Source organism: Heterocephalus glaber, unplaced genomic scaffold, assembly GCF_053883595.1.
Source record: "Heterocephalus glaber isolate CG9 unplaced genomic scaffold, H.glaber_assembly_v1.0 deba00001689, whole genome shotgun sequence".
Taxonomy (NCBI): Eukaryota; Metazoa; Chordata; class Mammalia; order Rodentia; family Bathyergidae; genus Heterocephalus; species Heterocephalus glaber.
Window position 1 is genome coordinate 7,138,720 of NW_028258414.1, and position 570,603 is coordinate 7,709,322.

A 570,603-nucleotide genomic window follows, 5' to 3' on the forward strand; every position below is an offset into this window, starting at 1 on the left:
TGCATTCTCCTGTGACAGCCCCTGAAGCCGAATGGTGAGAAAAAGGTTTGTCTTCAGTCATCTGTTGTAAGGATTGTGTGTTTGTGTATGGTCTGGAAATAACCTAGCTAAATGGAAGAGGCTAAAAAGATTCGATGTAAATTGACTAGGATTTAATCCTGAAAAAAGAAAGCAAAGAAAAAGACCAAAGAAAGCTCGTAATCAAACTTTGGAAGGAGAAAGACGTCAAATCCTTCACAAAGAATAAACCTTAGTACTTAAACTGAGGACAGATGTCAATAAGAAACGTCATTCATTCTGTCAGGATCATTTAGGGGTTGAAAATATCGGGAAAACTATTGGTTGGAGTAAACCCCAGCAAAATAATCTCCTTTAGTAAATGACGTATGTCATTAAAGTAATTGAAAATTCGGGCCGGGGATTTAGCTCAGTGGTTCCGGCGCCTGACTCTCAAGTGCGCAAGGTCCTGAGTTCGATCCCCGGTACCAAAAAAAAAAAAAGGTAATTAAAAATTCAGGGAAAGGGTGGGGATTTAGCTCAGTAGTTCTGACGCCTGCTTCAAAACCTCAAGATCCCGAGTTCGATCCCCGGTAGAAAAAAAAATTCAGAGAAAAATAAAAATCTTTACTTGGCTTTCCTAACTTAAATAAGTCTGCTTAAAAGCATTAAAGTTTAAATGTAGCTTCTGAATTTGTTTTCTCTACTCGGGAATATACTTGCAACTGCAGGTCCCAATTTTATTGATCATAACAATCTCTTAGTCGCCAATACTGGACAGTTGACCACCTCAGCTAGGACAGATAGGAAATGGGCTTCAGTAACTTAAAAGAAACACCAAGTCTACTGGTTTCCTGGATTTAATTGATTAACCCTAGGCAGTCAACTTAGCAAAACTTTAGGAAATCACTCAAATGTGTCAGGTTGTTAAGTAAATTTAAAACATTTCTATTCCTGCCATCAACATGTATACACGAGGGAGTAAGTACACACAATTCACATGAAATCTGCATGCATCTGGTAATCAATTTTTCTTAACCTTACTGAGAGCTGAGGATGTAGTTCAGTGGTAGAGTGCTTCATGCACAAGGCCCTTGGTTCTTTTTTGTTGTTGTACTGGGGATCAAACTCAGGACCTTGTGCTTATGAGGCAGGACCCGCACCACTGAGCTAAATCCCCAGCCTGGCCCTTGGTTCTTTCTCCCTTACCAAAATAAACAAAAAACTTGGCTGAAAGTGTCAAATGATAAACCTATTACCATGGTATTTCAACTGCTAACAGGTATAAGTAATTCTTAAAAACCTTTATATTAGAAAAGTAGAAAGGCTGGGGATTTAGCTCAGTGGTTCTGGCACCTGCCTCGCAAGCTAAGGACCCGAGTTCGATCCGGTACCAAAAAAAAAAAAGTAGATAAAAGTATGATCCCAATGAGCAACAACTTATCTAAAGCAATCATAGACTTAAATATATATTAAAATTAAAACATGATTATGGTAAATGTGTTCTTAAAGTAATATCTTAATGAGTAAAATTAAACAATTAAGCATGATAGTTTAAGCTAATATGAAAATGCAAATTCTTATACTTCACTAATTTTAGCCATGGCCTGAGGAAAATCTATAAGCAGAATGCTTTCATCCTCTGTACAGCTTTTTAAAATATTCAGTCACTCTGTGTGTGTGCATGTGTGCATATGTTACTGAGGATTGAACCCAAAGCCTCTCTGCACTGAGCTACATCCCCAAACTTTTTTATTTTTTGATTTTGAGACAGGATATTGCTAAGTCACTAAGTTGCCCAGGCTGGACACAAACTTGTAATGCTCAGCCCCACAGAATGCTAGAATTGCAGGCATGCACCACCATGCCTGGCTTCAGTCACTTTTGTATAGGTAAATGAATGGCTAGACTCTAGAATGGTCATGTGACCTCTGTAATTTCAGTCATTTTCTACATAATCATTGGAGAGTTCGACAGATGGCTAGCACAGCTTACACCTAAAACTAGGTATGTGAGTTTAACTACACTTTTAGGATTTTGTAATCGGTATTAGAAGAATTTGTTTTTTTGCTTGGTTGGTTGGGTTTTTTTTGCAGTACCAGGGAATCAAACTCAGGACCTTGTGCTTGCAATGCAGGCGCGGCGCGGTGCCACTGAGCCAAATCCCCAGCCCTTAAGAATTTGTATTCTTTTTTTTTTGGTACCGGGGACTAAACTCGGGACCTTGCACTTTCAAGGCAGGCGCTGGAACCGAGCTAAATCCCCAGCCCTAGAATTTGTATTCTTAATATGAACTGTATAACTATGCTGTCTCAGATCTAGACTGATCTCAAATACCCTTCATAAATCAGTACAGTACCTTCATCTTATGTTCCTTCCAGAACTCTTTAAGGGTTAAATCTGTATCTGAGACCATCTGGAAGCACAAGTGGCCAGCATTCGGGTCATAACTCAAGACTTTGTTTGTAACTTAAAACTAAAATTCCAGTCATAACCCAAGTTGTTCATATCAGACCAGTCTTAACTTGAGGTTCCACTGTAGGGTCACCTGTTCAGGATCCCTTCTAGAATTCCAGGAGCTATTTTTCTTCATATTATTTCCAATAAAAACTCTCCTAACCTTAAAAAATACATATAAAAAAGTGAAGGAGTGTAGGTCAGTGATAAAGCACTTGCTTAGCATGCATCAGCCCCTAGGTTCAATACTCACCACAGATAAAAAGGAAAAAGGAATTTAGCTAAATTTACCATTTATATGCCCAAACAATATTCTGTACAATGCAAAATACATACTCCCTTATACCAAGGGATTCAGAATAAGTCACTTAGGCGATAAGTGACATTAACAATAGAATGTTAAGCCTTAGAAAAGGCTAAAGATGTAACAATTATCCTTAAATAATTGAAGGACATTGTGTGGAAGGACTAACTTGTTCTGTTATTTCAAGGATAGAACTAAGAATAGAAGGGAGGACTGGGGATGTTGGTCTTGGTCAGTGGTAGAGCACTTTCCTAACATGCCCAAGGCCTTGGGTTCAATCCTCAGCACCACGAAAAGAAAAAGGAGAGTGAAAAAGAAGGGGAGTGAAAACAATCTGTTTGGAAGAAATAGAATATAACCATGTAATAGGACAGAGTCATAAGAACCACACAAATGGATAGAAAGTGTATTGTAAAAATAAGCATTTATTTCAAGCAAATTTCAGAAAAACATGCCTATCAAAACACAGTTATTTTGTTCTTTGTTTTTTTTCTTTTGGTACCGAGGATCTAACTCGGGTCCTTGCGCTTGCGCAGCAGGCGGTGAAACCACTGAGCTAAATCCCTGGCCTAAACACGGTTATTTTGAAAAGTGACACCCTGACACTAAGCAAAAAGTGTTATAAGGAAGCAAGACATCAGTTAACAAGTAATATTACACACACTTTTTCAATTTTACTGCTGGCTATCTTGAGAAATGTAGTGGGAACTCCAAGTATTTCAGATATAGCTCTGGCCTTATGGCATGATTTGCTTATCATGTTTTATTTATTTCCAACTTTAAAAGTATAAGCTCAAAAGGTAATGTTTTATGAAATGGAGTCAAATATATATCCAAGGAAAATTTCTCTTTTTATGTACTCCATCAAATCTTTCTTTCTGGTTCTATGCTAATATTTTTAACTTTTCGGTTTGTTTGCTCACCCCACTGAGGACTGGACCCAGAGCCTGACATGACACATGCAGGGCAAACGCTCTATGACAGAACAAGCCCAGCTCTTATTCTTCTTTTTTTTTTAAATTTTGACACCAGTTCTTGGTAAGTTGCCCAGGCTGGGCTGGAATTTATCGTCCTTCTGCTTCAGCCTCCACAATAGCTGTGATCACAGGTGTGTGCCATCACACCCAGCTTTGTTCTTAAGTTTTGATTATCACTTGTTTAAACCCTCAAGACCAAACTGTCCTTAACTTTATCTGAAAGGAAGAAGATACCTGTTCAAATTTTTTCAACATTACACCTTTGGCTTCCTTAATGAAGAATGATAAAGATTAAGTTTAATTAATACTGATGATTTTTAATGAGCAAAAGTCTAACTCTGCTTTTTAAAGCAAATGGAAGTCATAAAAATATGGCACTATTCCAAATCAGATGCCAATGCCAATAAAAATGGTATCAATACAAAGATCTAAGCAAATATCAAATACACAAGATTATTAATTAGAACATCACACAATGATTTGTTTTAATAAGAACAAAAAGCTTAGTAGCAGATAAAAGAAACATTATTTTGAATACAGTATTAAGCTAAATAACCATAATTTTTACAAATTCTCCAATCATATCTGCTTGCTTCGGAATAACTAAATTTTAGCCTCATGTTTTAAATTAAATACCTATTCAACAAAGCTAATGGAACAAACACGTCTGTACAAATTTAGATCCTAGAAAAGCAGAGTAAACAGGAGACATTATTCAAAGATGAGTAAGAAGGTTTATTCTTTTTCATCATCACTGTGATCAGGTTGCAAAGGACGTGCTCTGTAGAAAGAGTAGGAAAAAAAAAGAGTAGAGAACTTTAGTTGTCACTCAAATACCACATGCTTAAAAAATCTGAATAAGTTCCTGGAACTATTGAAAAAAAAAAAGACAGGGCTGGGGATTTAGCTCAGTGGTTCCAGCGCCTGCCTGGCAAGCACAAGGTCCTGAGTTAGATCCCCGGTACCAAAAAAAGAAAAAGGAAAAAAAAGAGTTTGGTCAGGTGACTAGGAATGAGAGAAAATTAAACTCCATTAATTGGCAAACATGTACAAATTTCAAGTATAAGTGAAACAAAGTTTGAAGCAGTATATTTTACCTGTTATTTTGAATAATCAGTGTTTCTTACTTAGGATATGTTGTTTATATTTCAAAAGGAACATCTCGTTCTTACAGCCTATTTTTTAAATGTGTTAAGTGAATTCCTAAACAGTATCAGTAAGAATTTTACAGCCAGGTGTGGTGGTGTACGCCTGTAATCCTAGCACTCAGGAGGCTGAGGCAAGAGGATTGCTACAAGTTTGAAGCCAGCCTGGGCTACATAGTGAGTTCAAGGCCGGCCTGACCTAAATAGCGAGATCTTGTCTCAGAAAAGAAAAGATGGCCAGGGATTTAGCTCAGTGGTTCCTCTGCTTGCCTCAGAAGCACAAGGTCCTGAGTTCAATCCCTGGTACCAAAAAAAAAAAGAAAGAAAGAAAAGAAACACCTCAAAATTGTTTTGTTAGCATATAATTATTTTGACTTTTAAAAAATAATTTACATTATCCCAAGGCCATTTTGTAGTTACTCTTTTTATAGAGAAAAAGCAATTAAGAACTTAATCACAAATTAGTGCTGAGATTACAGGTATGCCCCATCATTTCCAGCTTTAGAATTTTTATTTTAGAGCTGACAAAGATTTGTGAGTTCTACTCTAAATCTCTTAGTTTTCTAATTGGATCCAGTAAGTCTGACTTGTCTAAAAGGTGGGTGCTAAAAAGAAGGTATTCAGATTTGGTACTAGATGATCACTGCTTCACACACTAGTAGATTACAGAAATGTCTTCACTGTATTTTCCTGGAAATTAAATCAAGTTAATAAATTAACAAAAAATAAGTAAATGAACAATATAATGGCTCAAACTTCTTTTTGGCAAGGGCCTAATTTACTTTAGGCATCATATTTCTGTTCAAGATTTAAGCAGATAGACAGCCAGGTGTGATAGCACACAACTGTAACCCCAGCAGTGTGGGAGGCTGAGGCAGGAGGAGCAGGTTTGAGCCCAGCCTACGTGCAGTTTTAGTTCAGGGCAAGGTTCAATTCCTGCTATCCTATTTAAAAAAACAAAAAAAGATTTAAGCAGATAATCTTTCTTGATTCTGACTGTCTTCCATATAATAGGTAGGTGTTTACCCTGTCTTTGGGAGAAAAATAAGACCAGAAAAGTAACTGTATTTCAAAATATGAATTCAGAAGTTTGGATTTCTCATTTACTAGTTCAATTAAGGTATAATTACAACTTTCCTAAATAAAGACAAATGTAAGAAAAGAGGTTAGGCCAGGGATGTAGCTCAGTGGCATCACTCCTGCTTGGCAAGCATGAGATCCTGAGTTCGACCCCCAGTACCAAAAAAAAAGAAGAAGAAAGAAAAGGGCTTAAAGAAATAATGTAAATCTCTATTACTTGGGTTTTTTTGGTCAGATTTTATTATACTAGGGATTAAAGTTGTTTATAAGAATATATGTATAATCTCTTTTCATATAAAGGAAAGTCTGTCATGTGAGTTTTATACATTTAGATAAGTCACAATTCAAGAGGATTGAAATATATTCTCTAATCTTGACTATTAGCTTACTCATATTAGAATAAGAAAGAACAAGAATGGTACCAGATAATGAGACGGAACTAGAAAAAGCAGGATCATGAGAAAAGCCTATGAAAAGGTTTATCCAGCTCAGCATGGTGGCATACAGCTGTAATCCCACCACTTGGGAAGCTGAGATAGAAAGATCATAAATTCAAGCCCAGCCTGGGCAATTTAGTAAGACCTTGTCTCAAAAATGGCTGGGAGGGCTGGGGATTTAGCTCAGTGGTTCCACTGCCTGCCTCGAAAGCCCAATGTCCCAAGTTCAATCCCCAGTAAAAAAAAAAAAAAAAAAAAAAATGTGTGGGACTCATTGGGCATGGTTGTGCACAGCTGTAATCACAGCACTTGGGAGTCCGAGGCAGGTAGATCGCAAGTGTGAGGCCAGGGCTAGAGTGAGGACAAGGCCAACCTGTGCTACATAGCAAGACCTTACCTCAAAAACAAAACAAAAGGGCTGGGGATGTAGCTCAGTTCAAAGGCCTTGGGTTTAATCCCCAGTGTTGCATAACAACAAAAAAGTAAAATTAATATTTTAAAATTTAAGATTTATTGAATATGCCTTTCAAATAAATCAGTTTTCAAACTAAAATTATTTAATATACACAGAAATAAAGAGTATTTTAAAATGAATTGAAGTCAGTGCACTTCTAAACTTTCAAATCTGGTATGGTAGCTAAAAAAATGAGACAGTCTCCTCCCTTCTAGGTATCTTCCCAAAACAGTTGAAGACATCAAATTACAGTGACAAATATTTATAGCAGAACAACTCTTAATAGGTAAATCTTAGCAGTAGCTTCCTCTTTTTTTTTTTTTTTTTTTTTTTTTGCAGTACTGAGGATTAAACTCAGGACCTTGCCCTTGTGAGGCAGGCACGGTGCCACTCAGCTAAATTCCCGGCCCATAATAGGTAAATCTTAGAAGCAGCCTTCAAATGATGAGTGGAAAAAGAAAATGTGGTATTTATACACTATGGAGTATTACTCTGCCAAAGAAGGATAAATTTGAGTGACTTATATGAAAATGATGCACCTTGAGACCATAGTGTTAAGTTAAATAATCAGACACACAAGGGCTGGGGATTTAGCTCAGTGGTTCTGCTGTCTACCTCCCAAGCACAAGGCCCTGACTTTGATCCCTGGTACAAAAAAAAAAAATCAGACACACAAGCTTAAAAATCACATGGTTTCTCTTATGAGAAACCTGAAGTATAAATAATTTAAAGAGCAAAATAAAAGAGAGATAATAGGAAACAGGGAAATAAATCTTTTACAAATGGGAAGTAATCCAAAAAAAGAAGGGCTGGGGATTTAGCTCAGTGGTTTTGCCACCTGCTACGCAAGTGCAAAGACCTGAGTTCGATCCCTGGTACCAAAAAAATAAAAAGAAGAAGAAGAATCTGATACTGTCATTGTATGGTAATGTGCTGGGAAACATCATACACTTATTAGTGTATATGCAAGAATCACTCATGCTTGGACTCGAAGTAGATTCCAATCCGTCCTTGCCCTGGCACATGCCAATTACTACACAGAAACTTAAATACAAGGTCAAGGTTGGGCCAGGGATTTAGCTCAGTGGTTCCACCGCCTGCCTCAGAAACGCTCAAGGTGCAGCTCAGTGGTAGATACAGCATTTGCCTACATGTGTGAGGCCCTGGATTCAATCCCCAGCACCAAAAACAAAAACAAAACAAACAACAACAAAACCTAGGACAAAATTAGGACTGCTAAAACAATATAGAGCATTGACTGCAAACCTTTTAGAGCTTTCAGTGAAACAAACAGCTCGCTGAGGCATGCATGCCATAGGTTTGCCACCACTGATACAGAGGATTTTCACTAACACCTGGTGTTTTCTTTTAGTGTACATATAAAATCACAAAATCTTTTTTTGTACCAGAGATCGAACTCGGAACTTTGCACTTGCGAGGCAGGTGGTGGAACCACTGAGCTAAATCCCCAGCCCTCAAAATCTTTTTATAGTACCTAATTATTTTATGCCTATATAGATTTTATAACCAAAATAAAAGCTGAAACTCCATTCTACAGTGCATCATTTTTCTCTAGATCAAGGTGAAATCATTTCCAAGATAGTTTTAAGCTCTCCCCGCCCCGGTAATAAGGACCAAACCTGAGGTCCTCACACTGAGCTACATCCCCAGAGTTTTTTTGTTTGTTTGTTTTTTAATGAAGACAAGATGTTGCTCAATTGGCTATGCTGGGCTCAAACATGCTCCTGCCTCAGCCTCTCAGTGTTGGGATTACAGGTACGTTCTACCACACCTAGCTTAAAGGTACATATTTCTTTAGCTACATTTAATGAAATCAATAACTAATTTTTAATTTCTCAACATTGTAAATAAAACTGGAGCAGATTTAACATATTCATCAATTAGTTAAATCCTGCAGATGACTTCAAGCCAGCCCAGTCTGAGATTCTCAAGATTTTCTGTGTTAGCCCAGTGTGGTGGTGTGAATCTGTAATCCCAGCACTCAGGAGGCAGAGGCAGGAGGATCACCACAAGTTCAAGGCCAGCCTAAACTACACAGCAAGACCCTGTCTCAACAACAACAAAAGATTCTGTGTGTTAATGAATGGATTAGTAGATTTGATGAAAACCTGAGATTTTTTCCTAGTTGCACTGGAATTCCAAGTGCTGTCTGGACCACATTTTAGAATATGTTAGAGAAGTGTAAATTTTTCTAGATCTAATTTCTTTTCTTCTCCTCTCTCTTTCTCTCTGAGAGAGACTCACTCTATAATTCAAGCTTAGAGGCATGCACCACCTCACATCCAGCCTGTTTTGTTTTTGTTACTGTTTTCCAGTAACCTAGGACCTTCACAGTGAGCTTCATCCCCAGTCCTATATTTTATTTTTTGTTTTGTTTTGTTTGTTTGTTTCTTTCTTTCTTTCTTTCTTTCTTTGTTTTTTGAGAGACAGTTTCACTAAGTTGCTAAACTATCCGGGATAGGCTCTTTCTAGTGATCCTCCAGCCTCAGCCTCCCAGCCTGCTGGGATTACACACTCATGAAACAAAGCCCACCTGACCTGAGTGTCTTAAGAGTAGAGATGTAGAAGGGCAAGCAAGGCAGTAGCCTCTAGTGTGATGCTGGAGGGTTTTGTTGTGCTTTCACTATAGGGAGGACCCAGCATGCTCGGTAAGGAGACAATGAATAAATCCATGGGTAGGTGGGTAGGCACAGTGCCAGTAGCAGCCCAGGCCGAGCCTGACCACCATCTCTTCCCCTTGTTGGGTCATTGCACTTTGTCAGCTTACTACATGGTGGGCTGGGAGATCTCCAGGCTTCTTGCTAGTGTAAAAGTAGCAAGCGGGGCCTCATATTCAAAAGGCATCACAATGACAATGGCACCACACTCTCCCCTCCCACAGTGAGTGAAATACCTTGTTTTTGAAACTTTTAAAACTTTTAAAAATTGGGTACAGACCCTAGGCCCCATTATTTACACATTTTTTGAAAGAGTCATTTTTCTGATTTTTTTTTTTTTTGAGACAGAGTCTCCCTATGTAGTTCAGGCTGACCTTGAACTCAATATGTAGCCCAGGCTGGACTCAAACTCACAGCAATCCTCCTACCTCAGCCTTCCAAGTGCTGGGATTATAAGCATGTGCCACCATGCCCAGCCTGATTCTTAAAAGTAATGAATTCTGGGCCGGGGATTTAGCTCAGTGGTTCCACCACCTGCCTCACAAGTGCAAGGACTGGAGTTCGATCCCTGGTACCAAAAAAAAAAAAAAAAACCTTCATTTTGTTTTTTTTGTTTTGTTTTGTTTTGTTTTGTTTATTGCTTATTTGTTTGGCAGTACTGAGGATTGAACCCAGGTGCTCAAGACTACTGCACTATATCTCCAGCCCTTTTTATTTTTTATTTTAGTCAGGGTCCTGCTACATTGCCCAAACTGGCCTCAGTCTTGTGATCCTCCTCCCTCAGCCTTCGGAGCCGCTAGGATTACAGGTGTGTGCCACTGTGCCCAGCTAGTTTGTATGTACTTATTGGCTTAAAGAGCAACTTTAAAAAGTTATGCAGTACCTCATTTGCCTTTTATTTTCAAGAAGATATAAAAACTTACTTTCTCTTTGTTTTTCCTAAGCCACTACTTCCTGGCTGTTCAGGAATTCGATTCTCTTTTTCGGAATCTTTAGGGGAAAGCCTGAAGAATTCTCCAATTCCTTTTTGCCACTTGGGAGTTGGACGTACACAAACTGGATTCCCTCCTGAATACTTATTTTCAGCTGAAAAAAAAACAAACAACTAAATAAGAGCATAGAATACAATCACTATTCCTTAAAGAATTTAGCACCTTAACATCAAACTCTCAAAGATACTAAGTGGTATTATATCCATCTGAAAAGTAATTAGACAATATGACCAACGAAATCTTATTCAGTAAACCTTATTCAATAAAATTCAATTAAATAGTTATGCTTGAAAAAAAAGCTACAACAGAATTTTTACAACTGGAAAATTGTTCATATTTATGCTTTAAAAAAAGCTACAATAGAATTTTTACAACTGGAAAATTGTTCATATTTTGCCCATCAGCAGAACTATTAAAATACTTTTCATAATTTGGTATACTTTTTCCTAATATAAGGTAGTACTGCCAAGTGTGGGTGTGCACACTTGTAACCCCAATACTCAGGAGGCTGAGGCACAGAATTGCTATGAGTTCAATGCCAGCATGGGCTACACAGTGAGTTTTGGACCAACTAAACTACACAGTAAGACCCTGTCTCAAAAACAAAAAGGTAGCTGGGTGTGGTGGTCCATGCTTGTAATCCCAGGACTCAGGAGGCTGAGGCAGGAGGATCACTGTGAGTTTGAGGCCACCCTGGGCTACTTAGTAAATTCAAGGCCAGCCTGAACTACATAGCAAGACCCTGTCTCAAACATAAAACAAAACAAAACAAACAAACAAAAAACCCGGTAGCACCATGTAGAATAAACTGCCAGAATTTTATTAATAAGGTCATTTTGAAAAAAACCCAAAACAGTCGTTTAGTTAAAGCAAATATAAAAAGTAATGTGAAAGTAACCTCAAAAGTAAGTCCTGGGCCACACATGTATAAATATCGAATAGTTTCTCTGGTGTGAGAAACTGAAAGTGTAAATAAGGACTAAAATGTATAATAGGTAATGTGAAATAGGAAGAAAAGGGGCAAAGGGGAAGGAAGTGTTAGGGGTAGGGGAAAGGAAAGAAAGGAATGAAATTAATATGAGAAAACGGAAAAATAGGAACAAAATCTTTGTAAATAGGGAGGAATGGAGGGGTTGAAGGGAGGGCTGGGCAAGGGTGAAAAATAAGAACCAAGAGAGATTATGTAAAGGTGCAAATTTCCAATGATGAATGTCATTATATTGTATACCTAAAATGTACCAATGATTAGAATGAATAATCAATAATGCAAAATAGGAAGAAAAGGTCCAAAGGGGTAGGGGTAGTGGGAGGGGCAGGGGAAAGGAAAGAAGGAAAAGGAAAAATGATGAGAAATGGAAAAAACGGGAATAAAATCTTTGTAAATAGGGAAGGGTGGAGGGCGTGAAGGGAGGGCTAGGAATGGGGAAAAAATAAGAACCAAGATATATCATGTAATGGTACAAGTTCCCAATGAGAAATGTAAATGTGTTATATACCTAAAATGTACCAATAAAAGAATTTAAGAAAAAAAAAAAAAGTAAGTCCTGGGCTAAGGATTTAGTTCAGCGGTGCCGCTGCCTGCCTCAAAAGTGCAGGGTCCCAAGTTTGATCCCCAGTACGGAAAAAAAAAAAATTAAGTCCCACTTTTCAAAGCTATTCATTCCTTTTGAGTTCATAAAGGAAATCCAATTCCATTATTTTAAAATAGGAATATAAAAGAAAACTTGGGGAAAAATTCTCACCACTTTATAAAGTATCTGAAAACCAACAGGGACAAATTTCTGTCATCCCATATACATTTACTTTGAACTAACATGTTTGTCATAAACTCTAAATTTTAAAGCTTACAAAAGTTGTTTCTATACAGTATTTTTTGAGGGGGGCGGTTTGAGACAGGGTCTTACTTTGTACTTCAGGGTGGCCCTGAACTCACTATGTAGCCCAGGCTGGCCTGGAACTCCTGGCGATCCTCCCATCTCAGCCTCCTGAATGCTAGGATCATAGGCGTGCACCACCATGCCCAGCCCTGTTTGTATTTTCCTAAAAGTACAAATGACCTATATATATTAAAAAAAAAAATGATCCTTTGGTTCTTAATTTTACTAAGGAAAACTCATAGGAATCTCTTCACCATTAGAAAATATTCATCAGTAATAGATTTATTTTTATTATTTGAGATGAGAGTGTCTCTAAGTTTTCCAGGCTGGCCTCCAACTCCTGGGCTCGAGTGATCCTGACTCAGTATCCCAAGTAGCTGGAACTACAGGCACATCCCACCTTGGGCTAACAGCAATAGATTTAAACAGCCCTGCTGATTTAGTTGTATGACCTCTACCAAGTTATATAACCTGAGCTTAACTTTTCTTTTTTTTTTTGAGACAGGGTCTCGGTATGTAGTTCTGACTGGGGTTGAACTAAGTAGACCAGGCTGCCCTCAATTCTCCGGCAATTCTCCCTCCTCAGGCTCCCAAATTCTGGGATTACAACCATGCACCACCACACCAGCAATCATTTTATCTTGCAGAGGTTATTGAAATATCTCCTCACTACATTTAGGATGTGGTTACTAACCACATTGTCTTAGTATAGATTATTTTTTTCCTTTCTTTTTTGCAGAAAAAGGCTTGTGGGGATTGAACCTTCCCACTGATCTATATCCCATCTCTTTTGTTTTTACTTACAGTATTTTAAGACAGGGTTTTGGTAAGTGGCCCACATGAAACCTGCACTTGAGATCCTCCTGCTTCAGCCTCCCAAAGTAATGGGATTATAGCCAGCTTCTGCTTTTGTTTCTGCATTTCTTCCTTTCCTTCTCCCTTCTCTTTCCCTCTTCTAATCCTTCCTTTCATCCAGTCTTTTTTTTTCCTTTGGTACTGGGGATCAAACTCAGGACCTTGTGCTTTCAAGGCAGGCACAGTGCCCCTGAGCTAAATCCCCAGCCCTCATCCTCCCTTTTTTGAGGATGGTATCTGTGTTTTTTAATTTTGCAGCACCTGATACTACCTTTGGAAGAGTAGGAGGGGAAGCAGGCAAGGGAAATAGCTTCACACTACTCCTTCTGCCTGTGGAAAGGATGAGAAAATGTCCCACCATCTGGTGCCTCGTTCCTTTCAGTAGGAAGCTAAGTAGGCAGGAAGATGACCTCCACAAGCTTTAATTAAGAACATAAAGGGAAGCAACTGTTTAGGACTTCATGAGATTTTAAGTCAACTCAAATTTCTCCCTTTTGAAAACATTTTGTTAGAAAATAGTTACTGTTTCAATCTCTTTAGATAAAAGGGAATACAGTAGTAAAGACTTTCGAAGGTAAGCTGAACATGGCGGCACTCGGGAAGAGGAGGTAGGAGGATCACAAGTTTGAAGCCACTCTGGGCTATAACAGAGTTCAGAGCTAGCCTGAACTACATAACAAGACCCTGGCTTGCAAGTTCAAGGCTAGCCTAGCCTACATAGTGTGTTCAAGGCCAACCTGAACTATATAGTGAGATCCTGTCTCAAAAAAAAAAAAAAGATAAATGATTGTCATTATTAAGAAAAATAACGCTAAACCCCAAAAGAAAACATAGAGCTTGAGGATTCTCTTTGAACAGATCTCCACTTCTACCCCATTTGCCCAAAAGGCCAAAGCCCCTTCAGAGGACAAGTAAAAATTTCGGCCTGAGGATCTCAAGTAAAATAAATTGTACTGGGCGGGGCCAGGGATTTAGCTCAGTGGTTTCGCCGCCTGCTGCGCAAGCGCAAGGACCTGAGTTCCATCACCGGTACCAAAAAAAAAAAAAAAAAAAAAAAAAAAAATTGTACTGGGAGCTGAGATTACTGATCAGAACTGTGGTTTCAAGCCTGATGATTCCCAACCCTTTTCTGTGGTCCTGGGGATTGAACCCAGGGCCTTTGCCCTGAGCTACATCTCCAGCCCTTTTACTATTTATTTATTTTTGAGACAAGGACTATCAATTGTGGAGGCTGTGCTCTGAACGTTTGGTCCTCTTGCTTCAGCTTCTCAGAGTGCCAGGTCTACAGGTATGTGTCACCATGCCTGGCTCTGATCCAGCCCCTTGCAGGAGGATTCCTGTTGGCCCAGGAGCCTCCATGGGTGTTTCTTACCTTTCTTCAATGCCGATGAAAGCGACGAGGAATTAGTGGCAGAGTTGGAGGAACCCAGCACCTTCCTGGGAGCTCGAGAGGCCACCACTGCAAAGACAAAGTGAGGGATGGGGCCTTGGCATTCATTCCCAAGGGGGCTGGAAGGGACACTGAGTTACTTTCTCACCAGTCACAGCCCCAGGGGCATGGAGAGAACAGCTCCGGGGTCCCTAACGCCCGGATGGCCTTCTCTGCACTTCCTCCCCCAGGTTAGGGATCCAAGCGGCCTGAGCTGGGCGTGCAGGTCCCGGAGCGGAGCGAGGCATCCCTCCCTTCACCCAGCACCCCATGCGGTCCCTGATCGCTTCACCTTTCCTATAAGTGCCCGGGACACTGTCTGCTTTAGTCCGCACCATGTTAAAGCGCGAGGAGACGACGGAAATGCACTGACTTCCCTGCCAAAGGTGTCTCGCTGGACAAGGACCAGAAAAGGACTCTCCCGCCACCATTAATAAGGGGCGCTTTCCCGCGCTCACCGCCTCTCGCGAGCCCTGACCCCCATTGGTTCCGCGCCTTTCCCTGCAAACCAATCACAGGGTTCCGTGGTGACAGCGGCCAGGCTCACGGCCGAGCTGTCCAGTCCATCAACGCGAAGAGCCTTGCGATTGGCCCCCGCCCCAGGGGGTGGGTCAGGGCCCATTCTCAACCCAGGAAATGAGCCCGCTAGCGGAAAAAAAACCTCAGTAGCCTGAGAATTACGACGCTTCAAAAGCTATCATAGTATGAAATCCATGATTGGGTCCAGGAAGGGAAGCCAAAAATTAGGCGAACTTTTTGATCCACATAAAAATAAACAGAATTGAGTGTTTTAATACTCCTGGCACAAACCCTACCCATCTCCATCATTTATTCCAAAATAATTCTATGGAGTGGGGAAAAGAATACTAATACAATTTACCTACAGCCTTGGATGTCTTTAGAGTCGTGTGTGACTAAAGAAAAACTGAGTCAGTTATATCAATATACACAATAATAAAACATTTTTCTTAGAAAAACATGTCAAATGTACTGCAAACTCAACCCTAGCCCAGGCGAACATAACTAGAAGAGGGAGTCGTAATTATTTTCCATCCCTGTACTGCTAATTGTGATTTCCCTAGTAGTGAGTTTCACTCTCAATTCCCGTATAAAACTGGGTAGGATTAACTTGCTATACGATATATTCTGTAAGTGGCTCATTTTGAAAGTCAAAACTAGGAGTGAAGGGCCGGGGATTTAGCTCAGTGGTTTCGCAGCCTGCTGCGAAAGCTCAAGGACCGGAGTTCGATCCCCGGTACTAAAAAACAAACAAACAAAAAAAACCCCTAGGAGTGAAAGTATACCACTGGTTCTCTCCGAAGTATTCCGCTTGTGTTAAAAAAAAAAAAAAAAAAAAAAAAAAGTTACTCAGTACTTTAACAGAATCAACTACATTGTGTTATAAAATTAAAGGACTTAGACACCAGGTTAAATTAACATGACAGTGGGAAGTGTATTGGCAGTTACCTGCGCCTCATTCTTACCAGAAAAATCAACATGCCTCAGGGTATTTCTTTGTTATCCCCAGGCCGCATCTCAATGCAGGCTGTTTCTTAAAGCCACTATTTCCTTTTCAGTTAGTGTCTCTTCTACACTGTTGAATTAGAACTCACATCTCAGATTCCTGCTAAGACTGGAACTCCCTGGGGAATGTGTCAGTCTTTTCTCTTACTCTACATGGCAAGTAAATGGCTAGAAGGAATTTTGAGTATATTGTACTTTTTGATATAAGGGCACTCTGCGTTCCACAGTAGTTGTGTGTGTGTGTGTGTGTGTGTGTGTGTGTACCTGAGGATCAAACCCACATGCTAGGCAATTGCTCTGCCACTGAGCTACATCCCCAGCCCTGTATGTCTTTTTGATGTTGTTTGTTTATTTTAGTTTTTTCAAACAGGGTCTCTCGGTGTAGTACGGGTTGGCCTTGAGCTCACTGTGTAGCCCAGGCTGGCCTCAAACTCATGGCAATCCTCCTGCTTCAGCCTCCCAAGTGCTGGGATTACAGGCCTGGCCACCACACCCAGCTCAGTATGTCTTTTTAAACACTAATAATAATGAAGGATGCATGTCAGAGAAAAAGAAAAAACACTGTGATGGTTTCAGCTTCTTGGGTGTTGAATTACAGGTGTGAACCACCATGCCTACCTGTTACAAAGACTATCTTTAAGTCATATGAAATAAGTGTACTTATTCGCTCAGATAGAAATGTAATTTAATAAGTGATAATGATTGCAAATGTCATTAAATTATACATATTACAGGGCTGGGGATTTAGCTCAGTGGCGCAGCGCCTGCCCGGCAAGCTCGAGGCCCTGGGTTCGATTCCTGGTACCAAAAGAGAAAAGTGGAAAAAAACCCCAACAACAACAAAAAAGCCCCTAAAAAAAGAAATTATACATATTACAAACTAGAGAAAACATTAACATTCACTACAAAAAAAGAATACTGAGGAAAAAAAAATAGTGATGTTATTCTTGAGGACCTAGTCATTTTATGATTTTTTTTTTTTTTTTTTTTGGTTTCAGGGATCGAACAAACTTAGGACCTTGTGCTTGTGAGGCAGGTGTGGCAACCACTGAGATAAATCCCTGGCCCTTTTTTTATGATTTTTTTTTTTTTTAGGACCTAGTCATTTTATCATAGTATGTATGATATATTATGTTCTTTTGTGCAGAAAGAGTTAGGAAATAGTCTCTGTCTTTGAGAAGTTAGTATTTTAGTTATGGCACTGACTATTTCCATAGATAAATTATTTGGATGCATTAAATGATTTGGAAATTGGATATGATATAATTAGTAATAAAAATCTGATTTTTGTGAAGAAACCAAATTTGTACAATTAACAAATATTGAGTATATTCTGCTTTTAAAAGAAGCTAGAAATCACACACTTTCCAAATTAATGATAACACAGAGACTAAAAACAATATGAATCAATACATATATTTGATTTTTTTTTTGGACTGGGGACTCAAACTCAGGACCTCACGTTTGCCACGCAGGCTCTGTGCCACTAAGCTAAATCCCATATATTTGATTATTAATGCAAATGAAAACATGAGCATTAAAAGGTAAAACAACATCCAATTTAATATAATAACTTTAAATACCTTGATAGGAATAAAGAACTTTTTCCCTGCAAAGGTGAGCCAAGTGTCGTACAGCGTGCCTATAATCCCAGGCTGAGGGAGGAAGATGGCAGTTTCAAGGCCAGCCTGGACTATTTAGCCATAACCTAGCTTTAATAAGGGGGGTGGGGTTGGGATGTAACTCAGTGCAAAGGCCCTGGGATCATTCCCCGGACCAATAAATAAATAAATTAATAAATAGTAATTAAATGCCAGCCATGAATCAGAAGACATCTTCTCCAGAAAAACTTGGCTGAATATTCCCCGGCCCGCTGTCCTAGTGGAGTGGCAAATTGCATAAATCCTTGGGTTCGGAATTGCTGTGGAAGGGCTTCAGAGCCAAACCCCAGTACCTGTTTTATTCACACACACACACACACACACACACACACACACACACACTCTCGCACACTTTGTTTGCTGAGGCTGACCCTCCTGGAAAAAAACACTCAAAAAATTAAACATGGGTTGGGTGTGTAGCTCAGTGGCACAGATTCCCAAGCATGCTGAAGGACCTGCACTAGATCCCCAACACAGGGGGTATGAATACAGTATTTGACTACTTGGGATATCAACAATAACCACCACCACCAGAGTAGAAATTAACAGAACCCTTAGAAGGTTGCTTTAAAAGTTTTACATGAGGTCAGATCAGATCATAAGTTATATCGTCATTTTCCGGGATACTGCTTCTTATTTTCCTTCAACTGTACTTTTCATAGGTATTGGGGGTGTCTTCTCAGCAATAATGCCCATGGCGTTCGTAGAGTTTTAGATCTAATTAAGTGTAAGGATCACGCGTTGATTCTGCAGTGGCACAAACACCATCCACTAGAAAGCAGGAAGCAGTCGGAGGCGGCACAGGTGGACGGACCTGCATTGGAGGCGGAGCGAATGCGGGGACTGAGCAAGCCGGCGGAACCCAAGTGAGCGAGGTCGGTGTTGTGAAGGAAACTAGTCCGGCGTAGGACTTGGGTCCTTTGCCGCCCAGCTGGTTCCGGCCGGGGAAGATGGCTGCAGCCGAGGCGGCGTTCCGAGAGTCTCTTGTACACTGGTGCACCCAGCAGTTGCGGAAAACTTTCGGCCTAGATGTCAGCGAGGAAATCATGCAGTAAGATTGGTTCGGGTACGAAGCGGGAAGGAGTTCTAGGATGTGCATTGGGAAGGCGAACAGGGCGGCAGGGAGGATTCAAAAGTTGATGAGAGAGAATACATAAAAGGGCTGCTATCGGTCTGTAGGGACCGCATTTTGGCCTGCACTTTTGTAGTTTAGCTTCTGGAAAAGGTGGCAGCTTCCACAGTATGCCAGTGCGGCCTGCTTTTCTTAGGAAAACAACAAATCCATAGTACACCTGTAAAACTGTCCCGGGCGGGGTTTTTTTGCTTTTTAGCAGATTCTGAAGAGAAGGAACAAGTTAGATTTTTCCAGAAATTCCATATTTTGAACGTTTCAGTTTGCTCAGAGTTGTGTCCAGTAGGACGTGGGATTAAAACGGCACGTAGTACAGTGCAAATAGTTCCTGACTCTGAAGTCACAGGTTCTACTTTCTGTTGTCCCTTACCACTTTTGGAACCTTAGACAATTAAAATTCCCTCTGTACCTTGATTTCCCCACCTACAAAATGATGAGCTATGGGCCCGGGATTTAGCTCAGTGGTTCCACCGCCTGTCTCGAAAGCGCAAGGTCTCGAGTTCAATCCCCGGTACCAAAAAAATAAAAAAGATGAGCCAGGAGAGCTTATCGTTCTTTAGTACTTAAACATTCTTATGAACTATAGATTATGAGTATGCTTATACCTGCTTTCGACCAATTAACATTTGCTTCACTGGGACAACAAAGATAATCATGACAATTGGGTTATGGCGCATGGATGAGTGCTGACATAAGAGTAGAAAATGTGGGAGGATGGAATAAAGAACCCCCATTAAGATTTGAGACAGGGCCCGGGATTTAGCTCAGTGGCACCGCGCCTTCTTCGCAATCGCCAAGGTCCTGAGTTCAATCCCCATACCAAAAAAAAAAAAAAAAATTGAGACAATGGAAGATTTACTGAAAAGGATGTACCTCTAAAAAATATGTAGAGGTGGAGGTGCCAAGTGTTCAGGAGAAGAGGAAAACTTGTACACAAATAGGACGTGACCAGGGAACCTAAACGTGTTAATTTGATTCTTTGTTCACCAATGCTGAAACCCAAATTTCCATCCTAAGTTTGTCGGAAGTAAGGCGAGTCTGTGAGTTTGGGAAAAAATAGATTAATTGACAAGGAAAGAGTTAAGGGAGCCTATTCTAAAGAATTTTTCTGAACACTGCAGTGGCCTACCAAAAAAAAAAAAGGACAAGTCATATGATTTGACTTTACCCTTCTTTGAATGCAAAATCAAGTTAAGTAAATAGTTTTCATACTTAAAAAAATTTGAATGCTCTCAAGTGAAATGATGAAACTTGGCAATAGATAAACCATGAAAAGTGGCTTTTAATAATATGAATTCAAGTTTATCACATTCAATATAAAATCACTCAATATTTAAAAGATTCAGGTACTTTGTGTGTTTGTATTTGTGTGTATATATGTGTTAGTTACTGAGGATGGAACCCAAGGCTTTGTACTGAGCTACATTCCTAAACCCCCCTCTTTTTGGTTTTCTTGAGACAGGTCTCACCATAGTTCAGTCTGGCCTTGAACTTACTATGCTCACTGTGTAGCCCAGGTTGGCCTCAAACTCACAGTGATCCTCCTGCCTCAGCTTCTCCAGTTTATTTTTTATTTTGAGACAAGCTCTAAGTTGCCCAGGGTGGCCTCCAACTTGTGCTTCTTTTTTGTGCCTCAGCCTCATGAATAGCTGGGATTACATATGTGTGCCACTGCACTGGGCTATAAATTTGTGTTGCTAAGCCACTAAATTTGTGGTAATTTACTGCTGTTTTGTCAGGATTCTGGGGATTGAACTCAGGAGCTCCTGCATGCTGGGCAAACCCCATCCTGCATCCCTGGTCCTGAGGCTGTTTTTGATGAATCAAGAATTTTATTTTTGTTTTGTTTTGAGACAGGGTCTCACTATGAGGTCCAGACTGGCCTTGAATTCACAGTATAGCCAGGCTGGCCACAAATGCACAGCCATCCTCCTGACTCAGTCTCCTGAGTGCTGGGATCACAGGTGTGTGCCACCACACCTGGCTGAATCAACAGTTTTATTTTATTTTTATTTTGTATTTTTAGGTACTGGGGATCGAACTCGGGACCTTGCACTTGCGAGGCAGGCGCCGGAACCACTGAGCTAAATCCCCGGCCCAAATCAACAGTTTTAAATGGGGTAAGGGTGATAGATGCAGTCTTCTCAGTTTCAGAATCCAATTTTATTTTTTGATTATAAAACATGAGGAAAATTCTGATTCTTGCAAGATTAACAGTTTATTTTGCAAACTCAGTTGAACATTTGTTCACTCCATTGAAAGTGGAGTAGTACATTTCTGTTTTAAAGTTGAAACACTAAGTATGGCTAAACACCTGCTATAGTTTTTTAAATTATAAATTTAAGTTAGACAAGAAGTGTTGGAAGCCAGGCATGGTGGCGCAAGCCTATAATCCCAGCACTTGGGAGGCAGAGGCAGGAGGATTGCCATGAGTTTGAGGCCAGCGTGGGCTACATGGTGAGTTCAAAGCCAGCCTGAACTACATAGCAAGACCCCGTCTCAAAAAAAAAAAAAAAAAAAAAAAAAGTGTTGGAATCTTAAAATAAGCACTAAAGCTACCTATGATGTACAACTATTTGAACCTCTCATTAGATTTTCTCTAATGGTTCCACAATAGGCTGTGATGCCTAATGATGAAAGTATTTGCCGTGCCTTGTCTGGCATTTAATTGAGAATTACCCAGGAGTATTATAATAGTATACTAACTTGAATCAATTTTATACAAGTGCCCTGAATTTTAAAATAGCACAGAACTGTTAACCTCCTACTTATTGACATTTTTATAAGACATTAAGATATGTACACAGAGGGCCAGGGATTTAGCTCAGTGGTTTCGCCACCTGCTGTGCAAGCACAAGGACCCAAGTTTGATCCCCGGTACCAAAAAAAAAAAAGATATGTACACAGAGTTAGCAAAATAAACCTTGATGTTTTGGTTGATTCTATTTTTTTAAGATTTGGTATATGACACATTTGGATGAATGTTCTTTTTTTTTTTTTTTTTTGGTTCTGGGGATCAAACTCAGGACCTTGCGCTTGCAAGGCAGGCCACTGAGCTAAATCCCTGGCTTATTTTCTTAAATAGTTAAAATGATATTTATGTAAATGTTCCTAGAACTCTTTTTACTTGGTGGTTTGAAAACTCCAGGGTTAATGATCCTATGAGATCTCTTGCAGCTCTGTGAGTCTGAGTAATCTTTTGGTAGGGGCTGATAAGTTTGGAGATCAAGGTGATTAAAATGTGTAAGCCTTGAAAACCTATTTTCTTATTTTTTTAATCTCATGATTAGAAGATTATTTTAATGAGAACAAGGCATAGGTTTGTTCCTATTGACCGTAACTCTGCATTTCTTTCACCATATTAGGAAAAGATTCCAGTACATATGCTACCAATGATGGGAAATTTTGTGATTCTTTTTAATTTAAAAGATGTAGTATTATTGTAATAATTTTTGTTACATCTCATATTGATGTGCCTGAGTTACAGTTTCTTTCTTTCTCTCTCTCTTTTTCTTTCTTTTTCTTTTTAAGAAGAAAAGGTTTATTTAGCTTACAGTTTGTAGAGATCTCAGTCCATAATTGGCTGGCTCCATGGCGGGGTAGCATGGCAGGCAGACAGGCATTGCAGAGGAGAAACAGTTCATGGCGGATAGAAGGTAGCTAAGCAAGCAAGGGCTGAATTACAGTTTTTTAAGGCTTTATAATACTATGAAAGAAAAATTTTTTTTTGAGACTGGGTCTCACTATGTAGGTCAGGGAGGTCTTGAACTATGTAGCCCGGGGTAACCTTGAATTCACAGTGATCCTTCTGCCTCAGCCTCCCAAGTGCTGGGATTACAGACATGTGCCACCGCACCTAGCAAAGATCTTATATTTGAAATTGTTATTTTTATCACTTTTTTTTTTTTTTTTTTTGCGATATTGGGACTGAATCCAGAACCTTCTTACTGAGCTACATGCCCTAGCTCTTTTCTTATTTTGAGGCAGAGTCTTGCTAAGTTGCTGAATTGCCCAGGTTGGGCTTCAAATTGCAATCCTCCTGCCTCAGCCTCCCACAATGCTGGGGTCACAGGTGTGTACCACCATGCCCAGCTTACTCTTTTTGTAATAAGATATGTTCACTGTAAAGAAAAAAAGAAAGAAAAGGATAAAGCCAAAACTGTTTTTCCCCATGCATTATTATCATGCAATGTATTTTCAGAAATATTCATTGTAGGGAAGAAAAATTAAAACTGCTTTTAATTCTGTCATTTTGTAGTAATCATTTTAGTGTTTAACTTTCTAGCCTTTTTCTCTATACATAAATGTATGTGTTCATATACACATATTCCTTTTATGACAATTAGGATCTATATTATACCTTCTGTTTCATGTACCATTGTAATTTTATATACTATTTCTCAGGTCAATTGTAGTTATTCAGAACTTTCAGATTTGGTGGTGGTCTTATATTACATTTTATAAAATCTAAAACCTTGAACTCATTTACCCCTTTCTGTATCAACAGACATTGTAAATTCTTTTCTACTAATTAAATAATGGTACAATTAGCTTTTTGTGTAAAAATTTCTATGCCTTTGATATTTGTTGCTCTAGAAGAATTACTGGACCATTTTAAAGCACTTCATCATTGGCTAGTTGATTTCTAGAAAAGTTGTACTAATTTATAATCTAGCCCAATATCATTTTAAGGAACCCTTCGTAACATGTCCTTGAAATAGATCTGCTTTTTCTGATGTGATATTAATCTGGGGTTTTGTTTTGGGTTTTTTGGTACCAGGAATTGAACTCAGGATACTAATCTTGATTTACAGCTTTTTTAGGGGCAGTACTGGGGATCGAACTCACGACCTTGCGCTTGGGAGGCAAGCAATGGTGCCACTGAGCTAAATCCCTGGCCCCTTTAACTTATAGCTTTTAAGGATGTCAGATTACTGATTAGTTGTAGTATATGTATCTGGAGCAAAAATAAGAGAAATGTTAGATTTTGTAACATGGAGATTAAGTAATTTGTATTTTTAGGGAAATATGATGACTGGGGAAGTGTAGCTAGAGGAAGTACCGTATTAATTTGTTAAGAATAGTTTTGCAACCTTTCATAACACTGATTTGATTCTAAATAAAAATACAGAGAAACTGTAAATGGCTAAATATAGATGAAGGTTAGATTACGGAGAACTTGAAATCAGGGTCTTTGTCTTAATCAAATTTACATTGCTAACGTCTAGCAAAGTACTTGGCTCACTGTAAATACTCTAACACATGAATGATTTTTGTTTTACAATGGTTGGACTGAACCCAGGGCCTCACATGTGCTAGGTAAGTGGTCTACCACTAAGCAACGTCCTAGTTCCAATAGTTTTTACTACTTTCATTCTGTTATTATTATTGAAAAACTAGTGTCCTTCTTTCAACAATTTATGTCTTTGCCTCCTGAGGTACATTTTGTCAATTGACAGTGCAGAAGAAATACGAGAATATGTGACAGATCTCCTCCAGGGAAATGAGGACAAAAAAGGTCAATTCATAGAAGATTTTATAACTAAATGGCAAATGAATGATCAGGAGTTAGTTTCTGATCCTTTGCAGCAGTGCTTCAAAAAAGATGGTAAGTTAATACAAGTACGTAAATGTTTAAATGTTATTGTTAATGAGCAGGTTTACAGAAATTGGAGATTGAGGGCTGGGGATATAGCTCAGTGGTTCCACCACCTGCCTCACCAGTGCAAGGTTCCAAGTTCGATCTCTGGTACCAGAAAAAAAAGAAAGAAATTGGAGATTGAGTACAGGGCCTTGTGCATGGTAGGCAAATGATGTACCACTGAACTACACCTCCAGCTCTTATTTATTTCTTTATTGTGATGCTAGAGGTTGAATCCAGGGCTTTCTCACTGAGCTATGTATCCACCCAATTTTTTTTTTTTTTTTTTTTGTACCGGGGATCAAACTTGGGACCTTGCACTTTCGAGGCAGGCTGCGGAACCACTGAGCTAACTCCCCAGCCCTACCCACCCAATTTTAATTATTTGTTTTGAGACAAGGTCTTGTTAAGTTGCCTCAGCTGGACTTTAACTTGCAGTCCTTCTGACTCAGCCTGCCAGGGTGCTGGGCTTATAGATGTGCCTGTTTTAAGAGTAGGAAAAATTTGTTGAGAGAAAGAAAGCTTCTGTCTCAGAGAGACAGAAGGGGACCTGGAAAGTGGGTTACCCCCCAGCTTCTTTTTTAAAATTTTATTTTGGAAATAGAGTCTTGCTAAGTTTCCCAGGTTGGATTTGAATTTTCAGTTCTCTTGCCTAAACCTTCATGTAACTGGGATTACTGGTATGTGCCACCATATCCATCTAGTTCAGACATTTTGAACTTAACAAATATCACAAAAATAGCTTTTTTTTGGTACTGGGGCTAGTACTAAGGACCTTGCACTTGCAAGGCAGGCACAGTACCGCTGAGCTAAATCCCTGGCCCACAAAAATAGCTTTTTAGATTTAAATATGGCTTCAAAATAAGTTGAAAAACTTATATACATTAAAGAAATGTTTTTCAGGGGCTGTGAATGTAGTTCACTGATAGAGCTCTTGTGGAGCATATGTGAGGTCAATACCCAGCACCACAAAATATTAATTTTTTTGAGAAAGACATATTTTTAGTTATATGCATAACTGGATGGAAGTAAAATATTGACTGATTATAGTATGAATAACACCTTGAGATTTCTATGTAAACAACACAAAAGACACTAAACGATTGAAGTCATAATCATCATTATTATGAAATCTAAAATAATCAGATTTTAGTGCCAGTAACATTTGTTTAAATTCTTTGTCATTGACTGCAATCTTGAAAATAATGGTTTAAATTTAATTCTGGGTTGAGAGGAGTTCTGCTTCACTTGATATCTTGACTCTAAATATTAAACATTGTTTTCTGTTTATTAGCTATAGAAATTCATTAATAAATCTTACTATCATCAGTCTATATCTTTTTGTTATTTCTGACAGAAATTTTAGATGGGCAGAGATCAGGAGACCAGCTAAAGCGGGGTAGGCGGAAAGGAAGAAACAAACAGGAAGTTCCTGCCATTGCTGAACTTGACACAACTGTAGAGGTCAAAACACCTTTTGATGTGGCCAAGGTAAGTGCCTATGGAACACTGGTGGTGAACCTATGGCACACATGCTGCACTGGACTGTTTGTTATCATTGAAAGCTCTGAAAAGTTCACTGTTACTGGTATATAGAGTGAAACTTTATTTGGCTATATGGAAAAGAGGAAGTGACAGATATATTTCAGAGAGTGAAATGTACACATTGGTTTACAATGGTAATATTTCGCAAAAGGAACCAATTTAGGGAGAAAAAGTGATAATGAGGACAAACTGCTTTCTATGTGGTAGTTTTAAAAATGTCTCTCTATATGGTAATGACCGTTAATGAGTAATAAGGTACCTTGATGTTTGCTGTTAAGTAGGTTTCATAAAGTAAAACTTCTGCTTTACTCTTGAATTCCTAGATTGGGTAGGGAAGGATCTGCAAATTAAGAATGATTGGGCTCGGGTTGCAGCTCATTGGCAGTTTGTGTGCATAGCATGCACAAGGCCCTAATTTAACATTTACTTTTTGTTTTGTTTGTTTGTTTTAGAGACAGAGTCTCGCTTTACAGTCCAGGCTGGCCTTGAGCTTACTATGTATTCCAGGCTGGCTTTGAACTCAATGGTGATCCTCTTGAGTGCTGGGATTATGGGCATGCACCACCATGCCCAGCAGCATTTACTTTTACATCTGTTGATGCTTCAAGAGTAGTTTATATCTCAGCAACATGTTTCTGAGTCTGTTTGCGCTTACTAAAAGCAAAAACTTGAAAAGTAAGTTACTGAATTAGTGACTATTAAACCTTTTCTCCTAGGAGAAATACAGAGCTAGAGTCCTGTGAGCCTCTGATCACAACATTTCTATCAACAAATCAATACATAGTCTAATCTATGTGTTTCTGCTTAAAGATACCTTATTTAAAAAATATTGTTGATTTATTGACATTGAACTTACAGAGAACAGACTCCTCCCTGTGACTCCTGCCTGTCTGTAGCTTGTCTATATAGCATAGGCTTTCGCACTTAGGAATACTAGAAAAGTACTTTAGCGTGCTATGTGTGGGGATCAGTTAAATAGTGAAATCATCAACAAAAAGCACAAAATTGATAAAATGTGACACAAAATAGACCACCAAAAAGATATTTGTTTATGGTATGAGAGATGAAATGAAGGTCAATCATTGCCTTATTTCACCTTAACTGGGAATGTATGCATTTAGGAACTAAAATTTTTTTTTTTTTTTTGGTACCAGGGATCGAACTCAGGACCTTGCACTCGCGAGGCAGGCAAGGCACCACTGAGCTAAATCCCTGGCCCAGGAACTTAAATTTTTTGACCCATTAATGTCCATGAATGAGCGTAAAAGTCCCTTGAGTATTCTAACTTTCTATTACAAATTTTTGAAAGTAGTTAGATTCATAGATCTAGATCCACAAGTAGTAAGTATCAAGTAAGTTCCATTTTTGGACCTGGAGGCAAATCTTTGTTAAACAAGCTGTTCATGTAGTTATTTGGACATTTTATTTTATTTCTGCTATATGCAAAACACTGATTTAGACATTGGCAGTAAATAAGACATAATCTTGTTGAAAGCTACCATGAAAGAAATAAAAAGAGCAGTGTAATAGGAAGTAATTGGTGGAGAAAACTTACTTAGGTAGATGTTAAGGGAAAACCTGTCTGAGAGGGAGAAAGTCTAACCAAGACAAGCAGTTTTTGAAAAGAAGCCATTAGGTACAAAGATGAGCTAAGAGTAGTGCAGATGGGAGGAGTAACAGGTGTAAAGGGGAGATGGAGAAAAGTGTTTTAGATAGAATCAGAAGCCCAATGTGTCTAGAGCATAGTGAGCAAGGGAGGAGTGGTGTGAAATGAAACTGGGGGGCACCACATGTAGGTCATTTTAAGCAACTTGGATTGGATTTTAAACACAGTGAGGATCTAGTCAGAGGCTTTAAGCTGTGGAATGACATTAATACTCTTGCTTACCTTGGTCTCTGTGTTTCCTTCTTGCTGTCCCTTTCCTTCTAATTAAACGCTTACTGGCCATTATGTAAAAGAGACCCCATCAAAGCACAGCCCCCCAGTTCCTCAAATGCCTTGTTTTAATATAAATTGATGCTTTAGTGAGAGTCAAAATACACATTTCTAATTCTGCCTTCACCACCATCCCTGAGAGTCAAAGGTATTACATACTGACTAATTTTAAAAAATGGCAACCTACTAGATTAGATAAAATCTTCAGCATAAGTTTTTCTTATGTACAGAGATACTTCAGTTCACAAACACTTTTTTTGTTGTTTTTGTTTTTTGTTTTTTGTTCTGGTACCAGAGATCGAACTTGGGTCCTTGTGCTTGCACAGCAGGAGACAAAACCACTGAGCTAAATCCCCGGCCCGACACACACTTTTGTTTGCAAACAATTTGGTTTGCAAACAGAAGTGTTTGGCAAAATTTTGTTTTTGTATGTGAACTCTGCATTGGGTGAGAAACACGACCGTGGCCACCTTTCCTATACGAACATGAATGTGGTTATCTTTTCCAGAACTATGGAACAGAATAAGTTCATGAACTGAAGTACCACTGTATATTGACTTCTATTTAATATTATTATCTCTATATTTCAACTTTTATTTTGAACATTAGAGTATGTTACCATCCCTTTTACTTAACAGTAACCTGTTCTGTTCTTTTTTTTTGAGACAGGCTGGCCTTGAATCCACTATATTGCCCAGGCTGGCAATCCTCCTGCCCCAGCCTCCTGAGTGCTGGGATTACAGGTGTGTGCCACCATGCCCAGCCAGAACTGTTCTCTTCTTATAATCAGTTTCCCCATTCACTGTAACTCTTTTTTTTTTTTTGGTACCAGGGATCGAACTCGGGACCTTGTGCTTGCACAGCAGGCGCCAGAACCACTGAGCTAAATCCCTGGCCCCCATTCACTGTAGCTCTTAATTTTTCTTCTCTGAAATGATTGAGAAACTCTCAATTTAGAGGGAAAATAGGTTCTCAACATGGTTGTGAAGAAAGAAGGCATCCATACTTTTCAATCGTCAGAAACTGAGAGACATGAGGCTTTTTTTTCTTTTTTTTATAACAAATGTAGAAGCAGAACCAGGGATTTAGCTCAGTGGTACTGTGCCTGCCTTGCAAGCACAAGGTCCTAAGTTCGATCCCCAGTACTGCAAAAAAAAAAAAAAAATTAATCATATATATATATATATATATATATATATATATATATATATATTTGAAATTAGAGAGGAGATATGGTGATGGATGCTTATACTGTAATCCCAAGACTCTGGGAGGCTGACTCAAGAGGATCGCAACTTTGAGCTCAGCCTGGCAATTTAGCAACTTAGCAAGATCCTGCCTCAAAATTAAAAATAAACAACAAAGAGCTGGGACTCAGGTCTTGGGCTCAAACTCTAGTACTGGGAGAAAAAAAATCCTAGAAATTAAACATTAGCAATCCCTATATTATACACCTAGACACCTATGGACTCAAAAAACTTAGCCTTTCTAAGTGCACAAGATGTCCGAAGGAAAAACAGACACATGAGAAAGTACTCAAATTAGTTATACAATACAAAATAAAGTCACAACAAAGTACCACTGCATACCAACTAGAATGGCTAAATTGAAAGTTTTTTTTTTTAATTACTAACATACATTTTGCTTAGGTCCTTAGGCAATAAGGATAATATGTATTGTTCTTAAAAATGTAAGATATCCTGGTTTGCTTTGGTTTGCTTTGTAGTCCTGGGGATTGAATCCAGGGCTTTATGCATGCTAGGCATGTGCTCTACCACTGAGCTACATCCCTAGCTCAGTATTGGCCTATTTTTAAACTCTGTATAAATGGAGCTAAACAATAAGTGCTCTTTTATCTGGCTTCTTTCAAGTAACATTGTTTATGAGAGTCATTCATATCATTTGGGGTACCTATACTTTTTCATTCTTGGTACTACATAGGATTTTATGTAGTAAATGTTGAGCATTTGAGTAGTTTCTGATTGTAGTGTTACAGCAGATATTCTTGTACATGATTTTGCTGAATATGTTTATATCAGGGCCAGGGATTTAGCTCAGTGGTTCGGCTGCCTGCCTCGCAAGCGCAAGGTCCTGAGTTCGATCCACAGTACAAAAAAGAAAAAGATTTATATTTGTCTGTAGAGTTTATACCCAGGAGTTGAATTTCCATGTCACAAGATATGCATATGTGGAACCCAGTTTACACTCACACCAGTAGTGTATGAATTCTCATTGTTCTGTATTCTTGCAGACACTTCATATTTTCTTTCTCAATTTAGCCATTCTGATTGATTTGGCATGGTATTAGTTTTCTTTTTCTTATTTTATTTTATTTGTGGACCTGGGGATTGAACCAAGGGCCTCATGCATGCGAGGCAAGTGGTTTACCACTGAGTTATAGCCCCAGCCCTGTATTACATTATTTTAAGCTGCACACTTTTTTCATGTGTCTGCTGGTCATTTGGATCACCTTTCGTTATAAAGTTCTTGTTTAGGTCTTTTGCCCACTGTGTATATGTATGTGCAGTGCTGGGGATCGAACCCAGGCCTTGCACATAATAAGTAGGTGCTTTACCACTGAGCTATATCCCCAGTCTTCATCATTTTTTATTGTTATCTTTTTTTTATTAATTTCTGATTGAGTAAAATTTGGGGGGGGGGCGGTACTGGGGATCAAACTCCCATCCTTGGGCTTGCGCACCAGGTGGGAAAACCACTGAGCTAAATCCCTGGCCCATTGAGTAAAATTTTTATTGCTTTCCAAATTCATGAATGTCATCTGCTTTTCCCAACAGATTTTTTTGTTTTGTTTTTGAGACAAGGTCTCACTGTGTAATCCAGGCTGGCCTCGAATTCCCAGGATCCTCCTGCCTCAGCCTTCCAAATGCTGGGACTACAAGTGTGCACCACCAACCCCAGCCGAATGGCATCTGCTGGTTTTTTTTTTTTGGGTACCGGGCATTGAACTCGGGTCCTTGCGCTTGCACAACAGGTGGCGAAACCACTGAGCTAAATTCCCGGTCCCTGGCATCTGCTTTTAGAGGAATTTTTTTTTTAAGCAAACATTTATTGATACATTTTAGATATACATAATGGTAACATTTGTTATAGGGCATTTATACCTGTACATGATATATCATTCTTTGTTTTTGGGTACCAGGAATCGAACTCGGGAACTTGCATTTTCAAGGCAGGCAGTGGAACCACTGAGCTAAATCCCTGGCCCCATGATAGAGCATTCTTCTTTTTTTCTCATTTCCTTCCCCTGCCTTGGACCCCTTAGAGGAATTCTAGATCTCCAATTTAGTTGTGCTTTAAGGTGTCCAATAAACAGCTTTTGTGTGCGTGTGTGTCTGTGTGTGTGTGTGTGTGTGTTTGTGTTTGTGAGACAGTGTCTAGCTTTGTAGTTCAGAGTGGCCTTGAACTCACTGTGTAGCCCAGGCTGGCCTTGAACTCATGGTGATCCTCCTGCCTCAGCCTCCCAAGTATTGGGATCACAAGTGTGTGCCACCACTCCTGGCTAAACCGCTATGACTGACATTTAGCTTTTACCAGCTATCTGGTTAACTGAAAACTACTAACCAAAAAGACAAGGTAATTAATTATTAGCTAGTTTTTTAAGAGCATAGCCTTTTCTTATTCCTTGATTATAAGTTGTTTTGGGGGCGGTTACCGGGGATTACTCAGGACCTTGGGCTTTCAAGGTAGGCAGCGGCACCACTGAGCTAAATACCCGGCCCTTGATTATAAGTAATTTATATTTCTGCCTCCCCTTCCTTCTTTTATGGTTCTTGGAGAGTGTATAGTCATTACTGAACAGAATGAAGGACTTTTCCCCCCTTGATTTTTTTCAATGTCATTATTTAATGTTTCTGTGATGTCTTTGTACAATGAGGCACAAGAGAGCAGCAACTCTGTAAAGAAGAAAACGAAGTTTGTCAATTTATACACAAGAGAAGGACAAGACAAGCTTGCAGTCCTGCTTCCTGGTCGCCACCCTTGTGATTGCCTGGGCCAGAAGCACAAACTCATCAATAACTGTCTAATCTGTGGGCGGATTGTCTGTGAACAAGAAGGTTCTGGGCCCTGCTTATTTTGTGGCTCTCTGGTAAATTGGTTTTCTATTTTGTTTTACTGAGCTTTGTTTTAATACACAGGGCCATTGAAATGCATAGTAATTTCTGTTTTTCTTAGTAAATTTCTTCCTTAAGGTGTCCAGTAAATTCTATTAGCAGATGTTTGATTAGTCTAAAACCCAAGGTTATAGTCTAGGCCTGAGGCCTATTAATAAAGAAAGCTTTAAGAACGTATATTATCTAGGGAACCAAGTCTGTATCAGATTAACTTTAATTCAAAGAAACTTTGAAGCCTGAAATATTAGAATTTCTTGTCAAAGTCTTCAGATGTGGCTCATATCCCTAGGGTACCAAGCCACTGTGACATAACCCTCAAGTCATGATAGCTTCTGTTTCTAGGACACTGCCTTGTTAAACTCTGCTTTGTTTGAGAGAATGACCTCAAGAATGTAGCAACAATGACTCACTCAAAAAACCCTAATGAGCTCTGTAGAAAGCTTATTTGACCAGTTGGGCTGGCTGGCAGAAGCAATGGTATTTGATTTTGGTAAAGGTGTCCATTTTGTGTTGCTTTGTTGTCTCATCGCTGGTGGAGCATTCATTTTTCCATATACTCAGAATAAACAAATAGTGAATGAACTGAAAAATATAGTGCTTCCCTCTAAAAATGTTCATAAAGCAGCAGTAAATCTAGCAGGAACTCTGTTGCCATCAGGCAGTTGCTAGGAAGTTCAGTGTTCTCTCTTAGGTCCCTTAGACCCTTCAGTTCATTAAACAGAAGAGAAAAAAGCAGATTGGCTGAAGTCTTACAGTTTTATAAGCTCTGCAGAACCCCTTCTCACCTCCCTTCTTACAATTGCAGTAATTTCATAATAAACAGAGTTTATTTATGTATTTATTTTTGAGGCAGAATCTAAGTTGATCAGACTGAGCTTAAACTTGCAATCCTCCTCCTCAGCCTTGCAGTGTGTTAGGATTATAGGAATGTGTCACCATCCCAGCTGGCTTTCTTCTTTTTTTCTTAATATATTTATTATATATAGGTAGTGTTTGAAATAAAGAAACAAAATTTAGGGCTGAGGATTTAGCTCAGTGGTTCCACCGCCTGCGTTGCACGGGCAAGGTCTGGAGTTTGATCCCCAGTACCAAAAAAAAAAAAAGAAACAAAATGTATATAGTTGGGCTGAGGATATAGCTCAATAGTAGAGCTCTTCCCTAGCATACCTGAGGTCCTGAGTTCTTTTTTTTTGAGACAGGGTCTCCATATGTAGTCCCAGCTGGCCTTGGACTCACTGTGTAGTACAGGCTGGCCTTGAATTTGCAGCAATCCTCCTGCCTCAACCTCCAGAGTGCTGGGGTTACAGGTGTGCACCACCATGCTTGGCAAGGTCCTGAGCTCTATCCCAAGCATCACAAAACACAATGTATATATTTGCACATATATAGTGTGAAAGCAAGACTAATTCTCTTCGTTTGTTTTGTTTTCTCTTGTATGAAAACCTAGACTAATTCTCACTGGTGGTACTGTAATTTGAATCTTTTTTTGGCTCTTTCTAATAAAGTAGCTGTTTGTAATTTATCTTCTCAGATTTGGATTTCATTATTCGAACTAGGAGGCTTAAAGTTAAAAGTCTTGGGGGCCAGGGATTTAGCTCAGTGGTTCCACTGCCTGTCTTGCAAGCGGAACGTCCTGAGTTCGATCCCCAGTACCAAAAAAAAAAGCCTGGTTTGATTTTTTCCAATATTCTCACCAGAGGCAAGTATTTGTCCTTTGAAAGTAGCTTAGATTTTTTTTTTTTAAATCATTAGGTCACACAAGGATACTTGTAGTAAGGTAAATTTTTTGTGTGGCTCATAAAAGGGAGCAGTGCAAAGAGACCTTGGGCAAAACTAATGTGATATATACATTTTGGTATTTTGGATAAGAAAGCACCAATAATCTCATTGTTTTATTGTCATATCTATAGTTTTAAGTTACTGTACACTAATTTGAGAGACTTTCAAAGTATATTAAGCAAGTGATATAATTTATGTATTATATAATTTATGTATAATAATTTACTAATTTACAGGTATGTACTCATGAAGAGCGTGATATTTTACAGCGTGACTCAAATAAAAGCCAGAAACTGCTAAAGAAGCTCATGTCAGGTAGACTGCAATCTTCTTATTGAATCACTGTGGTGATTGGCTACATTTTGTTTAATTGGTGATTGTTTTTCTTTCCTATAACATGGTGTACAAGATGTTTATTCACTCATTTACTCAATAAGCATTTATTTATTTATTTTTGGTACTGGGGATCGAACTCCTGTCCTTGCGCTTGCGAGGCAGGCAGTGGAACCACTGAGCTAAATCCCTGGCCCAATAGGCATTTATTTTTTTAAAGTTATTAGTAAAACCACATAACATTTAGCCACAAAATGAATAGTAATAGTATTGGATTATAACCCAAAGAATAAAATTAATACACAATAATAAAATTAATACCATGTTCATATAAATAACTGGATAAGGTACAAAATGGAGAAGAGACAACTCTTTTAAATACAAAGATTGATTGGGATTATAAAGTAGTAATAGCACTATAAAGAATGTTTTTCCCTTTAATATTTCATAATTTCTTGCTCAGTAAAAATCTATTTGATTTATTATAACTTAGTTACCTATTTCCTAGTTAATGAATATCTTCACTTTCCAAATCATAAATAATACCACAAATGGTCACTTTGTTAACATATCTTTTATTTCCTTTGGGTGCTTGAACCCAGGGTCAGACTACTCTTGAGCTACATCTCTAGACCTTCTTATTTTTATTTTGAGACAAGATCTTTTTTTTTCTTTCATTCTTTTGTATTTTGTTATTCCTATTCCTTTCCTTCCCTTCCCTCTCCTCCTCCCTTGTTCCTCTTCCCATTTGAACATTTTCTTCCTACTTCCCAGTATCTATCATCCATTCTGTCCTTATTTACCCTTTGAGTTTCTCACATAAGAGAAACAATGCAATATTTAACATGTATTGTGATTTATTTCACTTAAAATTATGTTCTCAAGGTACATTCTTCCATTTACCTAAAAATATCTCTAGTTTGTCCTTTTTTAATCCAGAGTAATCCTCCATTGTATATAAAAACCATATCTTCTTTTTCCATTCATCCATTGATGAGCATTTGGGCTGGTTCCAAGATTTAGCTATTGTAAATTGTGCTGCTATAAACATGGGGGCATGATGCTTTTAACTCTTTTGGGAAGATGCCCAGAAGGGAAATAGCTGAGTCAAATGGAACCTCTAGTTTTAGGGGGGTTTTTTTGTTTTTTGGTTTTTTGGGGTTTTTTTGGTACTGGGGATCGAACTTGGGTCCTTGTGCTTACAAGGCAGGTGGAGGAATCATTGAGCTAAATCCCTGGCCCCAACTTGTTTATTTTTTTAGAAACTCGTGTATCTGCTTTGTTACTTCCACTGCTACCATTTCAGAAAGTTCGGCTTGGGAGGATTTTGATTTCTTCTACCTTAGTATACACTGGATTTACCTTTGGTGAGCTGGACGTCTGGGGTTGCATCTTGATTCTGTGTTTTCTCATTTTCTATTTTTAAAAAATTTAATTTATTTTCTGCATTATAAATTGTTTATGGTAGGTAGCTTTGTACTAGTAGTGAGACCTCTTGAAAAAATGACTACTTTTCAGGGATGTCTTGTAGGCATAGCTGGCTTTTGGATTTTGAGTCTATCTCAAGGTCCTGCCTCTTCAGTTTATTAAGGATGAGAGGTTCTTTCCTGTTTGGCCTAGCACCTAATTCTTTGATACTGGACTATTTTATTTGTTGTAGTCAGAGTTTGCAAGGGAATAGATTTAATACAGGATACATAATTTATAGGATTATTTTATAATATTCACTCAAAAAGTCAAATGCCAATGAGTACAAGAGATCTGTCCACATGCTAGAGATCCGAAGAATCTAGCCTAGGGACTGGATCCCATGGCAGTGTCCCCCATACAAGTCCAGCTAAAGGCCTACAGCCCAAGGCAATGTCCTCCACAAGTCCAGCCAGAGGCCTAGAGTCCACAGGAATGTCTCATGCAAGTCCGTATCAAGGATCTGCACTGGGAAGGCCCAAAGGCTAGTGCTGGAAGCTAGAAAGTCTGCACCAGCAGAGTGAAGGATCTGTGCCACCAGGCTGAGGGTGCTTCCTGGCTCCAGATGCACTGGAGCCAGGAAGCAACACTCAAGGCAAAGAGTAGAGCTCCGCTGAAAAGAACAGCAGCCATCCCGGCCAACAGCGAGGACCCAACCTCCTCTGGCGATGAGAACAGCCGAGTTTGTATCAGGAAAAGCAGTCACAGCAAGCTTCTCCAAGAAAATCAGCAGCATATAATCTTCCACTCCAGTTCTCTTTTTATGCTGTTAGCAACAATCCTCAGGTGCATCTTCCACACCTAGAACCACGCTGACTCAGTTCATCTGAGTGTTCCAAGTTGACCATTAGTTAATCCACCACAGCATTGTTTATGATCCCTAGATAATCTCGGTATTGGCATACAAAGAACAACTGATCACAAGAACTATGTCACCTTGGCAAAAATAGTACACTCAGCAGTAACAATAGCATCAAGCACAGTCTAGAAAATGACAAACTGTGATAACTTAATTTGACACCTTTAACCGTATGTACAAGATTTATAGTTATATAACAAAATCAAATCACAAAATTATGTACAATAAATATCCACTCAGTAGAGCAATTTTACCTTCAAGGGAGAAAATTTAAAAGGGACAAGAGGAAAAATTAGAGAAATAAAAGAGAAAGAGATGAGGGTCAAGGCTGAAGCAGAAAGCTTTGGGAAACTGCTAAAGAAGACAAGGAAAAGAAAGAAGGAAAAAACAAAAACGAGCAAAAACAAAAACTGAAAACAATATTTACCCTCAAAAAAACAAAAACAAGAAAAGCAGAAAAAAAAGCAAAGGAAAAAAAATTTCTCTGTGTTTTGAAGCCCGTGGTTATCTTCTGGGATCTATAATTTTGTGGTAGTGTCCAGCACAGGATGTGTTTCTGCTGTCACTTGAAGACAAAGAAGGCAGACTGAGCCTAGATCTGTGCTGGATTAAAGCCTGGTGCCAATTCTGGTGGTTTCTACTCCACAGAAGTTCAGGCTGATTCTTGCCTGTGGTTGTGGAGCTGTAGCCTGAGTTATTCAGCCGGTAACACTCTGGGTGTCTCTTGCCTGCTTGACCTCAGCTCCATACATCTCCCATGGTTGTCCCTCACCCAGTCACTTTGGGATTTCAACTCTGAGAACCCTAAAATGAAGCTAACCCACAGCTGCTTTGAGTCCCGGGTTCAGTAGGTCCCTCCCTAAAATATCTGGCCAGGCACCCTCTCCAGTAGATATAGCAATCACTTGGATTGGAGTCATTCACCAGCTCTTGTACTGCACAGCATCCATTGCTCTGTTCCACTGGTGTGTTTCTCCTTGCAGTCACCTGCCCTCACTGTGTCGCTGTAGATTCGATCTTTCTCTCATGCCTGGAGCTGGGGAGAAAGTGCAGTTTGCTCCCTCCTTTTTTTTGGGTTGTGCTCTTCACTTTCTCTGTGGGCTCCAATTTTCCCTTCAGATATTCCTGGGTCCCAGGTATCCACCTCTTTCCTTCTTTTCTTCCTCAGTGTGTTATTTTCCAGTGTCTAGGTTCCGAATCTTAGAGAGGTTGATTTGTTGCTGTTTACCACTCCAGCATCTTCCCAGAAGTTGAGGCGGGTCTTGCTGTGTTGCCCCAGCTACCCTTTTACTTGCCATCCTCTTGTGTCAGCTTCCCAATTGACTGGAATTAACATGTTCACTACTGAGGCCAGGTTTGATCTATTTTCTCAGAACAGATTCCTAAGAATAAAAATAATGAGTTAAAGAATTTTTTGTTTTGTTTTGCTTTTTGAGACAATGTCTTGCTATGTAATCCAAACAGGACTTAAACTCACTTATATAGCCCAGGGTACCTTCTAACTGTCTTCCTGCTTTAGCTTCCCGAGTGCTAGGATCAGAATGCCTGGCTTCAAATATTATCGCTTTGGGTACTTCAGATGTATTTATCAAATTACTGTACCAAATTATTGTACTAGTCTATAGCAATCTTAGCATTGTACCTGAAAACCTGTTCACTGTTCAATTTTGACATTACTTTTTTGTAGTTGTAAGAAGCTATACTTTTTTATTTTTATTTTTTTGGTACCAGGGATCAAACTGGGTTCCTTGTGCTTGTGCAGCAGGCGGTGAAACCACTGAGCTAAATCCCTGGCCCTTACTTTTTTATTTTTAATGAGTTTGAGGGATTTGGTTTGGTTTGGTTTGAGATGAAATCTCACTATGTTGCCTAGGCGGGCCTCAAACTCCTGGCCTCAAAGTGACCCTCCTGCTGTAATCTCCTGAGTGATTGAGAGTATAGGTCCATGTCACCATGCCATTGTTCCTGCTTCTGATTCTGAATGAACTCAATAAATTTAGTATTATCTGCTGGGGATTTAGCTCAGCGGTTCCACTGCCTGCCTTGTAAGTGCAAGGATCCAAATTTAATCCCCGGTACCAAAAAAAAAAAAATCAACCAAACTTAGTATTATCTCTGAACTTCATTTTCTTTATATGTAAAATAAAAATAATGCAAACTGTTTTATAGGATTATTGTGAGAATTAAATGCTTTGTATTAAGTGCTTTCACATTTAACTATTTATTTTTGTGCCTTTCCTGAAATTTCTGTCCCATTAGTTTTTAGTTTTCATAATTTTTTTTCTTGGTACCAAGGATCAAAGTCAGGACCTTGCACTTGGGAGGCAGGTGGCGGCACCACTGAGCTAAATCCCTGGCCCCATATATAATAGTACATTTAAAGGTGATAGTCCTATTGAGTAGTTTTTCACTTATAAGTGTTTACCACTGAGCTGCATCACCAGCTCTAGAAGGCATTGTTGTGTTGTATTATTAAATCATTTGGTATCCTTAGCAGTCCAGATTTCTGTAAGAAAAGAAAAAGGACCTAATATTTTCGGTGACTGATTACATGTCAAGCATCATTTGATGCGTTAAGGTCTGATGTCTGTCCTTGATTGTTTTCTGTTGAAATGAAGACTCCAGACCCTCAGACCAGACCAGATCTTCAGATATCTTGTTCTTTGCTGCACAGTAATACAACTCATTTGTATGATATGCTGATACTATTTAATTTCCTTACTGAATTTTAGGGGCGGAGAATTCTGGAAAGGTGGACATCCCTACTAAGGACCTTCTTCCTCACCAAGAATCTCGAATTAAGTCTGGACTGGAGAAGGCTATCAAGCATAAAGACAAACTGTTAGAGTTTGACAGAACTAGGTATGATAGAGTTTGAATAACAAGTGCTAAGAAATAGACTGGATTATGGCCATTAAAACATTATTTTGGAATTTGCTGTCTTCTCAAGGTAGAGTTAGAAGGACTTATAGCTAAAGGACAGCTGAGTGCTCTGCATAGCAGGCCTCCATCATATTTTTGTTTTGTTTGCAGTGCTGAGGGTCAAATCCAGGGCCTTGTGTCTGCTAGGCAAGTGCTTTACCGCTGAGCCACATTTGCAGCCCTGTGTTTTTTGTTTTTTTATTTCGAGGAGGGGCGGAGTGACAGGATCTCACTGTAAATTTTGGGCTGGCCTTGAATTCACTATGTAGCCCAGGCTGGCTTCAAACTCACAGCAGTCTTCCTGCTTACATCTTGTTTTTCAATCCATAAGATAAGCACTTTCACTAAGAGAATATTATCCTGTAGCAATTTTTTTGTTCTTAGCAAATACTGATGTACCCCCTGGACAGTTGATTTGAGTTGATGTATTCTCCCCTTGTTTCAGTTGCAGACATTTATTTCTTTAGTCAACATGTAGTCATTCATTGCTTAATGATGGGACTGCATTCTGATAAATGTGTCATTAGTTCCGCCCACCTCGCAAGCACAAGGTCCCGAGTTTGATCCCTGGTACCAAAAAAAAAAAAGTGTCAGAGAATTTCATTGTTCAAGAATTGCAGGATCTGCTTACACTATCTAAGTGATATGGTGTACATATTTATGGCACAGCCTATTGCTCTTAGGGCCATGATGAACAAAACATAAGATTCAATGCACAAGAGAAATGACGCAATCAAGAAATTCTGTAAACACGAGATGCAGGAGACTGCTGCTAGCATAGCATAGCATACTATTTACAGTAAACTTCTATTTAAATGGAGGTGGTATACTCTAAAATAATGATAAAGAAGGAGGGTATAGCTCAGTGGTAGAGTATGATTAACATATTTGAGGCCCTAGGTTTGATCCTAAGTATCAAAAACTAAAACTAAAATAATGATAAAAAGTATAACCTAAAAAAAAAGCATAACCTAGTAAATATATAAGGTTGTAACAGTCACTTATTATTATTATCAAGTATGGACTGTACATAATTGTACATGCTGTAATTTTCTACATCTGATAGTCTAGTAGGTTTCTTTACGTCAGCATCACCACAAACACGTGAGTAATGTGCTGTGCTATGATGTCAGGACAGTAATGATGTCCCTTTATCATTGTCAGCTCCATCACAATCTTAAGAGACTACCATTGTATGCATACTACATCATTGATTGAAATGTCAGTGCATACCTCATGACTGTATTAGAGTCTCTTTCGTGAGTAAACTTATGGGCTGGGCTTTGGAGAATCAGTAAGAAATTACCATGCTGCACATGCCTGTAATCCCAGCACTCAGGAGTCTGAGGCAGGAGGATTTCAAGTTTGAGGCCAGCCTTTGTTAAGCCATGAACTGAAGGCTCTACTGGACTATACAGGAAGACTGTATTTCACACACACACACACACACACACACACACACACACACACACACAAAGTAAAGAAAAAAGAAACTGACTCTGGGAGAGCATAAGTAATACCATATCGAAGGCATAGTCTTTTGGTGAGGAACATCTGCTTGTTCTAAACCATTTGCTATTCTATGAATATGTGAGATATAATTTATGAAGCTATTCCTTAGGAAAGCCCATACAAAGTCACCCTTTAAGCATCACATTTAAACCTACTCAGTAAAATTTATCATTAGAAATACAGTCCGTTTCTTGATAAATAGAAACTGGAAAAAGTTCTGTCCCTATTGATGTCACTGCTTTGTTGCATGTTTAAGGGGACCAGTTTCAGTATTTAGATTTGAAGCTGGTCTTATTGGTTTAAGACTATAATTTCCTTCTGGGTGTCTTTTTTTTTCTTTCTTTTTTTCTTTTAATGGTACTAGAGATTGAACCTAGGGCCTTGTGTATTTTTTTTTTTTTAATTTGATTTTTTTTTTTTTTGTAACAGGGATCAAACTCGGGTCCTTGCGCTTGCACAGCAGGCAGTGAAACCACTGAGCTAAATCCCCGGCCCTTAATTTAATTTTATTTAATTTTTCTTTCCCCATTAAGTTTATGGGTACATTTTAGGTATAAAATACAGTTACATTCATCATTGGGATCTTGTACCTTTACATAAATATCTTGGTTCTTATTTTTTTTCCCTTTCCCTTGCCCTCCCTTCACCCTCTCCACCCTTCCCTATTTGCAAAGACTTTGTTTCCATTTTTTTCCTTTTCTCATATTTTCTCTTTTCCCTTTTTTCCTTTCCCCTACCCCTCCCACTTCCCCTGCTCCTTTAGACCTTTACTTCCTGTTACATAATATCAATTATACATTTTTTAAATTACAATATCAAGATCTAGGAGACATTACCACAGATTTTACAGAATTTAAAAGGATATAGAAAGCATATTTCAAAAATCTGTTTTGAAATAAATTTGACAACTTCTAAGAAGTACCTTGGAAGACAAATTAATGAAACTAACTCTGGAGGAAATATAAAATTTGAATACCACCTATTAAAGAAAGTATATTCCTAGCTTGAAAACCTACCTATATGACAACAACAGGCTCGTATACATTTTAACTGATAAATTATACCAAACATTTAAAGCAGAAAAAAAAAAGGAACACTTCTCCCCTCATTTTAGGAACTCAACATTGTGCTAATCCTAAAACTGGATAAAGATAATAGAAGAAAAAAGTATGAACATAGATAGAAATTTGTTTAACAAAACAAATTATTAGAAGTCAGATCTGGCAGTATGTAGAAAGTGGTTTTATTATAGGGATGGTGGCGTTGGTTCATCACTGGAAGATCCACCCCCAAAAGTCATCATTTTAACAGAGGAAAGGAAAAGCCATATGATCCTGTCACTAGTTGGAGAAAAAGTATCGGACTAAATTCTACAGCTGTTCATGGTAAAAGCTATCAGGAGACCAGAAGTAGAACAGAACCTTCTCAACAGATTAAAGACATGTACTCCATACTTCCAGTGAGAATGCCTTATATGAATGGAGAAGATACAATGCTTTCTCCTTAAGGCGGGGAACAAGGGCAGATAGGCTTACTCTTTATCTGTCCATTAAACTTTGAAACCTAGGCCCCACCAAAATAGCCTGGCAATAAAATGACACAATTAGGATAGGATTGGCAAGGTAGGAGCAAAATCTTTATATGTAGATGAAATGATCATCTACAGAGAAAATACTAAGAAATTGCTAGGAGCCCCTAGAACTTGTATTTGAATTTAGCACGATTAGAAAACACAAGGGATATATAAAAATTCAGGTCTGTGTATACTTGCTATAAATGAAGAATTGGATATTGAAATTTAAAAGTTATGTAGGAGTACAAAGGACCTAGAAAAGTTAAAAAAAAACAAAAACAGTGTTGGAAGACGTTTAGTACCTAATTTTAAGACTTCTTCTAAAGCTACAGTAATCAAGGCAGTGTTGGTGTAAGGAAAGACATACAGATCATTTGAATAAAACAGAATCTAGAAATAGAACCACACATATATGGTCCACTGAGTTTTGAAAGATTATTTAACGTTAGCATTTTATAGAACATAAACTCAAGAGCCCAGGAAGAGATAATGTCTTCAGCAAATGGCACTAGGACACCTGGTATCTGTATACAAAAAGTTAACCTCAACCCTTTATTTCCATACATGAAAATAACTTGAAGGGATCTATGAACCTAAATATGAAAGCCTAAAAGTATAAAACTTTAAGAAGAAATTATAAGGGAAAATGTTTATGAATTCAGGGTAGGCAAGAACTACCTAGGATACAAAAGACATGATGTATAAAAGAAAAAAATGGATAAGTGAGATTCCATCAAAATTTAGAACTTTAAATGGCATCATTAAAATGAAAAGTAGTCCTTAAATAGACCATATTTATAATGCATATAACCTATGAGCAGAATATATAAAGAATTCTTAGAGCTCATTAATAGACAACCCAATTAAAAAGTAGACATAAGATGATAAATAGCCAGTACAGCACAAGGAAAGGTGTACAGCTCTAGAATCAGAAAAATACTAATCAGTACAATAACAAGATTGAATTATACACTCATTAGGGAGATGAAGTTAAAAGTTTTAAAAGCCTTGTCATGACTTTTTCTTTTTGTTGGATTCTCCCCCTTTGCATTTAATTTGTCACGCCCAGTGGATTCATTCTGCTGGGTTTCCTGGGGTTGTGATCCTCATTGTCTTTTCCTAGGGTATTGTCTGAAATTTTTTGGAGTGCTGGTTTGATATTCATGAAGTTCCTGAGGTGCTCTTTATCATGAAAGTATCTTATTTCTCCATCAGTTTTGAAAGATAGTTTTGCAGGGTACATCAATCTGGGTTGGAGGCTGTTTTCCTTTAGGGCTTGAAATCCATCACTCCAAGCTCTTCTTGCCTTGAGCGTTTGCATTGAGAAGTCTGCTGTGATTCTGATGGGCTTTCCTTTGTATGTGATTTGTTTCTTTTCTCTCACTGCTTGTAGAATTTTGTTCTTCTGTTGGATTTCTGGAATCCTAACTATTATATGCCTATGTGTAGATTTTTTTTGATCAAGGCTAGTTGGAGTCCTGTATGCCTCACTTATCTGTATGTCAAGTTCTTTTCCCCTGCTTGGGAAGTTTTCTGCCATCACTTCTGTGAACAGTTTTTTAATGTCATCTACACTCTCTCCTCTTTCTTCATTGACTCCAGTCAGTCTTATGTTATTCTTCTTTGCATCATCTAGCAGCTGCTGGATTGATTTCTTGTGTTCCTTTACAATTTTAAAGCAATTTTTCTTTTCCTGGTCACTAATTGCAATCTTTTCTTCTATATCTGAAATTCTATCCTCACATTGGCTCATTCTGCTGTGCAGACTTTCGATGAAGTTTTTAATGTCTTGGAAATCTGTTTGCATCTGTTTTATGGATTCCATTTATTTCCTGTGTTGGGATTCCATCATGTTCCTTAGCTCCTCTATTTTTTTTTATCTGTGTCCTCTCTAGATCTATTAATCATGTCTTGCACCATGAGCAAAATCTTTGCTGTTATCTGAGTAATTATTTCTGATTTCATTTATCCCAGATCCTCTTTTGTTGCCAGTTCAGAGAGTCCAAGTGGTTGAGTATCAGATTGTTCCATCTCGTTTCCCTTTGGGGTTGCTGTAGGTGATCCAGAATTCTGGTTTTGAGGCTTGTTTACATGTCTTCTCATTTCTACCGGGGGAGGGGGGGTTGCTTCTGGAGCCCACGTGGCTCAGCTTCTCTGCCCTAGGAGCTTGGGATGGCAGCAGGGGAGCTTCCTTCCAGTGCTGGGACCGGCTCAGCTTCTCTGCCCTAGGAGCGTGGGATGGCAGCGGGGGAGCTTCCTTCCAGTGCTGGGACTGGCTCAGCTTCTCTGCCCTAGGAGCTTGGGATGGCGGCGGGGGAGCTTCCTTCCAGTGCTGGGACCTGCTCACCTTCTCTGTCCTAGGAGCTTGGGATGGCGGCGGCAGAGCTTCCTTCCGGGTTCTGGGACCCGCTCACCTTCTCTGCCCTAGGAGCTTGGGATGCCGGTGGGGAAGCTTCCTTCCGGGTGCTGGGACTGGCTCACCTTCTCTGTCCTAGGAGCTTGGGATGGCGTCAGGGAAGCTTCCTTCCGGGTTCTGGGACTGGCTCACCTTCTCTGTCCTAGGAGCTTGGGATGGCAGCAGGGGAGCTTCCTTCCAGGTGCTGGGACTGGCTCAGCTTCTCTGCTCTAGGAGCTTGGGATGGCAGTGGGGGAGCTTCCTTCCAGGTGCTGGGACCGGCTCAGCTTGGCCTTGTGTATGTTAAGCAAGTGATCTAACACTGAGTTACATCCCCAGCTCCCTTTATTTTTTGATTTAAAAAAATTTTTGCAATACTGGGGATTGCACTCCGGTCTTCCCACAGAACTACATCCTAGTCCTTTTGTAAATTTTTTGTTTTGAGATAGGAGTTTGCTAAACTGCCCAGGTGAGGGTTGAACTTGTGATCCTCTTGCTTCAGTCTCCAATAGTACTAGGAATATAAGTGTGTTCCACATACCCATCAGACCCTTTTTAAAAATGTTTTATTTTGAAACAGTCTTGACAAGTTGCTCAGGCTAGCCTTGAACTTGTAGTCTTCCTTCCTCAGCCTTCTGAGTAGCTGGCACTACAGGTGTACTCCCCCAAGCCTGCTTCCTCTCGTAAATCTCCTTAAACATCTTACTCTATAACAGAATCTTGTAATTCTAGCTGAGTCCTGAAAAACTGAAATCAGTATATAAGTCTGATTTCAGAATTTTTTTTCTGCCTATTTAAGAGTAAACAGTTGAGCCAGCAAATTTCAGGATAGAATCCCAGTGAGCAAATAGGCCGAGCCAGATTGTAGGACTAGGATATTGAGTAAATTGCCAGAACATGAACTCAGTTATTAGAAGGTGAAAGCTGAACTAGTTAGATAGAATGACAATGGATTGTGGTTCTGTGTCTTTCTTGCCGTAGGTTGAGAATAAGTAATTCAAGGAGCTGAGCTGAGCCTGCAGTGGTGATACAGGCACAGTTGACCTGACTTTGAAATATTCTTGGGGTTCTATATTTTAGATAGTAACCCCCAGAGCAGGTAGAGCGTAAGCTACTTTGCAGCACTTCCCCATCCATATTTATCAACATGTGCCCAACTGCTACATGTTCCTTTTTCTTCTTATCTTAGCATTCGAAGGACCCAAGTCATTGATGATGAGTCAGATTACTTTGCCAGTGACTCTAACCAGTGGTTGTCCAAAATTGAGCGAGAAACCCTGCAGAAGCGAGCAGAAGAGCTAAGAGAACTTCGACATGCCTCTCGACTCTCTAAGAAAATCACCATTGACTTTGCAGGCAGGAAGATCCTAGAAGAAGAAAATCCATTAGCGGAGTATCACAGCAGGTGAGTGGGTAGCATCATGAAGGTTCTAAAAAGAAGAAGCAGGTTAATGTGAAAGGGTTTTTTCTCTCTAATGGACTTGGTGTTTTTGTTGAATGTAAAAGTAATCATAGCTGGGCTTGTGATACATACTCATAATCCCAGCACTCAGGAGGCTGAGGCAGGAAGATTACTGCAAGTTTGATGCCAGCCTGGGCTGCTACATAGTGAGTTCAAGGCCAGCCTGAACTATGTAGTGAGACCGTCTCAAAAAACAAAAAACTCAAAGCAAAAAATTAAAAATAATGAAAAAGGAGGAAAAAATGGAAACAAAGTTTTTGTAAATAGGGAAGGGTGGAGGGGTAAAAGGGGGGGGAAGGGGAATGGGGAAAAAACAAGAACCAAAATATATCATGCACAGGTACAAATTCCCAATAATGAATGTGATCATAATGTATACCTAAAATGTACAATAAACTTAATGAATAAAAAAATTCCAATAAAATAAATTTAAATTAAAAAAATAAAAATAATGATGATCCAAGCACTACAAAAAAAGTAAAGTTTTCAATGTTTAAGGCTAGGGATATAGTTCAGTGGTAGAGTACTTGTCTAGCATACATGAAGACTTGGATTTGATCACCAGCACCACAAAATAAAAATAAGAAAAACAATGTATATTTGGAATGGAAAATGTAATGGCAACTAAGAAAATTTTGCAAATGAACTTTGAAGGGAACTTGTCCCTACCTATACTAGATAATTACTATTTTTGAAAAAAAACCCAAAAAAACAAGATACAATTTGCATACAAAAATAGATCAATGAGCTGACTTTGGTGGTGCGTGCCTACATTCCGGGAGTCTGAGGGAGGAGGATTGGAAGTTCAAGCCCAGAGATGTATGGAGATATCCCATGTACTCCCAGCGCCCCACCACAGGTCCTCCCTCATTGTCAGCATTCCCCACCAGAATGGTACATGTCCTACAACTGATGGAGTTACAGTGGTTACAGTGATATCACCACAGAAGACCATAGCTTAAAATTAGCATTCACTTAGTGTACATTTTATGGGTTTGGAAAAAAATTTGGTGGTACTGTGAACTTTGGATAAATGTCTAATGACATATTCACTATTATAGTTTTGGTGTTTCTGTTTTTTGTTGTGAGGCAGGATCTCACTAGGTTGTCCTGGCTGGGCTCAGACTGGCCATCTTCCAGCCTCAGCCTCTCAAAGAGTACTGGGATTACAGGTGTGTACCACAATACTTGGCTTGTTCGCACTTTTTAACTTTACAGTTACATGTCACCTATCAAGATGACAGCTTCCTCTTTCCCTTTAGTTTTTTTTTTTTAATATTTGCTTTTCTGATCCATGAAAAATCACATTTCATCATAATTTTCATTCATATTTCTTTGCTTTGGGTATGTGCTAGTAAATTTAAGTGTTTTAAAATGTATTTATTAGCTGTTTGGATTGTTTCTTTTCTAGATTCTAGAGAAAATAGATGGACTTAACCACAATGCTATATCTCAGTTCCATTCCCCTTTCAGATCTCACTGCCCTCACTCTAGTTTCATTTCACATCTTGTGGTTTTTTTTAGCTTCTGCCTTTGGTTTCTATTCTTTCCTCCATTGGAAATCTCTCCCCCGATAATCACCTCTCAATATCTGTCTCTCCTTTGAACTTACATGGTACAACGCATGGGACGATAGGATAACAATCACCAGATGGATTGTGTGTGTCCGTAGTAACTATTATGCCCTTCAGATATGGTTGATCATCCGTGTAGCTATCTTAAACCTAGCACGTAGATTCAAAGCTTCTTAAAGTCAGGAACCATGTCCCCCACCACAAGTTGCATTGCACCGAAGAGGTTTCTAATAATTATAACTTGAATTGAAATCAAGGTCAGGTTCATCCTTCCTTGTTATTAGAAGCTTTTCGTTATGTAGTCCCTTAGAATTATCATCATTCACAAATGGTTGTCAAGCATCCAATAGAGGTATGGAATATAGCAGCAAGTACTATTGGAAATTAGAATGGAATAAGATAGAGTTTTTACAGGACCTATGCTCATTTTTTCCAATATATGTCTTTTTATTACTGCATAGTTTATAGAACACTGGGTTTCAGTGTGGCATTTTCACATATATATATGTGTATGTATATATATGTGTGTGTATATATATGTATATATATGTATATATATATATAAAACATACTTTAGTCCTATCCATCTGCTCTGTTATTCTCCCTTACACCTATGATTTCTTAAAGGCCAGTAGGATTTCATAATCTTCAAATGAAAATTATCACATTATTTTATAAGTTTAAAGTCAAATCCTAGTGCCAGTACTTTGGGGACCTTAGAATAATTTGAGATGTGTCCATTAATTGTTGGATAGTAGGTGCTTACAGAAAGGAGTAAGCACTTTTGTATTGGGGAAGTAGGTGGTCTCTTTAGAATTTGTTAGCATGAAGGAGTAGGAAAGGTCCCTGAGGAGACAGAGCAGCAGCTGTATAGGGCATGTTGGTTAGATAAGTTGCCACAGAGTATTCTTCTATGGGTCAGGCTATTTCTAGGCAACTTTTCTGGTCTTGTTTATTGATCTTGTTTAACAAGATGAGCAACCCATTTTCCTTAGGATTCTTGGTGCAAAGAGAAAGAACGGTGGAGTAAGGAGGGGTGGTTGTCTATGGACTCCCCTTTGAATTCCAAATTTTGTTACTACTGAAGAGTTTTGTGTTTGTGGTAAGTAAGCACATTCTAAGCATAAAACATTATTGACTATTGCATCTTTTTGATTTGTTATCACAGATTAGATGAGACCATACAGGCCATTGCCAGTGGAACTTGGAACCAACCACTGATGAGATTGGATAGATCTTCTGAAGACCCATTGGGAGTTCTGGTAAATCCCAACCTGTACCAGTCCCCTCCCCAGGTTAGTGGACTTTGCTTCTAATTCATAATGAAACTTGATTCCAAATATTTTTCCGTTCTGATGTGTCCTTTTCATAGGCTTTAGATACCAATCTGTTCTTAGCATATCCACAAACCCTTTTCTCTAGTCTAGTTTTTCCAGTTATTTTTGCAGCACTTTTAACAAACTACCTGTTTATCTTCTGAGTTATCTTCTAACAGGTTTTATTACGTACTGTAGTGATTTAGACACTAGGGGGATGTGGCTCAGTGGTGGATTACATGTGCAAGGACCTGGGCTCAATCCCTAGTATCACAATAGAGAGAGAGTAATTGCAAGCAGACACATTTGGGAAGGGAATTCCAAGTAGAAGATACAACATGTGCAAAGGCACACAGGTCTGGGAGAATCACAAGTAATTAAGTATTGTTATGGAGTGGTAGATGTATTAGTTTCCTAGGGCTGCCATTTATTCAAAATCCAGGTGTCAGGCTGGGGATATAGCTTAGTAGCACTGTGCCTGCCTGGCAAGCCCAAGGTCCTGGAAAGCACAAGTACTGGAAAAAAAACACAAAAAAACAAAATCAAGGTGTCACCTGGGCCACGTTCCCTTTGAAGGTTCTGCAGGAGACTGTTTCGTGCCTTTTCTGCTTCTGGTGACCCTACGCATCTCTCAGCTTGTAGCTACATCACACTGGTCCAGTGATGGCAAACCTTTTAGAGCTTTCAGTGGTACAGCCCGCTGCAAACGCATGCTGTGGGTTTGCCACCACTGCTCTAGTCCATACCTCTGGCTCCACATTGCCTTCTTCCCTGTATGTCTCTGTCTCTGTGTGTCCTCTCCACTTTATAAGGACAGTAGTCACTGGATTTAGGATGATCTCATCTTAAAATGATTGCATTCTTGGAGACTTTATTTCAAAATAAAGGTCAGAATGTAAGTAGAATGTAAGTAGACGTAAACTTTGGGCTGGGGATTTAACTCAGTAGCACTGCGCCTACCTCTCAAGCTCAAGGTCCTGAGTTCGATCCCAAGTACCAAAAATAATTAAATATTTAAATAAATAAACAATCACAGTAGACTTAAACATTGAGGGCATACTACTCAACCCAGTATCTCAGACAACCCCTGATCATGAACGCCCTTATGTTACATACTAAGGAGTTCAGGTTTTATCCTACAGTTGGCATAGAGAGGTCTTTGAAGGATTTTAGCAGTTTTGCATGACTTCCATGCTTATATAGAGAATGGATTGAAGGGAAAGGTAAGACTAGCAGCAGCAGAATTGCTGAGGAGATTATTGCAGCAGCACAGTAGGGAGATAATATGTGAGGACACATGTTAGTGTTGTAGCACCAGTAAGGAAAAAGACAGTTATTAATGACTAAAAATGTAAATGAAGAGACTGGTTAAGAAGTTCTGTAACTATATTAAAAGATTAAGGAGAGATTAATTTAGGTAAGTGGCTGTGTGATTAGACTCAAAAAGTGTAGTAGATGCCAGGGATTTAGCTCAGTGGTTTTGTCACCTGCTGCGCAAGCACAAGGACCAGAGTTCGATCCCCGGTACCAAAAAAAAAAACAACAAAAAAAGTGTAGTAGAGATAGAACAAAGGATTTGGGTATGAAGATTGTTCAAATCTCAGCATTTTTATAAAATTACTTACTTCCTCCATTATGAATCAATTCTTCCTCTACATTCCCATGTAAGAGGTTCTATCTTTATTTCGTATTTACCCAGTTTTACTTTATGTTTTGGACAATTACTTTTATATTTGTCTTCTACTAGTATCTAAGTTCCTTGAAAGCAAGAACAGTATCTTTTTGATATTTAATGTCTCCCTAGTTACGTACTTTTCACATACTTAAGTGCAGAATAAATATTTTTTTGTTTTGTTTTGTTTTGCTTCCGGTACTGGGGATCAAACTCAGGACCTTGTGCTTGCAAGGCAGGTGCGGTGCCACTGAGCCACATCCCTGGCCCATAAGTGTATTTTTTTAAGATATGACATAATTGAGAATCATAAAATTTTATTGCAGAAACATTCTAAGAGATTCCTTTACTCCAGCTTCCCCCTTTTGTGTAGAGAAAACTGAAAGCTTTCAGGGTTAAATGATTGTTAGGATCTCCAGGCTGCCAGTCTACCACTCTAGCGGGGCTTTTTCAATAAATTGTTAAATTAAAAAAATTAAGTCTCACCATCACAGTAGCCTGTTTTTTCTTCTTCATTCTGAAGCACTTGATCTTCTTATTTCATCTACCTCTGAGTGCACTGTTGCCAAGACTCTCATCTCATGTAATCACCTGACCCTGTAATTCCCTGTCCCCTGTGTGTGATAGGAGCCTTGCCTCCCAGGGGCTCTGTCTTTTCTTTTGGGGAAAAGTTGTTCATTTCAGGGAAGCAGCAAACTTTCTCCTTATACTTTAATATAGGAGTTTATAGCTGGACATGGTGGTACATGGCTATATTACCAGCACTTTGGAAGGGTGAAACAAGAGGATGACAAGTTCAAGGCCATCCTGGGCAATTTAATGAAACCCTGTCACCAAAAGGGCTGGGGACTTACCTCAGTGGGAAAGCCCTGGTTCAATATTTCATAGTACAAAAATAAATAAAGAGAAGACCTTGTTATCATATCCTGGACAACTCTTATTGAATTTATACCATCTCAGCGTTTTTGGCCTTGAACAAAGATGGGATAAAATTTTCTAAGAAAATGCTCTTAGTGTGATTTTTTTTTTGTTATTACTGAGGATTGAACTCAGTGCTTCATGCATGCTATCCAAGCACTCTACCAATGGGCTACACTCCAACTGTTTAAAATTTTTATTTTGAAACAGGCTCAAGCCATCCTTGATCTTGCAATCTTCCTGGCTTAGCCTCCTATACCACCACTTCTGGCCTCTTGATTCATCATTACTAGCATTATTCACATTTTGTCCACCTTTCCCAGTTTCTTCCTATGTAAGACAGAATTTTTTTCCTCCCTGTATAGTGGGTCGATCACACAGGTGCCACCTCACAGAAGAAGGCTTTCCATTCAGCAGGATCGGGACTAGAGTTCAGCCTATATCAGCACCAACTGAGAATACAGGATGAAGAATTCCAGGAAGGCTTTGATAGTGGCTGGTGCCTTTCTGTGCATCAGCCTTGGGCTTCTCTGCTTGTCAGAGGGATTAAAAGGTAAGGATAGAGGGCCGGAGATTTAGCTCAGTGGTTTAACTGCCTGCTGTGCAAGCTCAGGGACCTGAGTTTGATCCCTGGTACCAAAAAAAAAAAAAGGTAAGGATAGAAATGAATTTTTTTTTTTGTACTGGGGATCGAACTCAGGCCCTTGCGCTTTCGAGGCAGGCATTGGCACCACTGAGCTAAATCCCCGCCCTAGAAATGAATTTTAGCAGTGAAAGATCTTACAGTGACATAAACTTGTTCTAGAACTATGGATTGGAATTTGTTTTCTGGTGATGTTTTTGTTGTTGTTTTTGGTTTTTTTGAGACAGAGTCTAGCTTTGTAGCTCAGGCTGGCCTTGAACTCCAGTGATCCTCCTGCCTCAGCCTCCCAAGTACTGGGATTATAGGCTTGCACCACCATGCCTGGCTCTCCAGTGATGATTTATAATATTCCTCAGTACATGGAACTTTAAACAGTGTATTGGTGGCTTCATAGTATTTTAATTTTGACTGATCTGGCTTTTTTGAGACATTCTGTCTCACTGTGTTGCGAAGCTGATCTTGAGCTCCTATCCTCAAATGATCCTCCCACCTCAGCCTGTCAAGTAGCTAGGACCATGAGTTTGAGCTACTGTAACTGGCTAGGGATTTTTTTTAATTTTTTGGGGGGGATTTTAAATTGATAAAAATCATAGTGTTGGCCGGGGATTTAGCTCAGTGGTTCCCTGCCTGCCTCACAAGCTCAAGGACTCAAGTTCAATCCCTGGTACCAAAAAAAAAACCAATAGTGTTTTTTGTTTGTTTGTTTCTTTTCTGCCAAATAGCTTAAAAAGCAAACTGAGTTTAGATAGGCTAAGGATCCAAGTCATAACAAAGATAGAATACCAGTTTTTTTCATCTTAGGAAGAAAGTCTATTGTAAAAAACCTCTCTTGACTTCATTTCAGTTAATATATTAGTCAGCAACCTTAATGGTTTGATCCTATTTGAAACTTTAAAAGCTTTAATGCCTATATATTTATTTATTTATTTTATTAAGACAACAGCACCAGACACTTATTTTTCCCCCTTAACTGTCTATTAATCCTGTTAATCGTGTTGAAAAACTATTCTGCCAGAATTCCTTTTCTATAAAAAAAGTAGGGGAAGTCGTGAAGGGTATGTAGAAGACTTATAAAGCTGAGTCATACCTGTTAGTGATAATAGCTTACTATCCCATGGTTTGTTAGATTTGTTTCTTTCTTTTTTTTTTTTGGTACCTGTGATCAAACTCAGGACCTTGCGCTTATGAGGCAGGTGCAGTGCTACTGAGGTAAATCCCCGGCCTTGTTATGTTTCTTTGTTGTTGTTGTTGTTGTTGTTGTTGTGTTTCTTCTTAACATAAAAGTAGTTTGAATCAAAAAGGTCACCTATAAACCTACCACCTAGAAATAGCTATTAGCATTTTGGAGCATTTATTTCTATTATTTTTCCTGTGCATATTGTTCCATAGTGAGAATATGATATATATTTATATTAGTTTTTCTATTATTTATCATTACCACATACTCATTTTTCCTTTTTATATTTTTGTTTTTTAGTTTTTTTAAGACATTGTCTCTATATAATTTAGGCTGGGCTTGAATTCATGATCCTCCTGCCTCAGCCTCCTGAGTGCTGGAATTACAAGAGTATGCCACCAAACCCAGCTTCATTTTTTCTTATTTAATCTATGAGATTTTTTTAATTGTTGTCGTTTTTGAGATAAGGTCTTACTATATATTTCAGGCTGGCCTCGAACTCACAGCAGTGCTCCTGCTTCACCCTCCCAATTGCTGGTATTACAGGCATGCACCACCACACCTGGCCAATCTATTTTATATGCCTGGGAATTCTTAACTCATAACAGTAAAAATCTTTTATTTAAATAGAATCTTGGTTTTTGAAGCAAGACCTCTGTGAAGTATTACTACAGTATGATACAGTATGAGGCAGGCAATGGTGAGGTAGGTTGCTCTGTTACAAAGCTAGAAAGTAGCAGAGACAGAGCTAGAGTTCAGGTGTTTGTTTGTTTGGGGGGTTTTGTTTTTGTTTTTCAGTCAAGATCTCACTATGTATCCCAGGCTGGCCTTGAACTCATGATCCCCCTGCCTTAGTCTCCCTAGTGCTGAGTGTTGTAGTTTGGGTTTCAAAGTGTTCTTTCCACTTCACTTCACTTCACATTCATTTCCCTGCATTCTGGAAAGAAAAATTATTGGCACTTAGGGACAGTCACTTCTACTTCAATAATTTCTCTGTGAGGCATCATTTCCTTTTTTTTTTTTTATTATTTTTTGGTACTGGGGATCGAACTCGAGTCCTTGCGCTTGTAGGGCAGGTGGCAGAACCACTGAGCTAAATTCCCAGCTCTCGTTTCTTTCTTTAATAAGGTACACTACAGTTTTCTCCCGTACTGAAGGTCAGACTTTTTTGCTTCAGCTCCTAATTGCTTTGACTTCTTAGTGTAGGGCTCTCAGAACAAGCACAGGTGAATCTGCTTCTGCTCCAAGACAGCCAAGCTCCAGATGTCTGTTCTTCTTCTCATTCATTTCTCTGCAGTTTAGGTGTCTTCCTTTTCCAAAGTAGAAAATGAAACAGCTTGCCTCCTGGAAATCAGAATGTTTACATTTCTTTGATCCTATTTTAGGGCTCTGTTATTCAGATATTCTCACTGAAAAGAATAGGATGAGTGGGCCGGGGATTTAGCTCAGTGGTTTTGCTGCCCACTGCACAAGTGCGAGGACCCGAGTTCAATCCCCGGTACCAAAAAAGAAAAAAAAGACACAAGAACAGGATGAGCAACATCCATCCCACAATCACTAATCCAACAGAAATAAAATGTGTGGTTCTGCTGCATTTGGCAGGCCATTTTCTCAGTAACTCTTCAGCTTATTTGGTGTAGAGGGCAGACACACATTGGTTCATTCCTCACCATGAACACTTAATTGATCTGCATTGGAACATGAAGAATATGAAAAAGTCACAGCCCTACTTCCCATTGTAAGAATGAGGGGAGAGGCTTATATTATTCAGGTGCTTTATTTAATTTGGGAAAAAGCGAACAGAAACATCTTGGAAAGTAGCAAATTAATTAAATTCTCTTGAATGGATTCTGTTGTTCCACTTAAAGATTTTTTCAAATTAGTCAACACGCTGATTAGTTATCCACACAAAACATAACCTTGTATGTAAATGATTAGAAAATGATATGGATGTTGTTGCAATTTAAAGAGTATTTTTATTTACTTAAATTCTACTAAATAATTATAAAAGTATCATTCTTGGGTAGTTCTGTGTAGATGAGAATTTTTCTGTCAAGCTGGAGAATAAATCAGTAAATCTTCCAGGAAAAGGTTAGCCTTTGACTGGAAGAGCAGGGATTTCCCCATCTGTGGCATAACTTGGATGCCTTAAAAATAAAATGCGTAGAAGTTCAAAACTATTAACATCTCCAGGTCTGAGCTTCAGGAACCAGGTGACCCAAGTAGTCAGAAGTTGAAAGAGATGAATTTTGTTCTGTTAATAGGAGAAATTAGAGAACAGGGTTCACCCTCAAGGGAGAGGTATTATGGGAGAAAAGAGGCTTTTGTTTTTTTGGTATTGTTTTCCACAAAAGAGCCCTTCCTGATTGAGGTATCTTCTTTAGATCTTGTGGTTCAACTGGCAACTTTGCTGTAGGATTTGTTGTATGTGGGGGGGATCTTCTGAGAAACTAAAATTGAGATGCTTCTCACTAAATCTGTATCTGTTTAAGGGTGGAGGGCAGATCCTGGTACACTCCCCACAGAGGACGACTTTGGATAGCAGCGACAGGCAAAAAACCTTCCCCTCAAGAAGTCTCCGAACTCCAGGCTACATACCGTCTTCTGTGTGGGAAAGGTAACAGCCATATGTTCTTTCAGTCTCACTTTGTGGAGAGAAGTCATTGATGTTTATCTTTCATTTCCTTCTTCCTGTGGCTTTTTCTTGGCTGAAAGGGACTTTTTTTTCCCATTTAGTTTATTGGTACATTTTAGCTATACAATACAGTTACATTCTTCATTGGGATCATGTACTTTTACATGATGTATCTTGGTTCTTATTTTTTCCCCATTCCCCTGCCCTCCCTTCACCCCCTCCACCCTTCCCTATTTACAAAGACTTTGTTTCCATGTTTTTCCTTTTCCTTTTCTCATTTTTTTCTTTTCCCTTCTTTACTTTCCCCTTCCCCTCCCATTTCCCCTATTCCTTTAGACATTTTCTATTTCACAATATCAATTACACTTTTTGTTTTGGTAGTGGGGATCGAACTCAGGACCTTGCGCTTGTGAGGCAGGTGGTGGAACCACTGAGCTAAATCCCTGGCCCTCAATTATACGTTTTGATTTTTATTTACACTTTTAGTTTTTCACACCAGAGAAAGTATTCGGTATTTACACAAGTGTGTCCTATTTATTTCACTTAAGAGTATGGCCTCAATGTGCATCCACTTAGCTATAAATGTATCTAGTTTCTCATTCTTTATGGCTGAGTAGTACTGCATTGTATAAAAAAACCCACATCTTCTTTATCCAGTCTCCAGTTGATGGGCAATTGGACTGTTTCCAAGTTTTAGCTATTACAAACTGGGCTGCTATAAACATGGGTGCACATATATCTCTGTGGTATGATTCTTTTAATTCTTTGGGAAGATAACCAGTAAAGGAATAGCTGGGTCAAATGGGACTTCCAGTCCTAGTTGTTTGAAGTATCTCCATATTGATTTCCGTAGAGGTTGCACCAGTCTGCACTCTCACAACAATGAAAAAGGGTTCCTTTCTCCCCACAACCCCACGAGCATTTGTTATTGGTTGATTTCATGATAACAGCCATTCTTTCTGGGGTGAGGTGGAATCTCAGTGTTGTTTGCATCTGCATCTCTTTTTTTTTCATCTGCATCTCTTTCTCATTTTTTCATATATTTATTTGCTGCTTTTACTTCTTTGTCAGATGCCCATTTTTGAATTGGGTCTTTATATTTGGGGGTTCTGATTTTTTTGAGTTCTTTATATATTCTAGGTAGTAGACCTTTGTTTGAGGAACAGCTGGTAAAAGTTTTTTCCCACATTGAAGGTTGTTTTTTAGCTCTGTTGGTGGTTTCTCTTGCAGTGCAGAAGCTTTTTAATAAGATGAGATCCCAGTTGTTGATTCTTTCTTTGTGCTAGTTCCTGTGCTACTGAGGATTTGTTCATAAAGTCCTTTCCTATGCCAGTGTCTTCAAGAGTTCTGCCTAACTTGTCTTCCAGCAAGTTCAGTGTTTCTGTTTTAATATTTAGATCTTTAATCCACTTTGATTTTAGTTGAGTGCATGGTGAAAGATAGGGGTCTAGTTTTAATCTTTGGCAGGTTGAAATCCAGTTTTTCCAGCACCATTTATTAAAGAGGCTATCTTTCCTCCAGTGAGGATGGTTGGCTCCTTTGTCAAAGATGAGGTAGCTGAGTGTGTCTGGAGTTGTTTCTGCATCTTCTAATCTATTCCACTGATTCTCGGATCTGTTTCTTTGCCAGTATCATGCTGTTTTTATCACAGTGGCTTTGTAGTAGACTTTCAAGTTGGGAATTGTGACACCCCCTGCCATGACTATTGCCTAGAATTGCTTTTGGTATTCTAGGTCTCTTCTGGTTCCAGATGAACTTTTGGATTGTTTTTTCTAGTTCTGTGAAATATGCTGTTGGGATTTCAATCAGGATGGCATTGAATCTGTGTAGCAGTTTTGGAGGCTGAAAGGGACTTTTAAAACCTTGTATTTGTTTATTAATTTGTTTAATGATAAATCATAGACAGCAGTTCAAAGCATTAAGTATAAATAAAACATCAGTTTCCAACCCCAGAAATCAACCAACTAATTTAATTTTACACTTGATCTTACTCAAAACATCAAGAAGCAATAGTAACTTTAATTTATTTTTTAAAGACAGGATCTCGCTATGTAGTTCAGGCTGGCCTTGAACTCACTATATAGCCCAGGCTGGCCTCAAACTCACAGCAGTCCTCCTGCCTCAGCCTCTCTAGTGCTGAGATCACAGGCGTGCACCACCACCCCCAGCAGTAACTTTAATTTTTATCTGAGAAAATCTTCTTCCTTTTACTATTGCAGATAAAATAAATGACTCATAAACTCTGGGATCTTTAGGTTGGGAAAAACAACAGTAAACAAGATTTTTTAAATATCAGGAGTGACTAATAGATACCTGCTAGCAGATTTGGGTAAATTCAGGTTTATTGACTTTAGCAGATAATTTTAGGAATCCCCCCACGCATAGTAAATTTGGATCTTAGAAAAAACTCTAACCCTTGGGCATCCTATTTTCCTTTCTTTTGTCCAGCTCATACATTTGTTTTGAAGGTACAATGAATAATTACAGAACTATCTTTAATAGTTTTTAAGAAGCTGGGTATGGTGATGCATGCCTGTAATTCCAGCTATTCAGGAGACTGAGGCAAGAGAATCCCAAGTTTGAGGCCAGCCTCAGTTAGGCTCTTATTTCAAAAATGTAAAAAAGGGTTAGGGATATAGCTCAATGGTAGAGCACCTGCCTAGTGTGCATGAGGCTCTGGGTTCAATCCCTGGAACCAAAAAGGAAAAGTTTTTAAGGAACCAAACTTAGAAAAGCAAAAAGAATTAAGATGTATTATGTACGTGAACCAACTTCCCATGATGAGCGTAGTCATTATATACTGCAAACATGTAGTAATAAAAAAATTTTTAGTGTTTTAAAGAGAGAATTAAGCTAGCCTGGTGTGGTGGAACACATCTGTAATCCCAGCAGTTGGGAGGCGGAGAAACTGTGGCAGGAGAAACTGTGAGTTTGGGGACAGCCTGTACCACAAAGCGAGATCCTGTTTCAAAAAACCAAAAAGAGCAGCCAGGGATTTAGCTCAGTGGTTTCACTGCCTGCTGTGCAAGCGCAGGGACCCAAGTTCAATCCTCAGTACCAAAAAAAAAAAAAGGAAGTTGTTCCGGCTGGGGATTTAGCTCAGTGGTTCTGGCGCCTGCCTCGGTACCAAAAACAAAAAGGAAAAAAAAAGAAAAAGAAAGAAACTAAGCTTAAGAAATCACTAGGAGTGATCAAAAGTGCATACTTCCTTAAAAGCACATTTTTCTTTTGACTGATATCTCAGGCTTGTTTTATTTTTTGCCATCCCAGGAATCAAACTCAGGACATTGCACTTGCCAGGCAGGCATGCTGCCACTGAGCTATATCCCCAGCCCTGTCAGGCTTGTTTTAAATTTGGATTCTATCCAAGGATGGGAACACATGCCTATAATCTCAGCACTTGGATGGCCAGAGGATCACAAAGTTGAGTCCTAACTGGATAACTTAGTGAGACTCTGTCTCGAAAGTAGAAAAGAGGGCCGGGGATTTAGCTCAGTGGCACCACGCCTGCCGTGCAAGCACATGGTCCTGAGTTTGATCCCTGGTACCAAAAAAACCCCCAAAAGTAGAAAAGATAAACCAAGTATGGTGGTTCACCCCCTGTAATTCCAGCACTTGGGAAGCTGAGGCAGAAAGATCACCACAAGTTCAGGGCCAGCCTGGGCTACATAATGAGTTCAAGGCCAGCCTGAATGACATAGCAAGACCCTGTCTCAAAACAACAACAGGGCCAGGGATTTAGTTCAGTGATTCCGCCACTTGCCTCACAAGTGCAAGGACCCGAGTTCAATCCCTGGTACAAAAAAACCCCCCCAAATTAATAATAACAATAAATAAAAAGGGCTAGGGATGTAGTTCAGTGTGAAGGCCTTGGATTCAATCCTAAGTACTGCAAAAAAAAGGCGGGGGGGGGGCGGTCTGGGGCTGTAGCTTAATGGTAGAGTGCCCCTGGTTATATCCCCAGTAATGTAAAAATAAATAAATATATTTGTGTTCTGACACACATTTGTAAAAATTTTTATTTGCATTTATTTTACGCTTAATTTATTCTGTGCTGTAAGTTTTTGTTTCTTCAGCTTCTTCCAGCTATCTTTTTGTTCTGTGCAACTTCCTTCTCTGGTTTAGGAATAATTTGTTCCTTTTCAGTAAGGGTTATCTTGGTGTGTAGAGCAGTTCACAGATGGGTTTATCTGATCCTGAATTCTGTGATTACTGCAATGCCTCTTAGCTGCTTTGGTCACCTGGATACATTCACTGACCAGACAATCTAATCTAAACCCTTCAGTTGCTTTTATTCTGCATTTTTAAGCATGTGTAGTAAAAATTCAGCACTCTTTGCGCCACACCCTGTGTCCAGCCCCACTCTTTGCCCTGGGCACACCTACCAACTTCACCATTGTAATTCTGTAATAGCTCATGCTACTTCTTTAAAGTGACATCCTTTGGAGACTTGGTGGGCTTGCACATATGCATACCCTTGCTGGCCTGAGCAATTTCACAGGGTGTTCTTAAAGTGCGCACAAAGATTTGGCCCTCTTGATTTGCATGATTTTGTGAGGTTTTCTGGGTCAAGGAGTAGCAAACCATTTTCACAGATCATCTCAGGCAGCTTACAGGAAGAACTCATTCTTTTTTTTTTGCCACATTTTTATGGCTTTTCTCTTGTTCCTCATAGCTGTATTTCTTTGTTCCCCAAACTAATTACCACCAAACTTCAGTCTGATCCAACTGAGTATTGCAGAACTGATTTGTTTGGAATAAACTTGTGGAATTGTTGAGCTTTAATAGTATAAATAGGGAATAGTTTTCTAAAGAAAGAGTTTTGTAGCTTAGCATGCTGATAGTAAACCAAGCCAGCTACTCACTAGGTTTTTTGCTAAAATACAAACAATTGGGCCAAAGAATTGTTTTGTTTTCCTTATGTCTATAAATAGATAATGGGAAAGGTAATTTTTTCAGAATTTAAAATAGATTTCTGAGTTGCAGGGTGACAAAGAAGGAAATTTATCTGATTTTTTCTTTTGTCTTGATTTAGATGTGGAATTTCCCGGTGACTATCCTTCAGGTTGTCTTCTGGGCTGTGTGGACCTAGTTGATTGCTTGTCCCAGAAACAATTTAAGGAGCAGGCAAGTAAAGGATACTTTTCTTGGGCAGATCTTGGCTTTATCACAATGGACTCATAAATCTTAACCAGAATATCCTGAAGAAAATAAGCTGCTAGTAACTACGTTTAGACATATGAAGAAAAGGGGAGTTGTTTAATCTGTTTCTGTTCTAGATCCTCTAATCATGTCTTTCACTCTGCTCACCATCTATATAGGTATCTGGGAGATTATTTCTGCTTTGAATTTTTCTAGAGCCTCATTCATCTGTTTTGTTACTTCCTGTGCTATCAGTTCAGAGTATCCAGGTGGTTGGTTATGGGACTTTTCCATCTCATTTCCCCCAGGATTTACCCCTGGTGGGGTGGAAGTCTGAGTTTGTGCCTTGCTTAAATGTCTTCTCATTTTTGTTTTTGGTACTGTCCTTGGTTTAACTCCTGGGTCGATAGTTTGAAATTGCTTATTGTAGGTATCTTTGTTGCTTGTACTTAGAACCCGTATGGAATGATTGCTTCTCAGAGGTGTCTTCCAGATATAGCTGGTCTTTAAGTTTTGAGTCTCTAATGACTCTAAGGCTATCTCATTTTCCTTATACTAGGAAGGTTCATTGACTAGATCAATACCAACACCTTAGCCCAAGTGATACAATCAGCAACACCATTGCATCAAGTACATCTTCGAAAATGACATTTTGTGATAGTTATTAATCTATCACCTTTAGCTGTGTGAATTAAATCAAGATCGAGGACTAACCCAACATATAGTGAATAAACTCTTCAATATAACAACTTTACCCTTTGGGATGGGGAGTTAGACGGGGTTGGGGAGGGAGGGACAGATGGGAAGAAGGATAGGGGAAGGTTAGCAGTGTGGCCAGAGGACACAGGTGAGAAGGAAAAGGAGAATAATAGGAAAATAAAGAAGAACTCCGAATGGGGACCAAAACAGGGACAAAAAGGGAAGATGAACAATGTGGGAGAGCAAGAGAGTGAGTATAAGAGAGAGAGAAAGGAAAGAGAAAAGAAAGAAGAAAAGAAAAGAAAAAAAAGGAGAAAAAACCAAATATTTGCAAAGAGTAGGAAAAAAATTAAAGATAAGAGGAGTAAAGGAAAAGAAAAGAGAAAAAAACTAATACTAATTTTGGGAATAAAAAATAACAATGAAGATGAAGGGCCTCTTTCTGCTGTCACGATAGACAACGTGGGTAGCAGTGTGCAGATATAAGTCAATGAGTCTCAGCAAGCTAGTCGCAGACCCGTGAGATTCAGGCAGATTTCTGGCTGCAAGTCCCAAGTTGAGCTCCCTGTCCTCCTGCAGGGTTGAACTCTGCAGAGTTGTATTGCAGGTTCCAGCTGCCCTTCCCCTGAAGATAGTCCCGGTCCCGATGGGAGGTGAAGATGACTCCAACTTCCCCAGTACAGTGGTCTGCTGGTCCGGTGTCCTCTGCGTCTTTGTAGTTTGGAACCAGGTGGCTGTACAGAGAAGAAGCCAGAGGAGTGGGGTTGGGGGAGGTCCAGTGGATTGCTGCTGCCCCGGGCTGATTGGGCATATTCCACGTGACTGGCGACCTTGGTATGGTGTCTGCAGACCTTGGGGAGTTGTTTAATAAAGATGTATTGGAGGAAGAAACTGTAAGTTCAGAAACTGACAAGACTTAATGGTGCTTTGGTTTCTCATGTAGGAGAACTAACACATACATTGCTGCATAAAAAGCTGTTGCCACAGTCCAGCTAATAAGCTTAGAGTCTTTATCCCTTAATGTAACTTTGCTTCTTTTGGTGAAGAAACCCTCAGTTATCACTTGAATCATTTTGAGTGGGTGGTGGGTATGGAAGGATCTATTATTGCTTCTTTTGGAGCATTTGGTGCAGGGCATTGAACATATCATAAGCAAGTATATTTGAACTCTGATTGCTTGGGCTGTGCCATATTGTGAGTATGTATATATGTGTGTGTATAAATGTACAGATGAATGTGTGTGTATATATGTATATAAAACTAAAGACTGAACTGACATAACTAAAGTACATTTTTGAACAGTAGAGGGAGTCGAAGGGCTAGTTTCATTGGAAAATTCCTGAAATGTAGGGTCTCTATGTTTAGACTCAGACTGTCAGAAATTCAGAAAGTGAAAGTCCATCCCTGAAGCATAAAGAGTCCTACCTTACGGCATGATTTTCCTATTCTTCAAACAGTTACGCTACTTCTGGCAATAAGGTTTTGTTTTTTGGGTGGTTTTTGGTACCGGGGATCGAACTTGGGTCCTTGCGCTTGCGCAGCAGGCAGTGAAACCACTGAGCTAAATCCCCTGCCCTGCAATAGGGTTTTTACCATTGTGCTTAAGAAAATGTGCTTCAGTTTAACTTTTTCACTGTTTTTTTTTTTTCACAGTTCTGTTTTTCAGACTATTTTATCTTTGGGTTTTTGTTTTTGGATTTTTATATTTTGTGAGTTGTTGGAGATGAAATCCAGAGCTTTATGTATGTATGTTAGGCAAATGCTCTACCACTGAGCTACACACTCCCAGCCCTCTTCCTCTTTTTTTCAATCTATAACTAATAATTATAAAAATACCTTATATTGGTATAGGCCGTACAGTCTGTGTTTGAGGGTTTTTTTGTTTGTTTCAGTTTTGATTTTGGTTTTTTGAGACAGCTATGTAACCCAAGCTGAGCTTGTATTTGGAGTCCTATCTCAGCCTCTTGAGTGTACGTGTCACCATGGCCTGCCTGGCCTTACAGTTTTAGACTCACAGTCATTAATAGCTTAGAATAACTTAATACTTTGTGTTATATTTGCATTCTAAAAGAGAACCTAGCAGCATCTGGTGATGTCGATGGGCAAGGTGCTTGATTTATTGATCAAGCAAACCACTGTCTGATGCAAGGTCAACTGATAGCAATCTCTAGACAGCCAATTTTTTGGGCCAGAAATTAGTATAGAAAAAGGTAAAAAACTATAATCCTAATATATGGAGTATTATGAGGGTTATAGGATGTCTTAGTTACTTTTCTCATTGCTGAAACAAAATAACTGACCCCCAAAGTTAAAGGAGGAAAGGTTTATTATAGCTCTCAGTTCACAGAAGTTTCAGTTCATAGTTGGCTGCCTCCAAGGCATGGTGACATCATAGAGGAGAAACACTTCAGGCAGGTAGAGGACGGCAGAGCAAAGGCAGCAAGCTGCAGTCACATCCAGGGTGGGCCTTCCCATTGTCTCTTCCCAGAACTATGCCAAACCAATCAGTGGACTCATTTAGTAATCACACACCTTTAATCCCAGCATCACCCACTTAATCCCAGCATCACACACTCCAGATCCAGCCACCTCTGAAAAGCCCCAGCTATGACCACATGACCACATGAGGCTTTGTGGGGACATCTAGACACAAGCCATAACACAGGAGTTAGAAATTTAATTAACAAAACAGATCTTTTTGGCTTCACAAGGCTGTGCCTTTTTCAAGTCAGCACGGTGTTCCTTTTGGAGGTTATATTCAGTTTTTACGTCCTGGGGTTGCTGAGGGCAGCAGTCAAAGTACAGGAATCCTCCATATGTTCCCAGCTGGAGGTCCTGGCAGCTCTCCTTATGAATTTCCCTTATGTGTGACATTACACCAAAATGCTAGCAATCTGTAAGCTTCCTCAAACAGGAATCCCATACCATTTTGCCTGTGGTTGGCAGCTTTTTCCTACTATTTCCTGTGTTTCAGGATAGAATATGAATATGTTTAGAACTGATAATAGTCATAGTTTGATACTATGAATTGAGTAAGGATTGTACCACTTTTTTGGAAGTACTAGAGATTGAACCCAGAGGTGTTGTACCACTGTGCTGGATCACCAGTCCATTTTGAGACAGGATCTCACTGAGTTTCCTGGGCTGGCCTCAAACTTCTGATCCTCCTGCCTTAGCCTCCCTACATCAAGGATTACAGCCATATGCCACCGTAACCTGGTCAGATCTTACCACTTTTAAAGGTTATAGCCTTGGTTTTTTTGGTGGGGAGGTACTGGGGATCAAACTTGGGACCTTGTGCTTGTGAGGCAGGTGCCAGAACCACTGAGCTAAATCCCCGGCCCCTCTAGCCTTGGTATTTGCCTTGGAAAACATCTAGACCACCTTTGGTAGTCATCTACCTGTTACTGTTTGGACTGAAGTTCTGTGCTGTTAGAAATGTAGTTGTGGGCCGGGGATTTAGCTCAGTGGTTCTGCCACTTGCCTTGCAAGTGCAAAGTCCCGAGTTTGATCCCCGATACCAAAAAAAGGAAAGAAAAGAAAAGAAATGTAGTCGCCTTGTCTGTTATACCAGCTGCCTTTTGTTTTTTTTTTTGGTGAGGCTGAGGATTGAACCCAGAGCCCGGCACATGCTAAGCAAGCACTCTGCGACTTTCAGCCTCATTCTTGTTTCTGAATAAATGACTTGAGAGTTTGGGAACAATAGTCCTACATAGCATTTCCCAAACTAGTCCATTTCATAAATGTCTTTGGATTAAACAAATTTGTTCACCATAGGATTTCTCAGAGCCCTTAGTATGGTAGTATATATTATGACTCTCTGAGAGGTAGACCTAACATGCAGTTGTGTCTTGTTTTGTTTTGTTTTGTATTGGGAGTACTGGGATTGAACCTAGTGTCTCGCATGCTAGGCAAGCACTACAGTACTGAGCTGCATCCCTAGCCCTTCTAAGCCTTTTATTTTTTTTTGAGACAGGGTCTCACTTTGTAGTTCAGGCTGGCTCTGCACTCACTATGTAGCCTAGACTGGTCTTGAACTCATGGCGATCCTCTTGCCTCAGCCTCCCGAGTACTGGGATTATAGGCATGTGCCACCACATCCAGCACCCCTCTAAACCTTTTGAGCATGAATGTTCCCCTCCTATATTACCTGGTTATATTCTGTAGAACTGGCATCTCAGTATGTACAGTTTAAGAAGCATTAGCCCACTACATTTGGTTTTCCATTTTCCTCATAGGTCAGCTTGTTGAGAGAGAACCATCCAGGCGAGTTTCCCAACCTGTCTTCCTTCAGCATTGCACCTCTCATTTCTTATCATCCAGCTGCATCATGTTTTCTTTGAAAACCAGTGTGGATGTAATCATTTTTATTTTAACTGAAACTAACTTCCTATGTGACTTGGACCACATTTTACTTCTCCTTTCTGTTCCTTTTTTCTGCCCCAAAGAAACTTAGTAATTTACTACTCACCTCACATTCTTGGCCTTTCTTTGATAAATGAAAATATCCTAAGCCCTCTATTTTTGACCATAGTGTGATCATTAATTTTCTTAATAACAACAACAAAAAAGACTGTTAGTGATTATTTTAAAATCGAGTTAAACTATAAGTGGCTTTTTAAAAAATGTGTTTAACATGCTTTCCCCTGAGCTAAGAACTTGTCTTCCTTCTATCTTTTAAGCCTAGTTTGGCTAATTTGTGCCAGAAAAAATCCCATAGGCCCTCAGCCCTCCTGAGTAATGGCAGGAGATCATCCTAGACAGGGCCGGAGTGAAAGGGAAAAGGCTGTGGGCTCAGTGCAGGGGAGAAAGGTAGAGGAGAACTGACCTGTGTCCTTAAGCTTCCCCCATGCTTCCCTGGAAGGAGCCTATGCTATTCTATTCACCAGCATTTTATCTGCCAGCAGCAGATGTAAGCTCTCAAAAACAGCAGGGAGGATGTTGACTGCAAGGATGCATCAAGGCTGTGGTTTGTAACTCAATAGTGAGGCAGTTCAAACTTTTTATTTTTTTTAACAAAGACATTTTGATTGCCAAATCCATAACCATTAGCAGCTGTGGCTGTGAACAGTTCTGTAGACCTAACAAGTTTTCAAACAAAAATTGAATTTATGGCTTTTGTTTCTATGTGTTTTTGTTGTGTTTGTGCTATTTATATCCCCACCTTCAAAAAAAAAAATCTGATTCATCTGAAACCTCCAAGGTCATTGATTATTCTGTTTATTCTTAACTGAATTCATCCCTTTCCTGCCAGTTTTCTGACCCATTAGTCTATTTGCCCTTAGGGCTTATATGACAGCCAGGACCCTGTCTGCAAGGAATTATGCTGAGGCAATTCTTCTAGGTACCCATATCCAAATATTGACAGTAGAAGTAGAATTGCAATCTTCTAGTAGAAAAGAGGTTTACTTGTTCCTTCTTCTATAAGAGCATCTAAGCAACATAGGTCTTCAGAAAGATTATAGATATCACTTCATATGTGGAAATCATCAGCTTGTATCACTAAATGGGTCATCTGTGAGAGTTGAGAGATTACATATTAAGGAAGAAATGGTCAATATTCAAACCATGCATTGATGTTGAAAAGGCAAAGTCCTTAAATTCTCTTTTAAAACATGTAGGGGGCTGGGTGTGTAGCTCAGTGGAAGAGACCTTGCCTACCTAACATATGTGATAACCCTGGATTCTGTTCCTAGTACCATAAAAAAACAAAAATGTGAAAATGTCCTTTCTATTGTGCTGAGAAAATCTGCCTGTTCATAGTCCTCAGAATATCCTTAGAGGGAAATTGTATGTTGCTAACAGCTATCCTAACCCTAAGTAATTTTGTAAAATTAAAGCTCATTTGAAAGAGGGAATGTGTTTTGAGAATTCTCGTAAAAACTATAACATTTTTTAGAGTTTCTAGGTCAGAACAGACTATCTTTATTGTTGTTTACAGTCTTAGTATCAAACTGTTTATCCTGAAGAAAGATGTCAGTATTACTACTTTTCTATGTATTTATATAAATTCTTTAATGTTTACCTTTTCACCTGGCAATGAACATAGAATTTTTTTTTTTTTTGGTACCAGGGATCGAACTTGGGCCCTTGCGCTTACAAGGCAAGCAACGGAACCACTGAGCTAAATCCCTGGCCCTAACATAGAATTTTTAAGATTCCCTTCACTTTTTAAAAAAGTTTGTTCATCAGTAAATTATTTGAGTGCCTAGTATAAGTCAGACACCATTCTAGACACTAAGGGAAACAGATAAATTAGCCATAGGTTCTGTCCTCTGATACCTGGAAGGCCACTAGCTAGATAGGTATGCACAGTGTTAGAGAGCAAACCCAGAGCTTCATCATGCTATGCACACACTGTACTAGGAGCTCCACTCCTAGCCCAAGATAACTATCTTAAAAAAAGTGGATTGCCTTTGAGGACTTAATAGAAGGAAAGATTGTTTCTAGCTGGGAGGAATTCCAAAAGACTTTATTATTAAAACATGGCTTTTGGGCCAGGAATGTAGCTCAGTGGTAGAGTGTTTGCCTAACCCGTGAGGCCAGGATTGGATCCCTAGCACGGAGGGGGAGGGGGTAGAGTGGGGTGGTGGCTTTTAATTAGCCATGAAGAATAGTAATAACTACTATTACTTTTGACAGTTTGTTTTGTTTTGTTATTCTGATAGTGGAGATTGAACCCAGGTCCTTCATAGTGAGCTATATCCCCAGAGCTTTTTTAGTTTTTGAGACTGGGTATTGCTAAGTCACTGGTTGCCCTGGCTGTGCTTGAATTTGTGATCCTTCTGACCTCCAAGAGTGCTAGGATTACAAGGGTGTCCACCACACCTGTCAATTTCGATCAGTTTTTATGTGTTATTTCCTAAATTTTACAATAATTCCATGCAAGGTATCTTTGCCCTTTTAGAGCTGAAAGAATTTAAAGCTCAGAGAGTTAATTAATGTGTTGATCAACATATGGTGGAAGTAGGATTTTGCTGATGAAAATTTCCTCTTTAGATGGCAGAAAACATATTCCAAGGAGAGGCAGTATGTGAGCCAAGGTGTACAGGTGGGAAGTTAGGCACCGCTGTGGATAATGATGGCAAGGTAGTTTGTTGGATGGACTATGTGAGTGAAGAGAAATGAGCAACAGACGAGAGGAAAGGTGGTCAGGTGGTAGAGACCTTCGGATGATGGGCTTTTCTGTACTGAGCTGTGGGATGGGGTAGGGCTTGTTGGAGGTTTTTATGAGGCAGGAACGTGATCAGAACCTTGCCTGAGAAAACTCATTGACAGCAGCATGGCAGATGGATTGAAGTAGAGAGATTCTGAAGGTGGGAAGACTAGTGAGAAGACTTGTAGTCCAGGGTAGGGATTTAAAACATCTGTCTTAGAGTGATGCCAGTGGAATTAGATAAGAAAGAAACAGATGCTAGAGGTTTATTATAAGTAGAATCAGTCACTTGATATAATGTCTTAGTTTTTTACCTTTAAGTAAACCAAGGCTTAGAGAAAGTGATCAAGCAGAGATCTGCTGGCCTTGCTGTGTTCTTGCAATCTATTTGTGCCTTCTTGGTTTCTTATCCAGTCTACTATGGTATCCAAGTGACAGATTATCTCCTAATTTAAGATTTTCATACATTCAACAAGTATTTATTTATTTATTTATTTTTGTTTGTTTGTTTGTTGCAGTACTGGGGATCGAACTCAGGACCTTGCACTTGCGAGGCAGGCACAACATCAGTGAGCTAAATCCCCGGGCCTCAACAAGTATTTATTGACTGTTATGTACCTGGCACTATGATGAATCAATAGTGTTCCTACATGCTAATGCCAAACTCACTGAGAAAGAAATTAGGAAAACAACACCATTCACAATAGCATAAAGAAAAATTAAATACATAGGAATTAACCTAACCAAAGAAGTAAAAGACTTCTGAAACAAAAACTATAGTTCTCTAAAAAAGGAGATCAAAGAGCACATTAGAAAATAGAAAGAAATCCTCTGTTTCTGGATAGTCAGAACCAACATCGTGAATATGACCATACTCCAAAAACTGTTATATAGTATAGATTTAATGCAGTCCCAATCAAAATACCATTCCTCACAAAACTAGAGAAAATCCTAAAATTCGTATCGAACCAGGCAATACCCAGAATAGCGAAGCAATCCTGGGCAAGATTAGCAAAGCAAGAAGTATCACAAACCTGGATTTTAAGTTATACTACAAAGCTACCGTGATAAAAACAGAATGGTCCTGGCACAAAAACAGACATGTGGACTGATGGAATACTGTAGAAGTTACAGAAATAACCTCAGACACATTCAGCCACCTGATCTTTGACAAAATGGCCAAAAACAGATGCTGGAGGGAAGATAGCATCTTTAGCAAATGTTGCTGGGAAAACTGGCTATCCACATATAAAAGATTGAATTTAGACCCATATATCTCACAATGTCCTAAACTACAATCAAAATGGTTCAAAGATCTAAATATTAAAACAGAAACATGCAATCTGCTAGAAGATAGTAAAACTCTTGAAGTCCTAGGAATAGGCAAGGACTTTGTGAACAGAACCCCAATTGTACAAGAAATAACATCAGCAAGTGGGATTATATCAAATTTTAAAACTTATGCACAGCAAAGGAAATTGTCAACAGAAGAGACAATCTATAAAATGGAAAAAAAATTTTGTCAGCTACACTCAGAATAAAAGACTCAATCAAAAAATGGGCAGCTGAAATGAATAGATACTTCTCAGAAGTACAACTGGCCAGTAAATATATGAAAAAATATTCAGCATTACTCATTATTAGAGAAATGCAAATTAAAACAACACCAAGATTCCATCTTACTCTAGAAAGAATGGCCATTGTCAAGAAATCAAATAATAACAAGTGTTTGAAAACCTCACAATGTAGTATCTTTAAGAGGAGTTTTCCTTCAATTTTCATTAGTTTATGTGGAAATGGAAGCCTGCTATATAAAAATTAAGACCAAAAGTAATCATGAATGAGAGATTCCTAATTAGGTCTTAAAGAGATGGACTGGAAAAGCTGCGAGGTTAGTTTCAGAAAAAACGTACTTGCCAGGATTCTTTTATGTATGGAGCTTCCTACATAGGATTCTGAAGGACACGGAAAACCACAGTGGAAATATTCCTATGAGTGGAATGGGACCCAGAACCAGTGCTTTGTGGCTTCAACCAGATTATTTTCTACAAGTGGGTATAAGACCCATAAGTATGCACATTTCTTATCCCCTTTCATTTCTTCTATGGATTGTCACTTTAGCACTGAGCTAGAAGTCCCTGTCTTTGAAACTGGGCATACAACTTCAGTTGGCTATAGCTCATGGAAATTGAGCTGTCCTACTTTGGGCCAGCTGAAATCTTTATTCAATCCTAGTCAAATATTCAGATGCCATCTGGTCAGAGTGTCATGGTCAGTTTGTTACCCTGATGTGAGAAAACTTTGATCTTCCAATATAATGGGACCTGAGGTGCTGGTTACCCTGTGAACACCTCGAGTTGCTTTGTAGGAAGAGGTAAATGACAACTATTTATCAGAGAACACAGTTGCTTTCAGGATATGCTTCTTTGGATCTGTTGTGCTTGTGGCCTCTTTATCAATCTCATTTCCTTCTTTCTTTCTGAGTATTATCACCTCAATCTTCTTGGAGTTGGTTTTCAGCTAACTAGATTTCTGAGCTGATTTCATGTCCTATCTAGTTTCCCAAAGTTTGGACCAAGAAAAACTACCACAAAAATACGTTCTTTGTCAATGAGTTTTTTGTTTTTGTTTTTTGGTACCAGGGATCAAACTCAGGACCTTGTGCTTGTGAGGCAGGCGTGGTGCCACTGAGCTAAATCTCTGGCCCTTGTCAATGAGTTCTTTCTTAACTGTTTTAGCTGTTCATCCTCTGAAGACAGATACAAGATGTATAGATCATTGGGGATTTGTTGTGAAGAATGACAAGGTTTAGGACTTACTGATAATTTTAGTGTAAGAACTAAGTGGGGAATCCGAGTAGGGTGAAAATGTCCACTTGGCTCTAAATCAGTAGTCGTTGCCAAAAAGTAGTAATTTTTTTCTCTTATGCAAATGGCAAAAGAAATATTTTTTAGATGACTGGTGGACAGTTTTCCTCTGGAGAGGAGAAGAAAATGGCTGTTTAGTAAGTTAATTACCTGTAACGTTAGACAGCTGTGAAACTTATGAGGCATGAAAGAGGAGTAGGCCCACCTCCCCTGCTCCTTGGGCTGGAAACCAGGTGATGGAAGTCTTTGTAGGCCGGAGTATCAGCAAGTGTTTGAAGAGTCTTTTACCAAATTTGGATGGTCACTTGATTTTATTTTTATTATTACTCGTTTAACAGTGCCAAAAGTTTATTTGAAAAGTGAGGGTGAAGGTGTAAAGGAGAAACTGGCTCTGTAAAGCAAACTTGGGCTGAACAAAATAGGAAATAAACGAAGCAAAAATAAAAATACCCCCTGGATCTGGGAGACTCAGGGTAGACTACTGGGAAGAGGCACGATACCAGCCATTTGATTTTAGAACCCGAATTCCCTAACCTGCTATTATGCAGTGTCAGTGACTCTTTTGTTTTGCTTTGTTTTTGTGTGTTTTTTTTTATTCAGGGTCCCAGTATGTAGCCCAAGCTGACCTCCAACTAGTGACCCTCCATCCTCAGCCTCCCGAGTGCTATTTATTTATTTATTTTTTAATTTTTTTGGTACTGGGGATTGAACTCAGGACCTTGCACTTGTGAGCCAGGTGCAGCATCACTGAGCTAAATCCCCAGCCCTATTTATTTATTTTTTTTCCAGTGCTGAGGATGGAACCTAGGGCTTGGTTCATGCCAAACAAGAACTTTATCATTGAGATACATCTCTAGCACAGTGTATGATATTAAATAGGGTAGATAGGAGCTGATCATGATGGCACACACCTGTAATCCCAGCACTTTGAGAGCCTTAGGCAAGAGGATTAAAAGTTTGAGCCAAGCCTGGGCAACTCAGTGATTTAATGATACCCTTTCTCAAAATAAGAAATGAGCTAGAAGTATATCTATGTTCAAAGGGTTCATACCCGTGTACAAGTATTTAAGAAAAATTTACTGCAAAGTTAACATTTGAACAAAGTCCTGAATGAAGGGAGATAGGAGAAATTTAAGGCAGAAAGCATTCTAGGAAAGGAGAACAGGAAAGTGCAAAGAATCAGAAGCAGGAACCACAAGGAAGTTAGTGTGGCCAGAGTAAAGTAACAGCAGGGAGAAAAGAAGGTGCTAAAGAAGAACTAAGACCAGATTGTTTTGAGACATGAAGGTCATGTTAAGGACTCATTGGAGAGTTGTAAGCATAAAAGTGATTATAACATGATTTGATATTAAAAAAAATATATATGTGTTGCTGTGTTGAGAATAGATCCAGAAGGAAGTTCAGGGCAGAAACAGAGGGACCATTTAGGATTCAGGACACTATTGCATAAATCCAGGGAGACTGTGCAGTGACTTGAACCCTCTGATAACCATTGAGGTTTTTTGTTTTTTTGTTTTTAGTGGTACTAGGCATTGAACCTAGGGAGCTGCGCTTGCTAGACAAGTGCTGTACCACTGAGGTACATCTTAAGCCCCCACTACACCCTAAGGCCCCACTGGGGTCTAAAGAATTGGTAAGATCCTGGATATATTTTGGAGGTTGTGTTGATAGGACTTCCCAGTGGGTCGGTTATGGAGTTCTTTTGGTTGATAACTTCTGAAAAGATGGAAAAACCATGTATTGTGCTGGCAGAAGTGGTAGGGGGGAATAAGATGTATTATGTACATGTACCAGTTCCCCAAAATGAATATAATCATTATATACTAAAAACATGTACTAATAGAAATAAGGAAACAAAAACAAAAACCAGGTATTGAAAGGGATATGGATAAGAAGCAAGTTTGGAAAGAAAATTCAGGACCTTGAGTTTTAAATTTTATTTTGTTTTTATTATGGTAAAATATACATAACATAAAATGTATTATTTTAACCGTATTTAAGTGTTACAGTTTAATGGCACTAAGTACCTTCATGAAATTGTACAGTCATCTGCACATCATGAAATTGTACAGTCATCTGCACTTTGGCGTCCCTTCAGCCCTCCGCGCCGTCTGTTCTACTTTGTCTGTGTGAATGTGCCTGCTATAAGTACCTTATATAAATAAAATCATACAGTGTTTTGTCCTTGTGAGTGTGAGGTGGCATCTCATTGTAGTTTTGATTTATGTTTCCAGGACCTTGAAAAATCTATATAAATAGCCTTTTTCACTCTTGACGCTAAAGGAGAGCAACAAGGTTATAAAACTAGAGTGAAGAGGTCTGAGTCTTGACTCCTGCAATGCTTAACACTTAGAGACTGGAGAGAGGAACAACCAGCAAAGTAGCAAAACCAAGAAGAGTTTTAGTGATATCCAGAAGTTAAGTGAGGAATGAGCAGAAGAACAATTCTCTTGGACTGAAATCCAGCTCAGTATTAGAGCCCTAACCTGTGTGAGGGATTGAGTTTGATTCTGAGCATTGAAAAAAAAATTTTTTTTGTCAAGTTCTACAAATAGATCAATTAATGAGAACTGAGAATTGACCATTTGGTTTAGCAACACGAAAGCCAGCAGTAACCTTTGTTACTGCTTGTGTCTAGATGTCCCCTAAGCCCCATGCAGTCATAGGTGGGAGTTTCAAAGGTGGCTGGATTAGAGTGTGTGATGCTAGGATTAAGGGTATGTGATTACTAAATTAGTCCACTGATTGCTTTGGCATAGTTCTGGATGTGGATAATGGGAAGGCTCACCCTGGGTAGATCTCGTAATAGAATTTACTTCCTTCTAAAACCACTAATAACAACTAAGCTCTGCTTTTCTTTGAGTTCTAAGGATCTAGGGCATAAGGAAATAAGAGGGTTTGCTCTCCCATCTTTACTCCCTTCACCATGAATATTCATTTATTTATCTTATTTATAGCCAAGTTCTCTCTTAAGTTGCTCAGGCTGGCCTCAGACTTGGGATCCTCCTGCCTCAGCTTCCCATGTAGCTCAGATTTTAGGCATGCACCATCATGCCAAGCCTAAATTTATGTTTTATCAAGTACATGCCACACCTGTCCCATACTCAAAGCCATGGTATGTGGGCAGGATCAAAAGCTACTAAAAATCCCTTCAGTTTTTCCTAAAACATAACTTACAACCTTGGATACAGTCGTTCACAAAGATATTTAACTATTTATACCTCTACTAGTTAACAGAGAAATTTGAATTTTTTCATATTTTTTTCGGAGATCTCTATTTCTACTTTAGTTCTTTGATCTTTAGAAGATAGATTATTAACAGGTGAATAAGACTAGAAAATAATTTTATACTGTTGATGGTTAGTTACCAAGAGAACGCTTCTCTGGTAATTAAGTCTGACCCAGATGCCTCTTATTCATATTTGTCCAATATATTAAAAACAAGACGTCCCAAAATAAGAAATAATGAAACACCAGATTAGTTGGTCATGGCTACAGAACATTTTCTGCTAACCCAATTCTTCCTTAAATTGCAATGGTGTAGATAGCTTAGTCTTACTTAGGTTCTGTGTCTGTTTTTTGCAGAAGGAATAGAAGTCCTAAGTACTCAGGCAAGCTCATTTTGTAATAAGAGATCCAGAACAGAAAATTCTAAACAATTTTCAGAATTGCTCCACCAGTTACTTTTACCCTAAGTAGATCTGGACTGCATCCAGCAAAACAGCTTTTGCATGTTCATACCTTTCAGAATGAATCATCTTCCTTCCTTTTAGTGAGAGGACTGCGTGTACTGTTTCTGGCAGAATTTCCACAAATGTTTTACTTTTTATAAGTTTCCTAGTGCTTCACTTGAGTTGAACCTAGGGGATGCCTGATGTTCCTCAAGGAGACCTGTGATTCTCCCAACTCACATTTGCTCGTATTAAAAGCATGGTTAGTTCTGATCCTCTCGTAACTGTGTCAGGCACCCTTTGTTTATGAGGCTGTTCCTATTATAAGAGGGTGAAAAGTGGCAGTCAACAGACTATAATACTATGATATGGTATAAAGAAAGGTGAAATTTTGTTCTTGCTTGTTGAGCATAATCCTTTTTGCTTGTGAAATGGAAAGTACTATTGTCAGAATGTTGGAGATGAAATCTGGGACATCTTTTGATCTCTTTTAAAATTCAAAATTTGTCCCAGCTAGCCTGAATTTTTAAATTTCATATTTTACAGTTTCCAGACATCAGTCAAGAATCTGATTCTCCATTTGTTTTCATCTGCAAAAATCCCCAGGAAATGATTGTGAAGTTTCCTATTAAAGGAAATCCAAAAATCTGTAAGTCACAAACTTTGATGGTCTAATTTTATTTTCCTTTCTTTTTTTTTTTGTCTTGCATTTCATTTGTCTAACTTTTCATTGTTATTTGTTTGTTTTTGAGGAATGTTCTCTCTCTTTAGCGTAGGCTGGCCTCAAACTTTCAGTCCTCCTGCTTCAGCCTTCTGAGTGCTGGGATCACAGGCATATACCATCATACTTGGCTCATTTGTCTAACTTTTTAAAAAAAGGGCAAAGAGGGCCAGGGATTTAGCTCAGTGGTGCTGATGTCTGCTTCTCAAGCACAAGCTCCAGATTTCAATCCCCGGTATGCGCCCCCCAAAATAAATAAATAATTTTAAAAGGCCAAGGGCCTGGGCATGGAGGTACATGCCTGTAATCCTAGCACTTGGGAGGCTGAGGCAGGAAGACCGCTGTGAGTTCAAGGTCAGCCTGGGCTACATAGTAAGTTTAAGGCCAGCCTCACCTACATTGCAAGACTGTCTCAAAAAAGGATGGGAGGTGGGGCTGGGGATTTAGCTCAGTGGCTCCCCTGCCTGCCTCACAAGCGCAAGGACCCAAGTTTGATCCCCAGTACCAAAAAAAAAAAAAAAAAAATGGTGGGAGGGCAAGTAAAGGTACATTTTTTTACAACTCAGATCTTAGGTAGGAGGATCATGAGTTCAAGGCCAGCTTGGACTACATGGTGAGACCCTGTCTCGAGAGAGAGAGAGGAAAAAAAAAATTTCAGCTCTGTTCTGTGGCATCTGTAGTGTTGGAGGTTAATATAATCATATTAGCAATAGCTAAATCATATTAATTACAGTATAGCCTTTACAATATATACCTTGAAGCCAGTCATGGTGGTGCATGCCTGTGATCCCAGCACTTAAATGTTGAGACAGAAGGATCCCTGGGAGTTCGAGGCCAGCCTGAACTATATAGTGAGACCCTGTCGCAAACAACCAGAAAAAAAAAAGCGTACCTTGATCCACAATTGTTGGCATGATAGTGAATCTCTATCACTCTAAAGTTCTATTTAGGAATCCACTACATTAAATGCTATTTGTTAGCCAAAAGAGGATGCTTTGCCCAATTGTACTGCTCATCACAGTACTGAAGCAGCAGGCCAATGTCAGTGGCAATGCTGTCATTTATCCATTGTTCTTCAGTATTTCATCCAAGAATAGCACTTAACATCTTGTTTACTTTTTTATTTGTATTCTTTTTTTTTGGTACCAGGGATCCAACTCAGGACCTTGTGCCTGTGAGGCAGGTGCCACTGAGCTAAATCCCCAGCCCCTTTTTATTTGTATTCTTAAAAATCTCTTTTTTGTACTGGAGATTGAATCCAGGGCCTGCACATGCAAGCACATTGTCTACCACCGAGCCATCCCCTCACCTCTTAGGTATTTATTTATGAGCATCTATTTTGGAAGTACTACTTTCCCTATTTCCCTTGGTTATTGCTTCCTATAGTGTTGCCCTGGCCTTCTTGCTTTTCATTCTTGTTTTGTAACCTCTTCAAATGATCTCTTCTTGTGTGACTTTTGCTCTCAGGTATTTGTGGTTATAGTATTCTCCGCATATGCCCTTTCCCAGACTTGTTTTCTCCTTTTAATTCTTCAACTCCCAACTTCTCTTCTTCTGTCTAATCCTAGAGTAGTCTCTTCCATTTCAAATCAGTCTCAGAGACGCATAGTGATGTCTTACTTGCCTAACCGCCTTTGCAAAACAGCACCACCACCTACCATGTGCTGTCAGTTACTGCTTTGTGCCTCCTGTCACTTCTTTCTGGTGGTGTGAATTGGATGACTCAGGGGCACACATTGTCGTCTTTTGTGCACAACTCTGCCTTCCTCTCTCTATACCTCAGGGACCAACTAGCCATTTTTATGTCTTTTCTCTTCAGAAGTCCTTCTCTAACCCAGAAGAAAATAAAAGCCACCTGGTAAGCTGTTAAACACAGGTCCCCGGACCTTGCTCTCTGATGATAGTGATGCATTTGGCTAGTTGACTACACTTTAATACTGCTTTTCATCACAGAATGAAATGCTTGCAGTATGAAATTAGATTAATGTATATACGCAGCAAAATTCAGGCAACCCTTGTGATTGATAAGACATTTTCCCAAGATTCCTAAAAGTCAGAAAATCTAAACAAAGTTGCCTTTGATTTACACAGACTGGGACTTCAGACTTTGACTTAAGATGATGCTGCAGTTGGTGGTCTGACAACCCTAGAATTCCTTTTTCTTTTCCACTATTTAGGATTTAAATGTCCCTCTACTTGCCTTCAGTTTTAGTTGCAGCACTCCACCCCTTCCTTCAGTCCTTACCTTGCTCTAGGAACTGGTGGCCCCACAGGGGGAGGAGGACAAGACAGTAAGTGTTATCTCTCAGACCATTATTACTTGATCTTTAGTCCCAGTTCCCTTTTCTTAGCTTCTTCCCCATCTTGGTTTTCTTCTTTTCTTTTCTTGTAAGCTCCTGTGAGAAAATGTTCTGTGTAAACAGAGTTTAGGTCTTTCTCTACTACTTTCTTCACCCAGAGACCTAGATGGCCTTTGTTTTTTTCCTAAGAGCTAGAAGGGAGTGATGCTCTTAGAAAAAAGTTTTAATAGCTTCTTGTTTTTTCCCTTATCTTATTTCTGTTAATGATAGACCAGCAAGGTGAAACATTAGTTAAAAACAGTGGGAATTTTTTAAAATTTTGAGACAGGGTCTTGCTATGCAGCCTAGGCTGGCCTTGAACTCATGACCCTCCTTCCTCGGGCTCTCGAATAGTGGGATTACAGGCATTCACTATAATGCCCAGCTTCATAGTGAACACTTTTTAAAAAGTAAGGAGTAGGTTGGCTAATCTCTATGTATCTCAGAAAGTATTTCTATTGAGAGTGAGTCAGCATGATCTGAGAATTAATTGAGTGTGAAGTTTCTGTTCCCTGTATCTCCTCCTTCCCTCATCCTACATTCCTCTTTACCCTCTTTAAAAGTCTTCCACTTTTGACAAGTGTGGTGGTGCATGCCTGTAATCCCAGCACTGGGGAGGCTGAGGCAGGAGGTTCACTGCAAATTCGAGGCCAGCCTGTGTTGCATAGTGAGTTCAAAGCCATCCTGAATTACTCAGACCCTGTCTCAAAAAACAAAAACAAAAACAAAACAAAACAAAAATATCCTTCCCACTTTTCTGAATTCCCTTCCTTTACACCCATGGGGATAACTCCAGTATTTTAGAAATAGAAAAGTTTTCAATCTCAGTACCACATGAAATGATTAAGTTCTGTAATACTAATAGTATTACTCCTCATAATCTACTTATACCTCTATGGCTTAAATTTGTGTGTGTGTGTGGAATGGCTTAGGAGCCTGGTCACCCTTTATAAGTTAGTTCTATGAGAAATGTATTCTGAGTTCCAAACTTTTGACTTGCAAGCAGACTTTTAGAATATGCCTTGTAGGGCTAGGGATTTAGCTCAGTGGCTCTGCCGCCTGCCTCACAAGCACAAGGTCCCGAGTTCAATCCCTGGTACCAAAAAAACCCAAACAAAAAGAATATGCCTTGTTTATCCTGTTATATCACATGTGTGTACATGTACATATTCCTTAAGTTAAAGGTGTATATTTTGATTTGTTTGGGGGAACATGAACTTGATTGACCTCGGGAAAATGTCTCATGAAATTAAAATAATTCAGAAAACAACAGTATGCAATATATTATCATTTGGCTTCATGTTTGCTCAAATTAAGAAGAGCAAAAAAAGTGAAGTTTAGTAGTAGGATATATAAGTTGAATACTTAAAAGAGATAAAGGAAATTTTCTTTTGTATGGTGGTGAGGATTTAATCCAGGCCTTGCCCATGCTAGGCAAGTGGTTTGCTTCTGAGAAACACCCTAGCTCACAAATTTCTTTTTCTTTCAATTGCATGCTCTATAAAGTCACGCAAATACTGCCTTGTCTCTCCTGCAAAGCATGTGAAAATCCTTATGAGAGCTATATGGGTTGATGACAGATACTCTTTCCCCTTATAATTTTTTGCCGATCTGCTGTGCATGCACTGGATGTTCTTTTAGGTACTGTGATTGAGGATGTCGTTTAACACTGAAGTGCTCTAAGTGCTAAATGTGAAAATAATGGGGAAATACAGAAAATAAGCATTGTCACCTTCCTGCTGAGAGAGTATACTTGTATGCTCCTATAGTTCACCATCCAGATCCTAAGCTTGCAAGAGCAGGCTGAACTGAACTCAGAGCTCAGAGTTCCTGCAATACAAGGGCAGTGGTGATGGCTGCCTCTGGCCTTAAGAAGCCCCAGTCCCTTGCTTCATTGCCACAGTTAGCTAAAGAGTTGGTGCTGTTGGCAGTTACTCTGGTAGATGTTACAGATTTGACTGAGTCCTTGATTGTAAAGAGTTCATGGGTTACTTGTACACATCTGATCGTCCTAGGCAGCCTAAGGGATTAAATAATTTTTAATCAACTCCTTTGTTTTGATGGGTTGATTTTACCTGAGCTGATCCTGCTTGATGCCTGTCACAGTTAGATTGGGATTTTCTGAAACTTAGACTTGGAATGTTCTTACACAGTAGAACTTTGAGAATGTGAAGGTGATAATCTGTTTTTTAACGTGAGGAATCTGACACAGATATAATTTAAACACTTGCTTGGGGATGTATGGTAACTTAAAGGCAAAACTGAGACCATAACTAAGGAACACAGTTGTTAAAACTCAGCATAAATAACAAAAGCACCCTCACTTTTTTCAGGGAACTTTGAGTTTATGAAGCACTTTAAAATACACATTTGGTCCTCCATATATGTGAGTTTTGCATCCGTGAATTCAGCCAAGGAAGGGTCAAAAATATTCTGGGGGGGAAAATTACAGCTGTATTGAACATGTACAGACTTTTTCCTTTATCATTATTCCCTATATAATAGAACAACTATTTGCATGGCATTTTCATTGTGTTAAGTATCATAAGTAATCTAGAGATGATTGTACAGGTGGATGTATGTAGGGTATTTGCAAGTACTGAACTGTAAGAGGCCAACCTCTGTGGATGTAGGCATCCATGGGGATCCTAGATCCAGTCCTCCGCTGATACTGAGAGGTAGCTATTATGTCAGTTATTTGATTGAATGACTTAGAATATATAAAGTATTTAGCACAGTAACTCATATATAGAAAGAGCATAATGTTAGCTGTAATCATCTCAATAGCTCTGTTAGGGTTTTTTATTCCTGCTTTCATTGTATAGTTAAGTAAACAGGTTTACAAAAGTTACGTTTCATTCAAGATTTTCTGGCTCTATGTTTCCTGCTCTTTTCGCTTTATCATATTGCCTTAGGAACAAATTAAGCCAATTTACATCTCACTTTTAGGGGACAATATCATAAAGTTGGAAAGGGCTTTCAGTACTGTTATCTGGTTTCCTCTTAGAGTTGAAAAAATTTAGGACAAGAGTGACTAGATATCTATAAGCTGCAAGATTATACAGCTATGTAGTCTCAGGAATAAAATTAAAGCTGGATTTTCCAATTTATTCTGTTCAGAGAATTGAATGTTTGGACTCCTAGAAGGAATTCTAAATTCTGTCCTAATCAATTCTAAAAAGCTGAATGAGACCCAGTGCTTACTTGTGCCTCTGAGTGTCACCACCTTTTACAACGTGTACTCTTAAGTTCATTGTTATCTGCTGTTTGGGGCTACTTAGTAGTCCCTGTTGTAGTGTCTACCTTCTTTGTTTAATTCATTTGATGAAAGCATTTATTGAGCATCTACCATTTGACAGTCGCTATGGTAATGTTAGGGACACAAAGGCAAACTTGCCTTGTAATTGGGCTCTTTGCCAGATTGCTGGTGCATGTTTGAGTTTCCAGCCAGGCAGCCTGCAGGATGAAAGAACTCCTAAATCCCTGGGAATGCCCTAACACTCTAAAACTCAAATTAAAATCAACAGCATTGTGACTGTTGTGGGTGGTATTCAGGGTACCACTTAGTGATGATTTCTGAGGAATCCCAGAAAAAGATGAAATGTTATTCCAGAAGCAGGAGTAATGAGAGAAATTGGGATGTAGGGATTTAGGGAAAATTGTTATGCTGAGTTTTTCTCCCAGTCTCCTTGTGCAGTTTCTTAATTGAACAAATGAGACCACTGAAATCCAGAGAGGCTGAATTTCTTGCCCACACTCCCAGTTTTTACAGCTACCTTGTTAATGCCAGAGAAGGATAGACTAGCACCTGGGCTCTCTGACTTCTAGTTCTTCTGGCTTTTTCTGTTATACCTGATTGTCCCCTAAACAAAAACGACAATGTACAAATGGCAGAGGTTATGAGTGTGCACCCCAGGCTCTTTATTTTTTAGTGCTGAAGCTGAACTGAACTGTGTTTCTATTTTTAGCATCAGCATCCCTGTTGACTTAGATGAGGCTTCTTGTTGGAGAAAGAAAATTGCAAGCTCTATTCTCAGGCCAGACAGTAACTTTACTAAAGATTCTCATGAGATAGATGGTTCCAAAAGCTGCTGCCAGTGAACCAAACTCTATCCTGGTAGATCCAAGATGTCAGAGTTTAGAGACTGCATCAATAAAGTACTTCCCTTTTGGATTACCTGGGATGGGTGAAGGTGGCCTCTTTTCTAAATTTAACACTTGGAAAAGTCATATAGCCCATGACCTTTACCCGTCTTAGCTGGTGATAGGGCCCCTTTGTCAGCAAAGCATTCATGTGGATTCTGCTCCACTGTTGCAGGTCAGTCCCCCTATTAAGTCTTAAGTCTGAGACAGCAAAGGGGTGAATTGAATGGTTTTCTCACTGTGATGGAGGATTTTGCATTATGCTCAGCCAGTTAACAGGTCAGCAGAATGGGTTTCCCACTGTGTGAATGCCTTCCTTTATTAGGTGTGTATTCATTCTCTAAGTCTCATTCATATTCTCTCTCTCACCCAGGGCCTTTGCACTGAGCTACATCCTTGGCCTTTTTCTTTTCCCTTTTTTAATTTTGAGGTGCTAAATCACTAAATTGCCCATGGTGGGCTTGAACTTGTGATCCTTCTGTCTCAGCCTCCCACAGTGCTGTGATTACAGGCATGTGCCACCACACTTGACTACATGTGTGCATTCTTTAAAAATTTGACTTAGCGGGCTAGAGATTTAGCTCAGTGGTTCTGCCGCCTGCCTCGCAAGCGCAAGAACCCAAGTTTGATCCCCGTTACCAAAAATTAAAAAATTTGACTTAGCATTGGACATCCTGAAAAACATGATGTTTCCTTTTCTAGGAGGTAGAAAATTAGAGATACTAACTTCTTAGATTCTTTCCACAAATACAGAGTATGTGTGTGTGTGTGTGTGTATGTGTGTGTGTATGTGTATCCCTATATAGGGTTCCCACTTCTTCCTCATTCTTAAAAATGAAACTCCAAAGTTTGTGTCTGAGTCCTGAAGCACGGTAATTAAATGTGACAGGAACACAGTAACCAGAAGATGTGGGAGGCCATGAAAAATTTGCATTGCAAATATAGAAAATAAATAATGAGACTTCTTTTTCTCCCTTACAGGGAAACTGGATTCTAAGATCCATCAAGGAGCAAAGAAGGGGTTAATGAAGCAGAATAAAGCTGTCTAATCCAAGAGAAAAGGAACCATACAGCATAATGGAGTTTTGTGTACTAAAACTGCTATCCACTGGTCCTTTGGAATTGAAATAGTAGAAATCAAAAGGCTTGAATCTCAGAATTTAAACTCTTACCAAATTCTGTATATTTTTGTTAAAGAATGGGATTCTTTGTGTAGTGGGTCGAAATCTTTGAATTTATTATTTATAAAAAATTTATTTTAAAAATTCTAGGTCTTCGACATTTTTCTCAGAATGGTGTTGGAGAAAGGAACAAGTGTCTTTTCTGAGATTTTTATTCGTTGCTAGGAAAATTCTTAACTTAGGTTATGATTTTTTTTTACAGAACTCCTTAGATTTAAAGTTTCTTTTCAAAGTGATAGTCTAGTAAAATTTTAGGATGTTTGAGGAATCCTGTGTTTAATACAAACTTGTTTTGGAACAAAAGGTTTTTAACAAGTTTTCTGCTCTGGTCCTACATCTCTTCAAGTGAAAAGTGAAAAGCTGAGTGACCCTCATTGGCAGATTTGGGGATGGGGGGGCGGGTAACCTGAACAAGTGCTTTCACTTTGTTCTTTGAGAAGCCAGGACACGGAAGGATTGGATTGTGAAGAAATGGAGCCACCTGCTAATTCAGCATGAAGCTATCCTATTTATTTTGTTGGAATTGCAAAAACATCACTTGGTTTGGGCAATTAGAAACAAATTGAAAAATAAAGTCCCTTCAGTAAATGCGTCCAAATACCCCCAAATGCCAAAACCAGACCTTATTTTAACTATCCATATCCCAAGAACCTATGAACTTTAGAAAACGAGGTAGATGTGAAATGAGATTTTCACTATCTCATCGAGCCCTACTTAGTGAAGATCTTTGTTTCTAAGACTGTTCTGAAGAGCTATCAGAATTTCAGTTGCTGGCATCCTAAGGAAATTCATGGTCTTAAATGCGTATGTTCTGCTTTTTATAACACAACACCACCACACTGGGGAAGTTGGACTCCCTCCAGCAGTTGTGTGCATGACTTAGAAAAGAGTGAAGATGAGAAAAAGTGCCCTGTGTTATGAAAAGATTAATTTCCCCTTTCTTTAATCCTTCATATTCAGCGTGTATTTGCATTGAAATGCCTCTACTCATTATACATTGATGTTCACTCAGCTGTGAACCCTGCTTGTTGCATACCTTGAGGCACTCTACTGCAGGGTCACTCTGGATTCTCAGGGAAAACTCGCTAGATTCTTGTTCCGGTGATGCACACATGCAGTATTCGCTTTCTTTTTCTGTTTACCCTCTGTGGGAAAAGTGGAAAGGACAACTAATGACATGTTTTTAGAGGGAAAAAGTCTTTGGTCTTCTGCAGACCCTACGATTAATGACATACTGGGTTCATTATGCAGTTAATAGTTTACCAAGCAATAGCACCTTGAATTCTGTGCTTAAGTTGTCTTGACTCTCTTCATACTAAAATAAAACTGAGGACCGGGGATTTAGCTCAGTGGTTTCACCACCTGCTGCACAAGCGCAAGGACCCGAGTTTGATCCCCAGTAGCAAAAATAAACAAACAAACAAATAAATAAATAAAATAAAACTGAAAGGCAAGAGGCAAAGATCCTAGGGAGGAAAAAAAAAAAGTTACTCTGCCTTGTGTTTAAGACAGCCGGCACACAGGAATCTGGATTGACTTTTCCACCTGGATGGATAGTGGGTGTACGCCTAAAGAAAAACCTCAGGAGCTGCACCAGATGATGTTACGCGACCATTTTGTGTGCTGTGATAACAAAGTTTACAAGAACTTTACAAGTTTACAGGAACCCACCTCAGCATCCAAAATACTTAGCTGGAACCACATGAGTAAATGGCAGAATAACTTGGAAACTTCTTTTCATGGTTAGACTGTGAAAGCCTGTCTTTAGTTCACATGGTGGTGGTAGCATAAAGTCTCTCTTTTATTCACAGAGACACTGGGGAGGAAGTGTGGGAGAAGCTTGAGGGTAGGTGAACCTCAGTTGCTCAGTGATGAATAGCATAATTTAAAGCCTAGTGGAAATTCTTAGCAACCGAAGTGCAAACTTGCCCGGGAATAGCTTGTCGGTGTTTTACAACATTTCATTCTGACTCCTAACTCTGGGACAGTCTGGCCTAAAGGGAAGTCTCGTGTTTCTCAGTTGGTTTTCTGTTGCAGCCTCAATAACTGTGCCACCTTTTGGATGGCTGGGTCCAGTTGCTATCAATTTGTATAGTTAAAAGAATCAGCTTTGGGGGCCTGGGATTTAGCTCAGTGGTTCCACTGCCTGCCTCACAAGCACAAGGTCCAGAGTTCGATCCCTGGTACCACACAAACAAAAAAAAGGATCCACTTTTGTTTTGTTTTTCCATGCAGGACCCAGTCTCATTTATATAAGCTTCTAGTGGGATGTGTATGAAACCACAGACTTTCTCTCTTAGGGTTTTAGAGACCATGGCCTTGCAGTGAGGTGTTTGGAATAGAGTAAGGATTTTTTTGCTTTGAGTTGTTTCCTATAGCTAATCTAGAGAAAGAAAACTAGGTGCCCCTTCTCTTTTAATAAGCTAGAAATTGCAGAATACTGAATAAAAAAACTGAAATCATAAAAAAAAAAAAACCGAAAAAAAAAAAAAGCTAAAGGTTTACAGAAACCCATTTCCCTAAGGAGTAGGTATAAAAACATTTATACTTTAGATTACTTTAACAAATAATTATAAAGTTATGGGCTTTTATGAGTTATAACCCTCAATTTCTCCATTTTAACTACTGTCTCTACTAAAGTTCATTAATGTGGATTCCATTTAATTTAGTAATATTAAAAAAATGCTTTTGCTAGAGCTCTTAGCCAAGATGGAGACAGTACGGGGTGGTTCTCTGGGGCAGCTAAAAGACACCTATAAAAAGCAGACATCTATTAAACTAGAGAAATCCGTGAACTTCAGTCTGTTAGACCTGGAGGAGGATAGAAAGTGCAATGCTGGAGGCGTTTTGTTCCTTGCGATTCAAAGAGCAAGTACACATCTGCTGGTTTCAACTTCTGTGAATGTGTTAGGAGGGAGGTGAGCCACCTCCCAGGCTCAGCAGCAACAAGGGATTCATCCTGTGGAGGCTTTCCCACTCTCTCGCAAAGAAAATACATAGCTGCAGTGCCATCCTTTGACACAGACATTTGTGTAAATGTCCACTTAATATATGTGCACTTAATGTGGCCTAATTCATGGGATGAAATTGGTTAGGGTTAGGGCTGTGACTATGGGAGAACCCAGAAAGAAAACCTATAAAATGCACCTCCCTTAGAGTCAAAAATGGGGAGGAGGTGGTAACAGGATTAATAGGGAAATATGTTGCAGGAAAAGAGTAATCTTGGCATGGGAATCAAAAAGTAAACACATAAGATTTGAGAAAAGTCTAGAGCTCTACTGTTTAATATGGTAGCCACTAGCTGCATGGTTATTTAACTTAATTCAGGTGCCTGCCTAAGATGCACAAGGCCCTAGGATTGGTCCCTAGCACTGCAAAATAAATAAATTAATTTTAATTAAGGATTCAGTTCTTCTTTCACTGTTAACCATATCTCAAGCACTCAAACAGACCCATGTGGCTATTTAAACTGAACGGCACAGATACAGACCATTTTCACTTTACAAAAAGTTCTATCTGCCAGTGCTTGTCCGGAGCAAGGGTTGGCAGTTTTTCCATAAAGGGCCAGATCACAAGTATTTTAGGCTTTACAGGCCATACAGTCTATTACAACTATTCAACTCTGCTGTTAGAGTGCAAATGCATCCACAGATAATGTAAGTAAATATGCATGGCTACAATTATTTACATACACTGAAATATTTATGTCACAGAGTATTCTTTTGATTTTTTTTGAATGGGAATCAAACTCAGGACCTTCCATTTGCAAGGCAGGTGCAGTGCCACTGGGCTAAATCCACAGCTCTTTTGATTATTTTAACTATTTAAAAATATGAAAACCTGTTTTTATCTCATGAGACATATCAAAACAAGTGGTGAGTCTCTTTTCTTTTCTTTTTTTTTTTTTTTTTTGGTACCTGGGATCGAACTCGGGTCCTTGCATTTGCGAGGCAGGCAACGGAACCACTGGGCTAAATCCCTGGCCTGTGTCTCTTTTCTTTTATGGCCATAGTTTGCCAGTCCTTGGATCACAGGTACAGGAAGTCAAAACTATTGATCCCTTGAAAATTTTTTGCGGGGGGGAAAAACAAAACTTTAGTGATTTTTTCCCAGGCTTTCTTTGACTAAACTGTAGAAATCACTTTCCCTTTTCCTCTTACTTTTGTAGTTTAGTCCTATCCATTAGTTATGATCCTTCAGGAGGAAATGAGTACTGGAATATTTAGCTCTGAATATGTCACATGTAAATAAATTTATTTTTGTCACATGTAAATTTAAAACATGAAACCGTTTTTTCTCTATTTACTAAGTAGATCAGTCTTCACTTGTAACATCATACAGTGCAGACTGTAAGTTTGCAGTCATCTAGCATCAGTTCTGCCCCTATACTGTCCAAGAACAATGAATATTGGTGGACCAAAGGTTCCTAGACCAGACAGGCTTAGCATTGTCTTTACCTTTCATCTTTCCCACCTTCCTTTTTGTGGAGATGGAGATGAGGAATAAAGGGATTTTATGAGTCATTCTATCTGCCAGGCACATGCTATATCTTAAGTGGCACTGGTGAAGGATGCCTCAGGATAAGCAGAGAAAGTTAAGATAACTGCAAAGCTGAATAAAATGGTAAGGGACACGGGAAAATCATACTAGGGGTTAAGTAGTGGGGAGCCTTGAGAATTAAGGTAATTTGCTAAGGCAGGAGGTGAAAGTTTAGCAGGTTGTGAAGAATATGCTCTTTCACAAGTAATGGAGGTTCGTGTAAACAGGGATTGAATGCCTACTGTGTACTAGATAGTTGAGCAATCAGAGATAAGGCAAGATAAAAGTTACAATGGATAGCAATAGAATGGTGGGTTGGGAAGGAGAGAATAAGACTTAGATAGTAAGGGCCAAGGATGTGGCTCAATTGTAGAGCGCTTGCCTAACACGCTAGAGGCCCTGGGTTAGATCCCCAGCGAGAGGGGGGAGGGGGAAGGAGAAGAGGGAGGAGGAGCTTTTAAATAAGTAATAAAAAGCAGCAAGATTTAGTGACACAGAATGGTGGGTTCAAAGGGATCCAGGAGGATTAGAAATGCTTGCTTTGTACGGAAAAACAAGTGGTAATTGTAAGGGGAAAAATGAGAACAAAGGATAAAAAAATTGGAAGGTTTGCTCAACTATGGGATGAAAAGGATGAAACTATCATGAGCTCTGTTTGCTCGTCTGTTTTTTGTGCACGTTCACGCTCAGACCCCAGGTAGGCCTCTCTGCGCCCCACGGTTGAAGGTCATCGTCGGAAATGGTGTCTTCTGTATTTAAGGTACAGCGCTTGTCCAGAGACCTCGCAGCGAGAAATCCGGTCCAGCGAGACTTTCCCTCTGCACACAGAGAGCGTTAGGTTCGGCCTATCCAACCCAGGTTTCCTCGACCTGATCTCTCAACCAGCTCGCCGGGTTTTCCAGCATTCCCGAGCCACAACTCTAATCCGGGCCCGTCTCGACCGACCGCGCATTCCGAGACCCAGGATTTGGCTCCGCTATCCAGGTTCCGGGTTTCCCCTGCGCTCACCCGCTCCAGACTCCACGCCCGCAGGGAATCCGGATCCAAGGGCCTCGCGATCCAGCGTCCGGGTCTTCCTGGTGGCCCTGGTTGTCTCGGATCGCGGCGGCGGTGGCGGCGGCGGCGGCGGCAGCGGCGGCGGCTGAGGGACCCGCGGCCCGGACACCGCGGCACCGGCCGGGCGGGGTGCGCGGCGGGGAGGGGCGGAGGCCGGAGCCGGGCGGGGCGGGGGAGGGGCCGCGCGCGGATGGCGGCGGCGGCTGTGGCCTCGGGCCCGTAGTGGCGGCAGCGGCGGCGGCGGCAACGGCGGCGGCGGCGGCGCTCTGCCCGGGGCTCCGGGCGGGCGGCGGTGGCGGCTCCCGGGACCAGCCGCGCGGTGAGTCCGGAGCTTTGTGTGGAGCCGGGGCCGGGGGAGGAGAGCAGGGCGGCGCGGAGGAGCCCGGGGAGCCTGGGGGCTGGGCGGAGGAAGTGGGGGGCGGGCGGAACGGGGGGAGAGGTGCGGGCGCGGGGGTCGTTGCTGGGTGGGGGAGGGGCGCGGGGCGCGAGGTGAAGTTCAGAGCTTGGCCGGGGCAGGGGCGGGGGCGGGGGCAGGCGGGGGCTCGGGGTGCAGGCCAGCGAGTATCCAAGGCGAGTCCGGGTCGGCCCGGGGCCCGGGGCGAGTGGGAGCGAGCGGGGAGTTGGGGGCGCGGGGCCCGGCGAGTGCGCGGCCCAGGAGGGGGCAGCCAGGTGGCCGGAGCGCGGCGTAAGCTGGCTGTGGGTGTGTGTCCCTTCCCGGCTCCGGGTCACATTTACTCGGGTCCTTTTCTTCAAGATGGAGGGATCCCCGGGCCTGGACTTTTAACGGCTATCCTTGTTAACCCCCCCCCCCCCCCCGGGAAGGTTAGTGACCCTGTCCTGTTTGGAAAACCCATGCTGCCCTCCTTTCCCTTTATGTGTAATTACGGTTGGATCATCTCTGTGCTTTGCTCAGATTCTCCTTCCTCCCTCTGGGGTTGAGGAGGAGGAGACACATCTGACCAATTAATGTGTGTTTGTGAAACAGGCAGCAGCAAACAGTCATTTCAGCTTCTAGGAATTAGGCTCACACAGGGTGGAGAGATCAGAGCCCTTCAGGGGGAATATTTCTGAACAAATCACAGATGATTAAATTCTCTAAGAAACAGCTTCCCACCTAAATGAGAGTGGAAAAGACGAGGAGGAAGCCTGTCTGTTTTCAGCAGTGTGTCCAGAGCCCCAGGGGTTGAGGAGAGTCTCTGAGCCCCGGCAGGCCTCTCTTTTCTGTATTAGGCTTTGCTGTGCAGCCTTGAGTTAATTTCACCCCTGCTGCTTTGTCTTGGAGGGAGTGCTGGTTTAGGCTGTTGTGAGGAGATGACTACTCTGCTGCCACACACAATAGTCATGTCTTTTTATCGGGAGTGCTACCCCAGGGCTGAGAACTGCTGCAGCAGAGATAACCGGTCCCTCTCACCCGCCTATTGTGTACACAGTGAAGGTCATAGGTTCAAGTCTCGTCTGAGAGCTTTGGATATGCTCCATCTCCCAGGCTCCTCAGTGCCATTTTCTTCTTTTTCCAAACTGGGGCTTGCCATTGGAGGAGGCCAGACAGAAAGGCTCTTCTTTTTTGAGAGAGGAACAATGCAGAGCTCATTGGCACACATTTTTCAGAAGAATAGGGGTGCCAGCCATGTTGTGCCTGCCTCTTTGGTTAGCCTGTACTAAGTTGTGGAAGTAGCGTCTGGGACGCTGGACTCAGGTGTTTGTGTCAAACCTTTAAGGAAGAAGACTGCAAGGGGAGGTTTCTACTCTTACTTGAACCATCATGTTGAATTTTTTTAAAAAAGAGACACTTAGGCAGTGATTTTTGTTTTTGGTTTAGGGACACCACTAAAAACCTGTGCAGAGTTAAGACAGGGAGCCAAGAACCAACTGCCTTTTTAAATGGTGACTTCTTGCTCAATAACTGCAGAACAAAAAAAGCCACACAATTTACCTATCTAGACAAGCCGTGAAAACAAAACAATTTTTCTTTGTAATCATTTTAATTGTAGTGAAAGGAGATGTCTTGCTCATTGTGTAGGAAGTCCCTTATCTGCCTCAATATGAAGGAGGAATTTGCCAAAGAGACATTAAAAATATCATTTAGGTTTTAGGAATTATTAATGAGAGAAGAATGAGAACAACCGAGAAGGAATCCAAGCCTTGTGTATCTTATAGAAGTGTCCAAATAGTAGTAGGTTACAAAACTATTAGTTTTGTAAGAAATTTTTTGAGGTTAAAAAAGAGGTTTCCATTTAGGGCCTTAAAGAAACTTCTCTAAAAAGTGCTCAGAAATAAAACTCATCATGAGAGGAGAATCGTAAAGAACATACTACACTGTACCCAACCAACTGGGTATTATTGAATAGGAACTTTAGCCTTCGGTTTTGGTAAAGATCTTTCTGAGATAGTCTGTGGTGCCTCTCTTATCCCTTTATTTCATTGAAGTTCTTAAAATGATGGCCTGCCACTTAGATGGTATTGGGCTTTTGATAGAGAATAGACTGTTCTTACCATTATATATATATTATATATATATATATTTTTTTTTTTTTTGGTACCGGGGATCAAACTTGGGTCCTTGCGCTTGCACAGCAGGCAGCAAAACCACTGAGCTAAATCCCCGGCCCCCCATAATATTTTTTGATAACAGAACTGTTTAAGGCCATATTAGAGCTGTCTAGGTCTCTTGAGTGAAGCCTCAATTGATTCCAACCTTTTTATTTTGGATCTGTCAGCATTTACTTGCCAATGCTGTCAGGTGACAGAGGAGGCAGAAGCCTCAGATTGTTTGCCCTGATTAAGTTTAGTAGTTTCAGAGTTGGGCCCCTGATTGTGACTGTCTTTCAGAGAGCACTTTGACTTTTTCTCCCAACTTCTTGGTAGGAAATATTTCCTTATGAGAGGAGTAGATAGCCAAACAGATTAGCGTTTCTTTTGTATGAGGATATGGAAGCATAATTTTGGCTCCTGGTAATTATGTTGCAATTAACATATAGCAACTAAATGACTGGAACAGGATAATTTGTTGAGGGGTTTACTGATTGCTCTGTCAAGTGGAAATGCCACTCCTTATTTATTTGACCCCCAACACTACTGCCTGAGCTCAGGTATGGAGACCACATACAGGACTGATACTTGTTCTCCAGAACCTCCCACTCTGCCTTCCCTTTCTACTTCTCTGCTAGGTACCTTGGTACTTTCACTGCCACTTTGTCCTTCTCCAAAGGTAGCTGAACAATTGTTATTTCCATTGTGGAAAACTGGCATGGATGGGAACACTGCCAGGCAGATGGAGCTGATCTGAGCTAGGGCAGCCTCGTGTTGTTTGGCAAGTTTTCTTTATGGGAGCTTAATTCTTACTTCTACTTGATTTTTAAGAACCAGTTTTCTTTTAAAAACAAACTGCACAAAATACAAAAATCACATAGTGTATTAACTGTGCTTTATAATACCTCTCTGACAGAGTTGACTGTGACAAACAAAATGAAGATAGGTGATGTTGATTGGCAGGTTCTGGGTCCACCAAGTGTCAGTGAAGGACTCTCTCACTAGAGAACAGGTAATGCACCACAGCACCTGCCTAGCAAGGCATGTGGAGTTGGCAGCAGCTGTGCCGCTGAAGAGGGATTATTGAGCAGGTGGTTGAGGAATCACATGCCACAGTGACAAGAAAATACTTAGTCTTCTGTGCTTTAGGTTCAGTTCAGATGTGTGAAATTGCGCTTTGTTTCACATTTCTTAATGCCTATTGTTGATTTGTTAGTGAGATGATAATGGAACACAGAAAAGAGGTTCTTCTGTCTTTTTCTTTTAGAGTACTGAATAGCATGCCCTAGACATGGTCCTACATGGCCTTATTGTATTTCTGGGAGTTCTGGCTTTATGCCCGATGAATGGGAAGGAAATAGTGGTAATTCAGTGTTTCTAGTACTTGTTTATTAGAGGGAAATGGGAAACAGAAAATTCTTTGCTTTTAGTGTGGTGGAAAAGATTTGGCCCACTGGGAGTATACACTCAGAAGGTTTTATGCAAAGGATATAATTGACTTCTTGTGTTACTTCTACCTAACATGGCTTATCAAGAAATTTTCCTGTGTTTTTATTTTATGAAGGTAATTCTCTACGTGAAGTTTTCGTCTCTTCAACGATTTCTTTTATTCCCTTTTTAATTTTTCCCAGCACTTGTGTAACTGTTTTCTCTGACATTGAGACCAACATCACTTGCTAGAACCAAATTATCATTAGTAGGCAAAATGTTAAGGAATTATCTCTGCTAAGTATTTGTTTTAAAAATAATTATAGCATTTCCTATAACTTGGAAGATAACTTTCTATTTTGAGGTTTTCTGAAAAATCTCAGATTTTTCTTACAGAGGATCAATGTATTTTTTTGTTTGTTTGTTGTTTTGTTTTTTGTACCAGGCATTGAACTCGGGACCTGGTGCTTTTGAGGCAAGCGGCAGCACTACTGAGCTAAATCACCAGCCCCAATCATTGTTATATTATGTTAATGTGATTTTATTTTATTTTTCACTTGTTTATGCTACTGTAGAAGGCATTGGCATGGTACCTAAAATTTATAAGCAAATTACTTAATATTTATTTTTTTACCTTTTTAGTGCCCTCTAGGCCTTTTCTTTTCTTTTTAGTTTTTGTTTTGTTTTGTTTTTTGAGACAGGGCCTTGCTGTGTAGTTCAGGCTGGCTTCAAACTCACTATGTAGCCCAGGCTGGCCTTGAACTCGAAGTGATCCTCCTGCCTCAGCCTCCCAACTGCTAGGATTGCAAGCATGTGCCACCACACCCAGCTGTCATTTTCTGTATGTGCTCCTTCTGTTGAAACATGCCTCAACACACACACACACACACACACACACACACACACACACACAAACATAATTTAATGAAATTACAAGGTACTAATGAATGGTTGATTGAAGAGAAATAAATCATATTAACTGCGTTACAGTTCAGAAATCCCTTTTCCATCAGCCCACGTAAAGGCTCTGACCTTTTTGTCAGAGGGAGACACAGATTTGAGAGAAAATGAGGCAAACTGTGACTGAGGTCAGGGACCTTAGAACACTGCAGAGACAAGGACATTTGTAAGATCTTAAATCTGGCTTGTAACCTGGCTTTAAGTGGTAGCCTAGTGATAACAGTTAATTATTTAGTATTCACTTCTGGGGGAAAATACAAACTTTTTGATTTTTCCCATATAAAGCTATCACAGTTTTTTGTTCGTTTCATTTAAACTATTCACAAACCACCGTATCCTTTCCTGGCATTCTCAGTAGTTTGCTTCCTTATGCTTCTTCCCCTCCCCCATCTCTTCCCAATTCTCTGCTCTGAAGACTTCTCTAGCAGCTTGGAAACACTCTAATTACTGTAGCTATTATAGTCACAACCCAGATCCTCCACCTCCTTCCCTCTCACCGCTTTCTATCTTCTTTCCCCCCTCCCTGTGCTCTAGCAGCAGGAGTTGAACTGCAGTCTCATGAGCACAGTCAGATGTATGAATGAGCTTTATATCTTGTCAAGGCAGAACTCCAGATCCAACAGGGTTGATTTTTCATGGTTCTCTTGCTGTTTGTTCTTGGATCAGAGTCCCAGAAATAAGAGGTGGCAAATACCTATTAGGTCATATCTAGTAGGTCGCTCCGGGGCAAACATACGATTTTCCTCTGGTCTCTGCAAGAAATTTTCCTTGTTTCTTTTGCAGGTGAGAGCTGTGTGATGCCAGGCAGGCTCTGAAACTGCCTTCTTTTTATTGTGCTCTCTGGTGGTTAGTGTCTGACCAACTTCTTTCTTGGATTTTTATTCCTCATTTTTGGAATTACTTGCTCTCAGCAATGTCTCCACTCCTTCAACTTTCCTTTCTTCTTGATTTTTGACACCACATTTGGGTTCCTTTTGTACTATCAGTGTACTGGTGCCAGAAGTACCACTTTTAAGACTTGCCACAAGGGTCATTGTGGCCTCCTGAAGGATATTTGATGGAACCACAGGACACACATTCTTGCAGGTGGTAATGAAATACCTCAGAAAATATGTCCCAGGTTGCACCCTTAAACCCCTGTACCTATGAACAAATGTTGCTTCTTTCTGTTGGACTTGGGAGTACTTGCTTCCTGTTGTCACACTTTGTTCCCTGTATGGGGGATATTTTATTTATTTAGTGGTGCTGAGAATTGAACCCAGAGTCTCATACATGGTAGGCAAGTGCTCTTCCACTGAGTTAAAAAACCAGCCTGGGATAAATTTTATTTTGGGGTAGCTTAGTTACAGTTAAGATATTGTGTAAGCTAATAATGTGTTTTCTTTACTAGTATAACTTTTCAAAACAGGAAAAATCAGAATTGGGAGTCATAAAACCCAAGTTCTGATCATAACTGTGCCTCTAACTGTATGACCTTCTGGAAGTTACTCCTTTGTTTTTACTTATCTGTAAAATGATCTCTAAGATTACATTTGTAGAATTTCTAATGATGTGAAATGGGTGATGGGAAAACGGCAAAATGGTTGACATAAATGAGTAGTTTTTTATTGGTGTGTCAAAAATATAGTTAGTATTCAGAAGGGCTAGTGAGTACAGCTTTAGTTCCTTGTGACTTGACTCTTACTCCTTTCTGCTGTTTGGAAAGCTGTACTTTTTATTAAACTACCTTTTCTTTTTGGAGGCTGACATTCTGCAGGCTCTCCAACTTTTGCATGCCTTTCTCTAGTGTGCTTATAACAGAAGTAGAAAACAGAAAGCTGCCAAAAAAGAACCTTAGCTTGAAGAAAGGAAATTATATCTAGAAGGACTTGCCACATGTCACTAAGAAAGGACTTCAGTCAGGAATCTAATAATCAATATCTCTCTCTCTCTCACTCGCTAGGTCACTCACTCTTTCACTACTGGGGATTGATCCCAGAGCCTCACACATGCCAGGCAGGAACTCTACCACTGGGCTACATTCCCAGCCTTTTTTTTTTTTTTTGAGACGGGATCTCACCAAGTTGCCCAGGCTGGCCTCAAGCTTGGAGTCTTCCTGCCTCAGCCTCCCAGGTAGCTAGAATTACAGGCATATATCACCATGCCCACCTAATAATTTCTTATATCTGAAACCATTGAGCTCAGTGGAACTGATTGCAAAGACCAGTTGGGCATTTTTCCATTTTTGTCCTGTCAGTAGAAACCTTCCTTTGAGTTAACTTTGAGCTGAAAACGAGTTGCCCACTGTGTTTTTATTTGGCAAATTTTTTTGTGTGTGTGATGGTGGGGATAAAACTCAGGACCTTGCACTGAGGTACATCCCCCGCCTTCAAGCAGTTTTCTTTCTCTTCTTTTGCCTGCCTGCCTGCCTGCCTTCCTTCCTTTCTTTTTGGCAGTCCTGCAAATCTAACCCAGAGCCTTGGGCATGTAGACTACACCTGTCCCCCATTTTCCAAGCAGTTTTAAGGGAATAAAATTATATAACCAAGTGGTTATTCCCCTAAGTTTGGATTTGTATCAACATTTCCCAGTTAATTCTTAGATTTGAGACTTCCAAAGGTAGGTATTTATTTATTCATTTATTTATTATTTTTTTGGTACCGGGGATTGAAAGGGACCTTGTGCTTGTGAGGCAGGCGGCGGAACCACTGAGCTAAATCCCCAGCCCTAGCCTTTGCTCTTTAAATTTGCAGTTAAAATAGCTATCAGTCTAGAATAGGAAAATTTGATGGGCAGAGCTATTTGTTTTGGACTCGAGAAGTTCTAGGAATGGTTGCCTTACTCTCAGCCATCTGTAGCACATTACTAATTTCCAATTAATCTAAAAATTATTTTGGGAAGCGCTGTACATGAAGGTGAGATTTTAGAAAGATTTGTATTAGAAACGTAGGTAGTTTCTGTGGGTGGGTTAAAAAAAAATATCAAGTGAATCATGAGGGATTTGATTGGCAGTTGGCCAGAGTAGATGCCGCATAATCTTTGGATATGGAACCACAACATGAAATCCAGACTCTTGTCAGTTGGGCCACATTGTATGGTCTTACTACATTGCATGCTGATTCCTATAATTTCTTAGACTGTCATTCGGTATTTGTGGAGGAACGCATTGGTGCCTGCTTTATTCTATATAAAAGACAGCTAGTGGACTTTTGGTGTGTTGTCAGTAGCATTCCTAGCAACATTTCTAAGGTGGGGCACTTTGAGTCTGGTTGGAATGACCTTTCATGTGAGCTGAAGTGGACATTCAAGAGTATAATTTGTTGTTTTTTGTTTGTTTGTTTTTTGAGACAGGGTCTCACTTTGTAATTCAGGCTGGTGTGAACTCATTATGCAGTCTGATTTTTTTTTTTTTTTTTGGTACCGGGGATTGAACTCTGGTCCTTGCGCCTGGGCGGCGAAACCACTGAGCTAAATCCCTGGCCCTTGTGAATTCATTATGTAGCCCAGGGTGCCCTCAAACTCACAACAATCCTCCTGCTCAGCCTCTGGAGTGCTGGGATTACAGGAGTGTGCCACCACACCTGACTAAGAATATAACTTGTAAACTTCAGTTACAGAGTTTGAAGTTTGATGTAAAACTCAGCATTTATCTTTGTCCTAGAATTGACACTTCTAGATCAAAGACCTAAAGAATGGTATGAGAAATGGAACTAAAGGAAGATAAATGGAATTGTATATATAAATCTGAAAGGTGTACAGGAAAGGGTGAATTTTTTCCTACTTGGCGTCTGCTTTCATATATACTTCTAGAACATAATTTCTGAAATTTGCCTATCCTTTTTTCCTCTAAGCCAGTGATGGCGAACCTTTTAGAGTTTTCAGTAACATACAGCCAGCTGTACCATGCATGCCATAGATTCACCTCCACTGCTGAACATTACTATTCTTCCAGTTGTTGTGGCTCTAAACTCTTGATTCCTTTCTTTTCTTCCTCACCAGCACAAGTGATCACTCACTAAATTGAATATCTTGCCGTGTATCTCACTTTTTTCATGTTACATAGTTCAGGCCTTCACCTTCTCCATTACAGAAATAAATTCATGGTTAATACTCTTTCTGTATTCCATACTACATTCTGCTGCTGTGTTATAATTTTTACTTATTCATTGAATTAATTTTTATTGAGTACTTCATGTACTAGGCCAGACATGGACCCTATCCTTTTTGGACATGTAGTCAAGTGGGGGAGGCTATCGACTAATGAATGCAGTATATGAGTATGAGCCAAAATGGTATGAAAGAGGGCCAGGGATTTAGCTCAGTGGTGCCACTGTCTGCCTCTCGAGCACTAGGTCCTGAGTTCGATCCCCGGTACCAAAAAACAAACAAAACAAAAACAAAATGCTATGAAAGAAAAGAATATGGTTCTAGAAGAGTATATAACAAAAAACTCAGCATAGACTTTAAAAATTACAAATTTAGTTTTTTGTTTTTTGAGACAAGGTCTCACGCTAGGTAGTTCAGACTGTTGTTGAACTCATGTGCTGGCCTCAAACTTGTGGCAATCCTCATGCCTCAGCCTCCCAAATGCTGGGATTACAGAGATGCACTACCATGCCCAGCCTAAAAATTACAATTTTGTGGGCCAGATATTTAGCTCAGTGGTTCTACCGCCTGCCTTACAAGTACAAGGTCCTGAGTTCAATCCTCGGTACCAAAAAAAAAATTTGCAATTTTGAGCATTTCATTTCTTGCTGAAAAGCCATTACTGACTCTCATTGGCTACATTGGTCAGTGTTCAAGATCATGTATGTCTTAAACAAACCTGGCCTTCCTTAGCCCTGTTTCATGTAGTTCTCACTCTGTTTATATCTTTTTACTATTCCTCCAATATACCTTGTATTTTTCAGTCTTTGTACCTGAGGATTTTGGGGTTTTTTACTTTTTTTTAGAATGCCCTTCCTTGCTTCAGCTCAGTATCCAACTTTTCTTTCAACCTAGCAAAGAAATTTTATCTCCTTCCTGAAACCTTTTTTACCCCCACTTCTTCCCATTCTTCTGTCTCTAGAATTTATTTTATTGTCCTTTATACCTCTGTTTTTTTGGCTAGGATCTCTGTGATAGCACTTTATCACATAGTGTCTTAATAGTTTAAGAATATATTTTCTGCCTCCCTCATTCTAAGCTCCTAAGAGACTTGTCTTCTCTGTTCCTCTGTCTCCCATAGCTCGTAGCCCAGTGCTTTGAAAATATCTTACGCTTATTTAATGCTTGTTGAATTGAATTAGAATTTAACTTTTGAAAAGGAAACTTCTTGTGATTATTTTCATACTCCTTTTAAGATAACTTCACTCAACACATTTTATCCCAAATTGAATAAACTAGGATATTGCAGACTGTGAAAGCCTTGAGAAGTCCTTCAGATTCAAGGGTGAGTTTTGTTGCCTTTACTGCTTGTAGCAGTGCTGTGGTTCCATACATCCAGAGAACTTGAAGGCAGGGCTGGGGTGCATACAGGTGCAGGCAAAATGGGTTAATCACAAGAATCAGTCTGGTGCTGTTAGAGGAATAAAGGCATTATTGGGTCCTCTGAGTGTTGTTGATCTCTGAGAGGTCATTTTAGTTTTTCTTATTTACTCCTTTTCATTCCATAAATGTTTAATACCTATTATATGTGAGACCCTGCTCTAGCCACTGAAGATAATTAGTGAATAAAATAGATTTTAAAAACTCAACTTCATGGAGATAAAAATAATAATTATATAGCATTAAGAAGATGATAAATGATGTGGAGGAAACTATAGTAGAGTAAGGGGAATTGGGAATGTGGGAGAAACATTAGAAAAGGAATTGGGAGCATTGCAGCTTTTAAGATGGTTAGTGCTAGTCTGTCACTGGGCTGCTGGGCACTTGCCTGAGGTTAATGAGTGCTTTTTGCCCAGCTAATAGAAAGAGGCAGTGTCTGCAGTTGTTCCAGGGTCCAGCTGACAAAGAAGGGAAATCGCTACTTGTTATGTTCTTTTCTCCTGGCTGCTCCTCTGGCTGGCATTCCTGGAAGTTAATCAGGGTGAAAATTGTAGTCAGTCATGTCTGGAAGACACCAGGGGTGGAACTGGAGGCCTTATAACCAGTTCCCTGAGGGTTGGGGTTTAGCCTTCTGACTGGGCCTGGGTGCCTGGAGCAATAGGTGACTTAGGCCTCTGAATTTTCTCATTCCTCAGAAGAAAAAGCCCCAGATCGTGATGGTCCCTCTTTCTAGTGAAGCCTCGGCAACTTGGTTTGGGGTAGCTCTTTAAGCTTTCAGAGTGTGCACTGTGCTCCCAGCTTCAGGTTTGTGGTACTTTGATTTCCTCTCAACACATGACATTATGTTTTAGAAGTCTCTAATCCTAGTTCAGAAGCCTGAAGATGAAGATGTCATACATGATGTCTGGATATTCTGTTTGACTTGAGCATGTAATGTTCTTATAATTTCCTTACTTGCCCTTTCCAAATCTTTTTACTTCATTTTTCCTGTTGTCTCTTCCCTTTTTTTCATACATGAAGTTAATAGGAAACAGTTGCTTAGGCCAGATAGCTCTCTTATTAATTGTTTGGAAACTAAAATTTCTACCTAATATATAAGAGATAGAATGTCTTATTTCTTTCCTTGAGTTATGTGGGGTGCAGCTTGTGGATATCAAGCTCTCAGCCTGTTACCCTGTGTGTCCTTTGAGGTAGCTGAGGTACAGGATATATTGGGACCTGTCTTCTCTACTTCTAATTATTTATACCACTGGATTTTCCACTTGCAAGTGCACAAGAAGGCCCATTAACCATTTTGTAGAAATGTAGTCCTTTTGATACGTAACTTTAGAATTGAACACCCCCTCCCTCCCACCCCCATTGTCCTGGGCATCAAACCCAGAGCTTTGTGTGTGTTTAGGCAAACATTATACCACTGAGCTGTATCCCTACCCCTAAAAGTTCTACTGGGGATTGAACTCAGGACCTTGCGCTTTCAAGGCAGGTGCAGCACCATTGAGCTAAATCCCCGGACCCCTAAAAGTTCTTAATGAACTTACATCCATGCTAAGAAAAATCTTACTTTTAGGTAACATTCGAGTGCTAAGAAAAAGGTGGGTTTCTAGGCAAATTTTCCACTATATTTCTCAGTAAGAATTTGCTTCTTGTATATGAACTTGAAGTCATATAGTCTCTCTATATATGCTTAAGTGGTACAATAACTTATTACTGTTGCGATTGGAGAGGTTGGGAGGTGGGGTACTGGGGTTTGAACCCAGAGCCTTTGAGACAGGGTCTTGCTAAATTGCTAAATTGCCCAGGTTGGTCTTGAACTTGCAGTCCTCCTACTTCAGCCTCCCTGAGTGCTGGGATTACAGGTGTGCACTACTATGTCAATCTTGTTATTGTGATCTTTAAAGCCAGCAAGTATATGCTTTTGGTTTTTTTCTTCAGTGGTTAATTCACGTGTATGTTGTTTTTCTTATAGTGGTTGGAAGGGTATCAGTTTTATTACTTTCATTAGTTAAGAGTTTGAAATTGGCTTGGTTTGCTGTTATTTTCTTTGTAGTAATGTTTTGTAGTTTGTATTTATACCCCCTTCCAATCCTAACAGTTATAAATCCAAGCATTGTGGATTTCAGATGAGTTGCAGAATACTGCCTGACAGGTTGGGAAGTGAAGGGCAGTGTCTGGCAGTATTCTCTTTGTTATGAAGCCTTTCCATAAGAAAGAAATTCAGTTTTAACAAGGTCATATTTGGCTAAGTGACATAATAGTGAGGTGACATTTTCTTCTAAAACCAAATGTTAAACCTGATTGTGTGATTTTAAGCATTAGATTTACTTAAACAGTTAAACATAAACACTGTTAGTGTCATTTTTCATTCCTTATATAATTTTTCTTTCTAGACAGGCAAAATAATGTCATGATTTAATTCACATCTCAGATACTTGATGGAAGGAGACTGACCATTGAGATGTAGTCCTGCTAGGCTTTAAACTTCATAGGAATGATAAAGACAACAAAGGATTACATTTTTATACAGACAGTATTAATATTTTAAAATGTTTTCTGGGCACAGTGGTGTATACCTGTAGTTCCAATTACTCCAGAGATTGAGGCAGGAGGATCACTCAAGCCCAGGAATTGGGGGCTGTAGAGTCCTATGCTGGTCAGGTGTCCACACAAAGTAGTAGTAGTGGAATTACACCTGTGAATAGCCACTGCAGAGGCCAAACTTGTGGTTCCATGGCAGAATGCTTGCCTAGCTTGCTCAAGGCCTGGATTTGATTCCCAGAACTACAAAAATGAGTTTAAAAAGTAGCCAGTGTACTCCAGCCTGGCCAACATAGCCAAATCCTATCTCTTAAAAACAAAAACAATTAAAAAAAATTTTTTTCTTACAACAAAAGGCATGTGGAAGCTTAAAGGATTGAAATCCTTGCTTAAATAAAAGTGTCTCTGTTCTAATCAAAATGAGGAGACTGAGCTGGAAATGCTAATGGAACCTAGAAAAGTTGCAAAATTATACAAGTAATGAAGGGTTTATTTATTTATACATAAATGGGTTAAACAGTTCATTGATAGCAAATGTGAAGATGTGGTTTTGACTAACATAAACTTACTACTTACATTTGGCCATTTTAGAACCTACAAAGCACAGAAATAACCTGAATTTTACCCTGAGGAATAAACAAGAATTGATACAGGTTTCTGTAGATAATAGTAATTATATCATAATTAAGTTCAGCATTCTGCAGAGAGAGGAAGAACAGAATTTATCATCTAGGAATCCAGGTTAAGGAACTTGAGCTATGATCATGTATGTACAAGGAAAAGTAGAAAGAAATATTTTAAGTAAATTACCTACTGGAAGTTTAGACTTAAAACCACCATATATGAAGTTCATGTTAAGCTAACAAAGGATCAAAAGGACCATATGAAATAAGTGGTTATTTGGGATAGTCTTAGAGGCTGTGAAGAGGAAGAAAAGCATCTTTTAAAAAATTAGAAACATTTTCCATTGAGGCCAAAGAAAACCATAAAATGATTGGGCCTAATCTAGAAATTAAGTGAAAGAAGAAAGACAAATTCAGTGTCTCTTTGCACAACTTATGGTAAGAATTTCTGGTTTTGATTTTTCAGAACACAGGTCAGAAATGGAAAGGCAGCTAGTGACTTAGTAAGACTGCTTACTTGACTGTGTGAAAGATCCATTCAAGGATGAAAACAAGAGTCTCTACCTCCGGATCCCCCTCACCCATCCCCCAGTTAGAGTAAAGCTTGTAGATCAAGAGATGATCAATGGTTTAACAATTTCTTTTCTCTGACTAGAATGAGCAGATCATTTTTACTATGAACAGAAAGTATAGAAAAATACAAAGAAGGCTCAGAAATTATCCCAGAAATGTTGACATTTATTTAGTATTCCAAAACATTTTTTTCTCTAGCTACCTAAGCTCTTTTTTAAAAGTTAAATCAATAAAGTTGATGAGATAAAGTTTATCCAAGAATTGAGGAGGAATTCAGGAATAAACTGTGGAATGTATAGTGAAAGATTATCACATCATGTTGTAAGGGGCATGACCACTATACTAAAGGACTGGTGTAGATTTTAAATGTTATTCTGTCCATAAGAAAGGCTTGGGGTTGAGGGGCTAAAACCTGTACTATACAAAAAAATTGGTAAAACATAGATTAAAGATTGAAATGGGGCTGGGGATGTAGTTTAGTGGTAGAGTGTTTGTCTAACATTCATAAGGCCCTGGATTCAGTCCCCAGTACTGGTGGGGTGGGGTTAGGGGAGAGTGAAATGCCTTGGTACCAGTAATACTGTGTCAACTTATTGGGGTCAAGGCGTTAGGCTAGTTTAATATGAAGAAATGTCATGTGTGACAAATCATTAATAATTATATGTGGACAGAATTATTACCAGTAGACATTGTTTAGTTTGAAAGACTTTTAACAAGGTCTGGCCGAAGGCAATTAAAATCCTTTCATAGTCCCTTCTTTTCAATTCTAAAAACCTTAACGCTCTGAAAATGGTAAATTTATTTTCTAAAGATAGGCACAAATCTGACTACAATAGGATATTTATAATCTTTTTTGTTCTATTTCAAGTAAATATTTTGATGTAGAAATACAGTATAGTAAGTTTGATTTCAAGGTGCTGTTGTAGTTTTTTGGGGTTTTTTGCTGTTGTAGTTTTTACTGAGAGTATTGCACTATATATCATATTCTAATTATATCAGTCCTTGGTTTTTGGTATTTTGTTTTCCTTGGTTTTGTTTTTGAGTCAGGGTCTGCTCCTGGCCTCTGGCTGAGTCTGGGTTGGCCCTGAACTTGTGCTCTTCCTTTTCCAGACTCCTGAGTGATGGGATTAGAGGTTCAGGTAGATGCAGGTAAATTTGCCCAAGGTTGTTACACGTCTAAGGAGAATAGAACAAATTGAATTTTTCTGGATCCTGTTTTTTTGTTTTTGTGGTTTCGCTTCCTCATGGCATTACCCCAAAGACCATCTTGATAAGTTCTGTATGAAAGAGTTTAAGCAATAACACTCATCTTATTTGACATTTAATAAATGACCTACATAAATGAAATAGTCAAGTTTTCCCATGACATTAAACTCTTCCAGGAAATTAGGTCCCCGGATTGTTCAGATTATACTTCAGAAGTATCTTGACTGCATGAGATGAAAAGTAGATGAGCTTTACCATAGACAAGAATTGTATTTAAAAATAGGTGGGAAACCTAAACCACTTTCCTAAGGATGAGTAACTTCTAGCTAACAATTGTTGCCCCAAAGAAAACTAGGAATCTTAGTAAGCAATTCCTAGAAAAATTAGCTCAGTGTGCCTCCAGAGATATGCTGGCCACCGTTAGGAAGAGACTCAAAACTAAATAAAGAAAAAACCTTCTCTTGGGTTTGTCTAATATTTGTGTTACTGCCTATGCCGGTGGCCCCAAGAAATAGATGCTGGAGCTGGTGCCCAAAGGATGTGAAGGCTTTATTAAAGATGCGTTTAAAATAATCTATAGCTTTTCTCCCCACTTTGAGGTGCTAGGGCACCACAGGGCCTCAGGCATACTAGGCAAATACTCTACCACTGAGCTACCCCCAGTCCCTCAGCTCTTTTTGTATATGTGTGGAGAGGGTAGGCAGAGATTGAGGATTAAACCCAGGGCCTTCACACTAAGCTACATTCTCAGCCGTACTCGTCCCCCTGCTTGACATGACACCCCACCCCTGCTTGAAATTTTGAGACAGGGTCTCACTAAATTGCCCAATCTAGGCTCAAATTTGGGATCTTCCTGCCTCAGCCTCCCAAAATGCTGGAATCACAGGCATGCACCACCACCCCTGGCTCCAAGATTCTTTCTCTTCCTCATTTTTAAATTTTAAGACTCACAAGTAGCCCAGCCTGGCCTCAAACTTGTAACGTCCTGTCTCACCCTCCAGGATGCTGGGATTACAATAGTGTACCACCACTCTGGTTTTTTGTGCACACACACCCCCCCCCCCCGTTTTAATGTCATTGGTTACCCCAGTGTTTGGTTAGTTATATCCCTATCAATAATTAATTCTTTCAGATTCTGACAGATCTATAAATCTCACAATATAGTTAAATACTGAGTATAAATTGGTTAGGTTCTATTTACCTTTTCCTCCCTTTTCCTTCTCATGTCTTTCTTCTTTCTTCTCTCTCTCCTTCCCTTCTTGTCACCCTTCTAAATATCCTAACCTGTAAAGATTGATGGTACGAGCATCTTTACATAGAATGCTTCTCAAAGGGGCTGAGGATGTAGCTCAGTGGTAGTGTGTTTGCCAAGCATGCACAAGACCTTGTATTTAATCCCCCAAACCTGAAAATTAGTAAGTATAATGCTACCTTAGTGCCAGAACCATGACTTAGTAAGGCAGTTTTCATGCTCATAGATACTTTCTCATTTAGAAAAAAATAAAGTATACTATATATATAGAAAGAGCACTAAGTGGATGAATCTTGTGTGGAGCTCAGTTTTTTTGTTGTTGTTTTTTGTTTTATTTTGAGACAGGGTCTTGCCATGTAGCTCAGGGTGGCCTTGAACTCATTATGTAGTCTATCTAGGTTGTCCTCAAATTTGTGTCAGTCCTCCTGCCTCAGCCTCCCAAGTGGTGGGATTACAGGTATGCACCACCACCACGCACAACGTGCAGCTTAGTTTTTACATATGTATACTATATCATGCTGGGCAGCAGCGGCTCCCACTCAGCCACACAAGCTCAGGGATAAATGACAATTCTCTCTGTACTGTGTTTTGAAGTTATGGAGTTCATTTGGTAAGTTAGGCATATGAAATACGTTTTGGACTTTTTTGATATGAGTTTATTGGGACATAACTCCATTGTGAATCAAGGAGCATCTGTACATGGGGGGGGGGTCCTAGGAGTTGGTTGTGTTTATTGTTTGAATATCATTTCCTAGTTGGAAGTATCCATTACTTATATGAAGTGCAGTAGGTCATAATCTTTGTCAGAATGTCAGCCTGTAAGGACCATAAAACTACTCATGAGCTACAGCGTATAGAGACTTAGAGACAGAGATGCTACAGTTTTACTTTTCTGTCCTGAAGTGACACACAGTCACATGAGCTATGTTGAATTGGTTATCTTCTCAAGTTGGCACTACCTCTGTTCCTTGATCTCCACTGGAGATGTGGGCTGGGAGCTGTGGTACTTGAGAAAATGACACAGTTCCTTTGTTACAGTAATTAATGTAGTAAATTAAGGAAGAGGCCCAAAGGGAAGTTGATTGTTTCTTGTAAGAGCCCTAGGTGAAAATTCAGTTGATTAGCGAGACATGCCTGTTCTTCCAGCTGGGTAAGCTCAGAGTCATAGAAGATGGTTTACATGTTGTACTGCCTTCACCCGAGGCTAAGTGTGGAGTGATTTCAGGGTAGCAGCTGGAATTCAGAGATGATATAATATGTCTCACTTCTCAACAACTTGTTGTATTCCATTGGTCTGTTGACAGTTCCCTGGGGCATCAACCCCTGTTGAACATTCCACAATTTAGATTTGAAGGCCTTTCATGTCAGTGGGGTCAGCAGTCTAGTAGGTTGGAACAGTTGATAAGAGAGATAGTCCAGATGTTAAAACCATGAGCACTGGAGCCAGGGATTTAGTTCAGTGGTGCTGTGCCTGCCTTGCAAGTGCAAGTTCCTGAGTTCTATCCCAAGTACTGGAAGAAAAAAAAAAAAATCATGAGCTTTGACAGCAATAGAATGCTTACCTATTATGCATGAGGCTCTGGGTTTAATCCTTACTACTAAAAAAGAAAAACAAAAATGAGCCTGCGATTAGTCTGTTGGCCCTGAGACTTTTTTTTTTATGCTGCTGGGGATTGAATTTAGGGCCTCATGCACATTAGGCAAGTGCTCTACCACCGAGCTGTCTGTACGTGTACATACGTGTACACACACAGCCTGAGAGATTTTTTTTGAAGCAAGATGGAGACTATCACTACAGTGTAAAGTGTTGTGGACCACACCCAAATTTAGGAGTAGTCTTTAAAAGAAAACCCAAATAACAGTATTTTCTCAATATTGTAGATAGCCTATAAAGGGTATAACTGTGAATCAGTCTTCCTTAAGTTCAGATGCAAGAACTTTATAAGAATATATGGGTCATCGTTTATATTTGAGTTGTCTTGCATATTTCAATTTTGGATCCGTATACTATGCTTAGGATACAATGGATTCTCCCTCCATTTTATAATGACACATTAAATTAATATTTAATGAACCAGCTTGGCTGGTGTGAATGGAAATTTGAGTCCAGAAACCACATCTCCTTCTAAGTACATCATTCTGCCAGAGATGAGGCTCAGTGGTAGAGCAGTGGCCTAGCATTCATAAGGCCCTTGATTTGATTTCCAACAGTAACGAAAAAAAAAATTTAAGTTTGGTCTTCTTTTTACTCTACCATGTTAACCTTCCTAGAACTGAGTATAGTACTTTTTTCCTGTGGCATGCAGCTTTGGAGGGGTATACCTACCCAGACAGCACTGACATTCATATTTTAAGTGTATGACCTCAGTTTTTCCAGCAGATTATGCACACTTTGACATAACTGTCACTTGCTTAGGCCAAAGGTTATAAGAAGATTCATCCAAAACCTGTAAGAGGAGGAGAGGACAAATAATTTATAGTAGAATAGCATTGCACAGTATATGGATCGTTTGTAGGTAGTTACCAATGAAAGGAAACCACTCTTGTTGAAGCTGTCCAGGATGGATAAAGAGCTCCAACCAGGAGGAAAGACAAGTGCAGTTTTTCTTGTTATGTTTGGATATAAGTAGGGTTTGCTTGCTGTTTTGGAGGTAGAGACTTCACATGAAAGCTTTTTTTTTTTTTTTGTACCAGGGGTCAAACTCAGGACCTGGCGCTTGCCAGACAGGTGCTGTGCCACTGAGCTAAATCCCCGGCTCCATTCTTAGCCTTTTTGAGGAGAGGCCTTATTTATTCCTGAGGTAGACAAGTGATGTGGTCTATGACTAATGCCTCCAAAAGCAATTAATAGCTTGAAATTTGTGATTTAAATTGTACCACTCTGTGGGCTGGGAGTCTAAAAGCTGTTCCAAACAGGAAACTGGAATCTGGACTTTGGTTGTTAGGATGAGGTACAGAATAGAGAGTGAATGTCATGAGTTGTCTTAGTCCCTTAACCATATCCATTCAGAAAGGAGTTTTTTGGTGATAAGGTGCTTTTGGTGATAAGGTGCAGGAACAAAGCTCAGATAATACTGAAAAGTCACAGTGGACAGTGATTCCAGAGTCTGGTGAATGGTAGAGCTAAGTAGGGAAGTGAAATAACAGGCAACAGAAGAAAAGAGGAAACTAGTCATAGAAGCTCTTGCAAATGGTGAATGCCTTGTGGTCCCTGTAAGGTATTGGTTATCCAGATTCTGCCCTTTCTCAGCTATGGAAGCAAAAGGTCAGTGCTTTTCAATCCCAGCTAGCATATTAGTTATCCCACCTCCTGGGGTTAAACAGCTTTCCAGTGACCTGTCAGAGAGTTGATTATTAACTGTATAAAGCCAGAGCTGCTGTAGGGAGCAATGGGAAGTGGTCTGGCTGCTGTAGCCAGGCTGATTAAAGAATTGTTGGTGATTTTACTGTGTACCTTTTGAAATGAACCACCACAGTTACCATGAAGCTTGCTGAGCTTAAAAATCTGGATTGGTGAAAAATCACCTGGTTAAAAAATAATATTTATAATTCTTTTTTTTGAAGCAACAAGAGAGGTTTTATTTCCAACCTGGTGAGTCAAAGGCAACAAAGCAGTTGACTCTGGGGGCTTGGGGAAGAGGAAACTTTGTAGGAGAGTTTGAATAGGGGAGGGGTAATCCCAAGAGGAGTGGGCAATTTTTGTCTTGGAGCAGAGGAAGTCAGGTGGTCTCCAGGGGTATCTGGTCCCGAAGGTGTTGCTGCGTGGGACCAGCTGTTTATCTCGAATCCAGGGCCTGGGCTTCCTATTACCCTTTGTGCCTTGCCAGATGTGTAACTGCACTGCCTGGGAAGTTTTTTTTTTTTCCTGGTACCGGGGATTGAACTCAGGACCTTGTGCTTGCAAGGCAGGCGTGGTGCCACTGACCTAAATCCCTGGCCCTGGGGAAATTTTTTCTCTTCTGCCTGGGTGTGGGTCTGACCCTTGTGTATTGAAACTGTACCCTTTGACCTTCAGCTATTATTGTGAATGTCAATTTGATTTAAGGACCTCCTCTGTCTGTCCTCCCTCAATGTTCTAAGAGGACAACCTGCCCCGAGCTGGCAGAGAAAGGTTGGCTCTGCCCCCACCTACAACCCCCACTTCCCTCCACTTCCACGGAATGATAGAAAAGAAGGAAGGAAACAGCGAGGAACCAGGCGCCTCCACTGGAAGTGGAGAGAAGAGACCTCTAGGGGCAGTCAGTGTTTACATGGGACCTAGTGAAACAGGTTGGCCAGAGGCAGGCTGCCCCTGCTAGGATCTGAAGTACTATCTACCCACCCTTGCCTCTTCCTCATTTAATCTTAGAGCTTCCTATTCCATGTTGGGGTTGGAGAGCCCCTCCCGAGGAAGGCCTTTTATACACTCAACTGCTTTCCAGGAGCTTTTTCTAAAGGAGTGAAAGGGGTACAGAGAAAGGGGGGAATAAGAACTTACAGTCTCGACAGAAACCTGCTTCCCCTTTGTAAACAGTATTTTTGTACTTCGTCCTCACCATCTCGGGCTTTACTCGTGGGATTCCCCCAGTGGAGGGTGTGGGAGTCTTGCCTTCCTCTCCAGAGTGTAACCAAAAGACACCTACCTCTCTATAAAGAATTATTTATAATTCTTTATTCTTCAAAATAGGAGAATAAGAGCTCTCTAAAAGAACATCAGGACCCCAAAAAATAAGTCTTTAGGATATGTTTTCTTCATTTTCATTCTAGTCATTCAGAAATTCTAAGTAGTTTTCTGGTAGGGAAAGAATTTTTTTGATAGGTGCTTCAATGGAATTACAGATTTTAAGAAAGCCCTAAACATGTCCAGATGAACCCTCCCTCACAGAGAGGAATCAAATTTAATCATTTATCTATTTATTTGACAAGTGATTTTGCTTTTTTTGCGTATGTGCTTTCAGTGATAGACATGGCTTTCTTAAACATTTGTAGGTTATTGTTGGAAATCTCAGTTCATTAAATGTTTTTTTTGAGTTAAACTTCTTTCTGTAACTTCTTACTGATCCTTCTGCCCTCAGCATCACAGAATAACTTTCTTCCACATTGTAGCCATCGTATATTTGAAGCTAACCAGCCCCTCTCCCTTCAGTGTTGTCCTTTCTAGAGTAATGAAACCATTTTCTAAAACCTTTCCTCTTACTAAGTGGCCTCCCAGTCTTTTACCATACTGTACTTTCTAGTGTATCCTTACACTTAACAAGTATCTCAAGATAAAGAATCTGAAAATGAACATAGATCACCAGATAGTCTTTTTACCTCTAGCTCTCTTTTCAGAAGAAGCGCAATTTTTAAAAAATGTAATGGTAGTATTACTTGCTTACTAGAAAGAACAAACTAAAACCAGAACAAAACAGATTGCTGTGATATATGCAATTGGAACAACAGGAAATTGAGGGTTAACTTTTTTGTAAGATGACCATTCTCCTAAATCCCCCCCCCACCCCGCCCCAAATACTGAGAGCACTGAACCCAGGACCAGACATATGCTAGTCAAGTGCTTTACCCATGAGCTACATCTCCAGCCTGTTATTGTTGTTGTTATGATTATTTTGTAATACTAGGCATGGAACCCATGGCCTTTACACTGAGCTACATCCCCAGCCCTTTAAATTTTTTTTATTTTGAGACAGGATCTCTCTCACTAAGTCACTAAGTTGCCCAGACCAGGCTTGAGTGCTGGGATTACAGGCATGTGCCACCATGCCTGGCTCAGGTGTTTGTTTTTTGGGGTTTTTTTGGTACCAGGGATCGAACTCAGGTCCTTGCCACCTGCACAGCAGGTGGCGAAACCACTGAGCTAAATCCCTGGTCCAGGCTCAGGTGTTTTTATACCTTATTATTTCTTGGTATTAAGGATGAATTTCTGAGCATTTTTTTGTTTTTTTGGTACTGGGGATCAAACTCGGGACCTTGTGCTTGTGAGGCAGGCAGCAGAACCACTGAACTAAATACCCGGCCTAAATTTCTGAGCTTTAACATTATTATAAAGTATTGATTTTGCCTCCTATTCTTTTTAGGGATAATTTTTAGTGTATGTGTTGAGCTTTCCCTTCAGGTTACCAAATTTAATGGTGTTTGATTTGTAAGAATTACTTAAATTTATGGTACTTTTAACTGATTTTAGTGTTCCAGCTAATTTGTGTGTGTGTGTGTGGTACCAGGGATCAAACTCAGGACCACCTTGCACTTGGGAGGCAGGCGGCAGAACCACTGAGCTAAATCCCCGGCCCTGTCCTTTGTATTTAAAAAAATTTGCCAAAATGTGTGCAAGTTTGCTTTTTAAATTAATTTTGTGGAAAATGTACTGAACTTTTCCAGTCTGCATGCAAAATCTTTGTTCTGTTCAAAATGTTATTTATGGGGCTGGGAATTTGGCTCAGTGGTGCTGCCGCTTGCCTTGCAAACACAAGGTCCCTAGTTCGATCCCTGGTACCAAAAAAAAAACCAACCTGCTTGACAAAATGTTATTCATGTAGTATGTCTTCCATATGTTGCTCTTCTCCCATTTGTTCTAATCTCTTCTTTTGTTTTCCTTCAGTGGCATTAACTCTTGAGCTGTTTACTTCATTCTTTTCTCTTCATTATCCATTTGTGTTTAATTCTGGGGAAATATCTAAGTGTTTTAAGTGTCACTGATCCATTTCTCACTGTTTTAGGGCTGTGCTTTTTGATTTCTTATGAATTTTAATTGATATTGCTTGTGTCTTTGTGTGTGTGTGCATGTGTGCATGCATGTATGCCCTCACTTATGTCCGCACATGTTCCCGCTGGTGATCTAACCCAGGACCTTGTGCATTTACACAAGCCCTCTACCAGTGTGCCATACCCCTATCTCCCCTTTGTTAATTTTTGGTTCTTTTTGTTTTTTGAGACAGGGTCTCATTATGTAGTTTAGACTGGCCTTGAACTCACTACATACCTAAGCTGGCTTCAAACTCATGATTCTACTGCCTCAGCTTTCCCAGTGCTGATTACAGGCATGCACCACCATGCCTGTCTTGTTCTATATGTCCTTTTGTCCTTTCAGCTAAGTTATATCTTTTCATTTCAGCCTGTCACCTACTTATTGGCATACTTTGTTTATCCTGTCTCATACATCTGGTCAGCCAGAGTAATAGTGTGATAACCATCAAAAGCTCAGTGAGCACTAACATTTTTATATGTTTATGCTTTCCTTTATATAATCCTCAAGTCTTTCTTCATTGCCATCCTATTTTATAGAGGAAAGTCTTTAAGGAAAGTTTCATATTTGCAAGGATAAAACAACATGGAATTGTGTTAGTGGTTAAATTACATACTAATGGTAGTGCAGCTATGGAATATAGTGGGTAAACCTTGGATTAATGTGGATTATACACTAGTCCTAGCTACAATTGCAAAGATTACAGAGGTGATAAATTATGATTTTGGGAAGATGTGTGTCCTAATAATCCTCTGTAGTGGAGATTGAGTCTAACATTGCCTTTCCTAGAAATGCCCTCGCCTCCTCAGAGTAGAATAATTTTTACTACCATGTTCCACTTCCTTACTTACTGTTTTTTTCACTGCTGTATTCTCAGCAAGTACCTAGGTCAGTGCCTAGCACATAGCAGACAATAAAATTTTAAAATGTCAAATAAATTACTATTCTTTCATGGAGACCAAGTCTTTATGTGTACTACTGAGAATTCCAATATATATATATATATATATATATATATATATATATTTATTTATTTATTTATTGGTACTGGGTATCGAACTCAGGTCCTTGTGCTTGTATAGCAGACGGCGAAAGCACTGAGCTAAATCCCCGGCCCCTTCAATATTTATTAGTAAATTCCACTTAACTAAAAATTTCTCCAGAATTTTTTATCGTTTTCAAAGGTACCATCTCCCTGTTTTTTAAGGGATTATGTTTCCTTTATCTTGTGGGTGACTTTTTGTCATACTTCCCACATCTTGCCCCCCGCCCCTTTTTTGTTCAGCCTGTATGAAGTAAGAACTAGGTAAGCTTGACATTTGCTAATAAACAATAATTGAATGATGTTGGCAGTAAGCTTTCCACTTTGGTCATGGAGATATTTTTTATTCAAGTCTAAAGCTAAATGGCAGATTAATATCCATGCCTCTTTCTCTCTTAAATCATAGTTGCTAGCAGACATTCCCCTGGTACAGCTCTGCTGTTCTAGGATGACATCATTTCTTGCTCCTGCACTCTGGATCATTGATGCTGTTCTGAGGGAGAAGGTTAAAAACACAATTTGTCTTGTTTCTCTTCTATCTGTAGCACTTACCTTTAGATAGCCACTTGCAGGTTACAGTATGACACCACTGGTTTGCTCTGTGTGCTTATTTATCTTATACAAGTTATTTTCTCAATGCACATAGAAAGATGATGCACTGAGGAGTAAGCAAGAATGGAACTTTTTGGCTTTGTCATAAAATAAACTTGAATGGTATATGTTGACTGCATGTTTTCTAGATGGTACGCTCCCTAGGGCTTATGAGTCAGGAGACAGTGGAGAGGTATAAATTGCCATTTAATACTCCCTTGACCCCTTTTTTCCTCTCTTCCATGTGGTATGAAACCCTGGTGTTTCTGTCAATACAGTGCCATCATTCTTATGTCAGAAAATACAAAAAAGTGCAGAGTTATTCCATATCCTGGCAAGTTTGTTTTGTTTTGGCACTGGGGATGGAACCCAGGGCCTTCACATTGAGCTACATCCCCAGCCCATTTTTAATTTTTTTAATTTCAAGACAGGGTCTTGCTAAGTTGCCCAGTCTGGGTTCAGACTTGCAATCCTCCTTCCTCGGCCTCCCAGAGTATAGGACTACAGGTATGTGCCACCATGCTTGCTTTATAAGTATTTTAGTAGGGAGTGGGAAAGACCACATTGAACCCTGCTTTTTGTACCTGATTAGAAAACTGGAATTTGATAAGGCTGATGTAACTTCTCTGGCCTCAGGCCGGGGATTTAGCTCAGTGGTTCCGGTGCCTGCCTCAAAAGCGCAAGGTGCTGAGTTTGATCCCTGGTACCAAAACAAAACAAAAAAACCCTTTGCTCGATCATTTGCAGAAGCAAAGAGGAAATGGGGGTATAAGTAAAATAGTACTAGACCTTGAATCTGTGATATCCCAGGGCCTACCCTATACCGATTGAGGGAGGATAGCCAGATTCAGCCAGATAGCCAGGGTAGTAAAAGTAAGTCTCTGAAGAAAGGGAAACTAACTCTGGAGGACTCCTAGTTAAGACTCACCACAGACTCTCTGGGAAGTTGGAAATGTATACTCTCTCCTGGGGATGGAGTGGGAATTAACTCTTCCCTAGGTCCAGTGTGACTTGGTTAGACATGAACTTTAACTTGTTTGTCTTGTCCATTGTGGTGTGATAGCCATGCAGAAATGGTCTGTTTTGTGTGGGAGTTTATTTCAGGCTGTCTCCTTGCCTGTATTGTTTCCTTTAACAGCTTTTTAAATTTTCTTTTTCCAGCAATGATGTTGTCCACTGGGCATGTACTGACCAATGTGGCAGGTCTGAGAACATAGCTGAAGCTGAAAATAGGAAAGCTGGGGGCAAGGAAGAGCCTTGAATCTTGAGGTGGGACGTTGACTCTAAGATGTCCTTGAGCAGTGGAGCCTCCGGAGGGAAAGGAGTGGATGCAAACCCGGTTGAGACATACGACAGTGGGGATGAATGGGACATTGGAGTAGGGAATCTCATCATTGACCTGGACGCCGATCTGGAAAAGGACCAGCAGAAACTGGAAATGTCAGGCTCAAAGGAGGTGGGGATACCGGCTCCCAATGCTGTGGCCACACTACCAGACAACATCAAGTTTGTGACCCCAGTGCCAGGTCCTCAAGGGAAGGAAGGCAAATCAAAATCCAAAAGGAATAAGAGTGGCAAAGACACTAGCAAACCTACTCCAGGGACTTCCTTGTACACTCCAAGTGAGGGGGCAGCTAGCAAGAAAGAGGTGCAGGGGCGCTCAGGAGATGGTGCCAATGCAGGAGGCCTGGTTGCTGCTATTGCTCCCAAGGGCTCGGAGAAGGCGGCTAAGGCATCACGCAGTGTAGCCGGCTCCAAAAAGGAGAAGGAGAACAGTTCGTCTAAGAGCAAGAAGGAGAGAAGCGAAGGAGTGGGGACTTGTTCAGAAAAGGATCCTGGGGTCCTCCAGCCAGTTGCCTTGGGAGGACGGGGTGGTCAGTATGATGGAAGTGCAGGGGTGGATACAGGCGCTGTGGAGCCACTTGGGAGTATAGCGATTGAGCCTGGGGCAGCGCTCAATCCTTTGGGAGCTAAACCGGAGCCAGAGGAAGGGGAGAATGAGTGTCGCCCGCTAAAGAAAGTCAAGTCTGAAAAGGTAAGAGGTGGCCAGATCTGGCTGCCCACTGCCAGTCAAAACTGCCCTGGATTAACTGCCAAATGCTGTGTGCACTCTGTGGGAGGCTCATTAGTTTGTGGGTAATGACCAATTACAAGGTCAGAGCAGCTGGTAATGATAATGTGGTTTTATTCCAAATTAGAGAATTCCCTACAGACCCATTTACAGCAAGCCTGGAGATTTCGGAATAGTGTATCTATTGTTGGGGGTAGCTACTTGGTAGTGTGAATTTTCTGCTACCTTGTCATTGTCCCACCTCAGACATTTGTTGTTAGAGCCTGACATCAAACCTTTATGTGGTGTCCTGCTTGATTGACATTCATCATCAAAGTCATAATAGTTGACACACTTAATAGATCTTTGGTTACATGTACAGTTTGAGTGCTGTTAATGGAATAAATGGTATTGCTGGGTTTCTTGAACAAAGGTTAATTAAATTTCATGAGGTTATCTACCAAGTGTTCTGTGGTGGCTACCAAAAAGGAGTGAGATGCAGCATCTGAACTGGTAAACAGGGGACAGGAGGTACTAACTGTACTGTGAAGAACTTGCTCAGGCCTTACGAGTTACTGTTGTGGCTGTGACAGTTGGGCCTAGAAAGATTCTTTGGCCGCTGAAAGTGTAGCTCTTTGCCAGGTGTCTCCTGCAGCTATTGGGAATCAGAGTCTCCTGGTGGTTTTATCACTGCCAAATAGTGTAATGATACCTTGCCTTCTGCTTGACTTGGAAGGATAGTGCCTGTAGCCACAGGAGGGGTCAGAACTGTGTCCCTCCTTTGGGAAGATGATGATCTTAATTGGTGTCTCAGGAAATGGAGTTTGTAGGGCTAGTAAGTTTGAGTCCAGGGTCAGCTCAGGCTGCCTTCATCTTGAGCAGCTTCCAGTTTCCTACAAAGCAGCTGGCCTGGTGATGAACTGCTCATTGGCTCTTGATTTTCTGCTCTGTGCTCAGAGTATTCTGTGCTTTCAGCTGATCCCTGCAAATGCAGTATAAATTGATTTCTCTGTAATTACATCAGCTGCAGCAGGGAACACCTATTTCCATGTGTAAGTGTTAATAAACAAAGACTGGATGTGTATGTTTGGGTGATGGTGCCCTTAGTGCATGGATTTTAGTGGTAGCTTGTGCTTTCTTTGCTGTAGGTATTTTGGTCTTTGCCTCTGGCACATCTGTAGCTTTTAGCAACATCTGGGCTTCTCTGGTAAAAAAGCTGTGAATTTCTTACACTAATAACACAGTGGCTTATTCCCTTTTATCAGTGGCAGCTGCCAGAGAGGCTGCCTGTGTTTAGGTGGCAGATTACCTCACTGGAGTAAAGTTCCAGCTGGTTACTGGCATGGCTTATCCTGTGCTGGCTGTGATTTGCCATTTTCTCTGGGGTGCAGATGGATAATACTGTTTTCAAGAGGCCTAGGAGTACAAGGAGTTCCTGCTTCTGTTCCAGGCCTTTTAGACTGTTCCCTACATATGGCTTAAGGAAACTCTTGCCATATATCCATGTTGGTAAGAGTTCTTCCTGTGCCGAAAGCACATGTGAGGGTGGCTTTTTCTTTTTCTATTACAATACTTATGTTGCAATCTTCTAAGCCCAGTTGTAGCCTGCCTCACAAGCGCAAGGTCCCGAGTTCAATCCCTGGTACAAAAAAATAAAAGTTTATGGGTGAAAGGCTTAATGTTGCCTAGCTTCATACTGGATTTAAGTCTAAATGTCCATGATTGTCTACAACAGAGAAGCAAATGGAACCCATTTCTCTTATATAGGTGCAGGGATTGGTTGGGTAGCTGCCCTTCAGAGCATAATTGGGCTGAAAGAAGCAATACATTCAGCTAATAATACACCATGGTGCCATGGAGTTTTGCCCCTTAATGTGGCTATATCTCACCTGGTAGACTGAGCATGAGACAGTGGAGTGAAAGAGAAAAGGGAGATGGGACTTCAGTTTTTGAGGAAAAAATAAAATTGCTGGAAAGTACTTTTTTTTTTTTTTTTTTTTGCAGCACTGGGGATTGAACTTACGACCTAGCGCTTGAGAGGCAAGCAAGGTGCCCCTGAGCTAAATCCCCGGCGCAGGAAAGTACTTTTGAAAGCAGAAAATATGCAGTGCAGTTTGACATTACCATGAGCAAGAACCTGCTTTCACAGCCCTTCCTTTGTTCCTTCAACCCTTTTGAATACACCAGTTCTGGCGCTGCTTTACCATATTGCCTTTGCCAGTGAAATAATTACTTAAATAAATGTTTGGAAGTCACTAGGAGATGAAAACACTGTGCTAGGGAGAGAGCATTTCTAGAATGGAAAGAGAGAGGCTGGGATTGTAGCTCAATGGTAAAGCGCTTTCCTTGCAAGCACCAAGCCTTGGGTTGATCCCCAGAACCACAGATAGAGAAAGAGCTGGACATGGTGCCACCATGACTGTCCAGCCTTTAGGAGACTGAGGCAGGAGGATCGCTGCAAGTTCGAGGCCAGTCTGGGCTACACAGTGAGTTCAAGGGCAGCCTGAACTACAAAGGAGAACCTTGTCTCAAAAAACAAAAGCAAAAACTCCCCAAAAAGCAAAATAAAAGGAAAGAAGGAAGAAAGAATAGGAAAGGTAGGATCCTTGGAGGGAACAGCTCTTGAGTAACAAAAACCTCAGAGTTTGGGGCATAAGAGATGTTCAGTCATTGTTTGGTGATGAAGGTTTTCTTTTCTGTGAAATACAGGCTTTCCTGTGGCCTAACTGGTTTGGAATATTCCTTCTTTGTAGGGACAGCCAACAGAAGCAGAACATCAAAACAGATGTTTGGATGTAATCTAGAACTGCATACTCTGAGCTGGGAGTTAAGAGGTGAAACTCATAAAATTTGGAAAGCATCTAGAGTAGAATTCTCCCTCACCCCAGTGACCCCTGCTTTGAAATAGGAGAGAAGACAGTGGGGTCTGCAGTGCAGGGTAGAATTGTCCCCTGTCGACTACTAGTAGTGAGGGAGATTTTAATATTCAAATTACCTATCTCAAGGCCTTCTCTCTCCTCAAGGTAGATATTTCAGGCTGTGGCCAAGGAAATTTTCCGTCAGCCAAGGATATGGATTTCCCTTCATGGAATCTGCTTTTGCTCCACCACACCTCTCTGGCAGGGCTCCCTGTACTGTTTCCTAAGCATTCTAGGAGAGATCACAGATGGCTCTTAGCATTGCTGCTACCCTGAATTGTTGTTGAACACTCCTGCCTCATACTTCCTGCCAGCTAAAAGACTAGGGAGGGAATGTTGTGGAATAAACAAGACAGAGCCTTCAGGCTCCTGCCTCCTCCTCTGCCTTCCATTTGATTGATAGGTTGTTAACTTAGGGATGGAAGGGAAGTGGAGAGGAGGAAGGGCGCCTGACTGAGTACCCTGAGCTTAGTGCTTGTGTCGCCCCTGTGACAGGCAAGAAAGAGAGAATTCACACAGTACAGATAACAGTGATCTGTCTGTTCAGACACTGTCAGGGCTTAGGTCCAGGAGTCTAGGGTGAGACTCTTCTTCCCCTCCGAATCATTATACAGTATCCAGTAGTCTCTAGTGTCTAAAGGGTCTAGAATTTTGCAACCAAACGTTCCTCCTGGCCTCTCCTTAGCTGCTTTTGATCTTACAAGGTAGGAGTAGTACATTCTTTCCCCATGTTTGTGTGTCAGTTCCTGCTGCTTTCAGAATGCTACAAGTACTTAGCTTTTCCCTATTAATTTAGTGTGCAAAAAAACACAAATGTACTAAAAGCATCTTTCTTTGCCCTTGGTTTTGTGTTCCTGCTCTAGTCTGTGCCTTCCAGCTCATTTCTCTTATGTGGCAATCCCTCATTGCCCAACCAAGGTCAGGTCTTTCTTACTCCTTATCCAATGCTATCTTAATGCTTTCCTCTTCCACTAGCTGTTCTTTTATCAGCTGTTGATGGCATATCTTTCAGCCTTGCTTCCTGAAGGCAAATGCCCTCAAACATTTTCCTTCATGGAAAAAATAAAAAAGAAGTTGATGTTTATGTGGGACAGAGTTGTATTCTGTAACTGTAAGCTTAATTTATTTTTTCATTCAGCAGCTCTGTTTTCCTTCTGGGTGTTGGAATTCAAGGAGGGTGCAGAGAAAAATTATCTTGTCCATTTTCATTTTACAGAAGAGGAAACTTAGACCCAGAAATTTAAGTCATGTGACTTGTCCAGGCTCTCACAGTCAGTCAGTGGCAAAGCCAAACATGGAGGTCAGGTTTCTGAACACTGTAATTTAAAAATCATTATTACTATTATTATTAATTAGTGATACATGATAAATGCATTCATTGTGGCAAATAGGTACATATACATGTCACATCTTGATCCTTTTTAATTTCCCTTCTCTCCTTCCTCTCATTCTCCTCTCCCTGTGGATGCCAGTTCTTAGGCATGTCTGTTACTTTGTATTTCTTAACAAATCTGTAGCTATAATGAAGGGTTCTCCATTTTCCCATTTAAAAACTACCTTAGAAATGTTGGATATGAATGCCCAGGTAGCCAAAACTGATTTCAGTTGATTTTCATAGTGACTTATAACATTCAGTGATCAGAAGATCTTTAAATTTGGGATTCTCAGGTAAGGTGATGATTTTTGTAAAGAATAACCATTTACAGCTAAAGCAGAACCTATCCTGTTTATATAGAGAGGAAAAGTTAGATTGATGATATAACAGTATTGGGGACTGAACCAGGACCTACTGAGCTACATCCCCAGCCCTTTTAAATTCTGAGACGGGATCTGTCATTCAGTTGCCCAGACTAGACTTAAACTTGTGATCTCCTTGCCTCAGCCTCTCAGAGGAATTACAAGTGTGTGACTATGCCAAGTGAAAAATTACTTTTAAGATGCTTCTTTGAGTTTGACTGTTCTTAAGGGTGTGTGTGTGCGCGTGTGTGTGTGTGTGTGTGTGTGTGTGTATTTCAGCGCATGCGCTGAAATATGTCTTGAGCTATATTTTCATTGTAATGATTGAGGCATTGCTAGTTCCTTTTTAATTTTTAGATTAAGTTTATTGGTATATTTTATACATTATAATGTATACATTATCACATTCATCATTGGGAATTTGTACCTGTACATGGTATGTCTTAGTTCTTGTTGTTTTTCCTTTTTTAAATTGAGATAAAATAATTTACCATTTTTATGGAGAACAGATTGAATATTTGGCACATGAATGAATACTGTGTATAATGATCTAATCAGAATAATCACCATTTGCATCTCCTTAAATATTTATTATTTCTTTGTGATGGGAACCTTTGAACTCTTCTAGTTCCTTATAAAATATATAATAAATTCTGAACTATAGTCATCCTACTGTGCTGTAGGACTTTAGAACTTATTCCTCCTACCTGTATTTTGGTATCAGTTATCTAATGATAGTTCTCTCCTTATTTGGCAATTGCAGGTAAAGGGAAAAATCTGTTCTAGTACTTCTTACCTGAACACATTATTAGCAGACAGACTTTCAAATGTATTGTGGGTATTATTATTTTATAAAGAGAAGACACATTGCTGGATACTGTTGTCACTTTTCATCCAGTATGTTAAATGATTGCTTTTAAGGTACTGTAATTGGTGCTGGGTTTTACACTCCAGGCAATAAATGGTCTCTGTGTTTTTCGTTTCAGTATTGGCTGGGCTTCTACCCATATGCTGTACCCCTGAGCTACACTCCACCTCCACCTTGTACCCCGTGTTTTTGTTGTTTTTTGTTTGTTGGGCTTTTTTTGAGATGTTCTCACAAAGTTGCCCAGGCTGGCTTCAAACTTGTGATCCTCCCGCCTCACTTCCCCAAGTAGCTGGGAATACAAGCATGTGCACTTTGCCTGGCAGTCCTTGCTTTTTGAGCATTTACAGCTCACCACCTACAGCAGAGTTCCTGCAGATGTGTTCTATAAAACCATGTATATCACCTCCTCTGAGTTTCAAAAATGCAGGTAATCTTGGCTCTTTCCCAGATGTGCTGTGCTTCCATGTCTCTCCAGAAAATCGCTATATATCATTGACATTGTCTTTATGAAGTAGTTATTAGGATCTTAAATACCAGCCTCCCAAATTTTAATTTCACAGAAATTCTTATGTATGATTTAATGGTTAAGAGTATACTCTGTAGCCAGACTATTTGGGTTTATATCCCTGCTCTGCCACTTACTGAGTAATCTTGACCATTTTACTAAACTGCTGTATTTTCTCATCTGCAAAATGAGGAAAATACTAGTCTGTACCTAATGCTCTTGGGAGATATCAGTTCAGATAAAACACTTAGAACAATATCTGGTACACTGGAAACATTTGATAAATATTTTTAAAATGTCTATCTGTGCGAAGTAATAATAGGGTGAAGTATAACAACATTCCATATACAGGAAGCCCAATATGAACAGATAAACATGTTGGCTAAGATGTCAGAACTATGCTCAGAAGAAGTTCCAAACCTGGGCTGGGAAATCTGTATGCTAGTGATATGTTCCAAAGCCTGTGGTATTTATAATTGGAGGTGGGGTAGAGACCAGAAATAGGCTTCAGGGGATTTTGAAGTGGCCTCATTGAATTTCAGATTTCATATGAATTGGGAGTCCGTTTTGGCCACATTCCTGGTGTGAGGTTGGGTATGCTGGAAGGATGTAGCTGTGGGTCTGCCAGTGTATGCAGTCTCATGGACCCTGGAAGAGCGTTCAGTGTTTTTCTTTCTGCACAAGAGTGCCTGGAAAAATCTTAAGTCCCAGTTCTTAATTTTCCTACCGCAGTGTGAACTTGTATTTTTGCCATTGGGCATAAGAGCTTTTCCCAGTAGAGCTGATCCGGGGAGGCAGCAGGGCTTGGGCTTTCAGGCTAGAGGTGGCAGTAACATACACAGCTGAGTTCCTGCCTCTGCTGGCTGGCTGTGCCCTCCTCTCTGTGGTTTTCACTCTTCAAGCCATGCTTGAGTAACCTGCCTCCAGACCTGCTGACAGGGCCGTGTTCAGAGGCCTTGGAAATTACACTGTTCATTTCCTTATCATCCCCTGACCCGCAGTGCAGAGCCTTCTGGTGCAGGAACAAGGCAGAAAAAATGCAGACAGCTCCCAGCCAGCGTGTGTCAAGAGCTACAAAGAAGGAAATTGGACTTGCTCACTTAAAAACCATAGGGTTAGGCTTTGATTTTTGGTTCCTGCAGAGAGTTATTTGTGTGTGAGAGCCTGTTTTATCCCTGTGTATTGAAAAGCTGTGGATGGCAAAGCTGTGGAGGATGAGCATCTGAAAGCAGGAACAGAGGGAAGATTGCTTTTCTCTTCAGTTAATTTCCCAGTTGTACTATTGGGATGGGCTGGGAAGCATTAGCATCAGGAAGGTGCCAGACCTTATTAATATTTTAAAATATATTTCTCTCGGTACAGTTTAGTCATGGTTGAGAGGACCCTCACAAGACTCTTCCTTGGCTGGCTGAGGAGACATTTATAACAGAGCCTTTTCCCTGAAGTCGTTCATCCTTGATGACATTGGCATAATCAATATTTAAGCTACCTAAGAAAGTATAGACTGACTCAGTCTTGGGTAAAAGAAATAGCTCTTTTGAGATGAAGATAGTGTGACAAAAGAGAAACAGGGATTTAGAGCATTCTTAGATGTTCTGCTTATACGGCAAAATTCTATTTTAAGAGCCTATCTTAAGCCGGGCATGGTGGCACATACCTGTAATGGCAACACTGGAGAGGTTGAGGCAGGAGGATCCCGTGAGTTCCAGGCCGACCTGGGCTACATAGTGAGTTCAGGGCCAGCCTGAACTACAAAGGGAGACCCTGCCTCAAAAAACCAAAAAAGAGCCTATCTTCATTTGGAGGGTTGGTATTACAAAAACAGTCTACTTCTTTTTCTTTTGGTATCTCTCTTGCCTTAGAAACCCCACAGGAAAGATTTTTCAGACCAACCAGATGAAATATGGATGGTAGAAAGTTTTTTGTGTTTTTAAAACAGGGTGATCCAGGCTGATCTTGAGCTTGCTATGTAGCCCAATCTGGCCTCTGACTTGGAACCCTATCTCAGCCTTCCAAGTGCTGAAATTACCACTTTGGCTGCCATTCCCGACCCAGCAAAAAGTACTTGAACAGTCTACATGCATTGTGTCCTAAATTATTCTTTTCCTGAATTTCCACTGCCTTAATGTCATCAGTGCCATTGGAGCCTTTGTGAGGTAGGAGGGAAGAGGAGAAAGAGAGGGAAGGAGAGAAAAAAGAGAGGAAAGGAAAGGAGGATCCTGTAGCTTTTAGACCCTGGAGGTGTTTTTGTTGTTGTTGTTTGTTGTTGTTTTTGTTTTTTGTTTTTGTATTTTTGGTACCAGGGATCAAACTCAGGACCTTGGCGCTTGGGAGGCAGGCTTGGGCCACTGAGTTAAATCCCTGGCCCACCTGGAGGTGTTTTTAAGCCTCTTTCTTATTGAAAATACTCTATTGAGAAGTATTTTCACATGAAGTGATAGCTAAAGTGAGAGATTTCTTTTCTCTTATAAAACAGCAACCCCTGTACCATTAACATCAGCAGCTTTTGAGAATTTGTTAAAATTTCAAATCTCAAATCTCATTCCAGACCTCCAAATCAGAAACTTTAGGCTTGAGATTTAGCAATTTGTGTTTTAACATTAGCTGCCTTGCTGATTGTTTCAGAACCACTATGATACACCACCTTTCTATTTTAATCAGAATGAAAGGCTGGGCGTGGTGGCACACACCTATAATCCCAACACTCAGGAGGCTGAGGCAGGAGGATTGCCTCCTTCGAGGCCAGCCAGCTGAGGCTATGTAATGGGTCCAAGGATAGCCTAAACTACACAGTGAGACCCTGTCTCCACACAAAAAAATAAATGAAGCCAGATATTGTGATGCACGTCTGTAATCCCAGCACCCTGGGAGGCTGAGTTAGGAGTATCTCAAGTTCGAGCCCAGCCTGGGCAGTTTAGTGACTTAGCAAGACTCTACCATAAAATAAAAAGAGGTGGAGATGTGGCTCAGTACAAAGGCCCTGGCTTCAGTCCCCACAAACTGAAAATGAAAATTTACAAAAACTTTAAAGGATTAAAAGCCTTGGGGGCTGAGGATGTAGCTCAGAGGCACAGCATCTGCCTGGCAAGCGAAAGGTCTTGAGTTCAATCCCCGATACCAAAAAAACCCTTGGACAGTAGGGTGATTTTTTTTTTCTTTGCTGTCCAGATAAAACTTTTATTTTTTGTGAACAAATTGATAGATACCTAAAGTTGGAAGGAATATCTAAGATTTGGGACTTTGAGGGGAGAAGATAAATTCAAATTACCTTTCTAAGCTTCACCTTTCTCATCAGTAATGTGGAAATAATAGTATTAACTTTGTATGGTTATTGTGAGAATTAAATGAGATGAAAGTTAATTATTCAGCACAGTGCCTTAATACTGTAAGTACTCAAAAATTGTTAGCTGGGGGTGGTGGTGCACACCTGTAATCCCAGAACCTGGGGAGGCTGAGACACGAGAATTGCAAGTTTGAGCTAAGCATGGGTTAAACAAGACCCTGTCTCAAAATTTAAAAATAATAATAATAAAAAGCCTGGAGATGTAGCTTAGTGCAAAGGCCCTGTGTTCATTCCCCAGTACTATTTTTTAAAATTATGGTTATAGGGCCTGGGATTTAGCTCAGTGGTTCTGCCACCTGCTTTGAAAGCACAGGGTCCTGAGTTCTATCCCCAGTACCAAAAAAAAAAAAAATAGTTATAGTCCCAGCTGCTTGGAGGCAGGAAGATCATTTGATCCTAGGAGTTTGAGGCCAGTTTGAGCAATAGAACAAGCCCCTGTATCCCAAAAACCTTTTGTTATTTTTTTTAAATTTTTTTCCAAAATTTTAAAAAAGAAAGATAGTTGTTATCAATGTTATTACTCTCGTGTGTTTTTTTGGTTTTTTTGTGGTACTGAGGATCGAACTCAGGACCTTATGCTTACGAGGCAGGTGCCATACCACTGAGCTAAATCCCTGGCCCATTCGATGTTATTAGTCTTAAACTATTCGGTGCAAGGTCATTGTCAAATTAGGGAGAAAACCTGTTCTTAAGAGACTTTGAAGTTCATTCCCTGAAGTCTTTGGCAAATGTGAATTTATGAAAGATAATATTTTATTTCCTACTGATTTCCATGAAGGGTAGGGGGAGAGATTGATTCAGAGCAGATAGAGCCATTGAGGTTTGGGGCTTACTGTTTGGTTGCTTTAGGACTGTTTGTTGGACTTCTTTGGGTAGAGGCCTGGTCTCAGGTTAAAAAAACCACAGCTCTTACTTAACCATTGTCCATTAAAATCAGTTTCTTTTTTGTATAATTAATATGTTAATAATTTTAAAACTTTTTAAACATTTGTTTCTTTGGTATTTCACCAACTCCTACATTATTTTCCTAAGATTTGAAATAGAGGAAACACAATTATTTTAGTTTAGAAAGGTTTAAAAAATCCTCCTAAAGTGTGGACTTTTGAAAGGAGTAACACGAGTAGATTGAATAGCTGGGAGAATGAGGTTGGAGAAACTTCTGTTTTTTGGGGTTTTTGGTACACAGGAATCGAACTTGGGTCCTTGTGCTTTTGAGGCAGGCAGCGGAACCACTGAGCTAAATCCCTGGCCCTGAGAAAGTTCTGTTTTACAAACCTATCACTAGCTGCAAGAAAAGAGAAGAAAAAAAGCAGTTTCAAAATTTTTAGAGGAATTTTTTTTCTTTTTTTTTTTTTTTTGAGACAGGATCTTTCTATGTAGTTCAGGCTGGCCTCAAACTGTGTACCCCAGGCTGGCCTCATTCACAGTTGATCCTCCTGCCTCAGCCTCCCCAGTGCTGGGATTACAGGTGTGTGCCACCACGCCCAGCTTTAGAAGAAATTTTTAACCTGAAATATTTGTTGTCCATCAAGAGAATATAATTTGACTGTGGCTGAAAAATAAATTCTAATTCCTTTTAAAATGTAAGACCACTTGGTTACATCCCTGGTGACAAATACTAGATTATATTTTGATGACAGATCTGGGTATTAGGTTTTTTTGGGGGGGCCCTCTTTTTGTTTGGGAATGAGTTCTTTTCATTTTAAAATGCTTTTCCTTAATGGGTACCCAGCTCACCAAGCTCGAGTTGGTATTTACTGGGCGATAGTTTCTTCAGAAATCAGGTACTTAAGAGAAACCACCAGCAGTGTGAAGAGACAACCCACAATGTGGGAAAAAATCTTCACCTGCTTTTCCTCAGACAAAGGTCTACTATCTCAAATCTATAAAGAACTTAAAAAGATCAGACCTCCCAAATTTAAAGACCCAATCCAAAAATGGGCATCTGAAATGAACGGACATTTCTCAGACAAGGAAGTAGAAATAGCAAATAAATACATGAAAAAATGTTCAACATCACTGGTCATTAGAGAGATGCAAATGAAAACAACGCTGAGATTCCACCTCACTCCAGAAAGAATGGCTGCTGTCATGAAATCAACCAATAATAAATGCTGGCGGGGCTGTGGGGAAAGAGGAACCCTGTTCCACTGCTGGTGGGAGTGTAGACTGGTGCAAGCACTGTGGAAATCGGTATGGAGATACCTCCAAGAACTAGGACTGGAAGTCCCATTTAAGCCTGCTATTCCACTGCTGGGGATCTTCCCCAAAGAATTAAAAGAATCATACCACAGTGATATATGTGTGCCCATGTTCATAGCAGCACAGTTTGTGATAGCTAAAACTTGGAAACAGCCCAAATGCCCATCAACTGGGAGACTGGATAAAGAAAATGTGGGTTTTTTTATAAAATGGAGTACTACTCAGCCATAAAAAATGAGAAATTAGAGACATTTATAGCTAAATGGATGCACATTGAGGCAATACTCTTAAGTGAAATAAATAGGACACACATGTATAAATACCGAATAGTTTCTCTAGTGTGAGAAACTGAAAGTGTAAATGGGGACTAAAATGTATGATAGGTAATGTGAAATAGGAAGAAAAGGGGCAAAGGGGAAGGAGATGGGAGGGGTAGGGGGAAGGAGGTGGGAGGGGTAGGGGAAAGGAAAGAAGGGAATGGAATTAATATGAGAAAATGGAAAAATAGAAACAAAATCTTTGTAAATAGGGAGGAATGGAGGGGCTGAAGGGAGGGCTGGGCAATGGTGAAAGATGGGAACCAAGAGAGATTATGTAAAGGTGCAAATTTCCAATGATGAATGTCATTATATTGTACACCTAAAATGTACCAATGATTAGAATGAATAATCGATAATGCAAAATAGGAAGAAAAGCTCCAAAGGGGTAGGGGTAGTAGGGTCAGGGGAAAGGAAAGAAGGAAAAGGAAAAATGCTGAGAAATGGAAAAAATGGAAATAAAGTCTTTGTAAATAGGGAAGGGTGGAGGGGGTGAAGGGAGGGCTAGGAATGGGGAAAAAATAAGAACCAAGATACATCATGTAAAGGTACAAGTTCCCAATGAGAAATGTAATTGTGTCTTATACCTAAAATGTACCAATAAAAGAATTTAAGAAAAAAAAAAAAAAGAAAAGAAATCAGGTACTTAGCACTGCAGTGGATCAAGCCCTGGTGAAAGGTACAGAAAGTGTTGGAGGAAAGAGTTACACAAACCCACCATGCACCATCCAGAGTAGCCTAAAGTTAGAGAAATTAACAATCAGGCTAGAGGCTCTTGGTACTGAGACTTCTCAGCATAGGGCATGTATCAAAATCACTTCCTGAGCTTTATGAAGTACAGGTCCCCTGCTGAAGTAAAATCTATGGGGCCAAGCATGGTACTGTTTAAGTTGCTAGAGGCTTTGAATGTTCTTCTTGATGGAAAACCACTAGACTTTGGCTTCACTATATAGCGCTCCTTTGGGAATCTCACCACTCCCTACCCAGCAAACTCTGGAAGTTGTTTTTACTTTTTGCCATTTGCAAATGGAGCTATGCCCTGCCCTGTCCATGTCAGGTGGTTCTCAGGTGTCTTACATAGTGTGGCATGCTCAGTTTTCTCCACCTCTGCATGCTTATGTTGGGGTGTGTCATGTAGGAATAATACTGTTGTGAACCTAACTTCTCAATTTCCCCTTAACTGGAGAATAACTATTGAATTTCTCTCTTTCTTCTTCTTCCCTCCCTCCCTCTCTCCCTCCCTCTTCCTTCCTTCCTTCCTTCCTTCCTTCCTTCCTTCCTTCCTTCCTTCCTTCCTTCCTTTCTTTCTTTCTTTCTTTCTTTCTTTCTTTCTTTCTTTCTCTTTCTGGTACCAGGGATCAAACAACTATTGAATTTCTGACAGTTACAAATCTTTAAAGTATACCATCCATATCAGCATTCATTGTTCAGTTTTAAAATTCTAATTCAAAAAATTTTAGGCAAGTTTTGACTAAATATATTTGTCTTCTGTAGGTAAGTTGTGGGTATTTTTGTGTAGATTAGTAGGGATTTGGATAATGAGTTTTATTAATCCAAAAGCAGGGTTTTTTTTTTTCTCATTGGTGTGTGAATGCATTTCTGTGCTTAAATTGGATGACGTATTCCTCATTTTTCTGGAAAATTGTGACATTCCAAAATAAAATAGTGCTGTTGTGTATAAAAGACCTTATTCCTGAGTCCACTGCTGGACACATTGAAAGTAAACATGCTGTTTTAGGAAGAGAAAACAGTACCTCACAGAAACAGAAAAAAAAACCCTATCTTTTAGTTCTTTGTTGTCATCTTTGTTTTTTGTGGTATTGGGGATTTAATCCAGGACTTTCAGAGTAAGCTACATTCCCAGACCTTTTTCTCTTTTTTATTTTGAGACAGGATCTCACTAAGTCAGATACTCAAGCTGGGGATCCTCCTGCCTCAGCCTCCCAAAGTGCTAGGATTACAGGCATGTACCACCGTGCTCAGCTAATTTTTTTGTTTTGAATAAACACAGTTTCTTTGAAGTCAAGAAGCAAGTTAAAAGATTTAGGGGATAAAGTATTCCCTGTTAGGATTTTAAATCTCAAACTTAAGTAAGTAATTATGCTAATTGTTATCAGAGATGGAGACATACTTACATACACAGTGAATTCACTTAAAAACATTGTGGAACAAGGCATGGTGGCACACTTCTATAATCCCAGCACTCAGAAAGGAGGATTACAAGTTCAAGAACAGCCTGGACAATTTAGCAACTTAGTGAGACCTGTCTCAAAATTAAAAAATTTAAAAATCAAGAGTGGAGATGTAGCTCAGTGCAGAGGGTCTGGGTTCAGTCCCCATTACTGCAAAAGAAAAACAAAAGCATATATTGTGGAATGGCATGTTTTGGTCAGAAATTATTATTCTCATTATTTTATTTTATTTTATTTTATTTTATTTTATTTTATTTTTTGGTATCAGGGATCAAATTTGGGACCTTGCACTTTTGAGGCAGGTAGTGGAACCACTGAGCTAAATCCCTGGCCCCTATTCTTAAAATTTTAAAATATGAGTTTTAGTACTAGTACATGTATTACTTACACTTTCAGAATTTATAGTAACCTATACTTATTTATTATTTATTTAGGGATTTTTTGTTTTTCTTTTTTTGTTTTTTTTTGAGACAAAGTCTTGCTGTGTAGTTCAGGCTGACCCCAAACTCATTATGTAGCCCAGACTGGCCTCAAACTTGCAGTGACCTTCCTGCCTCAGCCTCCTGAGTGCTGGGATTAAGGTGTGTGCCACCATCCCCAGCTTTGTCTATACTTTAGATGGGTCTTTCTTTGGATTTTGGAGTATTTCAAATGCATATACCATTAGTTACTAGGACAAAAAAATTGACATATGTAGGGAGAAGTCACCAACCATACAAAATGACTACACATCAGGCCCTGGGATTTAACTCAATGGCACTGTGCCTGTCTTGCAAGGGCAAGGTCCTGAGTTCGATCCTTGCTACTGGAAAAAAAAAAGGAAAGAAAGCTACTGTGTTCAAAATGACTACACATCAAGCCAGGTGTGGTGTCGCATCCCTGTAATCCCCGCACTCAGGAGGCTGAGGCAGGAGGATTGCTGTGAGTTCAAGGCCAGTCTGAACTTTTATAGCAAGACCTTGTTTCAAATAACCCCAAAAAAAAGACTACATATCTATTTACACCATATTAGGCTAGAGTAGATTTTTTTTTTTTTACACAGTACTGAACTTTGCACTGAGCCACATCTGTGGCTCTTTTTTTGTTTTTCTTGTTTTGAACAAGGTTTTGCTAAATCACAGAATTACCCAGGATGGGCTCAAACTTAGGATCATTCTACCTCAGCCTTTGGAGTGCTAGGACTACAGGCCTGGGCCACCATGCCCTATTTAGCCTAGATCTTAATTCAGTCAGTGTGCAGATTCCTGAACATCTGGTAGAGTGTCTGTTTTAAATAAAATATGCCATAAGGCATTTCTCATTTTGCTTATACATGTGTGCTGGACTGGGGATGCAAGATTTGAAATCAGACAGGCTGACTGCTTATTACATTCTCACAAAGAGCCTGAGAAACTCATTCTCTTTTGTTTTCCTTAGGTATCTGTCCTGCCCTTTCCCATCTCTTACAGGGATCAGATTCTGAAGTCAGAGTGAGGCACTTGGGAACTACCCTTCAGAATTACTTAGGATGGCATTATGGTGGAGATTGATGTATCAGCTCCCTAAATTCAGCAGGACCAATTTTTTGTCCAGGATTGAAAATAAACCATAATTCCTTCACTTGAGATCTGATGTAAAAGTTGGCTTGTGTTTGTGAATGCATTGCTGAAAAATATGTATTTGTAAATACTAGAATTTATTCAAAGCCTATCATAATATGTTTGAGAGGTACATGGGGCTGGACACCAGATTAACTCAACAGACTGTTTAAGTCTCCCATCTCTGGCTTCCTCCAGGGCATATAGTCAATGACTGGAATTGCTGTAAGGCCCAGACCATCCAATTTGTTATTGTCATTGTTGTTTTGCCATCTACATATAGTTGATTTTATTATGATAGATGTGTATATCCAGTTATGTTAAGTGTACAAAGTTGTTTTATGATAGAAGAAATCTCAGAATCCAGATTATCTCCTTATCTACAGTTCCATGAGTAGAGTCTGGCAAATTATAATGATTATTATTTTATATATTTAGTTTTTAATTCCAACCATCATGTTCTCCATAATATCTGTGAATTCATTCTTTTTGTGTTCCTGTAGTCCAGTGATGGCAAACCTTTTAGAGACCAAGTACCCAAACTACAACCCAAAACCCACTTATTTATTGCAAAGTGCAACATTGCAATTAAACCTGAATACTGAGGTTTTAATTTAGAAAAAGCAGCTGTTATCCCATACTTGGCTGGTATGCCATCAGAGAGGACTGTGGATGCCTGCTGCAGCATGCGTGCCATAACTTTACCACCACTGCGTTAGTCAGTGACGAAATAAGACCATTTCTATGTGATAAGGTCAGGCAGGCAAAAGGAACAACAGAGCTCTTCTACCAACATAAATATTTCTAAACCTAGCTTCCCTTTTCTTAGGCCCAGTGTTTTTGGTAGCTCCTATGGAGTACCACTTTCTAAGCTTTTCTGACTTTCACTAGAATCTAAACAGCACTTTTTTTTTATCCTTTTGTGATTTTATTTTGTATTTCTGAAATTCATTTTTATAATTGTTTGCCCTGCCTTATATTTGGTTATACATAGACTTAGGAAGGGCTCCACCCTCCTCCTCAATTGTTAAGTAGTTAACCAGGAAAAAGCAGTTATTTTTTTATGTTCTACCTTTAGCATTCATTAATATTCTGGACACAACATTGTCAAGAAAATCAGTATACTACTTTTTTTTTTTTTTTTTTTTAGTATACTACTTTTGCAAATGAGGTTTTATCCACAGTTCAGAATTGCTGTTAGCTACTGCTTAGAAATGACACTGCTGTGAATGGTGTGCCTTATTTGAAGGCTTGGTGCCACTGTTATACTTTACCTGTGTGTTAGTGAAAGCTTTTGGACAGATATTGCATTTGCCCTGTAGAACTAGAGAGACAGTAGTTTTCATGTCGAAAAGCTAAAAAAAAATGAGTTGGGGTATAGGCCACTGCAGCATCACTAAAGGAAAAGAACAGTTTGCCATTCCTAGGGAAGCAGTTTGGCCAGGGCAAAGACCCAGAAATGGAAATTATAACCTTATTGATTTGAGGAGCTCTTGGTGTTCCCTGGATCAAACTCAGGATCTTGCGGTTGCAAGGCAGGCACAGTACCACTGAGTTAAATCCCTGGCCTGGAGCTTTTTTCAAACAGGGAGAGGAGTAGAAGAGAGGAGAGTTACAGCTTAAAATAATGTCACCTCCAAACCCTTTAATCACCCCCTTAGGCCTAAGCAAGTGGATGTCTTCATATCACGGCAGACAAGCTGTTCACAAGGTAAGTGAGGACTGCCTCTAGTTTGTATTCAGTTAGTGACATTAGGTGGCATTCAGGACAGAACAGAGTAGGGAAGGATAGTGGGAAAAAAATACTCAGTAACATTTTCTTTGTTTTTTGTTTTTGTTTTTGAGACAGGGTCTCTCTATGTAGTTCAGGCTGGCCTTGAACTCACTATGTAGCCCAGGCTGGCCTTAAACTCATGTCAGTTCTCCTGCTTCAGTGACCTCAGTCCTGGGAATAGGCATGCACCACCACGCCCAGCCCCCAGTGACATTTTCATATCTGACTAAAATTGTCAAATTTCTCCTTTGTTTTTATTCCCTAACCACATTTCACCCTCCTTCCTGTTCCGTATCTAATAACCCAAAAGCAGGGAAAAAAGAGCCAGGCAAATCCCACTTTAATTCTTTGCATAGAATTTTGGTCCTTACTAAAGCTTGTGGAACTGCAACTGGAGCAGCAGCCTGAAAGGTATTTGGAAGGAAGTAGAAGAGGTCTTAAGATTGGGCTTTGTGATGGTGAAGAATGAGCGCTTGAATATAAATTTTGGTAGTTTGTTTTTATTTTTAACAGCTAACAAGTCTTCATACTTATCTTACCACCTGCCTATTTGCTGTTGGTCAGAAATGTAGCAGATGACTGGCTTATCGTCTAACCAGGATGATTTTGATAGAATTTGACAGTAGGATAGTTTAGATGTTGATTGCTGTAGTCAAAGAAATGTCTTTGACTGAACATGTCTCTCAAGAAACCATACTTTTAAGGGAAACTTAGATTTTATTGTGGTACTAGTCACTGGGTACCACAGTAAAAATAATCTTTTAAAAAATATTCTTGGGCCGGGGATTTAACTCAGTGGTTTCACCGCCTGCTGCCCAAGCGCAAGGACCCGAATTCAATCCCTGGTACCCCCCCCCCCAAAAATTCTCATATTGATGTTTTTCTTAGATATGGTTCCCTATAATTGCATTTATCCTGCTTATATGTTTATCATTCAGAAGCATTTCCAAAGTTCATCATACAGGTTGCTAAATAATAAGTCTCTAACTTTTCTGGAACATACTGTTCAAAAATTACACCAGGTTGGGGCCAGAGATTTAGCTCAGTGGTTCTGGCCCCTGCCTTGCAAGTGCAAAGTCCCAAAACAAAACAAAAAAAAGTTTTCCAGAGAAGAGAGGTAAACAGGGACTGTGGGGACCTGGTGTATTTTTTTTTTGGTACTGGGGATCAAACTCGGGACCCTGCGCTTTCGAGGTAGGTGGCACCACTGAGCTAAATCCCCAGCCAGAAAACTTTTTTTTTTATAACATTTATTCTGGCTCTATTTGAGATTCAGCCTTATTTAGTTGGGAGTTTTAAGCTTCTTGTTTGATTGACTGATTGATTGATTTTTTGGTATTGGGAATCGAACTGAGGGCCTCACACTTGTCAGGCAGCCACTGTGCCACTGAGCTACACTCCCTAGCTTAAGCCTCTTGTTTTAACAATAGCATTAGCTGAGTTTAAAATTCCCTCTGATCCAACAAATCCTACTTGGGATGCTTTATAACTAAATTATTGCTTTTTCTTGTTTTATAGGTTGGAGGCCTATCCTAACAAAGCTGTTCACATTTATGGACTTTTTTTAGTTCATCCAGTAAATACTCAAGTAATTACCATGTGTCACGCACTGTGTTGGCACTTAGGATAAACCATTGAGGAAGACAGTCATGATCTCTGCTCTGTGGATTTTATATTCTAATGGGGGAGACAAATAAATGGCCTATTACAACAAATTCTCATAAGTTAAAATAGTGTAAGATATTGTGGGTGTACAAAATGTGATGAGTTATAATAGCATAAGGGTGCCTGGTTATAGAGTAGAGTAGGATTGGAACAAATCTATTCAAACATGTGAGAAAGATCTCTAACCTCTGTGATGGTCAATCACTAACTCAGGGATAACCAAGAGCAAATTGCGATTGGACAGAAGATTTGTTTCAGCTAGGTGTGGTGTCTATGCCTGTAATGCCAGCATTTGGGAGGCTGAGGCAGGAGGATCCCTGTGAGTTCAAGGCCAGCCTGAGCTCCATAGTGAGACCATGTCTCAAAAAAAAAAAAAAAAGATTTGGGGGCTAGGGATTTAGCTCAGTGGTTCCGGCAGCTGCTTCACCAAGTGCAAGGTCCAGGGTTCAATCCCAGGTACCAAAAAAAAAAAAAAAAAGATTTGTTTCAGGCAGCAAGATTAGCATATTGAAGGCTTGGTGGTAAGACTAATCTTGGGACAGGAGAGAACTAAAAGGAGGATTGCAAGTTCAAGTCCAGCAAGTTTAAGTGCAGCCTGGGCAGTGTAGTGGCTTGGTAAAACCATATCTCAAAATAAAAATAAAAATTTTAAAAAGGTTGGACATATAGTTCAGTGCAGTGGCCCTGCATCCAATACCCAGTAGCACGCATATATGCGTGCACGCACACACACACACACACACACACACACACTTTTGTTAGACTTTTTAATGGATTAAAGTGATTGATTTTGAGTTTTAATTTTTTAAATATTTTATTTATTTATTTATTTATTTATTGGTACTGGGGTTCAAACTTGGGACCTTGCGCTTGCTAAATCCCCGGCCCCAATTTTGAGTTTTTAAAGAATAACTTGATGAGAGGAGATTGGAGAGCAAGTTTAGAGATAATTAGGAAGTTGTTAGCATAGGCCCATTAAGACTGATAGATATGCAAGGTGTGGTGGTGCACGCCTGTAATCCCAGCACTCTAGGGGCTGAGACAGAAGGATCACCGCTAGTTGGAGGCCAGCCTAGGCTATATTGTGAGTTCAAGAACTACAGAGCAAGACCTTGTCTCCAAAAAAAAAAAAAAGATTGATGGACCCCTAGACTAGAATTGTAGTGACAGGAAAGGAGCAAAGTGGGTGTATCTGAGAGAGTTTGAATTCAATTGATAATATCTTGTAATTGATAACCATGTTGGGATGAGAATCAAGAAGAAAGATCGAGAGTCATGTGCAGGTTTGGGGAATGAGCTAGGGTTTTGTTGGAACACTTTACTGATAGAACCCTGGGAAGTGGGGCAAGTTTGCAGACAAGGACCATGAGTTAACTGGATGTTTGAGCTGTCTGTGGTACACACAGTGAGGATACAGTGATAGGTAGAACAGATTTGGTTCTGTCTTCTTGGAGCATACAGCTTAGCAGGGGGAGACAGGATGGAATCAAATAAATCACATGCGTATATGTAATTGTACACTATTAAAATTATAGATGGAGGGCTGGGGATTTAGCTCAGTGGTTTCACCGCCTGCCCCGAAAGCGCAAAGGACCCAAGTTCGATCCCCGGCACCAAAAAAATAAATAAATTATAGATGCAGCAGTTAGTGGGTGTTCGGGGGCCTATAATGGAAACTGATCCATTGGGAGGAAAGGGGAGGGCCCAGTGAAAATACAAAGAAGTTTAAGTATCTGAAGGATGAATATAGTACAGTAGTTAATTTGGAGGAGATAATGGAAGGACAATCAAGTAGAAGTATCCCTTGAGGTGTGTATGTTGTGAAAGCACACTGGGACTCTAAAGATTTAAGAGTTACAGTGTGGACATGTAAGTGGTAATTGATGCCATGACATGAGTGAGCTGCCCCAGGAAGACTGTGCTTGTGTCAGTGCAGATGGCCAGGATCACTGAGGAATACCAAGGAGGAAGCCCACTGAGATGGCTAATCAGGTTGTACTTGCCTATGTAATGGAGGCCATACAAAACCAACAGCTGGGTTCATATGTCTACTCAAAGCCACTGAAAGAGCTTACAGAACTTGTTTAGTTCTGTAGATTTTGTTTTACTTTATTGAGACATGTTTTAAGGAGAAAAATTTTCCCATGTGACTTGTGAACAATGAGTGATCCTTGCTTTTGACTTTAACTGCTTCCCATATTTTTCTCTGCCTGGCCTCCAAATCACTCAATTTCTATAATATTAAAATGAAAGCATAGACCTTTGATTAAGACCTGTGTTTGAATCTCAGCACTGCCACTTAATAGATGTAGTATTATTTTGCAAATCACCTATCTCATTTTCTATAGATGTATGGATTAAAAGAACTAAAAGTTTACTGTAAACGTATGGTGTATGATGATGTAGTTGGAGGCCAGCAACAAATGTTTGTTCTATCTTCCTTTCTCCTTGCAGCCTCTTGTTTTTCCAAGCAGATGAGTTTCATCTGTGATCACTGATGCTGTGTTCTACCTCTTCATGTAACAGCAGCTTTTATAGCAGAACAAAGGAGCCTTGCATTTTAGTGGTGAAAGCCCTTTCTGGAGAGGAAGTACAGAGGGTTTCTGAGTTGTTGTAATCCAGAGTGCTTCAGTAATCTAGAATCTTTGGGGCTGGGTAACGCTTTGTTGTGGGAGCAGTTTTGTGTATTGTGGGATGTTACCAGCACCTACCTCCTTACCCACTAAATGCCAACAGCATCACCTTTCTCCTAGTTGAAGCAACCACAAAGGCTCCCAACATTGCCAGATGTCTCCTGGTGAGCAAAATTCCTGAGAAACACTTGCTAAAATATTCTGGTATTTTTTTTTGGTACCAGGGATCAAACTGAGGACCTTGCCCTTGCCAGGCAGGCGGGATGCCACTGAGCTAAGTCCCCGGCCTGATACTCTGCATCTTGATGTAGATGCTATTTACATGGCTATGTTCAGTTTATGAAAATACAGAGTTCTGTGTATGCAATATGTGCAATTTTCTGTTGTAAATATTATGTTTTTGTAGGAAGGAGAACTTTAAAGGGAGTGGGAAACTATTCTCTCTAACCTGTATCTATGGCTAAATATGAAATCCCTATAAAGTAAGGTGGAATTAAGGGGAGAGAGGAGTCCATAGTAGTATGGAAAGGCAGCAAAAAAATCTGAGAATCTGACTTTCAGATTTTTTTCCAACTCTTAGTCAATAGGGTATTCAACATAATATGAAAAAAAAAAACAAATTCAACCTAGGAAAATGTCTCTTATAAGAGTTCAAAATAAGCTCTGCATGTAAGACAGAGCTGAATTATCAACAAAACACTTTTCCTTCTCAGCTTCTATGCTGTGCAACAGCAAAGGAGAGAATCACCTGTTTCAGTCCTGTCAGCTCCTGTGACTCCTTTACTGATGACTGCTGAAGCTACTTCTGAAAGGACTTGCTTTTAACTTTTAAAATCTCATTTTATCATTCCTTTGGGCTGCAGAAAGTCCTTCAGCATTAGATGATGTTGGCTGCTCTGATAGTGTAGTCCCCAGAGAAGTTCTTGGGTAGGGCCCAGGCTGAAAGCTGTAAGTGAAGTAACCCGCCTCGGTGCCTCAAGAGGAATCCAAGAAAAGATGTTGTTGGGAAGTTTGAAAGATCTTGTAAAGAAAGGCAGGCCTTTGGCCAGCCAGCCTTTGAGGAGGTAACCACCTCGTAAACAAGAGCTGGCATGTGCCAACGAAGTCTCTCATCCTGGCTCCAGAGTTGGCTGAAGAGAGGAGTGTGTGAAAGGCTCTGTAAGTGGAAGGATTGTGCTTGGCTTGGGCTGTTGCATGGCTGCAAATGAGTAGGGAGAGTTTGGACCTGGTCTCTGGAGTGTGGGGATTTCTCCGAGAGAAAGGTTTGGGATTTTTATTTTTCTTCCTTTTCTTGTTTTATTTTTTCCTTCTCCTCCTTCCCTTCTTCCTTCCCCTTGAAATGTCTTAACATTTCCAGGTACAAGAACTGGTTGGATATTGAGTGTTTTACAGCTCTTCTAGAATAGATTATTAGTATTCTGGTCAACCAAGACTAAAGCCAGAAGGGGTTTAATTAAATAGAATCAAGGCTTATAACCTTTATGAAAATACGCTAAGCAAGGAATCCTCAGTTTATTTGGCAGTGTTTTAAGGTTTACTAAATTCCATGATTGCCAGGTTGGTTTTGTAAAGAGTTTAGACAGCCATGGTGACTGTGCCAAGGACCCCAGCAAGACCCAGGGCTGGCAGCACTGTCAGCTTTGAGGAAAAAGGGAAGTGGGAACATGGATGTGGGAAAGAGAATAATTGTACCTGGGACCCCTGTTCGTGCATTCTTCCCTGGCCCTGGCAGCTGCCGAAGTTTGCTCAATAGAGTTGTGGACTGAAGAGGGTTTCTTAATCCCTGCACAGGAGTACCAAGCTCCAGCTGTGGCATCTGGGCTCTGGGCCTCTGGGCTTGGCTAACTAATGCTGAGACATCTGGTTACTGTAGACAAAAGCCTATTTTGTCAGGGAGAAGAGTGAGGCAAAGTAGAAACATTGTTATCTCTGATGCCCTCTGGGCAAACTCAACTTGGCAGATGCCTTGACCTGGAGAGTTTACAACAGCATGTCCACTTGGTCTTATATTTATTTGAATTTATTCTTCTTCTTTTTTTTGGTATGAAGGATCGAACTCGGGTCGGGTCGAGGCAGGCGGCGGAACCACTGAGCTAAATCCCCAGCCCTTGAATTCATTCTTTACTAAAGAAGTTTTAGTATTTGGGCATTGAAACCTACTGTTAACATTTTTTTTGTTGTTTAACTTTTAAGCTGAGCATGGTACACATGCTTATACAGTATTTCCAACTGCTTGGGAAGCTGAGGCAGGAGAGTCACAAGTTTGAGGCCACTGTGGGCAACTTAGCAAGATGTTGCCTCAAAATAAAATTTTAAAAATGATAGGGATAGAGCTCAAAAGTTTTCAACATTATAAGTACTAAGTGCTTTGTTGTAAATAATTTTTTAAATGCAGAAAGATGAAAGGGAAAAAAGTAATATTTAATTCTGCCCCCACCCCTCCCTGGGCCTTTTGTATGCTAGGCAAGTGCTCTGCCACCCAGCTTCTCTCAGACAGCCACACTTTTTTATCTTAAGAATTTCTTTAATGTTGTGGAACTGGCTGAGATGGTTGGTTCAGGACTAGCTCAGGCATGATCTATACCTCATGAATCTCAATCTTTTTCCTTTAAACGTCTTTGTTTCTTTAGAGAACTGACCTGGTTTGGCCCTGCTTAGCTAGATTTTATTACATTTGAGGAGATTTCACCCTGGAGTATGAAACTCATCTTTTGTATTTATCTCAAATCAAGTTTCTGCTTAGTCAGTGATTTCCTTTAGAAGCCCACGTGTTTGATTTTTAAACTGGTGGTGGTGAGTTTTGTTATTGGCAGTGGTTTTGTTATTAACCTTTTTTTCTCCCTTTAGAAAGAGGTATATCTAATATCATTTAGCATAATAATTTGCTTTTATTGATGAGTTTGCTCAAGAAATAGTGTCTTACAGGTTCTCTTGTATGCAAGGACAAGGGCAGTCTTTCATGAAATCTTAAGACACATTGATCCACAGAGACTTTCTTTTCTCTTACAGTTGCACTGTATTTATAAAAAGCTGCACAGAGCCAGGCATAGTGGTGCACACTGGTAATCCCAGCATTTGGGAGGCTGAGGCAGGGTTCAAGGCCAGCCTGGGCTACATAGTAAATTCAAGCCAGTCTGAACTGCATAGCAAGACCCTGCCTCAAAAAGGGCGGGGGGCAGGGGGAGCTGCACAGAAACATGTCCTTTTTTTTTTTCTTTTTTCTTTTTGGTACTGGGGATCAAACTTGGGACCTTCTGCTTGCAAGGCAGGCAGCGGAACCACTGAGCTAAATCCCTGGCCTTTCCATTCTTTCGATATATACATCCTATATGGGATGATTTATTAGTACAGATTTTATCTTCATTGAACATAGACTCTTCTCTGTATAACAGAGGAGAAGGACCTTACAATTAAAGTAGTTACACTAGCAGCTCATGGACTACTCTTTGGAACTATAGTCAGTACTTTGGAGAAATTACATCATGATTGAGTCTGACATAAGAAAGGATATCTAGGAAAATCTTTTATGGTATGAAATTTAATATGGATGGAAAATTGAGAAATGATACCTGTTATAAGCTATGGGTAGAATTTCAGTTTATGCATGTATATCAAATGGCTTTAATGATCCTACCTTTCCTTGATTATTATTGAAAAGTAGAAAATAGTCTCCAGAATCTATTAGTGACTGATAGTTGGAAAATTTTTTGGAGGAGGTGACTTAAACAGGTCACATGGAGCTTTTTCACTTAAAGCATTTAAATATTTGTTTGTTTGTTTACTTATGGGTGGCTTTGCACTGAACTACATCCCCAGGACTTTTTTTTTTTTTTTTTGAGACAGTGTCTTGCTGAGTAGTTCAGGCTGGCCTTGAATTCACCATGTAGCCCAGGCTGGCCTTGAACGTCTGGCAATCCATCCCCGTCAGCTTCCCAAGTACTGGGATTACAGCCTTGTGCTACCATGCCCAGCCTAGCCCCAGTCCTCTTTTAAAATTTTTTCTAAATTTTGACACAGGGTCTTGCTAAGTTGCTAAAAATTGCTTAGGCTGGGCTTGAATTTGCGATCCTCTGACCTCACCCACCACACCAGGCTCCTCATACAACTTTTTTAAAAACTGAGATATTATTTCCTTTTTTGTTTTGAGGCAGAGTTTCACTTTGTGACTCAGGCCGGGCTGAGACTTCTGGCCACACCTCAGCCTTCCAAGTAGCTGGGTGTTGGACATGTGCCACCAAGCACAGTTACATATTTCCTTTTTAGTTCTTTTTAAAAAACGTGCTTTGCTGGGGATTTAGCTCAGTGGTTCTGGCACCTGCCTCACAAGTGCAAAAAAAAAAAGAAAAAGTGTACTATTCAGTATTATAATCTAGTCACAAAGTTGTATATTCATCACCGTTATTTAACTCTAGAATACTTTGATTACCCATGGAAAGAAACTCTGAGTCCATTAGTGGTCACCCTGCTACCAGCACAATTTTCCCTTTGCCCCAGCCCTGGGAAATCTACTTTCTGACTCTAAATTTCATATGATATGTAGCCTTTTCACTTAGCATAATTTTTTCTTTTTGGGATTGGGTTGGGTTGGTTTGGTTTGATTTTTTGAGACAGGCTGGTCTTGAACTCACTAGGTAGCCCATGCTGGCCTCAACTCACAGTGATACTCCTGCCTTGGCCTCCAGAGTGCTGGAATTATATGCATGCACCACCACACCCAACAGCAAAGTATTTTCAGTATTCATCCGTGCAGCATGTATTAATGACTTCGTTAATTTTTTATTTTTATTTTTTTTGGGTACTGGTCCTCGGATTGAATTTAGGACCTTGTGCTAGCATGGCAGGTGTGGTGCCACTGAGCTAAATCCCTGGCCTGACTTCATTATTTTTTATGGCTTAGTAATATTCCATTATATGGATATACCATGTTTGTTTATCTCTATTAGTTGATGAGCACTTGGGTAGTTTCCAAATTTGGCTATAAGAATAGTCATGTATAAGTTTTTGTGTGGAGATACATATATACACACACATATATTTATCTTCAGTTGTTTTGGATATATACCTAGGAGTGGAATTGCTAGGTTATACCATAAATCTGTTTAACTTTTAGAGGAACTAATGTTGGGAGGGTAGCTTAGTAGTAGCTTAGCATGCGTGAGGCCCTGGGTTCAATCCCTCAGTCAAAAACAAAAACAACTTTGAATAGCTGCCAAACTGTTTTACATTCCCATCTGCAGTATACAAAGACTCTACTTTCTCCACATTCTCAGCCACACTTGTTACTGTTTTTCCTGTAGTAGTCACCCTATTGAGTGTGAATCTCATTGTAGTTTGGATTTTCATTTCCCTAATGACTAATGATTCTAAGCATCTTTTCCTGTGCTTATTGACCATCTGTATATCATTGGAAATATTATCATTCCATTGCCCTTCTTTTTTTTTTTTTGGTACCAAGGATTGAACTCGGGTCCTTGCGCTTGCACAGCAGGCAACAAAACCACTGAGCTAAATCCCCGGACCTGCCCTTCTTTTTTTGAGGACAAGGTCTCTATGCAGTTCAGGCTGGCCTTGAACTTATTATGTAGTCCAGATTGGCCTCAAACTCACAGTGATCCTCCTGCCTCAGCCTCCTAAGTGCTGAGATTACAGTCATGTGCCATCACACCCAGCTATTTGTCTATATTTTAACTAGGTTGTGTTTTTCAGTTTTTAAAAGTATGTATTCTTGATACTAGTCTCATCAGCTATGTGATTGGAAGATATTTTCTCCCATTTGTTTTTCTTTTCTTTTTTTTTTTTTTTGGTACCAGGATCGTACTTGGGACCTTGCTCTTGTGAGGCAGGCGGTGGAACCACTGAGCTAAATCCCTGGCCCTATTTTCTCCCATTTCTATGGATCGGCTTTTCATCTTTTTGGTGTCACTGGAGGTTGAACCCAGTGCCTTCACTCTTGAATGACATCACCAGCTGTTCTTTTATTTTTTAAGAAAAGTTTTCACTAAGTGGCAAGTTGCACAGGCTGGGCTTAACCTTGTGATTCCCCTGCCTCATTTTGCCAGAGTGCTGGGATTACAGGTGTGCACCACCATCCCTAGTTTTTTTCACTTTGTTGTTGGTGTTCTTTGAAGCACAAGGTTTTAATTTTGATGAAATCCACTTCTCAAATCTTTCTAAAGTCATAAAGATTTATGCCTGTGCTTTCTTCTGAGTTTTAGGTTTTAGCACTCTCAAATTTAGATCTTTGATTATTTTGAGTTAATTTTTATAGTATATGGTATGAAGTAAGGAGTCCAGTTGTCATTCATTACACATGGATATCCTGTTTTCCAAGTACCATTTGTCAAAAGGACTGTTCTTTCCCCATTTGATGGTCTTTTTATCCTTGTTGAAAAGCATTTGACAATAAATGTATGGGTGGGTGGGGATTTGTATTCATGCATGCATGTGGATGTAGGTTTATATGTGTGGTGCTGGGGATTAAACCCAGGGAGCCTTGAACTACATCCCCAGCCCTTTTTATTTTATTTTGAGACAGAGTCTCTAAATTACTTCACAGTAGAAGTGAAGATTAAATGCAGTTGTGAAGGCAATAATTTTAGTAATAATGGCTGCAGTATATCGAACGTATATTATTTGCTAAGCGCTGGAGTAAATATCATACTCAATACATTTTTTTTTGGAACTAGGGATCGAACTCGGGACCTTGTGGTTGCAAGGCAGGTGGCAGAACCACTGAGCTAAATCCCCAGCCCAATACTCGATACATTTTGCTGATGAAAAGCAGTTAGCTCAGGACAGGCACAGGAGCATGTCCCTGTAGTCCCAGGTACTCCAGAGGTTGAGGCAGGAACATTGCTTACACCCAGGAGATCAAGCCCAACATGGGCAACATAATGAAACCCTGTCTCAAAGGAAGAGAAGAGGGAGGAGAAAAGGAAAGAAAATGGAAAAGCGGTTAGCTCACTGACTAGTATATAGCAGGCATTCAGTAAACAAAAATAAGTATTTTCTGTGTGATCTTCTTATACTAGGATTAGCATCTTAAGGGCAAGAACCATATCTTTGTATTTGAGGGTATGGTAGGTCATCAATAAACAGCTTTTCAATTTGAATTTATTTAGCATGATTTGAGGAAATGCTAGGAGGTCTCTTTCAGAATAATATTCTCTGCTAACTTGACTGTAATTCCTTTGGGATTTGAAGATTTTGCGTTTCCTATTAAAGTACACACACCCCTGGAGAGACATTATCAACAGCCATCCCATGAGAATTCGTTGTTTATCACTCGTTTCTAATCTGAGAAAGACCTTGGGTGGAAAAGACAGAGGAGGGGAAGAGACCTGTTCACATAGTATCTTGGGGGTCAAAATCACAGTATTCCATTTGCCTCAGAATTCTTGATTCTTTTCCTTGGTTTGTTAATGTTTATCACTCCACTTGACATATGTGGGCCGAATTTAGTAGTCTTGGCTTTGCTGTGAAATCATAGAATTAGATCATGCAGAAATGAGTCATTTCCATGACTCAAAGGTCTGAATTAGTTAGATTATTTAATATGTTGTGATATTGTGGCTATGATGTCACCCTCACTCCCTGTATAGTTTGTAGCTTTATATAGTGTACTGAGAGAGAATATTCTAGACCCAACCCCTAATTTTGGCCATCTGTTTGGTAAACAAATGGCAGCTCTCTGTGACCCTGTGAACTGCCAAGAGGATTGTTGAGTATAAGATGAAATGATAAACTTGAATGCACTGAAAAGACCCCACAAATGCAAAGTGGATTTTATTTCCAAGGTCTCATTCCCTCTCTTTCTACGCTGGATCCCTTGCTCTGACACAGTCTCCTCTACTCAGCTCTCTGGCTGATTCTTTTTTTTTTTTTTGGTGCTGGGGATCGAACTCGGGACCTTGCACTTGCAAGGCAGGCACCGGAACCACTGAGCTAAATCCTCGGCCCTCTGGCTGATTCTTTTAAATCCGCCCTGTGTTTCTCTCTGTTCAGAACCCTCCTCTGTCTCTTCAGTTCATTCAGAGAAAAAGCCAGCAGCCTGGAAAGCTCTGAGTAATCTGTTCCACTTCCTGCTTGCCCTTCTCACTCCTCTCCAGCCCTGCTGGACTTCCCTGTTTCATGAACCAGATACTCTTGCCTTAGGGTTCGTATACTGAGGGTTCTGGCTACTAAAATTCTCTTTTCTCAAATTGGTAGCATCTGTCAACTCCCTCATCTCTCTAAATCTTTCTCAAATACCACCCTTTGTAAAATTGCAGTTGCCTCTGCACTCTTACTCCTTTATCGTGCCCCATTTTTTCTCAAAGCACTAACCTCTTTCTAATTTACTATATATGTGCTTTAATATGTTTATTGTTTATTGTCTGAGTCCACCTGGCAGAGATTTATTTTGTTTTCGGATCTTTATTTCTGAAGCACCTGTTATATTACCTGGCTCAATAAATATTAATTAAACATATGAATGAACTATGCACTGTCGTGAATAACAATCTCATTTTTAGCAGGTATGAGCCTTAGTTGATTCATTTATGAAATGCTGGTGTGATCTCTTTCATGTTAAAGGCTTTCCTCAGATGTCTGGAGTCTGCACATGTTTTAAATTTTTAAGATAGAGCACTGAAAGATACATCAGGCAGCTCTGAGTACATTTGCAGCACGTGTTTATGGGAGCTTCGCAAAGAGATGGCTGTTAAATAGGGGAAGCCCAGATGTCAGTATCTTCAGATTTCTTCCTGAGCTGTCCAGATTCTTAGAAAAGCTTTTTCCAGTGCTCCTGGAGACTGAAGACTGCAGTTTCCTTTGAGCCAAATGAGAAAAAGAGGTCCACAGGCTCAGCCTTCAAGTCAGCAGCCAGTCTGCTTCCTTCCACTTTTTTTTTTTTTTTTTTTGGGTACCGGGGATCAAACTCGGGTCCTTGTTTCCACATTTAATCCCCTTGTTTTAGGAATAGTACTCGTGTCCTCCACTCTGCCTGAAGCACCATAGCCCATATCCTCCCTGGTGCCTCTCCAGAGCACAAAGCCCCTAACCTCCTGAGTGGAGGAGTATGTCTGAGTAAGAAAAGGAATGAAGGAAGTAACAAGCCTTCAGTCTGTATTATTCAAACTAAATCGTAAGTTCCTGAGCTTGAATTAACTGGTGCTGCCAGTTCTTGAGCTTTTGGGAGAAGGGTGTGTGGTATGGGTTGCTATGGTTTGAGGTTTTCTCTGTTGCAGGTTTACAGCCTTGTATGTGGACATAGTCAGTTACCATTCCTTCGTTTGCTTGCCAGGTTCTAAAGTATTAGTTGTCTCCACTCTACTGTCCTTACTTGTTTTATGGATTTGTCTTTTAAAATCCTTTTTAATAGTTTATGTGTGATTTTGTCTACTCTATTACAGCTGATTTCTTATCTGTGATTTTTCTTTTTTTTTGTTTTTTGTTTTTTTTGGTACCGGGGATCGAACTCAGGTCCTTGCGCTTGCGCAGCAGGCGGCGAAACCACTGAGCTAAATCCCCGGCCCTCTTATTTGTTTTTAATAGACAATTGTATTGAGATAACTGTAGGGCCAATTGAAGTTGTCTTTTTAAAAACAAAATATTATTTTGTTTTTTAATTTTATAAAATATTATTTTAATGTTATTTTTAAAAAAAATAGCCAGGTGTGATGTTGCATGCTGGTAGTTCGAGCACTGGGAGGCTGAAGCAAGAAGATCTGAGATTTGAGTCCACCCTTAGCAATTTAGTGATTTGACAAGACCTTGGGGGTGGGGGCAGGCATGGTGGCATAGCTAAGCATGGTGATACACATCTGTAATACCTGCACTTGAGAGGCTTAGACAGGAAGAATGCCACAAGTTTGAGGCCAGCCTGGGCTGTAGCCAGTTCAAGTTCAGCCTGAACTACACAGCAAGACTGTCTCAAAAAACAAAAATATAAAAAGGGGTGGACAGAGATGTAGCTCAGTGTGATCCTGGTTTCAATTGCCAGGAGAGAGAGAGAAACACAGAGACCGGCAGAGAGACAGAGAGGGACAGAGAAGGAGACAAATGGGGTGGGGGAGATGGAAGAAGAGAGGAAAAGAGATTCCTTTTATACTTAACCCAGTTTCCCTAAATAGTAACAATTTGCAAAACTAGTAAATATAAAAACCAGGATATTGACATTGATAAAAATCATCCAATCTTATATATATGAATTGCCTTTTTAAGAGAGCACGTGTGTGTGTGTGTGTGTGTGTGTGTGTGTACACACGTGTGTGTCCTGTGTAGGGGTTGTTTTTGGTACCAGGAATTGAACTCAGACCTTGCACTTGCCAGGCAAGCCCAGTGCCTCTGAGCTACATCCTGGCCCTGACATTTGTAGGTTTGTCTGTTTATCACCCTTGTCCTGATTCTGAACAGCTCCATTACCGCAGTGATCCTGGGTATGACCTTTTATACCTTACCCACCCTGCTGTGTACCCCTACACACACACAGCCCTACCCCATTTCTAATCCCTGGCTACTGCTAATTTGCTCTCTGTTTCTAAACTTTTGTCATATTCAAAATGTTATATAAGAGCCAGACACATATCCCAGTGATTTGGGAGACTGAAGCAGGAGGATTACAAGTAAGAGCCAGCCTGGGCAATTTAGTCAGGCACTGATTCATAATTTTTTATTTTGTTATTTATTTTTTGGTACTGGGGATCAAATCCGGGACCTTGCGGTTGCGAGGCAGGCGGCAGAACCACTAAGCTAAATCACCAGTGCTCAAAATTTTTTAAATAAGAAATTTTTATAGACCTGGGGTGCAACTCAGTGGCAGAGTGCTTGTCAGAACATGACAGGCCCCAGATTCAATCCCCAGTATAAAAAACTTATATAAGTAGAATTATACAGTATATAACCTTTCGGTCTTTTAAATCAGTATATACATAATTACATGCCAAGCTGTTGTGTACACCAGTAGTACATTCTGAGCAGTATTCTATTTGTCCATCCATTCACCTGAATGACATCTGTGCTACTTCCAGGTTTGGCTGTTATGAAAAAAATGTCTGTGTACATTCATATACAGGTTCTTTTGTGAAAATAAGTTTTCATTTGTCTGGAGAAAATGCCCAGGAGTACAGTTGCTAGATCATATAGTAATTGTATGTTTAGTTTTTTTTAAGAAACTGCCAGAATGAGCTAAGTGCAGTGACCCACACCTTACTCCAAGCACACCGTGAGGTTGAGGCAGGAGAATCATGATTGAGCCCTGCCTGGGCAACTTAGCGACTTTATGAGACTTTGTTCAGAAAGGGGGGATGGCAAGTGTGAATGTACCCCTAGGCCAAGGCCCTTAGTTCAGTATCTAGTACTGCAATCAAAACAAAAAAACCAGAAATTACTGCTAAATTATTTTCCAGAGAAGCTCTACCATCTTATATTCATTCCCGCCATCTGTGCATGCATGCAAGATCCAGTTTTTTTGCATCCTTGCCAGTATTTAGTATTACTTTTTATTTTTGTCATTCTAATAGGGGTGTGATGCTACTTCATTGTGGGTTGTTGTGGTTTTTTTGGTGGTACCGGGGATCGAACCTGGATCCTTGTGCTTGCAAGGCAGGCGGCGGAACCACTAAGCTGAATCCGTGGCCCTTCATTGTAGTTTTAACTCACCCTTTTCTTATGATTAACAACAGCATCTAAGGTGTTGCATGTGCTTGTTACCTGTATATGCCTCTGAATGTTGTTTGCTCATTTTCTGTTTGTTATTTTTTACTGTTGACTTGAATCTTGCTGAGTCGCTCATTTGCTCAGCTTTGGTGCAAACTTATGATCCCCCTGCCCCAGCCTCCAAGAGTGTGGAATTATAGGTGTGCACTACCATACCCAAGAAAAATTCTTTTTTTTTTTTTTTTTTTTTCGGTACCGGGGATGGAACTCAAAACCTTGCACTTGCAAGGCAGGCAGAGCGCCACTGAGCCACATGCCTGGCCCAGGAATCGCTCTCTTTTTTTTTTTTGGTACTGGAGATCAAACTCAGGTCCTTGCATTTGCACAGCAGGCAGCAAAACCACTGAGCTAAATCCCCAGGCCTGGAATCTCATTTTTTGTTTTTTGGTTTTTTGGGTACCGGGAATTGAACTCGGGACCTTGTGCTTGCAAGGCCGGCGCCAGAACCACTGAGCTAAATCCCCAGCCCTGGAATCTCATTTTTTAACCTCAGCTGGAGAGTCAGTTGTACCCCTCATTATTTACTGAATCTTTTTCATACATTTTTCTTGATTTGAGAGTCCATCTTTATCAAATTTTAAACTTTATGTTTGAGTTTCTGGCCATTTTGGTCAGTCTGCTCACATCATCATATCATACTTTTTTATCATATCAGGCTTTTTAATGATCTGTTGTAGCCTTATGAAATGTTGTAATGGCTCAGAGGAGACATAGTACTATAGTTAAGGGCTTAACTTAGGGATTAGGCTGCCTGGTTGAGTGCTAGTAAATGCCAGCATTTACCATCTAGATGACCTGGGGCAAGTTGTTTAAATTCTCTACACCTCAGTCTCACCTGTAAAATGAAGATTATAATATTACATGCATTTAAGGGTTATTGTGAAGATAAAAATACATTAACAGGGCCAGGGATTTAGCTCAGTGGTTCCAGCATCTGCCTCGCAAGCACAAGGTCCTAAGTTCAATCCCCAGTACCAAAAAAAAAAAAAAAAAAGGTTTAACATATGTAAAGCTCTTTTAATTCTGTGTAATACAGGAGTTAGGCTGTACAGCAGGGCAGTTTTCTTCTTATTCCTTTGTAGACTAGCTTTCAAAGTCTTACGTTATATTCTTCCCATAATCTAATTGAACTAGTGTTTCAAATTATATGGATTGTATAGATTTAATTTGAAAGATAGGTGGTCTTTCTAATGCTGTAGTAAAATATTACATTATCATTACGTACTATTGCCTTACACCTAAGAACCTGGTGTATCTCTTCATTTACTCAAAGGTAAGGTCTTGTGTTGGTACTTTTTTTTTTTTTTTGGTACCAGGGATTGAACTCAGGTCCTTGTGCTTGCGCACCAGGTGGCAAAACCACTGAGGTAAATCCCCAGCCCCTGTGTTGGTACTTTTAATAGAGAAATTGTTTTCTATTCCTGTTCATCCTCAAAACACAAAGAGAGGCTGGGCATGGTGGTGCAGGACTGTAGTCCCAGCACTGGGGAGGCCGAGGCAGGAGGATCACCACGAGTTTGAGGCCACTCTGAACTACGTAGCAAGAACTTGTCTCAAAAAAAAAAAAAAAAAAACAACCAAAAGTAAAATCGAAACACAGAGAGAGGGACTGAGGGAGAGATTGGGGCCTATGTAAGCCTCACAAGTTTGTCATTATTGGCTTGCTTTTTTCGCTAGGAAAGCAGTAGCATTAAAAAAAACATGCCATTGGCTCCATCGTAGATGGCAACATCTGAGTTTTCTACTATATTGGTATTTTAAACAGTTCTTTTCAGTGCTGTCTCACATTTTTCATCCTAAAATGTTGTAGTGTTTGAGAGAATAAAGAGGAAAAACTCAATAAATGATAACCTTTGGAATGGTGATAATAAAGTTCCAAATATTGCCTGGGGATGTGCATGTGAAATGTGCAAATGAAGTTGGTTCTTTTGAATTTGGCCCCTGGGATTTTCCCAAGAGAGTACCCAGCCAGGAGACCCCTGTTGTAGGAGAGCATGCTAATTTTTCTAGCAGAGTATGCTGCTTTTCTGATCACTGTTCTCTTTTGTTTCCTCAGTCTTTCTGGCCATCTGCCTCTGAATTCTAGCTAGATTATTTTGCATTTTGGATTGCTCCTTTTTTTTTTTTTTTTTTTTTTTTTTTTTTTTGGTATGGGGGATCAAACACAAGACCTTGTTCTTGTGAGGCAGGGGGCAGAACCACTGAGCTAAATCCCCAGCCCAAGAAAGTAGTTTTGATTGGGTATTAATGAGTTGTCTGAAACCAAATCCCCACCCCACATCTATCAGGTATCTGCTTCAGGGAGATAAGTTAGAGGTAAGTAGTAAGTAGGGGAAGGAGTCTGATTCCAGTGAAAGCTAGGATGTCATATGCACCTGCTCTTAAACTATTCGGGTTCCTGTTTTTCAGGTTTTTTGTTTCCTAAATAGTTTTGATTTGATAAGTGGCTGTGTTTGCCCTAGGAACTGGGGTGGGTTAGCAGTTTAAAAAAATCACAACAGTACACACATATAGCTGTGCATTAGACTAAGAATTTTTTTTTTTACTGGGGATCAAACTTGGGACCTTGCGCTTGTGAGGCAGGCGGTGGAACCACTGAGCTAAATCCCTGGCCCCTAGACTAAGAATTTTTGAGCTGAAAGATCAGTAGAGATGTTAATCAAAATACAGTGATATATATAATTCCCTTTTTAATATGTCATAAAGTTTATAGCTCAATGAATATGCACAGTTTTATTTTAATGTTTTTGAGACAAGGTTTCACTGTGTAGTTCAGACTAGAGTTGAACTCACTATGTAGCTCAGGCTAGCTTCAAACTCATGGCAATCCTCCTACCTCAGCCTCCCAAGTCCTGGGATTGCAGGTGTGTGCCACCAGGCCCAGGGAAGTTTCATTATTTAAATACTCTTGTAACAAGCACTCAACTCAAGAAACGCTTCTATGCTATCTGGTTTTCCTCCATAGCCCAGCCTGCATCCTACAGGGTATTTTTTTTGTTGTTAGGTTTGTTTGTTTGTTTGTTTGTTTCTTTTTGGTTTTGGTTTTGTTTTGTACCAGGGATCGAACTCAACAAGGCCTTGTGCTTGAGAGGCAGGCACGGTGCCACTGAGCTAAATCCCCTGCCTGGTACCCTTGGTTTTTTTTCAAGGTGTACTTTCATCTTGCTTTTCCTGTTTTACTTAGCCTGGTCTTGCTCTGCAGAGCCAGTTTCTCCCTCACTTTCCACTTTTACTTTTTCAAATACACTTTGTCACCACTTTAAAGAAGGAAAAAAAAACAACAAAGAAACATATCTAGTCCTTGGCAACTTCCTTGTGCCTTCTTCAAATCCCATACTTCCCAAGATTACTATGCTGCAGAAGAAAGGGGCTCCCATATAACATCTCAAATGGACTCAAACTTAGCCCAGGTTTGGGCCTGTTACAAACTCTCATAAGTGCTATTGGCAGCAATTAGGGCCAGTACTCAGACATCTCTTGGCAAAGTTTTTGCCAGAACTCATTTTAGGGTCTGATTGGCATGCTCTACTTTTGCAGAAGGTTGAGGCTGCCAAGTGGAATAGAGGTGGTACTTTATACCTAAAGCCTTTGCCACTCTGTGACTCATTTGGGTGGTAAAAGAAGGTCCATTGTTACTTTGGAGTGAGTCTTTTCTGAACGAATAGGAAAGGCTTCAGTCCTGCCTGTAAAGATGTCAATTAGAAAAAAGAAAAACATGTCAATTAGGACCAACATCTGTTTAAAACCCCCACATGGTGGCGTATGGGTAAAATCTAATTGCCAGTCCTCGCCAGGGTATAGGCCTCTCCTCTATACAGATTCTAATAAAGGAGGTGGTTTGAGGTTACCCAGGTTGATGTAGGCACAGAGTGTCTACACTCCACAAGCTTTGCAGACTTGTTGGACGGTTGCCTCTAGTCCTAGTCCTGTGAAAACTTGAGTGCCCATTTCCAATGTAGCATCTCTTCTCATATGGAAGGAATCATGAAATATTTTATAGCCTTGTACTATGTCCCTCAAGGAAGGACTAGTTTGTTTCCTCAGGAACTGGGAATAAGGTTAGCATCTGTCCCTTTTGCTTCCCTATCAGCCTTTTGATTTCCCAAAGAAACTTCAGGCATGTTTCTTTGGTGCCCTTTACAGGGCATGACTGCAACCTGCTTGGGAAGATAGACTGCTTCTAGAAGTTGTAGAATTTCCTGCCTGTGCTTTATAGATGATTGTTTATTAGTCAGTAAGTCTCTTTCCAGATGGCTGCATGATGTGAAGCACCAGAAAGGCATATTTGGAGTTTCTGCCTTTTTCCTATCAGTGCCCAAGAAAGCTATTAGCTCTGCTTTTTTTTTTTTTTTTTTTTTTTTTCCCGTATTGGAGATCGAACTCTGGTCCTTGTGCTTATGAGGCAGGCGGCAGCACCACTGAACTAAATCCCTGGCCCACCTCTGCTTTTTGAGCAGAGGTTCCTGGAGGAAGAGGTTTAGCTTCAGTAACCTGTTGTGAACTGACAACTGAATAACCTTAGACAAAGCTACTTCCATCATGAACCACACTTCCTCAGGGTCTTGGAAGGGCAGGTCACCAATGTGTTGTTTATAAGGGTGGCTAATGTCTGGGCAGAGGAGGAGTAAAGACTCTTTGATTAGGGGTCCCCTTGACCCCAACTATGACTATAGATCCAGAGGAGGTTTTTCAGAAGTCAAACAGAATGAAGTAGATGAATTATGAATTATCTAATTATGAAACATGCTGTCTAGATTAGTTAAACAAACCAGAATGAAATAATTGAATTGACTTACCCATGACATCCAGGGTTACCCAGGGTTCCTTAGATGAGATGACAATGTCTGTGGACAGGGCATTGCAGGTTCTCCTGGGCCTCTGCAGTCATCAGAGCAGGAAATGAGGGTTTTGGCTGCCCTAATCTCTCTTTAGGAGGGAGGACAGTCAAATCTGTAGTGCCACGAGTCAGACACATTAGCTGCCTCATATATGGAGCAGAGTCCAGACAGAGGCTTGTTGCAATCTTGTGCCAGACTTTTTTTACACTTGAAATAGAAACCTTGGTTCTCCGTGGGTTTTTCCTTAGACAATTTGGATGAGTTAAAGCATTACCAATTGGAACAGCTATAATCTTAGCCTTTCTCTTTTGTCTCTCCTCTGGATCCCAGTTGTTGAACACAGAAAATGCCATGTGCAGCAATTGGGCCATAGGTATCTGTGGCTTCATTTGAAGTTTTTGTAGCTTGTCCCCAGTATCTGGGGTTGCAAACTAGAATATCATCTCATTTCAAGGTACAACAAATTGAGAGTCTGGATGTAGGTGGATGGGAAAAAGATCCATCTTTTAAATCTAAGATTGAGAACCAGTTAGTGTCCTCTGGAATTTGGGAGAGAATTGTATATGGATCTGTGTCTAGAGGATGGATTGGAATGATAGCCTCATTAATGAGGCAGAGGTACCATATCATCTGCTACTCTCTTGATTAGTATATTTACAAAAGACTCAACACACCTCTTTATCTTCCTAGTAAGAGCAGGTAGCATATTACTCTTAGTCCCCCCAACTAGTACTGGACTTCCATTTTAGTTCTTTTGAAAGGGAAGTAACCTTCCTATGGTGTTCGTTTTTCTCTCTTTGTTTTTAAAGCACATTGTCCCTCTGCATAGTTCCTAGCCTTTTGTACAAGTCCTTGTTTTTCTGACAGTTGGCCTACTAATTCTTTGCACTGCTGGACAAGTAACTGTAACTGAAAAGAGGGCCTGATATATTGGCCTGGCCATTATAAGGAGGAGATAGAAGAGACCTCCTAGTATCATCAAACAGATCAGAGAGACCCATATCCCTCTGAGAGACAAGAGAGGGTTCCGAGACAGGATACTGTCTTAGGTTTTGAGCATTTCCTGTGATAAGGAGTCACAAAAGCCTGTGCATGACAGATTTCATTCCATTTTTTAATATTTTAAGCAGAAAAACTGTAACTAGAGAATAGTATTATAGTTTAAATACCGTCTTGTACCCATCTCTTGCCATTTTTTAGTTTGTATTGAACCCAAAATGTATAGCAATAGTAGATAAGTTCTTCCAGTTTTAAATTGTCAGGATCAACCTTTCCCACTCATCAAGGATATGGCCCAATGACAAAGTTGGTGAAATTTGTGTGCTGCCTAGCTCCAAGAGGTTTCCCATTGGCTCTTCTTGGAGCCTGTAGAGAGGAGGAGATGACTAGGTCTTGACTCCTTAAGATGGTGTGCCATGTAGAAGGGAGAGACCCAAAGGTTTCCCACAACGTCTCTTGTGAGACCCTAACACAGAGTAGGCAGACATCTCTGTCCAAGTGATCCTGGCATCATCAGCTACAGAAGAAAAGCCCCCTGAGGGCTTTTGTCTCCATGTTGGGGCCCATTGACTCATAAGGGAGAAGGGAGCCAAGTCACCTGTTGGCCTTGCTTAGTCCTTTAACTTCCATGAAGAAAGGGTGAAATTTTCCCCAAGCAAAGTTTCCTTAGCCATCCAGTTGAACCCCTTGATGGTTCTTTTCTTGCATTTTGAACCCTTGATGGTCCTTTACTTAAGGAGAGTTAAGACCATATGGGAAAAAACATCTCTTGCATATACTCTAATAGTGAAAAGACTAAGAATGGGAATGGCTCTGCTTTTGTATACCCATAGTCACTTTAGTTAGGTTTTAAATGCTGTTAAACATTGCTGTTCTGGTCAGGCTGTGAGGTATAGGTTTAACAAGAAAGAAATTCAGAGCCTCAGGTGGTCCCTTGGACTCAGAGAAAACTAAGCCAGCTACAGCCAGCTTGACTTGCTGCTTGTACTCTGGCCACTGCCCTCCAAGAACAAGGGTCACCGTGGGCCATGGGCCCATGCGTCAGTTTTGCCCTGAGCAGACCACCCATGCTGGTGAGGCCTGTCCTCTCAGACGTCTGCAGCTGCATGCCACTGTGCTTCTGGTCTGGCCACTCCGTGTGCCCATTGTTCAGGCCCAGTCACCCAGGCCAAGACAGTGGGGAGGGGAATGAGAAGGTTCCTCAGGCCGGCCCCACAAGCCCCACAACCAGGGCTTGGCCTCTGGGACCATCAGGCACCACTCATCTCCTCCTCTAGTCACACCCTCACCTGATCCAAAGCTGCACAAGTTCTTAAAAGTGGCCACACACAATTTTTTGTGCAGGAAGACACTATGCCAGTTAAAATAAGTTTTAAAAAAACAAACACAGGTTCCTATGTTATTGCTGAGATTTGGTGGTGTGGTGTAGGACTCAGGAACAAACAGCTTGGGTGCAGACTGGTACCAGGGGACTGATTTTCAGGGTCTGCCATGGAGCCAGAGCAGATGCTGGAGGGATAGATGCAGGGTACAGAGAATCCTCACTGTGAGTACAGTCTAACAGACAATGTTGAGAGGATAGTAGAGAATAAGAAGATTAATACAGAAAAGTCATCAAAACAGAAGATAGATGTACCGTCTTTATCAGCTCTTGCTTTCCTGGATCAGACAGTTGTGTCTATCTTGTTATGGGGACTTCTTGTGCCCGCAAAGGAAAAACCACCAAGTCCCATTGAATTTCTAGGGTCTTATCTTTTTTTTTTTTTCGTACTGGGGATCGAACTCAGGACCTTGTGCTTGCAAGGTAGGTGCGGTGCCACTGAGCTAAATCCCCGGCCCTTCTAGAGTCTTGTCTTAAAAAAAAAAAAAAAGGCACAGTTTGAAGATTGAAACTGACTTATTGGGAAGAACTGAAAAGTTTGGTTGCTATTGTAGATTTATATGAGTAAGAAACAGTTTTAATTGCCACATTTTCACTCCTTTTTGGAAATATAAGAATCTTCAGAACAAAAGAAATTATTTCTGGAATTGCTGAAGAGAACATACTTCCTCTATTTTGATTTAATTGCCATACTGTTTAATGAGGGTATTCTGTGCAGTTTTTTTCTCAGATTGTCTTTAATTTTGTTTTTAAAACGACCTTCAAAATAAGCTACCAAAATGCCAATTTAAAAAAAAATCTAAAAAAAATTTTTTTAAGAAAACATGTTCTTCCCTGTTCTTCAAAATTAGAGGCTTAGCTTTGAAGCCCAGTTGATTTAAAAAAAAACGAAAAAAGCAAAAGGAAAGATAGCAGCTGACAATGCAAGTCCACATAATAGTCACGTAACAAGACAAGATAGCAGCCAGCCATGTGGCAAGACAATATGGCAGTGCTCTGAACCAAAATAAAAACCTGAGAGAGAAAGGCCATTTATAAACTGGGATAAGCGGAGACCAGGCTAATTTCCAAAAAGGGTAGCAAAATGCAACAAACAAATGTGCTGAAGTAGAGTAAGTGCAAGCAAGAAAGAAAGTATTCCAACTGGAAGAAAAGCAAAAGCTGTGAATTCTTTTTTCCATCCCCCATGTGGTGAGGCCAGGAAGCCCTTCCTTAGTGCCTTGAGAACAGACCCCTGATTCTTAGCCTAGGGGAAAGTGAGGGAAAGGAGGGGGAAAAAAACCTCAAAGAGAGGAACAAAGAAATTGTGATAGTGTGTCCCAGAGTTGAGCCTCTACAAAAGACTTGAAATAAGGGTTTATAATGAGAAGAAACTAGGAGACAATATCGAGTGTGAGATTTTTCAAGTTCTTTATGAAGAGGTCATGTTATACAAGGAAGATATTGTGCATCAGCTGCCCAGCAATACACCTGAAGAGCGAGAGGACAACATAAACCAGGTCTTGAGGTGGATTGAGCAGTGGGTCAAAGGTCACAACCTGTGACTGGTCACTTGATGGTGCCTCTCTGCCACCTTGAAGACACCGGCCCAAGTATCTGTAAAAACCAAATTCATGTTGAAGCCCCAGCAGGTATTTTTATGCTTAGTTTTCTTTTTCTCCATGAGAAAGTTAACAATCACAAATATAATGAATACAATTATTATTAAGCATTGAAAATACTCATCAATTGCTAAACAATAGATCTGATCAAATGAGTTAAAAAAAAAATTGTACCCTGGGCTGGGGATTTAGCTCAGTGGTTCTGCTACCTGCCTCACAAGCGCAAGGTCCCGAGTTCGATCCCCAGTACCAAAAACAACGTGCCCTGAGGGCCTTACCTTGGTCTTCTGGTAACTAGAGCTTTTTCCCTGGCTGGGTATCCTAAATGTTATTAGGCAGCTCCTTTTAGAAATGCCTCACCCAAGTAAATGTTACCAGGTTTTTGGGGTGCTTCCTCTTAGTTTCCAGGTCCTTCTTGTCTTGAACAAAACAAACAAGAACAGTGGTAAAGTTTATTTGAAAAAGTGAGGGTGGAAGGTAAAAGAGAAACTGGCTCTGCTGAGTGAACTTGGGCCAAACAAAAGAGAGGAAAAATTAAAAGCAAAAATAAAGGTACACCCTGGAGAACCCAGGGCAGGCTATCGTGAAGAGGCATGGGAACAAGCCCTCCATGGCATTTGTGTCTTTTTATGCCATCTACATCTTGTGGGAGCCTTTGTGAAGTCCATATATGGGGCCTTGGGAGTTATTTGGTATGTGTCCTGGGATCTTATAATTAATAGGTCCCACTTATTCCCCCAGCCAACTTTGCCATGCCCTACCTTCCTGCCTCACACTGGCTTAAAACAAGCACTGTTTATTTAGCTTCTAATTCTGAGGATTAGTAATTTAGGCTGTTTTAACTCCTTGGTTCAGGTTATCTGGGCCAAGCATGGCTTACCCTGGTTGACACCCAAGCCACTTTGTCTATGCAACAGATTATATATACAGTGGACCCTTGACTTACAAACTCAGTCCACTCCCAAGGGCTGATTGTAACTCAAGTTGATCAGTTGAAGGCTCAGGCTCATCTACACAGCCCTCAAAGTCTCTACTGTATACAGGGAGATCTCATTGTCCTTAGAGAGATTCTGGCCCAGGATTGCTCAATTAACCCTGCACCGGAAAGGATGTTGTAATGTTCCTTCCAGAACTCTTTAAGGGTTAAATCTGTATCTGAGACCATCTGGAAGCACAAGCAGCCAGCATTTGTGTCGTAACTCAAGACTTTGTTCGTAAGTTAAAACTAAAATTCCCATTGTAATCCAAGTTGTTTGTATGTCAGGCCAGTCATAAGTCAAGGATCTACTGTATATCAGGGCTATCCATATTCAGTGATACCTCAGTTGCTTTTCTTTTTTGCGGCGGTACCAGGAATCGAACTCAGCTCCTTGCACTTGCAAGGCAGGTGACGAAACCACTGAGCTAAATCCCTGGCTCATACCTCAGTTGTTGAACTCAGTTCATTCCAAATTTGCCATTTGAACATCCAAAAATTCTAGAAGTGAACATATTTTTCCCATAATAAATAATAGCAAAGCAAGTGATTACACTTATAAATTCATTTTTTCCAAGGACTTTAACAAATTTCACAATGATTTTTTTCTTTAATTCTGTCATGGATCTCAATTTTCCTCTTAGCTTTACTGCTGGTATCACTAACTTTCTTTGGAGCCATGATTGTGATATTTCACACAAAGCGGGGAAAAAAACCCACAGTGATGAATATTTTAACACTCTAATCCAAGGACTCTGTGTTATCTGGGTGAGAGTGGTGCTTATACTGAAGTATCACCCCTTTGTGTCTGCATCAAGATGCAATGTGTGACTCACTCACCCCATACAGGTTTTTCCAAGTCAGATTGTTTTTTCGACTATGGAGAGCCAAGCAAATTTTTTCTAGTATTTACAGTTCAAGTAATGGAAAATTTGAACTTGGAGACATTCAGCAACTGCGGTATCACTATGGTGGTCTTTCCCCAACAGGAATTATGAAGTGTGTTCAAGGCCTTTAGAAGATCAGCGAGAGAACTCACACAACTTTGTCACAACCAAGTCACATAGCCAGCACATATTCAAGAAGTCAGGAATGCTGGGCATGAAGCTACAGCCTGTAATCCCACGAGTAGGGAAGCTTAGGTCAGAGGAACAAACTCAAGGCCACCCTGGGCTACATAATGAGACCCTGGCAAGAAGGGAGCTGCGTATGTAACGCAGTGGTAGAGAACTTGTCTAACATGAAGAGACCCTCTGGGTTCAATCCCCAGCACTACAAAGACCAAAACAACTAAAGTAAAGAAGTAAAAATTCCATCTCTTGGTGGGAGAATTCTAGGTGGGGGCATTCAGGAAGAGGAAGAACTGGCAATTTGGGGGGGCAGTCTACCACACCCATATTTTACATTTGCTTTTAGCAAAGTTAATTCCCATTGATCAATCTTCCTGTTATCTCATTCTCTCTCTCTCTCTCTCTCTCTCTCTCTCTCTCTTTTTGGGGGGTACTGGGTATTGAACTCAGGACCTTGCGCTTGTGACGCAGGCAGAGGCACCACTGAGCTAAATCCCTGGCCCTCCTCTTATCTCGTTTGTATTTGATGTGCACTTTATAAACTTTTATCTTAACCCCTATTTTAAAACAGGGTTTAGAGTGATAAGTGGAACTAGGGCTTTCTTGTATGGAGGTAGTATTTTAATTGTATTTGTTCTTTGCCATCCTCCTCCTACCTTTTTTTTGTTAGCTATTTCTTGTGATTCCAGAATTTAAGAATACCTCTTTAAAAAAAGCCTTTTTTGACTTTGTTATCCTTCCCCCTGGCACCCTACCCCATCCATACCCTGTAACCTTTTCTTTGATCCTCAAGTATTAAGTATGCATAATGTTTTATTACATTCAGTTGTTTTCTGTTATGAGACTGTAAGCATCTGAATGTATTCCTATCATCTGACATCGTTTTACATGATGGAAGAAATTATGAGATGGCTGCTAGAGTTTTTTTTTTTCCTCCTCCTCCTCCTCCTCCTCCTCCTCCTCCTCCTCCTCCTCCTCCTCCTCCTCCTCCTCCTCCTCCTCCTCCTCCTCCTCCTCCTCCTCCTCCTCCTCCTCCTCCTCCTCCTCCTCCTCCTCCTCCTCCTCCTCCTCCTCCTCCTCCTCCTCCTCCTCCTCCTCCTCCTCCTCGTCTTCTCCATTCTAGTACGGAATTGTTCAGCCCTATTCTTCTGTTTGACTGATTTTTTTTTTGTCTTTTTTTAGGCAGGGTCTTGCTATGTATATGTAGTTCAGGCTGGCCTTGAACTCACTGTGTAGCCTAGGTCAGCCTCGAACTTGCAGCTATCCTCCTGCCTCAGCCTCCCGAGTGCTGGGATTATAGCCATGCACTACTGAGGCCAGCCTATGCTTCCATTTGAATATAACAGCTTTTAGATGGTTGTTGGTATTTGGTATTTAGATTTGTTACTGTGAAAAGGTCATTAGGTTTTTAGTCTGTTATTGCACATTGGAGTTTTATTCTTGCTGTCAGACAATCATGTTGCAATGTTGTGTTGCATGTTTCAGGGTGGCCCACAGATACTGGACAGTTGGTGAAAGCTGCGTTTTTCCCTTTTATGAGAAAGCTGTGTACTTGTGGGTTCAGCCATTCTGAATAGCAGGTGAAAGAGATTAAAGCTGACTATTTAGCTAGACTAATCTTGACGTCTTTAGCTATACTTTCACCTCTTTTGTTTGTAATCAGATCTGCTTAAAAGGTAGGAGAAGGATTGGTATGAGAAGAGGACCCACATGTAGAAGATTTTTTTTCCCTTATATTGTTACAGTGTTGGAGCCAAGATTTTAAAAAATCCTCTTACTGTGGTATGATATCTATAAATAAAATAATAGATTGTTTTAGCCAGTATGGTGGTACATGCCTGTAATCTCAGCACTCAGGAGACTGAGGCAGTAGGATCATTAGTTCAAAGCTGGCCTGGACTATATACCAAGACCCTGTCCCAAAAAGTCATGGGGGTTTTTTTGTTTTGTTTTGCTTTTTTGGTACCGGGGATCGAACTCATTTCCTTGTGCTTTCGAGGCAAGCGGCGGAACCACTGAGCTAAATCCCTGGCCCAAAGTCATGTATTTTAAGTATACAGACTGGTGACTTTGGGCCGCTGGATATACTTATTTAATCACCACTCGAAGATGTTGTAGAACTCTTGTCTGTTGTAGTGCTGGAGATTGAGCCTAGGGCCTTGTGCATAGGAAAATGCTCTACCAACTGAGCTGCATCCCCAGCCCAAGATGGAGAACATTTTTATTCTCTCAGAATGTTCCAGAATATTCCTTGGTGTCCCTTTGCAATCAACCCTTCTATTGCAATGAACCACTAACCTGATTCATAACAGTGTGGATTCGTTTTGTTTATTATACATTGTGTATAAAAGTAATTATACTGTATACTTTTTCACTCAGTATAATGTCTCTGGAAATTGTCCATCTTGTTGTACATAATTGCAGTTTGTTTCTGGTGGTGGTGGTGTTGTGATGATGGTGCTGGTGGTGATGGTGCTGCTGCTACTGCTGCTACTGGGCCTTGAACCCCTAAGCATATACCACGCCACTGAGGTATACCTCCAGCCTCACATAGTTTGCATACTGTTTCACTGTATGAATGTACTACATTTGTTATCTGTTTACAAGCTGAAGGAAAATCGGATTATTTTCATTTTGGAATTTTATAAATAAAGCTGTGAATATCCATGTATACTAGGTTTTTTATGGATATGGGGATTTTTTTATATAAATACTTAAGAGTGGAATTACTGGGTCCTAGTACATACATATTTAACTTTGAAGATTGTGAAAAACTTACAGGTGATATTTTTTAAAACTTCATTTTCCTTTATTTGCTGTTAGTATACAGAAATGCAATATATGCCCTTACACAGTATTGATTAGTGTTTTTTTTTTTTTTTGGTACCAGGGATCAAACTCGGGACCTTGCACTTGGGAAGCAGGTGGCAGAACCATTGAGCTAAATCCCCGGCCCGATTAGTTCTTGCATCTAGCAGTTGGTTTGTTTTGTTTTAGATTTCCTAGGATTTTCTGTAGTCAATTATGGTATTGATATTGCACACACTTTACTCATATTTAGGCAATAAGGATAGGATTCACATGTTCTGGAGTTTTAGCTTGTTTGGTTTTCTGGATATTCAAAGGCCTTATCTTTGTAAGTCTCTGCATTTGTGCTAAGATCCCATAATAGAAATGTGAACCATGACTATGAAGTGGATGAATACAATTGCATAATAATCATGTATAGAATTGGCATGGCAGATGTAAATTAGATGGCTTTGCCCTCTGGGTTTTTGAAAATTTAGAAAGCAGACCTTATGCTCTAGAGAATAAAAAATTTGTCTGTGGCTCAAAAGAAGCGCTTTCCTGGCTAAGCGTGGTAGCATGTTACCACCTGTAATCCCAGCCCTCTAGAAGGAGAACTACTGTCAGTTCAAGGCCAGCCTGAACTACATAGTCAGAGCCTGTCTCAAAAAGAAGCACTTCAGGGCTGGGGATTTAGCTCAGTGGTTCCGCCGCCTGCCTCACAAGCGCGAGGGCCCAAGTTCAATCCCTGGTACCAAAAAAAAGAAAAAAGGGAAGCACTTCCAAAAATGGTTGCTCAGGATGACCTCTAGTAGTTCGTGAGGCCATGTATCAGTTCATCATTGGGCAAATATTTATTGAGAGACCAGGCATTGTTTTAGTGTTTGGGATATGCCACTAAACAAATTGAACAGTTAGAGGAAATACGTAATAAATATTAGGCACGAAAATACTCTTTGTTGTGTGAGAAGGGATCTGGAGGAAAATGAGGCAAAGAAGGAAGATGAAAGTGTAGAGGAGGTAAAGTTTTTTAACTCCTTTATAAAGTTTTTTAACTCCTTTATTTACTAAAGGTAGTAACTCATCAGATTTACCCTACAAACAAAGCAGCAGGAAAACAAAATTAATTCACAGTCATTCAATCAATGGTGACCCTCTGATGAGTATTATCTGAAGTTTAGATCTGTATTCTCTAATGATTATCTTTCCCAACCTGTTTATCTTATTTACAAGGAAGGGTTTTCAGAAGAAATGATTCCAAGCAGAACTACACTGACTGCTCACTACAGAGCATCTCATTTTCACAGAAAAATACTTGAATTTTTTCACACAAAATAGGAAACAAAGGTCTTAGCCTTATATAATTTCACATTTGCTCATGTTACCATCCTGATCAGAAACAGTCAATATTATGTTTGGGACCAGTGTCACAAATGAAATCAGAAAGGTGCCGCTTTTGAGTAATTCCATTTACAAATCAAGCAAAACATCAGATGCCATAGAAATAATACTACAGCAGATGGTTTTTAAATCAGATGCTTTTCATTACACACTAATGAATCCACAGACATTAGTAAATGTACTGTAATAGTACTGTTAGAATTCTTGAAAAGAAATTCTTAGAAATGTATTTGTTCCTCATATATATCAAAACAGTCTACTTGATATAAAATATTCAGGGTTATAAATGAAATTTTGAAAAAGTGAGACAATAGGGAAATTTCTCCCCAGTTTTTGTACTGGTAGTGCTATAGCAGAGTGACAGGTGTAGAAATATTAACGCTTTATGGCAAATGTTCACTCCAAACCTTGAGATTCAAGCACATAAATTGTTCATTTAGTTTTGCGCTGGAGAAAATCACTTTTGTCTGTAGGTATAAATGTCATATTGAATTATGTTTTTAAAAATGAAATCCAGTAACAACAAACACTTAAAAACAGTACTGATGTGGGCGGGGGATTTAGTTCAGTGGTGCCGCACCTGCCTTGCAAGAGCAAGGTCCTGAGTTCGATCCCTGGTGTGGGGGGGGCAAAGCAAAACAGTACTGATGTGTGCCAGGACTTTTGTAGGAATTTTACATGTATTTAGTAATTTTATCTCCACAAGTTAATGATATATAGTTATTATTAAAATTAGCCCATTTATGTAGCTCCGGAAACTGAATCTCAGAGCAGTTATGTAATTTGCCCAATGTTACATCCTTGAAAATGGCAGAGCCAGAGCCGGGGATTTAGCTCAGTGGTTCTGGCGCCTGCCTCAAAAACACAAGGTCCCGAGTTCGATCCCTGGTACCAAAAAAAAGGGAAAAAAAGAAAATGGCAGAGCCAAAATTCAAAGCCAGGTAGCCTGGCTTTAGAGTCTGTGAATTTATTTTAATTTTGTTAAAATGCACATAACATAAATTTTAAACGGAGTGCCCAAACTGCAACCTAAAACCCGTTTATTTATCGCAAAGTTCCAACACGCTGATTAAACCTGAATGCTGAGGTTTTCTTGTAGAAAAAAAAGCTGTTATCCCATGCTCAGCTGCTGGGGTCACTTCGCTCACATGCCAGTAGAGAGCTCAGAGAACCTGCGATGTCACACCTGCCATAGGTTTGCCACCACTGTTTGTTTGTTTGTCTTGAGGCAAGGTCTTGCTATGTAATATTGGGTAGTCTTGAGCTCACTGGGTAACTTAGGGTGAATTTGCTGTGATCCTCCTGCCCCAGCCTCTAGAGTACTGGATTACAGGTGTGCACCACCACACCCAGCTAACCTTTTAGTTCCTTGAGGTTAGGACCCTGCCGAGGTTGTAGGTATAGTCTAGGTTGGCCTCAGACTTGCAGTCCTCCTACCTCAGCCTTCAAAGTGCTGGGATTGGGCCGGGAATTTAGCTCATTGGTTCCGGCGCCTGCCTTGCAAGCAAAAGGTCCCGAGTTTGATCCCCGATACCAAAAAAAAAACCAAAGTGCTGGGATTATGCACCACTATGCTGTTTCCCATTAGCCATTTTTAAGTGTGCAGATTAGTAGTATTGGATAGATTCACATTGTTGTACAACCAGTTGTCAGAAATATTTTCATCTTAGAAAACAGATTCTGTACCCATTAAATAACAACTCCCCATTCTTCCCCTCCTCGGTCCTAGTAGCTACCATTCTACTTTCTGGTTCTGTGAATTTGACTATTCTAGCTACTTCATATAAGTGGGAATGTTGTTCAGAATTTTGTTAGGCAAGATCACAGTTAGGAGGGATTACTGGCATTACTTTGTAGCCCAAGAGAAAAAGAATAAAAGCAAAAAATTAAATCATAGAGATTGGATTAAGGTTATATTAGGAATAATTGGATTGCAAGGAAGAGAAATCCACTCTAACATAAGTCAGTGGGGGAGTTCTTGTGAAGACTCCAGGAGACAATTAAAAGAGCAACCAAGCACTAATTTTAGCACATATACTAAAATTAGACCAGGAGTGGTGGCGCATGCCTGTAACCCAATATTCTGGAGGCTGAAGCAGAATCACTGGGAAGTTTGAGGCCAGCCTGGGCTGCATAGTGAGTTCAAGGCCAGCCTGTGCTACATAGCCAGACCTTGTCTCAAAAAAATAAAAAATGGATGAAGTGAGGATGATACAAAGAAGATTAGCATGCCCTCTCCACAAAGGATGACATGCAAATTTGTGAAGCGTTGCATATTTTTATCTAGCCATCTAGGTATCTTCCTGAAAAAGTAAAGATATTTTACTACAGAGATAGATTAATACCTATGTTTATGTCACACAGCTCATAATAACTAAATCTCAGAAGTGGCTTATATGTCCATCAGTAGATGAATAAAGAAAAGAATGATAAATTTGAGTCATTTGTAGGAAAATGGATACACCTTGAGACCATAATTAATGTTAAGTGAAGTCAAGACAGACAAGCATAAATATCACATTGCTTTTCTTTTCTTTTTTTTTTAAGTTTTTTTATTGGTACATTTTAGGTATACAATTCGTTTACCTTTATCATTGGGTGTTTGTACCTGTACATGATATATCTTGGTTCTTATTTTTTTTCCCCCATTACCTGTGCACCCTTCACCCCCTCCACCCTTCCCTATTTACATAGATTTCATTTCCATTTTTTTTCTTTTCTCACAGTTTTTCCTTTCCCTCTTTTCCTTTCCCCTTCCCCTCCTTCACTCCATTGCTTTTCTTTTTGAGAAACTCAGAGTATAAATAATTTAAAGAACAAAATAAAATGTAATACAAAAGAGGGAGATAGATGTTTTGCAAATGGGAAGGGGATCTAGAGATGAAGGGGTAGTAAGAATTAAGATATATACATGTAGGGGCTGGGAATTTAGCTCAGTGGTTCCACCGCCTGGCTCAAAGGTGCAGGACCCGTGTTCAATTTCTGGTACCAAAAAAAAAAAAAAAGATAGATACATGTACCAACTCCCCACAATGAATGTAATCATTACGTACAGCCAACATGTACTAATAAAAGATTAGAAAGGCAACCAAAGAGATTAAGTGAAGCTAGACTTTTTTGTGTGTTTTGTTTTTTGAGGTGCTGAGGATTGATGGGGGGGTCTTGTGCATGCTAGGCAAGTACTCTACCACTGAGCTACAAACCCAGTCCTATTTATTTATTTATTCATTCATTCATTCATTCATTCTTTCATTTAATCTTGAGACAGGATCTCACTAAATTGCTTAGGCAGGCCTTGAACTTGCAATGCTCCTGCTGGAATTATAGGAGTGTGCCACCATACCTGGCTCTTATGATGTTTTCTTAAAGACATTATTGTGGTATCTGGTTTTAATTTATCTGTTAGTGGTTTTAATTTAATTTCCCTTTTTATTAATGATAACTTTTTTCATGAATTTATTTGCCATTTGCATAGTATCTTCTTTGATGAAGTGTTTTGTTTGTTTGTTTGTTTGTTTGTTTTGGTACTGGGGATGGAACTCACTAAGCTAAATCCCCGGCCCTATGTTATTTTTAGTATTTTTAAATTGGGCTGTTTTCTTATTACTGAGCTTTGAAAGTTCTTAATAATGTTCCAGATTTAAGTGCTTTTCTTTTGTTTTTTGAGACTGTGTCACTCTGTAGCCTGGGCTGGCCTTGAACTTGGGGCAACCCTCCTGCCTCAGCCTCCCAAGTACTGGGATTACAGGCATGCGCCACTGTGATTTACAAATTTTTCACTAGTCTTTTCATTTCCTTGTCCCTTTTCTTTTCGTTTTCGTTTTTGTTTTTGGTACCAGGGATTGAACTCGGGACCTTGCGCTTGCGAGGCAGGTAGCGGAACCAGTGAGCTAAATCCCCAGCCCTGTCCCTTGTCTTTTCATTCTCTTATCAGAAATAAAAGAGCAGGGCTGGGGATTTAGCTCAGCGGTTTCACTGCCTGCTGCACAAGCGCAAGGACCCGAGTTCAATCCCCATACCAAAAAAAAAAAAAAAAGCAGTTCTTAATTTTGACAAAATTCAGTTCATCAGTGCTTTCTTTAATGAATTTTGCTTTTGGTGTTATATCTAAAATCTTTGTCAGTTGCAAGTTTTATATTTCGGTCTGTGATCTATCTTGAGTTAAATTTGGTATATAATACAAAGTATGTCTTAAAATTTTTCATTTTTGCTTTTGTTTATGGGTGTCCGGTGCTCCAGGACTATTTGTTACAAAAGACTTCTTCTTCTTTTTCTATACAATAGTGCCTTTTCACTGCATTTTCCCTAAAATCAATTCATTGTCACCCATAAATGTGTGCTTCTATAAATTTGGGCTCTGTTTAGATTCAGCTGGTCTTTTTTCTTTCTTTTAGCTACTGGGAGTCGAACCCAAGGAGTATTGAGCTACATCTCCCAGCCCCTCTTTTTTAAAAAAATTATTCTGAGACAAGGTCTTTATAAATTCCCCAGACTGAGCTGAAACTTGGCATTCTTCTGTCTCAGTCTCCCAAGTTGCTGAGATTAAGGAGTTAAATTTTCAGTCAGATGATATAAATCTTCTAACTTTAGTTTTCTCTTTCAAAGTTGTTTCAGTGTTCTAGATCCTTTGATTTTCGTATACATTTTACTTTCAGCTTGTCTATGTCTTTAAAAAAATGTGTGTTGGAATATAATTGGGATTACATTGAATCTATCAAAAAATTTAAAAATTGTCATCATAACAAGATTATTTTCCAGTCTGGATATAGACTAGCTCTCTTTAGGGCTTTAATTTCTCTTAGTAGTCTTTTGTTTTCACAGTACACATTTTGCATATTTTTTTGCCAGTTTTATTCCTAAGTATTTCATATTTTGGTGCTGTTGGGTTGTTATTGTTGCTATTATTGTTATTTTGTTTGCTAGGCTGGGACTGGAACCCAGGGCCTTGCATGTGCTACATAGGCATGTGCACTACCATTGAAATATGGCCCAGGGCCAGGGATTTAGCTGAGTGGCGCTGTGCCTGCCTTGCAAGTACAAAGTCCTGAGTTTGATTCCTGACACTGGAAAAATAAATAAATTAAAAATACCTAACTAAAAAAAAAGAAATAGGGGGCCTAGCCTGAAAGTGAATGTTTTAAAATATTCACTGAACATTTTTAAAATTATTTTTCTGACTCTATTGATAGGCAAATTTTATTTTTATAAATTGATTTTGTATTCTGTAGGCTTCTAATCTATGTATCAGTTCTTATTGGCTGTTTTTAAAGACCTATAGAATTCCATGTAATCATGCCATGTTCACATTAAGAATACTTACATCTGCTGGGGATTTAGCTCAGTGGTTCTGCCGCCTGCCTTGCAAGCGCAAGGTTCCCGAGTTTGATCCCCAGTACCAAAAAAAAAAAAAAAGAATATTTACTTCTTCCTTTCCATTTTGTATTTCATTTATTTTGGCCTTTATTGAAATAAGCAAGATCTTTAGTACAGTGCTCACTCAATCGAAGGGATGTGAGACATCCTTTTATTGTTCCTAATCTTAGGGGACATTCAGTTTTCACCATTGTATGATGTTGGATGTAGGATTTTCATTAGCTTCCTTTTATTAGATTGAGGAAAGTCCTCTTCTGCTCCTGCTTTGCTGATTGTTTTATCAGGAATGGATGTTAGATTTTACCAAATAATCTTCTCACATCACTTGAGGTAATTATACACTTTTAAAAATTTAGTCTTATTGATTGAATTTCAGATACTCAAACAATCTTACATTCTTGAACATGATGTATTAACCTTTATATATGTTCTTAGAGTATTTTTGTCCCGTCCCGTCCCCCCCCCCCAGTATTGGTGATCAAATCCAGGGCGTTTGCACTGAGCTATATTCTCAGCCTCTCACCCTTTTTACAATTTTGAGACAGTTGCCTAGGCAGGGCTGAAACTTGGGATCCTCCTGCTTTAGCCTCCCACAGAACTGTGATTACAGGCGTGCATCAGCAAGCCCAGCTCCTCTTGCTTTATTGTCTTTTTCTTTGTTGCATTTAAAATTCTTTATAAACATCTTGAGTTATTGCTAAGTAGAGTCAGAATCTATCATAAATTACTCAACCATTTCCTTACTTGTCTAATGTTAAGCTTTTAGAATTGTGTTCAGGTTTTTATTCATAAGTAAAAATTCCAGGTTTTAAAAAATACATAATTTAATCTGCATTTCTGTTTGGTTTTTTTTCCCCTGAGTTTTTGAGGCAGGTTCTCCCTATGTAGTTTGGGCTGGTCACTATGTCCTTCAGACTGGCCTCATACTTACAGCCATCCTCCTGCCTTAGCCTCCCAGGTGCTGAGATTACAGGCGTGCATCATCATGCCCGGCTTTTTTCTTTTTTTAATTTGTATTCCGTTTATACCTAAGATAGATTCTTTCCTTGTTTGTTGTTTCTATTTGTTTGCATTGCTAAAGATTGAATCCAGGGCTTCGTGCTAGCTCAGCAGAGATACATACTCAGCCCTCAAGAGATTCTTAGATTTTTTTTTTAAAAAGTGTTGTGGCTTACATCTTTATGTGTATATCTTGGTTTGCATTTATTTTAAGTAAATCTGTAAAAACGGAAAAATTATGTAAAATAATTTTTCAAAAATTTGTACCACTTTACCCCTAATATGTCTGTCTCTATCTCTCCATCTCTCTCTCTCTCTCTCTCTCTCTCTCTCTCTCTCTCTCTCTCTCTCTCTCTCTCTCTCTCGGTGCTGGGGATTGAACCCAGGTCTTCACACATGTTAAGCAGGTGCTCTATGACCAGCTTATCTCCACCTCTCAGTTTATATTTCTTTTGTAAATTTTAAATTTGTAAATTAAAATTTTTTTCATTTTCTGTTTGGAACTTTGTGGGTTTCTGTTTTAATTATTTTCATGTATCTTTTATTAAGATTATTAATATGCAAAAAATATTAATATGCTGTCAATAATAGCACTAAGCAAATCCTGGGAATTATTCCAAATGCTTCATATAAATTTAACCTCATGACAGTCAGATATTATTTCCATTTTACAAACGAAGAAATCAAACAAATGATTAGGTAGTCACCTTCCCAAACCTAACTAAAAATTTCACAGAAATCTTTGCCCTTTTCTTCTAGCCACTAATCCTTATTACCTCTTTTATTTTTCTTTGTCACAGTGCCAATTTATTTAGTCTGTTCCTAACCTCATGACACCATGTTGTCCAGTTCTCAGATGTTAATATTGTTTTCACTTGCAGTTTTAGCCTCCCTACTACAGTTGTAATATTACCTAGGTTTGTTGAGATTTTTTTTCTACAGAGACTAGATTTAGCATGTATTTAAAACTATCTATAACTATTGAGAGGTTCTGTGTGTGTGTGTGTGGTACTGAGGATTGAATCCATGGAGTACTGAGCCCTCGTTCACTCCATTATTTATTTATTTTTTAAATTTTTTCCCAGTACAGGAGATCAAACTCAGGACCTTGGGCTTGCCAGGCAGGCATAGCACCACTGAGCTACATCCTTGGCCCCTTCTATTATTTATTTTTGAGACAGCGTCTTTCTGTGTAGCCTAAGCTGGCCTTGAACTTGCAACCCTACAGTATCAGGCTTCCAAGAGACTGGGATTACAGGCATGTACCACTGTGCCCAGCTACTTGAGAGAATTTTCAAAAGTATTGTTTATAACCAACTTTTAAAAGAACTTACTGCAAAAATAAATAAAAGAACTTACTGCAGTGTATAACAAATGAAATATACAATAAGGTTAAGAAATATACAATAGAGTTAAACATTAAAGATCAAAAACCTTGAGGTGGAAACAATAATTACTCTCCAGATCTAGGTGCATTGAGTAGTAACAATTTTGTATTGAATTTAATTCTTCTTCCTGATATTTTTGGTATGAATGAGATTCTAGGTCTTGGAAATAGCCCAGATTCATTAATATTCCAGTTACCGGATTTGGTACGTCAGATATTTTGAAGGCTATAAAATATCTGCCACTAAACAAATCTGAATTGCAGTTCTTTACATACCTTCCTGTAGTAGAGGGTGAGAAATTTTTATACAGTCAATGATTTTAAGGAACATTGAGAAGCACATATTAAGAAATTTGTTTTGTTTGTACAAATTCACTCTTCTCTACATAGCCACTCAAAATTGTGGAAGTGTGATCTATTGTTTTTAAGCTGAAATATGATACATAATGTGAAATTAAAATATTTCTTCCCAGTTTTTATTCCACATTTATTGTTTGTTCTAAAGACAAAATATCTAGGGCAGAAATTTGTGATGGGAAAGGTTGACGAGAGATGGAGCCCATTTTGTGAAGGCTTATAAATTTGGCATGAATTACACTCAGCAGACAGCTACTAAAGACTTTTTGATCATGATAGTGATAGGAAAATGATCTTTTAGGAAGTCAAATTCTGTTAGTATTATACAGAAAGATTATCTCAAAGGCAGAGACACCATGAAATCATTTCATAGACCATGGCAGTAATCCATATACTATTGATTTTTGAGTTGGAGATTGATTGCTCTAATCCATTGTATAAAGAGCCATGGCTTTATCTGGCTTCTCTGAAATTTTCTTCATTCTTACCCTTTCTTAAGAGCCCACCATTCCGAATTTCCTTCAGTTGGATCTAAGAGCCTCTGGAGCACCTGGGTTCCAGTCTCAGTTCTGCCCCTTCTTTGTTGTATATTGTCAGCAGTTTGGTTAATTTGCCAGTTCTTTCATTTTCTTATTATTCAATGGGGAAATAATGGCAATTCCAGCATCATAAGGTGGTTAGAGACTTAATGGGTAAATGTGTGGAGTCCTTTTTTTTATTAGTACATGTTGGTGGTACATAATGTTTACATTCCTTTGTGGAATGCTGGTTTTTGTGTGTGTGGTTTTTTTGGATTTTTTTTGTTTGTTTTTTTTGGTACCAGGGATCAAACTCTGGTCCTTGTGCTTGCACAGGAGGTGGCGAAACCACTGAGCTAAATCCCCGGCCCTTAGTGGAATACTTTTAAAACACTGCTTGGCACCTAGTAAGCACCATGTGAATATTGCTATGATTTTCAGTTTATTTCTTCCCTCTGGGATGTCTGGGCTCTGCACTTCTTCTCTGTGTTCCCGTGGATTCCTGTGCTTCTCTCACTGTGTTGTGTTGTCATTGCTGAGTTGGCTGTTTGACTGGCACCTAGTAACTGCTCAAATGTTTGTTGTCTAGCACACACAATTCAAACAGAAGGCTGAAACTGACTACAGTGTGGGGAAATGACATCTGCAGTTGAATACAGCCTTTTACCTTTGTCTGGAAAGTGAAGAAGTGCCCAAAGAGCATAGATGATTTTCAGGCTGTTCCATAACCTTGTGCTCCATTTTAATGTGGAACCTCAAAGATGTAAATTTTTCTTTAAGAAGTGCTTGTTGTTTGCCTTAATTGAAACTTCAGTTTAGAAAAAAGATCCCTTGATTTAAAGATTTCAAAGCCTGGTGTGGTACTGTACATCTGTAATCCCAGCTGCTCCAGAGCCCGAGGCAGAAGGATACAACTTGGAGGCCAGCCTGAGCAACTTAGTAAAGCTCTGTCTCAAAATAAAGAGGGCGGGGGATGTGGCTCAGCGCTAAGGCTTGCTACTGTGCATAACCCCTGGGTTCAATCCCTAGTGCTACAAGGAAACAATACATATATAAGTAAATAAAAGAATTGAATCAAAAGGTTATGATCATGAAGCTCTTGACCTGGGGATAAAAAGTAGAGGACCAAAGATGCCTTCTTGGTTGCTTAGCTAAAGATAAGGGTTGAGGAGTACAGTACGTCAGAGATTAAAAGTGGCTAGTATACTGTGACCACGAAAGCAGGTCATTTACAGGAAAATGGAGTGAACTGGAGACCATTATGTTCAGTGAAATAAGCCAGACTCAGAAAGTAAGTAGCACACGCTTTCTCTTGTATGAGAAATCTTAAAAAATGAATAAAATAACAACAAAAATATTAGGGCCCCAGGGATTTAGCTCAGTGGTTCCACCACTTGCCTCAAAAGTGCAAAGTCCTGAATTCAATCCGCGGCACCAAAAAAAAAAATGAATAAAATAAAGGGGAGATGGTAGGAAACTAGAAGGTAGACTTTTAGAGATGGGGAATGGGATCAGAGAAGGGAGGAAGAGGAGAGGGGTAATGGTTGAAAATAATCAAAATATATTATATACATGTACTAATATACCAAAATGAGCCTCACTATTCTGTATTACTAATATGCACTAACAAAAAAAAAGTACAAAAATACTCTTTATCTTCTGGCATAGTAAAAAAATTTTTAAAAAGTAACTGATGGGGGCCGGGGATTTAGCTCAGTGGTTCCGCCGCCTGCTGCGCAAGCACAAGGACTGGAGTTCCATCTCCGGTACCAAAAAAGTAACTGATGGCCACACCAATTGGAAAGGAGGCTCTAGAGTTTGTACCAAAAAGTGAAATTAGTGGTGGCCAAGTCAGGACCTGTCAAGGACCCTGCAGCTGAGCATTAGCAAAACCTTGGTATAAGCTGGGCCTTGTGCGGTGTCCAGTCCCAGGTAGTTGGGAGGCTCAGGCAGGAGGATGGCTTGAGTCCAGGAGTTCAAGGCCTGCCTGGGCAACAAAGTGAGACATACACACCCCCACACACCTTTAAAAGAAAAAAGGAGTCTTTGTGTTTAAGGATTCCCAATGCTAGCAGTTATTTATCGTCTTCTGTATACCAGATACAGTGGTTATTGTTAAGGGGAATAAAAAAAGTGACATGGCCTTCGAGAGAATATCAGTATCTGGTAAAAGAAACACATAAGAATAATTAGATTAATTATATCTAAGATTCCTTAAGTTTATATCCATATAAACTCCATGAGAACACTGACCCTGTTTTTTGTCTGGCAGATAGTAGTTGTTCAACAAAGTTTTTTTTTTTTGGTACTGGGGATCAAACTTGGGTCCTTGCACTTGCGCAGCAGGCGGTGAAACCACTGAGCTAAATCCCCAGTCCCTGTTCAACAAATATTTATTGAGTAAATAAATGTGTTTGACCTTTTCCAGTGTACTATGTGGCTTCATGAATATCTCCTTTAATATTCCACCTTCCCTCCTGTTTACCTCTTTTATGATGTAAGGAAAATGAATAGTATGTCCACAGTAATTATAGTATAACATAAGTCAGAATAAATTGAGTTAAATAGAAGTTCAGAAGACAAAACAGTAGAGAGAAATAGGAGCTTCTGACCCACATGTTCTACCAGATGACTTGTTATAACTCCATCCTGGATCTGGAGCAATCACATTCTCATTCTTCCTCTTGTCTCCCTGATTTCTTTTGTTTTGAACAGAAGATCTTTTGGCTTTCTGCAGCATATCAGTTACTGCTGTACCTAGGTAGCGTTTGTTCATTTCTTGTTCATATTTGTCTCTTACTCAGAATTATTTTCTCTTCCTGAAAATATAACTTTTTGGTACTCATTGTTTTATTTGTGGTACTGGGGGATTGAACCCAGGACCTTCACATTGAACTATATTCCCAGAGTTTTTTTTTTTTTTTTGGAGACAGTCTCACCAAGTTGCTGAGTTGCCCAGGCTGATCAACAGCTTGTAGTCCTCTTTGACTCAGCCTCCCAGAGTCCTGGAATTACAGGCATGTACCACTAGCCCCAGCTGTACTCATTTTAGATTCTAACATAGAAAACCTAAGCTTTTCTTTCCAACAGGGGTGTCTTATATTTTTTTACCCCCCGTCCATTTACATTGTACATAAGCACGTGTTTGAAAGAGTTGAGGAAAAGAACAGAAATGGCAAAGATTTTGAAGTGGCATACTTGGGAAAGGGAATAAATAGATGATGATTGTGAAGGAAAAAATGGCAGGACTGTTTTTGTTTTACATATAAATAGTGGGGATTGAACCTAGGATGCTGTACCACTGAGCTACATCCCCAGCCCTTATTTTTTGAGACAAGATCTCGCTATTTTGTCCAAGCTGGGCTCAAACTTCTACCCTCCTGTCAGCCTCCGGACCAGGTGGGAGTATAGGCATGTGTACCACACCCAGCTGGCAGGAGTTCTTAACTGATGAGATCAGGAGGACAAGGAATACAGAAACAGATCAAAGAAGGGTAAAAATCCATAGAATATGGGTTTTAAGGGCTAAACCTCCTCCATAATTTTTTCAGTAAATTTTGGTGTTTTGTTTTGGTACCGGCGATCGAACTCCAGTCCTTGCGGCTGCACAGCAGGCAGCAAAACCACTGAGCTAAATCCCCGGCCCAAATTTTGGTGGTTTTGTTGGCTTTATATGAATCTGTGAACTTTTAACAGAAGAAACAACATATTTAGATTTTGAACATAAGTTTAACGTCATTAATTCTTTTTCTTAAAAATACTCTATTGCTCACCAAATTAGGATGCAATCCAAATTATTTTACCAAGACCCAAAAGTCCAGTGTATCTAACTGTAACTGCCCATTCGACTGGTCTTACCACTGTTGCCATTCGTATATCATCCACACAGACCTTTTTTTTTTAGGAGTAGGAAGAATTTATTAAGAGAAAGATAGCTTCTGTCTAAGAGAGGTAGAAGGGGGACGGGAAAGTGGGTTGCCCCCAGACCTTTTATCTTGTCTCACCTCAGTCTTTGTACTTGCTGGTCCTTTGGCCTACTTGCTCCCTGGTATATTCATCTGTCACTTTTCTAGATTCCTTTATCAAAAGTGGTACTTCCAATGACTTGTACTCAAACCCATTACTCTTTTTTTTTTTTTTTTTTTTACAATAACACCGTTTCTTGACATTGTTACATTTGTTTTCTTGAGTCTTTTTCTTTTTTTTCTCCAGTTCTGAGGATGGAACCTAGGGCCTTTGCACTGAGCTACATCCCAAGCCCTTTTTAAATATTGTTTACAATTTTCAGACAGTCTCAATAAGTTGCCCAGTCTTGGCTCACAGTTGAAATTCTCCTGCCTCAACCTCCCAGAGTGTTAGGAGTACAGGCATATGCTACCACAGCTGTCAGTCTTTCTCATCTAGAGAGGTCTTTGTGAGGTGGATCCTTGTCTCTCCACTAATTGCTGGAGGCCCAGTGCCTAACTTTCTTATTGTTTCAGTTTAATATTGCAAACTAAAATAGCATCTTCACTTCAAAAAATACGTTACCTTTTAGATTCTGATTAAAACTTAAGGTTTCTGTATCCTCTCTTTGTATTAATTTAAAATGAATTTACATGAACAGTTTTCAAGGGCTGGGGATTTAGCTCAGTGGTTCCACTGCCTGCCTTGCAAGCACAATGTCCGGAGTTTGATCCCAGGTACAAAAAAAAAGAAAAAAGAACAAACCAGATTTCATTCTTAACTTTTTTTCTTAATCTCTAGAGAAAAATTTGTGATTACCAAAGGATCATGGCCAAAAACCTATCCTGAGCAACAGATCAACTGTTAATTTTGTTTCCTTTCCTCAGAGGAGCAGAAACTGAACATTGTTAGGTTTGGTTATTAATGGGGATGGAAGTCATCTAATTGTTTTTCAGAGCATATTGAATGCATGCTATTTTGTTAAGCTATCTCAAGAACTGGAGTTCACATTTCAGTAAGACAAGGGTAGACCTCTTGCTGCCTGTGAAATTTTTTTTTTTTTTTTTTTTTAGTTTGCAGTTTGATTTTCTTTTATTTGGTCCTATGCTTTAAAAATGCATTTACTTTTTTTTTTTTGGTACCAGGGATCGAACTCGGGTCCTTGCACTTGTGCAGCAAGTGGCGAAACCACTGAGCTAAATCCCCAGCCCAATGCATTTACTTTTAAGATCAATTCTTTTGTTATTACATTAACTGTAATAAATATGCTAGCAGCTCATACAGGTTTCTGAAAAATTTAGCAACCCCGAACCCCAATTTTTCTTGTGTTTACATAATGCAGATATTGCATAATACTGATAAACACAGAAAAAAACCATTTTCATCTTAAAAATGGCCCATGCCAATATCTGCAACTATGAGGTATCTGTCTTAGGATGTTGTAAAAAGTGACTAACAGGTATAAAAGTTTTCACCATAATCATTATATAGACAAGGTTTTTCCTTGGAAATTAGTATCTGATGAGGACTAAATTAATAATAGCTTCCTTATATTCATTAAATAAATCAATCTCAAGTACGTATTCTCTGATAAGCTTTCGCTTAAGGCTTTCACAGATACAAATCTGCTTTCAGGGAGTCCTCTTCAGTATGAATTTTATAATGATTAGTAAGGGATGACCTCTGGCCGAAAAGTTTCCCATGTGCATTACATTCATAGGGCTTCTCTCCAGTATGAATTCTTTGATGTACCATAAGTGAGGAGCTTTGTCTAACAGTTTTTCCACATGTATTACATTTGAAGGGTTTCTCTACTGTATGAATCCTCTGATGTTAAATAAGAGCAGCACTTTGGCCAAATGACATCCCACATTCTAGACATAGATAAGGTTTCTCTCCAGTATGAATTCTTTGATGATTACTAAGGGATGAGTTACACCTGAATGTTTTCCCACACTCGCTACATTTATAGGGTCTTTCACCAGTATACATTCTTTGATGTTGAATGAGAGCTGAACTTTGTCTGAAGGCTTTCCCATACACCTTACATTTACATGGTTTCTCTCCAGTATGAATTCTGTCATGAATAGTAAGAGTGGAATGGGAACTTTAGGCTTTGCAGCATTCATTGCATTTATACAATTTTTTCTCCAGTATGAATTATTCAGTGTCTATTGAGTCATGAGATAGAAGTGAAGCCTTTTCCACACTGATTACATCTGTAGGGCTTTTCTCCAGTGTGAATTCGTTCATGTTGAATGAGTGATACACTCTAACTGAAGGCTCTCCCACATTCACTACATTTGAAAGCTTCTCTCCAGTCTGAATTCTCTGATGATAAAGAAGGGATGAGCTGGGCTTAAAGCTGTTACCACACTCATTACCTAAGTAGGACTTCTTTCTGAAATGAAGCCTCTGAGCTCCTGAAAGGGAAGTGATACAACTGGATGGCTTCCTGCCTGGATAATATTTATGAGGATTTTCTCGAGCATGGATTTTTTGATGTATAAAAAGGCCAGATCTTCTGCCAAAGGATTTACCACATTCTTTACATCTGTAGGATTTCTCCACAGTGTGGGTTCTAAGGTGCTTACAAAGGGATGCACTATGGCTAAAGGCTTTCCCACATTCTTTGCGCATGTACAGCTTCTCTCCAGTAGGAGTTCTTTGATGTTGAATAAGAGCTGAACTTTGGCTAAAGGCTTTTGAACATTCTCTACACTTAAATAATTTTTCTCCACTATGGTTTTTCTCATGTTTACAAAGGGAAGAATTGTGAATGAAAGCTTTTTCACATGTATTACATTTATAGCGTTTCTCTGCTGTCTTGATTTTTGGCCGGTTAAACGAATTTGAATTCTGCTTGAAGCTACTTCTTTGTACTTCATATTTTAAGGGTATTTTTTCTCTAGCAATCCTTTGTGTCTTAACAACAACTGATTTCAGGGTGATGTTTTGGCCAAATTCAAAATTGTCATGGCATTCAGCTAAAGAATTTTCATATGGGTCATTGAAATTATTTGCAAACTTTCATTTTTGTCCCACCGTTTATTAAATTTGTCCTCAGATATGCAGGGTCTTTCTGGTATGAAGTCCCAGGGTTCATCCTTTTTTAGTCTCTTCCTCATTAGTCCCTGCAGAGATGAGTTTTTAGTTTGAGTTGTCTTTGTGGTTTGAAGACTGCTTTTACATCCGAGAGAGGGGCCTCCAGGGTTTTCTTTCTCAACATTCCAGGGATCCTCTCTTTGCTGCAATAAGGAGATCACCCTTGGTTTGGTAAAGGGGAATCCCAGGGAAGCCAGGTTCCTGTGGTTCTCAGCATCACGTCCCGGTACAAGCTTCTCTGCAGAGCATCTAGCCTCCTCCACTCCTCCCGAGTAAAGAGCACAGCCACATCCTCGAAGGTCACTGCCTCCTGAGCCCTTGCTTCCTTCTGCTTATTAGCCTTGTCCTCTTTCTAGGCTCTTCCGCCTGTATGGCTGTGGTCTCCAGAAGGTAGATCTCCTGGCTGAGCCCGGGTGGAGACTCACTCAGAGGCGCTCCTCAGGGGGAGGAGCCGGCCTTCCCACCCGAAGCCTCCCATGTCTGGACCCCGCCTGCCCGATGACCTCTGCCTGGGAGCCGCACTTGAAAATTTTTGATACTGTGTTTCATAATATACCATCTGACATTAAAATCACCTTTTTGAGTAAAACTTCTCATTTAACTAATGGGGCTGGAAAAATAGGAGTGGTATTTTACAGTCTTTGTCTAATTTCCAGTAATTTCATGAATGTCATAAACTATAACCTAAATTCAAAATTTAGAAGCAGAAGCCAGCAAATATTTTAATATGAGGAGCAACTTTGTATGTGTTTGTGTGTCTAGAAGGAGAGCACTTAATCTGCAAAGTAAGAGGTGAGGTCACTTCTGAAGTCTGATCATGTAAAGTGAGAGGGGTGACATATACCTATAAAAAAGATTAAGAGGATAACTTCACAGAACAGTATAGGAGCCAAATGAGTAGTCTCACAATAATGCCCTTGTGGCTAAGAGAATAGAGAATGGTAGGTCACAGAAACTGCTCATTGTGTAATGCACATTAGTGCAAGATAATCATAGCAAGTGTTTTGTGTTTACTGGGGGTTGTGTCCCTGCTTCTTCGGTCTTAAGTTGGAGGGATATTATAAGGCAGGTGTTAATATTCAGGAGTTGAGAACAGATTTTGAATTTATTAACTCGCTTTAAGTAAAAAGTTTTATTTTAAATCATACTGATGTCCATCTTTAGAATTGATTATCCTTGGTTTTTGTCATATTCACAAGGACAGCTGTATGTTTCTCTTGAAGAAGTCAAGGAAAGTACAACATAGTGTGGATTTTAGTCTGTAGGATCTAGGTTGAATTAAGTGGCTATATGAAGAGCATGTCACACTCAGCCATCTCCCTTCATCCACTTAGATGATGGTGAATGACTTTAAAGCCTTGGAGATGCTGGTGTGCATATTGCTCTCTAACATACCTTTTTATACACTAATGTTTTGGGAGTTTTTCATTTTTTATTTTTTGGTGCTAGGAGTTGAACCCAAGGTCTTGTGCATGCTAAGTAAATTTTCTACCACAGAGTTACATCCTCACTAATAATTCCTGATTTTGTTTTGGTTGTCTTTGAGTGCTTATTCCTTTACTAAGATAAAGTAAGTACTTAACCAGTAATTTACATTGCTTTTTTTTTTTTGGTACCGGGGATCAAACTCGGGTCCTTGGCTTGTGAGGCAGGTGGCGGAACCACTGAGCTAAATCCCCGGCAACCAGTAATTTACAGAACTGCTCTATATTTACCCTCAACATTTGCTTATGCAAGAATCCCCAGCAAGTTACATCAGCATTTTAGTAAATAAAGTTATTGCCTCTTAAGTTTAGAAAAATTGAGAGCAGAATGAACCATCACCAAGATCAGAGTTGGTGAAGGCCTTTGAAGACATTGCTTATGGTGATTTTCTTGAAGAGAATCAAGGTAGGAATATTATTAGAATTAAGTGTCTTTAGTATTGAGCTACGTTTCAGGGTTTTGAGACAGAATCTTGAGTGTAGTGGAGGCTGGCCTGGAATTCCCTGTGTAGGTCAGCCTGACCTCAAACTCAATTCTTCTGCCTCAGGCACCTAAAAACCTGAGATTATGGGCATGTGCCACCATACCCAGCCTAGTTTCATTTTTATATCCCTTAAATAAGGCTGGGCATAGTAGCATATAACTGTAATCCTAGCTACTTAGGAGGCTGAGGATTGCAAATTCTAGGCCAGCCTGGTAATATAGTGAGACCCTGTCAGTGAGTGAATGAGTGAATGGATGGACTAGGGATAGCGTGGCATTCTCTGGGTTCACTCCCAAGTACTGGGGGGAAAAATTCACCATGAGTTTCATTAAGGCAGTGAGTACTTAACCTTGATTTGTATGTTTATTCAAAAGGACTTTTTGTTTGAGGTTTTTTTATTTGTACCTCCTGGAGTGGCCTGGCCCTAGAAAAAGAAGTAAATATGACCAGTCAGTGGCCACCATTTGAACTGTGAGAACAATGGACTTGATTTTATAGGTACTTCAAGGAAGACTGTTTGGGTAGTTCAGAGTATATATGATTATAATTCATATAGGATAGGAGGCTGTGATATGAAGAGACTGCTAAAAGAAGTTCTAGCTGTTCATTGAAAATCCAGTTAGCAGTCAGCTAAACACGTTTAATTAGGATTATTTAATTTATTCATGGTTTGTGAGTGAAGCAGACATAGAAGAGATGGGAAAGGTTTAGAAAGAGTTGGCCAGGGGCCGGGGATTTAGCTCATTGGTGCCACTGCCTGCCTTGCAAGTGCAAGGACCCAAAATCGATCCCCAGTACCAAAAAAAAAGAAAGAGTTGGCTGGTCTTCAGGTACTAAAGACAGTATTCCTACTTCCAGTTTTGCCTTGATTGAGCCTGGTTACAACCTACTGTTTCTGAGTTGCTTTTGAAAGCTGGTGGAGAAAGACTATTACCTCCAAGGAGTATGTAACTCAGGTCTTCTGGAGGTGGCACCATCATCCAGGACATGGATGGTATCTCTTGGCAGGCAGCCTTAAGCCACTAACAGCATGGAAGCTTCTGGTGATAAGCTTTGAGAATCTGTCTTCCAGAAAGAATGAAACATCAAAAACTGAAGCATGCAGGTTTCACATGTTAAGCAGTTATAAGAGAATAAAGAGCTGAAAAGGAACTGGCTAAGTAGAATTATGAAAAAATAAACAGGCTTAACATACTTTAAAATATTTTAAGGCAGGCAGGCTTTTATTATTACTGTATTTTCTTTCAGTGGGGGTAGTATAGAGTGGCACTGACTGTAAAGAGCCTGACATTCATCTAAAACAATTACCAAGAAGACAGCTTTCTAAATTTGATGGCCTAATTACATTGTGGCAAGGTATTTTTCTTCTCTCAAGCTTTTATTACGAACAATTTAAAAATTTTAAATTTAAAAATTAGCAGAAGTAAACTGATCATCTACCACCTAGATTCAATAATGCCATGTTTGTTTTAATTGTACATGTGTATTTATTGGTTTATTTTGCTGAACAGTTTGGAAGTTTGTAACATTATGATGTTTCTCTCCTGGGAATCGAATCCAGGGGCACTCTATCACAGAGCTACCTCCCCAGCCCTTTTATTATTTTTTTTAAGATTTTTTAAAATTATTTTTTAAGTTGCCCAAGTGGGACTTGAACTTGAGATCCTCTTATTTCAGCCACCCTCTGTTTTGGGATTATAGGTATGCACTACCATGCCCAGCTCTCTCCTAAATACTTTCAGTGTGAATCTGTAAAAGATGAGAGATTTGCTTACTATTATTATACTATATAATAATATCATCTGTTATCTATATGTAGCAAGATATTTAATTTACCACTTAACTTAAATTTTCACTCTTTACTCCAACAACCCTAATCACTCAAGGCCTAATTCTTCCTTGTCATTTTGCCATGGACCTCATGGCCAGCAGCAGTTGATGAAGTTGTTTGACTGTTCATATTGTTTTAAATTGGGGGAGCTAGAGAGCAATGGTTCTGAACTTGGGCTGCACATTAGAATAACTTGGGGAACACTAAAAAAATCCCAGTTTGGGCCTGGGATTTAGCTCAGTGGTTTCGCCGCCTGCTGCACAAACGCAAGGACCCGAGTTGGATCCCCGGTACCAAAAAAAAAAAAAAAAAATCCCAGTTCCCCTGTAACCCAGACCACATCAATCAGAATTTCTCAGCATGGGGAATCAGACATCATTGCAATTTGAAGTTTTCCAGGTTATTCCACTGTGTAGCCAAGATTGAGAATTACTACTCTAGATTCTAGTAGTCTTCATTGAGAGCATTCAGGGTGTAGATAGCCCATTAGAACAGAAATGAAGAATGGTTTGCCAAGGTGTTTAGGTTTTTCCTTTTTCTTTCAATAAATATGTACTGAACTGGGGATTTAGCTCAGTGGTGCCACCACCTGCCTCGCAAGCACAAGGTCCTAACTTCAATCCTTGGTGCCAAAAAGAAACCCCACAATCAATAAAAATCCACGGAACAAAACAAATTTACTGAACATCTGCAATGTCTTAATCATTGAGTCAGGTTCCATTCATAATACTGAATGTGTTAACCGTGGTGATCTGCAAAAGCCGTGGACTTACAGGTCAGACTTCTCGAGTCAAATTCTGGCTTTGCTGAAACAAGTTGTGTGATTTTTGACTTTCTTTTTTTTTTTCTTTGGTGCGGGGGATCAAACTTGGGTCCTTGTGCTTGCAAGGCAGGTGGCAGAACCACTGAGCTAAATCCCCGGCCGGCCCTGTACAATTTTTAACTAAGTCCTAAACCCCTCTGAGATTTTAACTTGACCTGACTTAATCTTTCAGATGTTATCTTAACCACTCTTACTCTCGTTATGCTCCAGCTATACTAGCCGCCTTTCTGTTCTTCAGATATATGTGAAGCTTGCTTGTACTCTGGGATTCTTTTTACTAGCTTATTCTCACACCTCTATCCTACTCCCTGGATCACAGGCTGACCCTTGCTAGTTCAGGTTTCAGTTTAAATTTCATCTCTTCTGTGAGGCTTCCCTCGGTCACCTAAAGTAATGTCCCAGATGGTCCCTGTCATATCATAGTTTGATACTCATGCTTTCTTGATATTTTCTCGTGGTCTCCCTTCCTCTATGATGTAAGAATATCATAAGAGCTGGGATGCCATCTGGTTTGTTTCCCCTTATTCCCAGTAACAATAGAAAATGCAGAACTCATGGTAAATGCCTAATAAATATATGTTGAATTAATGAGTGAGTAAGATGGTAACAGTAGTCCTACTTGATGTTAGAGATAGCTTAAGAAAAATTCCTGGGGGAAACCTCCTTTCAGTTTCGCACATGCTCTTTCCCTAAGGAGCATCTTTACTTATAAATGAATGCTAAAAGCCAAAGCCATTACTTCTGCTTAGAGATTCCAAGCAGGTGGAGGGTACTTCTGCTGAATATGTAAAAAGGGTGTTGTCTCTTGTCAGTTCAGTAACCCCCTCCCCAGACTAGGGTTGTAGGGTTATTGTTTGCTGTCAGTCATTCTCCTTGAGAAAAGCCATCAGTAGTTATTGTGTTACCTTACCACTTCTCCCTCTGAACAGGAACTTGTGTTTGACCTTTGGGGAATGCTGGAAGAGTAGATTGTATGGATAAGCCTTTATGTGTTCACAAAGGCTGACCTGCCTGTGCGCCATGCAGGAAGCAGCATTAGCTAGCTAGTTACATTTCTTTCTGTGCTTTTTCTAGCCACAGAGCAATGCAGTGGATGCACACAGAATGTGCTTTTCTTTCTCCTCCTAGTGCTTTTTTTTTTTTTTTTTTTTGGTTTGGTTTGTTTCTTTTTTTGGTTTTTTGAGTCAGGGTCTCTTTGCACTTTGTAATGCAGGCTGGCTTTGAACTCACTATGTAGCCCAGGCTGGCCTCAAACTTGCAACAATCCTCCTGCTTTAGCTTCCCAAGTGCTGGGATTATAGGTGTGCCCCACCACACCCAGCTCCTGGTATATTTTTAAAGTTTTAATTTGTTGATCTTGCACTCTGTGCCAGGCATTGAATGCTTAAGTCATTCCTCCCAACTTCTCTTTGAGGAAGAAACTATTTAATCTCTCTTTATACATGAACATAGTGAGTTTTAGACATTAAGAAACTTGCCCTAGTTGGAGATTTGTGGAACCAGAGTTAAAGTCCAGGTTATCTGACTTTATATTCTAGTTTTAACAATAACCACACCAGTTGTATCTTTTCTTGCCTCATCTTTTTTTTTTATTTATATATTAATTGGTACACTTTAGGCATACAATACATTTACATTCATCATTGGGTGTTTGTACCTGAACATGATGTATCTTAGTTCTTATTTTTTCCCCATTACCTGTGCGTCCTTCACCCCCTCCACCCTTCCCTATTTTCATAGACTTTGTTTCCATTTTTTTTTCTTTCTCATAATTTTTCCTTTCCCTTCTTCCCTTTCCCCTTCCCCTCCCGCCACCCCTACACCTTTGGACCTTTTCCTATTTCAAATTATCAGTTAATTCATTTTAATCATTTTCATCCTTATTTACACTTTCAGTTTCTCACACTAGAGAAACTATTCGGTATTTACACATGTGTGTCCTATTTATTTCACTGAAGAGTATGGCCTCAATTTCTTGCCTCATCTTTAACATTTCAGTATATCTATAGAAGGCACTTGAGACATGACTTTTCTATATAAATATATAAGTATATAAATGTAAAAGGAAAATGTAAATTTATGCCTGAAAGCAATAGCTATCAGGAACTTTCTGGCTGCCTTGCTCATAAGCCACATTCTGATCAGTCAAGACTGTTAAAGAATAGTAGCAGCATCGTTATTTGATCATGTGTGCTGCTGGATGAGCCTGGGAAGTGGAATCAAGTTTCTGGACTTCCACTGTTCTTTAAGCCATCTGATTTTTTTTTTTTTGGTACTGGGGATTGAACTCGGGACTGCGCTTTTGAGGCAGTTATCCAATTTTAAGTAAACAATACAGTATTTTGTTTTTTGAAAATCTAATTATATTCAGATTTATAGTTTTGAATAGGATAACTTAATTAAAAGTTTCCAACTTATTGCAGAATGTGAAATTTAAGAAGAAATCATCCATGTGATGATATCTGTTTATCATATCAAATTAAGTTTTCTAATCCTGTAAGTGAGGATCATTGATCATTTCTTCAAACATTTATTAATGACTATGACTGTCTCATGTACTATGTAGCTCACTGTATTTTAGGAGCTTAATTTAATCAGAGCCCTATGTCAGAGTTTCCTGTGTTTTGTGTTGGGTGTTCTTACTGTCCTTGTTTGTCACTTAGTTTTTCACAGCATGCCTAGGTCAAAGAATGTATCTACTGGCGCGAATTATTAAGTACTAGGTCCAAACAACTTATATTCTACATAAAAGTCATTGGTCAAAATAATTCCCATAAGTGGAAAGAAAAATGTTATGTAGTTCTTAAATAACCACTGTAACTTAACAGTGAGTGAGGTATGTGTACCTGCTGGGAACTGCACAGTTTTTCCATCTTTAGAATCAAGTCAGGTACCTCATTTCTCATGCCACATTAATTTTCATGTCGTACTTACTCAGTCACAGCTGTTGTAAACCCAGTTTGTGAAGATATGACATCATCAGAAGCAATATAGAATGATCTAATATTTAAACTGTGACCCACCTTGAGCCAGGAATTTATGTGCTATTTGACAAGTGATGAGCAGTGATATTTGACTCAAGAATTTAAATTATTCACTGGTGCCCTTTTGAAGTTGTTGGCTGTTCTGGAGTACCTAGGCACATAATTGTTAACTACAATCCCTTGCAGAAAAAAATAGCCCCTATGTATCTAATTTTATCTTGACCTTACCCTACCCCCAAGTAAAATTTCCTACTCTAGTTTCCTAAATAAAAAATTTTTGTGTAGAACTCACCCTTTTCTAAACATGGTATCAATCTATTTCATATTCACTTTTCCTTCTCAATTACCTTTCTCTTTTTCTTCCATGTTTCTTCTCTGTTTCTTTTTTCTAAATTCTTCTTTAAGAACTCAACTGGAATTTAAGAGCTCATTCTTTAGACTTAAGTTACCACTCTCTTTCCATTTTCTTATCTACTGTAGTAGGCTGAAAAAAATGACCCCACAAGCCAGGTGTGATAGCACACACCTGTAATTCTAGCGTTTAGGAGGCTGAAGTAGGAGGATTGCCACAAGTTTGAGGCCAACCTGGGCTACATAGCTAGTTCAAAACCAGCCTGAACTACATAGTGAGACCCTGTCTCAAAAAAGAACTAGGCAGGGCTGGGGATTTAGCTCAGTGGTTTTCCTGCCTGCTGCGCAAACACAAAGACCGGAGTTCGATCCCCAGTACCAAAAAAAAAAAAAAGAACCAGGCATAGTCACACATGCCTGTTATCCCACCACATAAGAGGCTGAGGCAGGAGGATTGCCAGGAGTTCGAGGCCAGCCTGGGCTACATAGTGAATTCAAGATCAGCCTAGACTACATAGAAAGATCCTGTCTCAAAAACAAAAAGAGCCCCCCTGCAAGATAGCTGCATTCTAATCCCTGAAATCCATAAAAGCTACCTTGTAAGGGAAAAAGTATCTTTGCAGATGTGATTAAGGATTTTGAAACACAGATTTTCCAGGTGTGTTCTCAATGAAAGAGGGAGGCAGAAGATTTGAAGTCAAATGGAAGAAATGATCTGAAGATGGAGTAAAGAGAGGTTTGAAGATGATGGTCCTGAAGAATGGAGCCACAAGCCAAAGAATGCTGGCAGCCACCAGAAGCTAGAAGAATCAAGAAATGGCTTCTCGGTGGTGGAAGAAGAGGCGGCAGCGGCAGGGCTAAGGAGCCTGGAAACTCGAGCGAGGACGGTAGGTAGTTTGGACCCACCGGGCCGCCATCGTTTCCAGAAAGGGTTTGACTGGAGGAACCTCTGGAGCAGCTGTTGGCTGGCTGCTCTGGCTGATGGCCTGTTGAGGTACATGGGCCAGTGGCAGAGAGGGCTTCTGACCCAGAGGGGGCCACTCTAGAAGCCAGGCCACCACCACCATGGGCCAGTGCGTCACTAAGTTCAGGAATCCCTCATCGACCCTGGGCAGCAAGAATGGAGACCGGGACCCTAGTAGCAAGTCACACAGTAGGCGAGGGGCAGGCCACCGTGAAGAACAGTTGCCACCCTGTGCCAAGCCACGTGGAGATATTCTTGTCAATGGGACCAAGAAAGCAGAGGCTGCCACTGAGGCCTGCCAGCTGCTGACATCCTCGGGAGACACTGGGAGGGAGTCCAAGTCCAATGCTGAGGAGTCCTCCTTGCAGAGGCTGGAGGAACTGTTCAGGTGCTATAAGGACGTGCAGGAGGATGCAATTTTGGAGGAAGGCGTGGAGCGCTTTTGCAATGACCTATGTGTCGACCCCACGGAATTTTGAGTGCTGCTCTCGGCTTGGAAGTTCCAGGCTGCTACCATGTGCAACTTCACTAGGAAGGAATTCTTCGATGGCTGCAAAGCAATAAGTGCAGACAGCATTGACGGGATCTGTGCACGGTTCCCTAGCCTCTTGACTGAAGCCAAACAAGAGGATAAATTCAAGGATCTCTACCGGTTTACATTTCAATTTGGCCTGGACTCTGAAGAAGGGCAGCGGTCACTGCATCGAGAAATAGCCATTGCCCTGTGGAAACTAGTCTTCACCCAGAACAATCCTCCCGTGTTGGACCAGTAGCTAAACTTCTTAACAGAGAACCCCTCGGAGATCAAGGGCATCTCCCGGGACACTTGGAACATGTTCCTTAACTTCACTCAGGTGATTGGCCCTGACCTCAGCAACTACAGTGAAGATGAGGCCTGGCCCAGTCTCTGTGATACCTTTGTGGAGTGGGAAATGGAACGAAGGAAAAGAGAAGGGGAAGGGAGAGGTGCACTCAGCTCAGGGCCCGAGGGCTTGTGTCCCGAGGAGCAAACTTAATGGCTCTGTCCCAGGAGCAGCAGCCAGGACCTGCCCGCTGCCCTGCAGCCAAGCGAGGAGTTGGACCTTTGTGGAAATTACTGAAGATCCGGATATTTTCTACTTCACACCTTTCTCTGCCTTGTATCTGAAAGGGCTCTAAAATGCTGTATCATGTTTTAGGCACTTTCTTCATTTATTTGGTTATTTTGGTTATTTCTTTGGGGGGTATCCCTCAAAATATTGGAACCTGGCTACATGTTGTGGTTTTTTTTTTAAGCCTTCAACTCAAATAAGCCTGCCATTTCTTGCACAAAATTAGATTTTTTTTTGGTTTGGTTTGGTTTTTGTTTTTGGTGGGGGAGGACGTAGAGCCGGGTGGGGAGAATGGAACTGTTAGGTTGACTTAATATTACAAAATGATACAGTGCCAGATCTCAGTTTTGCATATTGTTTTTCAGGGCAGGTCTGTACTGTGTGTAGTGCTGTTTACATGGTTGAATTTAGGTTGTAATAATTATTTTTAAAGATTTACATAGATTTGAGTAGCAGTGTTAATTGTTAACCACATTGCATTAATTCCCAGATGATTTGGAGCTCTTGGAGAGCCAAGGCCAGTCAAGAGCATTTATGGTCTGGGGACAACCCCCTTTTAAGCTAATTTATCCAAAACCCTTATTTCCCTCACTTCTTGCTCATTCCTTCTTTGATCTGTTGCATTTCATGTTGAGTTTATCCATCAACATGCTGCACCTGTCAGTCAAGTGAGCAATTTTGTTTTTTAGAACACATTGTACTGAGAACCACTTAATCATTGAATGCAGAGAAAGCAGTGTTACCTCAGTTTTGCTGGAAGTAAACTTCTTTGATATTTTTCTTTCTTTGATGAAGTTTCTGTATTTTCATGTTTTAAGTGGAAATATCTTTTTTCTTTCATTTGCCTTGGAGCCAAAGTTTCTGTTCCTAGTGGTCGGAAAACCTGCCTGCCGGCCAGCTGACTTAAAAGAAAACTGTGGTATGGAGCTCTGCTTGAATTTTTTTTTAAATTTTTTTTCTTTGAGTATCATCAGCTTACTTGTCTGGCAAGTGCAGAAGCCTGGGTAATAGTTAAATGTGTGCCCTTCCCCTTCTTGGTGCACCCATGTTGTCACTTAACCCCTGGGAGTTATTTATTACCTTTCTGTTAACATCAGGCTCGTTTCGGGTAATGTGATGACTGTTTAGGTTTACGTGACCCTCCTTGTCCTGTCCCTACCCCCAGATATGTATAGATACATATATAAAATAGGTATATATATTACCTATATAAAATATGTATTTATATTCACATATATGTATCTATATTCCTTTTCTTTGACTGCTAAAACTGGCCATAAAAGAGGGAGTGCCCTTCAATATCAAAAGTGTAAGAAGAGTGCCAGGGAACATCATAACAGGGGTCTTCAGGTCTGAATCTGGACCGTTCTTACCATAAGAGAATATGAATTTGCTCAGCCCTTTCCTCACAGGAGAGGGGGCCAGTTCCTCAGATTCCTCCATGAGCTCACTCTGCAAGGCCAGCTTTGGTCAAACTGCCACCGAGGTCTGAGGAGCTGATTCTGGTCATATATATATATATATATATATATATATATATATATATATATTCAAAGAACTATACTGGAAGGGTTGGTGGCAAGAGCTTGTACAGTTCAGCTTCCAACACTTTGGAACAGATTAAAAAGGGAATCTTTTAAATAAAAACTTATAACTGTTAAAAAAAAAAAAAGAAAAGAAATGGGTTCTCTCGAAGTTCTCCAAAGGGTATGGCCCTGCTAACATTGGATTTCAGTAGAGTATAAACTGAATTTGAACTACTGACTTCCATTGCTCTGAAAATAAATTTCTGTTGTTTTAAGCTTCCAAGTTTGTGATAATTTGTTATAGTAGCCATGAGAAACTCACTGAAATTTCTGTTGCTTTAACAAAATGCCTGAGACTGGGTAATTCATAAAAAGGGTGAGCCGGGGATTTAGCTCAGTGGTTCTGCTGCCTGCCTTGCAAGGACAAGATCCTGAGTTCGATCCCCGTACCAAAAAAAAAAAAAGTGATCATAAAAAGGAAAAGAGGGTTATTTAGTTCACATTTGTAGATGCTGGAAGTCCAAGATAAGGCTGGTACATCTGGCAAGAGCAAGATAGCTATCCAGTTTCTCACTAACTAATCTAGTTTCTCCTCACTGCTGTAAAACAGCATTAATCTACTCGTAACGGCTCTGCCTCCTGACCCAGATACCCCTACTGTATCCCATCTCCTAACATTGCCACATTGAAGAATTAACTTCAACCTGAGTTAGGGTAGGGACATGCTATGTTCATGCCACACTATTTATCTTCTAGATTAGTGAGTATTGTACATTATCTATGGCATTTCTGACCTATTTATTCTTGATAGAGCTAAAATTCCAGAAGGTTCACTTATGTGCCTGACAAAAGTTCTGTTTTGTGAGATTGACCTGCTTGAAAGAAATAAGCATCTAATTGGTTAGTCCATTCACTTACATACTCATTCAACCAAAAACAAAACACTTTTTCCAGTATGGGAGATTGAGCCAGGGCTTTCACACAGAGCTACATCCACACCCTCCTTTTTTTTCCCCCTTGAGAAAGGATCTTGCTAAATAATTCAGGCTGTTCTTGAACTCTAACTACTGATCCTCATAGCTCAGCCTCCCAAGTGCTGGGATTATAGGCATGTGCCACCACACTCGGCTTCTTTTTTAATTTTTTGCTTTGAGAAAGGGTCTCGCTAAGTTGCCCAGGCTGGGCTTGAACTTGCCATCCTCCTGCCTCAGTCTCCAGGAGTGCTGGGATGACAAGCACGTGCCACTGTACTCACATTCAACAAATACTAGATAGAACTTGCTATGTGCCAAGCATTGCAGAAAGTAATTTTTCAGGATTAAGCAGTTCCCATACCTCCCATACCTACTAATAAGTTAATTATTGAACTTATATGTTGTAAATTATTAACAGTGAACTTTAATAATTGACAATACAAACTGTTCCTTCTCTTTTCCCTTTTCAAATGTCTATCAAATTGTCTTGGTCTGTTTTCTGTTGCTATAACTGAATACCATAAGGCTGGGTAATTTATAAAGAATTCTGATATTTTTTCAGCTCGCATTTCTGAAGGTCCCCCCTCTTTTTAAATAACAAAGCTACTGCCATGATAATTAGTTCATTAGTTCATGGGTGGATTAATCCATTCATGAGGAGGGCGCCCTCTTGATCGAATCACTGACCATAGGTCCCCCCTCTGCTGCAGTGAGGATCAGGTTGCCTTCACAAGAAGGGGGGGGGGGCGGCACGTTCAGACCTTGGCATTGCTTTTGCTAGAGCTTGTTTAGAATGAAAGCCACGTTGCTAATCTTAAAATGACGTTCTGTTCTGCAGTTGGCTTGAAATCCTAGATTGTTAATAACAGAAAGACCTTAGACACAATTAGGCTAACACTCCTATTTTCCATATATAGGAGCTGAGTCCTAGAGAGGAGAAGTGATTTGCCTGAGTCATAAAAATAACGGCAGATCTAAGTTCCAATCATACTTTATCCTTTTTCACCCACTATGGGCAGAATTAAGTTTACTATAATACACTCTTAAAATTTATATTTAACTCAGAGAATTTTGCACTGATAGAGAGTTACCCCCATAATAATGGGGAGATTATTTCTATATAGCATATGATGCCTGTACAAGTACTTAATTCCTCTAGATTCAACTTTGTTGTTTTTCAACAAAGCCAAGAGTTTGTTTTGGACTGTCTCTCTCCTGGTACATGCCAATATAAGTAAATAGCATTGGAATCAACTATAGAAAGCCCTCTGTGATGAACAGTTTCAGTTCCCTGATTTTGCAAATGACCGTTTGGAATTGGTATTTTGTGGAGTAATGAGTAAAGAACTGGAGATCAGATTCTATTATCAATAGTAAGCAAGTCAGCTCCTAATATTTTTTTCTCCAAGTCTCATTTTTTAATGTGTAAAAGAGGTATTAACCTGATAAACTCTAATGTCTTGGCTGTCTGAATCCAGGGATTTTTACTTCGAGTTCCATGCTACTGAGTTACACTTCATTGACTTTAAAAACGTGATCTGTAAAGGCAGACACATCTTTTTTCATTTTTAAAATCCATGCTGATGCAAGGGATAAGAGATTACTTTACAGAATGCAAAGGTAGTAGGCAGGAGTGTTAATCCTGGAGGGAAAAATAAGGAACTTTTAGCCATAGATCCCATGGTGGAGCAGAAAGGCAGAGGGCTAAGATACCTCAGAATAGCTCGCAAACTTGCCTCGGCTGATAATGATAATGAGAATGACACCAAACATTGATTTTCTATGTGCTAAGCATTTTAAATATATTAAAGTAGATTAAATGGAGTAATAAATGTAAAACACATAGAATAATGCCTGCTACCTAACGAGAGCTATATAAGTAATAGTTCCTATTATTATTTTTTTGTTATATTATTAGGGTAGTGGTTGTAATAAATCTTCACAGCAACCCTGTAAGTTAGGTACTATTGTCCATTTTATAGATGGGGAAGAGAAATGCCAGAAGTTAGGCCAGGAAATAGACTAAGATTAGAGTCTCTGATTATATGCAGTTGAGTATTTTGTTAGGATTGCCCCCAGGATATTGGTTACTATTTTACTTAGAGTTCCTGGGAGCGTTCCTTCGAGAAAGTAACATTGAAGCTGACCCTAAAAAATAAAAAGCTGACTGTGTAAAAACTGGGGCAAGTGTTAGGGAAGAGTTGGTAAGGAGAACAGTAGATACAAAAGCCTAAAAGGGAAGTTGGTTTGATATAGTTATAAACACAGAAATGTGAATCCTTCCCTGAGTATTCAAAGTTACACACCTACACAAACTGTTTTGTCTTCCCTATTTTATTTTCTCTGTAATATTTATCATTATCTAATGTGTTCTATAATTTATTCTATACCATGTTTGTTTTTTTGTCTGTCCCACAGTGGGATGAAAACTATCTGAGGACACAGAGGACTTTGTCTGATTTATTTCATTGCTTTAGCCTTTCTTAGGACCACTGGGATTCTTTCAGCAAATTAAAAACAAGATTCCTGCCCAAAAGGTTGGGGCTCCATTGGACACGCAGTTTACCTAGGAAAGCAGAACATGAATTTCAGCCTCCTCTTGCCTGCTGGCCAATTGTTCAAGACATAATTGAGCAACCATTACATGGCAGGTTTGAGCGCAGCCATAGTTCCTAGAACAATGCCAGCATATAGGAGGCACTAAATATTTGTAGAATGACAGAATGGAGTGAGAGGGAAGAGTGGATATGAGACAGGAAGATAGCCAGAAACCAGATCTGCTAAGGACTTCAAAATAGTTTGATTTGCTGTTGTTATTTTCCTAAATAGCAGGTATTGAGCTGGAAATCCCGTGGAATACTTTTCACTGACTCATTATCTGTATTTTTAGTACACAAGTAATTCTGCAGTAGTCTCCCAGGCACTTAGTTGTCCAACTCCATACTTTTGGAGTTTGGCTTCAGGAGTCTATCTCCTACCTATCTAAACCTTGTGTATTTGGTATTTCATTTTGCCTTCATATTATGTCAGTTTACCACGTTCTGTCAAGCACTGTACTAGGGTCTTTGACATGACCTCTACATCAAATGAACATTTTGAAATGAAGGTTATTACCAAAAACCCAGGACCTCTGTTTCTTGTGATTGTATGGTGAGTGAGGGAGGAAATGAGAGCACCTGAATATTATTCTGCTTAGGAGCTTCTTGTATTAGTGAAGATTGTCACATTTTTTGTTAACTTCTGCCTTTCCTCCACCTCCCCAAAACACCAGCCTCCACTGATATGATTCAGGATTCCCTGTTCATTGAGGAGATGACAGCTGGAATCTTGGCATTAATTACCATCTGAGCTTTTGTTTCTCTTTCATGCTAATGTTTCTTTGGCACCCAAGACTACATTTGAGAATTCACTCTCTCCGAGAGGTTTTTGTTGGCAGTTTTTATTGTACTGCCTTTCTCTTCCATGACAGGATAAGGATACAGCCTGAGAAAGAAGGACCCTGCAGATGTTTATTGATGAAGTTCCTGGCCCACCATGCCCCAGACCTTGTATGTGCATGCTTCTGATGAATCCCTGCTCTTAGTGTTTAGTATTTGCTGACCTTCATATCCCGGTCTTGTGCAAAGCACAGAATCTGCCTGAGGGACTTGCAGCTAACTCACCCACTTGATCTGTTGGCCTTCTCCCTCCCTCACTTTTGTTGGTGGCTAAGAGAAGAGAATGGGAGATATAAAACTGTAAGCAAGAGAAGATTTCGACTATGTAGCTTTATTGCGGCCTTGGCCTGGGAGTTCTGATGCAAAGACTTGATGCTTTGTGCAGTAGCCGTAAATAACCTGCTTTCATTGGGGTGAGGATGAAATATTTCCACATGGTTACACAAGTTCTTTTCTCTTTGCCCTGATGCTCCCTCTCTCTTTCTCCCTTTCATTAATTGCTTAGCAGTTGCTGATGCAATTAAAATGAGATGTGTTTCCAGCCTCTGTGGTTAGCTGTCAGGGCCCTCTCTCTAAGGTCTTCATCTTTACTGCTAGGGATGGGTGAACATCTGATTTTGAGCAAGGAGAGGGAGGGACCTGTGGCTCCAGTTAAATGAATTTTTCTAAAAGCAGCAGCTTGCAGAGTTGAATTTCTCCTGACACTCTAATCATTTTACCAAGCCAAGCCCTAGTCCCTTGTGCTGTTCATTAACAGGGCTTGTATTTGGCAGCACGGTATATAGAAATTAATCCTGCTGAATTGCTTTTGTTGGAGGTAGAAAGTGCTTTTCATTTTTAACTAGAAGAGAACATAAAGGAAATGCAGAGGAATCAAAACCAAATCCAGGGGTTTCTGCAGAAAACAAGAATCTGGACATGTTAAGAGGGCAGAGTTGCAGCATTTAAGCACCCAAGGGACCACACTGAGTAATGCCGGACTAGGAATAATTCCTCACACATTGCTAAGACTCAGTTATTTGTTGATTATATATTTCTGGTAGGTAGTTCTCTTTTGGGGTATGATAGGCTTTAAAGATTTTTATTACCTTTTAGTTTCAAACAAAGCTCTTATCTCTTGAAATTATAATTAAATTTTTTACCAGAAGCTACTCTTTCCCACAGTTACCTTGTCAGATTATTCATGTTTTTAAAAGAATTAAGATGTGTAATGTACATGTACAAACTGTCCATGATAAATGTGATCATCATGTGCTCCAAACATGTACTAATAGAAAAATTTTAAGATTATTTTCATGTTTTTGCTAGCCTGTGTATCTGTGAAAGTGCTTGATTCTGATATGCAAAGATGCTGTTATTCTGAAACTTTAGCAACTTTATATTTATTGTTAGACAGCTGATCTGATATTAGTTATATGTTCAGATGATAGGTCCTGAATTTTTTTCCTAAGGTAGGGAAGAAACTGCAATATATGTTTCTTTGTGAATTCTAATTTATTAAATTCCTTTACCTACTTTGATTTAGTCAAATCTCATTCTGACCTGGGAGTGGAGATCATTGCTGTTTTTTCTTTTATTTTCTAGTTTATTTAGATAGGATCTTGTTATGTTCTAGGCTGACCTGAAACTTGCTATGTAGCCCAAGCTGGCTTTGAACTTCTAATCATTTTGCCTCAGCTTCTCACAGTAGAGGAATCACAGGTGTACACCATTATGTCCAGATTGTTTTTTTCATTTTGTTGTTGTTGTTTTTTAGACTTACAAGAAAAGTTGAGGCAATAATATACAGAGTTCTCATATATGCCACATCCAGTTTTTCATATTATTAACATTCCTTATTATTGGTGTATACAGTGGTACTCCACAGTTTTGTTGTTTCTTTTTTTTCTCTTTCTTTTTATTTATTTATTTTTGTTGTTGTTGTTGTTGTTGTTGTTGCTGTTTGAGACAGGCTCTCGCTATGCAGTTCAGGCTGACCTTGAACTCACTCACTGTGCAGCCCAGGCTGGCCTCCCACTTGCAGCAGTCCTTCTATCTCAGCCTCCCGTGTGCTGAGATCACAGGCATGCACCACCATGCCAGGCAGCAGTGGTACTTTAGTTCATGAACTTAATTCTTTCCACAATTCTGGTCCCAAACCAAATTGGTCATGAACTGAATCAAATTTGGTGCTTAGGTTCAGTTGTTGACCTTGTGGAGAAATTTGATTTGGTTCACAAATAATTTGATTTGTGACCAGAATCGTGGAAAGAATTAAGTTCATGAACTGAGGCACCACTGTAATATATTTGTTACAATCTGTGAGCTGATATTGGTATATTATGATTAACTAAAGTCTGTAGCTTATTTAAACTTAATTTCTTTTGTACATGCTCCTTTAATGTGTTCTCATGTGTGAGTGTGTGTGTGTGTGTTGTGTGCATTTGAGCATTTCCTTATTTTCTCATGCTGTAGGATACTTAAACTCATGTAGTATATACCCTACTTTAGTCCTAGAATCAGCCATTTCTCCAGGGAGTTCTACCTTCTTTTATTGGAAAATGGTATTGGAGAATAAGATCTGGGCACGGGCATGCTCCTTGCTTTTGGGATGGAGTCACTAATTTTAAATACATTATTTTTCTATCGTTTTATAGTTCAAATAGTATTAGTAACCAGATTTGATGTTGCTGTTAAATTTAAATAAATATGGTTCTCATAGAAATTGAGACTACATTATATATACTCTATATTGATATTTCAAATGCTTAACATTTTAGATACCTTTAAATAGTTGTATTACATTAATAGGAATGTTTTCCAGCCCTTAGTTTAAATCTCTCCCTTAGTCCTTTTTTCTAGATTGAGCTGTGACTATTCTGTTTGAGAATATGGATTTATTGCAGATGTAATGAACAGAAAGACCTCAAGAAATCAAAGGGAAGGCTAGGATGTCCTCTGCTTGCACATTTCTCATTAAAAGAGAGAAGAGATTTTTCTTTGAACACTGGTGATTTGAACATTCATGCCTAGAAGTTGGATATGGGGAGTAGAAAAAAAGGGGAAAGCAGAAGTTAACTATAAGCATTAATATTCTCCAATTTAAAAATTTCTAGCAGTGTGAATCTTTGTACATATAATGAGACCAAAAGCCATCAAAGGGCTTGTGGAAGAACATCTTCACTTTCTCTGGATTCTGGATCTCTATTTCTTACTCAGGTGTCTTGTATGCTGTTAATTGTGTAAATTCATAGGCTCCTAAGCTGGAGAGCTCTGTGTAGGACTGTGTGATTACAGAAAGGTTATGAAATTTTAGTAAGGTAAACTTAGACATAGTCACTTGAACTTTGCCAGGATTTGGAGCTCAGTCTACATTCCAGCCAAGCAATCTGTTTTTAACTCAACTGAGAAAGCATAAACATAAAGAATTACTTGATAGGGGCCGGGGATTTAGCTCAGTGGTTCCACTGCCTGCCCTGCAAGCACAAGGACCCGAGTTCGATTCCCGGTACCAAAAAAAAAGAATTACTTGATATATTTGCAAAATTAATAAAAATCAGGACTAATCAGGAATAGGCACTTTGAGAAACCAAAACCCTTGACATTTTTTGAAGCAAAACATTTTAGATATACATAATGATAACCCCTGACTTTTTTGTTTTTGTTTTTGTGGTACTAGTTATTGAGCCCAGAGCCTTTGCGCTGAAGTACATCCTCAGTCCTTTTAAAATCTTTTTATTTTGAAATGGTCTTGGTAAGTTGCTCGAGCTGTGCTTAAACTCACATCCTGCCTCAGCCTCCCAGAGTGCTGGGATTACAAGAATGTGCTACTGTTCCCAGCTGGTGTGTCTTCTTTTCTTTTTTCTTTTTTTTTTTTGGTACTGGGGATCGAACTCAGGACCTTGTGCTTGAGAGGCAGGCACGGGCACCACCGAGCTAAATCCCTGGCTTGGTTTGTCTTCTTTTAGGTCAAATTCATTTCATTTATATTGGAACTTGCTGGTGTAAGTGTGTATTTTGTCATTAAATAATAACTACCATTTATTCAGTGCCTACTTTATGCCAATTTCATGAGGCACTGACTTCACATTAAATATTTTATAAATTATGATACCAACTTCTCTAGTCAGGAGATTCTCAGTTACCATGTCAATTCAGAAACACCCATCAGATTTTTGTTCTAGAAATTAAAAAAGAAAGTTGATACCCATCGCTGTTTCAAATTACACCCAAAAACAGAGGCTAGAATAAATTTGCAGTGTCCTCTGTGTCTTATCAGGAAGCTACTACAGAAGATATTCTCCACAAAAAAGAAGACATGATAGGGGAAACAAGAAATTCAGTGAACATGAAAGGTTAAGGAAATCTTCAAAGCAGTTGATGAGATTTCAGGAAAACAGATGAGAGGGCAGCCAATCTAGATTAGCAAATGCCAAAGTCTCCAGGACAGCCTAGTTTTGTTTTGTTTTGTTTTTTGAGACGAGGTCTTGTTATGCAGTTCAGACTGGCCCTGAACTCACTATGTAGCCCAGGCTGGCCTCAAACTCACTTCAGTCCTCCTCCCTCAGCCTCCTCAGTGCTGGGATTATAGGTGTCCACCACCACAACAGCCTTCTTTAGGAAGATGGAGTGAAATAATTGATGAGTTTGAATGCCTCGTGAAGCAATCAGACAGTTGATTGATTTTCCACAAATTATTCATAAATACATAGAAACCTAAGCAAATGAGTAAAAAAGCAAAAAGCTATATAAGAAAAGGAATCATAGTTTACTGAATGGCTCAAATATGAATAGGCTTATATAATCATTACACTGTACATTTGAATATTAAACTATTCAGAATTACAGTATCTTATAGAGTGTGAATGGGAAGAGAGAAAAGATGCATGTATATGATTGTACAAAAGAAGGGAGGTCTAAATCATTATCTTCCAAAGCAAAAAATCAGCAGTTCTCCGGACTGAAAAATCAAGAGGTAGTAACATTTGTATGTCATTAAGAACCATGGCTGTCAATTCCAAAATATAATCAGTCAAAAAAGATGGGCAAGTGGTATGCCACTGGGGAATAAAAGTAGGCCAACAGAGCAGAGAGCTACTGTTTTCAAGTTTGTAAAACTCTTTTTCCCTTTAAGCAGTTTTGGTTTGGTTTTGTTCCTCTCTCTCTCTCTCTCTCTCTCTCTCTGTCTCTCTACTGGGGATCAAACTCAGGACCTTGTGCTTGTGAGACAGGTGGCAGAACCACTGAGCTAAATCCCTGGCCCTTGTTTTTGTGTGTGTGTGTGTGGTGCTGGGGATTGAACCCAGGATCTCATACATGCTAAGCAGACACACTCCTACTAAGCCATATCCCCAGCTCTAAACTATGTATATTACTTTAACTTTAACCTTTTAAAAATGCAATAAGCTTAAGAACAAAATTTTAAAGAAAAAAATCAGTTTAAAACACAATTAGTTACTCTCTTAAACAGGACGTGATATTGTGTTGAGAGTCCTTGTTCAGTTCCTAGATCTTTGCACACATTTTTGGTTTATCAGTTAATATGCTTTTGCCTACAAGCAACCAAAACCCTGTTTCAAAGTGGCTCAATAAGGACATTTCTTACCTCTCATATAACAAACAGGAAATTTAGAGGTAGGTTAGGTTTTTGGGATTGTATTTTATTATTTGTTTTGGATAATGCCATGACTACAGTTTTGTAAGCCTTTCATGCAGCCACCACCACATGAAGTTATGAGGGGAAATCTGCTTCTCTGTCTTAGGAGCATGAAAACCCTTCCCAGAGTTTCCCAGTAAACTGTTATCTTCATTGACTTTTATATCTCATTGACAGCTGTGTCAGCCACTACCTGTCACATATTCATTAAGAACTCAACTCCTGCTTGCAGGAAGCTTTGATATTAAGTTAGAGGAGAACAGAAAAGGTGTGAATGAAATAATCCTCAATGTGGGTGGGCAGTGCCATGAATTGTGTAGATACTCATCAAATATTTACTGAATGGATTAGGTGAATATAAGTAAAACTTGTTGACACAGATATACATGCTTTTAGAGAAAATATGTGAAGTTTAAACTAGGATAGCTTCTTGAAGAAATAAAGGAGACGTGAACTATTTGCTTATCACCTCGTGCTGTGCAGTGCTGGCCTATTTGAATAGATAACACCTTTTCCCCCTAATACTGGGGACCACACTCAGGCTGCTCTACCACAGGGCTATGCTTTTCCTTTTTTATTTTGTTTGTTTGTTTGTTTGTTTTGGTACCGGGGATTGAACTCAGGTGCTTGCACTTGCGCAGCAGGCAGCGAAACGACTGAGCTAAATCCCTGGCCCTCCTATTTTATTTTGAGAGAGGGTCTCCCTAAGTTGCCAAGGCTGGCCTATTAGGGTTTGGATGGAGAATGTCCCTCACATGCCTCATGTGGTCAGGTGAGGGGTTTTGGAGGGGCTTTGGGAAGGTGTTGAATCGCTGTTAGGAGGTGGGCTCTGGCCAGTCACGGAGGAGTGCCTTGGAAGGGCATATCTCCCTTTTCTCTGGTTCCTTATTGCCTTGACTTGAACAGCTTTCCTCTGCCCAGGCCCTCCCACCTTGTGCTTCTGCCTGGAGCTGGCCAACCATGCAAGGACTGAGGCTTCTAAAACTAAGCCCAAATAAACATCTCCTCAAGTTGTGGGTGTCAGGTATCATATCTCAGCAACAAGAAAGTAGCTAAGACATGCCTCAGACTCGGGACCCTCCTCTCTCAATTTCCCAAGCAGCTGGGATTCTAGGCATGTACCACTCTGCCCAGCTTGGAACAAATAACACTTTTGTCCCGCAGTGTGCTAGTAAATATGTACTAGCTTGGAAGAAAGGATAGGACTTTTTTGTAGTGTTTACCAATTTCCATGGTATAAATAATTTTACTCGGGCCAATTTCAGTCTATCTCCATGGAGTCACCTACCTTGTATACAACTGCTTCTCTTAAGCAGCATTATTTTTATTTCTAATTAACCTACAGAAGCCAAGTGTTGATAAAAAGCAACTCTTAGCTCTTTTAGTTTTATAAATGATCAACAATAAAATCCACATTACCAGTTGTGCTAGTCAGTTTTCTGTCCTTGTGACAAAATACTTGATAAAGTCACCGTAAAAGGAGGAAAGGTTAGTTTCAGGCTGTAGTTAGCTGGTGCCATCGCTGTGGGCCTAGGGGAAGTGAACATTGCAGTGGGAGGGTGTGCTGGAGCAGGGCTGCTTGTCTTAAAAGCAGTAGCCAGGAAGCAGAGAGTGGGAAAGAGCCAGAGAGGAAGGGACTGGAGGCCAGACAAATGCTCTCCACGCACTTCTTTCAGCGAGGCACTGCCTCCTGACAGCCCCTTGAGCCCACAACTCATCAGCCGGGTGACCTGCTAATGAAGTTAGCACCCTTGAGATCTCATCATTTCCCAAGCCCATCAGCTGTCCTTTGGGGGACATTTTAAATCCAAGTCATAACACCAATGTAAGATTGTTTGGTTGGTTTTAGTTTTCTAGATAATAATGAGTTGAAAGAAGTATAATTTTAAGGCAGTATTTATACTGGTCTTTCTAGGCTTTAAGACAAAAAGGAGCCCTGCTATTATCGCACTAAGTTTCCCAGGCTGGGCTCAAACTTGCAGTCTCCTACCTCAGCCTCCCAAGTAGCTGAAATTAGAGGTATGTGCTACAGTGCCTGACTTTCGCCATGTTTTTAACACAGTCTTTAGTGAACTGTGCTCACATTCTGCTTGTGTAGCTCTTCAGGATCAGCTGGAAGTGAGCGTTGAGGGCCTTCGAGGGACTGTCCTAAGCAGTGCTCACCCATGGGCATGTACACAGCCTTATGTGGAGCTGTGGCCTCTGGATTTCCAGGAATATGTCATCATGGGTTTTCAGAGCCTCTGTGACACCTCCTTTCCCACCTTTACTTTTTCAGGTTTGCTGGTTAGTCTGTTATTTATCCTGTTACACTCTGCCTCAGGCACAAAGCTAGGTACCAGCCTGTTACTGTACTCAACAAAAGCTCCCACCCCAGGGAAAAGGCTTTTCCACTAGGCCACCTCTGAGTCTGCTCACATGTAACAGTTGTGTAAGAGTCTCTTTCAGGGAACACCAGGCAAGTCAGATGACCATTCCCTGGGAACAAAGCTTTGAAGGCCCCACCTTGTTCCTCTCCTTCAGTGACTGTCAGGCTGCTGCGTTTCACTGGTCACAAGCTGTTGATTGTTTGGAGCAGGGGAAAGGATGCCCCAAAGATCATGGTTACTACTGAAACTCAGCTGTCCTTGAATAAATGCTCCTGAGATTGCTTACATCTGGTCAATCTCCAGAACTCTGAAACTTTTGCTTTTATGAAGGAGAAAAACTCAAAAATCCTTTACTCAACTCGGCCAGTTCTCCCAGTCAGTGGTCTTGTCCTTCATCCTGCCTTAGCTACTACCTTGCAGTCAAACCTGATGAAGGCTCCAGGACCAAACTGTCTCTTCTGCAAATAAATCTTAGTAAATTATACCCTCTTTCCTTTACCTATTGTCTACAACTTTTTGCCAGAGGGGAGGGGGTACCCGGGATCGAACTGAGGACCTTGGGCTTGCGAGGCAGGCAGCGGTACCACTGAGCTAAACCCGCAGCCTGTCTACAACATATTTTTAACAGTACTCTAGATTGAACCCAGGGAATGCTGAGCTACTTCCCTAACCCCTGTGTTTTTACACAGGAACTCACCAAATTGCCCAGGCTAGCCTCCAATTTGTAGTCCTCCTGCCTCAATCTCCCAAATAGCTGGGACTATAGGCATAAGTCACCATGCCCTGCGCCATGATTTTTGAAAAAATAATTTTATTGAAATACAGTTCTCATGCCATAAAATACACTTTGAAAATATAAAATTCAGGGGATTTTAGTATATTCACAGAATTATGCAGCCTTCACCACTGCCCAATTCTGGAGCATTTTCATCACCTCATGAAGAACCTGATCGTTAAAAGTCACTCTTCATCCCTCCTTTCCCGGAGCCCTTGGAAACCATAGTGATGCTTTCTAACTCTGTGTATTTGCCTGTCCTGGACATTGCATGTAAATGGGATCATACAATATGTGGTCTTGGTGCCTGGCTTCTTTCTTTCCTTTGGTGGTGGTGGTGGTGGTAGTATTTTGAGGCAGTTTCACTATGTAGTTCAGGCTGGCCTTGAACTCAGCATGTGGCCCATTCTGCCCTTAAACTCATGGTGATCCTCCTGCCTCAGCCTCTCCCAAGTGCTGGGATTACAAGGGTAAACCACCACACCTGGCTTTCAGCTTCTTTCATTTAGCATAATAGTTTAAGGTTCAATCACATCATCACCAGCACTCTGTATCCAGGTTCCATGTCTATGGATCAGCCCACCAAGGATCAAAAATATTTAAAAGAAAGCCAGAAAAAAAAAACCTTGAATTTGCAGCATGCCAAATCCTGTGCTGGATTCATGCAAATTAAGTGATGTGTAGGCTTTGCATTAAGTAGTCTGAGTGAGATAAAGAGGTAAAGTATATAGGAGGCTGCTGGTGGTACACACCTGTGATCCCAGCACTTGGGAGGCTGACACAGGATGATCTCCAAGTTCAAGGCCAACCTGGGCTACACAGTGAATTCAGGCCAGCCTGAGAGAGAGAGAGAGAGAGAGAGAGAGAGGGAGGAGAGACAGAGAGAGCATGTGGCTATATTACAGAAGGAATTTGGACATCCTTGTCTGAAGAGGTGGGGGGAACAGCACCCCATCCACCACAGATACAGAGGGATGACTGTACTTTCTTCCCTTTTAGGAGAAGGGAAGGAGAACTGGGAATTGAACTCAGGGCCTCACAATGAGCTATATCCCCATCCCTTTTTACTTGGAGACAGTGTCTTGCTAAGCTGCCTAGGCTGGAATGGAACTTGAAGCAGTCCTCCTGCCTTGACCTCCAGTGTAGCTGGTGCCATCTTACCCAGCTGCTTTCTTCCTTTTTATGGCTGAGTATGCTGTGTGACTCTATTACATTTTGTTTTTCTGTTTATCACTTGATGGACATTTGACATGTTTCTATGCTGCAATGAAAATTCATGTACAAGTTTTTGTGTGGATATGTGTCTTTAATTCTCTTGGGTATCTACATAGAGATGGAATCACTAGTTCATAGAGTAACTTACTGCCAGAGCAGCTGTGCCATTTTATACTCCCATCAGAAATGTACAATCATTCTAGTTTCTCCACATCTTTAACAATACTTGTTATTGTCCATCTTTTAAACATTTTATTATTTAAAAAAATTTTTATTTATATGTATGTGTCCGTATATGTATGTGTGTGTGTGTGTGTGTGTGTATATATATATATATATATATATATTTTTTTTTTTTTTTTTTTTTTTTTTTTTTTTTTGTTACCGGGGATCGAACTTGGGTCCTTGCGCTTGCACAGCAGGCGGCGAAACCACTGAGCTAAATCCCTGGCCCTTTTTTTTTTTTTTTTTTTTTTTTTGAGACAAGGTCTTGCTATTTAGTCCAGGCTGGCTTCAAACATGTCAGTAGAGCCCAGGCTGGCCTGGAACTCACAGTGACCCTCCTGCCTCAGGCTCCCAAATGCTGGATTACAGATGTTTGCCCTCATGTTTAGCTTTATTTTTATTATTGTTATTTAATCTTCTAAGGAGTAATGGAGGAAAAGGAGTAAAAACAAACCAGTTCTTAGATGAGTCAAAGTTATATTATCTTGAGTTACAACTAGCTGTTAATACAACTATATTGCCTTCTCTAAGAACCATCTCATAATTTAAAGAATGAAATGGCTAAGGGATATTTGGGAAGACATTTTGGCAGAGCTACATTTAAATGCTATGAAATCCTCCTGCCTCAGCCTCTTAGTGCTGGAATTGCAGGCAGGTGTCTCTGTGCCCACTAGTCCCATATTCTGTTTTCCTGTAAGTTAAGTTCAGAGTTCTCTAGTATAATTTTCATCTTCAGAATTCAATTCAACATCAACTTCACCTCCTTCAGTTCAGGAGGCAGCAACCTGCACCACATCTCTTCCTCAGTCAGGAAAAGATCATCTGGTATCCACCATAAGACCCCTTAACATTGCGCCTCTGTCTTTTTCATAGCTGTGCTCCTGGGTTCCAAGTAGCAGCCCATTGTGGTTTTGATTTTCATTTCTCTGATGACTCTGAGCATCTTTTCAAGTGCTTAGTGGCCATTTGTATTTCTTTTTTGGGAAAATACCAATTCAGATCCTTTGCCCATTTTTACATAGGACTGGGGGGGGGTGTTTGTTTGTTTTGTTTTGTTTGAGACAAGATCTCACTATGTAGATTAGGCTGGCCTCAAATTTGTGGTAATCCTCCCCCCACCGCCAGCCTCCAGAGTGCTGGGATTACAGGCGTGTGCCACCACATCCAGTTTAGGATGTGTTCTTATTGTTGAGTTATAATAGTTCATCATATGTTCTGGACACAAGTCCTTTATCTGATTTGTGATTTGCAAATATTTTTTCCCATTCTCTAATGTGTTTTTACTTTTTTTGCTGTATGTGTGTGTTGCTAGGAACTCAACCCAGGTCCTCGAACATTGTGTTGTTGTCTTTATGCTCTGGTTCTTTATCTTTGTGCAGATTTGATTATGTCTCCTTCATATATTTTCCTCACTCAGCTTCCAGAATATCACATTCTCCTGATGTTTTTTTTCTTTTCACTTTAATGTATGCTTCAACTCCATCTCCTTTGCTGCTTATTTTTAATCTCCCCACCTCTAAACATTAAAGTGCTCCATGGCTCAGTTCTCAGACTTAGTCTGTGTCACACCCACTCTTTGTTATCACCTCTGCTCTCATTTATATGCTGACAGCTTCAAATTTACTATAAGTCTCATCTATTCAGCTGCCTACTTGACATTTTCACCTAGATATCTGATAGGCATTTCAAACTTAGTATGTCCAAAACCAGATTCCTGATTTTTTTCTCTAAAACCTAATCCTCCCTCATCCTTTTTTTCTAATTGCCTCAAGGAGTCATCTTTGAATCTTCCTTCTCTACTTCCTCCCTGTGTGGGATCCACCAGCAAATCCTACTGGCCTATGTTTAATATATTTTGAATCTAGCCTCCTACCATTTTAGCTATGTATTATTTTACTGGCCCCTAAATAATCTCCCTGTCAGTGTCTTATGGCTTTTGTTTTGTTTTGGAGACAGGGTCTCACTATATATTTTAGGCTGGTCTTGAATTCACTCTGTGATCTAGGCTGGCCTTTGAACTATGGTGATCCTCCTGCCTCAGCCTCCAGAGTGCTGGGGTTACAAACCTGTACTACTGTGTCTGGTTAACCACAGTCTGTCTGTCTGTCTGTCTGTCTGTGACAGGTCTCACTATGTAGCCCAGGCTGCCTTCATCCTCATGGCACTCCTTTAGCCTCAGACCCCTAAGAGCTAGGATTATAGGTGTGCCCACCATGCCCAACACATAGTCTTTCTAAAGCATGTCAGGTTATTTCATTCCTCTAAAAATCCTGTATTAGATTACTGTATCATCCCAAAAAAGCCAAAGTTCTTCCAGTCACTTTCATCACCTGGCCGGTTTACATTGTAACCGCATTTCCTCTCTGTTCTGCCTATTACTCTCTTCCTGTCACACCAGCTTCTTTAATATTCCTTAAACACAGAGGTACAAATACCCTATGATAAATGTTTTTTGTTGTGGGTTTTTTTTTTATTTTTGAGACAAGGTCTCACTTTGTAGTTCAGGCTGGTTTTAAACTAGCTCTGTAGCCCAGGCTGTCCTCAAACTTGTGACAATCCTGCCTCAGCCTCCGGAGTGCTGGGACTACAGGCATGCGCCACCATGCCCAGCAGTGATAAATGTTATTATTATGTATATCTAAAATGTACCAATAAATCTTTTGCTTTAAAAAATTCATATGTTCCTTAAACACTGCAGACATCCCTCCTTTCCAGCTTTTGTGGTTGCTGCTTTCCTTCTACCTGCAGTCTCTCTTTCTGTTAGTTATCCTCAATCACAGTGCCATGCAGAGTCATAGTAGAGCCCAAAGGTAATAAGAAAAAAAAAACAATAGTATTGACCTGGTTTTTAAACTTTTGATATTTTGTTTGTTGTGGGTTTTTATATTTATTTTAAATATATTACATAAAGATACTATTTATGTTGATGATTGACTTTTTTGTGCCCCATCACCTAAATTTATGCCAAAGTGAGCATCTTGCTTGCTTTATTTGCCTCAGCCTGTTAAGAGAAGAGAAACTTCTTGACAAAGATTTACCTACTGTAAACCCACAGTGAAAGTTGTCCCTAACAGGAAAAAAACTGAAAGGTTTTCCTTTAAGATAAGGACCAAGATAAGGATGTCCTGTCTCAGCACATCTATTCATTATTAGGTTCTAACTATTCTGATAAGGCAAGAAAAAGAAATAAAAGGCATCTCATTTTAAAGGGATGAAACAGTGCTGTCTTTATTCATAGAGAATATGATCGTCTTGTAGAAAATGCTATGGAAGCTATAAAAAAGCATTAGAACTAATATGTGAGTTTAGTGACATTGCCAGGTAGAAGTTCAGTGAGTGCAATTAATTATATATTTGTATACTGGCAACCAAATTAAAATTCTAGGCCTGGGGATTTAGCTCAGTGGTTCTGCCACCTGCCTTGCAAGCACAAGGTCCTGAGTTCGATCCCCCTGTACCAAAAAAAAAACCCACACACAAATTAAAATTCTAAAAATACCACTTAAAATAGCATTAAAAATATGAAATAGTCACAGATAAACCTGACAGAAGATGTATAAGACCTGTATACTGGAAACATAAACATTGCTGAAAGAAATTTAAGAAGACCTAAATAGAGAGATGAACCATGTCCATGGATATGTCTCAATGGCCAGGCCTGGTCGAACACACCTGTAATCCCAGCACTGGAAGCTAAGGCAGGAGGATTGCAACTTTAAGGCCAGTCTGGGCAATTTAGCAGATTTAGCCCCACCCTGTCTCAAAATTTTTTTTAAAGGGCTGGGGCTGTAGCTCGATGTCAAGGCCCTGGGTTGAATCCCCTGTACCAGGGTAAAAAAGAAAGTTAGTTCTCCTCAGATTTATCAGTAGTTTCATAGAATCTCAATTTACAGTGTATCTTTCAATAGAAAATGACAGGTTGGTCTTAAAATCCATGTGGAAATACACTTACACTACCTGACTTTAGTTCTTATAAAGGTACAGTAGTGTAATATTGACATTGAGATAGCCAAAAATAGATCAGTGTAAGAGTCCAGAAATTGATCTGTGTGCAGGGCTGGGGAATTTAGCTCAGTGGCAACATGCCTGCCTTGCAAGCGCAAGGTCCTGAGTTCAATCCCTGGTCCTGGAAAAAAAAAATTGATCTACATGTAAATAGTCAATTGATTTTCTTTAAACAGATGTATAAAGGCTATTCAATGGAAAAGGATAGTTTTAACAAGTGGTGCTGGAACTATTGTGTATCCATATACAAATAAGTGAAGTTTTACCTATAAAATGATGTATTACACACAATTGAATCCAGAATAAATCTATACGTAAGTATAAGATCTAACAGTATAAAACTTCTAGAGAAAATAATAGGAGACAACTTTTGGATTAGGCAGATTTCTTAGTTACCACACCAAAGTACAATCTATATAAGGAAAAAATGGTAATTCAGATTTCATTAAGATGAGGAAGTTCTGGTCTTTGAAAGAAGTTTTAGAGAATGAAATGGCAAGCCGCAGGTTGGGAGAAAATAGGTGGAAATCATATCTGACAAAAGACTTGTATCCAGAATATACACATAATTCTCAGAATTCAGTAACAAGAGCAACAACTCAATAAAAAATGTGCAACAAATCTCAACAGATACTTTGCAAACATAAGTGCATGAAAAGATAATCAGCATCATTAGTCAATAGGGAAATATACATTAAATTTACCAGGAGAAAATGCTAAACACTCATATAAGAATATCTAAAATTTTGGCCAGGTATGATAGCACACACCTGTAATCCCAGCACTCAGGAGGCTGAGGCCAGGAGGATCACCACAAATTCAAGCCCAGCCTGGGCTGCGTAATGAGTTCAAGGCCAGCCTAAACTACATAATGAGACCCTGTCTCAAAATAATAATATTTTAAAATGTTTAAGAACCAGCTATACTTAGTGTTGTAGGAGCAGCTGGAACTGTGTTGCATTGCTAATAGGAATGTAAAATTGTAGAATCACTTAGGAAAACAGTTCAGCAGTTTTCAAAGAAATTAAGCACTTTCAGAACATATGGTCTGGCCCCTCGACATTCCATTCCAAGGTATTAAGAAATAAAAGACCACATAAAGTCTTGTACACAGATATTCCTAAAAGCTTTATTTGTAACAACCAAAAACCAAAAAGAACTCCAGTGTGCATTACTTGCTTACCAGGTAAGCAAATGCTGGTTTATCTGTCTAATAAATTACTGCTCATTGACAAAGAGGGTGCTCTGTTGACAGATGCAGCAGCGAACATAGATGAGTCTCAAAGTAATAATCCTGAATGAAAGAAGCCACACAATGTAAAGAGTTCTTATTGTTTTAATTCTAATTATATACAATTCTGGAAAAGCACAACAGTTGTTACAGTGACAAGAAGCAGATGAGTGGTTGCTTGGAGGTGGGGTGGGGAGAGTGCTAGGGAAGGTCTGGAAGGATTGGGAAAGCAGGATGGAGGAAGGAGACATGAAAAAACTAGCGTGTGATGGCTTCATAGTGTTACACAGGTAAAATTTATTAAACAGAGTACTTGAAATTTGATTTATTGTGCGTCAGTTATATCTCCATAAGACATTTTAAAAATGAAATTATACTATTGTAATCAGGATATGATCTCCACCCCCATGGGGATTAACCCAGGGCCTTCTCACTGAGCTACATCACTACCCAGGCCTTTTAAAATTTGAGATGGGGCAGATTTAGCTCAGTGGTTCCACTGCCTGCCTCACAAGCACAAGGTCCTGAGTTTGATCCTTGGTACCAAAAAAAAAAAATTTGAGATGGAGGCCGGGCATGTACAGGTGGACATGTATGGGTAGGTGCATGCCTGTAATCCCAGCACTAGGGAGGCTGAGGCAGGAGGATTGCTGCAAGTTCAAGGACAGCCAGGGCTACATGAGTTCCAGGTCAATCTAAACTACACAGCAAGACCTTGTCTCAGAAAAAAGAATTGAGACAGGATGTTACTAGTTGCCCAGGCTAGGATCGAATTTGTGATCTTCCTGCTTCAGACTCCCAGAATGCTGGGATTATAGGTGTACACCACAATGCTCAGCCTCTTGTCTTTTTTAGTACCATCCTAGCTAGGCATGGTGGCACTAGACTGTAACCCCAGCTGTTCAGAAGGATTGCAGGATTGAGGCTAGTTGAGTCAATTTAGGAAGACCTTGTCTCAAAAAATTTTAAAAGAAGGGCCGGGGATTTAACTCAGTGGCACCGCGCCTGCCTGGCAAGTGCAACATCTGATTCCAGTACCCGCACCCCCCAAGAAAAATTTTTTTAAAGAGGCCAGGTATAGTGGTGGTGCACAGTTTAATCCCACCACTGTGGGAGGCTGAGGCAGGAGATCACAAGTTTGAGCCCAGCCTGGGCAATTTAGTGACTTAGCAAAACTGTCTCAAAATAAAAAAATTTTTAAAGGGCCAAGATGTAGCTCAGTGGTAGAGCACTTATCTAACATACAGGGTTCAATCCTCAGTACCACACACACACACACAAAATAATAATAATAATACATATATACATACAATGGTCATCCTAACAGGGCTGCGGTGATGTATCATTGTGCTTTTTTTTTTCCTTTCTTGGAAGAACTTTTTTTTTAGCAAGGTATTTATTGGTACATTTTAGGCATACGTAATGATAACACTCATCATAGGGAATTCGCACCTGTACATGATACATCCTGGCTCTTTTTGCCCATCCCCCCCCAAATCCCCTCCCCTCCCTATGTACAAAAGTTTTGTTTCCATTTTTTTCCTTCTGTTTTCACTTTTTCTCTTGTCCCTTCCTTCCTTTCTCCCTCCTTCCTCCCTTGTTCCCCTTCCCATTTGAACATTTTCTTCCCATTTCCCAATATCTATTATACATTTCAGTCCTTCTTTCCACTTTTGGTTTCTTACACCAGAGAAACAATGTGGTTTTTAAACATGTGTCTGATTTATTTCACTTAAGAGTATGCTCTTGAGATTCATCCATTTAACTATAAATGTCTTAAGCTCATCCTTCTTTATGGCAGAGTAGTACTCCATTGTATAAAAAAACCCACATCTAGAATTATGGGAGATAGGCCAGGGGCCAGTTTGGTGGGATAGGTTGCATTAGGTGGTGGAGATGATCTAAGATTTCTGATTGTATCTTTTTGAGAGCTTTGAGGAATTATTGTGTTTTTTGTTGGGGTGTGTGTGTGTGTGTGTTTGGTGTGGGATTATTTTGTTTTGGGTTGGGTTTTTGGTTTTGATTTTGGTTTTGGTTTTGGTGTAGTTTCCTGAGGTGAGGTAACATGGTTTCACTGTGTAGTCCACGCTGGCCTCATGCTAGCTGAGATCCTCCTGTCTCAGCCCTCCTGAGTTTTTGGAATTACAGGTGTGTGCCACTCTACTCAGGGAATCACTTTGTTTTGAGCCCTACCCTCTTTTCATTACCTAATGCCACAAACTGCTGAGATTTTCCTGAATTTTTAATGTTTGCTGTTTCTTCACTTCTACCTTTATCAGTCTCTTACAGGTTTAGGTTTCAGCTTCTTTTGTTCTGACAGGTTAACATTTATCTGCTTTCTAGTTCTCAAAATGTTTCTTTTTTTAAATCATGTTTTTATCTGATGTTCTAAGGGAAGTAGCAGCCTATTGTGCCCAGTTGTTGCAGTGCCAGCCTTGTCTCTGTACTTCTCAGGTCTAGAAGGTCAGGGGAAAATCCTGACCTTCCGCTCTACACAGAGTGGTTATTATATAGATAAGTGTGAGTTCTTTGTCAGATTCATTCATAAGTCTACAGTGAGTCTCACATAGTATACCTGTGAAAGTTCACACTTGAATGTTCACAAGTTGGGGACTTGTCAGATCTTCATAAATTTTTTTGCATAAATGCTGAAAAAAACTACCAAGTTCTGGGACAGTCGGTTGTTGAAGGGACCTAATAACATGGATGAAACATCAAGTTCTGGGAAAATTGCAGTGTATTTTCTGACTTTAGGTGAGAGATTAGTAAATGTTCTTCCAACTTAGATTTCAGAGACATCCATTCATTCATTCATAAATATTTGTTGACTTCTTCCCATGATCGAGCCCTGTGCTAGAGTGTGAAAAGAGACATTTAGGAGAGAGAAGATACCCTCCTTCATGGAGCTTCCAGTTCATTGTCGGAGGGAAGCATTACAAAAATAGTCATTTTATGTGAGGTAAGGACACAGAGCAAAATAATATCGCTTGTTATTCCCTCCTCTATGGGGGGAAGTCCCATAGACTAGCTAAGGCTCTCTAGCTTAGTTTTTCTGAAAACTAATTTGGATCATAAAATCTCCAACAAGGTTATTAGGAAATCTTGCTTGTTTGTTCATTTTAACCACATGTAAGCACTAGATAATAAGGAATATTTTGGGCCGGGGATTTAGCTCAGTGGTTCCACCACCCGCCTCAAAAGTGCAAAGTCCCGAGTTCGATCCCCAGTACCAAAAAAAAAAAAAGGGAATATTTTGCATCTTGGTATAATTTGTTTCTCTTAGTTTTATTTGTTTTTGTTTTGTGATACTGGGGATTGGACCCAGGAGGACCTTTGCCCTGAGCTGCATCCCTGGCCCTTTTTTTATTTTGAGGCAGAGTCTTGCTACATTGCTAAATTGCCCAGGCTGAATTTGAACTTGTGATCCTCCCGCCTCTGCCTGGAGAGTTCTGGGATTACAGGTATGCGCCACCGCTCCTGGCTTCTCTTGGTTTTGAACTGTGAAATATATCCTGTACAGCTTAAGGAGAACAGTAAGATCACCTGTGCCTGTCAGCCACCTGAAAAAATAAAACATTAGGTTTATAACTTTCTTTGTGACTCTTCCTTAGTTGTTCTCTCTCCTTCTAGCCCCCACTAACTGGCATTTTATATTAATCATTTACCCATCTATATTTTTCTGTTTGTAATTCTTTTTTTTGTTTTTGGTACCGGGGACTGAACTCGGGTCCTTGCCACCTGCACAGCAGGCAGCGAAACCACTGAGCTAAATCCCCAGCCCTGTTTGTCTGTAATTCTTAAGCAGTGTTTCTTTGTTGTCCTGTTTTTATTTTTTTATTTAAATGGAGTCACAATGTCATGTCTTTTTTTTTTCCTGTGACTTGTTCTTTCCATGTTGATACATGCAGTGTAATTAACTTTCTCTGCCTCTAGTGCTCTATTGTATGAAGATAGGGAAATGTGTTTAAGGAACCTAGCTCAGTCTATCAACAGACATTTGGATTGCAACATTTTTGCTATTACAGACTTTGCTACTGTGAGCATTGCTTAAGTCTCTGTACACATCTAAGGCTTTCTCTAGAGTACAAACCAAGGAATGGAGTGGGTGGGCAGAAGGTGTGCACATGTTTTCCTTGGCGAGTTAGGGCCAAGTTATGAAAGTATTTGTACCAGTCCATGATTCCAGCAGCTTTGCGTTACCAGTACCTAGTACATACTGTCAACTTAAAACTTTTTCCAGTATTGTAAGTACATCATACTCCCTTAAATGTCCAGTGTTATGATTAAGGACAGTGTACACTGCATGTATACTGAATTCTATCTTGTCTTTCTCTTATCCTTTTTTTCTTGGGGGGTGTGTGTGTGTGTGTGTGTGTGTGTGTGTGTGATTTTGAGACAGGGTTTCACTATGTAGCTCAGGCTGCCCTCAAACTCACTACCCTCCCCTGCCTCAGCCTCCAGAGTGCGGGGATTACGGACGTGCACCACCATGCCCAGCTTCTTACCCTCACTCTTTAAAAGAAATGCCCAGGTGCAGGGCATGGTGGTGCACCCTATAATCCCAGCACTCCGGAGGCTGCAGCAGGAAGATTTCCATGAGTTCTAGGCCAGCCTGAGCTACAGGGTGAGTTCAAGGCCCACCCTGTCTCAAAAACAAACATACAAAAAAGAAATAAGCAAAGAAAGGAATATAGCTAATTGGAGTATAAATCAAGGACATGGTACCATGAGAACATACTCCTGAATATATGCAAATACAGGCTTTCCCTCTGAATGGAAAGTCTAGACACACTAAGATGATAATGTAATAATTTGGTACTTTGCCACGTGGCTTGCAATACTATATATAATGAAATGGGAACTTCTTGAAATGTGACTTCATTGTTTTTTCTCTCTGTAGGAGATTAGACAAAAATTCTTTGATTTACATTTATTCAGCAGCGAGGGAGAAGAGCTGTGTTTCTGTCACATGTCTGTGGTAGACATGCAAAAGTAATGTTTCTCTTGGGTGTGAGTCTCTCTCCATTCTTGGAGTTGTGTCTTGGTTTAGTTTCTTGCTGCTTCTTGCATGTATCTATGTATATCCTTGCATTCTCCTCCTAATCTGTACTGAATCACATCAGTCCAGTATTGGCACAAAAAATGTATCGAATCTCTAGCATCCTGAACAAAACCTGGGGAAAGGGGTGGTGAAAAAAGCATCTTTGGGACTAGACCTGACTGTGAGACTCAGAAAATGTGAAAATTCTTCCAAAATAGGCATTTTATTATTTCATAGATTGAAAGATGTCTTCTCTTCTAAGGGAAAGTGCATCTGAACTACTCCAGTGTTTATTGTGTTTGAAATATACGTAACCCTCTGGGGCACAAAAGTGTGTTCTTTCAGCATTGGCCATGCTTGCAGTCCCAGACCTGATGTCAGTCTAAAAGCCCTTGTCTTTATCTCATTCCTATCATTTTGAAGAGGTTTGTGGTTCTCAGTGCCTTATTTTTATTAAAATGCTTGTCTGAATGTAGACATTTTCATTTTGATGGAAACATCTGTACTAAAGCCCATAGTAAGCTGGGCATAGTAGTTTATGCCAGTAATCCTAGCACTCAGAAGGCAGAAGGATCAGAGGTTCAAGCCCAGCCTGGGTAACTTAGTGACCTAGTAAGACCCTGTCTCAAAATTTAAAAACTTAAAAGGCACTGAGAAGCTGGGTGTGGTGGTGCACACACAGCTCAGGAGGAGCTTGAGCCCAGACTGGGCTACATAGTGAGTTTGAGGCCAGCCTGAACTACACAGCAAGACCCTGACTCCAAAGGGGAGGGGGGCTCAGTGCAAAGGCCCTGGGTTCAGTTCCCAGAAGGGAGGGTAGGGAAATGGGATAAAAAATAATCAAGATATATCATGTTTAGGTACAAATTCCCTATGATGCATGTGATCATTACATATATCTAAAATGTACCAATAAACAATGAATTTTTAAAAATAAAAGGAAGGAAGCAGTTGGTAGAGGAAAAAAAAATAGAGAAAAAGAGCCCAAGTTAATAGTACAACTAAGGATAGATGACCCTTGACAGTGCTTAACAGTTTGGATTTAGATAAGATTAGAATTTAGAAGAGATGAAACAATCCTAACAGTTTTTGATCTCATAAGAATCCCAAGACCAGTGTCTAAAAATCTTGATGATGGTAGAAAAATGTGTAACAGAAACCAGGAAACTTTCCTTTGCAGATTTAAAGTCTGCTTATTGTAGAGAGAGCAGGAGGAGCAGATTGAAAGACTTCTCAGGACTTTTTAAAGATACCTAAGAAGTATGTTTGCAGTCAAGTGATTAGCCAAATGCCTCATTAAAGTGAAGATTAAGTACCTTCTCTCCAACTCCTTAGAGAATTACAGGATTAATGCTAATTTGTCGCCTGCTGACTGGTTTTGTCTGCTTGGGGAGAGTGTGTTTTTGGAGTATGCGTTATTTGCTACAAAGGGGAAGGGGAAGGAGAAGTTCGTAGAGACTACTGAAGATTATGACAACCTCTTTCCCAGTCTTCATAGTGCAACAGAGACAGTGTTTTAGCTACACAAATAGAGCAGGAGGTTTATACAGCAGATTTTTTTGGGACTTTCTCTCCTGGAATTGTTCCTGGTTTGCTCAGATGAACACTAGCAAGTTCCATTTTAGTTCTTAGGATGGAATCCATAGTATTGTAGTATGAGAATTGGAGAAGGTCCTTCTGTTGTGTGTTCTTATATACAGCCTGAAAAAGGGACAGAAAAAAAGAGAAAAACTTAATCTTTTTTTCTTTTAAATTAATGACTTAGTTCCCAACTCCTGATGTATTCTTAACCTGAAAAGAGCTCTGGTATCTAGCTAATGTGCCAGGCAAGAGTGCTCAATGCTTTTTGTATGATACTCCATTTAATTCTTGTACTAGCTCAATGAAATATGTACTAGTATGATTTTCATTTTAATGGAAAAACTGTGGCTTAAAGAAGTTAAATGACTAGCCTGATGTTGCACAGCTAATAGTGGAGGATCTGTCTGAACTTGAGGTAGCTTATCTTCTAAGTTTCTTCCGCTTCATCATAGTCTCCTCCTGCTTCACTGTTTATTTCTATTTGAAAAAATCTTTCTTCCCTTATCTCATGCATTCTTATACCAAAGCCCTCCTGGAGTTATTTCTAAAATAGTCCACCTCTGAGGAGTGCTTCAGGGACATTCTTTTATGTGAGATTTCCCTTCCTACAAGGTTAAAATTATAAATAAAATGGTTTGAATTCTCTTTCATATTAGAGACAGGCTCAAACACTTAAGATATTTGGCAGGGAAAACTATCCTTTTAGAAAGCTCTTGGTAGCATTCACAGATAAGTGACAGTGAAAACAGACTAATAAATGCTGGTAAAATACAGTATTAGATATGGTATGATTGATCATATTGATAAAAACTGAACATTATTCCACCTTGCTAGAAAGTTAAAGATCTGAATTTGGGATCATCTGTTGGGATAAATTAGAGAGGGAAAGAAAAGCATACCGCACATCGACCCCACTTAAATCTTGTGTGGCTGCTAACTGCCTGCTGATTGGAAATCTCACCTTCTAACCCGTGCCCTAAGAAATCTAGCCTTATGTGTCCTGGCTTTAGAGGAGCTCAGACTGCTCAGTATCCACATTTTGGGACCTTAACTATTTGGATGTCACCTATGGATAAATAAAGATCATGTGTGTGTGTGTCCAGCATGCGCTTATGTGTATTTGTACCTGTGTTTTCTGTAGTCATTACAGCCCAGGAAAAGAATCCAGAAATCAGTGTTGACCTCCTTAAATAAAGACAAAAACAGTGACTGTAAATATCAGTTTACAGGGTTATAGTTAGGAAGACATTAAAAACGAACAGAAGAGCCCGGGATTTTTTAGCTCAGTGGTTCTGCCGCCTGCCTCGCAAGTGCAAGGATCCGAGTTTGATCCCCAGTACCAAAATAATAATAATAATAATAAAAACAAACAGAAGATGTTATCAGCCTTTGGAGATAAATACAAATACAAAAGTAGAATATTTTAGAGCTAGGAATGTATCTCAGTGGTAGAGCACTTGCCTGGCATGTGGAAGGTCCTGGGTTCAATTATCAGTACTACCAAAAATTTTTTGTCTAAATGTTTTAAATTATAACATCTTATTTAAATTGTTTTAATTGATGTGCAAATGTTTGGGATGCAGTGAAATTATGATAATCAGGGCTTTTATAATCTGAAAGTTATAATTGGGCCTCCATCTTCAAAAGCAATTCAGAGTGTTTTGAGAATCCAACCATACTCATTGCTGTAGTAGAACTGAGTGGATAAGGATTTGTATTTGCTATCAGGTATTAACAATTTTGTGGTGGAATCATTGACTATTGTTCAGCTATTATATTTCAGGAAGATGCAAAAGTTCAGTACTTTGAAGAGAGGAGACATTAAATTTGATTATGCTATTAAGGATGAAGGATGGCTTTGCTTTCTAAAAAAAAGTAAAGAAAGATTTCTCCAGCAACTGATTTTAGAAGAAGTAAGGGAATAGGTGAATGCACTCCCAGAAGCCTGAGGAACACATGGATTGGGAGAGGGGCAGCTTTCCACGAGAAGGAAGGATGCTGGACAGACAAAATGACATGTGCACTATGGTTTGTAAAATTCAAACCTGAAAAGGCAAAGACTTGAGAGGATATTTACAGAATATAAAGATTTTAAGATTGGCTTTTAAACTCCAAAATCTGGTTCAATTAGAATGAATCTGAAGGATTTTAGTGAGTGCAGTTAGAAAAGCACCTGTCTCTTCCCAGAGGGTTCAAAGTTAACAACTTGAAAGCTTGAACTGCTGCAGCCACCAAGGAAGGCAGCCTGGGTGGGAATGGGACTGGGCCGGAGAAAGGTGCAGAAGGAATGGAGGGATGGAAAGAGCCCCTGTGTCAGGCCAGGGCTGGTTGGGCTTCTTCTCCGACGTGAGTGGTGCTAAAGTCTCCTTTATACCAGTTTGGCTGTGCTTTTCTGTCACTTGAAACCGGAACAGCTCTAATGCAGTCTCCTTGAGATTGTGAGGTGCAGCTGCTTCATTTCTTAAGTTGAAGTTCAGAGAAGTGAAGTGATTTGCCTGCAGTTATACAGCTTAATGGTGAAAACCCGAGTCTAAAACAAGGCCATGCCAAGCATGGTGGTACACATGTAATCCCAGCCCTCAGGAGGCTGCAGCAAGAAGATCACTGAGAGTTTGAGGCCAGCTTGGGCTACACAGTGAGCTCAAGGCCAGCCTGAACTACAAGTGAGACCTTGTCCGAAAAAAAAAACCAAAAAAAACTACCACCAAAAACAAAGAAAAATGGGGCCTCCTTTAGAACCTCCTTTAGAAGCTCTACCTCCTTTAGAAGCTCTTTAACATAAATCAGTACTTTCTGGTTAAAGTCTCTAATGGGTTTGAGGATACCATTTAGGATGAACTGATGGAAGTTAGTCCTCTTACAGGGAGTTTTTGGGGCGTTGTTTTGTTTTTGAGACACGGCCTCATCATGCACCCCCAGCTGGCCTTCAATTCACTGTAGCCTAGGCTAGCCTCACACTTGCAGCAGTCCTCCTGCCTCAACCTCTTGAGTGCTAGGATTACAGGCATTCATCTCCACACCTGGCTACAAAGTGTGTTTTGGAATGTCAGCAGAAAAGTGACTTCGGTATTGTCGCTTTTTCCTAAGACGTGGGTAAGTGAGTTGTCCATAGGCCATACCATTTTCGTGATTGATTTGTTAATAGCTCAGTCATTTGAACTCAGGGGCTAACATTTGGCCGGCTATTTCAATATTCCTCTTTCCCTGGGCCTCCTCAGTTTCTAAAATCAAACTTATTTTCCCAATTTTCCCAGGGTGTGTCTCTAGTAGTATGAAATATGAACTTCAAATGTATGCCAAGCTCTTTCTTGCCTTAGAGGTTTGCATACACTGTTCCCTCTCCCAGTACTGCTTATTCCTTGGTTCTTTATGTGACAGACTCTTCCTCACCTTCTAGGTCTGTTTAAATCCAACCTCTTCAGAGTTACCATCCCTGACTGTACTAGGTAGCACCCACTATAGGTTCTGTTAGCACGTGCCCTGGTTTTTTTCCTTAATAACAGTTTCTAATTTCTATGCATTCACCCATCTCTTTCATTTACAGCTCTACATTCATTGTATAATTCAAGAGCTTCATATAGGGGATACTTTAATTGTATGTACCTAGGGCTTGAAAAACAGTAGAAAGCACTAAGATTTGGGGCCCTTCCCAGCCCTGGTCCTGAGTACCTTAATTGCCCTCACACCTCTCTGAGGCAGCACAGGCAGCAGGTCTGGAGAGAGGAATCTAGGAGAGGGACTTAGCGCTCTGCTAATAGCTGTCTCAGGCAGCTTTGAGTTAATATTTTATTATCTCTGTTCTTCAGCTTGTCGTGCCTTGTTTTTCCTCCTCTGGGTGACTTCTCACCTACTCACTTGACTCTGACTCAGATTCCTCACACTAAAAGGATATATCAGAGAAATGAGGTGGCCCTGAGAGCAGGGGAGGAAGGATGGAATGACAGGGGCCACCAGAAATCTCTTTCAGCACTCTAATCGCTCTAAGGTCACAGTTTCAAGTCTAGAATGAGAGGACTTTGAGTGCCTCCTTTTCTTGCTCAGTGCCCTCAGCTTGAGTGCTTAGCTGGCAGGCGGGCACCTTTCCCTCCTCGGTTCCTGTCAACGCAACATGAAGGTCAGGCAGAGAGAGACAAATGAGAACAGCTCAGGGAAAAGAGGTTACCACGGTAACAAGCAGCCGCGACTGCTATTTGGAAACAGGCCTAATCTTTCTCTTCCTCCTCCTCCTTCTCAGCACAGGAAGATGGGTATTGTTTAGCTGACCTGCATCCTTGGGGTGGGAACCATAATCCCTTTCTGACAGGTCCCAGTGACACTAGAGTGAGCTGCTTTGCATTTTAATTTGATAAGCAGCAGCCGCTGTTTTCTCAGAAGTGCTGGAAACATGGTTTATTCTGGCTCTGTTCCAGGCAGGGTTCTGGTTGCCTCAGAGGGATTTTGGATTGCTGTTTCTCAACAAAGATTTTGTGTATGTGTGGAATATGCTCGTTTATTCTAGGCAGCTGGAATCAGATGAATACAGGCTGTCCTTAAGATATGAATATATATAATCAGTAATCTTTGTAAGGCATATATATGTGTGTATATATACATATATATGTATATATGTGTATATATGTATATATGTGTTTATATGTGTGTATATATGTATATGTATGTATATATTTATGTGTGTATATATGTATATGTGTATATGTATATATGTGTGTATATATGTATATGTATATATATGTAAGGGATATATGCCTTACAAAGGTTACTGAGATATTGCCCCCCCCCCCAGCTCTTAGGAACACTCACCTGTATTGGGCCACATGTCCAGTGGCCAGTGCTGTGGATGTTCTGACTTCTGTCCTATCCTTCTGTCCCTCTTTCTACTTAATGGGCTGTGCTGTCCTCACTCCCCCCTACCTGCCCATTCCTGTTAGCTCAGATCCCTTTTCTTAAACCATCACATATTTATTTTTCCTCTTTCCCTCAAAATAAAAAGTATTTGATTTTTAAACAGAATAATAAATTCTTAATGTAATGAAAAACTGAAAAATATGATAAACTAAAAATCATCTAGACTCTCACTACCCAGAGAACACCGCTAGAAGAATCTCACCCTGTTAATTGCATTCACTGATGTGCACATTGTGTAAGAGTCATATACACTCATGTAGAAATCAAGTTAACATTAATGAGTGAACAGAGTACAGGCTGTACTGTAACTTTTTTCTTTTTATTTACTAAAATATATATTGTAGATACCTTTCCTGGAGAGTAGATAGAGATATTTCTGTGATGGACATTTAAATTGTTCCTGGTGTTTGTTTTGTTTTTTTCTGTTTCTATTTGCCTATTAAAAACAACATTGAAGGGCCAGGGATTTAGCTCAGTGGTTCTGCCGCCTGCCTTGCTAGTACAAGGTCCCGAGTTCGTTCCCTGGTTCCAAAAAACCCCCCAAAAAACAAAAAAACATTGAATCTGGGGATGTAGCTCAGTGGCGCCGCACCTGCCTGGCAAGTGCAAGATCCTGCATTTGATTCCTGGTACCAGAAAAAAAAATTGAAGCAAACTGTACATCATATATCTTTGTCCATCTGTCCTGTTATCTTCTTGATATAAATTCTAGAAATGGAATTTTAATGCCAGAGGGCATGCTTTGGTACTAAAATTTTCATATTTATACATATTACCAGCTAACTGCTAGAAAAGGTACCAACTGCATAAAAATATTTGTTTTGTGATGTTCTTTGACATTCTCTTGCCAACTTGAGTATGTTCAGTTCTTTCATCTGCCAAGTAGGTGGAAATTATATTTTTATTTATATTCATATATTATTTTCATATCATTAAAAATTCTCTGAAGACCCCTTCAAATTATGCACTGGAAAAATCTTATGTATTTCTTTTCCTTATATACTTCCAGTCTCTTTTTACAGTGCTGGCAAAGTTTTAAAAAAAATTTTTTAAACACCAAATCACATATATTTTTCTCTGAAGTCTCCTTTTGAACCAAAATTTTCTTTTCTTTTTTCTTTTTCCCTTTTTCTTCCAGTAATGGAATAGCCATTCATTGGAATTTCAGCTCCAGAGGCCATGTGTTTGGTCTGCCTTCTTCATTGCTGTGTGCTCAGTGCTTAGTGCCTTTGACCATGTGAACCAGAGATTCTAATCATACCTGACTCCTTTACTGATTGCCTGCATGTCTGTGTCACTCACTGTCTGTGTGTGTGTCTGAGTGTGTGTGTGTGTGTGTGTCTCACTCTCAGTTTTGGGAATTGAAGTATGCTGAGCTACTTCACCTGGATTTTGTTTTGTTTTTTGTTTTTTGAGGGTTTTTTTTGTACCAGGGTTCAAACTCAGGACCTTGTGCCTGAGAGACAGGCATAGAGCCACTGAGCTAAATCCCTGGTCTTTGGATTTTTTTTTTTTTTTTTAAAACAGGGTCTCACTAAATGGATAAATTATGCAAACTGGGATTGAACTTGGAATCCTCCTGCCTTACCCTCCCAGAGTGTTGAGATTACAGGTGTGTGCCAAACTCTCTGCTTAATTTTGCTTTTTTTTTTTTTGAAACAGAGTCTCACCATCTAGTTCAGGCTGGCGTAGAACTCTGTGTAGCCCAGGCTGGCCTTGAACTCATGGTGATCCTCCTGCCTCCAAGTGCTGGGATTACAGGCATGCATCATCACGCCTGGCCTTTGTTTTCCTTTGCAAATCTGATAACATCACCCTTTCGCTTTAGATCTTCAGTGACCTTTTATTTACTTGCAAGGTTAAATCCAAATTTCTCCCTATACTCTTTACTCGAGCCTAAGCAACTTGCTGTATTTTTATGAGGGAGAGACAGACAGAATCCATCAGTTGATCTTTCCTCAAAATAAAAGTATTTGATTTTTAAAGAGAACAATAAATTCTTAATGTAATGAGAGAGAGAGAGAGAGAGAGAGAGAGGGAGGGAGATTGTTTTTGGTTTTACTGAATGGATTCTGGAGTCAGATTGCCTGAGTGGAATACTAGCTCATCATTTGGTAGCCATATAATCTTAGCCAACTAACTGTCTTAGTCAGTTTTCTGTTGCTATAATAAATACTTGAGGTAATCAAATTATGAAGAAAAAAAAATTTTTTTTGTACTGAGGATCGAACCTAGGCCCCTTGCACTGAGCTACTTTCCCACCCCTTTCCTTTTTTTTTTTTTATTTTGGTATTAAATTCTTTTATTGGTACATTGTAGGTATACAACACAATTACATTTCTCATTGGGAACTGTACCTTTATACAATGCATCTTGGTTCTTATTTTTTCCCCATTCCTAGCCCTCCCTTCACGCCCTCCACCCTTCCCTATTTACAAAGACTTTATTTCCATTTTTTCCATTTCTCATCATTTTTTCCTTTCCCTTCTTTCCTTTCCCCTGTGCCTCCCACTAACCCTACCCCTTTGGACCTTTTATTCCTATTTTACATTATTGATTATTCATTCTAATAATTGGCACATTTTAGGTATACAATATAATGACATTCATCATTGGAAATTTGCACCTTTACATAGTCTCTCTTGGTTCTTGTTTTTCACCCTTGCCCAGCCCTCCCTTCAACCCCTCCAGCCCTCCCTATTTACAAAAATTTTGTTCCTATTTTTCCATTTTCTCATATTAATCCCATTCCCTTCTATCCTTTCCCTTAGCCCTCCCACTTCCTTCCCCTTTGCCCCTTTTCTTCCTATTTCACATGACCTATTATGCATTTAGTCCTTATTTACACTTTGTTTCTCACACCAGAAAAACTATTTGGTATTTACACATCTGTGTCCTATTTATTTCACTTAAGAGTATCGCCTCAATGTGCATCCACTTAGCTATAAATGTCTCTAATTTCTCATTTTTTATGGCTGAGTAGTACTCCATTTTATTAAAAAACCACATTTTCTTTATCCAGTCTCCAGTTGATGGGCATTTGGGCTGTTTCCAAGTTTTAGCTATTACAAACTGTGCTGCTATGAACATGGGTGCACATATATCACTGTGGTATGATTCTTTTAATTCTTTGGGGAAGATTCCCAGCAGTGGAATAGCAGGGTCAAATGGGATTTCCAGTCCTAGTTCTTTGAGGTATCTCCATACTGATTTCCACAGTGGTTGCACCAGTCTACACTCCCACCAGCAGTGGAGCAGGGTTCCTCTTTCCCCACAGCCCCGCCAGCATTTGTTATTGGTTGATTTCGTGATAGCAGCCATTCTTTCTAGAGTGAAGTGGAATCTCAGCGTTGTTTTCATTTGCATCTCTCGAATGACCAGTGATGTTGAACATTTTTTCATGTATTTATTTGCTATTTCTACTTCTTTGTGTGAGAAATGTCTGTTCATTTCAGATGCCCATTTTTGGATTGGGTCTTTAAATTTGGGAGGTCTGATCTTTTTAAGTTCTTTATAGATTCGAGATAGTAGACCTTTGTCTGAGGAAGAGCCCATGAAGATTTTTTCCCACATTGTGGGTTGTCTCTTCACACTGCTGGTGGTTTCTCTTGCTGTGCAGAAGCTTTTTAATAAGAAGAGATCCCATTTGTTGATTGTTTGTGCTAGTTCACGGGCAACTGAGGTTTTGTTCATAAAATCTTTTCCTACACCGATGTCTTCAAGGGTTCTACCTAACCTCTGTTCCAACTGGTTCAGAGTTTCTATTTTAATATTTAGATCTTTAATCCATTTTGATTTTAGTTTAGTGCATGGTGAGAGATACAGGTCTAGTTTTAATCTTTGGCAAGTTGAAGTCCAGTTTTTCCAGCACCATTTATTAAAGAGGCTGTCTTTCCTCCAGTGAGGGTGTTTGGCTCCTTTGTCGAAGATGAGATGGCTGAGTGTGTCTGGCATTGTTTCTGCATCTTCTAATCTGTTCCACTGGTCCTCAAGCCTGTTTCTTTGCCAGTACCATGCTGTTTTTATCACAGTAGCTTTGTAATAGAGTTGCAGGTTGGGGATTGTGATACCTCCTGCCATGTCTCTGTTAGCTAGAATTGCTTTTGCTATTCTGGGTCTCTTCTTGCTCCAAATGAATTTTTGGATTGTTTTCTCGAGGTCTATGAAGTATGCTGCTGGGATCTCAATTGGAATTGCATTAAATCTATATAGCAGTTTTGGAAGTATGGCCATTTTCACTCTATTAATCCTTCCTACCCAGGAGCAGGGGATGTCTGTCCATTTTCTGATATCATCTTCAATCTCTCTTTTCAGACTGCCATAGTTTTCAGAGAAGAGGTCTTTGATTTCTTTCATTAGGATGATTCCTAGGTATTTCAGATTTTTGGATGCTATTGTGAAAGGAATTATTTGCCCTATTTCTCTGTCAGTGAGTCTGTCATTGGTGTAGAGGAAAGCTATTGATTTTTGTGTGTTGACCTTGTAACCAGCTACTTGACTGAATTTGGTTATTAAGTCTAGAAGACTTTTGGTGGAGTTCTTGGGGTCTTCTATATAGAGTATCATGTCATCTGCAAATACTGACAATTTGACTTCTTCATTTCCTATCTTTATTCCTTTTCTTTCTTTCTCTTGTCCGATTGTCGTGGCTAATGTTTCCAGAACTATATTGAACAAGAGTGGTGATAGTGGACATCCTTGTCTTGTTCCTGATTTTAGTGGGAAGGATTTCAGTTTTTGACCATTTAGTATGATATTGGCTGTTGGTTTTTCATAGATGGCTTCTATCAGTTTGAGGTAGAGACCATCTATTCCAATTTTTTGTAGGGTTTTGATCATAAATGCATGTTGGATTTTGTCAAATGCTTTTTCTGCGTCTATGGAGATAATCATATGGTTTTTGTCCTTGGCTCTATTGATACAGTGTATTACATTGATTGATTTTCATATATTGAACCATCCCTGCATCCCTGGGATGAATCCCACTTGATCAGGGTGTATGATCTTCTTGATGATCTTCTGCATTCTGTTTGCCATTATCTTATTAAGGATTTTTGCATCTATGTTCATTAGTGAGATTGGCCTATAGTTCTCTTTTTTGGTTGGGTCTTTCTCTGCTTTGGGGATCAAGGTGATGCTTGCTTCCAAGAATGAATTTGGGAGTATTGCTTCCCTTTCAATTTCATTGAAGAGTTTAAACAGTAGTGGCAGCAGTTCCTCTCTAAATGTCTTGTAGAATTCAGCAGTGAAGCCATCAGGGCCCGGGCTTTTCTTAGGTGATAAGTTTTTAATTACATTTTCAATTTCATTGGTTGATATTGGGTTGTTCAGAGTTTTTAGGTCTTCTTTGTTCAACTTTGGTAATTCATATGTATCTAGGAATCTGTCCATTTCTTCTGTGTTGTCCATCTTATTGGCGTATAGGTTCTGGAAGTAGGTATTGATGATCATCTGGATTTCTGCTGGGTCTGTTGTAGTTTCACCCTTTTCATTCCTAATTGCATGGATTTGGGCCTTTTCTTTCCTTTTTCTGACAAGGTTGACTATAAGGTTTGTCAATTTTGTTGATTCCTTCAAAGAACCAACTCTTGGCTTCATTGATTTTTTTTTGTATCATTCTCTTAGTCTCCATTGCATTGATTTCTCCTCTGATCTTTATAATTTCTTCCCTTGTATGAGCTTTGGGGTTGTCCTGCTCTTCTTTTTCTAGAAGCTTGAGGTTCAGCATCAGGTTGTTTAATTGGGCTTGTTCTGTTTTCCTAATATGCGTATTCACTGCTTTGAATTTCCCTCGTAAGACTGCTTTCATTGTGTCCCATAGATTCCGATATGTTGTATTGTCATTGTCATTTAATTGAAGGAACTGTCTGATTTCTTCTTTAATTTCCTCTGTGACCCATTGGTTATTCAGAAGTGTGTTGTTCAGTTTCCATGTGTTTATGAAATTTTTTGAGTTTCTTTTGCTATGGATCTCCAATTTCATCACACTATGGTCTGATAATATACAGGGGATAACTTCAGTTCCTTTGCACTTACTTAAACATGTTCTATGTGTGAGTATGTGGTCTATTTTGGAAAATGACCCATGTGCAGCTGAGAAGAATGTGTATTCTGATTTTGTGAGGTGAAAGACTCTGTAAACATCTGTTATGTTCATTTGTTCAAGAGTTTGATTGCGTTCTAGTATTTCATTACTTATTTTTAGTCTAGTTGATCTATCTATTTGTGACAGTGGGGTGTTGAGGTCCCCCCTACAATTGTATTAGTTCATATATGACTTTTCATGTCTGTTAGTATTTGTTTTATATAGTTGGGTGCACTAGCGTTTGGTGCATAGATATTTATGATTGTCATCTCTTCCTCTTGGATTGTTTCCTTTACAAGGATGTAGTGTCCTTCTTCATCTCTCTTAATTAGTGTTGGTTTGAAATCTACTTGATCTGCCAAGAGGATAGCTACTCCTGCTTTTTTTTGGGTCCCTGTTGCATGGAGTATTGTTTTCCACCCTTTAACTTTCAGTCTATGAGTTTCCTTTTGAATGAAGTGTGTTTCTTGTATGCAGCATATTGTTGGATTTTGCTTCTTGACCCATTCTGCCAGTCTGTTTCTTTTGATTGGTGAATTGAGACTATTAACGTTGATGGTTATAACTGAAACGTATTGACTTGTCATTGCCATGACTTTTTCTTTTTGTTGGGTTCTCCCCCTTTACATTTAATTTCTTGTCATGCCAGATGGGTTCATTCTGCTTTGCTTCCTGGGGTTGTGATCCTCAATGTCTGTTTCTAGGATATTGTGTAAAATTCTTTGGAGTGCTGGTTTGGTATTCACAAAGTTCCTAAGGTGCTCTTTGTCATGAAAGTATCTTATTTCTCCATCCATTTTGAAAGATAGTTTTGCAGGGTACATCAATCTGGGTTGGAGGCTGTTTTCTTTTAGGGCTTGGAATATGTCACTCCAAGCTCTTCTTGCCTTGATGTTTTGTGTTGAGAAGTCTGCTGTGATTCTGATGGGCTTTCCTTTGTATGTAATTTGTTTCTTTTCTCTGACTGTTTGTAGAACTTTGTTCTTCTGTTGTGTTTCTGGCATCTTAACAATTATATGACTATGTGTAGATTTTTTTTGACCAAGGCTATTTGGAGTCCTATATGCCTCACTTATCTGTATGTCAAGCTCTTTTCCCCTGCTTGGGAAGTTTTCTGCCATTATTTCTGTGAAGAGATGTTTTATGTCATCTGCACTCTCTCCTGTTTCTTCATTGAGCCCAATCAGTCTTATGTTATTCTTTTTTGCATCATCTAGCAGCTGCTGGATTGATTTCTCATGTTCCCTTATAATTTTGAAGCAATTTTTCTTTTCCTGGTCACTAATTGCAATCTCATCTTCTATATCTGAAATTCTGTCCTCACGCTGGCTCATTCTGCTGTGTAGACTTTCAATGGAGTTTTTCATGTCCTGGAAAACTATTTGCATCTGTTTTATGGATTCCATTTGTTTCTTATGTTGGGATTCCATCATGTTCCTCAGCTCCTCTCTAGATTTATTAATCATGTCTTGCACTAAGGGCACAATTTCTCCTGTTATCTGAGAAATTATTTCTGATTTCATTTTTTCCAGATCCCCTTTTGTTGGCAGTTCAGTGGGTCCAGGTGGTTGAGTATCAGAGTGTTCCATCTCATTTCCCTTTGGGGTTGCTGTAGGTGATCTGGAAGTCTGGTTTTGAGACTTATTTATGTGTTTTCTCATTTCGACTGGGGCGGGGGGCTGTTAGCGCCTGCACGGATTACCTCCTCTGAGCTGGGTGAGATGGGACAGGGGCTGTGAGCAGCAGTAGGGATGGTGACCCAAAAGCCCTTTCCTGTGGGCTGGGAGCAGCGGGAGGGATGGTGGCCGGGAAACCCCTTCCTCTGGACCAGGAGCAGTGAGATGGTGGCTCAGAAGCCCCTCCCTCTGGGCCGGGAGCGGTGGGAGGGATGGTGGCCCGGAAGCCCCTTCCTCTGGGCCAGGAGCAGCAGGACAGAAGGTGGCCCAAAAGCCCTTTCCTCTGGGCTGGGAGCAGCGGGAGGGATGGTGACCGGGAAGCCCCTTCCTCTGGACCAGGAGCAGTGGGCCAACGGCTCAGAAGCCCCTACCTCTGGGCCGGGAACAGTGGGACTCAGTACCTTGGTCAGGTGGTCTGGTGTCCTCTGCGCCTTGGTAATGTGGAATCAGGTGGCTGCCTGTCTGCAGTGGGGTGATTCGGCGTGTTCCGCGGGACTGGGGACCTCGGTAGAGTGTGGGCAGACCTGCCTGTCTGCAGTGGGGTCATTCGGCATCTTCCGTGTTACTCAGGACCTCGGTCTTTTTTTTTTTTTAACCAGGGATCAAACTCGAGACATTGTGTTTGTGAGGCAGGTGGCGGAACAACTGAGTTAAAGCCCCAGCCCCCAGCCCTTTCTTATTTTGAGACAGGGTCTCATTAAACTGAGGTTGAGTTTGCATTCCTCCTGCCTCAGCCTCCCACAGTCCTGGGATTACAGGTATGGGCCACCATTCCTGGCTAAAAGGTTTATCTTGGCTCATAGTTTTGGAAGTTTCAGTCCACCATCAGTTGGTTGACTGTGTTGCTTATGGCCTGTGGCAGAATAGCGTTATCATGGTGGGAAGCCCATGGCAGAGTGATCGGGAAGCAAAAGAGAGAGAAGCAGAAGAGACTAGAGTCCCACAGTCTGGCCCCTTGGAACGACGCTACTAGTGACCTGAGGACCTCTCTGGGCCCCACCACTTAACAGTCTCACCACCCCAAGAGCTCCAAGTTGGAGACCACACTTTGGACAGTTAACCCTCTGCCCTTAGTACATTCATCTGTAAGAACAGATACTAATAGTAATTACCCCAGAAAGTCACTTTAAAGAATAAATGAAACGTGTAAAATACTCTGAGAAGTGCTTGGCATACACACAGTAAGCAATAAGTTAAAGTTTCCTTTCATCATCATGAGTATTATGAGTTTCAGCCTTCCTTGTAGTCCTTTCTTCCTCAGGGTGTCCGCAGCTTGCTTGCTTTCTCTCTGTCCACTGTCCTTCGGCTCACCCAAGGAACCTCATGGCTTCGGTTATCTACTCTGACTTTTCTCCTGGCTTCCAATAGAGACCTTCTTAAAACTTGTGTTCTGATGCTGAGGATTTAGCTCAGTGGTTCCGCCGCCTGCCTCGAAAGTGTAAGGTCCCGAGTTCGATCCCCGGTACCAAAAAACAAAACAACAAAAACTTGTGTTCTGATTCCAGCAAATTCATGAGATAATGGTCCCAGAAACCCTGAAGTCCCCTCAGATTTTTCTGACCTGCTGGATACCCAGTCCCTGAGTCTCACTGATTCCACCTCTAACCTGGACCTTTCCTTCCCTTCAGCTGCTGTTGACTTGGCCCCAGTAAGCACCATGCTTCACTTGGACTGTTCCAGTGAGTTTCCCACTGGAGTCCTGGCCTTCCAATTAATCTCCTTTCAAAGCAGACATTGAGAAAACATGCTGGATCGTGTCACTTTCCTACTCATACACTCACGGTGACTTTCTTTACTGCAACATACGACCTCCTCCCATTCTGTGGCAAACTGGTATGGCACCATATGCATGGTGTTGCTCAGACTAAGATCACCAGTTTTCCTTATGTTTCTGATGGATTAACCGCTCAAGATTCAGCTGAAATATCACCTGCCTCTCTCCTGGGTTGACACAAGTGATTCTGCCTGCTTTGTGCTTATCTCTTTTGCATCTTTTATGACATTGCTTTTATTACCTGCTCACCTTTGTTTCCCATGCCTGACCTAAAGACACTGACCATAACGTGTTCATCACTTACTGTTGTGTAGTGCCCAGACCATAGTAGATATTTAATATTGCTGGATAAAAAGGGGCATCCAAAAAAGAATGCTTATTAGGAACTGCATTTAGCTCTAATGCAATGCATGCTAAACCACCTCCCACCTTTCTCCCCCCAATAGAGTTGTTAGTTGGGGAGATAAGAGTACTTTGGTTTTGTCAAGGTATTTGAAAAAGCCTTTTATGATATTCAGGATGACAGGCCAGTGAAATGTGGACTGCATGGTGCTACAGCTGGGTGATTTTATAGCTGGCTGAAGAGCCGTATTTAAAGAGTATGGATTATTAGATGTTTGGCAGCCAGGATGGCGCTAGTGTACCACAAGACTGCCCTTTCTGCATTCTTGTTCAACAAGGTAGAAACCTGGCTCTGACTAGTTTAAGCCATCAAGGAATTTGTAGGTTCCCAGAGTTAGAGTTTATTAGACTCAAACAAAGGCTCAAATAATGTCGTTGGGATTGTCATTGTTCACCTTCATATTCTTCTTTACCCTGAATTGGCTTTATTTTTAGGCAAGCTCCTTTCATGTATCAAAGTGGCCTGTGGCAGCTACAGACTTAATTAGTTGTCTAGCTTAAGGTGCCAAAGGAAGAAAGACCATAGCCTGTGGAGACCCTATTCCGAGTAGTTAGGGGATATTGGGCCCATTCTGTAGTTGAGTTGAGAGAAGAGCAGGCATGATGAAAAGTCAGAACTGTACTTCTATTGACCCTGCAGGCAGGTAGCTCAAGCTGTGAATAGAGATTCCCAACCACAAGACACTGGAAAGAAGGAATTAAATTAACAAGATATCATTATTGTTATTACTGTTATTGTTAGTGTTATTGGCTAACATTTATTGGATTGGTTGGTTGGTGTTGTTTTGTGGTACTTGGAATTAAACTCAGAGCCTCACTTTTGTGAGGCAAGTGTTCTATCACTGAGCTACATTCCCAGGATCTCCCTGATTTGTTTTGTTTTTTCTGTTTTGTTTTGGTTTTTGTATTTCGTTTTGAAACAGGGTCTCACTAAGTTTCCCAGGCTACTTTGAACTTGTGTTCATTCTGCCTCAGCCCCTGTAATAGCTGAAATTATGGGCCCGCAGCACCACGCCCAGCTTTATTGAATTTTTACTATGTGTAGCTGGGCACTATATACTAAGCATTTTATGTTCAGTTAACCATTACAATGGCCTTACAAAATATCGGTACCTTTAATTTTTTTTATTTTTCAGAAGAGGAAACTGAGGCTTAGAAGGATTGCTTAGCTGGACACAATAGGGCAGAGCTATAGACCCAGCTGCTCAAGAGGCTGAGGCAGGAGAATCACCTGAGCCTAGGAATTCAGAACCAGCCTAGACAACAGAACAAGATGCTGTCTCTTTTTTTTTTTTCGGTGCCGAGGATCGAACTCCGGACCTTGTGCTTGTGAGGCCAGCGCCAGAACCACTGAGCTAAATCCCCAGCCCAATGCTGTCTCTAAGAAATGTATAATGTGCCTGTGATAATCCAGCTTCTAGAATAGAGCTGAGATTTCAACCAGTCATTCATTGAAGTTTGAAACAGTTACCTGCATTTTTGTTATGTGAAAAATAAGACACAGAACAATGTATACAGTATGCTGTCATTTGTAGAAAAGGAATAAAGGCACGATACATACAAACAAGCAAATAAATATCTGTTACAGTTGCTTCTAGGAAAGGAAACTGGACATCAGAGATGGGGGAGACATCTTTGCATTGCCTTTGCTGCTGTGTGTATTTTTTTAAGTAATCAACTATAAAAGTGCAGAAAATTGGAAAACCTGGCTGATTAAAAGTTTGAAAAGAAAAAGATCCAGGGAATTTTAATGGATATGAACTTCACTGTGAGCTTTCAAGAATGAGAATGTCCTCACTCTTAGAAGAGGCAATGGTGGGCCGGAGATTTAGCTCAGTGGTTTTGCCGCCTGCTGAGCAAGCGCAAGGACCCAAGTTCGATCCCCAGTACCAAAAAAAAAAAAAACAACAGAAGAGGCAATGGTGTGTGTCCTGTGAGAGGCATTGGACATATGCTAAAAATTTCACTCTTTGCAGTCACACCAATAAAGTAGGGTTATTTTCTCCACTCACCATGGAAGTTAGGGTGGAGTTTAAGTAGGAGTTGACTACTATTAGATAAACATTTCCACCTTGGACAGGTTAGTTGGATGGTCTTTAAGGCTCTTCATGCTCTGATGCTGTGATTTTGTTTGTGCATATTCTCTTAGGTACATATGTATGATATAAAATGTACAAATGGGTTAAATACTCTGGGCTTCCTGTGCTTTCTTTAGTTAGAATGACCTGTCTTCAGAATCACCTGTTATTTCCTGTGAAATCCATGAGTCTTACTGAAAGTTAGACAAATCAATAGATAGTCTAGAACCTTCCAGAATACAGAATCACTTAGGTGACACTTGAGCGTCAACTCTCATCTAAATGGATGACCACTTCCTGCTTGATCCCACAGTGCTAAGGTGTCCATAATCAGGAGTGAACCCTTACTGTACAACATGCATCAACCACTTTGGAGTTTTATCCCTACACTTTGACATGGCAAGGAAGCCTTCTATAGGAAGTGTTGGCTCATAATTAAGGATTTTTTTTTTGGTACCAGGGATAGAACTTGGTACCTTGCACTTGTGAGCCAGGCAGCAGAACCACTGAGCTAACCCTCCCGGCCCTGTTTTTGCTTTTTTTGAAATAAGATCTTGCTATGTAAGTAGTGCAGGCTGGCCTTGAACTCTTGGCAATCTTCCTGCTTCGGCCTCCCTTTTTGAGTGTTGGGATTACAAGTGTGTGCCACCACTCCCAGCTCTCAGTTTTTTTCAAATATATCTATACTACTCAGTTGCTGAAATGTGTTAATCCCTAACTTGTAAACATCCCCAAGTGCTGTTTTCTACTCCAGTTTTTTTTTTCTTTTGTGGTGATGGTGATGGTGGTACTGGGCATTGAGCCTAGGGCCTTTATACTAAGCTATATCCATGCTCTTCCTTTTTTTAAATGGAGATATCCTGCCTCAGCCTCCCAGGGTTCTGAGATTACAGTGTGCATTTCTGTGCTTGGCTCCTATTTCACTCTTGTTAATAATTATCCATGCTTGTTGGATGTGATAGCCTCTACCTGTAATACCAGCACTTGGGAAGCTGAGGCAGGAGAATCCTGTGAGTTCAAGGCCAGCCTGAACCATATAGTGAGACCTTGTCTCAAAAAAATTACAGAAAGAAAAGAAAAAATAATTTTTTGTGCTTTCTTGTCGGTTTTTCCTTACCTTTCCTTCCAGACTGCCCTATTGTGGTATACAGGCAATGTCCCTCTACGTACTTCCTATCAGAATCCCAGTTCTCTTTAGGAATCTGATGAGAATATGCTTCCCTAAACCCAGATTATGAAATTAGATTGATTCTCAAAATATGATCCTAAGACCTTCTGTATTCCTGAAACTTTTTTAGTGGTTCTGAGGTTTTAAAACCATTGTTCTAATAAAACTAAGATGTTCTGCCTTTTTTACTCACATTGACATTTGCTTTGCTCTGCTCTGCTACTGCAGCAGCAGTTTTAAGGCCCAGCATAGTGGTCCTACATGCCTGTAATCCCAGCTACTTGGAAGACTGAAGCTAGAAGATTACAATTTCAAGTGGGCAACTTGCCTTTTACTGTAATAAAATTTTAATATTTAAACATTCACTGTATTTTTTATCATCTTGTGTATATTCTATATTCATATATATGCATGTGTATGTATCTTACATTATTGTGTATGTATGTGTAATAAATATACATTACTGAAGTAAGACAATTATCTTTATATACTTCAACTGAAGTATTTTACCAACAGATTGAATGCAGAAGCAGATTTGAAAATCCTGTTACCTTCTATTAAACCAGACCCTCAAGATTAGCAAAAATGTAAAAAAAAAATTCCCTTGTTTTTTGAAAAACTATATCTATTTTTATTTTAAATGTTTGATATATGTGTGTAAAAAAAGTTTTAAATGTTTTTAATTAATACATACTAAATGTTTTGTTTTAATTCCAGTGTAGTAAATATCAATAGATATATCATACATAAATAAAAATTCCTTGGGGTTTTCAATTTTTCTTGAATCTTATTTTAGATAACTGTAGTAACAAATCATACAGTGAACTCTTTTTTTTTTTTTTTTTTAATACAGTGAACTCTTGTGAACCATTTACCTAGTGTTCCCCAGAGCTAGCATCTTACAGAGTTGTAATACATTGTGGCAACTGGAATGTTGACATTGATGTAGTCACACTTCTCCCATTTCACTTGTGCTCAGTTATGTGTGTTTACTCCCCTGCAGTTTGTCACATGTGTAAGTTTGTGTATCCACCACCCAGTTAGTGTGTAAAACAGTTCCATCACCATAAGAATCTGTTGCGTTGCCATTTCATGATCACTCCCTTCCCTTCTAGCACCACCACCACCAACCCACCCTGGCCACTACTAATCTCTGTGTCTCTGATCTTTTTGGTTTTTTCTGCATCTATGATCCTTTCTTTTTTTTCTTTTTTTTTTGGTTTTTTTGAATAGGGGTCTCAACTATGTAGTTCTAGCTAGCCTTAAACTTGCTGTGTAACCCCAGGATGGCTTCAAATTTGAGATCCTTCTGGCTCAGCCTCCCAAATGCTGAGATTACAGGCATGTACCACCACCCCTGGCTGGCTGGCTGGCTTTCTTTTTATTTATTTGCAGTGCTGGGGTTCCAACCTAGGGCCTCTCACATGCTACTGCACCACTGTAGCTCTTAGTTTTGTTATATCAAAATTAAGGTATTTTAAGTAAATTGTGAAGACATATCAGTATCTTTTAGTTTTACTTTCTAATGTAGAAGATACCAGTAGATAAAATGTATATAATAAAAAGCTCTTTGAAGTTCTCAAAATTTTAAGTGTAAAGGATTTACAATACCCAGATGTTTTTGTTTGTTTGTTTAAATAATTTATTCACAACACTGGGAATATAGCTCAGCAGTACTACACTTGCCTGGCAAGCACAAGGCCTTGAGTCCCATCCCTGGTAACAAAAAAATAATAATAATAATTTATTCATGGTGAGTGTACACAGGATGTGAAAGAAATAGGGGAAAGAACAAAAACAGGACCACAATCACTGTGCTATTTTCTTTTTCTTTTTTATCTTTTTTGGTACAGGCAATCAAACTCACGGCCTCACACTTGCCAGGCAGGCACTGTGCCACTGAGCCACATCCCCGGCCCCACTGTGCTGTTTTCCACCTTCCAGGCTGTTAGACAAATCAGAAAACCATAGTTACCTGTCACTTAAGGGAGGAATATGTTCAGAGAAATGTCATTAGATGATTCCATTGTGTGAGTTGAGTATACAGTGTGGACTCACATATACAGAGTTAGCATATGACCCAACAGATCCGTTCCTGTTTCTATGCCCAAGAGATAGGATTGCATGTCCACACAATAACTTGTACAGAATGTTCATAGAAGCATTATTCATCAAGGCCAAAATGGATAAATATGTAGTATCCATACAGTGATTTCTGAGCAATACAAGGGACAAAAGTACTGATACACATACAACATGGATGAATCTCAAAAAAATTGTGGTTAGGAATGTAGCTTTGTGGCAGAGCACTTGCCCAGCATGTCCAAGGCTCTGGGTTCAAACACCAGCACCACAAAAACATTACAGAGTGCGTGAAGTGGATCACAAAAGACCACCTATTGAATGATTCCATTCATATGGAATATCCAGAATAGGCAATTTCACAGACACAGAAAATACATTAGTAGTTGCCAGTGGAACTTGGAAAAAATGCGAAGTGACCCCAAATGAGGTGTTGAAAATATCACAAAATTGACTGTTACAATAGCTATACAACTCTGTGCATTCACTAAAACCCACTAAATTGTACTTTTCACATAAATGGAATGCTATACAAAGTGTAACTCAATAAAAGTAATATACATTAAACAAGAGAATTACAGACTCTAGTAACAACTTTAGAGCAATTTAATGGGGATGAGTGTGAAAAAAGACACATTCACATGCTGTGAAGCATAAAAGTCTGAAATCTCAGCTCCCTACTGCCATGTTCCAGTCATCTGCTCACACTACCAGAAGCAATAAATATTGTGTCCCTAGAGGTATTTTACACACACACACACACAGTTTTACCCACCTACAGAGGAGTTCTTCTGTTAGCCTGTTTTACACAAACACATTACAGTATATTGCTCACACTGCTACATTCTGTTTTTTTCATTAGAGTATATTGGGGAAAGTATCACATGTTAATTCATAAAAGACTTCTCAGCCAGGGGTAGTGGCACACATTGGCAGTCCCAGCATTCCGGAAGTTGATGCGGGAGGATCGCAAGATGGAGGTTAGCCTGGGCTTCACAGGGAATTCAAGACCTGCCTCAACTACATGGCAAGACCCTGCCCGTAATCCCAGGACTCTGGAAGGCCGAGGCTGGAGAATCATGAGTCAAGCCCACCTTAGGTAATTTAGTGAGATCCTGTCTCAAAATATAGGGCTGAGGATATAGCTGATGATGTGCAGGCCCTGGCTTCAATCGCCAGTAAGTTTGGGAGGTCCAGAGTCCTCGTGCTATGTCCTTCCTCCTGTCAGAGGTTCTGGTTGTCACACAGCAAGAGCCCAGTGAACACCTCTGACTCCAAGACTGAGAAGTTTGAAAGCAGGAGGAATCACGTCATTTTCTCCTTTCTCAGCTGTAGCAGACCAAGACGTAGTTTGTGGGGGTTTGATTTAGATTTCATGAATGTGAGTGATGCTCTGGTTCTTTAGAACAGTTTGCTTCAGCCTGGTATGGTTAAATTGGCTTTGCCGGCTGGCGTGGGAATCATTGGGATTTTTTTCTTCTGACACTTGTGATTCTGAATTGTTTTATTCACCTTATTTATTTAAAATGTTTGTGGATTACTTTTTATTTTTATTATTTTTTGCTTCTTATATTTCTATCCTGAGGGATGAAAGAATGGAGATAATACACTCCAACACTGACACTGTAGAAAATGAGTTACATGAAAGGGAGGTGAAAGGGATGTGTTTAGGAGAGGAAGTGGTTACAGCCAAAGAACAAATTTTTCTCAAGGTCTTTGTTTTTGGGAAGCAAATCCTAGTGCTTCCCTTGCAACAATACAGGAATGAGAGTGATCACCAGCTTCTGTGGGGTGAAATACCAGTGAGCTTTAAAGGTGGTGCTTAGGTCCCTGACATCACTTAGGAGCTGCAAAGATAAAAGCTTTGCTGAAAGCAAATGTTGTGAATTTCAGGCAGTCAAATGATCTTAGAGTGAGAAGAGCAAAGGAGGTGCTTCATTCAGCAAATGCCTTCACCACAGCAATGGACACTGCCATGTGCTTTGTTATGCATTGATTTTTGCCTGTGAGATTCTTTTTCTTTGTTAGATTTGAAGCGTAACTTATCCATTCCCACACATTGGGAATTTTGATAGGCTTGAATATTGGGATTGTTTGATCTGCTGTCTTCTTCTCTTTTACCAGAGAGGTCTGTAGGGGTCTGAGCCTGAGACTGTGTAGGGATCACTGCAGGAGAACTGCCTGTGGTGAGTCTTCACATTATACATTCACTGCACTTGCATTTTCTATTCAGACTAAAACAGCCTTCAGTGCTGACCTTGACCAGCTACTGATTGGTTAAAATTAAGTGCTAAAGTAATTCTGCTGTGAATAATAGGATACGAAGCTTCTAAGAACTATTTGAAGTCTGGCTATGGTGGCAGCCACTGTGACATCTTTTTTTTTTTTTTCCTTCCTTTCTTGCCTTGTCCTACAAGATGTTTTGGAAATTAACCAGAATTGCAGTTCAATTCTTTTTCAATGCAGCCTCGGTGAAATCTGGCAATGCAGCAGACCAGAAGCCTCTTTTTCTTTTTTAAAGGAAGAGAGGCAAGGTCTAAGTGTATGTAGCATTTGAAACAAACTGGTTTTATTTATATGTTTGTGAATCCAAAAGCATTTATTTTAATCCTGTCCTATTGTACACTTAATATTATTAATATTGCGTGACTATAAAATCTTGAAGGACCTTTGGGACTGTCGAAGAATGATATTATCTTATTAATATAACTATTTAATGTGTATGTTGACATTCTGCTTCCTATACAGTCTTATCTGATGATTCTTAATAAATCCAAACATTCATCTAACCATTACCCCAATTATCTTTTCATTCTTGGCAAAAGGGAGCTTCTTAGAGCTGCTGCATTATCAGTGCAGCTCATTTCTGTCTGCTTTTTTTTACTACAAATGTGAAGATATTAATTCACTTTGTAAAAAGAAGAGAAAAGTCTGTCCCAAACATTTTTCTAGTACATTTTCTACCCCTAACATCTTTTGTAACTTTGAAGATCTCTCTCCATTAGGGCCTCTCATGTGTGGGAGTCAGTTGAAGTCAGAGTATAATTACTTCTTGTAGGGAGATTAATGACTCTGGCCTTTCTTTATTCTCTCAGTTCCTATATCTGTGTCACCTGCCTGTTAGCACTCAGATCCTTAATAGGTGCTGTTAAATTCATATCTAAAGGTAAATTGGAAAGAAGTATCATTGAAAGATAAAGAACATGAACTGTTGGGGAACTTCAGAGATTTCCTCTTTCAGTTCTCTGTAAATCTCTGTCAAGGCTCCTGTTTGTTTTATTGCATACCTCCTCATTCCCCTGAGTTCCCTGGATGCACTGTGGCACTTTGGCCAAAGGTGTGTTCTTCTTGTAGTTACTAAGGCATTTAATGGCCCTAACATTTTATGTTCCTATTCCTTATTTTCCTTGTTATTACCAATCTCCTGACAATCTCTACTTTTTTGTCTTTGGTATATAAGAAAAATATTTTTAGTCTTTTCCTGATTTTTATTCTCTCCTGGAGAATGATAAATTAAACTATGTTCCAGTGAGTAGAAAAATACGAAATCCCGTAAAGCCACCTAGGTTATTAGATGAATATCACAGAGCTACTTATAATGCATTATGGCTTAATAAAGATTATAGATGTGGCCAAATGGTAATTAGCGGAGCTGAAGCTGTAATTAAACCCTATTGTGCTTCTCTATGATCCCTCTTCAGATTCTGTTGCAAAATACTGTACAGTGGTATCTTGTTACTGGTTGCTAATTGGTTCTGGGAGGTGTAAAGAGTACCAAAAATGACAAGTACCTAACAAATTGTTTTGGCTGGAAAAGGATCATAAGGCACGAGACAGTCAACACCAACAAATTCTGTCTTGTGGTCAAGTACCAAAAAAACAAGTATCAGACAAAATTTTCACATCACAATGTGTTGAGTACAATTCAGTGAATTTCAAAGCAGTTGAGTACCAAGATATGATTTTGTAAAAAGAAACTGAATAGATTGAAATTTATTGGTGGACTTTTTCCATTTTTCCCACTCCTAAACCTCTCTTTTAATTAACTAAACAATGAAATAAGGTCATCCTCATACAGACAGATCCTGAACTCTACTTTTTTGATATATATGGTAGTCAGTTTCCTGTGTGTATCAGGTTATTCTTAGTGATCAGTTAATGTTGTTCTCTTCACATTTTTTTTTTTGTACCGGGCATTGAACTCAGGACCTTGCACTTTTCACATATTTTGTATCAAGGTTTACTATGAAATACTGCTTGAAAGCAACAGTGCTGTTTCTAACTTATGGCTTAGCTACTGTTTTCTGGATTTCTTAGTGCTGCAGAACTGGGGACTTGACCTTATTTAGAACATACTAGCTTATCTTCTTCTGGTCTCCCAGAAACCTGAGCATCCTAGCAGGAAAGGAAACCATTTCCCACAAGAGCTGCCCTTGAAGACTGAGAAAGAGAGGGGCAGAGAAGGAGAGGAGAACAGAGGGGCAGGGAGGAACTGGAACCAGTTGGCAATGAGACATGCCCAAAAAATGCTACCACCAGGTTCACAGGAGCAGCCTAGAAGGTTTAGGCCAATCTCTGTGTCCAAGAAAGAGGACCTTGCAGGGATTTATCTTGCTGATAGAAGAAAGGCATACAAAAGAGAACAAACCCTAAGCACAGGAAATGCACAGTAAATTGCATCTATCCCAGTTCTTTCCCAAGAGAAAGAAGAGAGAAACATCCAGGAGTAAAGATGATCTAATTTCCCCTTTCCAGGGATTTCAAGAAGTTCTTAGAGCATTCCTGAGAGTTCATCAGTGTTACAGCCAGATTCCAGCTTTGGAAAGGAGTAGTAATGATATAGGGGGAAAGCGTAACTCCCAACCTGCTAGGTGTCAGATACGCCAAGTTTGTGTCCCCTGCAATGGAAGAATGAATTCCAAAGGACAAAGGAAGTTAAGAGTAGAAAAGGTCTATTGGGGAATAGGAATAGCTCCTGAGAGACCAGAGGGGTCCTGAAAATGGGTTGCCCCTGGGACTCTTTGTCAGGCGTAATTTATACATCAAAATCACAATCTGGGTACAACGTGGGTCAAACTCCCATCAACCTATAGGATTATAAGTATAGCTGCTTAGCTCATATTGCTCCAATAGGTAATCAGGTAACATAACGAGGGTACATGGGAAAAACAAAGGCATTTTTGGGATGAAATGGGTCTGGATGCTCTGATCACCCACCTGGGTGACTGGTGTCTATCTGGACTTTACTGCACCAGGTAATGCTAATTATGGTACAATTCTAAGTTACTACTTATCCCTTAGGGAGGCATGTAGGCCTGGCCATTGGATCTTTTTTTTTTTTTTTAAACTTTATGATCTTTTTATTATAATAAAGTATAACAACTTGAAACTGTTCTTCAAAACATTTTCATTCTTGAACATAACAATCTTTGACTCAGCTATATTATCTTGTTTTATTATAGCTAAATTATTTGTTTATACACCCTATCCAAATCTCCCCTTTGTTTTTCTTTTTTATTATTTTTGTTTTTGTTTTTATTTTTTCCCTTTGTTTTTCTTCCCATTCCCCAAAGTAAACTTGTGTTTTCACATATAATGTATTTAACCTTTGGGAAATATAATGTTCTAAAAAATTATTCTAGATTATTACTATAAATTACACTAATTTGATTCTTTAAGTTTTCCAACAGGTAATCCTGGGCAAAATAATACCCAGTGAACTGGCATTCTTTTCTCTGCTGCAAAATGTCTAAATAGAAAATCTGAATGGGCTGGGGATGTAGCTCAGTGGTCTGGCCATTGCATCTTTATCTTGAGGCCTGGCCTTTTTCATATGCACCTCCAGTGACAATTCTGATGTCTTTTTTTTTTTTTTTTTGGTACCAGGGATTGAACTCGGGATTGAACCTGCTTTCGAGGAAGGCATTGGAACCACTGAGCTAAATCCCCGGCCCAATTCTGATGTCTTTTTCTGCTGACTTCCTTGACATCCCAGTCACTGGCTGTTTATTAATTTTTATCTAACTTAGTTACCTATAATAGGGAGATTTGAGTTTAGTTTTTCTGTATTTTTACCCTAAAATCTATACATGGCGATTTTAAAAGGTCTTTTAAGTATGTACCACCTGTTGTCCCTGCACTTGGGAGGCTGAGGCAGGAAGATTGCCATGAATTTGAGGCCAGCCTGGGCTACATAGTGAGTTCAAGGCCAGCCTGAACTACAGAATGAAACCCTATCTCAAAAAAAAAAAAAAAAAAATACCAGATGAGTCAAGTACATGGCATGTGCCTAAAGATTGCCAAATTAATTCCTGAATTTCAGAAATCCAACATGCCTTCTGACTTTTATCATAAGTGCAGAAGATTCATTATACACCTTCCACTTACACTTCGTTTTGTGAAAAAGGTGGTGTTAGGGAAGCAAGTTTGCATACATGCACGTGAGCAGATAAGGATAAAGTTTTGGCAGCTCTTCAAAAGACAATAATTAGCAGTGTAGGAACATTCTGTGGAGTGAGTTTGAGCTGCAACAGTGTTGGCTTTCTATGTGAGAAGTCATAGCCAACTGAAAAGAATGAAGGCATAGCCAGAGCTCGCCCTGTGGGAAGGTGTGAATGCTGTGGGGAGGGAGACTAATTTCAGGCTAAGTGGTGGCCATGTAGTAACTTACCCTAGAACCAGAGCTCCATGGCAGAGCTGTCGAGCAGCTTGGATTGTGGATGCATGTGTGGCCATCTCTGAATGTTTCTGTTCAAGACCACGTTTAATCTGTAAAAAGCCAAGTGGTGGCCATGTAGTAACTTACCCTAGAACCAGAGCTCCATGGCAGAGCTGTCGAGCAGCTTGGATTTTGGATGCATGTGTGGCCATCTCTGAATGTTTCTGTTCAAGACCACGTTTAATCTGTGAAAAGCCTTTCCTAAGGGGAAAGAATCCCAGTGCTTGACTCTCATTTTATGTTGATTGGTTTCATAGTTAATCTTCAGAGAAGATCAGTCAGTATGCATAGTAGAGCTACACCTAGCACAGGGTGCTCTCATCTAAACACTAGATTTGTAATAATGTCATCAGCTAGAACTTGAAGGACCAAAGTCTTCTATTTGGAGCTGCTGCATTATAGCAACAAAGGATATATGATTAGATTAAATACAAAAAGGCATTTCCTTTTTTTTGGTACTGAGGATCGAACCCAGGACCTTGCACTTGCAAGGCAGGTGTCGGTACCACTGAGCTAAATCCCCGGTCCCAAAAAGTTATTTCTTTAGTTGGATGTCCCAGCACTCTAGGAGGCTGAGGCAGAAGAATCACAGGTTCAAGCCCAGCCTGGGCAACTAAGTGACTTAGCAAGGCCCTGTCTAAAAAGTTTTTTTTTAAGTTTTTTTGAGAAAGGGTTGGGGATGTAGCTCACTGGAGAGGGTCTGGGTTCAATATCCAGTACCAAAAAATAGTTTGGGGTGGGGGAGTATTTCCTCTATATGATCTCCCTGCAGCTCAGCCACTACTCTCTCTTGCCCCACAGATGGAGTCCCCTGTCTCCACACCGGCGGTGCTGCCACTGCACCTTTTGGTACCAGTGGTCAATAATGACATCTCATCTCCCTGTGAGCAGATCATGGTTCGTACCCGATCCGTTGGGGTCAACACGTGTGATGTGGCTCTAGCCACAGAGCCTGAGTGCTTGGGCCCCTGTGAACCTGGAACCAGCGTCAACCTTGAAGGAATTGTGTGGCAGGAAACAGAAGACGGTAAGTGCTATACATGGCTTCCCACCCCTCTCCACCTGCTTCTACCGAGGAGACAATAAGGGCTTGCTGTTGTGAATACTGCCTGCATTTACAAGGGGTCTTAGACTTAACGCACACAGAGGATAGCAACAGCATCCTAGCAGAATCTCCCGCTCCTAGAGAATGCCAGTGCCAGTTTTTTATTCATTTTATTACTTTTCTGTGTTTCTGCAGTGCTTGGGATCACAAGTAGGCAAACAATCTACTACTAAACTACACATTCCCACCCCAGTGTCAGTTTTTTAGATTAATTATCTCTCCTTCATAACTGTTCCATAGTGTTGGTCCTGGTACTTAGGTAATCACTTAATTGCTACTTGCTAGGTAATTTAAACTGTGTGTACTCTCTGTACCCTTTCTATAATTTTATATAGGAGATTTAGATTATAAATTAAATTGAGGTCAGTAAATAAAAGAACAGCTGAGGAAGTAAAGGGAATAGAGAACAGTCACTCTTCTGGGCCACAGAGTGAGTTCAAGGTCAGCCTGAACCACGCCTCAAAAAATCAAAATAAATAAAACGTTATTATTATATAACATTGTTATATACCTTCTACATTATATAACATTATTATTATATAAAATAGAAAAACATTTACTAGGCTGGGTGTAGTGACACACACCTTAAATCCCAGCACTCCGGAGGCTAAGGCAGGAGGACCATCATGAGTTTGAGACCAGCCTGAACTATATCACAAGACCCTGTCTCAAACAAAACAAAACAGAACAAAACAAAACAAAAACCCAAGTAAATAAATTGGCTGAATGCTGGCTCACTGAGTATGCAGCTCTTGCCATCTTTTAACACCTGGAGGGGTACCCAGCTCCTTCCTCCTTCTGGTTGGCTCATTGCCCAGACCCCTAAACTGCTTCATGCATCTATCACTTAGTACAGATTTTATAGACCCAGCCAACAGGGAAATGTTCTCATGGTCTGGTTTTCAAGGCTTCCACCACACCGTTGGTTTGTTGTAGGTTGCTGCTGTCCAAGGCTGCCATCCAGACTTCCTATATGTTCCATTTGCCCCCTGGGAATACATGTTCTGTTTTGGAAGTTCATAAAGCTAAAAAAAAAAAAAAAAAAAAAGAACAGCAAAAAAATAAAACAGGAGAGCAAAGGTACTTAACCAAGTATTTCAGATCTCTTGGTAACATCTGGTGGCAAGTGTTCCAGTTCATCCTTCCAATAAAGAATCCAGGTCCTCGTCAGACTATATGTGCTTGGAGAGTCTGGGCCTCAGCGCTGTCGTGTCTCTGCATCAGTAAGCAGACTTTGAAAGCATACTGACTCAGGTTGAGAGGCCCAGAGGAGCACAGCTAATTACCTCTGATTATCACAGAGCAAACTTGTCAGCCTGCCCATAGAAATTCAGGCCTTTCATTCTGGCCATTCTGACAAAAGTCCATTCTCTTGGATCTTTTCTTGTCATTCAAGTTCTCAATTCAATAGGTGCTGATGTGTTTCCTGGGGAAGAACTCCTGGCTCTCTGATCATTAGGGATATAGTAAAACTTCCGTTTTCAGAATAACATTGCAGATGAGGATTTATCATATGCTTGAGATCATGCTAAAAACAAAAACAAAATTATAGATTGTGGTAGAAATTGATTTAGAGAAGGTAGAGAAAAGGTGACTAGAGCAGTGGTGGTAAACCTATGGGACAAGTGCCACAACAGGCTGTTAACATTGAAAGCTCTAAAAGGTTCGCCGTCGCTGCTCTAGAGGTTGATCCTGAATGTGTTACACAGTCCACAGTCTTGTACCAGGCATGATGGCACACGCTTGTAATCCCAGCACTCAGGAGGCTGAGGCAGGAGGATCGCCATGAGTTCAAGGCTAGCCTGCGATCCTGCCTCAAAGAATCAAAATCAAACAAACAATATGCAATCTAGAAATCACAAAGTAGATGTGCAGTTTTTAAAATATAATCTGTTCAGCCGGGGATTTAGCTCAGTGTTTCTGCCACCTGCCTCATAAGCACAGGGTCCCAAGTTCGATCCCTGCTACCCAAATAAATAAATAAATAAAAATTTAAAAATTAAATATAATCTGTGTGGCCCCATGTCTGCCTCACAAGCGCAAGGACCTGAGTTTGACCCCGCTACGAAAAAAAAAGAAAAAAATGTAATCTGCCTGTGGCCGAATGTATTAATACCCAGACCCTGTTGGAATGACAGAAATATCCAGACTGTATCTCTGTGCCACCCAGAAACCTTCAGGGCCCGTTGCCTCCATATATGGAAAATAGAATACATCAGTGCCCTGTCTTTATGTTCTACTCATATTCATGGTGATGAGTTTTTGCCAAGGGCAAAATATAAACCTGACAAAAACATTTGAAGAACAAGCCTCACCCTTTTCACTCCCTGAGGATCGTGAGTGCCCTTTCTCTTGGAGGATCCCTGTTTTCCTTCCATCCAGCTCTGAATGGCTCTCCTGTCAGGTTGCCAATGAACAGCTATCACCAGATTCCCATGTTAGGTACTCTTAATGTGCCCTGGACTTTATTTCACAGTTTCACAGCTCTCATCACAGTTTGTAAAATTGTTTATATAGTAATTACATGGGTTTTCTCCTTTCTTCTACTTTCTGTGGTGCGGGGGATTGAACCTTAGGAACTGTGAGCACCTCCTAGGCAAGTGTGAATAGTCATTTTAAATAGCCCCTTTTTTAATTTAAAATGTCTCTCTTCCACTGTTTTAGACATTCTGTAAGATTAGGGACTCTGTTTAGCTCATGATTGTGTCCCCAACACTGAACATCTGCCACCTATAATAGGCACTCAAATATATTTTCTCAGGCCACGCATGATGATACACACCTATAATCCCAGCACTCGAGAGGCTGAGGCAGGAGGATCGCCATGAGTTTAGGGTCAGCCTGGGGTACATAGTGAGTTCAAGGCCAGCCTGAACTAAATAGTGAGACCCTGTCTCAAAAAAAAAAAAAGAGGGGGAAGGTGAGGATGTGGTTCAGTGGTAGAGAATTTACCTAGAGTAGATTCAATCCCCAGTACTGGAAAGAAAAAATATTTGAATGAATGTTTACATCCATGTTGTCATCATTTCTTAACCTATGTTAATATATATCTGACAGATAGTGTAATGCTTGAATTTGGGAGTCAAAATACTCCAAAATTCTCTAAAATTCAGAATAAATTCTGCTTTCAGCATATTTAAGATAACTCTCGTTTGTCAAAATCTGTAAGATTTGAAGTTCTGTGTTTTTTTATTTTTGTTTTTGCATTTTTCCCCACTGTGGCACTGGGGGTTGAATTCATGGTCTTCACATTGAAGTTCTTCCCAGCCCCTCCTCACTTTATCTTATTTTGTTTTCTTTAATTTTGAGACAGAGTCATGTGAAGTTGCCCAGGCTGGGCTAGAACTCACCATCTTCCTGCCTCAGCCTTCCAGAATGCTGGAATGATAGTCATGAACCACCACAGCCAGCTTGTGGTTCTTTTAAAACCAGATTTTCTCGCCAGGGATTTAGCTTAGTGGTGCCCCCGCCTGCCTCGAAAGTGCAAGGTCCTGAATTCGATCCTGGTACCAAAAAAACCAAACATTTTCTCCCACTTACTGTATTGTGTTTCGAGGCTTATTACTCCTTACATTGTCTTTCCCCCTTTCATTTTCAGGGAAAGAGAAATGTTCAGCCATGGTATATTATGGCAAAGAAAACCCCCCAGAGGGTCTTCACCTGAATTGTCATTAGGCAAAGGTCTGACATCAGAATTGCTTCATGTTCTTTTCATCTTCAAGTAACAGAAGATTTCCTGCAAAAATCATTCTCTGAAGATCTAAAAGAGCAGGGTGTAGTGATGCACACCTTTGATCTCAGCACTCAGGAGGCCGAGTCAGAAGGATTTCAAGTTTGAACCCAATTCAAATTCAGATTGCCTGGCCAATTTAGTGACTTTCACCACTACTCTTTTGAAATTATAAAAGTCAGAGATAGAATCTTCAGATAAAAGAAATTATACTCTGGGAAACTTTTTTTTTTTTTGGTAGTACTAGAGCTTGAACCCCAGAGCATTTGCACTGAGCTACATCTCCAGCCTTTTTTTAAATTTTTTTTTTTTTTATTTTGAGACAAGGTCCCTCTTTAAATCGTTAAATTGCCCCAGCTGGGCTTAAACTTGCTATCCTCCAGCCTCAGCCTCTCAGAGGCTGGGATTCCACTCCTCTGAGAAACTGGTACATAGAGAAATCTCATGGTAACCATAGCAGCCAGGGTGCCAAATGGGCAGGCCCTGGCTCCTGCTGCAGCCACTCTGCCAGCCACAGCGCATAGTGGTTGCTTTTAGAAGATTTCATGTCAGGCTTCTTAAAAAACCTCATTTAAAAATGATTCTTCTGTTTAAAAAAATTTTAATAGTCATTTATCTAGATTAATCCTCCCACACCATTTAGAAATTATGCTTGGAACATTTCTGAAATGAGTCTGGATCTCCTTTAGAGATCCCGTCATAAGGCCTTACGGTGTTTCTGAGGCTGAAGTGAGTGTGGCTCCTTTGTATCTCAGCAGGTGTGAAAATCTATGCAGTAATCTTGACCTGTCTTCCAAAACTGAATTCTCTTTATTAATTATATATTTGGTTTTATTTGAGACAGCATCTCACTATGTAGTTCAGGCTGGCCTTGAAGTCACTGTGTAGCCTACGGTGTTCTTAAACTCATGGCAGTCCTCTTCAGCCTCCCAAGTGCTGGGATTACAGGCGTGTGGCACAACACCTGGCTAAAACACTTTTTTGAGACAGTTCTTGACCTAAATTGCCATAAATGGCCTCTTAACTTTCTACCCTCCTGTCTGTCTCCCTATTAACTGGAATTACAAGCATGAGCCACTGTACCCAGCTTCAAATTCTCATTTCATGAATTGATGGGAAGAAGGAAGTTTTCAGTTTTTTCACAAAGGCTTTGTCATTTACATGTACAAGTAAACATAGGTGCGCCCCACCTCTATCTCATACAGTTCTAGTCCAACAAATAAAGGTGTCTGGAACTATTTAAGAAGAAATCATAGTACTGCAGAGGCATAGTACAGTACTGCTGTCTCTGAACTAGAGGTGGGGCAGCTGGGTCCTAGAACATGGACCTTAAACTGTGATCTTGGCTAAGTTAACTGCTTCTGTATTTAGGTTTCTGACTTATAAAAGCTTGGACTAAACGTGCACTGACCATTGAACTGTCTGTGATGGAGCTGTTCTGTCCAGAATGGTAGCCTCTGAGCACCTGAAATGTGGCGGGCCGGTCTGAGGAAATGAATTGTTCAAATTCACTTGAAGCAGCCCTATGTAACTAGTGGCTCATGCTGTGGCCAGTGTGTGCCTACTCTGAGATGGCAAGAACTTTGCATATGTGGGAGGGTAAAGAGGATGAAAAAGTAGATGACATCTTGTTACCCAGGAAAACATTTGGTCCTGCTTCAGACTCTGGTCGAGCCCTGCTCTTTGGTCTGTGGGTTGCAGTTTTCTCATTATCAGAGTAATAGGCAGTGGTTTTGCTCAACGGGAAGTTAGTTTGCCGGTGGTGGCTCTGGTGAGAACCTGCCCCAGTGATTGTTCACCCTCAGCTGACTGCAGATCCTCTTGCCGCTGTGGGTCTTTATCCTGCTAGCTCCAGGGGAGGGTTCTCCATTAATCTTCTTTCATGAAAACAGTCACCGTGGTAGTTACCCTTGGTTTATTCTGTTGGCTTCTGAGGCAGGAGAGTATGTGTGTGAACTGTGAAATAGCTAATTTTAGATATCTGTACTGGAAAAGTAAGGTGGCTGAGCACTGACTTTTCTTTCTCAGGCTATAATTAATGCCCTTTCACCTTCAGTCTTTCCTCAGGCAGCACTCAGGTAGAGAGATGGCCCATGGTGACCAAGCTCCCTCTGCTGCTTAGCCAGTTGCTTACTGGCCTGACTCCTGCAGAAATAGCTCTACCAACAGCACAGTCAGAAAGAGCCTACCAGCCATTGTCTGGCACCATAAATCTTCATAGCAACAGACCACCACATGGCAACAGCAGCCACACAAAGGAAACATTAGGGAAATCAATACCTACTTTCTCCCACCCTTCCTCCACCAAAAGCAGCAGCCCACACATTCTGCCCACCTACCACTTGCTCCTAGGGCTGCTTCAGGGAAGGATGTGTTCATACACCCTGTGGATTACCTTATCTGTCCACTGTCCTATATTGAAATCCTGAAGCCCTAAGGAGAAATTTCAGTCACAAGATTTTTGAGTTTCATTTTGCAAATTACAAGACAAACTAATCTCCCAAGGAGAGAGATGCCCTGCTCTTGCACACTTTCACCTACCTCTCCTCACCAGGTTCTCCCCCCAGCAAAGCCAGGGCAGGCAGCACAGGTGGCCAGGTGGTGGGCTTGCCAAGTAAGCTCGTTTCAAATAAGACTTTTGCTATTTCAGTAACAAAAACCTCTTAGTCTCCAACTAATGCTGTCCTTTAACAAATACTGAGTTCCTGAAGCGAGAGACACTTAGGCCATAAATATAGTTCTGGTGTGACCTAGGTAGCTTAGCTTGGAAATGGTTCTGAGGGGAAAGGCCCTGTTAGAGAGCCTTGGTGTTCCTTGCCCTGCTGAGGTCGTTTTCCTAGTCTCCGCCTTAGTCTCTTGTTTTGTAAAATGAGGAGGTTGCACTGCACGATCTCGGTGGTCCCTCTGGCACTGATGTTTACACTTCTGTAATCATTCCTGAGGGACACAGTGGGGATTGTCTTTGTTAGTCATTGGATGTGACCAGATCTGGGAAATGTTGAACCCTCTGGTCTCAGTGCTTACACTTTTAAAAACAGGTCCTGGCCCTGCCCTGGTTGATAAAGCTGCTGTAACAATGATAGGCAGAAGCTATTAAGGAACTTGGCAAGTAGCCTTTTGTCCCATGGCAATCATTTCAGACCAGTTTAGGCAGAGCCTCACTCCCAGGCTGCTCCCACTGAGGCTGCACCAGAGAGCTCAGTCGCCTCCCTGCCTGGACCCCCACAAGGGGCTGTTCTCCACCTCTTCTGATACCTCATTATCCCATCTCCCTCAGGCTCTACAGAACAAAGAAATCACAGGGCATCGACTGTGTAATTTAGGCAGCTGGAGATAATTTCCCCAGGATAATGTGGGTAGGTAGCTGATGCCTCCTGGCATGAGGCAGCCTCACTAAATGGCCTTGTATTTTGTCTGCCAGGATTTGGCTTTGTTAGGCCCATTCAGGCTTCTCTATTTCTGAGTTAAATTATAGTGGCAAACCAGGCCCATGTACTTTCTGAGGGGTAGGGGTTAGGAAAAACATGTGAAGTGTGTCATTTATAGGTCTTGTTACTTGCTAATTGCTTAAGGAATTTTTGTTTAATCCACTATCCCTGTGCTTGCTCCTGCCAGATCCTTTAGTTCCCTTAGTTGCTACCTTCGTGGCCTTTTCCATAGCAACAAGCTATATGACAAAAAGGCTATGGTGAGAAATTAAGTAGACCTTCTCCTCCAAGCTGTACTGTATTTTCTCTTTAGAATATCTTTTTTAAAATGCCTTGGGCCGGGGATTTAGCTCAGTGGTTCCAGCGCCTGCCTCTCAAGCACAAGGTCCTGAGTTCAGTCCCCGGTGCCAAAAAAAAAAAAAAAAAAAAAAACCAACAACAACAAAAAAGAAAAAAAAATGCCTAAAAGACTTTTAAATAATTTTCTACCTCCATTGAATTCACAATCAAATGAAACTTTTAACCCTAAACTAATTCATTGAACAGCCTGAATTCTCCTTATTTTATTCTCTACCTTTCAAAAAATTTCCTAGCTTATTTAATACACTTGAAATATTATGCATTTTCCCATTTATCAAGATTTCTTGTGCTTTTCAGCTTTTAGCTTTCTTTACCTATTTATTTATTTTAGCTTTTAACTTTCTCCTTAGAATTACGTTAAAGATCTCCTGGAATAAAGTACCAGTATGGAGAAAGAACAGATGAACCAAGTGGAGTCTTCCGCTCCCCCCCAACCCCTGTGATGTTGCTTTAGACACTAGGTGGGCCACTGCCCTGTGCTTGGGGTCTGCCCAAGGTCAGAGCTGGCCCGCATCGTAGCGCATCCTGCACTGCTTGCTTTGTTATCCCTGTCATGATCAGCAGAAGTCACAAACCCAAAGGTTTTTTGTTCTTGTTTTATATCAGTAGGTCTTACTGAACAGTAATATAAATATAGACATGAATCATAAGTATGCAGGTCATGGCTTTTGTTGTTGTGTTGTCTTGTTTTGTTTTTTGTTTTTCCTCAGTGATGCCTTAATTACCTGCAAGGTTAAATCCAAACCACACTCTGTTCTCTTTACTCCAACACAGCCATTTTGCTCTTCCTGCCTTTGTACTGGCAATTGAACCCAGGGCCGCGTGCATGCTAGTCAAGCACTCTACCACTGACGTACATCCTTAGCCCTTATTTTTTTCCCCTTTATTTTATTTTGAGACAGGGTCTTGCTGTGTTGCCCAAACTGGCCTGGAACTTGCAATCCTCCTGCCTCGGCCTCCCCAGTAACTGTGATTACAGACATGCACCACTCAGCCTACATTAGGTCAGGGAATTTTCAAAATGAACACACCACATGTTAAGCAGCACCTAGACACAGAAGCACTGTTATCGTCAGAACCCTAGAAGCACTTTCATGCCTCCCTTCCAATAGCCTAACACCCACCCCTAATCATTTCCGACCTCTAACATCATAAATTAGTGTCACTCATTTTGGTTTTTGTTTTGGTTTTTATTGGTTTGGTTTGGTTTGGCTTGGCTTGGTTTGGCTTGGCTTGCGCTTGCAAGGCAGGCAGCAGAACCACTGAGCTAAATCCCCGGCCCAAAAAAGTTTATGCTTTTTTTTGGTACCAGGGGCCGAACTTGGGACCTTGGGCTTGCAAGGCAGGCAGCGGAACCACTGAGCTAAATCCCCGGCCCTTTGTTTTGTTTTTGAGACCGAGTCTTACTGTGTAGTTCAGCCTTGCCTTGAACTCATTTTAGAGCCCAGGCTGCTGGCCTAAAACAGCAATCCTCCTGCCTCAGCCTCCTAAGTGTGAGATTACAGATATGCTCCACCTTGGCCAGCTTTGTTTATTTTTTGACGGGATCTCACTATATAGTCCAGGCTGACCTTGAACTCACTGTGTAGCCTAGGCTGGCCTCAAACTCCCTGCAATCCTCCTTCCGCTCCCTAGTGCTGGGATTACAGGTGTGCACCACCACACCCTACATTTTGTCATGCATTTTGAACATTATATATACAGAATCATTACAGTACTGTTGGTTTGGTTTGGTTTGGGGGGTTTGGTTTTTATTTTGTTTTTGTTTGGTTTTGATATGGAGATTGAGCCCAGTGCCTTCACACTGACCTACATCCCTAGTCCTTTTTTATTTTTTACTTTTGAGACAGGGTGCCCAGCCTGTACTTGAACTTATGATCAGAGTGCTGAGGTTATAGGAGTGCACCACCATGCCCAATTTATAGTATATACCTTTCTGTGTTGAGCTGCTCAGCATTATACCACCTAGATTCATCTGTATTGTTGCATGTGGTTAGGTTCGTTTATTCTCATTATTTTACAGTTCTCCGTTATGTGAATAATCTGTTACTTATTCAGTTGTTGATGGACGTATGGGGTTGTTTTAAAAAATGCAGCCAGGAGTGGTGGTGTGTACCTGCAGTCCTAGCACTCAGGATGCTGAAGCAGGAGGGTCATAAGGTTGAGGCCAGCCTGGACTGCATAGTGAGACCCTGATGTAAAAAAAAAAAATTGTAGTTTGGGGCTGTTATAAAATATACTGCTGTAAAAATTCTTGTACATGTCTTGGACTATGTGTACACATTTCTATGCACATATACTTAGGAATGGAGGTCCTATGTCACAAGTTATACTTATAATCAACTCTTAGCAGATACTACCATTTTTCCAGATGACAGAACCAGTTTGCACTCCTACTTCCAATGTACTGTATTAGAGTCCTGGTGGTTTTGTATCCTTTCCAACACTTGATATGATCATCTTTTTTTTTTTTGCCATTCTAGTTAATGTATATTAGTATATTACTGTGGCATTAATTGACTCACATTTTCCACATGTATAATGAAATCAAGCATCTGTTCACTTGTTTATTGACCATTTGGAAATTTATTTCAGTCTTTCAAGATAGGGTTTCACCATTTAGTTCTAACCAGCCGTGAACTCACTATGTAGCCCAGCCTGGCCTCGAACTTGCTGTAATCCTCCTGCCTCAGCCTCCCAAGTGCTGGCATTACAGACATGGGTCACCACACCCAGCAATATTTATATTTAGATCTGCAGTCTTTCTGGAATTGACTTTTGTGTAGGGTGTGAGTGAGTTGGGAGTTAGGATTTTTTCCATGTGGATGTCTAATTGGCTCAGCTCTTTGCTTCCACTGCTTAGTAGAATCACAGTTATCATAAATCAGGAGACATGTGAGGGTTTCTTTCAGATCTGTCTTCTGTTCCCGGCATTCATTTGCCTATTCTTCTGTCAGTGTCTTGACTCTAGCTTTGTAAATTTTGATATCTAGGAGTGTTGCCAGCTAGCTCCTTCTAGTAATTGGCTCACCAGATAAACATTGCCAGGTTTTGTGGTACTTGGATTGCCTTCTGAAGTTGGTTTCCAGGTGCTTCTCATATGGAACAAAGAATTGCACAAAACAAGTGGAAAAAGGAGTAGCAAAATTTATTTGAAAAAAAAAAATTTATTTGAAAAAATAAAAGTGAAGAGTGAGGGAGAAACTGGCTCTGCAGAGGGAGCTTGGGTAAAAAAGGAAAAAGCAAGATAGACGAACACCCTGGAGTACGTAGGCCGGACTATCATGAGGAAAGCCACAACAGCAAGTGCTTCTTGGCGACTGCATCCTTTTATGCTGTCCAAATCTGGAGGAAATCTGCAAGAACTCCTATGTGTGGGTCCCGAGAGGCGGTGCTGGGATCCCACACCTCAGGCTGAGGCCAGGTCCAGGCCATCCTGTTGAAAAACCTGCTCCAGTTCTCAGGAGAAGTCCAGGTGCAGGGCTTTGGGAACTGTTCTGGGCATGTGTCTTGGATCTTGTAATTAACAGGTCATGCCTGCTTCCCCAGCTAGTTCTGCCACCCCCTAATCTCCTGTCTCAGTAGTGTTAAATCTTCAAGCTTTGTTTGACTTCTTCAGGATCTCTTCAGCTGTTCTTGGCCTTTTGTATTTCCATATAATTTTAGGATTGGCACGGTATGTGGTGGTGGGAGCATGCCTGTAATCATAGCACTCATGAGGCTGAGGCAGGAAGATCACCCTGAGTTTGAGGCCAGCCTGGGCTACTTAGCAAGTTCAAGGCCAAAGAAGAGATTGTGCCTCAAAAAAAAAAAGTAATTTTAGAATCAACTTGTGAATTTTTTAAAGAAAAAAGCCTGCTGAAGTTTGATTGAGATGACATTGAATCTACAGATTAGTCTGAAGAAGACCCACGGTTTTATCCATTTTATCTGTTAAGGTTTCCAAGGTAGCTTTGAAGGAAGGAGGATTTGAGGAAGCTGCTGATCTCCTTGGGAGCTGGTGTACAGCACAGCTGTCCTGCCACATTCCTCCAGTTCTGTGCAGCAGCATAAGGTGGACCAAGGATGTTTGCACTGTGGGAAAGATGTTAGGTGTCTGCCATTGTAGTCGTTCTCTGCCTGCCCGAGAGGCATAGACCTCAAGTGCAGCCTGTTAGGTATAATTCAGTGAGCTTAGTTAAACTTTGATTTAATCAACACTAGGTCTGCCTTTGGGGGATATTCATTTCCTAGGATTGTTATAAGAAAGCATCAAACACTGACTGGCTTAAAACAACAGTTTCTGGAAACTAGAAATCTGAAATCAAGGTACTACAGGGCCACTTCTCAGGGCTTTAGAATGGACACCTTCTTTACCTCTAGTTTTTGCTGGCAGTCCATGGTATTCCTGGCTTGTTGAGGTGCAGCGTGGTCATGTGGCTATCTTCCCTCTGCAAATTTCTCCTTTTTTTTTAGGGATAGCAGTCATAATTGGATGAGGGTGGATCCTAGTGACCTTGTTTTAAGTTGATTGTCTCTGCAAAAACTCAATTTCCAAATACGATCACATTCTGAGGTACTGGAGGTTAGGACTTCTACATGTATTGAGAGAGCACAACTTAACCCATAACAGGAGCCAATGAAACGTTCAGGATAATTATTGTCACAATTTGGAGAAAGAGTGCCTAGAACTGTGCATAGTAATAAGAGCCATTGCATCCCAAAGCCACCCTGGCTCAGAACCCAACTGTTACACAGTTTCTCTCTGTGCCGTCCCACTTTCCCTGCCTTGGCAGTGACAGCCAAAAGTACTTCAGTTTTGCTCTGTTAACAAACCCTGAAACAACCAAGTAGAGGTTAACGGAAAGAAAAATAGGCTTCCGCACTTGGCTGTGCCTTTCTGGCTCTAGCTAAGGAAGGATGGAAGGAAAAGTGCCTCATATAAGGCAGCCCCAGCCATGTTATTCTCTGAGGTCTTCCTGCTCGGTCATAAGGCAGTAGAGCTGTGCATGATATGATTCCATCTCAACCCCAGGCAAGTATTTCCTCACAGCAGTTCCTCTGAGGTATGAACCTTCTTGTTCAGACAAGGGCTCCTCCCACGGGACTTGATGACCCCTGCTAGCCACCGCCTCCAGCTATGATATAGTGTGTGGTTACCTCAGAAAAGGGAGGAGTGCGCATTTATGCAAAGTTTCCACCCTGCAGGAACTCAGATGCAGGAGCAAGATTTCTCTCATATTCTTGGCATCTCTCAGCAGCCTCCCTCCCCAGTCTGGGCCAGATAGTTTGCATCTGGTAGATGCTGCCCTTCCGCCTTACTCAGGTCATGCTCATCTACCCTGTAGCAGTTCTTCTCTACCTAACCACTCCCTGGTCTACTTGGCTTGATAATGGTTTCTGCTGGCTATTTTCTCCCCGTGAAATTCAGTGGAACAAGATACCATGCTCAATAAAAATGGTTCCAGGATGATGGGTGTTGGTTATGTTTGTGCTTTCTTTGGCTCATTCAGCCCCAGAAGATCCCAGAAATAAGGGCTGAGAGTTTTTGTTTTCTGTCATTCCCAGACTTGAAGGTAATTCGAAGACACCATTTTCCATAGTAGTGTTCCCAAATTTTGCTGCACATTAGAATGTAGAGGCAGGAATTTTAAAATCCTGATGCTTTGAGGTGAACTAGTGGCACATACCTGTAATCCCATCCCTATGGGTGACTGAGGCAGGAAGATTGCGGGTTCTAGCCCAGCCAAAACAACTTAGTGACTTGCAAGACCCTGCCTCAAAAAAAAAGATTTTTTTTTGGTACCGGGGATCAAACTTGGGACCTTGCACTTGCGAGGCAGACAGCAGAACCACTGAGCTAAATCCCCAGCCCCCTGCCTCAAAATTTAAAAACCTAGGGGCTGGGGATTTAGCTCAGTGGCACCATGCCTGCCTTGCCAAGTGCAAGGTCCTGAGTTCAATCCCCGGTACCAGAAAAAAAAAATTTTTTTTAACCTAAGAAATGGGCTGGGGAACTGAGGATGTCACTCAGTGATAGAGCACTACTTGCCTAACAAGTATGAACCCCTAGGTTCAATTCTCAGTACCAAAAATGAAAAAGGCGGGGAAAGGGGGCCTCAGGATGTAGCTAAGTGTAAAGGCCTTGTCTTCAATCCCCAGTACTGAAAAAAAAAATTTTTTTTTAATTCTGATATCCAAGTTTCATCCAGTTAAATTCAACCAAAAATTTTGGTGGGTAGAGGCCAGGTATCATTTTTTTAAGGTTCTCCACTTGCTTCCAGTGTGCATCAAAACACATAGCTCTTCCATAGGCATCACACACTTTTGTAGGAAGCTGGGGTGGCCATGCACACTTGTAATCCCTGTAGTTGGGGAGCTTAGGCAGGAGGATTGCTATGAGTTCAAGGCCAGCCTGAACTGCAAAGGAAGACCCTGTCTTTAAAAAAAAAACACTGGGGATTTAGCCCAGTAGGTCCTGAGTTCGATCCCTGGTAGCAAAAAAAAAAAAAAAAAAAAAAAAAACCAACAACAAAAGTTTCTGTAGATGATCCCAAATTGCTTCACTGGATCACCTCAGATTTATATATAGAATGTTAATAAAGGACTCTTGGACAGGGGAGGTACTTTTGGGAATTATCCTCTCTAAAGGAGTAATAAATACATTTCTGCCTCTGGGTTTCTGGTTTTAGAAGACCTATAGGTAATTTGATTCTTCTCTACAATAAGATCCAAGATACAGATGAATGGCTTGTCAGGATAAGTAGGATAACGACTGGGAGATGTTACCGTGCAGCTGATTTGATGTTCTGCTTTGTGAGATTTGGTAGAACATAAGAATTTATAGCACAGTGGAAGCATTCCAATAATTTTCATTGCAGTAGACAAATTTGGGACTAGAGGTTTTCCTTAAGTGTGGCAATTTTTACCAAAGATCTTGCTATCACCATTTGGCAAACCTGTAGAAAATGAATACTTTTCCACTAACAACTGTGCTGTATTTAAGAAACTCTTAGCTAGTTCGTGAACCACTTCATTTCTGAAGGCTACTTGCTTTTGTGAATTTCTTATTCTTTTCACCCTTTCCCTACATCTCTGGTTTGAAATTTTGTCCTAGGAGAAACAGTCCTCAGAAATATGTGCAATCTCTAATCACATGTCAGGGTTAAATATTAGTAACATACCAGAGGCCAGCCATGGGAAGAAAAAGCACTTTCTGGTTCCTGGGTGGGACTTGTGCTTTTAAACCAGCCTTCCTCACAGACGTCCTCTTCATAGCTCACCCTCCTCTCTGAGTCCTAACCAGTCTTCTGCAGCATTCCTTGCTCTGGCCAGATGAAGTATGACTGACTGACTTTCTTATGGTTTCTTCCTTACCCTTGTCTCTAAAGAGGACTGGAAAACCTGAGACCATGGTAGTACTGACTGGGAGTGGAGAAATTTGATTCAGCTGCATGTGCCTCCTCCTTGCCCCAGCTCCTGTCATCAGTAGAAAAACATGTCTGTCTTTTAGAAGAAAAGGTGCTGGGCTCAGTGGTGCACACCTATTATCCCAGCACTCTGGGAGGCTGAGGCAGGAGGATCATAAATTCAAGCCTGCCCTGGACAGCTCAACAGGACCACGTCTCAAAGTAAAAAGAGCTGAGGATATAGCTTAGTGCAAAGCCACTGGGATCATTCCCCCGTATCTCAGAAAGAAAAGAAAAAGGAATGGAGGGAGGGAAGGAACAAATGAACTAGTGAACTGGAACCACACAGACAGAATTGAAAGATTTTTGATCATTCAGAGATGGCTAGGACTTTTTGCCATATTAGGGTGTGAGGGGGAATAAAGAAGACCTGACTTAGGAAAGCAAAGAGAAAAGCACAGATTGTCATCAGGTAGCTTGCTTCTAAGAAGTGGCTCCCCAGCTGAATGTTACCAGGTTCAGGGTTGCTCACCTCTCTTTCCAGGGTTGGAGTCCAGGTTCTTCTGGTCTGGAACAAAGAATTGAACAAAAGGAGCAAAAAGCACTGGCAGAGTTTATTCAAGAAAGCAAAAGTGAGGAGTGGAGGAGAAACTGGCTCTTTAGAGCAAGCTTAGGCCAAGTAGATAGAAAAAGAGGGTAAGAGCAAAGATAAGAGTCTGGGAAACACAGCATGGGCTATTGTGGAAAGCTGCAATACCCCTCCTCCTCATGACTGACTGCCTTTCTTTTATGCTGTCCAAATCTGGAGGAAACCTTCAAGAACTTCTACGTGGAGGTCCTCAGAGGCGGTGCTGGGATCCCACACCTCAGGCTGAGGCCAGGTCCAGGCCGTCCTGTTGAAAACCAGCTCCAGTTCTCGGGAGAAGTCCACGTGCAGGGCTTTGGGAACTGTTTTGCGAGTGTGTCTGGAATCTTGTAATTAACAGGTCATGCCTGCTCCTGAGCCAGCTTGCCATGCTGTAATCTCCTGTCTCAAGATGACAGCATCTTCCACTTCAGAGAACAGGGCTGAATTAAACGGTTTGACACCAGTGTAAAGCTATCTGGGAAACAACCATTATGTCTATGGTAGACCCCTCCCCTCAGCATTGGACATTAGCTTAGCGTTTTTTTTCCCCCAAGCTAAGGGAAATGTACCTTTCAAGGAAACCTTTTTAAAGGTGAAAGGCTTTTTTTTTTGGTACCGGGGATAGAACTCAGGACCTTGCACTTTCGAGGCAGGCGCCGGAACCACTGAGCTAAATCCCCCAGCCCCAAAAAGCTTTTTTAAAAACAGAAGAAAAGAAAAACATCTCTTTTTTTGAGACAGTATCCTACTTTGTAGTGCAGGCTGGCTTTGCACTCAGTATGTATCCCAGGCTGGCCTCAAACTCACAATGATCCCCCTGCCTTAGCCTCCCAAGTGATGAGATTAAAGGTATATGCCACCATGCCAGCTTTTTTGGTTTTGGTTTTGGTTTTTGCAGCACTGAGCTTTAAACCCAGGGCCTTGCACATGCTGGGCAAGTAAACCCTCAAGCACTCTACCACTGAGCTAGAGCCACAGACCTGTTTTTCTTTTTGTAATTTAAATTTCTATTATTAGTCCTGGTTTCTTAGCTTACACCAAAGCATAACAACAGAAAAGTCAGATGCACTGAATTTCATCAAAATTAATAACTTTTAGGGCCTGGGATTTAGCTCAATGGTTCTGCCTCCTGTCTTGAAGAGTCAAGGTCCCGAGATCTATCCCCTGTACCAAAAACAAAAAAATTAATAACATTTATTCATCAAAGGACACTATCAATACAAAGGACAATTCACAGAATAGAAGAAAACATTTGCAGTTTGTATTTCTGATCAGGGATTAATATCCTTATGTAAAGAACCTCCTGGAAATCAACAACAAAACAAACAGCAAACAACCCAGTTTAAAAACAGGCAAAGGGGCTGGGTATTTACCTCACAAGCACAAGGTCCTGAGTACCAAAAAAAAAACAGCCAAAGGATTTGACTAGATATTTTGCCAAAGAAGACATAGAGATGGCCAATAATCATCTAAAATGATGCTCAGCATCATTAATCATAAAGGAAATGAAAATCAAAACCACAATGAGAGGCCTGGGGGTTTAGCTCAGTAGTTCTGTCACCTGTCTGCCAAGCTCAAGGTCCTGAATTTGATCCCTGGTACCAAAAAAAAAAAACCACAATGAGAGACCACTTCACCCCTACTTGGATGACTTTTTTTTTTTTTTTTTTGGTACTGCGGATCAAACTTGGGACCTTGCGCTTATAAAGCAGGCAGTGGAACCACTGAGCTAAATGCCCGGCCCATGCCTTTTTTTTTTTTTTTTTTTTTACTGAAAAGTAAGTATTAGACTGTGGAGAAATTAGAATTGTCGTGAATTGCTGATTCAAACATAAAATTGTACAGCTATTGTGGAAGACAACTTGACGATTTTTCAAAAAGCTAAAAATAAAATTAACCTATAACCCATCAATTCCACTTCTAAATATAAAGAATTGAAAACAGGTGTGCAAACAATAACTTGAATGTGATTATTCCTAGCATTACAACAGCTAAAAGGCAGAAACAGTCCAAGTGCACAAATCAACATGAATGGTTGAATAAAATGTAGTATAGCCAGACAGTGGAACATTATTCAGTAATAAGAAATGAGGTTCAGATAACATACCTCAGTGGGGTTGAACCTTTAAAATAAATACTAGTCACAGAAAGCCGAATGTGTGATTCCATTTATAGGAGGTAATCTAGAATGAGTAAATTTATATAGACAGAATATTAGAGGTTAGCAAGTGAAGAGAAGGGGGAGTTAATTGCTCAGTGGCTACAGAATTTGTTTCAGGTGGTAAAAAAGTTTTTGAACTAGAAGTGATAGTTATTTCTAAAAGTAACAATTTTTTATTGTTCAAACTTTGGAAAATAAAAAGAAATCATAGGCCGGGGATTTAGCTCAGTGGTTTCGACACCTGCTGCACAAGCCCAAGGACCTGAGTTTGATCCCCGGTACCAAAAACAACAACAAATACACACAATGAAGTACTACTCTGCCATAAAGCATAAATTTGAGTCATTTGTAGGAAAATGATTGCACCTTGAGACTAACGTAAAGTAAAATAAATCAGACAAGCTGAAATATCACACAACTTCTCATCTATGAAAAATGCCAAGTATAGAGAGCAAAATAAAAGGTAAACAATAGGAAACTGGGAGATAAATCTTTCACAAATGGGAAGGATAAAAGAACAGGGAAGATGAGGGAGGGAAAAGGGAATATGTGCATGTACCTACTCCCCACTATGTTTTGGGGGGTTTGTTTGTTTGTTTGTTTGTTTGGGAGGGGTGTTTGTTTTTGCAGGGTCTCCCTATGTAGTTCAGACTGGTCTCAAACTCACAGTGATCCTCCTGCCTCAGGCTCCCAAGTGCTGGAATTACTGGCATGTGCCACCACACCTGCCTACAGTATTTTTAAAGTATTTTTTAAACCCCGAACTTTTTTATATCATCAATAAAGTGCCCCACACACAAAGGAAACACCTTCTGTGTTTATAATAATGCAGTTTTGAACTTCTGAGGTTCTTTTGGCTAGTCCATTTCCTCTTTCTGCCTTCTTGCTGCCTTTTACTAACCGACATTTCCTTTTTATCCCCATGTCCTCTGCTGTGAACCTCTGCCTTAGCCACCAATGTGCAGCATTATTGATCTTTCTTTCTTTTGTGGTAGAGAGTAGTCAAACACACCGTCAGTAACCTGCTTCTCAGCCAAGAATAAAACTTTCGGTGTTGATGTCTTTCACTGTAGTCCACAATTTTTCTCAAGTGCAGCACAGAGAAGGTTTAGTGTTTTCCACCTGGAAATATGAGCTCCTGAGAATGAAAGATGTATATTCTTGTCTTCTGAGGCAGCAGAGTTAAATAAAAGACAGGCACTGGAGCCAGTGGCTGGAATTCCAGTCTTGGCTTTGCAGCCTACGCAGCTACAGAACACGGGAACAGACTGCACGCTACAGAACACAGGAACAGACTGCACTGAGCTTCCGTTTCCTCCTAAGGTGGTGATGATAATACTTTGGAGGTTCTGGAGAGGACTACACAGGAGATGTTATACAGAAGATGCCAAAGCACAGTGAATGGTGGCTATTAGAAATAATATGTCTACCATGAGAGAGGGAGAGACAGAAAGACATTGTATCTGGGATGAAGCAGCCTTACCTTTGGTGTCACTAGGCCTTGTGAACACTCTTCCACACTTTAGTAGGATTATATTGGAATATAAATCTTAACAGCCATATCCCATGTGTGATAACAATTAAGGTCTAGAATGGTTCTAATGGTTCATCTCAGATAAAGGAGAAAGATGGATGCGTATTCCAGAATCTGAATGTACAGCAAATTCTGTTTGACAACAAAACATAAATATAAGACTTGGATCTGGGGCAACTCACTTTCAGGTCCTTCTGTCTCTCTTAGGCAGAAGCTTTCTTTCTCTCAATAAACTCTTCCTACTCTTAAAAAAAAAAAAAGACTGGGAACTGACTCTAGCTATGGATGGATAAATCTAAACAATGACTTCTAAATGTGAGCCCAGGGGAGTAAAATATCTGTGGAGTCTTCAAGTTTTACTGTCACTGTTACCTCCTGATGAATTTTGAAAACATAGAATTCTTACTTAAATGAACGGCTGGGGATTTAGCTCAGTGGTCCCACCGTCTGCCTCGCAAGCATAAGGACCCAAGTTCAATCCCTGGTACAAAAAGAAAAAAAAGAATTCTTACTTAAATGAACTAACAGATATGACTGAGTTTGGTAGTATTTATGGTTTTGTTAAGATTCTAAATCCTTACACTACATTTTGATACTGTACACTGTCACCACAGAGGATGCTGTCCCTCGGGCTGACCCCCTTCCATCCCCAGGTGCGTGCGTGAACATGCATGTGCATAAGCACACCCCGCTCTGTGCTGCTGGGATCTGGTGAGCAGCACTTGAGGCTGAGGAGATAGCTGAGAGGGCCGTCTCTGAAGGACAGGAAACAGGTGCAGGAGGCACATGCTGCTGTCAGCGCTTCAGCTGGAGATGAGGCGTGGTCCCTGTCCAGACTTCCCCTGGTGGGTTAGACCAGTGGTTACTGAGTGCCGGCCCGACATTTATAGTGAGGAGAGAAACTGTAGATGCCTCTTCTGATTACAGCTGCATTGGATTTTACTGGGGGGACACTTTTCATTTTTTACGTGAATATTATTAAAATCAGAATATTTAGAAGTAATACAGCAGGAATGGGAACATTTTGGCACGTCAGATAAATTAAGTAAAGTAAATTGTAAATCAGGTTAATTCAGGCATGACCAACAGTATAAAATCTTGAGGTGGCAATGCAGGGGCTAAGAGAAGACTGCAGATGGAAGAAGGCTGGAGGAGACAGAAGATCCCTACACTCAGGTAGGGCAGCCAGAAGGATAGGGATGTAGCCCAGGACCAGAGCTATTCAAGATTTATTAATGAGATACATATTCTTACAGCCATTCAATTTCTAAATACTAACTTCTAGATGAGAAAACGCTAGTGAAGTATGAAAGTAATGGAGAAGAAAAAGATTGATGGAGTTCATTGTCACAACATCCACATGCCTAAAGCTGGCCCTGTTAACTTTCAGATGGGCCAGGATGGAAGAAATTTTACCCTGTCACATGTTTGCCATGTAACAGCAGCTTTGCTTCCTAGGGTTTGTGGGGAGGTTTCTTCACATTCGCTTTGTATGTACAGGCTCATTTGCAGGAAATGTTAGAACCAAGGTATCTTCAACTAAAAGTATGTAAATACCACCCACTAGTATGACATTAGAAGCCATGTTAATCATCCATACAGGGCTAGGGCATTAGCTCAGTGGCGCTGCACCTGCCTCAAAAGTCCAAGGTCCTGAGTTCTGTCCCCGGTACTGAAAAAAAGAATAATCCAGAAATAATAATAATATAATTACCAGATGGCATAAAATTGAAAACCAAAGGAGTTTACATTTGGGTAAATTACAGGGCTCATTGCTTTCAGCTTTTACTGAAAAGGTGACTTTGGGTAAAGGCAGAGTGAATGACGTACACCAGCTCTTCTACAGCCTGATGATTTGTAACTAGGAAGTAGCTGCAAGAGGTGCCCGCTGCTGAGAGAGGAGCCTGGGCAGTGAGTCGTCAGCTCCTGATCACTGCCACTGCCTCCCTGGCACTGGAGGGCACAGACTGTTATAGGAGCTCTCAGGCAGACTACACACTATTTAAGGGGCTAAGGCAGGAGGATTGCAAGTACAAGCACACCTTGGGCAACTTAGCAAGACTGTCTCAAAATAAAAAATCGAAAGGGCTGAGGTTAGCGCTCAGAGCAAGGCCATGGGTTCAAACCCCAGCACGGGGCGGTGGCAGTCAGTGCGGGGGTACACAGGAGAAAACATCCTTGACACAGCAGAAACACAACATGGGCCACAGTCCTGAAGCTGCTGGAGAAGGGCGTGCTAAAGGTTTCTCAAAGATGCTCCCTGGGAAGCCACACTGTGGTTTGGGGAAGAAAGTAGATGTCAAGTTGCTTCTCCACATGTTCCATGTGAGTTCTCTTGCCTTGCTGGCTCATTGACTGCTGTCATGCTATCCCCAGCTGTCTCTGTGTTAGAAATTCAGTTATTGAGAGCATTTTTTTAAAACCATACATGCATGAGTCAGTCCCACTGCCCTGTTTTAAGATACTACGGGGTTGGGGCTGGGGATTTAGCTCAGTGGTTCTGGCGCCTGCCTCGAAAGTGCAAAGTCCCGAGTTTGATCCCCGGTACCAAAAAAAGATGCTTGGGGTTTTTTTTTTAATAGCATAACATTTATTGGTACATTTTAGGCATACATAGGAACACTCATCTTAGGGAATTTGCACCTGACACTACAGGTTTGTACGCAATGCGTGTTGCAGTTCAACCTAGACAGGCTGTCCAGCTCTGCGTCCTGCTTGGAAACCAGGGCTTCCATCTGGCTCCAGATGCTGATCTAACAGCTTCTATAAAACACTGCCAGCAGTAATTTTAGCTTAGACCTGTCTTTAAAAGCTCACTACTAAGGTTGGGGATGTAGCTCAGCGGGTGCCGCACCTTCTTGGCAAGTGCAAGGTCCTGAGTTTGATTCCCAGTTCTGGGGTTGAGGGAGCTCACTACTAGTCTTTAAAGAACCTTTATTTCCTCAGGCAGGTTAGACCACTCATTACCACCCTGTGCCCCCTTGAGATGCTCTGGATTAGAATAGGGAACATTGCCCGTGATAACATCTTTTTTTTTTTGGTACCAAGGATTGAACTCAGGACCTTGTGCTTTCGAGGCAGGCACTGGAACCACTGAGCTAAATCCCCAGCCCGACATCTTTTGTTTTGTTTTGGTTTGGTTTTTTTCTTTTTTTTCTTTTTTTTTTTTTTTGTGCCGGGGATCGAACTCGGGTCCTCGCGCTTGCGCAGCAGGCGGCGAAACCACTGGGCTAAATCCCCGGCAATCTTTTTTTTTAATCTTAGAGTTTTTTTCCCCTTTATTCCAGATTATATACTTTCTAGATATAGAGACAAATTTATTCAGCCCCACTCGCCCACCCTTAAACAGACACAAATAGAATATCCGTTTGACTTAGTAGCTCTTTGTAGATTAAGAAATTGCTAAGGAGCTGGCCATGGTGGCATACACCTGTAATCCAAGTACTCAAGAGGCTGAGACAGGAGGATTGCTTTGAGTTCAAGGCCACCCTGAGCTACATGGTGAGATAGTTCAAGGCCAGCCTGAACTACATAGTGAGACCCTGTCTTAAAAAAAAAAAAAGTTGCTACAGTTGACATTGTCTGTAACTTTTAATTCCTGAATAATGTACAGAATTTCACACTTTCCTAGACCAGGAGTCAAAAGGCTATAAAATTGGTAGCAGTGCTGTCAAGGTGGTAATGTGTTGTAAATGACCTCTTATTTTTAAATGTTGAGGGAAGCTTTGGGTTACAGATGACAGTATGAGTAAATACTCCAGCACCATCTAGAGGGAAGACTAGAAATATTTACAATGCTGTTTTACAAATTCACATTAGTTTACTTAAATCTAGACATCATATCTTTTTTACTCAATTTGTCATGATATGGCAAGGTACAGCTCATTTAGCTACTCAACCAAACATGTCTTTACCTGCTGTGTGGTAGCGTGTTATCATTTTATATAAATCTATCCCAACTGGATTGTAAAATGTGTAAAATAGATTGGGACCATAGCCCCTAATTACCCGTTCCTCTCAGTGAGATTGTTTCTTTGCTTGTGGTGCTGGGAATTGAACCCAGGGGTGTTCTGACTTATATCCAGCCCCACTTTCTTGAGACAGGGTCTTGCTAAGTTCCCGAGACTGACCTTAGATGTGGGATTCTCCTGCCTCAGTGTCCCAAGTAGCTGGGATTACAGACCTGCACCCACTCCCAGCTTATTAAATATTGATTATTAAAGGACAGATATACACTACCAAAACCCCCATAAGCTAGATATAACAATATGGGTCATTCTTTAAAACATACTGCAAAGTTTTTTAAAAATGAGAGACAGGCACAGTGCTACACACCTGTAATCCCATCACTCTGAGAGGCTGAGGCAGGAGGACCACAGGTTTGAGCCCAGCCTGGGTAATTGAGCAATTTAGCAAGACCCTGTCATGAAATAAAAATAATACAAAGGGCTACAGATGCAGCTCAGTGCAAAGGCCCTGGGTTTATTCCCTGGCACCAAAATAAAAGAGGCTAAGAGCTGGGCGTGGCTGCACATGCCTGTAATCCCAGCACTCAGGAGGCTGAGGGAGGAGGATTGCTCCAAGTTCCAGGCCACTCAAAGTCAGCCTGAGCTGCATGGTGAGACCCTGTCTCAAAAAAAAAAAGATGGGCTAGGGATATATCTCAGTGTAGAGTAGTTGCCTAGCATGCACAAAGCCCTGAGTTCAATGCCCATGACCTCAAAAAAGAAAAAAGAATATCTCTAACATAATATTAAGTAATTTTAAATACAATAAAAATAATAGACATAGTACTGTCTATATTTTATAAGAATATATACAAACAAAAATGTGTACATTAGTGGCTAGGGATGAGTTCAGTGGTGTCATTCCTGCCTGGCAGGCACAAGGGTCCTGAGTTCAATCCCCAGCACCGGGGGGGAAAAATGTGTACATTAAACATAAAGAATGGCTATAGGGTCAGGGGCACGGGAATTGTATAACGGCACAAGTAAACAACAAGAGGAAGCTGAAAACAACCTTCATTATTTTAGGTTTAGAAATCGGCATAGATGAGCAGCAGCTGTCAGGAGGGTGGATTGAGTAACCCAGAGCAATCAGAATTTTTCTCCCTACACCCGCAACCCACTTGAATGCATCAGCTGGCAGTCAGTCGCAAGTATTTACTTAGTGCCAGCTGCCAGAGTCACTTCTTCAAGGTCTCCTTCCTGTCCTCTGCCTCACAGTCTCAGCTTGTCATCTCATGGTCTCTTGCTTACTGTGTGTCCTCTCATTCACATTCCTCCTGGTTTATAAACCCTCTTCTTTCAGTTGTCACAGTATGGTTTTTGATTTTGGTGCTGGGTATTGAACCTACGGCTTTGTGCTTGGTAAGCCTCTTTCATAGTTTTGTTGTGGTTGCTGTGTTGGGATTTCTGTTTGTTTGTTTGTTTGTTTTTTGAGATGGGGGGTCTCTGTGTTGCCCAGGCTGGCCTCAAGTTCCTGGGCTCAAGTGATTCTCCTGACTCAGCTTCTCCAATAGCTGGGACTACAGGCTCACACACCACCATGCCCAGCTAGCTGGTTTTGTTTTTTGTGGTGCTGGAGAGCAAATCTAGGGCCTCTGCCATGCTAGAGCAAGTGCTCTACCACTGAGGTAACTTTTCAGCCTTGTTGGTTGGTTGTTGCAGAACAGGGGATTAAACCCAGGGCCTTCTCACTGAATGACATCCCCACTCGTTTAACATTTATTTTTGAGGCAAGTCTCACTAAGTTGTTCAGGCTGGGCTCAAACTTAAGATCCTTCTGCCTCAGCCTCCCAGAGTGCCTTTTTATTTTGAGACAGGTCCTTGCTTACTAATTTGCCTAGGTGTGACTCAACTTGTAGTCCTCCTGCCTGAGCCTCTCAAGTGCTGGAATTACAGGCTTGTGCCACCATGTACAGCTTCACATGATGTTTATGTGTAAACATTCCCCACCTCCATGTGAAATAAAACTTTCAGTCCAGAAACCAGATCTCTGTTCTATTTTGAATCTCCAGGCTACTTGGCACAGTGATGGAGTGTAAGTAATTATTTGCTGGCTGGTGGCATGAAAGCAGTGTTTTGGGGTAGATTCATCTCACAGTCTTACTGGCTGGATTGACAGAACTAGGACTAGAGGTAGGAATAGGCGAGCCAGTGAGGGCTTGGGTGCCCCTAGTTGAGGTGAGGATGGAAAGGGAGACATTATTCAGAGGTCTCAAAGGCAGAGTGCCTGGCTTTACCAGATGCACAGCCAGCCAGCCACTTCTGGGTCCTCCTCTTCAGCCCGTATTCCCCACTTCCCTTACAGGTAGGCCATCACTCGGCTTTCTTTAGGACCCAGAAGCTTGATAATAAGAGAATCCTGCTAGGCAAACAGATCCCTAGGAGGCAGAACCAACAGCAGTGCTAGAACTGGCTGGTGCCCAACTCTTGTCTCCAGCATGGAGACAGCGCTAGTTTGGTTAACTTCTCTGTACAGGCAGGTGGGCACCAGTGCTTGGGTGTGATGCACTAAAGTTAGCAGTTCTTGGGGCCAGGGATTTAGCTCAGTGGTTCTGTTGCCTGCCTCACAAGCACAAGGATACAACTTCGATCCCCAGTACAAAAAAAAAAAGTTAGCAGTTCTCAAACTTTGGCCTCAGGACCCCTTTCACATCATAAAAATGACTGAGGACCTAAAAGAGGTTTTGTTAATATCTATTGATATGAAGACTATATCTGTTAATATTTATACTATTACAGTAAAACTGAAAAACTTGCTAGGTGTCGTGGTGCACACTTGTCTCCCAGCACTCAGGAGGCTGAGCCAAGAGGATCGCTGCAAGTTTCAGGCCAGGCTGGGCTACGTAGTTGAAGGCCAGCCTGAATACACAGCAAGACCCTGTCTCAAAACAACAACAACAAAAAAGTAGCATCCTCTTCCCTCACACCCTCTGTTCCCCTTTTTTTTTTGGTACCAGGGATCGAACTCAGGACCTTGCGCTTGTGAGGCAGGCGCGGTGCCACTAAGCTAAATCCCCGGCCCTCTGTTCTTCTTTTATTTTTTTCTCCATAGGCCTTGTCACTATCTGACATATGTTAACTTGTTCGTTTATTTATTATCTGTCCTTTTGCACTTGAATATAAGAGCAGAGATTTTGTCAGTTTCGTGCATTGCTAGATCTCAGCACTTTAAAACAGAGGCCCAGAAAGGTGACTATTTGTGGAAAAACAAAAGGAATAAAAACCTTATTGAAATATCCCTACTAAAACTAGTAACTAACCAGGAGCAATGGTGCACATATTTCTGCTTGGTTTTTTTTTTTTTTTTTGGTACCAGGGATCAAACTCGGGTCCTTGTGCTTGCGCAGCAGGCAGTGAAACCACTGAGCTAAATCCCCAGCCCTAATGGTACACATATTTAATCCCAGCACTCTGGGAGGCTGAGGTGGGAGGATAGCAAGTTTGAACCCAGCCTCGGCAACTTAGTGACTTAGCAAGACCCTGTCTCCAAATAAAAATAAAAGCCAGGAGTGGTGGTCCACATCTGTAATCCCAGCACTCAAGAGGCTGAGACAGAAGGATTGAGTGAGACTCACAAATTTGAGGCCAGCCTGAGCTAATAGGGAGTTCAAGGCTAGCCTAGAATACATAGCAAGACCCTGTCCCAGAAAACCAAAAGTCAATAAGGGATGGGGATATAGCTCAGTGTAAAGGCCCTGGGTTTAAATCCCCAAACTGAGGGTGGAAAAAAACTTTCTGTGTTTATTTTTAGAAATAGATAATGCATGCACATGGTGCAAAATGCAAAAGTGTGAAAGTTTCCATGCAGAGAAACAATAGGATATGCTTAGGTTTTAGCAGGATCTCTCGGGCTCGTATGTTGAGAACAGTTGAGAAAGGAATAAGGATGGAAGCAAGGCAGGGAGCATTTGTAGAAGCAGGAGTGGGGTGTCACAAGCTAGAAATACTTTGAAGGTTGAGCCAGCAAGATTTGCTTTAAGTGTCAGATTTGGGGCACAATACCAGAGAGGAGTCAAGCCCCGGGGATGAAGGCCCCATTTCAGTGCTCAGGAACTTAGTGACAGCCAGTGAGACTTCGTCTGTAGGACTCTTGGTGAAGATGGTGTAAACCACGACCTACTTCTGTTACCGTGTTCATCCCAGGCATGCCAAGGCTTTCCTTCTTCCGTGGATACAGTGAAAAATTAGGAAGCTTTCTGAAATGAAGACCTATTTTCCTCTCTCTTCAGCCTGTTAACTGCTCTAAAATCAGTCCCTAATAGAAAACCAGGTCTGTTAAGTGTTATTTTCTGCGTTTCCTTCCTGTCCTCTTATTCTCCCAGCTGTCTCAACTCGGAACCTTGTAGGAAGAGTGTCACACTTCAGCAGAATGTGTTTCCTTTGACATTTAAACAAGCCTCCATCTTGTCTTTCCACATTAGAATTTTCCCTCTTCCCCTCTCCCATTTCCAGCACTCTGTCTGACCTGTCTCCTCTTCAGCTCATTCATTATTGGAAACGTTTGCAGATTACTGCAGAGGAGGAAGCCACATTTATAAACATGTGTTCCCGCCCAGGCGTTCCCGAGGAGGAGGGGCACTGATCCGACTGTGCCTGTGCTCCCTACAGGCATGCCCATCCACCTTATAAGCCGGGTGCCTGGCTGTAGGTTTTACCTTGTCTAGAAGTAAACAGTCTAAATTTCCTGTGCAGTGAGCAGAGCTGCCCTTCACTCAGGGGAGACATCACTGGAATTTACTTTGCCAGAGAAAATGAAGCTTAGTTACTTTCCTAGGAGAAATTGCTATTTCCTTGAGATGCCAGGTGGGAAAAGGGTTAGGAATCTCTCTGGACCCCCTCCTTGCTGTGTCTTTCTTCCAAGGTGAAGTAAAGGAGCATTCGAAGAAAATTATGTGAAGAGACTCAGAATAATTCACTAGAGATAGCTGTGTCATGCCTTAGAGTCAGATCTGACCACATTAATAGTGAGACCTTCAGTAAATTACCTTTTCTAGACTTTCATTTTCTCAGCCAAGTAGTTTTTTGGTACCAGGGCTCAAACTCAGGACCTTGGGCTTTCGAGGCAGGTGACGGAACCACTGAGCTAAATCCCCGGCCCCTCAGCCAAGTAGCTTTAACAAAGGACTCTGGATGTAGTTGAGTGGTAGAGGACTTACCTACCATGCATAATGCCCTGGGCAGGATCTCTAGCTCTGCAAAAAAAAAAAAAACCCAAAACAAAGTAGCTTTAACAACCTTTATGCAAAGGTCTCACTGTCTCAAAAAAAAAAAAAAACAAAAATTAAGGGCCGGGGATTTAGGTCAGTGGTTCCGGTGCCTGCCTCACAAGCGCAAGGTCTGGAGTTCAATCCCCGGTACCAAAAAAACAAAAAAAATTTAAAAACACTTATGTGGCCATGGTAATCAAGACTGTGGAAATGACAGGGGTAGACATGTAGATTAATGGAACAGAACAGAGAACTCAGGAAAGGACTCACACAAATGTGCCCAACTCATTTTTGGCAAAGTGAAAAAGCAATTCTTTGGATGAAAGATAGCCTTTGGACCCCAGTATGGTGGCACACACCTGTAACCTTAGCACTCAGGGTGCTGAGGCAGGGGGATCACTGCCAGTCTAGCCTAGGCTACATAGAGAGTTCAAGGCCAGCCTGGACTACACACCCAGCCCCTGTTTCAAATTCCCCCCAAAAAAGCCAGGTGTGGGGGTGGAGCGCACCAGTAATCTCAGCACTCAGGAGGCTGAGGTAGGAGGATCGCCATGTGTTTGAGGCCAGCCTGAGCTACAGTAGTGAGTTCAAGGCCAGCCTGAAACACATAGTGAAACCCTGTCTCAAAAAGAACCTGATCCATCAAAAGGGAAAGTGCTAAATAGAATATAGAATTGCATCAAAATTAAAAGTCTTCTGGGAAAGACCCTGTTAAAATGATGAAACCACAAACCACAGAGTGGGAGAAAGTATTACAAAAAGAGCATGGTGTCTGGAATATAATGGACTCTCAAAACTCAACAGTCAAAAACAACCCACTGAGAAAATGGGCATGTTGTGGATGAGTGAGTTCGGACAATAGAGATGTGCCACACTCTATGCCAGATTCAAGCCCATTTATTATAGCCGGCAGCCAAGGGGAGCTAGCACCCAGAAAGGCTCCTCGGCAGTGGGAAGCAGTTTGATTTCTCCTTTTAAATCATGCTTTCAGTTGGGGAGGGCTCAGGGGAGAGCAAGCGGAATCTTACCGAAGCAGAATCATGCCAGGTTAGTGGGGGTTACAAGGAAGTTTCACACACACTAGGTGAGCTACAAAACAACCTGAAACTGTAGCAAGTTTACTGCCAAGCAGGATGTGGGGTTTGTTCATGTGCAAGCACTTTGTTCAGGCACAGGTACAAAGTGACATTGAGGCACAAGATTGAGTTGGGTTGGTTATCACAGGCAAAAGACATGAACATTTCACCAGAGGTGGTGCAGATGGCAAACAAGTACGTGGAAAGCTGCTCCGTATTGTTAGCCACTGGGGAAGTGCGGATTAATGCTGCAGTGAGGCAGTGCTCACACCGAGCACCCCACACCGCCAGGATGCGGAGCCTCCATCTCCACACCGGTGGTGGGAAGGTGTAGGGTACTGCCGCCCTGGCAGGCAGCTTCCCGTGTGTGTTACTGGAGAGTGAGCCCAGGGAGCACTGAGCTACATCTCTAGCCCTTTTTAAATTTTGTGTGTCTTGGAACGGGGTCTTGTTAAGTTGTCTAGGCTAGCCTTAGATGTAACATTCTACCTTAGCCTCCTGAGTAGCCACTGAGACTGCACTGGGAAACAGTTTTCTTCCTCCTCATTCTCATCTTTTTCCTTCTTTTTTTTTTTCTTCAGTACTGGGGAACCCAGGGCCTTCACACTGAGCTACATTCTTAAGCCCCCCACCCCTTTTTGAGACAGGGTCTCACTGAGTTGCCCAGGCTGGCCTCAAACTTGAAATTCTCCTGCCTCAGCCTCCAAGACTGCTGGGATTGAGAACACCATACCTGGCTCAATTTCTAATAAACTAAACTTGCAGCTACAATATGACCCAGGAGTTCCACTCCTAGGCACGTATCCCAGAGGAATGAAAATTTATACTCGCACAAAAACCTGTACACACATGTTCATAGAAGTTGTATCCATAACAGCCCCAAGCTGCAAACAACCCAGATGTCCTTCAGCGGGTGAATGATAGCCATACCATGGAATACTGCTCAGCAACAAGAAAAGCAATGAGGTTTTTTTTTAGGCAGCATCTCAGAAATAGTTCAGGCTGGCCTCCAACTCCCAGCGATCCTCCTGCCTCAGCCTCTTCCTGAGTGCTGGGATTACAAACCGTGCACCACCAAGCCCAGCTCTTTTGTTTTGGTGCGGGGGAGGTTCTGGGGTTTGAACCCAGGGCCTCCACACTTTTTTTTTTTGAGACAGTCTCACTAAATTGCCAGACTGGGTTTGAATTTTCAGTCCTCCTGCCTCAGCCTCCCGGAGTGCTGGAATTAAAGGCGTGTGCCACTGTACTTGGCTGGCAGTGAACTATTGATACATACATCAGTGTGGATGAAGCTTCAGAGAATGATGCTGATTACAGAAAACCAGTCCCCAAATACTATATATTGTGTGATCCCATTTGTGTAACATTCCTGGAACCCGGGGGCAATGAGGTAGAACAGTAGGAAAGCTATTTATGTAACATTCTTGAAATGACATAGCTATAGAGATAGCAGACAGATTAGTGTTTACCACAACATTAAGGAGGGTGTGGGGCCGGGTGTGGAAGTGCATGCCAGCAATCCCAGGACTCTGGGAGGCTGAGGCAGGAGGATCACAAGTTTGAGCCCAGTTTGAGCAACTTGGCAATTTAGGCCCCATCTCCAAATAGTTATTTGAAAAGGGCTGGGTATATAGCTCAGTGTGAAGGCCCTGGGTTCAGTCCCCAGGACTTCCCACTGGAGAAGGGTGTGACAGTGGCCCTACAAAGGACAGTACTGAGGTTCCCTTGTGGCAGAAGTGTTTTGTGTCTCCACTTTATCAACAGCAGTTTCCTGGTTGGGATATTATGCCATCTATTATACCATTGTTTTGCAAGATGTCACCATTGGGTAACTGACTAAAGAACACATGCCACCTCTTTCGTTTCTTAAAACTATAAGTAAATTTATAATTATCTCAAACTTTAAAAATTAATTTTACAAAATCAGCCATCAGTACTTGAATGCACATCTAATAAAATTAATTTAGGGCTGGGGATTTAGCTCAGTGGTTCCACCGCCTGCCTTGCAAGGGCTGGAGTTCAATCCCCAGTACCAAAAAAAAAGAGATGCAACTTTGAATCAAACAGCCAGAAACTAACTAAGGTCAAGTAAATGTGAAAAACTAACCAGTTTAAAATCTTAGAAGAGCTGGGGAGGTAACACACATCTGTAATCCTCAGGAGGCTGAGGCAGCAGGATCACCTTGAGTTCAAGGCCAGCCTGGGCTACATAGTGAGACTCTGTCTCAATCAGTCAATCAATCAGTCAATATCTATCATTTTAGAAGTGAGAAATAATCACTGAAGCCTGGTGCACACGCCTGTAATCCCAGCACTCTGAGAGCTGAAGCAGAAATATTGCAAGTTTGAGTCCTGCCTGGGCAATTTAGCCACCTAATGAGACCCTTTCTCAAAATGAAAAAAATATAAAAGGATGGGGTTGGGGTGTGGGTGGGGTGGGTAGCTCAGTGTGAAGGCCCTGAGTTCAGTCCCCAGTGCTGCAGTCAATCAATAAAATGTAAAAGCCCCAGGAAGGGCCAGGGATTTAGCTCAGTGGCACTGCGCCTGCCAGCCTCAAAACCACAAGGTCCTGAGTTCAATCCCTGATACCACAAAAAAATTTTTTAAATAAAATAAATAAAAGGCCCAGGGTTGTAGTGCATTGCAAAAGCCCTGGGCTCAAGCCCTAGTACAAGAAGGAGAAGGAAAACCATGAAAAAAACTTAATATAGTGCCAGGGATTTAGCTCAGTGGTTCTGCCACCTGCTTTGCAAGTGCAAGGTCCCGAGTTCAATCCCTGGTACCAAAAAAAAAAAAAAGAATGGCAAAAAAACTTAATATAGAGACAGAAAGGGAAAAGCCTTTTGAAATATGACAAAAAAACTCAAAAGCCATAAAAGATTAATAAACCAGCACTGCATCTGTCTGGCAAGCACATGATCCTGAGTTCAATTCCCAGTACCAGGAAAAAAAAAAAAAAGATCAATAAACCTAACAATATAAAAATAAATAATTTCTACATGTTATTAACCACCATTGACAAGTGACAAGCTGAAGGAACATACCTGATTCATATTGCAGACAAAAACCTTACTCCAGTGTATTCAGAATTACAGATAAGAAGTGAGGCAAGGTGGAGCATGTCTGTAAGCCCAGCAGTGGAGCAGTCTGGGAGGCTAAAGCAGAAGGATTGCAGTGGAATCTCGCCTGGGCAGTTTAGTGACTTAGCAAGACCTTGTGTCAATTTTTTTTTTCCAGTACTGAGGATCGAACTCAGAACCTTGAGCTTGGGATGAGGCGCAGTGCCACTGAGCTAAATCCCCAGACCCTAAACATAAGTTGGGGATGTAGCTCAGTGGGAATGCATTAGATTCAATCCCCAGCACCAAAATATTTTTTTAAGTTTCAAATTTTGAAAAAGACTAATAATTCAGCAAAAAAAAAAACAAACCAGGTTCAAAGAATACAAATAGACAATAAACTGGAAGTGTGTGTGTGTGTGTGTGTGTGTGTTACTGAGGACCTAACTCAGGGCCTTCACACTGAGCTACATTATCAGTCATTTTATTTTGAGACAGGGTCCTACTAGTTGCTAATTCCCTAGGCTGGACTTGAATTTGGTAATCCTCCTGCCTCAGCCTCCTAGAGTGCTGGGATTACAGGTGTGGACTGCCATGCCCGGCTCCCTTAGATGCTTCTGAGTAGAATTGGAAGGCTGAAAAACAGTGACACTTCATTTTATTTTAGGGTTTGTTTGGCTTATGGGGGCGGTGCTGACTTTTGGAGTATGACTATATTACCTTTCAAAAGCATTTTTTTTTTCTGGTACCAGGGATCAAACTCAGGACCTTGTACTTGCAAGGCAAGCATTTTTAAAATGAACAACATGTCAGAAATATTCATTATGATATCATTTAAGAGTGAAAATATACCAAAAAAGAAACAAAAAACCCTAAGATGTTCACCAACAGGAGAACACAAAAATTGTGATCAAATTATATTAAAGTCAGTACTTGAGCTCAGTTAAAATGAATGGATGAAGCTTTTCATGTCAGTGTGGATGAATCTCCGATTTGTACCATGAAGTGAGGAATGTAAGTTGTGCTGTATCCCATGGTCTCATCCCATGGTCTCACCCGTGTAATGTGTGAAAGCAGAGTAAATAATGCTTATCCCTGTGGCGTCTTACTCTTTAGAAAAGAAACGGACAGCAGTGCAGCACAGTCCTGAGTGCTCTGAGCTGGGTTCAGGTCCTTGGAGCTGGCGAGGTCTCCTTCTGCGGAGTTAGAGTGCTGGCAACAGCGCTGTCCTGAGCTCCTGGAGAGTCTGGGCTGCTGCCTGCTCTGCAGTCTCAGCATTCTGCAGCTGTTAGGGGGAACCAGCTGTCCCAGGGCCCGGGCGCCTCGAGCTCAGCCTGCAGAAGGCACAGTGCTGCCCAGGGGAAGACCGCTTTAGCAGGGGTTATGCTGTTCACATCTCCTTTTTCCTGTTTCCCAGGGATGCTGGTGGTGAACGTGACGTGGAGGAACAAGACCTACGTGGGTACCCTGCTCGACTGCACGCGGCATGACTGGGCTCCTCCGAGGTGAGTCTGAACCACTCTGCTAGTGAGCCCTTGTACCTTTATCCAGATGGACATGCACAGCATCTTTTAAAGGACATTATGACATAGAGACAAGAGAAGGTACTGTATTAATCTGGCATTTTAGAAAGGATAAATAAGGTGGGTGTGGCGGCACGCATCTGTAACTCTAGGACTCAAGAGGCTGAAATGGGAGGATTGCAAGTTCACCTCTCATCTAGGCAATTTAGCAAGACTGTGTTACAAACTTTCAAAAGGGTGGGGAATGTAGTTCGGTGTGAAGGCTCTGGGTTCAGTCCCCAGTACCAAAAAACAATAAATAAGTAAAATAAAGAATAAATGGTTTATGTACTCAAGTGTTGGGCAGGGGAGAAAGTAGCAGAATGAGAAGAAATCTTTTTGTTGTTGTTGTAAGCTAAAGTCTTTTATTAACTCACATAAAATTACCTGTCTTCTGGTTTGTTGAAGCAATAAGTCACAGCACTGGCCACAGCAATGTCATCAAATTGGCTGGCCACAAAATGTCCAGCGCCACACTCATCTGAAGGGCACTCCCGATGAAAATGACTGATTGTGCCATTTTCATCCACCTTACAGTATTTCAGGACAACCAACTTTGCCTTCTTTCTCTCGTGCTTATTCTTCGTGGGTGTGCATGGTGTACGACTTTCTTTTCTTTGCACCACCATAGAGACCTGCACAGGTGAAGGGTGGACGCCCTTTGAATGTTGGCATCAGACCGAGCACATCCATCTTCCAGTCACTTACCAGCAAAGATCAGCCTCTGCTGATCAGGAGGAGTTCCTTCCTTGTCCTTGATCTTGACCTTTACATTTTCTGTAATGTCTGAGGGTTCAGCCTCGAGTGTGATGGTCTTCCCCGTAAGAGTTTTTATGAAAATCTGCATCTTGGCAGAGGTTCCTCAAGTCACTGAAAAGAAAGTGGTGGGTTAGACTGTGGATAGGGAGAGCTACGGGACACAGAGAAGGCCAGAAATCCCTTTAAAGCCCATATATGGAATTATTACATTCTAGCTTCTCTTTTTTTTTTTTTTTTTTTTTTTTTTATTAAAAGGCTGCCTTTTATTTATTTTCTGGTACTGGGGATCGCACTCAGGACCTTGCACTTGTGAGGCAGGCGCAGTGCCACTGAGCTAATTCTAGCTTCTCTTGTAGTCACCTGGAAACCAAGGCCATAAAGTCCAAGCTAACAAATATTTATTGATAATGCTTTGTAATGATAGCTGTTTTTAAGAAACTTAAACTGAAGAACATTTTCAGTTTTATAAATGCTATGAGCACTTATTGGCTTCACAGAATATTTTCAAATTGTAATTTGACTGTGAGAGTAACATTTCAGGGCTGGGGTGTAGCTCAGTGGTGAATCACTGGCTGACATCCATGATGCCTTGGGTTCAATGCCCAGTACCACAAAAACAATTTTTTTTTAATTAAAAGGAAAGATTAACCTTTCAGTGAGTGGTATCTTACAGTTTGTTCCTAAAATTAGGACCTAGTTTGCCAGAGATGTGAGGAACCCAAATGTCAAGGAGTCCTTTACAGTCAGCATGCAGACTGCACCTTCAGTGTTCCAGAGTTCCCATTATAATGCAATTCCCACACACTGACATGTCCCCTAACAGTCACACACATTGCAAGTGGTGGTCACTTCCCAGCACCCTACAGGCTTAGGCAAGGGGATCCCGAAGCCAGCGTGGACTACAGAGACCCTGTTGCCAAGGCAAGCACAGTGATGCTCTTTTAATCCCAGCTACTCTAGAGGCTGAGTTCAAGGCCAGCCTGGGTGACACAGTAAGATCCTCACCTCGAAGAAGAAAAGAAAAGGAAGGAGGGAGGGACGGAAGGAAGGAAGGAAGGAGTGATGTTGCATACCTGCAATCACAGCACTGTGGGAGGCTGAGGCAGGAGGATTGCAAGTCTGAGTCCAGCCTGGGCAATTTAGTGATTGCTTTTTTTCTCCTATCCCTGTGGCTCCCAGAGTCTTACAAACAACCTGTTGCATATTCCGCCTGGGGCAAAAGTCAAAGCCAGATCTAAACAGGAACTAACCTTAGCTAAGGATTTAATTTAAGACAGTGTTTTGGCCTCCATAAAAAGCAACTTTACGGTCAGAAATATCTCCTAGGTGCAAATCTCCAGACACTGAAATAATGCATGTCCTATGATGGCCAAATCTGATGTCTGTGGTGGATTTCAGGGCCTCCTAAATGGGTATGTACTTTTCTTACTTGTGTGTACCTTTGTGGTAAGGTGCTTAGAAAAAAGCATTGGGGGGCTGGGGATTTAGCTCAGCGGTTCTGCTGCCTGCCCTGAAAGCGCAAGGACCTGAGTTCGATCCCCAGTACCAAAAAAAAAAGAAAAAGAAAAAAAGCACTGGGCTGAAACCAGAGGTGGATTCTGGTTATGGTGACTGTCGGCAGATCAGAGCCTGGCCTCAGTGTCCATGTGAGGTTTAAAGTCCTATCTGAAACCATGATTCTGGCCACATCACTGCCTTTGCCTGATGGAACAAACTGCAGGGCTCTAGAGAGGAAAGTTGGGAAGAATTTACCACAGGCATACAGGTAGCCACTTAGGAGCTCTTCAGTAATACAGTCTCACACAATTGAAAGTTCTTACATCAAACTGTGTTTATTGAAAATGATAGTCATCATCCAAAAGGTTCTTCAGAGGCTTCAGCTAAACTGGTTTAAAGATATTTTTTCAAAACAGGCCATGGTAGCACACACCTGTAATCCCAGCACTGGGGAGTCAGAGACAGGAAGATTAGGAATTTAACGCCAGCCTGGGCTACATAGTGAGTTCAAAGCCAGCCTGAACTATATAGCAAGATCCTGTCTCAAAAAAGAAAGAAAGAATTGGGGAGATGAGGGTGGGGTAAGAAGGATCAAGATATCAAGATGCCCTATGTATATGTACAGTTTCCCCATGATGAATATATTTACTATGTATCACAGACATATTAATAAAAAAATTCAGAGCGGGGGAGAAGAAAGAAGCCAGGCTGGGTGACTCATGCCTATTAAAAAAGGAAAGAAGGGAGGTAGGGGAGAAAGGAGGGCTGGCTGGGGATATTGCTCAGTGTGAAGGCCTCAAACTTGTGATGCTCCTGCCTCAGCCTCCCCAGTAGCTGGAATTACAGGTGTGAGCCACCAGGCCCAGGTGTTTCTCGTCTTATTAATATCCCATTCTGTTTGTCCTTTGCCAAGGTTCTGTGACTCCCCCACCAGTGATTTGGAAATGCGCAATGGTCGCGGCAGAGGCAAACGCATGCGTCCCAACAGTAACACACCTGTCAACGAGACGGCCACAGCCTCTGACAGCAAAGGGACCAGCAGCAGCAGCAAAACTCGAGCAGGAACCAATAGCAAAGGCCGTCGGGGCAGCCAGAACTCTTCAGAGCATCGCCCACCTGCCAGCGGCTCCTCCGAGGACGTCAAGGCCAGCCCTTCCTCCACCAGTAAACGGAAAAACAAGCCCCTGTCAGACATGGAGCTGAATTCCAGCTCGGAGGACTCCAAGGGGAGCAAGCGAGTCCGGACAAACTCCATGGGCTCAGCCACAGGCCCCCTCCCTGGGACGAAGGTAGAACTCACCGTCCTGGACAGAAACTGCCCTTCCCCAGTCCTGATTGACTGTCCCCACCCAAACTGCAACAAGAAGTACAAGCACATCAACGGACTCAAGTACCACCAAGCCCACGCCCACACGGACGATGACAGCAAGCCAGAAGCAGATGGGGACAGTGAGTACGGAGAGGAGCCCGCCCTCCATGCAGACCTTGCGAGCTGCAATGGTGCGTCCATCTCCCAGAAGGGCTCCTTGTCCCCTGCCCGCTCAGCGACCCCCAAAGTTCGGCTCATAGAGCCCCACAGCCCTTCTCCTTCAAGCAAATTCAGCGCAAAAGGCCTCTGTAAGAAAAAGCTGAGTGGGGAAGGGGACACAGACCTTGGGGCCTTATCCAATGACGGCTCTGACGATGGACCCTCAGTAATGGACGAAACGAGTAATGATGCCTTTGACTCTTTGGAAAGAAAGTGTATGGAAAAAGAAAAATGTAAAAAACCGTCTAGTTTGAAACCTGAAAAGATTCCTTCCAAGAGCTTGAAGTCAGCCCGGCCCATTGCGCCTGCCATCCCCCCGCAGCAGATCTACACCTTCCAGACGGCCACGTTCACGGCAGGGAGCCCGGGCTCTTCCTCGGGCCTGACCACCACGGTGGTGCAGGCCATGCCCAACAGCCCCCAGCTCAAGCCCATCCAGCCCAAGCCCACCGTGATGGGGGAGCCCTTCACCGTCAACCCTGCCTTGACACCCGCCAAGGACAAGAAGAAGAAGGACAAAAAAAAGAAGGAGTCCTGCAAGGAGCTGGAAAGTCCTCTGACTCCTGGGAAGGTCTGTCGAGCAGAAGAAGGAAAAAGCCCCTTCAGGGAGTCATCAGGAGATGGGGTGAAGATGGAGGGGCTCCTGAATGGCTCCTCTGACCCCCACCAGAGCCGCCTGGCAAGCATCAAGGCAGAGGCGGACAAGATCTACAGCTTCACAGACAATGCCCCCAGCCCTTCCATCGGAAGCGGCAGCCGCCTGGACAGCACACCCCCAACGCAGCCCCTGACGCCCTTACACGTGGTGACGCAGAACGGAGCGGAAGCAAGCTCGGTGAAGACCAACAGCCCTGCCTACTCGGACATCTCCGACGCGGGGGAGGACGGGGAGGGCAAGGTGGACAGCCTCAAGTCCAAGGACCCGGAGCAACTGGGGAAGGAAGGGGCTAAGAAGACGCTCTTTGCCCCTCAGCCGCAAAGCAAAGACTCACCATACTACCAAGGCTTTGAGAGCTACTACTCTCCAAGTTATGCCCAGTCCAGCCCCGGGACCCTGAACCCTGGCAGCCAGGTGGGCGTGGAGAGCCAGGCCTTGAAGCCAAAAAAGGAGGAGGAGCCTGAGAGCCTGGAGGGCAAAGGAAAGAGCGACCTCTGTGAGGAAAAGAAGCCGGAACTGAGCAGCTCCAGCCAGCAGCCTTCCGTCATCCAGCAGCGCCCCAACATGTACATGCAGTCGCTGTACTACAACCAGTACGCCTACGTGCCGCCCTATGGCTACGGCGACCAGGGCTACCATGCGCACTTGCTGAGCACCAATGCGGCCTACCGACAGCAGTACGAGGAACAGCAGAAGCGCCAGGGCCTGGAGCCACCTCGGGGCCCCGACAAGAAGGCCGAGCTGGGCCTCAAGGACCGAGAGGCCGCGCTCAAGGAGGAATGGAAGCAGAAGCCTTCTATCCCGCCGACCCTCACCAAGGCCCCCAGCCTCACGGACCTGGTGAAGTCGGGGCCGGGCAAGGCCAAGGAGCTGGGGGCTGACCCTGCCAAGTCAGTCATTATTCCCAAGCTGGACGATGCCTCCAAACTTCCCAGCCACACCCCTGAGGGCCTGAAGGTGAAGCTGAGCGAGGCCAGCCACCTGGGCAAGGAGGCCTCCGAGGGCAAGATGGGAACTGAGTGTGGCCGCCAGGCAGAGGTGGATCCGATTCTCTGGTACCGGCAGGTAACTGTTGGCCGGGGGGAGGAAGTGCAAATGCTGTGTGGGAAACTCTCCCTCACACATCAGGAGACTTATATACTGTCAGAGCTGCTTTACCTTTGTAAACCGTTTTCGTATTTGGGGGTTTTCTGTTTAACTTGGTTTAGTTTCTATGGTTCTTTGAGAGAGTGTCTCACTGTGCAATCCAGGCTGGCCTCAAACTTACACACTCCCTGCTTCTGCCTCCTGAGTGCTAGGCAGCACCACCACCCTCACCATCATTTTAATGTTTTTAAAAAATTACTTTCAGGGCCGGAGATTTAGCTCAGTGGTTTCACCACCTGCTGAGCAAGTGCAAGGACCCAAGTTCGATCCCCAGTACCAAAAAAAAAAAAAAAATCACTTTCAGCTCCATAAAAAGGTATTTTTCCATTTGACAAGAAAGACCCAGGTAAGTTAGCTTACTTTGTCTAGGGTTACTTGAACCTTCACTACCAGAGCCAGGACTAGAACCCAGGAATCTTGATTCCTAATCCAGTGTCCCGTCTACTTCTTTGTTTTCTACAAAATGAGTTAACAGTGGTCACTCCGTTTCTTTAGAGTAGGTCAGAAATATACTACTCAGTTACTAAATTACTTTAAAAGGGATTTTATAAACTGAGCATGGTGGCACTTGCCTACAATCTCAGTACTCTGGGAGGCTGAGGCAGGAGGATCTCAAATTCAGTCTCAGCCTGAGCAATTTGGTGACTTGGTGAGACCTTGTTTCAAAATGAAAAATAAAGCTGGGCATAGCACTCCTATGATCCCAGCATTCTGGAGGCTGCGGCAGGAGGACCTCAAGTTCAAACCCAGCCTGAGCAGTTTAGCAAAACTCAGTCTCAAAATAAAATTGAAGGGCCAGGGATGTAGCTCAGTGACACAGTGGTTGCCTGGCAAGTGCAGGGTCTTGAGTTCGATCCCCAGTACTGAAAAAAATAAAGTAAAATAAAATAGAAAAAGGGTTAGGGATGAAGCTCAGTGCAAAGGTCTTGGTTCAATCTTCTGTACTAATAAATAAGCAAATAAATTAAGGACTGGGAATGTAACTCAGTCAAAGGCCCTGGATTCAACTCCCAGTAACACCAAAAAAAAAAAAAAAAAAATTGTGGAGTCTTAGAATGTTTTCCCTTCCCTCTTGGTGTTAGTTGCTCCCCACCCCTCTGATCCATGTGGCAACAATTGCTCCCTATCCCAAGCTTGTTCTGAAGAAGTGAAACCACCTACCCCTCTTGGACAGAGGCAGCCCCTTTTATTCCAGCAGTCCTGCCTCAGAGTGCTCATTCTTGCCTGGAGAACACCTGCTGATGCATTTGCTTTTTCTTTGTTTCCTTCGGAAGGAAAACTTTAAGCAAGAGACTAGAGTTGGGTTGTAAGGTGTTTCTACCAGGACCTCAGGCTTGAGACTTCTGTCTGTCTTAGGTGTGCATACTCATCCTCATTCTGTGGCTGTTGTAGGAGGCAGAGCCCCGGATGTGGACATACGTGTATCCTGCCAAGTACTCAGACATCAAGTCAGAGGATGAACGGTGGAAAGAGGAGCGAGACCGAAAATTGAAGGAGGAAAGGAGTCGGAGTAAGGACTCTGTCTCCAAGGAGGATGGGAAGGAAAGCACAAGTAGTGACTGCAAGCTGCCCACATCTGAGGAGTCCCGCCTTGGGAGCAAGGAGCCCCGACCAAGTGTCCATGTGCCTGTGTCCTCCCCCCTCACCCAGCACCAGTCCTACATCCCCTACATGCATGGCTACTCCTACAGCCAGTCCTACGACCCCAACCACCCCAGCTACCGGGGCATGCCTGCTGTGATGATGCAGAACTACCCAGGTACAGCACCAAGACGGGGACGAGCAGACTTCCACTCTGGGTTTTGTTGCACAGCCCCAGGGCTCAATGCAGGATGACAGCACTTTTTTGATTCCTTCATTTCATAAAGCGGCCAGTCAGTCTAACCTGTAGCTTCTTACGTGACCCCTGGTTATGTGAGGGACCAGCTCTCCCTCCCTTGCTCCAGCTGCAGGGTTGCCTCTACTGAGCATGCTCAGCTGTGAGGCCCAGGGCGGGTGGGCAGCAAGATGGAAATAGCAGCTTGAAGTCAGGTACGGTTAGCTCTTCATACCACTGTCAGTGAGTTCTTCTGGAGGGAATACAAAGTTGGGGTTTAAATGCTTTTTAACTTGTTAGAGGAGTATACTCGCTCTTTACTCACTGAATTCTGTTGCCTAACGAGCCATATGGGATTTTTCTGGGATGGGAGGGCACCTCTATTTTATCATTTATTATTTTGATTAACCTACTAATTGTAATATCAATGAGGTTGAATGTGGTATTTCAGTACATGCATACAGAGTACACTGATCCTGTTGGGGTGATTAGCATTTCCCTTTTGTGAGCACCTCTCTTCCAGATCTTTATAAAATATATAACAGCCTGTTGTGAACTCTACGCACCCCTCCGTCTACAGAATGCCATCCACCTGTTGGGGTGCCTATTACTCAGCTTCGCTTTGTCCATCCCCCACCCCCACCCCACCAGCCTTCCCAGCTGATTCTACATTCAGATCAACCTGGGCACTTCTTGCATCTTAAAACTTTCCAACTTCACACAGCTTAAATAGCTTGACATTCTGGTGACACTGTTGGAAGAAAAACTCTAAATAGGACAAGAAATCTTTTCACAATCATCTCACCCTTGAGGTGTTCCTTATTCCCTATCACTACATCCGTCTCTATTCAAACAATATTTCCATTTGCTGAGGGCTTGCTGTGGTCCAGGCACTGTCCTGGCTGATTTTTGTACATTATCTTTTTTAATACTCATTACTCTATGAAATAGAGTATCGGGATCTTTGTTTTGATAATGAAGAACCTGAAACACAGAAGGGTGGTTAGTTTGCTCAAGGTTACTAGCTAGCAAGTCGCAGAAGTATGGTTGAGCCCATGTCCCTCTGACTGTAAATTCTGTGATCTTCCTATTATATCATAACACTGCTCCAAGACAAATCGGAGACTGCAGTATTGAGAACACCACAGTGGAGCTGGGGAAGACAGCTGCAAGAAACTTTCTTAGTCCCTTTGCTCATCTCCCCTGTAGAGTTGCGTAAAGAAAGGAGATGCCAGTAGTCTCACCCCAACGACACTGGCAGAAAATAACTCAGCCTGTGCCTAGGCGAGCCTATGCCCCCTGACCACCCTAAAGTGCAGATTCCCCTACCTCTTGTCTCTCTGACTGCTTTATTTCTCTCTCCCTAGGTTCCTACTTGCCTTCCAGCTACTCTTTCTCCCCATATGGCAGCAAGGTCTCAGGTGGTGAAGATGCCGAGAAGGCACGAGCCAGCCCCAGTGTCAGTTGTAAATCCAGCTCAGAGTCCAAAGCCCTGGACATCTTGCAGCAGCACGCTAGCCACTACAAGAGCAAGTCACCCACGGTAAGGGAAACAGAGAGGACCCTCTTTGTTCCCCAGAGACGAGACAAGGTTACATCTGGGGTCTTGGAGAAAGTGGGCCAGTTCAGGTCCTGACCACAGTGCAGCTCAGCTGATTTCACATCAGCCCCCAGGCCTCCCTCATGTGTGTCACCACAGTGCTTCTGTGTGTCTCCTTTCCAGATAAGCGATAAAACTTCTCAGGAGCGAGATCGGGGAGGCTGTGGGGTGGTGGGAGGTGGCAGCAGTTGCAGCAGTGTCGGGGGAGCAGGAGGAGCTGAACGGAGTGTTGACCGACCTCGAACCTCCCCTTCCCAGCGCCTGATGTCCACACACCACCACCACCATCACTTGGGGTACTCGCTGCTCCCCACACAGTACAACCTACCCTATGCAGCAGGTAAGCCTCTCGTCCCTGCCATCCATTTTTCTTGGTCTCCTATCTTTTTTTCCTAAGCTTCTGATCTATCCAAAGTCCTAGCCTCCTGCAGATAGTCATTCAAGCATATGACATTTATTTCCTCCCTTGGAGTTTTAGGACTCTCAAACTCCTCCAGAATCTTGGCTTTGATACTCAAAGAATAAGAATCAGGTGTTTCCAAAGCGAAAGAGAAACAAGCAGCTGAGTAGCAGAGCCACACTATCTGTCCCCGGCCACCAAGTAGTAGATCTACTTGTCTGGCCAAGAAGTAGATCTGTTTCTTTTGTCAGCACCTCAGAACTCCATAGAGCTAGGAATTTAAGTGGAAACTGCTCCCCACACCCAGCCAGCTGGAGAAAGGGGAATATGAAGGGGAGGTTTCTAGCAGGCATGGTGGTACAGACCTATTAAATCTCAGCCGCTTGGGAGGGTGAAGCAGGATTGCAGATTCACAGCCAGCCTGGGCAACTTAGGGAGGAGGCCCTGTCCAAAAATTTAAAAATAAAAAGGGCTGGGAATGTAGCTCAGTAGTATAGCACTTAACTAGCATGCATGAGACCCCAGTTTCAGGCCACCACTGGTTTAAAAAAAAAAAGCGGGGGAAGTTTCTGGTTTGCTTGGGTTTGATTGTGGTCTGTTTTGTAAGCACCGCACTAACCTGTCCTCCTGCCTGCTCAGGGCTTTCTTCTACAGCCATTGTTGCCAGCCAGCAAGGCTCAACTCCCTCACTCTACCCACCCCCCAGGAGGTGAGAATGGTGAGTGACTTTTGCTTATTTGGGGCCATAGAGTAGGGCCAGCTGCAGCCTGGTCACAGGATCCCCTTGGGGCCTAGGTGAGGGACAGTGTTGGGTCAGCTGTCTAGGAAGGTGGAACCCTGGCCTGCCTCTCCTATGAAGCTGTGCACATCTGAGAGGACCTGTGGCACAGATATGTCCCCTAGGGACAGTTCTGGTCTTCCCTGAGGTTCGTTTTCTTGGAGCGCCATCTTGTGGTTATCATGCCAGCGGGCTGAGCGCCTGGTTACCTGTCCATGTTTCCCTTGCAGAACAAGTGCCCGGATAAAGTCAGCTTCACGGGCTCGGACTGCCTCACCCAGGGAGGTGCTGGAGGTGCCATTTAGACCTCAGTTAAATGGTGTTGGTCATCCTGTTTGCCGTTCCAACCATGACTGAAGGCAGACCCGTGGCTGTCACCTCCTCCAGACCCCGGACTCCCTGACCCTCCCTCAGGAGCTGGAGAGCTGGTACTTAGCAAAACTATTTATTCTCCGCCACAACCATGACTGCTGTGGCCTCTCTGGAGATAAAGGCACTGGGAGCAACCAGGGGAACATGGCCTCAGCCCAGAGAAGTCACTGCCCTGTTCCCCAGGCCCCTGTTCTGCTGCCTGCAGAGTACCAACCAACCCCCTGCAGGGAGGGACTCCCAGGCACTGGGTAAGGTCTGAAGACAGCACAGCAGCCATCCCCTCACCGCCATTCCGTCACCAGACCCCACACCTCCCCAGCGGTTTGGGCCCTGGGAACTGGCAGCATGTGGAGGAATTAGAATCTCAGGAAAGAAATTGGGGGCTGTTTTCTCTGTAGTTGGGAAAACAAGGTCTTCAAACATGGAGACTTCCCCCCTACACACATGAGCACAGATAAATGCTCAGCACCCAGCCTGGAGAGGGAGATCAAGGCACTCGCCCCACAGGGCTTTGAGCTACTGGGCAGGCAGAGGCAGGGGTTCCAACACCAGCACAGGGCTCCCCAGTGTCTGGGGAGGGAGCTGGAGCACGAACGGAATCTGCGAAATTGAACCTGCATCCCCACAAAGTCCTGCTGCTGCTTATCTCCCCACTCTTTGTCCTTTTCTCTTCCATCCTAACCCCTTGGTGCCTTTCCCAGGGGATCCCCACACTGAATTCACCTTCTTTTCCACTGCTTGGCTCTTAAGATTCAGGCAGATAAAACAGTATTCCCCCAGAATGGGGACCCAAGGAAGTCTCCCAGGTCACCCGGAGGGCAAAGCCCAGCAGGCAGGCCTGGAGCACCCAGCAGTTCTTGGAGATGTCCCATGTTCAGCCATCCAAGTATCTTCCTTAGCTAGGGCCACAAAAGGACACAACCCAGTTCTTCTGTCTACAAGTACATGGTTTTATATAGCTCAGTCTATACTTTCAGTGTGTGCCAACATAAGCTGTGTGACTTTGTAACACACATTGTTTTTTTAGCAGCCACTGGCTCTGGGAAGTCATTTGTTCCTCGGACCCTAAGATGACACACCTAAGCATTACTAATGGAGCCAGAGTGACTTGGGCTGTGCTTGGAGGCGCCAGACAGTTCTCTGCTCTCCTTAGAAAACAGTCTCTCTGGGTCAGAGCTTTATGCTCTTGCACTGAGAAAGTGATGATGATTTGGTAGCTTTATTTGGTAGCTCCCCAAGATGTGGGGAGCTTTCGCTTTTTGCTTTTGTGAGCTATCATCCCTTTGTTCTCCCCTCCTGTCTTTCCTTGGCCCTCCAGATAGAAAGACCAACAGACACCAGCCTAGGCTAAAGAAGGGTGCTTTGCAGCCAGAGTGCAAGAAGAGAGCTGAAGAGCAGGAAAGTGGCTCTAACTTAATCTGAGAATGGAGAGGTGGGGCCAGTAAGCACAATTCCCAGAGAGGGTAGTTTCCAAGAACTGGAGCTCCTCTGTAACCCACAGACCTTCCTCTAGGTTTCCATGTCTTTGTTTTATTTAAAGTTGGGTCCCGAGGGCCCCCCCCCCAACCATTTTATGCCTGTTTTCAGGGCCCCAGACAGCCTCCCTGAGCCCTCATTCCCTCTGCTGCCCCGGCAGGCAGTGCCCTGAGCAGTCACCTCCCTTCCATTCATGGAAGTTGCTGGCGTGGACACCTTCACCCACCTGACCTGGGCCACCTTCCCAAGAGGGTGACCAAATTTCAGCCTGATTTTGCACTCCAGGCTCCTGTGGGGTGGACCCATGCGCCCATCTCTATTCCTGTTTATTTTTTACTGTGTTTTGTATCTGTGCCACTGGCCTGTAGCGTGCTCTGTACATAGTGTAAAGAAACCGCTGGAGCAATTTCCTTACTCATCCACGTTCCTGCCCTTTCCACTTTATTTTGTAACATAGAGGAGGAACTTCTGTATTCACAGGGCAGCTTTAGGTTCTGCAGAAGGAAACAGCTGATTTTTTTTATTTTTCCCTTTAAAAAACATAGCGGTCTCCCTTAAAGAGTAGGAGCTGCCCACACACACACCAGTAACAGGCAGTAGCTGTGACGATCCTTGCCCTGTGCCAAGCAAGGACAGAGTTCTCTGTCCACCTCCAGCCTCTCTCCCTGAAAGGAACATCATCTGTGACATACTCAGAGGGAGAAGACACAGCGAGGAGCCCCATGCCACACACAAAAGCTGGGCAGGGTTGCTGCCAGGGACCTAGGCACCAGACCAAGCCTCTCTCAGCCACCCCTGCCAGGCCCTCCCAGGAAGGACAACAGGCTGAGAGCTGCTCTAGGGTCCATACCTGCTTCTTCCTATTTAAGGCGTGCCAGTTCCCATTACCCCTTGCCCTACCTTATACATGTATGTGTACATGTATGATGTTTCCTGCTCTTACCCACTCTCCATACATCTCAAGGTCAAAGGACTACACACACAAGGCCAAGAGGGCACCCTGCGAAATGAAGTGGTCCTTTTCTTGAATCTCCTCTCCAGGCTCCAGGGCCGGGGTGGGACTTAGCTTCAGGAGTTGGGAGTGAAGACTGCAGAAGGGCTAGAGGACTGGATATAGGCTTTGAGGCCCCCTCACCTCTCTTGCTACCCACACATACCCTGTCACTATCCCAATGTCTACTCTGATGCCCCCAAGATTCAACTGGGCAGCTAGCTGGCCCCATAATTCTGGGCCTCTGTCATTTGTTTTATTGCTAGGGCATCCCAGGAAGCTTTCCAGTGATCCCAATGTGGGCCCCTCCTGGGACCAAGCCCCTCCCAGCCCTGTCCCCTCCCCTCCTGCCCCAGCCCGCCCGCTTGCCTTGGTGCTCAGCCCTCCCCTTGGGAGCAGGTTGGGGCAAGCTAGAAGCCCGGGCTGGAGGGGCACGTTGCTGTTCAGATTTTGTTCCATTGGCGTTGCTCTGTTGGGTTTAATTTCAGTCTTCCTGATTCTTCCCTTCTGTAAAGTGTACATTACCAAGTTCTTTGTTTTTTTTTTTTATATATATATATAAATATATATATATATATATATACAAACTGTACTCTTTTTGCCTTTGTACATTCTGGCAAGAAGAGAAAATAAATCTTTTTAAGAGACAATCACAAATCTGTGAGGGCTGCTGGTTATTTCTCCTGAAGTTTGCTGCTGAGCTGCCTCCTGCCTTCCCCCAACTTTTCTCTCTTCCCTCAACTTTCCTCTCTTCCTGATCCTGCTCCATATGCATCCTCAGCTTCATTCTCCTTGGCTGATGGCAAACTGTTGAATCCAGTGTCTAGACTGCCTGCCCTGTCCCCCTTTCCCGCCCAGCACTGTTTTCTGACCTGGCCAATGGGTTAGCCTGGGAGCTTTATCCTGTGCCCTGGCCCTCCCTTCACCCCTAGATCCCACTCACCAAAGTGGCTTTGGACACTCAACCTGTAAAACTATGCAGCTTGGAGCTCTCTGCCTGAGAGTTTGCACTATTTAAACCTGCATGGGACTCAGGATGGATGGTTGTCAGGAATGTGGGTAAACCACCCCCAACACCCTCCCCTCCCCAACCATTCCAGCTTCCGAGTGCTCTGAACCAGCGACCAGAGGATCATTCCTGTCAGGTGGACTCCTGTGGTCTACCCATCTGAACAAGGGCTAACGGTTTATGGGTTAAGAGCATTTTATCAGACTTTCAAAGGATGGTACCTTCTGAAGCAGCCCAACCAAACCATTGTTCAGCCCCTTTCTCCTTTCCACTACTTTCCTCCTACCCCTTTTTTCCCTTTGTCTCTACTCCCTTTTCTTAATTGGCTTTGGAATTGAAGTATATTTTTAAATTATTTGTTGTATTTATTGAATAAAGTTTTTAATGTCCCTGTTCTTAAATTTAGACTTAGTTTGCCTTGCACATATCTCCCTCCTCCTGTCCACCACTCCCTCCTAAGTTGCTTGTTAAACTAAAGCACAGCCTTTGGATATGATATTTCCTGCCAGTCATCTTCACTAACTAGTTTTTTCTTGAAAGGCAAATCTCGACTGGACAACTGGGTTTCTGATCCAGTGCTTCTAACTCTGGTCATATTAGGAAAAATAGATGACAGCTGCCTCTCAAGCATGTTCCCATCCATTCTGCCCGCTTTGGGGTAAAAGCTAAAGGGTTGAGTTGTGGTTCTCCCCCCCCCCCCCCCGCTGCACTGGGGATCAAACCCAGGGGTGTCTACCACTGAACTACATCCATCGCCCTTTTTTATTTTTTGAGACTGGGTCTTGCTAAGTTGAACTTGCAGTCCTCTTGCCTCACCTTCCCAGTGCTGGGATTTCTCTTATTTTTAATTCCTGTCTATATGTAGGTTCATTAGGCTTAACATATGAATTTGAAACTGCCTTCTCCCTTTATGCTCCCTCTAGGAGTCATTTGTTCACTGGGGAAAATCTTCAAGTCATACTCATTTCAGCTGAATGTGTCTAGTCCCAGACTTACTCTAATAATACTTGTGGGGAGTAGAAGTGTTGAGTTCACTTCTTTTAAGGAACAGCAGGTGGAGCCCAAGGTTAATGAGTAGGTCCACAGTAAAACACAGGAGCAAGCCATGAAAAATAGTATGAAAATGGCCCAAAGACCCATAGGGAAACTAAGGGTCACAGTTGCAAAGCTGTAGGAGGTGGAAAACCATGCCCTTCTTGGGGGGGAAAAAAAAGACCAAAAGAAAAAAAGGCTAGTTCCTGAGAATTTAAAAAGGGAACAGAGGTAAAGGAGCTTCTATCCTCCTACAGTGCCACCTTCAGGCTGGTGGCACAAGTTTAGACATTCTAAAAAGGTTCCCAAAGGAGAAAACTAAAATATAAAGGTATGTGCTGTCTCCTTCAAAGACCTCAACCTATGATGAATGTTATCTTTACGTATATCTAAGGGTGGGGATGTAGCTCAGTGGCGCCGCACCTGCCTGGCAAGCACAGGGTCCTGAGTTCAATCCCCGGTACCACCAAAAGAAAATGTATATCTAAAATGTATATCTAAAATGTACCAATAAATGTTTTGCTAAAAAAAATACATCAGGAATGAAAATGTCAGCCAGCTCCATACAAACCCAAAACCCAGTTATAGGAACCAGCCTTCCTACTGGGCCTCTGTTGTGGATGCAGCTGATGTGTACACACCTGTCTCTCCAGGGGACTCCTCCAGCACATCCCAGACTCCTAGCAACTCCACACTTCACAGTGTAATGTGGCCCCAGAGACTTTGCCAGCTTATTTGCCCTATGACATTGCAGCTTTTTCCAAGAAGCATGTAAGTTTGGCTCTGGACTCAAAAGATAGTGGTAAGAAGTTGGTCCTGGTACAGGAAAAAAGAACAGACCAAGCACAACTTTAAATCAGTTTATTGACACAGTAACACAACACACTTGCCTCCCTGACACCCCCACTCCCCTCACCCAGTTGTGATCTCTTCCCCCTTCCTCTCCCCTTAGAACAAGCTATTCAGTGGAAACAGAGGGGCAAGCCACCACCACATCCAGGCCTATCCCTTGGCCCTGCAGAGCAGTGTCTCAGGCACTGCTCAGAACCTGCTGGGGAAGGCAGGCAGCACTGTGCTCAGCCAGTCAGAGCCATCCCATCCCTAAGAACAGATTTCCCCACAGTTCCCAGGCCCTGAGTTGCTATTTTTCCTCTCTTCATGACCCTAGGAAGGAGACCTTGGGACCTGGGCCACAGGAGAAAACTCCTGGCGGTAACTTGAGACTTGGAGTTTGGCTAGTGTTTAAGGTCCAGGTACCCCCGAAAAAGCCCTAGTGGTGGGAGTGAACTTCAATGCCTCTATTTAAAATGCACTGATAACATTAAACAGATTAAGCCAGCTTAACCAAATGCCAGAATAACACTAAGCTGTAAAGAAGAAAGGGTCGGTCACGACCTGCTTACACCAGGCCAGACAACAAACGCACACGCACACGGAAAAGCCAAAGTGAAGTGTCAGAAACAACCCAAGGACACTGCCCAGGAGCCAAAAGCTTATACTCAAAGATTGAGTCCCTGGGGAGAAGCAAAGAAATAAAATACGTAAGTCTTAAAAACTGAAACAGAAAGCCCAACGGCAAGGGAACTAGAGCCTAACAGTGCTGCCCACCAGCCCTCCAGGCCTCACCCCTGGACCCAGATACTCCCTCCCCTTCTAGGCAATGCCCTCCCCTAGGCTAGATAGAGCACATCACACAGCGCAGTTTAAAAAGCTTCTAATGCCAGCTCATAAACATCTTCATTTACTACTGGTGATTACATGTGAATAATATGTTTATACTGTTCTTTATGGAAAACAATTTCAACAAGTCAACTCCAAGAACACAGTAGGCAACCCTCACCCTGAGCCCTTCAGCATCCTTCCCTAGACAGGGAGGAGCCCTCTCCTGTGTCCCAGGGCTGCCTAAATTCCCCTCTTCCCCTACAGTGACTCTTGGGCAAAGCATCCTCTATGACCATTAGTCCTCATCGGACAAGTTCTGGTCCAGGGGGTAAACCATGAACATCACATCTGGCCGAGAGGGGACACAGGGATGACCTGGACGTACAATCTCAAAGCCCAAGAAGCTGAAGGTCCTCAGGAGTGGAGCTGTAAGAGATAGAGCATAAAAAGGATTCTGATGAAAGTACAAGTTAAGCCTTAATGTAAGGGAACACCCCAAAGAGATGAACAAACAAGCACTAGCCAGTGGTGGGACCTATGGCACGCATGTTGTTTTTCTTTGAATACAAAACATGTTAATGTATGAGTTCTTTCTAAACTAAAACCTCAGTATTCAGCTTTAATTGCAGTGCTGGCATTTTGCAATAAATAAGTGGGTTTTGGGTTGCAGTTTGGGCACTCGTCTTTGTAAGGTTCACCATCACTGCACCAGGCCTTTGCCAACCCTTGGAGGCACCTCCCACAAGCCCTGACTTCCAGGGTTCATAAGGCAGAATCAAGGGTCCCCGACTGTATGAAAGGCCTCAGCTTCTGTCCCAGACCACACTGTCTGGGCTGAAAGTCTCAGAATGCTGTAGTTCCTCACCTCTGTCTTCCCGGCCCTTCCTGAAGCAGATGAAGACGTAGTTCACTTTCATCTTCTCTTCAGCAAACTCTAGCAGCGCTAACAATCTGCAGGAAGCAAGGAACTAGTCAGGCCCACCACAACCTCCCCAGACCTCCCTTGTAATGACCTCACTCCCCAAAATATGAGGCTTTCCGGAGCCTAACAGGCGTATAATATAGAAGCTCCAGGGAGAAAGTTCTCATTTCAGTGATCTATGATCCCTGAGTTCAGAGATAAGCCATGGTCCCTGAGAAAAATGTGACTGAATTCTCTATTTCTTCATCTCAAAGTAACACTAAAAGCTTAGAACTAACGAGACAAGGTTTGGGATCTAGAGAGAAGCCAGTTCTTCAGGGATCACTGCCACTGAGAGGGACACTTGGAGCCCTGACACTGCCTAAATAGTTTCCTTTCCTTAAGAGGTGGGGGCAGGCAGAGAACTCGGGCTGCATAGAGGGTCCTGCCCAATCCAGTTATATCCCACTGTGTCTGAGCTTCCTGGCCACTGTAGGATGGGTCAAGGGGAACCTGCTGTCTGCCAGGAAGTGTGAACTATGGGGCTATTAATTGGTAGGCATTTGATGAATGTGATAATGATCTACTTTAATAATTATAACCTAGAGCAGGCCTGTTTTACTGCCTAAAAATAACCTGTTACAAAATGATGTGATGCCAGGGGTTTGGCTCAGTGGTTCTGCCGCCTGCCTTGAAGGCCCAGTGGTTCCAGCGCCTGCCTTGCAAGCACAGGGTCCTGAGTTCGATCCCTGGTACCCCCCAAAAAATGGTATGTGCTTAGGAAAACCAGAGCTAGGGGAGAATACAAAGACTTCTACAAATCTTTTATCCCCCCAAAACATACACCCTTCTCTTCAAGGGGGCCTCCTTACCCTTCTTTGCTCCCATCAGCTAATAATCCATCTGGGATTTCTACAAACAGGCTCTGGCTGGACAGGACTGCATCCCAGGAAGACACCTTCACCTCGGTGACTTCATACTGAAAGTGGACAACGTGAGGTTTTCCATCGTTCACAGGGAGGTCCTGGGTCACCGTGAGCTTCTCGTCCTGGGCAGGAAAGCAGGGTAGAAGCCCAGATCACTACTGTTTCTGGCTACATCATCTACTCCCTAAGCCAGGTGGCCCTAGGAGTCCCTTCGGCCAATCTCACAGTAACATGGGACAAAGAGCACGCTGGAAATGTCACCCTGTATGCTGACTAACTGGTCACTGCTAAGACCAAATGATACTGGTAAAATGAGAAGGAAATATTTAACAAGTATTCCCTAGGTGCCAAGTAGTATGCAAGGTACTGTTCTATATACTACTACAATCGTTGTGACAAGCACTTGAGACAGACACTCATATCTCAATTTCAAATCTGAGATAACAAGGCCAAGAGCAATTAAGCAATCCACCCAGGCTCCTATGGTAATAAATGGCAAGGCTGAGGTTCAAACCCAGGTCTCCCTGACCTGAATACCTTTGCTCTTCCCCAACACCATATTCTTTCCCTCCCTTCTCCAAAAGGGAAACATCAAAAACAAATGAGGCTAGGGCTGGGGATTTAGCTCAGTGGTTCCACCTCCTGCCTTGCAACTGCAAGAACCCAAGTTTGATCCCAGGTACCAAAAAAAAAAAAGAAAGAAAGAAAGAAAACAAATGCTGGCTGGGGATTTAGGCCAGTGGCACCAAGCCTGCCTTGCAGGTACAAGGTCCTGAGTTTGATCCCTGGTACATAACAACAACAAAAAAACAAATGTGGCTATTTGTGAGGGTTTGGCTCTAGCCCCAACCAATCAAACAAAGCCTGCCTTCAGGTGTCAAGGGGCCCACATTATCTCCCTGGGTATGATTTCAAGTGACCAGAACTCCTACGCCCTACTACTCTTCCATCCCAGTCTCAGGCCTCAATCTCAGCAGATTAAAAGGCCAAAGCAGTGCTAATACCCACCCCTCATCTACAATTCAGGAAGAGCCATGTGGAAGCCTTAGTTGAAAAAGTCCTTCCCAGTCCCCTACTGGCCTGGTCCACGGATCAGCAGACTGACCAGAGCTCACTGTCCCTGGCAGAGCAATGGTGCCCATGCTTCCCCGCCCAGGCTCTCTTACCTTATATATTAGAGCTGAGAGAGAAGGATCCCTGCCGCCCCCTCGCCCACCGGGGATCTTCGACAGTGGGTGAGGGGCATCAGGAGCACCACAGAGGCCCTGGAACAATGTGCCTGCAGCACTGGAGCTGGGGACAGTTATTCAAAGGCAGAATACTACTGCAAGAGAAAGAGGGCCAAGCAGTGAATACCAGGACTTCAATAGCCCAAACTCCCCGATGCCTGCCCTGGCTCTCCCTGTGAAATGTCCTAAGGGTTCTCCGCTGCCCTGTCCTTCCTGCTTCTGTTTCCAGAACTGCTGTTAACAGTTCTCTTCACGGAACCCTCATGCTGATGAGGCACAAAACATCCCAGAAGAGCCAAGGGAGCCAGCCCAGCTGGACATGTCTAACCAGAGGAGAATCTATCAAAGATCTCCTGGGCCAGGGATTTAGCTCAGTAGTGCTGGGCCTTCCTCAAAATCGCAAGGTCCTGAGTTCGATCCCTGGTACGAAAAAAAGACCTCCAAACTAAATTTTGCAGGGCTGAGCATGCCTTGGAAGGAACAACATTCTGGCTTGCATGCTAGGCCTCCAACCCGGTGCTCCTGACAGTCTTTCCTTAGGCCAGCAGGGCTTCAACCAGCTTTGTGGCAAAATCCCAAAGCCCACACAGTTATTTCAGGCCCAAGAGGGGCCAGCCTTGGGAAGTCATGTGGACTGGGTCATGTGTCCCTGAGGAACTCCCAAGGCCACTTTCCTAGTGATCCCACATCTGAGCAAAGGAACCCAAATCCCTCTAAGAGTTAAGAACAAAGCATAATCCAGGATTCTGGCTCCCAGAGCAGAGGTGTGCTATAGTACATAGATTATGGTATCTTGAGTTTGCATCTAGCCTGGCACCAAGTGCTAGGCCTCTTTGCCCTTCTTTGCTAGTCCCTTCAGAGCCTGTGCATAGGAACGTGGTCAGAATAGACACTCGGTGCAAGGTAGAGGGGACCTTGAGTAAGGGGGTGAAAGGCTCCTACAGAAGCTTCCTGTCACTGCCACATGTGTGCCCACACTGGCTACCATGATTTTCAGGTTGACCCAGAAGCTCTAGTCTGTTTCACTGCCACCTTGGAATCTGATTTAGTGGCTCCTTAGGCTGACCCCAGGCCAAGGACAAGTGAAGAAGGACAAGAAATAAATTGTCTCTGCATGTACACCATGACTCAGCAACAGACCTGTCCCATGGCCACAACATAACCAGCCTCGGGGCACCTGGAAGGCAGTGGACAGGAGTGCTGCCGAAGTCTGCTGGGGCTAGTTCACACGAGTGTGTGTCCCTCCCCAAGGACATGGTTAATGACGTCATACTGGCACCTTGAACCAGCCAAGTGGGAAGTACTTACATTAATGCCAAGTCTGTGTTCTTCTATGTGGAAAGCAACAAAACTGAAAGCACACCCTAACGTGGCAATGATACAGAAACCAAAGGGACATCCAAGCAGGACTATCAGCTCTAGCAGACCATATTAGCATTCCAGCTGAGGCAGAAATAGACTCTTCCAAAATTGTCACTACTCAGCTCCTAGGGTCTGCTCTCTCAAAGGATTCCACCTGGTGCCTAAAAGCACACTTGGAAGTTGTGAAGCACACACAGAGTTCCCAAGGCAATATCCATGGATCTGGAGCCGGCATCACTATCTGCAGATAATAACCCTATGCCCCACCCTCCCCCTTCGTCCAGAAAACCTCAGGGCATCCTTACACCTCTCTTGTTGCCTTTACCAGCAGTGACTAATAGGGTGTTGACAGAGAACTATGCCACTGATAAATTTCAAGGACATACATTATGATTTCCTCTTCTAAAGTGTTAAGAGGCAGAATGATAGTGTCCAGGTCAGGAAAAATAGGACGAGGGTGAGGAGTTTCCCCATGGAAAGGTGCACCCTCCACACACAATACGACTCCTTTCTCATTCTTCAGTGACCATTTTTGGCCTATGTTGAGGTACCTGTGGGGGCACCAGGAAGCCTGGGCCATTGAAATAATGGCTTACTTGTACTGGTCACTGGAGCTCATCCAAGGACTGGGCGATAGATGAGATAGTTGCCTTGCATGTTAGAACTGCTTGAGTTCACAAAACAAGTAGATCACCAAGGTCCTTACAACCCTAAAATTCTGGTGCCAGACTCCTGCTTAAGGAATTACAGTGGTACCTCAGTTCGTGAATGCTTTTTTTTTTTTTTTGGTACTGGGGATGGAACTCAGGTCCTTGCGCTTGCGCAGCAGGCAGCTAAACCACTGAGCTAAATCCTGGGCCCTTGTGAATGCTTTTGTTTGAGAACAATTTAGTTTGCAAACAGAAGCATCTGGCAAAATTTTGTTTTTGTTTGCAAACTCTGCATCAGGTGACAAACACGACCTCGGCCATCTTTCCCACACAAACACAAAGGTGGCCATCTTTTCCAAAATTGTGGGATTAAGTTTGTGAGCCAAGGTACCACTGTATTCCTCAAATAGTCTTTACACCCATGAGCTACACTGAATCCCTGCCCTGCATTCCAACTAACATCTTGATCCTTTGCTAATTTACCCTTGCAAATAGGAGGAACAAAGGCAAGCCTCTGAAATATTCAGAATACAGTAAGTTGGTTTGTTTTTCTTTTCTTTTTTTAAAAAGAACAATCCCTGGAGTTTGCCTTATATCTGCCACTAATCTATGAGCTTGTAACATTTCTGGTTTCCTGACCTCACTCCTCTTCAAATAAATGCAAGAAGTCCATGCCATGATAACAAATCATTTACTTTCCTATTCACACCTGAGGGTGCTGGAAACCCTTTGCTGCTCCTCATTAAGCCTGCAGAAGAAAGCATGTGTATGAGGGGAAAAGAGGTGTTTCAGGATCTCACAGTGGGATCCAGTTCCCTAAGAGAAACAGCTGGGCTTTGGAATAGTAGGTAGTAGACCCTAGATCACAATAATTATCTTCATTGTACATTATAAAGCACTTGTTAGTAGTTACCTGCAATGAATGGCAAACTGTTTCTTTCAAAAACCCTGATTGTCATTTCTAAGTGAGAAGCGAAGAGATGTACATGTATTGGTTAGAGAAATTAAGGAGCATTAAACTGCCCAGCAACAGTCTTCTCTAATACTGACTTTAGTGTTCAAATGGTACTGTAGCAACGTATGCCACCAATTTCATTTTGAACAGTGAACTCTAGAATTTAAGCACAAGAGAATGTGGCTTCAAAACACAGCTCTCTTGTCACCAGGTTCAACTTAGGTGAGATTTCATATTCCTGTTAGTCTTATTTGTAACTGGCTTAACTTTTTCCAACCCTTCCTCATATCCTGGTCAGTGCACTGGGAAGCAGCCATAATTTCATCACCACCAACCAAAGAAACTCAGTTCTCAGGCTGAAAAGATCAGGCTAAGGAAATCAACTGTATCACACTGAATCCAGTTGTCCCACTGGGCTGGTCCTGCTTTTGGAGAACAACAAACAGATCATGCTGGAAATAAGGGTGTTAGTATCCAGCATCCAGGGCGGTTTGGAAGAGAGAGGGGAGATGAGAGCTAATCTGTTAGTGTCTTTATTTTCTCAGTTGTGATGGGACATGCCCTTGCACACACTCCTCAGGATACACAAGTGTTACAAGTCTCTCATATCACATACTACTGCCTCTAATTTAAAGCATCTGTGAAACCATTTCTGAAAGGTCCTTAGCAGGTCCTAATTTCATACACTGGCTACCAACAGGCAGTGTATGGAGCAGATGTATTCCTGGGAAATGTTGATGCTAAATCACATTTTTATCATTTAAATCCTATTTTTAAATTTCCAGGGTACATACTATCTAAGAATTAACCCTAACTCTTGATAAACAGATCTTTGGTTAAAGAATCACTGCCAGAGGCCGGGGATTTAGCTCAGTGGTTTCGTTGCCTGCTGTGCAACTGCAAGGACCTGAGTTCAATCCCCAGTACCAAAAAAAAAAAAAAAAAAGAATCACTGCCAGGGCCAGGGATGTAGCTTAGCCACACAGTGTGCCTGCCTGGCAAGTGTGAGGCCCTGAGTTCAATTCCCAGTACCAAAAACAAAAAACAACAGAAAAGAATCACTTCCAGTTGACTTTATATTGGTTTTGATTTTTATATTTAGTTTGCACAAAGCAGAGTACAGACTGCTACAAAGACTTGAAACTAAACATAAAATTCTGTAGCTACATAATCTAATAAATACTTGAATTCAAATTTGATCCAATAAGCTTTTTTTCTTTTCTTTTCTTTTCTTTTTTTTTAAGGCAAGGTCTATGTAGTTCAGGCTGGCCTTAAACTCACTATGTAGCCCAGGCTGGCCTCAAACTCACCACAATCCTCCTGCCTCAGCCTCCTAAGTGCTGGGATCACAGGAGTGCGCCACCATGCCTGGCATTTCGATAAGCTTTTAATCATGTTTTACTTCAGTCAATAACCTCAACCTATACAAGTCTGCACCTTTTTCCCTCATTTCCATTACTTGTTAGAGAGAATCAGATGGCCTTGGAATTACCTACCTTCACAAAACCAAATTCCCAGTAGTCTACATTCATTTCCCTCTTTTACCTCCTCTGATCAATTCATGGCTCAGACCCTGCTTCATGGATACCCAGGCTGTCCTAGCTTCCTTAGTACAGGCTGCTTTTACTTGGAGACTAGGAATATCTCTGATGACTAACCCTTACGTAAAAGAAGAACAATCCAGGGTTCCCAAAACACACAGCCTAAGAGAAACAGGAAGAAAGGTGGGAGGTGGTGGCCACCTCCAGTCTAGTGTGACCGTACAGGCCTATTTCCAACTGCCAGTTCCCCTTTCCAACTGAGAAAGGGGCCCTGGGCAGATGCCAGGCATAAGTCATTTCACTAGAGTTGTTATTCGTTCCAGAGGGAGTCTACTTGCTAAGCATGATTATAAGACAATGACATCACCACTCTGAATCACAGGCTGAAAGCAAAATTGGGTTTTGGTTGATTCTCCACAAGAAACACATGTACAATGGCAGCTGGAACGTCTGTGCCCCCGAGGTTTTTGTATCACACAGCTGACAGTGGCACATCTGAAAAGCAGGCACACCACATATCAAGGGTGGCTAGACAGCTAGGTAATCATGCTTTAAAATAAGACTTTAACTTTACATTTTAGGTACTTCAATCTGATTAGTATAGAAAGCTTATCACACAGTCTCCAGCCTTCCCTCCCAGGATAGAATTACATCATTGTTTATATGTATCCAAGGCCTAGGAAATTTTCTTAAGGCTATGAAGCATTTATGCTGCTGCTACTGCTAACCAGAAACTACCTATCTTGTTCACTTCAGGTAACAAAATTTTTGCTCACCTAATCAGCCATTTCTGGTCTGTAGCTTTCAATTAGCTTTCCAAATCATGGCACTAACTTGAATCAACATTACATACTGTTTCAAAAACGGATGAATTACTTTTTACTAGAAACACACATTTCTAACATCCCTCTACCCCACTCCACACTCCCCTTTTTTATATTTCTGAGCAGCTCTGAGGCTAAATCTGGATTTCTTGGCAGAATGAGGAATTACTATTATTAGTCTATGTTGCTTTCTGAAACATATCTCCAATTTGGGGGGATCCCTGACTATAGTGGAAGTTTCTCTTCCTCTGTAGGGTGACCTTGAAGGCACAGCTTAGAAAACTGCCTCCATGGGCTGAGGATTTAGCTCAGTGGTTCTGCCGCCTGCCTCGAAAGCACAAGGACCCGAGTTCGATCCCCGGTACAAAAAAGAAAACTGGCTCCACCACCCTCCATGCTCAATAAGCCATAGTTCCAATAAATAATAAGTCACCAAAACTGAATTCGCTAGGAAGAGAAAGATATTCCATTACCCAGGAAACCCCTCAGTGAAAATGTTCAGGGTAGCTCAGATAGCTTTTGTGCCCTGCCCAAGAGCTTCTCCACACCCATGGCCACACACAAAACCCACTTGTAGAACCAACTACATCTCCCCAAAGTCCATTAGCATGCAGACTGACTACAATATGGTTATCAAGCCAGGGCTAGCTTCTCCACATACTGTACTGTCACAAGACACCAAGCAAGCCCCAGAGAGATAGATACTGTCTCCCTGGTCCACAAATCCAGGCAGAGAAGGGCCATGAAGTGTGGCTTCCTCTTGGATTTAAACCTTATGTTCAAAAAACATAATAAAGGGGCTTGTATTGGTCTTCTTCCATCCACCATCAAGAATTTTGACATTTTGGAGGTACGAATCAGAACACTGGAAAGGAAGCGCCTTGTTTTCAAAACATACTGCCAGCTCTTCGCCAACTACTTCTTCCAGGAAACTATGCCTCCACCTCCTGGGTTTCTTCTCACCAGAGCTAGAAATCCCATCCCCCATCTAATGGGCGCTAAACTCCCAGCCAACTCCCCCCTCTTCGGATACAAAACACCAAGAACACAGACTGGAAAAGCATCCGGCTCTTATCTCTTAACGGAATTCCTAGTTAGGACTCTACCAGGATTCCTTTTAGAAAGTTTGAAGCAGGCCAGAGGAGGCTGGGAAACATGCTATGGAAACAAGATTGCCATAACTCAAAGAAACCAGACACCCTGCACACAACACAACACCACCCCACCCCCAGGCCAAAGTGGAGGAGGCCGATCTAAGCCCCACTCCTGCCCAGGGCCTGGCAGGCCAGCTGGCTCCTCCCTCCACCTGCCTCTCACAGGGCCAAGCCCCTCGAATTACCAACACACTAAGCAAGGGCCCTGGAGACAGGCAAGCCTGTTTTGCCACTTCGAAAGCCGGAAAGCTGGAAAGAATCATAGCGCTCACCCAACCCCCTCTTTACATGTAAGCACACTGGCTAAGTGAGGAAAAATTAGGTCTCTCAAACTCAGTCAGTGAAGACCATTACATGTTGTCCCAAGTGCTCAACTCTTTGGGGTCAGCCTGCAAAGAACTGCCCAACTGCCTGGCGTGGTGGCACATGTCTGTAATCCCAGCACTTGGGAGGCTGAGGCAGGAGGACTGCCATGAGTTTGAAGGCCAACCTGGCCTACATAGTGAGTTCAAGGCCAGCGTGAACTATGTAGCAAGACCCTGTCTCAAAAAACAAAACAAAACAAAAAAACTGCCTATCTACACCAGATCAGTTCCAATTCAGAGGACTCCAGAAAGTACCTGCTGAGAGTACCACCTTTCAAGGCCCTGTGGCAGACACAACAGGAGACAAAAATCCACCTAGAATACCCCTTCAGCAGGTTCTGCTCTAGGTTCCTCTGCTTTCTCTACCCCTACACTTGTCCTATACCTCTCTCATACCTACCATCCACCCTCAGCACACACAACCTTCCTTACAATTAATAGCCTTTGCCTCCAGCACCATCTAATATAATCCATTTCCACTTTCCCAGCTCCAGAGAGCCTGGGTTAGAGAAGATGGAATCAAAGAGTAGGGGGGATGGAGGTGGAAAGTCTCAGAAAAGGAAAACATAAAAGCATATGGGATTGTAGGTAAGGAGGGTTCAAGAACCAGGGATAATGAGTCAAACAGGACAATTTTCCTTCCCTGTGTAGAGAACAAATGGAGTGGGGAGAACAGATGAGAATTTGAGAATTGATAGGGAAAAACTGGCTAATGGCTAAGTACTAAGCAACTGGAGGTAGGAGGAAAGAGCCTGTGGCAGGTACTGTATCTAGGGTACTTCTGGATAATCACTAACAGATAAAGACAAAAACATTCCTGAAGCAGACTTGGTCCTTGACAGTAGGGAAGAGCTGACACCTACTAATGGAATATTATGGGAAAAGCTAAATCCTGGGGGTTGGGGGAAGTGTTTTTCAATTCTAGCTCTACATTAGAATTACCTGGGGAATTTTTTTTTAATTATGCTAATAACCAGGCACCACTCTAGGACAATTTGGCCAATCCAAGAAGGTGGGGCCTTGCTAACTGACTTTTCAAATGTATAACCTGGGTTAAGAAAACACTGAGATGCAAGAAAAACTGAAAACCTGGCCTGAATATTTAAGGCTAGTGCTGCTAAACAATGAGAAACAGGAAGTTAGAGATCATTGAGTGTGAAGGAGCCCAAGCTTGGGAAGAACCACAGGTGGCAGTTAGAGCCCTACATGAAGAAAAAGCAGTGAGGCAGGCTGTGTTTCTAAGAGGAAGTAAAAGCTAGCTTTGGAGAAACCATGGCACACTTTAAGAAGACTCACAGGGAATGGGTCTGCTTGCAAAACAAAGAGGCCTTACTGAGGGGCAGAGGCTGGAAGGTCAAATCTGTGGACAAAAGGGCTGGTGTGGGGAACTAATGAGCAGCAAAGATTGGAAGTAACAAGTCTACCCCAAAAAAACGAGGATGGGAATTAGGTCTGAATTCCAAATGGAACCCACCTGTTAGACAGGAGCAACTAGGTTTAAAACTGAGAGTGAGGAAATTATAGAAGTGTTTCAGTGAAAAGCATCTAGGGCAGGAATATGGAATATATTTGTGGAAGATGGACGAGAAAGGCTGCCTTGGAAAGAGGAGAGAAAAGAAAATTGAACAATCAATTTTGCCTAGTTTGGGCAGGAGGAAGGATACATGATCCAAGGCTGGAAATCCTCTCGTTTCAGAAAAGCGCTCATTTCAGAAAGATGTGCACCCTTTCTACAATTCGTGGGGGCAACTGGGATTGGAGAGGGGGGGAAACTTGCTTAGGCCCAGTGACTGATCTGAAGGCACTGAGGTCCAAGGCAAGGGGTAAACCTTAAAGGCCTTCTCTGAAAGTGGGTTCTGTGATCTAATGATCTTAAAACGGGGTTCAAATAAGATGAGAAGGGTAAGAGGACGGGATGGATAATGTTTAAAGGGTAAGGTGTTTAGGAAAGTGTTGGGAGGACACTATTAGGGAAATAGGGTAAAGGACAGAAATCAGGTCCAAAGTGTTTGAAAATAAAAGATATGACGTTGGGAGACAGGAAAAATGGGGCCTCACTGGGAGAGGGGTGCAGAGCGAGGGAGGGAAGAGATGAACCTGGAGAGCTAGGGCACCCTGTGAAGGCTGTAAGGCCTGGCCAGGGGGCAGAGCCGAGCACTGGGTCAGGCTGAGAACTACAGGATGAAGCTGAGGGGGCCGGAGCAGTGAGGGGAGGAATCTGGTTGGGGTTGCAGTTTTCACTAAGCGAATTCAAAGCGGTTCAGTGATTTACAGGGGAAGTGAGAAAGATCTGGGGACGATGGGAATCAATTCAGGGAAATGTTTGCGGGAGAAAGCCCGGTGTGGGGAAGCGGGCAAGTGGGCATCGTTCGGAGGGACTGAAGGAAAAGGGGGACCCAAATGGAAGGCTGGGTCCGGGTTTGGGGGGCTTTAGGGTACGTGGAGGCCCAGATGAGGGGGATGGGCTGGACTGGAGGGAGGGGGCTAAAGGACGGAAGGAGGCCCAGTTTCAGGGCTGGCGTGGGGCTGGGCGGGCTGAAGTGGGGACAGGACCCAGTCGGGGGATACGGAGCCTGGGGGCGGGGGTTGCTGTTTGGGGGGAGGCCCTTCTGGAGCCGACGCGGGGAGGATGGGGGCGGGGAGTCTGGGCCGGGCCGTTACCTGTCCTGGGTGTTTATCATCCTCGGCGGCTCTGCTCAGGGTGGGAGGAGGCGGCGCAGGGAGTGGGTAGGTGGATGAGTGGGTGGGTGTGGGGTGGCGCGCACGCGGGCCGGTCTCTGCGAGCTAAGTCCCTGTCAGGCCGCGGGCCGAGAGGACTCCTCCTGCCTCAGCGAGCGCCCGCCTCCAACTGACCCTCCCCGGCTGCCGCCGACGCCGCAACCGCCCCGCCCCCAAGTGCTTATCTGCATAGCCCCACCCCAGAGCCGCGCGGTGTCCTGGGAAACTGGGGCCCACAACAAAGGGCCAAGCAGCGCCCCGCCTTCAGGCAGGCGCGCTGGGGGCCGTTGGGGGGGGCAGGGGGGGCAGGGGGGGCAGGGGGGCCAGGCGGAAGGGCAGTCTTTGGGGGAGGCTATGACCAGGGCTGCGGCAGCACAACCCAAATGAGGCGGTGAATTTTCAGGTCGTTTTCTACGGATCGGCTCTAGTCCGCCTTCCTGGCCCTTGTTTGGTGGGACCGAATGGGACAGGGTCATTTGGAGACCTCGACCTCGAGAGGATATTTTATGAAACAAAACCTAAGATTACTGTACACATATTGACACTATTCTCAGAGTAAGTGTAGGCCTACCGATGTCAGTTCCCAGCCATAATGCATACCAGTAACCTTAGCTTCAAAACAATCATCAAAGTTCTTGACTTTACAGGCAACCCAGATTGCAATCTAAAGAGATCAGGGCTGGGGGTGTGACTCCCAGAGACCTTGCCTCCCTATCCCTAGTACTACAAAAGACAGACGGACACAGAGAGGGCATGTACTCTCAATGACAGTGGATGACGCACCTCACTTTACATCCACTCATGTACTCAGCTCTGATTACTGAGCAGCTACTTACTATGTGCTTCAGGCATGGGTTAGAGTTCAGGAATACACGGACCTTCCTTTGAGACAGGGTTCCTGCTTTGGATGTCACTATCTGAGCAGAGAGAGGCACAGAGAGGCCATCACAATACAAGGTAAGTACACAATCTGAAGGAGGCCACAGGCAAAGTAACGAGGGAAGGAGGGACAACTTGGCAGAAAAGATGGTAAACAGAGGTCACTGTGACCTTCAGTTTCTAACAGCCCCAAACCACAAAGTTTCCCACATCAGAGCCACCTCAGGACACAATTATTCTACTTCACAAACATGATTTTGATTTTCAGATGATGGGGATACAGGGACAGAAGAAAGGTTGGAGCTGCCAGACTAAGGCCTTTCCAGCAAAAGTTAAAAGAGTAAGTAGTCCATAACTGCCTGATTATCATTAGATACTTCAGCAGGGCTGATCCTGTACTCTTGTTCACTTTAAGATCCTCCACCTTGGGGGCCGGGGATTTAGCTCAGTGGTTTTGCCGCCTGCTGCGCAAGCACCAGGACCGGAGTTAGATCCCCTGTACCAAAAAAAAAAAAAGATCCTCCACCTTGTCCCCTCAGCTATCCCTACCTACTCCCCCCCCACCCCAAATGGGGATTGAACTCAGGACCTTGGCTTTCGAGGCAGGAGCAGTGCCACTGAGCTGCATCCCCAGCCCTCTTTTTAATTTTTTTTTTTAAACAAGTTTTCACTAAGTCACTAAATTGCCCAGGTTGGACTCAAACTGGCGATCCTCCTGCCTCAGCCTCAAGAGTGCTGGGATTACAGGCGCTATCATTCTTACATAACACATTGGTCAACTAAACCTAGCCTTGATCCTTCTGGCCTTCACAGGGCACAGGATTGGTCACCTCTGCCAACCTATATCTCTGGACAATTAAGGGCAATTTCTTTGGCCTGAAGGGCAGTTTCTTGCCAATCAATCACCAAATACTGAGTGCCTATGTCAGTAATAGCAAACATTTATTCAGTATCATACTAAAGCACTAATTTTTCTAAGAGCTCCTTGTCTTCATTTACAAATAAAGAGAATGAGACATCAGGGAGATTTATTCTGCCAGCTAATATTGGGTGTTTGTGTGTATGTGTGTGCTGGAATTTCAAAAATTTTTCTGTTTTGGTATCAGGAATCGAACCCAGGGCCTCTTTCTTGCCGGTCAGGCTCTGCACCGCTGAGCTACATTCCCTGCTGGGGTTTTGTTTGATGTTTGTTTTTGTTTTTGAGACAGGATCTCACTTTGTAGTTCAGGCTGGTCTTGAACTCATTATGGAGCCCGGCCTCCAACTCACAACAAATCTCCTGCCTCAGCCTCCTGAGTGCTGGGATCTCAGGTGTGCACCACCATGGCCAGCTCTTGCCAGCTAATATTTATTAAGAGCTTGTCCATTACCAGGCGAGTTAATGTATTCGCTCTACCTCAGTGCTACTAGGCGATGGAGTTAGAATTTGGACCCAGAGTTACCTGATCCAGTGTTCTGTCTAGATTCACATGGGGGACGAATCAGAAGCTCTCAACCACAACATACTGTTTAAAAGTAGTCCACCCTCTTGGGAGGCTGAAGCAGGAGGAGTGCTGCAAGTTCGAGGGTAGCCTAAGGTACATAGCAAGACCCTGTCTCAAAAAAATAAATAAGGACCAGGGATTTGGCTCAGTTGTGCTGCCGCCTGCCTTGCAAGCGTAAGGTCCTGAGTTTGATCCCCAGTACCAAAAAAAAAAAACTTAACTAAAGCCACCTCGATGGGTGCCAGATCCGAAAGTGAAAAATTCACAAAGATTCCCCCTCCTTTCCTCACAGCTGTGCTATCCTAAATCCTAGTCCCTATTAAAGTATAAATGAATTATAATGAAATAGGGCTGAAAAATACTACCACTTAGTGGTAGTATTGTAGACAGCTAAGTTAGTTAAAAATATTATGGGCAATCGGGCTGGGCCCAGAGAGAGTCAATGGAAAAACAACAGTGGCTGGAGGTCCATTCTTTGAAGGCCAGGCTTCCAGACAAAGAGAATTGACTACACTCACATACTTCCCCTGGGGATGAACAGCAGTGACTGATATTCTAAATAGGCATCAAGCACCTTGGGTGGGGGACCAAAACCTCCCTAGCCCATTCCTTCCTGGAAAATCCTTGTTTGGTCCATGTGTGCTTGCTACGGAACTTGCTTCTCCATGTGATCCCCATTTAATCAATATTACCTAAGTGACTATACTCGTAATCTTATTGGTTGACCATAGTTTTGTCCCACCTCATACCCACATTGTTGTGATTTTCCATTGGATCAGTACCACCTAAGCAACTATACTTGTAATGGTATTAGTTGACTATAGTTTTGTCCCGCCTCACCTTATAGAGGCCTCACCTCATGGCTTTGTTCTATAAAACTCCCTTGAGGGCCTGGGATTTAGCCCAATGGTGCCTCACAGCATGAGGTCCTGAGTTTGATCCCCAGTACTGATGGGGAAAAAAAAAAAGACCTCCCTGGAGAAGCAAGGTCCACAGGTGACCCATTTTGCAGGCCCCCTTCTGTCTCTCTTAGACAGAAGCTATCTTTCTCTCAATAAATTCTTCCTACTCAACCTGCATTGTTCCTGGAATTCATTCTTTGATTTTAGAGAACGAGAACACAAACTCAGCATGTCGGACATCTAGCAGGTTGGGAGTTATATTGAGTATAGCCTGGGCAATTTAGTGACTTACGAAGACCCTGCCTCAATTTGAAAAATAAAAGGGACTGGGGATATAGCTCAGTGGTGTAGCACCCCTGGGTTCATTCCCCAGTGTGTTAGTGATACTTATTGAATTATTTATGGATGAAATGATATGCCTGAGATTGACTTCAAAAGGAGAGAAGAGAGGACATGGATGAGACTGGTAGCTTCACAGTAATGACTGTGAATCATGCTTTTAACTCTTATGCACCTCTGCTATTTTCCATAGTAAAAAAAAATTAAAAACAAATTTCAAGCCACTCTGGTGTGACATTGTCCCCACCACTCCACAGAGATTGTGCCCACCCTGTCAAGGTCAAATGTCAGGTCTGAGCAGCCACATCCAGGCCGCTTCTGTCCTGTGACTTGGCTTTGAGAACAGACACAGAGGTGACTGCCCCGAGTGGTCCTGGCCACTCCTCTCCACATCCTGTTCCAGGTCACCAACTCTGCTTGACCTCTCAGCACTGGATGGCCTGTCCCTTCCACAGTCTTCGAAGTCTGACAGCTCCTCCACACTGTGCTACACCACCCCTTTTTATTTTATTTATTTTTAATCTTCACCACTATTTATTTCCCCCAAGGGGGGCACTGTTTCTAGAAGCACTACAATACCAGCCCGATGTCTGGAAATCCATCTGATATATTGTCCTTGGCCAGAGCACATATCAGACAGTGACCTGATACTACAGTACAAGACACTATACTTGTTTGTAGCCAAAAGGCCGACAAGCGATTATCGTTTTTTGTTTTGAAACAGGATCTCATGTTAAGTTGCCCAGGCTGGGCTCAGAAGTTGTGATCTTCCTGTCTCAGCTTCCCAGAGGGTTGGGATTACAAGTGTCCACCACCAGGCCCAGCTGAATGACTATTTTTGAAGCTCCCAAGCTTCCATTAGAGTTGGAGAAATTTCAGTTGCATGTACGAAACCACCAGGAAGCAAATAAAAAGCATAATTAGTCCAAAAGTGGGTAGGGCAGACTGCGAGTGCAGCAGTTGAGAAGAATTAGCACCAGCTGTGGCTAAGAACATAGAAAATTCAAATGTCAGTTTCAAAGGGGAAAACAGATCTGGAGATTAAAACTAAAGGTTCTTGGCTGGAGATTTAGCTTCATGGTTCTGCTGCCTGCCTCACAAGCGAAAGGTCCCGAGTTCGATCCCCAGTACCACACTTGATCTTGGCCAAAAGGCCGAGAAGCAATCGATCCCCAGTACCAAAAGAAAAAAACAAACAAAAAAAACCCCTAAAAGTTCTGAAAGGCTTAAGAAGCAGCTCAGGGTGCCAGAGACGGGCATTTTTCTCCTGTTCACTCAGGATTCTGCCAAAGCAGCCTTCGACCATTCACAAAGGTAACAGAAATAATTTCCCTAAGAGAAAACCTGAGTCTTGTTCTCCCCGTTTCTCTGTCTGTTGACCTCAGGGCAAGCACCTGTGGTCTTAGTGCCTCAGTTTCTCATCTAAAATGTAAGCTTGGTAGTAGATTTATGGAGTCTTTCTCACTCTAAAGATCTTTCAGAACTCAGCAAATTGGCACACACTTGTAATCCCAGCTACTCAAGAGGCTGAGGCAGGAGAACAAGTTTGAGGCCAGTCTGGGCAACTTGGTGAGTCTCCTCTCAAAATGATTCACATCTGTGATCCCAGCACTCGAGGAGGCTGAGCCAGGAGGATTGCAAGTTTAAGTGCAGCTGGATAATTTAGCAATTCAGAATGACCCTGTGTCAAAATAGAAAATAGGAGGCCAGGGATTTAGCTCAGTGGTCCCACCGCCTGTTTCTCAAGGGCAAGGTTTTGAGTTTGATCCCCGGTACCAAAAAAAGAAATACATAAAAATAAAAAATAAGACTAAGCATGTAGCTCAGTGGCAGAGCATTTGCCTAACATGTAGAAAACCCTCAGTTGATACCCCAGGATCAAAAAAAAAAAAAAAAGACTGGGGGTGGAGCTCAGTGTGAAGACCCTGGGTTTGATTCCCAGTATTGAAAATAATGTCTTTTTAAAGGGCTGGAGATGTAGCTCAGCGCTTCCTTACAGGGTCCAGCCTGGGTCCCATATCCACCCTGCATGGGCCAGGACCCACCCACGCGTGGGGCAGGCTGCGTCTACAGGCCTCGAAGCTCATCCTGTGCTCAGGGCCGGAAGTGCCTGCCTCGGGCTGAGGTGGGGGGTGTACTGGCGTGGGGTTCCGGTCCCAGGCACAGCCTTATTTTAGACCAACAGGAAAAACACAAATTGTGGTTCCCACAACATCCCAGCCCCAGAAAGCTGGATATGACTGGCGGGTAAGACCCTGCAGGCCTGTGTACCCTTCCCCTCCTGGCCTACCCTGGTGAGGAGGCTGAGGTAGGAGGACCACAGCACCTTCTAATCCTTAGGACACACCCTGACCTCTGGCTCTAAACCCCTGGCCAAAAATGACCGCTTTTTAAAAAAATAAAGTTTATTTTTTTATTTTTTTTGGTACCGGGGATCAAACTTGGGCCCTTGTTCTTGCGCAGCAGGCAGCGAAACCACTGAGCTAAATCCCCGGCCCCAATAAAGTTTATTTTATCCCATCCCCCCTCCCCTTACACCCCCTCCCTTCCCTATAAATATGACCACCCCCACCACCCCCCTGCCAAAATCCCCACCAAATTTTGGCCTTGGGTCCTCCGACTGGGAACCCCACACTGCATATAGGGGCGTGGGGAAGCGGGGAAGCGGCGCAGGGACAGAGGCCCGGGCAGCCAGGGGTCAGCGCTGGCCCTGCTCTGCCGCATTGTTCAGGTATTTCCTCCACTGGAAGTAGGGGTGGAAACGACCGGTGCAGGGCGGGCCTTGAAGTTCCCAGGGGCACCTGCCCGTCTTGCTCTTCCTGCACGGCTGCATGGGAAAGGCCTTGGGAGCCTGTGTGTGCGCGCCTGACTGCCTGGCCTGGACGACACAGAGGTCCTCTTAAGGACAGTCACTCCCCCCTCTCGGGGCTGTGTCCCTGCAGGGGCCGCGCCCCTGGGCCTCAGCTCTCCCCGATCCCTGGAGAAGTCCCGCTCCCAGGGAACCCAGAGAGAGAGCCGACTTGCCTGGAACCAGGGCCAGACTTCTACAGCCTGTGTAAAGCCCCAGCTTCCGTTGACACAGCTGTTCCCAGCTGGAAGCAGGACCCGTGGGAACCGGACATGGGCGTGGAGTTAGTTTCCCACAAGCATCTATTTAAACAGCATACGTAGTCACCACCGCTTGGATCTCAGAACAGAGCACCAGCCCAGAGCCGAGCCGGCCCAGTGCCCTGCCTTTGGCGGAGGCCTGATCCGGAGCAGGAGCTGGCAGCAGAGAGCCTAGTGTGGCCACCTTAGGGTTCAAGATGCTTTTCTTTTTCCTCTTTCCTCTCCTTTTCTTTTGTGTTCCTAAAGACTGAACTCAGCCAGCATGCTCCGCTGCTGAGCTACCCAGAGCCCTCATTTTCTTCCAGACAAAGTCTGCTAAGTTTCCCATGCTGGCCCAGAACTCATCATTCTCCTGCCTCAACCTCCAGAGCAGCTGGTATTGATACAGATGAAATATGAAATATTCTGTCTCCCAACCTGTTAGATGTTTGATGCATCGAGTTAGTGTTCTCTAAAACTCAAAGAATGAATTCTAGGAACAATGGAGGTTAAGGGTAGGAAGATATTTGTTGATAGGAGAGCTCCTGGGAGGCTGGAGGTTACCCGAGTGGGGACCCCACTTTACAGGGAAGTTTATACAGCAAAACCTATTTGCATACACCGTGGTTACAGCTATGATTCACCAATAAGGTTACAAGTATAGTTGCTTAAGAAATAGTGGTCCAATGGGGGAAACAAGTCATGTAACAAGTGTGCATGGAAAGAACAAAGATTTGGGCCGGGGATGCAGCTCAGTGGTTTCGCCGCCTGCTGCAAAAGTGCAAGGACCTGAGTTCAATCCCTGGTACCAAAAAAAGAAAGAAAAGAAAGAACAAAGATTCTCCTAGGAAGTGGTCGGTCCAGAGGTCTTGGACACCCACCGGGGGTGTCTAGACTTCATTAGGCTCAGTGTTTGTCTTTTGAGGAGGTATGTGGGCCTGGTCATTTTGTCTTTATCTTGAGGCCTAGTCTCCAACAGATAGGTCTCTAGCCACAGTTGGGATGTTTTACCTTTGTCCTGACTCTCTCAAGGACCTAGCCTTATCCAATTGCCTGTAATATTTCTATCTGACTTAGCTGTCTGTAATAGTATTACAGGTGTACAGCACCCCACCCAGATAGAAAGTTTTGAGTCAGTATTTCGAGAGTTTCCACAAAAATCCCAATATCTATATTCTCTAGGGCCCAGGATTTAGCTCAGTGGTTCCGATGCCTGCCTCACAAGCACAAGGTCCCGAGTTCCATCCTTGGTACCAAGAAAGAAAAAAAAAAAAAGTTTTCTAAGGCTATGTGGGGTGCTTCTGAGTAGTGTGGACAGAGCGGCCTGTTTCCAAGCTAAGATGAATAGACACTCAGGGCTGTTGACACCACAGAACTCCAGAGACCTGCAGCCAATGAGGACTCAGCAGTCAACCTACTAAGTCCATCCCACGCTGGCATCAGGGGTGCAGCCTGCAGCACCAGGGACCAGCAGCTAGCTAGGTCAGCTGTTGGCTTCCAGCATTACCTGGTGGCATCTGGGGACATCAGGGCTGCTAGCAGAGCTGCACTTTGCTCATTTTCGATTTCCATCTGAATTGAGCAAAAAGAACCCCAGGCTGATTGGCAGCACATGTGCTGGGGAATGTCCTGGTCCTCCCAGGACAGCAGGTGCCTGGACTGAAGGAGGGATGCTCCTTTTAGAAAGAGCTTGGGCTAGCCAAGCATTAGGGTGCACGCCTGTACTGTAATCCCAGCACTAAGGAGGCTGAGGCAAGAGGATCATTGCTAGTTCAAGTCCAGCCTGAACTATATAGCGAGACCCTGTCTGAAAAACAAAGGGAGAGGCGGGGATTTAGCTCAGTGGTTCTGCCACCTGCCTAGCAAGTGCAAGGTCCCCAGTTTGATCCCCAATACCAAAAAAAACAAAAACAAAAACAAAGCGAGAAGCATTTTCAACCATTAAATGGTACTTGGGTGGGGGATGGGGTGTTGGGGTTTGAACCCAGGGCCATTATTCTGAGCCACATCCCCAGCCCTTTTTAATTTTTTTGGGGGGGGGTTGTCTTTTGTCTTTTTTGGTACTGGGAATCCTTTTTAAATTTTTGATACAGGGTCTCACTAAGTTGTTGAATTGCCCAGACTGGTTTCAAACTTGGGATCCTTCTGCCTCAGACTGGAAGAGCACTGGGATTACACATGTGCACTTATTCATGATGACTTAATTGATTCCCTCAAATACAACCCTACCCACTGACGCTCAGAAAGGCCTTCTGTGCCCCATCTTGGACCCCGACGCCCTCCCTGGGGCCTTGCCTGGGCAGCCTCTGCCTTCCCACTGTGTGACTGCCCATCCCATGCACCTGGAGGCCACTGGGAAGTGGTGACTGTTTTGTATCTCCATGTTGTGTTCGCCTAACAAATCGTAGTCTGAGGACGGGAACCATACCTTTAAATATTGGTCTTCTTTTTGCCCCTCCTGGGGATTGCACCAGGACCCAGCCCAGGCTAAGGAAGCACTCTGCCCTAGGGTAGGGTACCCTTTTTCACTGAGTCAGAATCTTGCTAAGTTGCCTGGGCTGGCCCGGCCCGAACTTGCAGCCCTCCTGCCTCAGCCTCCTGAGGGTATAACCTCTCTATATGCCTCAAACCATGGAGCAGGGAGTTTCAGAAAATACCTGTGTTCTGTTTGCTGGGTGAATTGATAACTTTCTCCGTGTGCTTTGTCTTCTGTCTGTGAACTGGGAAAGAAAGGCTTGCGCTGCCAATCACAACCATGATGGAGACACATGGGCTTCTGGCGTCCTCCCCTCTGCATAACAGGGAGCCACATCTTGACATAGCACTGCTAGGAACTGGGTCCAGCTGTGTGTAATGAGGTTCTTGAGAGGTAGCAGGTGGGTTAGGCTGATCAATCTGATCCTGTAACTGCTGGGTGGCCAGGGCCAGGAGGGGATAGGGTAGAATTGGCCCAAAGGGCAGAAAGTTGCTCATAAAGAGGTATGATGGTGCACACTTGTAATCCCAGGACTCAGGAGGCTGAGCCAGGAGGATCACCTTGAGTTTGACGCCAGCCTGCACTACATAGTCTGAACTACTGCAAAGTGAGACTCTGTCTCAAACAAGCAAAAAAGAAAAGAAAGTTACTCCTAAGACCTAGGGCCAGAGTTGAGGCAATGGGACACACTGGCATTGTGGCAGGGAATGGAGACCCACACTGTACTCCCAGGGAGGGACCCCAGCTGCCTACCTGCACCGTAACTCCCCCCCCCTTCGGGATGCAAGACTGAAATCACACAGGGCCAGCGATTTAGCTCAGTGGCACAGCACCTGCCTCGCAAGCACAAGGTCCCGAGTTCGATCCTAGGTACCAGTTTTAAAAAAAAAAAAAAAAATCACAACCCTTCCTCCACTGGCCTAAACGATCCTTTCGCCTTGCAGCCCTGCCCCCTGGTGGCCACCGGCGGCATTGCAGACACGGTTGTCAAGAAGCTGATTCTGATCATTCCTCAGAGACCAGGATTGCTGGGGGCTTGGCTCACACCGCCTTCGTGCCTGGCTCTGTGGGCTGTAAGAAAAAAAAAAAGCCGCAATGGAGGGAGAGAAGGGAGCTATAAGATAGGGTAGGAATAACTGAGCACCAGGGGACAGATTTTTCTCCCCAGACTCAAGGCACAAAGTAAAAACTAGAAGGCACCTTTGATGGAGTCAGAGTCACAAACACAGAGGCCACGGTTTAGCCCAGGCAATGGCTTTCAATGTCCAAGTTAGCTTTCTACATCCAAAATTAGGACTTAAAAAGATCAAAACAGGGGCCAGGGATTTAGCTTAGTGGTGCCGCCACCTGCCTCACAAGTGCAAGGTCCTGAGTTCGATCCCCGGCACCACAAAAAAACAAAAACAAAAACAAAAGATCAAAACATTAAGCCACACTCTGTGGGCCCTCACCCCACAGAGCAGCAGTTGGTGCAGCCAGGAGAGCAGCCCACACCCTGCTGCCATCACCAGGCCACCTCCCATAGCCTCCTGCAACTCCTCACCAAGTCCAGCATCACAGGGAGACAATGGGGTCAAGAAACAGCAGGCCAGGCTGCCACAGGTCACCCGGTGCTTGAAGGGCCTCCAGGCTGTCCCTGCCAGTGTCCTCTAGCACCTGCTGTAAGACCTTCAGAGACAAGGAGTCCTGGCCACAAGGCAGCTCACTGCACCTCCTCATAGCTCCTGGTGTCCCCACCTTTGCCAGAGGAGCCTCCACCCAGGGAGGTTCCCACAAGGACAAGGACGTGTCCTGGACGGTGGTGGTGACCAGGAGACAGGGGTGTGACCTGTGCTCTACAGGACCTTCCAGGTGGTGACCAGGAGACAGGGGTGTGACCTGTGCTCTACAGGACCTTCCAGTCTGGATGGGGACCAGCACAGTTCCAGAGCTGAGATCAGTGCCCAGCAGTGCTGGCTGAGGACCCCACCCCATGAGAAACATAAGCTCTGATGATACCAAGGATGGTCACAACACTCAGGGCTACTCCTGGCTGGTCACTGCAGAGGCCCAGGCATCCGAAGTCCATCAATCCTTCAACTGCCTAGAAAGGGGGACGATGAGGGCTAAAGAAAAAAGGCAACAGAGACTTTCATAATTTCAAAATATATGTGGGTCCAGGAGGTCAATGTCTCAGAGCGGGCAAAGACAAAAACTCTCCGAGCTCACCACTATTTATTGGATTCATAGGGAGTATGAGATGTCTCAGGCAGTGGCGGTGATCCCATGACGATGAGGATCTTATGCTGATAAGCATCTTAGATGATGAGGAGTTTGTGTTGATGAGGATGGTGAGATGAGGAAAGGTTCTCACAACAGTAGGTGGGGTGAGTTAAGCCGACAAGGAATTTGCCCCTTCCCTTGAGTGTCAAAGCATCATGGGACTATTGAGGCCTCATCCAGCCCTAATAATTTAACTGTGAGGGCCGGGGATTTAGCTCAGTGGTTCCGCTGCCTGCCTTGCAAGAGCAAGGACCCAAGTTCAATCCCTGGTACCAAAAAATATATATATAATTGTGAAATGACTTTTTTCCCAAAATTATGTTAGAATGACTCCTGACACCAGGGTTTTCGTCAGTGGCCTGGAAGGGCCTAGAGGTGACCAATGTGATCTTGCATGTCACTGCGTTGGGGCATCGAGCTTTGAGTCACTTGCAGAAGCCCAAATGAACCTGGGCACATCTCTGCCATCTCTGCGTCATAGGTCAACCTGGGAGCTGAGTGACATCTCTGAGCCTAACACCACTTTTGGGTCCCCAGGGCTAGCAGACAGCTTGTTACCATCTGGAATGCGATCTATGCACACACCCATAGGTGCTCCACAAACATGTGTCACAGCCCACAGCCGGCCTGACTCTGCCCCAGAGCGATATTAGCGGGAGGGAGCCAGGCAGACAGCGCAGGACACGGGACCCTGAGGAGCCCCAGGCGGACCTTTGCCCTGGAGGATCAAAGGGACGGCCAGAGGCTGTGAGCAGCTTCAGACAACAGAGGGAGCCCCAGCACCATGGCCAGCGGCTTCCAGGCCCCGGGAGGCCACCTCCACAGGGCTGTCACCTCCTTGGTCACTTGAGGGCCAAACACAGGGGGCACCAACCAGGGAGGGGGAAAGGGGGACATTCTGGGACCACAGCACACTCCTAGAGACACATCAGGAAAGGAGACCCCAAGTGGGCTCACCCGAGGGCTCCTAGGACCTCGAGGATGTGACAGTGCAGTTTTAACAGGACACCTTCGAAGGTCTTGACTTGAAGGAGAAAGGGGCCAAGAGCCAGAGCAGTGGGTCCTGAATTGGCCCTAAGCTCTAGAGAAGCATGGAACAAAGTTCTCTGAAGCCGGGAAAGTAACACTGTGGCCCAATCCACCAGGCAGGTATAGTCAGGAGAGATTTAAATAGATATGGCAAGCAAAGTAAGTGCAAATAAATACCCAGGAGGTACTTGGGTCTAGTGGTAACTATTGTTTTGTTGGCTATTTTTAGACAGAGTTCAGCCTGGCCTTCAACTCCCTATGTACCCCCAGGCTGGCCTGGAACTTGCCATCCTCCTGCCTCAGCCTCCCAAGGGCTGGGAAAACAGATGTGTCACCATGCCCAGCTTCAGGGAGTTTCTGCTCTGTCCCCATTTGCCTTTTCCTGCCTCTCCCTCCGTGCCCTTCCCTGTGACGTGAACTGGTTTCTGGGAAGCTCACTGCTGGTTCCAGGACTGAGGACCAGCTGAGAAGCCTGGATCTGAGAGACTGTTTGGCCAGAAGACAAGCTGTGGAGTCAGTCGCCTTGGGGTGGGAGTCTTCTCTTTTGCCCACCTTCTAAGCCACTGTGTGGCTGTTCCAGGAAGCCAAGCCCAGAAGCGCAGTCCCAGGCGGCCCAGAGGCAGGTTCTGGGCTCTCGGAGAAGGCAGGTGGAATTACAAGGAGAGAGGGAAATGGAGGCATCTGGACGGCCAAACCTTCCCCTCCTGGTGACTTCCTACAGCAACAGCTCCTTCGCCCAGAGCCCGGGAGCCCAGGCTGTGCACGGGGACAGAACCTCACCTTGTTCTCTGCCGAAGGCCCTGGGTGTGCAGGGGCTGGGACCAAGGATGCAGAAAAAGCAGGTGCAGCCCGGGCCTTCCCTGAGGCTGCACGGAACCTGAGCTTCCGGTCCCTGAGCCTTCGGCTCTTAAGCGACTTAGAGGACCAGTGACAGGGCTGCTTGAGGAGATAGCCTGTGGATTTAGCTCTTTCCTTCTCTCATCGGATCCCTAATTTCAAATTATTGAAAACCACAAACCCGTGACTCACTTGGATTGACAAAGGCCTCCAATCCGGGCAGCACTGCGCATGTGCAGCTGCACACACTCGGGAGGCAGGCAGCTCACACAAGGCAGCTGTCTGCTCTCTCCCTCCAGGTTCAGTTTTTCTCCTTGTCTCCTCATGGTCACAGCCTGTTGGGATTTTTCGGGGGGGAGGCTGGAGATCGAATTCGGGACCTTACACTTGCAGCCTGTTGGTTTTTATACTTTTTATTTTCTGTGCTGGGGATTGAACCCAGGTCCTCTTACATGCTAGACACGTGCTCTCCCACTGTGCTATACCCCAGTCTTTTTACTTTACTATCAGACCTCAATTCTCACCTACTTTGAAAGCTAATTTGGTATAAGAAACATTCTGACATGAAAACACTGTCCTGGTCCACGAAAGCTAGAACTTGCAGTGTCTGTGGCCTGACTCACTTCTCTTTCCAGCCAAAACAGTTTGTTTGGTACTTGTCATATCTCTCAGAAGCAATTAATGACAAGTACCGTGGTACCACACTATATGTTGGATCTAAGTTCCCCAGGCTGGCCTCAAACTTGCAACCCTCCTGCCTCAGCCTCCCAAACAGCTGCCAAGATGACAGATTATACCCGGCAATGTAGCCTATTTCTTTCTTTCTTTCTTTTTTGGTACCGGAGATCGAACTCGGGACCTTGTGCTTGCAAGGCAGGTGGCGGAACCACTGAGCTAAATCCCTGGCCCTGTAGCCTATTTCTTAACCAAGTTACTAAAGACATTTGCTGGCTCCTTACTCCTGCCCATCCTAGGATTCTGTCCCAATGGGATCTCCCAGGAGGTGAGGGAGCCCCAGACTTTGGGGGTTCAGAGTGACAGAGAATCATTCACTCCATAAGGAAGCAACTTGGGAACTGAGCCTTTGCTTTCTGTTATGGCTTGTGTCTAGATGTCCTCCTAAAGCCTGTGAATGACGTGGGGCTATTTTGGAGGCAGCTGAATATAGTGTGTGATTGATTCATGGTGGGGCTAGGCCCATGGGCGCTAGGATTAAGGGTGAGAGTGCTACCCGAAGTCTGAATGGGATAAAAGCAGGAGAAAGACACTGTTAAGGTCCCTTGTTGCTTTTGCTCCTTCTGCTGCCATGAACTGTTGCCCCTCTGCCCCCTGCCTTGGGGCCAGTCAATTATAGACGGAAACCTCTACAAACTCTAAGCCAAACAAACCCCTTCACCTCTAACTTTGGGTGTCAGGCATTTTGTCTCAGCAACTTTCTGTGGGGCCTATCTGACCCCAGCTTTGATTGCTGCAGGAAATGGACAGAAAGGACCTTCTGGCTTATCTCCTGGGGCTCTTTGGAAACTCTTAAATCTAATCTATCCATGAATGGTTTACACCATTACTATTACTACAGCAGAACCCAGAGATCCCGAGTGGTCTGACAAAGAGGCTGCAGTAAGATCTGTGGCAAAGTTCCTGGGAGCTTAATAAGCTAAGTTTCCTGGGCCCTGCTGTCTCTCCTCTGCTCTCTTCTAGGTAGAAGGTGGGATTAAAACCTTTCAATGACCACTGGTCCACTGAAGAAACAGCCAAGCAGGGCATCAGCTGGAATCAACTCTATCTCCTCATAAAGATGAGGGAAATAGGCCTGGGGATTTAGCTCACTGGTTCTGCTGCCTGCCTCGAAAGCACAAGGTCCCAAGTTCGATTCCCATGAACCTTAAAAAACAAAACAAAACAAGGGAAAGACAAAGAAGTGTAAGATAATCATGGAAAACTCAGTGAGAGCCAGCCATGGTGGCACACAGTGCATCCTAGCACTCTGGGAGGCTGAGGCAGGAGGATTGCAAGTTGGGAATCAGCCTGGGAAACTTAGTAACTTATTGTGACCTGTGTCAAAATAATTAATTTTTAAAAGGGGCCAGGGATGTAGCTCAGCGTGAAGGCCCTATGTTCATTCCCCAGTACCAAGAAAGACAAAACTCAAACTCAGTGAGCACCTGCATTAAGCACTATCTCGTGCTATCATTAACCCTCATCATAACCTTGTGAGGAGGCAGTCACAGAAAAATACACTCACCTGCAGAGGGAAATGGTAGCTTCCATGGAATGCGACAGCCATTCCTTATCCATGCCTCTTCCTACTAAACAGTGTTGCAAAGACATGGAGGTGAACATGCAGATACACCCAGGTTTGCACACCCGAGGGCTGCACGGGTCTTGTTGGCCCAGCAACGCTGACTCCTGGGTGAAAGGCTGACTCCAGCAACCTGACTCCAGGTGCCACACCAGGCTGCGCTAAGGCTGTGTGGTCACTGAGGTCTTTGTCCCCTGATCAGGCACAGGACCTGTACCCCAACGAAAGCCCAGGTCATTTTTAGGCCGCCAAGAAACCGGAAGCAGAAAGCAGAGCGTGGCTCCTCGGGGAGGGGCGCCAGTGGCAGACCTGAGCTTCCGCCCTGGCTTCTGGAACCGCACTTGCTGTCCCCAAAGAGTTGGGCTTAAAAGTGGCCTGGGGACCAGGAGACGTGAGTGCAGCACATGACAGACAGGAGAAGAGTGCCTGTCCTTCTGACGTTAAAGCAGTCACCGTCCACTCTGCATCAAAGTCCTCATTGGTATAGCAGGGCAGGGGAAGGGACTTCATGCTGTCCCTGTTGACATTGTGATTCTAGCTTTCAACATCACGTGAAGGGTGGGGGGCCCCTCCTTGACCCCTCAGAACCCAAAAAGTGAGGGTCAGTGGGCTTGGGTCAGCATTGGCCAGAGGGTGTGGTCGGGCTGGGTGACATCAGGACTCCTTTCTGCTTAGCCCTGTGATCAATCGATCGATCAGCAGCATCAGAGCAGTGATCTGCCTGCTTCTCTCCCCTCACCAGGGTGGGCTCGGTGCTCCTGCAGCCTCGGCCCTTCCTCAGGTGACCTGCCGAAGGGGTCCCCAGGAAGGCTACCCTGGAAGGGGCATCTGTGTCCTGCTCCTGGCGGCTCTGCAGGACTCTGCAAGACAGGAGTCGTGGTCCCTCCAGATCTCCAGGTCCTGAGCCTCAGAGCTCATCCTGACCCGTTCCTAGGGATGCACCCTATCCCCACCTGAGACCCGGGAACCTGCTGGCCTGTCACAGCCTCGAGGTAACAGTCACATTCCTGAAAATCGCTGCCCAGGCAGCAGCACCCCAGAAAGGCACTGTTGGGGCAAGGGGCACCACCACCATGGCAGGGAAGATAGGGCACCAGGCAGCAAGTTCATGGTGCCTCTGGGCCTCTGGCACAGCCTGTGTCGGTGTGTGTGAGCATGCGTGTGACAGTGTGTGTGTGTGTGGCGGGGACACAGACTCATCTGCAGATGGCCTCTTCTGCCTCAGAACTTTCAGTGCTCCTGGGAGGGGACCCTGACCCAAAGAACCCTGGTGGCCCCCAGTGCTCAAGGTCCCTGCCATCAGGGATCAGGGTGACAGCCCTCCGGAAGGAGTGCTTCCTGGAGACAGCAGGTGACAGGAGCCAAGAAGCCCTCCCACTGTGGGAAGCTGGTCAGGTTCAGCCCCGTCCTGGCCATGCTGGACCTTCCTGCAGGGCCCAGCCTCCTTCCTCCCTCTCCTTCCCTCATCCATCTGTTCGGGACGCATGATGCGGGCATCAGAGATTCCCAGGCGCCCAGGCCTTTGAATTATGGAGCAGCTTTCCTGCCCCTCTCAGAAAGGCCCTGACTGACTACTTCACTGCCCTGGGAAGCCCCAGTGGTTTCCTCCTGGCAGAAGTAGGTCAGGCATGGATGGCCGTGGGGGTCAGCAGGCAGGAGGCCCGGCTGGCTTGGCCAGTGCCCTGCTGGACCAGATAGCACAGCAAGGCGAGGGTGCAGGGGAGGGAGGGTGTCATCCCTCCTCCTGGAGGCCCCCACCTAGCACCCAGGCTTCTCCTCCTTTCCTTCCCCTCCTCACCGTCAACCTGGGCCAGCAGCCGCCAACAGTCGCCAGCGGCGAGCAGCGTAGGCCTGAGCCACCAGGGTGCTAGTGGACCAGTGACGGGGGCCAGACGCAGCCTCCCCAGCCTGTCTCAGGAGCCCAGCAAGGGGCAGGCTCTGTCCCAGGCACAAGCCAGGTGCAGGTGGCTCCCCGGGTAGATGCAGAAGGAAAAAGCAAATGGTGAAACCATCAGGTCAGTGTTACGGCCCCGCTCCGGTGAGGAAACCCAGACTGCAGATCACACAAAGGGCATCCTGACCTCTGCCTGGGCAGCCTGGGTCTCAGCACCGCCCAGCTCTGGGGACCTGCACACCCTGGGAGGGGTCCCTGGTGGGCCTTGGGTGCAGCCCATGGTCACAGGGTGGAAAAAGGACCACTTCTTCGCCAGCTCAGCCCCAGCGCTCAGGGCCCAGAGAGACCACAGGCTGCAAACAGAAGCTCAGGTCCCTCCGGTCGTCCTGTGGGAGTCCAGGTCTGACCTTCACAACTGCAGCATGAGGGGATCAGACCCGAATGGGCCTTACCAAGCCACTTCCTCCAGGACAGGGCGCGAGCCCTGCAGACAGGAGGGGCCCCTGAGCCCAAGGTCCTCCCCACCCCATTCCCTCCCCTCCATGCAGCCTGTACCCCTGCATCCCAAGGGAGGTGTAAGCAGAGGTCGCAGAGCAGTCGCTTTCGAGTTTTTTATTTCATATATTATCCAGTTTCACATTCTCACAGGATCAGCAAGTACAACAGCCACCTTGTCCCCCACGTCTGAAATGGCAAGACAGTCGCGGCCACAACTAAAGGTAAAGCACGGTACGCTCACAACACAAAATGAAATTGCACGACTTTTCCTTCACTTCATTTTCCTTAAACCACGCCTGACACAGGGCAACCTGCTGAAGAACGGAAACCGCCTCTTCTTCATGCCTCCAACTAAACATTAAACTTATCTGACAGGGCGAACAAGGTCTCTTTAATAATTAATGGTACACACATGAAAAATCCTTTATGATGCATAAATATTTTGTTACACAGGCTACAAAAATACTTTCCATGTTTTGGCTGGTTTTGAGGTCTGGAAAGAGTGAGGAGCGGTGGGGTAGGGCGCACTGTGGGGAGGTGACCGGAGTGGGCAGAGGGGGCCGCTGGGCCTCAGTCAGAAGTGAAAGGCGGCGCTGGCCAGCTGTGGGGGGTGGGGGCAGGGTGTGGCAGGAGGGACCAGGCACCTGGAGGACCAAGAGGCCAGGACCTATTGCTACGGCGACGGCGTGAACTGTACACTCACATATACAAAGGCTGAAGTGTCTTCATTTGTGCCACAAAACATGCAAAATTAAACACCTTGCTTCCCTGTAGGGCAGCTACAGAAGCAAATTAGGGTGAGAGGTCAGGCCTTGCCGGGCCCCAAATCTTCCCAGGAGGCCCTGGGTGAGGGTTTGGAGTGGCACAGGGCTGGGGAAGAGGAGGGAAGGGACACAGGACACCGTCCACTGGGCCACAGCCATTAAGATTCAGTCTCTGGAGGGAGCAAGAGCTCTGCACAGACTGTGGGGGTGGCAAAAACTTGGGGCCCTGTGCTGGCCCCACCACATGGTCCAGCATCAGCTCCCCGGTGACCAGACCTGGAGGGGGCAGAGAGGTGGCCATGAGCAGAGCCAGGGACAAGAGCCCCCCAGGCCATCCTTCCTTTGTGGGGAGACTGCAGGGAGCTGGCATCGTCTCACGGGTGAAGAGAAGGGACAGTCACACCAGGTGGCCCTTGGGCCCAGCAGAGGAAGGCCTATGGGCCTGCAGGAAGCCAGCATCTGGAACACCTGCAGTCCTGGCCCTGGGGCCAGCACTTACTGCAGCGCTAGCAGAACTGGCGGTATTTCCATCCCTGCTGGGAGGCTTCAGAGGATGGGAACCAGCGCATCTGCAAGAGAAGCCAGTGTCAGGAGCCAGGTGACTGGGCTGGCACAGCTGGGCCCTCACTCGCCTTGCGGACCAGTTTCACCATCCCGAAAACAGGAAGGTTCACCTGCCCCAGCGCCTCCAGACAAGAGGCTGCCCAGATGCTTCAGAGTGCATGAGGCCCAAGGCACCAGCTAGGGGGACTCAGCAGCCAGACGCACTGGGGCCAACAATCTGCCCTTCCCGCTTTGCTCAGAGAGCGACAAAGGAGAACGAACTTAATAAAACCGTGTTCTTCTTCTTGGGTCTCAGTGTCCTCAGCCAGCTACAGAAAGAGCCAGTATAATTCTTTAGAAGCTGGGCAGGAGACCCAGCCGATGCTTCCCGTTTCCTCCTTTCCCTCTCACCCACCACAGCCACCAGCGTGCCCTCAGATGGGCATGGCAGCCCGGTCCTTAGCAGTGCCCGGCAGTACTTGCCAGAGAAGAATCAAGGAAATGATGCATTCTTCCATTCCTGTGGGCCATCAGGCCAAGGGTACAGGCCCCCTCAAACTGCAGTGGGGACTTAGGAAGGCAGGGATGGCGCACTGCACAGAGGGCAACTGGGCCACCAGACACTCCCCAGTCACCTGCTTGGCTGCCTGTGACCCCACCTCTCAGGGAAGCATTACCAGGCCTCTGGGGCGACGGGAGCTTCCCAAGAGCTCCTGCAGCACAGCATTGGGCCAGCACACGCCCCCAGGAGTGTGGCAGGAAGGCAGAGGCCCCTGCTCCACAGCTGGACAGGCCGGGGCCACCTAACCCATGCCAGGACCTCCCTGGGGCTCTGAGTACGGGGCACTGCTGTCACCAGAATACAGCTGACCCAAGGCTACCGGGACCACCTTTGCTGAGCCCCACACCACACAGGAGCCTCTCGCCCTGGGAACATCTCGGGGGACAACTGTGCAGGGGAAACTTCTCTTGGCTCTAAAACTTCTCTTGGCTCTAACTTTGTCGGCCAGTTACCTGGTGGGACACTAGAACCCACCCCAAATGAAGGGGACACATGAGGAGCCAGTAGCACTTCCACTGACAAGCCTGCGGCTCGGTCTGCCTCAGGGAGTCCTTGGCGAGCCCTGCACCCAGCAGAAGCAGTGCCGCAAGGGTGCCAACCCTGCAGGGAGACTTGTGGGGGACAGGGCTATGCAGAGACAGGAGAGGGTCAGGCAGCTCCCCCAGAGCAGCAATGTGCCCGAAGCCTGGAGTGAAGAAGGTGACCACTGGGGGAAAAACGGACAGGTCCCATTTACAGGTTGGGCACAGCAGTACCACTCACAGGAGGGGATGTACTCAGAGGCAGCCAGGGCCAAAGGCCTTGGGAAGCAGCCTGGTCCCTTCCCAGATCTCTTCCGGTCTCAGCAGATCTGGAGACCCAGCCCAGGAGTGGGACCTGCATGTTAGGGAGCCTGCAGCTGGGGTCCTCCCACAGGCTGCTTCAGAACGAGAGAGGATGCGGCCTCAGGCTCCTCTCAGATCTCAGGACTGTCCAAGAAGACACCAACAAGTGTGCAAAGGAAGGAATCTACACAAGAAATCCTAGGAGCCATTCAACACCAGGGCCTCACTTGTCAGTAAGTCAGAAATAATGCTTAACAGAGGCTGGCAAGCCTGCACCTGGACCTTGTCCTGGGAATGATCAGAAGGACCCAGACGGGTGTGGGGAAAGTGTTGCTTTGCGTTACTGACTGTCCTGAGATGGAGTTCAAAAAAAAGATTAACTATACATAGGTTTTTTGTGGTTTTTTTGCAGTCCTGGGGACTGAACCCAGGCCTGGGGCATGCTCAGCAAGCTCTCTACCACTGAGCTACCCCTTGCTCAGTAATTGTAATGAAATTGTACAGAAACTGTAATGAAAGACCTGCATCTAAGGACTGAAAGTAGTGGAAAGGCACAGGGTAGGCCAAGGTGACAGGGGCTGCCTGCCTAAATGCAGACCTGTAAGAACTTCACTGAACCCTTACAAACCCCTGTGCGCTTGATGCCAGTGCCAACCCATCTCACAGAGACAAGGGAGATTATGGAACCTCAGGCCCTTGGTAAGCTGTGGAATCTATGACAGGGGAGAGCCACGGTGACCGACCCCCACTTTCTCAGACAGAAATGAAAAAACCAAATCCCACCTGCAAGAAGGAGGCGAAGAGTCCCTTTCCAGGCCACCAGCTTTGCCCATCCTTGGCACCCACACCTCCCATGTGCCTCACCGCGTGAAGGGGTGGCTTCTCGTATGAGGGCTGGAGGTGAGCCAGCTGACCAAGGCCGAGCAGGGGAACCAGCTCCAGGACCACTGCAGGTCCCGGCTCTGCACCCCCAGGGCTAGGGAGGGCCTGCTCAGGGTGGGCTGTGGCCGGGGTGGATGAGGGGTGTGGGTTCCTATCCCGCCTGCCTCTCAGAGAGCAGCTCCTCCCCTCAGAGCCCCCTCCTTGCCCTCAGTTTTTCTACTGGCCCTGTGGGTTTGGGACCATCTGCTTAGATCAACAGCTGAGATGGCTCAGCCTCCATCTCCGGGCAGCACTGCCGAGGGCTGGGGGTACTCAGAGTAAGGAAAATGCTACCACTTGGAAAATGCTTTCTGACATTAGCCTCACAGCCAATTTTACTATTGTGGAAATGGTGTCCAACCAGTTTAAAGAGCAACGACAGAACTAATGACAACCTGGTCATTAGTCTGCCGCCCAAAAAATGCCACTGTCCTTTGGGGTGGCCTCCACTTCTCTCCCAGAGGCCAGGGGACAGAAATCCTGGCACCACAAGGCCTGCAGTCCCAGAGAGACAATAACGACATTAAGCATCACAGCAGAAGCAGCTCCCCAGCGCCTCCTCTGTGGTCACAATCACCCCAACCGTCCCATTCCCATCACTTAACGAGGACATGAGCAGAGGCTAAACAACCCACCTAAGGGCGAGAGAAGGGCCAGGAGCTCAAGGCCGAGAGCATGGGAGGAAACAGGGCAGGGACAACAGGAGGGCACACAGCCCTGTGGCATGGAGCCCAGGGAGGACAGCGGTGTGCTACTCCCAGCCAGACCTGACAAACCCACTGTCCCTGGCTCACGCCTCCTCCACAGGCCAGTATCTCAGGGAACAGGGCACAACCCCCCCAGCCTGCCCAACACTCATTTCAGTCGTGGATGGGGGCCCAGGGTGACCACCCCGCAGCTCACTGGTGCAGAGGTGCCCCACACAGCCCCGTGGACCTGTCCAGCTCAGACCTGCGGCACTGGCTTCTCTGCTCCCCATGCAGTGCCACTGGAACTGATGTGTGCAAGAGGCCAAAAGCTCCCCTCCAGGGGACATCTCTGCCCGCTTCCCACCGTCAGATGGATCCCCAGCTGTCTGCAGGGTGCAGCTGGGAGCAGCACCAAGGTCAGCATCAGAGGTGCTGTAGTGGGAGGATCCCTGTAGACTGAGACTTCACACCCTGCAGCTGCTTCCGAAGTCACGGAAGCCCCTCCCAGGGCCCAGGGCCCAACCCGCACTGTGCTCCTCCTTCATGCAGCCTGCCTTGCTGGGCCAGCTCAGCTCAGGACAGTCACTTGGCCACCCTCAAGCCTCCTCCTGTGTGGCCTGGTGGCCTCGTCACTGCCACTGTGAAGGGCCAGCACTTGTGGCAGAATCACAGGGTCTCGCACAGCATGCGGCACAGAGCCCTCCACCCCAAGCTGCCCGAGTGGCGGCCACCTCCTTCCTCCTATGACCGTGGACTTCGTCTAGGCTTCTCAGGAACAGGGGTGAACATCTGGGAAGTTCTTAGGACCCCGAGGGTCCCCAATGCTAACACACAACTCTCCCAACACCTGAGGGAGGGGCCAGATGAGCAAAACTCGATGCACAGACATCGTAAAAGTTTGCAAAGTTCACAAAGAAAGGAAGAGGCAAGGGCTGGGGATTTAGCTCCGAGGTTCCGCCACCTGCCCTGCAAGCGCAAGGTCCCAAGTTCAATCCCCAGTACCAAAAATAAATAAATAAATAAAATAAAAGGAAGGAAGAGGCAGTCAGGTGTCTGGCCCCAGAGACAGGCCTGGCTAGGGGTAGTCCTGGTCCTCTCCCCACAGGCAGACAAGGGGGTCCAGGCCTGTGGGAGCTGGAGGCAGAAAAGAAAATCGGGCCTCTCAGCGCCCACAGCGCTCTGCCGGCATCCTCCATGTGAGCTCTCTGCTCACCTTCCATCAGATCCCCAGACCCGAGAGCAGGAATGCACAGCTCCCCAGGGTCCAGCAGCCACTTGGGGCTTACCTGAGCATGCAGGGTGGCAGCCGCGGTGGCAGCTGGGTAGGTGAACGCAGCATGAGAGATGGCTGGGGTCAGCTCTGTGCTGTACAGAGGGTAAGGGGTCCAGGTCTCCGGGGACGCAGGGATCAGAGCAGCCCCCATCAGGTCATCTGTCATGGGACACAGCAGTCTCTGTCGTCAGCACACCGGCCCCCCACCAGCCCCTTCCAAACAGAGAAGAGGACCCAGCACCGCAGCCCAATCAGACTCCACTCCCCACCCTGTGGAGGACCCCAGACCAGGGAAGGAAGCCATGTGGATGCGGCTGGTGCACTGAGCACCCTGTCTCAGCCTCTCTTAAGTAAGAGAAATCAGAGCAGGCGGTGAGGAAGCTAGGCAGCCGTGCAGTACAGGAAGGAAGCCGAGGTCCTGGAGATGGTCGGCTACGGGTACAAGGAGCTCCTGAAAGGGGACCCAGAGGACCAAGCCTCCCAACAAGGATCGGGAGGCCTGCTCTGCACTCAACCGCGTGGGTGTCCGAGGCTCGGAGCACTACTCACAGGGGTCCCGCGTGATGAAATGCGCTCCCAGGGCCGGGTGAATGCTGCTAGGATTTGGGGTCGCCATCAGCTTGCTCTTGGCCATCTTGGTGTTGGCTTTAGCGAATTCCAGCCTCAGGGTCTGCGGATTCTCAGGATCAAAGCGAATACCCTATGAAAGCCCCACAGCACCTGTCAACTGTGGCAGACAGGCCCCGGAAACCAGCTCGCCGCAGACCTGAGCACACCACGGAGAGTGTCAGCGGGGACCCTGCTCAAACAGACACGGTGACATGGGTCACCACTGGGCCAGCCAAGGACTCTGCCCTGCGATGGCTGGGAATTAAAGCCCATCCGTGGCCCCTTTTCTTGGGCGTGGAGTGGGAGAGGGAGAAGAGGCCACAGAGGACAGTTGGGGACGCTCATTGTTGAGAGGCCTGTTCTCCACCTACTCACGTTCAGTGCGTTCTTGGCCGCTTCTGCGCCTGCCCGGCTGTCAAAGATCACAAAACCAACAGGCTAGTAGGAGAAAGAGAGAACACCCTGGCATCTCTGCCAGCATCTGTCCCCCTCAAACAAAAAAGACCAAGGCCAAGGCTGTAGCTTGGGGCAGAGCGCTTGTCTCGTATGCATGGAGCCTTGGGTTCCTTCCTCAGGACCGCAAAGAAAAAAAAAAAAGGCTGTCACCTAACTGGCAACAGTATCTGTCCCACTGATGAGAAGGGTACACATACAGGGTACACACCTGCCACGGCCCAACCTCTGTCCTAGGTTAGCAGACTCTGGGGAACAATGCCAACAGAGCTGTTTCACACTCTTAAATGCTGTGCTTTCACAGCATTTGATTTTTTATTTTTTGGTTTTTTGAGACAGTCTTTCACTACATTTCTAGACAGGTCTTGAGCTCACTAATGTAGCCTAGGCTGGCCTCAAACTCACTCACAGTGATGCTCCTACCTCACCTCCCGAGTGCTGGGATCACAGACATGTGCCACCACGCCCAGCTTGAGAAGCACTTTAAAACGTGTGCAGAAAACTTTTCCAACTTCATTTGGCCAATGATCAGTGCAGGCCCTGGCTGACCTTGGAAGGCTCAGGACCCAGCCTCCTACATCAGGGGCCAGGGAGTGGTTCCCCAGGTCCCCAGAGCCAGACTGAGGACCTGGATGGAGCTGGCTGGGCCAGCTGGCTGGTGAAGAGGCAGGGCACATGGAGGGTGCCCTTTGGTCATCCCAGGACAACAGAGACAGCAGACTGGGACCCCACTGCCACAGGCCTCAGTCCAAGCTCAGCAGTTGGTCTGGGCAGGGAGGGAGACAAACCCCAGGGAGCAGTTACCTGTCTCGAGGTGAGCTTGATGAGGGACCCTTCGTATCCCTGTGGAGAGAGGTGGCTGGTCACAGGGGACAGTCAGGAGCCCTCCTCAGTGCTGCTCACACCCATCTCCCCCCAAGGTGACCCATGCTGACCTCCACTGTGCGTGTCCTGAGTCACACGGTCCAGCACACGGTGGCGGTCACCGCTTCATGCATAAACTTGAGTGAGCTCCACTAACCTGTACCCCAGGAGCACAGACCCTATCTCCTATGTTTTTTCGTCTGCAAGTGGAAAAGGCTACACTGACCCTCGAGGGTTCCTTATTTACAGATGAGGAAACGGCTCCAAAGAGCTAAGTGAATACTTCACAGGCAGACCCACACTGGGCCAGCCTGGGACCCCAGCTTCCTGTCTCCTTCACACCTGCTGCCTCTCCCCTGCCCAGCTCTGCCTTCGAACTCACCTTGAAAGGCCGGAAGAGCAGGTAGAGCTCTCTGGGCTTGATGTCCACTGGGAGGCCACTGACAAACAGCGTCCGCACCTGAGGACAGAGACAGCAGTGGTTAGGCCAAGGCGGACAGCTAGGGTGGGGATGGCAGCTCTTCCTTCAGGAGGGAAGCTACTCTTTCTAAAGACTGCTGGTCAACAGAGGCAAAGAGAAAGAGCCCTGCTAGGGCTGGGGATTTAGCTCAGTGGTTCCAGCACCTGCCTTGAAAGCACAAGGTCCTGAGTTCGATCCCCGGTACCAATAAAAAACAAACAAAACGAAAGAGCCCTGCTCGTCACCCCTCCAAAAAAGCACACAAAAATGTCATGTTTTTCCAGAAGATGCCCTCTAGGTGAGAGGTTTGGCCTGGGAAGAGGCAAAGATGTACTTAGGTACAAGCAACCTAAGTCCCAAGCCACCTGAACAACAAATGAGGCCCCAGCACTTCCGTCTTTCTCTTACTGTTCCCTGTGACTTAGGCTCCTAATTGCTGGGAAACGTGTCAGAATCTTGCCTCTATGCCCAGCTCTTGGCAGTGCTGAAACTGTAAAGTTTACTAAGTATGAGAATGGATAAGGTGTCAGAAATGGAACAATTACGGTGGGTTCTGAAGGATGAGTAAGATCCTGCCACCTCAAAAGAGGCATATAATGCTGCCTAAGCCTTACCCTCCCCCTGAAGTTATAAGTCGGTGGCAAAGCCAGGTCTAAAGACGAGGGATCCAGCAAAACCTGACCTCCTGAGTGGCAGGTAGGTCCCTGAGTGGGTTGGTAGAACTATTTAACTTCCCACTGTTATTTAAATGTGGCTGGCACCTGGTACTAAACTAGCAAGCCCAGATCATCCTGCCACAGTGACTCGGTGACCAGGGAGGGTGCTTCCAGTCAGTTTAGATCTGGTAAAAACACATCTCAAACCTGGCTTCCTGAATAACGAAGTCGGAATGACAAGCAGGCCTCCTCTACACGCTTGACCTGTTTCGAGCTACACCTCACAGTGCTAAAATAAGCGCAGGTCTTCTCAACACCCCACTGTTGATTTAGAAAAAGCTCAGGCGGTCACCCTACCCACCTCAGGGCCTTCCTGGAAAGCACTCAGCTGCGCTGCCGTGGACCCATTCCCTTTTTCCCAGGGACCAAAGCTCTTGCCCTGAGTTCCAGGGATGGCCCCACACAGCAGAGTGACTCCCTGCCAGGCGAAAACAAACGTCTTGCCTCACGTGGGTTTTTGGCAAACACAGTTGGCAAGGTCACCAGCCACTTAGGACGCATCCCCCTCCCGTCTGGCTAGGCCCTTTCCCTGCCAGCTGTGCCATTTACCAGCCCCCACTCCCAGGGAGGGCTCCCGGCGCCTGGAGCTCCATGCTGGTTTCTGACTCCAGAACGCACCCAACCTCCACCCCCAGCCCCTCCTGGCCCCTCAGCCCTCCGATGTCAGGGCTGGAAAGTGACCGGCCAAGGTCACTTGTTCCCTACAGGCAGATGACGCCCGCCTCTGAGTACCAGGAAGGGACGGGGTTCGGGGGACCCTGAGCGCCCTGCACCGTGAGTGCACGGCACCTGCTGGGTGGATGTGACCAGTGGTCGCTGTCCTCCTCCCCGGGATGGCGGGATGCTATGGGCGGGGACTCAGAGCACCTCCTCTCTGCCTCAGTTCCCTCAGGGGCCACCCAGCTCACCCAGGCTAATTTTAAACCCTCCCTCCATGGCTCCTCCCTGGCCAGACCTCCCCAGAGGCCCCTTAAATAGCAAGTTCTCAGCACAGAGCTTCCCAAGCTCTGATCCGTCCTCATCTCCAGCTGAGATGCCTGTTCCCAACCCTCCCTCTGGGCCATGTGGTCCTGCTCCTGTGGTTTCCATCTTTCAGGTTCTAACACCGTGCCCCCCCTCACACACACAAAAGCCACCTTATAGCACCTGTCCTGTCTCTGGCTCCTCTGGGGAAACAAGGAGCCAAGCCTTGGGGAGGCTGAGTCATGCCAGTCTGGCCTGAATGCTCTCCTTGATTCTTTTTTTTTGTACTGGCATTCGAACTCAGGACTTTGCACTTGCCAGGCAGACACGGTACTACTGCGCTAAATCCCTGGCCCCTGTCCTTGGTTCTTACTTGATTCTGGCCACCCCAGCCCATGACACATAACCCATCCCCTTCTAGACAGGGAAAATGAGACCCAGAAAAGCTTGGTAAGTTGTTAGGGACACACGGCTTAGTTCACCAAGGAGTGGATCTGAGTGGACTCTGCTGTCGGGTCACCAGCAATCCGCCGAGCAGCCTCACTGGCCCCGAGGCTGGGTGAAAGACAGTCCCACAGATTCAGTAGCCAGTCCCCTCCCGCAGCACTTGTTTCAGATGACAGCAAAGCTGGACAGAAGGAGAAATTGCAAACCAGTTGAGGTAACCTCGAGCTCACAGCTGGTCAGCACCAGGCCAGCAGGATGAGGTGCCAAAGCCCTCTCTCCTACGCCAGCTCCACCAGGCCCCAGCAGGGACCATGCTGCTGCTGGCCCCACCCGCCCTTCCTCCCTCCATGGGGAAGGGCACCCCCAGTCCCTCTACCTCCTGACTCCCCTTTTCTGCCCCTGAAGCGGGCCCTGAGTGCCGTCTATGTGGGTCCCCCAGTCTGCGCTCACCCCCACCCTGGCCACACAAACACAAAGCCCAGGGCAGGAGCCAGGCCCCAAGGCTTCCCATCTTCCTGCATGCCATAAACACCTTGAGCGTGGCCTCGCTCTTCACCTGCAAATCCACACACCCGGGCCACATTTCACTCCGCACAGGGGTTCTGAGGGTCACAGGACCCCTGCTCCCTGTAGGGCTCCCAAGACCATAGACCTTCAAGGCCTTCACTTTATGAGGCTGTCAGAGCAGCTGCATGGCGTCCAGCACTGTCTGCAGCGGGGACAGTGGGTGAGACAGCCTTAGCTGGCCACTGGATCCTTCGGTTTCCTTCTTCCCAACGGAGGGAGCTCCAGCTTAAAGGCACCTTGGAGATCACCTAGTTCAACACCCTCCTTCCACAGATGAGGGGAAACTGAGGGTCAGAACAAGGTGACAACACGACCAACGGCAGTTAAGACCCTTCTGGACACTCAGTTGCTTCTCCAAGGCCCGAACAACTATTGTTATGCCTCAGGCCAGCACAGGGCTCCAGGGTACTTCCCCATGCTAGGCTCAGGGTGACCTGGCCTGCCACTCAGAGGGAGGCTGGATGCCAAACTAGGCGACTCAGGTGCCAATAGCTGGTGAAAGCCACCATGGGAAACTGATCAAAGAACTTGTGTCCTATCTATTCCACAAGCTTATTCAGAGAAATCAACACCAAAAACTGTTCTACAACCACACCTGTAATCCCAGCACTCTGGGAGGCTGAGGAAAGAGGATTGCAAATTCAAACCCAGCCAGCCCGGACAACTACTGACTTAATTAACGAGATCCTGTTTCAACCTAAAAACTTTAAAAAGGGGGCCAGGGATTTAGCTCAGTAGTGCTGCACCTGCCTCCCAAATGCAAGGTCCTGAGTTTGACCCCCCAGTACCAAAAAATAAACAAATAAAAATAATAAAAGAGCTGGGGATGTAGCTCAGCGTGAAGGCCCTGGGTTTAATCCCCAGTGCTGCCAAAAGAAGAGAAAGTTTCAAGTGTTTGAGCAAAGTACAAGTGGCGGTCAGCAGCCCCTGGAAGCCACAGAGCTCCATACACACCCCCTTCTGCAGAAACATCCATACCCCAAGGGACTGTGTCTCCCTGCTCCCCTCAAAGTGAGGCCCCTTTTGGAGGGTCACCATTAGGCCAGGCAGGAACCGGCAGCCATGGAGGGAGACAGAACTCTCTGACACGCACCCCGAGGTGAGGGCTCTGGCTGGGATGCGTCCCCCCCCACAAAGGACATCAAAGAGGTGGCTGCGCAGCCCCCGCCACCTGGCTCTGCCCTCGGGCTCTGTCCGCCGGAGGCCCTGGGAGCAAGCAGTGGACAGGTCCACACCACAGGCTGCTACTTGCTGGGCCCCTGCCTGGGGTGGTCCCCAGTCTGACTCCCAGGGCAAGGGTGTAGGGGAGGACAGCCTCTGAGTGCCACAGGAAGGAGCAGCCCCTACCCCAGCCATTCTCAAAAGCCTGGGGTAGGAAATTGTCCCTCCTGGTAAGAATGAGTTTGGTTTTTGTTGGTGCTGGAATCCATCTCAAGACCTCATGCACACATGCAGTCTACTGCTAAGCTACTCCAGCCCCAAGCACAGTTTTAAAAGGAGCTTCTCCCTCTGGGAGGCTGCGGCAGGAGAATCTCAACTTTGAGTCCAGCCTGGGCAACTTAGTCCAGCCTGGGCAACTCAAAATAATACTAAAATGGGCTGAGAATATAGCTCAGTGCAAAGGCCCTGAGTTCAATTCTCAGTATAGCAATTAGTTAATTAAAAGGAGACAAGGAACTTGGGTTTCCCCTGGCCACCCATCCCTTCTCTTTATTAAGGGCTCTGCTCGAAGAATGAGGGGGCCACATCCAGGTTCTCTTGTTCCACTGAAGTCTATGGAGGCCAGAGTGTTGGAAGAGGACCTCTGAAAGCCTGCCCACACCTGTGCTGAAGTTCTTCCTTTGGTCCAATTTCAATCTTAGAGGGTTAGAAAAGATCAAGCACACTTTCAGGAGCAAAGTGTGTTTTAGTTACTTTTCCTGTTGCTGAGACAAAATACCTGACACCCAAAGTTCGAGGAGGAAAGGTTTATTTGGCTCACAGTTTGTAGAGGTTTCAGTCCAGAGTCAGTTGGCTCTAAGGCTGGGTGGCATGGCAGGGGGGCATCGCAGAGAAACAGTTCATGGCGGGCAGAAGACAACAAAAGCAATCGACAAGTGAGCAACACCTTCCTTCTGTCCCTTCTATCTTGTCCAGGCCACCCACACTTAGGGCCGGTAGCAATCACACCCCTTGTGGGGCAGCCCAAATCCTAGCAGAATTATGCCAAACCAATCAGCGGACTGAAAATCACACACCCCTGATCGCAGCATCACCCACTCCAGATCCAGCCACCTCCAAAAGGGCCCCCCGTATGAGCAAGCGCATGAGGCTTTGAGGGACATCCAGACACAAGACATAAGAAGGTGTCAGGGACCCTGAGGAACGAGTCTAACAGCACAAATCCAGACTTAAATGGAACAGGCTTCCAGGCAGGACAGTGGTCCATGTCCAGGGAACAGACTTGTCATTCAGGTGCCCCCAAGCAAGGCCAGGACCTGGCCCTGAGGGAGGGGGAGAGTGGGAGTCAACAGAGAGCAGCCCAGCGCTCTCTGAGATGGGCACGGGACCTGGGGTCAGCTGTGGGGCTCAGGCCTGACCTCCCTCCCACACCCGGGCAGAACTGAGAGGGAGCCCAGCGGCTCACCAGGCCTGCGTCCTCCACAGGGGAGGGACAGACTCATGCCGAGGGTGCCAACTCTCACGTCCATAAGATGACTCCACACTCATGTTACACACTTGCCTCTCAGTCCCAGCGGCTCAGGCTCAGAGGTCATCTACAACCGCCGGTTCTTACTAGCCATGGAAAGGGCCGGGGATTTTGCTCAGTGGTTCCACCACCTGCCTCGAAGGTGCAAGGTTCCCGAGTTCGATCCCCAGTACCAAAACAAAACAAAATCAGCCATCTGCCTGTAATCCCAGCATTCTGGGAGGCTGAGGCAGGAGGATTGTTTAGTTCAAACACAGCCTGGGTGATTTACTGATTTAGCAAGACCCTGCTTCAAAATTTAAAAAATTTTAAAAGGAGCTGGGGATGTAGCTCAGCGTGAAGGCTTGGGTTCAATCCCCAGCACCACAACAAACAGCTGTACATCCATGGCCATGGGACCCTTTTACTCTAGCTCTGAAGGACAACTACAGTTGGCTTCAAACTCCTGGCCTTAGGATGGCCAAGACAGGACCTTGGGATCAAGGACACCACAAAACAGACTCTTCTCCACTATGGAGGCTGAGGCAGGAGAACACTGGGGCTAGGGCTCCTTTGCACCCACAGAAACTCACTACCCCCCAGGCAACAACAGTCTCTCCATGAGGCTGACTCCAGCCTGCCATAAATACCTGCAGAGGTCGGGTGGGTAGGGGGTAAGACAGCCAGGAAAGTTTGATTCTGAGCAACAGGTTTCCCACAGGAGATAAAAATCTTTTTTTTCGGGGGGGGGGGCGGAACTTGGTGGTAGTGACCCAGGGGCTTGCACAAGCTATGCAAGTGCTTTAGCACCACAAGCTATAACCCCAGATGCCCGCCACCCCACTTCTGGCAGTACTGGGTATCCAACCCAGGGCCTCACGCAGGCTAGGCAAGTGCTCTACCCCAGCCAGGCCCAGTCCTTTTTTAAAAATTTTTATTTTCAGGCAACATCTCTCTCAGTGGCCCAAGGTGGCCTCAAACTTGTGACCCTACCGCCTTGGCCTCCCAAGCAGCTGGAAATACAGGCAAGCACCATTAGATCTAGCTTTAAAATGAGTTTTGAAAATGGATTCTCGGCAACCATCCTTCAACATTTCTCAAGGTTAGGATCCAATCAGAAGAGGGAAAATGGCTTTACCTGCCCACATTCGTCTACACCATCAAATGAACCCCTGCCTGCTGGCTGCCCTGGCTGGCTGCCAGGAGTGAGCTGGCCTAGTCATCCGGATGGAAAGCACTGCTGAGGAGGGGTGGGTGGTGGAGGAGAATCCAAACAGGGACAAACGGCCTCTCACAAGCCCTTCCCACATCCTTCCCTTCCCCAGCCCTCAGCAGTAGCACACTTGGGCTGGGAGAAGCCTTAGTTCAGAGGAACCCAGGGCACAGTGAGCTGCCCAGGGCCCCCAGTGACCTGCTCCCGAGGTGATGCCCTTTCTCAGGCCTGGATCTCACCCCTATGGCACAGCCCCTGGGAACCCAGTAACAGGTACCCTCCCAGGACCTGGCAAACATGGGCCAAGGGCTTGGCCCCTCAGATGCTGCTGTCCTGAAGAGAGCTTCGTGTAAGGAGGGCAGATTCCCATCCAGGCTGGCAACCCGCACCGAGGGTCCACAGCCTCATGCCCCACTGACCTCCGCCCCCCACATACACACAGGGTGGTGAGCTGCAGCCTGGAGTTACATGGGAGTTCACAGCTCTCTTGACAGAAAGATGCCACACAGGGATCAGAGCTGCCCCTGGGAGTGAAAGAGACCCTGTGCAGTCAAGACATAGGACTCAGAAGTCCCAGCCCTGGCACCAGCCATTACAGGTGGCTGTGTGCCCTTCTTTCCTTGGCCTCAGTGTAAGAGCAGGCTCAGCCAGGCATGGTGGCCCATTCCTGTAATCCCAGCACTCCAGGAGGCTGAGGCAGGAGGGTTGCAAGTTTGAGCCCTACATGGGCAACTCAGGGAGAAAGAGACTCCTGACACCCTGCTCAATCAATCACTCAAAGGATGGGGGCTGGGGATGTAACTCCCAGCAAAGGCCCTGCATTCAATCCCCAGTACCACAAAAACAAAGAGCAAGGTCGACTGGCCTCAGGGTGCTTCACACACTGATGTTTTGAAGATACCAGAGATTTTTAGGAGAGGCAGATCCCACCTCAGGGTGAGATGCAGACCCCAACCTCCTGTGGTGAGAGCTGCACTGCTTCCATCTCCTCAGGAGCAGGCAAAGTGGTGAAGAGGGGACAGAGGAGGAGCAACAGGAGAGAAGGCCGTGGGTGGGGGTCGCCAGGCAGAAACCTCAGGGCACTCACATTCGGGGTTGGGGTTGCTTCTGTCTGGGTCCCAGGCCCAGGCTTGGCACATCGGGTCCCCCTCACCCTCCCGAGGGAGAGATGGCCTCCAAGTGGGGCCACTTGACGCCAGGGGGATGGAATGTGGCGATAGGGCCTCAGACCCGGGACTTATAAGGCGCTGAGTGAGGACTCGGAGATGGAGAGCCGGGGATGTGAGCCCCAGTGCTCCGGGACACGCTTCTCTGGGGAGCTGGAGGCCGGCACAGAGCTCACCAGGGCCACCACAACCGGACCCAGTGCGAGCCCCAGAACACCAGCTGGGGGTCACCCATCACCACAGCCTGGCTGTGAGGCCCCGCTCTGGGCCGCTTTGTAGTTTCCATCTGTCAGAACAGCCATCTCGTGTGGGTCCCAGAGTCCTTTTGATCTAACAGGTAGAACAGGTATGGGCCTCATTTACAGGCGAGGAAAGGTACTCCGGGATCAGAGGCAGAGCTGAGGTCAAGGCCAAGCTGCTGAGAGAGCGTGGGGCCCTCTGCCCTCGGCCTGCCACCCCAGAGCACCACTGTGTGTGGGACGGGGTGGGGACCAAGTTCTCTAAGGGAAGGGCCAGGGCAGAGCACGTGTCAAGCACTAAGCAGGAAGGCTCTGTACTTCACTCTCCACCCAGCCCCCCTCGCCCGGAACATATGGCTTCATGTCCTGGGAACACACAAGGTTTCAAAACCTATCCTGCGAGTGGACCTGCACCTCATCTGGAGACCTGGGCGCTGACAGCGGGGCTGTGCTGTGTAGACGCCTGCCGGGTGGGCTGGAGCCTGCTCTCAGGTGGCTTCAGACACAGCCCCCACTCCAGAGGCCTCTAACACAGGTCTATCTCTTGCCCCTGTGCCCGATGAGGGCTGCTGCTGCCACCCCTGCCATGCGCCAACCAGGGACAAGACTAAACCCACAGCATTGGGCCACCACGCTGCCCATCACTGGCAGAGGCTGATGAAATGTGACAAGAGCAAGAAGGCGTTTCTGTTCGGGGATGGAAGCTGCTTCTGAGACCTGCATTCTGGTCAGTCATATTAGGATCCCTGCATCCCAAGCTCCCCCTGGATGGAGCAGGGAACGAGGATCCAGGGTGCGGCTCAGGGGTAGACAGATTCCCAGAACCAGCAAGGGCTTGGTTTGATCAGAAGGTAGAGGGTGCACAGCAAAATCGTTCTCAGAAATGACCTCAGAGCCAAGTGTGGTGGAGGTGCACACCTATGATCCCAGCACTCTGGGAGGCTGGCAGGAGGGTCCCAAGTTTGAGCCCAGCCTGGCTGACTTAGCAAGACCCTGCCTCAGAAATAAAGAATAAAAGCTGAGGATGTAGCTCTGTATGAAGGCCCTGGGTTCAATCCTCAGTACCAAAAGAAAAAAAGCCTCAGGTCCTTTTCTGTATCCTTTTTTCCTAACTCTCCCCTCCCTCCACCCCCAATGAAGCCTCGGTGGCTTGTGACATCAGGAGCTGGTGCTCAGCAGGGGGTGTGTGGCCCATGGCCTGGGCAAAACCTCGCCTCCCAGCCCCACTGTACTCCAGAGGCCCCGGGGATCGACGGATCCCCTAGGGGACTCTCCTGCCACCAGCCTTGCCTCAGCACCTCTGCAAGGTGACCTTGACCCTAGAATCGGAGGGTGGACGAAGGAAGACGCACAGCAGGGAGGTCTGTGTCCAGTTCCTGAAGCATAGGGGGCAGCTCTGCCCCACAGTCTCATGGCTGTGCCCAGGCATGAGGAGGAGCTGGCATGGCCCCTGAAGTGGAGGTCAGTGGCAACCAGGTGGTGCCAGCACCCTGCACTGTTTTCCAGGAGGCCTTGGGAAAGAAGCTGGGCCCTAGAGGCAGCAGGAGGGACTTGGCCTCTACTCTCAGCCCAAAGCCCAGGTCCTGATCCTGTTTACAGGGCTCACCAGTCTCACCTTGGAGAGGAAGCAGTGCATTCAAACACTGACTGGCTTTTTTTGTTTGTTTTTTGCAGTATTAGAGATTGAACCCTAGGCCTTCGCACCGAGCTACATTCCTAACCCTTTTTTTTTTGGTACCGGGGATCGAACTCAGGTCCTTGCACTTGTGAGGCAGGCGGTGGAACCACTGAGCTCAATCCCCAGTCACTCCCTAACCCTTAATTTTCAGACAGAGGCTTGCTAACTTGCCCCAGTGAGACTCAAACTTAAACCCTCCTGCCTCAGCATCCCAAAGCATTGATATTATAGGCATGTGCCACCATGCCCAGCTGAATGGTATTTGGGAGCTGGCTCTCTGGGGCAAACTAGTCAGGCTGCCACAAGGAGGGAAGGAGATTAAGACCCAAGAGAAGAGTCTCCAGGATGACAGGTGACATGCAGTCAGCCCTTCAAAAGCAAGCACCTTCCTTCCCTTCTCTTCCTTCCATCCTTCCTTTTGCAGTACTGGGGAATGAACCTAGGGCCTTTGCAGTCAACTATACCCCCAGCCCTTTTAAAAATTTTCTATTTTGAGACAGGGTCTCACTAAGTTGCCTGAGTTTTGGCTGAACTTGGTACCCTCCTGCCTCAGCCTCCCAGAATGCTGAGATTACAGGCTTGTACCACCATGCATGGCTCCATCTTTTAGTTCTGTATTTTGTGACAGGGTTTCATTAAATTGAGAAGCACCACTTCTTTAGTTAAGATACCCAAAGTAGCTTAAGAGGGGGTTGGGATAAAATAAAATGTATTAAAAACAAAAAAGATGCCCAAAGTAGCCGGGCACAGTGGTACCCACCAGCAATCCCACCTATTCAGAAAGCTGAGCAGGGAGGATCACACACTCAAGGTCAGCTTGGGCAACTCTGCGAGACTCTGTCTCAAAATAAAAAGGGCCGGCAGCTCAGTGGTAGAGGGCTTGCTTGAAATTTGTGAGGCCCTGGGTTCATCTCCCATGAGGAACAGTGGGGAGAAAGTGTGTGGCAGCAGGCTGTGGAACAGCCCCAGGCACAGGCACAAAGGACACATGCCGTGTGTAGAGAACTTACACCTCCTGGCTTCCAACTCACAGTCCCCGGCTGCCACCGGCCTCCAGGAAGAGTCCATAGTCAGACTCTGGTATCCAGAGATCAGCCCTCAAAAACTCGGTTGCAGACACCTTTTCTGCCGCCCCACCCCATCTCATGGAACCCTAACACAGGGGAGAACAGCAGGTGTGCGACGGGGCTCAGAGCCAACTTGGGGTACGCCCCCCTCACAGCTCCATCAAACCTATTTAAGCTCTCTGGCCTGTTTTCTCATCTATAAAATGGTGATGGTAACATAAGCTCTCCATGGTGCCACTGTGCAAGGTAACAGCGTTCAGGACGATGCCTGGTGCCAACAGCACCCAGGCAGTTACTGCTGCCAGCACAGCCTCTCAGATGCAAGCCCAGAGATGGGAGGGAGCCAGCATCCTGCTCCATCCACCTGCCTGGCCTTCCTTCCCTTGTATGCAAAAAGAGCGCACTAGGCAAAGGTGGCGCAGGTTCTTCCACTGATGTCAGAGAAAAGGGAGGTGCCCCAGTCACACCCAAGCCCCGGATTCCCTTAGATGAGGCTGACCCCAACCTATCTTCTCGGTGGTGCCTGTGGCCTCCCAGCACCCCTCTGGGGACAGGCGATGGCCCTGCTGCCTGGTCCAGCTACAATGGGGCTGGAAGACACAGACCTTCGGGCAAACCACAGACCCTTAGCTGCCATGAGCTCCTGCTGTCTCTAACTCACCATTAGGTGGGCATAAAACTTCTGAACCTCTTAAAAACTGGGCACGATGGTGCACACCTGTAATCTGGCATTAGGTAGACCCAGGCAGGAAGATGCTAAATCCAAGGCCAGCCTGGACTTTGCAATGAGACCCTGTCTTAACAAAACAAAAAAACAAACCAAATTTACACTGCCTCAATCTAAGAATTCAAATATCAGCCCCCACGGGTGCTCCCTAATTAAAAATTACTGTAAGGGGTGATAGTTTAGAAGTAGAGCACCTGCCTGGCATTCTTAAGGTTTAGTCCCCAGACAAAAATGGAGGGGAAGGTAGAGGGGAAGGTAGAAAGTGGGCTGGGAGTGTGTGCCTGTAATCCCAGCACTGGGGGTGCTGAGGCAGGAGGATCACTAAGAGTTCAAGGCCAGCCTGAACTACATAATGAGATTGTCAAAAAAATTAAAGAGAGAGAGAAAGAGAGAGGGAGGAGGGAAAAAAAGAACCAAATCTCCAAACTCATCATACCTCAATAAAGTTTTTTGTGTTGGGGTGCGCTGTTTGAATCCTGAGTCTTGTGCTTGCTAGGTAAGTGCTCTACTGCTAACCCATACCTCAAGCCTCATTAAAGTAGTGTTCAAAGTGCTTTTTGTTATTATTATTATTATTGCTTTAGTTTTTGTTTGTATTAGGGGTGGGGGTTTGGTTGGGTTTTGTTTTTTTGGGGGTTTTTTTGGTGCTGAGGATTGATCCCAGGGCCTTCACACTGTTACATTCCCAGGCCTTTTAAAATTCTTTAATTTTGAGACAGAGTCTCACAAAGTCATTAAGTTACCCAAGCTGGACTCAAAGTTGTGATTCTCCTGCCTCAGCCTCCCATAAAGCTGAGATACTTAGGGGAGGAATGGATTCCAAATTCAAGGCTGGCCTGGGCAATTTGAGACCTCCTCTCAAAAGAAAAACAAATGAAGGGAGAGGACTGCAGACAGAGCTTAGCACTAGAGCACTTGCCTAGCAAGCACAGGCCCTGGTGTGTTACTTTGTATTCTGAAAGTAAGGTCTCCACTGTAAAATAAAAACATTTGTCCCCTCTCCTGGGGCAATCTAACCGCCTAGGGGGTGAAACCCTCCAGGGAAACCCTTAGGACACAATAGCCTGGGCCAGTCTGAGGCATAGCAGGGTAAGATCCACCTAGGAGGTGACACAGACTCCTAGGAAAGGGACATTCGGCTCCTCTCTTAGTTCTTCCCTGCTGCCCTCAACTTTCAATGGGCATCAAAGCTTTTAACACCTCTCTCCAAGGGCAGGAAAATCCCCTCTTTCCCCTAACATGGCAACTCTGCCTCTTCATAGGGTGGTCTTCCCTTCCTTACTGGGCCCCACTGCCCCATGGTTACCCAAATAGCCAGGAGGCTTCCGATCCACCTGTCCTCACTTCACACAGGCCACGCCTGCTTCTTGCAAGGCCCCTGCCACCCCCATAGGTCTAACACCTCCTCACACACATGTCAGGGGCACCAAGGTACCATGTGCCGACCCCCCCAGCACACCACCACCTCCAGCAAGTCCTCCCAGCTCACAACCTTTTCACTTGTGTCCCTAACCCCTGGTCCAGAAAGGGGACCTAATCCTTAGGGTACAGATGAGCCAAAAGCTGAGGATACACAAGTTTTGGCGAGCAGTTTTAGACAAACTTCCCCATTGATTGATAGCTCCCAGAATCCCAAAAACGCTGCCTTCCCAAGCAACCCAGCACCTTCAGGACTGGGGCCCGAGGGTTCCCAGTAGTGGCAGTAGGGTCCTTGGCTCTCTAGCCTTGCTCTAACACATCTTCAATAGTCTCAGAAGGGCCAGCCTGGTCACAGCACCGGGGCTGGCATATTCTTTCTCTTAGGGATTCCAGGACTGAGGGCGGCACCCAAACCAAAGAGGAGGCCAGTTCCAGCCCAACCCCCTGAAACAAAGTGGAGCCCCCCCCCCCCCCCCCCCGCAAAGAGCTCAGAGGCTGAGGGGAAGGGACCTGCCCTTGCTCTTGCCAGGCCAGAGCAGACACTGGGCCCCAGATCTGAGGCCCCCAGTTCTAAAAGTCTGCTAAATACCAGTGCATGCCCCCTGCGCCCACCCTCTCAACCACCACAGTGCTGCAGCTGCCTCAGTCCCCAGGAAGAACAGCAGGGACTCTTCTTTCCAGGGTCCTGTTGTCTCTCCCAGAAAACCAATAAGAAAAAGTAGCAGACCCAGGCATGGTGGTGCACGCCTGCATACATTTTTTTTTTAAAAGGATAGGGATGTAGCTCAATGATGGGGTGCCCCTGGGTTCCAGCCTCAGTACCAAAAAAGGGGCCAAAACCTCAAGACTTTAGCCGGACCACACGGTTTTCTCCCCACCCAGAGCTGTGGGTCCCAGGGTCAGTCCCCGGCTATCCTGCACTGGAAGTCGCTGCTAAAGCCAACCCTTTATAGATGGACAATTAGGGTCCTCTCTACACTTCTCGGGAGACACTCTCTCCCCCCAACCTCAGCCCTCCCTCAGAGGAGGAAGGGCAAGCAGACACCCAAACACACCAGTCACTCTCCCGGTGTTCTCAGGGCAGTCGGGATGGAGGGTCAGTTCCCAGAAGACTAAAGGCCTGGAGGCAGCGAGAGAGCTCACCAGGGCCAAAACCCCCCACAGCACACCAGAGTTCAGGCCCTCCCTCTGAGCCAAGAGCTGTATACTCTTCCCTTCCCTCGCCTAAAATCAAGGCTCCGGATCCAGACTCTGAAGACACCAGCATCGTGGGCTGGGGTGGCCGCTCGGAGCCCAGCAGTGGATGCCCCGCCATTCTGCACCAACCCCACAGCACAAGGAAGGGGCGACACCAGCCCCCCACCTAGGGTTCTGCGGTTTCTTCCCCAAACCAAGGGAAGGGCGCTCGAGACGGATAACTGGGCCTTGGTTTCCTGGACAAGGGCTTGGGGGGGGCGGTGTCTCTCGGCCCTGCAGTGACACAGCAGAGTCCCTCGGTGGAAGCGGACAGGGCTGTCCCCTACCCACCGCCGCCCTTCCCGTGCTGATAGCTTCGAGGCTTTTCTCCTCCACCCCACCCCACTCCACCCCACATCCTCCTCTCCATCCCAGTAGCCGGCCAGCTGCTAGCGGCTCCTAGCAGCCCTGTCGCGCCCCCTCCTGCACATGGCCGGTGGGCAGGACGAGGTTCCCTCTCCTCGCAGGGTCCCAACCCAAACCAGCTTCGGGGTCCTGACCTGGCAACCACGAGGAGACCCGGCAGCTGAGTGGCTTCAGCCGTCTCCTCCCCGACTCTCATTAAGCCGGCGGCACCCGGCCAACCCACCCCGGGGTCTTGGGCCCGCGCTTGCCTACGACCTCGCCCGAGGGAGGCCAGGTGCGGGGCGTCGGGGAGCCGGCCGGGCTCCAAGGTCACGGAGAGGGGTCGGGGGTAGGGCAGGAGAGGGGGGCCGTCGGCCGCCGCGCGGCCCCGTGCAGCGCCTTCCTCCGCGGCGGGGTCTCGGGGTCCCGGCCACGCTGGGTCCTGGCTGCCCCCTCCCGAGCCCGGGCGGAGCCCGCGCCGCACCCGCGCGCTCCCCACTCGCCAGACCCACCTCGTCCTCGGGGCTGCCGCCGGGGCCCGTGTCGGTGCCCGCGCCAGGCTCGCCGTCCGGCTTCAGGCCGCTCATGGTGCGAGGTGCGGGGCGCGGGGCGCGGGGCGCGGGATGTGGGGCGTGGGCGCGAGCGGCTCACATGGAGCGCGGCGCGTGCGGAGGGCGCGGGACCCGGGCCGCCTTTTCACCGCGCCCGGCCGGGGCGCCCGCGGCGGCGGAGGGCGGGGCGGGGCGGGCGCCGGAACCGGGCGCAGCTGGGCCCCTCCCTCCAGCCCGCCCGCGCCCCGGGAGCCGCGCAGCCAATCCCCGCCGCCCCCCCCGCGCGCCCGGCCCGGGCCGCGACGCCCTGTTTCCCCCGGCCGCCGCGCTGCGACGAGTTTTTAAACTTTGATGAAGTCGCCAGTCTCCGGGCCAACTTTCTTAAAGGGGCCGCGCGCCGCGAGGGTAGAGCGGGGGAGGGGGCGACACCTGGGCCGCAGCCTGGTTCGGCCTCGTGCTGAGTGACCTTGAGGCAACCATTTCCCCTCCCCCGGCCCCGAGGGTGGCCTGAGGAGGTGACTTCCCGCCTCCTGCAGAGACCCCAGGACTGTGCGCCCCTGGCGGGGGGCGACGGCCAGGTTCTGGAAGGTTCCCGGGGCGCGCGGGTCTCCTCGCTGCGCCCCGCCCCGCGGCCTCCCTCGCGCACCCCCCTGCTCGGACCCCGCGGAGAGGGAGAGGCGGGGACGGGGTGTGGCTCTCGCAGCGGGGCGCGGAGCCGCGGCTCCTCAGTGCGTTTGAAACCCGCGCCCCTTCTGCCCGCGTGGACACTGCTCCGCCCGCGCCCGCGCCCGACTCCTGCAGGGACCGCAGCGACCGCAGGGGGTCGCGCGGTCCGGCGCCCTGGAAGCTGGATTTGCAGTCCTGAGCCGGCGAGGCTCCAGAGACTCAGCCTCCGAGGAGGCTGTCGAGGGAGCGCCAAGGGTGGGAGGCCCGGCTGCGGCCCAGTAATCTGACACCGCACCCCACCCGCCGTCTCACAGGTAGGTACACTGAGGCTTAAAGACTGCCCGAGGCTTTGCAGTAACATTCGTTTGGTCAGTAATTACCGAGTTCCTGCTGCGGGCCCGGGAACACTGTGTTGGCGGCAAGGCTGGAAAAACCTTTCGTTTTCCATCATCCCCCTCGCCAACGCTTGGTTCAGGCCCTGCCTCTCGTAGGAACCAGGCACTGCCAATCCATGATGTGCATCTTAGTTTACACAGTTTTCAGGATACTTCCAGCCTCTGCTTATTCCAGCTGGAACCAGGCTTCCTTTCTCCCTCCCCTTGTGTTTGGAGATAGTCCCACTCTGTAGCTGGGGTGGCCTTGAACTCACTATGTCGTCCAAGCTGGCCTTGAATTTTCGGGTGATCCTCCTGCCTCAGCCTCCCAAGTGCTGGGATTACAGGTGAGCGCCACTACACCTAGCTAAAATGGAACCAGTTTTGTGAACTCTCAGGTACCCCATAATCTTTGGAATCTCAAACAGATCTTCCTGTCAGGCATCAGGGGAGTCCCAGACTTTGGCCCAGGGGTCTTCTCTTTCCCTCCTTACTAGGCTAAATTGGTTTAAAGGAAACTCACCCTTCTTCCTCCCAGATCTTATCCACCCAGACCCTCCCTTCCCTCAGGGTCCTGCTGTGGCTCTGCTTTTCCCAGGAGCCTGCCTAGTTTTCCAAATGTAGGGAGCCCCTACCTGGTTAATTCAAACTTCTCAAGGATGAGGGGCTCTCATCTTGTAGTTCTGGTCTCCATTTTATGTATAGGAAAGCTGAGGCTCATAGAGGTGACAGGTGGGAACTTCAAGTGGTGGTGCACACCTGTAATCCCAGCATTGGGGAGGCTGAGGCAGGAGGATTGCTGTGTTAGAGGTCAGTCTGGGCTACTTAGCAAGACCTTGCTTCAAAAAAAAAAGAAAAAAACCCAAAAAAGCCCTAATGGGCCTTTCCTATGGCCTCAGGACCATCATTGCCTGTGGCTCTTTGTCTTTGTCACTCTCTACATCCCTCATCCTTTGGTTTTGCATTCTTAGGCTGGGAAAGGGTGGGTTAGCCTTCCTCCTGAGAAACACTGCCTAGGATTCAGAGCAGACCTCCATTCTGATCCCCGCTTCCTGACCACAAGGAAGACCTGAGCAATAAGAAAGCAGGTAGAAACCAGATGTGGTAGCACATGCCTATATTCACAGTGCTCTGGGAGGCTGAGGCAGGAGGATCTCAAGTTCTAGCCTAGTGGACCAACTTTTCAATTTACTGTGCCCCTGTCATAACGTAAAAAATAAAAGAAGGCTGGGGAAGTAGCTCAGTGTGAAAGCCCTGGATTCAGTCCCCAGTACAGCAAAATAAGGAAGGAGGCCCTATGATGAATGTGATTGTTATGTACACCTAAAATGTACCAATAAATTTAATTAATTTTAGAAATTAGGGAGAGAGGGGCAAGTAGGTTACTTGATGCTCAAAGGCTGAGTGTTTGTTTTGGAGGTTTACTTTCTTTGGTGCTTATAGGTTTAAGCTTCCTCCTTTTAGGTGCAAGAGGTCTCCAGAGGAGGGGACAGGGTGCTGTGCTGGCAGGTAATGTCTCACAGAGTCCCTTTTGGAGCCCCTGGTTAGAGGTTAGAGCTGTGGCTCAACAGGAGTTCTGATAATCCGAGTTGAGTGGACCAGGAGTATTCCAACCCATCTGTAAAGTGGGGACCCTGGGGCACAGTTGCAGGAATAGGTTCTGTCTGATAAGAGCTTGAGGTGAGCTCCTGGTGGTTTTGTTTTGTTTTGTTTTGTTTTGTTTTTGAGACAAGGTCTTGATGGGCTTTTTTTGTTTTTGGTACCAGGATCGAACTCCGGACCTTGTGCTTGTAAGGCAGGCATCGGAACCACTGAGCTAAATCCCCAGCCACAAGGTCTTGAGATGTAGCCCAAGCTGGCCTCAAACTCACAGTGATCCTCCTGCCTCAGCCTCCGTAGTGCTGGGATTATAGGCGAACTAGGTGGTTGTGATTATTGCCCTTGGTCCTACTGCTCCTTTGTAGGTCAGGATCAGAGACTGCATCATTTCCGCTCCCACCCCATAAGATCTCCTCTTCTCCAGCCCTTCTCATCCTGAGCTACACTGTGAATCCAGACCTCAGGTTCAAACACAAGACAAACGCTATTTTCCAAAGTAGATCTAGGCCTGCATCCGGGTGACCATGGCAACCTATGCACCTAAGTAAGGCTTTGATTTCTCAAGTGTCACCCAAGTTTTCCTTATCGCCCAGCCTTCCCCAAGTGTTCAGTGAGGCTCTGACCCTGAAAGTTCAATGTTATTTTTCCTGTCCCCACAACATGGCTCAAACGTAGTGGGGTACCTGCCTGAGGACAGGGGTGGTGTCTTCTCATCTTTGAATCCCACTGCCTAGCTCAGGTCCTAACAGAAGTAGCTCAGGAGTGGATGTTGAGTGATGGAAAAGCTAAGGTTCCCATGGGGAAGAAAATCATGTGAGAAGTTCAATGTTATTACACTTTTATACTAACATGTCAGTGACTGCCTTCTCCTCTCCCAGTGAGAAAGAGTGGAATACCAGGAACCTGAATGGGAAAAGTACACAAGATTAAGAAAGAAGAGAGAAGCCCAGGCAGGCATCTGAGCAGGCTGAAGGTTTCTGCCTGGACTCTGAGCTCCCTACTTCACCTCCCACTCACCCAGCAGCCAGCTCCCCTGCCTGCCCCACTGGGGGGGCCAACAGCCTTTGCTGATGTAGAAATAGGTTTGGTGGCCAAAATCTATCCAGGCTGGGCTGAAATTTGAAATCCACCTGCCTCAGCCTCTCTCCCAGAGTACCAGGATTGCACACTTGCTCCACCAAGCCACTTCTGTTTAATTTCAGAAGCAGGTGGCTTGGTTAGAATGTGAGTCCCAAAGCTCCTGTACTGGGTTTACAGGTGTCTGCCAGCATCCCCAGCCTCGAACTGAGATTATATAGGCCTATGCCGCCACACCTGGCTTGGAGATTTTCTTCCTAAGGAAAACAAAACTCATTAAATATCTTTTCATATCGAACCTTCAGCAATCTTTTGTTAATCCTCAAAAGTCTGTTTTGTTGTTGTTGCTTTGTTTCGTAATGGATTTTAACTTCTGGCATTGATTACACAGCACTTGCTAAACTCTGACTGGTGTTGGGCCTTGCAGGAAGCAAAAGTCGTGAGAGCCGCTCTTCAGCTGCTCCCCTGCCCGAGCCCTGCCGCCCACCCGGGCAGGAACCTGCAGAAGCGTTGCTGGCTCAGGCAGCGGCCCTGCTGGGCGGTTTCCAGGGAAGACCAAGGAGCTGAGTGTAGGGCTGCTTTTGCTGGACTGGCAACCAGCAGAGTCAACAGTCTTCTGGGGGAAGTGACATGGACCGAGGAGCAGTGAGCCAGCTCTACCTGTGCCACAGAAAGTGGCAGTGTGGCCCCGGTGCCCCCATCTTGACTGCCTTGGGCCCACAGCCCCAGCTCATCTCTAAGGCCTGGGGATTTATCCAGGCAGTAGGAGGAAGGGCCACTGCTAACCCTAAGGGTTCCCCTGGGGATAAATCCTAGGGCACCAAAGATTGAGGGGGGGGTGGGTTGTTGTTGTTTGAGACAGGGTCTCGCTGTGTAGTTCAGGCCGGTCTTGAATTTACCATATAGCCCAGACCAGCCTTGAACTCTGTCGAATCTTCCTGCCTCAGGCTCCCAGAGTGCCAGGGTAACAGGCATGTGTCATCACGCCCAGCTCCTAGTTAGCCTCCCCTCTGGACTCTTTGGCACTAGAGGGGGCGTGAAATATTTCGGGAAGGGGACTCTAGCCAGCAGTGCCAGGCTTCTGAGAGTTCCTTGAGCAGCAGGGAGTGTGGAGCTGTGTGGAATAGGTCCTGGAGGACAGCTGTGCCAGGAGGGAAGAGGGTAGCTCCTGCACCCTGCCCGAGTAGGGCCACCAGCGCAGGGAATGGGGCTCACAGTGCTTCCTGAGATTTTCCCATTTCGCATTGGAGGCACAAAGGTTTTGTAATCCACACAGTACTGCACAGGTATAACTTCTGGGAAAGCGCTTAGGACCCAGGACTCCTTGTACCCCCCTCCTAGAATGACCATGGCAGAAGGGAGTTTCATCTAAATTGAGGTCTAGAGCTCAAATACACAATTTCCTTCCAAAAAATAATGGACAAAATTTATTTTTTAAAAATGAATAAATATATGCTGATTTTGACACACACCTGCAATTCCAGCATTCTGGGAGACTGAGGCAGGAGGAACGCAAATTTGAGCCCAACCTGGGGAACTTAGTGAGACCCTGTCTCAAAATAAGTAATGGGGGGGGGGGGGTAGAGATGTAGCTCAGTGTGAAGGTCCTGGGTTCAATCCCCAGTACCACATATACTCACAAACATGCCCCAAAACTATAATAAGTGTCAACAAGATGAACCTCAAAAAGGTGGTAAGTGAGAATAAGTGAAAAAAGTTCCAGAAGGTCATGTATGATATTCCATTTATGTAAAATACTCAGACTGCACAAAACCTCAGGACAGAAAGCAGATTTGTGGCTATGGGGGGAGATGGGAATGGCTGCTGTCAGGTGCAGGGTTTCTTTTGGGGAAATAAAAATGTTCTGCAGCTACTTAGAGGTGACGATTAAAGACCACTGAGAATACACTGAATTGTATACTTTTTTTTTGAGACTGTGTGTGTGTGTGTGTGTGTGTGTGTGTGTGTGTGTCCCCGTGTCCCCATACCAGGGATCAGACTCGGGACCTTGCACTTGCAAGGCAGGTGTGGTGCCACTGAGCTAAATCTCTGGCCCAGGGTCTTGCTATGTTGTCCAAGCTGGCCTTGAACTTGATACCCTCCTTCTGCCTCACCCTCCTGGTGCTGGGATTACAGGTATGTGCCCCCAAACCCAGCAGAACTGTGTACTTAAAAATGATTCATGTTGTAGTTTTTCTTTCAATATGGAAAAAAAGAATAATGGATATTAAGTCTTCCCCACCCTGGGCCCTGTCCCCGAGCAACTGGTACAGGCTCCAGAGCTTTTCTTGGTATTTATAGACATTTGTGTGCACAGTTTTTATATGGATGGTAGTGTCTACGTTGAGTTCCAGGCCAGTCTGAACTACATAAGGAGACCCTGTCTCCAGAAAGAAAAGAAAAAAGCATGCATGGTTGTGCTCCAATAAAACTTTATTTACAGGGCCGGGGATTTAGCTCCAGACAGCCCCGGAAACAGCCACTTGGGCCTCAGCGGCTTCTGCCCCAAGGGAGTGGCAGAAATGCCTTGCCTGGGAGGAGACTGTGGAGACCCAGCTCCAGCCCTGTCTCCTGGCTACGGCTTGGTCCAGCCTGTCTCAGACGACAAAGGTATATAAAACCAGCCCTCTAGGAGGCTGAGCGGGAGAGTGGAAAATTCAGTCCCGGCCTGACCAGCTTGGTGATTTAGCCCTGTCTCCAAAAAGCGGGGAGAGTGGGGATGTAGCTCTGTGCAGTGGCCCTGGGTTCAATCCCCAGTACCAAAACACGGAGGGTGGGACTGAGGGAGTTGGATTAGACTTACTCTTTCCAACTCCAGGTATTTATGTGACACCTGCTGCCTACCAAAGACTCGGACCTGGTGAGTGATAAGCTGCTCAGAGAAGCACAGCACTGTGTCCAAGGGGAAGGAGAGGCCCTTGGAGGCCACTGCCCTGGGGCTGGACCCTGAAAGTGGGTAACTTGGTACACTGCAGACAGAAAAGGAAGTGGGGAACCGGGTATCCAGGGCCTGGTTTGGCTGGAGTGTTGGGGAGCAGAGAGGAGCCCTCAGGAGCAAGGCAAGCAGGGAGAGAGTAGGCGGGAGGACAGGCTGTGATCCTGCCAGGTGTGAGGAATCTGTCAGCGGGGTGGGAAAGGAGGCTGGAGCCTAGGGGAGATTGAGGTAGAAAAGAGAGGGGGCTCTGCTGGTGGGCACCTCGGGAAGCAACTTTGGGGGTTGGGGGCTGCCATCTCCCCGCCTTTGAGCTCCTCCTGGCTTGCCTGGCATCAGCATGTGAAAGGCTGGGGCAGCCTGGGGGCGGGGCCTTCTTAACTCCTTTCCACCTGCTGCGCTCAGGTTATTTAGGCTTAAAGCTGCCAGAGAGAGTGTGGCCAGCCTCGCTAAATTCCTGGGGCCTCGGGCTCAGTCCTGCTGGAAGGTTGGGGTTATTATCTCTGCCAGAAGCCAGAAGAGGAAACTGCAGTTTAAAGAGGTTTGGAAAGCATCCTCAGATCACTGAGTAAAAAGGTAGGGAGACGAAGTCTAAAACCAAGGTGCCTCTGACCTCAACTCCTTGCTCTTAACCTTCGCTGTGTATGAAGAAATCAGGATTAGGCCGTGTGGCACATTACTGTAATCACAGTTGTTTGAAGGTTGAGGCAGGAGAATCTCAAAGGCTTACCTGGGCAATACCCTGTCTCAAAATTTTTTTAAGTGTGAGGGGTAAGACTAGAGATGTAGCTCAGTACTCCTAGGTTCAATCCTCAGTACTGCAAGAAAAAGAGAAATCAGGATTAAAATTTAGGATTTTAGCAACATTAAATCCACCTCTGCTAGGTGAAGGATTTAGCTCAATGGTTCTCTTGCCTGCCCTGCAAGCGCAAGGACCTGAGTTCCATCCCCAGTACCAAAAAAAAAAAAATCCACCTCTGCACTGCCCAGGCATCCAGCTGTCTTGGGGTTGCTGTCATCTTCTGATGCTGTGCCAGGGCCTGGCGGGGGTCTCAGGCTGTGGGCCTGGTGACTTAGAGGTGCAGCTCATGGATACTGGCAGGCTGAGAGAATAAAATAAATTTGTGGTTATGGTTCATCACCAGACACACTCGAATGCACTGCTTAACAGCCGTATGACCTTGAGCAGTAAACTCTCAGCCTTGGTTTCCCCAGATCATAATACGAGGGTGATAGTATCCATCCCCATTTCGGTTGGTTTTTGTGCAGTAATGGAGATTGAACTCAGGGCCTTCCTTCTGAGCTGTGTGCACAGCACTTTTTATTCTTTATTTTGAGACAGGCTTTCTCACTAAGTCCCTACATTGTTCAGGCTTGACTTAAACTTGCCATCCTCCTGCCTTAGCCTCCCAGAGTGCTGAGATTGCAGGTGAGTACTAGCACCTTTAATGGAGCCTTCTTATGTAGCCCTGAGTGATTCAATCATTAGTCAAGAGCATCTCCTAACCTGATCCCTTGCTGGCCTCCTGGAAGGTTAAATTAAATAAATGAGAAAGTCCCAACCCTCAAGGCCTGGATCTTGCAGGTGGCCAAACTCCATCCTGCCGCTGCCCTGGGGGCTGCCAGTCACCAGCCCGCTCATTAGCATACAAAAGACCTTTATCGCTGGAGATTCCAGGGATTTTAGGAGTTGTCAGTCCTTTATATGAAATAGCATAGTATCTGCACTTTGCCTGCACTTACCTTCGCCTGTGTACTTTTATTTTATTTGAAACAAGGTCTCATTTTGTAGCCTGTGTTGGCTTCGAACTACAGATCCCTCTGCTTCAGCCTACCTCGCTGCTGAAATGACCAGTGTGTATCTCCAAGCACAGATCCTGTATGCTTAGGTCTCCTAGATTTCTTACAATGCCTAATACAAGGTAAACGCTACATAACTAGTTGTGCTATTGTATTGCTTGGGGATGATGACAAGGAAAAAAGTCTACATGTTCAGTACAGTTTTTGTTGTTTTGAGACAGGGTCTCACTATATAGTTCAGGCTGTCCTTGAAGTTAACTTTGTAGCCCAGGCTGGCCTCAAACCCAAGGCAATCCTCCTGCCTCAGCCTCCCTTGTGCTGGGATCACAGGCATGCAGCCCCACACCTGTCTTCAGTACCATTTTTAAAAAATTTTTTTTAGTACAAAGTTTTTTGTTTTTTTTTTTAGTACAAAGTTTTAAAAAATATCTTCAGGGCCAGAGATTTAGCTCAGTGTTTTCACCACCTGCTGCACAAGCGCAAGGACCTGAGTTGGAACTCTGGTACCAAAAATTTAAGAAAAATATCTTCAGTCTGCAGTTGAATTCACCAATGCAGAACGTGCATTCAGAAGACCAACTCCATACTTCACAACAGCAAAATTGCACTTACGTCAAATGTGCACTCTGCGGTCTCTTTGTGTTTTGAGGTTTTTTTGTGGGTTTTTTTGGTACCAGGAATCAAACTCGGGTCCTTACGCTTGCACAGCAGGCGGCAAAACCACTGAGCTAAATCCCCGGCCCCCTTTTGTGTGTGTGTGTGTGTTTTGTTTTGTTTTTTGCCATACCAGTGATCGAACTCAGGACCTTGTGCTTGCAAGGCAGGCACAGTGCCACTGAGCTAAATCCCTGGCCCTTTTGTGTGTGTTTTTGAGATAGTTTCCCTATATACTTTAGGCCAGCCTTGAACTCATGGCGATCCTCCTGCCTCAGCCTCCCCTGTGCTGGTATTACAAGTGTGTATCAGGAGATATGAGATTAGGACATGGAGAGCTGGCTGGGAAAGTGGGCGGGCATGACATGTCAATTATAAAGTTCCAGGGCACATGCACAGAACAGTTCCCAAAGCCCTCCACGAGGACTTCTTGTGATAACTTGAGCAGGTTTTTGGACAGGATAACTAGACCTGACATCAGACTGAGGAGCTGGTGATATAAGGACAGTCTACATTGAGTTTTTTCCCGTGTTCTCTCTTGCCTGGAGTTCCCCCCTCATGCTTCAGGTGTACTTATTTCCCTACTTTTACTTGGCCCAAACTCGCCCTACAGAGCCTGTTTCTTTTCTTACCTTTAATAAAACTTTGCTACTCTTTGCGCTTGTCTTGACCAATTCTTTGCTCAGGACAGAAAGAACCTAGAAACCACCTCCAAAAGGAGACTGCCGCACCCCAAAACCCAGTAATAATGGAGATCAGACTCAGGGCTTCAGTTGTGCCAAGCAAGCGCCATACCACTAGGCTGTACCCCAACCCTCTTATTGTACATGTAGAATATAGTTAGTTATAATAACGCTTTTACTTCTGTGTCTCCCAGTTTTATCACCTGTGTCATTTCTGAGTAGTTTATCTTTTGTTGCTGTGCTGAGGATTGAATGCAGGGCTTTGTACATACCAGGCAGGTGCTCTGCTCCCGAGCTACACACCCAGTCCCAGGTTGTATTTTTGTATCCTGGTATACTTTGGTAGTTTTTGGGCCGGGGATTTAGCTCAGTGGTTCTGGCGCCTGCCTCACAATCCCAAGGTCCCGAGTTTGATCCCCAGTACCGACAAAACAAACAAACAACTTGGTAGTTTTTGTTTGTTGGAGACAGGATCTCACTAAGTAGCCTAGGCTGGCCTTGAACTTGCAGTCCTGCTGCCTCAGTCTTCCAAGTACTGGTGGCCTGCACCACTACATCCAGTGTACATACTGGAAGCTAGACACTGTAAATTTTACTTTGTCAGGTCCTAGATAGGAATTTTTTTTTTTTTTTTGGTACCGGGGATTGAACTCAGGACCTTATGTTTGCAAAGCAGACGGTGGAACCACTGAGCTAAATCCCTGGCCCAGGTCCTAGATGTTTTTGTGTTCTCCATGGAAATCTTTAGTAAAAGGCTGTCTTTGTGTTCTTACAAATACTTTGTGGTTTGTTTTGGTACTGGGGATCGAACTCTGGTCCTCTTGGGTCCTTGCACATGTGCACCAGGTGGCAAAACCACTGAGCTAAATCCCCAGCCCCTTACAAGTACTTTTGTTTAGGGCAGTGATAGTGAGCCTTTTAGAGTGCTCAAACGCAGCTCAAAACCCACTTATTTATTGCAAAATGCCAACACTGAAATTAAACCTGAATGCTGAGGGATTTCCCACCCCCTTTTTTTTTTTTTTTTTTGGTACTGGGGATCGAACTTTGGTCCTTGAGCTTGCAAGGCAGGTGGCAAAACCACTGAGCTAAATCCCTGGCGCCTCCCCCACCCCTTTTAAAATTTATTTATTTATTTTATAACAAAACATTTACTGGTACATCTTAAGCATACATAATGATAACACTCATCCTAGGGAATTTCCACCTGTGCATGATACATCCTGCCTCTTTTTTCCCATTTCCCCCCTTCCCTCCCTATGTACAAAAGCTTTGTTTCCATTTTTTCCTTGTATTTTTTCTTGTCCTTTCCTTTCTCTCTCCCTCTTCCCTTGTTCCCCTTCCCATTTGAACATTTTCTTCCCATTTCCCAATATCTATTATACATTTAGTCCTTTCTACTTTCTCTTCTCACACCAGAGAGACAATGTGGTATTTAAACATGTGTGTCTGATTTATTTCACTTAAGAGTATGATATCAAGGTCCATCCATTTAGCTATAAATGTCTGAAGCTCATCCTTTTTTATGGCAGAGTAGTACTCCATTGTAGAAAAAAACCCCACATCTTCTTTATTCATTCATTGGTTGATGGGCATTTGGGCTGTTTCCAAGATTTAGCTGTTACAAACTGTGCCACTATAGGGCCAGGGATCTAGCTCAGTGGTTCTGCTGCCTGCCTCGAAAGTGCAAGGACCTGAGTTCAATCCCTGGTACCAAAAAAAAAAAACTGTGCCACTATAAACACGGGTGTATCACTTCTCGGCCTTTTGGCTAAAATCAAGTGTAAGCATGGGTGTGGATATATCACTGTGGTAGGATATTTTTGCTTTGTTTTTTAGGATCTTTTTAATTCTTTCAGGAACATATCAAGAAGGAGAACAGCTGGGTTGAATGGAACCTCTACTTTTAATTTTTTGAGGAATCTCCACACTGATTTCCACAGTGGTTGCACCAGTCTACACTCCCACCAATAGTGGAGAAGGGTTCCTTCTTCCCCACAACCCTGCCAGCATTTGTTATTGGTTTATTTCTTGATAACAGCCATTCTTTCTGGGGTGAGGTGGCATCTCAATGCTGAGGTTTTAGTTTAGAAAAACAACTCTTGGGCTGGGGATTTAGCTCAGTGGCTCTGCTGCCTGCCTTGCAAGCGCAAGGACCCGAGTTCGATCCCTGGTACCAAAAAAAAAAGAAAAGAAAAACAACTCTTACATTAACTTTTTTTTTCTCTCTGAAACCAGAAATTGAACTCAGGACTTTGCACTTAGTAGCCAGGTGCTGTGCCACTGAGTTACATCCCTGGCCCTCATTAACATCTTTTGTCTTAAAAGAAAAACAACACACATGCCATAGTGAGATAGGAGATTAGGATGTGGCCTGTTAACTACAAGATCCCAGATACATTGGCAGAACAGGTCCCAAAGCCCTGCACGTGGACTTCTCTTGAGAACTGGAGCAGGATTTCAGTAGGACGGCCTGGACCTGGCCTCAGCCTGAGATCAGCACCACTTCTCAGGACCCGCATGTAGAAGTTCTCCAAGGTTTCCTCCAGATTTGGACAGCATAAAAGGACACAGACGCCAAGTAGAGCTTGCTATTGTGGCTTTCCTCATGATAGCCCACCTTTTGTACTCGGACATGTACTTCTCTCTTGCTTTCTCCTCTTTCACTCAGCCCAAGCTTGCTGTGCAGAGCCAGTTTCTCTCTCATTCTTCACTTTTACTTTTTCAAATAAACTCTGCCACTGCTTTTTGTTCATTTCATTTCTTTGTTCAACATAAGTGAGAAGAATCCAGAATCTAACTCTAAAAGGAAAAGCAGGCAGCCCAGAACCCAGTAATATTTATTTGGCGAGCCACTTTTAGAAGGAGTTAACCGAATAATAATAGGTTCACCACCACCAGTTTGGAGTGTGAGAGCTACTTAGGAAGCATTTAGTCCCTATAGATCTTGCTTTTGTTAAATGGAGTCAAAATAGTCACTTTGCCTCCTTCTGAGCCTAAACCTCTTTTCATTGCTCTCCACAATGCCCATGAATGAAATTTCCACTGTGGTGGTGGGAACCAGCACTTTTCCCAGCCCTGGGTGAGCTCCACAATTGTTTGGTGTAATCCTTTCGAGTGGTTCTTGCCCTGCCTTCCAGTAGTTTCAGTGCTTGTGTGCACTGAGCAGAAGTATTAAACTCCAGGGCCTCTCAGTGTGCAGCTCTTTCCATTTTGGTTTTCTGTCCTGAAAACTCTACCCCACCTTGTGTTCTCCAGGCCCCCAGCTTCCTCCTTTCAATGTATGAAGACTACAGACTGCTTCTGGGCTCTACTGTGGGAGCTCTGGGCAGTCAAGAGGGGCATTCATAAAGTTCAGTTCATTCTCTTCCTGACCCAGGCGTCCTTACTTATCACCGTCTGGCTTTCAGTGTCTTCTGAATTATTGTTTCCTAATTTTTTGAGGAGTAGGGAGTCATTTTAGTTCTTTACCTGGAAACATTAAGTCATCTTGTTCAGCTGGCATTTATTTGTTTGTGTTTTGAGACTGAGTCTCCATTATTCTAGGCTGGCCTTAACTCACTATGCAGCCCAAGCTGGCCTAACTCCCAGTCTTTCTGCCTCAGCCTCCCAGATGCTGGAATTCCAGCCTTGCACAACTGCGCCTGGCTTCAGAACATTTGTTGCCAGCCCTCTCTCTGCCCTCTCTGGAAGGCTCTTTTTGACCCCACTTCTCTCTGTCTACTCCCAGGGGCCTCTCACAAAATTGTGTTTTCCCTCACAGTTCTGCTTTCCTTTATGGCTGCTTCTACTAGAACAGGGGCAGGAATTTCTGTCCGATCCCTGGAGCCAGCCCAGACCCAGGCCCAGTGCACATAATGCACAAATATTTATTAAATACATAAGCAGACGAGGTCTTCGCATACTTCCAGTACCTGTCATGTACAGGGTGGACGCGTAGTCTCTGGAGGGAGACCACGTGGGTCTGGCCCTCAGCCGAGCTTGGTGATAGTGGGGGCCTGCATGTGGCCTGAGAGGGCTGACGGGCTGATGAGTTCCAGGCCCCGCTGGGGCCCCTGCACAGTCCAACAGGACCGGATGCTGGGCTGAAGCCAGAGGCGAGCTTCCGTGAGGTCACTGCTGTCGAGGGCCCTGTCCCTCCTTGACCCTTCAGGCTTCCTTCTCCACCCAGGCCAGCTCTAGTGTGTGACCCATGACCACTGGGAGAGCATGCAGGCCCTGGGTTTGATCCCCAATACTGCAAAACAAAGTAAGACAACCATGTGAAAAATCACAAAACTAGAAGTCAGTTTTATGAAGTGGAAAGTACTCTGTGAACTTAAACATTCTGCTCTGTGAACCTCTACTTTTTTTTTTAGTGGTACTGGGGAATGAACCCAGGGGCTTTGCACTGAGCTCCATCCCCAGCCCTTTTTTATTTGTTATTTTAAAACAGGGACTTGTTAAGTTGCTAAGACTGGACACCAGCCTTTGATCCTCCTGCCTCTGCCTCCCAGATGCTGGGATTACAGGCATATGCCACTGTTCTTGACCAAGGTCTTCCCTTTTTGACACAGGATTTTGCTGAGTTGCCTGAATTTGGAATCCTCCTGACTCAGTCTCCCAAGTGTTGGGATTACAGGTGTGTGCTACGGCACCCAAGCTTCTGCTTTTGATGGATGAAGGAACAGATTTAAATGAAATATGTGTAGGCTGCTTAGCACTGTGCTCAGCCCTTTTTTTTTTTATACTGAGAATTGAACTTAGGACCTTGCTTGCACTTGCCAGGCAGTTGCCGCAATGCTGAGCCAAATCCCCTGCCCACAGCCCTTGGCATCTGCCTCCTCTGGCTCTGCTGTGGTGCCTCCGGCTTGCCAGCGCTTCCCCAGCGCCTCAGCTGGGCATCTGAGAGCTGTAGCTCAGGGCTGGGGTGTGGCCATGCAAGGCCCTGGTTGGGGGAAAAACCCACTTTTGGGTTTTTGTTTTGTTCTTTGAAACAGGATCTCACTGTGGAGCCCAGGCTGGCCACTTGAACTCACAGCAGTTCTCCTGCCTCAGCCAACTCAGTTCTGGGATTACAGGCATGCATCACCACGCTCAACACATCACCATGTTTTTGGGGTTTTTTTTTTGGTACCAGGGATCCAACTTGGGTCCTTGCGCTTGCGCAGCAGACGGCGAAACCACTGAGCTAAATCCCTGGCCCATCACCATGTTTTTGAGTGTGCATTTACAAGGTGCCAGGCTTTGCCCTAAGCCCCTCCCATATATCATTTAATCATCACACCATACCGTGAAATAGGCATCATTATGTCCAGGTCACTGATGCAGAAACTGAGGAAGGTGACCTCTCCAAGGTCCTGTGAGTAGTGAGTGGCTGGAGCAGGACCCAGCCCTCAAAGTGGAAGTCTCAACTTTCAGATTCTGACTTCTCTTCCCTTAGCAGTTACTAGAATAACTTCTATTTCCTCCTAGCTGCTGTTCTGGGGGCCCATGAGGAAGCTGTCAGAGTTATTTGGTCAGTCACTGAAACAGGGCTCAGCAGCATTAAAAACTTTAGCTGGAAGTCTCCCCAGGCCTAACTCTAAACTTAAGAGTTGACAGTGAGAGGCTGGGGATTTAGTTCAGTGGTTCCACCACCTGCCTCGAAAGCTAAGGACCCGAGTTCGATCCCCGGTACCAAAAAAAAAAGAGTTGGCAGTGAGAGCCGGGTGTGATGGTGCACACCTGTAATCCCAGCACTCAGGCTGAGGAGGAGGATTCTTGCAAGTTCGAGGCCAGCCTGGGCTGCATAGTGAGTTCAAAGCCAGGCTGAACTACACAGTGAGACCTTGTCTCAAAAAAAAAAGTTGGCAGTGAGAGCTGGGCATGGTGGTCCACTCCCACCCCCTGGGAGGCTGAGGCAGGAGACTCCCTGCATGTTTGAGGCCAGCCTGGGCTAAGTAGCAAGGCCCTATCCCCCAAAAAAGAACTAGCAGTGAGGATGTTTCTGGAGGTTGAAGATAAACCCACGTGAAAGCCCAGCCCTAGCCATTCCCACAGCAAGTGTTTCCCTCATGGTTGTCTAGAAGCCCAGGCTGGTTTTGTGTTCCCGTGATGGCGGGGTCTGCAGCTGGGATCCAGCCCTGAGGGTCACTCTTAGGGAGTGGAAGGCTTCAGCCAAGCCTTGAAACCGAACCCTTTCCAAGGGGTGGGGTTTGGGCAGTGTTGCTCCGCTCCCCAGCATTTCCCAAGCTGCTCAGTGCACCCCACGTGTCCACACCACAGCCTCCGTGTCTGAATGTGGCTGTGAAGGGGTGGCTCTTTCTGAGGGAGCTATGGAAGGTCCCACACTTCAGGAGGTTGCCTGGGCCATGTGTGCGGCAGCACTGGGGACTGAACCCAGACCTTCCCACTGAGCTACATTTTTTGCTTATTTCTTTTTTGTTTTGAGACAGGGTTTTCCTAAGTCACTGAGTTTCAAGGTTAGGCTTGAACTGGAGATCCTCCTGCCTCAGCATCCTGGGGTGCTGGGATTACAGGCATGTGCCATCATACCAGGCTATGGGGGCCAGTTTATGAGAGGGGAAGAGTAGCAGCAAGAGATATTGGTGGGATCTTGGGGGCTCTGAAGTAGGCCTGGGCCAGTCAGGACAGGAGCCTAGGTACAAGTCTGTGGGACCAGCTGAGCTCCACAGCACTGTCATCTAGGTGAGCAGAGAGGGTGGGGCCGGGGCCTCATCCTCCCGGTCCCTGTTCCAGCCCCAGGCAGCGGGGCACAGGAAAGGGCCCGCCGGGGGCTCAGGGGCCTGGGGGTTCGAACCTGCCTGGCCTAGGTGGCAACCTGATCTGTAAAGGATCCTTTGTCTCCTTTTGAACCCTGCAGCGACTTCTGGCCTGTGCTGCCCAGGAGGAAAGACTCGGAAGGGGAGGCTGGTAGAGCAGGGCTCTGGATGCTGCCTGGCCTGATCAGCGTCCCTGCTGCTCCTACACACTGTCCCAGGCACAGGAGACCTGGCAGAGGGGAGAAAGCACTAAACTCAGAGCCTGCCCTCCTGGATTTCAGACCCTTCCATTCTTCGAGGTGTTGCCCTGGATAGGTCTCCAGGCCTCTGTGAGTCCTAGCACCTCCTCTTTCATCTCCAGCCCCACCCCAGAGCCTCCACTTCCCTGGCTGGTCCCTCAGTGGTCCCTTCATCCTAGCATGTGTCCCTCCAGGACCCCTGCTAGGGCTGTACTGTGGCAGAAGGCTGGGGGTCACAGCTTACTTAGGGGAGGCTGTTCTCGCCTGCTCCCCATCCTCTTAGAGCTGTTGGGGCCCCCTTTTCCCAGAGCTCAGGCTGGCTGGCTGCTTCCCCACAGCCCGGAGCCCAGCTAGGCTGAGGAGCACAGCTTTGCCTTAAATAGGCATGGAGCGTGGCACCCGGCTGGGTGAGGGAGGGAGGCTGCATGGAGAGCCTGGAGGGAAGATGTCCCCACTGAGCACACAGCCCGGTGTGTGGGCAGGACAGGTCTTCAGGACACAGCCAGGTGCTCACGTGTGTGCAGCCCTGACATCCAGCCACCGTGGTCCCCAGACCTTCTGGTTCCTGCCCTCTGGGTGCCCCCACCATTCCCCAGGCCTGGGTGTAACTGGACACCCCACTCACTCTGCACCTTTCCCAGATACTGGGCTCTGCTTACTGAACCCAAGCCAGCAGGGAGAGGATGAGGGTGGGGTGGGCAGCTGCAGGAGGGAAGGAGTGGAGAGGAGGAGCAGGCTTCGTGCACACACACCCGGGCTTCCTCCCCGATCACAGATCGCAGTGCCCTTCCTGGCCTGGCCCTGTCCATCCCCAAGACTGGGGTGCTATTTAGGTCTCAGCAGTTGATATCCTTTGCTATCATCACCAAGCGTTGTGATCCCAGCACTTGGGAGGCTGAGGCAGGAGGATGGCCTCAAGTTCGAGGCTGGCCTGGGCTACACAGTGAGACCCTGTCTCAGAAAGAGAAAAGGAGTCGTGCCCACGGGTGGGTCTCAGGAACAAAGCTGGAGGGGGCAGGAAGTTAGATCCCTCTTTGAAGGCCCTGAGCCCCAAGGCCAGGCGCCCCACCCACTGCCTATCCGGAGCTGCCATTTGCAGCTCTGGGTCCCCTCTGTGATGGGGTGGAAGAGGGGGTGGGCGGAGGAAGGAAGAAGGGTGGGGATGGCAAATGTGCTGACCAGGACCTCTTATTTCTTGGGGGGACAGAGATTCGAGATGCAGGCTTCAGCTTGGTGCCTGGCCGAGCTGGGTGGGTGGGTGTGGCCCTGCCCTCCCCTGGGAGGCCCAACGGGGCGGAGGCTTGGGGGAGGGGACCGGCACGCTGTCACACACTGCTGCTCCCCAGAGGCCACGGAGGTGAAGGGGACTGTGGCCAAGGCCTGTAGGAGCCCGCCTTGATGGTGACTTCACTGGGCAGCTGTTGCCCCCACTTTGCTGATGATGAAACCGGGCAGAACCCCGAGGTCACAGTCAGGAAGTGGTGGAGCCAGTATTTCTTTGTTTTTGTTTTTTGAAACAAAAACACTGTATACTTCAGGCTGGCCTCGAACTCACTGTGGAGCCCAGGCTGGTCTCTGGCTCATGACAATCCTCCTGCTTCAGCCTCCAGAATGCTGAGATTACATGCATATGCCACCGTGCTGCTTAGGAGCCAGCATTTAGACCCAGGAGTCTGGCTGGCTGCAGGGCTTTTGGCCAGCTTTGCAAACCCTCGGAACCCTGTATTGGGACTGCAGTTCCAAGCCACTGCACCTCTGAGAGGGGAGGATTCTCTCCATCAAATGGGACACTGGCTCCTGCCCCGCCAATGAGATACCAGCAGACACTACATTCAGGAGGAGCTTGGGAACCAGGAACCTGGGGCTTCCAGGCTTGGCCTAGCGACCCCTGGGCGCCACCTAGTGACCACCGCTGGGTGGTGCTTGGGAAGCCAGAAGGAAAATAACCGAGACTCCAGCAAGGATGTGGTCTATGGCTAGCTGAACCCTGCTGTGGATGGGGAAGGAGTGCGCCTTCCGAGCAGGGGAAAATTTTCCCACCCTCACAGTACCTGACACTGTGTCTTCTTTTAATTTATCATTTTATGAAGGCTTTACTTTTGTTTTTTGGTACTAGGGATCGGACCCAGGGTCTCGTGCATGCTAGGCAAGCACTCTACCACTGAACTACATCTCCAGCTCTTTTTTTTTTTTTTTTTTAATTTTTAGAGCCAGGCATGGTGGCCCACGCCTCTGATCCTAGGACTGAAGAGGCCGAGGCAGGACGATTCCAGGAATTAGAGGCCAGCCAGGGCTACGTAGAGACAGGGTTTCCCTTTGTAGTTCAGGCTGGCCTTGAACTCAGGGCAAGCCTCTTGCCCGAGCCTCCCCAGTACCAAGATTACAGGTGTGTACCACTAACTAATATGTTATTTTGAGACAGGGTCTAAGTTGCCCAGGCTGGGCTTGGACTATTGCCTCAGCCTCTGAGTGCTGAAATTACAGTTGGCTTCAGGATTGTCTAAGGCTGTGCCCCAGCCCCTTGTCATCAAGCCCCAACCCAAAGGGTCTTCTTTGAGTGTAGACCAGCGGTGCACCGTGTCCGTCTCCAGCTCCTCGCCCCACAAGCTCCCGTCCAGCCCCCGTGGTGGGGAGTGAAGAGGAAACAGTAAATCCGAGGCAAAAGTGTTCTCTTCTGGGTGCGGGTTCCCTAGCCGAACCTTTCTGTGCCTCTCCACACCTTTACTTTCGTTCCCTGCTGTTCGGCTGCGTGGTTCCATGTGCTGTGCTGAGTGGGGGCTCAGGGCACATGCCTTTAATCTTTGCACCTCTGGAAACTGAAGGAGAAGGATCTCAATTTTGAGACCAGTCCAGGCAATTTAGGGAGACCCAGTCTAAAAATAAAAAAAGGGGGCAGGGTGTGATGGTGCCCGCCTGTAATCCAAACACTCGCAGGAGCATCACCATGAACTGGAGACCAGCCTGGACTACACAGCAAGACCCTGTCTTGTAAATAAATTAAATTTAAAAGGTCTGAGGATGTGGTAAAGTGATAAAGTAGTTCTGGATTTGATCCGAAGTACTGGGACAAAAAAAAGAAAAAGTAAACCAAGGGCTATCTTCCTGCCTCAGTCTCCTGCGTGTTGGGATTACAAGCCAATGCCACCCAGCCCAGCAGTTCTGTTACAGTTTATGTCTACATGGTGCCCCCAAAGTCTCATGTTCGGGGTGGGGGTCCATTGGGAAGGTGACTGGATCCAAGGGCACTCACTGGCCAGTGGATCCACGCACTGATGAACTCATGGCTGTGTGCTGTTAGGAGGTGAGGGCTGGTTGGAAGGGGGGCCTTTGTGGGTGCCTTTGCGGGTGTATCTCCCTCCCCAGCTCCTCCCTCCACTCTGATTCCTGCCTGCCTCTGCCCGGCCATCCACCTTGCCTCAGGGCCAGCCAACCATTAACTGAATCCCCAAAGCCACCAGCCTTGTTGGCCTTGCTCTGTGAAGCCCTGGATGTTGGTGCCCTGTGCTGGTGGTAGGAAAGCTGACTAACATGCAGTGTTTCCTGGGTTCGCCCCCTAGGTCCATGCTGGGTGAGGGAGAGGCAGAAGGGACATCAAAGAGACTGGCAGAGACACCTGGCCAGCAGGTCCCTTGGGAGAACCCCAGGGAGGTGGCAGGGCCGAGAAGGGCCCCTCCCCTCCCTGCCTGGGAATGCTGCTCAGCAGCCACCAGAGGGGCTGGAGAGGGTCACCAGGAGCCTCCAACCTAGGCTGACCTGGGGTCCCTCCAACCTGGGGATACAAGTTCAGGGTTAGATGAGATGTGAAGTTCCTTGCATGCCTGCCTCAGGGGCCGGCACGTCTGCACTTCCCTTGGAGAACACATCTGGCGTCGGAACCACTGAGCTAAATCCCTGCCCCTCAAAATACATTCGGGACAGGGTCTTGCCATGTACCCCAGGCTGGCCTCAAACTCACAGGGATCCTCCTGCCTCAGCTTCCTGATAGGATTATACGCATGCTCCACCAAGCCATTTCCTTTTTTTTTTTTTTGGTACAGGGGATGAACTTGGGTCCTTGAGCTTGCAGGCCAGGCGGCGGAACCACTGAGCTAAATCCCCAGCCTTCCTGGCCCTTTTTCAAACTCTTTAAAGACAGGGTCACACTAAGTTGGTCAGGCTGGGGCCAACCTTGGAATCCTCCTGCCTCAGCCTGCCAGGGTGCTGTGATCATGGCCATCCTACTTTTTGTGGAACTTTTTTTTTTTTTTTTGCCATCCTACTTTTTGACGAACTGGAGGTGGTTTGTTGATGGCTTCCTCCCCATTAGAATGTCCAGGCTGGAGTCCCCGCAAGGCCCACATGGAGAAGAGCTGTGGTGCATCCATGTCTGCCGGATGATGGTGAATCCCCTTGTCATTTCATTGCTCGTCACCAGCATCAGCCACCTCAGCTTCCCAACTGCCAGTGCCAGTGGCGCCAAGAGCACTGCTGGATGGGGGAGGGGCCGGAGGCACGGTTCTCAGAGTGCACAGGTTTACTTGTCCCAAATAAACACAACCCGAGAACATCCATTCCAGGGCCCCAAACACTACCCCTGCCCCCTGCTCTGCAGTTTGCAGCTTGAGTGCAGTTGGGCTTGGGGATCTGCCCAGGGCTGTGCTGTGCTGTGCTGAGCCTCTCCTGGGTGGAACCCAAGTTCCTGTCTCTTCTGGTCCCTTCCAGGTCTCTGCTATGGTTTGGAGTTTGTCCCCTATGGGTTCAGATGCTGGTGCTTGGTCCCAGTGTAGCGGTTTGAGGTGGCAAGACGGAGATGGGTGGAGGAGAAGTTCCAGGGTCACCACCTTCAGGGCTATCACTGCCCCATGGTGAGTCAGGTCTGCTAGGACTGGCTGTTAGAAAGATAGTGAGCCAGACCCCTCTTGTCTCTTGCTTCTTAATTTTTGTAGTACTGAGGACTGAACCTAGGACATTTGCACTGAGCTACATCCCCAGCCCTTTTAAAATTTTTTTTTTTGGTACCAGGGATTGAACTCAGGTCCTTGCACTTGCGCAGCAGGTGGCAAAACCACTAAGCTAAATCCCCAACCCAGTTTTTAAAATTTGGAGACAGGGTTTCACTAAGTCTTTAAGTTGTCCAGGCTAGGATTGGACTCCAGATCCTCCTGCCTCAGCCTCCCAAGCTCTGGGATTACAGGTGTGCATCACCATGCCCAGCTTGTCTCTGCTACTTGTCTCTCATGCCCTGTGTCCCTGCTCAAATGTCCCCTTGCCCTATGTACCATATCCCCTGAGGTCCCACTGGAGCTAAGCAGGTGCAGACAGCATGGTCTTGACCCTCAAGAACTGTGTACTAAGTAAAGACCTTTCTTTATAACGTTCCATGCCCTCTGGTATTTTGTTATAGCAACAGGAAGCTCATGAACACAGCCCCCTGCAGGAGAGGCTGCACTCCCGAAGCCACTCTCTGCACTGTCTATGCCCTTTGCAGCCCAGAGAGGGGTGCGTGGCACCCCACAGCTCTGTGTCCAGGCCTTGCACAGGGCTTGTCCTCTGGCACCAGGTGCCAGCCCAGGCCTATTTCTAACAGGCACAGAAATGGTGGCTTCTGAGCCTGGAAACAGCTCCCCAGGACAGGGGCAGAAACTGAGGCCTAGTTGGAAAGTGGGCGGAGGTGCTATCCTTTAATTCTGCCTGGATCCCCCTGAGGAATGGAGAAAGGACACTGGGTCGCCCCAGTTATTCCCTAGGGAGCAGGTGACTGGGGAGCCCCATCTCCCCTTTGCAGCGGGGACTCAGCGGTTTGGGTCCATATTCTCCTGGTCCGAGGCTGGCTCCTCGTCATACGGGGACTCCTGGATCAGAGCAGAAAGCCTGGTCACACTTGTGCTGTCCCCAGGGTCACAGTTTGGGTCATCTTTCCTGTTGCCTCCACCAGCAAGAACCACCAGAGGGCGCTGCACCGGGGGCCTCCCATTTTCCTGCCCTGCACAGCCCTGGGTGACTCCCTCTTACCAGACGGAGGCCCCTGCTCCGCTGCAGGGTAGCATAGAAACGAAGCACACGGGCATCACAGCGGACCACCAAGGGGTCAAAGTCCAACACTCGCAGGCCCTGCAGGCTGCAGGCCCGGGAGAGGGCCACATAGGCCTGTCCACTGGCAAACACCCGGCCCAGAGAGATCTCCACACAGTCGAGAGACATGCCCTGGGGGCAGGGACAAGGCAAAACCAGCTCAGCCTGAAGCCCCCCCCCCCCCCCCCCGCCATCTAATTCTCCTTCACCAGCCCGGCCCCTGACCCTGGCAGAGTTTTTGTTCTGTTTTGGTTTTTTGGTACTGGGGATCGAACTCGGGACCCTGTGCTTGCGAGGCCTGCAGTGGAACCACTGAGCTAAATCCCCAGCCCTCACCCAGAGTTTTGAAGAGAGAGACACTCTCAGCAGATGGGTCTAAATACGAACGTGTGGGGCAAGAACTGAGGGATGGGGCAGGCAGGCTGCAAGTTCCAGGCCAGCCAAGGCCCACCTGACTACAGAGTGAGACCCTGTCTCAAAAAACACAACAGTGCAGGGCGTGGTGGTACACGCCTGTGATCCCAGCACTCAGGAGGCTGAAGCAGTAGGACTGCCTCAAGTTTGAGGCCAGCCTAGGCTACATAGTGAGTTCAAGGCCAGCCTGAACCACACAGTGAGAGACCCTGTATCAAAAAAGAAGAAGAGGGCCAGGGATTTAGCTCAGTGGTTTTGCCACCTGCTGCAGAAGTGCAAGGACCCAAGTTCAATCCCCGGTACCAAAAGAAAAAAAGAAAAAGGAAAAAAAAGAGAGAGGGAAAGACAGAAAAAGAGGTGCCAGGCATGGCCTGTAATTCCAGCACTAGGGAGGTGAGACTCCTCTCTCAGAGAGGGGAGAGAAAGGAAGGCTGGCTTATCTGAGGGCAGGGGTTGGTAGTTATTCCATTCCTGATCCGCAACTTCCCCCCACAAAGCCTTCAAACCCCTGCCCAGGCCTGTGCTGTGCCGCTGCCTGCTGGCTACCTGGCTCTTGTGGATGGACAGGGCCCACGCCAGCTGGAGGGGCAGCTGCTGCCGGGTGAGGACCTGGCCCCCGGTGGCCTGCACTGTCCAGCGGTCCACACGGATGACCTCAGTGACGCCGCACAGGAAGCGCACCCGGGGCAGCCCTGGGGAAGGAAGGGCACCGCCACCTCTCAGCCTGGCCACAAGGCATGGTGGGGAGGGCGGGACCTTCAGGGGGATCCTGGTGCAACCCAGGCATGCGCCCATCCTGCCCGCCACTCACCTCTGCCCTCGGCTTCAAACCCCACCACCACCCCTCGGGCTCCATTCACCAGGCCTCGGGATACTGCCAGGTTCTTCACCAGCATCACCTGCAGGGGGAGCAGAAGGGGCATGGGGGCCCTTCCTACCCCTGCTCATCTCCAGACCCACAGGCAGAGCTGGCAAGGCGGAGGGCTGGGGACTGTCATATAGGGAAACCGAGTCACAACCCACAGCTCTCCCATACTCTCCCTTCCTGTCACAGGAAATGCCATTAGCCTGGTGTGCCTCAGAAGCGGGTTTCAAAGCCAGGAAGGTGACCTATGTCACACGGCTCTGAAAAGGTCAGATCTAAGCTAGTCATGGTGGCACATGCCTGTAGTCCGAGTACTTGGGAGGCTGAGGCAGGAGGATCACTGTGAGTTTGAGACGAGTCTGAACTACAAAGTGAGACCCTACCTGAGAAAACCAGATCTGTTATGGGGTCACAAACCTCAAGAGGGGGCTCTTCATGCCTGCTACCCCTGCTCAGCCATGGAGCCTCCACTTGGGTACCCTCTGGTACCTGAGCAAAGGCTCCCATTCGAACTGCCCCGGTCGTGGGAGGAACACAACTCACCCATCCCTAAGGCTTCCTACTGAAGACAGTGGAGGGGAGAGGGACTTCACTCCTATTTATTTCTGTGGTACTGGGGATTAAACCAGGGCCACTCCTCTGAGCTACATCCTCAGCACTTTTTTTATTAATTTTTTTTTTTGGTACCGGGAATCGAACTCGGGTCCTTGCGTTTGTGCAGCAGGCAGCAAAACCACTGAGCTAAATCCCCAGCCCCTCAGCACCTTTTACAATTTATTTTGAGACGGGTGGGGGTGGGTGTGTGTGTCTCCCTACACTGCCCCAGGCTGAGTTTGAATTTGTAATCCTCCTGCCTCAGCCTCCCAGAGTGCTGGGCTTACAGGACTGTGGTCACCTTGCCCCAGCCCACTCCCTATTTTAGAGACAAGGAGCTGAGCTGGAGGGAGAGAAAGGACTGCTCCCAGGTCCAGCCCCGCCTGCCACTCACCTGTGCACCCAGCTTCAGCTGCAGAAGCCGGCTCACAGGACACTGGGCGTCCAGGGTCCGAGCTAGCTCAGGGTGGCTGTCCAGAGCCTTGAAGCTGTGGACCTCGCCTGGAAATCGCATGGGAAAACAGATTAGGAGTCACGACTGTGGCTGGGCATCCAAAAACACAGATCAGCTCGGGGCATGGAGGGATGGGGTTTGGGCTCAGCATTGCACCTCTTAGGGTCTCAGTTATGTCTGCAAACCTGACAGCCGTGGTGGACACAGACTGAGACCCTAGCTACCCTCGTGATGCCCTTGTCAGGCTGCTGGGGCCATGCTCCTGGCGGCCCTCCCTGGCCCCAACTCCCTGCTCACCCGGCAGCTCCTGCAGCCGTCTCTCGTTAGTGAGTGCCACGTCGTCCTGGTGGGTGCAGAGTCTCGTGGCCACAATGCCATCTCGCCCCACCTTGTGGGCAGCTGTGGCCCTGAGCTGGCGGGTCACTTCATCAGAGCACCTGTGGGGCTAGGCCGTCAGGGCAGAGTTCACTGAACCCTGGGGACAGTAGGGGACATGGGCAGGGTGGCCTGAGCAGCTGGCCTGGGGTCTGGGAAAGAGCAGCAGACACAGGTGCATTGCTCCAGATTGGCCTTGTACTTGCTGCAATCCTCCTGCCTCAACCTCGAGTGCTGGGATTACAGATAGACACCACCAGGCCCAGCTAAGACTTTAACTCAGACCCGGTTTCAAAGCTCAGTTTCGCCAAGACTTGTGAGTCACTTTGCCTCCTTGACCCCCACTTACTACATCTTTGAAATGGGGGTGTTAACAGTTCTGAACTCCTCCTGTGTATCACTCTGTCCATCCTTCCTTCTTCCCTGTAACCTACTCTGTGCTGCCCTTGTGCTATGTGACAAAGACTGGAACCTGAGGGAGGCTGGGTCCCAGGGTCCTTTGCAGCCACGAACCTCTTCAGTACCGTGTGTCTTCAGGTGCCCAGGGCCCGCCAAGGCTCCCCTTCCCCAAGCCCTGTGCTCTCCGCATGCCCACGCCGGGACCTTCCCTGTGGCCCTGACCGAGCCCCAGGCCCACCTGCCCAGCCGCACAGCCTGCAGCAGGGAGATGAAGGCAGTGTCTGCCTGCCTCCACACTTCGGTCAGCTCCAGGGTCACGGGCACACACTTCCTCCAGCTCTTGGCCTGGTGGGGAACGGGGGTGTGGATGGGGGAACAGCGCAGAGTGCTGGGGACAGGGGGAGCAGGGCCAAGGGTGTGCTGTACCTGGAAGCAGAACCGAGGGGGCTGGGAGCCTTTGGTGACTGGTGGCAGCTGCAGGAAGTCCCCACAGATGATGAGCTGGATCCCGCCAAATGGCTTATCCTGCTGCCGGACAGCTCTGTGGGGAGCAGGGGCTGCTGCAGGGCCTCAGTGGCCCTTCCTCCTGGGGGACCCAAGATGCCAGCCTCTGTCGCTACCCTCCCTGTGCACACTGACCTGGCCACGGCCTCCAGCTTATCAAACAGGTCCGCCTCCACCATGGAGATCTCGTCAATAACCAGCCGCCGGCAGCTCAGCCAGCCCTGCCGCACACCTGGCCGCTGGGCCAGAGCCACACACTGGGCCAGGGGGGCCTGGCCCGAGCCAATGCCTGTGAGTGACACCATTCAGCCCAGCCTGCTGCTGCCAACCCTGACCTCCTCCCCTCCCTCCCACAGGCCTGGCTTGATTTTACCTTTTTTTGAGACAGGGCCTGGCCATGTAGTTCAGGCCAGGCTTGAATTCACTATATACCTCAGGCTGGCCTCAAACTCATACTGATCTTCCTGCCTCAGCCTCCGGGGTGCTGGGATTGCAGGCATGCACCACCATGCCCTGCTATTCACCTGCCCTCCTCTACTTGCCCTTAGTTCCAGACTGGGGGCTCCCGCTCACCTGCAAAGGCATGGAGGGTGGTGCCCCCAATGTGGCAGGCTGCCACCCCTGTGCTGGCAGTGGCCACAGTGCCTGTGGGGGGCAGTGAGCCCAGGATCCGCTTCAGCAGGTAGGACTTCCCAGTCCCTGGGCAGGGCACAAAGTCAGGGTTGCCTGTGCTTCTGCTGCAATCCCCACTGTCCCCCCAGGCCCCCTCTGCCCTGACCTGCACTGACCTGCACTCCCGGTGAAGAAGACACTCTGGCCTTTCAGGACGACCCTCAGCACAGCAGCCTGCTCCTCTGACAGCTGTGGCTTGCTGGGAGGCAGGCTGAGCCTCTTAGCCGGCAGTGGCCACCTGGGGGGTTCCTGGGGGGGGGGGCTGTCTCAGAGCCTCCTGGGCCTGTGTGCAGCACAGGCCTGGCAGCTCTGTCTGTCCTCTGTTGGCCCTGCTCCCTGGGCTGCAGCATGGTTCACTTGGAGACACTGCCAGCCCCTGCTGGGGTCCAGGTGTCTGCTTGGTCCCTCAAAACCTGCAGTGTATAGGTCTGGATCTTTCTTCTGCTCCCCCCCCCCCCCCCCGGGTTCCTTGACCTGTCTGGCCCTGTCAACCCCACTTTCCTTCTCACTTCCCTTCCTATCACAAACTTGTCATTTGACACCATGGTGGCACCCACCCCTAATCCCAACATAAGCGGCTGAGGCAGGAAGAGTGCAAGTTTGAGCCCAACCTAGGCTTTATAAAATCCTCCAGACCTTCATTTCCTGTTCTCCCTTGGCAGACTCAGGGATTACAAAAGGAGAAGGAAGTAGTGGCGACTCCCACATTCCTGTCACACTCAGATGTCCCAGGGCACCTCTGCAGCTGGCTTCTTCCACCTTCGAGGATGGAAAGCAGGGTGCACCACTTCAAAGGCACCCCTTTCTGTACTCACCGTGCTGGCTTCGGCCGGGGCCGGCTGTTCTGTCAGCGGCTTCTTGGAAGCACGCGTGGCGGCCGCGCGCCGCAGCTCCTCGGGCTGCACCGGGCTGACGGAGACGAAGTCGCTGGGCCGTGGGCCGAGCAGCTGCGCACGCGCGGAGGCTGGAGCGGGTCCCGGGGCGGCAGCCAGCTTAAGGCGCAGCGTGCGCAGGAAGCGGCGCAGGCGCTCTGGGGGGCAGTCGGAGAGCAGCAGCTGCGTGGCGCCGGCTCGTGGGGCGCCGGGGTTGGAGAGCCGCAGCGCGCTGCGCCCAGTCGTCGCGAAGCGCGTGAAGAGGCGCGCGGCTCGAAGGGGGAAGCAACGCGATCGCCCGGCGGGGCCCGCTGCGCGCAGCCGGAGAACCAGCTCTCGGCGCTCGTTTCGGCCCAGGCTCAGCTCCGCGCTGCGGAGGGCCTCGCGCCTCCGCGGCTGCCCGCCCGGGCTTAGCTCCTCCACGGCCACGCGGCACCGCAGCTCCGCGTCCTCGGGTTTCGCCGCTGCCTCCTCGGTGCCCGCGAGCATCGCCACCGCCTCCGCCGCCGGCGAAGAGACCTGAGCGCAGGGGCGGGGAGATGCGGGAGTGGTGAGGGTGCAGGCGCCGTGGGGAGCCAGGTCCTGCGGGCAGTCTCCGTGACCCAGGAAACCGCAGAGACGCTAAAGGGGCTCCGGGGCTAATCCCAAACCCACTCTAACCCAAGGTAGTGGTGCATGCCTGGAACTTCACCTCTCTCGGAGGCGGAAGCAGTATGATCGCAAGCTCAAGCCCAGCCTGGGCAATTTAGCGGTTTAGAGACCTTTTCTCAAAATAAATAAGCGCCTCTGTTTCCAGGTACGTTCAGTGGTTTCTGCGTGGCCAGGCAGGTTTGCAGAAGTGCAAACATGGACTAGGCGAGCTCAGTCGCCTTCTGTCAGCCCCATGGCCAGAGTGTATGAGGCTCAGTGTGGTTCCAACGCCCTGGCGCTTCTCTCCTCCAAGTGGCTCGGGAATGAATCCTTGTCTCCCCGGCTGGCTCACCAGTCTGTACTCTCCTGGCGGGGGCCCTTCTGTCCTCTTCCCACCCGGGATTCTGACAGACACTCGTGCTGGCACCCTGATGTATAAGGCGACCAGAGCTAGTGGCCGGGCGAAGCTGCAAACCTAACTAGGAATTTTCAAATGCTAGGGAGAGAAAGTCACCCTATCACCGGCCGGATCTTTAAATTCCGAAGCCAATCAGAGGCGGGGGCGTGTCCGGGAGTATTTTTCATTGGCTCAAAGCGCAGGAGTTTGGGTTGTACCAATCAGGCACTGAAGGAGGGAGGTTTATGGCGGAGCGGAAGGTACCCCATCTGGCAGGTAGGTGGGCGTGGTGAGGAGAGGCAGGGCAGACCCAGTGTAGGGTCTTTGGCCTATCTCATCCAGCTGAGGCCCAGGAAGGAGGAAGGAATCCTGAGGCCAGAAAGGGTGTCTTCAGCACCCTCCGCCCCACATACACTGGGGATTGAACCCAGGGAGCCACTTACAACCATGTGATTGTACTAAAAGCCATCGAATTGCATGCTTTGAATGGTTACATTATACAGTTAGTGAATTAAATCTCAACCTTTCTTACTTTTCGGTATTGGGGGTTGAACCCAAGGCTTCACCACTGAGCTACATTCCCGAAGTTTTTGTGGGTTTTTTTGAGACAGATCTTGCTAAATTACTACGTTGACCAAGCTGGGCTCAAACTTGTGACCCTCCTGCCTTAGTTTAGCCTCCCAGAGTGCTGGGATTACAGGTGTGCACCACCATGCCCGGCTTCATTTTTATTTTTTATTTTTCAGGTGGAGTCTTACTGTGTTGTCCAGGCTGATATCCAATTCCTGGGCTAAAGCCTTCGTCTTGCCTCAGCCTTTCCAGCAGCTGGGACTACAGGCATAGGACACTGCACTTGTACTGTGTGACCACCCATACCACCGTCGTTCTACAACTAATATTCTGCTGTATTTTTACACACCTATCCATCCTTTTACCCATCCACCCATCTTTTTATCATGCATTTCAAAGTTGAAGGTATCCGTACATCCCTTTCTTTTTCTTTTTTTGCAGTGCTGGGATTGAACTTAGAGCTTTGTACTTTTTCACCCGAATCTTTGTCAGACTCTCAGCACCTTCGTTGTCTAACCTGCTTTCAGAGCTCTCATCAAATTCGGAATTCTCCATGTCATTTTCTTCTCTCTCTCTCTCTCTCCCTCTCTCTCCAAGGTCTCTCTATGAAGTTCAGCTGGCTTCAAACTACCAGCGATCCTCCTGCCTCAGACTCCTGAGTGCTAGGATTACAGGCATGTGCCACCACCCCTGGCTTTTAACTCTTTTTAGGATGATCCTCTTCAGACTATTTCTGGGCAACCCTCTGATCTCCTTTTCAGCCTCACCTCCCTTAGTATCGTTTCTAGCACCATTTTCTTCAAAGTCTGCCCAGTCTGTCTTCTCGAGCTCCTCATCAACAGCTCTCCAAACAAGGCTCCAGTGGCAGCTTCCTGGTCAGTCACATTCCATATGCTTGGATTCTCTGCACAGCGCCTTGCCCTTCCTGAAGCACCAGAGGACGCTGAGCGCTGATGGCCTCCTTGGTGGCCTGGGGACAGTGAGGAATGCCTCCTCTCCTCCCTTTCTCTCCAGGTCTTTTCCACCTGATAATCCGTGGTCGCATCCCAGGTTTGGGCGGTGATCCGTCAACCACCAAACTGCTTGCATAAGGGCGTGAATACAATAACCAACTTCCTCCAGGTCCTTAAAGGACACAGGGGCCACACCATCTGGCTATCTGTGGAACAGGAGGAGATTCTTAACTTGTCCAAACTTCAAACACTGCTCGAAGTTCTTCTCTGACTTCACTCAGCACCAACAGGTCACCCTTGAAATCCATCCAGTGAAACACATTTTTAAAAAATGACAGGCTCTGCTGCGCAAGCGCAAGGACCCGAGTTCGATCCCCAGTACCAAAAAAAAAAAAAAAAAAAAAAAAAAAAAAGACAGCCACCCAGCTTCTGTTTACACCTCTCTTTCTGGGATTGTGGGTCCTGGGGCTTTTCCTTGTGGGGTTCCTCCACAGTCCTCAGATTGGGATCTGGGCACCTGCAGGGGATCTAGAGGCACTGGGCACTCCCCTAGGTGTCCGTACAATTCTCCCATATCCCAACTGTCATCAAACTCATTTCGTCCCAGCTGTTGCCATTCATGTTTCTGCCTAGCAGGGTTCAGATGAACGAAGAGGTTTTATTTTAAATGTAAACAAAATTAAGTGAAATTCAGGGCTCAGTAGTCAGTGACTGCAACTGCGGAAAGCTTTCCTAAGAGTATCAACAGTGAGTCCTCCAGGGGAGAAGACTGGGCCACTCAGTGGGACACGGCCTTCGCCTCTGGCGGATCATCGGCCTCCGGCTCCGCCTCTGGCCCTGGCTCCACCACAGCCGCCGGCGGCCCACCATCTGGATCTTGATTGGCTGCTGGAGGAGGGGGAGGAGCCAGAGGATACAGCCCCTTCCCCCGTTCTGGGGCCGACTTCCTAGCGCAGGCCTCCCGCTTCGCCCCCTGCGCTGCACGCTGCTGCCCCCGCGTGGTCAGAACCCAAGGAGGATCCGCTTTGCTCCCGGTCTCCTAGACTGGCTTGAAACCAGCTTGGGAGGCCAGGTCTCAGGACAAAAAGTTTTCTTTTTTCCTCCCTCCCTACCTCTTTTCTTTTTTCGGTACCGGGGATCGAACTTGGGTCCTTGCGCTTGCGAGCCAGGCAGCAGAACCACTGAGCTAAATCCCTGGCACTCTTCCTTTCTTTTTTGTTGTCGTTGTTGTTGAGATAGGGTCTCGCCATGTAGTTCAGACTGGCCTCGAACTCATGGTGATCCTCCTGCCTCAGCCTCCGGAGACCGTACGGTTATCTGATGTGCTGTCCTTCCCTAGGGGGGCTGTGTGCAGCCCCTGGCTCGGGATGTACAACAGCAATGACATCGACATCAGCCCAGGGCCGAATCGCGCGCGATGCTCTAAAGAGTCTCCCCTCCGCCTGAGGATTCTTTTCGGGTTTTGCCCTCAGAGCTAGCAGCATCTCCTCCCCCTCTCCCTGGATTACGGGTCAGAGCCTCTAAGTCTTCAGTGGAGTTTGGGCTCCACTCTGCCCCCTACCGTCCATTCAACAAACAGCAGCAGGTGGGCTGTTCCTCTTAGAACAGAGCCCACAGACCTTCCTTCCACTGGGAGCTCAAGCCCACCGCTCTCCCTTGGTCACGTGGCTTCTCTCACTCGGGCTTCCTTGGTGTTCTTGAACATCCTAAAACCCTGTCCGAGCAGGGGTGTGGTGGTCCATGCCTGGAGCCTCAGCTACTCAAGAGGCTGAGGCAGGACAATCCACTGACCTCAGAGGTTTGAGGCCAGCCTGGGCAACAGGAACAGAGTCTCCCTACCTTCATTTCAAAAACAAAGCAACAGCCTTTTCCTGATCCGGGCCCTTCTCACTTGCTCTTCCCTCTACATAAAATGTTGTCCCTTTTCCACCCGCATTTTTGTGTAGCTCTTGTCCATTTTCCAGATTTTAGCTGAAACACTCTTCAGAAAGGCTTCCCCCAGCACATTCACCAGATCCAAAATGGGTCCCTAGCCAGGCATGACTGGATATACCTGTAATCACAGCGTTCTGGGAGGCTGAGGCAGGAAGATGGCAAGTTGGAGTCCAGCCTGGCCAATTTAGTGACTTACTGAGACTATGTCTCAACATAAACAATAAAAAAGATCCAGGGATGTAGTTTAGTGTGAAGGTCCTGGGTTCAATCCCCAATACTGCAAAAATAAAATAAAACAGGCTCTTGTTACTACTGTGTGTGCGTGTGTGTGTGTGTGTGCGTGTGTGTGTGTGTGTGTGGTACAGGGAATGGAACGCAAAGCCTGATGCTCCTGAGGGAAGTGCTCTACCACAGAGCTACACCATAGCCTCTGCGGTTACTTTTTTTTGGGGGGGGGTACCACTGAGCTAAATCCCCAGCCCTACTTTTGTTTTTTGAACTTACTTCCATCCTCCTGCCTCAGCCTCCTGAGCTCTGGGATTACAGGTGTGTGCCACCATGCCCAGCTTTCATTTTATTTTATTTAGTACTGGGATTAAACCTAAGTCCTCCTGCATGCTATGTAAGTGCTGGTCTTTCTTTTCTTTTTCTTTTTCTTTTTTTTGGTACTGGGGATCGAACTTGGGTCCTTGCGCTTGTGGGGCAGGCGGCAGAACCACTGAGCTAAATCCCGGGCCTCTCTCATGCTGGTCTAAATCCCCAGCCTACCTGCTTTCTATCTTTTCTTCTTTCTTTTCAGAAATGACAGGGTCTCACTAAATTGTCCAGGTTCATCTCAAACTTTTGATCCTCCTGCCTCAGCCTCTCAAGTCCCTGGGCTTACAGGTGTGTGCCACAATGTCTGGGGTCTCTACTGTCTCTTGAATCTGTCCCTGTGATCCTCATAACCCCTGCCCTGGTTCCTGAATTTCTGGAACAGTCTTCTACTTAGAGGACTTCCCAGTCTCTCTTAGCTTGGACACTCCGTTCTGCACACACCAGGTATGAAAATAAGCCTGTAAAATGCAAATGAGATTGTGTTACACCCTGCTTCAAGCTTCAGTGGCTCCCTGCCACTTGCAGGAGGTATTTAAAATCCCTTAGATCAGCACTCAAGGCTGTTCGAGCTCTCACTCCTGCTGTCTCCGGGCATCATCTTAAAACTCACTGTTCCTGCCCACGATGCTTATGATTATACAAAAACTGCCTGAAGTCCTCCTAACCAGTCAAGGTGCCCTAGAAATTCTCACTTTTGCTTTTTTTTGGTTTTTTGGGGCTCCGGGGATTGAACTCGGGTCCTTGTGCTTTCGAGGCAGGTGGCAGAAGCACTGACCTAAATGCCCAGCTCACTTTGCTTTTGTTTTGAGACAAGATCTTGCTATGTAGTTCAGTTTGGCCTTGAACTCACTATGTAGCCCAGGCTGGCCTCAAACTAGTGTTGATCCTCCCGCCTCAGCCCACTGAGTGCTGTGATTACAGGTGTGCACCATCATGCCCAGCTAAAATTATATTTTGTGATAGAGTCTTGATAAGTTGCCTAGGCTATCCTTGAACTTTCCATCCTCCTGCCTCAGCCTCTTGAATAGCTATGGAGCCAGGCTGAAATAAAATATTTATGTTGAATATACACGTGATGTGGAGGCCAACAGCCAAAGGGCCAGCATGTGGCAGGTGAGGAAACCGAGGCCAGAGTGGTTATCATGGGTTCATTCCCAAAAGTTGCAGAGCTGGCTGGATATTGAAATCCATTTGAACTCACTACCCCACCCCAAATAGACTGCTTCAGTGTAACAACACAGACTCTCTAGTTTCCTGTGAGTAGAACCTGAATTTCCACATGCATGATCTTTGGAGTCTTCAGGCCACAGGTGTGACACTGCTCTACCCTGAAAACCGAGGGCTCTAAGAAATCACCGATATGCTGGCTTCCTCAGAGCTTTCCCTCTTTGCTTTTCTTGTTGTCGTTACTGTTGTTAGTTTGTAGGGTTGTTTTGTGGTTTTTTTTGTACCGGGGATTGAACTCAGGACCTTGTACTTGCAAGGCAGGCGAAGTGCCAAGAGCTAAATCCCTGGCCCCCTGTTAGTTTGTGTTTTGAGACAGGGTCTCACTATGCAGTTGAGGCTGGGCTTGAACTCACTATGTAGCCCAGGCTGACTGGAACTCAAGACGATCCTCCCGCCTCAGCCCCCCAAGGGCTGGGATTACAGGAGAGCACCATCATGCCAGGCTCCTTTAGGTGAAGGAACCCAGGACCAGACATGAAGGAAAAGGCCTTCCTCCTTCCCTCTTGGCCCTGGTGCCCCAGGCTGCCCTCTTCTCCACAGGGCTGGAAAGGGCCTGGGAGCCAGAGGGCGGACAGCAGGGAGTGAAAAGAACCCTCTGTCCACTGGCACAGCTGCTGCCATGGCAGCCAGAGGCAAAGGAGGTCACCATTGATCCTATGGGCGCTTCATTTGCTGCGCTGTGGCCTGCGGCAGGGCCACAGCGGGGCTGTGCTGGAGGGGCCCATGCAGCCCCTCGTTCTGTGCCTCTTGTTTCTCCAATGCAGCTGAAACCCCTCCCTGCCAGGCCCTACACTCCTACACTTGATCTTAGCCAAAAGGCCGAGAAGCGATAGGCCTTACACTCCTTCCACAGCGCTGCAAGATGGAGAGGCTGTGGAGTCGCCCGGGGATGTGGGATGTACAGAGAGGTGTGCAACACCCGGGGAAGGCAGGAGAGCACCGCGTTTGGGGACTCGGGAAAGCCAGGGATCCCCAACAAGGACCCCAGGTCCACATCTTCCTGTTACACGACCCTCTGGACCGTGACCAGAGGTCCTGCCCCGCCCGGCCCCGACCAGCCGGCCTAGCGCCCGCCCAGAGGACCAGGCCGTCGCCACGCGGAGGCGCTGCTCTGTGCACACATCTGGGGGCTCTCGGCACAGCTGGGTCGGTACCGACGACCGGGCCCAATGAGTCAGGAGGCCGACGCAGCATCAGCGGCCAACTCCTCTGGGAGCACCGAGTCGGCCCTGGCCCGGGCCCCGCCCTCGGGCTCCGCCCGCGCCTCCCCCGCCTCCCCCGCCTCCCGCCTCAGCCTCTGAGCCGGAAGCCCCCGCCGCCGCAGACCCCCGGAGCCCCTTCCTAGTTCCCCTCCCTCCGCTGGTCCGGGAAACCACTCTCACCCTCCCCCCGCCCCGCCCTCTTCCTCCCGCTCCAGCCCCGCCCTGCTGGGGGGGGGCACCCGCCAGTCCCCGCCCATTTCCCCACCCAATCCCCCGCCTCCGCCTTTGCTTCTTCCACCCGAGGCCCTGCCTCCAGGCCCCGCCCTAAGCCCCAGCCGCCAGGGCTCCGCCCTTGGCCCCCTCCCCTCCTCCCTTCACGCCCACTTCCCTCTTGGGTCCTGCCCGGGCCCCGCCCCCGACCCCCGGAAACCTCTCCCCGCCCGAGGCCCCGCCTCCTCGAAGTTTCTTGGGCGCCCGGCGGCCGGCGGGACAGAGCGTAGCGAGCCGCCGCCCGGCCCGCGCTGATGGATCCCGTTGAGCCCGCGCGGACCGGGCAGTGAGTGGCGCGGCGGCCGGACCTCAGCGCGCTGAGTGCCATGGAGGAGGAGGTGAGGGCCGGGCCGGGCGCCTCAGAACCTCTCTTGGGGTTGGGGTCCCGGGCTCAGGCCCTGGCTGCTGCCCGCCCCCTTCCCCTCGGCCTCCGACCCCCGGGCCAGTGTGGGCGGATGGGGCAGGGGCAGGGGCAGGGGCGGGTGGAGGTCGGACCGCGCCCTCCCTCTGTGCGCCTTCGCCTCTTCTCACCTGCTGTGGGGAAGTCGCGGTGGTTGTTGTCCCCATTGGGGTGATGAGGAGACTGAGGCCCCGGCGAGTTCGGTGACTGCCGAAAGCGGCCTGGTGGCTGCGCCGCAGCCCCGTTTCCGTTGAGCCGGGCGTTTCAAACCCAGGGCGTGTGCTAGCGGGAGGTGGCTCCGGGGTCCCTAGCCCAAGGAACCCGAGGTCGTGACCCTGCCCGTGGCAGGAGGACTGAAGAGACTGCTTTCTTCTCCCGATGTAAGTCCCTGTGAGTCCCCTCTCCCTTCCCTACCCCACATCTGAGTCAGGGCCCCTGCCTTCCCCACATCCCTGGAAGGGCTGGATCTTCGCTGCCCCCGAGCCTCCCTCTACCCTCCGAGGACACCCTGAGGTGGGGTCAGGTACTCTGTGACCTCTACCCTTTGCATGCATAGGGCAAGCACTTCACCTATATCTGTGGAATAAACAAGAGAGTAACTTTTCTTATCCCTTAGATGGTTCCCAGCTTCTGCTTTTCCAAGCCCCAAGGAAGGGGATGTATGTGCCTGGATGGGTGGGGACGAGAGATGAAGCCTTCCCTAGTAGGGCAGCCCTGGCCAGCTGGGGAGCTCTGAGTGGACTAGGCTGCCTGTGTCCCTGTCCGTGTCCACCTCCCTACTTCCTGGGGCCACAACCTGGGAGAGTAGGCTGCCTCTTCCCTCCAGGCCAGGCCTGCATTTCTGTGGGATGGTAGATAAGTCACTTCCCCTCTCAGCCCACGTTTCCTCTTCTATTAAAACAGGACCCAGGGCCGGGGATTTAGGTCAGTGGTTCCACCGCCTGCCTCGCAAGCACAAGGACCAGAGTTCAATCCCTGGTACCAAAAAAAACCAAAACCAAAACAAAAAAATGGGACCCAGGCTCCTCCCCAGCCTACCTCCGGCTGTCCTCTCAGGGTAGCGGGCAAAAGCAGACCACTTTGATTTGTTGTGGTTTCTTTCTTGCTATCACAGGTTGGGGCTGCCCGGGAGGCCCCTCCCCTGTTCCTGGGGGATATGGGTCGGGATCACCCCGTCTCCTGATCTGCTCTGGGCCCCCAGTTAGAGGAAGTTCTCCTGGGTCCTTCTGGGCTCAGCTGGGCTCTAACCCTTCATCTTGCTACTTCAGACTCCCAGATACCTGAAGCTCAAGGAATACCCTGTCTTCCCCAGTTCTTCCTCCCAGCCACCAGCCCTCACCCACACAGCCAGGGGCTCCCTCATCCTCTCCCTCCCTTTGGCATCCTCCACTTCTTCCAGTAGCTTCCCCTTGTTTTTCTAGGCCTCATCCTCTCTTAGACCACCTCTCTCAGCTGCTCTTTCCTGTGACCCCCAGCCACCCCATCATCTCCCTTCCACAGGGCTGCTTTCAGCCCTCCTGCTCGCTTAGGGCTACCCTGCACCCAGACCCCTTCAGCCCCAGTGACCTCCCGTGCAGTGCGCTGTCATCCCTGTCAGCCTGAAGCTTGTGAAGAAGTGCTGGGCTGGGCCCTGAGCATCTGCCCACCTGTGCCCTCAGTTTCCCCATCTGTACACTGAGAGGGGCTGGGGATCTGGGAATGTGAGGAAAACTCAGGGGAAGTGTTGCAGCTGCCGCTGGAGAACAGCTGGAAACCTCAGGTCTTCACTTCCTGTGTCTCCCCCCTGCCCTTCCCCTAGCTGGTCATTTGCCCTGGTTCCAAGCTGCCCACTTGCTGTCACCCAGCTTGAGATAGGGTGGGCAGTGTCCTGTCCCAGCACTGGTGTTGGGCTAATCTCTTTCTCTTTCTGCACTTGATCTTAGCCAAAAGGCTGGAAAGTGCTTTCCTTTTCTGGGGTATACTTTCTCTTTCTGTAGTGAAGGAGGAGGGACTTTGATTCCTGGTTTCCCTTTCCTTCTCTGGGCCAGGTAGGCTTCCCTTCCCTTCTCAGCCTCACCTTCTGCAAGGGCTTCCCCCACTAAAACCAGCAGAGTGGTGGGACAAGGGATCTTCTCCCAACAGGGGAGACCCATGCAGCCCCCAGACTGGAGCTGTCTGTGTGTGTGGCCCCCATCAGACTGGAAGTTCCCGAGGCAGAGTCTGTGCCTCCTGGAGGGTTCTCAGGAGAGCAGGGTCAGAGCATCCCTGGGCTTAGTCTAAAGGCAAGTGTCATCATGAGCTGCCTGTGATGTGGGGTGCCAACAAGATTGCTGCTTCTATTCTGTTGTTGGTTTCTTTGAGACAGAGTCTTGGTATATATTCCAGGTTGCCCTTGAACTCAAGGCTATCCTCCCGCCTCAGCCTCCAAGTAATGGGATTACAGGTGTGCACTACCATTCCCAGTTTGAACAACAAGGCTGCTTCTGCTGGTCTCTGTCATAACCTTGTGGTTTTCCATCTGTTGTCTTCGATGTCCAGGGTCAGGGTGACCTGGGTTTTTTTTTTATTTTTGATTTTTTTTTTTAATGGATGACCCAGAGACCTTCCTGTGTCAGACTTAGGGGAGCCAGGGTGGTGCCTAGGGTGTCAGGAGCTGCTCAAGGTGGGTGGGAGAAAGCCTGCCAAGGATGGATGGGAGGCGAGGGGGTACAAGAAGAGCAGTGGTCAGCTGGTCAGTGAGAGGCGAGGAGGCCGAGAAACTGGGCTGAGCAGGACAAAACCTCTCCTGTGAACCCTGCCAAGGGGCGGGGCTCCTTGTTAAAACTCCCTGGGGCTTAGCCGGACCCCCTGGAGGGAGGCGGTCTGAGGGCCAGGGATGGAGCTGGACGAAGAGTGGAGGCCTCCAGCCAGGCGCCCTTAGGATGGCTGGACTTTGCTGCAACCATCCGCAGCCCCTCGGTTGTCTTGCCCTTCACTCCCATGGGTCCCACCCATCCTCCCAGGCCTTGGACTGACCTCTCTAGCTAATCCAGACATGGTGTTCCCGGCCACTGTGCTACAACAGCCTGGAGGTGACATGATCAAGGCCCAGGGCTCCAGCATTGGCCCCAGAGCTTCCAGTTTGGGGGATGTTTTCAAGTTTCAGCAGCTGGTGGGGCTGGGAAGCTCACAAGTGGAGTGAGTTGGGAAAGGGGTGTGAGGTCTCCTGAGTGGGTGGGACCCCAGAAAAGCAGGATACAAGCTTGGAGCTGAGAGGCGGGAGATGCAGCAGTAGCTTCCACCACTTAGTTTAAGAGAGGCATTGAGGGCCTCAGCAGAACCAGGATGCCGGAGCTGCTGAGAGGAGGGGTGTGCATGTGGCGGGTGTAGGGATGGGGGTTCCCATTGTGCGGAAGTTGGTGCTTGGTTGGATGGGTGAGCCTCCCCTTGTTGAAGGGCCCTGGGGTCCCCCATTCCCCTGGACAGGGCAGCTCATAATTGGCCAGGCCCTCACTTCCTCCTTCCTGCGCCCAGGAAGACTGCTTGGACCATCTTGCTTCCCCATTTCTCTGCCATTGACAAGTCAGGGAGAGACTCTGAGGGGGCTCCCCACATCCCTGGAGCGCCTGGAAGTCAGGCCAGCATCTGAGGTCCAGAAATGCCTTGTCCAGATGAGCAGCTGGACTCAGCAAGAGGGTCCCTGAGAGCTAGAGGGTGTGGCAGTGACAAGAATGACGGCAAGGACAACTGCTATCTCCTAGGTTTAGGTATTTAGGTTTCCAACAAACTGCTTTTCCCGGCTTAGCTTCATTCAGCCAAAAATGTTCATCAAGCACTTAGGCGCTATCAAGGCATTGGGGACAAAACCAAAATCTCTGCCCCTAGACTCATTTCTTACAACAACCACTGCTAATATCTCCATGTCGTGGGTACACCGAAACCTAGATGAGGTAGTTTGTCTCCCATGTTCATGACTTGGGGTCTAAAGCCCAGACTCCCAATCGCCAGAGTGTATAACTCCGGGAGGTGGCGGTACCTTGGGGACAGCCAGGCTGGGGCTCCCCTGCCCAGGTAGAGCTGGGAAGCCAAGTCTGCCCTGCCCCTGACAACTCACCACTTATCTCTGCCTGGGCTCGTCTTCTGTAGACAGCTGTGGCCGCAGGCCATCCCTGGGGAGGGGCGTGGCTCTTTTAACCCAGCCCCTTTTCTGCATTTTATGTAAATTATAATGTAATCAAGATGAGTCAGGGCCAATTTCCTTCTAACATCCTCTAGATTCGGACATGTTCTTGACACCCTCTCCCCCATACCCCCTTTTGCACTCCACTCCCTACCCTGGGTACCAGTGAGGGAGGCAAAGTGCTTAGCAAATGGGGTGTATTTTTATTTTCATGCATCTAAGCCCATCTGGTGGGCATGGACTTGGACCAGCTGCCTGGGCAGGTAACGCATGGAGCACAAGATACTGTAGCCACCCCAAGGCTGCAGGGTGGCCACCCCATCCAGGATGTGGCTTCAGTTGAGTGCCTCCGGTGCCAGCCTGTGGTTGAAGAAGAAAGGGATCTTGGAGCCCTCACCAGATGGGCGTCGGCATGAGAGTCCTGACTGGAGTGGGACGAGGACTGTGCAGCCTCTGCTTTGGGTCAGGAAGCGTGAGGGCTGCATCTGGGTCCTTGCAGGGTGGGGTGCAGAGGCAGAGTGCTCTTCAGCCTTCCCGATCCCTCCCATCCTTCCTATCCCTGCTGAAATGTCCTTTCTTCCAGCAGGCCTTTCAGGGGCCCCCCGCCCCCCCCAGCTAGTCCCCACTGTCTTCTCACTGGCCCCTGTTTCCATCCTTGGGGGCATCTTGCACTGGTTAATGTGTTTGTGTCAGGTGTTTTTTTGTTTTGTTTTTTTTTTTGTACCGGATCGAACTCAGGACCTTGTGCTTGGGAGGCAGGTGGCAGCACTACTGAGCTAAATCCCCAGCCCTGTCAGGTGTTTTTTTATTCAGCTCCCTCTTTTCCCCAACTGTGAGCTATACAAGGGCAGAGGCAGCATTCATTTGATTCTCGGGCAGCTTGAGCACCCTGGATGTTTATTGACTGGCTGAATGAACACAAGGAGGCGGAAGGGTGGAGTGGGAGAAACAAGGGGTCAGAAAGACCTGCTTTGAATTCTGGCTCTGTCTCTCCAGTTGGGTGACTGTGGCAAGTCCTGTCTCCTCTGAGCTTCATTTTGCTGTGACATGTGGATAACGGTGCTGGCACTTGGGAGAGGAATTGTCAGGGTTAAACAAGACTGTGGATGTGAGATGCAGTATGGTGGCCTAATGGAAAGTGGCTATTAGCCACTTTAGCTGCTATTAGTCAGTCATCATGTCTCCTCTTTTCTTTTTTTGGTACCAGGGATCCATCTTGAGTCCTTCCACTTTCGAGGCAGGAGACAGAACCACTAAGATAAATCCCCAGCCCAGCTAAATCCCCGGCCCTCCTCTTTTCTTTTTTCTTTCTTTCTTTCTTTCTCTTCCTTCCTTCCTTCTTTTTTTTTTTTTGGTGGTACCGGGGATCGAACTCAGGACCTTGTGCTTTTGAGGCAGGCACGGTGCCACTGAGCTAAATCCCCGGCCCCTTTCTTCCTTTCTTTCTGACGGGGTCTGATTATGTTGCTCAGGATGGCCTTGAACTCACAATCCTCCTGCCTCTGCCTATGTAGTAGCTAGGATTACAGGCCTGGGCCACGGTACCCAGCTTGCTGTTATTTTGGATAGTGCATTAGGATTGCAGGGAACCTCACACAGGAAGGCATTGTTAGGTACCCGGGACAGCCACACATCCCTTGTGCAGCCTGTGGAGCATGTGGCCCTGTGGCAGTGGCCTTCACACCATGTCCTGGTGCTGTCTGTCTTGCAGGGCATGAAGGAGGGTTGCGAGAAGCCTCATGGAGCACGGACAGCAGACAAGTCTGGTTGGATCAAGAAGAGCAGTGGGGGCCTCCTGGGCCACTGGAAAGATCGCTATCTGCTCCTCCGTCAGGCCCAGTTGCTGGTCTATGAGAACGAGGTGAGGATAGGCTTGGCCCTGATGCAGGGCAACCCTGGGTGAGTGCTGATCTCTGCCAGGTCTCTGTGTGTGACATGGGACAAATCTAGTATTGCTGGATAGAGCTCACTGACCCATAAGTACTTATAAGCATGAGTCTCCTCAACTGTCTACCGGTGTGCAGAGCTTCTGGCCCCTGGGCAGGGTTCTGTATAAGTAAGTCCTCCAAAAAACTGAAGCCTGCTCCTTTCAGCAGTGGCAGCAGAAATACTGACACTTCATACTTATTTGGAGCTCTTACCTATCTCTCTCTCTCTCTCTTTTGGTTTTTTGAAATAGGGTCTCACCATGAACTGGCTTTGAACTCATTATGTAACCCAGGCTGGCCTCAAATTTATGGCAATCCTCCTGCCTCAGCCTCCCATGTGCTGGGTTTACAGGTATGCACCACCACGCCCAGCCATACTTCTCTGAAGATGTGAGAGTGCTCATCCTGTTACATTTTTTTTTTTTGGTACCGGGGATCAAACTCAGGTCCTTGCACTTGTGCAGCAGGTGGCGAAACCACTGAGCGAAATCCCCAGCTCATCCTGTTACATTTTATAGAAGACGATCTGAGGCTCAGGGTGGCAAAATGACAGTGAGTTCATCATCTCAAATGATTAGAGGACTCAGGTCTAAAACCACCAACAAGTAAACTCCGAAACCTATTTTTGGTGGAGTTTCTTTGAAATATGTTAAATATTCTCTGCCTTCTTTAACAGAAGATGCTGGCCTAAACTTACTCTTTCCCTGGTGGCCCGGAGTCACTTGTCAGTCTAACCTGTACCACCAGACCGTGCTTCTAGCTTTTCTTTCTCCTTCATTGTGAAGCTCCCAAGTCCCACTTCTTTTTTTGGGGGGCGGGGGTACCGGAGATCGAACTCGGGTCCTTGGCCTTGTGCACCAGGCGGTGAAACCACTGAGCTAAATCCCCACCCCTCAGGTGCCACTTCTGCAACGGTCCTCATGTCTTCCTGCTTCAGACTCTGACTCTCCTGGTTCCAGCAGATTTGGGATGAGCATAACTAAGGACGCTAAAATTGTGCGCAGCATCAGTTAGAGCTGGCGCAAGACTGAGGAGGAACTTTTCCCTGTAGATGTGGGGTGGGTCCTGGGCTTGAGGCTATCAGAGAAGGCTGTCAGGGCTGTCACTGTGTGCCTCTGACAGCTGGGACACAGAAGGGCAGCGGGCAGGCAGAGCCTGCCTCTTCCTTATCAGTCTGTCCCAGCTTCCCTGAGTGTATCCTGGGAAATTCCTCAGTGTCCCAGGCAGAGACTGACTGGGCAGCCTTGCTTGAGTGTTCACGGAGTTGCCTTGAGAAGCTCCTGACTGTCCCGCCTGAGTCCCTGGGTTCCTGGAGTTGGGGTGTCGGGAAAGCAGCAGGCAGAGGGAAAGGGGATGAGGGTGCCCAGGCAGCCCCCCAGATGTTCTGTACATGTGCCGCAGCTGGGAATGTGGCTGTGAGGGATATTTTTATAAATAAAGGGGGTTGTCAAAGATTCCTCCAGTGTCAGCTGCCGCGAAAGTGGAGTGACAGGCGCCCAGCTGTCAGCCTGTTAGGTGCCACCAGATTTATCCTAAACTGCTTTCCACATCTGGCCGCAGCTGGGAAGCAGGAAGGACTTCATGTCTCCAAAAAGAAAAATCCAAATCACACTTTTTGAAAAAAATGATCACTATTTAAAAAAACTTCAGCGTCACCTCAAGAACTTAGCACTCAGGGATAGGGAAGCCCGGCCCAGGAGTGGGAATTGAGAAATGCTTATTAGCTCAATTCCTCTTTCTGATGTAAGGATTCAGGCGATTGCAGTGCGGACAGCTCTTGGCTGTTTCTCTGCTGTCAGAGAGGCTGATGTTCCAAAGATGCTGCCCCCGCCCAGTGCCTGCTGCTTTATCCAATTTTCTGAGCTGCAGGAGGGCCCGGGTGATTCAGCATTTTGGGGGGAGAGGAGACCTGGGCAGGGACTTGGATGGTGGAGGACTGACTCTGGGTTTGGGGAGGTCTTGTGCATGAGGGGCAAGCTGCTCTCGTGGGAGCCTCCCTCCCCAGTGCCCAGGGAGCAGGGGACTTCCTAGGGTCTCACTCTGGTCTTTTGTGTGTTCCTCTCAAGGGCTGCCTTCTGTTGGGCCCCGTATGGGGCACAGAAAGGGGACAGATACACACAGAATGGGGTGGAGAGAGCTGGCCAAGCAGGGGTGGGTCAGCCTGTGCTTGTCCATAGCTGGCTCTGAGGCCCTAGCACCTAGTAGGTCTCTGTCCATGGCAGGTGCTTTGTGGGTGTTTGTGCCCCAGCAGGAAGTGATGGGAGACCCTAGGGAATGGGAGACCCTAGGGAATGAGAAGTCTAAGAACTGCAATTGTGGGGGGTTTCAGGAGGCTTCTCCAAACAGGAGGCATTTCTGGCCATTGTGTTTTGTGGAGGAACCTAGGAGGGATTGGAGACTCGAGGTTAGAAACGGACACAGGGAAGCAAAAGTGAGAAGTGATAGCTGAGTGAACCTGCATGGAGAGATCAGGCCCCCCCGCCCCGCCCATCTGTTCCCCTTCCTGTGAGGGCCAAAGAGAGAGTAGATCAGTGGTTATCTGCCTTAGCTGTATAATCATCTGCTTTAAAAAATACTGAGGTCTGGGGCTGGGGATTTAGCTCAATGGTTCCACTGCCTGCCTCAAAGCAAGCGAGCAAGGACCTGAGTTCATCCCCGGTACCAAAAAACAAACAAGCAAATAAAAAATACTGAGGTCTGGGTTGTTGCCTAGGCATCAGAGATCCTCATTATCTTTGGTCTGGGATGTTGCCTAGGCATTAGGCTCTTTAAAAGCTTTAGGCCACTACTGGGTGTGCTGCAGCACACTTGTAATCCTAACACCCAGGAGGCTGAAGCAGGAGGATTGCCACAAATTTGAGGCCAGTCTGGGCTGTTTAGTGAGATCCTATCTCCAAAAAAAGCTTTATGTGGGCTGGGGATTTAGCTCAGTGGCACCATACCTCCTCGCTAGTGCAAGGTCCTGAGTTCAATCCCTGGTACCAAAAAAAAAAAAAAAAAAAAGCTTTATGCTACCAAGATTGAGAATTTATGGTGAACTGTAAACTTTCTCGTACATCATGTCTCGTAGGAATCACCCGGAAGATTAGGTAATATTCAGATTTAGCAGGATGTGGTGGTGCATGCCTGTAATCACAGCACTTTGGGACACTGAGGCAGGAAGGTTGGAAGTTCAAGCCCAGCCTGGGCAACTTAGCTACTTACCAAGATCCTATCTCAAAATAAAAAGTAACAAAAGTCCCAGGGGTTGTAGCTTTTGCAGTTCTGACTGCAAAAGGCCTATGTCCCTGCGTTTCTGATTCGATAAGGATGGGGCCAAGGAATTTTCATTCCTAGCAAGTTCTCAGGTGGTGATGCTGCTGGCCAAGGTGCCTCACAGGGAAGACCTGGGTGGGATTGAGAAGGTGTTCATCATGCCACGACTCAACTTGGGAGGAGACTGGTGTGCTGGCAGGGATGTAGGTGGGGGGCCTGCCCCGAGTTGGGACAAATCTCTTCCCTTCCAGCCTCTTGCCTGTGAGTCTCTGGTGAGACTGTAGACATTTAGGGTCTTGTGAAGCTCCAGGAATCAGGAAGCTGCTTGGCGGACAGGCACCGTTGGTAGAAGGAAAACCCTGAAGTCCCAGGACTGGTGGGTAGTGGCTCACCTGGCGCCAAGGCCTCAGAGTGGCAGCTGGGGCTTGGTGGGATGCCTGGAAGTGAGCCTCCACCCTTGGTGGCATGTGGTTCAGGCACCAGCCATCCTCCCCAGCCGGGGCTAACAGAGGAAGATGTTGGGTGAGGGAGCCACCTCAGGATTGCTGCTGCAGGCAGGATGTGTGGCCCCAACCGTGCCTTGTCTACGCTGCCCTCTGCTTCTGTGTTCTTGGGACCCCTCCCTGCCCCATTCTGTGACAGACCCTTGTCCTCTCCCAGGTGACCTCTTCCACAGATCCCTGCCTGGCTTCTGGGCCTGCACAACCCCAGGGACCCTTTCTAAGCCTCTCCTCTGGCCTTAGGCACCTTAGACTCAGCCCTCAGCCACCCCCTCTTTCTTATCTGGATGGGGAACTCGAAGGCATCCCTCTAGCCAGCGCAGACTGGGCCCTGGCCACTTGCCAGGGTCTTGGCAATATGGCAATGTGGTATCCCCTGAGTGGAACCAGTGCCTGAGCCGTGGCCTGGTGTCTGAGGGTCCTGGTGGGTCTGGGTCTCATCACCAGGTGTCCCTTTGTCTCTCACTAGGATGAGCAGAAGTGTGTGGAGACAGTGGAGTTGGGCAGCTATGAGAAGTGCCAGGACCTCCGTGCCCTCCTCAAGCGGAAACACCGCTTTATCCTGCTGCGATCCCCAGGGAACAAGGTAAGGAGAGGCCTGCTGCCGCACCCTCCCTCCAGCCAGGCTCTGCTTGGGAAGAGCATGCCTAGGGTGGAGCCAGGCTGGACCCCTCAGCACAGCCAGTGGCTTCCCCGTTGGTGTTGGTTTGAGGCTGCAGCCTGGTAGCTGCCAAAAGTTGGACCTTCTGCCTCTTTTGTCTTGAAGGCTCCCAGGGCCTGTTTGATGAGAGATGTGCTTGAGAGGTTCCTTCTGGGACATGGTCTCTGGTCGGCAATACTGCCCTGGTGGGAGGTGGCCCGGCCCTGACCTGAGCTCTGCACACAGGAGGTCCAGGCTGAGGCCGGGGAGCTGTGGACAAGGCCTGTGGAGCCTTGCTGGGTGGGCTCTCTCCTCACCTTCCTGGGTGCACAGCCGGGACCCCCAACCCCCGGTTTCCTCTCTTGGCTGTAGCCAGGGAAGGTCGCTTGCCTGGGAGACTGCTCCGGTGCCCATGCTGCCCGCTGTTCTTCCCATTCTTCCCAGGTGGGCGGGGAGTCTGGCGGTGGACAAGGCGCACTTCACAGACATCAGAGGGAGTTTAGGGTGGAGGCTGGTGGTACCACGTCTGCCGCCAGCTCCTGCCACACCTCGCTCCAACCTCTGCCTGTCACGCGGAGCCTCAGCATGGCTGAGTCACACAGAGGCTGGGGTTTGAGGAGCAGGTCTGGTCTGGCCTGCTGGGGCCACTCTTCTCTCTTAGATACAGGGCCAGCGGCCCAGAACTCTGTGGTCCCTGGGCCTCTGGAGAAGACCATGAGTTAGCACAGGGCCAGGGATTTAGCTCAGTGGTTCCTGCAGCTGCCTCGAAAGCACAAGGTCCCCAGTTTGATCCCTGGTACTAAAAAAAAAAAAATCAATTACTGATTAGCCCAATGCCCTGCTCTGCAGGGGGCGAGGGAGGACAAAGAAGCCACCAGGACAGCAATGGGGGCCTTGGAGCCATGGCACTGAGGAACTGGAGGATGTACCCCAGGGTAGGGACCACATTAGTGTGTCCTTGGGATCACGGGGCTGGGCCTGGGGACTCTGCCTCTGGTGCCATGTGTGTCTTTGTTTGAGAGAAGCAGAGGCCATATGTGTCTGGCCATGTGTGTGCACCCCAACATAATGCAGGCCGTCTGCCCCGCTGTGTGTGTACTCCTTTATGTGCAGGGTGTCTGCCCCACCTCGCGTGCAGTGCATATCCTCCTTGCCATGGTTCTCTCAGCATCTTTGTGTGTGTGTTCATGTGGAAGTGGGGCTTTCTGTCCCCTGCCCGCGCTGGTCTGTGGGGCGCCTCCTCTCCCAGCTCTGAACACCACTGGTGGTGGCCTAGGTGGGTCAGCCCAGCTCACGGCGGAACGTCACCTTCAGAGTCTGTTTGTGCAGCTGCATTCTCAGCATCTTTGGCCAACACCCTCCTCCCAGCCTCAGCCCTGCCCAGAGTTCAGGTCCACTCTGAGTGACTCGGTACAGGACAATCAGGAGATGGGGCTGTGGAGACAGTGGTGGTGGCCAATGGGGGGAGAGAAAGGCACACTGGCTCCAGTTCAAGGCGCTCCTGACCCTCGGCCCCCTGGCTCCTACAGAGTGGCGCCTGCCCGAGGCCCAGTGTGGACCTGGCCCGGAGTACTGCAGGGCTGGGATCCTCTCACCCGCCTTTCCCAGCGCCGTGGGTGTTCTCCGTCCCCAGTGCGGCCTCCAGCCGGCCTGGAGGTCATGTGACCCTGGCTGTCTGGTCCTGAGGCCGCCTTTTTTCCCTTCTAATCAAATAAACAAAGACTCCAGTGTCTTGCAGCCCTACTCCCCCGCCTCCCCATCCCCACGCCCCTGCCCGTGAGGTCACAGGCAGCCGCTGCCAGGAAGCAGGGTGGCCACTGCTGGGCCCTGCTGCCCCACTGATCTTGGCCAGCCGGGCCCTTTCCTCTGCCCTGCTGCCTCTTCCCCTCCCGCCTTTTCCTCTCAGCCATTCTGCCCTTCCCCCTTTCCCAGGCTGGAGGGCCCATTCTGTGGCTGGTCTCATTAGCATCCAAGCTCCTAGCTGACCTCTGTGCCCGGGCTTCTTGGAAGGGCTTGTGCTGGACCTGTGTAGCCATTGGTAGCCGATCAAGCTGAGACTTCTTGGGATTTCTTCTGATTGTCCCTCTTTGATCCTGGCTCACCAAGATTACAGGTGCCTCAGGTGGAGGAGTTGGGACTGCAACTTTATAGTCCCCCTCTGGGAGCCCTGGGCTGGCACAGTGGGGCTTTCTGAGGCCATTTTCCTCTCAGGGAGCTGACACCACATGGCCGCTGGCCGCAGGGGAACAGGCACAGTGTGAGCCGCTCCAACAGTTCTGCTGTCATCCCTTTGAGGCCCAGAGGAGTGGAGAGTAAAACTTGGCCTCCTGACTCTCCGGCCCAACCCCTGTACCCGCAGCCACTGACTTCAGACAAGTGCTTCCCTGCTCCTGGGTGCCACTGCCTGTACTAGCATGGGCCGTGCCATCTCGGAGCCCCTGAACAGGAGCAGCACTGGGGTCAGAGGGGTGGCCCCAGACCCCTTCCCCACCATGGGGCTGGGTGGCCTTTGCAGTCCCCGGGTGCACTGCAGTCCCTCCCCCAGCCATAGCAGCCCCAATGGCCAGGATGAGAGGCTGTTGCCAAGGTGTCCTGGGGTTTCTGACTTAACTGCAGATTGGCTGCCAGGATCGAATTTACCCTGGTCATGCAAATGAGCATTTGGCAGTGCCTGGCCCGGGGGTGGGGGGGGGTGGGCAGGGCTCCGTGTGAGGAGGAGGCTGTGTAGCCAAGAGGAAGTTATATAATGAGGATGCTGAGGGGCCTGGCCAAGTGCACCCTGGAGTTATGTAACTGGGAGAGCAGAGAGAGAGAGAGAAGGCGGCAGGGCTGGGCAAGCTGGAATACCAGCAGAGGGATGGAGGTCTCGTGGTCAGAGGGTGGGCATGGGCCCCAGATGGGGCGAGGGAAAGAGCCTCGGGCTGTCATTCATTTATGGCCATTCAGTAATGGTCATTCAGTAATGGTTTACCAAATACCTACTGTGCGCAAGCCCTGGCTTTCATCCTGTTTAATTCCCTCAGCATTGTTTTGTAGCTGGCAGTGTTATCCCATCTCACAGATGAAGAAGCTGGGACAGTTTGTCCAGAAGGAAGAAAGCTGCTTTAGTTGCTATCACTAACCATTCACTCCGACCCAAGTCAGCACTGTATTTATTTATTTACCTTGCAGTACTGGGAATTGAGCCCAGGGCCTTCGCACTGAGCTACATACTCAGCACTTTTTTTATTTTTTATTTTGAGACGGGGTCGGGGTCTTGCAAAGTCGCTAAATTGACCAGTTTAAGGTCAAACTTGGGATCCTCCTGCCTCAGCCTCCCAGAGTGCTGGGATTACAGACATGCACCACCACACCCAGCTTCTAGATTCATCACTTTAGATACATTTTTTTAAAAAATTTAAAAATTGTGGTTGGACACATGTAACAAAATTTACCATCTTGCTAGGCATGGTGGTGCCCTTCAGAGGCTGAGGTGGGAAGATCATGAGATTAAGGCCAGCCTGGGGAACATAGTAAGACCCTGTATCAAAATTTTAAACATTGGGCCAGGGATTTAGCTCAGTGGTGCTGCCGCCTGCCTCACAAGCGAAAAGTCCTGAGTTCGATCCCTGGTACCAAAAAGAAAAAAAATTTTTTTTAATTGTCCTACCTGAACATGGGTGGCATGTAGTTCTGTGGGTGTTAAATACATTAATAATGTGATGCAGCCACCACCACATCCATCTCCAGAACTCTTTTCATCTTATAAACCGGAAACTGTTGCCTATTAAATGCTAACTCCCCATTCCCTCTTCCTCCAGCCCTGGGCAACCACTATTCTGCTTTGTGTCTCTGTGATTTTGACTGCACTAAGTACCTCATGGGTGGAATCATACAGTCTTTTTTCCTTTTTTATTTTGAGTTCAGGCTGGCCTCAAACTTGCAAGGATCCTTTTGCCTCAGCCTCCTGAGTGCTGGGATTACAGGCGTGCCCACCACACCCAGCAGTGTCCTTTGTGCCTGCTTATTTCACTTAGTATGACTTTTTCAAGCTTTGTCCTGTCCATGTTGTAGCATGCGTCAGAATTTCCTTCCTGTTTGAGTCTGAATAATATTCCATTGCAGGTCTATACTACATTTTGTTTATCTACTCATCTGTGGACGCTTAGATGGCTTCCACCTTTTAGCTATTGTGAATAATGCTGCTGTGAACCTGGGTATATAAATTAGACACATCTTTTATTTTTATTTACTTATTTTTTTTTTGGTACCCGAGATTGAACTCGGGTCCTTGTGCTTGTGAGGCAGGTGGCAGAACTGCTGAGCTAAATCCCTGGCCCCACATCTGTTATTTATTTATTGTTTTGCAATGCCAGAGATCCAGTGCAGGACCTGTGCATGGTAAATGTACTCTGCCCCAGAGCTGTACCCTCTGTCTCAGCTACATCAGTTTTTATTAATGATCTTCTCGTGCCGGAGGCAGATTGCAGTGGTATTCTCTTTTACAAATGAGGAAACTGAGACCCAAGGTCAGATGGCAACGAGTGGTAGATGGCCCGGCTCAGCAGCCCGACTGCCCTGTCTAGTGCATGAGGGGCCCTTTGTGTCCGTGCTCCCTTCTCTGGGCCTGGGCAGGGAGGCGGCTCTGGGCTGCCCTGTGATTCTGATATGGGCACTCCGAGCTCTTGTCTGTGGGAAGGGACCCCTGCGTGGTGGCCGAGGATCAGAAGAGATTGCTTTAGTCCACCTTGGACAAGCATCATCTCATCTGGTGAACCCCACTTTCTTCATCTTTGTGATGAGGGGGTTGGTGTCCTCTTTACAGTCCAAGATTCAAGGGCAGAAGCGAGACCCTGGGTCCGCAGGAGTCGGGCATGTTTTTCAGCCAAGGCCAGGGCTGGGTGTGGGGCCCACCGGGGACCCTAAGTGGCCTCGATCCTGTCTCCTCTCTCCTGCTCACCCTGGCCTGGGTGTAGACCAAGACTGTTCCTTCTTTACAGAGCAGGAAGTGCAGAGACCAGGCAGCCAGCCTGGGGGGCCTTCTCTGCCAGAACTTTCTCACCCCTGCGCCCAGCCCCTGGTGTCAGACCTGCTGTGGGGTCATTTTGGTTTGACTATGGGATCTGGGGTGGGAAGCTTCATGAAGACCACAAAAGTGCTGGGCATAGTGACACCTGCCTATAATCCCAGCACCCGGGAGGCCAAGGCAGGATTGCCATGAATTCGAGGCCAGCCTGGGCCACATAGACTGTCTCAAAAAAAATCCACAAACAAACAAACAAAAAGCCCAGCAAAACAAAACAAAGCTACCCCAAAGTCAAGCCCTGTGAAATATCTGTGATCCACCCCACCCATCTCCCTTGCAGGTCAGTGACATCAAATTCCAGGCACCCAGCGGGGAGGAGAAAGAGTCCTGGATCAAAGCCCTCAATGAAGGGATCAACCGAGGCAAGAACAAGGCCTTTGACGAGGTGTGTCGCAGCCCTGTGGCTATGTTCCTTGGGCCCAGGTGGCAGGCAGTGACCGTGCCCCAGACTCCCCCATGATTTTGTCACTGCTAGAAATTCTGAGGTATCTGGGGGTATCTCCTGTAATCCTCCTGAAACAGTCTCTCAGAGTGGGGGTTGGTGCCCTTTAGAGATAAAACTGAGCCACGAGGGAATTAAAAGGTTTAAAAGCAGTGACACCATGCTCAGCATGGTGATACACATGCCTGCAAACCCTAGCACTCTGGGATGCTGAGGCAGGAGGATCAAAGGCTAGTGTCCAGTCTTAGCAAGACCCTGTCCTAAAATAAAAAAATGAAAAAGGGCTGGGGATGTAGCTCAGTGTAAAGGCCCTGGGCTCAATCCCCAGTACCACAAAACCCACAAAAAATTTGTCAGTGGTGGGGTAGAATTGAACTGGTTGTAGCCTCAGGGGGCAACAGCAGGTGGCCCAGGCCCCAGAGCCCGGGGCGAGCAGGAGCTCCCTTCCCAGTTTGGCCATGAAATCCAAGCCACCTGGCTGTGAGCCTCTAGCCCACAGACATCAGCCCCACCCTGTAGAGGTGCCTTGGGGAGCAACGGCTATGATCAAGCGGGGTTGGGGGGGTGTCCCCTGATGAGTTTCTTTCCTTGTTGTGGTGCTGGGGATTGAACCTAGGGCCTCGTTCTTTTTCCAGGGCCTTTTTCTTTTGTGGCCTTCATACTCACTGGCCTTAGCCAGAAGCAGGTGCCCTGCCACCGAGCTATATCACAGCCCATTTATCTTGGGCATCATAGATCCTTAGCTACTTGGGTTAAAATGGACATGGGGCCACCTTGAATGAGACCTTGATTTGCAAAAGATAAGATTTGAGGGTGACAACCTTCGTAAGCAAGGCCTGTGGCTCTTGTGTTCTCTCCTGTCACTGTCCTGCTCTCCCTTCACTGCCCAGGGCATGGCTCCTATTTTGGCAGAGAGGATGATGGGTGGCCACATTGTGGGAACTGGGGTGACCACAGGAGCCATGGCCTGGGCCTCAGCGGAGTCTCAGCAGTGCAGAGGAACAGAGACAGCTGGAGCCCGTCAGGCCACAGCACTCCCACTTCCTGGGAGGGATATGCCACCTCAGGCTCCCACCTGTTTTCATCCCTTTCCTGGCCCTCAGAGAGGAGCTGCTGTTCTCCAGACTCCTGGGCCCAAGGGCAGAGGCCCAGCTCTTTCCTGGGTGTCCCCAGGGCCCAGGAGAATGGGCGAGGCCAGGGCAGGCAGTACTGTGTGGGTTACGGCACCAGGGGAGCGGGGTCTGGCTCCTGTCCAGTCCCCAGCAAAGCCCCAAGGTGGCCTCCAGACTGCTTAGATAACTGCAGTCATACAAGGAGTCAGGGCTGGGGGCCCCTTGGGCAGAGAGGCTGAGGCAAGGGGGCAGCTGCTGTGAGGATGCGGGGCGCCTCGGGTACCTCCCACTCCACCTAAGGCCTGGCGGGTGCACTGACCTGCTTCCCTCTCCTCCTCAGGTGAAAGTGGACAAGACCTGCGCCCTGGAGCATGTGACGCGGGACCGGGTACGCGGGGGCCAGCGGCGGCGGCCGCCCACCAGGATCCACCTGAAGGAGGTACGGTCTTGCCCTCAGCATGGACAAGGGATGACAGTGAGCCTGAGGCCTCAGCTCCTCAGTGGCAGCCAGGCTCGGGATGACCCCTTTCCTGAGGACGCCAGGAGCTGGTGCTCACTGAGTGGTGAGCCTGCAGTGGCAGAAAGGGCAGTGGCAGCACCTGTGTTGTATGTGCTCAGGGTGTTGTTGTCCCCAAGGCCATGGTCTTGTTCATTTGGGGTCCACACACTGGGCAGAGTTGGCCACAGGAAAACTAAGGCCCATGAGGTGAGTCTGCCCCTCAGAGGTCTGCTTCCAGCCGGAACAAACCTGTCCACGGACAGGACGGGGTGAGCTGGCAACCAGGCTGGACAGCTCAGGGTGGATGAGTGGCTCTGTCTGTGTGGGAGGCTGGCTGGGAAGGTGGGATTGGGGGAGGAAGCTTCGATGCAGAGTTGGGGATGTGATGGAAGATTCCTTCCAGAGGTCAGTCTGAGGCCTGGGCAGGGTGGGTCAGAGTGAGAGAGGGAAAGGCAGGCGGCCAGGAAGGAGTGGGAGACTGGCCCTCCAGGCCCAGGAGTGGGAAGAGGTTGGCTGATGGGAGACATGAGGAGCAAGAGCCACCCAGTTTGTGCCTTGGTACTGGTGGACAGAGCAGGAAGGTGCCCTGGAGCCTGGGTGGAGGGAGGCCTGGGTGCAGAGAATTTGGGAGACAGTGGGTAGGGGAGGGTGAAGGAGGGGAGGAGCCTCTTTCAGACCAGTAGAGCTGACAGATGGGGCGGGGGGATGGCTGAATAAGAGCTCAGCCAGTGCAACGTTTGGGCTGGAGAGGGGAGCAGCTAGCAGCAGCCAAGGAAGAGACCGCCAGAGAGGCAAGGGCCTCCCGAGGGACGGGCACAAGACCCAGGGCCATCAGCCAAGTGACAAGGGCGGGCCTGAGGAAGAGGCAGCACGTATTCTGAGAGAACTCAGCTTAGGGCTCTTATGAGATACAGAACCGGGGGTGCCCTGGAGAGAAGGGGCCTTGGGCAGGAGGCACCCCAGGCCATTGGAGGGTTTGTTTTGAGACACACCGGCCTGTTCTTGTCTGTACCTAGGGAAGAGGAGCCTGCAGAGGGAGGGGTGAGGAGCCTGAGAGCAGGAGACCTGGACAAGGAGGGGGCCCAGCCTGGGAGGAGCCTCAGAGAACCCAAGAGGGAGGAGGGGGTGGCTCTCCTGGTCTCCGGTGATTCAGGGTGGGTATTGGCCTGATCTCTTGGTGCATGTGAGAGGAATGAGGGTTCCAGCCAGACCCCTCCATCTGAGGGATTGTGGGAGAGGTCTCCTGCCTGCCCGGCCCCACTCCATGGCCTCCTGGGCTCCCTGAGAAGGTCCCTGTGGGCCCCTGAAGTCGGTGTCGCTGTTTCCCTTTCACCTGTGCCCTGGACCACAGAATGAGCTGCTGAGGGGCTCTCGGGTGAGAGAGCTGGAGATGACTTGGGGTACCTGCATCAGATCCAGTGGCAGTAGCCAAAGTGACACCTGGATCTTGTCTCCCCACAGGTCGCCAGTGCAGCTTCCGATGGGCTTTTACGCCTGGACCTTGATGTGCCAGACAGTGGCCCACCAGAGTTTGTGCCCAGCAGTGATGTCAGTGCGGCCCAGCCCCAGCCCCGGGCGGCACTCATGCCTCCTACCAAGCCTTCCCCAGAGTCTGAGACCACCAGCCTCTGTGACAGCGTGGAGCCCCCTGCCGCGGAGAGGCCCCCAACCCCCATCTCAGCAAGTGCCGAGGCCCAGCCTGAGAGCCCCTCGGACTCCAAGAACCCCACAGAGGAGGACAGTGGGTCTGAAGAGCCGCCCATCAACACCTTGGCTGACAAACTGAAGGTGAGCTGGGAGAACCCCAGCCCCGAAGAGCCTGCTGCTCCTAAGGAGCCCCCTGCTCCCCCGAGTGTGGAACTGTCCCCTGGGCCCTGTTCGAAGACTTCAGACGCCCCCCGCCGGGAGAGTCGGAGGCCCCCCACACCTCCACCCAAGATCTTATCGGAGAAAATGAAGGCCTGCTTGAGCCGGGTGGAAGCTTCTGGGCCCACCCAGAGTCTAGGGACCCCTGAGCCCTCAGCCCCCACCGCTGCCCACATTTCTGTGAATGGTGTGGATGATGGGCCCGAGTCCCCCAAGCCCTCCCCAGATTCGGGCACCCCAGGAACTGCTCCAGAAGAGGCAGCAGTGTCCCTAGCACAGCCTCACCAGGACCTATTACCTCAGTTCCATCCCCGCTGCTCCTCCCTGGGGGACCTGCTTGGAGACGGCTCCCAGCATCCTCGGCGACCCAAGAATCGGCTGTTCCGAGCCCAGCTGGAGGTGCAGGTGGCCTCAGAGCAGACAGAGAGACTGCTGAGCGAGGTGCTGGGCAGCCAGTCACCCCCGGCAAACACCGAGACCCTGCTGAGCCAAGCTGTGGAACAGCTGAGGCAGGCCACCCAGGTCCTGCAGGAAATGAGGGATTCAGGAGAGCCTGGCCAGGAGGCCCCCTGCCTCAGGGAGAAGCGGAAGGAGCTGGTGATGCTGTACCGGAAGAGTGCTCCCTAGGCTGTTCAGGCCCGGCCCTGCTGAGCAACAAGCAACGTGCTCTGCAGCCCGGGCACTAAGAGGGCATTGTGTGAGTAGGATTTGGCCAGGACTGGACCTTGTATCCTGCCAGTCTGCCCAGCTTGGTGCCAGGGACACCCGAGTCACTGTGTGGCTCTCTGGTCTGGCCGTGCCCCGGGGCTCTGGGCTGCGGCCGGGAGCACATGCTCAGCCTGAGTGCCTCAGAGTTGTTCCACACCATCCCAGGGCTCTGGCACTGTGCTGGGGGCTCTGGGGGTGGCATGGCCTCTGCTCCCCACCCCTAGTAGTTTACATTCCTGACTTCCGAATAGACCACAGCTGAGCCCCGGTCTCCAGACACCCTGGGCTGACCACCTCCTCCCGCAGCTGCAGTTTCCTGGGCCCAGCTTCAGGGCCGGCTGGGTCTAAGCCGGTGGGAAGCCTCTGAGTGAGGAAGCATTGGCTACCTTGAGGCCCTCCGTGTGCCTGCTTCCTTTCCTAGGGCCCTGTCCCTTTGGGGCTGTGACTGGAGGCTCAGGTCTGGGGGATTCGGGGAGAAGAGGAACCCACGGGTCTCCTGGTTTAGTCCACTCCTGGACCAGCCTGTGTTCAGCCTTGCATACTCTGGAGGACTGGTGTCACCAAGCAGACAGCTGTGTGTAACTCATCAATTCAGGCTTCAGGATGCCCTCCCCGTCCTGTGCTTCCCTGGTGAGATCCAGTGGGATCTCTTGGTTCCTCCTTGGCCCAGACTGCTGTAGTGTCCCAGTCATTTCCTCACATGCTGCCCCGAGGCCACCCCCAGGCCCAGGCCCCTGGTGGGCTGCCTGTCCTTATTTCCCATTAGGAGGAGCCTTTTCTCCCCATGTTGCTCCCTTCCCAGTGCCCTCTCTGTCCCGTCCCTGGCTCTGGGAGCACCTGTGGGCCTGGGGTGGAGCCTGGCTGGGGGGCAAGTGTGTGTTGGGGGGCAGACCCGGAGGTCTCTGCATGTGCACTTTTGTTTACTAGAGGAGAAGGAGATCACTGCAGCCTGTCCCGGCCTTTCTGTCACCAGTCGTGCCCACTGAGCCCTGCCAGTGCAGGCCACCGCCATCCTTGCTGTACTGTCACCTTGTTCTGGGAAGTTGTGGACAGGGGAGGAGGGGCAGACGTGAGCCACACTGCCATGGTTCACACCCCCCTAGCAGCCTCCCCAGGCCGAAGTCTTCCTGTCCCCTGTCTGTCCTGTATGAGAGCAGGAGCGTCACCAGGTGCTCACTGTCACATGAACCTTGCCACCTTCTCTTAGGAAGAACCTTGCTCCACCAGCAAACAAGTCACCTGGATCTAAGAATTGGAGCCTTGGTGTCCCCTGTCAGATGGTGGCCGGGTGGGGCTGCCTTCCACCTCCTTGGGGAGGAGGCAGTGTCTTTTGCTTATGAAAAGCCTTTCTTGAAGTTTGGCAATAAATCCGTTTTTATGGAACTCTTCTGCCCCAAGCCTTTTTATTGATGTGGGAGTAGAGTAGGTGGGAGTTGGTCAGTGGTGTCCCTCGTCCCCATAGTTGGGCCGGAAGCCCATAGAAGGGTTGTGGTGCCTTCTATTCTCAGCCAGTCCTGGTAGAATTCACACTCTACCTGTTTCCAGGAGCTGGGATTGAGTGTCATAAGGAACAACAGTTTCCCTTTTTTTTTTTTTTGGTACCGGGGATCGAACTCGGGATCTTGCACTTGCAAGGCAGGCGGTGGAACCACTGAGCTAAATCCCAGCCCAGTTTCCCTTTTTAAAAAAAATTTTTTTGAGACAGGGTCTTGCTGTATCCAGGCTGGCCTCGAACTCACTGTGGAACCCAGGCCGGCCTTGAGCTCACAGCAGTCCTCCTACCTCCACCTCCCAAGTGCTGGGATTACAGGTGTGTACCACCAGGGTTAAACATTTTTTATTTGGGACTAATCTAAACAGAAAAAGTTGCAAGAATAAGACTAGTACAAAGAACACCCACATACTCTGCGCATCTTTATTGTCTTATCGCTTGCTTTTACAAGGACACATTTTGTTTTTTATTTTTTGCTTTTTCTGAATCATTGGAAAGTTATAATCCTTTACCCCTAAATACTTCTGTGTTTCCTAAAAGTAGGTATCTTTTCTCGTGTAACCACAGTACGTGTATCAGTGTTGGTAAATTTAACATTAGTAGTTTATGTTCCAATTTTGTCATTTGACCCAATAATATCCTTTATTATAGTTTTCTTCCATGTATTATCAAATATTACATATAACTGTTCTCTCTCCCACCCCTTGCTTTTTGTGGCCCTGGAGACTGAATCCAGGACTTTTATACTGAGCTACACCCCAGCTCCTTCTCATATTTTGAGATGGTTTCACTAAATTGTCCAGGCTGGGTTTAAACTTGTGATCCTCTTGCTTCCGCCTCCCACAGTACTGGAATTACAGATGTGCACAACCATGCCCGGCAATTGTCATTGCTCTTTGGTCTCCTTTAACCTGAGATGTTTCCATTCTGTCTTTACCTTTCATGACATTGACATTTTGAAGAAAGAATCCAGGACTAGCCATTCCCAGCTCTCTAAAAGACCGTTCCACATTGGGGGTTTGTTTGAAGTTCCCTATGATTAGATTGGGGTTTGGACACTCAGCAGGGAAACTACCTGGTAGGTTTGGGCCTCAGAGTGTCACATCTGGAGTTACAACACCCGTCTGCCCCTTACATACCTGTTTTTTTTTTTCTGGTACTGGGCATCAAACTCAGGACCCTGTGATTGCCGGCAGGTGAGGTTTTTGGGTTTTTTTTTTAAACTATATGTTTAATTTTTTTGGCAATAATAAGCAATTTAGGGGAGGCACCTGAAAACCAAGTGCAAACCTGTTGCACCTTGCCCTGATTTTCCCCAATTAGTATCCATTGAGGGGCCTTGCTGAACAGGTGTTTCCTATAACAACTAAAATCCAAATGGAGATCCCAGCAGCCTCTCACCCCAAGAACCTGCTCTGGCTAGGGGTGAGTCTGGGCTGTTTCTTGCCTGGGGTCCCCGATACATCCCAGCACCCTGTGAGAGCTCTGGGAAGCCCTGGAGCTGGAGACCGAGCTCCAAGCCAGCATGCCAAATTCAGACCCTACAGGGGGACTTCCCATGAGCCTCAGTCTTGGGGGCCTCAGTTTCCTCACCCACAAAAGGGGATTGCTTCCCAAAGCTGGCCCTTCCTCTCTGAGGGCCACTGGACAGAGCGGCCCTTGGCCAGTATAACAGGAAGCGCCTGATCTGGGCCCTATCAACTGTGGTTGTGACCTTGAGTCCTGCGTGAATTCTCCTGCCACAGGCCTGGCCTGTGACGGCGATATGGAGTGAGCATCCAGCAGAGGCTGGGGAACCTCAGATGAATCACTTCCCCTTGACCGGCTCCTTTATGATGGGAGTGCCAACCCTGACCCAGGAACTGGGTCCCCTCTCTCGGGGGCCACCTTGCAGAGAGCAGCGGGGGGCGGGGGGCGGGAACGGTGTGGGTGACCTACCACAGGCTCCGGAAGGATGTAGTGAGGACTCACTTTTCCTCTGTGCTTGGGGCCTGGAGGCCTGGGAGAGCAGCGGTGTCTTCCTTTTGAACACAGGCTGTGAGTCCAGTGGCCTCAAGTCCTGTGGGCAGTTACAGGGTTGGGTTTTGCCCACCACAAGGTGGCTGTCTTTAGATCTGACCCAGGACGAGGGTGGGGAGGGCCCTGGTGGGAAAGTGGTGTCTTGACTGCCTCTCTCTGCCTCTACCCAAGCCCGGGCCCTGGAATCGTTTTGTGTCTCTGGAGCCACCAAATTTCCGGTTCGGTGCCTCCCCTACTCCCAACAAATAGGGCCCTCAGGAAAAACCACATGAACTTGCCCTTGTGGAGATTCCTGTGACAGGAGGCTCTGTGAGGGAACACAGGGGAGGGAGATGATGGCAGAAATTCCTGTCTGTTGTCATAATCTTATCAAAAAGCAAAGTTCCCTGTAGGAAACACATAACTTTAGATTAGGAGGCAAACACACTGAGGTTCAAACCCTGGGCCCTGGTTCCGCCTTAGCCCTGCAAGAGCCAGCAGGCAAACGGCCCAGGGGTGACTTTTGGCCAAGCCTGCCCCAGTTTCTCCATCTGTACAGTGGGCAGATCCTCCCTTGTCTGCCAGGTTGCCCATGGCCAGCCTGGTAGAAAATGCTGGATCAAGCCCAGCACCCAGGGTCACAGAGCGCCTATCTGCCCGCCTGTTGGTCCCTGTTGTCACAGTGGCCTCATGAGGACAACAGAGGAAACTGAGGCTTAAGCAACTTTTCTAGAAGACCAAAGTGAGTGTCAGGACTTGGGAACTGATCCCCTGGGGCCACTTCGAGTGCCTTCTGCCTGTGTGTGACTTCAGGGGCTGGGCCCGGGGCTCCCCGCGTTCCTGCAGCTGGAGGATGCCCCAGGGCGGTGCCTAGCTCCCCAGCCAGCTGTGGCCTTGCCTTATAAGGACAAGGACTGAGCGGTGATGAAACCACGGGCTCCTAGCAGGGAAGAGGGGGAAGGGAAATGACTGGGGCTCCAGGGCTGCAGCCCAGAGCCTGGGCTTCACAGGAACTCGCCCCCGGCTCGGCTCGTCTCCCCTCCTGCGTCAGCAGCTCAATGGGGCTTTCCAGAAGGGCTCGTGGCAGGAGTGGGGACAGGGTCCAGGCAGGGCCTGAGAGGTCATAGCAGGGGAGGTGACCCACGCTGAGGTCTAGAGAGGGGCTAGGAGCCATTTTTTTCTCTTTTTTTTTTGACTGGGGATTGAACCCAGGGTCTTTGCACTGAGCTACATCCCCAGACCCGACCCCCACCCCCTTTTTATCTTCTGTTTCGAGACAGGGTCTCACTAAGTCGATAAATTGCTCAGGCTGGGCTCAAACTTGGGATTCTTCTGCCTCAGGTTACCAGAGTGCTGGAATTACAGGAAGGCACCACCACAAGAGTTCTGACTCAGAACTCCTCCTGAAGCAGGAAGCACACAGGTCTGGACCCCAATTTCTAGGCCTATCAAGCTCCAGCCTGGTCAGGGCCATCAGAGGCCCTGGAGAGGAGGTGCAGGGAGCCCCTGAGACAGGTCTCCCCTTTGTGCAGACCCACTTTGCCCCTCCCTTTCTTCTCTAGCCTATGTCCCTAGGGTCCTCTGTCCCCTAAGAATTCAGCCCACTCTCTCCCTGAAAAACTCATCATGGAATCACAGGGTGGGGGAGGAGGTGGATAAGGATCTCTGAGTCCATCTAACTCATCTACTGTTTTTCGTTTTTTGAATTTTTGAGACAGAGTCTCCCTACATAGTCCAGGCTGGCCTCAGATTCAAGGCAATCCTCCTGCCTCAGCCTCCCAAATGCTAGAATTACAAGCAATGCACCACTACCCTGGGTTGACCTGCTGGTTTCAGTTGAAAGGAAGTAACAGCTTGGTGGGAGGAGTTTTATTAAAAGTGTGTGTGTATGTTTGGCTCTTCCTTGGTTTCCTATTAAAAGTTCCTTTTTAAGAGATCCCAGCTGGGCCGGGAATGTCGCTCAGTGGTAGAGCACTTGCCTGGCATGCAGGAGCCCCTGGGCTTGATCCCCAGGACTGAAAAAACAAACAAAATAAAACCCACAACAACAATAATCCCCAACTTCTTAGCTGAATACAAGAACAAATGACTTTTCTCCCTTCCGGGTCTGATTAGTTCTGGTCATGAGTCTTCCCTGGAGCCCAGGGCTGGGGCTGGCAGAGGGGAAAGGCCAGATCCTAAGGTGGACGGATGCAGTGGAGAGGGTTGGCCTGTGACACTGCCCTGCATAAGCTGTGTGACAGGAGGCGGCTGCCTAGCCTCCCTGAATCGTAGTCACTGCTCTCAGGGAAGATGGTCATGCCTGGCAGGGAGATGTTGAGGATGAGACGAGTATTTATTTTATTTTGTTACAATTTTCTGGCGCTGGGCTAGCCCAGCACTCTGCTACTCAGCTACACCCCAGCCCTACCATGAGATCATTTAGTTACAGCCTCCAGCTTGGGGCCTGCCGCATGGTAGGGGTTGGTAATCGAGTACTGAAGATGTTTGCTGGATGCCAGCATCACATTAAGTGCTCTGGACTCTGAGTACAGTGAAACAGCAGCCTCCCTGCGTTGCTCCCTGGGGGAGACAGTCACCCCGACTCAGTAAATGAGGGCGACAAGCTCGGTGGGAGACAGATGAGCAGGTTCTACAGAACTGCTTTTGCTAGGGCAATCAGGTGTGGCTTCACAGTGGAGGTCACTTTTGTCTGGGCTTTGACAGAGGAGGAAGAGTTTAGCAAACAGAGGAAACAGAGAAACAGCGTTCTTCAGGGTGGTCTAGTGTTCTGGAGGGAGAGGTGCCAAGGGACAAACTGGAGATGACATGGGGGTCATGATGTTCACCCAGAAAGCTGGACTTTCCCCTAGAGATGGAGAAAAGGTATGGGAGGTGTTAGGAGGCAGGCACAGGCCATAGGGTGGACCAGTGAGGGGCCGCAGGGCTCTGAGCTGGGACAGTGGCCTAGGGGCAGGAGGGGAGGGGTAGATTCTATTGAGGCAGAATGGGGGGTGGTGTTGGGGCTCTGTGAATGTGGGAGGAAGGGAAGTCAGAGATGACTCACAGGGTTTTTTTTTTTTTAATTTTGATTTTTTCAAACAGGGTCTTGCTATGCAGTCCAAGCTGGCCTTGAACTCACATGGAGCCCAGGCTGACCTCGAGCTCACTGTACTCCTCCTGCCTCAGCCTCCCGAGGGCTGGGATTACAGATGTGCACCACCACAGCTGGCTCTGCATTTGTATTCTCAACAATAGGAGGAAGAGGAGGACAGGCACTCACCTTCCCTTCCAGGATGCTTCTTGGGGGTGGATTTCTGCTAGAAATCCTGAGCCGGTTTTAGGCACAGGGCCACACCCCGCTGTCCATGGGTCTTTTTCCTCATACTCTGTGCTTGTTGAAAAGCAAACAACGTCTTATCTCCAAGAACGGGTCTAGAATGGGTAGAATGGGTAGTAGAATGGGTCTAGTGCGTGGTTCTCAGCCAGGGGTGCTGTTGCCCTTCAGAACTTCACAAATGTCTGCAGATGTATTTGTCACAACTGGGGGACATTGGCACTGACACCTAGCAGGTGGCCCGAGATGCCGTAAAACATCCTCTGCGGCACATGGTGGGCCCACAACATCTGATGCCAAATATGGTTGAGAAATCCTGACTTCGATGGATGATTTATCTTCCCTTGACCGTAACAGGCTGTAGAGAGTTGAGTGGTTACTGTGGACATGCTAGACACCTGTGTCCCCAGGCTACGGTGTCAGGAGAGTTCAGCAGAGCACAGAGATACAGGATCAGGCGTGTTCGTTTAGTTTTGCTTTGTTTGGAACCCAGGGGCCTGCACATGTTAGGCAATAATCTATCCCTGAGCTGCTGAGCTACATTCCCAACCCTTTTTATTTTTTATTTTGAGAAAGAGTCTTGCTAAATTACTCAGGGCAGCCTTGAATTTGCAATCCTCCTGCTTCAGTCTCCCGAGTAGCCAGGATCACAGGCATATTTTTTTTTCCTGTTTCATTTGTTTATGTTTAGTTTACATCTCTTTGTTTTCTTTCTTGTCTTGCTTCATTCCCGGGCTGGAACCACAAGGGAGAGTATTATTTAAGAAAGGAGCATTTCTTACCTACAGCTACTTTCATGGCAGCTGGGGAGGAGAAAGTCCTATAGTGTGCAGTGTGAACTGATCAAGACCCTTCTCCAGCCTCCTGCAAGGTCAAGGTGAGGTCTGTGCTCACCTTGTCTGATCTGCAAAAACAGACTTGGAAGGCCAGTCCCTTCTGCTCCCTCCAGGCAGGCTGGATCCAGCCTAGTCAGCACCCCCCGGCCCCATTTCCTTCCCCATCTGCTCTGGCCTTGGGTCGGAAGGGAAGCAGCCAGGCTGTGCTGAAGCTGAGGCTGGTGGCTCCAGAGTCATGGGGTGTGTACAAGCTGGTGCCTCTAGGGGTTGTGACTCCGTGGCTGGCTCTGTCTCAAGGAGGCCTGACCCTCTCTGAACTGACTGGCACCCCTGGAAGAACACAAGGCACCCCAGGCTGAACAGCACCTGAGCTCTTCTTGGGGTCTGAGGGGCTGCAGGGGAGGAACACATCCCAAAGAGTTTCTGGGAGCTCAGGAAGGGTTGAGCTCCTGCCTTCCAACTTCTTTCTCTGAGACAAGGTCTCACTATGCTGTAGTGATCTTCCTGCCTCAGCCTCCTGAGTTCTGGGATTATAGGTGGCTCAGACAAACTGGGACTCAGGCTGAAGGGAGGGAGCAAGTGGCAGAGTGAAGGAAGAGGGCTGCAGGTACTGAGTAACTTGCTGGGGCACCTGTAATCCTCACAGGCCAGAGGTTCTGTTCCAAAAGACATTCTTTCTTGTGGATCCAGACCTCGTCGTGAAGGCTGTGGAATTCTTGTGTATCTGCAGGCCCCGGGAAGAGACAGTATTCTCAGAAGTGGCCTCTCGTCCCTGGGAAGGAACCCAGGTGATGGTAACCCATGTCTCGGAGGTGTCACCTACAGTAAAGCAGGCAGGAAGCTCGTGATGTATCACCCAGCGGCGAAGCCTCTGCAATTAGCAATTTGAGCTTGTTGATGTTTTTCATGGTAACGATTTCGCATTTCATGCATACTGCTTCTGTGAGTTGGGGTCTCATGATGTTGAGAGGAGCCAAGCCATGCCAGGCAGGCAGAGTTAACTTTGTCATCCCAGCTTTTGTTCCACTGCTGTGCCCTGGGGCTGCTAACTGTCTCTGGAGGAAGCCCAGGATCTTGTATTTTACAGGTGCAGGCCAGGGAAGTTACTCACACCTGAGGTCATACCAGAGCCTGAGCCCCCTGGCCACACTCTTCCCTGCCTGCTTCTCCTTCAGGTTGTGGGAAGAACCCAGACACCAAAGGCCCAATTTCTTCTGTCCAGCTGGGGCCTGGGATCAGGAAACGGCTGCTGGGAAGTGATGGCTTCCTGCTGGGATGGCAGCTTCCCAGGACTGGGCTTCCGGAACTGCACTATGCAGCAGCTTCAGGATTCTCCCAATGTTTCTCTCTCTGTCTCTCTCTCTCTGTGTCTCTCTCTGTCTCTCTCTCTCTCTGTCTCTCTCTGTCTCTCTCTTTCTCTGTTTCTTTGTTGTTGTTCTTTCTTTCTTTGCAGTGCCAAGCATGCAACCGAGGGCCTTGGACACGCTGGGCAACCACCGAGCTACATCTCCAGTCTTCAGCTCTTATTTGGTTTTGGTTTTTAAATTTTGAGACAGGATCTCTACATCTCTAAGTTGCTCAGGCTGGGTTCAAACTTGCAATCCTTCTGCTCAGCCTCCCAGAGTGCTGGGATTACCGGTGTGTACAAACACTCCCAGCTTAGCATTAATTTTTAAAAAGATCTAATACCAAGAACCAGGTGACAAAGGAGAGGAGTATGGGCAGATCCGAGGAAAGTAACTTGTCCAGCAGAGAATAACTAGAATTGTTCTAGAAATGTCAGATAAAATGGTAATCAGTGAAGTTGAGGAATGAGCATATTATTTGTCATTCAGGCCCCAAGATTGGCTCCAGAAAATTAAAGAAAAAAAAAAGCTCCATTCTGCTCTATAAATGCAGCTAGACAATTTGGTTATCTATCATTCTATTTTTATAGTAGTGAGGATTGAACCTAGGGCTTCATACAATGCTATGTAAGGTCTCTACCACTGAGCTATATCCCTGGCCCCAAATTCAATTAATCCATCAATTAATTATAAGTAGTGGTACTGGATGTTGAACTGAAAGGTTCTCTACCGGCCATTTTTGAAGAATTTTTTATTTTGAGAGAGGATCCTATTAAGTTGCCTCAGCTGGGCAGGAATTTACAATTTCCTGCCTCAGCCTCCTGAGTAGCCAGGATATAGGTGTGCATCACTGACCCCAGCTTGATTATATATGGAAAAGAAAAAAATCCTTACCGCAGACCATACACCAAAAATTAACTCCAAATAGATCAATAGCTTAAGAGTTAGAATATTAGATCAATGTTTTTCTGATACTCCTTTTTAAAAATTAAGACCTGCTGCCGGGGATTTAGCTCAGTGGTTCTGGCACCTGCCTTGCAAGGGCAAGGTCCCGAGTTTGATCACTGATACCAAATAAATAAATAAATAAATAAATAAATAAATAAATAAATAAAAATTAAGACCTGCTGATCAAAAGAGCTTGCATAAAATAAAAAGGCAAGACTCAAAATTAGGGGAAGCTAATTATGTAACCAATACAGGATTGGTACTAAGAGGTCATAAGAAAATACATTTATAGAAAAAAGTCTTGTAAGTCAATTAACAAAGAGATAATACCATAGGAAAATGAATAAAAGACAGGAATAGGCATTTTACCAAAGGAAAAGCATGTAGAGCTAATGAATATGAAGACATGCTCAACTCATTAGCATTCAGAGAAATACAAATAAGCAACATAATGAATAACACTTAATACCCATTTGGTTGGCAAAAATCAAAGAGTGCCAGGCATGGTGGTACATGCCTGTAATCCCAGCACTAAGGAGGCTGAGGCAGGAGGATTGCTGCAAGTTCCAGGCTGGCCTGAACTCCACGGCAAACCCCTGCCTTAAAAAGTCAAAAGTGTCTGGGATTTAGCTCAGAGGTTCTGCTGCCTGCCTCACAAGTGCAAGGTCCCGAGTTCGATCACCAGTACCAAAAAAAAGAGAAATTATATATGTACCAATTCCCCCAAATGAATGTGACTATTATATATCATATGTGGTAGTAAAAAAGTGAAAGGGGGGGTGAGAGTGTAGCTCAGGGGAAAAGCCCAGTCTAGCATGCACAAGGCCCTGGGTTCTATACCTAGCACTGCAGAAACAAAAACAAACATAAAGGTGAAAGGATATGAATCGTGCGATCTCTTAAACACAGTTGTTGGGAGTAAAAATTAACAGAACCAGTTTATTTTTCCCCCTCCCTGGTTTTGACATCTTGCACAGCCACTTTAGATACAATTTGCATTTTCTTATGAAGCCGAACAGACACCTACACAGCTGTAGGCTGAATATTCTTGTTTTACAGACTAGGAAGTTGAGACACAGGGTGGTTAAGGGACTCTCTGCAGGTCATAGCTGGTAAATTATAGCTAGTAAGAGCTGGGATTCGAAGCAGGAGGATTGGCTTGGGTTTGAGACCAGCCTGGAATACAGAGTGAGATCCTGTCCCCAAAATACAAAAAACAAAACAAATAAAACACACTACTGGGCTGGGATGACTGTAGCCTACGACAGACAGGAAACAAAAGTCCAGGATCCCTGTGAGTTGCAAATGCCCCAAAGTGGGTTCTGCCTCTCTTACTTCCTTCTGGGGGATGGACAGGAGATCCATCCCACACCTCTGTGGGTCCCAGGGATAGCCAAGACAAACACGGTGAATCACATCGAAACCGGAAGCATACCCTTCTAAAACAGAAGTATCCCCTTCTCTTCCCTCTCCTTCCATCTCTTGGTCCATTCCCTTTTGCAAAAGATCTCTTTAAAAACAATACATTTCGTTTTATTCTTTTATTTTTTTCAATGCTGGGAATAGGCCGAGGGCCTTGCACGTGCTAGGCAGGCTCTCTCCCACTGAGCTGTACCCACAGCCCTAAAAATGTTTTTTTTTTTAAAAGTCCTCATTAATCCATAACAATTGTAGAGGGAGGGAGGGGAAGGGAAAGGGACCTGAAAAGAATCAAGATGTATTCTGCACATATAGCAGCTCCCCATGTTGAATGTAATCATTAAGCACTGCTGACATGTGCTAATAAAAAGAAAAATTTGTGCTGGGCATGGTGGCGCACACCTGTTGTCCCAGCACTCGGGTGGCTGGGGCAGGTGGGTCATCATGAGTTCGAGGTCAGCCTGGGCTACAGAGTAAGACTTTGCCTAAAAAACAAAACAAAAAAATTGAGAGAAAATAATGATTGTGCAGATTGGGGGTACAGTGTGATAATCTGACATGTATATATATTACAACAATCAGGGCAACTAGCATTTTTATCTCTTCAAACATTTATCATTTCTTTGTGTTGGAAATATTAAAAGTCCTCTCTTGTAGTTATTTTGAAATACACAATAAATGATGGTTCATTTTAGTTCCCCTGCTTCCCTATTGGCCATCACAATTCAATCCTCCAACCTAACTGTATCTCTGACTCCTGAGCCAACTTTTCTCCATCTCCTCCTCTGTCCTATGAGAGCAATTTTGTTAGCTTCCTCATTTGGCTGAGAACACACAGGATTTGTCTCTCTGCGCCTGACTTATTTCCCTGAGCATGATGTCCTCCATTCCATCCATGTAGCAGGAAGTGACAGGATTTCCTGCATTTTTATGGCTGAATGTGTTCCATCATGTGTATGTGCATTTCTTTATCCCTCCATCTGTTGGTGGATGGTGGGGTCGATTCCCTCTTAGCCACTGTAACCAGAGCTGCCGTGAACATGTGACCCCGGTTCCTTTCCTCATACACCCAAAAGTGGGATTGCTGGGTCATGTGACAGTCCTGTTTTTAGTGACTTGAGGAACCTCCGTACTGTTTTCCATAGAGACTGTACTCATTTCCATTCCCACCAACAGCATATGACAGTTCCCCTTTCTCTGAGTCCCTGCCAGCATTTGTTAATTTGTGTGTGTGTGTGAGATATGGTCTTGCTATGTAGCTTAGACTGGTCCTGAACTCAGTAGATAGCACAGATTAGCTTTGAGCTTGTGGTGACCCTCCTGCCTCAGCCTCCCCAATGCTGGGGTTACAACTGTGGCCCATCACACTACTGGCTATATATATATATATATATATATATATATATATATATATATATATATATTTATTTATTTATTTTATGATAGCCATTTGAACTGGGGTAAGATGATGTCTCATTGTGGTTCAGAATATTTTCAGTTCTCTTAAACAGGTATGAAATTCAGCCACATCAGCGCATTATGTCCTCAGCGCGTTGTTTCAGTGGAATAGATGGGGTCCCTGGGAGAAGCCAGAAAGATCAAGGCTTCCCAAGCTGATGAGAGACATGTGCCAACGCAGGCCCTGTTACTCTGGTCTCAGCACTGCCATAGCTGAGGATTGCCTGGGAGAGTGGAGGGTGACAGGCCAGAGAGGAGGGTCTGGGGCAGGGCCTGGCTGCCAGGAACTGGGGTCCCAGGGCCTGGAGTCACCTAGTGTGGAGGGAGGACCAGGACACCAGCTGCAGGGCTCAGGGCTGTGGGAGCAATGTGGTCATGGTCATGTGGCTCCTGCACCTCATGTGACCTTGGTGAGGGCAGAGGGGAAGCTGCCACCGCATTTTGCTTCCGCTTCTGGGGGAATCCCGGACCCAGGCTGGGGCAGGAGGAGGGGGGTCTGGGGGAGGCCGATGGCTGGGCCTCTCAGAATGTCCTCATCCCTAGTGCCACTTCCCACCAGCTGAGAGGGTCAGGGTGACACAGAGGCCATGGGTGGTGGGAAGCAGTGTGACCCTGTGCCAGACCATGACTCTGCCACCAAGCAGCATCCCAGGCCCCGGGCACAGGGGACCTGTGTCCTGAGACCTGATACATGCTAGCCACTTTACTTCTGAATTTAACCCATATTTAATACAATTACATATATGTGCTATAAAATAAAAGAGAAGTCCGGTGTTGTGGCACATGCTTGTAACCCCACCACATGGGAAGCTGAGACAGGAGAATCTCAAGTTTAAGGCCAGCCTGGATTACAGAGCGAGTCCCTGTCTCATAATTACATTAATAAATAATAAATAAATTAGGCCAAGAGTTGTTATCCTATGGAACTCCCAAAGATCCAAGGATAGAATTCAAGGAGTCTTTAAAATTTGGAAGAAAAAAACCTCATTATTTTTACTAAATTAGATCTGAATTTTATCTCTTTGATGATGAACATAGGCAGCAAACCATAACAGTATTAGCTGGGGCTGAGATGGTGTCACTAAGAATTATAAATATTTTGAAATCACATTGTAGCTTTTGTAGATATTTCAAAATATGGTCTACGTTCATAGCTATGTCAAAGCTACAGTAGTTATTAGACCTTTTGCTGGATCTTGACATTTCATGCATTAGTTAGAAGGAATGCCTATTACTACATCTAATGTTTCCTTTTGTATTTTTTTTGGTACCAGGGATTGAACTCAGGACTGTGCACGTGGCCAGGCAGGTGCCATGCCACTGAGCTACATCCCTGGCCCAAACGTTTGTTTTTTAAAAAAATAATTTTCCAGGTGTGGTGGTACATTCCTATAATTCCAGCTACTTGGGAGGCTGAGGCAGGAGGATTGCCAAGTTCAAGGGCAGCCTGGGCAACTTAGTGAGACCTTGTCTCAAATTTTAAAATTTTTTAAAAAGGGCTGGTGATGCAGCTCAGTGGTAGAGCAGTTGCCTAGCATGTATGAGACCTTGGACTCAATCTCTAGTACTGCAGAAACAAGCAAACAAACAAATGATGATTATACTCTGATGTAACTGTTTTCTTTGTGAGCCCTATAGCGGTTTGGGGGTCCCCTCAAAACTGATGTTGAAATGTGATTGTCGCCATGACTCTGTTAAGAGGTGGATTTTCATAGGTGTTCAGGTCCTCAGCAGACTGACCTCATGCGTGGGTCCAGGCCAGCGATGGCAAAACTTTTAGAGGAGAATGCCCACACTGCAACCCCAAACCCACTTATTTATCACAAAGTGCCAACACTGCAATTAAGCCTGAATACCAAGGTTTCAGTTTAGAAAAAACAACTCCTACATTAACATCTTTTGTTTTAAAAGAAAAACAAATAACACACCTGCCATGGGTTCGCCACCACCGGTCCAGGCCCTTGTTGAAGGAGTGGTTAGTTAGGAAAGAGAGGGACTTGGCTCTTTTTCCCCCTCTCTCTCCTGCGGTGTTGCCGTGGGACACCTCCTGCCATGTATGACACCCTGTGAGAGCTGCCCCTCAATCTTGCCCTTCCCAGACTCCAAAGCCGTGAGCTTTCAGACAGGGTCTCGCTAAGTAGTTCAGGCTGGACTTGAACTCACTATATAGTGCAGGCTGCCCTTGAACTTGAGATGATCCTCCTGCCTCAGCCTCCTGAGTCCTGGGATTACAGGCGTGTGCCACAACCCCTGGCTTGGATGTTCATTTTTAAAGATCATCTTCTAGTCACACCAGAAAGTTGAATGTCAATCCGGTTATGTCACTGAATGGAGTGAAATTCAACTCTGTCACCAGGGATCCACAGCTATCAGGGGGAGGAGTGGATGCTCACAGCTTATTACAAATCCTCCCCACCTGCAGGCGGTTACCTTGTTTAACTTCCCCGAAAAACAACCCGATGCAGCTCTTTGTATGTTTTGTGTCAGACACTCGCATGCTGGCTGTGTCCTGTGGCAGGAGTTAAAGGAGACTGAGCCCGTGTCCTATGAGCAATGGTTAAAGGAGCCTGAGGACACAGGACAGTCGCAGAAGGGCCGCCCTTCTTGGTCATTTTTTTTTTTCTTTGGTACCAGAATCAAACTCAGGACCTTGTGCTTGTGAGGCAGGTGGTGGCACCACTGAACTAAATCCCCGGCTGGCCACCCTTCATTCTGGGACCCCCACAAGGAAGGAGCCTGGAAATGGGGACCCTGGAGCCATGTGGAGTCTCTTCTCTCCTGCAGCCTCGTGTCCCTCTTGAGAGGGTCCTCACCCTCTCTCCCTCACCCTGTGCTTTGGGGCCAGGCCTGGTGGTACACGCCTGTGATTCCCCCAGCTACCGGGGAGGCTGAGGCAGGAGGATCACAGATTCAAGGACACCCTGGGGAATTTAGAGACCCTATCTTCAGATAGAATAAAGAGAGCTGGTGAAGTAGGTCGGTTGGTACAGTGCTTGCTTAGCATACTGGTGAAATCTCCAGTACTGCCAAGAGCAAACAAACCAAAGTGTTCTGGGAGAAAGGCTGGGGAGAAGGGTGGTGGGGGGAACAGAGAGCAGAGTGGGGGAACAGAGAGCAGAGTGGGGGGGCTGTAGTGCTGGCGGGGCACCGCCCACTGGTGGGCATGAGGTCCCTTCCTGAACTTTGAGCCTCAGTTTCCTGAGCTGTACAAGGGGATAATGATGGCTTGTTGGCTTGGGCTAAATGACGCAGTGGATGTGGAAGCATGGCTTGAGATCACAGTGATCATTAACTGACTTCACTCAGGTATAGGAGGGCAAGAGGGCTGCAAGGTAGCTCTGCCCTGTGCTGTGTGTTTAAATTGGGAGGCAATGTGATAGCGCATGCCTGTAATCCCAGCACTCTGGGAGGCTGAGGCAGGAGGATCCCACATTTGAGCCCAGCCTGGGCAACTTGGTAATTTAGTGAGAACTTGACTCAAAAAAATAAAAGGAGCTGGAGATGTAGCTCAGTGCACAGGTTCTGGGTTCAATCCCCAGTACTTCAAAGAAAGAAAAATTGGGGAATCCAGTCTAGATTGAAAGACTGACTCTCTTTTCCAGTGGTAAACTCTGGCCTTGTGGGCCTGGGAGAAATGTGAAGAGCAGATTGTGTCATGTAGCTGGCCTCTGGCAAGACGGTTCACTTTTTGGGTTGTGTTTTGTTTTTTGAGACAGGATCTTGCTATGTTGCCCAGGCTGGCCTTGAACTCCAAGTGATCCTCCTGCCTCAGCCTCCCGAAGGCTGGAATTACAGGCGTGCACCATCATGCCCGACATGATGGTTCACTCTGAGACTCAGTTGGTTCTCTGTTGAACAAGGAAAACAGCATCTGGCCCTTGCGGTGGTGTGAAGATTAAATAAAATCCTGCATGAAAAGCATCTGGCCCAGAACTGATCAGAATGTGATCATGGCCTCCTGGAGTCACATCTGCAGCTGGGAGCAGTGAAGGCTACTGGGCAGCCCCCAGGGCACGTGGACAGGCCGCAGGGCGGTGAAGCCTCCTCCAGTGGCCAAGAAGCTGCTCCAGAGGCTGCCCTTGTATTACCCTGTGAGAGGGGTGTGTGACCTCTGCACCGGCCGCCCTGCTCATCCTAGACTGCAGGGTCACCGGCCAGGCCCTGGCCGGACTCTGCATCCTCCCTGGGTCCCCTGGGCTGGAGGTGGCCGGCTGCCAGCTCACTGTCAGCTGCGTGGTACTGGCTGTCTCAGCTGGGCCTGGAGGCTGGGAGGGTGGACGGGCGGTGCCCCTCCTGTCCCTGGCTCCTGCCGATGAGCAAGGCTGACAGAGGCTCTGCAGGGGAACAGGAACTGGGGCCAAAACGAGGAGCTGAAACCAAGAGTGAGGGGCACTATGTGAGGCACCTCGGAGGCCGGAGCGTCTACCCCAGAGCCTTGCACCCTAACACCCGCCCGTCCTGCCCACTCTCCCTCTGCCCAGGACTGCGCCTGCATCCTCCTCCCATATCCCCGGCCAGCAGCTGCCACTACACAGCTGGAAGCACTGGAGAGGGGACACGGGGGCCGCATGTACGTGTTTGTCAGCCTTGGTGGCCAGGACCGAATGGTTCCATGTGCCCTTTCTGAAATCTCATTCATACATCAGATTTTTGCTCCTGAACTGTTATCCATTTAATACTTTCCTCTACATCAATTTTTTTTTTTTTTGGTAGAACTGAGGAGCAAACCAAGGGCCTTCACACTGAGCTATACTTCTAGTCCTGTTTTATTTTTTATTTTGAGACAAGGTCTTGCTAAATTGCCCAGGCTGGTCTTGAAGTTACAGTCCTCCTGCCTCAGCCTCCCAGAGTGCTAGGATTACAGGCGTGCACCACCAGGCTCAGGCTCAGCTACATCAACTCCTTTTAAAACCCAGCCTAGGGGGTGGGGATTTAGCTCAGTGGTTCTGGCACCTGCCTTGCAAGCGCAAAGTCCTGAGTTCGGTGCCCGGTACCAAAAAAAAAATCACCAAGTATTGTTCATCCACAGACACCCTCTGTGGTCCATGTTCTGAGAAACTAGTTGAGAGGAGAAGATTTGGGGTCGGGCCACACAGGCTTCTTTTTTCCAACTGTGTGACCTCAGGCTTCGGTTTCCTTCTGTGGAGAGGGATTGGCTTTCCCACTGCTGTGGCCATGCTCATGGCCTGGCCATGGTGGCTGCCCTCGGCTCCTGGGTCCTGTCCCCATCCCTGCAGAGTGGCCTGGGCTAGGCCAGGGTCTCCAGGGCTCTTAGCCACAGGGAGCCCCGCAAGGCCTGCCCGGGAGGAGCCTGTGCCTCCTGGCCTTCATGCCATGCCCACTCATGTGTCCCGTCCTCAGTGAGAGCCTGTGGGGTGGGCTCACTGGCCACTGGGTTCAACCTTGGCTCCATCACTTCCTCCCTGGGTGCCCCAGAGCAGGTCCCTGACCCTCTCTGGCTGTGGGTTTTTTTGTAGCAAAATATTTATCGATACATTTTAGATATACATAACAATAACACTCATCATAGGGAATTTGCACCTGTACTTGATACGTTCTGCCTCTTCTTGAGGATAAAGGAAGGGCCCGGTGGTGGGGACCTAGCCTCGCCCCACTTCCTCTGCCCCCCAGCACATGAGGGGTGTGGAAGGGGTAGGCCTTCAGCCTTTCCTATTGAGCAACTGATCTTTCTCTTTCTCTTCCGGTTTCAGATGTGGGAAGCAGGAGGGAGGGATGGGAAGGAGAGGAAGCCACAGACCAAGGGTGGGAGGCCGGCTGCCACCTAGTGTCACCCGGAACCTCTGGGCTCTCCTTCCGCCGGCCCCTCCCCCTCAGACAGCCCGAGGTGTCCCTGGGGATGGTGGTGTGGGTCACAAGCCTGTCCAGCACTCCACATGCTAATCTGACAGGTTTTTTTGGTACTGGGGATCGAACTTGGGACCTTTCGCTTGCAAGGCAGGCGGCAGAACCACTGAGCTAAATACCCGGCCCTTCCAGGTGCTAATCTGGATGTCTGAGGGAGATGACAGAGACTGTCTGGTTTTATCTCCCCTCCTGTTTTCACAGAAAGGGAAACTGAGGCATAGAGCAGTAAGGTGACTTGTTTAGGTCGTGCAGTGACTTGTCAGAACAGTGGGACAAGAACTTGGGGTTCCTGACTGTCCCAGCCCTGCTTGGGGGCATCATTTGCCCTGGCCTCCCCTTGGTGGGGGGAGATGGGGCATCTATAAAAATGCTCTCTTGATTCTTAACCAGAAGCATGGGCTTTTTCACTCTGAGCTGACAGCCACAGCCCCCCCCCCAATGGGTTGTGCACAGCTGTGTGCACACACAGGGTGCTCAGGCACACCTGTGCACAACCCTGGGGCCAGGGGCCGTCTGTCCTGGCTCCTCCTGTGCCATCAGACAGGTCTGAAGGTTCATAGTGAAAGGGGTTCAAGGGGAGGAGCCGGGAGCAGGAGGCCAGGCAGGTGTCTCCCTGATGGCAGCAAAGGTCCCCATGACCAGTGCCCATCAGTCCCAGGCCTGGGGGCTGTTCATGCCCAACAGGACAGATTGACACATGGAAACCACCATTTATCACCAGGATGGGGCAAGGGCCACACAGGTGGTACAGAAGGAAGCCTGACACTTGTTTGTTTCTGTTTGGGGTTTTGAGATAGGATCTCGCTATGTAGCCCGGGCTGGTTTTGAACTTTCTATCCTCCCGCCTCAGTTCCCCCTCTCCCCAGCCCTTCAGTGCTGGGATCACAGGTGTGCGCCACCACTCCCAGCTCTGAGATTTCACTGGAGAGAAAAGAGGAGAAAGGACAGGGAAGGATGGTCCTGGTTCTTGCTGTGCGAACAGCACAGGCAAAGGCGGCTCAGGGAGGTGCTGAGGGGAGGGTGAGGTGGGGTGCAGGGCTCAGGGGATCCTGGCCCGTGTTGAAGGCGCGTGGTTCCATCAGCTGCTGGCTCCAGAGGTGCTGGGTCCAGGGTAACAGGGGTAGTGAGTGGCATCAAGGGGTGACGGTGTCTGCTCCAGGTGGGGTGTGGGGCAGGGTGCAGGGTGGGAAGGAGGGCAGGGGTATGGGGTGGGGGCTCTCGAGGACACAGGTTTGGCGTGATCAGGCCCCGAGGAAGGCTTACCCTCCCAGATGCCTGCAGGTAGGCAGGACTCTGTCCCTTGTCCCCTGGCTAAGAAGCAGTGACCAGGGTCTCTTTGCAGAGCTGGAAGGACAACAACAGCTGCCACTGGGAACAAACATGGGCTGCCCCAGCCTCAGACCGGGGCCTGGTGCCCGCGGGGGTGTCAGGTAATCCAGGGTGGCTGGGACTGGGTGGGCCGGCTCCTTCCTCCTGAGTAAAGGGATCCTGAGGATGAACCCCGCTGTAATCACTGCCCTCACATATGCAGAAGTCATCTTGTCTGTTAATGTCTGTTACAGATCGGGAAACTGAGGCCTGACAGGAAGGGCTTGCAGATGGCCTACAGATGGCGCTAGAGGTGACCACTGTCAGGTTGCTTGGGGCCTGAATGTCTCAGTGGAGTTGTAGCCTTGTGTGTGGGGTGAGGTGGCTTGTGGGACAGGGACTAGCTGGGACGTCTGGGCGGGAAAGGCACTCACACCTTTATCCTGCTTGGCTCGCATGATTCTAGTTAGCAGAAGCTGCTCCATTGCAGGACATTTTACTTCACCTGCCTGAAAAGTGTGCTAATAACTAAGCAGATTTTGGTGATGTTGAGGGGCCTGGTGCCCTCTGGAGTTATGCAGTGCACAACTTGTGCAACTGTGAGTGGCTGCCTAGCTCTGAAACAGAATGAGAGCTATAACAACTCTCCCCACTTCTCTATCCCTTTTTTCCTTCCCTTCTCTGTCTCCCTCCCCCAGAGCCGGGGTGGGGGGTGGGGGGAGCAGGGGAAAAGAAGGGCAGCAGATCAGCCCAGAGACACTTGGACCCCAACCTTTCTGTCACCTAGGCCAGGCTTTGGTGCTGGCAAGAAATGCACAAGCCAAGAGTCTGTTTTCTCCCATGATTCTTGAGGCCCCTCTGGCCTGGCAGTGCCCAGCTTGGGGAAGGGGGAGAAAGAACTGAAGTTATTTCGGTGCCACAACATCCAATTCTTCAGGGGCACCTGATTCTCTCTTAAACAATGAGGCAGGAACAGAATGTCTGCAGCTTGGGCTGTCTTTAAGAATTCAGGTTGTAGGGCCAGGGATTTAGCTCACTGGATCCACTGCCTGCCTCACAAGTGCAAGGACCTGAGTTCGAGCCCAGGTACCAAAAAATAAAAAAATATAAAACAAGAATTCAGGTTGTAGCTGGGTGCAGTGGCACATATCCATAATCCCAGCACTCTGGGAGGCTGAGACATGAGGGTGGCATGTGGGAACCCAGCCTGGGCAACTTGGCAATTCAGTGAGACTCTGGATCAAAATTTAAAAAAAAAAAGCCAGGGATTTAGCTCAGTGATGCTGCCACCTGCCTCGAAAGCACAAGGTCCTGAGTTTGATCCCCGGTACCAAAAAAAACCCCAACAAAACCCAAAAAACAAAATTACAGTGTGTGGGGATGTGGCTCAGTGTAAATTCCTGGATTCCATTCCCAGTCCTGGAAAAAAATTCAGATCGTGCTGGGGCTGGGGGCACACATCTGTAATCTCAGCTACTCAGGAGGCTGAGGGAAGAGAGCCACTTATGGGTCACAAATTTGAGGCCAGCCTGGGCAATTTAGGGAGATTCTGTCTGAAAAATAAAATCTAAAAAAGGCTGGAGATGTAACTCTGTGGTAGAGCACTGTCTGGTCAGCATTTTGTATGCTTGTTTTCAGTTTTTTGAGACAGGGTCTTGCTATGCAGTTCAGGCTGGCCTTGAACTCACTATGTAGCCCAGGCTGGCCTCAAACTCACGGTGATCCTCCTGGGTCAGCCTTCCAGGTGCTGGGATTCCAGGTGTGTGTCACCATGCCTGGCTTCTGAGCCCACTCTTTTTTTTTTTTTGGTACTGGGGATTGAACTCGGGTCTTTACGCTTGCGCAGCAGGCGGCGAAACCACTGAGCTAAATCCCCAGCCTGCTGAGCCCACTCTTAACCTCAGCCTTCTGGATGGGGGACACAGCAGGTTGCTGGGCTAAGGGCTCTGTGCAGCGCTGCTTTCGATGGTGGCCGGGTCCAGCTGCCTGGGCCCCAAAGGTGCCTGAGTCGGGAATTCAGGGGTGTGGACTCTGGGAATCTACAATGGGGCCCTGAGGAAGGTGGTTGGGCCACCTCTGAGGCCTTCACTGGAGGCCTCCGATGTCCCTGCCTGGGGCTGGCAGCTGGGAGGGACCCGTCACTGTCAGGTCTGGCTGACCCACACCGGGCTGGAGGCCAAGGGTCTGTGAGTGTCCAGGACGCAGCTGCCTGTGCTGGCCTGTGGCCGCCCGCCAGAGCCTCTGGTCCCAGTGCCCGGGGCTGGGTTCCTGGGCCGGAAGAGATGCATGAAGAGCTCCCCAGCAGGGGCTGTGGGTCTGCAGAGCACAGTCGGGGGATCAGATGTGCACACAGCCCCAGGGGACATGTATGGGGACCAGCCTGGTGGTGCAGGGAAGTCTCCGAAACCTGGCAGCCCCGCTAAGTCCAACAGACCAGACAGCAGAGCCACCCTCGCCTCCACCGCCGCTAACCCCGGCCACCTGTCTGGGCTGCCCCTCCTGGTGGCCCCTGCACCCTGTCACCAGCTTCCTGTGTCCGCCCTTGTCCCACAGTCAGGATGGTGGCCTGAGCCATCGTGTTGAAGACCACATCACCCTCCGTGTCCTCCGCCCTCTCTCTGTTCTCCCCAGTGGTGCTTATCTTCTAACATATTCGGACTTTTTTTTTCTTTCTTGTGCTAGGGATTGAACCCAGAGCCCGGAATTCAGGGCTACATGGACAGCTCTTGCCTTTTTGTTCCTTTAATTTTGGGACAAGATCTCATTCATTTGCTAAAATGCCCAGGCCTGGTTCAAATTTGCCATCTCCTGCCTCAGCCTCCCAGGGTGGTTCTGAGATTGTGAGCGTGCATCACCACGCCTGGCTTGTGTCTGTGAACTCCAGGAAGGCAGGACATTTGGTTTCCTCTTTTCTGCTGGATGCCTAGGACTTAGAACACCACCTGGACCCAGTAGGCACACAGGGAGCTTTTGGGGCCCACACGGGTCCCTGCCTGGGGACAGAGTAGGCAACGCTGCAGTCTGGGCTCTGGGGTTGGACAGCAGCTGCAGAGCCCGAAGCAGCCTCCTGTCCCTGTGGTTCCTGCTCCAGGTCCCTGCCTCTCCCCAAGAGCCAAGCGGGATTTTCCTGGGCAGGGGGTGGCTCTGTGAAATCTCCCCCATGAATCAGCCCCTTAGGGGTGTGTTGGCCCCTCTCCTGGGCCCAGAGGCTGCCGGCTTCAGGGAGGTTTTTTTTTTTTTGGTACTGTTGATTGAACTCGGATCCTTGCAGTGGAACCACTGAGCTAAATCCTGGCCCTTCAAGGAGTCTTGAACTCGCTCTTAACAGGGGTCGGAAGCTGGAGGCCAGGGCTCTGGTCTCCTTGGCATAGCACTGCCCTGGGTATACCCTTGGGCTCTGTCCCCTACAAGTGCCTGGGATCCCAGGGCTGCCCTGGGATGTCACTGCTGCCTCTCAGTGGGCCTCGATGTCCCCTGGGAGAGCCAGCTCCCAACTGTGTGCAGACAGTAAGGCTGGGCATTTTCCTGAGTGATCCAGAAACTGGAATCGATTCCTTCCAAACACCCATTGCCTGGGGAGAGAGCCTTGGAAAAGATTAATCCTCATCTGGAGAAATAAATAGCTGAGGCTGGCAGGGAAATTCTGGAAAGGGAAAAGAACACATCCCACGCCATCCAGAAGCCTTAGAACATCAGACGGCTAACCCAAACACGTAAAAGTGAAAACACGAACTGAGAAAATCATCACAAGCCAAATCAGAAGGCCACACACTGCAGAAAATGCTCTGCAATGCACAACCAGATGAAAGGTGAATCTTAGTGAGCACATTTGACGAGCAAATATTGTAAAAAGAGGAACCAAATTTATATGTGGGCCACAAACAGACAATTCACAGGGAACGAAAAATTTTAAATGAATGGTAAATACATGAAAAGACATTTTCACTCATCAATAACGTAATGTATAACAAAATAACAAGATGGGACCGATGAAAGCATCTACTTGGGAGACTGAGGCAGGAAGATCGCTTGAGCCAGGGCTTTGAGGCCAGCCTGGGCCACAGAGTGGGACTCTGTCTCAAAAAAGAAAAGTTTTATAGTACACTGTGTTGACAAGGGTATGATATGGAGAAAGATGGCCTTGGGTACAGCAGGTGGGAATATACATTGACCAGCTTTTGCAGGTTGTGATGGTCAGTTGATTGTGTCAATTTGAGTAAGAGAAGCTCAACTAAACTGACTTAGCAATTCTACACCCTAGGGTGTGGAAGACCCACCCTCGGCATAAAGGGGAAATGAAGAAGGATGAACCTGCTTCTGTTTCTTCAGAGGAGCTCCAGTCTTTGCCCTCACCTTGGACGGCATCTCCTGGCTTCCATCGCAGACCCATCGGCCTCCTGATACGGACCCATATGGAGCACTGTCGTGAGCTCCAGACCTTTGACTGCATCCTTCAGCTCTCCAGTGCGCAGTCAGACCCTGTGTGCGCGTCCACATCCAACTCTGTGGGTGGCCGTCGTAAGCCAATCTTGTAAATTCGTATATATTTGTATATCTGTTTCTCTAATAAACACTGACTGATACAAAGGGCAACTTGGAAATACAGTGGTACTTCGGTTCACAAACTTAATCCTTTCCACGATTCTGTTCACAAACCGAATTGGATGAGAACCGTATCAAATTTAATGGTTAGGGTCAAGGTTGACCTTATGGGGAAATTTGCTTTGGTTCTCATCCAGTTTAGTTTGATACCAGAATCGTGGAAAGAATTAAGTTTGTGAACTGAGGCACCACTGTAGCTATTGTAAAGGTGACCCCACATTCTTTGACACTCCTTGGATGGAGAGATGGGGTCTCTGTCCCTTTCCCTTGAACCTGGGCTGGATCACAGCCCCGTGAACAACAAAATACAGCAAAAGTGATCCTGAGTAGGACAAAGGCCTAAGTTCATCTGCTAACTTGCTGAGAGGCTCTACTTCCTGCTTTCGGGAAGCTGACTACTGGGTGACCTGAGCCTTGAACCCAACATTCGTTCTGTGAAAGGTGCAGAGCATGCTGGGAAGCTGGGAGGATCAGACACTATGTTGAGACCTCAGGGAGGATGATCTCCTGGCACCTGACTGATGAATCCCTCAGCCCGGCCCCTCCCACATTTCTGACCCACAGGATCATGGGAAAAATTCAACATATGCTTAGCACCCTTTAGGGTTAGCTTGATCCATGGCCATAGTTCTCTAGAGCAGTGATCCACACCAAATACCCTTTGACTTAAGAACTGGACTTCTATGAATCTAACAAATGGACAAAGCCCCCAAACAAAAACGTGCACAGTAGCACTGTCTAATAGCACAAGACTGGAAATCATCCCTGTCTCTCTCATTCTCATGAATGAGTTAAGTTAATTCTTAAGTTAACAGTAGGTAAGTTAATTTTAGTGCATTTGCTTAACGACACACAGTAGCTGCTGAAAGTCGGGGGAGAAGCAAAGTCCCGGGGGTGGGGGGCACGTGAGTCCAGGGTGTCCAAGAATGGCCAAGAGCACAGATTCTGGCTCTGCCACCTATGGGCTGGGGGACTTGGGAAACTGTTTAACGTGGGCAAGAGAATTCTTTTTGGTATGGGGGATTGAATCCAGGGCCCTCCCACTGAGCTACATCCCCATCCCTTTTAATTAATTAATTAATTAATTTTTGGTACTGGGAATCAAACTCAGGGCCTTGCACTTTCAAGGGAGGTGTGGTGCCACTGAGCTAAATCCCTGGCCCTATTTTTATTTTTATTTTTTTTTGAGAAAGGGTCTCAGTAAGTCGCTGAGGCTGAGCTTGAACTTGTGATTCTCCTGCCTCGGCCTCCCAGAGTAGAATGTTTTTGAAGAAATGGATTCATGCTGCACTTCCTGTTCTGATTCTCCCTGTCTCCTAGAAATTCATCCTACCTCAGCAAAGGCAGATCCACTGCATCTTTTTAACAGCTGCCTGGCTTTGCACTGTGCGACTGCACCACCCTTTTATCTTGCCATCCTCCATTGATGGATGCGTGGGTTGTTTTCAGTTCTCTGCTACAGGTACAAAAAACACAGCAGTGGACAACCTTGCACATTTGCCTTTGCTCAGTTCCTGCTCCTGGTGGTACAGAGTCTTAGACATGGAGTCTTTGGCCTATGTGAATGTGCACTGGAAACAGTTTGGGGAGTGTGTCCAACTGTTTCACCAGGCAGTCTCATCTCTGCTTCTACTCTTTCTTCCCATAAGCTTGCTGTCTGGTTTTTTTTTTTTGGTACCGGGGATCGAACTTGAGACCTTTTACTTTCGAGGCAGGCACTGGAACCACTGAGCTAAATCCCTGGCTTGCTGTCTATTTTTATAGGTTTTTTTTCTTAAATGAACTTTAGTGCCATTTCCCCAAGTCTGATCAGGCTGTATTTTTGTTTGCTTTTGGTTTTTTTTTTTTTTTTTTTTTTGTACCAGGGACCAAACTCGGGTCTTTGCGCTTGCGCAGCAGGCAGCGAAACCACTGAGCTAAATCCACGGCCCTGTTTGCTTTTGTTTTTAAGACAGAGCCTCACTATGTAGAGCAGGCTGTCCTTGAACGCACTATGTAGCCCAGGCTGGCCTTGAACTCTAGGCAATCCTCCTGCCTCAGCCTTCTGAGTGCTGGCATTACAGGCGTTCATCATCAGACCCACCTATGTGCCCCCTCCTTCTTCCGAGACGGGGACCCCGCGTGCCTGGCTCCCCTCTTAGGGCTTGCTGGACCCTGGCCTGCTCTGGGACCCCGACCTCGTCACTACTCCACCTGCCCGTCACAGTCTCTGAAGTTGGTCCTTTAAAAGTTCACGTGGAGGGTCGGGGATTTAGCTCAGTGGTTCAGGCACCTGCTGCGCAAGCTCAAGGACCGGAGTTCGATCCCCGGTACCCCCCCCCAAAAAATGTTCATGTGGACTTTTCCACGCTGTCTCCTCCTTCAAGGGCGTCCCGGGCCGCGTGGCCCAGGTCAGACGACAGCCTGTACGTTTGGGTGTCCCTCTTTGGGCCCCTCTGGCCCCGTAGCTGCCTTGCAGGGTGGGGACAGATTCCTGTGCGAATTACGGTCTTCCGGGGCAGGCGGCTCCCTGGGCTCTGGCTCCCTCGTGTGGCAACGATGGGAACTGCAGGGTCCCACGGGCGCCCTCCCGGCGGGGTCCGGCGAGACTGGGGTGGTGAGGCCGGGCTGCCTGTGCTCCCAGTAGCAATAGGCCGGGTCCTCCGCGCTGAGTCCCTGCTTGCGCTGTTTTCTGAGGCTGTCCTCCAAATCGCTTTTCTTTCTGGCAAGAAAGTCGTCTCCTAGAGTCTGGTGTCCTAGAGACCTGGGCTGGTTGCTGTCCCTAGGGACACCCTAGGCCCTGCACAGCCCGCCGAGCCTCCACCAGCTGCAGGGGCTACTGAGCTCGCCTTCCTCTCTCAGCTCTCGGCTGCTTGCTGCTTGCTATGTGTCGCTAAGCAAGCTACCAACCTCTCTGAGTCTCGCCGTCTCCACTGTAAAAATGATGCTTCTGGGCCGGGGATTTAGCTCAGTGGTTCCGCCGCTTGCCTCGCAAGCTCAGGGACCCGAGTTCGATCCCCGGTACCAGAAAAACAAAAACAAAAACAAAAAAAGGAAGGTGCTTCTATGTAGCATTAGCTCCACGGGGTTGTCGAGATGATTAAATGGGAGAGGTAGAGAGCACGGTCTCATAGCCAGAGGGTGTCAGAGCTGTGTGTGAAGGCAGCGAAATAGCGCTGAGCCCTGGGTGGTCCCAGGTCTCTGAGTCAGGGCAGCACAGGGCCCTGAACACCGACTCACTCACTCCGTCTCCTCGGGGTCTGGCTTTCATCCGCAGTTCCTTCCCCTAACATTATTTATCACACTCGCCATCCAGACTTATGAAGTGTGACAGAAAAATACAGTGAATGTTTAAGCTTAAAAATATTATTACAGTAAAAGACACATTGTCACGAATCCTCCTCAAAATCCTTTACCCCAGCATTCTTGCCTCTTTCTGAAGTAGTTGTGAAGTCCTCTCTCAGGAGTGTCTTTAGTTGCACTGTTGTGGCTGCCTTGATGTCCTGAATCCATCAAAATGTTTCCCTTTCATGGACATTTTGACTGTGGGGAAGAGCTGAAAGTCACACAGTGCCGGATCTGGTGAACAGGATGGGTGAGGACACAGCGTCATGTTTAACCAGCCTGCCTTTGTGTTGGATTGCATTCTGCAGCGGCATTCACCATATATTTTTTTTTTTTTGGTACTGGGATCAAACTTGAGTCCTTGTGCTTCTGCAGCAGGCAGCAAAACCACTGAGCTAAATCCCCGACTCACCATTCACCACATTTTTGATGACACTTTGTAAAGACCCCCCCCCCGCCCCCGCGCCGGAAAGAGGACTTCCACAGCTGCTTCAGAAAGTGGTAAGAACAGCTGGGCATGGTGGTGGGAGTTCAAGGCCAGCCTGAAATGGAGAGCAAGGCACTGTCCCCCGGCTGTCCCCGCCAAAAAAAGTGGCAAGAATGCTGGGATATTTTCAAAATGAGGAATATTTTGAGGGGAATTAATGATGATGTACCTTTCCTTGCAATATACTTAAAAAATTTTAATGCACATGGCATTTTTCCATCAGCCCTTGTATTTTCTTTCTTTTTTTAAAAAAAGGTATTTATTTATTTATTTAGGAACCAGGAATCAAACTCAGGACCTTGAGCTTTCAAAGCAGGCAGAGGCATCACTGAGCTAAACCCCCATCCCTGGCCCTTATATTTTCTTACAGAGACAGAAGGAGAACCTCATCTGGGTTGCGCATGACCCAGCCCTGGGCTCCTGCGGCCCCTTCCTCTCCTTTGGGTGGGCGACTCTGTGTGGGCCGCTCCCTCCCATCCCCATCAAGCTGTGGCTCAGTCCTGCTCCATTCAGGGGCTGCCCACTGCCCCTTTCAGCCCCATGTGGCTGGGACCTTCTGCCACTTTCTCTGCCCCAGATGCTCTGGGCCTCCCTGAGCTTCTCCCTTGAGACTCCTTCAAGCAGAGGGGAGACCTGGGCAATGTCCTCCTCCACTTTTTTTTTTTTTTTTTGTACCGGAGATCGAACTTGGGTCCTTGCGCTTGCGAAGCAGGCACCGGAACCACTGAGCTAAATCCCCAGCCCAAACCTAGGCAATGCCTAGTGGCCGCACGTGCGCGCAGGACAAGCACGTATCTCCCCCACCCCACCTGTGTGCACCCTCTGTCCTTCGTCAGAATAGACAATGAGTGAGTTGCAAGGGCAGCTTCGGAGGAAGGACTGTGGGATTGTGGATGTGTTGTCCTGTCAGAGTCCTCCTAGCTGGCTCCTTTCTTGGGGTCCAGATGTCTGGGACCCCACTATCCTGAAATCTACAGGCTAGAGAAAAACATCCACATGGGTCTGAAATAAGACTTTTTCTGATCTGTTGAATGCATCTTTGCAAACTGTTGTTTTGTGTGCATGCGTTTTAGATATTTCTAGTATTCTGCCATGGCTGTGTTTCCTCGAAGCCACAGGCGATTGTATCCGTGTTGCCATGAATACCCTTGGTCCCTGGCCTTCGATGCCTCCTGTGCCGCAGTTTACCCATCTGCCTTCCCAGGGATGGGCTCACAGGTAGTCTCCAACTCCCGACAACCACGAAACAACACAGCAACTGACACCCAGGACATGTCCCTTCGTGGGCCTGAAAGAAAATTTGGGGTGCATATATGCAAGAGCTGCATTGTAGGGTCACATTGCCCTAAGGTGAATTTCCTCAGCCCGAGGCTGTTACTTGACTTTCTAATTTTATCGTATTTTGGGGGGGGGCATTGGGGATAGAAATCAGGGCCTTTGCACTGAGCTACATCCTCAGCTCATTTTTTATTTTTTGGGATAGGGCCTTGGCTAAGTTGTTAAATTGCTTAGACTGGGTTTGAACTTGGGATCCTCCTGCCTCAGCCTCCCAGAGTGCTGGGATTACAGGCCTGCACCAAGGGGGTTGGCCATGGCTTTCTAATTTAAAAAAAAAAAAAACAGTTTCATTGTTGTAGGCGACAGCTCACTGGCATTTTAACCGTTTTTTTCTGATCACAAGTGACCCTAACCTCCTTTCCTGCGCTTGGTTGGCTTGCAGGCCTGCGGAGACTGCTCATAGGCCTAGGGGGTCTGACTTTTTGCTCCTGGGGGCTGGGGACCAAGGGCACTGAGTCCCCCGGTGGGAGGGGCTGCCAGGGCCTCGAGGCTGGGCCAGGTGGGCGGACGCTCACAGGGGACCCGCTGGACGCTGGGGCGCGTAGGTCGGGGCGGAAGAGGAGCCTGGGTCTGGAGCCAGTGGAGCCGCCGCCGCCGCCGCCGCCGAGGAGGCCGAGCCGCTGCGTTCCCAGCCGGTGGGGACCGAGGGGCACCGGATGGAGGCGGCGCTGACGTGCGACACCCAGGGCAGTGAGTGCGCGGGGGGCGGGGAGGGGGTGAGGCTTGAGGAGCACGGACCCTGGCTGCACATCTGGGTGTCGCGTCCCCCGGGGGCTGCGGAGAGGAGGCAAGAAAGAGGATCGCGATAGCATCCTCGCTGAGCCTTGCTGGAGCAGGGCGACCAGCGCTGCAGCCCTGCAGGTGGGACCTGTTGTTATCTCCATTTTGCGGGGGGGGGAGGGGGGGCGCGGCCAAGCGGAAGAGACGCTGAAGCCCAGCCCCCCACCCCGTGTTGGTCAGGGGCCCCCTGAAGCCTGGGGCAGGGGCACTGTGCCCGCCCCAAGTGGGCCGACTGCTTCCCCCGAGCTCTCAGCCAGTTGCTGGTGCCAGGGCCCTCAGAGGGGACCCTGCATCCGGTGGGTGGCAGCTGGTCTGGGGCGCTTTGGGTGCTCTGCCGGGGAGAGAGGAGAGGCCAGAGGCCGCAGTGTGGGTCCCTATGGCGAGTCCTCCATCCTGCACCCCTGACAGCTGAGCCCAGGGCTCCCCCCAAGTCCCAGTGTGCAGTCACTCACTGAGTGTCCAAAATGCCCAAGCAAGCAAAGTGCATCTCCTCCTTGAGGGATGGTGTTGGGGGTGGCCGGCTCCATCACCTGCTGACGGTTCCCAAGGGGGTACAGGGTTCTGCCTGAGGCCGGGGGTCCCTGAGAGGCAGTCTCAGGTCAGGGAAGCCTCAAGTTAAAGGAACAAACAGCAGAGGTGCCTGGGAGCGTGGAGGGAACTGTGGGCAGAGAACCCAGCTTGGGTAAAGGCTCTGGGCCAGAGCGCGAAGCTGGGGCCTGGGATGGCAGGGAGGAGACAGGCAGGCTCTGAGCAGCGGCTGCTTGCTCCCCTGGGACCCGAGTCCTTTGCCAACACAGGCTGCCCCCAGGCTTTAGCTGCGATAGCGGGTGTCAGAATCCTGTAGTCGCCCTCCTGGAGTTTTACAACCAAGGAAACTGAGACCCGAAAGAGGGATGTGCCTAGCTCCTGCTGCAGGAGACTGGCAAAGCTCTTCTGAACCTGGATTGGCGTGGTTTTCAGGCAAAGGGGTAAGGAAAAGCACAGGACAAGCCAGGCTGGTGGCATGCATGAGTAGTTTTAGCATTCTGGAGACTGAGTCCATAATATTGAGAGTTTGAAACTGGCCTGGGGAATTTAAGAGAGAGCCTGTCTCAAAATAAAAAGGACAGGAGTGGAGCTCAGTGGTAGAGTGCCCCTGGGTTTGAACTGCAGTACTGGGAGAGGGAGATCAAAAGCACAGGACACATGCTTACTGCAGGGAGTTGGATTGGAAAGGGGCTCTTTTTGTTTGTTTGGTTTTATATTTTGAGACGTCTTGATTCGTAGCTCAGGCTAGGTTTGAACTCACTTTGTAGCTCGGCCAGGCTGGCCTTGAACTTGTAAGGGTCCTTCTGCCTCAGCCTCTCAAGCGCTGGGATCACAGGCGTGTGCCACCACACCCGGCTGAGAGGGGCTCTTTTAGAGCCTGCTGTGTTCAGAAGTTTCCTTTCCTCACCTTCAGGTTAAGCAGACGCCTTGGGGGAGTACAGGCAGGGCTACCAGTGGGGACCACTCCAGAAGCCGCCCTCCCCTGAACCAGGGCTCCAAAGTTGCTTCCCCTTGGAACCTCTTTCCTGCCATTTCCTGGAGCTTCAATTTAACTTTTCTAGGGGCCTTGTGGGCCTCAATTGGAGCAGCATATGACGGTTCAAATCCCCATCCCAGGAGCTGAATGAGTTGCAATAATGAGTTGCTTATTTATTCAACAGGTAGGTGCTGAGGCACAGATTTGGGAAAAATGCAGGTAACAAATCAGACAAAAGTCCCTCTTCTTGTGAGCTTGTGTAGAATGGAGCAAGCAGACAATATGCCTATGTAAATAGTATGTATGCTGTAGCATCTGCGGAAACACAATGCAGGGCCAGAGGAGGAGAGAGTGTGTGTCCCTGGGCTTCGATGGCTTGGGGCCCCCTCGAGGTGAAGGAGGCCTCAACATCCCCAGCTCTGTGCCCAACAAAATTTGTTCCCTAACTCTTGACCCTGCAGTAGGAGTAGTAGTCGTTCGGGTGCCCTATTTCTAATCATTATAATAACTCTCCTCCTCTTGCAAATGAGGAAACTGAGGCAGCCCCTAAATAGGTAACCTGAGGTACACAGGCAGGAGGAAATGGTTCAGCATCACATGGGCCTGCGACACCAGGTTGTATCCAGGAAGCCCTGGATCCTCTTCCACATGTGGGAAAGCAAACAGCATCGCAGCTCTGTTACTTGGGTCATCATGGCCTTCGCTGCCAAGACCCTGGCCACCTGGGCCTGGACACACAGGGCTGGGTGCAGCCATTCACAGTGGCCGACCTGCAGGGCGTGGGGCTGGCAGCAATGAGGGCGCGAGATGACCCGCCCTGAAGTGACTGCAAAGGGCCGGCAAATACTGGCCCTGGGTGCCACTTGAGTCTGAGTCCTGTCTCCTCTGGCCTTGCTCTGGGCTGAACCACAGGAAGCCTGGCTGGTTCGCCTGGAACCCAGCGATGCAGAAGCTGGTTCCTGACCCCCTCGATAAAGCTGCTCTGGAAAAGTGTGGGGGACTCTTTCCCTCACCCCATACCCGCTTTCCTCAGTGCTTCCCCTGGAGATACAGCTACACGAGGCCGCCCGGCGGAACCAGGTTGGGAGGATGAAGGAGCTGATCGCAAGGAAGGTTAACGTCCGGGTCAGAAACCATGTAAGTCATGGCTCCCGCGCAGGGAAGGCCTTGTGGCCCATCTGAAAGGTACACCCGAAGGACACACACTGGGGCTAGAGTGTTGGAGTGGTGCCTGTGGGGGTGACCCAGGGGCTGGGGACCAAGAGAGGCTGGAATCTGAGACTCAGCAGGTGTGGCAGCGACTTGGCTCAGCACCCAGACAACCATAGGAGGGAAGCTCAGTGAGCCCAGGTGCTCCCCCAGCCGAGGGAAGTTCCTGGGGGCAGGGGCCGCTGCTCAGCTAGGGGAAGGGACAGAGGGAGAAGCCATTGCTTCTGGGGGCCAGCGATACTGGGGATAAGCATGGTCAGGAACTTCCTGGGGGCTGTGGCCAGCTGGTGGGAAGGGTTGCATGCAGGGCTCCTGAAGGCGGCAGGGGCTGTGTTGGCTGGGGTAACAGGACAGGGCTGCAGCAGCGACCTCCGAGCCTGTCTGGGGCTGGCAGGAGGGACAGGAGTTCTGGATGTGTCTGGGTTCAGAGCACTGTGCACCTGCTTGCTGGTGGCCCCTGCTCAGCCTGGAGAGGCCAGGAGGCCAGGAAGTATCAGCGCTGCACATAGCCCAGGCAGGCACAGCAGGAATCGTGGGTCATGTTAGGTCACAGTGCACTGTTGGGGACTGAAGCCTTGGTCTTGACTCCTGGAAGCATCTGCTAGAAAGCACAGCCTTGCAGGATGACAGGGTGGGGATTCCACATTTGTGCCTTCATTCACACACTCACAGCTCTTGCACTGTCTCCAAGTGCTCGGTGCCCGGCACTGCACTTCTGGCTGGGGACAGAACAGACCCTCAGACATGGCCCCTGCCCTCTTGGTGGCCTGGTTGTAGGGATGGGCATTATGCAGAGTCTTACAGTCCATTGTCATAGGAGCACGTGGACGGGTCAGAGCTTCCAGGAAGCCAGGGGAAGAAGGGCTGTGGTCCAGGCAGAAGGAACAGCATAGGCAGAGACCCCGAGGGAGGAAGGAACAGCGGGTACCTGGAGCAAGGACATGACTTGCCTGAGACCACACAGAGAATCAGTTTCCTTCCATTGCCCACTCCTAAGCTGACAAGTTCACAGGGCAGAAGCAGGCTGGCTTCTTCCCTGGTCACTCAAATGTCGAAAGGGCCAGTGGTCATGATGAATGAGTAGAGAGGCTCAAGACAAGGCGGGTGGTCAGCTTCTCAGGTGTCCCCTGGGGACTTGGAGAATAATTGTAGGCCACAGGTGGCTGCCAGGCAGAAACAAAGGTCTAGAGGTAGGAAGTTGGTTGGCCCTTTCTTTTTGGTGGTACTACTGGGGATTGGACCAGGGCCTTTGCACTGAGCTACATCCTCAGCCCTTTTTTTTTGGTACTGGGGATCGAACTTGGGACCTTGCGCTTGCAGGGTAGGTGGCAGAACCACTGAGCTAAATCCCCGGCGACCCTTTTTATTTTTATTTTGAGAAAGGGTCTCACTGAGTTGCCCAGGCTGGAGTCCAACTTGGGATTCTCCTGCCTCAGCCTCCCAGAGTACTGGGATCACAGGTGGGAGCCACCACATCCTGCTGTTTGGCCCTTCTGAGAAGCATGGTGGGCAGTGACAGGCTATGCAGAGCCTCGAAAGACCTGGGTTGAGCAGCTTGTCCCAAGGGCAGAGGCCCTGGCACCTGCAGGGTAGCTGTCCTGGTTGGAGGGTGTGGGCGGCCGGCTGTAGCAGGTGCAGTGACGCGGTCCCTGTCCCTGCAGGTGGGCAGAGTGGCCCTGCACTGGGCTGCTGGCGCAGGTCATGAGCAGGCTGTGCGGCTGCTCCTGGAGCATGGGGCGTCTGTGGACGATGCGGATGCGGTAGGCGGCTTGCGGAGGCCTGTGTGTGGGGGTGTCTGTCTGTGTGTCTCTGGACAGGGTAGAGGTGCCCGATGTCTCTGGGCTCACGAGCCTGTTGTTGAGACTGTCGCTGGTACAGAGGTGCCGGGCACAGGCTGGCGGAGAGTCCGTTGTTAGGGGCTAGGGACAGCGCTCTGATCCCGCTTTCCCTGGCGTGGTACTAAAAAGCTCTCTGTGAGCAGGACCTCTCTGTTCTGAGAGACTTTTCAGTCCCTTGTGGTATCAGGTGAACAAGGGGCACCGTGGGCTGCAGAACGGATAATTGGGTGGATGGATAAAGGCCTGGCAGGGAGTCACCAGCAGCAAGGTGTCTCCTAATAGGCACAGGGCTCTGTCCTGGCCCACACAGAATCAAAACTGCCACGGAGACCATTATACTGAGCAAACCTCAGACAGAGTGAGCACTGAAGACAGGGTCTGCGGCATCGACTCTGCCAGCCAGGCGTGGTGTTGCACACCTGTGATCCCAGCACTCTGGGAAGCTGAGGCAGGAGGATTCTAAATGCGAGCCCAGCCTGGGCAATTTAGCAAGATCTTGTCTCAAAATTAAAAAAAAAAATAGGCTTGGGGATGTAGCTCAGTGCAAAGTCTCTGGATTTTATCCTCAGTATTGGAAAAGGAAAAAAAAAAAGTGGCTGTACAGGTTTGGGAACAGGGGTGAATCTGACAGTGATATTTGATAAAGATACATTCTAAAAATCTTGGGCTGGGGATTTAGCTCAGTGGTGCCATGCCTGCTTGGCAAGCACAAGTCCTGAGTTTGATCCCCTGAACAATAACAAAAAAATCTAAATTTAGGCTTAGAAGAGTATAGCTCAATGGCAGAGAGCTTGTCTAGCATGTATGAGGCCCTGGGTTTGATTCCCAGCACTGGGCACACACGCGCGCACGCGCACACACACACACACACACACACACACAATCTAAATTAAAAAAATAATTTTTCATGGCCTGGGATTTAACTCAGTGGTTCCGTCGCCTGCCTCACAAGCAGAAGGACCCGAGTTCAATCCCCGGTACCAAAAAATAATAATAATAATTTTTCAGTACTGGGGATTGAACTCAGAGCCTTTTGATCGAGCTACATCCCCATCTCTCTTTATTTTAAGACAGGGTCTTATTAAATCCTTAAATTGCCAAGGCTGGGCTCAAATTTGCCATTCTCCTGCTTCAGCCTCCCATATAACTGGGATTACAGCCATGCACTACCACACTCAGGTCCTAATTTAAAAAAAAATTATAAACTCCTGGCAGAGACTTAGTTGCTCCTGAAAATACTTTTTGTTGTTGTTTTTGTTTTTGTACTGGGATTGAACTCGGGACCTTGCACTTGTGAGGCAGGCACTGGAACCGCTGAGCTAAATCCCCAGCTGTGAAAATACTTTTTGTTCTGGCTTCTCCCTGCTTCGGGGCCCCACCATGAGGAGGGGTTGATTACTAGTTGTGGTTGGGATGGGGCAGCAATCCTCGCCTCTGTGCAACCTGGCCCCATCTGCCAGGAGAGACCCAAGAGGCCTGAGGGTGGGGCTGGCCTAGGTGGCCAGCTCCTCCACGGCTGAGGCTGAAGTGCAGCAAGGGGACCACTGCGGCCTTATGAGGTACAGGTGCTGCAGACCACAGCCATCACCTGTAGGATGTTCTGAGGGTGATATCAACAGTGATTCTCAGCCAGGCGCAATGGCACATGCCTATGATCCCAGCATTTGGAAGGCTGAGGCAGAAGGATCACTCCAAGTCTGAGGCCAACCTGGGCTACAGAGTGAGTTCCAGGCTAGCCTGACTCAAAAAAAAAAAATCAAGGGGATTTAGCTCCGTGGTTTTGCCCCCTGCCTCGAAAGCACAGGACCCGAGTTTGATCCCTGGTACCAAAAAAAATTCAAGGGCTGGGGATTTAGCTCAGTGATGCCGCTGCCTGCCTTGCGAGCACAAGGTTCTGAGTTCGATCCCCAGTACCAAAAAACCCCAAAACACTAAACCAAATATAACTAAAGATTCTCAGACCAGGGCAAGGTCTTTACCAGTCAGAAAGTATAGACAATGTCCTGCGCTTTTCTTTTCTTTCTATTTTGTTTCTTCTTTCGGTGCTGGGGATAGAATCTAGGGCCTCCTGCATGCCAGGCAAATGCTCAACCACTGAGCCACACCCCCAGACCCATAGCATGTTTCTCATGAAGTTTATTTGTAAAGAATAAATTCTGAAATTGGTTCCTTCCAATTTTCTTGTTTTAACATGATCGTTCTTTATGAAATAATGATGAGGATGGCAGCTCTTTTATCTTTAGGTTTCATCTAACAACAACAAATCTGCAATAGTCTGTCATTCTCTATTAATCAAACAACTTAATGGTGTCTAGATTCCTAAGGCTTGGCACTCCTTTGCGATTGTGGCTTGGCCTTGTAGAAATAGGGCCCAGGCCCTGCCTCCTCACCCCCCCCTCCCCCTGTCCTCTCCCCCAGTTTGGAATGAACGCGATTCTCCTGTCTGCCTGGTTCGGCCACTTGCAGGTCCTCCAGATCCTGGTCAACTCTGGAGCCAAGATCCACTGTGAGAACAAGGTAAGGCATCAGCCCGAGGCCCTGGCCCCTCTGCTCCCCGGCCCTGGATGGATGGGTCTGTACCCCCATACCCTGCTCTCGCTCCCCGCCCCCTGCCTCTGCCCTCTGACTTACCTGCCCACGGAGAACCCTTCTCAACCCTGTGGTGCTCAGCCCTGTGACGCTGCCTCTCCCTCGGCTTCCCTGGGCTGGGACAGCAGGAGGACAGCCTGTGTGTACTGCTCTGTGATGTTGGAATGCTGCCCAGCTCTCTAGTCAGTCTCCTGGCTAACAAAAGAGAAATTGGCATAATGCCCAGTAGGTCTCCTATGTTCTGCCAGGCTCTGCTCCCACCCCCTGCTCAGTGTGGCGGGGTACAAGGGCCATGGCCTCACTTACCAGCCCTAGGACCGTGAGTTACTCTATCATTCCAAGCCTCAATTTCCCTCTTTGGAAATGGGATGCTCATACCTGCCTTAGGGCACTGGGAGAAGTCAGTGCTGTGTGTGATGTCTGGGCTGGGTGCTGGTGCCTTAGGAAGCCTGGTATCCCTTGCTGCTCAGTGGGGAGTGTGCAGTCTGAGGGAGTAGGCCCCAGCAAGTCACAGTGCCTGGGACCCCTCCACTGGTGTCTCACTTTTTTTGAGGGGTGCGGTTCTGAGCCAGACTCTCACTGTGTAGTTCAGGCTGGCCTGGAATTTACTATGTAGCCAGGCTGGCCTGGAACTCATGGTGAGCCTTCTGCCTCAGCCTCCCAAGTGCTGGAATTATAGGTATGCACCACCATGTCTGGTCATGTCAAGTTTTAAAATTATTTTTTAATTTATAAAATATTTTCCTATAGGCAATCTTTTAGCTCCTGCTGAAGCAGTCAGGATTATTGTCCTAACTGGACCTGGGCGGAGGACCTGGGCGGAGAGGGAGCAAAGGAACCAGGCCCAGGGGCACAGAGCTGAGGGGTGGGAAGGAGCTGGGCTTTTCATCCTGGCTCCTCCTATGCAGTGTTGTGTGGGGAGTGTCCTGGGGAAGGGAGTGTGCCCATGAGAAGGGCCTCCCTTTGCTTCCAGGACGGCCTGGCCTTACTGCACTGTGCAGCCCTGAGAGGCCACATGCCTGTGCTGGCGTTCATGATGGAGGACCTGGAGGACGTGGCCCTTGATCACCGGGACAAGGTGAGGCCTACCCCTTGGCTGGGATGCCTGGGCCACTCTTGCGCATGCCTGGAGGGCATCCTCTAGTCGCGCATGCGCAGAGTGGTGTTCTACTTGCTCCCTGGTCCGGAGGGGAAGGTTACGGTGCAGACAGGGGGATGCAAGCAGCGCAAGATCAGGTGCCTGGGAGAAGACCTGGCCAAGGACTGGCCAAGCTGGAGAAGGGAGCACTGCTTTCTGCCTCGTGGGAGGTGGCATGTGTGAAGGAACTGGATTTGGGGAAGATGGGACAGGACTGGGAGCACCGCTGGAGCCTGGGGTGGGGTGAAGGGCTCTGTGGTTGGGAATTAATCTGCAGGGAGGCCAGAGGGGTTTGGGGCCCTTATGGAGATGTCCACTCGACTTCAGAAACTCTATCAGTCAGGAGGCATCGGGTCAGGGCACCCTCCAAATGGCTGTTGTTGGGAAGTAGGGTCTGGGCTTTCCAGGCAGGGTGTGTGGGGTGAGGGCCATGTGGGGAGTGTCCGGGGCTGGTGAGCCCAGAGCTGTGGAGAAACAGGGCCTGGGAGTGCAGGGCGTGCGCCCACTGGTCGGGTGAGGAGAGCTTACTGGCTTTCTCTTCCTGGTCAGCGGGGCAGAACGGCGTTTCACAAGGCTGCTGAGCACGGACAGCTGGAGGCTCTGGACTTCCTCGTGGGCTCGGGCTGTGACCACAGTGTCAGAGATAAGGTACTGAGACCGGAAGTCTCTGGGTTCCTGAGACTGGTATCTCGCCCGTGCCTACTTCTGACTGCAGCTGTGCTGGAGGGGCCAGTGCCCAAGACCAGGAGTGTGTATGATGTTCCCAGCAGGGGCTGTGGTTGGTAGCACAAAGATTCCCAAGATGTAGGTTTTCTACATCTAGAAATCCACACCATGAGCCTAGGAAAGAACTGGGGCCCGATGAACTTGCAGCTGTCCTTCTGCCTCGGCCTCCTGAGTGATGGAATAGCAGGTGTGCTCCACCATGCCAGGCAAGGAAAGGTGTGTTTTGGCTCATGGTTAGGAGGTTTCAGTCCATGAGAAGCTGGCTCCATTGCTTTTAGGCCTGTGGTGAGGCACAGGAGGAAAGCAGCTCACTCCATGCAAGAAGCCCCTTCTGGGGCATCCTCCTTCAATGAGATCCCACTGACTAGATTTCATTGCCTCCTAGCAGCTCATGAACCCACTGATGGGTTGATCCTTATGAGCCACTCCTGTCCCCAGAGTCCCCAACATTGAACATTGCTGCTCTGGAGACCAAGCCTTCAGCACATGAGCCTTTTGGAGGACATTTTAGATCCGAGCACACCGGGAAGATCTGGGCTACCTGAGGAGGGACACTTTGGGTGGGCACATGGAAAGTGGGGTCTGTTTTATTTTGAAAGTAACTTGTCTGTCTTGCAGTATAAGGAAAGAGGGACCTGGGTGTGACCTTGGAAGAGCTGCTTGTAGTTTTGGGAACAGTGCTTGGGGGCAGGGTAGCGTTTGTCACAGGATTGCTCTGTGAGCATGGACATGTCATTTCCGCTCCCTGCGCCTCGGCTTTATGGTCTAAGAAGTGGTGCTGGTGGATCCCGGAGGCTCTGCATCCGGGGCTCCGGGTCTGCTGGCCCTCAGGTGCGATCCTCCCGCAGGAGGGGAACACAGCTCTTCACCTGGCTGCTGGCCAGGGCCACACAGCAGTGCTGCAGCGACTCGTGGACATCGGGCTGGACCTAGAGGAGCAGAATGCCGTGAGTTAACAGCCTGCGGGGAGGGAAGCTCCCCATCTTTGAGGAGCCCCACCTGTGGGGTGGTCTGGTTTCCCCTGGCTGCAGCCTTGGAACCTGGAAGTTGAGGTTGCCTCTCAGGCTGACACCTGCAGGCAAAGATCACAAGCTGCCAGAACCCGAGCTGAGTGAGTCGAGGGGTACAGGATGAGTGTCCCACAGGGGGAGAATTTGAGGGACCAGGTCGGCCAGGGAGTAGAGGAGAGTGAGGCTGGAAAGACAGGAGAGCGTGGAGAGCCAGGCCAGGAGCTTAGCACAGGGACACGTCCTCACCTGGCTTTTCCTCACACCCTTCCCGTGTGTTTCAGGAAGGCCTCACGGCCCTGCATGCGGCTGCTGAAGGAACCCACCCAGATTGCGTGCAGCGCCTGCTCGGTGCAGGGAGCCACGTGAATGCCCTCACCCAGGTAGGCGCACCTCCCAGGGCTGATGTCTGCCCAGCGTGCGGAGCCATGACTGTCGCAGAAGCAGCCATAGCAGTTGCTGAGCGTTCGTGAGCAGAGCCTCTGAGGCTGCAGAGCCACACTTTGTGTGGGCTTCTGCACGGCTGAGCTCTGTGATCTTGGGCACCTTGCTTACCCTCTCAGCCTTGTTTCCCAACTATGAAATGGGATGATGTATGCACAGAATCTTGCTGTGCAGTTCAGGCTGGTCTGGAACTCGGTGATCTTCCTGCCTCAGCTTCCAGAGTGCTGGGGTTATAGGCTGCATCACCACACTTGGCTCCATGTGTTTTTTAAGTTTTTGGGTATATGTTTGCAATACACATTACAGTCTTTTTTTTTTGGTATGGGGGATCGAACTTGGGACCTTGCGCTTGTGAGGCAGGTGTCACACATTACTGTCTTTTTATTACTGGGCTCCAAGTAGTTTACAAAGCCCCCTCTTAACTATTACCTTGGGAAATGTCTCCCATTTTGTAGATGGGAAAACTGAAGCTTAGAAGGCTTTTCTCATAACTAAGAACAAGCAAAGCTGAGTCTCAAATTCCCGTTCTCCCAACTCCAGAGCTCCTGCTCACTGACAGGAGCATTCCCAGCTATGGGGACAGGTTGGGGCGGCTGCACCTGGCAAGGGCTCTTCCTGCTTCTTCTTTTGGCAGAGAGGTAGAGGGGTAAGTGAGAGGGGCAGAACGGACAAAACAAAGCCGGGAGGAGTGATGGTGCAGGTCTGAAACCCCAGTGCTCTGGGAGGTTGAGGCAGGAGGACTGCAAGTTGGAGCCCAGCCTGGGCAATTTAGTGACTTAGGGAGACCCTGTCTGAAAATAAATATAAAAAAGGGCTGGGGAGATAGCTCAGTGTGGAGGCCCTGGGTTTGATCCCCCATTACTGAAAGGAAGGAAGGAAGAAAGGAAAGGAAAGGAGAAAGAAAGAAAGGAAGAAAAGAAAGAAAGAAAAAAGAGAGAGAGGCAAAACATGAAGGTAGCTTTGCTTTTTTACAGTCGCTCTCGTGATAACCCAGGCCCATGAGGAAGGCCTCTTAGCCACCTTATGGGTCCCACCTCCCAGGGCCACATGGTGGCAATTAAATTTCAACACGAGCTTCTCCGGGGACAGCCACATACAAACTGTAGCCCCAGAAATGCGAATAGTGCTTTTTAAGTCGCAAAACTCATGGTTTGCAGAACTTCACTGGCAGTGTGGGAACTGTGACCCCAGGAAGCTGCAGGGGCACTGAGGCCCAGAGGGGCAGGAGCTGCGTCAGGGCACCCAGCTCATGCCCTTGCGTTGGCGTGGCATTGCTCTTGGGCATGAGGCCCTTGGATGTGCCCAGCCCCGCATGGGTCCCTCACTGTAACAGCGAGAGGCATTTGGAGAGGCGGGGTATGTGTTTGGGTGGCCTTGGTGGGGCTGCAGCTGCACACCGCACTGGGCCTTGTGCTGGAGCCAACACCTTGGAGTGTTGAACAGTGGGGTCTCTGAGGAGGGGACCAGTCCTGCATGACTGCATTTCCCCTGGCAGGTGGACTGACTCAGATGGGATCTTGGTCTGGTGACCAACTCATCCATCATCCCGTGTTCCCCATAATTGTCCTGGTTTAAAATGAAAAGTGTCAACTGGGTGTGGTGGCATATGCCTGTAACCCCAGCATTTGGCAGGCTGAGGCAGGAGGATTGTTGAGACCAGCCTGGGCTACATAGTGAGTTCAAGGCCAGCCAGAGCTGCATAGCAAGATCCCGTCTCCAAAAACCAACAACAACAACAAAGAGGAAAGTCTTATGTTTCAGCGATGCCTAGCCTGACACACTGAGACCCCTGGGCCCAGGTTGGGTCTCCTGAAGCGGAGCACCCGGGTGTCACCATCAAGCCCTGGGCTTCAGCCTGCAGCCCCTGCCTGGCCTTACCGATGCCTGGCTCTACCTGGGCAGGGTGCCAGCTGGCGCTTAGGCTTGGCCAGTCTGATTTGCCCCTTTCTGAAACCATCTCCTCAGTCATCTATATTCTGCTACTTACCTGCCAGAGAGGTGGCAAATTGTGGTCTACACCCCAGTCTGACATGAGGTGAGGAAAAGGCTGGGATCACAGTGGACCCCAGGCCTGGGATGGCTCTGATTTCCCCAGTGCCAGGGGGTCCTGAGAAGTCCACAGTGGCGGGACAGCCCCACCACGAGAGGTCCCTGTGACCTTGCACTTATGCCTCTTTCCTGCTAGAAGAAGATGAGCTGCCTCCACTATGCGGCCCTCAGTGGCTCTGAGGCTGTGTGCCAGGCCCTCATCCGTGCAGGAGGGTGCACCAATGTGGCTGACTACGTAAGTGCATAAGTAAGTGCAGTGCCCAGACCGAAGGGCACCCCTTGCAGGGCTCCCAGAACTTTGGGCCCTTGGGGTGGGGTGGGGCCAGGACTAGGAGCTGGAGTTGAAGCCAGCCTTGCACTGTCTCCCAGCTGAGTTACCTGCGTGTTCCCTGCTCATTTAGGTAGCAGGTCTTAGCAGTAATCCTTTATATAACCAGTCTGGCCCCTTAGTTGTTAATTTTTTCTGGTTAGGATACATTTGGAAAGCTGCTTTGATCTCCCTGCCTCTGTGTAGGCATTACAGGAATTATTATTCTTCCCATTATAGAAATTAAGGAATGTCTATTTTTTAATTAATGTGGGATTTAAAAATTTTTTGTGTGTGTGGTACTGGGGATTGAACCCAGGGAGTGCTGAGCTACATCGTCTGCCCTTTTCAGTTTTATTTTTTATTTTAAGTCAGAGTCTCTCTAAGGTGTCCAGGCTAGGCTTGAACTTGTGATCCTCCTGCCTCTGCCTCCTAAGTAGCTAGCAGTACTGTGTTAAGCACCTGGCCTAACATTTCTTAATAGATACTGGGTGTAAAGTCCACTAAGATATGGTCCCCTGAGCTGTGTGTCATTGGGCGAGTTGCTTGGGTTTTCTGGGTTCAGTGTTTCTGTTTGTCAGGTGAAGATACTCGTAAGAATGCATACCTTCCCTGTGCACTTTCTAGCTCATGTGTGGATTAAATGAGAGAATCTGTAGGTGACATTGCTGAAGGCACCTTAGCAATTATCACTTGCCAGATGAAAAGTAGCCGAGGGCCAAAAATGGCTTGTTCAGGGTCACCCAGTGAGCATGTGTGTAAGACCGGCACAGCAGGGTCTTAACCTTGGGTATGCAGAGCCCCATGTACCTGGAGGATCAGTTTTAGGCTCCAGGGATTTAAGCTCTGTGAAACCTCAGGCCATTCATGTTGTTTGAGATGATGGAAGGGCCAAAGCCAGAAGCACTGTACCCCTCTTGTCCTGCCCCTCTCCCCAAGCAGCAGCTGGGAAGTCCTGAGCCCCCCATCCACTGATCCCTGTGTCTCCCCCCACAGCAGGGGACCTCTCCCCTACACCTTGCCGTGAGGCACAACTTCCCTGCCCTGGTTGAGCTCCTCATCGACGCTCACAGTGACCTGAATGCCATCGACAATGTAAGTGGCTGTGGAAACCATCCAGGCCCCAGGAGCCTCCCGGCCCCCTCCCAGGCTGGCAGGGGATGGCTCAGACTTGGGGAATTCCCTTTTTAGCATTTAAAATATTAATATCAATATTTAATATAAATATAAAATATTAAATACAAATCATTTTATTTTTTGGTTTTTTGGTCTCACTATGTGGTTCAGGCTGTCACTGAGCTCTGTAGCCCAGGCTGGACTGGAACTGAGCAATCCTCCTGCCTCAACCTCCTGTGTGCTGGGATTACAGGCATGGGCACTATGCCCAGCTGCTAGCATCATTTTATTAACCATTCTCCTACATGGAACATTTTGGCTGTCTCCAAGGGTTTGCCATGGTATATGTAACAGTGCAGGAAATGCCTTACTTCAACCTTTTCCTTTCACTGATAATTCTTTTTCCTAGAGAAAATTCTTGGGGTAGGAGTGACAGGGAGATTGTTGTGTAGCAAGATTGCTGAGTCCCTCGTTGTGATCAGTCAGGAGCCCCTTTGAGTCCCCATCTCCATGCTCTGCCACCCTGCCATATCACACAGCACAGCCCACACCCCAGGGGCACAGAGTTTCGTACACCTTTAAAATGATGCATTTGCACTTCTGGGAACTGGGCCTCAAGAAATATCTTAAAAATTCATACACACAGATATTTGTTACAGGCTGGGAAGTGCTCAGTGGGAGGGTGTGGGCTCAGCATGCATGAGGCCCTGGCTCCCACCCCTAGTACCCCTGTCCTCCCCACCCGAATTCCATTTCAATTTCAAGGCCTCAACTTGAAAATGACCCAAGATGATGATCATTATTTTGTGTGTGTGTAGGACTGGGGATTGAGTGGAGTGGGCTTCATTGCGAGCTACATCCCCAGTTCCTTTTTAATTTTTAATTTTGTTTTTTCTTTGGTACTGGAGATTAAACTCGGGACCTTGTGCTTTCAAGGCAGGTGGAACCACTGAGCTAAATCCCCGGCCCTCATTTTTAATTTTGACACAGGGTCTTGCCACATTGCCCAGGCTGGCCTTGAACTTGTGATCCTCCTGTGTCAGCCTCCCAAATAGCTGGGATTACAGGTGTGGACCACCATGCACAGACCAAATATTTAATAATAGAAAAGTGATTAGGTAAATTATGGCACAGAGAGGAATAGGCTATTTCAGAGTTTATAAAAACAGTGTTTGTAGTAAGTGAAAAGTGTTAGGTGGAAAAATAAAATTGGAGGGCTGGGGATTTAGCTCAGTGGTTCCACTGCCTGCCTCACAAGTGCAAGGACCCGAGTTCGATCTCCGGTACCAAAAAACAAAACATAGGGCTGGGATTTAGCTCAGTGGTTCCCCTGCCTGCCTCGCACGCTCAAGGTCTCAAGTTCGATCCCCAGTACCAAAAAAAAAAGAAAGAAAGAAAAATAAAATTGGAAATATATATACAGGATAATCTCAAATATATGAAAAGACTGGAAGATATATACTAGGATCATTATAGATGCTGACTTGGGGTAGTGCATGAGCTAGTCCTCATCTCCCACCCCCTCCTCCTCCTCCTGTTCTTTTTTTCCTCTCGTCTTCTTCCACTTTCATCTTCTCCTCCTCTTCCTTCTCTTTCTCCTCCTCCTCCTCTTCTCCTCCTCCCTCCTATTTTCCTTCTTCCCACTTTTTGTTTTTACCAACTTTCTCTGGTGAGAACTGTTTATGATTAAACCCAGCTCACCCCTGTCCCCCATGGTAGCATCTGACAGATGCTTACAGAAGGGAGTATCCCACCCTGTCCTGCCTGGCTTTGAGCTGCTGGCCACCCCTGTGTGCTCTTCTGTTCACCTCCCCTTGGCTTCTCCCCCAGAGGCAGCAGACACCCCTCCACCTGGCCGCGGAGCACGCCCGGCAGGATGTGGCAGAGATGCTCCTCATTGCGGGGGTTGACCTGAACCTGCGAGATAAGGTACTTGTGCTCCCAGCCAGCGCCCCTCCAAGCGTTCATGGCCCCTCCTTGCCAGAGACCCAGCTACAGTGCCCTCTCCCTCTCAGAGTGTCCGAGACCCTCTCCCCCATCCTTTGTGCTTCAGCCTCCTCCAGGCAGCCTTCCTTTACCTGCCACTCCCCTCTCTCCTCTGAAGTTCCTGTCCTGGTTGAGGCCTGTGCTGAGGTTGCTTCCTGCTTCCTGTGTCACCTAGTGGGGGCCGTGGGGAGTAGCAGGAGGAGTAGCACCTCATACCCAGCACCCCTTTGTCCCGGCTCACTGCGCCTCCGTGGCTGCTTCCTCAGGTGGTTGGAGAGTCTCAGAAGAGCTAAAGGCTTAGGGCTGAAGGCTTGGAATGAGGCTGGAGGTCCCATGCTGTGAGGACAGGATGCTAGCACATACCATTATGAGGCCAGCCTGGGGTGCAGGGCAGAATTGGGGGCCAGATCAGGCTGAACCTGCAAGGAGCTTCCTGCTTGACTGGGCCCCAGGGCAGCTGGCCATGTCACTGCAGGTCCCTGGCAGTGACCTGGGCTTCCTGTGCCTGTAGGGAGGCAGGTGGGTGTGATAGGATGAACCCACACCCCCTTCTTGGGGCGCTGCTTTCTTCTTCTGACTTGGGGTAGGAGGCTCTGTTTCCTTTATCATCTCACAGATAAGGGTGAAGAGTTAACAAGGGCTGAGTTTCATACTCCGTCTAATGCTTCCTAAATCCTAAAGAAATGCAAGAGGTGGCTGCTGGAATTGTTATGGCCTTAATCTACCTGTCACTTTTCCACATCCTTTTTCTGTCATGCCCAGAAAACCATTTTGCTCTCCACTGTAGATACTGGGAATGGTTTCTTTGGTCAGGAGGGTTTGAACTCAGTGCCAGAGGCCACCCTGCACCACTGTGGTAGAAACCCTGGCTTCCCTTCTGCCTCTTACTTGCAGCAAGGGAAAACCGCCCTGGCAGTGGCCGCCCGCAGCAACCACATCACCCTGGTGGACATGATCATAAAAGCTGATCGCCTCTACAGACGGGAGAAGGTATGGAGGACCCACACTCTGGTCTCCACGTTGGGGAGGGAACAGCCTCAGCTCCGGGTGGAGCTGGCTTGGAGTCCCAGCCCTGGCCAGTTCTGGGGCCTCTCAGTCTCCAAGGGGGCTCCAAGGATCTGGAGATGGGCAAGCATCCAGATACACTGGCACAAGAGAGGCTGAGGCCCTGCGCGTGAGGACATGCTGCTGCACACTGCTGTAGCTCCTGGCAGGTGCATGTGTGTGTGTGAGTGTTGACATACACAGGTGAACAAAGAGATGGCAAGTTGGGGCCATCTTACTGCCATCTCCAGGCCATTGGAATTGCTCTTGGGGTGTTGCAGTCATGCACCTTTCTGAGCCTAGAAAGAAAGTGTGACGGGATTGATTGGTGATGTTTGCTATGGATGTGATATAGAAGAGAGGCAGAAGGAGAGTGTGTTGGGATTGATTGGTGATGTCTGCTGTGGACTTGGGATAAGAGGGGCAGACCTTAAGGCTGTACGAGAACTGTTCAACCAGCAATGGAGGTGACTTTTTTGGAGTCCTGGAGGGTGTTTTTATACACAGAAAATTTTTTCATTTACTTTAGTTTTCAAAATTAATATTAAATTTGTTCTGTTGTTGTTGTGAGTATATAGTCTTGCTGTATACTGTAGCCCAGGCTGGCCTTGAACTCTCAGTCTCCTGAGTGCTGGGATTGCAGGCGTGTGCCACCACACCTGGATGGTTTTTTTTTTTGGTACTGGGGATCGAACTCGGGACCTTACGCTTTCGAGGCAGGCGGCAGAACCACTGAGCTAAATCCTTGGCCCCACTCCTGGCTGTTATTAAATTTATTAAGTTGCAAATGTATTTTATCTTGAAAATTTAAAAACCTAGTTTTTCTTAAACTTTAAAATTTAATTTGTAGGGCTGGGGATTTAGCTTAGTGGTTTCACCACCTGCCCTGTAAGTGCAAGGATCCGAATTCGATCCCCAGTACCAAAAAAAAAAAAAATTTAATTTGTAAATTTTATTATGTCATTTATATGACAGGTATTTTTTTTGTGTGTAATCAGGGATCAAACCCAGGGCCTTGAACATGTCAGGCAAGTATTCTACCACTGAGCTACCCACACTCCCAGCCTACTACTAATAACATTGAACAATCACATTTGGAGAAGCCTTTTGATGAATATTTGGTCCCATGTTTAATCTAGTTAATTAAACTATCTTAAACATTTTACACTGAACAAATAACTTTAGTATGATAGATTTAAGTACTTTGAATGGTTTTTGAATTCTTAAATTATTCTGCTAAATCTATTAAATTAAATAAATAATCTCAATTATCTTAAATTGCCTCATGTGGTAGTCCTCACATGTAGTCAGGTTCTTTACCCTTCTCAAAAAAATCACTATTCTAAAATAAATTGATCTGTATTTCAGTAGGAATCACTGAAGAGCAAGACTGTCTTAAACGTTACGGTCCTCTTATCTACAACATATGAACCCTAAATGGAATGCCCTAGCATCAATGCTGAGGGTTTGACTAAGCAACTCATCTGTGCTTAATTCTAAGCCACTTCAGGCTTTACAGTCTCTCAGCACAAAGCAGTGGCTGCACGTGTGAGTCACAGATCTCCCCTCTCTATCCCCAGACCACTTCCATCAGCCCCTCTACGGCAGTGGCCAGGCCTCAATGGTTCCTGAAGCTCCTAGATGGAGTCTTTGCACACAGCCTGAGAACATTGCTTTAAGGGAACGGCTTTTGGCACCCAGGTGAGACCCAAGCTCCTGGGTCCTCACCTCACAGGTGACAGGTCAGAGCCTGTTGATCAAGATGTCAGATTTTGGAGCTGCAGGCACCAGGGTGATATTTTTCACTTTGAACTTTTTAACAGTCAGAATTTTGTACCTGTTCCCTTTCAGAGGGCTTAGGATTTTGTGGGCTTAATTTACTGCAGTTCCCTTTTTTTGGTAACCTCTCATGTTATTGACTGCTTTGCCTAGAAAGGACTCTAACCCACCCTTGTTGGGATTCAGCAAGCCTGACCTTGGCCTGTTTGGTTTGGCCTCAGCTTTGGAGTCATTCTGCTGACAACTGTGCTCTAAAAATGCAAAGAGGAGGGGTAGGGATTTAGTTCAGTGGCGCTGCGCCTGCCTAGCAAGCGCAAGGTCCTGAGTTCGATTCCCGGTACTGAAAAAAAAAATGCAGAGAGGGAAACCTGGTGTGGTGGCGCATGCCTGTATTCCCAGCACTTGGGAAGCTGAGGCAGGAGGACTGCTGTGAGTTTGAAGCCAGCCTGCGCTACATAGTGAGTTCAAGGCCAGCCTGAACTACATAGCGACACCCTGTCTCAAAACCAACAACCAGGCCAGGGATTTAGCTCAGTGGTTTTGCCACCTGCTGCGCAAGCACAAGGACCCAAATTCGATCCCTGGTACCAAAAAAACCCCAACCAAACAAACGAAAAAACCAACAACCAACAATGGACGTATATTCTAGGGTGTAGCTCGGTGGCACAGTGCTTGACCAGCATGCACAAAGCCCTGGGTTTTCTCCTCAGTTCTACAAACAAAACCAAATGAAAACCCCAAGAAATGAGACAGGAGCCTCTGGTCAGAGGAACTGGGAAGGCCTCCTGGGGTAGATGGCATATGGGTGGTCTTTTGACTGTGGCAGTGGGGTTGAAGGGCAGGGAGGTGACAGACAGGACTTGGGGTGGAAGAACACACAGGCAACTTGGGTTCCACAGGTCAAATCAAGGCCTGAGCTGGAACCCAGGATGGTGGATGTTGAGCTGTGGCCCGGGCTGATTGCAGGTCCCAGGCTGCCCGGCACGGGTGGCAGTAGGTAACAGGCTGAGGGAGAGCCTGGGAGAGAGCCCCCCCCCCAGATGGCTTTGGGACCACCTTTCATGCAGGGGCCCCAGAGACCACCTGGGAAGAGCTTGACCTTCAGGCAGGACCATGGGCAGGAAACGCAGCAGCTGCACTCTGTGCTGTGGCGCCTGGCCTCCAGGCACCTGCGGCTCCACGAGTGGAAGAAGCTGGCGTTCAGCTGGGAGTTCACTGAGGCCCACGTCTCTGCCATCGAGCAGCAGTGGACAGGTATGGCCTTGCTGCACCCCGTCCAGAGCAGCCCGCGTGCAGAGGGGCGGTGGGGGCCCAGCCATCTGTTACCGGGGAAAAGGCGACCCCAGCCCAGCCCCACGCCTGTCATCTTCAGCTCGCCGCGTGGGCCTTCCTCCTCCAGCTTAGCTGGGCACCGCTTCCCCTGCCCCTTCCCGGGGAACTGGGACACTCACGCTGTCACAGCCAGTCCGAGCATCCTCACTGTCACACACGAAAGATTAAACCTAAGCCGCTCCGACCAACACAAAAGGGCCCAATGTTGTGGCTCTTATTTCATATCTACTGGAAATTCTGGCCCTGGCGCTAAGGCATGAAGAAGAAATAGACGTAAGTTGTAAAAATATTGGCCAGGAAGAGAGAGAATTATTAATTTCAGATGTTTTAATTGTATATGTAGAAAGTCCAGGGGAATCCTAAAAAAATTAGAATTACAAAAATTCAAAGAGATTGCTAAGATATACACAAACATATATCATTAACAAATGGGCAAAAATACATGTAGAACTTTTCAAAATATCCCAATAGTGTGCGTTTCATCTGGAAAATTTTCAGGAGACAAATAATGAAAAATATGAGTAAAACATGAAAGTTAATTGAACTATAAAAGAAGATGAGTCAGTGGAATGACATTCTGTTTCTGGTAAGAAGAGGTGTCATGTAGATGCCACTTTTCCCCAGTTAGATTAAAATTTTGATCTAATGTTAATCAGCTCAAAACAGGTTTCTGAAATTGGACCTAAAGATTGCAGTTTGACTGAAAGAATAAACAGAGGTAACATAAATGAATATTTCAGGAAAAAAAGAGGATATAATCCAACTAGACTCAACCTTTTATAAGGTTAAAATAACTAACAGAGAGAAACCTGACACAAAAATATGCAAATTATCAGTGGAACTGGGCAGAGTTTCCAAAAGTAAACTCTATTACAGATAAGAATTTGCATGTACGACAAAGGAGCTTGTCAGCTATGGGAATCAGGACAAAGAGTATTTGATAGATGGTGTTGAGACAAAAGGGCCAAAGGGAAATGCCACCAGAGAGGTACGTGGAAAGCTTCAGGAGGCAGAATGGACTGATCTGGCCAGGTATCCACCTGTGTCCAGGCAGGGTACGCTGACCTAGTCCCCACGTTTAAAAACATGTTAATCCCCAGGACTGGGTAGGCTGGGCAGTTGCTTCCCACATGTGGCTGTGTATTGGAATCTGTGCTGCACCCAGACCCCATGCCTCAGAGGCAGGTGCAGAGGTGCCGGGTGCTGGTACCTTCTGCTTCCTCCAGGGTATTTGCAGTGAGCAGCAAGGCTGAGGACCATTGTGCGGGGGACGGAACTTGGCCAGTTTGTCTCACAGTAAGCTGATTTCTTGCCAGTAAAGTAGGCCCACCAGCACGCAGGGCACAGGTCATGAGCAGCCAGATGAACTGCACAACTGTGTGCATCCGGGTGAGGGTGAGGCCCCTTCTCTCTTCAGAGTGACCCTGATGGAGTCTACAATGGATGCTCAAGAGGAGGCCCAGGGCTGGAGAGGATCTAGAGCCAAGACACATACCTGGACCAGGTCAGGTGTAGTAGTGCAGGCCAGCAGTCCCAGGACTCTGGGAGGCTGAGGCAAGAAGATCGTAAGTTCAAGGCCAGGCGGGGTGACTGAGCAACTTAGCAAGACCCTGTCTCACAAAACAAAACAAAAGCCTGATCCACCCCATCTGAGAGGTGCTTCTCCCCCATCACCCACCCACCCTCTCTAGGCTGCCCAGATTGGAGCAGGGAGAAGGGCTTGGTGAAGCCATGGGGCTGTCTCATGGTACACTCCGGAGTCAGTAGAGGGCCACCCTCTTTCCGCAGGCACCAGGAGCTACCAGGAGCATGGCCACCGGATGCTGCTCATCTGGCTGCACGGCATGACCCTGGCTGGCAAGAACCCCAGCAAAGCGCTGTTCGAGGGCCTGGTGGCCATTGGCAGGAGGGATCTGGCTGGTGAGAGCTCCCTCTGCTCAGACCAGAATGCTGTGCTACACGTGGCAAACTGCCCAGATTCCTGGCCCTGGCTCCCGTCACCTCCTGAAACCTCACAGAGCCTTGCACATGCCACAGAGCCTCTTGGCTCTCTTGTCCCCTTTGGTATGGCAAGTGACCCAGGCGAGCCCTCTGACTTTAACAGTCTGCAAAGCCGTTGGTACTATAATCTCTTCCTCCCCAGCCCTCTATGGCTTGATTTATTTATTTCCAATTTGGAATAAGTCTGGGACAGCCTTCAGACTTTTTCATAGACATTAAGACATAGGAGCCCAAAGTGGCTTAATATGAGTTTAACCAGTCAGATGTAGTGAATAGAACCTCTGAGGCCATCGCCACCTGTTTACACTTTCCTGCTGGCCTGAATCACCGGTGGTACATGCATGACTGTCCCATCAGGAGGCTTGTACCATCCAATGTCGCATCCCACCCAATGGGACAGTCACGCATGTATCATCAGTGGTTCAGAGCCACCTGGCAGCCAGACATAGAAATTATGGCCCTGTCGAGAGCATGTTAAGTGTGCCACCCCAAAAGCCTGATTTGGGTTTCAGAGAGCCCCATAGACCATCAGGGAAGCAGGACTAAAGGTTCTGGTACTAATCCATTGTGAAAAACAAAATCAGCTCAAGACAGACGTGAGTCCTAAACACTGTCATGTCCACTGACACGGTATGTTACGGGGCACACAGGATGGGGTACTAGACAGTCACCGAGAGTTGTGAAGGGCAGTTATTAGGTGACAAGTATAAACAGCCACCAGATATAATGAGGTAACAAATGAAAGGCCAGCATGGTGGCTGCAAGCAAGGTGGCAAAGCAGAGTCATTTCAGGGTGAAGGAATTAGGGGTGACTTTTTCTTTTTCCAAAATATTTTAAAATATAGTCATCATACCTTCTTTTACCACAGAGTCTGGCAGGCAATAGAAAGGTAAGACCAGCCCTGGGAGGCTGAGCTGAGGTAACAGGATCCTTGTGTTTTGCAGAAAGCATCAGGAAGAAAGTAAATGCTGAGCCGAGGGCCCCCAGGAGCTGCATGGCCATGTGAGCACAGGCCCAGCCTTCCCACATGGGGCTGGAGCGGGGCCACCCAAGAGCCATGACTGCTGCCGTTGAAGAGCTTTGAAATGCTCTCCGGGACAGGCCTCCAGCTTCTTCCACTGACTTCACAGTCACACAGAGACCAGCAGGCAAACATTTGTCATCTCTTTGAAGAGGATGGTCCTGGGGCCTGTTTCAGATTTTGCAGGTCATCCTGTCACAGGGGTATGGGCCTTTGTAGCTCTCTGCTCTTTTCCCCTTGAAGGTGTAAGGGACATCTTTACAGATAGGATATCAAGGCCCAGGTAGGAGAAGCAGTGGTCCCACTGCAGTCAGGTGGTGGGGTTGGGGTTCCTCCAGCATTCCCAGCGTTCCTCCCACCCCAAACCTGGGGAAAGGGCTCTGTCTGTCGCTTTCAGAGTGGACTGTTCTGAACTTGGTCACTGGCTTTTAAGAATACCCACGCTTTCTCTACAACTGTTTGTACTTCCAAATATATATGCACTTGGGACAGTCCCAGGAGGCATGCAATCCCATTTCCCCCATCTTATTTTACACTTGATCTTAGGCAAGAGGCCAAGAAGGGATCCGCCCTCTTATTTTTATAATTTAAAAAAATTTTAAACTTTTAAATTTGAAATTATTTTAGACTTACAAAAGAGAGTTGCAGAAATAGTTCAAAGAATTTCCAGGTTTCCATCTGCAGAGCAGTTGCATTTGGGATGAGATAGAAGAAAGAATTCTCATTTTATACTCTTTTGACTTTGAAATGTGCAGGCGTATTGCTAACTTGCATCCAGAAGGGTATGACATTCTGGAAAAGGCAAAATAATAGGCAGTAAACAGGTGAGTGCTTTTTCAGGGGGAGAGAGGGAGGTGGGGTGAATAGATGGAGTCCAGGGGATGTTTAAGGCAGGAAAGTTGTTTTGTATGATACGGTGATGCTGCATGCAAGATATTTGTGCATTAGTCAAACCTGCAAAGTGTGCAACACAAGGAGTAAGCCCGAATGTAAACTATAGACTTTCATTAATAATAATGTCCATGGGCTGGGGATTTAGCTCAGTGGTGCCGGCGCCTGCCTTGCAAGCGTAAGGTCCCGAGTTCGATCCCCGGTACCAAAAAACAAAACAAAACAAACAAATAATAATGTCCACATCGGTCCATCAATTGTAACAAATGGACCACACAGATGCAAGATGGTAACCATGTTGCGGGAAATGGGTGTGATGGGGAGGGATATATGGGAATTCCCCATGCTTTCTGCTCAATTTTTCTCTAAACTTAAAACTATTAAAAAAAAATAAAAACTCAGAAAAAGCTACAGTTATATAAAGGAAAGAAGGAAAAAGTGGCTTTAAAAATCAATCCATTGGAGGGCTGGGGATTTACCTCAGTGGTTTTGCTGTCTGCTGCACAAGTGCAAGGACCCGAGTTTGATCCCCGGTACCAAAAAAAAAAAATCAATCCATTGGGCTGGGGATGGTGGTGTGGACCTGAAGTCCTAGCTCCTCAGGAGGCTGAGGCAGGTGGATTATGAGTCCAGATGCTACCATTTGGGTCAGGAATGTGCTGGAACCTTGGTCCCCAGCTGATGGCACGACTGGGGAGCAGTGGACCCTTTAGGAGAGTGGCCTATAGAAGGAAGTTAGGTCACGGGGGGCTGTGGCTTTGAAGAGGATGTTAGGATGCAGAGTTCTTCCTCTTAGCCTCCTGGCCACCCTGAACAGACTTCTCTGTCACATGCTTCCACCATGATGTCCTGTACCACTGTGGCCCACAGCAGAGGGACCAGTCTTTCCTTATCAATTTATTATCTTAGTTATTTTGTCACAGTGACAGAAAGCTGACCAACACACCAGGAGCCTGAGGCTAGCCTGGGCAACAGGCCTCTGTCTCAACCCATATATTCCATTTGGGAAAGGTATTTTGTACCACATGGGACTTAAAACATTTATCTGGATGAATGTTACACAGCGAATTTTGTATTTTTCTTCTGAGACAAAAAGAGAGTTCTTATATACAATTGGAATGTTTAAATATATCTTTCGGGTTCAACACTCATTTCGTTTTTCATGGCTCGCTGTTGGGTTGGGAGGTTGGGAGACCCACAGTGAAGCAATGGCCACCATGCAGGAAGTCCCAGATGCTACCAGGTAACCGGCAAGCCCTGGTGCCACTGCTCACCAAAGGAAGCACTTCCCCAGCTTCAGCCTAGGCAGGTGAGCAACTTAGCCTCTATCTCAAACAAACAAACAGAATAAAAAAACAACAACAAAGAAAAGGATTGGGGATGAGCTAAGTGCAAAGGCTCTGAGTTTGATCCCCAGTACTTAAAAAAAAAAGAAACATAAGTGTTATTAGATAGAATACTTGGCATGGTAGGCATAATAATATGGTCTCAAAGGTCTCCATATCCAAATATCAAGAAATTGTGAACCTCAGAACTTGACGTGGCAAAAGGAATTTGGGAGATGAACTTTTGGGGAGCTTCTCCTGGGTTGGTTTCATGGATCCATTGTAATAGCAGGGTCCTGCTAGGAGAGAGAAGGAGGAAGGCAGAGGAGGGTGTGCCGAGGGAAGCCAAGGAATTTGGTGGCCTCCAGCAGCTTGAGAAGACTGGGAAGTGAATTGTCCCTGAGCCTCCATGACAATTGTAGCCCTGCCCACCCGTGTGAGACTTCTGACCTCCAGAACCGCAAGAGCACATGTCTGTGCTATGTGAAGCCCCTGTGTTCATGAGAGTTTGTTATAGCAGCAATTGGGAGCTCATACCCCATTGTAAGCCTGTGTATTTGATTAAACTGCTTTTCCCATGTGATTTACTTTATGTATTTAAGTCTTATTCTGAGAGGAGTACATAGGCTTTGCCAGATCCATAAAGAGGGTCAAGGTGTACAAGGGGTCTGGTTTTGCTGTTGTTAGGATCTTGCTGGCAGTGGCAGGAATGTCCATCAGTTCCTGGAAAGGATGTCCCTGTATTTGGGTCATGGGATCTGAGCTGGAGAGTGGCAGGGTAGCAGGGTGGATCAGGCCACCTGGACTGGGCTAGGAGACCACTTTCTGGTTTTTTTGGGTTTTTATGCTTAAATTCTTTTATTGGTACATTTTAGGTATACAATACGTTTACATTTATCATTGGGTGCTTGTACTTGTACATGATGTATCTTGGTTCTTATTTTTTCCCCATTACCTTTGCACCCTTCACCCCCTCCACCCTCCCCTATTTATATAGACTTTGTTTCCTTTTTTTTTTTTTTTTTTGTACCAGGGATCAAACTTGGGACCTTGTGTTTGCAAGGCAGGTGGCAGAACCACTGAGCTAACTCCCCAGCCCTCCATTTTTTTTCTTTTCTCATAATTTTTCCTTTCCCTTCTTTCCTTTCCCCTTCCCCTCCCACTTCCCTGACCCCTTTGGACTTTTTCTTCCTATTTCAAATTATGTTATTCGTTTTAATCCTTATTTACACTTTCAGTTTCTTACACTAGAGAAACTTCGGTATTTACACGTGTCCTATTTATTTCACTTAAGAGTATGGCCTCAATGTGCATCCATTTAGCTATAAATGTCTCTAGTTTCTCATTCTTTATGGCTGAATAGTACTCCATTTTATAAAAAACCACATCTTCTTTATCCAGTTTCCAGTTGATGGACACTTGGGCTGTTTCCCAGTTTTAGCTATTACAAATTGTGCCTCTGTAAACATGGGTGCACATATATCGCTGTGGTATGATTCTTTGGGGAAGATACCCAGCAGGGGAATAGCTGGGTCAAATGGGACCTCTAGTCCTAGTTCTTTGAGGTGTCTGCATGCTGATTTCCACGGTGGTTGCACCAGTCTGCACTCCCACCAACCATGGAGAAGGGTTCCTTTTCCCTCACAACCCCACCAGCATTTGTTATTGGTTGATTTCATTTGTTATTGGTTGATTTCTTGATAGCAGCCATTCTTTCTGGGGTGAGGTGGAATCTCAGTGTTGTTTTCATCTGCATCTCTCGAATGACCGGTGATGTTGAGCATTTTTTCATATGTTTATTTGCTGCTTTTACTTCTTTGTCTGGGAAATGTCTGTTCACTTCAGATGCCCATTTTTGAACTGGGTCTTTATATTTGAGGGGTCTGATTTTTTTCAGTTCTTTATATGTTCTAGATAGTAGACCTTTGAGGAACAGCTGCTAAAATTTGTCCCTCATTGTAGGTTGGGAGACCACTTTCTTGTCACATTCTAACTCAGCTGTGTGATGTCTGCCCTGGGTGCTCAAGGGCCAGCTGGTGCCTTTCCTAGGGTTCTGAATATTAAGTGGAAAGTGCTTAGAAGGTTCCAGGTGGATAGTGAGAAATCAGTAAATGTGCTGTAATTATTAATATTTGAATCTGATGGTTACAAAGGGCTGCAGTCACTAAACTCTGAGTAGAATAACAGCAGCACAGATGCCCCACAATCAGATCGATGCCTCCATCTCTCAATTCCAGATTGGGGTTTGGGGTTGGCAGGGACAAAACACAAAGAATCTAGCACTCTCGCAGGTCACTGTGGCACCTGAGGCTCTGGGCCTCCTCAAAAGTGGTGGTAGAGGGTTCATTGCTGGGGTACAGACATAGGTTACAGGAACCTGCCAAGTTGGCCCCTTAGTGCCAGCCCCTCTCTGGGTGGCTAAAGCCCCCAGCCTACCCCTTGGGGCCTCAAGCATGTTGTCTTCTAAGTACAAAGGGAGGCTGGCCTTGTATCCCTTCCACATTCCAGCCAGACTCCCACCCCCAGCCCATCTCCCAGATAAGCCGAGTAAGCCCAATGGCTGCTCTGGGTCCCTGGGGCAGAGAGTCGCATCCCTCTTCAGCACTGGCTCAGCGTGTGTCTCCCTGGGTGTTTCAGGCTGCTCTGGTCCTGTGTGTGTGTGTTGGGGGTGGGAGGTGCTGTCTTCTTCCCTTGGGGCAGGACTGTAGCATTCTGAGCATCCCTAGAAATTGGGTTGTGCCAGGGTGCTAGGTGGTAGTTCATGTTTTTGTCAGTAAACCTCTCTGTCCCTGGTACTTGCTTCCCATTTGCATGAACCAGCTGGCCGTCACTTGGTCTCTAGAAGTGGCTGAACTTCCATGTACAGAGCTCCTCTCTGATGCTGGGCACTTAGGCTCCCTCCAGCAGCTGGTTCAGTATTTTGTGGAGCTACTGGCCAAGCAGGGGTAACGAGTTGACTGTGTTCCTCAGCCTCATCTAACTGAGGAAAGGACAGCACGTAGCTCTGATGGGACAGCTTCACTGGGGATCCTGCTGCCAGAGGCCTGGTGGCAGCACATGGAACTGAGGTGTTAGGGGTTGGTAGCCACTCACAGTGCGCTTGTAAAGACATCTGCTGGGCACTGCAGGTCATGCAGCCCTGCCTCGCTCACAGGGACAGGATTCTCCAAGCATCCTTACTAACCAGAGGTGTTTGAGCCCTTCCTTTGCATCCAGGGAGATAGGGGATATTGGACTCTAAATTTCATGTGCAGAAACTGAGGCTCACAGAGGTGTGTACCAAAGTCACCAGCCAATGCATGGCAGAGCCAGATTGGAGAGGAGGGTCCCCAACTCTAGTAAACCCCTCCTTCCTCTTCCCCATCCATTCGGTCCCGACCCGCCTTCCTGGCCTTCGAGATTACCTTTCTAAATCCTCCTCTCTCTCACACACTACTCCCCTGGAAGCCACTGTTCTGCGTTCACCCACATTCCACAAACATCTGTGGGCACCATGGTGCCAGTGAGGGAGTCAGGCCACACATGAGCACATGCAGCATTTCAGACAGCCCAGGCTCAAGGGAGACAACATGGCAAGGTGATGGTATAGGGGCCAGCGAGTCCAAAGTCTCAGAGGTGGGTGTGAGCCCCAAGGAGGGCCTGTGCTGGCGAGAAAGAAGGCCAGAGGTGTGCAGAAGAGGACAGGGGGTTGTACATCCAGAAAGCTGTGCGGGCACCTTTAGCCTGGCAAAGCTGCCGTGGGGCATCAGGGTCGGGAAAATGGCAGCTGGCCTGTCCTGTTGCCAAACTCCCATTGACTGCCTGGTGAGCCATCAGCCAGCTTGTGATTTTGGGGGCAGAATACGAAGTAGGAAGAATGCAGACAGTCCATGTGCAGAGCAGGGACTGGATCATGAAGCAGCTAAGAGAGGCTCCAAGCCATACAGGCAGCCAGAGTTGGACTCAGATATGAAATCCTGCCCAGGATACAGTGGCAGCAGACAGTTTTGAGTCCTCTGTGGGGCTTCCTGCTCTGTGGTCTTAGGAAAACGGTGAACCTCCCGCAGCCTCAGTTTCCTCATCTGTATGGGGCTGACAATAATGCCTCCTCATGAGATCAGTGCAGTCCTGTATGTGGAGCATGTAGTGGTGTGTATCATGTATCATCTCCTTAGGCCATGGCAGCTTCTCGAAGGCTGTGATGACAGTGTGCTAGTGTGTACCGGAATCCAGCCCTCCAGGGTCAGATGGGATCTTAATGACCCTGCCAGGCCAGTGTCTCTTAAACTGCTATGTGCATCAGTTACTTGGGCCCAGCTATAGGTGCAGCTCCCTCTCCAGACCTCCCAAGCTGGGATTGCCAAAGGCGCCAGCCAAGACAGGCTACAAAGGGCCAGAGGCCTACGGTCTCCTGCCTGAGCCATTTTCCCCCAGCGCCCACACTGCCTCTGTGCCGTCCCCACTGAGTGGTGTTAATTGTGTTCTACCCTCTCCGGGAAAGCAGGAAGTGGTTGCATATGGCGATGACTGGGACTGGGACACAGTTGATTACATGGGCAGGCCATCGGTGGCTGGAGGCGGGAGGACACAGAGAAGAGAAAGTGGGTCTTCACTGTTTTGTGGCCTTTTATGTTTCCAGCTGAGAATGGAGGCAGGTGTACCAATGGGCAGTGCCAGGGGGACAAAGCCAGGTGAGATCAACTGGAGCAGAATGAATGTGTGGAGTGGGTTGGGTGGAGCTGAGTGGCACCCAGTGGAGCCCAAGTGGTGGGCAGAGCAGATCTCATAGAGCCAACTGGGGCCAAGTGGAGCCGAAGGGGTGGGCAGAGCTGATCTTAGAGCCTAGTGGAGCCGACTAGAGCCTAATGAATGAGTGCCATGAGTTGGGCGGAGCCTGCCAGAAGTGAGTGAAACCAGCAGATGGGAAGGTTGTAGAAGTGTCCTCAGGCAGACCAGGAACCTGGAGCCTAGCAGGAGAGAGGAAGGTGTAGTGGGCGGGGACTGCCTGAAGCCTGGCATGTGGGAGAGTGTCGCTGCTCTGGAAATCTTGTCCTGCTTTGCCTTTGGATCCTACCCCACCGACCCAGTGGCAAAGTGGAGGCCTTCAGTTCCTGGCCAGATATGTAACCAAAGATGAGAACCTTTGCCATTGGCTACCTCAGTTTCCCTGTTTATAAGCTTAGGGCAATGGAGGGAAGTAGAAGATGCTGGTGTGGGGCACTTTCCTCAATCCTGCCCACTCATGGGATGGGGTGGACTTCTGTGTATTGAGTGGGTTGGATGTTGTGTCTTCCTTTGGGGCCTGTTGGGTCCACTTGGCCCTGGAGGAGTCCGGGAAATGTCACTGTAGAGATTGCTTTTTGGGAGAGTTCATTGTCTCTGGTATCTTCACAGAGCCTTCTCCTGGCCCCTCCTGTGTAGATCTAACTTGGAGGTCAGAGAGTCTGTGATGCTGCTGGTACCCTGGAGCCTGATCTAAAACCCCAAATCCACCTTACTTAATCCACAGGTGGGGGCTCCCAGGTATTTGTCCTCACCAGGGGCATGCACGGTAGCCTGGCTATTGGCAGCTCAGGCTGGTGTGAAGCCCACCCTGACTTCAATTCTCTAAAAGATGATTTGGCAATAGATGGGGCAAGGGATCTGTATTTTGACCATATGATCACTTATTCTTATACATGGAAAAATGTCTTCTTAATATTTATAAATTAAAAACCTTATTAAGTACCAGGGACCGTTCCAGGCAGCAGGGAGAATAGACTTGAACAGATCAACCAGGAATCCCTGCTTCTGTCCCAGGAGGCTGTTTCAGTGGTCTGACTCAAGACTTTAGCAGCAAACATGGGCACTGACTCACTCCCTGGACATCTGTCTGTTGTCACCGTCCATGGCCACATTCTATCACTGAATTATTCTAAAACACACCTGACATGTGGCTTAGCTGCACAAACCCATTTCTACCTGTGAAATAAGGTTCCCCTTTAGAAGCTGGCTCTTGACTACCTCTTTCTCCAGTTTTATCTCTCCACTCCTCCCCAGCAAATTGTTAGGAATCCCTCCAGGTACACAACTCTGCTCGTGTGTTTTTTCTTCCTGTTAGATGCCAGATGGCACCAGAACTGTACTTTAAGGCCTTGACTAATGGCCACCAGAGTCTTGGCCTACCGGTTCCTCTTTTTTCTGGAACTTTTAGAAAGACACCACTTGTTTTACAAGCAGCTTATGTTGTAGTACAATTGTCAGTGGATTTTGTATATGAACTTTCTCATGTAGAAAAGGAGGAGTATTATGACATTCACTCCCTGTGTGTTTCACTGTCATTGTCTGCTCAGAGAGCAACTGCACAATTTCATTGAGAAGCCAGGTAAGGGTCCGAATTCATTCATGGCCTCTTCCAACAACTGTCATTGCTGGGATCTGGAATTGGCTAAGGTGGGGACCATTCCCTTCTCTCTTTTTGTTTTCATTCCCTTCTTTTTGAGAGGCACTTATTTTTGTAAGTCAAGAAACAGAATTCAACCTGAAGGATTTTTTCCCCCCCAAAAAGTCCCATTTATTTTTTCCCAAGGAAATATGAGGTAAAAAATCAGATATTCTGTTTTGGCCTCTCAGCAAGATTGCATACTCCTCCTTGTCTTAGGAGGGGTCACAAAATGAAATTGCATCTACAGTCAAAACAGTGAGTGTGACTTGGTCTCTAAAGGGACACGTTATCCTTTGTATATGAGTTCTCTGGAATTTATGTTTTTTTGGTACTGGGGATTGAACTCAAGACCTTGACCTTGCGAGGCAGGTGGTGGAACCACTGTGCTAAATCCTCGGCCCAGCAAAGGCAGTATATTACAGTGAGGAGAATATTAGAAAGACAAGCCTGGTGTGGTAGTGGATGCATGTAATCTCAGCACTCAGGAGGCTGAGGCAGGAGGATCGCCATGAGTTTGAGGCCAGCCTGAGCTACATAGTGAGTTCAAGTCCAGCCTGAACTACACAGTGAGACCCTGTGTCAGAAAAAGAGGGAGAGAGAAGGAGAGAAAGTAGGGTTTATTTTACATTAAAGTTTAAAATTTATATTTGTGGCCATGTCATATACACAATAAATTGCATATGTCAAGCCTCTGTTTTTCCACATGAAGAAAAGCTTGTCACAGGGCAAGTGGCTGGGTATTATTGGGTTTTCCTGTAATCTTTTTTTTTTGCCCAAAGGAAATCACTGGGACCAGAAGGTCCCTTTGAGGAGTGTCTCCTGCAGGGTTTTATCTTTTTCCACATCTCAGCTCCAGTTTCTTCATCTGTGAAACGGAATCATGAGAGTTCCGTGAGAGCTTGCATGTGAAGAGGTTTTGAAATCTGGGCTCCTGGTAGAACACATGGCACCTTTGGTTGCTGTGGAAGAGGCATTTCTTTCTCTTGGTGGAGTCAAGCCTGTGCTAGGGCATATGGCTTGGGGAACTGAGGTCAAGCCAGCCCCATTGTCCTATTCTCCAGGGCACCCTGGGGTGGGCACAGTCTGCACAGATATGGCTGATGTGTGAATCAGGGCCAGATTCATCCAGAGGAGCCTGCTTTAACTGCCTCTCCCATGTTTGTTTGTTGTTTTTTTGGTACCGGGGATCGAACTCGGGTCCTTGTGCTTGCACAGCAGGTGGTGAAACCACTGAGCTAAATCCCCGGCCCATGCCTCTCCCATGCTTGGAAGACCCCAGGCATTGGGCTTTCCAGCTCTCACGTCCTTGGGGTGATAGTGGGACCCGGCTCCCGCCTGCTCCTTCCAGGTGCTGTGACAGTGAGTGTTCCCATCTCAGCGTGTCTGGAGCTCCTGTCTTCCAGGGCATTGCCTTGTTCCTCTCCCACGCTGGGTACCCGCCAGTTCCCCCAAAGATGGAGCTTGTTTTGAAATGTGCTCTGCTGCCTTTTTTCCTGCAAATACTTGGCTGTTCTAATTAAAGAACTTGAAACATGCATCACCCATGATTATTGTAACTTGATTATTGCTAGAAAGATGATGTGAGAACGGCCAAGTTCCATGCTAAGCAGATGAGTTTAAACACTTCATGAGAAAAACCAGTTGCAACCCATTCGTAGGAGGATGAGGGCAGAGATGAGGACTTGGTGACAACAGTGATGTCCCAAGTGTCTGGCCTTGTGACGTTCCCAAAAGTCTTATGTGTTCAGAAGGGGGCCTTTGGAAGCAGTCAGATCATGAGGGCCCTGACTTCATCATAGCTGAATGGGCTGGCAGGAAGTGGGGCCTAGGTGAAGAGGGTGGGTCATGGGGGAGTGACTTTGGGTGAGTGTGTCTTGTCCCTGGCACTTTCCTCCTTGGCTCTTTCTCTCTGTCTCTGCTTCCTGGGTGCCATGAGGAGAGCAGCTTTTCTCTGCCATGGAGGTTCAGGGCAATGCAGAGAGAGCCTGTGAGGAGGTGGAGAGCCTGGGGCAAGTGAGGAACAAGTCCTGTGGCCATCAAAGGAATGGTGACCCAGGCAGGGAGTGGCTCATGCAAATCAGGGTTTTCCAGAAAAGGGGCTGGCACATATCGCCTGTCAGGAGCCAGGCAGTAAGTAATCTGGGCTTTGCGGGCTATGTTGTCCTTTGCCAGATCTACTCCATCACTGTCATTCAGAAATAGCCATTGAAGGCTGGAGATACAGCTCAATAGTAGAACACTTGTGTAGCATGTGTGAGGCCCAGGGTTCAGTCCCCAGTACCACACAACAACAGCAACAACCACTGACAGCACAGCTGATGGGACATGGATATGCTGCTATAGTACTTTGTTTATGGACATTGATGTAAGAGTTCCATGTCATTTTCACTTGGGATGAAGCAGTGTTTTTTCCATGTCATTTAAGTGTATCAAATTCTTAGCTCACTGGCCCTGCAAAAACAGGTGGCAGGCATGGTCTGGCCACAGGCTGCTCTGTGCATGGCTCTGTCTGCAGAGGACTGGGAAGGAGGCTGTGAGGGAGCCGGGCAGTGGCAGGAAAGCAGCCAGAGACGGGGCAGTGAGAAACGGGGGGGGCCACCACCCGGCCTGGGAGGTGTCCTCTAGCTATGTAGGCTCCAGAATCCCCCCGAAAATACCTGTCTGGAATTTAAGAAATCAGGCTGATTCTGAGTAGTGGGTATTACCCACAGAGCCTTCTCAGAAGGGAGCTGTGTGAGCTGTGTGAGCCAGCATCTGGAGACCGCTTCCTCCCCACTCCGACACTGCTGTGTGACTTCAGCAAAACACTTCCCCTCTGCATGCTTCTGCTTTCTCATCAGCAAAGCAAGACACCAGAACCCTTCCACCTCTGACAGGGACTTGGCACGCATCTCTCCAAGAGGGGAGCCTTACCTTCAGCACCACGGACAATGGCAACCGTTCTTAAGGGGTTGGCCTGAATTGAGCCTGAGGAGATCACACAGTTGGAAGTTTTGATTCTTCTCTCTTCATCCCTGCCTGGGACACCAGGGCAGAGGAGCTGGCCATTCTGTGTCTGTGAGGCCCTGAGCTCAATGTTCCCGTGGCGCTGCTGAGTGCTGCTGCTGCACAATCGTCTCCACTGGAGTGTGTGTGAATCCCATGGTCTCCCACCTCTGCCAGTGAAACTCAGGTATCAGAGACAGAGGTGTCAGGAGACCACAGGAAGGGAGGAGAGGAAGATGTGAAGGTCTCACAGGGCCCTCCCACCATTCACTTCTCCCCTTCCCCCCGTCATCCGCTCCCTGCCTCCACCCCTCTTTCCCAGGGGACAAAGGCAGGGAGATCTTTCGTGCTCCTCTGTGAGTCCTTGTATCTCCTCACATTTGATCTTTTGAGGACATAATTAATTTCCCCACAGAGCCCCTCATCTGCTGTACATCACAACATCTTACATCTCTTGGCTTTTCTCTGTGGCCACTGCCTGACCCTAGTCTGAACTGCTACCCTTGTTTAGCCAGGAAAACTTAAATGGGCTCCTAAGTTTGCTTCCAAAACTCTCCTGGCCATTTTCCCCTGGTGGTTCTTTTTAGGACTACCAGAGACATTTGTAAATACTGGAAAATGTATTCAGCAGTTTTTCCGTGTTCCTAGATGATAGACACCCAAATTGACGCGTGGTGTGTGGACACTCAGATCTATCCATGGTGTGAAGACATCCAGATCTACACATGGTGTGTGGACACTCAGATCTACACAGGCTGTGGAGCTGGATTACTGCCAATCTGCAGCACCCTCAATCTCAAGTCCTTCTCTGTTAGAGGACCAGGAGGCCCTGGCTCTTACTGCACTCATTTCCAGCAAAGCCTTGACTGGTGACAGGCACAGAAATGTGGACACACACTAGGAGAGCCAGCACCTGATTTCCCACTTTTCCTTCTGCCGTGATGAAGGTACTGATCCACACAGAACCTGCTTGGTCAGCCTGTGTCCAGAACAAAGATGTAGGGCAGAGCCACGGTGGCTGGTAGCATGACACAGACAACCTGCCTGTTGGCCACTGCCCTGTACAGTCATTTGTTCCTCAGCAAAAACCTGCCTGGCATGGTCTGGGAGCTCTTGTTCATTGTCCTGTCCCTGGTCTTTAGCACTTAACCTATGTTGTCCTTCCTTCCTGAGAACACTTATAATTTGTCTGTGTGACTCTCTCTCTGCAACATTCACCTTTTGTTGTTGTTGTTGTTTGAGACAGGGTCTCACTGTGTAGTTCAGGCTGGACTTGGACTCATGGTGGTCTTCTTGGGTCAGCTTCCCGAGTGCTGGGATTACAGGTGGGCACCATCCTTCCTTGTGCAAAGTTCACCATTTCTGCCCATTTCACACATACTCACCAGTGAGGTATCAGCTTAAGTGCGAAGTCCACAGGAAGAGACTGTCTGGCCTGTGTTGAGGCGCTTGGAATTCACCTTCCCTGCCATTGCATGCCTGTTCCTAATATATAAGTTTCACAAAGACACCAACCAGGTAATTGGTTGGAACATTTTTGAGACCCTCTTCCATCTCCACTGTCCCAAGTCCTACGCCGAGGGTTTAGTGACGGAGATGGTGAGCCGTGAGCTCTGCCCCCACAAATCCACCCCATAGAGGGGGAGGCAGGTGGCAGTACTTGAGGCCTCTGTTACCATTCTAGCATGTAATGAGCGTAAAGGTGCCGGGCAGAGAGAAGGCAGGGGAAGCTGCCTGTACAGCAGTGTCTGAGTGGTCTTGAAGACGGAGGTTGAGTTGTCTAGCGGGGAGCTGCTGGGGTGGGGTAGGTGTCGGGAGCAGTTCTACATAATTTTGGGGGAAAATCATTTCATAATTAAAATTATGATTAGGTCTAGTTTTCTTGCCTACAGGCCAGCTATGGCACATCTAGACATAACTCCATTTTCTCCTCCAGCCACAGCTAAATGGTTTGCCAATGCTGTGATGCTCCAGGGCAAGATCACACCAGCTGAAGACATCCTGGGGAGGAACACATAGTTCCTTATTGTTCTAGGATTATAACGGCTGCTGCACTATTTGTTACTCCCCATGTACCAAACATGCTGTCCTCTTGAGTCACCTGTTGTATTTGTTATGTGGAATAAAACTGTGGCAAGCTCAGTGTCTTTCATCTTTGCAGCCCAGAGCAGCATTGATCAGGTCCAAAGTTCAGCTTCTTCACCAAGTCTCATTTTTCTATCTTTTCTGTCTAATTAATTAATTTGCCTTGTGCTGTCGTGGCGTGCAGGAGACCAGGACTTACTGCAGAGGTTCTAGTAACATCCCCTTTCCCTGTTCCGTACAGGAAGGGACTCTAGAGCAAGAGATCAGGGTGCATAATATTTCTAAGGCTTGAAATAGGGTCATGAGAGCAGCTGGATTGTTGTCCCTGAGAACCTGAAGACTCTTGTCTTAGTACCTTGGTGTTAGGGTTTTGATCTAGGATGGCCCCCTAAACTCTCATGCACTAGGAGGTGGGGCTGTTGGAAGCTTTGTCCATGAATGAGTTCAGCAGCTGAGTGTGGAGCAAGGGTGAGTGTAGGAGGTTTCCAGTATGTGAACTTTGGAGGAGTAGCTGCATTATTTACATCTTCAGCAATGGTGCAGAAAGGTTCTAGTTTCTCCCCATCTCCCCCACAGACTTGTCTTCTGTGTTTTTGGCAGTGTCCGTCTAGTGGGTGTGAGGTGTATCTCATTGTGGTTTTGATTTGCATCAATTGTGGCAGTTCCTCCTATGAAAAAGTGGTCTCTGGCTTTAGGGCCTGCTTTGGGGTTTGCAGTGTGGCAGGACTGAGGCCCTGTCCATTGCAAGCCCAGGCCTCCAGAGACACTATGCTTTTGCTGTTTTGTTGGAACTGCCCAGCTGCCCTACCCTTAAGCCTACTGGAGGGTGAGAGGCCTGTCACCACCCTGGCACCAGCTGGTCTGCTGTCAGATGTGTGGGAGGCCAGCTAGACCTGCCAGTGCCGCTCAGCTGTCAGCTGACTACAGGTTGAATCCAGCCAGGATCAGCCAAGCCTGCCTCAGGCCAGAACATCTGGCTAGCTCACAGAGTCCTGAGCAATGATTTTTTTAAGCCAGTAGGTTGGGTCTTGTTATGAAACAATTGTCAAGTGATACACCCATGTCCCCGTTCTGGCTTCAGGGTTTTGCTCCTCACGTCTCACAGACAGGCTGTCCTGAACCAGGACAGAGCAGATGAAACTCTTGCCTAACTCCTGCAGGAAAGCCCAACAATCCCTGGGTTGGTTTCTAGGACATAGCAGGGAATCACTTTCTTGGAATCCCAATCATAATCACCCTTTGTGGTGCACTCTGTCGTTGAACCCTCATACAGGCCTGGAGACCCTTTCACACTGGTCACATTCACTATACCAGGCTGTTTGCTGTTATTGTCATGAAATCCCTGAGGGTGGGTACTTCATAAAGAAAAAAAGTTTATTTCCCTCACTGTCCTGGAGGTCTGAGGGCCTAGTCCCAGTATCAGATTGGCTCTGGTGAGGACTCATGGCAGATGGCCTTGTGCTGGGAACACTTGTGGGAGGGACAGATCACGTTATGACAGGAAGCCAGACAACATGGGAGAGACCTATATTGCTCTTTTATGACAATCTCTCAAGAACAAACTCAAGGTCCTACAAGAGCTACCTTAGTGCCTTCCCAAGGCAGCACCCCCCTAGCAACCTTTAGCACTTTCCACTTGGCCCCCTCTCTTACCAACATTGCATGGGGGAACCACGCTACCAACACATGGACCCATGGAGGACAAACCACATCCAGACTCCAGCATAAACTTTTCTTCTCCCCGAGGAGGCAGGGAGAAATTAACCAAGGGCCCGAGGGCCATCTAACCTCTGTGCATTTCTCTCCCAGAAGGTGAAGGACAGTGAGGAAGGAGAGCCTAAAGCCAGAACGGTCCTTGTGGAGCCTTCTACTTCCTAGTTTTGAGTCTCTCCATTTGGCCATCTGGGAAACTTTCCCTTTCAAAGGCTCTGCAGGTAGATCCCGGGTACTGTCACCTCTGAAACTATGGCCAAGGGCTGGGGCAGTTGAGAAAGGGCTCCTTGTATGTGAGGCACCTGTCAGACTGGTATTTATTATTCTTTAATTTATTTTTGGTACCAGGGATCAAACTCAGGACCTTGTGAGGCAGGCGTGGTGTCACTGAGCTAAATCCCCGGCGCCAGATTGGTATGTAGAAGATCCCCTTGGTGGCCACTGAGCTCCCTCGATTACCAGGATCCCTCACCTTGAGCCCCTGGCCCCTCCAGTCCTCCCAGGTAGAGTCAGGGCCTGTCCCCTTCCGCCCACCATGAGCCCTGGGCCTGCTTCATTGTCATAATCTACTCACATACCGTCTCCTCCACTAGCCTGGAGGCCCTAATTTGCCTTCCCACGCTGCATATGTTGGGCAGGTTTTCCCGCTGTTTTGCTTTTCTGTATTCTTATCTATAAAATGGGAATAGCAATAATATTTGCTTCTTAAACTCTTGGAAGGATTCAGTGATGGCCATACACAGGACCTATTCAATGAACTGGAGCACATTGGCTGTCCAAATGTGTTGGATTCTAACAATTTAAATCCAAAAAATTATTTTCAAGGGGGTATAATCCACAAGTCTTAATTATATATGTGTATGTTCAATCACTGAATCAGAAATTAGTGGTCTATTTTCTTTTTGAACTCGAGGCCACCACTCCTCTGCTAATGTGATAGATTCCCTTTGTCTGCCCTTGAAGTTCAAATACAAAGAATCACATAGTATGTGTTCTCTTTGTTTCGGGCTTCTTTAATTCATCACTATGCTGTTGAAATTTGTTCCAGTCTTTGTGTGTATCAGTAGCTTGTCCCTTTTTATTGCCTCGAATATTCCATTTTATGAATATACCACCACTTAAGAACTCTGTTGATGAACACTTGAGTTAACTTGCTGTTTGAAATTATTATGAATAAGGGTGCTATGGACATCTGTGCACAGGATTTTCATTGTGAGCTTATCATTTTACTTGGGTAAAAGTAAAATGTTGCTTGGGTCATAGATTTTGTTTAACTTTTTAGGAAGCTGCCAAAGAGGTCTCTAAAGTGGGGTGTCATCTCAAACTCCCACCACAGTGTGTGAGAGAGAGTTCCAGGTGTTCCAGAGCCGAGGCCGCAGTTGGTGCACTCACTCTTTCATTGGCGCTGTTCTTGCTGGTGGGAACTGGCTTCTCCCTGTGGTGTTACTCTGAATGCTACTGATGGCTATTGACGCTGGGTGCTTTCTCGTGTATTCATGGCCATTTGCATATTGTTTATGAATAGTGGGTTCATTTTTCCACACTTAAAAATAAGACTGTTTTGGGGTTGGGGATGTAGCTCAGCGGTGCTGCGCCTGCCTGGCAAGCACAAGGTCTTCAGTTTGATCCCTAATACCAAAAAAACCCCCAAAACCAAACTATTTTTGGTTATTAATTTGTTGGGAGTTTAAAAAACATATTCTGGAAAGAAGTTCTTGGTAAGAAATAAGTACTGTATGATAAATATTCTCCCATTTTTCTCCTGCTTTTTCATTTTTAAAAAAGAGCTTTGGGGGCCTGGGATTTAGTTCAGTGGTTCTACCACTTGCCTCACAAGTGCAAGAACCTGAGTTCAATTCCCGGTACCAAAAAAAAAAAAAGAGCTTTGGGAGCTGGGAACTTAGCTGAGTAGTAGAGAATATACTTAGCATGTATGAGGCCCTGGCTTAGATCCCCAGCCCTGCAAAAATAAATAAAGAAGTAAATCAATAAAGTGCTGATACTTTTTGACATACACACAAGTGTGCACTATACAACTTGAAACTAACACCATAGTCATAGAAGTGAATGTATCTGTCACCCCAAAGTTTTCTGTGAGCCTTTGTAGTCTTCCCAAATCCTAACAGTGGAGTGAAGAAAGGAGCTGGGGATCCCCAAGTTTCAGTTCACCTAAAATGATTCGAGGTGTCTCAGCCTGGCACTGAGGTGACATGTGAATCTACGGTCTAGGGCAGTTGTGGCGAACCTGTGGCACCCATGTCGCAGCGGGCTGTTTGTATCATTGAAAGCTCTAAAAGGTTTGCCATCACTGCCTTAGACTAGTTTGTCTTTTGAAACCAAAGTGAAAATCAAAGGTAGTTTGTGTTGTTGATAACATTATTACTCTATCCACTCTACTGAGATTTTGAAAGTTTATCATCATTAGGGCCAAGTTTAAAAACTGAAAATAGATCTCCCCCCCACCCCTGTACATTTGGATTGCTGGAATCTAAAATCCTGGGTGGGTGGAGTAGGAGAATTCAGTGTTCATCTTTGTGACACTACGTTTCCTATTGGTTTCATCATTTTACAGAAGGGGACACTGAATGAAACTCAGGAGTAGGAAGTGACTTGCTGAAGGGGTGGGAGTAGGATGGGGAGGACTGATGGGTCCTGTTTGGGGAGACACAGCCAGCAGGGTGATGGGTAGGCTGGGGCACAGTATCTGTTATGGTTTGGATCGAGGATGTTCCCCGAAGGTCTCACGTGCTCATAGGCATGGGGCTTTTGGAAGGTGATGGAGTCATGGGGGCTTCTAGCTGACTTGCTGATGGGAAGTGGGGTCTGGTCCCCCAGCACCTGACCTGGAAGGGTGTATCTCCCTCCCTGGATCCTCCCTTCTCTTTGCTTCCTGGCTGCAACTTTCCTCCAAGGCCCTCTGTCATGCTGGATTCTGCCTCGGAGCCAACCATGGACTACATCCATGAACCAAAATGAATGTCTTCTCCTTTAAGTTGTGCTCGTTGGGTAAAAAGTTAATAGTAGCCAAAGTGATTTGTTTTCAGAGTGGATGAAAGGACCACACAGTCAGTCTCCTGAGTGCTGTGTGTATTGCTTCACGGAACTCTCCCTACAAGGCTGCAAATCAAATCTTACAGAGGAGTTGGCATAGGTGGCTGGTGACAGCTGGTGATTGGGGCCCCTCTTACTTTATTAGAGTCATTTGACCCTATGTCATGTCCTACAAGAAGGAAGATGAGAACTGGGAAAGAGCGTTTGTGTGACTAAGTCTTTTTTTTTTTTTTTTGGTACTGGGGATTGAACTTTCTAAGTCTTTATTTGTTTAAATCTTGACTTCTACTTCAGGAAGGTGATAGAGCGGGGGAAATGAGAATACACTGTCTTAGGAGCCAGGCCAGTGGGGTCCAGAGCCTGCCACTTAGGGGAGTGTGGCAGCCCAGTGCTTCAGGTTCTTCACTAGGAAAGTGGGCCTCAACACTATGGAACTCACTGGTCTGTTTGAAAGACTAAATCAAATACATCCTAGAAGGTACAGTACTCATTTAATATTACCATATTACCCACCATTACCAGTTTTTTGATCAGTTCCATTACACCCGGGTAGTGCTCAATAATAAAAATGTCAGTGCTTGGTGCTTAATTAATCTGCCCGATAAATATGGCTCTCCTCTGGGTGGCTGATGTAGAGATTTGGGCTCCTTCCATCTTGTACTGCCATCCCTCAGGGATTGGAGTCCTCTGTGTCCAGCTCAGAGAAAGGGAAGCGCTAGACACAGTCACATCTGACTTCCGGTCATGCTCCATTAGTGAGGTCATGTGGGCGTACGGTTTGGGGAAGGCTGTCCCTGGCCTGGACCTTTGAGGTATTGGCCGGCTGTACCACAGTACTGTCCAAAGGTCATAGATAACAGGGGGGCTCAGAGGCGACAGCCCTGGCCCAGAGTCACTGCTGAGAAGAAGAGAGCTGGGACTGGCCCCCTCTTCTCCTCCACCTTGCTTCTTCCTACCTCTGCCCCAGACAAAGAAGGTCCCATCATGGAGTGGACTCTTGATGCCAAACCACAGCTGGAACCGTGGACTACCAGTACAAGAGCAAAGTGTTAAGCAGGGCTGGCCTCTTCTGAGGCATATATTCCAAGCCTCTATCCTACCTTCTCATGGTATGTTGACTAAATTCAGAATCCCTTGGCGGAAAGAAGCATCACTCCATTCTCTGCCTCAGATTAAATACCAAGGCATCTAGCAGCAATTTTCTATTCAGCCAGTGTGCTTGAGACCAATGTCAAATACCTGGTGCACCAACACTGACAACATGGCTAAGTTAGAGCGTGACTTGTTTGTGGATAGGTTACATAGGGGTCAGCTGTATAGAAGTGAGTGTGAAGAAGGACATTGAGAAATACTCAGTGAGGATGTTCCAAACACCAGATATGGGACACTTCATGTTAGGAGCAAACTGTTTAACCCAGCTTCATATTTCTCAGAGAGTAATACTCAAGTTTGAGATGGAAGTCTGACAGTAACCACTTGTCATCTTTATCCTGTTATAGGAGAGATACTGATTTACTGGGCTGTGTACTCTCATGTGGGTTAATTAGTTCTCACAGAGGTTAGAATGGTATACTGTACTTCTTTTTACAGATTAGGAAACAACCTAGAAATTGGCAGAGTAGTGGAATATTCTCTGAGGGTACTCAGAAATTATGTTTTAAAGTGTTTCTAATTTTTGTTTTGAAAATATGAGTTACTGGATTTCTCAAGTGGATGGAGACCCATGTACATACAGTAAATTCGATCTGAGACATTACCACATTACTTAACTGACTTGACTAGTTTCTTTCAAAATACACAGCAGCTCAAATGATGTACAGCTGTTGCAATACACTTGTTTCTTTGTTTTGCCCGTAGGGTTAATTCACAAAGGTAGTTGTTTCCAACCGCCTTGGTGTCCAGATGAATGTGGAGATATGCAAAAGTTGACTACTGATAAGGAAATCAGGTGCCAAGACTTTAATAGGAAAGACAAGATAAATTAGAACACAGGGATTGCCAAAGACACCTCAAAATATTTTGCAACCAAAGAGAAATGAGGCCCAAACTTTTCCTTTTTCTTGATCTGACCAGTGACTGTCACACCCTTCTCTTGCTCCAGGGACTGCTGCTACCTCTCAGAGGAGCAACTGAAAAATCGTGCCTAACGTGAAAGAGTAGGGAGGAACTGGAGGCCATTGCTGATAGCCCCCATAATCCCTCAACCCCAGCAGGCCATGACCAACACTGCAGTTCCTCCTGGAGATGCCACAAGAGTCACAGCAGCCATTGTTTTAGCCCCGCCATTTATGTGGAAGTGCCCTTTATATGGCAGAGATTCTATCATGACAGCTAAGGCTGCCCTAGATACCTCACAGCTGCTCCTGAAGATACAGGCCCTGGCTACAACAGGCTTGAAAAGCACACCTAACCCAGATGGTTCTGTGCCCTCTGACACTATTCCAACAGTCCCTGAATAGGTCTGCAAGATGCAGGAGACTGCACCTGTGCTGCCTGCTCCTCGGCTGTACAAGCTGCCTCCCTGTGCTCTGGTCAGTAGTCAGTGCAGGGCCCTCTCCAGTGCCTCCCTATGCTGTTGCACAGGTCCTTGTAAAGGCCTCGCTCAGGTTTTCCTGGAGTGTTACCTCCAGTAGAGCAGGTGGCAACAAAAGGGTTTAGTAAACACTACGGTATGGGTTCTGAGCCCTGAAGAGGTCTGGAGACTGGAAGCAGTGAGATAGAAAGATCTGCGGCAGCTGAGGCAAGGCTTGAGGCCACCAGTAAAGGCAGAAGTTGAGGTGGAGCCTGAGACTCAAGGCTGCCAGGGAAGGGCAAGGCAGAGGAGGTTGAGGCCCAGGTCGAAGTCAAAGTGGAACCCCAGGGCCAAGGGTGCCCTAGTAAAACCTGAGGCTGGATTGAGAGGCTAGCGACCTCAGTCCAGGAGACAGCTGAGACCTGAAGCCTGAGCCCTGCAAAGAAAAAGGGTCCAACAGGCTGAGACCCAATGTCAGTAGTGGTGTCGAGTGCGGCAGCGGTTTGGGTCAGAGGCTGCCAATGTTCCCAGAAACCTGCAGAAGGGCCTACAAGCCTTAGGTGTGGTGGAGCTGATAGCGGAGGCAGGAAGCCACCAGAAGTTGTAATTGTAAGAAAACTGTATTAACCAAGAGCAGTAATACTGGGAGATAGGAGATGCTGCACACAGGGTTCAGAGCTGTGACACTATGGTCTCAGAGGCACTGACTTCAAGGGACCAGCGCTTTGCCATCCGATTTGGCAAAAGAACTAACTCTTAGCTGATTGGAAACACAGCCAAGAAAGTTGGTCAGGCGTTTCCTGATGGGCAGCTCTCAGCAGATGAACTGGATTTCCTACTGCTCCCAAGGCGCCAGGCAGGGAGCGGGAAGCTTTTTCCCACGCTGCAGCTAATGCCATCCTTGGGGAACAGGCACAGTAAGAGGACCGGGAAGGGGAGCCGTGGTCTTCTTAAAGGAGGCCGGCTGAAGGTCCTTGGGGAGCCTCAATCTCTAGCCCAGTGAATGGCGGGCTGGGCTGTGCGGGAGCCGAGGCTCCCACCGGTGCCCTCTACCGCCTGCCCTGTGCAGCCCCACCCCGTCTAGCTAGGGTCTCTCCCTGTCTCTTCCTCCCTCATCTTTTTTTTTTTTTTTTGGTACCGGGGACCGAACTCGCGACCCTGCGTTTGCGAAGCAGGCAGCAGAACCACTGAGCTCATTTTTTGTTCGGTACCGAGGATCGAACTCTGGACCTTGCACTTGTGAGGCAGGTGGCAGAACCACTGAGCTAAATCCCCAGCCTTCTGAGCTCATTTTTTAACATGGGTGTTTCCCAGGCTGATTGGGTCTTAGTTTCATGCAGACCTCGCTCTGGCAGAAGATTCCTTGTTGTTCCTCATCCAAAAACATGGATGCGAACTACTAAACAAAACAAAATGATTCCTACAATCAACCATCCACGTAAAACACGGAACGTTTCCGTACTAAGCTCCCTCCAAACCCAGTGAAGTGAATTTTTTCCTTGTTTTGGTTTCCAACCATCACCTTGTCCTGGCACAGGCAAGAGAGAGGTAGGTGGGGCTCCCTTAAATACAATTAATGCCAGGCCGGGGATTTAGCTGTGGTTTCGCTGCCTGCTGCGCAAGCGCAAAGACCCGAGTTCGATCCCCGGTACCAAAAAAAAAAAAATACAATTAATGCCAACACCTGTTGGAATTTTACCAGAGCGAACTCTCCGGGACGCCCAGACAATCAAAGCACCAAAGCCAGAAGCTCTTGGGGAGTGTCCCTGGCTCCCGGGAGGGGCGTGACCACGCAAGAGGCAATGGCCACGCCCCGTGGCGTCATCAAGCTGCGCGCTGAGCAGGCTCCGACTGCTGGGGCGATGAGCAGCAGTTGACTGACTAGGTTTTGGGGCTACTGCAGTTAGCATGAGCAGGTGCGGGCTTTTCCTGCGCAGGGCGGCGGCGGCGGGGCGAGCCTGCCGGGCTCTCGTGGCCTTCACGGCGAGTCGGCGCCCGCTGCGAACCAGTCCCCAGAGTCGAGCTTTCGCCAAGGAGCTCTGCTTGGGCAAAATTGAGAAGGTAAGGCGAGCCCGGGCGATCCTTGCTGTGTGGCTCCCGCCTTTCGTCCTCAGGCAGGAATGGGGTTGAATTTTGTCAGGGTCCCCAAATACACCCGAGAGACACCTGAGGGGGCGGGACGCCCTAAAACTCTGGATTCGAGTCCCACGTGCGCCTGCTCTGGGAAAGCGTGGACTCTGACGCGCTGGGAAATGTGGTTTGGACAATGTCGCGGGTTTTTCTTGTCAGGGCAATTTGGGGAAGCCGAGACGAGGGGATTATTAAGATGCCCTTCACCTAGCCATTGTGGATTTGAAATGTGTGGGGTTTCCTCTCTGATTCCTGTATTCACCTCGGTCCATGCCTCTCCCCGGCACCATCCAGGGGCCCCTGGACTTCCTTCTGCAGCTGAGCCCTAGTACTTGACCCTGTCGTTGGGAGTTCCTCAGAAATCTGGCACCACACTATCCGTTTCAGAAGACCCAGGACTTTGCCAGGTGCAGCTGCGTGGCTAAAAGGCACTCTCATCATTCATTTTTCTGTGCCTCAGTGCTTTATCAAGGAGGAATAAGCACAGTACTCCTCTCCTCCTAGAGGTGTCCTGCTTTGAGGTTGGCCAAAATGCAAGGTGATCCTGTATGGCAGGAGGAGTTATTTCCTGGCTTCTTTTTAGAACATTCCTCTCATATTGTCTGGCTGGCTACTTCTGCGTTACTGATGCACAAGCTGAGACTCAGACTGAGAGTGATTTGCCTGGCTAGAAAGTATAGAACTTGGACTTTTAAAGTGCAGGAAACTGCCAGGTGTGGTGGTGCATACCTGTAATTCCAGCACTTGGGAGGCTGAGACAGGAGGATTGCCATGAGTTTGAGGGAAGCCTGGGCTCTGTAGTGAGGTCAAGGCACCCTTCACTATATAGTGAGACCCTATCTCAAAACAAAAACAAAAAGCCAAAAAAGTCTTAAGACAAACGAAAAATACAAGAGCAGGAAACCATTTTTCCCAGAGTGAAAGAACTCAAATCTTTGATACCTTCACCAGTCTTTACATCTTGGCCCTACCTTCCCCTCCCTCAGTGCCCTCTGTCAGCCTTGCTTCCCATTTTCGCTAAGCACATCCATTCACAGGTGAGAATTTCCACTCCCATGGTTACCTATCTTCCCTTCATATGTACCATGTTGCCCCCATTCTCTATAACTATGGGTGAACTGCCTATTCTTGGCAAAGGTCCACCAGTCATTAGATTCCAGCCTTCTCACCTACTGAAGGGCAATTATCTCCTTTCTCAACTAGTTCTCTAACAAGTTTTCCCTTCTACTGTGTCTTGAACCTGCACTCTTCAGGGCAAGTCCTTGCTAGTCAGTAGTGACTTCTGTGTTATCAAATCTAGAGATCTATTCTCAGGTCACCTTTTATTTGACTTAACAGTGGCATATGATGCAATCGGTATCGCACCCTCTTGGACACACTTTAATCACTTTAATGGCTTCTGAAAAACCACTGTTTCTCCTTTGCAATCTCCTGTGCTGGAGAGCCTTTTTGGCTCCTCAACTTCTAGACATTGGCCAGTGTTTCCCAGTTGGAGTTTTCCAAGGCTCATCTGTGGACTTCTTACTATAACCATCCCCTTGCTGGTCTAGTTTAGGATCCTGGCTTTAAATACCAACTATATCCTGATGACTCAAATTGTTTTCTCCAGCTGAGATTGCTTCCCTCAACTCCAGACTTGTTTTGGGTTTTTGAGTCAGGGTCTCACTATGTAGACCAGGCTGCCTTTGAACTTGAGATCCTCCTGTTCTAGCCTCCCAGGTGCTGGGATTACAAGCTTGCACCACCATGCCTGCCTCTCATATTCTTGTTATGGCTATCCTTCTGCTTAGAAGCTCCATTTAAATGTCTAATAAGCACCTATAATTAGTATATCTGGAAATTCACTCCTAGTCCCCACCCAGTCTTGCTCCTCCCAGCAGCTTTCTTTGTCATAGTAATGGCAACTCTGCAGTTCCACTTGATCTCCTGGAATCACCTTTGAGTCCTTTTATTCTTATAATTCTCATGCTCTGACAGCAACATTTTTTTCCCTCTCTGTTTAGGTCATCTTGAGATCTAACCCCTTTTAGGTGCCTTTACCTTGACTACTCTGGATCAGGTCACTCATCTTTACATCATTTCTGGGTTTTGAGCAGGAATGTGGCAGTGATTGTTAGGCTTTCAAAATACGGAAAGACCTTCCGGGTCATCAAGGCCAGTGGTTGTCATGCTGCCCTCAGTTGGAGCTGAGCTGTTCACAGAAGTGTCCCTGGGGCTACTGCAGGGACGAGTGGGAGACTGAGTGGACAGGGATTGAGTGACCTCGCCGTAGCAGCCTCAATCAGAGCCACTTAGCTTTTATCTGTTTTACACAGTTGCTAGGTTTGAAATGCCCCCACTTAATTTTTGTTCCTTGTTATCCGAGTTCTTTCTCCCATGCCCTGGGGATTTCCCTGCAGCACTCATCCTTTGGTTGTGTCTGAAGGCCAGCTAGGTGCCAGGGCGTCTCTGTCTTCTCTAGCCTCCCCACAGTTGCCAGAACAAGCTTCCTCTCTCACAGCCCACTATACAAGGCCCAAGTGTGCAAGGGAGGTGAGTGTAGTGGGGTGAGTTAAGTCTCTTGTGGATTCAGTGAAGGGGACGCTGTGTCCCAAGAAACTGCAGAGTAATGACAGTCATCGTGTGTTTTTCTTCTTGACCATCTTTTTTTTTTTTTTTTGGTACCGGGTATCGAACTTGGGACCTTGCACTTGCGAGGCAGGCAGCGGAACCACTGAGATAAATCCCCGGCCCCTTCTTGACCATCTTGATGGTGGGCTTCCGGTAGAGAGAGGGAAGGAATCAGTTGACCAGAGGTACAAAAGCTGCAGGGAAGGTTGAGGACTCTTCTGATCTTCCTGGGATCCTTGTCGAGAGGTTGCCAAGAGGAGCATCAGGCCTGGCTGCTTGTGACCATCATTGCACAGTAGGAGTTGTGGATCCAGAGCTATAGCCTCCTGCCATGCTGGCAGCTGGAGGGGTGACTAGGGCTGGAAGGTCACAGTGGCTGAGGCTGGGCCAGCAGGGAATGCTGGGCTCATTGGCCACCCCCTGGTTTGAAACAGACTGGAAACTCAATCATTTGCCAAGCCCGGAAGGTGGGCAGGAGCAGAGCTGGAGCCCAGTACAGAGACCTAGTTCCCGTTCCAGGGCACCTGGTCTTTTTCAAGCATCACAGCTGCCTTCTGAGATGAACAGGATCACCTGTGATGAAAGAGAAACTGGCAGTGAGAGGGGCCTTTCGAGTTGCCTGTCTGAAATCCAAGGCGTGGCTGAGCCACGGTTGAATTCAGGTTGTTCTGGCTGCATAGCTGGGTCTCATCCTGTGACCCTGTCCCTCGAATCCTCGGAACAGAAAGCCAATGTCAGTAAATAGAGGGACACTGATGACCTCTCTCCCACTCAGCATAGAGAGCCAATGTCAGTGACAGGAGGGAGAGTGGCAAGAGAGTGAGGCTTGGAAACCACAGTGCACTCTTGATAGTGGTGATGTTTTGAACTCACATAATAACTAATCTAAAGCTTTCCATTTCACTCAAGAGGTTTCACACCCACTGTCTACCATGATTCTCACTCAGACCTTGAATAAATGTGACCTGCATATTATGGGTGAGAAAATAGAGGCTCAGAGAGGTGCTGGGATTTGTTAACAGTGTCACAATTAGCAGCAAGCAAGGAGTAGACCTAAAGCGTTTGAAATGTGAGTCCTGAGCTCCTTGTTTGTGGGACACACTTCATCTCCTGTTATTGATAGGGAAGCTGATGAAAGTGAGGATCAGCCTGCCTGCACGGGGTGGGTGGAGAGATGACAGGAAGGAGAGTCTTAAACTCACTGTTTTAGTCTAAATCCCCTTGTAAGGTTTGCTTTTTGAATCTTTCCCGTGGGTCATGTTCTGCTGCCCAGACGTGGAATCTAGCACATTTTTTCCCCTTCCCTTTGTGACTGATATTACCATGATGGGAGGTTCCTTAAAATTTAATTTTTAGTAATGTTTATCATTTTTAGAACGGAGTTTTCCCATTTCCAGAAGTGAGCCAAGATGAACTTAATGAAATCAATCAGTTAGTGAAACCTGTCGAAAAATTCTTCATCGAAGAGGGTATGTATGATTTTCTTTTTTTTTTTTTTTTTTTTTTTAGTTAGCATTGTTTAATCAATAACCTTTCAGATCTTACAGAGTAGTAAAAAATAAAACATTTGAAGTTAAGTTAAAATCTTGTTTTCCTTTTAAGTAACAGTACTGTAAAATACAAAGCAGCCCTTAGGAGTAAGCTGGTAACTTTTCTGCTCAGCCATCAGTGGAAAGGCTTTCAATTCCACCCCTTTCTAGAATTTGTTCTGCAAATTACAATCTACAGCTCTTCAAAAAATGTTTCTATGAGACTAAATGGTCAAATAACTAGATATTACACATTTCTTGATTTCATGGAAATACTTCTATGCAGTAAAATGTAAAACTGATTTTTGGCTGTGTTTCTACATTTAAACAATTTGCCTAAATGACTGAAATATAATTAAGAAACCAAACATTGTTCTGAAAAACTATTTTAGGATAGTGAAAATGTATGTGAACACAAATAATCAAAACTAAAATAGAAATATTTACTTACATAATATTATCTGTACACCCGGAATAAAAGTTACTGTTTTTTGTTTGCGAACAATAAATTACAACAAAGGTGATCTATTTAAAATAATTATGATTTCATGTATATCTATCATTTCTTTTGTTACCGGGGATCGAACTCAGGACCTTGCGCATTCTAGGCAGGCGGCGGAACCACTGAGCTAAATCCCTGGCCCTTATCTATCATTATTTTAACTATAGTTTGATATTTCAAAGCTGAACTAGGAAAATATACTCACGATAAGCCCAAATGAGAAAAGCTTAGATTGCTACAATCTCCAAAATCTCTTAAGAAAGTAGTAACTTGGGGCATACCATTAAAATAAATTTAAGTAGGTACTCAATTTATAAAAGGCCTCTATAAACACAAACTTATCTAAAAAAATAAAAAGTAAGCATTCTATAAGCCCTCCAGAGAGAATAAAAAATACAATTTAAAATAATAGATTAGAAAAAAAAAGAAATAACCTATTTGAGATAGGTAATTCACAAAAAGAGGTACTAATCAGTCATCAAATTTAATTTTTTTCCCCTGAAACACAGCAATTTTAGACTGCTGTTCTTTTCGCTTTCTGCTTGCTTCCCATGAAGGATGAAGAGGCGTGTTTAATGGCTGTTTTGTATTTTTAAGTCCTCTTTGTGTGTTGTTTTTAAACTGGTTCTTAATTGGAGGTTCATCTTCTGGAAAATCTGAGATTTTGCTTTTTGGAGCTTGTTCTCTATGCTCCCTTCTAGAACTTTTAGATCCAGATAAAGAGTGAAAAAATACTGATTCTAACTTCCTGGCTTCTGTACTTGGCTTGTTTTTGTCATTTCTATTTTTTACATCGCAATCCCAGTTAGTTTCACGGATATCTTCTTTGGATAACACTTGGTGGAGAGGTTTTTGTTCCTTAGCTGAAGTACGGCATCCACTTTCCTTTTTTCGTGTCCGTCTGGCTTTTTCAGTGAAGAAGTCATCACCACTATCACTGTCTTCAGACATGGAAGACTGTTGGTAGAACCTTTCTTCTGTGCTATCATCAAAATATTCCTTTTCTTCTTCAAATAATTCTTCCTCGCTATCACTGTCGTCACCAAGCAAGTTATCAGACCCTTTCTTTTTATTTAATGTTCTCATGTGTGGGTCAGCAGGTGTCTTCTGGAACTGAGGGGTAACTACAGAATCCTTTTCTAAAAGCTTTGCTAGAGAATTTGGAATGTTCACTGCTTTCGGTCCATGTTCCATTGTGGCCATTTTTTCTTTTGAATTATTTATTAGTTTCTTTGCCTGTGTTTTGGCTTCTTTCAATTTCTGCTCAGTGGTCTTAGTTCTTTCATGCTGTGACTTACTTTCTTCATCATCTGAATACAAAGTGTCCTTAGAATGATTTCCTTCTGTAGTATTCTTAACTTCAGTAGTATTTTGTCTTGCATCTTTAAAGGCTTGGACAGCAGCTTTTAGTATACCTATTTTTTTCTTTAGAAGAGGATGTTCGGCTAGTCGGGCAATTGCCCTTTCAGTTGCAGAAGAATCTGGCTTTTTGCAGATCTTTTCAAAGTTGATATCATCACCAAGAGCAGATTTAGTTACTATATCAGGTTTCAATTCCTTCATGGCATGGGTTTCTTCAAGCAATCATTGCTCCCGTCTTTGATTTTTTAACAGTGCATCTTCAGAACCTCTCGTTATTGAGATTGAGAATTACCGGCGGAGCCATTGTAGATCACGGAAGCCGATCCGCAGCTTGCATGATTTTCTTTACCCATTTTCTTTTCGCCTTTTTCCGTCATAAGGGTGATTATGTTGATATTTATACTAGAGATAGGTTAAATATAAAGGAAGCCCTCTTGAGTGTCATTTCTGAGGCTGAAATAGTTTCTACTCAATATTTGCTTTAGGGATCATCCCAATGGCTATTTAATGAGACATCTAGTTCAGTGCTTCTCCATGTCTCCATGGAGACCACTTTAAACATTTCCCAAACTGTCTCAGACCAACCCTTGTGTAAAATACCATAAAAGTGAGTATGTAGAAAACTGAGATGAGAAACCAAGAACATGCACATCCAGGCCTGTGGATCATGTGATGGTTGGTGTGGATATGTGAGGTAATTTAGGTGTGTCTGCAAGTTGAGTCTGGATCTCTGTAAGGAGTGCTTGATGAGCTAGTTTGATCTGTGGACCAGCAACGCCTGTGCCCTGAAGGTGGGGAAGTTGCTCTCACTTTCAGGGTCCCTTCATCAGGGCAGGGGGCCAGGCTGCCCCACCCAAGAGACCTGGTGTTGAGGTCCCAAAGATTGGATGGATGTTAGCTGCCAATATTTGTTCTTCCAAGAATTGACACTGAGAAATCTAAAAAGTATGGTGCTCATTGTTGCTTCAAATTAAAAATAATGTACACCTGGTGCGTGTCAACAAACTAAATTTTTAGTGAAAAATACTTTCAAAACAGAAAAATTGCAACAGTGGCATTGATTTAGTTTTGCAAATCTTTTTAATGTTCAGCTTATTAGAATGCAGCTGGATTCCCCTATCTTTTCTGCATTTAATGTTTGATTTATACCATGTAGACTGTGGGAAAGTGTACTGCGTACTCTTGAGGAAATTAGAATAGAAAAGGCAAATAGCATCTTACCACTAGACAAAAATGACTTTGGCTTTCTGGACTGCAGAAGCAGCTCTGGGTGCTTCCCAGCCCTAGTGCTCCAGGATGCACAATGGGAAACACTGCTCTACATCATTGCCTGTTGGTGTGTTGCTGGTTTTCCTTGTGTATAAATATGTTTCATTATTTAGAAATATTTGTTTCTGGCTTTATTCTAGTGGTTATCTTCCCCTCTTCTTCTATTTTTATTTTCTTAGTCTCGTCTTCTTTTATTTAAACGTATAACATGTGATATGTCAGGGGTTTCCTCCCCAAGTTTTTTTGAGGTAAATTCATTTACAATAAATTGTACACCTTTAAGATATACCCCTAGAAGTTTTCTGTCCTTTCCTTTCCTCCCTGTCTGTAGGCAACCATTAATCTGCTTTCTCTCATTTAGATTGGTTTGTATTTTCTCAAATTTCAATTAAACAGAATCATATGTATGTTTTTGTCTAGTTTCTTTTGGCCTCATGTTCGCCACATTTTCCTTCCTTTTTAGTGCTGAATAGTATTTCTTTGTTGGTTATACCAAAGTTTGTTTATTCATCTAATAATTGCCATATGGTCCGATGTCTGTGTTAACTGTGGCTGAAGCAGTTGCTGCACACCTTCTTGTGCAAGTCTTTATGAGACATGGGCTTGTGTTTCTCTTGGATGATGCCTATGAGTGGAGTGTCTGATAGAGTGTGTGGGTGTTTAACTTTTTAATAAATCTGTTTGCCACGTGGTCATTTACCTAAACATTCTCATCTTGGCAGAGAAAGTTCCTGCTGCTTTGCATCTTCACCAGTGCATAGTCTTTTTCTTACATCCCACTGGCAGTGTATCATTGTGGTTATGATTTGCATTTCCCCAGTGACTGATGGTGCTGACATCTTTTCATAGACTTGTCTGTCTTCTCTTACTTTTTAGACAAAGGTCTTTCAGATAGTTCACTTAACTTTTTTTTGGTACTGAGAATTGAACTCGGGTCCTTGCGCTTTTGAAGCAGGCGGCGGAATCCCTGAGCTAAATCCCCAGCCCACTTCACTTACTTTTAAAAACTTGGGTTGTCTTATCAAGTTGTGAAAAATTATAGAGATAAATGTTTTTTTCTGATATATGTGTTGCAGAAACTTTCTCTCTCCCCATGCCCCTGCCCTTTTCTTTAAAAGACCCAAAGCTTTAAATGGTGATTAACTGCAGTTTTTTCATTTGTAGTTTGTGCTTTTTGTCATAATGGGAAGTCTGCTAGACTAATGATGATTTTCATTTATACTTTCTTTTAGACGGTTTTCAATTGTAACTCTTACATTTAGATTTATGATCCAGTCTGTGTTAATTTGTCAGATGGTGTGAGATAAAGTTTCAGGATGATTTTTTTGGCATGTGACTGTCCCATTGGTCCACCAGTATTTGTTGAAAGATTATTCACAACCAGGAAATTGACCCTATCAGATCTCACCAGTTTTAAATATACTGGTGTGTATGTGTGTGCATATGTGTGTACCTGTGCAGTTTTATCATGTGTGTACATTCATGTGACAGCCACTACATCAAGATTCAGATCATAAAGGATCCCTCATGCTGTACTTTCATGGCCAGACCATCTGTGCCCTACTCCCAACCCCTTGCAGCCATTTTTATTATGTCATTTCAAGAATGTTATATTAATGTAACCATGCAGTGTGTACATTTTTGGAATTGGCTCTTGTTGCTCAGCATAATTTCCATACATGCTGCTGCATGCATCAATAATTTTTTTTTGTTTTATTGCTCAGTAGTATTCCATGGTATGGATTACCATAGTTTCTTGGCAATGCATTAAGTTGTCCTGGGGTTGTTTCCAGTTTGGAGGTACTACTGTTAATTTGCGTACAGATTTTTGTGTGAACTTAGGTTTTCTTCTTTTGTGGTACTGAGGATTGAACCCTGGGCCTAGTGCATGCTAGGCAAGCACTCTACCACTGAGCTACATCCCCAGCTCTTTAAAAATTTTTTATGTTAGGGCCGGGCATGGTGCCATATGCCTGTAATCCCAGGACTCATGAGGCTGAGGCAGGAGACTTGCCTCAAGTTCAAGGCCAGCCCAGGCTATATAGTGAGTTCAAGGCCAGCCTGAATTACAGAATTAGAGTGAGACTCTGTCTCAAAAAATCAGAAACCAAACAAATGAAAAGTAAAATAAAAATTTTTTATTTTGAGATATTGTCTCACCAAGTTGCCCAGGGTGGCCTTGACCTTGTGATCCTTTTGCCTCAAGCTTCCCAGTAGCTGGGATTACAGGTGTGCATAACTGAGTCTGGCTGAATTTAGGTTTTCATTTCTCTTAGATAATTGCCCAGAAATGACACTGATGGGTTCTATGCTAGTTGGATATTTAGTTTGTTTTTTTTTTTTGTTTTTTTTTTTGGTACCAAGGATCGAACCTGGGTCCTTGTGCTTGCGCAGCAGGCAACGAAACCACTGAGCTAAATCCCCGGCCCCATGGATATTTAGTTTTTTAAGAGACTACCAAACTATTTCAGAGTGCTATACCATTTTACATTCCTGCCAACAATAAATAAGTGATCTGGTTTCTCTGCCTTTTCACCAAGATTTTGTGTTGTCACTATTTGCATTTTAGCCACTCTGAAAGTATAGATGGATTTTTTAAAACAGTGTATTACTTTTATTTGGGGGCCTGGAGTGGAGGAAAGGCATCATGGTGAGGGAAGAAATAAAGTACTGCAAATGCAGGAACATTATTAAAACAGTAATACATGAAATGAGTAACCGGAACCATTTTCTTAGGAGGACTTGACTCATGGAAGAAAAACTTTAAAATTGTTGTTGCAGAAAACATTTTATGAACTAGAAATTGGTTTCAATAATACTACTAGAGAATATGTTCTAGTAAGTGTAGGTAACTGGATGTAAAATTCTGGCAGCAATTTAATAGAAGAATCCCAGATTATTAGGCCTAGGCCAACACCTAATGAGGATGAGAGCCTTGTTTGTGGGGAATTTTGGACAATACTTGCAGAAATATTATTACATTGTGCATAAACCAAATTGAATTATTTTCACAACTGTTGTAAAGTTTCAATGTAGGTTGATTTCACATTGAATGAAATTTGAATTTGTGTTTTCTTAGGGACTAATGATATTGAACTTTTTTTTTTTTTTTTGGAGATAGTCTTCAAATGTAGCCTATTCTGGCTGTGAACTGAGATCCTCCTGCCTCAGCCTCCCAAGGGCTGGTATTACATGTGACTACTTGAAAATTTTTTTCTGTGTTTGCTTACTCTCAGATTGATTTTTATGTAGATCTTGTATCCTGTAACCTCATTAAACTTATTAGTTCTAGGAATTTTTTAGGTAGTTCTGTGGGATTTTCCATACAGCAAATCATATTGGTGTTAGACAGTTTTTTTTGTTTCTTTTTCAGTCTGGTTTCCTGATCTTTGTTTTCTTGTATTGGCTAAAATCTCATGTACGGTATTGAGTAGGACTTCCTTGCCTTGTTCTGCTCGTAGGCAGAAAGCATGCAGTCTTTCACCATTATGATATTAGCTGTTCAGTTTTTGTGGGTGGCTTTTATCAGGTCATAGAATTTTCTGTTTACTTTGGTGTGCTGAGTTTTCATTGTAAATGGTATTGAATTTTGTTTAGTGCTTTTTTGCGTCTATTAAGATGATTATTTATTTTTCCTTTATTTTGTTGACATAGTGAATTACATTGATTGGTTTTCAAGTGCAGATCTACTCTTACATTCCCAGAATAATTCCCACCTGATCATGCTTTATCCTCTTTTTTCTTTTTTAAAAATGTAATTAATTAATTAATTAATTAATCTTCGGTACCAGGGATCGAACTTAGGACCTTGGGCTTGTCAGGCAGGTATGGCACCACTGAGCTATATTCCTGGCTCCTGTCCTCTTATTATTTTTTTTCCCATTAAGTTTATTGGTACATTTTAGGTATAAAACACAGTTACATTCATCATTGGGATCTTGTACCATTACATGAGTCTCTTGGTTCTTATCCCTATCCTCTTTTTTCATACTGTTGGATTTAATTGGTTAAAAGTTTTAAGAATTTTTGAATCTATATTCCTGAACGATATTGGTCTGTAGCTTAATTTTCTATGATTTAAACAATAAAAAAAAATAAGAATAATATGGGCCTCCTAGTTTAAGTTGGGAAATAGCTCCTTCTCTTCAAGTTTCTGTAAGATTTTGTATAAAATTGGTATTAACTTCTACCTTAAATGTTTGGTAAAATTCACCGGTAAAGCTGTGTGAGTGGGAAGGTTTTAAGTCATTGCAGTGTCTTTAATAAATATAAAGCTATTCAGGTTATCCGTTTTTTAAGAAATTTATATCAAAGTTGTTGAATTTATTGGTCTACAATTGTTCTTAGAGTCTTCCCTTATCCTTGTTAATTCTGTATGATCTGTGGTGATGCCCCAGTTGTCAATTTCTATATGTATTCCATTATGGTTAGAGAACAGGTTTTGTATGATTTGAATACTTTTATGAGGCAGGTGGCGGAACCACTGAGCTAAATCCCCGGTCAATGATTTGAATACTTTTAAATTGACAAGGTTTGTTTCATGACTGTAGTCTGTGTTTGTTTTGGTGGAATGTTCTGTAAATGTCAATTAGTGTAAGTTTGTAGGTACTGTTAAAGGGTCTGCATTCTTACAAATTTAGTTTACTTTTCTAATTGAGAGAGGGTTATTGAAATCTCTGTCTATAATTGTGTAATTTTTTCCTTTTCATTTCTATTAGATTTTTCTTTGGGTGTTGTACAGCTCTGTTGTTAGGTGCATAAATGTTCAGGATTATATCCTTTTGATGAATTGATGCCCTTCTCATAAAAAATGACTTTCTTTCTCCTTGGTAATATAGCTTTGCTTGGGAATGAACTTTGCCTGATATTAGTGTTGTCATTTCAGTTGCCTTGATTCACGTGGGCATGATACATATTGTTTCATCTTCTTTTGACTAATTTGTGCTTTTATATTCAAAGAGGATTTCTTGTCCATTTAAGTAGAGAAGGAATCATAGAAATAGAAAATACCATTAAGCAAATAATATAGTAAAATTTGTCAATAGGCAAATTCCAGTAATAAATACCAGAGTCATTATGTGAAAGTTTGAAGATTATCTATTTGGGTAGTCTCTAAGTAGCTTCCTTCTGATATTTGCTCATTTCAGAGGGCAAAATAGTAACTTTTTGTGGAGAATTCTGGCAAACACTACCATAAATAATAGATCAAGAGTAACATAAAAAGGGCCGGGGATTTAGCTCAGTGGTTTCACTGCCTGCTGCGCAAGTGCGAGGACCCGAGTTCGATCCCCAGTACCCCCCCCCCCCCAAAGAGTAACATAAAAAAAGAAAAAGAGTAACATCAACAGTAGCAGGACTTGATGGTACCTGGGGGAAGGGCACATCACCTCTGAGGTGTTTTTGCCAGAAATGCAACCCCTCAGTCTAATTGTGAGAGAACACCAAACAGCCCCAAATTGAGGGACATTGTGCAAAGAAACTGACCAGGACTTTGGAAGCTGTAAGTTCACAAATGACAAAGACCAAAAATCAGTCACAGACTGGCAGAGACTGAGGAGCCACGACCATTGAATATGATGTGGGGTCCTGGATTGAATCCTGCCATAGAGGAAGGGCATTAATGGACAGATAGCTGAACTCAGTAATATAATATGAATGCCAGTTTCCTAATTTAGGTAATCGTACCCTAAAAGATAATGAATCTGTTAGATTCTGTTAGAAGAATCCAGGTGAAGGGTTTATAGGAGCTCTATACTGTGCAACTTTTCTTACCTCTAGAATTATTTCAGAATAAAAGGTTTAAAATAAAACTGATAATGTGGTTTTTGGATAGACACCGTAGTGAAATGTTGCCTTTTTAATCCCAGCTGACAGCATGTGCCTTTTAATTATTAATATTTGATGAGATTGATTTAAATGGGTTTAAGTCTGTCCTCTTGGTGTTTTCTTTGTCTTACCTGGTCTTTGTTCACTCTTCCCTGTTTTTCTTTCTTCTTTTGAATTAATAGAGTATTTTTTACTTCATTTTATCTCTTGTATTATTGTATTTCTACACAGCACCGTCCCCTGCCCTCCTCCCCTGCAGTGCTGGAGATTGAACCCAGGGCCTTACACTTGCTGGGCATGTACACTACCATGAGGCCACACCCACAGCCCTTTCTTTAATTTTTAATTTTGAAACAGAGTTTTGGTAAGTTGCCCAGGCTGCCCTTGAACTTGCTATCATCCTGCCTTGGCTTCCTTCCTGAGTAGCTGGAATTATAGGCATATACCACTGTTGCGGGACAGTGTGGTGTCCAGTGCTTCCGGGCTTTTGCTGTCCCATTCAAAGAATTGGATGAGACAATTGATGAACTTGAAAATGCAGTGCTTATTAAAAGAAAAAGAGGGCTAGGGATTTAGCTCAGTGGTTTTGCCGCCTGCTGTGCAAGTGCAAGGACCCGAGTTCAATTCCCGGTACCAAAAATAAAAAAAAGAAAAGTGAAAAAAAAGGGAAGTCCAAAAAGAATCAAGAAAAGTAAGATGACACCATTCATACAGGGTGGGTCACTGCAAGAACAAGAGGGCAGTAGTGCCCATGAAGTCAGTGACTGCCCCTTTTAGATCCTCATCTGACGTTAGACCCAGCTCTCCATGATTGACAAGTCATGCCTTGTTGTCCAGCCTCCTTGGCATACCCTAATATCCTACCTCACCACTGCACCTAGTTTATGGGGTTTTTTTTGAGACATGTTCTTGCTATGTAGTTAAAGCTGGCCTTAAACTCATTATCACGGGCTGGCCTTAAACTGGCAGCAGTCCTCCTGCGTTCAGCCTCCTGAGTGCTAGGATTACAGGGTTGTGGCACCATGTCCAGCCCAGTTATTGACTTTTCAGTGGTTGTGTTTAGAGTTTACTATTTACATTGTAACTCAGCCTTCCTTCAGCTGTGCTACCACCTCATGTGCCACTTATAGCCTGCTAATACTGGGCAGGGATGTCTGCCACAAATGAATGAATGAATTGGTGTTAAACAGATGAAGTTGTTCTCAGAATTTGTGGACTTTTGCCCAGAGGGCTGTCGAGCCTGACATTGTAGGAGAATTCTGAGAGTTTTCTGGTAATTTTTTAAAAAACCAAGTGTAGTATGCCTATAGGAATCTACATCTCATAAATATGTAATTTGCTGCCATTTTACATGGCAAAAGCCACAGAACCTCACCTGTCATTCATGAATTTTAAAAAATACAGTTCTTAACTGGGTTATGTAAAATTTGAACAGTTTGAGTGACAGGACTAGGTGATTTCCAGTTCTGAGAAATTTCTGACACTGAGATTGAAGCTGTACAGAAACCTTTGTGTGTACTTTTATTTATGTAAGCATAGATTACTTCTCTTGTGCTTAATAAGATATTTCCTCTTGACAGTGGACCCTCAAAAAATTGACCGGGAGGGAAAAATCCCAGATGACACTTTAGAGAAACTGAAGAGCCTGGGGCTTTTTGGGATGCAGATCCCAGAAGAATATGGTAAGTCAGGGGAACAGCTCCCAGCTTGTTGCCTCTCGTGTACATTTGTCCAGAAAAGGCTGCTGTTTGGGAAGGGTGGCCTTTTGGTGCGATATGTGTGCAGGGTAGGTGCAAAGCCAAGACAGGAAACTGTGGCTCTGGCCTTCACCTGCCTGGGACCGTCCCTGGAGCCTTTGCCGAGACGACTAAGGGTCTGGAGGCATAGGTGGTTGGTGGTGCACTGAGAATCAGGTGTATTCCTGGCTGTAGCTGGTTGTTTAGAGATGTACTGTTTGCAGCCTTTCTCAGCTGTTCTCTGACTTAAAGGTTGACAGTGAGCCACAGCAGCCAGGAGCTTGCCCTGCTCTCTGTCTTCCTGCCTGGTTCATCTCTGGAGACTGCGAGGCCTCCCTTCCCCTCAGTGGAGTGGGGTTGGGGAGCGGGGGAGATGGGGGCTTCAGTCTAAGTTCTTGCTAGAAGCTACCCTAGAGCTGGTATGGGTTCAGACAGAGGTGAAAATTAAGGATATGTTAGTGTGATGCCTAATTTCCTTCCCTTGTGTATTGGTTGAGTCTCTGTTAGTATGCATATTTCTTTGTGTCTTGTCATCCTGTGATGACCAGTATGTGTGATAACTTACCGTCTCTTTGAGGGCCTAAATAACCCATGAAGCCACGCTCCTGTGGCAGAACACACAGCACTCAACACCAGCAGGGGGAGGGCAAAGCATCCTATGTTTCCTCCTAAAAGTTGCCCACTCTGCTTCCGTGCAAGGCTTTGTAGAGACCAAGCCTCTTCTGCCATTCACAGCATGAAGGTCGGCCCCTAAGTGACAGAGGCGTTGGCATCGCATGTGGCCACACTGGATACTGAATATTAGAGTAGAAGGAGGTGGGGCCAGAGCTGGAGAGGAGTGAGTGGTCTCAGTGTAGAAGCACATGGCTGTAGCCATCTGATCTTCACACCCGGAGCCTTGGGAGCCCTTTCCCAGGCTACAGAAGGGTAAGGACTGGGTGGAAACCGCTGTGGATAAACTACTATGTTCATGCTGACTGAGCCTCCATCTCCTCCCTCGGTCCTGCCTGGTGCCCAGAGCCCCCCATGTGTGTCTCCTACCTGCTTCGGAGCCCTTTCCCACACGCCTGCTGTCCCCAGGTGATTGTGTCGGCCCCGTGATTTTTCCCATACTCTCTACGGGGAAAGCATGTGACATTTTTCTCAGACAGAACTGGCTCCCTCAATATATGAAAGAAGGAAGAGCCAAAGTGTTTTGGACTGAAAGAGAGGTAGGGTGGGCCGAGGTGTTACCTGCAGGGATGACGTCCCCTGATGTACATGTGGATGGTCAACCCTGCGGCTGGGCTGCACACTGGTGCCTCAGGTTCAAAGCCAGCCTTGCTATTTGTCAGCCTGTTTATTGTTAGCAAAATGAACCTGTGGCCACCCAGCCTCCTGTGGAAGTTGAAGATTAAATACAAAATATACAAGTTCAGTGGAATTTTAATTTTTCTGTTTTTAATCCTTTGTCTTTTTACTCCTAGAGGGGTGATTCCCAATGAACAGAACATTCAGGGAACATTTGGCAATGTCCGTAGATGGTTTTGGTTGTCAGAACTGTAGGGTCAGGAGGTTTGCTTGGCCTCTAGGGCTAGAGCCCCAGTATGGTGCTGAACCTCTTACAGTGCATAGAAACTCCCATGGCAGAGAAGGAGGCGTCCCCAAATGTGGTGGGAGGCACATAAACCCTGTCCTGGTGCCCACCAGATACCGGGCATTGGGGCACTGTAAAGATCCACATCACAAGTGGTAGAAGGAACTCACACCACATAAAGTGATTTATTGTGTGCATGGGTGGCTATATTAAAAATATATTTATATGTTTGTGTCTAAAAAAGGGATGCAGAAATGTAAGATTATGGGTGACTTTTTATTTGTTCTCCTTCTATCTTTCTGTAATGATTTTTTTTTGGTACTGGGGATCGAACTTGGGACCTTGCGCTTGTGAGGCACGCGCCGGAACCACTGAGCTAAATCCCCAGCCCTTGATTTTATTTATTTATTTATTTATTTATTTTGGTACTGGGGATTGAACTCGGGTCCTTGCACTTGCGCAGCAGGCGGTGAAACCACTGAGCTAAATCCCTGGGCCCCCCTTGATTTTTTTTTTAAATGGTGATCTGGTATTAACTTATAATTAGGAAGAAAAATATCCAGTGAAACCATGTGCATTAGTGGGAAGAGTCCAGCTGGACTGTGACCAGTGCTGTTTTGTCTCGTAGGTGGTCTGGGCCTCTCCAACACCATGTATGCGCGGCTGGGGGAGACCATCAGCCTGGATGGGTCCATTACCGTCACCCTCACGGGGCACCAGGCCATCGGCCTCAAGGTCAGCTGTGTGGGGCTTCTTGGGACTTTCTGAGGGATGGAAGGCAGGGGCTTGCTCACTCCTCTCAGATGAATCAGGCCTGATGGCTCAGGGTCTTGGAGAAGAGCCAGTCCAGCTGCTTTTGCAGCCCCGCCCTCCACTGGCCCATGCAAGCAAAGGCCCTTGGCTCCCACTGTCCCTTTGTGCTGGATCCTCCTCCTGTCTCCCTCGTGTTTGACCCATCCTTCAGGGCCCATCCTGCAAGCCTTCAATCTGGGGTTGGAAGTGAACCCTTTCCTGAGCTGTCACCCTGCTGTTTGTACACAGGCCTTCCTCACCCCAAAAGACTCAGAGAATGTTGGGACAGGTCTAAGGTCATGTGGCTCTCAGTGGCATTGTCATCAGAGTTACCTCTGCTCAGTATAGACGTTGAAGAGAGCTAAATGAGTTCTCTAGTCCTTGGGAACTAGCCTGTGCTGCAGTCATTTGGTGACAAGGCACATTTGGGGCACAGCTCTGACACGGACTGGGCACCTTCCCTGTGCTGGGTATGGTACCAGCGCCCCACCTTCACCACTCGTCATCCAGACCATGCTGCCAGTGTGAGGAGTCCCCAGCTTATAGATCATAAGGTAGAGACTTGTAGAAGGGACATTCCTTGTGCAGGGCTACCTGGCTGGGTAGTAGAAGAGGCCCTGACCCCAAAGCTCCTGTGGTCGTGTGGGCCACTGCCCTGGTGGGTGTGCAGTGGTGTGGCTCACTTGCTCTGCCTGAGCTCTGGGCTCCTGCTGTCTTCTCCTAGTGAAGTAAATACTGTGCTCAGAAGGGCGATGTCACCCAAGCGCATGTCCTGCTCTCTTCTCCTGATGGCTTCATTAGCACGTGTGTTTTGTTTAGGGGATCATCTTGGTTGGCACCGAGGAGCAGAAGGCCAAATACCTGCCCAAGCTGGCATCTGGGGAGCATATTGCCGCCTTCTGCCTCACAGAGCCAGGCAGGTCTGTCCCTCCTGGATGTGTTATACAATTCTCAAAGAGCTGTTTGTGTGGAGGAGCCGACTTGTTTTTCTTCCCTATCTGAAATCTTCAGAAGAATCAGCCCATCAACTTCTTGCCAGTTTTCTTGTCTTAATCTTACTTCTCTTTGCTGAGATAATAACCTGGCAGCATGATGTTTGTTGAAAAAATTCTGCATCCCCTGAACATTCAGGGATTCTCCTCTCGAGGATATGGGGTGGAGCCACATCCCCATTTCCAGATTAGTAGCTGAGATTCAGTGAGGTGGTGTGATCAGCCCAAGGTCACATAGCTAGGATAAGCAGGGTGGGGAGGACTCAGGCCTTCAGGGCAAGTCTATCACTCTGATCACTCCTTGGGAAGCTGTAGTGGTCATGTTCCAGCAGCAGAGTTGAGATGGGACAGATGTCCTGTGCCTTGGAAAGCTCAGCATATCTGAGCTGACTCTGTATGTAAAAAGCTTGCCGGCTTCTGCAGCCAAGTGCTAGTCGCTTCCATTCCCAGGCCCCCACCCCTTCCTCATTTATTCCCTGTATGGTTCTGCCTTGACCACATCTCTGTGTGTGCAGTGGAAGTGATGCCGCCTCCATCCAGACCAGAGCCACGTTAAGTGAAGACAAGAAGCACTACATCCTCAATGGCTGCAAGGTACAGCCCTGCCTCTGTCTGGTCAGGTCTCCCACAACCCTCACTGTTTTGGGACCTTTACCCCTGCTGTGTGGCCACTTTCCACCCTGAGGAATTGTTGCCAGTCTGCATGTCCTCTCTTGCCCTGTCTTCCTGCTTGTTGGGTGAATGCTGCTCCTTTTCAGCAGAAGAAACCGCAGCTCAGAGTGGCTAAGTGACATGGCAGAGGTCCTGTGTCCTGTGTCACTCCTGTGGCAGCCAAGGCAAGGTGGCTCTGGAATCTCCATGCTTCTGGATGCTGCCTCCATGAGCGACTTTAGGAGTTTGCTTAACATCTTTCCTCTCTAAAGTCCCAGACAACATAGCCAAGTGTGGTAGTGTACACCTGTAATCCCAGTACTTGAGAGGCTGAGGTGGGAGGATTGAGTTCAAGGCCAGCCTAAACTGCATAGTGAGATGCTGTCTCAAAAAAAAGTAAAATAAACACAAAAAATTCCAGACATGTATGACTGCTGTGATGCATTGCTATGGATCTGGCACCCAGCCATCATGATTCTTCTGTTGCCTTGCCAGTTCTGGGTGGCATCTGTGACAGTGTCAGCATAGATGTCTAAAAGATAGAAAGCCATGATACCATTATCATGTGAAAACTGGAAAAGTTTCTTACTATCTGGTCAGCCTTCGGAGTTCCCTGATTGTCTCATACCTTTTTCCCTTTAATAGTTTGCTGCTTAAATCAAGATTGAAATAATTCCTGGCCATTGCAGTGTTCAGCAGTCTGTTTTTTTCCTCTCCTTCCTCCTCCCTTTCTTCTGCCTTTCACCTCTCTCTTCCTTTTTTTTAATTGACAAATCCTGAATGTGATGTTTGCACCTCTGTACACCCTGTGAAATGATGGAATCCCTTCTTGTTGAAAGCCCTTGTTGTCTGGTGGTGGCATCTGAGGCACATGAATTCCACTGGCCACCCCCTCTACCCAAGCTCCTATTTTGGGAACGTCCTTGCTCTGGGGAGACTGGGCCGAATCCCCAGCCTCTTTGTGCAGGTGTGGCCTCTGCAGAGCCAGACATTTTCATGTCTGGCCTGCAGTTTGGTGGGCAGCTAAACCTTGGAGACAAAGATGGAGCCGAGAGGTGACTGCAGAGACTTTTTGCTGTCTTCCCTCAGGTCTGGATCACTAATGGAGGTCTGGCCAGTATTTTCACTGTGTTTGCAAGGACTGAGGTGGCCGATTCCGATGGCTCAGTAAAAGACAAAATCACAGCATTCATAGTTGAAAGAGACTTTGGTGGAATCACTAATGGGAAGCCTGAAGACAAATTAGGCCTTCGGGGTTCCAACAGTAAGTGTGTGTTTGTAAAAGTGTGTGTAAGAGAGAGAGAGGAGGAAGCAACCCATCTTCTACTCTGTCCAAATATCAAAGTAAAATGAGATTTAAATCCCTTTGGGTTTTTTTTTTTTTGGTACTGGGGATCAAATTTAGGACCTTGTACTTGTGAGGTAGGCGGTGGCACCACTGAGCTAAATCCCTGGCCCCTAGATCCCTTTGTTTTTTTGGGTTTTTTTGGTAACAGGGATCGAACTTGGGTCCTTACACTTGCACAGCAGTCGGCGAAACCACTGAGCTAAATCCCTAGCCCAAAGTCCCTTTGGTTTTAAGCGAGCATGACACTGGCTGTGTGCCTTGCTGTGCATGGAGCTGTGGGGATTCCTGGGGAACCAGGCCAGTAGAGTGCTGAAGCTGGCTGCAGGAGGTAGCAGACCCACAAGGGCAGACAGCAAGTGTCCTAGGCACACACCCTGTGCCGGGCCTCCCATCTTTCCCCCTGCCACCTCTGTCTTCTTGCTCCTGTCACTCTTCCTGGCCCACGCATCATCCCTGGAAGCACTTGGTTCCTTGGAGGCTGGTGTGCTGATCCCTGTCCTTGGCTCTTCCAGTACTGCCATGGAGTCCTCACGGTGCTCGGCTCTCCTAGTTGAGATATCGGAGTGTCCATCCTGGAGGGGACCACATACTGCCCTTGGCATCTGCGGGCCACCTCTGCATGCCCCGTGTCTTCAGGGATCCTGCTGTTGGGGTGGCATTATTTGGCACACACTGCTCAGGATGTGGGGAGACAGAGAGGCCCCCGAGTTCTGTCCTGAGTCCCAAGGACATGGAAGCTGTGTGGCCTTGAACAGTCTCGTTTTTTCTGGGCTGTAGTTTCCTCAGCTGCAGGAAGGAGGAGTGAGAGAGCCCATGGGTCTGACTGCGATTACTGGTGCTGCTTCTTGTGCTGCAGCGGGGAGCACAGAGGCCTTGGGCTAAAGAAGAGCGAGACAGGTGGGCAGGAGAGAGCGGGAAGGAGCGGTCGGGCTGCTGAGGAGCAGGTCTGTAGGGGCCTGGTGCACTCTGAGGCCTGGGCAAGTGGTGTCCTCCAGGGATCAAGGGGCACAAGGTCAGGTCAGAAAGGGAGGCAGGGTTCTACCCATACCCAGCAGCCTTTGGCAGCAGGGCCTGATCCTATAGCCCATATACTGCCAACCTTAAGGATGACCTGGAAGCCAGACAGGTGGCAATTTCCTCACATTTCACCCCGCCGTCTTTCAGCACAGTTCCAGTAGTAGGAGGAACAATTAGCAGACACAGCTTGCCATGCCTGGCTTGGGTCCCCTTGAGCGCAGACCCATCCTGAACCTCCTTTTCTCTGGTGCACAGTGCCGGGAATTGCCATACTTATGTAATGAGACATGCAAACACATGTTGCAGAAACTGCGCCCTCACCCTGCCCTACCTCCCATCTCGATCTGCATCCATCCCCCTCACGTTGACCTTGCTTCTGGAGTGTGTCTCTCTGCAAGGTTGCTACCTACCTGCCTGGCGTATCTCACAACTCAGCTCACAGCGAGTTCATTTTGTTTTCTCTCAGTCCTTGGGTGCCTGGGGTAGCCCGCTGTAGGCCATGGTTGGTTCAGGTTGGCCTGTGTTTTTGTTACCATCCAAGGTACGTACATCTAAAAGCCTCGCTCATACTAGATCAGCTGCACTCCATTGGCCAAAACCAGGATCAGAGGCAGGGAAAGGGAGGTCTGCACTTCCCAAGGAGGGAGGCCCCGCTGCTACAGCGCAGTTTAGGGTTTTGTTAGAGCTGAGAACTGGTACCAAGAATCCCATTGATCCTAGGTCTTAGGAAATGCTGATTCATCTAGTGTGAATGTTCTTTCTCTGACTTTACCCTTTAAGCTTATGCTACATATTATGCTCTTAATATGAATATTATCCACCCTCTCCAACTTCTGTCTCTCTCTGTGCTGTTTGTTGCATCTGAGGCACCAGCCAGGTTATTACATCGTCTCCCTTAGAGTTGGTCTCCCTGACCCAAAGTATGAGCTGTACCAAGACAGGAGCTTTGTCTTTCTATCTTGTCCACCCTGTTGCTGAATGAATGAACGAATGCATGCATGAATGAGTGGATGAACTGTGGGTCAAGTGCAGAGTGGTTTGCATTTGTTAGATCAGATCTTACATTTCCTGTTGCAGCTTGTGAAGTCCATTTTGAAAACACCAAAGTGCCCATCCAAAATGTCCTTGGAGAAGTTGGAGGTGGCTTTAAGGTGAGTTGTCCGCTGAGGCCCATGGAGTGGTGTGCAGTTTCACGTGTAGGGCCTGTTGGTCCCACTTTTTGTCCCATCCCTCTCCCTGTTGGGCCTGTGAGCAGGAGTACCTCTGTGGCAGGAAATCAGCAGCATGGAGACTGGAAAGTCTGCTCACTCCTAGAGGAGTCTTGGTTAGGACTGGAGGTCTTCCTTTGTCACCAACGTCTCCTTTGCCTCGAGTGCAGGATGGGTCTCCCTCTCCAGCAGGTGGCAGAAACAGGCCAGCGGGCCCTCGAGAAGCTCAGGTTCTGAGACTGCACCACCCTGGTCTTGAGTCCCTGCCCTAATTTTTTTTCCCCTAACTTGGAATCAGGTTTATTTCTTATTGAGAAATAATTCATATAACATAAAATTCACCATTTTAAACTGCACATGCCAGTTGTTTTTAGTACACTCATTATGTTGTGCAACTGTAACCAGTATTTCCAGGGCATTTTCATCACTCCTGAAAAAGATAAATCATACCTTCCAACCCCACCTCATCCCCATCCTATGTCAACCTCTGTCTTACTTTGTGCTTCAGTAGTTTTGGCATTCTGAACATTTTCATATAGATGGAATCACACAATATTTTGTGACGGGCTTCTTTGGCAGGATAATCTTTATTTGTCTACGTTTATACTGTAGCATGAATCAGCACTTATATCCTTTTTATGGCTGGATAATATTCCAGCATGTGGACAGACCGCATTTTATTTTTGCATTCATCAGGTTGAGCTATTTCTACTTTTTGGCCATTTTCAGTAATGCAGTTTTGAACATTTACATTCAAGTGTTTGTATGGAAGGTATATTTTCTGTTCATTTCACTATGTACCTAGGCGTAGAATTGCTGGTTATATGGTGGGTGTATATTTAACTTTCTGAAAAATTGCCAAACTTGCTGTGGTATATTCGTTCCCACCAGCAATGTATGAGGGTTTCATTTTTCCCACATCTTCACCAACATTTGTTACCATCCATTCTTGAAATTTATACCCATCCTAGTCGGGGTGAAGAGGAATCTCAGTGTGGGTTTAATTTGCATTTCCTCAATGATTAATCCTGCTCAACATCTTCCAGTATGCTTATTAGCTATTTGTGTATCATCTTGGAAGAAGAAACATCTTTTCCCATCCTCTGTCCACTTTTATAGTTTTTTTTCTCTCTCCATTTTTAAATGAAGCTGTTCATCTTTGTTGTTCTGCCCTGGGTGTCACCCTGAGCAGCTCCACCCACCTTGGCACAGGAGGCTGCTCAGTGAATGTAGAACAAAGGGCCAGAAAGGAAAGACAAACAAGGACTAGGCTTCGTATGGTGAGAAGTTTATTATTTATGTAGCCCAGATGTTGTCTGCAAATTAGAGGATAAAGACAGAAACAAAATTAAATCATGCAGAGCCCATGCCAAGACAGTTGCTGTTGGTCACACATTTGGTGCTTTTTAGATCGCTTAAAATAACACACAGCACGCACTTTGTGTGTGTGTGTTCTGCATTATAGCCTGTTTTTCCATGTATCAAATCCTAACAGTCTTTGATGCTGTACAGTATGTCTTCATATCCTGTACCCATTTAATGTTACCAGGTATTGCCTTGACTTTGTACTTATTCAGAATTGTGTTACAGGGTCTGCGTGCTTGTGCATATCTTTGCACACTTGTCTAATTCTTTCCTGAGTTTGTGCACACCAGTAAATCTTCTGGGTCAGATGCATGACCTGTTTTATATTCCCAATCCCTGTTGCCAAGTGTCTGCAGGAAAGGTAGACAGGAATGTGCTCTTCCAGGCAGTAAGAGAGCTCCTTTCCTCAGTCCTCCCAACACTTTTTTTCTTGTGGTGCTGGGAAATGAACCCAGGGCCTTGCATATGCTAGGCAAGCATTCCACCATTGAACTACATCCCCAGCCTCGATACTATATTAAAAATTTTTTTTTTCTGTTATAATTAGCAAAAATGGTTGTTTTAGCAAAGGAAAAAAGATTTCGAAAATTCTGCTGTTGTTACTAGTAGGACTCCTGCCACTTAGCCTAAATATTCACTCCAGTGAATCCAGAGATCATAAAGCAGTAAAGGGTTGGGTGAGAATTCAGTGGGCTGCCGTCACCGGCTGTTTGCAGCTGAGCCCTCTGTGGTAGGTCAGGGCGGCTTCTGGGACTGTGGGCAGTGTGGTTCGGTGAGGGCAGTGGGGCATATGTCTGCCCCTCTGCCAGAGAGAGGGTGGGGAAAGAGTAGAGACGCGGCTGGAGGCCTCTAGCTGATTCACTGGGTCATGCTTGTGCAAAGCTGGACGTCAGGCAGATGGCTGGCTGTGGGCCCTCGGGAGTGTCATGTCACCACCCTGAGCTGACGCTGCTTTATCTGTGAAATGTGGCTTCTGACCCTGTGGTATTGCAGGGAACAATCGGTGCAGCTTGTGGTGTACACCCCGCCGATCTGAGTTTCTGCTCCCCTCCCTTAAGCATAGGCCATTGACTTTTGGAATAGCATTGCCCAGTGGCATAGGCCGCAAGGATGTGGGTGGGAGCTGCAGCAGTCACTGAACCACTTTGATTCGAGGAGCTGGATGGAATATGGCTTCTCTTGGCTGGAAGGCAGGCAGGATGATCACCTGCCCTTGTTTTCAAGATACCTTTCTGGGAAAATAGACAGACATGGTGGGATCTATTTCTTGTGCCTCCTTCAGTGCCCCTGGGCTTTTCCTACTCTGCCCACAGTTGGCCATGAACATCCTCAACAGCGGGCGCTTCAGCATGGGCAGCATAGTGGCTGGAATGATCAAGAAATTGATTGGTAAGTAAGTTGTGGCCAGGAGGCCTTTGCGGTGCCCTGTTGCTCTCACTGCAGCCGGAGGCTGTGCTGCTTCCCCAGGGTGGGCTGGTGCTGAGCCAGGCCGCCTGCACAGAGGGCTTTGTCCCCACCCGGGCCCAAGGGTTCGTCTTTGTATTTCAATACTCCAGGCTTACCCACACAGAGAAGGGAGGAGGCCAGGCATTCTGGCTGAGGCAGAGCTTGATGAGGTTGGACCTAGTGGCGGTCCTCAGTAGATCCCTGTCTCATGGGTGACTGCACCCTGAGTGAGCAGTGGGGTTAGGCTTGAACCAGGGCCCTTGGCTTCTGGACCTTTCCTTTGTTTTTTCTGTGTGGAACTAAGATTCTCCCTTCTCTGAACATAAACCAGCCCAATAACCATTCTTGCTGTGTGGCTCTGACCTTGGGGAAGGGACATTCTGGGGAGAACACCCCTTATGACTCTCAAGAGTTCAGAGTAAGGTGGGCACACAAAGGCTCTGGTTGGTTTCCTCCCCTCAGTTTGATAGATGAGGAAGCAGGCCTAGAGCAGGCAGGTGATTTGCCCCAGACCCACACCTGGACCTAAACCAGTGCTGCTGCGCTGGGCTCAGGGTTCCTCTGCTGTGCTGCTCACAAGGCCCCTGCTTCCGCTTCTGCAAGAGCTTTGCACAGCCCTCATGGTCAGCACAAAGGGCAGAATCTCTGATGAGATCCCACAGCCCAGAAATGCGTGGGTGTGGGGCCCATCCTGGGTGACTGAGGCACACAGGGAAGCACTTGGAGCTTGGTCCTCAGGCAGGTCCTTGCCACCACCTGGGTGGAGGCTGGTGTGTCACTCAGGTGTGCTCAGAACTCACCTCCAGGCCTATGTTCTGAAAGCAGGCACCTCTGCTTTCCCTCTGTGTCTTCACAGTTACTCAGGTCAACAGTGTTGAGGAAGGTAGAGTGCTTGGCTACGGCCCCTGTGCTAAGAACAGGGCCAGGCCTCAGGTCTGGGTGTGACTCAGAACTCTGTGTGCTTTCCTCCTGCCACTGCCTGCTGGGCCCAGCCCCTGACCCATAGCTGCTGGAGCCCCGGTCACTGGCTTTGGGGGCATCTTATTGGAGCAGACAGGGTTCTCTTAGTTCCTGTGGCAGGCTTAAAGGATAATGGTGACCCAAGACCCTATAGATCGCATTTAGACAATCAGAAAGTTTCCGGTTCTAACAACTCTGTTCTCCTTCAGAATTGACTGCTGAATATGCCTGCACAAGAAAGCAGTTCAACAGGAAACTGAGTGAATTCGGATTAATCCAGGTACTGAAGGCTGTGATTTCACCATGTGGACATGAAACGTGTGCTTGCTGCTGTCTCTGTCCTGGTGCCTCTTGTGCGGTGACTTAAGACCAGAAGGGGGTTGGTTGACATAGGCCCCTTTTATTAAGGCTGGGTTTGGTTCTCTTGGGCAATGAGGCTTCTGACTTAATTAGCTTCTCTCCTGGCTGTCAGACTTGGGTCTCAGCTCATGATTGTGTCTTTTCTGAACACCCCAGGAAAAGTTCGCTCTGATGGCTCAGAAGGCTTACGTGATGGAAAGCATGGCCTACCTTACCGCGGGGATGCTGGACCAGCCAGGGGTTCCAGACTGCTCCATCGAGGCAGCCATGGTGAAGGTAGCCAGGAGCGAGGGGCAGACAGATCCCTTCTGTGGCCTTTGGAACCTATTCCTCTTCTCCTTAGTTAATAGGTCAGCTCGTCCTTGATCCGGGATGTGCAGTTCTGCAGGAACAAGTGGGGACAGGCAGGGCCCCTAGCAGGCAGCTGGGAGAAGTGGCAGAGAACAGTGCCCACCTGGGTGTCACTGTATCCCAGGGGTTTATGATGAGTTTACACTGGCTGGCTGGTGGTCTAGAACCACAGGAGAAAAGACAGATTGTAAAACTCCACATCAATGTAACTTGCCAGCTGGGCTGTCCTAGGAGAAGGTCCTTTTCTTCTGACTTGATGGCCTTCTTACTTTTGGGATCACAAGTGCCTTTTGGGGGGGTGGGTACCGGGGATTGAACTCGGATCCTTGTGCTTGCAAGGCAGGCGGAAGAACCACTGAGCTAAATCCCTGGCCCACAACTGCCTTTTATAGTGTTTGAGGAGGTAGATACCAGTTTCATGCTGCTTTTGTGTAGGGGCTGTCATTTGTCTTAGCTATACTGAAAAAGATGGCAACCTCCTTTCACCCTGGAAAGTGTTGGGGTCCTCCGGAAATGAGCTCTTGAGAGGTCTGGTGCCCTGGAGAAGTGAGCATTCTGGGGATGGCAGGATGGGCAGGCAGACAGGGTGGAAAGTGAGTTTTTAGGTTCAGCTTGTGTGCTGGGTATGATGGCTCTGGCTCATGGTTGCATCCTCCTGTCCCTCCACCAGTTCCACACAGTGACTGGTAGCTGTGTCCTGAGCCTCTTCAGATGCTAAGCTAAGAGCAGTGGTAGTGAACCCATGGCACAAGTGCCACAGTGGGCTGTCTGTATCATTGAAAGCTCTAAAAGGTTCGCCATCACTGGCCTAGAGCCAACCCTGCCAAGTTTCCACTCCAGGACACTCAAGAGTGGACAGGGAGAGAGAAGTCCTAGTCATGCAGAGCTGGGAGTCGCAGGTGGCTGGGGCTGGGCAGGAGTGAGTTCACTCCCTGGAGAAGGGGGAATTGTGGGTGGGTTTTAAAAGCACAGGGTTGACTCAGCTCAGGAACGCAGAGGTGTGAGAGGTCATGGTGGGGTAGCAGCCTCAGGAAAGGTCAGTGTTGTCAGGAAGGCATAGGCCTTGAGTGCAGCCACGTCTTCCTGGGGCCAGGCTGACCCCAAAGTGCAGGTTCTTCCCACACAGCCTCCCCTGCTTCCCGGCCAGCTCCTCCCCAAGGTGTAAGTCCTTTTCTTGGCAAGGATTGGGCCTCAGCACCTTGTACTCACCTCACCATGGGTCTCGGCAGGTGTTCAGCTCCGAGGGTGCCTGGCAATGTGTGAGCGAGGCACTGCAGATCCTGGGGGGCTTGGGCTACATGACGGACTACCCCTATGAGCGCATGCTGCGCGATGCCCGCATCCTCCTCATCTTCGAGGTGAGTGGTCAGCTGCAGACCTCCCTTGGATCTCCCCACCCACCTCTGTCTTCCTGGACCTGGGGGTGCTGTGGAGGGCCCAGCAGGGCTCCGCATGGCAGGCTGTGTCTGCTCACGGCCCGCTTGGCGGCTGGGAGAGGCCAAGCAGTCACTTAGTTGCGTTTCCAGGGCCCTGTCCACTGTGCTTGCCACCTCCTGGTTATCCACTGTGGGTCTTGGCCACGTTGTTTCCAGCTGGACAGGGTGGGACAAACATCCTGTGGGAGACCTTGGTTCCAGTCGCAGCTCCAACTGTTTTCATTTCATATTGTCTGGGTCTTGGTTTCCTTCCCAGTAAACTGAGGCAGGCCAGCAGGGTCAACTCTGACCCTGACAACGTCTCACCCTGACACTTCTCTTCTTCTCTAACTGCTGCCCTCCAAGCAGTCACACCCTAAAGGGCCAGTCTGTGTGTGCCAGGTGGGGAGGGGTTGGGGGACAGACACACCCTTGGGCTGCTGCATTCTAGGGACAGCCCGACGGCCAGAGGACGCTGTGGTATGGGTACTGTGTGTGGCTGGGAGGACGGAGCTGTCTGCTGAAGCTTGAGTGCTTGGCCCTTAGAAAAGACTTCAGCTAGGGATGGGAAGTGTGGGCAGAAAGGCAGGGAAGTGGAAGGTGCCGGCCCCGGATGGGACCTGACGGTGGGGCCCAGGTGACTGGAGAGGGAGCGAGTGAGCAGGTCTTGGTGGGAACAGCATCAGTCTGCTAGCTGGCTGTAGTGGTGGAGTAGCAGGGTGCCCAGGGAGGATGTGGAACACAGAAGGAGCTGGACTGTGGGAGACCTGGACTGACAAACAGGAACTTTGGAAACCATAGGAAGTTTTTGAGCAGAAATGATTTGGTTGTATTTATGTTCTGGGAAATTCTCCTAGGGCTACTGAGACCAGAGGATGAGGTATTTCCTCTGCAGGGAAGGTAGACTAGAAGGTGGCCAGGCCTGGCCTTGTGTATGCAGGAGGCATGGGCCTTAGTGAGGGTTCTAACCACACCACAGGCCTGGTTACAAGAGGCCCCTTAGACTGTGGTTGAGTTGAGGCTCCCAGGCTGTGCCCCTCAAGGAAGGCCACACTCTGCCTGTCCTCTCCTATTCAGAGTGGTCATGTGCCAGCCTGAGGGAGGACTTGCATGGGGCTGCACCTGAGAGACCCGGGCTCCCGTGCCACTGGGTGGGTGCTCAGCAGTGCTTACGGGAACCCTTGAGGCCATGGCTTTGTGGGTACAGAACCTTGGGTGGAGGCAGATGCTGCTGCTTGGAGGCAGCTCAACTGGGGGTGGTTGTATGGGACCTCCACTCTACTCCCCATCCAGTGGGCGCCTTTCTGTCCATGCTTAGGCAGCTGCCCCCACTGCCCTCCCAGCCATGGGTCACAGTAGGATAGGGAGGGGTGCATGGGAGCCTCTGGGTATCAACCCCTGGCACTCGAGCTCCCAGCTGCTACTGCTGCTGCTGCTCAGTGCTGTGCAGCTTCCCAGAGGAATCTGGGCTCCAGCCAGAGCCAGCAGACATGTATCCCGCAGTGGCTGTGCTCTGGGCATTGGCAGCCCCACCACCAGGGAAAGCTGTTTTAAGCTGTTTGTTTTAAGGAGTCGTCACGGCTTAAAGAAAAAAGTGACCTATGCCAACTGGCTTTCTGGGGAGGTGCTGGGCCTGTGGGCAGCCATGCCCTCTGGTCAGCTCCCCATCTAACCCCCACCTGGTCACAGCCCCACTCTCTGCTGAAGTGGCAGTGAGGGAGCGGGGGTTCCACCTTCCTGGCATGAACAGCACTGCCAGGGCTGCCCACTGGGGCAGCTAGTGACTTCCACACTGCCGGCCACAGGGAACCAACGAGATCCTCAGGCTGTTCATTGCTCTGACAGGCCTGCGGCATGCTGGCCGCATCCTGACCGGAAAGATGAAGTAGGTGCTGTTCCCTGGTCTGCTCCTTGGCCCACCTGCCTGCCTGCCCTGGGATGGGAGGGGATGAGGGGACAGCAGTGGGTGGGGGTGCAGCCATGCAGCGCTCCCTCAGTCCCGCAGCATGGGGTAGTGACTGCAGGGGCTGGAGCTCGGCCTTCACCTGAGAGTGACAGGAGAGGCCAGCTGCCTAGGGAGGCCCTCCCTGCCCTGCCTTGCCCACTTGAACTCCTCCTTCCCCTCCCCTGGCAGCTACAGCCTCCCACACTGTGGTGCCTGGTGTTTCAGAAACTGAGGAAGGAGAGGTGTCCCTCAAACAGGTGGCCAGCCTGAGACCAGAGCCTCTTCTCTGCTCTTGTCCCGGGGCAGAGCCATCAGATCCCTGACTGAGCTTGAGTACAGGCTGCTGATAGCATTTTGCAGCCTCCTTAATTGGGAAGGGAGCTTTTGGGAAGCTGGCTGCTGCAAGCATGTGCTCCTTGAGGAGAGCTGCTGCTTGTGACAGGCCAACAGTCACCCTGCACCCACGAGCCCCACATGCCCGGCCGAGAAGGGGTATAGAGCTCCAGGGGCCCTGGGAGTAGTGGGAGCCGGCGGTGGGGCCTAGAGCCATGGCACCATGGACTTTCTGCAGTGAGCTTAAGTGGGGCAATGTGGGCGTAGCCATGGGGATCATTGGCCAGAAGCTTCGGGACGCTCTGTGCCAAACCGTGAACATGGGACTGACAGGCAAACTTGGACTGGTGCACCCTAGTCTGGAGGTAAGTGGATCTCCTCATTCTGGGGGGCTCTGCCAGGGGAGGAGCAGAGGCACCTGCATGCTGCTGCCCCACTGGGGCCAGGAGCAGTTGGGGAGGTGCCCCAGTACTTCCATCACATCTGTGTGGTGGAGCCCTGGGCTGGGCACTGGCAAGTGGGGATACAGTGCTGAGCACAGTCCTGTCTTGTGGCCGAGTAGGACAGTGCAACCAAGCTTGAGCAGAACGTGTATTACTTTGGCCGAACTGTTGAGTCACTGCTTCACCGCTTTGGAAAGGTAAGTGGGCTCTGCCAGATTGGAGCACAGCTGGCCCCCCAACATGCCCAGCAGCCACAAGACCACTGTGTGCCCACCTGTGGGACCAGGAGAAAGTTTGGTCACTGGGTGTGGTGGGATCTCTGCCGGCTGAGTTTTCCAGTGTTCTCCTGGACACCTTCTGGGTGGGGGCCTGAGTCCAGGGGCCTGGTTTTCGGGCCTTGTCTGCGTGCGCTTGAGCACACTGAGCACCAGCCTCTGTCAGCCAAGGTTCTAGGACCTCACCTTGACCCTGGCCCGAAGAGAGAACACGAGGCCACTGGGAGTCGCCCTCCCCCTGCCTGGCCCTTGGGTACCTGGGCCAGGCAGCAGGTCTCCACTCTGAGCTGTGTCCCCAGAGCATCGTGGACGAGCAGCTGGTGCTGAAGCGGGTGGCCAACATCCTCATCAACATGTATGGCATGACGGCTGTGCTGTCACGGGCCAGCCGTTCCATCCGTACTGGGCTCCGGGACCACGACCAAGAGGTGAGCCTGCTCAGCCCCACTCAGGAAACAGGCTCTGTGACACTGGGTGACTTGCTTTTGGGGACAAAGCGAGTTTGGGTCAGGGCTTAATTAGAACCCAACACTGACTTCTGAGCCAGGCCTTTGTCCTGCTGCACTTTAATGAAGTCAGTGGTTGGAGAAGTGGGAAGTCAAGTGCTGTGGCCCTGCCGAGGTGTCCTGAGAACAGGCGGCGGCGTCCCATGCCTTGGCCTTGGGAGGGTCCTGCTGCTTGGGAGATAGGGCCAGTGCCTTTGGTCTCCATCCTAGAAGAGAGGGGGTGACAGCAGCCCATGAAACCAGTGGCCCCTCACCCTGCCCATGCCTGGCCCTACTGGGGGAAGTGGATAGAGTCACTGCACCTGCTGTTTATATGCAGGGTCCCACAGTGGCCCATGGACACTGGGACTATGACACCCACCTTACAGAGGAGAAACTGAGCCTCAGAGATACTGAGTAAATTGCTCTTGGGGACAGAGCAAGTTTGGGTCAACTGGGGCTTTTGATCCCAGCCACACTACCTAGTCAGGAGGGCCACAGGCTGGGTTTCTGGGAGACTCCAGAATGCCCTCAGCCATCCTGTCTGACCTTGGTTTTGGCAGATTCTGTTGGCCAACATGTTCTGTGTGGAAGCTTATTTTCAGAATCTCTTCAGCCTCTCTCAGCTGGAAAAGAGTAAGTGGGGGACTTGTGGGAGGGAAAAGTGGGCCAGGTCCAGGCTCCTGTGGGACAGCTATGTGCTCCCAGAGCTGCTGCCCGTCCAGGGAAGAGGGCAGACATTGTACCCCAAGTCCCGCACGCCAACCGAAACAAACCTGGAGTTGTGCAGGGGCCTCGGGCTTCGGGCCTAGAGAATATGAGACTTAGCCCCTGCTGCTGTTTGTCTGGGCTGCTCTTCTTCTTCCATAGCCACATCTATGGAACATGTCTAGCTCAGGGTCTAACCCTAACGTCAGTGTTCCCTGCAGAGCCCAGCCTTGTGGCAAAGTGAGGGTAGAGAGGGCCACCATGGCCCTTATGGGGAGGCTGCATCCTGGGCTCTGGCCCAGGCACTGCGTGGCCACAGGACTGGTCCGTGTATGGCACATCTGTTTGCTGAGCAGGCTTCTCCCCACCTCTACCCCGCAGAAGACCTGGGTTTAGAGTAGGACAAGCCCTTTCTATTCAGGATGAAGCGTCTAGCCCAGCGAAGACAAAACTTTCACAGTTTTCTACAGTAACAGCCAGCTGCAGCATATGTGCCATAGGTTCACCACCATTGCTCTGGCCCCTTCTCTCGTAGGGCTTTGGAGGGAGTCACAACTGGGGTGGGGGGTGCTAGCTTTTTGGCCCCCTCACCGAAGCTCGGCCCCCTTTGTATATCATGGTGCAGAAAGATCCCCGCTGTTCTGTCTTCCCACCCAGATGCTCCAGAAAACCTGGATAAGCAGACTAAGAAAATAGCCCAGCAGATCCTCGAAAAGCGAGCCTACATCTGTGCCCATCCCTTGGACAGGATGTCCTGAGGCAGGGACAGTGCTGCTTCCCGCTCCCAGGCCACAGCTGATACCAGACAGCACGGAGAACCCAGGGCCATCCCAGCTGGAGTCACTGTTACCAGTGTGCACTGGAAGGGCTTCCTCCTGCCCCAGGGCCTTGGCTGGCTCTGCCCTGCAGCCTGCATCTGACTGGATTACAGCTGCGGAGAGTGAGAGCATCGATTTGCACTGCAGCTGTGGGACATTCAAGACACCACAGGCTGGGGATTTAGCTCAGTGGTTCTGGCGCCTGCCTCACAAGCACAAGATCCCGAGTTTGATCCCCGGTACCAAAAAAAAAAAAAAAAGACACCACAGTGGTGGCACCAGGCTTGCAGGGCTCAGCTGAGGCAGGGTAGTCATTTCTACCGCACCACAGGCTAAGAAACAGTTTGGAATCTGCGGCTGAGTCACACACAGATACTAGGAGCAAAACGCATTTTCAAATGTGTCAGCCATTTAACAAAAAAGAATATCCAGTGCTCCAATTTGTGTGTCCCTTTCTAGCCTTACTAAACTAATCACATTCTCTCCCAGAACTGCCTGTGAGTAGCTAGCAGCACACCCCTGAGAGCCACTCTCTGGCAATGCCTTCTGGTCCCCTCTAGCCCCATTTTGGGAGAGGAGGAGCTGAACACCAACAGGTAGTGCACAGCCACAGGGCTTGTGCCAGAGCCCTAGCCTTTGACCCCTCTCAGGTGAAGGGGAAACTGCACTGCCCGGAGTATACAGCGTCTGCTTATTTGCAAGGATTGGCCTCACTCTTGAAGAGAGAGTGGCAAGGTATCTTTAGGTGGCACTAACAGGGCTTTGCATTTCCTCAAGCTTCTGTCTGGTCCTTGGGTGTTTGGGCTCCAAAAAGCCTATTGTGCAAGTTACCTGGAGGCAAGGAGGAGACCAGACCCTCTCTCCTAATGGGGGAAGGTTTACAGATACTGTGATTTGGGAAATAACGTCCCCGTGAAACCCAGAGTTCTTACTTTGTCAGCGAACAGGCATTTAGTATGAAATTGAGAGTAGCTGCCTGGTCAGTATTGTGCTGGACGGGCTGCAGAGAGCTCCTTTGCACGAGAAAAGCTTGAGAAGTGGGCAGAGTCTGCCCTACTCTGGAGGGGCACCTGGCCTGGTGGCAGGTAAGGTCCCCTCACAGGTTCTCCACTTGCCCAACTGCACAGGGTTCATTCTCCCTTGCACCCTCTGCCTTTTCTTAAACGTGGTGGTGGAGGGGAGGCCTGGAAGCTCTTGGGGAACCTGGGCTGGGAAGGCCGGTGGTGGAGCTGAGGAGGGAGACCCTGTGCACCTGAGCCGAGAAAGGCCAGCAGGTCTGTGTCCTCTCCCCCAGGCTCACAGGCCCAGGGCCCCTCCGAGAGGGAAGGAGCAAAGCCCAGGCGATGGAGGTGCTGATACCCCGGAGGTGCTGATACCCCAGCACTTTCCCCCATTTCGTGTAGCTGTTCCCTTGTCCCCAGCTGTCCTCAGGAGTTGGAGGAGGGAAGAACCCCTCTTATATGATCTAGGTTTGTGGGAAAGGTTTTCCTGGCAAACCATTTTACCTTTACTAGGTAGAATGTCTCTCCCTGAACAAAGTTTCTGGCTCTGTTAACCAACAAACTTGGGCTCTATATCAACCTCAAAATGACCTTGAAGTCTGTCTGTATACACACAAGCAAAGAGAATTCAGGCTTAGTGTAGCAAGGCTTATCCTTCCCACCTCCCTCCCTATTCCTCCTTGATCGGGAAGCTCGGAAACCTGAGCCCTCCCTCCCACTCCCCCATTTTATAGCCGAGGAGCCAGGCCTATAGCAGGGAAAGGATTTGCCCAGAACCAGACAGCTAGCATGGTACACAGGACTAGAATACAGTCTGTACACTGGACTTGCCCTGAATCCTGATCACTGAGCCTTGAAAGTCTGAACCTGTAGCTAAAACCAAATGGATGGTGCAGAAGACAGGAGGCGGGCCAGAGGCTCCACTGGGACAGGTCTCACCCTACCTGTCAGGGGCAGCTCTAGGATAGGTGGGGGCTTCTTGTACAGCTCAAAGTCCCGGTGGCGCTTGTCCCAGCTCCACCTCTCTCTATCCAATGTGGGCTTCAGCACATTAGCAAACAGCGCGCGCTCCATCCACTCCTAGGTTGGGAATAGACAAGTCAGGAGGGGAAAGGGCCCTGTGGAAATGCCCCAAGCCCTGCCCTGCCTGCCGACCTCCTTCAGCTCTTCAGTGGGTAGCCGTCTGAAATCCTGGTGGTGGCTTTCGGTGCTGTTGTGAAGACCTGTCACTTGGAACCCGCTGGCTGTGAGCCAGGCCTGGCGGGATTTCTTCTGCGCTTTCTTCTCCTCTTCCTCAGAGTTCTGAGGCTCCACCATGGCCGAGAGGTAATTCTGAGAGTATGTGAATCTCATCCTTGGCTCCTGGAAACAAGGGACAGACAGCGATGGTGAGAAGAGCTGGGAGCAGCCTTGGATAGACCTGAGTGGCCGCCAGAATGCCAAGGAGGATCAGAATGGGGCACAGTGACAGTTCCTGGTGAATACGTGGTGCATTCAGATGGCCGGAACTGTGTGACAGTCCTGTGAGGGGCACGATATTGTCCCCTTTGACACATGAAGCAGTTTCCACTTACGGTGGTGCTGAACTCTAACCCAGGCTTTTCCTTCTGCGTGACTCTGCCCTCCACAAGCAGAAACAAGCAAGGCCCCACTCGAAGGCGCCTGCTGTTTCCGGCTGTGCGATTCTGAGGATCTGACGGGGGCTCTGGCTGGCCCTCGAGTGTAGAATAGGACTCTCCTCCCAGCACCCACCCCTTATCCAGTCCCCTTAGCTGGCTGGCTGGCTTTCATCTCCACCCCCAGAGTCCTCTCCGACTGGCCAGTTGCCATTAGCCTGTCGCTTACCTTGGCCATCTCTCGATACAGCTCCTTCTTGGCAAGCTCCGAGGAGTTCAGGGTCTGGATGCTGTAGTTGTGGATAGGCTTGGTGGCAGGAGAAATTCTTAGCACCTTTACTACAGACTTGGGTGGCCTCTTGGTGCCCTCATAGGCTTCTGTGATGTTTCTCTGAAGAAAGACACCAGTCATGACCCACACCTGGCGTCCTCACCACTGCTGCCACCTGTGCAGCGCGACAGCCTCATACATGGCTGTGCTACAGACACTGACTGAGCCTGGACACTTGTGACACTGCCTCATCCTAGAACTACAACATAAGCCCCTCTAGTCCAGCCTGTCCACGATGGAGCTCAGAGGAGCAGAAACTTGAGACACATCACCTAGTTACTGTTCTGCCACCCCCAGCTGTAGTAGTGAGCCAGAATGTGTGGCTCAGATGGTCAGAAGTGGTGTGGATGGATCTGGCCTAAAGCAGCAAGGACTGCCATCCTTGACCGTGGCTGTGAGGTACTGGGGGTGGCAACCAGGGACATGCTACCAATGAGCTACATCTTCAGCCCCTTTTTGAGATAGGGTTTTGATAAATTACCTAAGCTTGCCTCAGACTGTCAACCCTCCTGCCTCAGCCTCCCAATTAGCTGAGATTACAGGTGTGGGTGTGCCACTGCACCTGGCTTGACAGGGGTTAACTTTTTTTTTTTTTTTTGATACCAGGGATGGAACTCGGGACCTCCAGCTTGCGAGCTAGGCAGTGGCACCACTGACCTAAATCCCCAGCTCCGGTGGTTAACTTTTAGTGCTGAGTGCACACGGACTGTGACCTCTCTCCCAACAGGCCCAGTAGGGGAGCAGGAACCATTCCTTTGGGAGAGAGGATGTTGAAAGTCGTTGGCCTCTGGGCTAAGGGCTACTTCCATGGATGAAAATAGCAATGAGATGGGATTGGCAGACAAAGTCAAAGAGAAAACGGGAGACTTCTGGGAAAGGAGGGGTTGGCAAGCGTACACGAGGCCCTAGGTGCCATCCCCAGCCCTGGAGAACACAACAGACGAAAGTGGCCGAGACTTGAGAGAGGGAGACTGGGGAAGAGTTGTCGCTTCAAATGATTACTGTGCTTGCCCTTCGTTTGCTTACTTGCCTTCAGCAAAGTAAGCATCTTTTGATTTCAAAATTCTTCTCTTCTCAAGATGGTAACCTTACTCTGAGAGGCTGAGGCAGGAGGGTCACAAGTTCAAGCCAAGCTGGGCAACTTAGTGACTTAGTGAAACCCTGTCTCAAAAAGTTTAGAAGACATTTTGGGGCTATAGCTCAGTATAAAGGCCCTGGGTTTCAGCCCCAGCAAAAAATATGGTAACCTTAAACCGAAAGACTTTGAGGAAGACCACCAAGCAGTCAGGAGAAAGCTGAGTATGTGATTCCTATGAGAGAGAAGAAACTTCAGGCAAGAGGATCCCATAGCTTGGAGCAGCAGGGACAGAGGCAAAGGCAAGTCAGGAGTCACTGGATGAGGGACAAAGCTCAGACCACTGAGCACCCTCATGCCTGCAGAAGTCACACAGCTCGTCACGGCCCACATGGGAATGTCCTGCCTTTTGAGGGGTCCTTTGTGGGAAGGGTGGTCTGATTTACTCAGGCTTGCCATTGGCAGAGGTTGACATTCTCTGCTCTCAAACCCTACAGCTGATGGGTACAACCCAAGGACACGTGATTCCTTGCTATTTCTTCCTTACACTTTAGGAGAAGTGTGGTTCTGACCAACATAGTTGCCTGGTGGAGGGAAAGCAAGCAGTAACAGTTCCTCTGGGTGCCCGATGCTCTGCCCAAGGCTGATATTGGCAGGGGAACCGGACTTGTCGCCAGAGTGTCAGACTAACTGGATGTCTGAGAAGTACATACAGTGTAATAGACCGTGAACTGAACCTCTGAAGCCCCATTATTGGAAGAGGCGTGCTAAGAATTTAAGATAATGTGATCAATCTTAGGTAAGTAAAGACAGAGCTATGTAGCAGAAGTAAGATTAAAACAGTACTGGGTACATAAATATTTCAAAAGAATGCAAGTGAGCTAGGCAGTGGTGCATGGCTGTAATCCCTGCTACTTGGGAAATTTAGGCAGGAGAATTGCAAGTTGGAAGCCAACCAGGGCAACTCAGAGAGGCTCTGCCTTAATTAAAAAATTCTGGCAGTGTAGCGCAGTGGTACAGTGCCTGCCTCACATGCACAAGGCCCTAACTCGATCTGCAGTACTGGAAAAACAAAAGCAAATAAAAAATGAATGAAATATAATACAGGAATGATACGCTACAGAATGGACTAATGAACTGAAAACAACCAGCCTGTAATATACTTCAGAAAGCAGCAATGGATCAAAGAGAATTAGAAAACCTGGGTATAGAGGATGGAGAGAGAGCCAGCAACATCCAAATGACAGAAGTCCCCAGAGGAAGGGGAAAATGAGAATAGGAAGATTTGAAGAAACAATGAGGATCAGAATAGATGATAGAAATTCCACGCCTGGGTACACTGTTATCAGTGAGACGTGAGAGAACAACAGCAAAGATAAATTCTCAAAACAGAAAAACACTAGGCTACAAAAGAACTATCAGAGTGACGTCAGACTGCACATTGGAAACACTGTTAACATAATATCAAACACATTCAGTGTAGGCAAACTGCCTACTTAATTGTGAAGAAAAAAGTCAAATTAAGAGGAAAAAAGAAAATTATTGGGGTAGATTGTTTAAATTCCAGTATCTACATAAGAGACTCATTCCAAATGGGAATGAAAAGCGTCACTCTAAAAAAGAAAGAAAGAAAAAAAAGCCCCTACTTGGACACCTAGAGAGGAACACTAACAATTAAGAGACAGTGCTAAAATATTCAGAATTCTAAATTTTTTGCTAAAATAGAAGAATTAGACCTATTTGTGGCCCTTGGTTCCAGAAAGCAATGGAGTTCTGGGCAAAGCCTAGTAGGTGGGATTTGAATCCATAACCTGGCATAGCCCAGCTGCTGTTCAAGTGAAAGGATGGGATGAAGGCCCTGACCCTAATCACCCTGAGTTTACGCACTGAAGCTTTCTGAATGAAAAAAATCAATCGGTCAATCAAAGGATAGTAGACCTGAGCCAAAGAAACTGTAGCAAACAGAAATGAGCAAAATTTGTAGCTGGGCAAGAAGGCAGAACTAGTATGGTAGAGTAAGGAGCTCAGGAAACCTCAAAACATGGTGGCCAAGCTGTCGAAAGCAACCACTGGAGACTGACCAAAGGCATCCAACACACTGAGAAATGTTCAGTCATAAATATGTTCTAAAAAATGAAAACCCCCAGAACCTCAACTTTAAAACAAGCAAATGATCAGAATAGATATTTCTCAAGAAATCCAAATGGCCAACAAACAAACGTACACACACACACACCCCGCCCCCCCATCAGGGAAATGTGAAAGCTACAATGAGACATCTCTCGGCATGTTAGAATGGCTATTATAAAAAAATGTTAACAATGGGAGGCTGAAGCAGGAGGATCACAGGTTTAAGACCAGCCTGGGTAATTTAGTGAGACGTGGTCTGATTTTTAAAAAAAGGGCTGGGGATGTAACTCAGTGCAAAGGCCCTGGGTTCAAACCCTAGTACTGCAAAATGAGTCAATCTGGCAAAGATGTGGAGAAAAAGGAACTCCTACACTGCTGGTAGGAATGCAACTTAGTACAACTATTATGAAGAGCAGTATGGAAGGTCCTCAAAAAACTAAAACTAGATCTGCTGAATGGTCCAGCTACCCCAATTTGGATACATACCCTTAAGATCCCTGCATCCCTGAGTCTGCTGCAGCTCTATTCACAAAAGCTGAGGTATAGAATCAGCCTGAGTACCCGTCAAGAGTGAGCAGGTGAAGAAAGCATGGTGTATATATCCACAGTTACTGTTTAGCCATGAGGGAGGATGAAATCCTTCATTTGCAACAAAATGGAGGGAACTAGAGGATATTAAGTGAAACAACTCCGACACAGACAGATACTACATGTTTCTCTCCTGTATAAACAAGTCAAATGTAGAATAATGCTACTGGTGGGGGTGGATTAGTGCCATGTGGTATGCATGTATTGTAATATCACACTGAATCCCATGAATATACACCACTCATACATGTTGATAAAAACTAAAACAATACTATAGAGGAAAAGGTATACTGACTCAGGTAAGCACACTGGGAATCACTCCTAAGCCCAAATGTGGCTGTCTTTGCAGTAAGGAGAGTAAGGCTAGGTGAGGTGAGGTGAGGAGGAGGAGGAGCCTTGGTCTGACAGGACCAGTGTCTAAAAGACACCAGGGAAGCTGGGCTTGGTGACACCCACCTATAATCCCAACTACTCTGAGGGCTGAGGCAGGAGGATTGCAAGTTCAGGCTCAGCCTGGGTAATTTAAAAAGACCATATCTCAACATTTTAAAAAAGGGGGTGGGGTGGGGATATAGCTCATTACTCCCTGGGTTCAATCCCAAGGTCTCTCTGACACCAGAAGAAAAAAAATGATAAAATTCATAAAAAAGAAATGTTTACACTTCAAACATTTTCTTTCATCATTAAAAGCCAAGCCACAAATAGGAAAAATATTTATGAATCACTTCTGATTAAGAACTTGTATCCAGAATCTATGTAATTTGAAAATAGGACAACCTACTTTACAATGGGTTAATGAAACATTACACCAAAGAAGTCTAAGTTGCTAATAAGCACATTAAAAGAGATCTAGCATCATTCGTCCTCATAAAATTTAAACGAAAAGCACAATGAGATGCATAGTATGAATAGGAAATGTCAAGCTATTTCATAGACGCAATTCGTAAGATAAAAGAAATAATTTAAAATTATGGAATGAGGGCCGGAGATTTAGCTCAGTGGTTTCGCCGTCTGCTGCGCAAGCGCAAGGACCCAAGTTCGATCCCCAGTACCAAAGCAAAACAAAACAAAACAAAATTATGGAATGACATTTCCAAGTGATTTCAGTAAACTGTAGGAGATAACAGGCTATTAAAGTGTGTACTAACAGAATGCTATACACCCATATTATGTAAAATCTGTAAGACTTCTTGTTTAATAGCACTGAGAAGAAGTATTAACCCATGAGTGAAAGTAAGATATTCCTGTCCTTGTCGCATGTAAGTGTACTGAGAGGGCAGGAGAGAGAAGACAGCACTCAGTGCTGCTGTGCTATTTAATGGGAGTGTACTTAGATCCTGTTTTGTAATTTATAAAAGATTCAAGGTGAACAGTAACCAGAACATAAAATGCATATACCACTTTGTGGAATATGACCAACAATATGTACAGAGGAGAGATCATAGCCTTAAGTTCATGTTTTCTTAAACTAGAGAGAATAAAGATGAATGAGTCAACTCAAGAAGCTAAAAAAGGAGAAAAGTGTTAAGTTAAACATATAAAAATAAAAGCTGAAATAAATGAATCAGAAAAACTGAAAATGCAAAATTAATAAATTCAAGAATGAGTTCTGAAAAAACGAAAACCCTAGACAATAAAGAAAAAAAATAGCTTCTTTGGTCTTCATAAAGGACATACATATGAGATGGTTATTACAAGCTGTTGCTCGTGAACGTGTGTGTGTGAGAGACAGAGAGAGAGAGTGGGAATTGAACTGAGGGCCTTTGCTCTGAGCTATATCCCCAGCCCTTTTCTTTCATTGTATTTTGAGACAGGGTCTCACTACAGTGCCCAGGCTGGGCTGGAACTTGCAGTCTTCCTGCTTTGCTTCAGCCTCCCAAGTAGCTAGGATTACAGGCCTGCAGCACCATGTCTGGCTTAATGTCAACTCATTAGGTTGCACCTAGAAATGAATCAGTTTATACATTTTTAGGAGCCGGGGGTGGGGGAGAACTGCAAGGAGATAAAAACAAGAAACCTGGACACTAGAGGAGGGAGTGGAGATGGCGGGTGAGGGAGGCTAATTTCTGTCCTATGTAGCTTGGACAACTTGTGACACATATGCCCTTAGCAGCTCAGGCAGGAGGTCATACATGTACCTACAGGGACACATGCACACACACGTGACAGTTCCTTCTCTAAAACGAAATCTGGGGCATGGCAAGTTACATGCCCAAGCACCTTCCTTCTTACCTGTAGGAAGGGCAGATGAGGCCAGCCAGCACCGACAGTGGACACTTCTGCATGCTCAGCCCCGATCCCTGGCCCTTCCAGCCTGGGCCCCAGGCCAGAAGCAGGTGCCCATCTATTCTTGGCAGGAGGGAGGGATGCCCACCTGGACCAGGCTGTCCTTCTGGTGCCGGCTCCTCTGCAGCATGGTGGCCCGCCACTGCAGGTACTTCTCCTGGTGGGAGAGGATCTCAGAGGTCAGGGTGGAGCCCTGGCTCTGGAAGGCTTCCAGGTTGGGGGCGGGCTGTGGCGGCAAGGCCAGCAGCTTTTCATCTGTGAGGTCCTCTTGCGAGATGGGGATGCCAAACTCTTGGTTCAAGTCTCTGATCATGGCAGAGGAAGGCAGCAGGTCTCTCACAATCACCTCCTTGAGCCGGGTGCTGGTGTGGCAGATGTCGTGGATCCTGGAGTGAACAGCCACCCCCTCAGCCTGGCCTGTTTGGTGACACAGGGATGGCCATCCCCATCTTACAGGAGGCAATGAGAACTAGGAGTGGCAGGTTAACAGATTCCAGTCTGATGAGTCTGGACTCTCAACACGTGCCTGGCCCCTCCTCTGTGTCCCCAGACGTTAAGAGCCACCCATACCTGCCGAGTACTCTTCTGTGGCTGGTCTTGTCCATGTCCTTCATCAGCTCCCACCCCACTGCCACCTAACGGGGTGGACTCAGAATCCTGCCCAGGGAGGGCGATGTACACATGGCCTCATTTCTGAGCATAGCGTTAAGGATTGAGTGTTCGCCCTGCCTCTCCCACCCTTCCAAAGGTCCTCCTGGTGCAGGTTGTGGTGGTGCAGGTCTGTAATCCCAGCACTCTGGGAGGTTGAGGGAGGAAGATGACAAATTCGAGGCCAGCCCGGGCAACTTAGCAAGATGCTGTCTCAAAACAAAAAATACAAGAGGCTGGGATGCAGCTCAGTGAGAAGGCCCTGGGTTCAATTTCCAGTACCATACACACACAAAAAAGCAAACCTAAACAACTAAAAACACCCCCTCCACCTTGGTGCCTTCTCCCAGGCCTAGCATGGCAGTGCCAGGTCCACATGGGTGTTGACCAGCACACATGCCGCTATCCCCACAAGTCCTGCAGTCGGGTACAGTGGGTGCCTGGGGGTGACCCCTGCTTCTCGTCTAACTTGCTCAGTTTTGGCTCCTTACCTTTCAGGCAGGAATAAAGCCAAGGTAAAGGCAGCTCCCACTTGGACGGAATAAACAGCTTTCTTCTCTCTCCCTGACAGAGTGCCCAGTGACTTCCCATTTCAGGCGCCCAGCACAGGGTCCTGCCATCCCCTGACCTCCAGGCTCAGGGCCCCCAAATGCCTGGCACCTCCTCCTGTGGCTCCCAGCCTGGGAACTCCCATAAAGCTGCACTCATGTGCGCCTGCCTGGGTGCTGGGGCAGCACTGCAGGGTGGGGGTGGGGGGGGCGGCAAGGAAAAGTCTCCTGAGCTCGAATTCTTTCTCCATTTCTCTGCCGCCTTCTTCTCCATCATCATTATTATTACTAGTACTGCTACCACTGCTCTCACTACCATCACTACTATCTACTATTAAAACTAGTTTTTGTGGTACTGGGGACTGAGCCCAAGGTCCTTGCACTGAGCTACATTCCTAGCTCTTCTAAAAAATTCTTATTTTGAGACGGTCTCACTAAATTGCTAAATTGCCCAGGCTGGAGTCAAATTTGTGATCCTCCTGCTTCAGCTTCCCAGAGTGCTAGGATTATAGACATGCCCCATCACACTTAGCTCTTTTTTGTTTTGGGGGGCAGTTTTTTTTTTTTTTTTGAGATGGGATCCTGCTATGTAGTTCAGGCTGGCCTCGAACTCACTATGTAGTTCAGGCTGGCCTTGACCTCTCAGGAATATCCATGTGCCTCAGCTCCCCAGTGCAGGGATTACAGACATGCTCCACTAGGTCCCCCCTTGGCTGATCTTTATTAAACATTCAAGGAGCACAAGATAGGATGAGGAGGACCCGCCCCCACCCCGCCCCCACCCCTCCCCCACCTCACCTGGCCAGCGCCTGGAAGACTGTACGTGGCACTGCTTTGCGCACGTAGAGGGCCTGCCGCTTCAAGAGCTGCGCCACGGGCTTGGAGAGGTGCACGTGGTACAGGACCGTCTCCAGGTCTGCGTAGAGCCTGCGGCGGAACAACAGCTGCGAGTTGTACAGCACCTTGTACTCCCCACGCTGGGACTCGGGGATTCTGCAAGAGAAGGTGGAGAGTGAGGGCATTCCCGTAGCTCCGCTGGTCTGGGAAAGTGGCTTTGTTGTCTAGCAGGGCTTTTACTTTTGCTTGTTTGAAAACAAAAGGGCCAGGTATGGTGGCGCATCCCTGGGAGGGTGAAGCAGGAAGATTGCTGGAGCAGGCAGTTTAGCGACTTGGAGAGATCCTGTCTCACAGGGTGAGGGGTCGGGGGTGGCGGCTGGGGATGGAGCTCAGGGCTAATTCCTGGGCTTTTACGGTTTTCTTATTGATTCACAAGATGTCTTTTACATGTTCAGGTTACTAATTCTGTTCCACACATGGCGCTTATTTTTTCCTGTTTGTGGCTTATCTTTTTACAATTCTTAGGATGTCTTTTGATGAACAGAAGTTGCTGATTTTAACATAGCCAAATGTATCACTCTTTCTCCCTTACTCTTTCTACTATTGTCTTGTTGAACTGTTTCTCTATTGTGAGGTCGCTAATTTATCACCTAAATGCTTTAATTTTGTTTTTCAAAAAGGGATTTTTCAGGTGAAATCTGAGTAAGATCCCTGCAGTCTAGTTAGGCATCCTGTTTCGATCAATAAAACATTACAAAAAAAATAAAGCATTACAGTTATGGAAGAACTAGGTAATGGGTGCATGGAAACTGTGAGTATGTTTGCAACTTGTGTGCTATAATTGTTTCAAAGTTAATAGTTTATTTTTTGAAAAACATTTTATTTTGTTTTTTTGAGACAGGGTCTCACTGTGTAGCTCAGGTTGGTTTTAAACTCACTGTGTAGCCCAGGCTGATCTGAAACCCATGATGATCCTCCTGCCTCAGCCTCCCAAGTGCTGGGATTACAGGTGTGCACCACGATGCCCAGCTTCACGTTCACGGATTGGAAGACAACACAGCAAAGGTGCAGTTCTCCCCGAAACAACATATACGTTTAACACTACTCTTAACAACATTCCAGCAAAGTTTTTGTGAGTACAGACAGCTTATTGTACAATTTATATGAAAAAAGCCAAGGGACTAAAAAATCAAAACAATTTTGAAAAAGAATAAAATGGAAGGCATCACTACTCAATTAGCTGCTATAACCAAGACGGTGTTATTGGCAAAGGATAGATACAGATCAATGGAATAGAGAAGAGATTCAAGAAATGGAGCCATACAATTATGAGTAGCTGATTCTTGATAAAGGTACAAAAACAATATATAAAATAGTATTGCAAGTCTGTGAAGAAAATCCCAAGGAGTGTACAAAGGGGTGGTATTTTCAAAAAGTGGTGCTATAGCAACTGGATATCCATAAGTACAAAAAAGAGACCAAACTAAACCTAGACTTAAACCTCACGCTTTATACAAAAATTAATCTAAAATAAATCATAGATTTAAATGTAAATCATAAAACTGTAACACTTTTAGGAGAAAATACTCAGGACCTCAGGCTTTGCAAAGAATTCTTACTTGACACTAGAAGCATGATCTATAAAAGAAGGAAAATTAAATAAACTGGACAACATAAAGATTAGAAAATCTTTTCTTTGGGAAATAACTTTTTAGGGTACTGAAAAGATAAGTTGTAGACTAGGAGTAAATTTTTTTTTCATACCGGGGATTGAACTCAGGACCTTGTGCTTGTGAGCCAGGCACGGTGTCACTGAGCTAAATCCCCGGCCCCTCTAGAATATGTTTTTAAAACCTAACAGTAAAACCACCCTATAATCCAGTTAGAAAATGGGCAAATGTCTCAGGCACTTCTCTTCACTGAGACACAACACCTGATGCCCACAACTTAAAGGAGACGAGGTTTATATTGGCTCACAGTTACAGTCACGGTCAGCTGGCTCTGAGGAGGAAACAGCATGGAGGAAAGGCAGGGCAGAGGAGCAGCTGCTCATGTCATGGTGGCGGGGAAGCAGAGTTAAGTGAGGAGGAGGGAAAGGAGATAGAACCTTCTGAGTCACAGCCACAGTGAGCTGCCTCTTCTGATCAGGCCCCACCTCCTAACAGCAAGTCAGCTGTAAGCCCCATGTGATCCAGTCACCTTCCAAAGGTCCCTTCTATGATCTCATGAGGCTTTAGGGAGACTCCCGATATAAACCATAACAACAAAGGACATGAAGAGACATTTTACCAGAGGATGCACAGATGGCAAATATTAATACATGAAAGGTATTTAGTATCACTGGGCACAGGAAAATATGAACTAAGGCCACAGTGAGATGTGACTACACATCTACTAGAACAGTTGAAATAAAAAATAGTGACAATACCAGAAATGGGCAAGGATACAAATAAATTGGGTGTCTCATCCATTGGTAGTGAAATGTCAAATGTCACAGCTACTCTGGAAACTAGGTCAGTAGTTTCTTTAAACTACAAAGCTGAGGAGCGGGGAGAGGGTGGGAGTCCACCAGGGATGAGGCACTCAGGCCATGATGGAATTCTGCCCACCACACTGAATGTACACATATCATTTGACCAGCAATCACTTCCAGGCATGCACCTCAGGAAACGAAATTTATGTCCACGCAAAAACCTGGGTATGACTGCTCATAGCAGCTCTAATTATAGTCAAAAACTAGAAACAGCCCAAATGTCCCTCAACAAGTGGATGATTACATAATGGCACAGCCATGCCATGAAACACTGTGCAACAATCAAAAGAAACAAACTACCGATACACACTTTGGATGGGTCTAGAGGGCATTATACAAAGAGGGGAAAGAATCAAAAGGTCATATATTTTCTGATTTTACTTATTTCATTATAGGATGGAAAATAATTAGTACTTGACCAAGGTTAAGGCTGGTTAAGGAGGTAGGTTTGACTATAAATGGGAAGCAGAAAGGAGATCTTTCTGGTGACATAATAGTTCAGGATCTTGATTGTAGTGGTGGTTACATCAACTTATATGTGCTAACCTGGCCTGCACAACACACACACACACACACACACACACACACACTGTACTAAGGTTAATGTCCCATTGGGATTACAGGTATACACCACTGTGCCTGGCTGCTTTATTATTTTGTCCAAATAACATTCGTACATACATACATACATATATATATATATATATATATATATATATATATATATATATATATATGAATTTGTTTATCCATTCATCACTTAGTGGACATTTAGATTCTTTCCATTTTTGGGCTATTATGAATAATGTTGTTACAAATATTCATGTATTAGGTTGGTGTGGGTATGTTTCAATTTTTCTTAGTCATAGACCTGGGAATGGGATGCCTGAGTCATATTGTTACTCTATGTTTAATCATTTAACAGACTGTCAGACTATTTTCCAAAGCAGTGAATAACAGTTCTGATTTCTCCACATCCTCACCAACATTTCTAGACTTTTTAAATTCTAGTCTTTCTAATGGGTAGGAGGTGGTACCCCACTGTGTAAAATTTACTATTTTAAAATGTACAATTTAGTAATTTTTCTCATTTTAGTAATTTTAGCATATTCATTCCATGCTGATTTTGTAATATCACACATATCATATAGCAAGCAATAGCTTATCTGTCATCTTTTTGGATTATCTATTATTTTCAGGGATCTGCTTATTATACCTGAACCAATAGCATATTGTCTTAATTATTTTAGTTTTATAATAAATCGGTATCTAGTATGACAAGTTCTCTCATCTTGTTTGTATTTGAGTGTCTTTTTAAGACCTGTGTATGCTGATGTACATTTTAAAACCAATTATTCAAGTTCTGTACTTTGAAAATGTTGGGATTTTAGAATTGGGATTGCAGGGGCTGGGGATTTAGCTCAGTGGTTCTGCTGCCTTGCCTCGCAAGTGCAAGGTCCAGAGTTCAATCCCCAGTAGCAAAAAAAAAGAAAAAAAAAAAGAAAAAGAAAAGAATTGGGATTACATTGACTTTATAGATCCAATTTAGGAATAACTGATATTTTAAGAGAGTTTTCCCATTCATGAACATAGTATCTCTCTGCTTATTTGGGTCTTCTTTAATGTTTCTCAAAGTTCTATGATATTCATGATTGAGTCTTTTCATGTCTTTATGGTAAATTTATTCCTATGAATTTCATATTTTTATACTTCAAATATTTTTAAATTAGTTTTTAGATGTAGATGGTATCTAGCAATTTAATAGCATTTTCCACCAATTTTTATGTCCAGAAATTTCATTAAACTATCTTATCTGAACATGTTTTTGGCATTAAAGTTTTATAAAATTTTAAATTTATCAGCACAGTTTGAAATACATACATCAATGTCTGCAACATCTACAGTCATGTCTCATTAATTTTTAACCTTTTCCTCTCAAATCTAAGGCTGTAATTTTTCCTCTAGGTAAGGGGCATTTGTTTAAAAGGTTTAAAATTCCTTAACGTTTAAAAATTCCTGGTACTACTATCACAATTTACGGAGCAATATACGCGATATAGTGAAAAGCAAAAGGGAAAGGTTCAAACCAACAAAACTCAAGAATGAACATCTAGTTGTCACCACATTGCATACATCAGTAGACAAACTTTTTACAAAGTGTGGCCATGACAGTCCTGGACAAGAACGGCTTCTTGTTTAAACTGCAGTCATTTTTCTGACTACACATCATTGTTGGTCCTGTAGCAGATTTTTACAGTTCCTCTAATGCACCTGAGACTGTCTCAAAGTAATGGGCACCTTTCCTGATGACTGCTCTCTCTCCTGATAAGAATGACAGCTCTTTTCTGTTGTCTTTAGATTCTTCTGCTACCATGTCCATGTCTGGTGATACTTCTATCACGAGAGTAACTGCCCGAGCTTCCTCCTCCAAAACTGCTCTCCTTCCTGGGTCCAGAGTTGCTGTTGTTTATTGCTGTAATTTCCAAAATCATTATAGCTCCCACCACTACTGCCAAAATGTCCTCCTCACTGCAACCGTCATATCCTCCATCACTACCCGCATATCCACCACTCTGCTGTCTGAATCCTGGTCCCCCACCATCATAGCCTCCTCTACAGCTATAACCAGGGCCACCGCCATAGCTGCCACCATCCTGTGTCACCTCCTTCATCATTCTTCTTCCGCCAAATTCCCTCCATGGCCAAAATCATCTCTACCTCCTCCACAGTTTCCTCTCCAACCCGTGAAGGTGCCAGATCCTCCCCCACGGCCCCTCTGAGATCCAGAAGACTGTCTCTCATCTAAAAAGGGCCTTTTCCACTGCACAATCTGCCCACTAACAGTGTGCTATTTCTGAACAACAGTTTTATCAACTGTATCATGATCATCAAAAGTTACAACAGCAAATCCTCTTTGTTCCTCTCTGCCTGACTTCCACGCTTTTTTTTTTTGGTACCGGGGACTGAACTAGGGTCCTTGAGCTTGCGCAGCAGGCGGTGAAACCACTGAGCTAAATCCCCAGCCCCCACACTTTTAATCTAGCCATACTTTGCAGAGTAGCCTCTCAAATTGGGGTTTTTTGAATGTTCTTTCACACCACCAGCAAAAACTGTCCTCACTGCTGGAAGGACCCAGGCTTCCCAAATCCTCTCTGGAGCCAGCTCTCTGCTACAGGCCCAGCAACCTGTGCGTTCTGCACACAGTGCTGCAGCCACCTCTCAAGAGGAAGTCCCAGAGCAAAGCCGCTGGAATGCTCCGTGTGAGTCTCTCATTTCCACACAGGCTGCAGGGCTGGCCATTCCTCAGCATGTCCTCTTAAACTCTCAGCTGTAGTCTCCAAGCTCAGGCCTCCAATAGACAGCTTCCTCCCCTGCTCTGGTTCCTTGGTCATGATCCTCCCTTCGCCAGCTGCTCCTAGTGGTGACCTCTAAGAAATATTTTGACATTGCCTCATGGATTTACATATTATGCATTTTTATTATTGTTCCATTAAAAATGTCTAATTCCACTAATTTTTAGGCTCACATGTTATTTGGAAACGTATTAATTTCCAAGCAGATGCATTTTTCTAGTTAATTATTTTTTATTTCTAAGTCCATTAAACTGAATTCAGTGAACACACACACACACACACACACAAATACAAACACTCATCCCTGGAGCTCAAACCCAGGCTTGCACATGCTAGGCAAGCACTCTACCACTGAGTCACACCACCAGCCTACTTCTATACTTCATATTATTTTTGCCCCTGGAAAAAAAGACTTCTGAAATACAATTCATATACTACACACACAGAATGAGCTGGACTGCAGAGTGTGAAGGCACAGCCCCCCAAACCACTCTTACTTATGAAGACTATGGACCACTGTCAGGTGTGACACTGGCAGGGCTCACAGGACTCAGCAGGGCTGTTGTCCTCCCAGAAATGGTTTATGACAGGGAAGGGACATAGACTACAAACCAGCCAAGGCAGAGTCTGGGACAGTTCCCAACACTGGCTTCCACTACCCTCTCCTCGTGGAGTCATGGTCCTGACGAGTGACAGCAGTGCAGGTCCTCGCAGCTAGGGAGGCCGTGGCACTGGAGCTATGGCACTCAGAGCAGGGGCGGTGACTCATTGCCCTGTGGTGGCTCTGGGCTCCAGATCAGCCGTACTGTGGGACCCGGAGCCCCACCCTAAATCACATGGCTGGTCTTTCTAGCATGGCCAGCCTTTACCTATGACTAGCAGCGGTAGCCAGTCCCCGTCCTTACCTTAAAATTCAACCTTTGAAAGTGCACAGTGGAATGGTTTTTAGTCTATGCACCATGTAATGAATGTCATGCATACTACCCAATTCTAGAATATTTTCATCACCCTGAAAAGAAAATCTACCCATTACTCATCTTTTCCCCTCCCTTGAGTCCATGGCAAGTATTGATCCACTTCCATCTCTGTGGTTGCTTTTTCTCGATATTTGACATAAGTGGAGTGGCACAGTAGGCGCCTTTGTGCCTGGCTCCTTTTACTTAGCAAAGTGTCTTCAAGCCTCATCTGTGTTGAAGTGAGTGGACCAATACTTCATTTCTTTTGGGGGATGAATAATATTCTGTTCCACAGATACACCACATTGTGCTAATCAGGTGATAGGCATCTGGGTTATTTCCACTTTCTGACCATCATTTAGAGAGCTGCTATGAACATTTGTGTATGAGTTTCTGTGTGGATGTGTGTTTGGTTATTGCCGGTGAATACTCAGACGCAAGGCTGCTTCCTCTCTGGTGACCCTGGCTCATCAGTGCTGCAGGCCCTGCCTGGATACAAAAATGCAACTTCTGGACAGACTGCTGTCTCCATGTGGGGGCTGGGCCACCTGACCTCTGAGGACAGAGGGGGACTTCACACTAAAAGAAGGAAACTATTTTGAGATTACTTACAAATTGTGGAAGAGAGAAATATCATGTCACCAAAACTAAAGAATGGAAGAACATGAGCAGCCACCTGCTGTGGCCCAAGCAGACACTTTAATGTTTCTACAAGGTCCCCCTGAGTGAGAACCCTCAGCTGATGCAGAGCCTCCAGAGGCAGCCCCTTCAGCCTCGAAATAATTAGACAGGGCTTCCCTGGCCTGAGATGAATCTAACACAGAACCCTCTGCCCTGTTAGTCACAGTAGCCCTGGCTCAGGCCTGAGGGAGGTACCTATCTTCTGAACCACACTCTCTGTCTACCCCTAAATCCTTCCTTCCTCCAAACACCATCAATTCTGCCTGTTCTCAAATCCTGCTGATGAATCATGAGGGGAAGAGCATCAACATCTCCCTTTCAGACACCAGGCCAACGACCAGCCTTGCCTTTGGAAGGTCTTCCATCCCCTCCACACCTGGATGCTGTGGCTTTTACCTGAAACACAGAGGAAGTCCCTACCGGCTCTGGTGGCTGTTCCACAGCTGCTTGAGGCCCTGCTCTGCCAAGCCCTCGAGGACAAAGAGGTGGACTGTGCCATCCAGAAGATGGAAGCCAGTGAGCACGTCCAGGGATGGCTGGTCCTGCACCTTCACCCGCATCTTGAAGGCTGACAGGATCTGCTGGACGTTACGGATTGGGTAGGAGTCTAGCTCCAGGGCCTTGGCGTTGATTGTGGTGATATCGTGCAGCAGGTCAGGGAGGAGGAACAGCTTCTTGAAGCTGAACACGAAAATTATGCGGCCGAACAGGGAGTCTGCAAGATCCGGTTGAGGGGCTTCAGCTCTAGGGCTCAGTGGCACTGCGATGCCTACACGCAGCTTAAGCTGTGAGTTTGCCTCCAGGTAGCTGCCCATGGGCATCGGGCTGTGCTGGAGGACATCAGGCCTCCTGTTCTTGCTGCCCTTGGCACAGCCTGTAGACTTGGGCTCACAGCTGTGGATGGGGACAACCAGGTTCAAGTACTTGTGGCCAAGGAGGAGGTTGGCAAAACTGACCCGGGCGACCCCGTAAGGGTTCCACAGCTTTTTCTGTGACTCAAAAGGGTTGTTCTCTGTATCTGCAGGGGAGATGAAGGCCTGCAGGTTGAGGTGTGAATTCAAGGGGTCCTCTCCAAAGAGGATGGGCTTCTGGGAGGACTCCTCAGATTTCCGGTCCCGGTCATGAACTTCCACCACCATGGGGGGGCCTTCCAGGTACTCCCGCAGCTCACTGGGGTGCATGGCCCCAAGGAAGATGACATTGATGTCATGGAAATAAACATGGGTTCCGTGGGGCTCGCCCTTGGTCTGGTGAACCGGCGTCTTATGGAACTGGTACCTGCAGTAGACGGGGGTGCACAGCCTCTAGGAGAGAGCAGGCAACAGCAGGTCACAATGGCTTCGGGTAACACTGCCTCCAGGAAAGGGAGGCTCCCAGCATGGAGCACTCACATCCCATGGCCACACTCACTACTTGCAGCCATGGGAGCCCAGGTTTCCTCCACATGGGCACCCACAAGAGAACCCGCTCTGAGAGGTCACCCTGAACCACAAGGCATCGTATAGGTGACCAGCATGGGGGCTGGCTCGAGACACGGGCTTCCTAAAGTTCAGTCAGTATTTTCCCTGCTAACCTGCAAGTGCCTTTGCAAGCGTCTCTTCACACCTGTGTTTCTTTTTCTTTTTTTGGTAGTGGGGATCAAACTCAGGACCTTGCACTTTCGAGGCACCACTGAGCTAAATCCCCAGCCCACACCTGTTTCTAGTTGTGTCCCAAGGCTGGGCACAGAAAGAGTGGAGCTGAGTTTTTAGAAGAGGATTAACAATCCCACCAGGGTGTGGCTCAGTGGTAGAGCACATGCGTAGGCCTAGGTGAAGGCCTGGGGATGGACCCAGGACCACCATAAAAAAAGGAAAAGAAAAATACTGACAATATGGATGATGTCTAGACATCCACCTGCAGGGCCGGCACAAGCTCCCCTGTGCTGTGGCATAGGTGTCCATGCTGAAAGCTGCAACCATTCAAGGAAGAGACCCGCAGGAGTTGCGGGGCCACAGTGTGTGTGGAGGAGGCAGACGGAGTAGCAAGCTGCGCTGAAGGAGAAGGGAGGGAAATGTGCACGCTGTAACCTCACTGCAAAGATTTTATAATGAAAAGCTGAGCCTGCACAAGTCCGAGGTCTGAGTTTATCCTCTGAGTGTACTATTTATTTTATGCCACAGCTGAGAATTTGTTTTCAAGTAATCCTGGACCAGTAGTGCTCCCAGATACCTGGAAGAGAGTGAAAAATGTCCCTGGAGAAACTCACTTTCAAAAGAATTCCCACTGTTGAGCCAGGGATTTAGCTCAGTGGCACCGTGCCTGCATTGCAAGCACAAGGTCCTGAGTTTGATTCCTGGTACCAAAAAAAAAAAAAAAAAAAGAATTCCCATCATCAAAGTGTCAGTGACCACGAAATCACAGCAAAAGTCACAAGCCACCAAAGGAAAATAGTCCCACTCGCAAAATCAGATGCACAAAGTATGTGACATTAGAATGATCAGATATACAAAATGAATATAAAACATTTGATAATTTTGAGAAAATGAAAGAATGTCATCAGGGTAAAAGTTCACTATTTACGAACGATGAACAGTTTAAAAAGCAGTTTTAAAAATGCCATTTACCATAGCATAAAAGTTAGGAAGGAATCAAATGAAAGCTGACAACTATAAAAACACTGCAGAGAGAAATTAAAGATTGAATAAAGAGGGCCGGGGATTTAGCTCAGAGGTTTCTGTGCCTGCGGCGCAAGCGCAAGGTCCCAAGTTCGATCTCCAGCTCCAAAAAAAAAAAAAAAAAAAAAAAAAGATTGAAAAAGATATCAGTTTCACGGTTGTGACCATGTTTATACTGAAATGTAAAGTTAAAATTATAAATCTTGTAGAAGAAAACAAAGCAGAGTATCTTCATGAACTTGGGGTGGGAAAAGATTTAACAGGACACAAAAACCGATATTAGAAAAAGTTGATATATTAGGCTTTATTAAAGACACGATTAAGAAAATTAAAGTTAAGCTCCAGACTGTGAGAAAATATTTATAATACATTTATTTCTGCTAGAATCTGAATATATTTTTTTGTTTTGTTTTGTTTGCAGTGCTGGAGATCAAACCAAGGGCCCTGCGGATGCTAGGAAAGGGCTCTGCCACTGAGCTACACCCCCAGGCCACACGGTATAAATGTTTGTGCTACTCAAATTCACATGTTAAAACCTAATCCCCCATATGATACTAATAGAAGCCAAGGCCTTTGGTTTTTTTTTTTTTGTACTGGAGATCGAATTCAGGACCTCACTCCTGCCAGGCAGGTGCTGTACCACTGAACTAAACCCCTGGCTCAAGGCCTTTGGAAGGTGATTAGGTCCTGAGGACCGACCCACCCCCAGGATTGGGTTAGTGCCCCTATAGCAGAGGTCCCAGAGAGCTCTCTGGCCCCTTCTGCCATGTGTGGACACAGCGGGAAGCGGCAGATTATGAGGAATGGGCCCCTCCCAGACACTGAATCTGCTGCTTCCTTGATCTAGGCCCTGCCAACCTCCAGAACTGGGAAAAGTAAATTATGTTGTCGATAACCCACCTAGTTTATGGTATTTTTGTTATAACAGCCCAAATCAACTAAGATGATATGTCACAAAGGACCTGTATCCACAATATAAAAAGAACATTTACAAATCTATAATAAAAACATTAAAATAGTAAAGAGAAGGTAGGCAGTCCAGTTACATGGAGTGAGCATGCCCCATCCTGACCCTCCCAGGGAAGGCAGCTGAGAAACCAGGGAAGATGTCTCAGGCCCTGAGCAGACTGAAGTGCCATGCCTGCAAGGCAACTGACTGTGCCATGAGCTTCCTGCATTTCACTTTCCTCCTCAATGTCCCAGACTGACCTCAAAGGAAGCCTGAATCCCAGAACTGTGTACCAGGCCCAAACAGACCAAGCTCTAAGACAAGCTTTCTCTTTCCAGTCCAAAAAGTGGGAGAGGAGACCTCTGAGGGACAGAGAGCACAGAGGAAATATTGTTCTCTTCCCTGGTCATGCTCCTGGCAAAGTTCAAGGTCAGAGGTGCTATTTGGTGGCAGCAGCATCATCAGCTGGGAAGTGCCTAAAAATCTGAGCAGAGAATTCTCTCTCAACAGAGGGTGTGTGGAAAAAAGGATTAAGATGTGATATGTGAGGGCTGGGGATTTAGCTCAGTGGTGCTGCCACCTGCCTCACAAACACAAGGTCCTGAGTTCGATCCCCATACCAAAAAAAAAAAAACCCCAAGCAAACTGCAGTGAGGACTCCCACTGCTGTTCTTCCTCTGTGTACCTTCGTACCATGTGTCCTCAGAGGGAGACCCTGTTGCACAGGTACATGGTAGAGTGGGAACCCCAAACCGCACCTTGCCAGCCACAGGATTGGGAAGGGGTCCTTCGGAGCTGGAGAATGTGCAGGAGACTATGGGAAGGAAGGAAACTGAGAGGGGGATCCCATAAAGTCCGGTCTACACTCATGACTCATCCCTAACTGTGTATGCATAGATCAGGTCCTGAGCAGCCCACAGAGGCTCTGAGACCTGACCTGCAGAATAGACCCCTGCCCAGACCTCAGGCTGGTCCCCAGCAGCACATATGCAGGGCAGACTTAAACAGCACCACAAAATCTTTGATTTTGTAGCCATAGCCTACACAGAATGTGATTTGAACTTTTCAGCTTGATCTTAACTGAGTATATTACCCAATAAAAAGATGGACATAGTGGCACATGTCTGTAATCTCAGCCCTCTGGGAGACTGAGGCAGGAAGATTGCAAGTGTGGGCCTAGTCTGAGCAACTTATTGTCTTATTGAGACCCCATCTCAATATCAAAAATAAAAAGGGCTGGGGACATAGCTCAGTGAAGGCCCTGGATTCAATCCCCAGGGCTGAAATGAATGAATGAATAAACAAATGAATGAATGCATGCCATTATCTTCCAAGTATTTAAACAAGTCCCAGAACTTCATAGCATAACAGTCAGAATTTCTAAGATACAATTCAAAATTACTTGACATACAAAAAACCAGGAAGTTTGCCCAATCATCAAGAAGAGAGAAAGTCAATAGATGCCAGCTCTGAGATGATCTAGATGTTCAAATTATCAGTTAAAGTCGCTATTATAATAAGACTCTGAGTTGTAACAACAAAGACTACCCAGAATCACTTGGAAAGGTACCCTGGAGAGATGGGGAATGGATCTGTGGTTTCCAGGGCTGGGGTGGGGTTGCTAGAAAAGGGCTGAGGGAAGATTAGAGATTGCAAGGTGTAGAAAAAGACTTCCGGGGGTGTTAATGTTACATTTCAGTGAGAAAGCATTTTTAAAAAAGCCTATCAGAAGAACAAACATTCTCTTTGAAGAAAAATCCTAGGTGTCAAAATAATTTTTTCAAATGACAAAATTCACAGAGAACCAGGCATGGTAAACGAGATACCATGAATGAGAAACAGCAGGACAGACTGTATAAACCAACCCCTGGGCTCCACATCCTGGGATTATCATAGACAATGTTTATTGGCCAGGTGTGGGGGCTCACACCTGGAATCTCAGCACTCTGGAGGCTGAGGCAGGAGAATCATCATGAGTTTGAGGTCAGTCTGAACTACATAGTGAGATCTTTTTTTTTTTTTTTTTTTTTTTTGCAGTACAGGGGGATCAAACTCAGGACCTTGTGCTTCCAAGGCAGGCATGGTGCTACTGAGCTAAATCCCCAGCCCTTGTTTTTGTTTTTGAGACAGGGACTCACTATGTAGTTCCGACCGGCCTTAAACTCAGTATGTAACCTAGGCTGGCCTCAGACTCACAGTGATACTCCTGCCTCAGCCTCCAAGTGCTGGGATTACAAGTGTGCACCACCACGCCCAGCCCATAGTGAGATCTTGTCTAAAAAATAAACTGTGTTTACTGAGATTGACAGAACATCAACCTTCAAAGATCTCCACATCCTAATCCCCCAAAATCCATAAATATGTTGTTATAGGGCAAAGGAGAACGGCCACAAATACATATTGAATTGTGTCCCTCAAAAAGATCTGTTGAGGGGGCTGGGGATTTAGCTCAGTGGTTCTGGTGCCTGCCTTGCAAGTACAAGGTCCTGAGTTTGATCCCCAGCACCCCCCCCAAAAACCCCAATCTGTTGAAATTCTCACCCCTTGTACCTAACAGCATGACCATACTTGGACATAATTGTGAACTCAGACATAATTAAGATAGTGATATCAGAGTGGCCCCTAACGCAGTATGATGTGTGTTAGGGTTTAGATCTAAAGTGTCCCCCCAAAGTCCATGTATTTAAAGGTGACTGGATCGTGGGGGTGCTGTAACAGTGGATTCAAGCACAGATGAGTTCACAGCTCAGTGTGCTGGGAGGAGGCGGGGCCTGGTTGGAGGTGGACACTGACATGTGACCTGGAAAGGTGGATTCTTGGCCCTGGCGCCTCCCTTCTCTCTCTGCTTCCTGGCTGCCATGAAGTGAGCGTTTTCCTTTTCCACACCCCTCTGCCCTGGAGCCAGCCGACTGGACTGGGCTCTCTGGAAACTGTGAGCTGAATAAACCTCTCCTCTCCTAAGTTAGGGATGTTGGGTATTTTGTCCCAGCAATGGGAAAAGTGACTAAGACAACATGACTTTAGCCCGTTGATGTGATGAATTACATTCATTTATTTTCAAATACGTAACTAGCCTTGCATATCTGGGATGAATCCCAGTTGGCCAAGGTGTATAATTCTTTTCAGACACTGTTGGATTTGAGTATGTGTAGTTTTGTGAGAAACTGCCAATCTGGGGCTGGGGATTTAGCTCAGTGGTGCTGCGCCTGCCTCATAAGCACAAGGTCCTGAGTTCTATCCCTGGTACTGGAAAACAAACAAAACTGCCAATTTGCCTTCAAAGTAGCCATACTATTTTGCCTTCTCACCAGCACTGATGAGGGTTCCTGTTGCTCCACATCCTCACCAGCATTTGATGGTGTTAGTATTTGGGCTTTGCCATTTCAATGGGTCTAGAGTGGAATCTACACAAGACAGACATTACTATTTAGTTATTAATTTGCAATTCCCTAATAATATATGACATTGAGCATCTTTTCATGTGCTTATCATTTGCATATTTTCTTTACTAAACTGTCGGTTCAGATGTTTTGCACACTTTTAAATCTGGTTGTTCATTTTTTTAAAGAATTCTTTGTATACTCAAAATATTTTAAAATTTCTCAAGACTCTTTTTTTTTTTTTGGTACTGGGGATCGAACTCGGGTCCTTGTGCTTGCGCATTGAGACTATTTCTTGACCCTTATTTTAAAAGTGCATTGTTTAGCCTGTAAGTATTTAGGGACTTGTTGGCTACCTTTGTGTAGCCTAACTTAACCCGGGACCCAAGGCACAACCTGTGGTGAGTTCCCTGGTTTTCTATTTGCCTCATATATTCCACACCAAGTTATGGAGAACTCAGTAGTGCTGATGAGAACAGCCAGGAAAACCTCCCCAAAAGCCCACTTTCTCCAGCCAAAGGACAAAGAAAGGGGGAGCCTAGCAGGACAGAAAATTTACAGGCAAATGATCACCTTACCCCAGACAAAAACCACAGGAAAGAACACTGTACCACCTCCTTAACAAAGGCCCATGGGACCTGGACTCCACCATCACCCAACTCTAACAAGGTGCCCCTTGTCCCCCTCATTGATTGGGGTCAGAAAGGGTGCAGTGGGAAGCTAGGACTTCCATCAGCATCCATGAGGTGGCACCCATGCTCCTATCAGCATGATACCAGTGAAGATCCTGGGTGAGCATTCAGGAGATGCCTCTACCCCAGTGGGTATCATGGCTGAATGGGGACTTGGCCTTCCAGCCCCACATGGCAGTAGTAAGATGGCATCTCCCTTCCTCTGGTGGGGTCAGAGGAGGTTGCTAAATAGAAGATTTTAATAAGGCCCAGTGTCATAATGCCCAATAGGCCCAAGGCATACTTTTAAAAATATGTAAATAGATTCTTATGAAAAGAAGAAACACATATACAGAGCTCCCAAATTACCAATGTGGTAATTTGACCCTCACCTTTTTTTTCTGCAGTGGGAAAACAGTACAGAGAATGGGAAAAATAATTCCATCCCATTCTCTTTTTTTGGTACTGGGGATTGAACTCGGGTCCTTGTGCTTGTGCAGCAGGCGGCAAAACCACTGAGCTAAATCCCCGGCCCCTCCATTCCATTCTTAAGTGTTTCCACCTACGCAGCCAGTTTTTCAAGCAGAGTTTCTATCCCTTTGCTGGTGTTTTTGTTTTTTTCCAATGTGGGAATCAAGCTTCTCAGTCCAGCTTTGACTTTATTTGCAACTTCTTGGTCAGTACTCTGTAGAAGGCTGGAAAGAATAATAGAACCCTGATTCACACTAGCCCAGGACTTCAGGTTCTTCATACCAACACACTCTATGAGTGTTTTTGCAAAACAACCTTCTCTTCTATTTTCTTTCATCTTTTCATCTTGTTATATTAACCTAGATGTCCCTTGGGATGCTCTGCAACATGAAGCTTTCCATCCTTGTTGTTGGGGTGTAGCTCTGCTGCCGCCAGGCTGTCGACAGCGTTCATGGCAGGCTGAACGTCTCCAGTAGCCGATCCCAGGATGTCCAACACCAACACAGATGCAGACTTATCTAACATCATCTCCTGGGGATTTCTTTGTAGGCAGTTTAACAGGGCCGGAGAAATAGATTCTAAGAGCTCACGACAGCAGATCTCCGTATCTTTCTTACTGTGTGTATTTCCATCTCCTTTTTGCAGAACTTCAGTGATTTCTCAAACCATATGTGCAGGATCTCTTGGACTCAGCAAGTACAACAAGACTTTCCTTCTGTACTTGTCATTTACTATGTTAGACAAGGAACTGATAATTTCTGATATGATCATCTGCTTCACAAGCTTAGTATCATCAATACAATCAAATGCCACCAGTAAAACCAAGTGAGAGCATTGGCTATTAGCCACTTTTGTTTTTTCATTAGCCACTTTTTCAACATAAGTCTTCATTGTTTTCACAATTACTTTTCTGTCCTTGGGTGTGCCATGCCACAAGCAGTGCATGGCCACTTTGGCTCTATCATGTGTGTGTGCCAGGTATACCACCACCTCACGGATGGCTTCGATCAGTTCTGATCTGAGTTTTGGGGTTGCATAGGTAAAAAAAAAATCCAAGAATACTTTAAGGACTAATGAGTACTTAATCACAGCTTCCTTTTGAGCCATTGGAGTTAGAATCTGTTTCATTTCATCCATAATAACCTCTAATTTTTCTGGCTGTACTTCTAACACCTTGTCCAGAGTTGGGTGTTCTACAGACTTGTAAAGCTGAAATGTGTTCCCATAGAGCTCCTCGGTCAGCATGTTCTTCTGCTCCAAAATGGTTTTGTCATTCTTTGAGTACTTCACAATGGCCGAGGCCTCTGCGTGCCGCAGCATCTTCCTTGCGTGGCCTTTAAAATTTTGATTATCTCTGCAATCTGTGGTTTGCTTCCATACATGAGAAATTTCTTAGCAATATTTCTGGAATATTTGGCTTTATTTAATTCAACCAAATCATCTAGCAATGCTTCAAAAGCCTGTTTTCTCTGTTCTTCATGACCATACTGAATACAACACTGGATCACACGAGTTGAATCATGTCCAAATGCAACAGTTTAAATTTTCCCTTGAATTAACTTCTGCAAGTCACTCATCAACTTCCCTTTTTTCTCTTTGTCACAATCTTTTCTTCTTGTTTGTTTTTTGTACTGGGGATCGAACTGGGGTCCTTGCGCTTGCACAGCAGGCAGCGAAACCACTGAGCTACATCCCCGGCCCTGTCACAATCTTAAGATCTCCCAAATCTGTTTTGCTCGAACAACAGTGTCATAGTTGGTTTTGTCACTGAGCTGTCTGCTTTGCTTTAGTTCTTTCTTCTTCTTTTTGAAGTCATCCTATTTAGGTTTCTTGGATGCTGATTCGTTACTTTTACTGTCTGTGTGGAATTTTTTCTTCTTGTTGAATTTATTCGCCTGCTGGAATTTGTTCTTCGGTCCTTTGTCCCCTTGCTGCTTGTTCTTGAACTGTTGCACACCCTCTTTCCCAGGTTTCGTGGCACTTTCCTCAAACTTCTTGGATGGAACTTTAGGTCCCCCCTCCTTAGCAACCTTCTTGGGGAATGTCTTTGAAGAACCAGAATCTCTGTTTTTCTGAAATTTGTTTTTTTCTTCTGACACCTTGGTACTCCTTCCTGTGAACTTTCTCCCCTTTGACTTTCATCAAAGCAATGGATGCAGAGTGGATGTGTCTGTCAAACAGAACGGCCAGACGGCCCCGAACTAAGCTACTTCAGTCTAACTTAACACTCCAGGCCAGGTGGTCGGAAGAGAGGTTGTAGCTTTGCTCTCCTCGCTGGGCTTTCATCAATTTCCAAACTCCCAGCCTTACACGTGGGGCCAAGGCCAACACCAGGAGCTGATTCTAGACCGGCGCTTCCACTTCCTCTCTGCAACCCACCCACAATCCAAGGCATACTTTTAAAGTTACTTGTGCTGCCTGGAAAATCTCAAATGAACAGACCAATGTTGAAAGGACATAGGTCTTGGCTTACCTGACAGGGATTTTAAAGCAACACTGAAACAAATGAAAAAAGGTGAGCATCTGAAAAAAATAAGGAAGGACCAAATGGAAGTTTTAGGACTGAACAATATAATAATGGGAAAAAACAAAAACAAAGACCCTCACTGGAGGGGCTGAAGAGCAGAATGGAAAAGATAGAGGAAAGAATCAAACTGAACAACAGAGAGGGGAAAAAAAGTCCAAAAATAGCAAGCGAATGTGAGGGGCCTGTGGGACAATAGAAGAACAGCTAACTAACATTCATACCAGTGGAGTTCCAGAGGACAAGGAGAAAGAGAGTGGTCCTGAAAGAATATTCAAAGAAATCGTGGCTGAAATCTCACCCAATTTGTCAAAAGAAATTGGCTGGGGATTTAGCTCAGTTGGTCCACCACCTGCCTCGCAAGCACAAGGTTTAGAGCTTGATCCCCGGTACCAAAAAAAAGAAAAGAAAGAAATAAGCCTACATATTGAGAAAGCAAACAAGATTACAAAAAAGAATCCACTCTAAGACACAACATAGGCAAACTTTTGTAAAGAAAAAAGAAAAAACAATCTTGAAAGCTTGCAAGAGTTAAATGCGACCTTACTCATATGTAAACATCAATCCAATGACAGCAGATTTCTCATCAGAAATCAGAGAAGCCAGAAGAAAGTGGTACAGTTTTCAAGCACTGAGAAAAAATTATAAAGATTAATCCTATTCTATAAAAATTCTACACACAGTGAAATTCTATACCCAACCAAACTGTCTTTCAAAAATGGAGGAAAGAAGCATATGTATGTTCTGCCCTCAGAAATATGCACTTTTGAGTGAAGAAAACGATATTGCTAGCAGTTTATTTAAAACTTGGGATCTTTTAAAAATAAAAAATATAAATTTTTTAAAAATGAAGGAAAGATAACAATATTCTCAGACAAAGAAAAACTAAAAAAAATTTTCTACACTAAAATAAAGTTCTTATAACAGAAATGACAAAAGAAGAAATCTTGGAACAGTAAGAGGGAAGAAAGAATAATGAAAAGAGTGAAACTTTGGGTAAAGACAATACATTTTCCTTTACCAAGATGTTGTTTGACAGATGAAGAAAAAAGTTTAACACTGTCTAAACTAGGTGTGGTGGTGCATACCTCTAAGTCCAGCTCTCTGAGAGGCTGAGGCAGGAGAATTGCAAGTTTGAGCCCAGCCTGGGCAGTTTAGCCACTTAGCAAGATCCTGTCTCAAAAATAAAAAACTTGTAAAAGGCTGGGGACCGGGGCCAGGGATTTAGCTCAGTGGTTTCGCTGCCTGCTGCGCAAGCGCGAGGACCCGAATTTGATCTCCGGTACTAACAACAACAACAACAAAAGGCTGGGGACCATAGCTCAATATGTAGGCCCTGGGTTTAATCCCCAGTACACACACACACACACACACACACACGCACACACACACACATACACACAATGCTGTCTAATGTGGATCAAAATCTGTATAGAATATTTAAGAAAACTAAATTGTAAATGAGGAAATATAAAGGGATTTGGAGTGAACTAAATTTTCTATACTTCACTCAAACTGGTAAAATGTTGACCCTGTATCAAGTTATATATGCATACCTATAGGTTTACTAAAAAGATACTGATCTCAGAAGAGTTAGAAATATTATAGATAAGTCTAAAAATTGCTCAAGTAATCCATAAAACATAGAAATAACTAAAATCAAAACAGCAGACTTAAGCTCTAATATATCAACAATTGCACTAAATATAAATACTCTAAGAACACCAATTAAAAGGCAGTGTGAACAAAGAAGCATGATCAAACTATAAGCAAGGAAAGAATGCTGAGTGAAAATAAAACATAAAAACAAACCCATCTCCCAAGCTCACATACCAAATTCTTGCATTTATCTAAGTTCCCAGGGCTGCCATACAAAAGTGCCTTAAGTGTGGCTTGGAACAAGAGTAAGGTCTAAAAGTCAGAAACTAAGCTGCGGGCAGGGCCATGCTCCCTCCAAAGGTCCCTCCAGCTTCTGGTAGCTCTGACATTCCTCTGCTGCAGCAGCTGAACTCCAGCTTTCACATGTGCCCTGGTTGTCGTCACTAATCCTCCCTGTGTGCATGTGAGCCTCCCTAACCATGCTGGATGACAGCCCACTCTAGTGACCTTATTTTATCTTGATTACCTCTGTAAAGACACTTCTTCCAAAGAAGTTTGCATTCCAAGGTCCTGGGAGTTAGGAATTCAACACACCTTTTTTTTTTTTTTAATTTTAAGAAAAGCGCAATTCAATCCATAACAATAACATTCTTAAATGAACAGAATTATAGAGATGAAAAATCAATTAGTTTAGAGATGAGTAGATATAAGGGCAGAAAAGGGTGGTGTGAATGGTGTTTCTGTACTAAAAGCTTATTTCTATAGATGTGATGTGTAGGTGTCATGATAATTAATCTACACGTGATAAAATGGCAGAGAAGTCTGCACACATGTTGGACCAATTGGATATTGTGCTATAGCTACATAACAACCACTGTATCTGCAGGAGAAAGACACAAGGTCCTCCTGTGAATCTTTACAATTTCCTGTGAATCTATGTTTAAACTAAAAGTATAACGTCCATGGATATACTCACACTAAGACACATAAACAGTTTCAGAAGACAAAAAGGTGCTACAAGCCTTGAGAGAATAGAAAATAGGGTTCACACAAAGGTTCAACACTGAACACAGATGCTGGAACAATGCCTTCAAAACTAAAAAGAAATTAGAATTCTATATCTAAACTAACCATCAAGTGCAAGAATAGAATAGAGATATTTTTAGACATACAAAGAGTGGGGAGGGGATAGAAAAGCCATTGACCATTTCCAAAGAAGGTACTAGAGGATGTGCTCCAGCAAAACCAAAGAGCAAATAAAGAGGAAGACAGAATCCAGAGAGAGATTCAACCAGGAAGGAGAAGAGGGCACTCAGGATAAAAAGCAGCACTGAACCTGGTTGCTTCAATAGCTGGGCACTGCTACTGTACCAGGAAAGCCCACAGCTCCTGAAGAGATGCTGCAGCTCTGTTGGTAGAGCACTGTGGTGTGGCGGGACACCTCAGATTTGACGGCACCTAGTCTCAGTGGCTCCCTGTGGGATCCTAAATGGTAAAGTGTGGATGGTGATGACATTTCTGACTCAGGGCCATCAGGAGAATCAGGGATGACAGCCAGGGGCAGTCAGGTGAGTGCTCTTGATGCAGATGGTCCAGCTCCTTACCTCCAGCTCCTGAATGGGCACAGGTTGTGACGGAAGGCAGGAAGCACACTTGATCTTTATGGTCATGGGGTTTAAGTCCTGCTTTTGCTCTTCCGTCATGATAGGAACTTCTGTTTTTAAGGTCAAAAGGCAATCTAAAATGTTGGCGGACTTCTCACTGCCACGGCTCATGACAGCTTGCTGTCCTGTTGGGGAGGGCACAGCATTAGACCCATACTCATGACCACCCCAGATAGGCACAGAGAAGTAAAGTAATTGGAGACAAGCTCATGATAATACCCCAAGCAAAAAGGAAAATGTAAAAAAAAAAAAATCAGGAAATGCCCATAGCCAGCATATTTATGCAATTTCTCAAACAGAAATCCCATCAATTCTCTAAGAATTTTTGTCATCTAACCCTGATGATCATCTTTTAAGAAGTGATACACAGAGGCTGGGGATTTAGCTCAGTGGTTCAACCGCCTGCCTCGCAAGCACAAGGTCCCAAGTTCAATCCCTAGTACAAAAAAAAAAAAGAAGTGATACACATATTTCCTGAATCATCCAGAGTACAATACAGAATGCTGATGTGTGGGTATCACCCCACAGTCTGATATAACCAGTTTGGGGTGCAGTTTCCACACCTGTGTCATCCACTATGGTAGCTACTGGCCATTTGTGACTAGAATTTAATTAGAATGATGTAAAATTTAAAATGCAGTTCCTTTGCCACGTTCCAGTGCCTGTGGCCCAATGTGGCCCTAGGACAACTCATTAGACAGTGGGCCTGGCTCTCCTAATGGTAGAGCTGCTGCAGGCAGGTACCACAGAACAGAATACCATCAAGAGCAAATAATGTGCAAGGTGTGGTAGCACACACCTGGAATCCAGCTACTTGGGAGGCTGAAGCAGGAGGATCACCAGTTAGACTGGGCAACTTGGAGAGACTCTGTCTAAAAATATTTTTTACAAAAAGGATGTAGGTTAGTGCTCCCTGGGTTAAATCTCCAACATTACACACACACACACACACACACACACACACACACACACACACACACACACCCCAAGAGCAAATAATACATAGGTATTGAACAAAAAATAAGTGGCATGTTTGAGCCAAAGCACACATGGCCCATCACCCACTATGATGGTGCAGCAATAGTTTCAACTGGGAAAATACAAGACAGGTGAGCTGAGGCAATGCAAGGCATAGGAGGCCAAGAGGATTTTTCTTACAAAAATGGTTCCCATATTCCCCAGTCAGAGACATACTGAGATAGGCAAAAATAAAATAAAGACAATAAATGATATAAAGTAACAAAAATAAAACAGCTTAAGTTTTCGAGCCAGAGAGATGTGAGTTCAAATCCCAAATCTGGCTGTCCATCATCTGACAAGCTACAGTCTCTTCAGGCTGTTTCCTTTTGGGCAAATGGTGACAGTGACGTGACCCAGGGACTTGAGTGGCACCAAGGACACTGCCCCACACAGCACATGCTCAGGAGAGACCAGGTCTGTTCCTTCCAAAGCGCCTGCAAATATATTTCAAGGGCGCATAAAAGCCAAATTGCTCTTGCGCAGAGATGGAAGGAGATCTGGGGATGGGGGAAGAGAGGAGGGAAGTGACGGGAGGGGAAGTAAAAAGAACCAAACGCGACATGGATTTGTACCACGTCCCCCACAGTGAATGTGTTCATTAAGTATCAAAAACATGAAGCAACAAAGAAGTAAAATGAAGGTTACGAGTGATGCCTGAGGTTCAATCCCAATCACCGGATAAATAGTTATAGAAGGTCCATAAGATGGGATATTCTGCAACTAATTAAAGAAAAGAAAAGGAAAATAGCAGCTGTGTGTCAAGTTGCGGGCCAAGGTGACGCAGGTGGCACATGCCCTGTGCGGCCTCCCGGCTCCCGTGTAACTCTTGCATGAAGCAAATGAAAGGGACAACTAATTAGGATTTGTGTTATATCACTTCATCAGCCTTTTCACAGAAGACACTGCCCAAGGTAGAAGCAATGTCCACACAAACGTGAATTAAGACCCCTCCTTGATGACCCAGAGGTGTCAGCCACAAATCCAGCCCAGCACTCCTGACATTCGGGGTCGGCTTGTTCTTTCTAGAGGTGACCTGTTCTTTGCACTGTGGGATATTTGGCAGCTTCACACTAGACGTGAGCAGCACCCCACTTCCAGCTATGACTGAATGTGCCTCCCTCCACACCCTACTAAATGGCACCAAATTGGGAACCCCATGGCTGTGGACAAAGTTGGGGAGGGACTGTTTGAGTACTTACAACTGCCAGTCCTCAATGGGCATTAATGTCATTTGATCCTTAAAGCAACCTTCTATGGTTGCTGTCACTTCTGCTTTACAGATGAGGGACCCAGGCTCAGAGATGGCAAGCGATTGTCGGAGGTCTCTTGCTTGATAAGTTGTAGTACTGGCAGCACCCAGCCCAGTTCTGCTGGGCTCAACTCAGCCCCTCTATGCAATGCCATCTCCTTTTAAAGAGTTCGCTTCCAAATATGGAACCTTGCTAAAACAGTACTGGTTTCCAGGTAGCACTGCAAAGTTGTATAAAACCAGTACTCTGAGAGGCTGAGACAGGAGGATTCGAAGTTTGAACACAGGCTGTGCATCTTAGGGATTTAAGAAGACTGTGTCTCCAAAGATAGAGATAGAGATAGAGATAGAGATAGAGAGGGAGAGGGGGAGGGGGAGGGGGAGGGGGAGGGGGAGGGAGAGAGGCACTAGACCCAAGGATATAGCTCCGTGTTGAGGCCCTGGCTTCAGTGCCTGGTACCACAAGAAAAGAAAAAAGCTGTATAAACAATATGGCCTAATTGGAAGTGGGAGATGTTTACCAAAAACAATTATGCTGGCTTTGAACAGATAATCCCGTGCTGCCATTTCTGAACAAACAGGCACACAATTGGCCCTGGGAGTCCCAGCTGTTCCAATGGATGACCACACACCACACTGTGGATATAAGGAAGCAGTCATCTTTCCGTTTCCCTTGCTGAAGGCTCAGCACCCTGCTTCGGCACCCAACAGCTGGGAGAAGCAGCTGCCACCTCCACACTGGCCACCCCTCAGGGTCCTACTGTGCGCAAGGGTTCATGCTAAGGAGGGGACACCATGCTCTCCCCTGGGGATTGAGACGGGCTCTGAGGTGGAAACTGTCACCCCCACTTCGTGAAAGGCGTAACTGGCTGTAAGCGTCTGAGCCAGGATGAGAAGGCCACTTGTCACCACAGCTCTTGCGTTAACTGCCACTTGGCATGGCCACGGCAGGACAGGCTACAGGAAGGGGAGGCCTGGCCATGTCGTGGTGTCTTCATCTCAGGGACTGTTGTGTTTTGCAGGACAAGACGACCTGAGCTTCTCCTTCTCTCCCAGCAAAACAAAAGAGTCAAGTCTGCCCAATTCCACAGGGGCAGTCACACGAGTGTCCCTACTGGAGGTCACAACTGCCCTGTGGACTCAGGCAGCATCTGCCTGGGGTAAGGGGCCGGACAGGCTCCAGAGCTCCACACACTGGCCCAGGTTCTCCTCTCGCAGAGTGGGAAGCTATAAGACGGTGCAGCTGGTTTCCAAACCACATGTAACAATGCAAATTAAGGTGGGGTGGGGCTCAATGGCAGAGAAGCCCCTGGGTTCAAGCCTCAGCTCTGGGGAGGAAAAAAAAATCCTAAAAGGTTAGTATTTTCTTTTTTTTTTTAATCGAACTCAGGACCTTCCGTTTGCGAGGCAGGCAGTGGAACCACTGAGCTAAATCCCCAGCCCCAATATTTTCTTAAAATACATCAACATCACCCTAAGAGCTATGAGGACAATGAGTGTCCAGACAGCTCCGGGGTTTAATCTGATGAAGTTTTGTTTTCTACCATTGTGTGGGGTGGTTTTATCTCAGCCGAGATCCTGGAGGACAGCTGGTACAAGGCTTGAACTTTCTCTTAAAAAAGAGAGAAGGCCGGGGCCGGGGATTTAGCTCAGTGGTTCTGCCACCTGCCTCACAAGTACAAGGACCTGCGTTCAATCCCCCATACCAAAAAAAAAAAAAAAGAGAGAGAGAAAGAGAGAAGTGGGGAGCAAGAGGAAGAAGGGGAAAAGAAGAGGGAGGAGGAACTGGAGAAGGAGGCAGAGGAGAAGGAAGAATAAGGGAAAGAAGGAGGATGTGGTGCCAAATGCCTGTAATTCCATCTACTTAGAAGGCTGAGGCAGGAGGATCTCAAGTTTGAAGGCAGCCTGAGCTACTGGGCCACTGTGTTTCAAAATCAAAATTTAAAAGCTAGGTTCTATATTCTTTTAAATTCTGTAAAATCTGTGGTAATGTCCTCTAAATTTTGATATTGTAATTTAAAAAATGCATAATAGATATTGTGTAATAGGAAGAAAAGATCTAAAGGAGTAGGGGAAGTGGGAGGGGTAGGGGAAAGGAAAGAAAGGGAAAAAAATATGAGAAAAGGAAAAAACATGGAAACAAAGTCTTTGCAAATAGGGAAGGGTGGGCAGGGGAAGGGGAAAAAATAAGAACCAAGATACATCATGTAGAGGTACAAGATCCCAATGATGAATGCAACTGTATTTTATACCTAAAATGTACCAATAAACTTAAGGGGAAAAAAAATTTAAAAGTTAGGGATGGAGCTCAGTGGTAGAGTTCCTTGGGTTCAATCCCTAGAATTGTCAAAAAAAGACCAGTAGCAGTCTCTTTCATAATTCTGTTTTTAAAAAACAAAGTCACATAATTTTACCCAACATACATTCTGAGCTTTCCATACTCAAAATACATAATATAATAAATATCTATTTTTACCACAATGTAGAAAACCTAGTTTATAAATTGTGATAAATCTTTTTGTGTGTGTGTGCTAAGTCTTTTTAAAAAACACAAAAGAATCAAATCCTTGTTCTGCCTGAGCAGTGTGGCCCTGGAGAAGTCACTTGACCTGAGTGTTTTTTTCTCCTCACTGAAAAAGACGCCAGCAATGACAACCGCTCTGCCAGCAGCACCACAGGGTCAGTGAGGGGGTGAGTTGTCATGAGAAGCAACGTGACACATCTAACGTGCTGGCAGTTAATACACACTCAGTAAAAACTGGTTCCTTTCCCAATTCTCTTCACTAAATGTCTTTGCAAGAACTATTTACAAAGAGCAGCATCTCATTTAGCAAATAAAGTCATGATATTTACTATTCTCACAAGTTTCCTTGGACTTTGGAATCAAACCTAGGTTCAAAATCAGGCTTCATACTTCCTAGCTCTGTGATCTTGGACAACGTACTTAACCTCTCTGGGCCTGTTTCCTCCTCTGTACAGTGCAGACATTTACCCCAACTTTCTTGGGGTGAGGCTGAAATGAGTGATACAGGGCAGGAGCTTGGTCACCACGAGTGTCCCGTGTGTGGAATTCTAGACACACACGACAAGACAACCAACACCTGTTGGGAATAGGTTTAGCTACCTGCAAGGAGTGGTGTCACTGCCAGTTGGATGCAGAAGATACTTGGCCTCCAGCAGCCCGACACCTTAGTGTCTCCGTCCTTCATGGCTGGAGGCTTCTTCATTCTCTTGTGGCTTTTCTTTTTGATTTCGAAATCTCTTCCTCTAACTGTGACATCAGAGAAAGGAAAGAAATGTTAAGTGATTGTCTTGAACTGCCATATGTGAGTGCATGCATGGACGCACACACGCACACGTGCTACAGAGGTTCTAGAAGACTCCAGAAGCTTCTGGAAGGCAAGGCTTGTCCTTTGTCCTGGTACCTCTTCCAGCAACTGGAAGGGGTGGGTACATACGGAGGGCAGAGCAGCTGCCAATTCTACTCAGGTCTGGAGGAGGGGTGCCCTCACCCCCACAGCTGCTACCAGAGAACAAGCAGAAAGGCCTGAGGTTGCCATGACACACCATGGTACGGCGCATGCAAAGTTCTCCTCCAATCAGTTCGCACGCACAAGTGAGGCTGAGGTTTGGGCTTTGGAGCTGCACCATCGAAGTCCCAGAACGAGTTCTACCCCTTCTGACCAGTGGCCAAGTGAGACAGTGTGAGATACTGCTTCAATGGCCTGAAGGTGAGGGGACAGACCCCAGTGTGCACAGAGCCGTGGGAGAGGCAGAGTCACCTGGACTGTGTATTCCTAGCAAACAAAACTAGCAGGCTACACTGTGCATCTACAAAACGAATTCCAGACCAGAGGTAGAAAACAAAACCTCCCAAATCCTTAGACAAACACCTAGGAAACTGCAATGTGGGCGACGAAGGATTTCTTAAAATCACCAAAGCATGAGGCAGAAAGGAGAGGTAGCTAGCAGCCACCTCTGGCTTGACTTCATCACCCCGTTCCAGCGGTGCTAAGGGTCCTTGTTCAATGAGCCTGACTTGAGTTCCCGATGCCTCATGAAGCTGAGTGGGATTTCATAGACGCCCCAGCCCCACTCTTATGTGATTTGCCTATTAGACTTTCTTTGCTAATTTTTCTGTTGATTTTGAAATTGTGTTTTGCTCTGTAGGCTTCATTTTCACAGCTGTGGACAATGATGTGTTGTCAGTTGTGTGCACATCACAATCATCCCACGCAGGGCTCTGTAGCTTTTCCTTTGACTTTCAGTGTCTTGTATCGCATGCTCCTTTCTGGCTTATGCCTGCGGCTAAGATTACGTGTTTCTGCACGAGCAGGTCCCACAATATGGGGTGCTGTGTCCTTTACCAGAAGCAAATGGTTTCTTATTTTTCAAGGAAAGTCTTTCCACAATCTCTACCTTTTTATGCTTCCTGACATACCACGCACCCAATCTATTTGGGATTTTTAAATCTTGAGTAGTATGGACAGAATAGTTGTTTCCAAAGAAAGAGCAATAAACACGCAGAGCTCTAAACACCAATGAGCTCCAGGGACCAGCAGCCAATGAGGACCTGCAGCACAGACCAGGACCCAGTAGAGCCCACCTACAGTGTCCAGCACAAGCCAGTGTCAGATAGTGATGGCCAGCAGTGACAAAGACCAGCAGCTGGCTGTGTCAACTGTTGGCTTCCGGCATTACCTGGTATCATCTGGTGACATGAGAACTGCTAGGAGAGCTGCACTTTGCCAATTCATAATTTCCATCTGAATTGAGCAGAACCACTCTTGGCTGATTGGCAACACACCTATCCCCATCACTGCATCCATAAGATAGAACTGTAATTCTTTATTTGGAGTTGGCATTAGACATTAGAGATTTTCATGGGGGCCTTTCCTTGGGGAAGGGCACCAAACATGGATCAGGAGCACAAAAACACTGGTGGAGTGGGATGGGATGGGATATATAAAGTGGGTGAATAGGATGCTGAGGGTGATTGAACAGAAGATGAAATGGATGGATATGGGGATGGGTATCTAAATGGGTAGGTGATAGTGGGTGGATAAGGGGATGAGTGGGTGAATGGATGGACTGAGATGATATGAAAATGGATAGTTAGTTACATGGGTGGATGAGTGGATGGGTTCAGACAAGGACAGGTATGAGGACAGATAGATACATGGGGGGATGGATATGTGGATGATGGCAAATGGATGGATGGATAGGTGGATGAATAGGGATAGATGGATGGATGGATATGGAGATGGATAGACGAGTGGGTAGATGGATGGGTAGATGATGCATTGATGGTGACAATCAGAGAAATTGAAATTTGGGAAAACTGGGAAATTGAAAGTGCATGAAACACAGCAATTATCATTTGGTTAGATATCAAAACATCACATTGAAGTATCTGAATTTGAAATATTTCATAATTTTCCAAGTCTAGTTATAAAATTTCAAAATCTCATCCTAACTTACTTTGAGATCTTAGCCTCTCTAATGTGTTCAAGCTGCTAAATGATGTTTTGTCAATTAATTCCTTGATCTCCATCATGGTTGTCCCCATAAAAGACATAGCTGCTGCTCTTGAAGTACTTTGTCTAGAAAATCCACAAAGAGAAAATTTAATGAAGATTAAAAAAAAAAAATCAGAGGCCAAATCTGAGAGTCTATTTACTGGATTAAGAGCAGAGTTTAAAAATGGTATTGTATTCCTCTAACCCAAGACTTCTCAAATTTCAGCATGCATATGAATCACCAAAGGCTCTTGCCAAATAAAATACAGGTTATGGTTCAGAAGCCTGAGATTCTGTATTTCTAATACTTTCTGTGGCAATGCAAATATCATTGGTCTACAGGCCACACTTGTACCATCAAGGTTCAAACCAATTAGAAAATTTAATGGAAAGCAATATGGTCTTATAAAATAACTAAAGCTATAAAACATTTAGGAAATCACTAATAAGAGTTACACACAGGATCTATGGGAAAAAAATTGAACTCCAGTAAAGGATACAAAGGAAGGTCTGAATTAAGGGAAAGAGTTATGATCATGGTTTATGTAACCTAACAATGGAAAAATGATCAATTAATTTATAAGTTCAATGCAAAAACAGTTTTTAAAAATCAAGATTGTTCCCTGGGCATATGGCCCATGCCTGTGGTCTCAGCTATCTGGGAGGCTGAGACAGGAGGATGGCTGCATCCCAGCCTGTAATACAAGGAGATCCAATTTTTATTTATTTTATTTAATTGGGGCTTTTTTTGGGTACCAGGGCTCGAACTATGGACCTTTTGCTTGCAAGGGAGGCAGTGGTACCACTGAGCTAAATCACCAGCCCGAGACCCAATTTTTTTAAAAATTAAGATTATATAATGGCCTGTGCTCTTGGTTCTTCTTGGTTCTTCTTATTGCATCTCTCAAGCCAGAAGCTGGGCTTCCATTCTCCCTCTAGTCCCCATAGCATTCAAGGAGCCCCTTTTCCAGGCCCTTCTTAGGCCACAAGAGGCCCTAAAAAGTAATGAACCCACTCAGGAAGGGCCAGACTCAGGAGTCTGAAGATCTAGCTTAACCAAAAATTCTACTTTTATGATTTTGCACTATCAGAGAGCTCTGCAGTAGGTTCTGATCTCCTGCTCGGTGCTACGGTGCAAGCCTGAGGAGGGGGAAAAACTAAAAAACAGAATTAAGAGACAAAGAAGCCAGGGAGCCAGGATGGCCAATGCTGCTTAATTAGCAAAGGCATTGATCCATCCAATCCTCTTATTTTTATTAGGAATCAATTGGGGTAAAGGCAAGCTACGTGCAAGGGCAAGACTATGTGCAAAGATGTGCAGTTGTGTGGTTTCTATGGAAACTAATACAGACAAAGCATTTTCAAATTAGGAACAGAATAGACAAAATACAGGGTTGTAATTAGAACCTTGTCCTTCTATTAAGGTTTTAGTTGTGGGAATGGAATTTGGATGCAAGTTACTCTGACCTCAGAATGTAGGCTTTGGCCAGACTCACTTCTGTAAACAAACCAATTGCGAGGTTAACTCTTTACAGCCTGCACTAATTGGTAGTCAACACTGCGGACCTCCACATTACACAAATCATTGAACCACCCAGTCATCTTGTGTAGAAAATGGAGAGAGTAATACCACCTTGAAAAATGATGATCATGAGGATCAAATGAGATAAAATGCTGCACACAGAACACATGGCACCTGATGCATGTGGTCATACACAAACTTTCCTTTCTTGTGTTGTACCTTTAATTTTGTTTGGATTGTATGTGTCCCAACTTGGCCAGAATTACCACAAAGTGTACATGACTCACAGTAAGGGCCTCTATTCCTGTCCCTCAAAATAACATGGTTCCATCCCTTACCGAACTGTGGGAAGATCATCTGGTTTGAGTGACTTTTCATATTCCTCACTGTTCCTGGAAGAAGTTTCAAGCTCTGCTTGGTGAGAACCAAATAATATTAGCAAATGTTATCCAACTTGTTCCATCCTGGTTGACTAGGAAATGAGGGCCTCTGACACATTCCTGTAATGCCTGTCTGCAGGGAGAATGCTTGGGATATGGGAAGCATATAGTAAATGGGGTTTGTTAATCATAACTGAGCAAATAAACGATAAATGTACACACCAAATGAATTCTAAATATTTGGACAAATGGAGACAAGAGGAAGCCTCTTACTCCCACAGAGGAAAAAGAAGAAAAAAGTCAATTATATATTAAATTGTCCACTTCAGCACTGTTCATATTACAAAATACTGAAAATGCTCCTAAGATTCCCAAGTTCCCAACTGTAGGGAATAGTTAAGCAAACTCCAGCCTTATCTGCAGATGAAATCCTATGTAGTTCTCACAAATGGAGTTTAGGGAAAGTGTTTAAGGAAATAGGGAAATACATGTGGTGACATATTTACAATCTCAGAACACAGGAGCACTGCGTACATCCAAGATAACCTTGTCTATGTACAAAATAAAAATTCTAGAACCAAAACAAAGACATGTGCTATATGAAAACCAAAATGTTACACTGATTGCAGTTAATAATGGAATTATAGATTTTCCCCCCTGCTTTTCTTGTATTTTTCCTTCACTGGATTTTCTTAAAATCTACACATATAACTTCTAGAGTCAGAGAAGCTTTTTTGTAAGCCACAAAAACAGTGAAACTAAAGAAAAAGAATCAATAACAAAGAGTGCACCCTTCAGTGGGTGCAGCAGGTGACCCCTCCCCAGCAGTTGGTGCTGATACACAGAAAAGGCTCCAGTGCATGTGCACGGCACCTCAGCCCTGCTCACCACTCTCTCCACCTGGGCTTTGCCACATGCAGCTTGTCCATAAAGTCATCTCTACTCACCCGGCAAAGACTTTGGACTTTTTTCTGCCTTTTCTTGTTTTTCTGGTAGAGACTCCTCATTCCACTCCTCCCTGACAACGTTAGCTTTTTCAAGGCCTAGTTTAGATAATTCTCTCTGATTCAAAACCAAACGTCTCACTTCCTCTAGAATGCAGAAGAAAGAGCATTGATTCAATCAATTAAAACTATTTATTGAGTACTATGTGGGGCAATCACTTGCTTCTCGGTAGACACAGATCGATAGATAAGATAGATAAGGTCCCTGCCCTGCTGGAGTTGTAGAACATGAAACTGTCCCCAAATACTGGGGAACTCAACAGAGTAACAATGTATATTTTGGGGTGAGGCTCTCAAACCTTGATTGGCAATGGCTCTCCAAAATAAGATGATCTAGCACCTGCTGGATGTTGTTGCACTGAATCATGGCACTTCATTTCAAGGGAAACAATGTCATTACCCCATTTTACAGATGAGGAATCTGAAACTTCAGTAGCTTTCCTGTGGTCAGAGAGCTGTTTCTTAGCAAAGCCAGGGCTACACACAGAGGTCCTTGTCTCTAGCTAGGGGGTCACCCAGGCCACTCCTTCCTGAGCTACATCCCCAACCCCTTTTTATTTTGAGACAGGGTCTCATTAAGTTGTGAACCTGCCCAGTCTGGACTCAAACTTGCGATCCTCTTGCCTTAGCCACCCAGGTGCTGGTATTATATGTGTGCACCACCATACTCAACTAGCTAAGGGTGATTTGGGCCCCCAGGGGACATCTGGCAACGTCTGAAGGAATTTTTGCTGGGCACACTGGGAAGCTACCACTGTTGTCTAGTGAGTAGAGACCCAGGATGCTGCTCTGCATCCTATTACCCACAGGGAAAGCCTCACAGTGAGGAACTGCCTGGCCCAAAATGTTAGTACTGCCAGGAACATCGAGGGAGGCTTAAAAACTGGAAGTCCCAAGCCTGTAATGTCAAGGGAAGGCAGGAAAACTGGAGAAATTCAAATGTCCCAGTCATGCAAAACTGGGATAGGATCTGCTGCTGCCTCTGGATTTTTGGCAACTTCCAATTTGTTTGCTCACTGTAAAGTGGGAATAATTCTACTTGTCTGGAAGCAAAAATAACAGTACCACACTTCAGCAATTCTAATATGCACGTCTCTTACTTTCTATGTTTCTAAACATCAGAAGGCATCATACAATTATGCCACAGCATCAGTTAATCAGTAGCATCTTATTTTAGTTTAAAAATTCTCTTGCGGACAATACCCGCCATCCCATTGTGGCATCAGTGGGCCACCCCGACCATTCTGCCCTGCAGGATGCCTGTGGGTTAGGACTCTTTATTTCTGCCTTTTCAGACAAGTGGATGTTCAGGAACTTGCCCGAGGTCAACAGCTACTACAAGATGGAAGAGATCAGATTCTGCCGAGTGACTTCAAAGCCTGGGTCTCTCCAGCCCTCCCAGCTTGCTCCCTCGGGAGAGCACAGGAAATTCTGACACTGACATATGCACCACCCATAAAAGTTTAAAGGAGGCCCATGGAAATGTTAACATGGTTATCTTGGGGTGAAGTAGGATTTTAAAATTTTCTCTCTTTTGCGGGGGAGGCGCACTGGGGATGCAACCAGGGCCTCGTTGGACTCAGAATGAGATCTACCACTAAGCTACACCTCAGCCAAACTTTCTCTTTTGTTTCTTGGTATCCTCTAATTTTTTTTTCAGTGAATGTACAATATACAGTAGACCCTTGACCTACAAACTCAATTAGCTCGAGAGAGCTAGTTGTAACTTAACATGGTTGTAAGTCAAGACTATTTTTCCCATAAGAAATAATGGAAATATCCATAATGCTTTCTGAACCTCCCAAAACACTCCTTAATCTTTTCATAATAAAAAAGGGTTGTATAATGTGTGTTATTTACCAGAAACACCAATAATCTTCCTAGTGTATTCACCAAAAAGTTATAAAATGTGCTTAGTTTACCAGCAACAACAATTTCATACTGTACTCACCATTCAAGTTGCCATCTTTGGCTTGCAGGAAGGGAGGATGAAATGGAAGGTGGTTATTGTTGGGAAGGAGAGTCCCCTTCCATAAGAACATCAGGAAGCTGGCTCTCTGATGTCCTTTCTCTCTTTGGGAGAGTCTGTAGCCCACTAGGACCTGCTTCTGGCTCACTAGGTCTCAACCTTTTCAGAACTAAAAACTGGTGTAAGGTTGTCTGTTTCTGTCTTTTCTTTAACATTGTTCTATAGTATGACATGACACTGTCATTAAACAAGTTACTGCAACGAATGGCTTTTTCTTTGTCTGGCTGAGTCTTCTCTATAAATGTTTGTGGCACTGTCCATTTTTCAGGATTTCCTTTTATTTCAGAAGAACTTTGCTGTACTGATTGTTAATACTCTCCCTCCTCTTCAGAAAGCTCCTCAGCTGCCATTCTGTTGCTCAGCCAGAAGTTGCTGAAGTTCCTCTGTGGACAGTTCCTCTGCATGTTCCTCCACCAGTTCCTCAGCATCACCACTGTCTACCTGCAAGCCTATGGAGTCTGCTATAGTGACAGTGTCATCAACCTCAGGGTCAAATGAAGGCTCAGGCTCCTCTACACAGCCTTCAAAGTCTCTCTCCTGTATAACTTTAGGTCACATTTTCTTCCAGAAAGATCTCAGTGTCCTTACAGAGACACTGGCCCAGGATTTCTCAATTAACCCCACATAGGAAAGACCAGAACTTGGGTCATAACTCAAGACTTTGGTTGTAAGTTAAAACTAAAATTCCAGTTGTAACCCAAGTTGTTCATATGTGAGGCCGGTGGTAACTTGAGGGCCCACTGTACTAGAGTAGGAGACAGGCCAGTGGTGTGTACCCATGACAGAGCTGCTACTCTGTGACAAGAGGTCCCGAAGGGTGGCCTCATTCACTGCCCACCAATACTACAACTGGCCCTGGGGCAGGGGCCGCTTCCTGATACCTCAAGCCTGTCCTGGAGAAACAGCATGCCACCAAAGCAGAAACTAGCATGCACATCATATAAATTAGATAAAGGATACAAAGGAACACTGGCCTTGATTCTGACACTACAGGTTGAGTATTCCTACTCTGAAAAGGTAGGGATTTAGGATTTTTTTCAGATTTTGGAATATTTGCACATACAAATTGGGATACCTTGGAGATCAGAGGTACATGAGATTCTTTCATGTCGAATATATCCCTTAGATACACATAGCCGGAAGGTTATTTTACACAGCATTTTCAGTGTGCCTGAGTTGTGACTATGGCCTATCACAGAAGGTCAAGTGTGGTGATTTCTACTTGTGGGGTTAGGTGGGTGCTCAAAAAGATTCAAGTTTTGGAGCATTTCAAACTGCAGATTTTTGGTTTAAGATGGTCACCCTGTGGTGAGAAATTATAAATCTCCAGAAACATTTCACATAAAACCATGATAAAACAAAAAACCTACGACAAACCAAAACAATATGACTTACCAAATGAGCCCAGGTCATCTGAAAGAGTCTTCAATGGATGATAGTAACTGAATTTTTTTGAAATCTTGTCCTTGGTGTCCCAGATCCTCAAGGTGATCTTGTGGAAATTCAATTTCTTTAATAATTCCTTTGTCACATTGACATTAAAAGTCTGGCTCCATGACACCCAGAGTTTGTCATCTTCACACCACGGCTTCACAGTCTGTGTAGAACAACACACAGAGACTTCACCTACGGGAAGATGGGGGTGGGAGCAGTGGGCAGAGCTGGATACCGCCCACCGAGCTGGCCCGTCACTGCTGCCCTCCACCTGCCTCTCACCTGGCTCCAAACCCACAGCGGGAAACGGTGCAGTATGGACTGGCCTCTGCCTGGCTCTGCGTTCCTTGGACAAAATATGTAACATCAAAGCAGATAACCACATGTCACGTCCTCTGTGATTACCTCTGACCCAAGCCAAAGCACCGGCAGGAGTGTGCACGTGTGAGTAAGCTGCACTTACACACTCATACACACACACACACAGGAAGGGAATTTCAAGAGCTGCCACAACTTTTGAGATACCAGGCAAATTACTGATTAAAAGTATCTAAAGAAAAAGCCACGTGCTTGGTATTCTTAGGTCACTGCAGATTCTCACTCAGGAGGCCTGGGGTGGCTCCAGCATGTGCAGGTCTAGCAAGTGCCAGGAGACACTTACACTCACCACAGGCTGATGAGGAGCCCATTGAGTGTTGAGCACCACGCTGCATGCAAGGCAGCATACACACACATGCACACATGCATGTACCCCACACACCTTTATTCCTGACTCCAGGAACACCCTGGCCAGTCCTGGAAACACCACGACATCAACTCTTTTAGGTTCTTCATCATCTGGCAGTAAGAAATACTCAATGTGGTAGAAACGGCGAAGCTTCGACACATGGTTGTGCAGTTTAGGGTGTTTCCTGTATTTATCAATAAGAGTTGTATGTTTTCCTTTATGATCTAGAAGATAGAAAGAGCCTTGTTGTAATTTTCTGTGGAAAAACAGATCTGTTTTTCCAAAAGAGAGTGCCATGACTTGGATGTGTTCTAAAGGCCTGTGTTGAAGGTTTGGTTCCCAGCCCGTGGCCTTATTAGGAGGTGGTGGAACCTTTATGAGGTGGGCCCAGGTGGAGAAAGTGAGGTTAGTGGGGGATGGCCTCGAAGGAGCACTGGAACCCTGCCCCTCCATCGCCTGTCGCTCTGCCTCTAGGCTGACATGAGATGAGAAGTTTCCTCTGCCCAGTGCTTCCAGCATGATGCTCAGCCTCACCACAGCCCCAAATCAACAGAGCCAAGTGACCATGGACTGAGACTTCTGAAACCACAAGCTTAAATAAAGCTTTCCTCCTTATAAGTTGTGTATCTCAGATATTCTGTCACAAGTGCCAGAAGCTTCTCATTTTCCATCAATGGAAAGGCAAAGCAATTTGACAATATGTATCAAAGAAATTGTAAGTGCATACTTTCAACCCAGCAATTCTACTTCTTAGAATTTAGGATACAGAAGTGCCCACATGTACATATGCACAAGGATGACTATTACAATATGGTAATAGAAGAGTTGAAAGCAATTTAAATGTCCACTAGTAAGAGGTGGGAGAGGGGTGGGGGTGTGGCTCAGCGGTAGGGGTCCTGCCTAACATGTGAAGTCCTCAGTTCCACTTCCACCCCAGCAACAAAAATAAATAAATAAATAAAAAATAACAAGGGGTAGGATAAATTAGAGGCACACAATAGAACATTGTACGTGTTTAAAATAAAACAACAAAATAAGTATGTGCTCACAACCTCTGAGATATTTAAGATGTTACAATTTTAGAAAGCAAATTGTAAAACATTTAGGATCCGTTTTTCTTTTTTTTTTTAATTTTTAATTTTTAATTTTTTGGTACTGGGGATCAAACTCGGGTCTTTGCGCTTGCACAGCAGGCGGTGAAATCATTGAGCTAAATCCCCGGCCCAGGATCCATTTTTTTTAAATAAATGATTTATATATTTATAGAGATCTCTATAAACACTTAGGTATTGAAGGAAAAAACAATGGGCCTACAGTTTTATGTCTAGACAAAGCTATGTCAAAGTTTCACGCCGTTTGGAAGATCTGTTCTGCAAATACCTTTAGTGAAAGCATCAAAATCAGAAGATTAAGGGCTGGGGATTTAGCTCAGTGGCGCCGCACCTGCTTCACAAGTGCAAGGTTCTGAGCTCCATCTAAGGGATAGTGGGTTAAAGGCGGCCAAGTGAGCACCAAGTTTCTTTTGCTTGGTATCTATCAGATACCTTATTCCAGGCTCTTTCGCGTGATAACAATAGGTCCAAGATAAGAGCACCATGATTGAATGAGGAGGCCACCACATAATGACAAAAACACTTAATTCACTGAGAAGATGGAGCAATTGAAAATATGGTCTCTACCTAACCAGACAGCCTCCAGAATATCAGAGGCAATGAGAGAACTAATGAAGAGCAGCTGAAATCAATTATCATAGCAGCATAATTAAGTAGACCAAACAACAGAAAAAGAAAATGCATCAAAGTCTATCAAGAGGTAAAGCACTTTTTTCTGCCCCTCACATTGAACTGTGTGACTTGTTTTGGCCAAGAAAATGTCAGCAGATAAGAGGCACCAAGACTGGAAGAGATCTTGTGGCACTGGGCTGGTCCTCTTGTGTGTGGCTGCCTTTGCATGCTCAGCAGGTGTCCGGGCAAGGCCACCTGGCAGAGCAGAATAACTGTCGCTGGGGTTGGCACCCAGCAGCCTCCACTTCCAGGAGAACAGCAGGTTCCGGTTCGAAGTCACTCAGTTTGGGGGCTCGAATGGGTTTCTTACACAGCATTTTGTGCAGTCGTTAATGGATACGCCTTTACACTCGGGGGTGTGGGGTGTGGTGTGTGTGTGTGTGTGTGTGTGTGTGTGTGTGTGTGTGTGTGTGTGTGTGTGTGTGTGTGTGTGTGTGTGTGTTTTGAGACGGTCTCATTTTGTAGTACAGGCCAACCTTGAACTCCTAGCGATGCTCCTGGTTCAGCATCCTCAGTGCTGGGATTACTGGTGTGTGCCATCACACCTGGTTTATACTCAGATTTTGATTCAAAAGATCTGAGAGGTGTTTTAAGGTATTAGTGATTTACACCCTGCTTATGGGCATCAGTGCCCTAACACATTCCCAACATCTTCAGCCACCGGTGGTACATGTGTGACTATCCCCTGATGCATGCACCACCAGTGGTTCAGAGCCATCTGGCACCAAGACACGGGAACTGTAGCCTCATCCTGAATGTGTTAACTTTTCTCTAGTTTCTTCATCTGTAAAAAGCACACAGAACATCACCTGCTTTTTAGGCTCTTTGAGAGGATTAAGTATAAAAAACCCACAAAGCCACTTATGCGCCGTGCCCACAGTTGGGTCCCCTAAACTTTCTGACCATGGACCTCCAGGATGGGAGGAGGGAAAGAAAAGATGCGTGGCATATATGCTCTACACGTCTAAGAGGTCAGCAGTGTACCCCCTTTCTGTGAGGGCACTAGAATCTCCTTTAGTGCCTACCTGTATTCACAGGGAGGGCCAGGGAGATAATGAGATCGCAGGGGACGACCTGGGGCACGTCGGAGTTGAAGGTGCTGGCGTCGAAGGACTCAATACTGCTATAGGGGTTCTCGAAGTCAGACTCCTGGCCCGGAGCCCTCAGATAGTTGTCCGCATCAGACTCAAGGCGGTAAAAGCTAGGGCAGGAGGAGGCCAGCCCGTTGCTTTCGCTGTCCTCGTCCTCCCAATCCCAGGCGTGTAGAGACATGCTCCAGAGTGCAGGTCAGGCTGGGAGAAAATAAAGTCTGAGTCACCTCTGTCCCCAGGAGCTGAGCTCTACCTCTTGCAGGACCCACCCTTCTCTCATCTTGCCCCGGGGCTGCCCAAGGTCTGTTCACTGCCCACTGCACAGTCAGCACTCAAGAAATCTGGAAAAAACCCCCACAAAAAATGGAAGGAACCACAGAGAAGGGCAGCTGCTCCAGCTGCTTCTCTTGCCCTGAATCAGGAGTCAGGCATTGGGCGCTTCTGGAACACCTGGCCAGAGTTCTCTGGGAATCACGAGAGGGCGGGGAGGGCGGAGAATCCTGGGCGCACCGGCTCAGGGAGGACTGCCACAGGCCAGGTGAGCCGCACCAAAGCACGACAGGTATTTGCCATTTGGGCAAAGACCAACCAGGCCGGGGAGGGCCGTGCGGGTCCCTGGTGAGGTCTAGTAGGGCGAGACATGAACCGTCACTGGGTCCTGAGCTCAGGACACAAGCTCAAGTTCTGTGGAATCCCGGGGTACCGCAGGAAAGGAAGATTGGGTTGGAGGTGGCGACGCGGGGTAAGAAGCGATGCCAGACTGGGGACCCGGGGTGGAAACGGGGAATCCCAAGGCGCAAGAGGTACCTGCAAGCTGGTGCGCGGGGCAGCAGACCGTGGCGTAAGCCAGCGCACCTGCTCCCCAGCCCCTTGCGGACGCCGCGCATGCGCACGCGCGCAAAGAGTCGCGACGTTTTGTGTCCCAGTTGCTAGGAGACAATGAGCAAGGGGGCGGGGCTCCCCCAAAGGTAGGACGTCGGTTTAGGCTCACCGACAGCTCCGTGGCAAAGCGCTTGCCCAGCAGGTGTGAAGCCTTCAGTTTGATCCCAAACACAAAATAAAACAAGACCCAGAAAACAGTACAAAAGTCCAGTTGCCTTCACCCATTCGTTCGTTTATTCAATCTGTATTATGTGCCTGTTACCGTAGAACAGAGGAAAGATTTACGGACTTCTCCCTCCATTCTTTAATAAAGGCAAAAGCAACAATAAGCTTTGCACACGCAGGCTCCAACCTCCCTCGTTAGATTTTATGCTCCCGTTGCTGAGGCCATGACAGTATCATCAGGATTCCGTTTTGAGATCCTGGGTCCTAATTCCGAGATGAGGAAACAGGCAGCTAGGTGAAGCAATTAGCCCAAGGCCACACAGCAAGTGAAGTGTGTTGGAAAGATAAGATGAACATTTAAATTAAGAATTATTACAGTGAGAGATACTGCCATTAGCCCCCCACCAAACTCCCCCTCGCTTTGAACACGCTGGCCCCATCAATCTTGCCACTTTTTGAACCAGGTCTGGAAGTTCTTTTTCCTGAGTGTGATAAAAAATACCATGAATGCCACTGCAGAGTGTCATCCAACCAAAAGTCAGGCTCATAAAAACACGACGGGGTGTCCTCCCCTACCTCATTCACCATCCAGCACCCTGTGACTGCTGGCTCTTTCTCAAAGTCAAAATGACCATGAAAGGGAAGTGTTTTGAATGAATTCAGGACATCAAGGCAGCCACAACAGCGTAGCTAAGGGCTCTCACGAAAGACCACAAGTGTGTAGAAGAGCACATGGGGCCCAGGAGGAGGGGACATTGGGAAACTTCAGAGAGAAGGTGACAAGAGCCAAGGCAGGCTGTGAAAGCAAGAGAAACTGTTCCTGATGTGAAGGCTGGGGGAGAAACAGTGCATACAAAGGCCCAGAGAGGTGAAGGTTTGTGGCAATTGAGAGACAGGATGATGAGGTTGGACTGGTGGGCAGCCAGGCCTTGAAGGGCAAGCAGGGCTCTAGCAGTGGGGAGCCATGGTAGGTTTTCTGTTGAGGGAGGGTCCCCACTCTACAGTTTGGTCACAGAATGGGAGCTGAGGACCCACACACATTTGGCTGTTGAGAAAATGGATGTTCTGAGTTGATACATGGCCTACGTTGAGACAAATAGCAAAACTGTGGTAGCACTAGGGTCGAAGGCCTTTCAGTGCATCTAGACCAGGGGACAAGGACAGCCTGTTCTCGAATGGTACCACATGCTGCCTGAGCCTCTCCAGTACGCCTCCACTTCAATCAGTCTAAGAGATGAAGTCTCAAAAATAACTGCGAAGGCAAGACAGCAAATGGCAGGGCCTGCCACTGTCACCCTATCTACACGCCAGGAGTTACTATCTACAAACCAG

At 45.4% G+C, this 570,603-nt stretch overlaps 10 protein-coding genes, 3 long non-coding RNA genes, 1 other non-coding gene and 6 pseudogenes across 46 annotated transcripts; 10 read left to right on the forward strand and 10 right to left on the reverse strand.

The window, feature by feature from the left end:
* Positions 1-4,263: 4,263 nt before the first annotated feature.
* Pclaf (PCNA clamp associated factor) lies at positions 4,264-15,035 on the reverse strand. The gene is made up of 4 exons (XM_004855658.3): positions 14,975-15,035; positions 14,626-14,712; positions 10,453-10,615; positions 4,264-4,516 (listed from the first exon to the last, which is right to left on the reverse strand). The coding sequence occupies exons 1-4, from the start codon at positions 15,018-15,020 to the stop codon at positions 4,471-4,473; spliced, it is 342 nt and encodes a 113-aa protein (XP_004855715.2). The 5' UTR covers positions 15,021-15,035; the 3' UTR covers positions 4,264-4,470.
* Positions 15,036-18,737: 3,702 nt separating this feature from the next.
* Positions 18,738-84,495, forward strand: Trip4 (thyroid hormone receptor interactor 4). 9 transcript variants are annotated; one of them, XM_087199130.1, is made up of 14 exons: positions 18,780-18,933; positions 21,026-21,119; positions 24,438-24,607; positions 25,998-26,131; positions 32,017-32,229; positions 34,270-34,348; positions 39,425-39,554; positions 46,284-46,499; positions 49,299-49,425; positions 52,402-52,589; positions 56,349-56,473; positions 61,527-61,618; positions 76,573-76,675; positions 84,211-84,495. In XM_087199130.1, exons 2-14 carry the CDS (start codon positions 21,115-21,117, stop codon positions 84,276-84,278), a joined length of 1,650 nt encoding a protein of 549 aa, XP_087055256.1. In that variant the 5' UTR covers positions 18,780-18,933; positions 21,026-21,114; the 3' UTR covers positions 84,279-84,495. The 9 variants fall into 9 exon arrangements, 8 of the variants coding, with proteins under 8 accessions (XP_087055253.1, XP_087055260.1, XP_087055255.1 ...); XM_087199132.1 differs by having other exon boundaries at positions 24,459-24,607; XM_087199131.1 differs by having other exon boundaries at positions 18,801-18,918.
* LOC110344134 (uncharacterized) lies at positions 34,442-90,127 on the reverse strand. 3 transcript variants are annotated; one of them, XR_015446503.1, is made up of 4 exons: positions 89,958-90,127; positions 85,447-85,555; positions 78,993-79,143; positions 34,442-38,074 (listed from the first exon to the last, which is right to left on the reverse strand). It is a non-coding gene; the product is annotated as an uncharacterized LOC110344134 (long non-coding RNA). The 3 variants fall into 3 exon arrangements; XR_002386458.2 differs by lacking the exon at positions 34,442-38,074 and adding an exon at positions 64,647-64,822; XR_002386457.2 differs by lacking the exon at positions 34,442-38,074 and having other exon boundaries at positions 76,674-79,143.
* A 39-nt stretch (positions 90,128-90,166) lies between these two features.
* On the forward strand, positions 90,167-295,773 carry Znf609 (zinc finger protein 609). Of its 3 annotated transcripts, none has more exons than XM_087199124.1 (10): positions 90,167-90,324; positions 116,129-117,002; positions 246,899-247,124; positions 281,198-281,285; positions 284,512-286,849; positions 288,323-288,689; positions 290,114-290,289; positions 290,470-290,686; positions 291,386-291,464; positions 291,755-295,773. In XM_087199124.1, exons 2-9 carry the CDS (start codon positions 116,256-116,258, stop codon positions 291,457-291,459), a joined length of 4,233 nt encoding a protein of 1,410 aa, XP_087055250.1. In that variant the 5' UTR covers positions 90,167-90,324; positions 116,129-116,255; the 3' UTR covers positions 291,460-291,464; positions 291,755-295,773. The 3 variants fall into 3 exon arrangements, with proteins under 3 accessions (XP_087055250.1, XP_087055251.1, XP_087055252.1); XM_087199125.1 differs by having other exon boundaries at positions 290,605-290,686; XM_087199126.1 differs by lacking the exon at positions 116,129-117,002 and having other exon boundaries at positions 90,306-90,324.
* LOC110344100 (protein dpy-30 homolog pseudogene) lies at positions 116,870-162,277 on the forward strand (annotated as a pseudogene). Its single transcript, XR_015446502.1, has 2 exons — positions 116,870-117,002; positions 122,659-162,277. The product of XR_015446502.1 is annotated as a protein dpy-30 homolog pseudogene (transcript).
* On the forward strand, positions 167,675-167,779 carry LOC147821837 (U6 spliceosomal RNA). The gene has a single exon (XR_015446523.1). It is a non-coding gene; the product is annotated as a U6 spliceosomal RNA (small nuclear RNA).
* Positions 179,677-207,402, forward strand: LOC147821838 (DCN1-like protein 3 pseudogene; annotated as a pseudogene). Its single transcript, XR_015446501.1, has one exon. The product of XR_015446501.1 is annotated as a DCN1-like protein 3 pseudogene (transcript).
* On the reverse strand, positions 179,689-184,140 carry LOC106010330 (uncharacterized; annotated as a pseudogene).
* LOC147821839 (ubiquitin-ribosomal protein eS31 fusion protein pseudogene) lies at positions 281,282-284,513 on the reverse strand (annotated as a pseudogene).
* Positions 295,774-297,248: 1,475 nt separating the features above from the next.
* Oaz2 (ornithine decarboxylase antizyme 2) lies at positions 297,249-310,865 on the reverse strand. The gene is given in 5 exon segments (NM_001290044.1): positions 297,249-298,492; positions 298,932-299,017; positions 299,840-300,015; positions 301,060-301,217; positions 310,635-310,865. Coding segments are annotated over 5 exon segments (570 nt in total). The 5' UTR covers positions 310,655-310,865; the 3' UTR covers positions 297,249-298,361.
* Positions 310,866-311,011: 146 nt separating this feature from the next.
* Positions 311,012-328,708, forward strand: LOC110344132 (uncharacterized). Its single transcript, XR_002386452.2, has 3 exons — positions 311,012-311,648; positions 311,839-311,910; positions 320,803-328,708. It is a non-coding gene; the product is annotated as an uncharacterized LOC110344132 (long non-coding RNA).
* A 68-nt stretch (positions 328,709-328,776) lies between these two features.
* Rbpms2 (RNA binding protein, mRNA processing factor 2) lies at positions 328,777-351,786 on the reverse strand. Of its 2 annotated transcripts, XM_004855650.3 has the most exons (8): positions 351,603-351,786; positions 336,562-336,639; positions 336,120-336,158; positions 335,238-335,300; positions 334,803-334,953; positions 334,267-334,412; positions 329,941-330,010; positions 328,777-329,717 (listed from the first exon to the last, which is right to left on the reverse strand). In XM_004855650.3, the coding sequence occupies exons 1-7, from the start codon at positions 351,675-351,677 to the stop codon at positions 329,948-329,950; spliced, it is 615 nt and encodes a 204-aa protein (XP_004855707.1). In that variant the 5' UTR covers positions 351,678-351,786; the 3' UTR covers positions 328,777-329,717; positions 329,941-329,947. The 2 variants fall into 2 exon arrangements, with proteins under 2 accessions (XP_004855707.1, XP_004855706.1); XM_004855649.3 differs by having other exon boundaries at positions 328,777-330,010; positions 351,603-351,785.
* Positions 351,787-351,910: 124 nt separating this feature from the next.
* On the forward strand, positions 351,911-362,826 carry LOC147821840 (uncharacterized). The gene is made up of 3 exons (XR_015446505.1): positions 351,911-352,621; positions 355,159-357,967; positions 358,176-362,826. It is a non-coding gene; the product is annotated as an uncharacterized LOC147821840 (long non-coding RNA).
* A 29-nt stretch (positions 362,827-362,855) lies between these two features.
* On the reverse strand, positions 362,856-380,712 carry Pif1 (PIF1 5'-to-3' DNA helicase). 5 transcript variants are annotated; one of them, XM_004855648.4, is made up of 13 exons: positions 380,591-380,712; positions 379,552-380,127; positions 378,853-378,985; positions 378,638-378,763; positions 378,200-378,353; positions 377,987-378,101; positions 377,799-377,905; positions 377,084-377,223; positions 376,727-376,833; positions 375,685-375,772; positions 375,420-375,565; positions 374,400-374,591; positions 372,618-374,239 (listed from the first exon to the last, which is right to left on the reverse strand). In XM_004855648.4, exons 2-13 carry the CDS (start codon positions 380,095-380,097, stop codon positions 374,180-374,182), a joined length of 1,914 nt encoding a protein of 637 aa, XP_004855705.2. In that variant the 5' UTR covers positions 380,098-380,127; positions 380,591-380,712; the 3' UTR covers positions 372,618-374,179. The 5 variants fall into 5 exon arrangements, with proteins under 5 accessions (XP_021092741.2, XP_021092743.2, XP_004855705.2 ...); XM_021237084.2 differs by lacking the exons at positions 372,618-374,239; positions 374,400-374,591; positions 375,420-375,565 and adding an exon at positions 365,423-365,663 and having other exon boundaries at positions 380,591-380,694; XM_021237083.2 differs by lacking the exons at positions 375,420-375,565; positions 375,685-375,772 and having other exon boundaries at positions 380,591-380,694.
* A 6,878-nt stretch (positions 380,713-387,590) lies between these two features.
* Positions 387,591-409,325, forward strand: Plekho2 (pleckstrin homology domain containing O2). 2 transcript variants are annotated; one of them, XM_004855647.3, is made up of 6 exons: positions 387,591-387,727; positions 393,639-393,788; positions 398,080-398,196; positions 403,596-403,700; positions 405,210-405,308; positions 406,830-409,325. In XM_004855647.3, exons 1-6 carry the CDS (start codon positions 387,716-387,718, stop codon positions 407,859-407,861), a joined length of 1,515 nt encoding a protein of 504 aa, XP_004855704.2. In that variant the 5' UTR covers positions 387,591-387,715; the 3' UTR covers positions 407,862-409,325. The 2 variants fall into 2 exon arrangements, with proteins under 2 accessions (XP_004855704.2, XP_021092740.2); XM_021237081.2 differs by lacking the exon at positions 387,591-387,727 and adding an exon at positions 388,014-388,169.
* A 28,710-nt stretch (positions 409,326-438,035) lies between these two features.
* Ankdd1a (ankyrin repeat and death domain containing 1A) lies at positions 438,036-463,586 on the forward strand. 6 transcript variants are annotated; one of them, XM_021237085.2, is made up of 15 exons: positions 438,038-438,369; positions 440,997-441,100; positions 442,834-442,932; positions 445,429-445,527; positions 446,573-446,677; positions 447,287-447,385; positions 448,312-448,410; positions 448,755-448,853; positions 451,100-451,198; positions 452,267-452,365; positions 454,217-454,315; positions 455,267-455,362; positions 458,263-458,449; positions 460,316-460,447; positions 461,474-463,586. In XM_021237085.2, exons 1-15 carry the CDS (start codon positions 438,336-438,338, stop codon positions 461,533-461,535), a joined length of 1,512 nt encoding a protein of 503 aa, XP_021092744.2. In that variant the 5' UTR covers positions 438,038-438,335; the 3' UTR covers positions 461,536-463,586. The 6 variants fall into 6 exon arrangements, with proteins under 6 accessions (XP_021092748.2, XP_021092744.2, XP_021092746.2 ...); XM_021237086.2 differs by lacking the exon at positions 438,038-438,369 and adding an exon at positions 438,378-438,540; XM_021237089.2 differs by lacking the exons at positions 460,316-460,447; positions 461,474-463,586 and adding an exon at positions 459,945-460,241 and having other exon boundaries at positions 438,036-438,369.
* A 20,753-nt stretch (positions 463,587-484,339) lies between these two features.
* On the forward strand, positions 484,340-518,407 carry Acad9 (acyl-CoA dehydrogenase family member 9). Of its 3 annotated transcripts, XM_013076191.3 has the most exons (19): positions 484,480-484,576; positions 488,631-488,724; positions 497,975-498,107; positions 499,324-499,425; positions 501,684-501,790; positions 502,667-502,767; positions 503,355-503,433; positions 504,580-504,754; positions 506,933-507,006; positions 509,742-509,817; positions 511,044-511,114; positions 511,351-511,470; positions 512,775-512,903; positions 514,766-514,845; positions 515,477-515,603; positions 515,801-515,878; positions 516,256-516,384; positions 517,005-517,077; positions 517,807-518,407. In XM_013076191.3, the coding sequence occupies exons 4-19, from the start codon at positions 499,404-499,406 to the stop codon at positions 517,905-517,907; spliced, it is 1,542 nt and encodes a 513-aa protein (XP_012931645.1). In that variant the 5' UTR covers positions 484,480-484,576; positions 488,631-488,724; positions 497,975-498,107; positions 499,324-499,403; the 3' UTR covers positions 517,908-518,407. The 3 variants fall into 3 exon arrangements, with proteins under 3 accessions (XP_004855700.1, XP_012931646.1, XP_012931645.1); XM_004855643.3 differs by lacking the exon at positions 497,975-498,107 and having other exon boundaries at positions 484,340-484,576; XM_013076192.3 differs by lacking the exons at positions 488,631-488,724; positions 497,975-498,107 and having other exon boundaries at positions 484,353-484,576.
* Positions 489,611-490,985, reverse strand: LOC106010329 (serum response factor-binding protein 1 pseudogene; annotated as a pseudogene).
* Cfap92 (cilia and flagella associated protein 92 (putative)) lies at positions 516,382-569,126 on the reverse strand. 6 transcript variants are annotated; one of them, XM_021237075.2, is made up of 17 exons: positions 569,032-569,126; positions 568,159-568,425; positions 565,383-565,573; positions 564,584-564,785; positions 561,103-561,246; positions 560,114-560,186; positions 558,216-558,337; positions 555,859-556,005; positions 550,406-550,590; positions 536,971-537,854; positions 528,989-529,183; positions 527,083-527,380; positions 520,814-520,975; positions 520,124-520,330; positions 519,913-520,048; positions 517,218-517,317; positions 516,382-516,668 (listed from the first exon to the last, which is right to left on the reverse strand). In XM_021237075.2, the coding sequence occupies exons 2-16, from the start codon at positions 568,403-568,405 to the stop codon at positions 517,250-517,252; spliced, it is 3,261 nt and encodes a 1,086-aa protein (XP_021092734.1). In that variant the 5' UTR covers positions 568,406-568,425; positions 569,032-569,126; the 3' UTR covers positions 516,382-516,668; positions 517,218-517,249. The 6 variants fall into 6 exon arrangements, 5 of the variants coding, with proteins under 5 accessions (XP_021092734.1, XP_021092732.1, XP_087055215.1 ...); XM_021237073.2 differs by lacking the exon at positions 517,218-517,317; XM_087199088.1 differs by lacking the exon at positions 516,382-516,668 and having other exon boundaries at positions 517,071-517,317.
* On the reverse strand, positions 544,471-550,009 carry LOC106010328 (pumilio homolog 3 pseudogene; annotated as a pseudogene).
* Positions 569,127-570,603: the final 1,477 nt, after the last annotated feature.

Bases quoted from the DNA above. Each gene is read 5' to 3' on its own strand.
- Pclaf (XM_004855658.3), bottom strand. From the start codon at position 15,020: ATGGTGCGGACTAAAGCAGACAGTGTCCCGGGCACTTATAGGAAAG. The intron at 10,616-14,625 runs GTAAGAAACACC...TTTTTTTTTCAG, and splicing joins TTCATCGGCATTGAAGAAAG to CTGAAAATAAGTATTCAGGA. The intron at 4,517-10,452 runs GTAAGTTTTTAT...CTCTTTCTACAG, and splicing joins TTAGGAAAAACAAAGAGAAA to AGCACGTCCTTTGCAACCTG.
- Rbpms2 (XM_004855650.3), bottom strand. From the start codon at position 351,677: ATGAGCGGCCTGAAGCCGGACGGCGAGCCTGGCGCGGGCACCGACACG. The intron at 336,159-336,561 runs GTGAGTTCGAAG...CTCTCTCCACAG, and splicing joins TGCTCTTCCGGCCTTTCAAG to GGATACGAAGGGTCCCTCAT. The intron at 335,301-336,119 runs GTAACTGCTCCC...TTCTCCTACTAG, and splicing joins TCAAGCTCACCTCGAGACAG to CCTGTTGGTTTTGTGATCTT.
- Trip4 (XM_087199127.1), top strand. From the start codon at position 18,818: ATGGCTGCAGCCGAGGCGGCGTTCCGAGAGTCTCTTGTACACTGGTGC. The intron at 32,230-34,269 runs GTAAATTGGTTT...ACTAATTTACAG, and splicing joins GCTTATTTTGTGGCTCTCTG to GTATGTACTCATGAAGAGCG. The intron at 39,555-46,283 runs GTATGATAGAGT...TTCTTATCTTAG, and splicing joins TTAGAGTTTGACAGAACTAG to CATTCGAAGGACCCAAGTCA.
- Plekho2 (XM_004855647.3), top strand. The intron at 393,789-398,079 runs GTGAGGATAGGC...GTCTCTCACTAG, and splicing joins TGCTGGTCTATGAGAACGAG to GATGAGCAGAAGTGTGTGGA. The intron at 398,197-403,595 runs GTAAGGAGAGGC...TCTCCCTTGCAG, and splicing joins TGCGATCCCCAGGGAACAAG to GTCAGTGACATCAAATTCCA.
- Znf609 (XM_087199124.1), top strand. From the start codon at position 116,256: ATGTCCTTGAGCAGTGGAGCCTCCGGAGGGAAAGGAGTGGATGCAAAC. The intron at 286,850-288,322 runs GTAACTGTTGGC...TGGCTGTTGTAG, and splicing joins CGATTCTCTGGTACCGGCAG to GAGGCAGAGCCCCGGATGTG. The intron at 290,290-290,469 runs GTAAGGGAAACA...TCTCCTTTCCAG, and splicing joins ACAAGAGCAAGTCACCCACG to ATAAGCGATAAAACTTCTCA.
- Pif1 (XM_087199151.1), bottom strand. From the start codon at position 380,097: ATGCTCGCGGGCACCGAGGAGGCAGCGGCGAAACCCGAGGACGCGGAG. The intron at 377,224-377,798 runs GTGGGCCTGGGG...CTAGCCCCACAG, and splicing joins CAGGCTGTGCGGCTGGGCAG to GTGCTCTGATGAAGTGACCC. The intron at 375,566-375,684 runs GTGAGTGGCGGG...TTCCTTCCCCAG, and splicing joins GTTTGAAGCCGAGGGCAGAG to GGCTGCCCCGGGTGCGCTTC.
- Acad9 (XM_004855643.3), top strand. From the start codon at position 484,424: ATGAGCAGGTGCGGGCTTTTCCTGCGCAGGGCGGCGGCGGCGGGGCGA. The intron at 503,434-504,579 runs GTACAGCCCTGC...GTCTTCCCTCAG, and splicing joins ACATCCTCAATGGCTGCAAG to GTCTGGATCACTAATGGAGG. The intron at 515,604-515,800 runs GTAAGTGGATCT...GTGGCCGAGTAG, and splicing joins TGGTGCACCCTAGTCTGGAG to GACAGTGCAACCAAGCTTGA.
- Cfap92 (XM_021237073.2), bottom strand. From the start codon at position 568,405: ATGTCTCTACACGCCTGGGATTGGGAGGACGAGGACAGCGAAAGCAAC. The intron at 529,184-536,970 runs GTAGGGACTTCC...CTTCTCTTGCAG, and splicing joins TGGAACAGCCACCAGAGCCG to AATCCCCGAGTCCCAGCGTG. The intron at 520,331-520,813 runs GTAAGCGACAGG...CCTTGTTTCCAG, and splicing joins TGTATCGAGAGATGGCCAAG to GAGCCAAGGATGAGATTCAC.
- Ankdd1a (XM_021237085.2), top strand. From the start codon at position 438,336: ATGGAGGCGGCGCTGACGTGCGACACCCAGGGCA. The intron at 441,101-442,833 runs GTAAGTCATGGC...CTGTCCCTGCAG, and splicing joins ACGTCCGGGTCAGAAACCAT to GTGGGCAGAGTGGCCCTGCA. The intron at 455,363-458,262 runs GTATGGAGGACC...CCTTTCATGCAG, and splicing joins GCCTCTACAGACGGGAGAAG to GGGCCCCAGAGACCACCTGG.